The following is a 438,737-nucleotide window of genomic DNA, read 5'->3' as shown; positions in this document are numbered from 1 at the left end:
ATAAACAATAACGAGGTTAAAATGGTAATTATCTCTGAATTATACACCCGAAGTCACAAAGCTGTGTCTGTGTGGTCAAACAGGTAGATAGTCACGACTCATGATGTATACAGAAGGACTCTCCATCCTTGCATGTCAGAACCACACACATACTCGCCAGTTCACCGCATTCAAGCATCTATCTAGTTTTAATGGAATCTCCAAATTTAATAGGTATCAACACAAGAATGACAGTTCGATAAATCGACACACCAGGAAACAAGCGCTTTTGCAAATTCAATTACATCTTGTATAACGTATAAAAAATAAAATAATTTTCCAGTTGCAAATTTGCGCAATTAAATTCAACCCAAAATCGTACTGCAATTCCCGGCAGGGATTACTGACAAGATCTCGGTCTTGTTTTAACACTAATAAATTAGACCCCCGCAGACAAGGGACGAGCAGTTTCCAGAAATTGAATTTTGTAACACAAGAAGTATTATTAAGGTCACCGTTGATTTTAAACAGTCTCTAAAGATTTATTTTAATATTTTCTTATTGATGAATACACATTTATATCGTCAATTTATTAAAAAAACAGTGTTAAATAAAATTTCGTTTATCCCCAGGAAATTAAGGCAATGTCTTTTGCACGATATCGATCCACCTAAATGAAATAAAATTTTACCCTTCTTTAAATTCAGTACGCATTTCAAGGTCTTTAATTAAATTACCGTCTTGACACGAATGCGAACCCATTTAAATGCAACATCCCAATTCGATCCTATTTAGGTTCACATAGGTTTTACTATAGAAACTTCATTTCAAACCGTACAACCACGATTTACATTGTGATCGAAATAAAAAGATTTTATTTTCTTTTTTATTCTTATTTACTCAATTAATTTATTTGTTGTGGTTAATAATTACATCAACATCAATAATGAAGTCCCGAATGATATAAAATAGACCAAAAAAGTTCTTGTAGGTAGTCTGCCAGTACAGCGATGGCTTGCTGGCTTTCAAAGAATGGTAAGAAAACCGTCAAGGATATTAAAAAAATTATTAAATTTGTCTGCACATCAACCATTTTTATAATATTGGACTTCATATTTAGATTGATATCCTTATAATCTAATAGTACCTTTTAATATTGTCTGTTGCTTTATGATCAATCAAGAAAGTACTAGTACTAGTACTAGAAAGTAGTAGTAGTAGAAAGTATAACTGAGTGAAGCATCCAAATGGCATTCAAAATATATTTGATGTGATGCACAAGATGTCTTCTAGGCTACCAGAAAAACTGAATTTGGACTCTACTCTGCATAAAGAACTTATATTTACGCTGATGACACACAACTATTTATATATGTTACATTTATTAGTGTTTGAACCAGGAATTAATGTAATCCTTCGCTGAGAATTTCTTTATATTGTAAAGTTATATAACTTTACAACTTCTTACTATATTAGGATTTTAGCAGGACTTGTGTAGCTCAGAAGAAAACAAGGAATTATGGTGTTATTTTAGACGATGTTAAATTAATGTCACAAAAATTACAGAGTTCATCAAAAACTATACATTATCATAAATATGTTTTTGAATAGAATGAAAAGAATGTACTTTGCCAATATCTAGTTTCTAACTGTAACTTTTGTCTGATTATTGTGGAACTTTTTTCAATCATGCTTATGAAAGAAATGTTGGTATCATACTCTCTTTCCCGGTCCTTCTTTTCTTTCCGATCGCTTTGTTCCTATTCCAGAAGCTCATACAGCTGCTCGCTCAAATAATTAACCACTAAATGATTATCTTGATCGGCGGGATTTTCCTTCATATTATATTGTAATTAATTCTAAACTATTATATAAAGACCAGAACACAACGAACATTTTTTATTAGCAAACTTTTCTGTAAGTTCATTTGTAAACCGGGATGAATTAAATTTATTTGTATTTTATGTGGTGGGCAGAAGATTATGAAACTTTTGTATAAGATTAGTACATTTTTTAATGCTTAATACGAGTGTTATCTCCTACTACATCGAATGCAGCGAAGTTACACCAGGCTATTATAACGTACGAGTATATTGCATGCATTGTCGTGTCACGAAAACACGATTAGCTGTAGCTTTAGTTTATAACACGGGTAAACGATCTTTTAATAGGATTAACTTAGTATATAACAATTGTATAAAAGTACAAAATAAGAAATAGTTTTCATCGAAAATAAAACAATTAAAATTCTTTTGTGTTCTCAACTTTTGAAAATAAATATCGCCTGTGTTGTATAAATTTACGACTACCTAAACCTTAACAGGATCCCGGGAAAGTCCTATGGATTTCGACCAACTACCGGCTTTTAAAGTCACAGTAGGAAAGGCAACTCGCCTCTAAGCACTTCCATTCGCCGTTAAATCCACATTACGATGCCGCCGCAATTGCTGAAAACAAACTAAAGCAGCGCTCTTGAATTAGTTCCAGCCGAGAAGTTTAATGAAAATGGTTTGGGAATAAAAAAAACAATCCTATAGGTATTTAATTCTCCAGACCAAAATCTTTTTATTCCACCACAACAAAGTTACATACTTTTACCTTCTACAAACCATGAGAACGTAAGAATGCTAAAATTTCATCTGTGCCCGTGTTTACTAATATATTTTCGACGACTTCATCGCCAACAGAAATCATAGCAGAAATTACTCCAGTTAATTGGTTATTATAAGTACATGGACCACCAGAATCTCCCTATAAATCAAAACCATTATTTTTTTTCAAATTTAATTATTTAACATACCGGTCGAACACTGGTTTGTTCAGCATTAGTAATCAATTTATTCCCTTCATAACGTTTAGTTAAAAAGTAAGATCGTTGCAATACGTCAGCTCCTTGTCCTGTTTCAGTACCCCCGTAACCAAAACATGTCACGTAATCATTTAAAGGTGCTGGACTTAATGCATAAGATATCGGTTCAACCGTTTCCGTTACTCTTACATCTCCATCCAAATAAATAACCGCAATATCATAGTTAAGTCCGCTTGTTTCAGTTTCACTGGGATGCATATGAACTGCTGTCGCACGGTACTGGTCTGCCGAGCCATTATCTATTTCAGCTCTAGAATTCATACCAACGGAAATAACAAGATTTTCAGCTCTGCACTCACGCACACAATGCGCAGCTGTTATTAAACGATTTGTTGTTACCAGTGTTGCCCCACAAAGAATTCCACCACAATTGAAAAATGCATAAAATTTCGCCCCTCGTATATCCGTTGCGTGACCATTACTGATTCTTTCATTATATCCACGTAATGATGCTAAATTAATTAAATTAATTTCTATATAAATTCTTGCTGGTCATCTTACCTCCAAAAGCAACAGTACTAAGACCAAGAAGGATTAATAATTTGATCATAATGAATTGTTTATGAACTAAACCACAATAAGCGTTTGGTTTTATATTGTTGATTTCGAAATTTATTTCGTTAGATTAGATATGATTCTAAAGGGGATACTACTTAAGATACTTAAGTTATAATTAAAAAATATTTATTTCGATAGGATAAATATCAAGTAAAGTAGATCTTAAACCAGATATATAAAAAATACAAGTATCTTTATATCAAACGTTGAGATATAAAAGCGGATCAATAAAACACTTTCAAAGCTAAATTTAAACTAATTTCATTGTTAATAAATCCTAATTACTAAGTTGAAACATTCATAAAATCCAAGAAGCTGGATTCGAGGATCTTATAAATGCATGGCCAAAATCTGCTGTCATCACCACTTCCTTCAGCACAGGGGTTCGTTTTCAAGGCAGGTATTTCTCACCGGAAAATCTATTGTTCTCCGTTTTAATTGAATTTACGTCACCCAGGTGGGGTTAAAAAAATTAAATCCCTTGAGTAACGATTTTATTTAGTTAAAAGCGGACACAACGTTTTTTTAAGTTTAATTGTAGAATATTCTAGTATAAATAAGAACAAGTAAATAATTTATAACTTAATGCTCCAAGTCTTGATTTAGATTTCAGGTAATGATATAGCTATTCCACCTACACTGTAAGTTTTAAGTACACATTTGTGATTTAATACTTGGGTGAGTATAAATTTTACCAAGAAATGTTTTAACGATCTTTTCAATCATAATAATTTATTAGATGTAATTGTTGATTTCCTAGAAATTCTTGCATTCGACAATGATTTTAATCAAAATTATGTATAATTGTACAATTTATAAACATGCAATTTATATACAAACAAAATATTAACGCAATTTAGAACTCCACGATGGTTATAATTGAATGTTTGAAGTGCAAATTCGCGTTTCATGTTTTGTTAACATTGGCTTTCTGTAGTTGCATTATAAGTTCTACAATATTTATTGAGGTAAATGTTTCGGCGACTATAATATAACTTCGAGGTAAAATTGCTTTCGCGAAATGACACGTCGCGTTTGTGAAATAACCGACCTAGCAATACATACGTAAAATATGTTTCACACGAGTTTGATTTTGGAATTTTCTGGAGTCTACGAAATTTAAACCATCTCGCGGAGATTTATAAAGAACGTGACATCTTTCGCGACGCGTGCTATTTTTATGTCAGTGGTAAGTGGATGCGCTAAAACGAGTAAGCTTCTTTTACTGCATCTGTTGCTTTTAAAACTACCAGGTTGCATGCAACGAAGATTAATCGAAATATTTTGCTTTATAATAACATTTTATTATAATATAATTAGAGAATTTTAATCAAGCACAAACTATGTAGAAAATGCTAAACGTCGCCTATAAGTTATCATAACGTTGTTATAAAGCTTGATAAAGCTGCAATTTCCCGGTGGACATCTGCAAAACTCGTTTATAGAGCTGACACGTCTTTAACAACGTTAATATTAGCGTAATCTGCACCCACGTCATGTATGTATAATCTCATATTTGCGACATTATGCTGTTGGGCACAATTTATATTCGTAATAAACGACCACCAACATTTAACAGCTTCGTTCCTATACACTGACAGGCAAATATAGGTGTGGTAAGTGTACGCATTAAATTTATTGACACGTACCACTAATTTCCTACGGTTTATAACGCGTAAACTTTTCTTCGCCTACGTATAAAGTTCATAAAACCAATTTCCACTTTTTACACCCATTAATTAGAACTTTGAACTTCGTACACCAGCCATCTATCACCCACTAATAGTCGAATTGTGTGATTTATGACCATTACCTGTCTCAGGAGAAACATATCGTTATGCAAAACCCATTTTTCTTTTTTTTTAGTCCATAAAGTTTGTAAAATAATGTTATTGGGAAGATTATTAAATTTGATTAATATTCGAAAATCCCTTTATGATTATTTTAAATAGAAATCTAATGGAGCTTTAAAGCTCTTTAAGATTGTCTCCTTCGTTAGAAAACAATAGAAAATGAGGGTTTGATCTTAAGCTGCCAAACGGTAACTCACATCCTTTGTACTTTAAAGACAATAGAACTTCAGAAATCTCATTCGAAAGGATGAGTTGTTTTGTTAATACACCTTTAATAAAGTATGGGTCCATTAAATACTAATCTAAATTAAATAATCTATTCAACATATTGATTTATTCGATTATTATTTTTTATTGTTTTTATTACCAAGGATTATTTAAAGTAGCTATTTACGTAAAGCTGGCAAAAACAAACTATAACGACTTCAAATTTCATAACTTCATTTAATCTACAAATTTTGTCTCTTTATTTCACTGAGCAATTCATTCCTGTTCGTTAGAATCGTTCCAGTAATGTGGAATTCCAGTTTGGCTAATTCTTGAGACATAACTGTGTATGCCTAAAATATATAAAATAAACGCCTAGAATTTTGATTTTTTTTCCTCACCCCAATTTTGTTATATTAACTTTGCGCATAACCTCTTCTATTTATTTCTGCTATTTGTCTCATACATGAAAAACAGTTTAAACTAAAGAATTTTAAGTTCTCTCTGTGACGTTTTTAAATGCATTGTGCCATCAGGTGTTGTGGTCAAAATCTCAGATTAAGAAAGGTCTAGGTTCAAAACTTAGCTTTGTCGAGGAAATCGGATAGGAAATGGCCACATCGAAGGAATAAAAAGCGCCATTGTTACGCCACTTTTCGACAGTGGTAACTTTTCTGAAAACTCTTCAAGTCATAGCTTTTGCAACCCGTATGCGTGTTGAATATCGGAATTAAACCAGCTTTTACGGTTTTAATTTACAAGAACTTAAACTTGTAGAGCAAAGTTTACACAGTCCAACTGATACAAAAATTAAACCCAGCTGATTCTGGACAATGTAGTGCATTCGTTATCCGAGTATTAGAAATGCCCAAGCTAAAGCTGTGGTTTTTGGGGGTTTGAAAATCATAGAAAATAGTGCCAAAAAAGGTAGTGTCAGCTCGGTATTGCGGACTTCGCAACATTTCACACAAATAATCAATCGTGATATTGCACCCAAAATTTTCTGAAAATATGGTTTGGAAACTACAGTTGGTCACTAAAATCATAGGAGTTGAGAACGTTTTCTTTGCAATCTCTGGCAATCCTTGGAAGCCTACTCCTTTCCGTTTGTGAAACGTGCTAATTCCAGAGTCTACTGCGTACTTACATCTAGCTTACCACATTTTATGTTTTACATTATTCCTGAATTTCCTTGCTTCTTATTTGATTCCACAGTGTGTTTCCAGTGACTGTTTTCAAAATCACCATCTCGTTGGTACCCACCATCTTAGTTGCTTTACAATGTGGCCGTTCACTTCTAGTTTATATCTGCGCGGTTCTTATTTTACATCTGTCTGTATTCCAAAACCCTATCATACCCATTGTAGTGCATCCTCTGTGTCTGCAATCGATGTTGCGTCGACCGCGTGTCACATAATTACCATCTTGTATTTACCTTACTTTTGTTATATGATCCCGTCCATTAAGATGTTGAATAGAAAAGCTGTCACCCCGCTTCCTCTCCCTGCAACTCATTGGACATATTGCCAGGACCTGGTGACTTGCCGTTTTTGAGTTTCATCTGCGTCGTCACGACATTCGTTGTGAATTATTCTATTTCCTCAACTTAGGTTGTCATAAAAATTAAATTGATGATATGAGTAATTCCCTTGCTGAGGGTCGTAAGGGTATATTTTGAAATAAATATCACAAACAGAAATATTATAAACAATTATATTGCAGTACCTAAGGTTTGAGCCATCTATTAAGTGAAATAATAATACACATTTATCAACTACAAAGGTTTCTGCTAAACCCACCAAATTAGGAAAGAAAAAGCAAATGTTGTGAGTAAGCAAATCCGGATTAAAACTCCAACGCCGATGAGATGTCGAAATGATCAAATTCTGATTACAACTAAAATACAAAGACAAAGTTTAATAATGGCAAATAATAATACTTAATAATTTTTGGACTGTTAGTGCCTCAGATGTTATATTCATCAGTTAGCCTTAAAACTTATTGAAAACAAGTTTGAACTACACCTAAAGATATTACTGCAGAAAGATTGGTACTAAGCGTAGTCAAAGTAAGAATAGTAAATGGATTAAGTATAGACTAAGCTTTGTGAACATGAGGATATTCGAATCATCGAAAGTACAAATGGTTGAATTAAATCATTTAAAATTGTTTTCATAACTTTTATTTTTCCACAACATGTATTAATAAATAAAACAAAATAATATAGGCCTCTACAAATAATTTAACATAAGATAAAAAAATGAAATAACAAATCACATTACTAGACATAAACGTAACATATTAAAATACAAACAAAACCACTTAATTACTTAATGATATTATCTTATAAATTATAATAATACTATATTAGTTCATAAATTTGTAACTTACTGATATCAATAGATCCTTATTAACTAATGGAAAACGTCGTATGGATTACCAAAGATTGAGTCGTTCTTTTTCTATTTATCCTTTCAAATCTAAAAGTTCACAAAGCTTAGTCTATACTTAGACTAAGCTTTGTGAACATGAGGATATTCGAATCATCGAAAATACAAATGGGTGAATTAAATCATTTAAAATTGTTTTCATAACTTTTATTTTTCCACAACATGTATTAATAAATAAAACAAAATAATATAGGCCTCTACAAATAATTTAACATAAGATAAAAAAATGAAATAACAAATCACATTACTAGACATAAACGTAACATATTAAAAAACAAACAAAACCACTTAATTACTTAATGATATTATCTTATAAATTATAATAATACTATATTAGTTCATAAATTTGTAACTTACTGATATCAATAGATCCTTATTAACTAATGGAAAACGTCGTATGGATTACCAAAGATTGAGTCGTTCTTTTTCTATTTATCCTTTCAAATTTAAAAGTGTTGATTTTAAAATTTCAAATTTCTCAGTTGGCGTTAAAAAAGATAACTCTCAATCGTTGTTTAACGAGTACAATTCTGTTTCAAACATCGGTTTTTAATTATTACCACTACATCATTAAAACTAATACATCACGGTAAAGTAAAATTCTAAGATATGTATCAAGCTTACAAATTATATTGCACTACATCTACAAAAGGTACATAAGTAACGAATTGCAAAAACGTTGTAAGTTACAAAACTAGAAACACTCTTTTTAAAAAATGAACAATTTTCTTGTAATTCATTTTTAATGTTTTTTTTTATTTAAGCGAATTATCGCACATTTACCACTTTGATTTTGTTTTATTTTTCCATTAACATCTATGCGTATGGACGAATTTAATATCTGACGAATAGTTATTCATTTTCAAACGACGTTGTTCCCTCGAAAAAAAACTACCAATAATAATATGTGGTTATTTTTAAATAAATTTACTGCGGTTTTGATATCACTAACCTTTTGAATGGTTACATTTTTTATTATGGTAATGCAACGAATATTTTAAAATATTTAATTATAGCTTAAAGTAGTTTTTCTTTAAATACTGTTACCATACCTTTTAAAGTACCGTTATTACAAGGTGATTATGAATTACAAGTATAAACGCTGCAATTTTACTTGCGATGATAATGCATAAATTTAGGGATGTTTATGAATTTTCAAAAAAAAACTCCATATTCATAACTGCTTTAATTTCTTGAATTAGCTTTTGTACCTGTAATTTAGAATCACTCATTATTTTTTCGTAATTGCTTTATGTAATAATATGATTAAAAATAGAATGTTTTGAAATTTGGCAATTATCATACTAAAATTTGAGCAAAACCCAATTTTTAAAGTTGCTTAGAAATATACATTAAGAATACATTTTTAAAAGATATTTAAAGGCTACCAATAAATATCCGCACAACTAATAGCGTAAAAATAATGTTGTAAATATATCAGATTTAACATTGTTACAAAACTATATGCATTTTACTCTCACGTTCATTTTTTTACAAGCTCAGAAAAACTGACTCTACAAATTTAGTTTTATGTCAAATTTAGAAAGAAGGAAGGAATCGATTTACGTTCACGTTGCTCATTGGAAAATTCTAAAAATTACTTAAAAATGAGATACTAAAACGTTTCATTTACATTTTCTTTTATTAAAATTTTGGAGTCTACGTTTGAATACTTCTAAAACATGTTTTCGATATAATTGACTCTAGGCTCGCTTATTTTGTTTGTCTGTTTACAAATTCTACAGTTACATAGAAAATTACCAAACCTAGACTACCATCTACGATATATACGACGATGGTGTGACTATTTCTTTTGGGTCCTGTAAAAGTTACTTTGGCACAAGTTATCTAGACGGACTACTAATTAAATTACTTTTGACAAATTCATAGCATTTTCAGTTTCCATATAGATATGGGTCGCTGAAATACTGTTACCTGGCCATGTTCTTTTCCACCGAAAATGAACACGTAAAACGGTACGCTTATGTCATTATTTAAAGTGTTTTCTACTGGGGATTTTAAATCTTCACTTTTTACTTTTGTTCTTTCTGCTCTGCTTGCGCTACTCGCTCTGCACTTTCCACCTTTTAAACGTAAGCTTCTACTTTCGGCAGAAAACGATTTTTGCAAGCGATTTTTACTAACGCTTCTATAAATAACTTTCGTGCTTTTAGTTATTCCACCGTAGTATTCTTGAAGTTCCACGACGTCTTCTGTTTCTGAAAGATGTTGACTGCCATCATCTTCGGATAATTTTTTAATACTGTATTGGGATTTTTCCTTCTCACGGTTGTTTTTAATATCTGGACCTAAATAGTTAGGATTACTAAAACCAAAGGAATTTTCTGAATTTATAGTGCTTCTTTTTGATTTATCATCGAGTGTATTATTCGTCTTCATGCTGTAATTACTCGCTGAAGATAATCTATTAACGGTTTCTAAACTGTAATAATCCGATGTAGATGATACACTTTCATCAAACGTTTCAGGTACAGCATAATTTGCAAATTTAATTGAGTTTGAGTTAACCATGTGTTGGTAAAGAGGATTATCGGCGTAAGCTAAATGTGAGTTATAACTATCTCCTCTTTTAATTGTCGATTTTAATTCCTTCAATTCGTTTGGTTTTACTTGAGTTATATTATTATATGGAATAGCAAATTCATCATCGTAATGATAATGATCCTCGTTTTCCTCGTTATCCAAATAAACTAATTTGGTAGCTTCGACAGGCGTTAAAACAGGAGTTGGAAGGGTTAAAACATTAAAATTTGGCACAGATATCGGATCACGAGGAATTTTTATTGTTCTATTATCAAACTCCACTCTTTTCTTTGGAATATTTTCTTTCTCCGGGCACACATCGTTGCTAAATTTTTTCTTTATAACGTAAGCAGATTTAGATTTTATCATCGTCCCTCTCGTGGGTGTCGATAATTCATACTCTTCATAATCTACTTGAGGAGAAATCGTCTGCTTTAAAAGACTTTCAGTACTATCTGTATGTTTCCCTGTTAATACTGTATAGCTACATTTATTATTAATTTTTGTTAAGTTTATTTGAGATAATTTACTTATTTCTTGTAGAAAACTATTTTTAGAAGACGATCTAGCATTTTCATTCAACTCACTACCATCGATGTAATTACTATGAGATGGATTGAACACAAACGTTTGTTCTTGTGGTTTAACTTTGTTACTTGGAAAATAGGACGAGTGTCTATGACCTCTATCAACCGAACTACAAGTCCTCAATCGAGTTCGATTTGCTTTATTTTCTAGGGAAGCTACAGAATGGTCTTTTAATAATAACTCTGAGACTATAAATGCAACCGCTTCGGCCCTTGGTTGCGGTTTCATGCCATGTATATGAATTTTTTCCCATAATTCAGTTGCTAAAAATGAAGAAAACGATTAACAATATCCTAGATAAAGGGATGACAACAAAAAAATATTGACTTTAGATTACCGATAAGTTTGAATATAAAATGAGAAAACAAGAAGAAAATATTTTTTCACGAAAAGTAAAGCTGACATCTATCAAAAGCCTCCCCATCTTATCAATTTCAGAATAACACTCCACCTCGCTTTCATCACTTCGTGAAAAAGCTCCCCCCAATGGCAATTTTTACGATCCCCAAAGCGCATCCAGTCTACTTACTGAAGTTAAACTTCCAGACGTCGTTCGTAGCGTGACCCTCTCTTTCTCCCCCAAATATCACCATCCCCGTAGGCAGTTTGCAGGCTGCGTGGCTATGGAGAGGTCCTGGGTTGATTTTTGATCTATACGTGGACCACGCTCCGGTTGTAACGTCCCAACGCCACAAGTCACCCCTCTCTTGCAAATCCGTCATACCACCATATATCCACATGGCATCTTCATGTATTACGGCGGAATGTTTATGTCGAGGAGGCGGATATCCTTCACCTGTCGGTTTTGTCTTCGATCTACTTACTAAATGCCACGATTCAGTTGCTAAACAGAAATAGTAAAAATTCGTTATACAAGGAATCTAAAAAGCACCGTAAAGGTTAAAGTTAATAATGTGTAAATACATGCAAACTAAGATTGCAATTGAATTTCAAACACATTATCAAACAGGGACAATCTCTTGAAATTCTCGTCATTAAAATACATGCTTTTAAATGCATGCTTTTAGTCTAGGGAGGGTTGGTACATGATCAATAACTCGGTCTGCATTAATACACTTTTAAAAAACCTACGCATGTAATCGTCCACATACAACTACTCATTTTATATACACAGATATATATATTTATGTTATAACTTTAAGTTCTAAGATTATCATTATTCTATCAACGTTAAACCGGCATGACATGAATCATTAATATCTTTCGTGTTGGATATTTTTCATTGAAAATGAGGCCATTTATATCACGAAATGGAAGTAGAGATACTGCACGTAAAACACGTGAAATACTGCACTTATGAAAAGTACTTACCGAAGTAGTACGCCCAGAGCTCCCCACACGAACCTTTCAGGTCCTGATAGCCTCCATAAATTAGCATAGTCCCCCTATGGACCAAAGCGCTGTGACCTCTCCTTCCCTTTGGTGTATTTACCCCTAGACAGAACGAAAATAGGGTGACAAATGTGCGATTCCAAATACATAATTTATCTTGAAATAAATCTCAATAAATTAAAAATAAAACAATGTATTAAAATTAACTTAAATCATTAATCTTTTTGAATGTTCTTAATTATTCTTTAATTGGATTAAGTGTGGACAAAAAACTTGGTAATTTATGAGTTTTTGGAACACTTCCAAAATAAAAACGTTAACAGTCCGCTTAAAGAGGATAATGAATCGCGAGCGTCGAGAACACGTACCTTTTCTAGGTCGCAGTTTCTTCCAGCTATTGTTCTTTACATCGTAACACCATAGAGGCGTTTCAGTCCCGGCTGAAAAGCCCACTTCACCACCAAACACGTATATGTTGTCCTTGTACGCAACGGCGGAGTGCTCCTGGAGACATGGAAGCTTTTCTCCACTCGGATGAAGCTGTTGCCATTTTCCAGTTACTGAAAATTAAATTCAATCACTCGACATTTCCCCCTAATTGGTCCACCAGGGAAGCGTTAGATGAAGTTAGTGCACGACGTCTAATAGACTTAACAAGGATTCGACGTCATAATGAGAAAAGGCAGTCTTTCCCCTTGGTTTCTACAGGTCATACTTATTTTATAAAATAATTAAAACATTTCTAGTAGTACTAATTAGAAGCACTAAAAGATCATTTTGTAGTTAAAGATTTACGGTGTATCTAAATAATTAAAACAAACTTTAACCCATACATTATTCAAGAAGATTAATGTCACCTAATCCAAGGCATCCAAAGCCGAGGGACGATATTTGCTTATAAAGCAGTTCAACACCTGTTACCGTAACATTTTGTAAGCATGCGTGTGAAGAGAAAAGATACAGAGAGCGTGGTGACAACTCCCCCTTTTAAAACGATGTGCAAAGGGATGGCGTGCCGTTATTTGCATAAAATAGTGCAACTTCCTGTTGAGCACTTTAACACCGCAAGTACTTGCACTTGACGCCCTAAAACGTCGGAACCGTTAAGGAACACAGCGGGAGTTCTTAATTGTTTTGTGGAAAAGCCTCGATGACTTCCAAAGTCAAACTTGGGATATTACGTTTTACTTCATTTAAATAAAAATAGAACAACTTTATAAATCGATAGATCTAAAAGTGTAAAATCTTCTCGTGATGATGTTAATACTTAGTGTCATTAATTATTAATATATAATTTTACTGTAAAAGATATTTGATTGATATTTAATGCAACCACTAAATGTATCCAAATTGATTAGCCATCTCTTTAAATTGATTTTCACCTTGACTGCGTGTGCAGACAACTTTGGATGTCTATCTAGTGTTACTATCTTTGCAGATTGGTGATATTAATATGGCGGTTGATTAGATTGTGATCGTAGAAGGAACGTGGTATATTAATCACTGACTCTTTAATTAATATGTTGTTTAATTACAGTACTCAAAATAGTGAAGTGGAGAGCAATATTTAAGTTAGAGTTAATTTTGAGAGGATTTGGTTTTGCCGGTTATCAGAGTATGCTCCAACGATTTTGCTCCTCAATTAGCAGTTATAAAAAAGCATTAAACTGAACAAATAAGACGAATCAATTTTCTACTTATTCACATGAAAATTAATTTGCTCTAATTGTAAGGTTTAGTTCACGAAGCAATGCCGAGAAAAGGTAGTTAAACTGACTCGGCACAATAATTATAGTTTTACTACAAACGGCTAAGTCCGAAAGTAATAATGAAAGTATAAAAATTTCAAATTCAAGTACCTATATCTATAATGCAATCACGACCCCTACAGTTAGTTCAAATAAAAGGCTTAAATGGAAAATTGAGGGAAATGCTGATATGGTCTAAAACCGAGAATTAAGGGTCGTCGTGTTATGTCACTGCCAGCGTCACACTGATTTGGTCAGCAAATTCAACCCTTCATTTATAAATTGTCAAATCAATTGCTTTCACGCCAGAGCGTGATTGATATACGACCTCACGCTACATTTTATTGTATGAAAGCGTAAAATCACGTGAAATATTTCAACGTGGACATGAAAATTTATGAATGGATTTATTAATCGAGGGTATTTTATTAATCTATCCAGAAAATATTACCATAATAATTTAATTCGATGTTTTTATTAGAAACTATCAATGGTATTTATTAGTTTTGATGTTCTTGTAACACTCTTAAGTGAGTATTATTAACAACCCCTGTAACATGGCTAAAGAATAAATCCCTTAGTGATAGGCTTGTTACATGTCAACAACTGTTCGAAATGCAATCAGATTAAGTGGACCGTCAATAGATAAATCTCCCAAAAGAACCCACAGGAACATGTGCTTGCGCAAGTTCGTTTCCCTGTTCCTTCCCTTGTAAGGCGTTAATAACTAACTGTGGGGGCCCCAGGCTGATTGTATCCGTTACAGGAAAGTAGGGCTAGCCAGAGCTATTGTACGATTGGGAATTGAACCTTTTGTCACCTAAATCACCACGTTTCAGCACGAGACCCTCTCTCAATAGAGTGCGAACGTTATTTAATATTGATAGGTACCAGTACAGAGTTGTAAACCTAACTCCAATTTCGGTGGAGGCGCCGGTAAATGAAACTTTAAACTTTTATTTTCCTTTAAATAATTTTGATTTTTATCTATAAATAAGATTAAAACATTACTTACCTAAACTATACTTCCAAAAGTCTTTAAGTGGAAGGTTTCCATTTCTTCCTCCAAGCAAATAAACATGATCTCCAACTACAGTGGCGCTGTGTTTCGATCTTGCTGATGGAGCTGGACCCTCAACATCGCATGGAGCAACTGAGGTCCACATTATTCCCGGTGTTTATTCAAAAATAATCTGCAAATACAAAATATTGATTTTTACATGTTTTACTAGGAATTTAAAATTTAATCTTTTTATTTTTTATCTTGGTTAAATAAGAATATAAATTATCTGACCAAACAAATTCTTTCTCATTAGCATTTTAACCGGAAGGGTGTGCTAACTAAATATGCTGATAGTGCTAAAACCCTGTTGACTTTTAATTTCAGGCCGATGTAAAATCAACTTTTTATATCAAAAATGTATAACTTTAAGTGTAAAAAGTATTTGCTACTTTCTTCATTTTACCACATTCGTAGAAACATATTTGACCTACTCTGGAAGGGTTGACGACCTCAGAACATAATAGTCTCCCAAGTTCGTTTGCCTGTTTCTTTTCATTCCAAGGACCACTCAGCTTTCTCGTAACTACATCTCAAATACAATGGTTTTCACATAGTTCTAAAAAGATTTCGAACCAAAAAGATATTTTTAAATTAATATTGCTGTGTATATTTCTTTAATTAAGTGTTAATCAAATAATTTAATTAAAATAGGATTATAATTTTCCCGGTATGTAATATAATTTACGTTAACCGCAAATTCGGTATGCTCCTTGACCTATTGCAAATTACTACGAATTCATTGCTCCACATATCGAGCACTACCAACTACATCCGGTACTGTTCTATAAATAGAAAAATCATAACTTGCCAAATAAACGGATTCGAGGTCTATTGATAAAGCACTATTTGACTTTATGGAACGTGAAGCATCGTTTTCCAATATAACGAGCGGCGCGAAATTCTCGTCAAATAGGTCAAGTAGATTAGCTTCGCTGGATTCTTTACAAAAGACGCTATTAAATCGCGCAGAGAAAGAGGCTTAATTACCTCATTTAAGTCGTTTTCATCCAATTTTTAATTCAATTTTATTAACACAACACAAAATAGGTCATTTTAATCTTTTTTGCAAACAACGCGTATTGAATTTTAAAAAGGTTAAATGTGACAATATCGAATAAATAGGTCAAGAAGATTCAGCTCTAGATAAGCCATTTATATAAAAACTTTAATATTTACACTTCCTATTAAATTTGAAAGCAGGCATTTTTAAATTTCTAACTCTTTTTAAAAAACATATGTAATGAAATAATTAAAAAATAATTAAATCATTGTAGTTAAAGAAATAGGTTTTGATTACCAAAATATGCTACATGTGCTACCATGCGTCTTCGTCCCGATTAGTTCTTCTCCTCTCTCGTAATACGAACACCACTTCCAACACCGACACTTATACAGAGAGACTCGTGGGGAAGCAATACACCGAGAATGTGTTTTCCTGCGCGGTGTTGTTCTAGTGTGCCCACGCTTGCGTCCTGCAGGGGGCTCGTTCTACGAGAACGTTCCTCGAATCACCCTCCTATCGATTCGGGTTTACGACCCCTCGCTGGAAATTCAAAACTACCCCAGTACGCATCCTCCGTTTCCATGACGATCGGACTCCATCGTCGTAAGCCGCGCGGTCCCGCTTAAACATTTAACCTGGACAATTATCTAAACGGTGACCCTTGACCAATGAACCGATTAACAAGTCAATATTGATTTTAGCACATACAAAAACCGACTCATATGAAGAAGTGTTTTTTTTTTATAACTTTATATGCAACAACTCATTAATGAACATGATAATTTGTTATTATTCATTGTTATGTAAAGAAAATAAGTCTTGTGTCTCTATATTCAATGCATTTCTTCTTCAATAAATAAGACTTTTTTCATGTTCTAGCTTATATAAAGATAAAACTTTGATACAAATGTTGGGTTTAAAATTTCCAAAATAGAAATCTTATTTTCAATTTTAAATATCTGCTTGTATAAATGGTGAGTTAAATAGTAATGTACCAAATACCCTCCGTATATGCAACCCATCTTGTTAATACCTGTTGCTTTGCTTCAGATCTATAAAACATAAAATTATGTACACTGTGAAAAATAAGCGAGTTCATTGCTCTTCATATTGGGGTTAATAGTGACTTCATATTCTTGCAAAACAGACATAATAACACATCGTCTTAACTACCTTTTAGCAGTACAAGTTGACAATATTTGATACATTCTTAATGGTATTGTACATATTTATGGTATCCTCTTATTGTTGCATTATAAGTTATAATAAGTTGTTGGTAATAATTTATAACCAGCAATTACTTTGCCTTCTTCTTTTCATTTTCAGAAATTTCAACTTGATTGTGGATAACAAAGTCTTCTCATTTTTAGTATAGAAGATACATGGGTTTTACATGGGTTTATCTAGATAACGAAATTTTGTTGAAATCCATCTCGCAGAAATTCTAATATTTTTTCCAATTGTGCCAAGCACTATAAGATTTCTTTTTTCCAATTCTATAGTAAGACTTGCATACAAATTATCAGTTGTCACAACTCGCCGCCATACTGAAGGGAGATCTATCCTAAAGAGTAAGGATGCGCAAAACATGACTCTATACCGTAGGAACGTTCCTTCTTCACTCTCACCTCCTATTTGATCATCCCCGGTAAACTAAATAATGATGTTTTAGCGTTCTGAACGCACACTGAGTAGTTTCCTTATAAACAATAGAATAAAATGGTTCATAATAGATTTCAAGGCATACAACTCTAGATTATACACAGTGAATTTTGGGTATGAGTGACCAAAAAGCGATATGAAGAGAACCTTAATGTTAAAATGTAAAGATGGAAGTACAGGGTATTCCCCAGGTATTCCCAACTGGCCATACAGTCAAAATGATAGACCACTTCATTGTTGATACAAGACACCAATCTGATACAATAAATATTAAAAGTAGGCAAGGGACTAACAAGAATTGCGAATGTCAACAAGACAACAGGACAAATACAAGAGAAATGGCTCCTAAAGAACCTCAAAGATCACAGTAGAAATAGAGCGTACAAAGAGAACATAAGTTTGAAGCATAGAAACGGGCAAAAGAGCGAAAATGCTAACATCGAGTAGAACAAATGAGGTCGCAGTAAAAGCTGTAAGAATTGAAACAAAATCAGCGGGCAGTTCAATAGACTGGTTTGATGAAGATTGCACCGAGGTAACGGAAAGAATCAAGCTTATAGTAGAATACTATAACAGCGGAGAACAGCCAGACAAATGAAGAAAGAGTACAGAGCACAAACGTAGGAAGAAAGGAGGACTCATAGACGAAAAAAGAGAAAGGTCATAAATAGCGAACTGAGAAAATTAGATAAATAAAGACCACATTCAGAATATAAATAGGAATAGGAAAGGATTTAATTCTAGGACAACAATCCGCATGGATAAAGAGGAACGAATTCTGATGAGGCATGGTGAAATACTGGAAAGATGCTTCACTATGAAGAAAAGCTGGGAAAACACCAGAAGAACCGCTGATTGCGTTCGATCGTCAAAAGATTTTATATTCTTTTTAATGCTTCAAACTCTGGTGCTCTCTTCTTTGGTGCTTTGTTGTTATCCACATCGGTATAATGAACCTCCGTTTATATTACCCAATTTTAGCGGATTGTGTGTATCTATAAATGGTTGTCCCGATCACTCTTTCCAAGTGCAAAAACTTCCGTTGTGATGATGTGGTTGCCATGATAGCTATTGCAGCATACAGTTTTGGTGAATAATAAAACAAAACAGCAGTAGATATAATAAAATCATCTTATACTAGGAGCTAAAGTACATTTTATATACTAACTACTACTGTTAGACCTAGAACTAGACACTACCATGCGCCTTTTGAAAAAGTGTTTGACATTTTGGAATGCCTGTTGCAATCTTCTTCAGAACTTGTTTCTGAAGAAGGTTTTTAATAGAATTACGAATATTGCTAGTAATTCAATTTAAGCAACAATATTAATTATACATATTATTATTATAAATAACTTTGTTACTACACTTTCTAAGTTGTTGGAGTTTGGGCAAATATTTACACCTTAATTACTTACCACGAGAACATTGCACCAAAACTTTAAAATTTTTCTTTACCGGTTTCTTGATTTTAGGCAACATCCCTTGCATATTCCATTAAAGCAAAACATTGCAACAAAATTGCTTCTTTGCACAAAAAAATAGTTATATTCCAATTCTATGTACTTAGTTTTTTATAAATAATTTGAATAAAGGTCCTTCTTTTCTCATCTTATAAACAATGGATTGTATGAATGGGCAACATCCAAATTATTATAATAAGCATTAACGGCTTATAATAATTTGAATTAAAGAGTAATTAAGTTTATTTATATTTATAGCAACACTTGCAAATAAAGGTTGTAATTATATATAAATAAACCCAAAAATATTTAAAATTTCATTTAAATATCTATCATGTATGCAACCATTCATTCAATTGTTGTAAACGTTCTAATTTTAGTACTTTTACCCGCTAAAATCAACATTAACGAATTTATTTCAACATTAATTTTATATTTTTAATTTATAATTTTAACTTAATTTTAAAATCATTTCAAACATTCAATAAATATATAAAGAAAAACAGCATAAATTATAAATAAATAAATAATTGTTAAACAATATCTTTTGAACACCACCAAATATTAACTTGTTAAAATTGGTAAACAATAATGATAAAATATTTAAGTAAAATATTATCTATAAGATCTGTTGCCCTTTAGTCCTAACGTCTAACTATCTATTTTTAGTGCCTCTGTCACAATAAACTGTCCAACTCAATCAAACAACTCCAAAGTTGTAAAAATCCTTTCTGCAGTGACGACACCAAAGGCAATGATACGGTTAGTGATTACTTAAATATAATATTTTTTCTCATTAATTGTCATATCGTTATGTAATTTTTTAGAAAAGCTGGTTGAAGATCAACCATCAGACCCAACCCATTTTTTACATGAAGTCCAAGTGAAGTCCAGCAAAATAGGTAGCAGAAGCAGAAGATACAGTGCTAGAGGAATCATGACCAGACCCCCCAATGAAAATTTGCCCACTGTTAAATTGGTAGTTGTTGGTGATGGTGGTGTGGGCAAGAGTGCCATCACCATACAATTCTTTCAAAAACTTTTTGTTACTGATTATGATCCGACTATAGAAGACAGTTATATTCAGCATGTTGAAGTTGATGGTCAATGGTGTATTCTTGATGGTAAGATTTATAAAAATTTTAAATATTTTCTATTTATGTTCATTGTATGTATTTTTTTGTTTAGTTTTGGATACAGCTGGTCAAGAAGAATTTAGTGCCATGAGAGAACAGTATATGAGAAAAGGAGATGGTTTTTTATTAGTTTATTCTGTTACTGATCGAAATAGTTATGATAATATAATACATTTTCATACACAAATTTTAAGAGTAAAAGACAGGTATTGGCAATGTAAGATGTTGAACCTTTTATCTCATTATTGATAATTTTAGAGATGTTTATCCAATGTTATTGGTTGCAAATAAAGTGGATTTAGTTCATTTACGTAAAGTAAGTGAAGAACAAGGAAGGGAGCTTGCTCACAAACTTGGTATTCCATACATTGAAACAAGTGCTAAAGATCCACCATTAAATATTGATGCCACTTTTCATGAGGTATTACATGTTACTACTAATACATAAAAATATATGATTTTAATAAAACTATTAATATAGGTGGTACGTATTGTCCGCAATCAACCTCAGGGAGATGACAAACGAAAAAGGAAGAAGTTACAAAAGCTTGGCAAATGTGTTCTGCTTTAAATAATCGAAAGTTTTCACATTTTTTTCTTTTCCAATTAGGTTTAATTGGTAAACTTTATTGTCAGTTAGAAGTTAAATGATATGGTTATGGAAAGGGAAAGAAGCTTTGCATAAAAAATATATAAAATTTAATGAGGTATTAGCTTTTGATGTGTAAATGTGAAAGTAATTTTCTAGTGGTTGAAGTTTGTGTTTTTGTCTTTAGAATTGTAAATGGTTTTAATGTTGATTGGCTTATGACATTCTAAATTCTATAATGAGCATCAAAAACGTTGTTAATTACTTAAAGTAAGAACTTTAAATTAAAATATTGAAATGTTTAGCAAGTACGAGAAAATATTCTCAGCATAATAGAAAATTACTTTCTTAAAACACTGATGGTGTGTTTGCAGGAGCCAAAGAAATAGACATTTTGCACAACGGACCAAAGTTGCTCACTTAAAAAAGGCTTAGTCAAAAGAGTTGTTGTTTAAACAAACGTAAAGAATTTTTTACAAAGTTTTTTTTTACATAAAGCAATGTTGTTCATTTTTATACAACTTCTTTTATAGCAAAAGCGTTTTATTCTTTTATAATCATCAAATTCTTACTTGGGGTCTATTTTATCTGTGATTTGAAAATAACCAAAAATTTTGTTTTTGCAATTTATTCTCTGTTTTCATAATTTTATATTAAGTATATGTTATTGTTTATATGTTTACATCTTTATTAAACGTAATAAGCTTTAAAAAGAAATAACAATCAAGACAACAGAAAAGTGTGACAAAAATAATCTATATACTTTGTGCAATTTCGACTGTGCATGTCGTTTATTTACGACATTTTTATATACTTACTTTTTTGATACAAATTCTTAGTTTTTAAATTTCAATGTTATGTGCATGACGTGTAATTATTAAAAATACAATTAAATAGCAAATTAAATTATTATTTCTACTTCCACAAATTAAGTCTGTTTGAGTAAATCTGGGTTCTTGAATAATTTCATAAATTATACAGGAGCCCATTGAAAATGGACCCCATTGAACCCGCTTAGCGTCAAAAGTTGTCCCCCTGATAAACAAACTAGCCGTTTTTCAGGTTTTCTTGGGTTTTCTTCAATACAAATGATATACCAACTGCTGGATCTGGCCCCACAAACGCTTTAGAGCTGCCCTCTCAGCTGCCGCTTCATTGCTAGCAACTCCAGACTGACCTGGGGTCCAAATCAGAGAAACTCTGTTATCACAACTCAGTGTGTTTAAAGTACTTTTACAGTCATTAAGTCAGGCTGTGAGCTTGCTTAATCCGAAGTATTTGGCAGTATACTCCTGCCCCGACCCCTTCCTGCGTTTTTAAAGTATCTGTGAACATGCAAATATCTGCCTGAGCCAGAGAATTTTCGTTTTCGGTCCAGGACTGTCAGCTATGGCAACTATGAGTGTTCCATGAAGGTGTAATATCCTATCAGCGCCAGTCGTAGACGTCTTATGTCAACATAAAAACACACCTGTCATTTTTGATTTATTAACTACCTACTCTGAGACACTTTCAATTACTGAATAATGTTAATTTATTACGAGTACAACGTTCTTATCTCTATCTTCGCTACTCTTCCAGTTCAAGAAAATAACGACACTTATCGCCTAGTAACTTTTTATGATACTGAAACGGACATATTTCTATTTTTAAGGTTCCTCCTGTACCAAGTGTTTCTTAAAAATTTCTTCATGTTCGTTATTTATTACTAGATACATCTTCAGTTCTAATCCTGTCTATTTTCTAACATAAAAAGTTATAATTATTTGTTTTTTTTTTATAGATAGGAACTTTGAGGTATATTTCTCATTACTTTATCTTTTGCAACAGAAGAAAAATAATTTATTTTGAAACACAATTTACTTTTTGTACAAGTTACAATATTTTTCAAGTTATTTATAATATTAATTTTATATCTACAACGTATCAACGCAGAAACATTTACAAGTACATGCTGTTACAGGACATTCAGAATGTTCTCTAAAAGAAGAAAAAAAATTATAATAAATATTGTTATAAAATATGATGGTTTTGTGCATACTTAAACCACTGCAGCATATGAGAAGCATGACCGCCATGTCTACAAGTTTGACACCAAGTGAACCAATGAGAAAAATCAGCAACCTTCATTCCATCATTATCCATTTGAAGATGATCACCGGTTGTAGTTCCCATATGCATTAGACAAATCGCGCATCTGGGTAATGGTTTTCTACAAGCTGGACAAGCAGACATCTAAAACTTGGAATAAAATAACTATCTACCTAATTTAACATTAAGCTTTATTACTTTTATTTTATTAGAACTTCCCATTCTTGTATAATTTCCACGTCCTCTATTTAAACCTTGCATATAAGCAGAAATGCTTTTGCCACAAAAGTTACAAGAAATATACACTTGTTGTGGTGGTTTATCAGTTGGTCGCTCGCTACATAACATTATATCAAAATTTGCTCGCTCATGCCAATATTGCCAAGAATCTAACAAACTTCTGTAACTATTAACCCAATCTTTCCCCAATTCTTGTAAAGTTTCGCTATTAAATGCTCGAACTGATATTAAAGCGGTCGTTTGAATATCACTTGTTCTATCTAAATATTTCTGTAAAATTTTTATGCCCTCAAATGTATTCCCTAAAATTATTTTTGATTAAAACTTTTTTTTTAAGTATTTTTGAAATAAAAAAAAACCTGTGAGGAGTAACCCATCTAAATTCCCTTCCTCTGTTAATTTACTGGTTAATATTTTTAAATAATCATTTAATCTCGTATCTGATAAATAAAGACAAGCAAATCCAATTCTATCATTTACTGAGACTTCATTTTCATACTGTTAAAAAAAATCAATTTATGTTTAAAAAAATACATTTAAATATTTACATTACAAACCAATATATCATCATAATTTCCATTTTCAGCAGTTAAAAACGCAAACATAGCTCTGAGATAAGCATCATCAAGTTTTGTTCTTGGTGAAGAACAAAACTGTCTCCACATACTACCTTTATCTTCAGAATAACCGGCTAAAGCCATTGCAACTACATTTAAACTATTTCCCATAACACTATCTTCAGCACCTTTCGAAAGGATTTCAATAGCAGATTTAAGATTTTTATGAAAAACAGCAATTGCCGCCGCTCTAGTGTATAAGTGATTCTTTTCAAGTTCCTCCAAAAACTTTGTTAGTGAATCTTTTTCAACATGCCATCCACATAAATGAAGTGCTTTATCTCTATCTTGTCTAAATTTTTTGTTTTAATAATAATAAATAATTAAAAAAAATAACTTACTTAAACAATTTCATTGTACTTAATGAAGTAGCATTGCTGGTATCTGAAGATGATAAGGAAGAGGGTTCTGATTTTGAAACGTTATTTTCATATTTTAAAACTGATTTAATTCCAGGATGTTTAAAACCATTTCCTTGTATTACACCTTCATCCACCAACTTTTTACTTAAATGAAGCCAATTCCAAACGGTTGCTAATGAATCATCGTTAGCTAATTCGCCGTTTCTCCACAACTCATCGTTTAAACCATACCCTTTATTAGCTCTATCTTTAATTTTTTCCGATATATCATCCAAAATATTACAATTTCCACTCGAATTAGTGATATATTTTAATGTTTTTCGGCCGCACGTCCAAATTAAATTTGAATTAGAAGCCCAATTTAGTGTAATTCTATCATAAACAGTGTAATCAACCATTTGTCCTTTAAATAATTTTTAATGTAAAATCGATCAATAAAATTTAATGAATCAATTTTATTATACCGGATAATAAACTAGCTAAAAACCTATTTTCGTCAGAATGATTCCAAGAAAATGATGTTATGCTATGAGTTCCAGGAGTCACAACTCTTTCAATAACGGACGGTTCAACCTCTTCATTTTCAATTAAGGTTTGTTGGATATCATATAAATGCAAAGCGGAAGAATCACGTTGTAAAACACCAAGTAAGTTTTGTCTGATTTAAAAAAAAATTGATAAGATTTTGTGATTTATTGAATGGGGCCGTTACACTTTTTTTTTTATTGGCTTATTCGATAGTTTAGCAAAATTGGAGATTTCTATAATTTTTTATTTTTTAAACTGGGCTTTAGTTTTTCCAAAAACTTTGGAAAAATGAATGAGCGAGATGCCATGAGAATCTTGTGCGCTAGAAGAAGAGATCCGAACGATGCACGTTTGTGTCTTCTTGATCTTACGCGAAATCCTCGTAAACGTCACCAAACCTTTTATAGAAGGGATTTTGAATTTTAATATTAATTATTGCAAAAATTAAACAATTTTAGGATCTGAAAATGTCACCAAACTTCTATTTTTACATAGTTTATCGATTTTTTTAAAAGATTTATCGATTTTTTTGAAAAATGTTTTTTCTATTTGATAGAAGGTAACAGCCCCATTGCATGAATACATACTTTGTAGGACACCAACTTATTTTTGAAATTAACTTCCCATGGGGAAGTACCAAAACGGGTTTATCGAAATTTCGAGTATCCCAAACATTTAATTGATGATCAGAGAATGAAGCTAAATATTTATCATTATTAACATTTACATTCACACCCAGTACTGCTTTTGTTGTTGCAGAATTTGCAAGTTTAATTGAATCTGAAAATCAATTATATAAGTATGTATCAAAAGATGTTTTTGACATTATTAACCTCTAAAATCTAATATTTTAATAGATTTATTATTCATTCCAGCTGCTAAAACTTGTCTGTTAATCCAAGCTAAACTATGAGTTGTCTCTGAAAGTCCGTATTCTAAAACAGGTCTTATATGACTACTTTCACTAATCATTGCAGTTTTCGTAATGTCCCATAACAATATGGAACTATCTGATCTATTCTTATCTAAACCAGCTACGATTTTGTAAGAATCCACAGGATTCCAAGCAAGAGCATTACATGATCTTTGATGTCTTGGAACTAAAATGTAAAAAGTTAATATTTCATTATAAATTGAATTAAAAAAGGTAAAATTTTAACCTAATTCTTTTCCTGAAAAACTTTGATGCTCATAATCTAATTGACCAAAACTAGATAATGTTACTCTTCCGTTTGAATGTCCAACACCCAATAAAATATCTTTGTCAGATTTTGGGTAAATATCGATGCATTTAACGTAATGATAATTGCTGTTTGTTGCTAATAGTAATGCTCCTGATGTATTTGATAAACCTACCACTAAAAAAAGTAAACATAATTTATAGTTGATTATTGAGATCCTACTTACAGGGAGTTGATTGATCTTTTAAAGGTTGTATTTCGTACAAACATATTTCAGAGCCCCACGTTATAAATTTGTTTTTAATAGGTGACCAAAGAATTTCTAACCTACTTGCCATATTTTATAATTTAATTTTTCGATTTTAATACATGATTCGTTTAAATATTTATGATTTAAGGAGACATAAACACAGAAACGTACATATAATCGTCCTTAAAAAAAGATAAATAAACAGTTATACTTTATGGTAGGTTATGTATGTCAATGTATTCAGGAATTTATGATCTGTGAATGTAATTGGTTGGAAAAGGTGTTTAGAGAGGACATAAAGGAATTTTATTATAAATTAATGATTGGAGTGGTCTACACTCGACTTTTTCGTATTAAAACTAATGTTATTGAGAAACGTCAAATTGACAGGTGATGAAATTGACATTTAGAGCAATTCGAAACGTCATTTTGACAGTTATTTATATTCTAACATTTAATATTTTATGTTTTTTATTATTTACTTTTTTATTTATTTATTTAATTGTTATTAATGCACGAGAAAGTAAAAATATACTACTAAAACAATAATATTCATTTTGTGCACTCTTGCAAAACGTTTCCGAATGGAAGATTTCATTATTTATTTAAGCAATATTTAGAAAGCAAGTTCTGTTATAAATTTATAAATAACTTTAAAGTTTATCCCTAATGAAAGGTGATGAAAGTAAATTTGGTGAGAAGTTTCTAAAGTCTACTCATAGATGTCGCTACTTGCTAATAACTAAATTATTAAGATATTTTAATAATCAACCTATTTATTTCTTTATTGCACAAATATATAAACAATTAAAATTAATTAAGTATAATCTAGCTTAAAATATTCAAACAAAAATAAACATTATTTTAAAATGACATATTTATCATTTTGACATAATACTAAAGTAAGGTTAGAATAAAAAATTATATTGATTTTGATAATAAACAATAATTATAAACTGAAATTAATATATAAATGGAGCGTTAATTAAGATTTTATATGTTTTATAATAAACTTTTTATATGTTTCATTCCATGAAAGGGCAAAGATCTGTAATGCGACTTGTCTACGCCTAATTTCACGGCATAAACAAGAGACAAGTTCTTTAACGTTTATCTCTTGCGCGAACAGCAGGAGAATCCTGTTATTTCTCCTTTTCAGAAAAGCAAACGGGAAAACGGTTTATCCATTTTATCCTGTATGCAAAGACAAGCATCGGTCACGGAAATTCGTCACGACAAACGCCGATTGTGTTTAAATCAATGGTGGGGATCAATGAGTAACATACCAGTTTAGAGTGCGTATAGGTGTCTGTTAGTGAATACGGAAACGTACCATCAGTGTTTAATTTTTTTTGGGAAATTAGTGTGAAAATTTGTGTAAGTGAGTTTTATTTAAATCTTACATAATTACACGTATCTCTACAAAATACGTGCTTTTAATAGGTCAACTGATAAAGATCAATTTTGGATTTGTTTGTTCGCAGGAATTTTATTTTAAACGTTAGATAATTACAAAAATCAACAAAGAAAAATGTCTAAAAAACCAACAATTCAACCGGCTCTTCATAAAGTAATCATGGTCGGAAGTGGTGGTGTAGGAAAATCAGCCCTAACATTACAATTTATGTATGATGAGTTCGTCGAAGATTATGAACCAACCAAAGCTGATTCTTATAGAAAAAAAATCTTGTTAGATGGAGAAGATGTTCAGATAGATATTTTAGATACTGCTGGTCAGGAAGATTACGCTGCTATTAGGGATCATTATTTTCGTAGTGGTGAAGGGTTTTTGTGTATATTTTCAATAACAGAAGATGAAAGTTTTCAAGCTACTCAAGAATTCAGGTTGGACTAAAATAGGTTATAAAAAGTCATGTAAATTAATGAGTTTATTTATTGATTTATTGTATAGGGAACAAATTTTACGTGTGAAAAATGATGAAAACATTCCTTTCTTATTAGTCGGAAATAAGTGCGATTTGGAGGAAAAAAGAAAAGTATCTTTTCAAGAAGCAAGTGAGAGAGCTAATCAATGGGGTGTACCTTATGTTGAAACATCAGCAAAAACTAGAGAACATGTAGATAAGGTAAGATTTTAATCATTTTATTTAGTTTTAATATATTTTGAATAAATTAAAGTTTTTAAGGTAATATGTGTCATTTTTTGTTGGGTTTTAAAAAATCTAAATCTAAATAATATTGAGGAATCTAGATTTCCTCAGATATTGGTGCTTATTTTGACCAATTTGTTGAATTATACAAAATAAAAGCTTTTTAAGTATTGCTATCATTCAAAAACCTATTAAAAATTTCCTTAACCATTACTAATTTTTTTGTAATATTTTTATGGGATCTGTAACACAACATAAATTCCATATATCATAAAAAATGGATGTTATTAATTTTATAAGTCTTTAATAGAATGTTCATTGACATTATTTTAAATATTAACTGATATTTTATCAAATAATTATCATAATTCAACATATTCAATCTAAAAATATCTTATAAAACCTAAATCAACTGCTAATTAACGCTTAACCCGACGTTAGCCTAATGTTAACTCTGAGATAATAAATCCAACATGCATTACACCAAGGGTTAATCAAACGTTTATTGACGTTTGATAATGTTAATTTAATTAAAATAGTTTTATAAAGTTCTGTTAGCACCACATTAACTTCAAGCGAACGCTAATCTATCAAATTGCTGAATTAAGTGTTCTGAAAAAGCGTAGTTAACACAACTGTTAATTCTTTAACATGTTATGTAAGGTCATATTTAATCAAAAATTGTTAATCACTCAACTTATTCATTGGATCGCCTTCTGTTGTTAATAGTTCGTTTTGGCGTGCCAAAAACTGTTACTAAAAAATCTTAGTTTACAACGAGAAGAGTTCTGTATAGAGACGTAATCTGTATACTATGAATGCGCAATTAATATCGACTCAATTGTGCTGCCAAGGCAATGACCTCTCATAAGATGATCGATAATTTTTTGAATTCAACGATTTGAAAGGTGGTTCAAGCGCTGGTCGTGAATGGTCCTTATGAAGCTATAATTAAAATCCATAGTGTCCACGTTATATGCTTGGTTTGTATTTGTAAATGAATCCTAACCTCATCATTTGACACTATTTAATGTGAGAATAGTAAGAAAGATGATTTAACTAAACGTGAAGCGAATCATTAAATGAGAATTCTTGATCAACATTAGTGGTTATTATTACAAGGAATATTTCGTGTAATTAAACCATCTCAGTATCCAAGTTATTCATAGTGGGACATCTCATGCAATGTAAATTTTATTTTGGTAGTTCTATATTTATAAGTGATTACTTGTTTTTATCTTTATTAGATAATAACAGAAGGTTGTATTAATATTTCACTTTATTAAAAGTATTTTTTAATAAAAATGTTGGAAGTAAACAATCGATTTTTAAGTAACATTTTAATTGATTATTTATTGCTTATCTTGAGATATTGATTTTTTAAATTAAATTGTTGATTATTTTAGACAATATTTTATTACACTTTGTTTATTAGATTTTAAGCCTTGAAAAAGTTACAAATGATTCAATATTAACCGGAAATCGGTGATCCTTATCATTTATTATATGTGTATCAATTTTGATGAAAAATATTAGTTGGATTTACTCAATGTTTCTAAATTAGTCGTCTAATTAATTATCCAATTGCATCTAATTCGAATAAAATAGATAGTAGCTGATTATAATGACGTTATGAAAGTGATAAAGAAATAGTAGATAAATAAAATTTTGATGAAGTTTCATTACTTAATTCGACCGTAATTTAGTGATATTTCAATAATTTTTATGTGGTAACACATTTCCATATTTATTGCGCACGTTTCTGTCATAAAATTTTCAAAATTTCGTGGTTCTTTTATAACATCAATCGATGTAATTTCGCTATAATTGTCAACTGTAATTAAAATCGTTTTAATTAAAATCGGTTTCCTAAGATAATTGCCTTAAACGCATAGGTCAAGGCGTTAACACCTTCAATTTATTTACCGTGGGTGTTAACACTTTAAATAATAATTTAGAACCATTAAAAAGAATGTAGATATATTCTTCAAAGTTTCAAAAAAATTTAAATAATGTATATACCGTTTACAATAAAACGTTTATTTATAGAACGTTGCCGTTTTGGAATTATTAGAGAAACTCGTCAATAAATTGCGGTGAGTCATTCCCATGTGTAATAATCATTAGTTATCTTCATTACGTCGATTGCCAACCCACCGCAGTGTGATGACTTTTTTACGTTATAATTGCTGAACTAATTGTGACTAAAAACTAATTGACCATTATTAAGGCGTACAATTGTATTTTGTTGAGTTAGTTCGGAAAAAATTTGAGGTACGGCTATAATCTGGGTTAGTATCTTCCGTTTAACGGCACCTTGAGAAATAACGTTACATAATTTCCTTCCTGCATTGTGATGTACGGCAGAAAACAAAAGAAAGACGAAGATTGACATCAGAAAAGAACTGTTATCTCGTGAAAACTCTGTAACTAAAATGTAAGATTAATTTATAAAAATGTGTCGTACAAATTTTTGATACTTCAAGAAAAAATACGTGAATAAAGATTAATATTAAAAATTTCAGTAATCTGACGATCTCGGGTAGCATAAAGCTTTCCTTTGCCATAATCCAATAACGGCAAATGTGCCTTTACATATTTGAAGATAAACATTTTGGTTTCTTTTGTTTAAACAATTTGGAATGTTGCGTTTGATACAAAATTTTATGGCCATTGTAGTTTCAAATAGGAGTAGATTCCTAACCTAATCATTAGAAATCCCTGAATATATTTGAAATTTCCCAATAAGCTTATCTACAGGGTGTCTACATAAGTATTTCGAATGCGCTGATCCAGTCTTGAAAATGATGTATGTCGCTTCGCATAAATTCGCCTTGCTTCGTTAGTATTATCTTAAGCTGCTCCATAGGCATATCTGCTAATTTAATATTTGTAAAATGATGCATTTTCAATCAAACTTACTCTGATTAAATTTTTTTTATCCCGATACTGAATAATATCCGGACATCAGTTCATTAATAAAAAATATCATTTCCAATAATTAGGAGTAGATATTCTGTGACATTCTGTATAAGCAAAGTTCTTTGAGAAGCCCTGGAAAATTTTCTGGAAACTGACTAGAAATACTTGAAAATTCGCCCATATCCCTAAGTAACTAAAGTAACTAAAGTAACTAAAAAAAAAACTTCTATACCTAAGAAACTTAAAAATCCTTGAAAAATCTTTGAAATTTGTGGACATCATTAAGAAATTAAGAATTTTTATAGTGGCAATCCTTACAAATTCTTGAAAATACTTTTAGATCCTTGCTGATAGAACAACAAATTCCTGATTGCGTCCTATTATGAAATCTATTTGCTTCTTTTGATGTATTTCATGTAGACATGTTAAATGTGCTGGGCTTTCATATTTAAAAGAGGGTGATGACTAACCCGAAGTTCGACTACGGCTTTTGTAAAAATAGCGCCTTCGGTCAAACACTAATTATTAATTAGCAATCTCCTTATACATTTTATAGCAAAGCTAACGAGAAAACTTTAATTAATATTTTAATTATTTACGTATCGTAATAAGCACACACCGTAGATAATACACACATTATCGATATTGGTATTAGATTTAATTCGTTCACACATTGTGATTCAGAGAACCCAGCAAAGGCAAATATAGGTGTATATTTAGTCAATGTAGTTTAAACTTAAAGTAAAGCTTTATTGAAATTGTGGCCAGTATATTTTTTAAATCTCCTATGTCGAAATACCATTCATGCAGGTTGGAACTTGAAAAATACATTACAACCACGTGTTCAAAGTAAGAAAAATTTAGCACCATTAAGACACTTGTTTGACTAACTTAAAGATATTGTTAATTTATTTAGAATTAATTTCAAACGATTTGGGATTCATCTCTAAAACATTCATAAATAGTGGTGGAAAAATACAACATTTGTAATTCCTCTTGAGAATTGATTTACATCTTTGATTACTTTTATCAGATTGTGAATAACGTTTATGTCAGAAAAGTACATTAAAAACGATATAATCGTACCTGTGTGATTATGTTGTATGAATCAGTATTGTAAATATTGTCATACTTTTATACTAAATAGATTATGGAATTTTAATGAAACTATATTCGGCCGCCCATTTCATAGCATTTAAAATTCTTTAGATATCAACATTACTTGAATACATTTAAAGTTAAATAAAAAGTTATTTATGAAATATTTAAAAATATTTTTATTTTTATCGGTAACATAGACGTCGTAATAGCATCTTTGTTGGAATATCTTTGAAACCCACAGGAAATTGACGCAATCTATAATTAGATCGTTTGTTTCGTTATTCCCCATTTGTGCCTTTAGATTTATTGATCCAATCGCAGTCTGTTTCCCACGTGCTCCGAGTTTAAAGTACATACTGGTACTATTATAGTATTTTCATTTTAATTGTTTAACTTTGTTATTTTGGCCTCAATTCCGTTGTGTTTTCACTGAATCAGTCGCGCGAATCGCATAGTTAGAAAGAAAAAAAAACACGTTTGACTCATCAAGTATGATTTAACACTTTTATTGTATCTATTAATAGATATTTAATTATGTTTCAGGTATTTTTCGATTTGATGAGGGAAATTCGAGCGAGGAAAATATCAGACAACAAGATCAATAATGGCAAGGGAAAGGATAAAAGCAGTAAAAAGAAATTAAAGTGTGTAATACTGTAACTGTTATATTTTCTGTACTGGAGAGGTGTGCGTGTACTCGTCGTGTCCCATAAATGCTTATAAATTCGCTTTAAGTGTTCATTTTTTTTTGTACAAGTCTCTTTTATGTTGGCACTCATACAACAAACCGCATCACCAACCAACTGAACGATTATGGTGTTCAAATTGCCCGCAAAACGAATTGTGATGTTCTCAAAAGAATAAAGTATGACGTACGTTTGATATTTTTTACAAATCATCTTTATACGCCAGTGATATCTCTGGGATATTAGTTTTGTTATTTGCATAAAACTTTTATTAAACATAAAAATCAAAGAAAAAATAATTTGAAAAAAATTGGGCTCGATTTTGTTTTAAATTTATATTGTTATTGTTTTCTTTTGGATTGAATTTTGGCGAAGCTAAATTATCTTAATGGACCTATATACAACTTTCTAAAACTATATTGGTTTACATTTAAGTGTATATTTATAATACATTAGCATCTAAGTATATTATAGAAATTATTTTTATTTTATAAAAAGTTTCTGAGTAATATTGTTTACTTAAATAAAAAAGTATTATTCACAATTGTCTCCTCACTTTTCTTTTTGGTATGCAATTTAGTTACACCTGTGCAAATTTTCAATTAATTTATTCATTTTAGATGCTTGTCTGCTGCAAATAAGACATATTTACACACGTGGATTAAACAGATAATGTTAATTCCTCCTTTTTATGTGCAATTTTGTTTGTTTATGCCTTTGTTAAAGAAATTTTTTATAATATTAATCTATTATCTTATCATTCCAGATGCTTTTTTTGCTGTAAATAAGAAATTACTTTAAGCTATCTCTACCCATGTTGACTATATGGGTGGATCATATTCAGTACGTTTAAAAAAATCTAATTAATCTAATGGGTCACAATCATGTGAAACACTGTTATGGAATCTACGTTTAGATCATCATGGTATATTGATTCACTGTATGATGAAAATTATGATCTAAATAAAACCAAAGCAATGATAAACTTCGAGATGGTCTTCTTTTAATAAAATTAATTCCCTACAATTAATTTTTGCATGTACACACTTTATCACATATTTATGTATGAATTAAAAAAAAATAAATATCTATTGTCTGATAGTACTTTATAATCGTCATTTAAATAAATAATTTTTTGAATATCCTATAAGTGTTAAAGTATACTAAATCTACTATTAACACAGCACTAAATGCTTTTAGTTAAAGGGTCTTAAAGAATTTTTGATGATTTGTTTAGAAAATGCCGTATTCTGCGTTGTAAAATATCTCAAAACAGTTTGCCATAAAAATGAAATTATATAATAGGAGTTTTATTTATTAAGAGATGCACTTAATCAATAGTTAAAACGTTTCATTAATACCTAAACAGTATACATTTTAAGCTGTTAGTATTTAGGACAACTTGATTATTGAAGATGACTTAAGAAGAATTGTGAGTTATATTAATATTGTCTCATATATGTTGCTGTTGAGAATCGTAGTAATACATGTTTAGTATTCAACACCTTGACACTCAATTGGGGGATTATCATTGAAACGAGTAGTCTAAAATTTCGTAGTCTACAGTTTGGCAAATTTATCTTGGGCGGTCAGATGCGCAGAAGAAAGAGTGCAATAGTAATAAAAATGTAGTAACATTACTCTAACATTAATGTTTATTGTTATGCAAGATTGAATTCAAAAATTTATAAGTTAGACATTTGAAGATTTGAAACAAACACCTTTAAAATATTAAGTATTAAGCAAATTTGCTTTAAAATCCTTTTTATTTCATGATGATATCTCCATTCGTTCTTGACATACGATTCTATATTTCATATCATAATGGAAAAGTGATGGATAATTACGTAAGTTCGAACGAGTAATTTTTTTATTGTAGAGTTTTAAAACCAAAAAATTGTTTAAAGCCGCTTTGCCACATCTTCCTTACATTTTTTGTCTTTTCACCACCACTACTTCTTCTCCCCAGAACAAATTAAGGAGGGGATGTAGGAAAGTTGATTTTGTAATAACGCATTTTAGTTAATACGCGGGCATCTAGGGTGATAAAGTTGTTGCGAAAAATAAAATCACTTACGCGATTTAAGTGATAAAAATATGTTATATTTGTGCTAAGTATTAGGTGAATATCTGTGTTTTATGTGATCAATATGAAGATTAAATCAGTGATGTTGGGAGAATATGTAAGTACATTAAATCTTCATCAAATTTGCTTTAAAATGTTCTTTATTGCATGATGATATCTCAATTCGTTGTTGAGATACGATTCTTTTAATTTCTGTTTCATATTTATAACGATCAAATACGGCGGGTTAGATTTAAAAGCCATAACAACGCTGTTTATGGAAAATAAGTATTTATGGTGCATTAAATCTACATCAAATTTCCTTTAAAATGTTCTTTATTTCATGATGATATTCCCATTTGATTTAACAAAATTGAAATTTCATGATTGAAAAAATGATGCATGAGGCCAACTCCTTGGGAAGTTTCGTTTCCATGCTTTATTGTACACCTGATTCTTTTCCAGGAATTATTGAGATTGACTTGCTCAATGCTCTAGAATGTATTTACTTTTACATGAAGCTGTATTCTACATTAGGTTTAATTATAACATTAGTCTTGCACACATTTTTTATTTTTGAGTTATTGACCTTATTAAACATATATTTTTCGATAAGTCTGCACACGTATATTTGGTTGCCGAGCTGAGTTTCAATATTATTTCATGGCATGACTCAATATGATTAAAAATGGTTACTGAAGATCCTCACAAACTTTAACATATATATCTTATATTTTTTTACCATCAATCTTTTTTGAATGCGATAGTAGTCGTGAAGAATCGCGAAGGGTGGTGAAAGTATAATACAAGTTGGGTAAAAATGATACTCTTATAACATATAGAAATGGAAAGAATTGTAGTTTATTATATTCTCTTTGGTAGCGTTTTTGACAGAAGAATGTTTTTCTTCCTATAGAGAGAAAAACTTGTTTTACATTACATTACATTACAATTACATTACAATTACATTACAAAACTTGTTTTAGATGCAGAGTTTGTAATTACCATCAGAGTTAGTTTAATTACTTTTTCTCCTCTTGATATATGGACTATATAATATAAGCCCAGACATCACGCATTTCCGGCCACTGAACTGACACAAGTCCATAAACGAAAGAAATCGATATTACTCAGACGACAGTAAATTATTATTATTTATGTGTTGAGATAAAGTTGGTAACAAGATCTAAGTAAAGCGTGGAATAGAGCCAATTAGAATTTGAACGAAACTTTGCAGATTTAACGAAAAGAAAAAATTTATAAGAAAAATAAATCTAAAACGGCAAATTATTTTATTACTTCATATAATAACGAGCAGAATCCGGTTTACTTTTGTAGTGGAACTAGAAACCGTTAAACTTGCTGCAACAACAACCCTTTGGGAAATTAAATGTAACCGACCAAATACAAAATGTTTGTTTTGTATCTAGTTTTTATGACAACTGTTTTTAATTTAGTTTAGGTTAGTCCTTCATCGTTTCAATGTCCTTTTTATTATTATATTAGAAATGCACTTAATATTCAACCGCATTTATTTATTTATTTACAAACATTTTATAATACTGTATTCTATGTTATTATAACATTATTAGAAAATAATGTTAATAATCAGTGATAAAAATGTTATAATAAAATTAAAAATCCCATATATAGCATTTGAACCGAAAAACCAAAGTCCATTTAATTTCGAAAACATGATGAATAACAGTATTCTTGGTACTGCAAAAATTACTTTGAATATAATTCTTGGGATAAAAGTAACTTTTTTTAAAATAACTGCGATAATTGTTGATAGAGTTTGAATAGGAGATGGAGCTGCGCTATATAAAGCTAAAAATTAACGATTTTATATAGTGTAAAATAATTTTGAGTCAAAAATGAAAACTTACGTGTAGCCGACGAGATACATACCACACCAAAAAGGAAAAATAGAATTGCAAGGATTAACTTTGACTGCATTTTGGTGGATGTTTTAATTTTGTTTTAATTTTATCCCTTTTATAGTTATTCTGAGGCTTTATCTACTTAGAAATTATTTAATGTTTCCTAGATAAAAATTTAAACAAAAGTTCTCAGTAATTACCTCTCTCAAATATTTCCTAATACAAGGTGAGTCTCAATCTTTATTACATTTAGTCATTTTGTATTTATAAATATAAAAACAACTCTATTTTGTATTCTAATTTATCCAAGTCTTGAACATGAAAGCATCGATATTTCCATTCTTTCTTATTTTATTTCTAGCGATAACGTTGTGTAATTCAACATGTAAGTAAATTCTAATATCGATCGTATCATCATACGTATGATGTAATATTTAGCTTTGAGTGATTCCTTGGCTTTGATCAGAGATGGATTTGTCAGAGCCAGATCTATTCAACCATTGGTAAATTTGATCAAAGACTTCATAACAACGATTCTAAGGGCATTTGGTTTATTTAGGCAAATAGTTTCTTACGTAAGCGAATTTCAAAGGACCTACAATGTTGAATCAAGAAATTCTACAGTTAATTAACATAATTAACAAAATTATTTATATCATAATATATTGAATAAGTTGATTATTATACAAAATTATTTTTCTTTCTTCCTAATTCCTTAATTCTTCCAGTTCCCTACTTTAAACTTTATTTCTATTTGTTATGCGAGCTTTGGTTAATAAATAGTTTACAAGAATTTGAAGCATTTATTTCCCAGGAATGTTTCCCGATTTCAACGGGAACGAGATTTTCCGCTTTACTTTTAGCTTTAAAAGCATACTTATGACGAGTATATTTATTAGAATCATAAATAAAAGATTTAAGAATGACCCAAAAGGTGGAATCTCGAATAATCCATTTTTAATTTGATTCCGGATTTGTTAAATATAACGCGTTTATGAAATAACTGAAATTTATGTGTTTTATTTTAGATTTATTTCTTTATAAAAATGGCAGGCGGTAAAAGATTTCGAGATTTCCAACATTATTGGCTACTTTGAATAAATGTAGTCTATGATATATTCGTCATTGAAGTGTCGATATATTGCATCGACTAGAAAAGTTCGTCTCCCAAATGCAAATCTTGAAGACTTTGTCTTGAATTTGAAATTGAGCTTCAACTTATCGATGTATCTTGAATAATTTATGAACCTATATTGGCGATATTTATGTATTAAATTCGGCGAGCATATAATGTAGGATTTAAATTTTTATTCGTTACAAATTTAGAAAGCTTATTTTTTTACAAAGTTTCTTATTTTTGTTGTTCTCATTTATTGCAGATTATATAAATAAATAATTAGTAATCATTTTATATCAAAAAATTAAAGATAAAATAACGAATTTAAGTTTGCGAATAATAATTGATTACATGGAAGACTTAAACCAGTTTGGGATTGTTGTCAAGCTTTGGCGAAATTAAAATCAAAGGGCGTAAATTCACGCTTGTTGCGTGACCACGGTCGCTTCATCAATCACCATGGTTCCCGTAGCTTTGAGTTCTCGGTTTGTCCGGGTTCCTGAATACAGAATCTGTTTTCAACTAAACGCAGCTTGTATAAACACTCAAGTATTACGTATTTACATATTTACATTAAATAATATGTAGGAACAAAAATTAAACGAACTTATTTTATTTTCCAATATGATTAATAACATTTATTGTTATCTTGTATACATATATTGTTAGATGTTATCGAATCCATCTTGAACCATTTGGAAAATAGTTTTGAAAAAATTAACTTCACTGTTGATTATTTCTCGAACCATTTCAGTAGCGGAACCACCAGTTGCTTGGATGGTTTTAATCGTATAAATCAAAATTTCACTTAATGTGGAATAAATTCTTTGTATTATTTCTTGTATGGTTGATGCTATTTGATTTGTGACATCAAAAGATGTATCTATAACTTCTGAAATACCATTGACGTTATTACTTGACTCAGTACTGAAGATATTTTGAACTAAAAGAATTTTGTTTCGTTAAGTATGGAATATTTAATAAAAAATGAAAAATTTTGATTTGGAAATTAACTTACAATTGTTTGCTGTACATTCCAAGACTGCTACAACTAACAAGAATAATACTATTTTAGTAATTTTCATGGTTTTTAATATGTTTATAAAAAGTAATTTGTCGACCAAAATATAAGTGTCAATGATAGAAAATAGATTCTAATTTCTCATATATAGGAAAATGAGAAAATTGATAAGATCATCCTTGTACATTTTTATGATAATTTAAACAAATGATTCAAAGCTAAAACATTAATTTTTATGGTTTCTTCAAAAATCTATGTTTACAGAATATAGTGGATCAACAAAAACTTTTTAGGAAATTAATAATAAAATTCTTTATCAAACCGTTATTTTTTTATAGTTTTTACACGAAAAATATTTGATAAAAAAGCATTTATTTTTTAAGACTCCTTACAGCATTGTAGGAAAATTTTATTAATTAATTCTACTGATTATTCTAAATTAAAATGTGTCTATGGTGTTTCTGCTCAACAAGCTAAATTAAAATATAAACCTGGGTTCTGTATCTTTTGGTGGCAATGTATGCATTGTGAGATGCATTGTGTATCTATTTCATGCAAATGTTTATCGGTTCTATATTACTCTATATGTTGTGTGATATAAATTGTAGAACTTGAATTCTTGAATTCAATTTTCTAGTCTTGAATGTGTCTGTCTTGATGAATTGTCAGCCGTTATCGGAAAAGAAAACCCGACGATATCCAAGTCGTTTGTGTTCGTCGCAGAAGAATTATACTGCTTGGTTTTTGACCTTAACATTTTCTAGAATCGGATTCTACTTAGCTGATGTTTTGTGGTTCAAGTTCTTTAAATACATGTTCAACGCTGTATTTAAATTCTTGCGTCAACAGGAACGATCATTTAGTTGTGAAGTGTTTTTAACCATAGAAGAGTGCAGCTATCTTAGAATAAATTCTATTCTAGCTAGATATAGTCAAACCACGCCTAGTCAATCTCGTTCGTTGTTGTGATCAGTGCCGGATTAACGATAATTGGATAACTGTTAAGTACGATTACTTGTACCATAAGACACGACTAGAAAAAACATGAATCATTAAGCTCATTAAGGTTCATTAAGAGCCTTATCAAGTGTTTATACTTCTTCCTCATAAGGAGCTGCTAGTAACCTGATTTTTAGTCTAAAACGAGGAATAGCATAGCACTGCTCTAGTGCCTCAAAGACGATAAATACTTGATGATAAACTCCTTGAACATTCGTGGTTTCAATTAGATAGCTGTATGAAGAGAAATAGAAAGGGTGCACCTCTTTACCTGTATTCCATTGAGAAGATATTATTTATGGTTGTTTGATCTATGGCGTATCCTAGCGTCAAAATTTGGTCTCGGTGTGCTCAGGAATACTTTAGTAAGGTTGCTTAAAATTGTGAGATCGGTATTGGGATACACAAGCTTCGTTTGTAATACTTCTCACAGATATTGATCAATTACAGCCAGCAAATGCAATGTTATAGGATGCTCCTGTATCAGAACTACTCCTCGGACTGCTCCGAGGAGCAGTTGTTGGAGAGATGACGACCAAAAGACGATTTTAACCAAATTAAAAAAAATTTCAAACAGAGGACTTGATGCTGTTCAATGGCATTTTGAATGTTGGTGTATGGATTTCAAGTCATAGATGTTTAGACGTTCTTAGCAATAAATTGATGATATTTACAAGATATCTTTTCTGGTTAAACGCATGTTTGGAGGTTTGTATTGTTGTACTTAAATGTCCTTAGTTAAAAAACTTTTCATTTAATATCAGCAGTGTACCAAAAGTACTTTAACGTGGTGTTTACTATGTGTTAAGAATAGCGTTTACATAATAGCTAGTTTGATACCAAACGTAACATAGGAAAACCATGGATAATGGATCAATACTGAAAAAAAGCATTTTTCGAAGCTGTGGTAGTATTCGTAGAGAACAAAAATAAAATAGACCATATCTGCCATTAATTTATTTTATTTATTTAATTTAATCCAATTTTAAGTTTTGTTGATTATTTTTTCTTGTTGTTCGGGAAGGCGGGTGCATATAATTTAGATTAATAGATTACAAAAATGTAAAATTAAAATTTATACCTGAATGAATTATAATTATTACATATTAAATATAAATACAGTTATCCTGTAAATAATTATTTAATTACAATCTAAATATTCCAAAAATCATACCGATAAGGGTACGTACATAGTTAAAAATTCCAAAAACGAAATATCTAATGTATAAAGCAAAATTTTTAACAATTCGTCCTTTTGACATAATAGTGTAAATAATTATTCTGGGAATAAAAATTAAAATACGTAATATAACTCTAGGAATAAACAAAACCGCTCTTACAAAAACACTAAATACTGATGTTGCTGTTCCAAGCATTTTTCTCGAATTTAATTCTTGGTTGCTTCCATTGGACCCAAGATATAATAATTCCCGTCCGTCAGGTAACGCGGCATCAAGAGATTCTACAACAAAAACACAATACATTTTTGGACAAATAATTTAAATTTTTAATCTTACGACTTGTGGTGAAAACACAAGATGCGGCAATTAAGAAAATTGTGAATGTAAAAATTAATTTTACGTTCATTTTGAAGAAGTTACAATGTCTGTTTCATTTTTCCAATTTTATTGAAATCTTATATAGCAAATTTTTATCAAAAAAGTAAATACATTTTAAAATGTAGATAACAAAATGCCAATAAAATTTAAATGTTTGGTATTTATTTGAAATTTCTATGGATTTGTTATCTTTTTCTAGAAATAACTATACTCGTAAAAATAAAACTGGGAAAGATAATTAACTCAACAATAAATGTTTAATAGTTTTGTAATAAAACGCGAATTTTATTCTAAAAGTTTTCATTTCGTGCAAACTGGTAACTATTAAAAACTTCAAAATGACGCGTGGTGAGATGTCGAAAAAGTTCGAACGAAAATTTATTATCGCTTTGTGATTTACACCTTCAAGCACTTGGAGAAAAATTTTCATAAAACTTTTTCCTCTAGAAGAACTTTTAAGTTTAAGAGTGCCCTCGTTTGCGGTTCGGTAATCACAGTCGCGAGTACTAGAAAAATCCAAATTGTGCTAAAGAAGGAAACTTTTATGATCCATCAGGAAAAACCTTTTATTACAGTTTTCCTCTTTATTCAACTTAATTATGGTAATTTCCTTATTGCAGTTAATCATTGCAAATAAATTCCGGTATATTTACAATGATCCAATGTATTTTATGGCTCCAAACCCCTACGATATTTTTGGTGCCGACCCTAAACGCGATATTTATTGCTGGCTTAAGAGATTTAAAGGCAATTGAAACGGTTTATTGCTTGTAGATAAAGCAATTTTTATTTATACGGGAAGTAGCAAAAAATGTTCAAAAATATCCAGTCTGCATTGTAATGCAATATCGCTGCATAAAACCGTAATTCATCGTACAAAAAATTAGTTGCTAGCTGAGCAGTAGTTCCGGTTCTTCTTTGAACCACGATAAGTCAATTACGCCTACCCTGTGGCATTCTATACGCCCACACTTACAGCAGTACACATTATTGAATTAGTATCGTCCATAAGCAGTCAAATTTTCGTTTTTATGATCCAAGGTAAGGACTGTATTAATTGCCATATTGATTTTATTTTAGATTTCGCAATATTTCGTGCATGGACACCGCCGCAAAGTCATTTGCGTGGCCTACAGGGAATACTTTTTTGGGAATTTCTAAAGCTTCCTCATTCCAGAGCTTTGAGCCGGGGATGGATTTTTGCATGATACCGCATGCCATCTTTTTGGTTCTTGCACATAGGTCTTGAGGCAACTCATTTGCGAAACAACTGCTGATAATTCATAGTAGATAGTCGGAAATTAAAAATTTTTCTAAATTTTTCAACAGTCTATAGAGTAATAATTTATTTGTTGCGCTTTATTAAAACAAGCGGGACTCAGAAATTGACTACTGTATCTTCCATATGTATCAGAACGTGTTTTCTTTTGAACAGATGTTGTATAAGTTTAGAAAGGTATAGCAGTTATGGCAGACTTGAGTGCCATAAGACTTCTTCATAAACTGGTTTGAAGTGTCACTTCACTCATGCATTGCAAAATATTTTGGAGTCGTAGCTTAGACCAAAACTCCACAAGCACTTTGCCTCTTATCCGTAAGACTGCTTAGGTTTTTGTCTTCTTGGTCGCAGATTTCCATTTTAACTTTTTTACGTCATGCCCAGCTATAATGGACTTAAGTTGTCGCCTAATTAATTATTTGTGTACTAAAACCATCATTGTCTGTGGATACCAAAAGCATATCTTTGTTGCTAAGATCTAAGACAATAGAAGTATCGAAAAGTTCAAATTGGAGGTTGTATATTAGTTCAACCGTGGCTATAATCTCAAGTTCTGTAAAATCACAATTAACTTGATAATAATAATAATCCCCATTTTACCACCACCAAATTCCCTCAAACTTTATTTTTGCGCTTAGTTTATATGAAAATTCAAAGATGATGCGACATCACTATTGATTTTCTTTAAAATTCTATTCCATAAATAATTATGTAATTACGGTTACAAATTTAGTTGAGTGGATAATGTATAACCACCATGGAGGTTTTAATAGTTAACTAAGTGTGTACAAGAAATTGTGCATGTACCCTCATAACGGCATCTTTCCTAAGTTAATGGATTCTATAAATTATAATAAACGAAATAAATATACATTATTAGTAGTAAGTTATTATTTTATCTCCTCACCAATTACTTTTAGAAACGTTATATATGAATCACCAATTCCATTTTAATTTTTTTTTGTTATAATTTGTTTTTTATTTTAATTCTAACACAAACTAAAGCAGGAAATCGTGTTTTCCAATAAATCGGGAACAGTTATTTTAAATTAATGCCGGTCGTATTCGTTTTTCGTTTGGCAATAACCATTGTGTGGAAAATATATGGTTATTTTTATTCGATTGGTGTTGCTTGGGTTGAATATTTCACACAAAAACGTAATAAATTATTGGAATGGCCATTCCCCAGGAGGCTGTTCACCCTTAAAAATTGGGTCATGGGCGACGGGGTGATGACAAGATTTATGTTTGCTAGGCCATTGGCACATCGATTTTCATTTTACAGCACTTTAGTTTAACCCGAATTCGTTCGTCAACGTAATTGGCAAATTTCCTCCTTATTGACCAAACTCATCATGAATGCTGTTTTTTCTTTCAGTTAATTTTGTGGGAGTTATTTCGAATAAAATTACAATTTCTTTGTAAGATGAGTTTTCTTTTCAGAGTTAGAGTAATTTCTTGATTTCTTTTTGCCCTTTTTGCACTCAATGAAGGGCGCATGTCTTGTCTAGTTGTTGTAGGGGCGACTCGCGACGTGTTCTAACAGACGACGTTATCGGTCGTCGACTTTGGACCGCGAAAGCTGCGACAATTTTTTAGTTTCCGACGTAATATCGACAACAGCTTTATACACGTGTTGCTTCTATCAACATCCAATTTAATATTTTATCCATTTATGGTCCAACATTGTGTTTGCAGTGATCTTTTTAATTACAAACATTCTTATATTCTTAAAATAACGAATTTAAATTAGTTTCTATTTTGAAAACAACTAGATCTTCATTAAAAGGTAAGAATTTCTTATGTTAATGAGTAAGAAGTATGTTTAAGAACCAAAAATCGCGCTTACATACACATAAAATGTTAGTTTTCTTTGTATATACACCTTTTTTTCGTATCTACACATTCACTACGAAAAGCGCCTGGAAAACTTCACGTGGTGAATTGGAAATGAAATATTATTTCATGCATTCAATTTTCGTTGGTGGATGAATATTGCATTTCGCGGCGTTCTCGCGAAGGCGCTTCAATGCAAATAGCTTCCTGTTGGAATATTTATGGATCATTTATCTCCTTCAGAAGAATCGTTTCAGAGGTATGGTGGCAGTAACCGTATTACATTTCGTTTGAGAAATAAACAGTAGTAAATGTATTATTTTAAAATGACTACTAAAATAAATAATTTTTGTAAATATTAAAATCTCCGACCTACTTTTTGTTTATGACTTTTCCTCATTATATAGGTCATTGATATGCGAAAAATGTATGAATAACTTTGACAGATACCAGAATAAAAATTAATTGGATATGGGAGGTGTTACATAAAATTAAAAATTCATTAAAACTTTTAAACTTTTATGTACAATTTACATACCTAGTATTTTCAACAAAGTTTAGTTCGTATTTCCCATTTTAAACGAAATCCAATAAAAAGCTTTAGTTACTAATGTTGAAATGTAGAAGCTTTCAACATACGTAAAATTGCAACATATATCTCTTAAAAGTAAGATTTTATCTTCAAACATAAAGTTTATCATAAAAATACCCATTCGGAGATTTACCAGCCCATTTTCGTTATGTTTCATATTACGCCCTTTTCAATGACAGATAAAAAACGTGAAACCCTTTCAGCTGTTTAGCTGAAAATATATATAGGTTGTAACGTTACCATGTCCAAGTATATTTTCCACTTGAGGGTATTGTGCCTGTTTCTCTCTACGGGTCGCTCTAGAAGTTCTTTAATAAAAAAAATATCTGAGGTGTATAGGCGGGATTCAATGTTTTGTTTACAACACAATGACTTGGTTTTTTGAATAGGGTTCCATTTCTGTGCGCCTTCCATTGTCGACGGCTGACGCGAAAAACTTCAAGTCCCTTGGAAAAGGGCAAGCAACTTTTGTCCGCACCGAGATCCACGTCTGATACACATTGAGATGTCGACAAACTTTTCCCTTTTCGGTTTTACGGTTACTCGAGAGTGATTTTTATGGTGTCGATCTAGTTGCTGTCTAAGTTTCGTTGAGATCTTATTCTTGCTCGATTTATTTAGGTCAGAGATAACGCTAAGTCGTAAGTTTTAAATGGTTAAATTCTTAAGTTAATAATTCGCTGTAACTGTTTTAAATTTTCTAAAAGTTTCGAGTAAATTGCATTTTGTCTTTTATTCAACTCCACTGAAAGTAAGTTTTGAACTTAAGGTAGAATAATGACAATATTACGAGTGAACTCAGAAATGTTATAACTGTCCATGACACAATATTACTAAAGGAGCAAGTTGTAGCCGGAACACATTAATCATTTAGATAGAACTTGTTAATAGTTTCTATGAAGAGAACCTTTCTTAATAACACCTTTGAAATTGTAATTGCTAACTACTTAATCTTACTTAAGAACAAAAAGAATAGATTGATATTGTTAAATGATACATATATTTACTATGATATTTTATTTAGAATGTTTTGCGTCTTTTGATTAACCTTATTATAAATGTTAATACTTTTTGCATAAATAATGAAATCTTCAAAATCTTGATTGATCGTTTAAGATGTATTGAAACAAGTTTTGGCTTCACTTCAAAAAAAGTGTGTTAGGACAAAATTTACACTGTAGTTCTTAGATTTAGGTAACTTGCTATGTACGGTGTTTTCATGCACAGAGAGTTTAAGAAAATCTTGTGGTATATCTGTACAGAACATGTCCAAACTTCTGCAATCGATAGAATTTCTTCAAATATTTCCAAAACGGATTTAGAATTTAAACCTTTATTAATGTTTATAAAATTACTATAAAAATATAAAATATTTTTCAATTTTTAATTTGAAATGAAATGCTTTACATTACTATTACGTGTTCATTAATATGTCATCTAAAGACCGGATTCACCAACATTAATCAAAGCTGTGGTTGTACACCGTATAACTAATGAGAGACCGCAATTGTATTGTTTTCCGGCTTTCAGGCATATTACCACATTTGGCACATTTACTAACCATACTAATGGATCGTAACAGCGAATGCGCATACTTAACGTTGATGTTAAAAATCGTTACGACTTGATATCAAACCTGTGACTACGGGTTTGCTTTAATTTCATTTATATGGACGTTGTTGTTAGCATTAAACGAGAACAAAGCTCTCTGTAAGAAAACTTTTCCTAAGGAAATCTCGAAATGAAATGGCACGTAATTTAATTAAAAAGGAAGTTGCACCGAGGCTAGTCGTCCATTGTACTGATTACTGTAATAAAAACTACAACACAACCTACCTTCCGGCTAAAGTGGAATCCTGAAATCTTCCATTCTGCTACAGTTTCAAAACGTACTCTAATGGTACTATTTATATTTTAATTGGAGTTTGTTATGAAATCTTGCGATATATGTTTGTTAGTCATTTTTTATAAAGATTTTTATTACAAATTTTATTTACCAGCAAACATCTTAGTTGTTTGAACTGTTTTCGTAACGCTATTGCATCTTCCCCATTTACCTCGTTTAACTTAAAACGTTATTCTCTTGTGTACACGGCATAATTACGTTAAACGTTTAATTAAATGGGTCAAGTAATGCAGGGGCGACAACTAGTTGATTACTGGACTGGTGGTGAATGTAACTATTTTGATGCAGTAATTTCGTTATGGTTAAGGAAATCGTGTATATCTAGGGAATTTCTATACATGTTATTTTACTTGTTGCTATGTTATCGTGTTGATACGCAACAATGTGAATTGGTTACTGAGAAAGTAGCACAAGTTGAATAAATGTAGAGTGTAGTAGCTTTTAACTTAACACTTTGAGTTCATAAAGAAAAGATGTCTTGAGCCAATAAGGATTTAAACCTCTACACTTTACGAGCAAAAAGGTCCGGTTGACGACTATAATGCTCAGATCCGTATCGTAAAGTTGGGTGGCCTGCTTTAGTAATATACGAAAGTGCTTTTAATCTTTTATTTTGATATTACGTATCATGTTTGATTATTAATGAAAAAAAAAACGGATTTTTTTATCCGACATAGGTTTTTTTTTTGTTTCCGGAGAATTCGCGATTGGATGCAATATATGCGCTTCGCAATTTTTCGTTTGATTACTTTGTATGCGTTTTTCGTAGCCATTTTATGAAGTATCTCCTGGGATTTATTAAAGCTTCATATCGAAATTGAAATTATTGCCCGATTTAACTTCTTTGATTTTATCTTTTTGATAGCAAATATGGCGAGAATTGCAATTTACTACTAATTCCGGTGACAGTACACAACCAATCATCAACTACAATAATCTCTTGAGCATTGTTCCTGGGTTTGAATTGATGTAGGTGTGTATATGTGTTGTTTGATGACCCACCGAGACTATGTCACTAAATCGTAGATAATTACATTGAGTAAATATGTTCTAGTGGTTAAATTACTACATTTAATCAATATAATGTGTAGGAAACTTCTGTACATAATGAGATATTACGGGTAGAATTCCTGGAGGGCAAAATCAAATTGAAACAGTGATTGATAATATGTCAAAATGCTCAATAATACATCATAACTCTTATTCTTTCAGTCTTGTGCAATTGAATATCTGTCGTTAACGACAAGATTGATACTGCAGATTGCCTCTTTTTTAACAGCTATGCATAAAGAGTATGAATCATCGCGTTATGAACGCAGGACTTGACTTGAAGTGTCTACGGAGATATCCATTCAAAAAGAAGATTTATACTCTTTTGAATTATTATGATTTATCAGTAGTAATTTAAGAGTTACAAACTATTTACATAATTATAAACCTCCTGAATTCAAGACATTTCTAACCATGTGGTAGTTATTGCAACTAGATTAATAACTGAATTAAACTCAAACGGTGTTGCGGTGCCGTCTTATAAACTTTACTAATCACCATCTTGATGCTGAAATTCCTCATTTATAATTGCTTATAAGCAAAAGCGTTTGCATAAGGATTTAGTTTAGTAAATTACATCGCTATTGAGAGTATCCTATTATTATAATAATAAGTCACTAAAAATTGTATTAATTTATGCATTATATGTAGATGTTATAGGCTCAATTGATACAAATCCCCGCCTTTCCTGAAAGCACTAAAATGTAAATCCTGCCCCATTTCAGTTAAAGTTTCAACGCAAAACACTGTAACCGTTAAACGAGTCCTGCAACTTAGTTAAAACTTCTCAAGTTTTATTGAATATCGGATTGCCGAAGACGTACAAAGATACTTCTTATCTAACAATTTCCTTTTCCCACAATATGCGTTGAAATGATGAAAACAATTTTTACGATTCAAAAACTTAATAATAAATTGTTCAAATAAAGGGTGACATTTGCCGGCGGTGAAACAAACAAAACAGTATGAATGCTAATTTCAGCTGACTTTGTGAGTGCTCAATTAAATATTCATGAGTAAAGAAACAGTTTCGATTGCTGACATCAAAATTCAGTTCACAAATAAACACAATTTCTGGCTTCTTGGTAGACCAAGAATACGAACACTCCGAGATCCAGTGACTATGTGGAGGATTTGATGGATTGAATTCGTAGTGTTTGGGTTATATCAAGCGAAGAGTCGAATCATCGTGTTATGTACGCGAAAATAAGCATGGAAAATTCAATCACTCACGCCACAGATTTATGCCCCGTTGAATCTTAATATTATATTGACAGTAAAATAAATCTATTTTAGATAAAAATATCTCCAACCTCCTCCGAAAATACATTACTTCTCCGAATAAAAAATTAAATATTTATTTAACAAAGTATAAAACTGTTATTATGAAAGAATACAGAGTGAGGGAGAACTTAAAAAAAGGTGAATGTGAAATAAGGCTTTCTCTTTGAAGTACGTGTGAAGCTTAACGTTAAAGGTTGAATCAACTTTGGAATTGCCATTGGTCGTTTAAAGTTTAATTAAGAGTTTACGTTATAAAGAAACTTTTGGCTGTTTACCTTTCCAAACAATGATTTTTTTAAGTGAAATTTTCTAAAATAAAAATTTTAATTATATGAAATTTGTGTTTTCTCTTTAGTTGCTTATTTTATTAGAAAATTTACGTATGTCCAAATTTGAAGGAAAACCACGTTGATAGTACAAGATATTTGTCCATTTTATCAAGACTCAGGTGGCTTGTTAGTAGGAGCTTTACGTAATGCTCTCATTATTTTCAACGATACCTTGGAGCCCACACATGACATAACATTAAGAATACACGTCTCTAGGACGACGTAGGTATTGAAAACCATACACTAAAAGATCCACAATTAAATTTTCAATCCTTTCATTCGCGTTTTTACAAACTATTTTATATAACTTTTATGTTCTTCCAGCAGATTTGAATTTAACCAGTGGGCTGCAAATAGATTTTTAATAATTCGAATTTTTATTCCAAAACAACGAGTTCAATAAAATTGAAATAAAAGTTTGTTAAGCAAAGCAATATGTTTCCAACAATCTGAAGTGGATCATGTACAAATTGTTAATATTACAAAAAAAATTTACTGAAAAGTTGATATTGTGTTAGTTTGATTGTTTTGTACGGTTGATCATTTTTAATAATTTTTTATTTTGGTATTTTATAACGAAACAGGAGAAAAATATGCCACACTGGGGATAACCACTTGCTGGTTTTAAGCTTACTCTTCATAAAGCACATTGGACACAATTTTTTTTGTTACACATATTGCCGATTAAACATACTATAATGAATTACATATAACTTAATTTGTAATCTTGCTGTGTATTTATTAAAATGATTTTATATATTTAATTATAACAACAGTTCCATTATTAGATATCGAATATCAGTTTAGAATGTCAAAGAATCAGGTTTCGCGTTTTTTGTTCAAACGACAAATGAAAATGAATAATTCACTGGATGGCAGCTTTCAAATTAAAGCTTCTAATTTGAAATGTAAATTCATGCCACTTTTTACGGCTACGAGTGATTTTATGATGAGAGAATTTTACGCATTACAACGAGAAATATTGTTCTTGCTTAAAAAAAAGGATTAACAAAAATTTAACTGGTTGGTTGAAAAATAAATCATCAGGTTGTAAATGATTTCGACAGAATGTTTTAAGCCGCCAAGAATTGCTTGCTCACGTACAAATATCGACCACTAGGTGTTATAGGATAATCTCGAGAGTGAACCGCTTATATTCATTATTTTGAATGGGTCCAATCTCATTTCTGAAATTTTTGTGTGCCATATTTTTGAAGTTGTTGGTGCAATTTTCGTATTTACATTTATAAAAGCCATTTTGTTAATGAGAAACGAATGTTAATTCACGTTGTTCGGTTATATTAGATTATAAATTTTTGAAGTGTTTTTCTTTCAAACTATGAAAGCAACGTGTTCTGTATAAAACAGGTAACAGCTGCGTTGTACTACTTAATACTCATATTTTTTCTGATAGCAATTTTTAAAATACTATTTTGTGTTTGTTTACTAAACTTTACGAGAAGCTTGTGAAAAATACTCGCTACAAATAAATTTTTCCGGATATATAACCGAAATCACATTTCTTTGCGACACATTGTAAGGATATTCAACGATCGTCCCCTTTGCCATAGCAAAATATATGACTATCGATATAGACACATTCTGATAGAGTTTTCCTGTAAACGCAATTCAAGCGAATTGTAACTTGTTTCTATTTACATGATTTCATGATTTCATAAACGTGTTTTATGTACGGGGTGTATCAATACGTCGCTACAGTTCCTATTTCATTAAATGAAATACTGCCAATTTTCCAATTTTATTCCCAAGCTTATGACCCGACACTTTGTCAAATTGCCAATCCAATTTAACAGTAATCTGAGCGCTCACAAACCATGTAGGAGTTTGAATTAGGAATACATGAGTTAGCAATTCTTAATACATTATAGTTTACATAATTACTGTTTGTAACGATTATTAAAATTATCTGTATCTTAAATGGTCCTATTAAATAAATTAACCTAACTTAATTAACCGTTTATGTGACGATCCTTTGTTTCGCCGACTATCTCTGTGTGGTATTGTTGAAAACAAAACCCGCTGAATTCGTGGCAAACAAAGAGATTCATTAATGTTTTCAGTAGAGTGCAATTTCAACACTATTGATTTTTAATCATGCTGTCTGTTCATTTACAACTCTTTTTTGTAAATATTATATCATGCGAAGAGAAACTTTTTACTGCTAATTACTAAAATGTTAGTTTATATAGTTTTTGTTGTAAACATTCTAGAAAGTTATATCGTAAACGTAACAGTATCATAAAAGAAATCTTGTCTACGTCAAACCGCATTATTAGTAACAAGAGACCTTAAAAGCTTATCATAGTATTATAATAGTTTGACTTAATAATAACTGACGGGAATAATCTAACTAATTTCGAATTGTATTTGATTTGTTGTCGGAAGCAAATTGCGGGTTTAGAACATTAAAATTGAATGGCTGCCTGTGACGTGACGATATGCCACTGAAATTAATTGCTACAAGAAGAGAATTAATATAAAGCTAATTATTGTATTTCCATAATTCAAATATCAAAATTCAATACTGATATAAATTTAAATTAATTCCATTTAAAATTTACGATTTATGATCATTATTTATTCTACGAGGTAATTAACTTTTGAAATTAAAGTAATATATCTTAAGAATGTACTGGGGATTCTTCGGTAATTTGATATCTTACGTGGTCTGGATAGTAACCGTAAACATTAAGCAGTTTATGGGGTGGTTAATTTTAAAAGATATGGTCCTTGACTGAAAATTTGTTGGCCATTTAAGGAAAGAATAAAGAAATAAGGATTGACTTTTTAAATTAAACCAACAACTTTTTCTTTTAAAATGAAAAATTTATTCATTAAAACCTATTTGATATTAATAATAATTATTATCACTTCACTATGAAATAAAATTTTTATGCTCAATATTTTTCAATTTAAATTAAAAAATAAAATATGTGTGCATCAATTGGGCAGTTGTTTTTTTAGTGCCCATAAAGTTCTCGAAACTTGGAACTTCGTCTCGAAACTTCGATTTGTTTTCTTAGATATCAAACGACTTTTATGGTTCCAATCGCGTGTACTATAAATAATTTAAGGAGAGAGGTTGCAGTTGGACATTCAACCTTCTTTCTTAAGTTTTCATTACTTTCCTTAAACCGATTTAACACTTAAAACTTAAGTATCCATCGAAATAAGCAATAACGTGATTAGTTTCTAGGTCACCTCATCAAATTAACCACGGTTCAATTTCAGGATTTAATGACATAACTCGGAACAAGTATTGTTCTGGTCCCACTATTCAAACTCATCATAACTTGATGTAGTGGATATCTCATTCTAAATAACTTAAACCTTTGGTCATTGAACTTCATGAGATAAATTAATGTAAGAAATTTTTCGTTTGTACGATGAATTGCTTAAACGAAAGTTAATTTACATCTGTTTAATGAGGAGATTAATGAGCAAAATAAGAAAATAACTTTGGTTTAAACATTAGAAGACGGATTATGTGGTATTTGTAGGTGTAAGTAAATATACTGGGCCTTGCATAATAAGTCCACCATTGAGAACTTGGAAATGGTAACAGATACAGATTTGGTTGTGTTATTCTTATATTGAATTATTGTTAGTAAAAAATATTCGAATTTAATTTAGCGCTTATTTTTTTAAACCTCCGCTATATTTGACAATAAATGATGTTATAGCGAATATATTCGAATTTAACTCAACGCGCGAATCAACACAGGGCGATAGCGACAGCCCTGTAAGTTGAATTTGCGCAAGTGTGGGTCCAATTTTAAATATAAATACATAAATATTATGTTCGATTTGGGATCAGACACGAAAGAAAACAATAAAATAGCAAAAAGATGTTAAATAAAATGTTATGTAATATGAGTTTAAACAGTATCGTATACAAAATCGTTAAAACAAAATAAAGAAAAGGAAACGCTGTTAGATAAAGAGAAATAGAAAGTAAACACTATCAAAAGATGTTATTTAAAAAAATATATTTAAACAAAAATGTACCACACAAAAGTGTTGATATAAAGTTGTGCTTAAATACTGTCGGTACTAATATTTCGTTGCTTCATTAGGTTGGACGTTTCAAAACATTAGCTAGTTCGGAACATTCCAGAGTAACAATTTTTCACATTTGTGGCTATATGCTTCGAATCGCTGTTGTGCGGGAAATTCCAGTTTCTTTTGAAGCCAGCACGACGTACACCTGGTAGTAAACTATCGCGAAAAATGTCGATATATTTCCTGTGAACAAGCACCTTCAATAAACGTGATCTAATGTCGATATATTTTCTGTGATCAATTATACCTTCAATAAACGTGATATATTGTCGATATACTTACAACCTTCACATTTAATTATTGTTTGGCGGCTTTAAAACCTGAAAAGGTTTTCTCTGTACGTTTTTTAGGTATCTTCTTCCAGAACAGATCAGCTTAATCTACGTTGAATATTATTTGGCTGAAATACAATCCAACTCACCTTCTTCTATCATTGTCTTTAAATTCTCTGGATAATGCTTTGGATAGCTGATTCTGGTAGATTAAACCACTTTGCTAATTGACAAATTTTAGGTTTTGGAGCTTTTGTAATAAATAATATTAAATTCACACTTCAAGGCTAATAATTGTCTTTTCTTGTTTGATGCAAATGACATCAATGACAAGACATTGTTCCAAAATCCACCCAGCTCCAACACGTCCGAATCTCTCATTAGCCGAACACTGAGAGTAGACTGAGTGAATTACGAGTTGCGTCTACATAGACGAGAGTTTTAAATTTAGTATGAGACGATTGAAAGATTTTTATATTGCTTTCCGTTTCAGCTTATTTCTATTTCCTTCTTCATCTGCCAACAAACTACTAATGGTAATAAATTTATCTTCATTACTCATGTTAGCTACTAGTGCACGTCAAAATGAACATCAACCTATACAGCGATTAGAAATGAGGTGAATATGCGTATTGATCTTTCGAAAATCCATGTACTCCATAAGTAGTGGATGCTGCCTATTAAATAATTGCAATTCATTCGACACATTAAGTATTCATCATAACTGAGTAATTTACACCATTCTCTTTGTTCTCCTCGTTCTCTCTTTTAAACTCGACTTTTTAAGCATTAAAAGGTTTTGGAATGTTTAAAAATGTTTTTCTTTTTCCGTTTAGAAATCCCTCTCCATACTGAGGGGAAGATGTGAGACAATTCACCTTCTGTTACCTTGAAATGTGAGAACATAAAAACTTATTTCAGGTTAGAGAACAAAAGAAGATGTGGGCGAAATGGGGAGAAGTAATTTTGGGTTACCCTAGCGAGTTATAAATTAATTAATCACTTCTTCTGTAGGTCTATATTTGCCTGTACGTTCAGATAACTTAATCCTAAATCCTGAAAGCGTATAGTATTCTCCTGAAAGTCTGAAATTTCCAATCATGGTTCAATTAATTTTTTGTTTAACGAAAATAAATTAATTCTCGTCATTGGAGAACTGAAAATTGAAATTTGTGAAACGGTTTCAAGTTTAAAATTTCTCCTTAGTTAAATTTAATTTGAAATTAAAATTTTTATTCGCGTGGTTACATAATTATTCACCTACTAGAACTTTTAACCAGTTTCCAGTAACGAATATGTAAAAATTCTGACAGGATCCATCCGTTAAAAGTAAATCATGCATGATGAATATGTGAATATTAAAAAAGTCAATCTTTTTGTAGTGCTTTCTAATTTTTAACAACATTTTTTTATGAACAAAATAAATTTGATATCTTTAACTTATTTAATGTAATCGACAAAAAGGAATAAATCATAGCAAATGATAGTTGGTTTAACTTTCACGCTAATTCTACTGATAATGGCGTTTCGACAGCAATTAGTACACGCAACTTCAAAACTTTTGATTGTTGGAACTGTAATTACGACCACAAACTTTCCCAGTTACTATATGTTTCTTGAATGTTTCCTTTGGAATAATTAATGATCATTAATGTGCGGGGTAATACAAATAAATTTATTCAGCAACATTGTAGACGAGGTTATAGATAACCTAAATTTTGTGGGACTAATTCTTTAGTTAAACAATTAATTTGATAAAAACAACCTTGAACACGTTCATGAAAATATGATAGTCGTAAATATTCTAAACTGGGGAAGTCTTGAAAAAAATTCCATTTATCTTTGGTATATTGTTCATTTTCAGTGTTCTTTGTCCTTTATTTCGCTAAAAACACCGCGTGCATTTTGTAGTTTTATTGCCGAGTACACTCGGCGATACGCACAAACGATGATGTAGAATTGTGAATTCGGGGATACGTAAAAATGAACACGACCCCAAAAATAAAAATAAATTTACCAACTGGAAATGCTTTCTAGTGTTTCAGATATACTACAAAACCATTAGAACAGAAACTCATTATCGCAAACGATCGCAAACGTAATAGAAATGTTATTACCTAAGCCACATACTCATATTATCAGATTTAAACACAAACATTCCTTAGTTTAACGTTCATTAAAACTACATAAAATTGGTTTTTAATTTATTTAATTCAAATAATCTGATTCATTTTGAGTACACAAGTAATAATTACCCTTTGCAGAATAATTGGTTGCTATACCCATATATTGTACGTCATTATTTTCGCATTTTCTGTACTTAAAATCGGTGTAAGAATCACAACGATGGGCCGGATATCTTTGAGTATCATTAATACTTCTTGACATGTACCGAACAGCTTCATAATGACTACAAATTATACTCCCCAATCCGCTACAACTTGGTTGATTTTTACCGATACCACCATTGGGCCAAAAATCAACCGTACCAAGTGATTGTTTTGCACCAAAAATACCCTTACAAGTGTGAATGACGTCTACAAATTCGGCTACATTAGAATTAAGACCATCTGTGATTAACATGGTTAATGCAGGATCTAAACCTGTAACAAAATTAGTGTTCGCTAAAAATATTAATATTTTTACTAAAATAAGTTGAAACTAACCTGAAACTCTCCCAACCGTTCCGTTTTTAGCATGTGACGCAGCATATCCCATTACATGACCACCCAAACTATGTCCTAACAAATGAATTTTGGTTCCATTATATTTACTATCAAACAAAAAATTTAAGAACTTCGCCACATAACCCCCAACTTCATTGATTTTCGATTGAGGTAGTGAGAAGATATCATTAGCGATATTCTTGTAATCAATGATTATGACGTTTAAGTCGTAGTGTTTTAGAAACGCATCTCTTAAAGCAATGCAAGAGAATCCACTTCCATTGTTTAAAAAACCGTGGGTGATTATTTTTGTGTCTTTGTTGAAATCAAATCCAGACGAGGTAAGATTTTTTACATCGAAACCAAGGTTACGCCAATCATATTTATTGTTACTAAAATACATAAAAAATAGAAAGGTATCGATGTATATATTAAAAAAAACTTACACTGTAAATAAGCGAAACGTTACGTCTTCAGTTAGATTACTCGTTGTCGCTGTATTAATTTGTAGTAAAAAGGTTAGGTTTAATAACCAAATTAAACTTAATGTTAAACGTTTCATGATTACACATGAACTAAAAACAATATCACTTATATATGTTTATTATGTTGTAACTTTCCGTTAATTTACCCAATACATTAGAATAAAAGGAATTTCACGAAACAATGGCAAAAATGTGCAATGTTTTTTCATGGTTAATATTTATGTTATGTTTTGAAAATATCTAAAGTATTACTGTTGTGATAATCGTCTACTACGTTGCATGATTTTATTTACAAAATTAACTTTGACCTTCAACGAATGCCATAGGAAATAAGTGCTTTAAGTTTTTCTGTCTGTAATTAATAATTCTTGTCTGCAATCTATTATTTTGAAAATTAAAGTGATTAATAAAAAAAATTATGTTGAGGAATAGTGTAAGATTTTACGCGTTTTTAAAAAATTATTGAAGGCAAAAATATGAGAAACTTGTGTGAGAATTTTTTCATTCGAATTTTACAGAAATGAATTACTAGGGTTTATCACTTACTATGTATGGCTAATTTATTCTTGTGATCAAATGCAAATAATAATTGTCTTTATAATACTGCTAGGTATTACAAACAATTATGATTCCAAAACCGAGAGACCCAACTAATGTGACGTTATGTCGGTCCATTAGCTTTCAGCGTTTGTTTTCCAAGGTATTGGAGAGGGTTCTGTGGAGTAGACTGAGGATACTCTATGCAAGAAGAAGCTAATTCCAGATTACCAGTTCAGTTTTAGAGCTCAACAGGCAATGCGGAACTGTTCATAGGATCGTAGTAACTGCTACCTTTTTGGAAGTTTCTTAGGTCATTGATAAGGTCTGATCACAAATATGAAAATGTGGTTATCATACAATATGTCTATTGTTCCTACTCCCTACTCCCAATTAGATTTGAAGTCCGCAAGGAAGTGTATTTGGACCTACCCTGTACCTACTGTACAGCTCGCACCATCCTGTTATTAATTCTGGCTACCCACTGTGAACCTACATCGACTACCCAACATCTTCAGACCAACTGCACTTGCTTCAGGAGTGACTGACGACATAGAGGATAAATAGTTAATAGTAGTCAATAGTGTGTTCATTGATAAATGAACAAAAACTTATGAAAAGAAGCATAGAATCTACAATACCACACTGAGACCTATCTGAGAAGATGGTAATTATGGGGGACTGCTAAAACAATTCAAATGTTATCGCCAATAATTTAAGTTATAGATCCACCACCAACAAGTTGAAGAGATTGGATTCGCTCGACTTCCCATCAAAATCTTAGCACAAAGAGGAAGAAGAATAGAAAAGGAATAGAAAAATACAACTCACAAAATAAATAATGACGCACCACTGGGCGTGATCCTTCATTTTATTTTCATAACAAATCATAAAATACTGTTTATTATTATTTTAGCTAATAAATTAGAATTAATAGATTTCAAGAATCCAACGGTTAATTTATTTATACCAGTCCTATTCTATTTTAAATCTTTCTTCACAGTTACCGCTATTCATGTAAATTTATGACTCAAATAAAAACAATTACTAAAATGAAATGTAAATTCCTACAAAAATATTTTAGTGTGTTACTGTAGGAGTAAAAAACAACTAATTTACATAAACAATTAATTACTGCTTATCGCATCAAGAACATAATATATTATGTTTTAGAGCTATAAGTAATACTTATACAAAAAGATAAAATATTAAAAAGAATTATGATAAAAAATCAAAATACTTCAAAACATACACTTTATTTTAGAATTACATAAAAGTAAACAGATTGAGTCATCAGTTTATAAAGTCGCCTTCGTCTTCAGTAGTAATATAATAGTCTCCTGCAGCTGGAGCAGCAGCAGCAATTCCCATATAAGCAATTGCATTACTATCACATTTTCCATTTTCGAAATCTTTTTGAGATGAACAAGCTCGAGCGGCATAACGTTTCGGATCGTTTATAGTTCTAGACATAAATCGAACTGCTTCGTAATGACTGCAAGTGACTCCCCCTAAGATTCCACAGCTTGGTTGGACGGATTTACCCCCATTCGGCCAAAAATCGACAGTTCCGATTGATGTTGTAGTGCCATATGATCCACTACAAGTGTGGATGACATCGACGTATTCAGCTGCATTTGGAGTGAGAGGGTCGTCAATGCCTACCATAAGTGCGGGGTCTAAACCAGAAACTCTGCCTACTTTTCCATTGTGAGCATTTGCGGCAGCATATCCAACAACGTGACCACCTAAACTGTGACCCAAAAGATGAAGTTTCAAACGATCATATCCGTTTAATATTAAAACATCTAGAAATTTCGCTAAATGTTCTCCAACCATTTCAACTTTTTTTGCAGGCATTGAAAGTATATCCGTAGAGATTTTCTCGTAGTCAACAATAATGACGTTTACATCTTGTGTTTTAAGGAAAGCATCTCTCAAAGCGATACAAGACATCCCACTTCCATTATTTAAGAATCCGTGGGTTATTATTTTCGTGTCTTTACTGAAGTCAAATCCAGCGGCTGTTAGATTTTGAACTTCAAACCCAACATTTATGTAATCATATTTGTTTTTGCTGTAATAAAAAATAAAAAATGATTTTATGTTAGGAAAAAAGGAAAACTTACGTGGTAAAAAGTCGGAAGGTTACATCTTTTTCTACATCGGTTGCTGCTAAAGTTGCTATTAAGTTTCAACTTGATTAGTTAATAAATAATACATTTTACTTTCATTTACTTACCAGCGTAAAGAAAACCTAAAGCAATTAAATAGATGGAACGTTCCATGATAATAACGGATTTAAACAAACACATTCTTTATTTTTGTGTATATATAGCTTACCAAATGCTATCTTTTTGTTGTATGTACATCAAAAATTAATCAATTTCTTGGATGATAAACATCTAAAATATCGTATCTTATTTAAGTATATACTTAAGTAAGACTACAGAAATTGATGAGTTTTTTTATTTTAAAAGGACCAACGCGTAGATAATAATTGGAACAAAAAAATCTGTATCAATAAAATCGAATTTACATTTAAGAAAAACAAGGTAGATATTTTTATAAATTGATTTTGAGTAATCGTTTACGTCGAAGGAAATTTTACTTGGTATATATTTTCTTTCCGACAAAATTATTAAAATTTATCCCTAAACGTAATTAATCATCCTGGTCACCGAGAATCCTTCTTCAGCAAGGTTAATTACGCCAAAAATGCTCAATCCCTGTAAACTAGGGTGTGGAACCGAAAGGCCCTAATTGTTTTCGTCGTTAAAATTAAAAGTTATAATCAGTTTTCGACGGAGTTTTCGATAAAATTTAATTCCAGTAAAATTTTCTATAAAACTTTTAATTGTCACTATGCCAGGTTTAAGGTACATTCACATATGAATAAATGATTGATGAATAAATGATGAAATGATGTTTGTTATTATGTGTGAAAAGGCCTCTATCAAGCGTAAAGGTGAACGAACCAATAGACACTATCAAATCACAATGAGACAGGAAATTAACATCGGCGAGACGCATTCGTATGTAAATTTTACGACTTGGGGATGAGGTTTACTACTCTACGGTTCACTCAATACAGTTGTTAAGAGAATATTGTGGTAATATTATTCTAGAATTTGGAATACCAAATATGAAATTACATGTTATTCAGTTTTTTTTTTGTGGTAAGAACTAATTTCTGTATTAAATTCAATAAGAAGTTTTCTTATTATAAGATATTGACTTATTTGCAAAGGATTGCGAAGTCGAAAAAAAGCTTTTATAATCATTGAAGAGTAGCTACCGCGAAAATCAATTTAAGGTTCGTTCACGTACGTCTACATGAAGATTTATATTAGAAACGGTATTTCGAAGAGTGTAAATTTCACAGTGGGGTGCATTTGGAATTGGTAGAAGACGAATGGTTCTTCTTTTTTTTTTCTAAAATCAATAGGAAATTGTTCCATAAATTTTTGAGGTAAGTTTCTCAGAACTATTATGTCTATTAGGTTAATATGTTTTATCATGTACATTTATACGGGGTGATTCGTTATGATGTATAGTTGGCATTTCCAAATAATCATACAAATTTGTGCGACTAGCCATTGGATTAGGTAATTGCTTTGTTGAATAGTTGATATCCAAAAAGGGAAAGTCGATAAATTTAGTTGTGTTCTTAGACGCAAAAGTATCATTTTATTGCTTTAAGCGAAATTTGGCTCTTTCTGATGTGGTAAAGATTATGAATCAACCTGTTTATTGCGAGACGTGGGATACCACTAAGCTTGTCATGCCTAGACTTTGGTTCTGGTGAAAGGTGTCAGCGATGGTATGTGTAGGCTGTTGGATCTAGACTTAAATAACTTTAAATGCAGCATCGTGCATAACAACCATGCAATGCTGCGTGCACTTTTTTAATTCCTCGCTTCCCTTTCAAGATATCCCTCCAGAGATTAATGTTCTTTCTCTGTAGCCTTCTTTGTGCAGCTACGTTTTCTGTCCGTGAAGTACAGTTATGTTAACCCTTTTAGACACACTTTTTGTGGCTGATGAAGTAGATCAAGTTAGCACAAACTGAAAGAGTTAGACCTTCTACACATACATCTTCCAGCCATAGATGCATATAAAATGTAAATAAAAATGAAATTTTCTCACTGCAAAATCCACAAAACTACTTTGCTAATTACTTTTTATTATCAAATTTTGCTATCATAGCAATGGAATAACTATTCATAAAATAGTAAAAATTAGAAAATCAATACAAATTTGAATAAAGTGATATTTCTCGGAATAGTGTTGAGCAAGCTGATTTATTCTTTAATAATCTTGTGCGATGTATTTATAGAAATATTGATAATTTTCAATCAACTCAACAAATTTAATAGTTTTTAAGTCGTCCTTGTAACCGTGAATCGTACGCGAAGCGACTGACATCACTGTATGCTCCACAAATTGCAGTTAATATGCTTAGACGATACCGCAACGATGCATAGCTCTATGTAGGCTTTCATTTACATCTATTTGAGATGCACGAAGGCGTACATCTTGACACAGTCGTGTTTAGTCCGCTTCTATAAGGAGTATATAGCTCTGTATCCAAAAGATTTGCATCATTTTATTTCATCACATATCTCTTATAGATTTATATGTGCGAGCTATAATATACTGTTAGTTTTTGCATCCGGTCACTTTACAATGTTTAATTGAACGAGTTATTAAGTTGTCATGAAGACGACAACGTAATCTCGATACTATTATTGCTTCGTATCTGCTGAATAGAGATATTTTAACATAACAGCTGGATATTTAGCTTAATTAAGATGTAATAATATCATAAGGCCAAAGGCTGGACAGCAGCATGATTTCGTTTAGTGAAATCGTAGTCTTTCTGGGGCACAGAACCATTTTTGTTCGAATAATCCTGTCATTCATTTCATTTTGTACACAACCTTTCTTCTGTTCTATACAAATACTTCTTCCACAATCCTATATATGTTGTAGGCATTTTTATACCTTTTTGACATTTCTTATAGATGCTGTGTATAGTGAGAGGTAGCCTCATTTTGAGCAGTTCGCCCAAAACTTGGCAATTTTTCATTCACTTCTTTAGCAATCTTCCTTTCTTCTTTAGAATAATATATTTCTTCTTCTCAGTCACTCGTGATACACGAAATATACCAATAGTCACAGCGGAGTGATACCATACAAAATCTGCAGTTGTTGAATAACATTTTATACTTTCATAGTTATGGTATCCCAACCCAATCCAACTTTTTTCATGCTCTACCTCATCCTGGCTACCAATCCATAAGGTCCCACAATGTTTCAAACATGCTCGGTTGAGGAAAGAATAGGCGATTGAGGTGATTAAAGGATTCCGATAGCAAAAAAGGAAGCTTGGTTTGGGTTGGAATTCATTTTAGGATTAACTTTTGATGGGTAAACAACGACTACGCCATCAACATGTTCTCCGTAGAGGGTTTTTTGCAACATAAGAAAAACTTTGAGTTCAGTTGAGGCTAATTTATTTATTATTATATGCACAATTATCAATGTGTGTTGGGTTTGCAATTAATGAACAAACAATGGCAAGCTGGGTTTGTTGGGTTTGTTTCTAGTGAGCAGAGAATTAACAATATCTCTGTCTCGTCTACGCTATACTAAATCTCTTCAGCCAGAACTTTATCAATCAATGTGAGATCTTGTTCTTCCGAACACATTTCCTAAAAAAATCACAATATTATTAATTAATATATAATTATACTATAATGATTGATCCGCTTCACTTTAGTTGATTAATTTAATCCTTAATTAAAAAAAAATAAATTGTACACTTAAAGTACACTTAAACCTCAATTGAACTTCAAGGTTCTATTTATTGAAATCGGAAGAGCTTTTAAGTTTGTAAAGGCAGAACGTATTAATTTCAGTTAAGTGGTTTCAACTTTCTGAAACGGTGTAATTTTATGCTCTTGTTTTTCAGCTAACTCTCAGAAACATTCGAGATAAATCGATTCTTATAACTTTTTTTATAGAAAAAAAGATTTCTTAAATAAAAGTCGGTTTCATCTAAATCCTTAGAATACTTTTATTTTGATATAGAATATAAAAAACCGTCGAATGAATTCATATTAGATAAAATTGCAGCAAATGTAATAAAAGTTCTATATGTTAGTGACAATAGGAACCATTATAGAAGTGGCTTTAAAAGAAGCTCTTTAACCTCTTGTGCTGAATACACCATCAGTTTCAAGTAGAGTCAGACGTGAAGTCCTCTTTGAGGTCACATTCTAGGAATTGAAATAAAAAGTAGGTCGTTCATCAAAAAGTCTTTGTTAAAGTTGGGTTTTGTTGTTATCGCCATATAGGCTAAATTCTAAGAAGAGATTACTTCTATCAAAGCTTTTCAAATTTTCTATGAAAAGATTTTATAGAAACGAATATAAAATTACTTTTAAAATAATTATTCTTTTACTTTTTTTTGTATATGTGTACTTTCGTTTGGGGATTCTAAATTTGAAGTAAGTTTCCGCTCGTTTAATTCAACAACGGAAATAAATCCCTGGAAATAATCCTTCCCAATTACTGTCCAATTCAATTCAACTCGATCCCTTATACGGATGACCTCACTTTCAATTTCCCTTGTGGTTCGACCAGCAATTGGATTTGTTTACAATGTATAGCAATTTTCTCGGTAAATATTGTTGGTAACTTTGTTTTCCATAACCAGGTAAAAATTTTAATTACAACCTTAATATTTATTTCGTTTTTTGATAGTTTCCATAAGAAAAGATTATTACGCTCAAATGTTTCAAAATTAAAACTAAACAAAATTTGATGCGCCCGAAGTGAAACGAACTAAGTTCCACTTAACTAAGGTTTGCTCTAAAATTACCGTAATAGTTACCAAAGGTAAACCTTGCAGTATATTTCTTTCGGCTTAACACCTGTTAAACGTAAAGTACACCCAATATATTTTACCATCCAATTCTTTTTAGAAAAAAAAACTTCATTCTAAGGTAAACTTAATTTACCGTTTATTTGTCGATTTTAGCTTTTATCTACTGTGATCAATGGATTTGTGGGATTCGAAAGGGTATTACAGCGTAATCCTTTGGATTAGGCTAGAATTACTCGTAGACTCTTTTAGTCAATAGAAAGTGTTTTGTAATTAACCACGTAATTGCATTCAATTAAATCCTTATTCTGAAGTAACACGATAATTGATGGAAATTGGATTCCAACTTAATTTTTGGGTCAATAGTTTTTTTAAGTGGATGTAATTTCGTCGCTGACATCTAATACATGCCATCATAACATGATTTACGGAAGTAATACTACTTTACGACTTTTCGAGATGACGCCAATATCGGGAAAGCTCCCGAGAGGGTAAGGAGTCACAAGGACAATATCCAGATGGTGAAGTAATTGAATGCAGACGAGTCAATATTCGATGAGCAGAATTTCGTATCGGGAAGTGTTTGCATATTTTATGTTCTTCTATCAGTTTTCCTTTTAGCTTGTTGGGAGAAGTGGCAAGAAAATCTCACAGAAAATGAAAGATTTAGGAAACAATCTCAACAGTTAATTTTAGATCTTGAAATATGGAAACATTTTATTTTTGATTTTTGTTGTTTTAAAGATTTTATTCTTTTAAAGGTGCTAAAATAGATTAAAGTGTGTTGTAAATTTATACTTGACATTAATAGATATTTTAGAATTTCTCCGCTTTAAGACGTTGCAGAGTCGTGAATCATCGTATTATTAACGATAGAATGAACTTGCAAGGCTTTGAAGCGGTTAAAAGTGGTCCCGGTATCATTGACACTGTTGGGCGGTAGACGAAAATTTACGCCCTACTGATTCTTAACATCTAATACCTAAAAGACTTGATGATATAGGATTTCGAAATATTCCATTTAAATTTATAACCACGCATATCTTGTTATCCATTTTAAATTTACCATTATAAACGTAATATGATTTTAAGATTATTGTAATTAATTTAATTCAATAAGGTGTAATTAATTTAGACCTATTATTTGGTGCAACATTGATTTGGGGCATTCGCAGTATTGTTGGTATCGAATGAATTGGTGCGTTCAATCGGAGCTTTTAATTGCCATTATGTTGGGAGTGGTCTATTTCGGCATACAGGCGAATTTAAGCGAGTAGAATGGAAATTGAATTGAACACAATTTCCGGGAAATCGGAAAACCTCAGTGTCGTCACTTTAAAGTTACACCGCGCGCCATTGGCGTACCATACATTATGCACCCGTATCTACGGTTGTTAACTTAAGAATTCAATTTCCCCCAATGTTAATTTAACTGGATTAATTAAAGTCAATCATTTTGAAATCAAAGTTTTACTGCTTATTTTATTATAAATTTTCTTCGTTTAGTAAATTGGGTTATTGGGTCGCGCTGAACGAGTTTTATAATGTTTAAAGATAAATATAGATGCTATAATAAGGTATCAAATTTCGGTGCGGGATTGTGGTTAGGATACTTGAGCAGGAAGGTGTAAAGTTTATTATTATTATTATTAGAGAATGTAGTAAAGCGGACGAAGTACTACGACCAATTAGTTCTATTTAAAGGCACATCATGAGAACCCAGCCGGTAGAATTTAGTGAGGAAGTATAAAAGGGGAATGTTGAAGAATCGTAAACTAGCGGAAAAAATGGTCCTTTCTTTTACGGTAGACAAGCAGCGAAATCAATATATTGTAGGGTTTGTTGGTGAGGACGGTTAGTGATTTATAATGCGGAACAAGCTGATACCGCATTTCGTACAGCGTCTACATTGGATTGGGATTGTAGGGATCGGATGGAGATACCGTAAATGATGGTAATGAACTGTTAACACACAGAGGAATAACTTGAGGAAATACTAGATACTAGATTTTTCCACATGAAATCAATTTAATACTAGATATTAAATAGTTCCAATAAAATTAATAATTTTAATCGACACGAGAATGGAATACCAAATTATTATTGTTTATTAAAAATTATTTATTATTCAAAATTACGGTGATGAATTAAAATTGTCACCAACACAACCGGTTTGATTGATTTTTAATTAAAAAACATTCCAAACATAATAGATAATATTTATGTGCATGTGTTATTTTATTGTTAATGTAACAGTAATTATTGTGGGTATATAAACTATTTCACAATAACTCTTTATGCTTGCTGCAATGTACCTGTGTGATTTATGACTTTCCACATTTCATAATTTGCTATATTGTAACTGCAAATGTAAATTAACATGTCAGATGCATTTTATAGCGAAGCAAAATCGATTAAAATTTGAATTGTTGCATCTAAATTAGTCTATAGAAACTGTCTTTCATTGAGTGGGTGTGAAAAGAAGTAGAGGTGAGTTCATTGAACACTCACCTGCCTTTTAAGTTCATTGAATAAGTCCTTTGAGTAAATTGATTCAATTTCAGGGGAAAAAAGTGCGGGTTTCCTAAAAAATCCGTACCCAATCCGATTTTCTCTTTTATTGTTCCCTTTAGAATTTAATTTGGGTGATTAAACACACATTCACTCGTTATATAGATTTTGAAACTATATAAATAAATTAGTTTTGGGTTAGCTGATAATTTTAATTAAATAGTTTTATGGGCGTCATGCTTCATAGTTGAATTACATGAAAGAGAAACCGTTGTTTAATGAATCCTTAAAGTTTCGAAGCACCTCATAGCTAATGGAGTTTCTACTAAAAATCACAAGTCTTAAGGTAAATTGCTCTAGTAATTTAAATCTTTGATGAAATTCTTGCTAACAAATTTAATTTAAAATCTGATGGCAGCTACAGTTTTGTTTATAACAATTGTGCACATATACGAAGGCTTGTCGTAGCAAAAATATTTAAATCCCAGTGTCACCGTGTCGATTAAGTAAACACGACAAACACTGATTTCCATTCGATGATAAATCAGTGTATTTCGCTACCAGTCACGACGCACGCATAAAATCAATTATTTGCAGTATTAGCATATAGTCGACAAATGCAGAGTTATATGAAGACAAATACAATAGAAACTTAATTAAAAAAATAATATTTTAACCAACGTATCCTAGATTTAAATTCAAGACTGTCTATTTTATAGTAAAAATTATTTTTTGAGGAAAACTATAATTTAGGAGCGTTTGATGTCTATGGAGATGTACACTACAGACTAAATGGTTGTCCCATCTGGTGCATATTCCGTACGGTGTATATTCCAGGCAATTTAAATTCTAATAAGGACATGTTCGCGGTTACACTGTACTGTTTATCTTACCTACCGTATGGTATGTGCTATTTCCATGCTTATAGCTCTATTACAAGTGCACATGTCACACATGTTGTTATTTTGCGGCAACAATACTATTATTATTCAGTTCAATAAAAGGTTAATGTTTAAATGTTAACATAAAATAATTATGTTTATTTTATTCTATTAGGTATAATAATTCTATCTCTAATTTCTAATAATTATTAAGACTCACTACTTTGGCTATATCGAATTGTAGCGGTCCAAATCCAACTAAAAACCTCATACGATTTGGATATACCATAAAATAACATCAGCCCTTTCTAAAATTTATTTTCTTTACTTACAGCTTCATAAAATCTCGTAGTATTCATTACGCATACAAATCTCACAAATTATGGATTTTGTAAAATACAAGTATCAGACAAAATAGCCCAATTTAATGGATGACAACTTGGAAAAAGATAGGATATAAGTGAACAACTGTTAGTGTGAAGTGCGATAATTAGTGGGAGTCTATTAACACTGTTCAAAGATATCAGAGTACAGGATAGAGATTAAAGGCTTGCGTTGGCGTGTCCGCAACTCTATAGAGATAATTGCTCGTTTATTCATGGGGATATTTTACAAAAAGAAATCTAATCAAAATTATTTAATGGTGTAAACGTTGCTTACATTGTTTTAACCTCAATAAAAGTAACGTTTTCTCAAAATTTACAGACATTTATGGCAATTTTGTATTCGTAGACCTGCTTTACAGTAAAAGCAATATTCTCCTTCTTGCACAATCTGCAGATACCAATCTTTCATCTATGAATTGAATCCCTGGCTTGCATACATCCCTTAAGTTCAGTTTTATATGTATATCAAATGGCGGTATTTACTAAGTGTGCAGTTTTCGTTTTTCTTTACATAGGTTTTTTTAAAATACTGACGCCACTAGACTTGAAATTTTTGATTTGCTCATTTTGTAGTCGCTTCACTTGGAAACAAGTCACATAAATAAATCCACAGAAGTAGATATCCATTTCATCCTTCAAATACTGGGAATTATACCACCTGTTGCTAAAATAGTATCGTATTGTTTACATTATCCCATGTAATATACACTTAATGCGTGCATGCGGTTTCGTCAACTCATTCAGACCACCGACTCATCAGTGGAAGACGGATAACATTCAGGGAATATTAAAATTTCTCCGCACAACAATATTTTAAATGTTTCCGTGTGCTGTATCAACCTATGGAGTGTAATCACTTTTTATCTGGTATCATCCTACTTCTTTTGTGATTTTAGCGTTTCTAGCTTATTTATGGCTTCTATTTTTCTTTTATGTGATCTAGTGTATCTAGTGTATGCTTTCTTTCTGCATTTCTGCGTCATTTCATGTTGTTCACACTATCTTCTGATTTTTTTTCTTCAAGTATAGAATCTCGTTCTCTTCGGTCAGGCTTCCCTTTTTCTTTTATACGATATCTTTCTGGATTTTGTTATGTTACTATGTTTCTAGTTTGTTTATGCCAACTTTTTTTTCTGGTTTCTATATTTTAATTTAATTCTCTTACTAGTCATTATTCTGTATTTCTAGCCTATTTCTGAGTCTTTCTGTCTCCTTCAATATTACTGTCAATACTTTCTTAGTCTTTTGGATTTTCTATGATCGTCTAATACCTAGCTTATTTCTAGCTTTATTTCATCCAAATACTAGCCAACCCAAACCTGGAAACCATTGACGGCTTTCTCTATTATAGATTTTTGTTCTTTTTTCTTGTGGTTTTTTTATATACATAACAAATTTTCTTTTATTTCATATTTTTTTTCATTTTCTTTTTAAGTCCTTCCCACAGTATTGCATCTTAGATCCCAAGTGTTTCTACATTGCCCATCGTGAGTTTGGTAGTAAAACGCCACATGACAGCAAACTTCTCTTTACCGTGGAGCTGATGGAAACGTAAAAATTTAATAGAGACGAAATACCGTTGAATATACCATAAAATAGAGTGAATTGAAATTATGGAGGTAATTAGAAATTACAAGACTATTTGTTTTACTAGAGATTGTTGAAATAGTACCTCTTTATATTATATTAATATTTAACACAAGAATGATTATTTAGTGGGTTGACAAGCATCGCATTTTCAGAGAATGCAGTGAATTATGAGGTCCGAGCTGAAAGCGTTTCGGTAAATGGACGCTCTGAGCCACCGGATATATTCCTTCATGTAATATAAAACTTTCCTCCTCCACATGAACGTGAGTTTAGGTTAACGACCCTTAAGCACGACGAGATTTGAAGTTTGAAAGCACGCAACGTTCCACTCGCCTTACCAACGGTATTTCTAAGAGTTTTTCCTTGAAGTTGACATGAATGGAAACGCATTTAATATAAGACCTTACGAAATTTAAGCAAACTTTAGCTTTCATTGCCGAAAAGCTCGCTTTCAATATCTACTTGAAAAATTGAGTTATTAACTGAAAATTTTGATGTAAGAGTCTATTAAAAGAGCCTCTAAATTAAATAAGAAGAAAATTACTATCACAATTACTGTACTTTTACAGGCTCTCTTTAAGGTTATCGAAGTTTCTTAGATAGCATCTTCAACATAAGGTTTTTATTGGTCTTAAAGATAAAAGTGAGTTAAAATTTACGACGATCTAAATTTGTTTTCGTAATGGAAAGGTTACCGAAAGTTTTAAAAATGTACTATTAAACTGTGAATCTATTTAACATTAATTAAGAATTTTATTGTCACTTTATTACCTAAATGTATTTCGAATTTAAAGTTAGTAGTGTAACACAGGAACTAAGCTTCTCATTTCAATGCAGGAAGTGCTTCGATTCGATTACAAACTCGTATGGTGCGAAATCGGAAGCACGCTTTGCTTCGTTTTAAAGCGTCAAAGTACCAGTTGCACGCGCTACTTGTCTCATTCAGCCCAAATCACACATATAACCGATGGGTAATTGAACATTCAGGATGTTCGAAATGTTGCATTTTATCAATAAGTACTGTTTAATTAATAATTATTATACATTGTTATTAACTAAAACTTAAAAATCTTTGAAATGTATTTTTGAGGTGGTTGTTTTGTAGATAAAAGAGAAATCCATCAAAACCTACAATACTGTTATTGATACAGTGCGAGTTATAAATCAAATATTGTCAATCATCCGTAGTATTTCCGATGCATATTTCAAAGCTATTACATGTCACAATTGACGAGGTCTATTACACAAAAAAATGAGTTATTTCCGGATACATTTTTGGTTGTCACACTTACTTTTTCGTGTAATCAATGTACATTTGAAAAATGCATTTTTGTAAATTAAAAGAGCAAATAAAAAAATTCTTCGTTCACTCAAAACATCCATCGGAAAGTACTAGTAGTAGAATTTTTATTAGGTGCAACAGAACACAATGAGGAATTCGTTTAAAATGCTCCGATGAAATTCATTACTCTATCCCACAAGAAAATAAACTTTTTATGTTTACTAAAAATCGAAAAAGGAGAAAACAAAACAGACATCGAAAACTTGTTTGAAAGCTTCAACAGAGCGACAAATAAACAGACAGTTTCCTTTGAGGCACAAAGCTTTCCCCTAAGGGCGAGACAGAGATATATTTCGTTTGGGATCGTGTATATGTTAGCAAATACGACGAAAAAAAACGACAGTTAAAGGAACGTTGGTCTCTTCCAAAAGATCGCCGCAATTATTAACTGCCGAACAGAATTTGAGCATAGCAAATACGACGTTCACATAAATCTTCATTAGAACGACGCGACTGACCTAATTAATTCTCCTTGTAAACGAACACTGTTGTCGTTTGTCGCGTCGAAAATGTGTCTTTAGTTAGGAAATTAAATGGTTGGGTAATGTCAAATTACGATTTTCCAGGAAATTCGAGAAAATTTACTATTGAAATTTATAGAGGGGTTAATTAATTTATATTCCTGTGGGCTATTTGTTCGATTAGTATTACCGATTTGTTATAATTACTGATTTAGAGCATATTTTTCAAACTGTTAAATTATTTGGTAAAATTTGATGATTAACATCTAATTAAAATGATAATTATACTTAATTGCTACATATAATAAAAAAGATAAAAATAAAGATAATAACGATTTACTCTTATCATCCAATAATATTGAATTTTCTTTTCGTTAGTTTTGGTCTAAATCTTATAAGAACTTGTTTATAAGAAGGATATTAAGGGAAAGGTATTAAGAAGTTGGAGAGACTATTAAACCACAGTATTTAGTAGTTATTGGAAGTTTTAGTCACAAGAAAATTCTTAATTAATATCAAAGTTTGTAATAACACCGAAAGGAAAATTGTCCAGAACAGTTACTATACTAATCACCACACAAAAAAGTAATATAGAACTTTAACGAAGTTTAGTCAGAAAATGTTAATGTTAATCGTATAAATCAGTCTTGAAACTTTTGCGATTTCGCGGCTTCTAGACTGAAAAGTAACGTAACTACAGAACATTAAGTTTTTATTGCTATTCATGAGACTATTCTATTCAAAAACGGAGTTCGTTTTCATATTTTAAACAAATTATTTGAACTCCTTCCGAAACAGAACAAAGTCCTACTATTTGTTTTCTACTTTCTAAGTCAACGTCGAGAACCATTAAAACTTTAAAAAGATTAAGGGGAACGCAAACAACTTTCTTAGCCTAAAAGTGCTAAATCACTAAAATAGGGTACTTGACAAGCTCGTCTATCAAAAACTCTCCGCGGTCACGTATTAAACTGTTTTTAAAACATGTTTTTTAGTTCCTTTATTTAACTTTGTTATAAATATAATTTAAGTTTTAAAATTACCAAAGATCAGTAAAAATAACTATGTTGAAGGTTATTTGTTACATCTACAAATTCGGACTTAAAGATTATAATTGGTTATTAATACTGTTTAAAGTTGAATTCTGTAAAGAATCCTAGGGCGACTTGCAATTTTGATACAGGTTGCCGAAAAGACAATATCATATTCAAATCTATGGCAATAAAATATGTGCAGTTGTCTTTAAAAAATCATAAAAATAAAGCGTATGGAAAATATAAAATAATTTACACCACATTGATATATTATTAAATTTGCTTTAAAATGTTTTTAATTTCATCATGATATCACAATTCGTTCATGATACACGGTTTTGGTTGTTTTGGAATTAGATATTGATTTTCCACTACTTCGCCGTTTTGTTTGACTTTTATCCATATTTTTCGTTGAATATGTAATATGGAAGTGTAGACATAAAAGTTTTATTTTCTTAAAACGCTGAATACACATGGTCATAAGGGTTGAAAATTATGGTGATGTGTATTTTGAAAATACTAGTCCCATTTGTGATTTTTCTATTCTATTTAATGTTAGTTGAGGGTAGAAGAGAATTTTATCTCTCAGTAAGTTCATCATTTATATAGTGTTCCAATAATATTTCGTTCCTTATTAGGTTCAGACACTTGTTTGTGTATTCCTTATCGCTTGCGTTTACTGTTGTAGAGAGAGATTTTATTGCAACTCCGTTACCATTGACTAGTTTTCTTTTGGTCCTGGAGTGTAAAGCGTTAAGTGTTTTTTTGATTTCTTTATTTATTGTTACTACTGTTTTGCTACTAATTTAACAAGAATAATGAGATGTTGCTTGATATTATTTTTAGATAATTTTCAATCGTATTTATACTATCTCTATTTTTTTTATTGATTGTTATAGGTTGGGTCAGATTGATGTAGTAGCGAATATGTGGTAGGCTTCAATAATTCAGTAGTTTTCTTTTTCAATTTTACGTTGTGGTTTTGCTTGTTTTATAGACTGCTTTATAATTCATTGTATTTTGTCATTATTCATTGTTGTAATTTTGGAATTGGTGGATCTTAGGTATGGTTGATATTTTTCTTCGATTTTTAGTATTAATTACGTTACCAGATTCTCTTCTACATTTTGTCGTAAATCAAGGGTTTGTTCTAGTTATACTTGAAATGGCGTGAATTATACATATACTTGATTGTACGCTGTTGTATGCCAATAAAGAAGTAACTATATTTTGGTGTTATATTTCCTCTCGTCTAGTTCGAAGTGAATTTCGGATTGAGTCTGATGAACTGCATGAGAAGGTTTCTAGGAGGAGTTGACACAATTCCTTGTTATATCTGACCCTCCATGTATTGTTTTTTTAATCAGCACCAGTATTCTTCTTCGCAGTAAACTACGAACTTGTTCCGGAAGAAGCATCCGAAACGTCAAACATTTTTTCAAAAGACATTGCTATTGCTGAGGTAACGACTTTATCAGTATCGATTATGACGGGAATTCATTTTGAGCGTGATCTGTCGATGCGTAATGATTGTTTGATAATAGGCGTTAATTACGGTAATCGGGGTTAATTGGTTGTTTGTTCCGCCGAGAAGTCATTAAGGTTAATTTAGTATTTGGAAGAATTAGTTTGCTTATTCCAATGTCGGTAATTCATTTGCGTTAACACTTCTATTTCAGAGATTTTCTAACGCTGATTTTTAATGACAATGTTGTAAGGTTCGTTTAAAGATTTGGGTTGTTTTGTATGTATCGGTAATGTAAGTGGTGGATTTGATTAATTTTAATCTTTCCATAAAATCTATTATAGCGTTGCTCTATCCGTTATATCTCCGAAATGTTCCCTCAAAGCATATCTAATCAGTGGTTATGTAATTAAGTCTGGTCTACATACGACGAAATTCCCTAAGCTTAGAGCAGATCGCTTGGTATACATAGTCGTTAGACATATTGTTAATATTCAGACTATACATATTATAATATTTATCATATCTAAAGATAAATGAAACAATTATTCGCTTCGTAAGTCTAAGAATTCAAAATATTATCTATATTTGAATATAATATATTAGTAATTCAAGTAATTGGTTCTAATTGCATGACTTATATAAACCACCATGATTGATATTCTATATATACACTATCTGCTTTGCCCCACTTACAGAAACAATGAGCAGAAAACACACCGTCGATGTCACGTTCGTTGAACAGAGTAGGTACAATGAAAAATCATGATTCGCACGAATACCTATTGTTAACAGACATCGAACAAAAATAACATTGAAAACTGTAAAATTTGGCGCTATTCGAATCTGATACGCCGTTGTACATTTACAAATCTCGGTCGCACTTTATTGTCACAACGACAAAATCCAGTGTCAGCGGCTTTTAATTAAAATGGGGAATTTCAATTACTGTTGTCCGAAAACTTCTCAGCCACATCAATATTGCCGTAGTAAAATACAAAGAAAATCGTGTCAGTCAATAAATATGTACAAAGAAATGTTATTTTTTTAGCACAAGTTGTAATTAGCTTTTTTAGTTGTACATTAATAAACAGTATAGTCGTTAACTAACTTAATTCAATAGAAGTTACTGTCATCTATAGATACCTCCCCCAATTTCTTATTACAAAGAACTAAGTTTTGATAGTTAATGTGGAAGTAAGAGATCAAACTGAATACTTCGAAACTTGTTTAATTATCACTTCCACAATTGGATAATTTTGAAAACTCAAGACATAGATGAACCGAGTTGTATAACTAAACTATGGCACCCTATTTAAATTGTGTCTTTCCCCCTTTAATTTATTAGCCGCTCTAGGAAATTACTAACCTGACACTAACACATGAACAAAGGCACCGTTGTTACAAAGCTCGCATAATTAATACGGGTACCAACATGTTACATTATATCGGTAGCTAAAACATACTGACAAAATAACACCCAAAATATTTGCGCCATAACAACATTTGCAACTTGAATAATGTAAAAACATGACATATTTTAAGGTGTCTTCAGTACAAAATTGGTATATATGTATATAAATCTGTAAATCCTATCTCGTACATTCGGAAAATGTCAGTAATTCGTTATTTATTAGAAACTGGTTGTAACCGTAAATATTCGATGGTTCAGCTCGTTATTTATGAGGCCGGTATTTCAATCGGAGATAATCCAACTTTATCTTTAAAGGCAGTAATCGCACCTGGAATGTTTCAAACGTTGTCATTAAACTAAAAATTTCTAAAATTATGCAACTTTTCCCCACCGGAAACCGGAATCACTCAAAGACAACTTTACAGCTCAGAATTTCATATCTCCCTAAAAACGAATGCTGCTGTTTTTATCGCCGTTGCTGTAATTTTTCCCCAAAATAAATCGCTTTATGGTTACTTTTATGACTCCGGTAAAAGACGCATTAAGTTTTTATTATACGCCATACCGGCCCATCTCGTTGTACTTCAATTTCCTGAATCAGTTTCATTGCTTCAAAAACAGTTGTGTAGCATAAGTTTTAAGATACAACTGACACTTCCTCATAATTCTTTAACTTAACAAATTGTTTTGTTCTATAAAGCTTGATTACAAGAAGATTGAAGTGGTAAAGTCTCAAAAAAAGTTTTAAAACATATTTAAGTAAATACTATTAAGTTAAATGACTATTTGCTAATGGTAAAATAGGAGTTCTTAAATCAACAAAAAGGTTATTTTCCAGAAATTACTATTTGTCTGCGACATATATCACGTATATTTTATACGACTGCTATAAATTCATGCACAGTAATACAGTGAACTAGTAAGTTAATAAAGCTATATATCTGTTGATACCACAAGATAGTTTGTGTACCGGAGATTCGGTTTATAGACATAAATTCTCCTGGTACACAACCATTAGTGGACTAATTAGTTTTCCTGTGTAAACAATCTCTTGAAACTCTAATAGAAACTTGGGAAGGGTGGCCAAGGGAAATGAAAATAAAGTTTCTAGAATTCGGTGAATATGTAACTCTCGTAATGGGATCCAATAAAACTTTATCATATTTCTAACAATATTTGTAACAACTTTATTTCGAATTGGAAAGGGATAAAATCTTTTATGGCATTTTTCATTGGGGTTGAAAACAAGTCGTCAATTTTAAGTGATATGTTACTTCCGGAACCTTTTTAGAAATTATTCCCGCGCAGTGAAGTGTGATGTTGAATTTCTTACCGCGTTATTAGTAGCGTTCGAAATTATTAATTACGCTTTTTAAATCGCTACGTTTTGTATTATCACTAAAAAATTGAAGAAAAAAAAATAGAAAAGGTTAAAAAAGAAAAATACCAAATTACGCAAAAAAAGTGTAAAATAACAGACGTAACTTTAAAAAGATAACACACATAATAAAAAAAAGAAAACTTTAAAATATCCTACAACTTAAACGGCCTGCGTTACAGGCCGTAAAAGCTCGAAAGCAACTTTACCAAAAACATTTACAGAGAATTCGTGAATTGCAAGATATCAAACCCGCTTCACGATGAAAATAGTTAACAGTGTGCGCAATTTCAACATGCGAGAGTTCTGCAATAATAGATATAAAACAAATAACAGGATATAACAAAAAACAAACCGTTCAGTTCCGTTCAGTTTCGATATTGTTTCCAGTATATGCGAGGAATCGATATCATGAATCATGATAGTATGTATTTAAGGGACTGTTTATAGATTCTTTTCCAGCCAGCATAAAAGTTGTATTGATAAATAAAAGGAAAAGATTGTTTCAAATCTCTGTATTATTGAATAAAAAGTGTAAATGAAAGAATCTTAACATTAAAAACTGTTTACATAATAACAGACTATTCAAATAATATTTGAATTGTATCTGGTGGTTTTAAAGCGATTAATTTGCTACTGCAACAATGCAACAAGGTTTCACAAAATACAAGAAATTCATTTGTGAGTCTGACAGCAGAGAGAGAGAAAAGCAAGATATCGGGTCACAAAGATAACACGAAAATATTGGCGAAAAACGCTTATCGACGATGCTTTAGTGCCATGGATAAGATTTTGTTAGCTCGACTTCACATTAAATTAAGCACAGTAAAAAATGTTATAAAGACAAGCGATAAAAATGGTTTTCTGCTTTATAAAATTTATTTTCTATTGATAATGAATGAACTCAAGCAGTGGTGCTGCCTATCCGCAGCATTGTTCAAAATATATCTAATACTATGAATCTAAAACAATAAGGATCCTAAAGCATGAGTATTCCGGTAAATGACGGCATCATCTACACACCATGTTTTTCTAATCACCAAAGAGTAATTGCACAGAATCAGCAAGCTACGAAATACATAACGGAAGCTCATAGAGGAATAGAGTAAATTGGGTCTGGAAGGTAATATACAAAAAGCAGCGTATATATGTGTGGGAGGACAGCAGCAGGACTTTGCCTTAAAGGATAGGAAGTGTATAAAATATACCAGCAATATTTAGAACTACAAATAACCAGCGACGGAACATAGAATTACCAATGACAGAATCCGCGAGGCTATGGGAAAAACATACACGACATAAGAATAAACCTAATGCTAAGATATATACAATGAATGTCAGACTGGTAGCTACTAAAACATATGTAGTAATGGACGCACAAAGGAAGAAGAAAGAGTTGAGCTTCGTCTTCTTGCACCAGATTTAACCTCACTTGACGGCCAGCAAGCATCTATTTGTGAACGGTTTGAACTTGAACCAAAACGTTGTTGGCTCTGTCACCAAAATTCGACGTAACGAACGTCGATGATGCCGAATTGTATGCATCGTTGTCTCGTCTATATTTGTGGATATAAGTGTTTTATTAAATAATGCTAGCAATGATATAGGTCTATAACTAAATACCTCAAATTGATCAACGAATACTCCAGTATGGATCTTAGGTATGTGAATTATTTTTCAATTAAAATTTTCAACGCACATTATGGTAGAGAATCATGTCAGAATCACAGACGCAAATGGTAGATTAGAAAGGGTTTAGAAACTAAACTACCATAACCTGATTTTTTTTAGACTAAATCATTATAAAGGATTCAATATTTTAAACGATAAATGGTATCTAAGCTACCAGTGCTGAAGTCATTTCTCCAAGTCATCATCAACAGCTGAGAAAATTTTCAAACCATCAGCACGAACAGATAACAGTCCAAGAACTTGGTGATGTTGGTGGTAAATGCCAGAAGCAGAAACACTTTAAAGTTGTGCAATAAATTGATATTTCATCAGTAACAGCAGACAGACACTCAATTCAAAGTTACTTAACTTTTTTTTTGTAAGATGACATAATCCAATTGGTCAAACACCTTTCTGAAGTCCAAATATACTGCATTCAGGCTCTTACATCGATGCCACCCCAAACAAACTAGATTAGTTGCAATCCAAGAAAATCGTGTTTGTTGAGGTTTATATGTATACTTATTAATGTATAAATTAATATCTTATAAACAAGACATGTTTAAACAACGCATATTTAAAGTTTGTCAACATACACACAGCAAGACTGGACTAATGCATGTGCGTTTGCAAAGAAAAGGTTGAAAAAAATTGATTGATCCACACACAGCTTTAGCAAAAACCTTGCAATAACATCCATTCCTACAGTGATTGTGGTCTATGCATGGTTTACCACGCTCTCAGCCAGCTTTAGGGTAAAACGTATTTGAAGGCAGGGCAACGTTTCAGTGTAGAGCCGATGAAATAACACAGCATTTCAAGCATTTCGGCATAAAAAGTGTATAGTTTGTAAATGTTTTTCGAATAGAGCTAACAATCTTTGAACTTTCAATTCTCTCGGGAAAAGCGAGTTGTATTAATGTTTTTCTTATCTCGTTAATAAATTAAAGCTTGATAAAGCACAATACCAAATAGCAGTTTATTTGATAGTTCAATAAATGTGTGCGATCATCTGCAATCCTATTTTCGCATCTTAGTTTTTATATAAAATTTTTGTCATTAATTGATACATCAATCATCACGACTATCATACTCTCCGGTTTATCGACTGAAATTAATAAATTTCAAAGTTAATTATTTCCAGTGATTAAGTTGATATTTTTATTACTTCTAAATGATTTATGTCGTATGTTGACGTATTTTATAATTCCGTTTATCATTTTGCGGTAAAATCCTTTTTTGTAACGATTTATCCCCAAATAAATAGTCAAGGAATAGAGTTATGAAGATGTTCTAGTCATTTGTAATAACCCTTAAAGGGTTGTAAGTTGTAGTTTTATAACAAAAAATTAATATTACTTGAATAATAATTTTGCACAATATAAAATTAACTGCATAATATAAAACTAATGTTTTATATTCGGAATCATATTCCATTCAGATTTATGTTCGTGCTTATTACGCTTCTAACATCCTCGCCTTCTCGTAAAACATCACTTTGCTGGCAAGATACGCTTAAAGCTATTATGTTTTCGATTTTTACTACCTACATTCGTGATTGAAAGCCGTAATAGTCCATTTTTCGCGTCCAAGAAAACTGATAGCATTCATCTAAAAATTTCTAACTTTATACTTTTAGATAATTTTTTTGGACCCATATAAATCGTTATAAACTTTTCGCCTTCTATTTCTTTTCCTTGTTAACGCTCAGAATTTTCTTGGACGATAAGTAACCGTTGGAGTCCATAAATTTTTCCTCGGTTGTGGAAAATGTTTGGAAGAACTATAAGGCGCATGCTTTTCGACTCTCCCTTGGGCGTCACAACGCTGGCGTCTGTATAGATGAGCGCTAGTTGGTTTCTTGCTAGCGTGCCGAATTGACGTTATTTGAAGGGTTGGAATCCGCACGTGATTCACGGGCCATAAGTTTTCTTGAGTTGAAAACATTCATATATCGAGGTCATCTAAATTTCATGTAAGTTCTGACTAATAGCCGTCATAAACTATCTACCAATAAACATTTCATTTTTATAATTTATCATCATTAGTTTACTTCTTTTTTTTTAGGTTTTATTATTTGATTAAAATGTTTTCTTACCAAAATATTTTTTAAATAATAAGTTATGTCAAATGTAAAATATGAACTTGAAGAGGTCAAGTTGGAATATAACTCTCCATTGGGCGCACAAAACCTTTCTGCCAGTTACAGGATAATATGGTACATCGCCCGTTTCTAGTTCATTCTTCCGAGCATAATGCTTTGATTCACTGGTTTCAGCTGACTTTCAGTAGCTGGTCATGCCGCAAATATCGATCATGCCATTTACCATTCGTTTTGTTTAACAAGCATAAAATACAACCATATAATTCAATTTTCTTATTAATTTTTTTAATTCTCTCAACAATTTTACAATAAAAAACGCCTATAATGGAAAATATGATAATTAGATATTGTTTCATGATTGACAACTCTAATATAATAGCGACACGGTAACCATAGCCGTTGATAAATATTTGTGTGACAATATTAATTTTTTCCACATTGACCCTCTTTGCGGTCTGCAAATATTTGAACACCAAAATTATTTTCTATCTGGGTGTATTCGACTGACATGAAATAGTTGAGATTTTGTTTGAAAAAGTTAATATTTAGACGAATTGTATCAAAAACTCTAAAATCCAAAATTGATTTGGTTAAAAATTGAAATTTTATACTTATATAGCAGAATTGAAGCTAAAAGTAATAACAATTTTACTAAATTGCGCCATCAAATTGTTTTCCAATTCCCGGTTCATTAGATACCTTTCCTCGATCACGTTTCTTGGTTCCTAATCTTTCGTGGCTACGAGAAACGCCCCATCAGCTTCCTCTACCTTACAAATCACTAGTCGTTAGTGGCACTGGGCAAGACATTGATTTGCTGCTTCTAGAAAAGGGGTTCTCTTAGCCTTTATATTGCATATATAATTTAATTTTGACTGGTTTATTTAATTAAATTTGGGACAATTTCTGGAAATTTTACCTTACTTAATCAAAGTTGTATTTTAAGTTATGGTAATGAATTTTTGATTTCTTATTGTCGCAACATCAATTTATTCTGCAAAGGAAAACTATAATAGCCGATGAAATTGCACTGCTCCGGGAATTGCCTTATTTACATTTCAATTGGTTTCCTTAACTGCACAGTATGGTGTTGTAATTGAATTGATTTTGTTATTTAACTTAAACACACTATTGTGATAGTTTTCCTAAAATAAACATATCATTATTATCATTATTATTTCACAGTATGTGCTTTAATAAACCTATATTATGGATGAAGTTAGATGCAGTGCTGACCCCGATTCGTAATAACTGAGTAGAAATTGTCACATCCTTGGGCAATGAAACGGTAAATGCACCTGTAATTTAGGGTCAAACTCATTTTGAACGAGTGCCAAGTTTTCCTATACGACAAACTTCCTAGGGTTTTATTCTCGTTTTAGTTGAGAGAAAAATGTTCTTTCCAAAACCGAATTTTATGATTGTAATATCCAGTATTAATAGATTATTTCTGAGCGAAATAAAACCTCGGTTATTCTTTATTTAATCCCCATCTGTTGTGGTGCTTTAGCGTTTAATATATCCTTTTTACTTTTTAGCGAAAAGGTCAAAGTTGAACAATCCGGAACAATGTTCTAATCGCTACAATAAAAGTGGGCTTCATTAATTTTTCTTTTTTTGTTTTAAGCACCGTAGCAAACTTATTAAAATTTAATTTTGGTACGCTCCCTTTATTAAATGTACCGAAATCCGGAACAGATAATACTAATTGAGGACTGTACTGTTATCGGATAATCCGCTACATAAAATTGGTTATGCTAGATTAAGTGCCGTTAAATATTTCGAGCACATTCCAACTATATTGCACTATAGCCAATATTTCTAATTTATGTTTATTATTCAATTTTTTTAATTAGAAAATTTCAGTAAATTTTAATTACTGAAATTGGAGGTTTTCGGTGATTGCATGTTTATATGCCATGAAACATTACGTGTTATGTAAATTAAAAATATATGGTTGCAACTGACAACTACTTTTCATGATCATATTTCCCGTAAACAATATTACTCTTGGGAATGGTTTCCGTGCTATAGCAAGCTTGAAAATTGAAATATGTTGAAATAAAAAAAATGTTGAAATTTTCAACAGAGCTACAATGCAATGTTTAAAAGAAGCTGCTCCTAATCGAGTAAACCTTTACTTATGTACTATTCTTGTAACTGTAGATGCAGCCTGCCATTATATCCATGTCCCAACAGCCTTGATAGGATAAAAACCATATAAAAACTTCTAACTTGCGTTTATTTATATAAAGTCGTACTAGTTTCGGGTTACCCCATCATCAGCGACAAAGTCAATGAAGCTATAAAAGGTGCAGACTGGAAATCAGGAGAAAGTAAAGCATTTTGCTATCTGATGGATAAACAAAATGAAGATGAAGTTGAAAATACAAATGGCGATGGTGGGATAAATACAAATGGTGGGATGAGATGAGTCGCCTCATCTTTAAAACACCAAACATCTTCTCACCAACACATCTTTAAAACGATCTTAAAGATTTATTCGAATTTCTAATTTTTTAACATTCCACATTTTTAACGTCGCCATTTGTATTTTCAACTTCATCTTCATTTTGTTTATCCACCAGATAGCAAAATGCTTTACTTTCTCCTAATTTCCAGTCTGCACCTTTTATAGCTTCATTGACTTTGTCGCTGATGATGGGGTAACCCGAAACTAGTACGACTTTATATAAATAAACGCAAGTTAGAAGTTTTTATATGGTTTTTATTTGATTATTATTCTTGCAACATGGATAACTCTTTCAGCCTTGATAGGGTTTTGTTTCCAACTATTCAAAAAATAAGATTACATACTTACATTACAATAAAGTTTTCGTAAAAGCAAAGGGAACTTTATAGCTAGAAGCTTTATTGTGGTCGGGTTTTGAATAAATCCGAAATGAAAGACTTAGCAAACTCTCCTACATGGATAGATATTTGAGAATCGTTATATATACCCACTTTTCTTGCAAGTTATAGGAGAATAAGTATACATTATGTGCTGTGACCATTCGCTGTCAGATTGTAACCATCAGATTTAATTTTGTTAATCAGATTGATTAACACATACATATGGGCTCACGGATGCAAACAAAGTCGACGAATAAGGCAAAATCATACATTCTCATTTTTTAATTCCACAAAGGTTCGCTTGCGGCCAACGCTTTGTGATCAATACCATATCCACTTAAACCTGATTAACACATACTACAACTAGTCGAATGCAAGCGATCTCGTCTGAACTCAAAACGGAAAATGTATCATTTTGCCTGATTAAACCAAGTTCGCTTGCAATTGTAAGACGTTTCAATTAATACTATATCCACTCAAACTTGATTAGTACATACTATAACCTCTTGGGAGGAAGAGAACTATTCCCCAATCAGATAGAATCTTACATTTTCAGTTTTGAGTTTAGTCGAGGTTGCTTACGATCGATGCGTTGTAATTAATACCATATTATCCAATCCAAAAACTGCACCAAACCCTTTATTTCAAGGTTTTAGAGTTTTAACAGTTTAGTAATAAACATTCCCATTATATTTGTGGAAAGCTACAGAATAAAACGATCTATTACTACACTAAAGAATTAAGCATTTTTTATTGTAATAAAAGTTCTTGAAGACGGTGTCATCTGCATTGAACACTTGGTCTGGGAGGTAACCATCATCTTTAATGATCCCATTTGAGCGTTATGGGTATAGTTTCGCTCCTGCTTGGTCTGCAGATTCAGACAATTTCAGTCAACAAAGTTTATACATTAAAAATAAGTCACTGTAATTAACGATTTAAAAAATCAATTTCTCTTTTTCGAACTGACAATGAGTTGGCAAATTGTGTAACGAATAATAAATTGTAATTTATTTTATTAATATGAAATTATTGATAGTTACATGTGTAGTTACCTATATGTAATGCTGATTCACAATTTTCTTTAGATACGTCACAGAAACTTCCATTCGCGACAGATGGGACGTTCTCTAGTTTATATTAGATTTCCCTCGTTTTCAGATACATATTACGTTTTCTACCTCGAACATAACCGTATGTACGTGTGGGTGTCGATCGTCGTCAAGCAAAAATACACGACCCTCGAGAGTCTGACACTTTCTGATCGAGTTTTCCTGGAATCATAGATCTTAGATACTACGCGTAAACCTCCCGTGAATCTTGAAACATATCGTTCGTTACGTTTTATTTCAAACCAACGAGCAATTTCAATTTAAAAGATACTTTTTTTGTACTCATCATTTTTTTTTTGCAAACTATTTATAGCCAAGTTAAAATCAATACCAGTGATGTAGATAAGCACGCCGTAAAATCGAATAAAATCTAACGGTTTGTGATGAGTTCAGCTCAGTTGAAGTGAGTTTGGAGACTAAAAATTACTTTGCCCTACTTACCTGAGAATGTTATGAGCATTTTTATTGTTACGGTAATTTGAAATGAAATAGAAGTGATGAGTGGATGTAAAAACTGATTGAAATCACCTAAATTGTATGGAGAGTGACTTCAAATTTTAGTCATTAATGCAATCCCCCTGGTAAATACAGGGGTGCTGCTACAAATTTAATAACCCCAACCGACATTCCCTGCATAAATATTTGTATAAAAATATTATCTTTTTCTGTGTTTTACTTGGGTAACCAAGCGGAATTGCTTTATTGATATAAACCGTATTTCATAAAATAAAAAAATATATTTAAAGTAAGTTTTAGTTCAATGAAAAATATACAACAATCTAACGCTGAATAACAATTAAAACTAGACCTAACACTAGCACTAGAACTAACACTAAACCCACACCTAAAAACATTCGGGTTTATCCGTTTTAAAAGACGTACGGATAAACTCGCATGTTCCCAGTTGTAAAATATACAACAATGTAGTTCTAACAAGGTCCGTTATATTGAGGTTTTACTGTACTAAATTTATGTTACAACAACAAAACTAAAAATGATTGATGTTAAAATACTTTACGTGAAACGTGAATATTTATTCTAAATTTATAGTTAATATAAACAGGATAAACAATCATCACATATACAGGAACAACTTAAATTGAAATGATAAAGTGTTCAGTCTAAACATTAGGATTTTCCAGAAAATTAAAAATAAGCACAACCGACGGTCCAAATACGTCAGTGAGAAACTAAAATCTGAAAGGTTTTCTTTTCCTTTGATCTAAAACTAAATTTAAGATTCAGAATGCGAGATAACAATCTTAGTAATTCAATTTTAAATTCTTAAACGATTTTTGATACTAAATTCAATCATTAATTTAATTTCTATTCTCATTTTTGCGGGATATTAGCCATTCTCACATGAATCATTTAATATAAAGTGGTAACAACATATTGATGAGGCAGAAATTTAAATTGTCGGGATTTTAGAGTTTATATCTAGAATATCAAAGTTGCGTTAGTACGATTCAAGGAAACGCAGGACGAAAGCTTTAATGATTCACCCGAGAACAAAGATCTTTGAAATCATTCCTTACGTCTTTATGAACTGAAAATTATTGTCTGAACCGAAGTTTTCCCTGAATTTTTTCTAACTGGATATTTTTTATGGCAAAATTCAGAATTAAAAAGTTTTATAGAAATTAACTTTTATTATTATAAGTTTTAAAATGAATGCTTTAGTTATAATGCTAAAGTTATAGACAATTCGTTGACGAATTAAAACTGCGATATAATTTACTGAAAGTGAGTAATAATTGATAAGTGATCAAAGTTATAGGTTAAATGAGTTAATGACAAGGTAAGAGATATACTAAGTTTAGAGTACCGTTAATATGGAATCATTACATTTAATATTTTACGGAGGCGCTTCAAAATTTGTTCTTTATTACATTAAGTTGAACTTATTTAATTAGTACGGCGTACGCCAAATAAATTCGGTTAAAACGTAAAGCCTTTGAGCAAAGGATATTGAGATTTTACTTTAGCTACGTTGAAAATAAATCAACTTAAATTATTTACGTAAATAAAATTAACCATTAGTTCATTGTTGCGACATAATTTAATTTTCTTAACAATCGCAACCCTTCCTGATTTAGAATTTCATTGAAACACACTTTTGTTAAATTACTATTGTTTCGGTATATGCAGCGAATTTGTACATATATCTAAAGTCGCGTGATTGCATAAGGGTAAATTTATAATTTCATTCTGCGTGTTTCATATATTCACGTAGTCAGTGTTGTACTATTTTGTTCGGAAAGATTTATTATAGGAACCAGTTGTTTATGCGCCTCATGGGATCTATATCAGCTCATATCATAAAGTCAACGTTCCACTATGCGGAAAGATTTAAAATGTGTTACCGTAGGTGCAACGCCCTATCTCGTTGACCATAAATATAAATACATAGTTCGCGATATATTATAAATGTAACAAAGCGCAATATTAGCTACAAAGAAAGTTAAGACTTAATTTATGATATACGAAGACTTTTTGTAGTATAATATTTGTCATAATGTGCAGAGTTTAATTAAATTTACTACGATTTGTGATTTGTGATACCACAACATTTTAATCATAGAATTTATTATTACAGTATATAACAGAGAGAAATAGTAGATGTGATATTTCGCTTATCGATATCAGGTTCAATAATTACAAAGATTTTGTTGTTTCATTGTAAAATAAAAATAAATGTTTCTCTAAATCTTTATTTTGTTCTTTATTGCAGCATCACAAATGTAATATAGGAATAAGACTGTATTGTGCTGATTTATTCGTTATGATGATCCCAAAACTTATGTAATTCGTTGATGCTATTGATAGTAGATATTGATATATTTATTATATATTTACAATATAAAATTGCTCAATGAGCTTTGGTGACTTATAAATTACCAAATTTATTGAAACTTGTATAGTATAATTATTACTGAGATTTATATAAACTTTTTATACAAACTATTTATAAAAAATGTTATCCCCAACATTAATATTTAGTGTATTGACGAATATAAACGATTGCATTTGATTTGCAAACTTGATTGGATACCACATTCCGCCTGACAAAAGATGTTTTTTGTCAACATTTACGGTGTTTAGTTCAGTTTGATCATTTGATGCTGAATATTATTCTTGCATATACAAATTTAAGGTCAGATATCTTGACTTCGAAGTCTGTAAGATCTTAACTAAGAACATGTATCGTGTTTTCCTGCGTAAAAACGGAAATAACAGAAACTTGTTCGTGTATCTTCTTACACTTGTCGCAGTGGATCTTATAAATTTTCGATATTGTTTTAACCAAACGTTCGCTTAATCACAAAGCAAATAATTGTTACTCATCCTTGTCAAGTAACAAGATGATATTTCTAATGGATTTCATCTATTTTGACAAACACCAAAAAGTTTTTTCTATATTCTGGAATCTTTGAAACATTGTCAAAAGTCGTCAAATTTTCTGATCAACACATAATCGCCAAATATCTCCAAGTTGTTTGTAATTGAACCATTTTTACTAATACAAGAATGATTTCCAGCATTCCAAATCTTCTTCTTTTTTTGAAAACATCACATTTAATTCTTCTAAAATGTGTTTTCAATCGATTTGATCTATTTTGACACACCAATAAGCCTTTTATATTTATTGGCATCTTTAGAATATTACAATAAATTGTTAAAATCATTTTCTATCACTGCTAAATATATTCAAATTGTTTGTAATTGAGCAGAACCAATTTTAGTTTACCTGTTGCTACTCCATATTCCATTTTGGTTATGATTAAGGAGCTGTTGCCAATTGGCCCTTAAAGCCCTTAAATTAAAAAAATGAAGTGTTATTGTGTCCGTACAGTTCTGTAAGATTAAGGTATTCGAGTTTGAAGAGGTTGAGAGAACTTGGCAACCAATTTAAGATCGTTAACATAATAACTGCTTAAAATACAGTTAATTGCTCATGTATTTCCAAATGGAATATTTCTCAGAGGAATATTGTTTGAAGGCTGTAATTATCCTCCGATTTCGATACAATTTATTAGGCTTCCCCATGGAACCCATTATATTGTCCCATGGACGTATACCTAATTCGAATGGAAAAGCCGTTGCGATCATGATTGACTTACAAGATAAGATTCTCAAGGATTAAATTCAGAAAAATTTCAATCTATATAAAGATTTCAGATATTTTAATATTCAGGTTTCATATTCTGTTGCGCTACATATTTGTTGTATACATATTGCTCCTGATTGACACATCATCTATATTCCTATATTCTGTTATCATAATGATAAATTTATGCTTTCCGCCCTTTGTACTCGGTTCATTCCTATCAGATGACTCTTTGGCTTTCTATTTTTGTATAATATTAACCTACTTAATTATCATACTAATTCCTCTTGACATTTATAATAGATTGAATTTCAAAAAGGCAAAAGACGATGTTTTTGACTTGTTTGCTATCTGCTAGAAGTTTTAAATATGGTTCATATTAAATATCCATTTATGGCAAATCAAATCGACTACTTATCATGTTTGTGTATTGACGAGATCTTCCACGTTTCTCATTCCACATAACTGAAGGGATTATGTTTTTAGCGTTGAGTACCAAATTTTTTTTGATAATCTCTTGCTTTTAGATAAATAATTTTAATTCAGAATCGATCAGAACGCTTCAGAGTGGCAATAGTTTTCCAGAGATACTAAAAATCATTCAGATTAGCTAAAAGTTCAGTCAAAACTGCTTAGAGTACTTCAGGGTTCTAAAGCAGCTCAGAATCCATCAGAATAGTTGATATGAAAAATTATGAACGAACTAGTCAGTTTAAAATAGTTTAGAAACGTTCAGAGCAGCAAAGAGTTCCAGAAATGCTGAGAATTCTCTATAATAGTTTCAAAAATCTTATTTTAGAGTGTCAAAAACTGCTTCAAAGTAGTTTTGGGTCCATAGAAGTAGGCAAAAATAGAGTAACATAGAATTTTTGAGAATACCAAAAAACTTTCGGGAACCGTTCTGAATGGAATTAGCTATTCTAGGTCCATCAAAATAACTAATTGAATATTGTAAATGTTTAAGTTATTTCAGAATCCATGAAAATCGTATTCTTCAACATCAACCTTTACGGTAAGTAGATATTGACATTACTATTGACCACATACAAAAGCTATCATATTCACACTTCTCATAATATGATGACCTTCTATAACTTCGTATAAATAACTAAAATGTATGAATGTTTTTCTGGTAAAATAATGTTTATACTTTCGAAGAATATCTAATCAAAATTAAGCATTAAGTTCTGTATTTAATAATTAAATTAAAAACATTAATCCAATACCTATGTTGCCATATGATAATGACAACATATGTCAAACCAAATCTGTGGAACGTAATGCAATTGTACCCTTCATTGTTTGAGAAGATTCAACGTCCGCTATAATTAATGCTGCTGAAGCGGAATCACCGGGATAGACTAATTAATCAAAACATGTAATATCTGTTTGGTTATTGATTACATATAAAATGGTAGATTCGAGTTTACTACATAGTTATAGTTGATCGGGTGGTGTACACTACATTTTTACGACGTGATCCTTTTGTGTATTATGTGTTCACATTTTCCCCTCGTCTACTTTGACGATCAAATCGAATTGTTATATTTTTATCTTCACAAAATTTCAATCCCACACAGAGTAAAGATATTTTCTGGATAACAGGCGAAAATATGTCCTACATCAAAGTCCAGTGCCCCGTAACCGTCTTCCCTAAGCGTAACCCTCGTAACACGTCCTTTCCACTCGAACCTCTTTCACAACAGTTGAAAAGTACAAAGCAAATGTATAAACGAAATTATATGCTCGTTTTCACAAAGAAAGAGGGTACATTTTTAACGCGAAATTTAATCCTTAATTTTACGCAATGTCGGAAACATTTATACATGCAAGAGGAAACGTTTAATTGAAAATATTTTCTAAAGAGTAAAATTTTTATACGTGTGGGAGAAGTTTGTTATTGGAATAATTCCAAAAAATTAAAGATGAAAATCGCTTCACTTAATTAAAGTTGAGAATAGGAGAGGGGACATATATTTCCACATATTATCCATAAATCTGTCACGAAAAGTAATTATACGATCGACCTCAAAACCTAATATTCCTGTCATAACTTCCTAAAACAATGAATGCATGTGTAATAAACCGCATGATCTAATTAGATTAAGTAAATGCCATACCCATATTTGGAAGTGATATGTATAGCCACACAGTTGAAGTAAAAGAGAAATGTAATATCCTTAGACGTTATGTGAAATGAAAATAAGAACCGAGAAGATGACGTCCTCGTTGAAATACACGGCACATAATCCATAAAACTGAACGTAGATATAAATTATTCAGATTGGTTAGGAAAACGTTGGAAATGTCTGTTTCTAGTATTTGCATTTTAAAAAGTAACATTCGCACTTTTACAAAAATGTTTTGTTGTAATAACTTTTTTTTAATTAAATTGTAGTCCGAATAATTACAAGATCAAACGATCCTAGTAGAGGATATTGGAAAACCTAGAGAAAGATACGTCAAAGAATTTTTCGTTTGATGTGTGATTTCTAGTGCTTTACATGGCATGTAAGTGTTCACACAAGTAGAAAAGGGATTTCGTGCAATACAAAAGTTACAATACATCAAAGAAATTGAAACTTTATTTACATTTTATATATGCGACAAACTTTCCTCAAATTTTAGAATTAGATTAATTGACCCACTAATGCCAGCGTCTTGGAAAATTTATATTTACTCATAAATTACTCGTCCAGTTTAAATAACTGGATTAGTTCACGCTGAGATGATGATTGAAGTACTGAAAATAATATGCTAATTAGAGCATTTATATTCAATTATTTTCCGGAATAAATATCTATAATGGTAATTTAAATGATAACAATAACAAAGAATTCTTTTATTCTTAATAATCTCGAGAACAATTCACTTATTTTCAAGTGAGGAAACAAGGTTTCCTATTTCATCTTATCTTCTTCGTAATTCTACTTTCGTATTCTTTTAGCTCGAAGCGTCGCCGTGGGGAAAATAAAATTTTTGTTACTTCCGTAAATTTTCGTATAAAATTTGCTTCGTATTCCATATGGAAAATGTAAAATAAATTCCTTGTTTTTTTTAGTTATAGGATGTTTTAAAATACAAAAAAGTATTAATTTAATTTTCCTCGGTTTTATTTGCTTCGAAAAAAGTTCCCTCTTTTTTACTGACCTGGCATAAAAATACGGCACTAATAACTTGAAACGTAAAACCCGTGTTTAGTCCTTTTATTGAGTTGATATCCCCTTATTTTCTTGGAAAATTTGATATGTTCGTTGAAGTATGTAGCTAACTAAAATTTGTTTGTTATTAAATATTATCTGAGTGTTAAATTACCTCGTGGTTTAGCCGTCTTAAGAGACGTACGGCTAATACCGAATGTTTCTAGTTCTAGGTCTAGTGTTAGTTCTAGTTTTAGTTGTTATTCACCGTTGGATTGTTGTATATTTTTATTGAATTAAAAGTTGAACTAACTCAGGAAAACTTAACGGTGTGGATAGCTATTCGAATTTGTGTACGTTAAAATTACTTATTCAAACGGTTTAAGTGTAAATTAAAAATTTTTCATATAACGGACACTCCCTTCCCCGTATTAATCCGTTGTAGCGCGATTTTACTGTATTATTATAAATAGCAAAACCTTTTAGCGAACATCAAAGTTAGAAAGTTAAAATAATTCGGTTAGCAAGTTTTAGTCATCATATGTTTTGAATTATACTGTATACAATTAACATTATTAATTGTTTCCTAACATGGACCATTAGTACAGTAGTAATTGTGAAATATATCTCCGAATTACCACTATAATTGGAAATGGCCAAACTAATAACGACCTGTTCACCTATAGTTTCACAATATCCATAAATAGATTATTCGATAAACCTTGTAAACACTTGTTGATGACATTTCTACGGCTTACATTGGTATTATAATTCCAACTAAAGTTTACAAACGATTTATTTATATGTTACGTAGGTATTCTATAATTATACAAAATAAGTCCTTCAAAATTATTCTAACTAATAGTTAGAAAGTGATAATAGATATTTGAGTTGGTCCATTTTATACCGATTTTATTTTATCACATTTGCTCCGAACATTTTAAGTTATTTAGTGTTAATCGTTTCCTTGTTTTACGTCTCTTATGTGCTTAATTTGATACGACAGCTGAAGATTAATTATAAGTCCGAAACTAGTCCTGTCGATATTTAATAAATATTACCGGAAGTAAAGATTTTCTTTTTAATCAATACTTAATAATGGATAATTTTCAATTTAATGAAAATTCCTGGGAACTCTTACAACTTTATAAAGAACTATGTCATAGCTGTATCTAGCTTTATGAGAAATACCGGTACTATTTTCTGCATTCCTATTCGGTAGAAATTTCTAGATAGTAATGGAAATTTTGTTACATATTGTTAATAATAAAATAATAATTGGTAGCTATACGATGATGATTCAGCAAAATAAATAACTAATTATACAATATAACATATTGTAATTATTGATTAAAAATATTCGATGCTGTTCATAAAGTCAAGTTTAAATTTAAACAAACTCACACTATTAAATCGCGGGACGCCAAAACAGTAATAAAATTCGTACATTAAGCATGACATTTTCGGTGTATTATGGTATTTGATGTAAACTTTTTGAAACAAATTCTCAAAATTAATTTGATTAAAGAAAATGTTTATGCTGATTTGTTTATATAGTTCAAAGTTCAAGCATACAAAATTAAAATAGTTCGTCTTCCAAAGATTTATGTACGTCATTCAAAATTAGCAGTAATTCTTATGATAAATTCAAGGGTATGGAAATCTTTGTCGACCACCGAATTGATACAGTCATTAAGCGAATGTTTGTCAAATCTCGCATTGAATTTGTACTCATTGTGATAGTTTATCCTTCATATTGTAATCGAGATCGATTAGATTGAGTTACTTTGTGTAAGAAATTATAACACTTAATAAGTTTAGTTGTAACGATGTTATGTGGACTTTCATGAGGAAAGACAAGGGGATCACACTGAAGGGCAGAATAGTCTATAGAACGAGATATGACAACAGATCTGCAGCATGTATTGTACAGTTTAGAACATTTCAAGTATTAGAATATGTTATTAACATAATGATTTTTCCATCCTAATTTTATTTGATTCAAATTGATTCGATAATAGAGTGCACCGCCAAGTAAATACTATCCCATCAACTTTGAAATGATACCTTTCTAAGTAGATCGATAAGATAACGTGCAGTAGTAGTTGTGTCATCAAAACTTTCCCCATTGTAGTTTCCCCAAAGTAATGTTTACACAGTAAAACTCGTTCCGAGATTGCAGAGAATGCACCAAATTATTCTTATCTTACCAAAAATGAGACGAAACGTTGTGGATGTGATTTACGATTAGGTCATTGTCCAGGAGCAGACGGAAGGCAATTTAAACATTTGGTAACTCGCTCTCCATTGCAGGCAGACACACACCGAATAAAGGATTTGGAGTCATTAAAAACTATGAGTGTGACGAATTGAGTCCTCATCCTTGCAGACATACAGATATTACATTAAGTTTATGTAATACACAAACTTTTCCTACATTTAGTATTTAGTATTTATTGTATTAGTATTTAATATATTTATTACATTTAACACTGTGGTAAATAATAATAAAATTTTTAAATTTTGTTTGCTATCAAATTTTATTTTGAGTTTATTATTGTTATCATTCACAATTTGTTAACAAATTGTGAATGATAACAATAATCCAAACGCAACAATATAGGCTTTATTATATTATTTCAAACTGTAAATGCAATTAGTCGATGCTACCTTTTAGCCTTTTTAATTTCCTGGTTTGTGCAGTGAAAGGGCCATTGGGACTTTAATGGATTACGTGACAGGAAACTCTGCTTGGAAGCTAAAAAACAAAGTAACCAATTCGCTGTGCGCTGTCTTTCATAACACCACATGCTTCTAACCTTTTTAAACTGTAAAATTAAATCACGTCTGTTATACAAAAACGACTATAAAAAAGTGTGCTAGAAGAAATTGGCATCAAACTACCTAACTCGTGTGTTCATATCAAGAAATTTTCAATCTTTAGCTACTATAACTTGATGGATAATGTAAAAATATTATAGAAAATAAAGGCACGTTAGAAACGCGAGAAATTTAAAATTACATTGAGTACTATATATATCTAGATGTTTTCAGTGATATATTTTAGTTATAAATAAACATGTTTCGAAATGAACAAATATTTCGGCGCATCCACCATTTTTTTTATTTGCTTGACAGCGTGTTGAATGTAATTTTCAACAATTTATTTTGGTCATATATTTAATTCAGCATCTAAATTTAAATTTAAATTTAAAAAATGAGAAGTATATATAAAGTGTAAATTAGATAAATTATGTTTAAACTACGATCACATTTTGTATTTAATTTGAAATCATTAACAGGAATTTATTCACGAATTCATTGATTTCGTGCTTACCTTTAATGAGCGAATTTAATACAAATTTGTGTTGATATTTCGATAGCTAAATGAAATATTAAACATTTTAAAGTCACATCATGTAATTAATATATGTAGTGTTATTAATATTAATGGATTTGTGTTGATGTTAAAAATTTTAGAAAGGTCAACATGCTTGTACCACGAAATCCAATATTTATATTTATTTGCGTTGTTTGGGTAATCGTTATTCGTGTTGTTTACGTTTACAATAAAAGGGTTACGACAGCAAACTAGTACCATAATATGCACGAATTTATGTTCGCAGTGTTTATTTCAGGTTACGAGGAAAATTTTATGACTTAAATTTTAACGTCTCCAACATTTATATTGATAGTTGCAAATGCTAAGCGATGTTCAAACAATATTTCTGGATTTAAAATCTTTACTAAAATCTCCTTAGAAGCTTTTAGGGTATTTGTGGGAGATCGTATTCACTCATGCGGTAAGATGATACATTTAATTGGCCGCTTGCTACGTAAACTGTTTGGGTACAATAATTGCGATTAAGTCCTCGACGACACTGCAATCAAGTAAGTTGAACTAAATGTAGTTGGATTGAGTTACGCTGTTGATACGGTATTGATCAACGTAAAGAAAGGGTTTTTGAATAAACATTTCTACTTTTCGTGAAAAACTAAAACACACAGCTGTCTGCATGAAATAATTAAAAAAAGAACGACGAAGTTTATCATGACAGCATTGAATTAATTAATCTTCTCTTTCCCGCCGAGTGCTTCTGCAACAAGGTTAATTACCGTAGAAATTCACAATCCCGACGAACTAGGTCGTGAAAAATGAAGGATCTTAATTACTCCCGCCGTAAAATCTTAAGAGTTCCAGCTAAATCAGTGGAGAATGTCGAAGAAATTACATCTTTGTGGTAAAGCATTCAATCATGGTTTATCAAAGTAATTATTTTGTAAAAAAATGACTTTTTATTTTAAATTATCCTCTATTTGAATAAATTAAGAAATTATTTGATTAATACGTTGGTTATTAAACTTCAAAGTATATTTAGATTTAATACAATTAAGTGATTTTCTGCAGTAAGAAGTCGTTTAAAGTATATTTAATTTATTTTTATTACAGTCATTTATGGCACCCGGGACAATATCTAAATTACATTTAGAGCCGACCCTTTTTCCCTTTGTCTCTTCTTTTTTTCGTTTTAGTACCCGAAAAGGAACAAAGAATATTGAGGTCTGATTCTTTAGAGTCTATTGTTACTTTTTGAGAAAGTACATTTTTGTAGGATATTTGATTGATACAATTTTAATTCGGTTCGTGAATGCTTGGAGTAGTATCTCTTATATTTATTTTAAGAATATCTAAGCTCGATAAAATTCGTGTGAAGTTAATTGTAAGATTTTTCTAAGAAATCCTTTGGAGATAACGACAAAACTTGGAGAAATGATAATTAATAAAACTTTCATTTGGACCAACTCAATCTCTCCATTATTCTTTTGTAACGCCCTAAGTGTGATCTAAAACTTTAGACTTCTGCAATTTACCAAGCACTACTCCAATTTATATACTGGTGAATAATCTGAATAGATGTTCACATAAACTTTATAAACCATTCATCCCAGTTTTCTTCCCCGAATACTTACACAAACAAAACTATCATATTGTAATAACCACCGAGTTCTTTAATATCTACCACTGACGCTGTCATTTGGGACAACTTTTGCCATTTCTTTTCTTTCGCTTTAATACTTAAATTGGAACACGCTGCCACAAAAAAATCATTGTGATCTGATTATTTATAGTATATTGTTCTATTCTTTCTTGAAAAATTGCACCCAAGAGTATTTGTTGTATTTCAACAGATAAGAAATGTAGTAACACAAAGTTGGTATTATTGTGTTGCATCGATATTTCATTAATCTGTAAATTGTTACCTATTCCAAAATAAATTTCTATTCAACATATATGCAACAAAGAATTGGAATATGGAAAAACTAATTCATGTATCCGATTTTTACATAATGTTGTCGTATAAGAAAAAATATGTAATAAATATTCCATACCACCACCCAAATAACCTTTATTTGGAACGGGATAGAAGAATCGATATTTTTAAAGTTGTTAAATGTATATAACAAATAATAATAATTGATGATTGAGTGTGCTTAATTTTTCGATTAAACAAAATGTCTACACAAATTGGTTTGCTGTCAATACGGTTAACAAATCAAAACTTTCTCCGCAAAACTAAAAACATTGTTATTTAAAATAAACACTCAATTTAATTAAAAAGAACGAAACTAAATTGTTTATCTAGCACCTCGCATACTGGTGAAGGTTTGGTCGCTATCCATTAACAAAGTATACATAAACATTAATAACTCCGTAAAGTAAACGGGCAGGCATATACCTGAGTTAGTTTATGAAAACACACGTTCTGCCAATCTGTTGTTACTACGTCTATCCTAACATTGCACCTTATTAACACAATAGTTTCAAAAAGCGATTATAAACTAGCGCAAAGTTTGAATAATTTGATATCAATCAACGGCTGAAATGTAATTTGTTATTTACTGAACGGTAAAATAAGCTTTTGGTGATGTATCTTATTCTGGTGAATATAATACCACCATTATTTTAGAGGATCGGATTTTAAACGCATTAAACCTAAATCCTCAATAACGGCATTTCTGATCGAACTGTCTCGCCTAAAAGTTCATCGACTGGATAGTAAAGCTTTAAAAGCTTTTCGTGTCCCGTTCAAACTCGCAACATTTTCTTTAAATAATGTTGTTCATTTAAATTAATACAAATAGGAAGAACACCTTTGTGATAACTTTTAAAATCAATCAAATAGTGAAACAAAGCTTTTACGCAAGTATTGAATGCATTATTTACTTGTTTCGGTCGTGTTGAATGGCGTTTTGGAATAGAATGGAATAATCCTTTGAACACAGGTATCAAACAATACAATGTTTGTTGGAAGTTTACGTTTCGATTGAACAAAGGATAACTCGTACGAGTGAATTTTTTTTGTCCACGTGTAAAAATTTTTTGAAATTTTGAACTCATATAAGCCAATATAAAATTGAATACAATTTTTCAAAATTAAGCAATAAAATTTATCTTTCAAATGAAAGGTAAATAGCATATTTCTATTAAATATCATAAAAATTCTTAGGGCTAGTTGGTCATCACTAGCATCACATTTATGGTCGACATGTCAATAATTAGTTCGACGTTTATTTAATGGGCCCTGTTTTGCATCTGCAGGAGGGCTTTTGTAGTCTACGTTGGCACCACTCCAAATTATGTAGTGTTCACGTCTACACTGTAATTCGAATACCTTACTGCTACATGAAATAAGGATAATTAAATGTTTAATATAATCAAAGGAAAATTGCTAAAATAAACAACTTATTTAATTTTTTAATAAAGGAAGAGTAACAACGAAAATGTACAGATTAATTAAATGATAACGAATTCTGCCTCTAATATCTTCTTTAATGATACGAATTTTTTTGTTCATTTTATTGTTGTTATTAATAATATAAAAATTTCCATGTCGGCCCTTCGCCTACTAGCTTACAGCAACTACTCTTTCAACCTATTTAGCTAAAACGTAGCTATTTAGAAACGTAGCTAAAATTGCAGATGACTGAAGGTTGCTGGCAGAGGCTTTCTTGATTTTAGAAGACTAGAACTGCCTGTAACAGATTACTGCAAATAAAAACTGAATACTGATTACAGAAGACTATTTACTGCTGACAGAACTCTAGATACTCATGATATAAGTCTAGATACTGCTGACTGAAGACTAGATACTGCCAGCGGATATCTAAATACTGCAAAATGGAAGTCTTGTTCTTCTAATAGAAGACTAAACACAGCCGGTAGAAGAGTAGATCGAATAAATTTAGGTGTTGTATGCAAAAAACTAGATATTGGCGACAGAAGATTGCATACTGCTTGATAACATACCTTGGTTACTGCTAAACGTAATGCGTGTATGGTAACTGGTTGAAGATGTGATACTTGAGATCGTGGAAAACCCTTCTTTCTCTACTTCGGAAACTTCGGAAATTTTAACTACATGAATTTTCTCCCTTATGGATTATTTTCATATTTAAACAAAACATATTTATTTATGACATAAATATTACATAAAAAGATAGTAATATAACATCAAATTATTTTTGAATAGAAATTTTAACGAAATTCGATAAGTTAAGTTTAATCGATTTATTTTGATCCCATATATGTATACATGGTAGCTCCACGATCACAAAGTTTTGAGACTCCTGTAGTAATAATGTTCTCTCTCTAGAAAACTAAAATTGCACATAAACAAGTTGTAATCCACCAGATCATCAAATTCCAACCTTTATGGATAAAGAGTAATAAATGTGCTTGAGGAACTTTAACGAGATTTATTTTTGTTTGTATAACTATATAGCTTTTGAAAATGGTTTGTTTTACGACGACAATTTTAGTATCAAACTAATAATACCGATTTGTGGGTTTTATGAGAGTCGACGTACTAGACAAGAATTTAAATTTATCGCTTCTACGATAGACTATCGCAACGCCTTGAGTAAAAATCGTTTGAAAGCAGCAAAGAATTAAACACTGGAATTGAAGATCGCCCATCTAATTAGAATGCAATTATAAGACAATTTCATCTAAATGTGGTTCCTTATCAAGCTTCACGTTTCTTAGCTCTCTCGCAGAAATTGCCAATTTCTCCGCAATTCCAATTAAAATGAATGCTTAATTGAATAAAACATGATGACAAATTGATGTTAAAATATATCAGATCGTTCTACGTAAATGAGCCATCAGTAGAAATTAGATTGTAGACTTTGCGAGGACACGTAATTGCTGTTCTCGTGGTAACATGTGGTGTAAGATTGATTATGTCTACAGAATGTAGACAACATGTTCACTAGCTACGATGCAGTATTCCGTAAACGTGAATTGTATCATGAAAATAGTATCGCTAATCCGGTGGTGTATATGCTTACATGCAAGAGGTTAAACAAGTTTAACCCTCGCTCCACTAAAATTTGGGACCGAAACATGGATCTTTCCCAACGGACGTTTTACGCTCTAAAAGGTTCTAATTAACTGCTATTAACTTGGGGATATTAAAAGTAACTAGCTTGAAGTGGGACTTCTTCAACGTAATTGTGAGTTATTTGAAACGAAACAAAATTATAACTCGGAAATTAAATAATTCTGTTTTAAGAAGTAATTTTGTTACAAATTCAAATCGTATAAAATTTAGGTATAAATTAGGAAAGATTTTTATAGAAACCTCTCGTAGGAGTAAATATCAGTTTGATTATATTTTCTATCGTTATTCCATCTTCTTGTGCTGTTATGTCAAGAACGAAACTTGCAATTTTCTCTGATATTCGATAAGAAATTGATTTTGAACACAGTACATTGCAATTTAACGAGTAAATGTTTAACAAGGTTTCCTTCGACCAATCCTTCGTTTATTATTTATTTAAAGGTAATCATACAACTATTTTAAGTTTGCGTTCGTTGTAATTTAATAATTTTATAAATATCACAGGATACACAAAAATAAATCACAAAAAGATAAAGGAAGTATACAAAAATACCCTGGTTCGTTTGTGTATCAATAATAATCGTTTAAATCATCTTAATTGTTAGCAACGAATGTCAGTAGAACCGGTTATATGTTCAAACAGAAAGAAGATATATGTGTAAACAGCGAAACGAGGCAATGATTTGTGTTCAACCCAAACGGGAAAAATAAATTAATTTCTCGAGTTTTCTCCCGGAAATTGAACATCTGTTCTCATACGAACATTACATGCGTCGCGGCGTGATATATATGTTATTTAATCATATCATAACTCGATGTGCTCTCGACAAGAAAGTCTATAATAATTATATTTATGTAACATTTATTATGAATATTTAATATAATTATGATGAATTAATATGTTTTAATTAATCTGTTATTATTAATATGCTTACTCTAGTTTTGTATATCAGAACATACACCATAAACTAAATACGTACATCAATTTGAATTATAGCTGCAATTTATAATTTTTATTAGATATGTACATCTCATGATAATAGATGATTAACGATCGTTTCATTCTAAATGTGCTCTATTACCACATTCAAACAGGTGTTACTTAATCAACAGATTACGTTTCGTAATATATTGACTATTTTGCGCTTATAATAACGTCTATTAAATGTGTCACGTCAAGTCCGTTCAAACTATAATTCACGGTCAATACCCGCGCTATTCACTAACATCAATATTGACCTCGTTATTATATCAAAGGTTTAAGGGAATTTAAAGCTTTGTTTGTGATATATAGGAGACGTGGTTGCCATTACGGTGTGATCCGTTGCAAAATTTAATCCTAAAATGATATATCTCACTTTATAAAACTAATTTTGAATTTGTGTTAATTACGTTGCCTTCAATTATATTATTTAATTTATGAAATTTATTACTAACTAGGCGAAAACAAATTGATAAATGAGATTTATAACTACGTTTGTAGTTTGCAAATATCCATTTCATGTTCGTAGTTAATGTGTTTATGTGTATACAGAATGCAGTTAATTCCAAAATGGGATCAATTTCGTGCTCAGCTCTACTAACGAATGGAATTACGGATATTTTTTATATTTCTTTTAATACACTTTAGTTATTTGATGACAAAATTTATCTTTAGAAGTTTGGATCGCCCATCAGTTTGATTCTTGACGCATTGGTGATGGATGTGCTATATAATGTTATTGGAAAACTTGACTTCCGCCTTCCGTTTTGTAGGAAAGTTTACTGACACCACCGGTGTGCTAAGACAGGCGATACGATTCACCGTGTAATGGATATGTATCATTAAGCTGTCTGTTTCTTGAAGTGTCTAACTTTTTTATTAAGTATTTCTTCGGCTCAACTTATTAATTGAAACATATTAATGAGTTTACTTTGCTAATACTAATACTTTTAGAATAAATTATGTCTTTGAATATTTTTGATACATTTTATAGTATTTGAGTCATTGAATATAAACACTTCTTTAACGTTAATTTTTTATTAAAAAATGTATGTATTTTGCTGCGGGTAAAACCTACGATCTCGTACGGCTTGCATACCACAAAGCATTGAGGCAGAATTATGCAGACATCTCAACAATCCGCTCGTAGAAATACGATTCTCTTCCGAATGTTTCTTGACACATTTTTATCTTATATTAAATTACGGAGTACTTGTTTCTTGACACATTTTTATCTCTCTGGCTGTGGTAACAAACAGAATTTCAATACTTCAGATTGAAACAAAACGTACCCAGGAAGATCTACAGACCTCTGCATTGATTGTGTGATGGTTTAGTACGCAGTATTACAAAGGGAGAAAATATTGTTAGGAGAACCAATTATTAGGGCAACCTACCAATATGTCTAAAAAGAAAAGTGCTTTGATCATAATAATGCCAACAGGCAAAGAACAACACAGCGTAAAATGAAAAATCAATCTCGAAAAGACACCAGCAAAAGTCTTCTTCAGCCAGCTTCTCAAAGTTTGCGTGTTTACTTATGAAAGTGTTCTCCATATTCATCGCTGATCCCATGTTTTTCTGAAAAACAGATGGGACTGTACCATCCTGTCTATTAATATGTTCTGGCTGTACCAGTTGCGATAGCTAAAGTATTTGTTATAATGTTGATGGCTTCGAAAGCGACCTATCACTCTAACACACTTATACTTTATCCATAACAAATTAGATATTGATTCAGATAATAAGTAAACTTCAATCCTTTATAGACATATAGTGCGATGGCTGAAATAAGTACTGAAATCATACTGTGATTATTTATTTTTTTGGGTAAAAATTCTAGATTTGGCCGAATTCGGATAACGCGAATACTGTATATATTTAATTAGAGCACTGACGCTTTGATGACACTTTTCAAGACCAATAAATAGTTTTGTGTATATTTAATCCGCCAAATTACGGCTATAAATCTATCGTGCTGACCACATCCCACCGGGACGCGAAATCTAAGTCGAAAACCTCTTCTTTAAACCAACCTTAATAGCTTCCTAGACGTTTATTAAACTATAAATTACGGAGTACTTGTTTGTTTAACCCTCGGGAAATATAAATTCCATCACACCTTTAAACCAATTCAGTTAAGTATCTTTATTTCTTAAAGTTCGTTGGTAATTTTTGCGTAGAATCCAAAAAATGTTAGGTAGATAACTTATTTTTTGATACACATCCCTGACGCATGCTTAGTTCTTGTGAAGCGTCGCGACGCCGGGCATCGAAACCTAACTGACAACAGTTTTCTCAATATCAGCAAGCACCGCGGTTGGCTTCGCTTTCGATGACAACTCCACGTGTATTTTTACAAGTTTCTACAATATAATAAATTTTGAATTCGGTGTGGACCCGTATTTCCTGAAAAATAGAAGGTAAATTAATTTATTACTTATTAATAATTAAATTAATTATATGAAAAATATTGATGGGTATACAGAAATAACAAGATAAACTAAATATAAATGAAAATTGATGGCAGACAAAAAAAGTGTTGATGACTACGATATACAACTAATTTTCTCGTTTATCTTATAACTGAAAATTAATTACATTGACGAATATAATTTTTTATGTTTCGTATGATAGCGGTAAATAACCTTTCTCAAAGATACGTTTATAATAATAGAAAATGAAATGAATAAGGGAAAAATCGAACTAATTTACCGAGGAATATCTTAGTATTGAATAAAATTAAAATATAGATTTCTCATAATAAGCTAGAATAATTTTATCGTAAATATTAATGTTTTGTGCAATATTCAGAAGTTAACTAAGAAAGACAAACCCCTTTGGGTATTAATAGATTCACTCATTTACATTTCAATACTTTTATGACATGCCATGATTTTTTTCTCATTTTATAAATTTCTTCTGTTAATTTAAACATCATAAGTTTTTCTTTGTAAAAGCAAAAAATGCAAATTGTAAATATACGAACAAGAGCTTAATCAAACGTAACTGCAAGCGGATTAAAGACTTTCATTACTAAACTAAACTTTAATTACTGAACTAGTTTATATAGTGTTAAAATATTTTAGACTACTTTTTTCTTTTTTGAGTATTCTAAAAAAAGAAGGAATCGATAAAGATATTTAAAACGTGTTTACAAACTTGCAGTTCATCAAGTATTTCTTGGGCTCCACTAATTTGTTGATTCTCCGCGTTGTTTATCCAACAAATTCAATACGTCTTGTGATAACTATAATAAAGCAAACCTCCTACACAAAATAATTATAACTTTTAATAAAATGTTTTCAAAGCTTAAGCAGATCAAAACTTTAACATTTACACGACTAAATAGCGATGTTTGATTTATCTAGGATTTCATAGAAATTTACATAAATTCGAATTTCAGTTTCAAAGCACTACATATAGTCATCAAGAGTTGCATTTACAATTCATTTTAATGAACTAGCACACGAATTGATATTAAATGAAAGGTCTATTTGGAATATAAATTAATGTTTATAAAGTTTTGTGTATAACTGAAAAATGCGCTTCGTATGGAACGAAAGATAAAACTTCTATTATACCACTTTATAAAGTTCACCGTATAACCTTCAAATCCTCTTAAGGTACACCAACGGGGAGAGGGTGGAAATGTACATCGCTCAACACTAGAATGAATATTAGTACCGAAGCGGATCATATCCCCCACTGAATTCGCTTATTTCACAAAGCCAATGTCAACGTAATTCGTAATTCTACAATACTCAAATCGAATTTGGGTTTTTAATTTAGTATTCTGTTAAAGGAAAAATACCAAGTAATTTAAAACGTTTATTTATTCTATAACTGAATAGAAGAAAATTGTATTATTTATTAATAAGTATTGGAAATATTTTCTGAACCTTTTGCAAGCATCAATCTCAACACCATCATTTTGAGATACACTTAGGATCAATTTTTATATTCTCACTTAAAAGAAAATCGACATTTCCTTCTTTTCAACCAACCCCATTGTATCGAGTGACAACGTCGGCGAGTGTCTGAGCTCTTCTAACATTGTTGGCTTGTTGTTAACAATTGCTCAAGATTACACCTCTTCGATAAATCAGTTGTTTGAACAGTTGTGTGGAAGATACCATCTTGTAAAAACCACATAGCACTAACGTCAACATGTCACACCTCCAAAAATATGCTCCAATTATCCGGCAAGTATGAATAATACTAATGGAGTCTCTTGAAGTAGATGTGGGTTTGTTGTTGTCCAATAACACATATTTTGCTAAAAGTGTGTTTGTTGAAGTCATAAGATCTTTGGCAGTATATTAAAGAAATATGACATAGTTGAAAACGTTTGCTTCATTTATGAAACATATCCTCTCTATGTCAATGTTTAGGAAAGAGTTTGTCACTTGTATTTTTAACATTCAAGACAATGTGATACAAAGACATTTATAAAAAAGTTAAAAAAAAACACATCGGTGAGATCTTTTAAAGTCTTCCATCATTGAATTCGCAGTGAGGTTTTACTGTGCGCTTTAATTTCTGCACAAATACTTTCCCATAGTTGTGGAATTCGTTGATGTTTGTTCACGAATACTGTTTCTTTAGATGTTCCAAAAATAAAGTGCCGTCATAAAATCTTAAAGCTTACAAAGTGGCTTAAACTCTATGGTAGGCCACATCGTGTTACTAAACTCACATCCCACGTTTATTATCCACTGTAAATTTTGTGAATTCTCGATGGTTCCTAAAATTCTACAGATTTGTTAATTTACAAATCCATTTAAGTGGAAATAAACGTTATCAGACACAATGAGAAAGTCGATAAACTCGTTTTCTCTTATTGCTAATCCTTGAAATCGGACGGCATGGTTCCGCAAGCGCAGATAATGCCTGTGCATTATAAAGCGAACAGATTTAAACAATATAAAATTGCTGCAGCGAGATTTTTAAAGTTATCTATGGTAATTGTTTTGGAATTCATTCTCACATGACCCAGTTTCACCTTTATTCTTGTTGGTACAGTTGTTTTTTTGCTGGAAGCAATCCATTAACCGACGAATCTTTGATTTTTAAAGATCTTTTGACGATATTTTCCAAAAACAGGGTTTAACCTCGCTAAGATGGCTACAGTTAAGATTGGATTACTTTATTTAAATCATTTCATTTGCTACAGCGATTTTAATGAGAATTTTCTTCCGCCCTCAAGTTTTCGCTCCATACATTATCACACTCCTTGCCAATCTATCAAACATTATTTTGCGCCTGCTCAAATTTGTTCCAAATATTCGTTCTCTCCAGCTCCATATCCGTTGGTATGATTGCGCCGGTTATTTTAATATTGTAAATAAAATGTTACGTGTTGATCTTGCTGCCATACGACTGAACAAAATGTTGCCTTATATGTGGCAACATTTCATAAGCAATTTCGTATCGCAACCATAATTGTTATAAAACACAAAGCAAACTATAGGTAACAGACTGTTATCAATGACACACGTTCCATTTAGACTTAAATGTTAAAACACCGATAGGCAGCGATATATCAAAGAATATTAATTTATTTTGATTTTAATTTCAGTATAAATTTTGATATTTTAATCTAATTAGTAAATCAACAATCTTACCCATTAAAATTGTCGTCTTCGTTTGTGAAGAGTTGCACGATGTGTAACTTATCTAGGAATTTATTAAATCGATATGAGTAAAGATAACCGTGTCCTATTTAGTAATCTGTATTGATAGAAAAAAGGGTTGTGTAGATAAAGAAGCGATCGCTCAGTCAGGACACCCAAAAAGTATGGATTAAATTATCTATTGTTATATTTACATTATTATTTTTTTTGTACTTTTTATGTTATTACATTGGTTCGACATAGAGCGAGACTCTATCTTGTCGATAAAGCTTGAAGCTGTCTACAAATATGACATCGTCAGAATGCATATTTAGCCAGGACTTATAGACCTCTGCAATACCAGTACATCCTGTCGATCGAACGTGCAATTTCGTGGATTCAGGATATCAAATGATACCGTGTAAATGCACATATACATCACATACACGTTAATAAAGTTAAAAAAAATTTAAAAAAAATTGGTTTTGCTATTAATGAAAACGTGTCAAATGCAGAATAAATGAAAACAATTCTCTGAAGCTTAACTGGGAACTATAAATAGATTTCAACTGTGGGTTACGAACAATTAATTGTACTTCAAATGTGATAACGTGACGGCGAACTAATCGGGTTAATTATTGTAATTAAGTGGGAATTATTAAACAGGATTAAGGGTGAAATATGTAGAGGGATTTTATTTTTCTTAGTTAAAGCTAACAATCAGTATAAATTAACTCTAATATTGTGAGTGTGCATAACTAAGTGTAGCTGAATGAAAATTTTATCCAAATGATCTTATGATTAAGAATTATTCAATGACATAATGCTACACTATCGGTATTTATACACTATCACTAATACAAAAATCGGATTAGCAAAATTGTTTTACCGAACTCAAGTTTGTTTACTTCTGTCTTACCAGCACTTCCTTTGTGATTGGCACTACATCCACCCTTGTGATTGGCGTGCCAAGCACTACACTCAACATCTTGTTCTTGATCTTTGACATGCCTCACAAGCGTCACTCTTGTCTACATGCTATAGCTTTACATATAGTTTTAATTAGAGTTGGGTTGCTGTCGAGATATTTCCGAGATTCAAAAACTTGGAACAATATCTATTGATCAATCATACCCAAGCAGACTTTTTAACTCCGAAGTGGGTGATGGTAATCAGGACGTCTGTCACTGCTGACCTCAAATACATGGAGTTTAAATGCACGATTCCTAGAGAATGTTTAATAATCATTACTGATAACTTATTTCCATAATAATTATACCTCTCCAAATTAAACAAATAATTTTAAAAGCAATTTAAGTTCTGAATGTACGAGACAATATTACTGTTTTCATTATTTCGAAAGGAACACAACTCTAAAACAGAGAATTCCATAAGAAATTCAATTTAAACTTTTTAACGCGAATTTAAAAAACGTAAAATCCCCGAAGAAGAACAATTTTAATCGTACTGAGTACAAACTAAACTCGTTTGTCATTCTCTAAACGTAAATGTTTAGACGTATATGAATCTAAAGATAGAGTAAGTTTTTATTCTCGATAGACTACTTTGTAATTTATGTCGTTCCACCTTTGAGATTTGCTTACAAATTGTGAATACCGTTTTCATAATAAATTAAATATCTAAGTTGGTAGCTCATCCCACATTTTTTTCTGTTAAATACATTCTATTGTATAGGTGGATACTGTAAATATATTCAATATAAGTTGAAAATTTCGAGAAAGTTCTATGTTTAAAAGAAATGACAGGAAAAAGCAGTGAGTTTAGTGAAAACAGATTATGTATTACATCACTAAAGGGAAAACAAGGAAAGGATATATAAATATTTATGTTGGATCGTTAAAAACGTAAAGTTGTAACAAACAAGAGATTTATATATCGACACATCTAATAGCCTTTTGTTTTGACCAATTGATTAATAAGTTGATAAAAAATTAATAGAATTTCAATATGTCTGGAGAAAACACCTTAAACTGGACAAAGTAGATCCGCCCATTTTCAATGTAAATATTTTAAAACTTTGAAATCGTTCTAAAAATACCCATAAATTATTATTATTTGAAAATTTATTTTAAATAAAGTTGACAAAATTGAACAACATATCACCTATACAAAAACAAAATTAACTACATACTTTCACAAAGCGCAATCTGTCGACACCTAACTGAAAAACATATACTGAATTAAATAATCAGTCAATTTCAAAGTGAGTTCTATTTTAAACCGCAGTACTGTCGATATATTATCGTTTATTTAAGTTTCATGTGCGTAAGATTTATAAGTGACTCTTGTTTATAAGTTTCGCTTCGATAGTAACCATAATTACAATAAATAAAATATCCTTTCAATAACGACGATGCAGCTTTTAAGATTACTTTTATGAATAGAATCAAATTCATATTTAATACCACCTATAAAGTGCATTACAAAAATTATATCTATCTATCCTTTTTGACGTGACATGAAAGGGTATAAAAAACTCCTGTAAAAAAAAGCTAACAAAAAAATGATGCTACGTTCGAAACACGTAATTAATTTTTCAAAACTATCATGGGTACATTTGATTGATGCTTAAAAAAAGCAAACAGAATAGAGAGCATATGAAAATTGTTTATGACGTTATTTTCGTATTTACAATCACACGTTATAAAAAAGAAAAAGTAAATTTCAAAACAATAGTATACTAACATCATTATAACGTGATGTTATAAAAAAAAATAATTTTTAAAAAGAGATTAAATTTTGAAATTTCCGGATTTTCCGGTTGTAATTATTTCATCGCTGTGTTTACGATGGTGTAAGCCAAACGTTTATGACATTTATGCATATAGGCATTATTTTATCGTATTGTAGAGTAACGGCAAAAGCCATAACTATCTAAACGCCTTTATGGTATGGTGATCGGACATGATTTATTATATAACGAATGGAATGAATTTAATAGTTAAACTTCTTCATCGAAAAATGTATTTTTAAATAGTTATATTCAAAACAAATTATTTGTACTTAACACTTAATTAACATCATATACTTTACAAACGTAACTGACACCATACGATAGAACCACAGGTATGATGTTAGTTCAGGGTTAAAAGAAACAGTAAGAAAGATCATATCTCATCAAAGCTCAAATCTTAACCTATAACTGAAGCTTTTAATTGTACATTTTTAAATTTTAACTATGTGTTGGTTTTCTTCATTTCACCTGACGTATAATAATTTGTTATCTGTTCCAACATACAGGAAAAACTGACGTTGGCAAACAATAAAAAAGCAAAAAACAAGGGAAGCTACAGAGACACTGGAAATCTTAATATAGGAAGAACAAAATCATTAAAAAATATTTGAAAACTGCTTGTAGAAGAAAAGATAGTACTAATGAGGACTAGAAATTACATTCAGAAGAGTACATACTACTTCGAGTAGACTAGATACTGTTGATAGAGACAAGAAACTACTTGCAGAAAACTACATACTGTTAATAAAGACTAGAAATTATTTGCAGAAGACTGCATATTTCTTGTAGAAGACTAGCAACTATTTTCAGGAGACTACATACTAGTTAGAGTAGACTAGGTACGGCTAATAAAGACAAGAAACTACATGTAACAGTTGAATTTCAAAATATGGAATTTAAACTTAAAACGAAATAATAGAAAGCTCTTGGCCAAAATTCTATATCCAGGAGAAAACATGTATATTGACTATAGGTGACCATAATAATCATTTCCCACTTACTGGACTCTATTGATCGTTTCCTAATCAAGGGTTCCATGAACAGTATCACAGTAATAGAAATACCTGACTTAAATATTATATATTATTAAAAATTAATTTATTAAATTAATATATCTCAATAATAAATTACATGAAATAAATAAATCTCTAAAATAAAACCCTGCAATTCAGGAACACCTATTTAAAAGGCAAATACAGTAGTTTGAAACTGAGATACACAAAACGAAATTGAAGTTGAAAATTATAGTTCGACTTCGACTCTGTGAAGTCACCGGATTCTCATTTAATCCCTCCCTCTCTCTTTCTCTCTATGGGAACAATTTCAAGCCGTTGCGAAATAAGCATAAAGCTCATCCGTTGAAATATGGACTCAGAGATATACATTTGGCTTATTATAACTTTAATGAGTAATCATGAATAAAGATTTTAATTTTGCTACTGTATTCTGATAAGATTTATCATATGCAGAGAAAGGTTGTGACAGGTAACATCCAACTTATGCAACACTGTACAAGTTAGAATGAGCAAATTTCCGGTCGTTGCTTATTTCTCTATAAGAATAAATTAACTTTATCTTAATTAAAATTTAATCCGGAGATTTCTCTTGCGTCTCTGAGGATGAACATTTATCTTATTCGGAATTACACATGAACCAGATACTTTAAGAATGAAAAGAGATGTTTTCTACAAAAAGTTTAATTGGATTTTAACAAAGAAGTATTGTTGGTGTTTTTTTTTTGAATTTTTATTAAATAGAAATGAAATAATAAAATAAAAATCATCAATCATAAAATTCCAAGGCACTTTAGAGATTCGTAGAATCGCAGTGGAATACCACCGGGTTCTAATTTTTAAAGTGCTCCTCACAATAAAAATAAAAATACGTGTGGGGATTTCTAGCAAAACACAGACATTTAATAATAAATAATATCGCACTGTTTCACCACCATTAAGTTGTTTCAATATTTCAAGAGAGCTGAGTGCTGGTATTAAAATTTGAAAATATATCGCTAGATATTGAGTGGGTTTAATGAGAATGCACTTGCAAAAATGAATTCAGCAACACAATATGTATAATCTGTATAATAACTGTTAAAGTATTTTATTTTAAAATTACGATTTAAAAGTTTTGCACGTTTTAACCCTGACCTGCAGCGTCTTAATTTCCTCAATTCCTTTCGACCACGACTAACGAAATACTCAACTAGTGAGAATGAAAAGTAGAATGATGGCATTTTAAAGTCGCTTTTTTATGAAAATAACTAAATCTTTTTCATCATGAATATGTAATAATTAAAGTAAAACCGTAAATTTCATTTCAACTGAGTTCCTACATCTTACTCAAATTTCTCATCCGAGAAGTTTCAACTTCTTCTATCACCGAGATGGAGTTTGCTGAAAACGCAAGGTTTGTTATAATTGATTAAAATTATTAAAAGTTCTCTTACGTCAATTCATAAATTTAATTTGATAAATTTAAATGCTCTCAAATTCTTATTCAAAATAATCCGAGTCGTGATCTATAGTTATTTCGATATTGAACTACTCTCGGGGTCTTTCATGCAACCTCTCATTTCCGGATTCGTATTAGATTTCCTACCCTATACCATTTTCTAGGTTCGTGTCGTCAAATAAAAATAGATGAAATAGGCATGAGTTCTCACAGTACAAAGCACATAGAACGTTTCAGGGGATAAACTGGTATGGTGAATCGTACATTTGTTTTCCGTCGAACAAATCACTTCCGTTGTAATTCCGTTTCAAAAAAAATCACTCAACGATTCAATTAATTTTGAAGTGTTTATAAGTTAACTAAAATGTCGTAAACTACGTTAAAGTTTAACTCTAAACTTTAAAATAATGTGATTAAAGATAATAGTTGTAAAGAACATTGCACTTGGGAAACCAACACTTTGTTGGTATCACCAGTCATTACATAACTAAACATTATACTCTGCATACGCTTTGACAGGTTTAATCTCGTTCCACTTTAGTAAAGGACGGGAACTTCCTATGGGAGACACATTCAAAGCAAAGGATGGGGTTTCGGATATGTTCAAAAGTTTTAATCCGTATAAAGTGGCGGGTTGTAAAGTTTTCATCCCTAATTGCGTTACCACAAATGAAGGCAGCATCCGTTTACATACAAAAGCGCGTTTATTAACGACTTACCTATTTAGAAATGCCATTTTCGGTTAATCATTTTGTAGTGTTAATATTTGTAATTTAACGCTAGATTATTGATTTTTATTGAACGAAAACCAGAACTAATACTAGATCTAGAACTAGAAACATTCGGGTTTAGCCGTCTTAAGAGTTGTATGGCTACACCCGAATGTTTCTAGCTCTAGGTCTAGTGTTAGTTCTAATGCTAGTGTTAGTTCTAGTTTTAGTCGTTATTCAGCGTTAGATTGTTGTCTATTTTTATTCACTAATTTAGTTCCGCCGGTACTTTTTAATAAGTTTCTTGCTTAATTAAAATAATTGTATAATTGCGTATTCTGTTGAGAACTTGCCGGGATTAATTTATTCCATTTTGACCCTTCGCTATTAAAATTCATTGGTCATTATCTAGAAGATATGGGCAACTTCCACGAGTTTCAGAAATTTGTCGATAAAGATTCCAGAGCCGTATGTAAATTGCTGATTCAAAATCAAAGTTATAAAATATTTACTGATAAACGAATTAACCAGAGTGTAGCGAGAAAGACATAAACTAATATTACACATATAATAGTTGTAATATACCGCAAGAATATAAAATTTATATTCCCATTCAAATTTTACGTTCACACTTTTCTCCCTTACACATTCAGACGTTTTTAGTCTTTTATTATTAACGATCTTATATCATAAAAATATACCCACGATGTCGACTTTATATCCATGTTACAAGGATACACATCTCCTTACAAATGTATTATGTATAAGAATTTGCGGATTTTCACAAAACTATTCATAATAAATCATAATTTATTATTATCTGAGATACGATATTTAATAGGATAATCAATAAATGTAAAAAAAATAAATAAGTTAAGGAAACGGATATCCTCGAATAGTATTAGAAATAATTGCCAGAAAACGTAAACTTCGTATGAAAATAAAGTTACGTTCAAATGCAAAATTTGCACAGTATGTATCAACGCAAAACTATTTAGAGTTTCATTTGCTTTGAAATTCTAAAATTAACTATAACAAGCTACTTTCGGGATACTTTATGGTTTAAAAATAATTGTATTTCAAACACTATTTGTTTTTTATAAATTTCAACAATTTTAATTTTATAAACACAATTTAAACACAGCACCTTTACAACATAGCAGAATTGTGTTTAAGAAAAGTGAATGGCAGACTGCCAAAAATCGCCCTAAGTTCACGACCCCAAAATAGGTTATCGATCCAACCTCTGTAGGTTAGGGGAGTGTATCCTTGTCACCGTTGTTACTAGAAGCATCTTTGAACAAAAACAAAGATTTATGAAGCCTATGTCTACAGTTATACATTTTTTCAGGCAACAACAAAAACAGAGCGGAAAAAACAATTTTTTAAGTCTTAAAACAACCATAATTGATAATTTCGTGATGTAAAAAAGATTTCTTTGGAAATTGTAAAAAAAAAACGTTCAATATTCTTTGTTTGTCAGATGTCTGAAAACGACAAAACATCATCTCCCAGTGAATTAGCTCCGAGCGGGCAAAGCGCGATACGAAGTCGTTTGTTTGGATAACAAATTACCAAGTTTCCCTTAATACTTTCGGACCCATCCCTCGGGGCCGTTTAGGCCATATAATTTGTTTCACAGTATTATTCGTTTGTCGCAACAAAGGTTCGGACGAGATACGCCAAATAAATTAATGATAAGTTGGCGAATATTAACGAAAATGTTTTATGATACCAAAAACACAAAAACAAAGTTTTATTAATCCAACAGGTATTTAGATAATTTCGATAAATTTTTATAAAAGCCAATATGCTTCAACCTATCCCAGCATATTTATTACATCCAATACGACATTATTATACCCATATTATCCTTTAGGTGTATATAGGAGAATATTGTAATACCATTAATAGTTATTATATCATCAAAGCTTAAATAGTATTTAGCGCTAACAGCTATAACGGCGAATATATAGGCTATTAAATGGATGGTGTAATAATTAATGATAATCAGCCTCAACGCGTGTGTTTTATGGCTTTTGCAACATACAATTAAATAGTTTTACTAGGAATTATTCTAACCGTAAGTTAGAATTAATCATTTTGGACCTTATTTAGGTATAAGGATTTTAAGATTATTTAAGATTCTTCTATTACGGTTGTTCTATTACTATCCGATTTTAATCTATTTGGTATATACAGTGGTAAAAAGGTAATTTAGTATAAATACCATACATAATAAATACATACGTGTAATACCGAGTCCATATTGTACAATCGCATGGTGAAACTTTCCTGATTAAGGATTCACAACAGCAAATGTGACTAATGACTTATGTATGGGAATCGATGTGACATAGGCAGTAATTGTGCGTCTATTGAAGGGAGACAGTCGACGGACGCTACTTGAATTACGGATTTATACAACTTTGGATTTTGAAAAATAATATGCACCAGTCTTTATCTACCTAGTTTTTATCTACCTAGCATGATGATACCAGACCATTTCTTTCCCCATAACTAACCATCATCAAGAAAGCAGTAGATCAATTAGATTCGAGATTGTCGCTTGTGGCAGCAAAAGCGTAGAAATACTTTTGCCGAGATGGGTGACAGCTACGGATATGTTAGGTAAGGACTTTGTGATCTTTTGGGCAGTGTAGAAGACTGTGTAGATCGGCAACTGGGGATGGGACTAATTCTTTCTGTCATACTATGCTGACTTTATTACATGAAACTCTGATTTTATGCCAAAGATAATGAAAATTTTACCGCCTATCAGCAGAGTACAACACATCATATTAGGAATACTGGTAAACAGTACATGATCGTATACACACAAGGTGATCACATTACATATCGTTGGCAATGTTGTGAATATTGTAAAGATTACATATAGAGTCATTCTTTCTCCTTTTATTTGTATATCTCCGCATTATAAACCCAAAGATAAGATGATATTCCTACAAAACTATAGTTACTATGACATACGTACATTTCTTGAGCTCCTTCTCCTACAATAATAAACCAATTTTCTCAAATCATAACTTTATCAATTTCAAAATTTTATCAAAAATTTCATTCACTGCTATTCATAGATATCCCTCGGCCTTTGAGGATTAATGAACAGTTTAATGAATCAACAAAAAGGTCATCCGGACGCGATTATGACCCAACAAACATTTAACAACAATTGTAGATTTTATCTCAAAAGTTAAAAATTACGGATGCGAATGAAAGTGTTAGTTTAAATGAAAAAAAGTAGGAGGTGATCAAGCTTTACCGATCCGATGCTTTCTTTGCAATATATATATATTACAATATATGAAGTTTTTTTACTTCAGCTCAGTATATTTCAATCCCTAATATATAGCATACGTTGATAGAATTGAGAAAATTCAATCTGCAATAAAATACTTTTACGACTTTTCAAGTATTGTCTCTACACCAACAGGGTCAGCTTGGCGATGTATTGTTTTGTTACAAAAGTGAACACATTTACGTTTTTTAAACATTCTTAATCCCTGATTGTATTCATGTGACTCCTAGTATATTATGCTTTGATTCTGCACTTTCTATTTTGGCTTACCAATTTCATACATGTATCTTATGAATTGTAAGCTTATCACATTTTCATGTTTTCTTGCTTCTTTTCATGTTTTTTTTTTTATCTTTCATTCCTCGCCTCAATAAAGCTTCTTTTAGTACTTTATTAATCGTAGTTATGTGATTTTTTGAATTAAAAACTGCATAAGTCCCAACCAAATCAAAATACACATTTTTAATAAAAATCAGTTGAATACATAAAGTAGGGCGCATGCTTTATCTCATTTTTCTAAGGCACAATATAGCGTGGACTAGCGACGCCGGGCGTCGTGTTTGTAGATCGTTGGTAGTAGCGTCAGTGTAAGCATCTCCAAGTTATCTTACTTGTGGGAAAAAAGCGCACGTGTGTTTCAAACAAACAGGTTTCGTAAATCGAACAAACAGTTTCTTAAAACAATAAACGAGTGGAATGTTTCTTCACCAAATGTTCTATTCATTACAATAAGGTAATTAGTCCCTACAGTAAGTTTTAGATAATCTATTAGATATTCCTTTTTCTGCCAAAAAGCTCTACGATAACGATAAAAAATGATTTTTGTGAAATCATATATGAACATATACGTGATATATTTTGTAAATTTAAAATAGCTGAATTATGAACTTGTGGATACGCTTGTAACTACAATATCGTATTATGTTTACACAAACGAATTCTATTTGAAATATCTATGATTCAGTTTCTATAAATATAAAAGCTTTACATTCTTTTATTTAACAAATAAATAGCTGGTAGCAAAAATAATAGAAATAGTAATTAAAATGGTTGAATTATAGATAAAAAAATATTTTTTTAATATATTTTTTTTATATTCTTGCATAAATCAATATTTATTACCTGCTTTAGGGCCATGGTCTATATAGTAATTATTATCAATACCCGATAAATAAATATTTATAGCCCTATTAAAATTTGTGCCGGTGTAATTTCTTATTATCTTATAACTCCTTTAAAATTTGTTATAACAAACCGTTATTTAAACTGTTATTTGTCGAAATACAACATCAATACCAATGTCCAATTGTATTCGTGCAAACTGCATCAATGTGAAATTGAAAGTAAACACAAGCTATCAATGTTCACAAACGAATGGACATCGAAAATATAGGTACTCAGATATGTTTTTTTTTTTGGTGGATATTTTTATAACCAATAAATTACACGCGTTCAAAAATTAATTAGATAATTTTCGCATCATTTTCTTATCTGTTTACGTCCGGGGCGTAATCTGACATCAGCTACTGATTAAACATTTGCGCAAACACTTCTAGCATGAGCTCTGGTCAAACAAAACTGGTTGGCCAAGCTGCGCACATTAGCGAATCATAAAATATTGAAACCGTTTTCCAAACGATAAACCCTAGATAATATCGGTTACTTTACGGGTAAATTTGAATGAATCCAATGTCGATTGCAAGTTTTCGGTCAAATATAATCAAACTATCTGCATTATCCAAACAAAACTTGTTCGGTAGTCATCACTGGATTAGTTTTGTTTGGAAGCGAAGATCAAGTAGGAAAGTTTGATAAAGCTCGATTCTCAATCTAGAATCCAGTGCGCGATACTCGAAGTGTTTTCTATATTTTAATTGCTTTGGGAGTACACATTCTTTTATAAAATAAATTCTAAAATGAGTTACTTTAGTAAAGATCGTTATTAATCAATTATCGATGAATATAAGAATTGTTTATTTAACCAAAAATTTTGGCAACTTTAATCTTGATATTTGTTTGTTTTTCCAACGAAAGAATTTATAATTAATGTACAGTATGATGTAAAAGAAAACAATTCCTTTTAAAATTTTACCTCAAATTCTCATTTTTCTCGAACTAGGTTTTTTTAAGATGGAATAGACACACATCCACACATCATAAACTATAAGCTCTTCCTTTATGCAAACACGACCAAAGAGTTTACAATATCGATCAGCTTACAGTAAAAGAGAACTAACACAAACAACTATCACAGTAAATTTCATAACCACAAAGAGAACAAAGTTGTCCTTTCAAATTTACGCCTAAACTACTTTTTTGTATTCATTAAACGTGAACATATCGAAATTGTCCTCATAATTGTTTGTATGACCAAAATCTATGTGTAAATTACAAAATTATCCTTGTTTTATAAATACAGATGGCCGGAATTGCGAGCGGATAACACATATATGTTGAAATTGATGAATACTAATCCAAAATAAATACATTATGTGAATATAAGCTTATTGAAGTTACGTAAAATAGGATTAATATGTATTATTTAATACCTGTTGGAATAAACAAGATTACATATGTGACGAAAATGGAAAAGTTTTTGGAAATTATTTTTCTTAGTCATAAAAAATAACCAAAATTTACCATAAAAATTATATAACACAATAACAGTTTTTCTAGAAATTAAGCACTTACACATTTGGTGATCGCATAAATAATTAATCACACAAAAGTAGAGAAAGTAGGAGATTATGTTGGCTAGCAACCTAACATTTATGAAACACGCGAAAGCTAAAATTGCTGGTAGACTACGGATTGTAGAGATTAGTCATATTACAAAACTTTCTCCTAAGGTAGTATTGATTTCACCTTGAGTATTACTTTTCCTGAATATATCAGCAGATTATATTCATACCCCGTTACCACATCGAAATGTTCCCATATCTTAATTCTGCATTTGATAGATTTAGAAGAAAAATAATGTTTCACACATGCGTTTGAATTTGGTCATTGATTCTGTGGAATGTTATCATCGTTACATTCACTATTCCATAAACCTGAATTCTAGTTTAGCTATACTTATGATAGGTAGATTATATTTTGCATACTTTAGTACACATAACTGCACATCTCCAATCTACGTGGCATTACACAAAGTCCATAACCTTATTATTTAATTATTTAATTTTTATGTAATAATTCAAGCACCAATATTTATTTAAAATTTTTAAAAAAATGTTGTAGATGTTTAATTTTCTGGGTTTCTCTTTTAGAGTCGGCACACAACGTAGAAGCAATTGCTGTTGTTTTTCTTTGCAGATTATTCGTCTATGAAAGTTCTGTGTTAGGTTGACAGCCTTTTCATCTGTATCATTCCTTGCTTTTAGAGAAAGAACTGTATTTTTTTGGCTTTTAATAACAAAGTCTTGCTCTCCCACAAATGAGGACATTAATGCAGAAAAGTGTCGTTTATTTCCAAGCGAGAGAAAGGATTTTCCCCCTTAATCAATACGAAAATTCTTATCTCTCGTCTTGCATTGTAATTAAACCGTTCATTTGTACCAAGTCATGTCTTATATACACACTGATGTGAATTAGAATTTCGATAATGTGGAGCCATACGTGTGGATAACTTGATTATCTCAGGAGTGAGAGAAAGCCTTTCCGATATCATATTGGTTCTAGTATCGATTCTCCCAGTACACTTGCAAATTTTGTACCAATATCGCAGTATCCCCTAGAAACTACATTCGCTCTGCTTGAAATGAGGAGTCCCAGGTTGACATGATCTAATCCGTGTTCCAAAAACTGCAATAAAATCAATCATACCATTTTCTGTAGAATATTGTCTCATTTAATATTAGAGATTTCATTGTTTTCTAAATTACGTCATATCTACCAAATAAGAGTCACGAGGTCAAAATCGGCACCTTTGAATCTGTTTACAAACCCCATTACATTCAGCGTACTTCTCCCTGAAAGTGTAGCCGTTCTTCTAAAGTACATCTTTTAGATATCTTTCTTCTTTCTTTAAACTCTTTTCGTCGCATATCCTTTCCGCTCGCTGGGACGATGCTTGGATCACTGACCTCCTCTGTTATGGATGGTGGTGGGACGAAGCGTATGGGTCTTCGTGTGGGTCTTCTTCTCCCATTTCCATGCTCCCATCTGTTATCCTTGTGACCAAAATATCCAGGAAAGGTAACATATTTTGCAGCTTCTGTTTCCATGGTAAATTTGACCATGAGGTGTTGCGAGTTCAAGTGGTCAAGGAACTCTTAGAGATGCTCGTTTCTATGCTGCCAGATCACAAAGGTGTTATCGACATAACGAAGCCATAGCTTTTGGTTGTCACGAACTCTTCCTTAACGCTTCTTCTTCAAACATTTCCATGAAGAAATTGGCGATTACGTGTGATAAATATGGTTGCTTTTCTTTACTTGCTTTGGCGTAGCTCACCTTTTCATTCTAATTCGCTATCCCCCTCCTCTACTCTTTTACTTCTGTCTCACCTAAATAGATCCCGTCACCTATTCTCACCAAAGCGTCATATATTATGAGCAGTAAGCTCTCAATTATCCTGCAACATTTCGTATCTTGATTTTTAGAAAACACAAATGTTATTGCCCTTACTTTATATTCTGCATATGTTCCTCATCTTGGAACATTTTTTTTTAAAAAGCTGTGTATGAGGCAACAACGGGAAAGCTTTTTATAAATTTCCTACTTAAGTCTTCGAGACAATTAAATAGTTTAACGCAACTTGAAAGTTGCGAAATACCGAGCTGCATTTTATGACAGCAATTTCACTACGAAAGCTCAAGCACAATATCTAAGTGTTGCAATGAAAATGGTCATAGTAATTGAATTAAATTTTTATTAAGAAATAATATTACATTTGTTATAATTTGATATAAAGTATAAAATAATTTAAAAATTGAACACGTACCTTTGTCCAAAAATGACTTGAATATTACTTAAATTATATATTATTCTGGTTCAGGACACGTACTACCTACTTCATGATTTATTAACGCTGTACAGGAAGTTTTAAAACAAGGAAGCGGAAAGCAGATCATTATTTATTTTAAATCCAACCTGCACTTTTAAAATTTATATTAAATTTTCGGCAATAAATCATATTCGCTACTATGAATAACACTAGATATAATTATATCTTGATTTATTAATATAGGTGTGTCTTTTATCTCGCTCCAGTTATGTCTTATTTATCCGTTAAAATTTATATTAGACGATGTGTTTCAAAGAAATAAACACCTTTAATAGTATTCGTTGTTTGAATGGCAATAATTTTCATTCAGTTTACATTTACAAAGCGCTAAAAGTATAAATAGTTCGGTTCATATTTGACCGAGATTTAATTTTCAGAGTAAAATTATAAGCGAAACAGCATTATTGTGCTGCATTGCGGTAGTGTAAATATTTTGCTGTGTAAATAAAAATGAGAAATGTCTTCAAAGAAAATGGGAAAACGACGAGGAAGGAAAATTATTCGGGTACCACTTAATTAATAAATACCACAATTGATTAAATTCTGAGGGGAAAGATCAGCGAGAAGTCAACTAAATTAAAAGGATTTCTTTGAAAATGGCTAGTCCATTCCGACAACCATAAAGAACAATTTAATTAAAACGTACGTCCACCGGGCGAGACAGGTTTCCATGAATTTCCTGGGTAATTATAATTAATATTTATATTATTTCGAGATATAATTATTTTATACAAATAAATCTTTTTTAGAATTTTTAAAATATTTTTATTTTAAATTAAAAAAAATACGTAATCTTGATACAACTTAATTTAAATATTGTCGCAGAATGATAAATAAACTTAAAAAATTTGCCTTGGAAATTTTCTACAAACATTTTTTCTTCTCTTGTTACCCTTATCTTCGGACGCGTAAATGTAAATAGATTTTATTTTTAAATACGGTATCACTTTGCATCTATTAACTACTTTTTTCTTGTTCTCAGTTTTAGATTAGCATCAACAAAAAAGTGGCTTTAAATCGTGCCAATCTAATCTTTTATTGAAGTTTGAACTAAAACCGCGATCCTGATAAATTGCGGCATTTTCAAAGCGCGATTAAGTTTCTGACAACGCCTTTCATGAAAATACGCCAATATCCCATTGTCATCAACTCAATGAATTTCTAATAGATTTCCTCGGTTAACGATAAAACTTTTCGGTTTAATTAGAATCGTGATAGGGGACGTCGTTTATAACTACAACTAATGAAAGTTTTAACTGTCTAATCTTTCAAACAATTATAAAAGATTCTGTTTTTTATTTGTCGTTCAATTATGAAAGCTATTTAATAAAAATTATTTCCCAAATAGGGTTTAGAAACTGCCAATAATGCTGGTACTGGTGCTGACATCTCAATAAATTAATAGATTTCATCGTGCTCCGAGAAAAGTTCGGTTCTTAATCCCATCCACACCAACTTTTATTGCCGATTAGTTAACGGAAATATGTCGATTCATATAGCTTGGCAAATTTATTTTGGCCGGTCAGTTGCGCAGAAGAAGGAATGCGACAGTAAATCGTTAAGGTGAGATAAACGAACTCGTGACATCAACGACCGTAAGCTATGCTCGCTAAAAATTTAGTACCCTAATAACATTATCCTAACATTAATGTTTATGGTTATGCAAGGTTGAATTCAAAAATTTATAATCCTGAAATTTGATGATTTGAAAAAAACCATCTTCAAAATACTAAATATAAAGTAAATTTGCTTTTAATTAATTTTTATTTCATGATAATATCTCCATTCGTTCTTGAGATACGATCTTTTAAAGTTTATGTTTCAAATCGATAACAATCAAATATGCAAGGTATGATTAAAAAATCATAACAACGATGTTTATGGAAAATAACAAATTCTTTATGGCGCATTAAATTTTCAACAAATTTGCTTTAAAATGTTTTTTACTTCATTATAATATCTCGATTAGTTCTTAAGATACGATTCTTTAAAATTTATGGTCCATATCTATTTCACCGTGCAGTTAACGAACATTAATGCCGTGCTTAATGAAAAATCATGAAGATCCTTTGGCGAGAAAAACAGCGACCCAAAAATCGATAATCTGATACGATTAACAGCAGGATAGTGGCAAAAAACATGCTCAACTGTTTCAACAAGTTGAGGCGTGTCTTTAATCGCCAGTGCCCAGTAAAGACACCCATTAGAACTTTAATGCTGCTATGAGCAAGTAATAATATATTCCCGGGTTTGACAGTGGGTCTATAGTAGGCGAAGTCTCTCTTAAGCTAAATACAGTCCAATCCTATGTTTGGCCATCGCAAATGATATACCAACTGCTAGCAACCTAACCTAACCCACAAATGCTTTAGCGTGCCCTCTTGTGCTAGCTCATCTGCCGGTTTATTGCCAGCAACTCCAGAGTTACCTAGGACCCAGATCAAAGAAACTCTGTTATCACAACTCAATGTGGTTAAAGTTAATCAGAGCCGACACCGTTTTCACGACCTTGGAGAGCAGCTTGACTGTCTCAAAAAGATCGTGCTGTCATATTCTTCACCCTTCTCTCAAAAAGGATGTCAATAGCAAATATTTCCGGCTTGAATACAGTACAGTACGTACCCAGGCTGTAAGCTTGATTAATCCAAAGTGTCTGGCAGTATACTCCTGCCCCGACACCTTCCGGCTTTTTGATTCATCTATGCAGATATCTGCCTGAACCAGAGAATTTTCGTTTTGGATCCAGGATTGCCGTTCAAGCAGTACAATCTGGTTTCAAGCATTAATTACTGGTGCTGATCCCGTCAAATCCCGATCAGTGCTTATAGTGTCTTCCACAGCCCATTGGTAAGACATGTCAGAGCAGTTTTAAGCATATTACATTACATTACATTACATAGAATACATATCGGGTAGGCGGACCAACCAACCTTGCACCGCGACCCTAAGGATCTATTGTACCCCGATAGATATCGTTATCAAATTTCACCGTGCAGTCCAATGCTCTTAACGAACATTAATACCTTGCTCGGCGAAAGGTCATTCAGATCTTTTGAGGAGATAAACTGCGACCCAAAAATCGAGAATCTGATACGGTTAACGGCAGGGCAGTGGCATAAAACATGCTCAACCGTCTCTGCTTCCTCCGCACATAGTCGGCATTCAACATCGTCGGCTAAACCCAACAAGTTGAGGTGTGCTTTTAATCGGCAGTGCCCAGTAAAAACACCCATTAGAACTTTTATGCTACTACGGGCAAGTCCTAAAATATTCCCGGGTCTGACAGTGGCGATGTTAATAAACACCTTAGCATGTCTCATTCCAGGAGAACTGGTCCACAGTAGGCGAAGTCTCTCTTCAGCCCACAGTCCAATCCTATATTTGGCCATCGCAAATGATACACCAACTGCTGGTTCCGGTCCCACAAACGCTTCAGCGCTGCCATCTCGTGCTAGCTTATCTGCCGCTTCATTGCCAGCAACACCAGAGTGACCCGGGACCCAGATCAGAGAGACTCTGTTATCATAACTCAGTGTGTTTAATGTTCTCTTACAATCATTAACCAGAGCCGACACCGTTTTCACGGCTTGCAGCGCCTGGAGATCGGCTTGACTGTCTGAGAAAATTCGTACTGTCATGTTCTTCACCCCTCTTTCAAGAAGGATTTTAGCACCCATGTCAATAGCAAATACTTCCGCCTGAAATACAGTACAGTACGTACCCAGGCTGTAGGCTTGCTTAATTCGAGGTGTCTGGCAGTATACTCCTGCTCCTACCCCTTCAGGCGTTTTTGATCCATCTGTGTACCAGCAAATGTCTGCCCGAACCAGAGAATTTTCATTTTCTATCCAGGACTGCCGCTCAAGCAGTACAATCTGGTATCGAGCATTAATCACTGATAGTGATACCGCCAAATCTGACGGCATTGATAGCACAGTATCAGTGCTTATAATGTCTTCCGCAGCCCATTGGTAGGACATGTCGGAACAGTTTTGAGCATATTGCTTAAATCTGTAAATGGTAGTTCTGACCACTTTCTCTATATGTAAATGCAAAGGAGATAGACCAAGCAGAACATCCATTACTAGAGTTGGCGTTGTGCTTATCTTACCAGAGATTACAAACCCAGCAATACCACTGATAGCTGAAGTCTGTTGGGGTTTCCTATACCAGGCTGGCGTTCCGTATGTGGTCATAGGTCTAACCAAAGTCACATAGACTGGCTCTATGTGTCTTTCAGGGGTAAAACCCCAATTTTTTCCACAAAGACTACGACAAGTACACAAAGATAATCTAATTTTGTGTAAAACTTCCTGCATATGTCCATTCCAGGAGAGGCTTCTACTAATTGTACAAACTCAGAGGTGTGTTCTGTATTTCTCTCATAACCAAATATAACGTTTATGAAATTTGTATGCAACCAATCAAACAATTAAGTATTTTTGGTAATCTAAATGACAAATGGTATCAAATTGAAATAATATTTTATCCACATACAATTACTTTATACATACATAGGCGAATTTTTAGTATAACCCTTATCCATGTTAATTTTTAGCGCATTTATAAAACACATTTTATAATTTTCGTCTTCAATTAACATTAATGTTATATTAAATATCACGTTACTAGTACTAACAATTGCTCCTACACAATTTATCACTGAAATGTTGAAAGCATTTACGACAAAAATATTAAAATAATAATCAGGACACCAACAATTTATTTCATTTATTTAAATAAAATATGTAAATAAATAATTATTTATCGAAATACTTAATCGTTTAGTTAATCATTTATAAAACACATTTTATAATTTTCGTCTTCAATTAACATTAATGTTATATTAAATATCACGTTACTAGTACTAACAATTGCTCCTACACAATTTATCACTGAAATGTTGAAAGCATTTACGACAAAAATATTAAAATAATAATCAGGACACCAACAACATAAAAAACACGAAACAAGAATCCATAATAATACTTCGTTTCCTATCCGAACATTAGATTTATGTATAAAAGAGAGAGTTTTCATCGTTAACATCACTATCATAATCAAAAATACGATAACTCGCGATATTACATATAAATAAATTAAATTATCTTCCCTTATAAGTGGTATTGAGTATAAAATCATTGTTATTGTGGTTACAATCCATAAAATGTTAATACAATGTTTACACAGCGATTCGAATGCGAGAATATTATCTATGTTTAACATTATCATTAAAGAGTAAAGAGCCAATAAAAGATGATTATGAACATCGTATAAAACAAAGAACAAAATTGTCGAATTTAAATAAGAAATAGTAATAAATCCAATTTTTGTTATAAACAGAAAAATGAAATAGTAACTAACGTGGCTTATTACGTGATAACCTCTTCTTTTCTTTTCATTAGTTTCGGTGTAATCACCATATTTAATTAAATAAATGACAAAAACGTTTACTAAAATTGAAATTAAAGCTATTATTAACGTAGATATCTCTGTTATATTAAGCTGCCATAAGGATTCCTTTGTGGTGATTGTTTTATTTATTCTTGTATGCATAGTATTCAATCCAATAGTTGATATTATAAGTATTGGTAATCTAAGATACTGAAACAAACAAGACTAATTTAAATGAAAAAAAAACATTGTGTTGGTAACGCAACAAATTTATTTAAGGCGGGTTGAATTGGGTACAAACCGTTAAAATGCGTTGGATTACTATCACTCAAAACAAACATAAACTAAAAGTTGTCAGCGAATATATTAAAAAATTTGCTAAATGAAATTTTGAGCAAGAGGAAACACAATATTTTACAAAATTATAGACAAATAGCCAATTGAGTAGAATAGCGTGTACAAAAAAGTACGCACTATATATTAATGACGTGTATAGTAAGTATAAGTGTTGACTGTGGTGATTAAAATCAATCTGAGTAAGATGTTTTCATTTACTTGAAATGTATACAACCAACTAAACGATTAAGTATTTCGATAAATAATTATTTATTAACATATTTTATTTAAATAAATGAAATAAATCAATACGTAATGTTTTTACCAACTTTAAACGACACTAATAATATATTAACAAAATGCATATTTTATTAACATTTACATACTAAAATAAATTATGCACACACAAATATGCTTTTAGTATTAACCTCTACAAAATTAATATTAAAAACACGTCTAAAACTCATTTTAAAATTACTATCGACAATTAACATTAAAATTATATTAAATATAACGTTACTGGTACACGCAACCACTCCAATACAATATATCATCGACGTATCAAAAATATTAACGTGAGAAACGTTAAAAAGAAGATCTGGACACCAGCAACATAGAAAGCTTAGCACAAGAACGGATTGTAAGATGTCGGTTTCAACCCGAATACAACTTTTTTGCAAATAAATTGTAACTCTAATCATTAACATGGTTATAATGAGGAAAAATCCTATTACACGTAAAACTATAAATGAATAGATTAAAGTATCATCAACTATAATTAATGATATTGAATATAAAATCATCGTAATTGTTATAATCCATAAAATTTTACTGAAGTGTTTGGTCATACTTTCGTTTTCCAAAGTATAATTAACATTAAACATTATCATTAAAGAATAGAGAGCTAATAAAAAGTGATTATGCGTATCGTATAGGACGAGAAAAGCGATTTTCATGTTTAAATGTGTAATAATAATAAATCCAATATTTGTGGTTAATAAACAAATTAAAAAATAACCTACATGGCTTATTACGTGATAAGCACTTCTTTTCTTTTCATCTTTTTCGTTATTTTGACTAAATTTAAGAAGGTAAATAAAAACAATGTTTATTAAAATTGAAACAACAGCTAACAATAACGTTAATGTTTCTGTTATGTTCAGTGGCCAAAGTGATGTGTTTCTTTCGTCAGTTCCGTTTATAATTTTTTCTATTTCTTTGTTTAATTCCATAACTGTGAAAAGGCAGCTAAAACATAGAAAATATAGTTTTGATAAAAGATGAATTAAATATTCTACAAAATTATTTAAGATCATATTGGATTATAATAAGTAAGATATTTGAATAATCTTGGGTGGATTACGAAGTGAAATTGGAAGGACAAACTTAAGCCTTGTTTGTTGTTAAAGTATTTTCACAATGGTGTTCAAGCAAACTTCAACTTTTTTGAAAAATCCAACAGTTGGATCTTTATGAGTTGAACAGTTCTTTTTAATTTCTTTTATTACTGTCTCGTTAGAGAAAGATGTAACATGCAGGATGTAGTAAAATGAAAAAAGAAGAAAAGAGAAAAGGAGTGGAAGGAACATGTAGAAAGAATGAGAATAAGTAAGAATTTGTGTGTGTGGACAACCGGAAGAAAAAAATGGACATCCCCCAAGAGATGGACTCAGAAATAGTGCTCTTTATCTGCGGAATAAGTCCAAAATATGAGGCTTGACAAACACGGAATTACTTCTGGTGGAATGTAGTAGTTTGACGAGCCATAAACATACATAAATTCTGTCTTACAAAACCTTACATGTTTTCCATCCAGAGTCGCTAAATATTTTGCATTAAAGTATGTGCTATAATCTCGTCTTGTTTTTTTTTTTGCAAGAGAAACATTTCTTTCCATCGTTTTACACCCTTGGTCAATCCGCTTGAGTACTCTTCCCCTAAATTACAGTATTTTTATGCCTTCAACTCGATTTTGTAGCTGGTACCGGTGTAGCTTCATTACTTCTATATACTGTGACTAAAATATTATTTACTTCCAATTATTTCCTCAACCACAACACCTATTGGAAGCACTCCTCTCAATTTGGGGCTTAGCTGTAGATGTTAATGTTGTAGTGTTAATACAAGACCGAAATGTTTTGATACCATCAGAAGTAATAATAAAATCAAACTTGAATACCCCATTAGCTTCCTTCGAGTCCGTTTACATCTTTAGCACTTAATTTGTCTTGAATCATCACTCTAGATATGAATTAAGATGAATTTAATCGTCCCAGAAACGAAAATTACCGAAAGATAGCGAAAAATAAATTTTCTTACTACAACTTATGATACAAAATTATGTAATTAAATAAAATATAAGAAATTAGGTAGATTTTGAAATAATTTCAAAGACGTTTTCATTTTTACCGCGTACGAATTACCGTTTCGTAATTTATTAACGAAAATAAATCCTGTAACACTCCCGGTTTAATCCACGACACAAAATCGATTAAACCAAAAATAGTTATGGACAGATTGGTGAGATTAAAGTTTCGAAATTGATTTTAATACAGTTGTATTGAATTGAACACCTATAAATTGACATCACCGACATAATCAGAAAGAGATTATTTGGAAAATCCGAAAATTTTATCCAGAAATTATTAAAATCAAGGGTTAATAAACAAAATTAATAAGAAATAAATATCAGTGTAGCTTTATCAAACAAATTTAAAATTAGGATGGGAAATTTTCATACATTCTTTACTAAAACACTATTTAACACTAATTCTAAATTAAATGATTGATAGCACATTTTACTTACTCTGTATATCTAATGGATTTATTTTTCTTAACAATGAAATTTTATTCCATCACTTTCTTCTCTAAACTATTATTCTGTATTATTCTTGCATCTTTATTAATATATTGTTGATATATTTAATTGATATTCAATCCTCTTATTTTAATTTTTTCTCTAAAACCAACAACATTTGTAAGAAATACCACTTTAAATTCACTTTATACATTTCAAGAAATACGCACACGTTAAAATATTTCAATGTTATAACCAAGTCTTCATTTCACTGAATAAAATGGTATGCTCTACGTAAATCTGTTTATGTCAAAGGTTGCGGCACTTATTATTTTTAAGCGATAAAGATAAGGAAGTATACTTTTGATGTTAAATATCTAACTACAAAAATGTTAGTTGTGCGTTTCAGTTAAACTGGTTAATCTCAAGGAAAAATAAACTTAACCATTATAGTCCAAAGGTGCATATTTATAATGCTATCAAATTAAAGTGTCATTCCAATTAAATTGATTGATGAAAATTGCTTGCAATCAAACGTTAATTTCGCTTGAATTATAAAATAAAGAAATTTCAAAATTTATTTTCTGCTTAACATCATATTTAATTAAATTTCATTTCATTTTTAACGTTGCGTCGTTTCAAAACATTCACTACGAAAACGGTTGATAATTAAAATGTGACTTTTTATTTTATTTTGTATTAAATTTGTTTGTGTAATTTATTTTTACTTCCATCGACGTCGTAGAGTCTTCTTTTATAAAGCGGTTTACCCGCCGGTGGTCCTGTCAAGTTAAAAACTACGTTACCCAGTAAAGAATTCGTATCTCCCAAGGAATGCGGGTTTTAGAAGTAGTCCACAAATTCCACATGTTTAACGAAGACAATAACTAACTAAGCTCTCAATTTAGACCGTAATTGGGGAAATGAAGACGTGCGCGGCTTACAAACGATGATATAACCACAACAGTACTTAATCAGTACAATAATTAATCTAGTAGTGCTTTTGGTCCGCAAATTCCAGATAATTTGTTCTCGTCGCGTAGTCGTATGAGTTGTTAATTGAGGTGTGTTATTCTTTTTCAGTTATACACAACGCAAATTAAACTTCGATAAAAGACGTCAATAAGATCTTATTTATAACTTGATATGTAAATTATAGTTAATGATGTAACAATTTAAAACACCCACGATAATTGACCAATTAAGATCTTTTTTGAATTTATGGTTATTTTATGCAAAAAGAAACAAAAATTTTAATTAGATTAATTTATTTTTTTTTCGAATAAAATGTAATAATAATAATACTTATCCCTATTATATGTGTACAAAATAATGTAATAACACGTTAATATTAAACTTTTAATGTTGTATAATTGCTATAATTATTTTTTTATTGATTAAGTTGTGTACCACGATCGTTATCAGAGGGCAAAGCTAATTCTGCTCTACAATGCAACATTTTAAATAAATTCGTATAAAACTGTTTGTTTAATAAGGTCAATACGAAAACGTTAAAGATTGAATTAGTAAATCCGATTATATTAGCGTGCCAAGACAACAATCCATACAATTTATTCTCGGATCCATAAGCGATGTATAAGAAGAACCATTTGAAAATCCAAGAGAAAACATAAGTAAAAGCAACAGCTAATCTCAATCTATAATTGCTATCGTTTTGTTGCTCACTATTTAAATTATAAGAAATTAATTTTCCGATAAATACAACAAACAAAATTCCATAACCGACACTGGACATAATTTCGGGAAAATTAATATGAGGATCGCCAACGGTACAATTAATAATCGATGCGATACTTATAACAACAATAAGCATCCAAGAAGCGGTTAAGAATTTCCTGTAATTCGACGAAATGAAATAGTCGAACAAGAAAATTGTAATTAACAATATCGTTGCGAACTCCAAGTTGCCCTCAATGTCTTTGAACACGCAAATGACTTCATCCCCTTCGACTGTTGCTTCTAATAAAAAGTTTACCGGTACGAAGATTAGATAAAGTAGGTCGTATATCGCCCAGTTGGAAATGTAGGAATTTGTCGGTGTCCTCATCGACTTGTTCTTTAGAATCGTCCTGATGATGACATAATTCGTCCAGATACCCACAAAACATATTATCGTTGAGAATATCTCATACGACAGCTTAATCTTTTCCGAATCGGCAAACATCCCAATTGAGTAGTTGAACATCTTATAAACTACAATAAGAATTAAAATTGACAGAAATTCACGAAAAACTATTTATTTAAAAGCACACATTTAAATTCTTTTGTAATTGTAATTGTTCAAAAGAAAGAAAAGTTCTATTTATTTATGCTAAAACGCGAATCATAGTTATTTTTAATTTTATTGGCTTACCAGTTATATACAACAGTTACTTTCCTTTATTGATATTTATTTCATTCATTACGTTAATGTAATTCATTCTTAAAACTGATTGAAAGAAATTCTCAACGTTATGTTAACATATAAATATAAAATCAAGTGAAAGACACCGATAATATTTACGTTTCAAAACAAATAAAACGTATGTCAATCGTAAATAGCAATCGATATAAATACGGATAGAAATTGCTAATCAAAATAAGTAACTTTCTTCCCCGATTCCAATTTAAATCATCTAATGCATTAAATAAAATTAAATTAAAAAAAAGAAAACTTAAAAAAAATGCTTACATTTTAATGATGTTAACAGCCACTAAATTTTGCAACTGAAGACTTCAATATTACTCGTAATAATGTCGAAATAAGTGTGGCAATTCAACTGATTGTTTTAACAGTCAACGAGACGAATGAGAAGAAGTGGCTAGAAATGATGCGCCTGTTACGTCACTTTTTTACATATTTTACTTAAAACGAGGTTACTGCTGGACCCCTCTTAACGAAAGAATAATTGTTTTAATTGCTAATCCTCATACTTGGCTTTTTCGACGAATATTTTTAATGCCACGAGATAATCCCGGATGGTAAACATCTAAGCCTTTTCCGTTTCGATTAATTACTAATTATGCTAAGTATTGTACTGGTGCACTCGTGCTGATCGAGGAAAAAAACTGTGAGTGCGTTTCCTTTTGAAAATATTTCATATCGCAAACATCTTCGTCCATTCATGAACTGTTGTACTATAAGACGTTAATGATTTGGTTTAAACAATTTTTCTGCAATTTTGACTAAAAATAAAAATTTTAAAATGTAACAAATGGAAATCTATTAAGCCAGATTTAAAGAATTACAACGTAAAGCGTTTGAATTGAAAATATTACTCAAATATTACTTTAGAAAGCAATAATTGTGTTGAGATGGAGATACTAAAAATATGTCTGCCAAGAAAACGACATGAAATGTTATGAAGCTGTTACCGATTATATCATCACGAATCGATTTATCTAGCAGCACAGTTACAAAATTTCATATGCAAAGTATGCAGAAGAAACCCCACCATTGCAGAAAAATTTATGTAAATCAATTACGGTTTTTTGCAACGAAATGAAAAACTGGAGCTACTCTATAAACATGTTGCGAAACTATGAATCTGAGATATTGTAACATTAAACACTAAAAGTAATTAAAACAAGTTGAAAAGTGTCAAAATCTGTATCCAGAGAAATAAAACCTTTGTAGAGCCATCTAATAACTTTTTGTCGTATAATTTACGTATAATCGTATAATTTTTTCGTATATATTAAGAATTTGAATTTTTTTAGGGTCATCTTATTTATCAAATCATAACCTGGCGGGGAATTTTTACCTTTGAAGATATGTAGTTTATATTCTTCTTCGTTAATTTCGGGAATTAAGTTGTTGATTAATTAAGTGTTGAGAATTTGTCGTACCAGTTTTCTACGAATTTATGATGATCTTTGTCGAATAGCGGATTATCATCTGGTGTGAATGCGGCTACCCAAATCATTATCTTATACTTTCATGTTTCCACTAATTCTGACAGCTATATTTTCATGAGGCACGTATGCATCTTAAGCTGTGATTAAGCATGACTCGGTGATGATTTATCTAAATCTTTATTTTTTCTCCAAGATTGGGAAGAATATGACATAGGTAATCAGGATCATTAGTGATCCTAATGGTATCACATATAACGTAATCATTATTTAAAGATGTTATACATGTTAAATTAAGATTCTAGGTCCTCTATGTAGGTGTACATACAGGACTTCAATTAAGTGATACTTCTAACTTTAATTAGAAATAAATGACGCCACACACTAACGTATTCTTAAGTGTTCCTTAAAAGATCGATTATAAATTTTGGGGTCAATTTGTAACAATTTGGTGGTACAAGATATTTAGGTCATTCTAGCAACAAGTGTGTAAAGCTAAGAGCCGCAGGTAGCGATTCGTTCACTAGTACCGATTTTGTTCTATATCGAATGGAACACCTAAAATTTGTGAATTTATGAGACCTTTATAAGTATTACAAGGACGTCTAATTGGGCTCTACAAAAACAAGGTGGTGAACAATGGTATCATGTTTGCAGTAACTAATATTCTTTAAATGATGTAATCTTATATTTGAAATGCATAGTTACTACAATTAACCGGCGGAAAATATTTTGACGTACAAAAATTGGTTATAAATTGAAAACAGACGAAGATTTGAATACCTCTAATTGTCTGGAAAATAGTTAACGTAATTGGCACACTGCTTTACACGCGGTTTTGACGTTTTTGTTCATATTTGGATGAACGTGGAAATTATTCTAATGAATCTAAAAAAAACACGTTTGTCTTTACAGTTGTTAACAATTAAGTAAGAAAAATTTAAATCAAATTATCCAGTAAGACATTTTAACGTATAATTTTGGCGACTGATATCTATTTTCATCATTCTTGTGCATTTAATATGGCTAAATCGAGCTAATGATAACTTCCTTACTGTAATCATGTACATTCATCACGGTTTATTTCTGGACATCAACGCACTCACTTGGATCTATTCAAATGGAGATTTAAGACGTTGATTGTTTTAGAACATTTTATGATATATTAAGAATTTTTATGACAAGTTGTTTGTCAGAACATTTAATTCATTCTTCCAGAAAAATAGGTAGGATAATATGACCCATATATTCCCCTTTATGACCTATACTACGTAAATTACCTCCGAACAGTAGCGCTTAAGTTTCTTAACACTAAAATTTTATATTTTTCTCTATAAACTTTTACGAGTTCTTATAGTATAATATACAATATTTTAAAAAGTCAATTTCAACTTGATATAGAATGAATAATTCTTTTTGAAATTAATTTACTTTTAGTTCCGCCAACAAGTTTTAAATTATTATTAAAATTCTTATGTAGTTGTTATTAGAAGTAATTAAATACATTTTGTTTTTGTTTTTATCAGTACTTTTTATTTAGGTTTTTATTATTATTAAACATTAAGGAAAATCGTGGTAGTGATAAAGAAAATTATTCATCATAACTTTTTTAAAATCTTTTTTATTTTTTTCAGGGCAATTCTTCTGATCTACTTTCAACTCAATAAAAAGATAATCCGCAATTATTGACACAATTAGGTAAGATACTACATTTTTTGTGGTCCCTCACTAACCTTAATAAAATCGAATTTACATTAATAATTTAATTATCACAGATTTTTAAATTTAAACAACACTTATTAAATCACCTTATGTTTCTACAGTAAACAATAAATTAGTAGTATTATCTAAAACATTTTCTAATGATAATTCTTTACTGTGACGAAAATAAATCTTATACCTATATCCACACTGAGAAACAAAATACGTAATAATAATACAACAAATACAAGTTAAACTTATCGTTATTGTCGAATTCATGATTACGACATTAAAACGACCTAAATAACAAAGCGTAAAAAGTAAAATATTTTTAATTACCCACAACGAAATATACAAAGAAATTAAGCGTAGTCGAAAAACGGAAAATTCTTCCGAATTAATTTTATTTTTACAATTTTTATTTGCAACTTTAATAAGACACGTTACTAAAAGCATTAAATGAAGAACGCTTTGGCTGGCTTGAAAAACCATGGAAAAATCGTGAATATAAACGGATATAATACACCAAACGAAAAAGACGTAATAATAACAATTAGACATTTTTTTCTTCGCGTATTCATCAATGCACAACATGCTTATTATAACCGCCGAATTAAAATTGATAACGGGCTCTAACAATAGTATATGAGATAAAGAGGTGTAACAATTCAAAATTCTCGTTATGTATATAGCTTGTAATACAACTAAATAATTAATCGAAATTAAAGCGAATAACTTAACATATCTAAATATTTGTGAAGTAGCTAAGAAGGTTCTTGAGATGATAGCAATTGTGATGATGCAAGCTGAGATACCACCCACGGTTAATGCAGAAGTAATTATTCCTAATATAATAGTTAATGTTGAATTATCTGGCGAATACTGCCTTGATGTTATGTTTAAGAATTTTAATCTGTCATCTAAGGCAAATAAAGTATCCATCTTCTTTTCTTCTTAAAACTAAAAAATAATTAACATTTTTAGTTTACAAATAAACGGTTTTGTTCTAATTAATTATGAAAAGAAAGAGTAACTAGAAGTTGGTAAATAACTTTGTTTGTTTTGAAAGAATGAAGGTCACAAGATGGGTTCTGTTTGAATGCGACACAAACGCTCTCGACACAGGTTGAAATTTACGCGAAAACAATCTCGAAAGAGATATACAAAAAACACTTGCCTTTCGAGTTCTTTTGCTAAAGAACGGAGCAGCAATTTTCCCGTAGAAAACGGGCCGTAGTTGAAATATTTATAAACCAAACGAGAAAACACAAACGCCCGTGCAACAACCGAGCGCAACTTGTTGAGATCCCTACGATCACGTATTTAAATATAGAATGGAATTTCCCGAATGGCGCTGCACGCTCCAACGCAATACAAACTTCACGATCGCAAATAAAGAATATAAAAGTTTTTCCTTCGTCTAACGTCGCCGTCTCGGTGAAAGTTTTCCATGCCTGCTAGTCGATTGGTTGAAAATACTTACATGAAAATGTGTGAAAAATTCAAAAAATTGTATTAAAAAAATAATCTAGCGGAAACAAAACATTCACTGCAGTTGTAACGAACACAACGAATATCTTTTTGAACAAGATTAGATAGTAGTCTGTATTATTTTTATATCAACAATATTATACAATTACAATGCAATAAAAGTCTATAAAATGGTTATAATGATTTTTTTATTTTTGGTTGATATCAAAAAATCGATAACACAATTTAAATTTGTTCACACACAAGATAGTCAACTTATTACACTTAAGTGTATTTTATTTCAGACAATTAATACATGTTTGAAATGTAATTTTCAAACTACATGAAAACGAAAATTACTTTTTACGCAGAAAACATCTTTTTAAATATCCAAAGAAAGAGCTTCGAGTATAATCTTCAAGGTGAACAATAATAGGGACAAGAACTAGGGACAGATCACGTGCAATATGGAAGGATAGGGTGGCGGACGTTGCAAAAATTCGAAAAAATCGAAAAATTCCTAAACCATTCAATTATTTAACGATTCAATAAGTTATAATTTAAAAGTTGTCATTTCATACTGTGTATTTGTAGTTCAAAACGAATAAATTATTATTAGTATTGGTAATGGTGTTGTTAGCAGGTATGTAAATGCGAAACTGGAATTTGCCAATCCTAACTGTCAATGTAATTACCGTTAAAACGCGTTATTAGTCCCCTTTATTGACATCTGACAAAACTTTTCAACTCATAAGGGTAGTTGTTTAAGACAACAGATATCGAAATTTGTGCCTGGAAATTGCGATTTGCAGAAAGCATTAATTTTCTGTTACCATTTTGAAGAAAACTGCTGCAGAATCGCATTGAATGATTGTTGAAGCTTACAGTGAGTAAACTATTGGTAAATCACATTGCAATTTGCAACTACTAAGCTGTGGCGCCTCATATGGTCTTACACCTGCGTCATTAATCTCAAAAACTCCCTTAAAATCATTTCCAATTCACAGTTACACCAAACATCCGACACTTTTACAACGTCATCAAACCCCGTTCAATCAAATAGGTTCTCCAGAAACTCACCAGCAAATTTTACTAAAACACGACAACATATCCCAACCCAATAATTCAAAACAAAACCAAAAACCAACACAAAACACAAGTTTGCCCAACACATGCCCAACTAACTTTGGAAGTCTTGGTGGAATCTACACTTACATCGATCCCTTGCTCACTTAACCTAAACAGAAAACGATTGGCATGCTACAATCACATTCGAGAAAACTATTAATAGTAAATACTCGCTTTAATAAGAATTTAAGTAGATTTTATAGACCATCGTTCCGGAAAAGCTTTCCACACGCTATTTCGTTATATACAGCGTGTTCGCAAATTGGCGGATAATCTACACGTATCGACATTCTTCGTTCGATTCTAAAGCGAAAATTTTAATTGTAAAATGTTGTACCATGTTTCATACGTCTTCATGCGGTTCTCAAAGGTCGGATAATTTATCCATAAATAATCATTAATATTCAATATCTGTTGATAAATAAGCTGTAATTTAGAATAAAAAGAATTTTGAAAACTAGTTTTTTTTGTTAAAGTTATTTTCTTTAGCTTTAAAGATCGTTTTTAACATTTTTTCATTATTAGTCGTTCGTAGAATGTCGCTACGTATAGATTATCCGCCAATTGCTGAACATCCTGTATATACTTGAATATTATGTGTCAAGTATTGAACATTTCAGCTGTTTCTCTTCTATCCCCTCTACTAGAGCTCTCAGCTTAATTCTTCTCTAACATCCTTATGTTGAAATCTGCCCCTTCTGTTTTTTTCTACAATTTTTGCAGACCCCTCATCTTTGCTGTTCCTATTTTTTATTGGAGTCCACATTCACTATATTGCTCTATGAGCTATCTGGACAATATAAATATGGCTTAAGCAGAGTGTACAAACATGCAAATGTCACCTCATTAGAACAGATAAGTTTCAAACGTAATGACAAACCTGTGCAAGTATACGGTGCGCCTCAAGTCTAATATAGCTAAAACAAGACGATCGAACGATTACTATTGACCATTAAATATTGGTAACTTTATAAAAAAATTAACTTATATTCTTGAGGTTTTTGAAATACTTCTAGTATAAATTTGTACATAAAGACAAACTTTTGTATTTTTCTAAGTAAATCGGTTTATTTAATTTTTTGTTGGAGTTTCTCCTTTTGTTAAATTATTCAAAAAGCACCGATAGGGTAAAATTTTTGTATAAAGTCACCATGAAAATAATTTTCGTCATCTTTATCTTTTATTTGTATCGATGCAAGATGGAGAAATTGTAGAGATGGTAAGAAAGAGCTTTGAGCAAAGAATAGGGGCAATTATGGTATTCACCAGAAGTGAAAGAAACCCACACACGCTCGATTTCAACGACAATTTCAATTTATAGCGAAAGTCATTATACTCCAATGATATCGTCGACTATTGTAGTCATCTACGTGTATCATAAGCCCAACAATGCTGAGATATCAAAAAATAAACACTATCTATATAATTAAACAAAATTCAATTGATTCATCAACTCACAAAAGATGACCCTGACAGAAGAGTGAGACGAATGCCCAATATCTCCAAAAAATACACATTTTGGCTGGAATATTAGATAACGTGAGACCTCTATTTTTAAAAGCCTGACAAGGACATCATATTCGCGATTATTAGAAAATGAAATAATTCCACGAATAAAAAAATCGCAGAATAATTTCAATTCAGTGTTGTCTTGCAGCAAAATGGAGCGCCACCACATTATGCAGCTATGGTATGAACGTACCTTAATACCATCGTTAATGGATGGTGGAAAGACCGCCAGAGATCTAGCAAATGGCAGACTTGATCTCCAGACACCCTTGGATTCTCTTTATGGAGATATTTAAAATTTAAAGTGTAAGGTGGAGACCATTAAGAAATTGAAAGATAAAATTATTGAAGATAAAACATCGATTCGTGTGACTAAGGAAACTTTGTAAAGGTGGAATCACTGCCAAGAAGTGGAATTGGTTTTATTTATCAAATTATTGCATTAAATATTTACGAGTATTATTAATTTATTTCTTGAAACAAATTTAAAATAATTTTTTAACATTTATTATTGAAAATATAACGTACCTTGTTCTAAATTGATTATAAGCAAAACCTATAAATAGTTTCGAGATTGAGAAACCATCAAGTTAAATCTAGAAACTCAGTTGAAATTGAAAAGCAGTACTTTACATCGTACTGTGAGAATTTCATTATAGGAAATGGATTTTACCGCTAATATCCGCTCAAATCAAATATTTTAAACTGCAGTAATTATACAAACTTCTTATCAAAATACTAAACAAAATTGTTGTTGGAAAATAAAGTAATCTACGTCAGATATTGGGCAAAATAATGACTAAGAATTTAGGAGTCATACTATACATTATCAATTCTTTTAAATAAAAGTATTGTCTCGTTATGGAAATTAAAGCTTGGTTATTTCTCAATAATACGATGATAACCGTTGTGTATTAGATAACATTTGACATCTGTTCGGAATTTGCGTCTGCAGCCCGATAACCACGTCAGATTTAATAATTTATATAGTTTCTACGCAATAATTAAAAATATGATTTAAAATTGAAACAAGAAATTATCATTAAAACTTTTTATTTAAAATAAATTAACTTAAACTATTCGGGTAATCCATGCTCTTCTTGTAATGGTCTGAAAGTGTTACCGCCGAGTCTTCTTATCCTAAATATACGTTTAATATTATTATTAAATCCTTCCTCAAATTTCATAATAATCAAAAAGTTCGCTATCGGAACAAGCTGCAGTATTGCCAAAAAGTAATAATCGCCTAGTACAGGTGTAAATCTATACGTTAATTCTGCTAATAGAACAAACAAGATTGTTATCAATCTACTAGAAATAAATATTAAAACTATCAAAAGGGACACTTGATAATCGACACCGGAATATTCACTAATTTTTAATGTTGTCCTAATTTGATGAATATGTAAGTGAACCAATAAAACAGCAAGTATCACGAGATACGGCGGTATGAACAAAAACATGAACTTATAGCAAATGAGAAGTAAAACAAATATTATTATGGCCAACACCCAATAAACAGACAGAACGAATATAAAATACTTATCAACGCAAGCTAACTGTACTCTGAGTAATAATATAAACATTAACAATGCTATTAAATAGAGAGTTACAAAATATATACTACCAAAAATCGCATGAGTTTGAAAATCTTCAAAAATATCATCGTCTCTTGTAAACAACTTATACAATGTAGGGCAAAAGAATTGTCCAATTATATCGAAAATTGCAATGTGAATTATCACTATGTAGACTGGTCTAAATAGCTTCGTTTTTATCAAACCGTATAAAATTAAGCAATTTACAAATATATTTGTTAAGCCGGTTAATATTATAAAAATGTTTACAATACTAAACGAATGTTGTGAACCTTCTTCGTAGGTAGTAAACGTGTCGTTCATTCTTGATTTATATCTGAAAAATTAGAATAAATAAATAAATTTAGTAAAGAAAACATTAACTGTACTACATTTCATACAAGATTATGATTTGCTACAAACGAAATAAATTCCCCAAAAACCCTCCTTTATTCAGATATTTCTAGATACACATATTTCTTCATATGTAAATTTCTGATACTATAAATTCCACAAAGGATGCAAAGCGTCGGTGATTCAATACAAATATATTTTACCACTTCAACATATTTCTTTTTCCTCCTTACTATAAATTCGTTTATTATAACAATTTAAGTATTCTCATAAATATTCAAAAAGACATTTATTAACCAAATTAATCGCAAATTCGATATCGTTATCTTAACTATGTACTAGTATCATTTAAGATTATGAATACCATAAATTATAGATTATGAATAGTCACAAGTCAAAGGACTCAATAAAGAATAAAAATAAAATCATTACTTACATTTAAAATATTTGTAATCCCTCAAAACACAAATAAAAGAATAAAAATTCCGTGTTAACACCAAAAGCTTTAACCGCGAACACTTGTATCACAATTACAGCGATGATGCTCTACAGTCATGATAACTCAATTAAATAATTAGCCTTGGACTGCTTTTAAAATTTCTTATAACCGTAATTTTTGGAAACTAAAATACATAAAACGTTTAGTTTCGAATCGAGAGCAACACTCCAGGAATAAATCGTTGATGATAATGCAGCGCGCAATACATTGGGCCGTATTTAAGTAACTTACCCGCGATGAGAATAAATATTTACAATATAATCTTGTCTTAAGACTCCTCCTATCTATTCGTTATCATCGTAAGTACATATGACGTTGCACACAAAAAATGCAGCAAATGTGCGCGCGTTTGAAATCGAAATCGGAAACGCAAAACGTAATCCCCGTTTTTAAAGCATTTCAGATAGATAGAAAATAAAACAAAGTGAGTTAAAGCGTGCGTATTATCGCATGTTAGTATGAGTTAAAACTTAGAATGATTAAAAATTGGTTAACCGAGATATGATTAAAACATTTCTTTTCTAAGAATTCATTAAAGACATTCAAAATATATATTTTTGTTTAGTAAAGATAAGGAAATGAATCAACAATTATAAGAAGTGTTGTTTCTTGTAGTATATAATAATTCGAGGTAAATATTTTCGGTTTTCTTTAAAAAAAAATATTTATTTCAACTTTATAACAAATTATTTTATCGAAATTCACAAAAACGGAAACAAGGAAGTGTGATTTATAAATTTGTCATCGCAGATTACGTTGTGATTTATATAAACATTAGTTTGTCAAACAAACTAATAAAATTCGTTAAATCTTTTACACTATTATACAAAATGCTTTTCCATTGATCAAAACAAATAGGTCAAATTGAAACCTTTCATCAAAGTTGTACATTTTACACGGAATTTATTGTTTTATATTACAGCTCTGTAATTCTTAAGAAGTCAATCATACTCTCTAAATCGGTCAATTGAATTGATACTGTTGATAATGGGTCTAAGTTTTATGATTGTACTATTGTACTGCTTTATCTTTTTAGCATACACCAGATACACAAAGATATAGGTTGGTTTTGTAAATTATTATGCGTATAATTTGGCATAATCCATGTTATTTCTTTATTGGCATCTTGATGACTTCTTTGGCAGTTGATTTTGGATGATTTCATTCCTCAAAACATCAAAAATCCCTTTCATATTTACATTGTGCAGTTACATAGTTAGTGCCTAAATCCGGTGCTCACCTTCTTTGAGAGCAATAGTTAAGTTAGATTCATGCCAATTTAAAGAAATTAATGGAATTAGAAAGTTGTACTTTTACACCTAATTTTGATAATGGGAATCAAAATTTAGTAAAAGATATCAGCTATTTTTTGTGACCTCATAATTATACAAACTAGAAAGGAAAGTGCCGGTTATACGTAGACATAATGTATGACAGCTTTAGTGGTGCCATAATTGTGCCAGAATTGTTGTGTGATCTAGCTTACCAGCCAACACTCTAGCATTGGCAAATCACGTTTTTTTCTGGGTTTAAATTTGATTTATAAAATGGATCTTTTACATATCCAGGAAATTTTATAATGATACTATGATGAGAATTTAAGACAGCTTTATTTCTAAAATAACCTGGTAATAAGCGGATAAGAAACGTTTTATGATTACACCTTGGCTCTCAAAAATAATTTAGATCAACAAGAATTGTCGTCTCGTTTAGATAATAACTGCAGACATTCTACAAATACACCCACAGATATTATTTCAGTAGTTATAATACTCTCCAAAAAAAATGTAAGTACACACAGAAAGAAAGGTTAAACGACAATCGTTGTAAGATAGGGGGAAGCGAGACCTAAGGGTCTAGATAAGAAAAGACTCCCTCACTCTGAAACACGGGTTAGTGACGTTTCAATTTGTCGTAAAACAACAGCATTCTCGTATTCCGCCACAACAATCCCCGACTTCCATTTAACGTATATCCTCCGCAAAAATTGTCTTGTAACCGCAAAGTAACGATAAGAATAATGTTTTATTTTTGTTAATCTCACATTACATTACCGGTTACCCAAATAAATACATGAAAAATGTTTTTGAAACAATTTATAAATGTTGATAAGTGTTGGATTAATTATAAATTTTTGGTTGCAGATAACGCGTAGTTCTCCAATTCGACATATGAATTAGATGAAATGTGATTGCGTAATAGCGAGACGTCAATAACTGGGGTGATGTCAATTAACTGAAGGTAAGTTGGCTTCCCAAAGTTAACCAGCGCGTATAACAAAGTATTATTACGTTACACACCAAACTAGAAGAGAGTTGGCGTGTTGGAAATTACTTGTTTGGTGGAAACTTGCTGATACTTTATCACCTTCTAACTCTACCCACACATAATGTAACGATTTAATTAAAATATTCTTCTCTGTACTTATAACAACACAAAAAAAAATCACAACCATTTATGTAGTCACTTGAGAGTAAAGAAACAAAAACCTTCGTCTTCTAAGATAAATAGAAGTCATCAAAAAGCTTTTATCAACACGTCTGCAATAATTACGGTTTTAATAAAAAAACAAAATAGCCCAAAGATTTCGTGTTCCTTTTTATATTGAAAGCAGAAAATACTATGAAAATTTACGGGTATTCATTATAAGAAGTACCCATCAAACCTTTTTTTGCTTTAAAGGCTACACAAATATCCAGATCCCGCTATCTTTAACAAAAAAAAAGGTGTTCGTGTGCGACGCTATTAGCACATCGAAGAACCGTCGAAAAAAATTAACCCGTCTGAAGTTTTGAAGTAAAAACGTACTATTAATCATTTTAAAAAAGCCCGTTGTTCTCTTGAAATAAAAACGATTTTAAAGGTAAAAAAGGTATACTGGGTTAATGTTAAAAACAACTGATACAAAAAAATGTTAAAACGTGGATTTGATATCAAAAAAAGACAAAGTTACAATAGTAGATTATTTCTAAATGGTTACAGATTTTGTGTATTGATAAATATAGATAACTATTTAATGATTAAATTCCTGCGAATTTGATATAAATCTCTAAAATACACTTCAAACCAACGTTTCAATTATGGGTTTTCAGATATTTCCGTACGTATCAGTGCGCACTGGCGGTTATCGAAATGGTTCACATTTCACAGTTTCCAATAGATTATATCAGTTATTAGTACTGGCAAATATCCGGAGAATTATACGTTGAATAATTATTGCTGAATAATTATTACCAAATAATATTCGCAGTAATTTGAAAATAATATATTCCTCTGGCGTTACTATAATATTTTAAATTTTATGCAGTAAGCTGAAATTTTAATTAAACCATGCTACAAACAAAATTATTATAAATAATATTCCGTATTTTTGTAATTTTATTATTTGTAAAGCTTAAACTAATCTATTCTAAATTGATGTAAATAAAAGAAAAATAAAAGAAAATTCTCGCATCTACACAATCCATAATTCATGGTTTATTAATCTGTTTTGCCGATGTGGCATTATGAATATTAATGAAAATCGTTGCGAAGACAATTCTAATTTCACTTATTGTTGATTTTAGTAACAAACAAAAGATGTTCAGACATATTCCCAATTTGCAAGCAGAATTTATTACGATAAGACACATAATCGTTTCAAGCGCCAAATTAAGAACTATGCCAGCTTTTTTGTGATCACACTGAAAAATAACTGTATTGTTTGTGTATCATGTCCTCAAAGTCACATCAATTATACATGAAAAGGAAAATAAAGTAAAAAGTAAACAATACATGAAATGTTCTCAATTTTCTGAGAGAAATACCTTATGAGAATGACATGCAGATTTAAAACCAGCATGTTTAATTAACTATAAAACAGCTCAAAAATCAAACTCAAGAGAAATTTTGTTATAAATTCTTTTCCAATGTTATCCATATTTTGATGGGAAACCCACAGTCTTCTCATTGCAGATATCATAAACGTTGAATGAACTCAATTGTTCGAAGAGTTTTGGGATTTTTAAGAAGATTATTATTGTACACTATACTGTTGTGTTTACTTTACATGGAAATATATTTGAAAGTGCAGTGTAAAACTTTAAGTAAGCTGTATTCCACATTGTTCTTTTGCAGTGTCAGGGAGATATCTAAGAAGTCCTTTTATCATCTGTGGCACTACAGAAGAGTTTTTGAGCCTTGGCCTCCTCTATCAATTTCTAAAGGTTTCGAACAGCGTGTTCTTTTCCAACGTGTGGTCGTTGCGACACGGTCAACCCCTTCTAAGAGGACACATCAGAATACTACCACTAATGGCACCAGAAATTTGCGACTGGTGCCTGGAAGAAGTCCTTTATTGTTACTATAAGCCATTTTCGTAGAGTGAAACTTTCTGCTTTAATCAACATTATCAGCTGTTATTATAATACGTAAGCTTTTCTACGAAATCCGTTCCGGAAATTATGATGAACTTGTAGCCACTTCGTAAGACGAGTTGAAAAGCATATCACTGGCAACCTCATCTTGTAGTTTATAATAGAGTGATCTTTATTTTTATGGATGCCAGGGCACTTTTCCTTGATATTACCATCAAGTAATTGAGAGTGTTCCTACCCAAATCTTCTTACGAAGTGTATGAATGGTTTAAACTTTATAAATTAAACCAATGATGTAAAAGCTTACTAAATATATAAGAATATTTACTTCTATTACATCGCAACCTTCAATGTTAACACCGTCATTAAATATTCGAATGCAAAAATCAGAGAGTTATGGTGGATTTTACATAGTTTAGGCGACCTCAAATTTAAATTTTATGTAAAAAGTTTTATTCATGTTTTCACTCCGTTCTAACTTTTATGTTATCTACTTCTAAAAACTAAAATTTTTTTAATATGTAATTTTTAATATAATGGCTGTAAGGTTAAACTCTATATTGGTGCAACTGCACCGTATTATTTTAGAATCTAGATACTAGATCGCTTCCTATATGCTAATGCTTAATGGTATAGATACAGTAAGTTCATGTTCAGTCCGATATGAAAACGCACAAACTGTGTACCAAATACACATTTCGAAATTGCAATAGATATAATAGATAATATATTTTTATTATCATTTATGTGTGCTTTCATATACACAAAAAAGCTATAACGAAAAGTTTTAATACTGTTTGAACTTTGCAATCATCACATCGTAAAAAATGTATGTAACAGGAACGCTTCTGCAATTTAATCTTTAATGGTCCAAAAATGTGCAGGTATATGGATCCGGACTTTTTAATGTGCAATTTAATTTGCCGACCATATTTAACTACTTTTTTGGTCGTTATCTTTCTCTTTACACATTACTCCATTGTGAGGGTTCCTACATACTTTAAAATTCAAAGTTACCTTAAAATTTTTACCTCTGACATATTTATATTAACGTCTTTTTAAAAATATCTCCAAGAGGAAACTTTTATTTATAATTTATTCCATTAACCCAACTTAATCTGAACAGCCTTTTAGGAAAATGTTTTAACGAACAACCACCTAATTGGCTTGTTTATCGAGAGCTTTAGTCGGTAGAACAGATTTTTACAAAATCGCTCGCGGTCATTAGAAACTTGTTGAAGAAGTATCGTTTGAATAAAAATAAAAAGTTTGAAGATGTTTTTTAACCAATTAAATTTAAACGTAATTTTAAATCGAAAATATTTTCGATTTTAAATTGAAATGTTTGTTGCGTTTGTATTGAGTTTAGAATAAAACACACCCATTACATTCTTTTCGCATTGAATGGGTTCCAACTTTACTGTTCCTCCAGAAAGAAAAGTGCCCGATGCACTCGACCTCCTCGGGGGGGTCCACAAGTGCCTACATCTCATTTTGTATGCATTGTGCGCTTTCACTACTAACTGCTGACCTTTATATGAACAACAAGAATATTGTTCTTGAAATTGTATACTCTTAAATCTTACTTATACTTGGCCATTATATAAAGTTGTATGAAATTTAAAAGATATAAAAATTAGAAAAAATAATCAAATAATTAATTTGTATATGTAAATTCTTTTCATAACCCACTTTTATATCAAAACCATCTTGTAAGTAGTGGTGGGTAGTCTAAAAGTTGGTCGACTGCACCTTGCCCAAAAAAAAACCAGTATAACTCAACTGATGTAACCTATACCAGTAAAAAAGCGGGCGTACGACTCCTCGAGAGAATTGCTTACAAATTGTGCTTCACCGTCAGACAGTGTTATATCACCGCTCGAAATGATTTATTGCGGTGTCATTCTCTGCATTCATTCCATGTCAACATATCGATCTGCAATGTAAAAATGTACAGACGACAGCACAGACAGTAAATCGGTGTTGCTTATTGACATTGGTGCAAACATTAATATAACATCCTTTAAGAGGTAAAAATACGTTTAGGCAGTCTTTTAAACTTATTTAAATCTATAAGAATGTGTATTTCTATTATTAATGATTTAATTTTCTTTGTTTCAGGAAATCAAGACGTTTAATTCTTATCGAAAAGACAAATAAATAAAAGCAAATATGGACGGTAACGATTCGTATTCTTTTAACAACACTAATCATACGATGGATTCGATGCCAACTGGGATTCGTTCAATGTTAATCTTTCAAGAGTTGCTTTTTGCAACAGTTTGTATTATTGGTCTTTTGGGGAATACTTTGGTGGTATACGTAGTAATTAGATTTTCGAAGATGCAAACAGTTACAAATATGTATATCGTAAATTTAGCAATAGCTGATGAATGTTTTTTAATTGGAATCCCATTTTTAATAGTAACGATGGTAGAAAAATCCTGGATATTTGGCGATTTTATGTGTAAAACATATCTAACGCTAACAAGTATCAATCAGTTTACCAGCAGTACTTTTTTGCTGGTTATGAGTGCTGATAGATACATCGCTGTTTGTCATCCAATATCTTCTCCAAAATGGAGGACGCCCTTTATATCAAAGATAGTTTCGTTGGTGGCGTGGACGCTGAGTATAGCATTAATGATACCATTAATTATAAATTCAAAGGAAGTGTCACATCATGCAGGAAAATCTTGTGTGGTAGCTATTGGTAATCACACTATAAATCATCCAGCTATTACATTCACTTCTTATACCTTTGTATTTGGATTTGCAATTCCAATAGTATTCATATCCGTTTTCTATTTACTCGTTATAAGAAAACTTCAAACAGTTGGCCCACAAAATAAATCAAAAGACATGAAAAGATCCCACAGAAAAGTAACTCAACTTGTTCTAACAGTTATTAGCGTTTACATACTTTGCTGGCTTCCATACTGGGTATTGCAGTTAGCGGAAGTTTTTAGTACGGACGACACCCAATCCCCATTTATCCTGATGATGCACCTACTGGCTTCTTGTTTGAGCTACTCAAACTCGGCAATGAATCCAATCCTCTACGCGTTCCTCAGCGACAACTTCAAGAAAAGCTTTTTGAAAGCGTGCACCTGTGCTGCCGGCAAAGACATCAACGCGGCACTCCATTTGGAAAACAGCGTGTTCCCGAGGAAAAACAAGCAAGGTTCGATGAAATTGAAACCATCGAGGGCTACATCGATCTGTCCAAACAACGACGAAGAGTGTGACGTAGGACCATTGGTTAGTAAAGGGGATCCGTCAACGTCCCTCATTACCATGTCTTCGCGGTCAATTAATGCACTAGAGACCAGTAGCGACACAAGGGACACTGTGGTCACGAACGGGGTAGTTATTACATAAGTTTCTAAAAACAGTTCTAATTAATATTACTAAATTTTAAAGAAAACGCTTATTTGCATCATTAACATTTTATTCTCTGTGCTTATCATTCTTTTCACTTCACTCATTTTATGTATATTGAATTAAAAATAAATATAGAACTGTTTAAATCTGTTCAAAAATGTATATTACTATTTTATTAAATTAGGGTATTTCTATAACAATATAAAGTTTACTCTCAGTATCAGTTTGTATAGATAACCCTCATTACATTTCAAAAAACCTTGCATCTGGCATTTCTTATGCAACTTATGCCTATGTTAAGAGATAAGTAATATAAAGTAGACCTCTTGACCTCTAAACTTTTTTTAGTAATTAATTTTATTTACTTGGTACTAGTTTCGACATACTAAGATATCATCATCAGCCAAATAGTCATATAGTTAAAAAATCACGCTGAACAAACATATATACCAAGTAAATAAAATTAATTATTAAAAAACTTTAGAGGTCAAGAGGTCTACTTTATATTACTTATCCCTTAACATTAATTATACCTCTAATATTATGGATCTTTTAAAAAATTATGCCTATGTGTCTCTTAAACTATAAATCTCAGATGTAATCTCGTTCAGAAACTTGTCTACCTTTATTTTTATTGGTGGAAGCAATAGAATTTAGCTAATAGTAAGATTTTGAAAAAAAGTTAGATAAAAAGTAAAATAAGCTTCTTTGATAATCAATTTCTGCCACGCTTATTTTGCTCATTCTGAGAAAAATGAATACAAAACTTGATTTTACAAATATTACGGAATACGAACTTGAAAAGCACGCCCATAACCGATATCATAACTTTCCGAGCCAAGGCGGTAACTTCTTTTTCGCGCTCGCAAAAGGAATGAAAAAGAGAAATACAAGAAAATAAAAGTTGGAATTCTTATATTAAGAAGTCGAAACCTTTGACCTATATTTAACTACATTATTAAAATTTATATAGTGGTTACCGGTGCGAACTTTACGAAGCACATTGACCTAGTTAAGAAACAATATTGCGTTTTAAAGGACGAGGTCATGCGAGGTGGCTTCGCCGGTAGTTTATGTACGTGTTTACTCCTTTACCACGCATTTTCAAGATATCAAACAAAAAATTATAGTGTTCAATAAATCATTGTTTTATAAAAAAAAAATACATTTAATAAAGCATTTTTTCACTTGTATAAAATCATTAAATATATCCTTCAGCTTAAGCAGTTTTAATAATACACTAATATTTTTCGAAAAATCCCTTCATGCCGACGCGAAATAATCACAAACTAAAAATTTTCAGTATACATACTTATTTTTATTTATTTATTTACTTGTAATATCGGGAAGGCAAAGCAACTCTAAAAATATAAATTTATAGAGACTAAAACCAAACTTAACATAAAGAAAAAACAACACAAAATTGAAGGTAAATTTGGAAAAGAAGCAGAGAGATGTCGGTGAATCCTTGGCGATACAAGATTTGTCGGTAGATCGTAAGGCAAAGAATCACTATATTTTAGACGACAGAAGGTTAAAATCGAAGTACAGTGAAATTCCCCTACAAACACTTGCTACAATTAACGACTAGAGGAAACTTTACTGCATAAATTTTAAAATTAGCTCTTCAACAATTTTAAAAAACATAACTTTAACGACGCTATTCAAAACACCAATTAACAACACCGTACTGTGTATGAAACATTAAGCAAAAAACAGTTTTGTGGTCTAGTATAGGTGCACACATGTGCAAACTAGCACTGTTAATTTTATAATTGTGAGGTTCGGGTGGGGTACCGAAATGTGTATCTTGGTCTTAATGAGAAGTTAAAACTGGTTTTAATTGCTCTCATATTTTAACAGCAACGCTAATCAATTATTGTGGATATAATATGATAGTGGATTTTTAATTAAAATGAGGACATAAATATATATATGGTGCAAAAACACTGTTTTAATTGTCACTTGGATAAATTTTTGTGTCCACTTAAAAACACCTAACATTTTCCATGGAAAATTGTATAAAACGCTCCTATTAAAAAAGTAAAAAAGTCGACGTGGATTCATTTCAAATAAAATGCTGCACAATCGTGATTTTGACGCTCCGGCCTAACAGGTTCATAAGCTGCCGCGTTATTAAAACTAGGCGATTCTTCATCTCGTCAGCAAAATTTTCGTGCCGGCGTGAAGGGACGTTAAAATAACGAATATGCATGTAATACTTTAAAAAGTGCATTGGGTTATTCATAACTAAAAAAAACCATCATAACATTCCATCTTATATTTCATAATAAAATAGTAATAAAATTAATTCCCAAAAATGTATTGATGTTTTAGGATCAATCTCGTGGGCTGGTGTTATCAACGGTGTAGCCATCGAAGAAATCATCAACAACTACGTTACACACTCGAAAATCAATACATTTCAACATTTCATCGAACAAAAATTGTGAAAGTAGAGTTTAACTTTTATCATATATGTCATATCTTGTTGGCGATTTACTAAATACATTACAATTTATAAACCATGCTTTAGTACTAGGTACTATTAAGTAAAATAAAAGTAAGTGTATATGTCTCTATTTTATTAGGATATCGTAATTCTGCTAAATTATCGAACAATAAATTAAAAATTCTTGTAAAACAATGAAATTGATGTAATTAGGTAAGATTTTTTTAAATTACGTCGACTTATTAACCCCTGATACTTTGTTTCTGTTTGTAAGAACGACCCATCAAAGAAATTTGATTGAAAGGAAAGATGAAATTTAATTTTTAAATATAAAATTGCTCCAAGTACGAGCAGCAAGCAAAACTAAACTTTAAATAGGTAATTAATGATTATTAAAAACATTACCATTTTTACAAGCGTTATCCAAAAGGTTATTTATACTGAGCCCCTGTAACCCTTTTGAGATAACTCTTGATGAAATCGAATCAAGAAAAATGTCAGTTCATAATGAATGTTTTTTATTTTTGTAAGTCATTATAACAGAAGTAAATAGGTGAAAATTATCTGTGATATTAACCTTACACAGTAAGTAAGTAAGTTTGCAAGTACTTAAATAAGTACTGAGCGAGGTACTAAGTATTTCGGCTATTGTAAATAATCACTTTCTTATAAGTGTTGATGGAAAACGAATATTTTTCGGTCTATAATGAACCAACATTCTCGTCGGAACTTAATCTTAAATATAAGTTGTGTATGTATTTCACTAATGTACGAAATTTGGTGTTACGTTTATCGTCGACCTATATCCGACAGTTTTCCTTGTAGTGTCTTGAAATTAGTGTGAATGTGTAATGTAAAAAGTAAAATAAAATATTTAAAAGACAAGTTTCTGTTTTTCTTTATAAATAATTTTCAAAAACACTTCAACGGTACGTCAGTGTCCCTTTGCCATTTCTTACATTAAAAAACGATAACCCAGTAACGAGATGACATGGCAGCAATCAATTAGCGATCCTGGCTTTTCTTCCATGGCTTTAAACATTGTTGAGAACCCTTTTTAAGTAGGATCTTAATAAATAATGAGTACAATAATATGATAATGAGAACATCTCATCTAATTTGCTTTCATATTGATTCCTCACTTCATTCCATAATAAACAATTAAACTTCCTTTTTCTGTCCTACATTATGTGCATCTTTTCGAGCACTACAAGAAGTTGTCTGACACTTAGACCATGTTGTCTATCGACATCCCTCTATTCTCTAAATACCCGGAAAGGGATAAACAAGCAGCGGGAACTCAACTGAAACTGTATTCTTCGTTTGGGAGAACTACTTGTTGCAATTAAATCGTTTAAAAACAAGAAAGCAACATATATCAGTGAACGCTCTTAAATTCTTGGTAACCGTTGGGCATCCCACTTCCTTCTGGGCATGTATAATATTTGCCAAAAGGATACAATTTTCTCTCAAGTGTGCAAGAACACAACAAAATTTAGTAACCCATAAAAAAGCTTCCAAAGTACTGGTGGTCTCGCTGAATGGTAGCCCTTGTTACGCTTGAGATCCCTCGCTAATAGATGGCCATCGTATATAATACTAATGAAGGACAACGAAATAAGACGATGATATGGGGCTTCCGTATTTGGACCGGAGCTTTAGAACATATTCTATAATGAAGCATTAAGAATACTATGACTAACAACTAATGCCATATAGTAACTAGAAGAAAGGTGAAGTATCGCTGAATGTCAAGTATACAAATGGAGTGCGAGAAGGTCGTACGAGTTCGACGAGACTTTGTCGTGCTTAATAGAAAATATCTAGTAATGGAGAAAATATTGCATCGCAGTGATCAAACCTGGTCAGGTACAATTAGAAATAGCAAATTGAAGCGACTATCAGCCATATAACGTGAAGAAACTGCTGTCGTCTAGTAGTTTTTAATATGGCTGATGGGCCTGATAACTTTGGAAAGAGAACTGAAGTGTCCAGATAAAAATGGACCCATTCGGATTCTATAAGTAATATCTTATTACATCTAAACCGGTGAAGCAGAAAGTGGGAACAAAAACCCAATCTTGGGATCCTTCGCAGCGATAGTGGAAAACGGTACTGATGGGACAAAGACTTTCTTTCCGAGTCATGTAACTAAAGAATAATCATGACAGAATAAAAAATAATCGTGTGTGTTTTATTTATCCATACGCACCTGTATATGAAGGCACCTGATTGTTGCTGAAGGTGTGGAAAATGTCTTCAGTTGGAAATGACAAGTAAAATGACATAAGGAAAATAACTCCAAGGTAATGTCTGAATTAATGTTCTGAAATAGAGACGTAATGGTTGTAAGTTCTTGTACGTGATTGTCTACATACTCAGATATCAGGCATCACAAGCAAGAATATTACAACTTACAATGTGATCCTTTTCTAATTCTAAATAAATGTAAAGGATACGCTCCATTTATTACTTTGTGGAGCGTCTTTTACAATTAGTATGACTCTTATTAATTAAGATATAAAACAAAACCATTTGCAACAATATCGAATGTTTGTATTCATTTAAATATTGTCAATTGAAACAACTATAAAAAACAAGATGTATTAAACGTGTATTAAAAGGACAATAGCTAAATAGCTCGTAATTGGAATCAATTTAAAAGATGATAAAGAATATCACATAACCTCGATCCTCAAGTCGTAGATCACACACGAAAGTCACCAATTAAAAGACTATAAATATTAATTTTAATCAGATCTTTAAGTAATTAGAATGACTTACACTCATTTATTTCGCATTTGCAAATTTATTCCTTGAAAACTAAGAAAAAATTTGACATGTCAAACGTCAAACTTGTCGTTTTAATGTCACCTGTCAAGATTAAGTGTCAAATTTGTATTACTTTAAATTAAAATTGCCATTTCTAACTTTTGATTTTCAATATTCATGTTTAATTAAAATGGAATTAACATATACATGGAAATAAACATGGAATTAACATTTTAAAATGTTATTTCGATTAAATTTGACATTTCTGTATTGTGAAAGATAAATGTCAAATTTGACATTTATGTATACTTTGAAAGATAAATGTAAAATTTGACAATAAACGAAATCACTCTGTATATTAGATTTTGTTATATGACCAAACATGAGCAAAAGAATCATGAAAAAAATTATATACATACGTCAGTGAAACAGCATGGCGTTTTTAGTGAGCAAGCGCGGATTATTGCGAATAATTCCAAGAAAATTTCGTCCAAAGTTAAAAAATAAAATGTAATTCCACGTTGTGTGATAAATTAAAATTGAATAGTGAAAATACGTAATCTTGAAAAAGCTACAAGAAAATGAAAATAAATGCCCAAGATGCACAGAAATAATCGAAAGGATAAACATAACCTTACTTTTTCCTATTGACTTTTTAAATGAAGTATTTTTTTTCAACGCTCTGGTACTAATTGTGAACCGAACACAAGAGAACACACGTAACAGTATTAGTAGTAATAATGAGAATGATTACTATTAAAATAAATCGTTAAGATTGTGATTTTTTTCAATTTGTCTCCTACACAACAAGTAATAAACTATGGCTACATTCAGTGTTTCTCAAGAAGGCCCTGTTAATGCTTTAGCATTAAATCGAGACAATAATCAAGTAGCTATTGGAGGAAGAAACGGTAAATTAAAAGAAATAACTTTATTTTTTAAACAACTTATAATTTCGATATAGTTTTTAAGGTTTATTCAATTGAGGATGACTGCTTTAAGGAAATTTGTAATTTACGTGCTTCTAAACATTTAAATCTTAGTTTTTCATGTAATGATGTTGCCTGGAGTTTAATAGATGGTAAGATATCACAAAATGTGTTAATATAAAACAATAAAAAGGTGATCATTTTATTTGAAGGTCCATAATTATTGAAATATAGGGTGTGAATTGTTATGATTGAAATTTTTCTTATTATATTACGTAGTTTTTGCTATATATAAAGTGATTGCAATAAAATTAATATTAATAAATCAATTTTAGATCATTATTTGGCAACTGCAGCAACAAATGGTCATGTTTGTGTGTGGAATTTAACAAAATCTGGTAAAGCAATGCAAGAACAAGATTACCAGGAACACAAAAGAACTGTAAATAAAGTTAATTTTCATGCCTCTGAACCAAATAGATTGATATCAGGTTCACAAGATGGTACAATGCGGTATTTTGATATACGAACTAAAAGTGCAGTAGCTATTTTTTACAGGTAAAATATTTACTGGAGTATTATTTATAAATAAATACTACTATTAGATTTAATACTACAACTACCATTTCAGTCAAAATGACTGGTTTGACAATTTTATTTTAACGTTTTTTTTTCTTTGCAATGATATAATGACTTTTGTAAGGATAGCTAAAGGAACAATAAAATAAACATTAAATTTTGTATTATAGCAACTCTGTAGGATTACAACCCAGAGAGGATCTTTGCTGATTTTGTAATTTGAATCCATTTACTGAGGTTCAATATTAGTTCTTCTGGGCGATCGATATTTAGGGTCTACTGCAATCTTATCTCTCTACTGCATGACAAGCTGAACAAAGTGGCAGCAAAGACATTCTTTATTGGACCCCAACCCAACTAATTAACACATGGAAGGACTCAAAGGTAGCCAAGAAAGAACTTCCATGACATAGACAGGCGAAGAGTATGATAACTCCGTCGTAAAAGAAAATGCCTCAGCAAACATTACTAAAGGGCACTCTCAAGTTTCCTAACTAGCCACACGTCGCTAAACTACCACTCTCTTCAACATTGGGCAACCTAAAGATCAATCTTGTCGACTTTACAACGATCATATTCTGTGTGACTGCTCGTCAGAGGTCGCCTGAAAGATTTGCCTGACACCACATTTACTGACATAAAGGAACAAGACTTTGGAGCAGTACTAAAGTTCATCAAGGACCTAAACCTCAACTAGCCTAGTTGGAAATGTGTCCCGCAAGAGACCAGGAGCAGCGTTAGAATCGCTTCAAAACATGGAATGACAGATTATTCAACTCGACGAATTCTTCATAATTCATGATTTCCAAACGTGATTTGGTTTCACGCCAAATGGCATGCGAAAAACTCCGTGAAAATTTGCCTGCTGATACAGTTATGTGGTTCAGTGATGATGCTCATTTCATAATTCAGGTTGTGTTGACCAACAAAATATGCGATATTGGAGCGATTTAATCCAAAGGAATTCATTCGGATCGGGTCACAGTTTGGGCTACAATACCAAGAGTAGGGATCATTGGGCCACATTTTTTCAAAGAGGACTTGGAATTGTTCTTGGCATTTTTTTTTCTGCCAGCACTTGAAAATTTTGCTGTTGACGAAGTATCGTTTCACTTAGATGGGACGATTACCCAGCGAGAAAATTTCCAGGGTGACGTATCTCCAACAGAGGTGACATCTCGTGGCCCGAACGCTCACCAGATTTAGCTCCGTATGATTTTTTTATGGGGCCACCTCAAATCGAAAGTCTAGCAACTCCTCCTGCAAAAGTCCTGCAATTCTGAAAGCATTAAAAAATATTATTCATCATGAGAACAACTGGTGGACACTTGCCAAATATTAACTTGCTAATGGAAAAAAGTGTTAATAGTTGTTTTTATATAGATAGTTCCTTTTGTAAAATAAAAATAATTCAATAAATATAGAAATATTGTACTATTACATATTTTTTTAAAGTCTAGTCATTTTGAGTTGTTGTGGTAGAGATAGCTACATCTCAGCTGTTGGTAATTCGAGTGTTAATAAATATTTATATATTTTTAGTAATACTGAAAGTGTTAGAGATGTACAATTTAGTCCTCACGCACCAGCAACTTTCGCTGCAGTTTCCGAAAACGGAAACGTTCAAATTTGGGATGTTCGCCGTCACGATAAATATCAACAACAATTTACAGCACACAGCGGTCCAGTTTTCGCTTGTGATTGGCATCCGGATACGTCTTGGTTGGCCACAGCAAGCCGAGATAAAACAATTAAGGTTTGGGACTTGGGTAGCTCAAAAACCACGTTGGAATACACAATACATACAATAGCTTCAATTGGACATATAAAATGGAGGCCACAACGGAAATATCACATTGCTAGTTGTGCGTTGGTCATTGATTGTAGCGTAAATATTTGGGATGTAAGGCGGCCTTATATACCATTTGCTGCGTTTAATGAACATAAAGATATTCCTAGTGGAGTTGTGTGGAGAGGTGATCCACAAATATTTTTAAGCACAGGAAGGGTAATTTTTTTTAAATATTTCAAGAGCAATATTTTTTCACTTATTCTTTAATTAACATTTTTAATTCAAGGACTGTACACTATATCAACATGCATTTAGAGACGCTACTCGACCAGCAAATAAGGCTAATCCACAAGGAATTTCACTCAATAACCACGGAGAAATTATTTTCGCCTATAGAATACCAATAAATAATACGTTTTCTAAACAACCTGGTTTGATTAGGTGAGAAAAATGTAACCATTGCGTTATGTTTTCTTAGTTTCTAACATGTCTATACTGATTTTAATAATTAATATGTCTACAATACACTATCTATATCTAACTTTCTATAATAATAAGAAAACGTTGCACTCTTTCTGTAAGTTGTTCCTTCATAATTTTCTTTATAGACTAAAATCACTATCGTCAATAGGAGATCCGTTGATAGCGAATGTGTGAGTACAGAGAAAACTAATAATAATAACGCAGTTCTTTTCCACTTATTATATGCTTATTGAAAAATTGGGTTTAAAACAGCTTTGTAACAGTACACTTCCGCTTATATTATCAATTAATAACTGACTAAAATAATAACTTAATTATTTTCTTTAAGGAAGAGTTCCAATACTATTAGTAACGATCAATTTCATCAAGCCAGCAGCGCTATTCACCAATTCAACATAGTTACATGTCAAGATCAACATTCATTTTATGATTTGGCTAAGAATTACATTTTAACTGGACGATCATTCTCAGAAATTTGTGAACATAACTCTTCAATAGCAAAAGAATATGGAAAAAATAATGTAAGAATGTATTCTTTTATTTAAATTGTTATCAAATAAATATAAACAAATTAATTTTAGGTGTCAATTGTATGGAGAATAATTAAAATAATGTATGGAGATGAATTTTATCCATCGCCAGCTAATACTCCATTAACAAATAATAATGATAAATGTTTTTTGAAAATTGTTGGGTATCCTAATGATTATGTATCTGAAGATCAGAGATCAAAAGGTGAAATGACTTGATTGATAAAATTAACAAAATTACTTAAACAAGTTAAAACAATTAATTTATAGGTGGTGATGTCTCTGGATCGAAATATATTGGCGACGAAACAGAGGTAGATAGAGATCTCGTAGATTATGTTGGAGGATTTAATGGCTTTTCCGTTTACAACAATTTTCGTTTTGGTTTGCCAAAAGGCGACTTTTCGTTTGGAGAAAACGAACTTGATAATGAATTAGATGCTCTTAGTTTAGGTAAGGAGAAAAATAATCCAAGATGTTTCATTTTATTCTTTTATATTAAAAAAAATAGATTACCGAAATAGTCTGCAAAATTCTCAACAATTGGGTCAACAGCAACAAGATTGGACGTTACCAAACGAAGCTTTTAATCTCCGGCATGAAATATCAGATCGTTCGCCTCCACCTGAAAATTTACAAAATCATTATTCGCCGGATATTAACGATGAGTGTTTACAACCGGTTCAATACGACGACCAAGTACCCGGGTTATTAACCGTATCAAAAACGGTTGAAAAGTGTTTATGGGATCCAAGCAATACTGTTGTAGACGCTTTGAAATATCATGCTACAATGGGCGATATTCAAACAGCAGCTTGTGTTCTTATCGTTTTAGGGGATAGAAGAAAACATTTAAAGACACTTGATGATGTTACGCAAGAACAATGGCTATTAGGTTATTTGGATATGTTGCATAGGTATCAATTATGGAATGTAGCTACACAAGTAAGTTGATTCATTTTTTTAATGACTTTTTGCTCTAGAGAACTACTCGTGCTCTTATTCAGAATAATTTCACTTTTGATCACTGTTATTGTAAAAAAACTCAATCTTAAAATGTTGATGACAGAAATTTTTGATGATGCACAAACGTCATAGATTTTCAAACCAATAAAAGGGAGCTCATTTATATAGGCAATTAGGTCAATTAACTTGGCAGTCTGCTAAAATGAATTTTTTTGATTTCGTTTCTGTGACATTTTATTTTGTCGTGTATATGCGATAGAAATTGTGGAAGTAACTTTTTATTTGTATGTATCTGTTGCGGTGTTATTTGGGACGTTAATGATTACAATCTTGAATCACAGGATGTTTTAGTGGTGAGTTGAGTCTTTTCTTTGGTAGTCAAATAAGGTTGGTTTTGCTTGTCGAGATCCCAAATAAAAAAATGTTGAACAAAAATTGTATACACTTTTCAAGCGTATCATAACTACTATAGATGGTCGACCAATTGGTTTCAATTGCAGAAAACCAAGATATATATACAGGTTGGTCCATTTAACGTGAGACAAGCGATTATCTCGAAAACGGTTCATTTTACATAAAAATGAACCAAATGAAAGTTGTTCTGTGCGAAGGGGGAAACTATATGAGGATAACATTTTTTGACCTTGACCCTATTTTCAAGGTTATATGAAGGTCACGACCAATTTTTTAAATGGCACCCTATATATTTTGAAGTTTCGCGATAGTTTTTTCAATGCTCATCGTTAAGTAGTTAATTAAATAAGTAAAATTGTTTGGATGATTATTGTTTATTATTTAATATTTAAATTCGGTGCGACACTGTTTCGATTGCCGATCTTCGACGGGCACGACTAAATGTATAAACATATGTTATAGTTTTTTCCTTCTTTAATATTGTACTTCTCATCGTCTGCATTAAAACGGTTAATGTTTGGTGTGGCATAATTGGTAATAAATTGATCGGTCTATATTCGTAGTATGCTGAATGGGGAGAAGTACCGAAATTTTTTAGATGACGTCTTACCAACGTTACTTATAGATTTGAGCAAGGAAGAAAGACAAAATATGTGGCTGCAAAATGATGGGTGTCCAGCACATTTTTCACATATTGCACGTGAAGCTTTAGACTGGGATTATGCTGGGCGATGGATTGGAAGGGGAGGTCCAATTTCCTGGCCTGCCAGATCTCATTGTTTAAACGTAACGTTCACCCACATGATTCGTTACATTCCGTTCGTCCACCAATTTCAGTCGAAAATCTAACTTCTAATGTAATGTGCATTTCTTATTATTCAATTTTAACAACAAAGGATATAATCATTGTCATTGACGAGCAACCATAATGATTCAAAGCAATATGAAGTTAGGTTTAGCGTATTATATGGCCATAAGCGACCTGGGCTTAATTAATTAGAGGATCTACAAGTTAATTATAATATTCTAAATCGATGTGTTTTGTCTTATGACGATATCTCGAACCGTTTTCAAATTAGACAGGATAGAAGTAACTTTTGACGCGAACTGTATATATTACCATATTACCTACACAAAAAAGTAACACTGAGTCTATATATAACCTACCCCAGCATCATATTTTCCAATTCCACACGAAAAATGAAACAAATGTGATGTTTTTTAATGCCAAAGATACTCTAAAGATACTCTATATTAGAACAGAACTAAAGATGGATTGAAGTTCTCTAAAGCATTGAGTTAAAATCGCTATAACTTACTAACTTTAAAGTTTGATTTTAAAGGTAATTAAAATTTCTTGGCTACCTTCGGTTAACTGTTTAAATCAACAATCAACTAGGATAAACACAAATTGTAGTCAATGTGCGAAACCATTACAAAGAACAGGGTGGTTGTGCGATCGTTGCCATACATCTGAACATAGTTTGTGTAGTGTATGTCACCAGGTGGTAAAAGGACTTTACGCTTGGTGTCAAGGATGTTCGCATGGTGGGCATTTAAAGCATATGCAAGAATGGATAGCAGCGAAAAAAGTGTGTCCAACAGGATGTGGTCATCAATGTGAATATAGATAAACACCAATTTTTTTTTTGTAATTTAGGTAAATATATTTATTTACGAATTTTGTTAATTAAATTGTTTGATTAAAAATCAAAACCTTGACCTTGTTGAATATGGGAGAGAAGTAAAACATATTTTTTTAATAAATAAATACGTCTATTTATCAAACATTATCTAATGACAATAATATTTACATGTGATTTAACTATAGATAAAATTTATAAATCTAAAATGTAATTCTTTTTTTCTAACATAAGTTAATGGCACATGTATTCTAAAAAGTGTGAAAGAAATTGGATAGTTTCCTTTCTTTTTTTTTGAATTTTTTTTCTTTTATTTACATGGAGATAATGTTCACAGCCATTCAATCGACAAAATCACTGACCCTCCAACAAAAACCGTATGTTCAGCGCGGTTCTCTCTGCTAGCACTGATTGAATAAACTCTTCACATTGCTGCTAATCAGATACCAGCAGATGAAAATTGATTAAGATTGATACAATAATAAGACATTGACATTGCATATAGATTAAGATAGTTTTGTGCAATATAGTTTTTATTATTTTTTTTTGTTACTCGAATTGTTATATTCTTATAACTTGTACCATACATTTTCGAGACAATGATATGACTAACGTTGATATAATTTGACAAGAAACATAATGTGATTGTCTATTTATCAACACATGAAAATTATTTTTTTGAAAATACAGTTTATTCAAAATTTGAATCACTGTACGTATTCTAGACTTGAATGCACAAAACATCACACAAATTGCGATATAAATGCATACACTAGATTTTGATTTACACACAAAAGGTACATTATTAAAGACAAATATTCATGTAACACGTCAAACATTTAATTTTTAAAATTTAAAAAAAAGTACGATTGATTAAACAATGCTTTCCTTTTCTAATTGTATGCTGTTATAATCGTTTAAAACTGTGTTGCTGGCCTTTATTCCGTTTCCGTTAAAGAATCCAAAAATCCAACTTTTTATTGAGTGTCTAGGTGGATTCTTTTTGCTTGGCCTATCACTAGGTATCTGTTCGCCTATCGTGCGAAGAGATTCCAGTGATTTCCATCGTTTTGACGCCAATTCATCAGTAATCTCATCTATACCACTACCCACTCTTTTTCTTTGTACTATTGTTGGATTCAATCCTCTGGAATTTAATAATGGTTCTTCTACATCATCCAACGAACTGGTATTTTGCTCAGTCAAACCGAACATATTACCATTAGCAAAATTATTATTTACAAGCCTATTGGTTGGAATTGCAATAATTTGAATATCACCACATTTTTCACAACTCTCTTCCAAAGACTTTGTACTACGCTTCGAATCCGTTCTTCTACCAGAAAAAAGAAACGGTCTCTTAATTACTGGCAATATATCTAAAGATTTTGATTCGCGAACTTTTGGTATTATTTGGCTTTTGCATGGCTCATCACAACTTGATGCTATACTCGATAAAACTCTTCGCGTTCTTAAACCTCTTCTATTCGTTTCCAATTCATTGGCATCTATTACTTGGCTCCCAAACGTGGAATTTATTGTTTGTTTGGAGGTAGCATCCGGAACGTGCAAAACATGACGTGTCGATCTATTTCTTACTAGGAGCGGTGAAGGATTGTGCAGTGTTGAACAACTGTCAACTTCCACACTTGTCCCTCTAGGTACACTTGACTGTCTTCGACTATTTAATCCCACGCAACCACCACAGAAAGAAGCTTGCCTAGAATCATTATTTAATTTTGGACTACCCCGTTTTGGTTTGCAAAACAATGGTAGACATTCTTCAAGATCACGTTCTTCCCTTCTTTGTATGGCATTGTCCGTCGCACCAACTAACCAATAAGTTAAAACTGCTCCTTTACCCTTCATGTTGACCAAACCACGTTCTTCAACAATATAACCCCCCAGTTTATCTAAAGCCTCTTTACATTGAACGCTTATGTGTATCTTAAGAGGTTCCCCATTACTTTCCATTCTTGAAGCGGTATTAACAGTATCTCCAAATAAGCAATACCTAGGCATTGTTAATCCAACAACTCCAGCAACGACGGGACCTAAAACATTTTTAATTTAAAATTAAAGAAATTAAATTAATCAAAGAAAATAACCTGTGTGGATTCCAATGCGTAATTTAACGGTTTCGTTAGGTCGATGAGGTATTCTGTGATCTCTCACGTGTGATAAAAGATCGAGAGCCATGGATGCTATCTCTCCCGTATGATATGCATTATTTCTAACTGGAAGGCCTGAAACCTAAGATGTAATTTAAGTATGTAAGTCTTTAAAGAATAAAATTCATACTTACCACCATGTAAGCATCACCTATTGTTTCTACTTTATAAACATCATAGCCCCTGATAATTCTATCAAATACTGTATAGAGATCATTTAAAAAGTTTACGACCTAAAAAATAAATTGCTTAAAATACTTTAATTTACATCAAAATCGATTAATTTTACTTGTAATGGAGTGCTTTCAGCTGACATTGCAGTAAAACCAACTATATCACTGAAATAAATTGTAACCATATCGAACCATTCAGGTTCTATACCGCAACCAGCAGTTAATTTCTCCGCGACTGGCCTAATAAAAGAAATAGTTAATTAAAATAATTACAAACGATTTTTAATTTTTAAATAATTACTTTGGTAACATTCTATGAAGCAAATCGACAGTTTTCATTTTCTCCTCATTTAACAATCTAGTTCGTTCTTGTACTAAATCCTCTAAATGATTCGCGTATGTAACCATCATTTCCATCATTTGATCCATAATATTCTTCCTATACATTAAAAGAATTAAAAACTAAAAATTAACACTTTAAAATACTTACTTTCCTTCCTTCATTTTTTTCAATCTGATTCGAATTTGCGTAAAATCAGGCCTCAAATCTGGATCTTCCGCCCAACAATCTTTAATGCATTGCAGAATATATTCTTCGTCGCCAAATTCTTTTTCTTCTAAAAGTTTTAAATTTGGTCTAAACGGATACTCATCGCCCGGTATTCGTTTTATTGAATCTATAATTTCTGTAAAAATAAAAATTTAATTAAAATCATATGAATGTTTTCTTTAAATACCTTTTGGCTCCAAACCAGCGCCACGAAACGGCGGAGACCTTCTTCCAATTAATTCATAAAGGATAATTGCAAACGCGTAAATATCACCTTTTTGTGTACCATGTATATACGCATTGGGATGTCTTAATAATTCTGGTGCTTTCCAAAATAAAGCTAAAAAAAAACTTTTTTTAAAAATTTTTGTTATGCCAATTTAAAATAAAATCGTTTACCTCTATAATGTTGATGATCACCTATACTTCCAACATCACTTTCCGAAAGTTGTCTTAATTCTGCTAACCCGAAATCAGTAACTTGTAAAACCCAACGACTAGTTACGACACAATTCGAGGATTTTAAGTTACCGTGTACTTCTAACACAGAATTGTGTAGATACAACATGCCCTATATATGGAAATTAAAATAATTACAAATAAAAATATGGTAACAAGAATTTTACCTTAATGAGATCGTGGGCAAGCGAAGCAATAAACATCCTGTCCAGTTCAATGTCATCATTTTCTATAATATCCTGCAAAATAGTAGTAAATTGGGCGATAATTTTAAATGAATGAAAACCGGTGACTTACATATAAACTTCCTTTGGCGCAATAGTCAGTGACTAGTAAAATTGACGTAGTGTCGATACAGGCTCCTATAAACGAATTAACGTTATCGTGTCGAAGCTCCCTTAATAATCGCATTTTCTTCATATCATCCCTTGAAAACGTTATGTTCCTCGAAAAGGATAGTTTTTTAATCCGCACGGTTACCCCTTTTAATAAAACTGTCGTTGCAAATGGTTGAACACCAGCCCTACTTCCAAACGAAGTCATACTAATGCTTCCTATACTAGTCTAGAAATGTGAAAAATAAAGATTAATCGAGGCTAATTAATAATAAAACGTGTCTTACACGACTAGGAGACCCAACAGGATCGTAATATCCAGATAATTGGCGTGCATCTATCTTCCATAATAATCCTTCAATTTCCTGTTCGATCTTCCACTTTCGATAGATGCTCACTGTAATGACTATAGCGCAGAAAAGCATCGCACCTAACACAGCAGCCGACACAATGCTCGTTTTGAAGCTATCGCTTTTCTTCGCGCACAGTTCATTGTTAAAACCGCAACTTGGTTCATGCGGAGGCACTTTACCTTTCAACCAAAGAATAGGTTTCGTTTTTGTCAGCTGGTATTGCTATATCGAAAAAAAAACTTTGATAAGTACTCTTAACATGTCATTTTTAGGATGGATTTATGTATAATGTTTAAACAAGTGACAAAAACTCACTCACTGGTATTCCATTAGCATTTCCCTTGAATATTGCTACCGGGCGCATTTGCCATGAACAATTAAGAGTTCTGGACAAAGAGATATCATCGTCAAATAATTCGGTCAAAGCCAAAAGGGAAAAGTTTCCTTCCGAATCGCCATTGTTATCAATTCTCACAGTCACTCCTGAAATACCTAAAATTTTTAATAATATTAAACAAACTCTACAGTGACAAAATTAAAACCTACTGGGGTACGATTCGAAACTGATAACCTTTTTAATAATCTTCATACCGTCTTTTCCAATTTCATCAATTTTTTCATCATCCAAATTTGATTCATTTTGCAGCAATTCGTGCAATGCTCTCGCGTACAACATTACAGAATCATACAAATACGCCGCATAAATCGAAACAAACTGAAAGAAACGCCTTTTTTGAATCAATTTTGAATACGGGAATAAAAAATTATCGTACTCACCACAGCGGAGTTGAATATGTCTGGTATAACAAAGTTAAATGGTTCTTTCGAGTTGTATTTTCTAACGGCGGCTGTAAAATTTTCATAACCATCTGAGATTCCTGTAGGTACAATAACCAGTAACGATTGTGCTCGTTTTCTAAAATCTTTATCAAAATCTTCGCATGTACCTACATTTGTAAGAAAATCATGTCCTAGAAAAAAAAATAGAAATTAGTTAAATTAAAAAAATAGTTATATTTCTTCTTACTCCAAAGGTATTTATAAGTTTCTTTAGCAGAATAAGTGTTCACATCCACATATATCACCATATAATCACCGTTATCAAATAATTGTGCTTGCTGCATCATTGTCATCATTTGAAGTAAAGCTGTTGTACCTCCAAGATAAACGTATACTATAAATAAGTTACGTTTGAAAATTATAGGGTTTTATCGAATTTTCGTTTGATTAAGACTTACGGCGAGTTCTATGTCGAGTTTTCGTAATAAGTTCGTTGAAGAACGAAGTTTCACAACACTTAAGCATTTTTTCGCAACAATGATCATCAATCACTTCATAATCATTTATGGTCATATTATTGGCTAATGCTTCCTTTTTAAGTGACTTAGCGACCGTTTCCCAAGACTTTTGATAGATTATTGTAAATTTTTTCCAATTATAATAAAAAAGAAGAGATAGCACCGATTTTGTGACCTACAAAAAAAATTAATTACAGTAAAACTTCGATATAACGGACTTTGGATTAATGGCCAAATATTTTTAAATCACACTATTAATATTATTTAGTTAATACATTAATATATTTGAATATAAATGTTAGCGCTTAATGATATATTAGCTATTTTATGTTCATAGGTAAATTTGGGGTATTCCCCGAGTTATCTATAGCATGTATAAACCAAGGAAGGTAGTTCTAGTTTTAATTGTTATTCAACGTTAGATTGTTGTAAATTTTTATAGGACTAACACTAGAGTTCAGTAACCTTACGCACTAACGACTAAACCCAAATGTTTCTAGTTTTAGGTTTAGTGTTAGTTCTAGTACTAGTGTTAGTTGTTATTCAGCGTTAGATTGTTGTATATTTTTCATAGAAAACTAGAATTAACACTAGACGTAGAACTAGATATTCAGGTTTAGCCCTCTTTAGAGACGCACGACTTAGTTCTAGTTCTAATTGTTATTAAGCGTTGACGTCACGAACGGTCCTCCGAGCTGAGCAACCTATGTTCCCGGGATGTAGCAGTTCTCTTAGATTCTACCGTCCTTGTTATAGATATAATTCCCCGTATTAATTCGTTATATCGAGGTTTTAATATATTTTTAAATTGGAGGAAAGAAACAGCTTAATTAGAAGTTAAAATTGTGCAGAGTAAGGTGCACCTTCACACGGTCGGTCGTAGATCTAAAAATAGCCAGAGGTCGCTAAGATATATTTATAATTGCTTTTCAATCTTTACGACCGGCAGTATTTTTAGAACACAATCGCAACACGTGGTCGACAACCGGCTGCGTGAGTATGTAATTTTTTACGGTTCTGTGCACCGATCCGTTTGGCTAAAAACTTTACGATTTAGGTAACTCAACTTCGTCGTGATTCATACCTGAGTATCCGGTGGTTCAGTTCTTGCAAATGTTTCTACTTCGGATGCTTGCGCATCTGAACATTTCTAAAAGATGAACGCACAAAGTATAAAAATTTTTTGGTTTTAAAAATCTAACTTACATAACTGAACATAGGAATGTTTCTTGATCTAGATAGAATGGCTTCCACGTGGCAAGAGGCTTCTGGTCCAAAAAAGGCGGCAACTCCTTCACAAATCATTTTGGATATTGCACTGGCAGATTCAATTGTATCACCTCTTGTGTCATGGTATTTTAATTTCAACGTGACGTTAGGAAGAAAAGTTTCGTTGCGGTTTATCTAAAAACAAATTTCAACGATTAAACACCTACGTCGTCTATTTTCAACTATTTTATTGGTCAATTTAAAATTCGATTCAGGTCTAGAAACACGGAATTATAAAACCTAAAAATAACCATTACGAAAAGGAATTAATTTTTTATTTTTAATTTTTTTATATAAAGTAATAACTAATCTTTGTTACACCACTGTGTTAATTTCACTGTATTTTTAAATAATAACAGCTATAGAGATGTGATGGTGCTGTAAACAAGGCAGTTCTCAAAATAGTCATGCGCTTTAGCAATATAAATAAATACGGGCTTGTTTCATTAACACGTTTGCGTTAAAACGTATTATACGGTAATTTTTTTAGTGATATTCGACTATTTTATAAAATAGGATTATTTGATCTATTAATTTACCTTTAAAAGCTAACATAAATTAATTAAGAATAATGGGATTTTTGAAAGTTGGTAAATAAATAACCATATCGACGCAATAAGAAAACAGCTCTATCGCACAATATTTGATTGTAAACATAATGTTTTGATGAGGTGAAGATTAGATTAAATAATATCTCTCGTTGTACAATTATTGCTCAAAGTAAATAAACAAATTATAGACAAACAAACTTATAAAAGGCATTGCAAAAATCTCGAAATCAATCTTCCTGTAACAACAAACAGTTGAGCTACTAAGTTCGTTTGTAAGTTCCTTAAAACAACTTTGGTAGCTTTTCTATTAACAGCAAGATTTCCACTTTGGCAAATAACAAAAATTATTGGGGTCTTAGCAACAAAATTGTTTTCAAAACAAAATTAACTTATCCTCCGAGAGGTATCATGATACTGATTGCTGCGCTAATAACCACAATAATGACCAATCTGGCTGTTATGAATGTTGAATACATCGGCGATTGATTCTAATATCTAACGGACGAGTTCCGCATTCTGAGGATTCAAATATTGTTGTTGGGTGCTGTACTAATAGTGGTTACACTTAGAAATCAGATACAGCTTCCATAATGGTTACAACCAGAATCTAGTGTATGACTTCGTATCCAGTGGATGATTTTAATATCCAATATATGAGTGATAAATAGTATCCAACAAGTGTTCTTTGCAGAATCCGTTAGATGGTTCCAGTGTTAACTTAATGATTCTAGTGTCCAACTATTAGATGCAGTATGCAAAATAACTGGTTTCAGCATTCAACGGTTGATCCAGTATCTAGTAGATGATTCTAGTACCCAATACCCTGTATTCATAGTGACTGGTTTCAGTATCCAGAAGTTAGATACAGAATTGAAATTAGATTTAGTAACCAGTGATTGCCCAACAATCAGCAATAGCTTAACATCATAATCAAACAGTAATACTTAAATCAATAAAATCTTCACGAACCTTATCTTCGTCGTTATAAGAGAAAAAAAGCTTCCTTAATGCCGTTTGCGAAGACTTCTCGAAGAAAAGGAACAATTCAAAGTATAAGAAAGGAAGAAAGGCTGATTCTTACAGCTTTGATTTTAAAAATCAAATTAGAAAAAATTTAAAGAGTAACTACTACACTATAATGCTACCGATTAGCTACTAAAGATATTAAATATTGTTTGTGTATATCGTAAACACTCAAGGAGAGAAATACATTTGTCGAATATACAAGGATTACATTACATTAAGTTTTCAATTTAAACAAATAGCAACTAGAAGGAGTAACTATTTATTGTTAATTAAATAGTATTTCTTTAGAAGTGCCATCGTAATCGTTTGATTGCGAATTCGTTGAGCCGATGCTATAAATTAATGCTTATAGAAATTAAATTAAACTTTTTATACGTATTTTAAATGTATTTTTGATGTCTATTTAATGTATGTAATAACCATGGATGTTATTGTATATTTGATGGAATAATAAGAAAAAAGATAAAAAGAGTTAATTAATAATTAAAGCCTCCACAAGTTCTTAACTTTGTTTTCAATGCTGTAAAGAGAATTTACTGAATAAGAAAATATTTCTAAAAGTATCCCTATTTCAGAAGCTTATATCCAGAACGTAACAAGTATATGAGAAGTGTAGCAAATAACGGAAGTATTTTTATAACAATAGTGGATTGGGACAAAGCACTTATTTTCGATATGTACGGTAATACCCCTTGATATGACTTATATAGGTTTTATTGAACAAACTACTCCGTATTCTCTGGCGTTAGACAAAAAGTTGGATACACTCTCCACCCATCGATAATATTCATTAAAAGAAGCAAAAATGTCAGGAAGATGAAATTAAAAAAAATGATAAATCGGAAATAACGAAACTTAAATTCTAAAATAGCCGGATAAAATTCGGTGAGCAAATAATGACGGAATCCCGAATATTTTCATAAAGATAGAAGCTAAAAACAAGATAAAACCTACAAGATGCCAAGTAACCAGAAGTACGAAATAAAAAGAAAATAGAAGCCTAAACCAAGGAAGCTGAAGACGGCGAAAAAATTCGTTCCGTTTAAGGAGCGGGAAGAGAAGAAAAGCCTTTACAATTACTTGCAAAGTACTCTCCTGCAGTATTAGATTATTTTTCTCGTGTTTTTCTCCACTTTGAGTTTGGCCAAAATTCTCCAATAGATGTAAAGACCTAATCTAGTGGTTCACTACAATATTCATTAGAAAATTCCAGTGTTAGGTTGATGATACTAATACCCAGCTATCCAGAAGATAGATAGTATGTATAATAATAACATTTAGTATTCAATGATTGATTTCTAGATTTCCAGTATCCAGAATTTTACTGCCCAGTTATTGGGTGCAGTATCCAGAAATTAAAAGTAAAATTCAATGAAATTAGATGCAGTGACTGCTGACAGTATGTGGTGGTTAATGGTTACTTCATGTTTGTGATGGCACTTGCCATAATAATATAATTTTCTTAAACTTTCTGTATTTATACTTATTATTCTTACCTGATCTAAAGCATAAGTAATCGCCCCAGAAATAGCCAATCCCTGTCTTTCATTAAGGTTTCCTCGAACGGCAGGCAAATAGCCGATATGAAAGATTTTCTTTTTATTTCCGACGGGGTATTCTCCGAGGTAGGTGGCGCCTTCTTGCGTCGCATTCGTCGACGTCGCCCCGCCGTCTGTGGAAGTGCGCTCAGTGGAGCTACAGCACGGCGTCGGGACGGAAGCCGTCGCGACTGCCGACGTCGTCGCTGGCGCCTCGTGGTCATCGGGAGCGACGCGGCTGTTGATGATGTTGTTGGTCGTCGGGTCAGCCCAAGCTAGAAGTGGAAGCAGCGCGACCAGCAGGGCCGGGCCCAGGCGCATGACCGGCCCCCGCGCTTAAGAATTCTCCAGGATCACCTATAAGTCAAAAAAAATTATTACTAACAAAACAAAAAATGTAACATCACAAAGAAATTCTTAATTATGCCGTGTATTAATTCATACAGAGTTCCGCGAACTTCATAACTTAATGTTTACAATAATCATTCCTAGCAAACAAACTTTCCCCACGACCTCATCATGATGAATGCCTCAAAGCTTTTTGATCCAACGAAAACAGACCCATTCCTCGATTACACAAACGTGAATAACGTTCGACCATTTAGATGATTGGTGGATTACTGTTTACGCATTTCTCCCATTGTACAAAGCCTTTGGCACACTCTGAGAACCATTCTTAATTAGAACCCTCTATCAATTCAAGTTTCTCACATATTTGAACGCTTTCACAATAGTTCTTGTCTTGTTGAACATAGACTCGTTAATTTAAGCATTGTGAAATAACTCTTAGAGATAATTTAAAAGATTTGAGATTTTCTAATTTCAATCGTAAATGTCGTTGGTGTAATCTAACAGATAAATTAAGAGGGGGATATTTAACTTCAAGTGATAAGGCTTCAATTAGAGTCGACTTCATTGCTCCCACACAAATACGAAAAGCTTTATTTTGCGTAATTCGAAGACTTTTCAGCTAACACATTGGGAATCACAACAATGCCTTAAACATGATGTTTACTTTAACGTTTAAGATGAATTTTAATTTGACACCTATCTACGTATATAATGATTTGTATATAGTATATAATATTTATCATATTAACTACGCTGTTAGATCGAACAATGTAGTCATTATAGTCATGTATATTTGCATAAACTGTCGGCCATTTGCTATAGATATTGTTGTTTGAGTAACATCGTCGATAAAAATGTTTATTCGTGTCCGAAGTATGAATGTTAAACGCCAAAAATAGACGTCGATATCGTATTTGTAAATATACTCAGCGAGTCCCATCGATAATAAGTTTTAGTGAACTACTTATTTTTAATTTATAAATTCCGCACACATGACTCTTCAACAAGCTAGGAAAGATTTACTTTTTCATTGGTGTCATGTGGGATAATTACAAATTAAATAAATTAAAATTTAATTAGCGGAATAATAAGATTATGGAGATGTTGTTTAAAATGTAAAAAATTAAGTTATTTTGTTGCAAAATATCAATCTGTTTTTGATAAATAAAAAAGTAAAAACATTTATTTTTTATGTTAATTATAATTTTATAACTTATCAAAAATTTGATAACGATAAATAATTTGGTTTATGCTAACCATACGGATAAAAATAACCGCCAAAGGATATACGTGTATATCCGTTGGTTTATTTGGCTTCCTGTTTGCTATTCTATTTCGGAGAACGTTGGAATAAAACTAGGTTCGTATGGACGCCTTTCTAATGATCCTACACTTACGCATATGAAGAAGAAGCGAATGAAGATCATCTTATAGCCGCAGTACTAAAATAACTAGTACCGGTGCCTAAAAATATACCGTACCGCACAAAGCACCTTGCATTCGCGCTTAATATCCTGTATTACGGGGCGATTCCAATTTAGAAAATTGCTGTTTACGATTTATGTCGTCCTGCCGGGCAGATTGTGGATGCCTCAGGTGGGATTTTTGTCTAAAATTATATCGACTCCTGATTTATGAGCCGGGATCACCTAATCGGCATAAATCATTCTTGGCTTGAGGCCGATAGCTCCATGTTACGGATGACATGAATCATGTAAAATAAATAATTTGCAACATTTTAACTTCTCCAAGATTATATCTATTATCTTTATCAAGCTATTCAACGGAAACAGGATATTACAAGTTATTAACGTAATATGTATACCAGTAAAAAATAAAAAAAGGTTGACAGCTATTTCTAAAATAATTCCTATTAATCCAACAAGTTCGAAGTAAACCTCCATGTCAGCAATTTTTTTAATAAAAATAACAAGTTGATTCTCTACTCTTTATTTAGAATAATAAGATTTTATGTAGTCAAGAAAATCTGTTGCGCCTGTAATCTTAGAAAATAACGAGCAATACAATCGTCGTTAATGAGATCATTAAACCGAAACTAAACGTTCGACGATTCATCGCTTAATTATCGGTGTTTATATTGGCACTTTAGCCTAATTGTAAGTAGGTAAGTACTAATTACTTGTATTAACATGTACCGATAAATCTCTAGTCGTTGCCACGACCGCAACGTACGTAAGCGCAGGAGGCTCAGTAGCCATTCATTTTACAAACAACGGTATAAACTTTACAAATTACACATGTCCAACGATTACTTAATATTAATGACGGCGTGACAAATTTTGCTGAACTGCATATTTCTTATTAAACACGTTAAGCCAATCCGATATTCCCCGAGTTCATAAATAGGCTTTAGAACAATTAGCAAATTATAAAAGTTAATAACCAGTTAACCCGTAAAATTAAAATCAAGCGTGTTGTGAAGATCTCATCGCACCCGTTGAAGCATGTGCGTGATGTGAGATATAGAAGCTCTGCCATTCAATATTACAACGTTTAGTGGAAACTAGGAAACTGCTGGTGTCCGTAGAGAATTACTCGATCTATACAGAGCATTACTGACAAATGTGTCTCTCTGGTATAATTGATAAATACGGGTACCCTTTTAGAAAACGCAAACTTAACTATTTTAAAATTTGTTTAGAATAAAAATTGAATTTATTTGGTTAATTATAGACGTTAACACTTCATTTTATTTACTTATTATTTATTTATTTATTCAAAGTTATAAACGGATTTTATAATATTTAAATAATTAGTATGTTTACAGCTAGCATTCTCTGAGAGATTTCTCTGGAAAGACCATAGGTGTGTGTATTTATTATGTAAGAACGCTATTTTTAGGTTCACGACCGGTTGTATTTATTTTATTTTATGTTAATATTCCATAGTTCACTGGAGTAAATAAACGAAGTTTTTTGTATTTTGTATTAGCTTTTTAAATTTTCTAAAAGAGTTGATTGAACTTCATCGAAGAATTTATTACATATATAACTTAAAGCTTTTTCTGGAAGAGTGACTAATTTAAATTTACTTGACATTTTTTCCAAACTAATAATTGAGTTACAAAATTTAAAAAAAATGAGTAAGTATAATCAATAACAAAGTATAATTACACATGAAGTTTGGAAAGTTAATATATTGTGAACGGGCAGTAATATTAATAGGCAGAGTATCTAATTTAAAGTTTTTAATAATGCAAAAAGCTTTATATTTTGCAAAATTGATTTATAAATGACAATTTTATTCAGTTCACGGAAAAATTTAAACGATTTCATCGAAACTTTTAACGATCTTAGATACACTTTTTTTTTCAAGTGGAACTTAGTACTGATGAAAAACGCAAAGCTTATTTCATACATCCATTTCAACCCTTGTTAACCCACGTCAAGATCAAGGCATCTCGGTTCCTTAGCACTTGCCAGATTCTTGGAGTCACTTAGATTTTATTGTGCAATTGTTCACCACAACAGTTGTTCCACCAGTTGTGAAAGTTGTGGCGAAAAGAGGGAATTGGCAATATGTCAGATTGGTCAATCCAATCCTCCTGGCTATATCATTTCAAACAAAAACATAAAAAATTTCTTTTGCAAACAGCTCGCTTAAATGAGAATATATGAAATGGAATATATTGACATCGCCTGACGTCGTGACTGATTTACGCCAGAATGCTGAATACAAGTTCCAGAAATATGTGAGATATAACAAAAAATAGAAGAAATGAAATAAAACACCAACCTCAAATACATACAAGATTTCCTAATTGGTTTGCTTTCTCATTTATGGTGGTCCATAAAGGGCAAAAACCATGGTAGTATTCCAATTGAGATGGAATATTATGGTAATTTAACTAATAATAAAAACTTGATAAAATTAAAAATAAATTAGAAATCCTGAAATAGATAGCACTTGGATAAGTCACCTAACATGTAGTTTAATATAAAGTAAATAAATAACATAAAAACATAAATATCTACTACTCTTTAACCCGATCTTAGAGGAGATTTGTATTATACATTCGTCGATTTGTCTTCAGGCGAACTTGTATATATTGCAAAACTTATTGCTACTCCTGACTAGTAAGTACCTTTGCCGCAAGAATCGTTAGGTCATAACAGAAAATATTCGCGAAAACAAAGGAATCAATGAAATAGAAGCTAAATGCATCGATCATCTCTAATTTAACGTCGTTTTCGAAACTACGGAACCTCAGTAAACCTTCCCTACCATCCATTGCCAACTTCGAGCAATATTGGTACAAATATTTCCCCATGTACAATGAACAGCAACCCGAAAATAAACCAGCGACCATCACATAGGGCGGAAATGAATAACATTCGCAGATTTAGCTTTACTCATCGGTCGATCATTGCGCTGCAGGAAGCCCTCCTGGTTGGTTATCGAAGAGAGTCCTCGAGTTTACTCAATTTTGCGCTGATTATCATCAAATCAATAAACAAACCACAGGCGAGTGCCCCGTGTTGTCAAATATCCTCGAGGCAGTACGAGAACTCTGCAAAGCTAACAATTTCACCCCAAAATCGTATGGCCTTTAAAATACCCTACGGAATATTCCATTAATTCCGGATAATACCATTGACAATTAAATCACCTGATAAAATCTCATCGCTTATGGACATGTTTATGTATTGTGAATTTTTAAAATCAGGGTGGCTGTATTAAGGTGAAGGAGTAAAGTGGGAAGAAAATTACATGTCTTAATAACAATTATAAATCAAACGTCAGTGTCTTTACAAACCGTGTGTGAGTAATACCGATCAATTTCATGTTCAATAGCATCATGGCATTGAAAGATTTAAACTTTGGAATTAGTAAGTATAATAAGTTTATAAATTGATTACTTAAATACACTTTTTTGTTTACACCATCTTTAGATGTAAAGGTATTCTAACATGACATCAAACAGAATTTCCTTAAAGATCTTTAAATTATTAACTAGCTATGGTATATAATGAGATTCCTAATGCGATTAAAGCTTTTGCACTCTCCCGTTCTCAGAGATCATTACCTCACTCTAAGTTCGCGACAGAACTAACAATGAACCCTATTTTCCGCTGAAAAGCATTTATTCATCTTTGCTAAATTTTAATGAAATAATTTAATGTATATTCGTCGCTATGAAAGATGTCGCTCTGATTAAATACTCGTAAGGGAGATAAATAGGATAAGTTAGGTTTCGAAAGTTCTGAACTACAACTTTCTCGTTTTTATTGTATATTTTTTCATTTTGTAACTTGGGGAATAAACTGATCATGATAAATATTAATATTATTTGGGATTGTTTGGTTAATATAGATTGCTCAATTTTGTTATCTGCATTCTTCGAAAAGTAGTAATATTTACTTATTGAGTTTGTTCATCGAGTTATAACACAATAAGTTGTAGAAGGCCATCACCATTTAGTACGTCACTAAAATTTTTGGTTTAATTTAACCGTATGTTTAGGAGTACACATTATGGTAAAAACGTACACGCAGTTACTTACGGTTTCGTTGCTTTTCTAATTATCATCAGTATCCGATGACGAGACTGACGTAGTAGCACACAAACAACACCGCTCACTATTTTTAGTCCAGTTTCTAATTACGAATGAATCTTTCACAGCATTTTAAATCTCGAAACAACAGTTTGAAACGATATTTTTAATAACGATATGTTTCTTAGTGTAATAATTAGGGACGCATTATAAACGAAAGACACGATGTACTGTGAAACGGACAGCGTGCGCGATCCCAGCGACAGTGTGCTTCGTTAAGTGTGTACACACATATGACCCCCGCTGTATCGGGCAACCAGCACGAACTATAATAAATGTAAAACTGATCTAAAAATAGTTTGCCTCTGAGACGTTTTAAACACGAAGGACAAGCGCGCGCCGCTCGGCGACTGATTCTGATATCAACCAGTTTTTTTTTCTTTCGTATTATATTATTATTTACTTCGTTTCTCTTTTGCTTGGGCCCCCACCATCTTTTCGGTGACGAATTACTGTTCTTTGTTTCAAATTTTAACATTGGTTAATGTGTCACCAAATTTGTTTGGATTTTATTTTAATATATCAAACAGAAATATTTAGAACTAGAAACATTCGCGTTTAGCCGTGAGCCGGCTAAACACGAAATTTTTTAGTGGTATAACAATGGAGAGAAGTGAAATAAGAAGGAAAGTGAAGGAAAAATGTCTACTATCTCTACTAACAATTTGACGATTTGATTCATTTTCAATCTCACCCAAATGGTAATTATAAATTCACCTTGGTTTATCAAGACCACCTTACGAAATTTGTTGTGTTAAAACCTTTGGAAACTAAACGCGCTGAGGAAGTTGCAAGTCGTATTCTTGAAATATTTTTGCTTCTTGGAGCTTCTAGCATTCTCCAATCAGACAATGGTCACGACTTTTGCAATAACATGATAGAAGTTTACGGGATATGTGGCCGGAGCTAAAAATTGTGCATGGAAAGCCGAGGCACAGCCAAAGCTAAGGTAGTGTGAAAACAAGGAATCAAGATGTGGAAACATGCTCACCACTTGGATGCAACAAGATAGCACAAACAAGTGGAGTAAAAGCTTACAGTTTGTCTAAATTATGAAAAATTGCGCCTATCATTCTGACATCAAAAGGACCCCTTATAAGGTGATGTTTTGGTATAGATCCAAAAGTTGGTTTAATGTCTTCTTTGCCGAAAGAAAACATTGAAAATAAAAGTACAGAGTTGAACATCGAAGAGAAAGATAAAGAAAATGTCGAACAAGAAGTTAATAATAATAGAGAAGGAACTGAATGTATAATTTGTTTAGAAACCTGGTCAAAGAATTATTCCTTGTGCACGAATTGTTTAAAACCGATTCATTACAGCTGTGCAATACTTAATGAAGACGCCGATGGAGTGGACCAAAATCGACGATGTGTATTGTGCCATAGAAGAACGTTAATAATAAAGGAACGTAGTGACGCTAAAGAAGGTTTATGTCATTAAGCAAAAAAGATGAAGATTATTTCAGATAAAAACAACCCCTCAGCTGCTATTGTTTCAACCGTTCGGGTAAAAGTTCCTGAGGTAAATCATGGAAGAGAAGATCCTAGATCTATACTTGCTATTGTACTAGATGTTATTGATGATAATTACTATAAACTGGGAACAAGGCATGGAATAATTACACAACTATATGCAAGATCCCAGTTTAGTGTTCGTGATGGAAATCTTATATCTCCTACTTACACATGATCCATGTACAAATAAATAATTGTTAAATAACTAGTTATTTCATATAATACGGTAACATATACATCGTATAGATAACTCGGGGAATACCCCGAGTTAATGTATTAACATGGAATAGAGCAACTTGAGGAATAACCAGAGTTGGATTCTATCTATGAGCTCTAACATTCAGATTTAAATATACCTACTGATGTATTAAATAAATAATATTAATAGTATGACTTAAAAATATTTTTAAAACAATTTTTCGACCTATATAAAAGCACATTAAAGTGTCCAATAAAGTGTTTTATTAAATGACCATGACATCTCTATGTCGAGTTTTACGTTAAGAACGTCGTTAAAATATGTAGTAGATGGGACGTCTTCGCAATATTACATTCTTAACGTAAAAGAATGTAACTAGGTATGAAAATTAAATAATTTCCATACCTCAACCCCTTTAATTTATATTCCCTTTAGATTTTTATGTAATTTTCCTTAAAGAATGCAAATTGGGAAGTTTGCTTTCCTTTCCATGCATGGTGCGGAGCGATAGCTTGTAACCGTTAGCATACAATAACGTTACTTGCCCTGTGGTGCCACTCCTAACATAACTAACACACAACGCAGAATAATTGGATCTAAATCCTTTGGAAAATAACAGGTGAGGGTGAATATGCTTAGGTGAAGTTTCATATAGGGGAGATTATCGATCGCGAAATTTATCTTGGGAATCCCTTTCTATTTAGTTCGTTCCGTTTTGGATTACAGGACCATCGTTGGGATAACTCGAAGTCAGTATTTGTACCGGTAAACAAGAGATTTAACGTAAGGCGCAATGATGTATGCCAAATAGGTTGTTGGCAGCTTTCTTCTCAAATCCTAAAATAATTTTCTTATTATATAAAGACCGTATGTTATGTATGACCAAAACTGCGCCACATGTTGAATTTACGTCTTCCTTATAGATATCTTAATTAACGTCTCGTGTGAATCTAAGGCATCCATAAACATTTCATTTTAACGCAACTTCTAGAATTGTTAACATAAGTGGATAATGCTAGTTTATATCCTGATAATTATGAATTTAAATAAGCCAATGCGCCTCGATTATAAAACGGACTTGATCGTACTTAATAATCTTTATGGACTGGTTCAATTGCTATAACAGGTAGTATCGCCCTTGCCACAAGAATTACTGAGGCCGTGTTCACATGAAATAATGAAAACGACGGTGTACGTGATGTTGCTGTCAACGAAAATGGGCCACGCACGGGCCTTTGTATCGCAATATCTCTTTGCAGCCGACTGTATTTAACTCCTGTTTACTTCCAGTCACCGGTAGCAATAGCTGGCACGCGAGAAGTTACAACAAACCTGACCAATTTAAATGGTTTACGTAAATACACATAGGTGCAAGTTACGTTTTCATGCAAATTTGATTTGCAAACTTTCTAAAAACGGGCTATGTAATGGCAGTAAATTTTACAAAGAAATCAAAATGATTATAAAATTTCGTGTAATTCCAGTTCTGTATAATGTCAAAAGTTCTTCAGCATTAGCACGCAAAATCCGTGCGCAGAATCGTCGAAGAAGAAAAACAACCACGATGTGAACCGCGGCCAGATTTATATATAGCACACAACAGGTACATATTTGTCGTTCAGGGTCAGGGTGGTCTATTTTTAGTCCGCACAAGCTAAACCAGGCTCCGATGGCTGGCTTCATGGTCACCTAGAATTGAGATGAACACCTAATCTGTCATCGTATGCAAAGGAAGGATCTCATTGTTAAGGTGATGGGTGTTTTATGCTTTACCAAACTGCATTTTAATACTAAACGTTTTAATATATCGTCACTCTTCTTTCATTTCTCGATATAATTTTAATATAAATTAAATTGTATTTCTATTTTACTCTATCTGGGTTTATCTTGCACTTTATGGGAAGTATTGTATGAACTATTTCAATCAACTTCTCTTTTACTGGTTTCAAATTCTTTGATAAATGTATGTACGAGAGGTCTCAAAGTCTTACATTTTGGCTAAGTTGAGGAATAACATTATTCATTTAGGCATAACCTTAATAGAATTTAGCCCTGGGTTGAATAATCATTTGGTACTTGTGGAGGAAATCAAAAATTTGTTAATTCACCTGGTTAGTAGCCTAAGGAACTTTAAAGATATCCCTAGGCTGTAGTCATTTGTAAAAGTTAATAAAAGTACTCTACGTCTAATTACAAGAGATCAGTTTGAGTCTTGAAGGCATATTGTGAAGGTAAACACGCACCTTCAGAGAATGCGGGTTATTAATACCTCTCTCTGTAGTAATTATGAACAAAACGATAAATAAGAAGGACATAAGATTGATCTGTAAGACTGAACTGAGATATGCTTATCCCACCTACAACCTTATATACACCTCTGTATCCTAAATACATTCCTAAGGAGATGTCTTTATAACTTTACAGTATTTAATGATTAATAGAATCCAGTCCTTATATCCATATAGCAATTTTTGAAGTTCTATTGACATGAAATATTTTGCCTATTATAGTAATAAATGAGATGATTGAATAACGAGAAAAATAAAGTTGTTCAAATTGGCAAAGATAATATGGATAACGATAGGATAAAGTATGTGGTATATTTATCAAATATTTCATAAACTACCTCTTGGCAACATTTGCAAGTACTAATCGTGAGCATTGCCTCTACCTCATTTTACTTTCAATTCGCCGGTACACATTTATAGTAATCGGCCGTCTATAAATAGCTCGCGGTACCGTAAAGGTCATTACGGTAATGACGGTGAGGTATCACCAGTGCGATGTCGAGGCGCGTTTACAGTTTGCGCGAACCGAACCGTCACGCGCTTTCGTCTGTGCACAGACTTCAATTGGTTACTCTTGCGTAATTTGTTTCGAACAAATTCACGGTGAGTGGGTTCAACGTATATGGATCAAATGGAATTGGATGACCAGGAAAGCAAAATCATTACGATGAGACCCAAAGGATATAGACAACGCAAAATTATTTTCTATTCAACCCACGCAGTTTCTAACTATGTTAAATTGAATCTAGGTTGTTATTTCTGTTTTCGCAAAAGTTAACTTGTGCCTCTAGCGGAAAATCCTACTTACGACAGAGACATTAATCCCCCTTTACTGTAACGTTATTTGGAAATTTGCATTGCAAATAGGTTCCTAATCCCCCACGCATATTTGGTAATTGTGTACCGTTAGTTGATTAAACTGTCTGGCTTGTAACGTTACTTCATAATCGAACCGCAAGATTACACGATGACAGTGTCGGTGATAACAGAAGATTGATTATCAGATTCGAAACGGTAGTAAACACATCGCCCGGCGCTCTTCACGGCTTTTATAGTGAACGCTTCTGAAATTAACGAGGTCGACCAAAAGTGCCATGGCGCACAACCACGCTATATAAAACAATCCATATTCGTTCTAAGTTAAGATACTAAAATTAAAATATGGGGCATAACGTAATCTTAATCTTGTAATGTTTCCTCCTATAGTATATATGTTTGCATAGTATATATTTCATCCTACATCTTTATCATTATCGATTATCATTTTCAAAGTAGTACATTAAAATTGATTTCTTTTTTGTTGACAAACGTATTACTTGATTGATAATATATTTAATAGTTTTTTTAAACTGATTTTAGTAATGGTTGTATTTAATACATTTCATTAAATAGCACTTAATTAGAGATGGTCCCGTGAACAAATTTTATTTAATATTGAATGTAATAATGAAATAAACAAATGAACCGCATGTTTGTGTAATAACTGCAAGGATATCGCACAAATTAAATTCGGTTATGTCAAGTGTTTATTTCATATCGTTATTAATTTTGTGGCTATAACGTGATACCTTGGCGTTGTAAAAGATTACGACGGCTGGCAAACTTATTGCCGTGAAATGATTTATGTTATTGAAATATATTGACGGTTCCCTCGTAAATAAAAGTAATCGTTTTAATAAAAACGCTTAAAACACGCGAATTTAGTATGAATAATCCATAATGTACGTATAATTAATTAATTATTTACTCAAAAATTATCTATGATTATAAAATGAAATAAAAAGAATCGTTATCTCGGATAGCACAAATGATGTGCGTTAACTGTGCAAAGAGCATTGCAAAACCAAGGCATGTTTCACAATCCACAGAGTAAATTTAGAATTATCTTATCGCCTAAATAACAGTTCTATATTTAAACTGACGAACGTACAAATTATATTTCAGAAATAACTAACCGAAACAACATGGAAAGGAGATGATTTTGCCATGTTGTTTTATTACACATGTTAAAACGTATATATTTTATAGCATTTATCAATCATAAAAGTTTAATAGTAGATAATATTTTTGGCAAATGTTTGTAGATGTCAATAAAACATGAAATATCTGATAATTAGACAAGTATAAATTGGATAGATTAAAAGATATAATGTTAAAATTTTAGATATTAGGGTTGTTTTGAGTTATCAATTTAAATCCGGCATGTTAAATGCCAGACTGGTCTGATTCACAATAATCATTTATTATCTTTTTCGATCCGGTTCAGTACAAGATTTCAACACAAGAAATTTAGTATTAACTTTGTTATCTTATAAAATAAATTTCTTCACCAGCAATGGAATAAAATACTGTTGTGATTCTTATTTGTTAGCTAGCACCTAACAAATGTAACAATAAGAAGGTACCTGTTATCTATTAACCAAATGTTATTAACAAAGATATACGTGTGGTAATTAACTAAATGCGAACCCTCTGAATGGATGATGCTCACAAACATCACAACGCCATCAAATAACAAACTCAAAATTAAATTAACCAGAGTGGTCCACACTCTACTTTCTCTTGAGTTTCTATAGTCAATATTAAAAAAATATTATATAGAACGAATTAAGATATAATGATCAAATAAAGAACATTTTAAATAAAATCTAATGCAGATTTCTTCTTCATTTTTTTTAGGTGTCTATCTGATTCGAATGTTGGCAATAATGTTGAAAATTATGATATTTTTGACAGTATCTCGAAACAATTCTACTGAGGTTTTCCTAAACCAAGTTCTTAATTTCCGCAGCCACGAGACTCTTTTTCCGTTGACTTTCTTGCAGTATAAATCGGAGCAGGGAATATCAGGGTTGCTTTCTAATGACATGTCCCAGATATTCGAGTTTTCTGTGTGTAATGATTTCCGATTCCTTTTCCTCTTTTGTTATGTTAATCCTTCATGTTGTTCTTTTAGCATTGTTGGCATTCATTTACTTTTATACCTTTATTCATCTGAAATTTGTCTAAATGATCAATGTCTTTGCATAAGGGGTGTAACAATCCAGATTGCCTACCTATACCAGCTTTTGGCAACACACAAAAAATCATTCACAGCAACTGCATTCTTATCTCAATTGTGGTGGATGGTATAATAATATCTGCCAATGGTTGATAATACTTACTGCCTAAATCAAGAATGTAGCAAAATCGCTTACCCGTTAGTATTATTAGTTAGTCATTTATCAACAGTAATGGAATTATTCTATACAGTCAAGTTATTAAAACATCTCTGGTTTCCTTTTTTATTAAAGATAACGAGCTAGCAAAGATGACTTTCTATCGTTGATGCCTCTCGTTGTCTTGAACTTTTGAATTAAGTCTTTCAGTTGTCACATATTTTTGACAATGCAAAACTTAATATGGTTGATAATACATATATCAATAATACAATATCTATTCAAATTTGTGCATATCATCGTAGTTAAGTTCACTATTTATAGCACGTACATCCACGTCTTTTACGTTAACCTCCCTGACTAATTCAGTTTTTGCTCCTCAATGCATTTTTGTGTTATCTTTAGCAGCTTTCTTCCTTCTGGAATGATACGATCTTTATTGGAAATAGTCAACAGATTTGCCTTTGTGTGTCATGATCAGGTAAGTAGGGAAAACTTCCAGAAACAAATTCCACTTACTCTATCTTCAGTTCATTACGGCTTATGATTTGTATGTTAGTTTTGAGCACGCATATCCAATATTATAAAATTTAGCATAGCGTTACAATTTAACAGGAAAAACACTTTATTTTAATAAAGCGTTGTTGTAGAGATAGAATATAAATTAAAAAATGGGTTCATTATTTACTGTGATTCTTTATACTAACTTGTTTAAAACATTCATAAATTTTATTATCCCGTGGTCATTCTGTTTCCGTAAAAGCCATTTCACAATTGTCCAACAGAATGTTCAATGTTCCAGATGATAGGCTGCATTGGGTAATGGGCTGATGTTGAATTAAACGCGTAAACATGAAATCAACGTCACCATCAAATTACAGTGTATTGTGTAAAATTGACGGGAGGTCACTGTAATTTGCAAAATTTCTTGGTATACAGGATGTAACAAAAAAAAGGCACTTCTTAAAAGTGGCAAAAGAATTCGATAATATTCAAAATGAAAATTTTTGTTTATTTAATCGATTCGCACATGAATTCGGTCCTGCATTGTATTATTCACTGAAAAAAGAATCATACGGTACAACAACAATTAGAGAGTCAAGCGAGTAGCACTGAATCGGGTACTTTACTGAAGTACGTAACATAGGTTTGCTGTCACTAAATCCGATTGTGCTTACCGACTTTTATTGAACGCGAATTGCTATCAATTTAGGATTAATTTGATCTGGGACGGACTCTGCCCAGAGCGATTATTAGCAAATCTTAGTCATTAATTATCTGAAGAACTCGTTCTCTCTTAATATGCCCTTAATTTAATGTACCCAAAAATTGTACTAAGAAAAACGTAAACAATTTTTTTAGGATTTATAAAAAGTACACGGTATTCCTGTAGGAACACTGTCACTACGTATATTCCCATGTGCCTGTCTCTCACTCAAAATAGTTGCAGTATAATGACTCGTTTGTATAATCACCTACCAACTTTAATTCAACAGCTTGATTTTAATGGTTTCAAGTTTAAATTAAAAACTTTCCTTTCCTTTTAATGGCTTTATTCGGTAGAAAAGTTCCCCCATTATTACTGAGAGTTTGATATTATAGCCATGTTAAAAGCCTTTTGAGTATTTATGTTAAGTTTCTTAGCAAAATAATTTCTAACTATCATATCATATACATAGTGTAAATTGTTATATGCATATTTAACAAAAATATGCGTAATACTATCAGTTGCTTTGTTAGAAAAGCATGGAATGATATCAGCTGAAATACGCGTTCAAAATATAATTGGTTGTTACATTGACAATGTCACATTCCAACGTTAGCTGTAAAATATATGTATAATTTTAATATAAAGTAACAAAAATCTCTTGAGGATTATATTACCGTTTAATATTAGCGTATTATTATTAGATAAATCTCAAGTCGCTAAGTTCATAGGTAAACCAAACGGTTGCCCATTTATTTTTAAACGAATTGTCACATTTATAAATACAATATATTTCAAAACACGTTATCTAATTATGTACCAAAACACGGTCTTATTAAAAACCAACTACACAAATTTTATATCCGACGACTTTTTATGTTCTGAAATTGATAAAAACGAAATTAATGTGTCAACCTTTAACGAAACCATAAAAAATAGATTAATAATTTCTAAAAACGTATTCAAAATATATTTTTAATGTATACATAAAGATTTATTTAAAAAGGATTTTGACGTCAAGCTTTTATTATGTATAATAACGCGCTTATAGAATAGAATTTCTCAAAGACTATTTCAAAATCAATTTGCTACAGTTACGTGGCCTAGAATGTAAGAAGTAACTTATGAACGTAAATATTGGATTTTCCTGTCGGATTTCAGCTCTTCACATTTCTTATCATGTTTCCAATTTACATAAATTTCATTTTTTAATATACACGTTTATGGAATGTTTGAAGTTTGGTTTACAACGTTCAATCTCCCGCAGAAGGTGAGTACTTTACTTTTACAATTTTCCAGTCTTGTTTCCAATACAAGTTTCTCAATGCAAAATCAAATGGAAATGTGCGTAACTCCATACGGTGTTGACATTTGTAACATTTAAACAAATCGAGATATGAAAGAAAAAAATTAAACGTCGTTTAATTTTATTTTCTTATCTCTATATTAATTTACATGTATTTACATAGATACCATAAGCACGCTTACAGTAATGGGTGTTAATATAATATTACAAATTAATTCAATTTGCTTTACACACGAACGCGTATAATGTAATATGGTTACATGCAAATTTATTTGAATTGGTTACACGATAATTCTTTTTAAACCGTTCAGTAAGAATAATTTTATTGTTTCTATTTCATATCGTTTTACGACCCAATTTAAATTGTATAATTCAATAGTGCTTCATTCTCTATTCTGCACTTGTTTCGCAATTCAAACAGAAATTGGAATGACACGAAATGGATGGTTGCAGCGAATGTTTTATCTCCGCCTCTTAAACTGATAAAGTGGTCATAAAACACCGACAATAATGGTTCAATAGATATTGATCCGGTTTGTGAGAGCGTTAAACCGTTTCAAGTTTAGTTTGTAGGATGAAATTGTAAAATTGAAAAATACTTTTCCGGTGTGAATAGTTCTGGGAGAAATGTTGTAATTAAAATTTTTAAAGTCTTATTGCGCCCATGTCAACCCTGAAAACGCAACAAGAACACAGAAAGAAAATGGAGCAGCAGTTCTAAAGTTAGAATTCAAAGTAAACAAAACAGCACCAGCAATCTCTCTCGTAGTTCGCAGTCGTCTGCATCATGAAACAACTAACTACTTTAAAATTAATTTAAATAACTGCGCATGTTATAATAATAAGAGATTTATGAAATTTTGTTAACAAAATTGTAACTTTTAATGATATAAAATATATATTGTTTTAATTTCATAAAATTTAAAAGCTCATTTATATTCAAATCTAGAAAATCTATCGCAGATAAAAAAATTATTCTTCCTAAAAACATTACCCTCTTTAATTTGCATATTCTTGCAAAAGACTTTGAGATTTGTAAACATTCTGGTTTTGCTCAATATCCTATCCAGACATTATGTATCAACCACGACCTTATCTAACAATTGTACTTAAGATTACTGATTACTGGCTATCCATCATGTTAGTAAGTAATATAGGAATAATTTATAGTTAAAACTTGACTTTCATAACAAGTTTTGAAACTTGCAACTTTATGAGCTTGAGAAAAACAATGTTGGATTCAACTAAATGCTGAATGATGAATGAAGAATGTTTAGTTTATGTTAATTGAATAATTCATGTAAGCTGTTGTGATGTTTCAAATAGCTAATTTGTTACTAGCGACGCAAATAAACGGTATCTAAATCTTTTATGTGAGTATTACCACGTTAGTTGAGAATACTTTACAGTATCGCCTTATATCAATATTTCAGGTGCATTTGATAGCTTATAGTAGTCTAAATTGTTTATAATGTAAATATTTTCATAGTGGCGTGCGATCTAATTCCTTAACAGCTATTGTTTAGTAGGAGACGCATTAAGATATCTGTTAGTGAGTTAATAAAACCAAAATTGTTCGAAAATTACAAGATTCACCAGCTTGACCACATACTATGATAACCAATAATGCCGCATAAAAGAAACAGGATCTAAATAGTGAAGAATTAATAGAGAACGTAAGACCCTTTCTTCCTTACAAGACTAGATAACACTGTGAATAAAGCAACTCACAGATATAAAGAATGAACTTTTTATTAGCACAAGAATGGCCTGAATAAGTTCGGATTAGTTGATACTAAAACGTTTTGTATTACCTACCTTGCAGTTTATGCAGTTGCGTTAACTTACTGATATACTTCATATAGATCATAAGCTTAGTTTTCTAGGTACTATTTGAAAAATTAAACAAAAATAGCACTACATTTTTAGAAGGAAACTACATGCTAGTAATGAAAGCTTCTCTCTTCAAGTGTTTTCTAAATTATTGCTTGGATTGCTACATCGACTGGTGTTAAAGCTTCTGACGAAAACATGTAGTCAGAGATCTTCTGGAGATCCAGAGTAGATAAGCTGCTTACAATATTTGACAACAGGGACGAAGTGAATACATCTGTTAGTATTAATTCATGCAGATTGTTGTGTTAAGAATAAGATAAACGTGTCCAAGAAAGGTTTTTTGAAACAAACCATATGTTCTTCTCGTTTACAGAATCATCGATTGATAATGAAAATCGCAAGTAAAACGCAACAACTTCTTTTTTGCCAACATAATAATGTTCAAATTATGACCAGGAAAAATATTCAACAGAGAATTTCCGAATTAACATACAACTGATAATGTTTGATTCATTATCGAATAATGCTTGTAGATTCAGAAGAACATTTTTGTCTCCATGCAGGTTCATTAACTATATTGATCTTTAGTGTTGAGTATCTAAATGACATTATCTGTTGGTTAACGTTTAATGCCGAAAAATGCCATTATGGAAAGGCGACTTAAACGACTTGGTTGCTTAAACTAGATTGAAGGTAATTCGGCATCGACGCTGCATCCCAATATTCTCCAAGATATCAGAATAAACTTTTTAAAAATAAACAAGGATAGAGGTGACAAATTTGTTCTGGAATTTCCAGTTTTCTCTATATCAAACTTTGACTCAATCAAATGACTAATCGAAACCGACAAAATTACTCAGTCACTGAAAAAGGATTCCCAGCAATAATGTATGTTTTAGGAAAAAAATATGTTATTATAGATCATCAGTTGCTCTGATAGTGACACTCTTAAATATATAAAGGTAAAATGACAAGTTATATCAATTTTGAAATTCCGAAAAAGGATATTAAACGAAGTTGTCGATATCTCATCTTTTTACCGAAATCAAGACGATTTTCGTCAATGTATTTAAAATGTATTTTAGAAGAAATCGAACTATTAATGCAAGGAGGTTAGAAGAAACAATTTCCTCCAGAAATATCCGAATTAGATGCCCACAATGAGAATGGAAAACCTGATTAAATTACAAAATGTGGCGTTCATATAAAGAAAGTTATTACTATCATACACTATAATTTTATTCTTTAAAATTTATTTTATATCTAGAATATTGACTTTTATAGGTTTATAAAAGAATTGAGCAACCTAAAACATAATTGTGTAACAATAATGGACATGTTTAACATCAATAGAAAGTGGTTAGATTCCATAGCGAGCTGAACTGGATATTATAATGGCTTAATTATATTCCGCTATTAGTTGAGGTCAGCTTACAATTGCGCACACTTTACGGTATTAGAGATCAGTTTAAAGCGATAAAATTCTTATTCGACGGTTAATAGTCTTGCGACCAACGCTATTTATCACGATTGAAAAAATTGATTAAATAAAAAACTATTTTCCCATACAATTTAAATTCTCGAAAGTATTAAATCTGAATATTGATCCGTTGGAACGGGATGTCACCAATAGAAAGAAGCGTCACATTGTCTCTTGCTTTCAGTTTACTTCCTTCCTTTTTCTTCTTTACTTCAATCTCGAAGGTCAAAATCGTAAAGATAAGCTTCCCTCGCAGATGAAAACAGAGTTTGATGTGAAGTTTTACGTTATTGTTATTGTAGTGATTATTTCGATTTTTTTTTAATTACAAAGTGAGGTCACATTCAAAACTGCAAATACAGAGATAAAGTATTTTCGGATAATGATTTCAGTGAACATAAAGTATATTTAGGTCAACATCGTAAAAATACGTTTTAATAGTCGAATCTTTTTTTTGTTTCTTTTTGCGAAACTGAAATTTCTGTCGTATCGTTTGCAAAAATACATAATAGCGAATACATAACTATTGGTCTATTCCTTCGAAGACTGCACGTTTGATGTCGACCATGCTAAAAGTTCTTTGAAGTGTTTGAAAACTTTGGTTTCGAGCTAGTCGACGGATAAAAATAGCATCCGGTTTATTTATACGTGTTTATCTGGTTTCAGTCGATGGTTAAATTGTGTACACACGATATTAATCTGGAGCATCGCCAAGTGCCTTGAGCACATACATCTGCTCGCAATAGAAACATATTAGAATTGGTATGTTACTGATCGTTATAATTATTTACTTACTGGTTTTTGGATTGCGTAATTTTTTATTCTTACCTGAAACAAAAAAAAACATGATATATAGATTCTTTCTAAGATTTTAATAACTTTATACACTAATTAAGTTTTCTTAATTCATCAACGCGATACTTAAAAATCGATACTCTTAAATTAATTAACAAGGTACTTTACGGAGATTTTGCGAAGAGACCAAAATATGATGAGATTTAAAGATGAGTAAAGCTAAATAGAAGAGGAAGTCGTAAATTAAATAGGAGATTTCTCTCTTTGCTTGGGGAAATAACTGGAAGGCATTAAAACGGGGTTGCACTGTTCCTGAAAACAATTCTACAAAATCTTAAGCCCTACTTTGCTCATTAAAAAGCATTTAAATTTGTCCGTAAAACATTTTAGTAGTTGTTAGTAATCCTTTATTGCCGATCAACACGGCGATAACAAGAAAAGTTTTAGTCTGCATTTAGCTATAGCAGGTGTCATTTTGAAAGTTCCCAGATGCACGTGTTTATTGAAGGTCTTGATACCGGTTTGTAGTTGAAGACGTCCGACATTATTCGTCGGAAGACCTTCATTGAGAAAGTGGACCTGCCTAAGCACGCCCATAAATCGTCTCTATAAATAGAAATTCCGCTGCCTGGTTATTTATAGAAATTAAAAATAGTTATAAAAGTCGGAAACCGGTACGTCGGGGTGTGCGTGTGAATTGGACGACAGAACACGAGTGCGACAGGGTCTGCGTACTATAAATAGTCATGTTAAGAGAACAACGGGTTACTTATAAATATCAAGATCCACTGACCACAACATTGTATTAATAAAAAAAATTAAAGCTATCTTCACGATTCAGGTAGCTAAAAATTGGTTATGTACTTATACAGATTTTATGTATTACTATTTAGCTTGTAATAAAAGATTTATTAAGTCTTACTGCATTAAATTATAAAATAATTGTTATCCGGCGCCTCCACCAAAACTTAAATCAAATTCATTACTTAATTTCTGCTCCATAAATTCGTTTTTTGACTAGGATGTATCAATTAACGCAGCTAAAATTAATACTGTTGTGTCCGCTATATCCTCCTAAAAAGAGATTACGGTAAATTATGTTGCAACATTAATCCTTTTCCAAAAAGTAGTTGACAGTTTGTGTGTTCAAAGGGATTCGAAGAACAAAGGAAACAGAGCCGGTGCTGTAAAATGGTTGGCGGTTTAACTGACATTTACCTTCGTTTCAATTCCTACTCAATTTAATAAGCACACTGCTAACTACTCTTTTGTTACCGCTTGGATATCAGACTTTTAAGTTTATCCAACACTAAGTAGCAAACTAATTTATTCACAATCAGAAATTGCAAATAAGCAAAAGCTGATTTTTCCCAGTGTTCAAATTCTAAGAATGACATTGTGAAAAAACATTGAGTTGACAGTGTAATTTTACTTTCGAAATATCAAGGTATATTTTATATTTTATACATGATTTCCAGTAGATTACACGTCACGTTAGATTTTATTTGATATATTCCATTTTATAGAAATTGGTTGGAATCGCAGAAATGAACGAAAATACATTAGAATATGTAAATTTTAAATTTTGTATACAAACTGGGCAGATATTTCATGAATGTAAATTTAGCATCGGGTTTAATTTGTTATAATAAAATATTGAAAAAAAAATATCGGGAAAGTTGGACTGTGTATAGCGAACTTTGTTGTGGTGTAATGAAAAATGAAATATACCATCGATTTTCGTTTAACGGCGCGGAAGCAAATATTTTTACCGACGACAAAGAACATTCTTTCGTAAATTTATCTATAGCACTTTGGTTAAATGTGTTGGGTATTTTGTAACTATTTCTAACTATTACAATTAACAGTTTCAACCAGGAATATTTTGTTATGCAAGATGGATAACAGGCTGTAATTCTTCGACATTGACCGAGATCAATAATGAAAATTCAAACATATTAAATATTCGGAGGAAATATTTTTTGTAGAAAGATATCATTTCTCTAAATTATACAAATTTGATAATAAGTTCCTGAAAAACATACATGTCTATGTATATGCCCATACTAAATATTTTGCTTTCCAGAATCAAAAGATCACAAAAAATTGGCATTATATTTTGCTTGTTATAGTTTTATAGTATATTTAAACTTGCTTAGAAATGTGTTTGAGAATTATCTCTATAATTCGAAATTCAGCTCATGAACGCAGAATATTAACGCAGAAATTTAGGCAGGAATTGGCCAAAGTGATAATTTATAAAGACGACAAAGCTGAGAAAACTGCAAGATAAAGCAGAAGCAGCAGGACTTAATGGCAATGTTCAAAAAACGAAGGGGACGATCGATTCTGTAGTCGAACCTAAGTTAACAGTGAATAGACGACTTGGAACAAATTGAAACATTCGTGTACCTTGGTATCATTGTAAGAAAAGATGGAGGGGCAGTGTGAAGCATTGAATACAGAGCGCAAACAGCAAAACTTCATTTATTCAGCAGCTACGTAAAGTCAGTCCTTCTGTATAGGTGTGAAACATGAGACATCTTGTGGTCACCCTGGCCTTCTTATTTGCCATCTTGTGAACAGCTAGTTTACTGTTACCGTAAAATGGGGTGAAATTGTGCCTCCTATTTACTACGAAAGTAATGTTACTTCGGACATTACGGAACATTAAAAAAACGTGTGGCATATTCTCACCATAGGAGGCACAATTTCACCCCATTTCACGGTATCTAAATCTTACAATGAACCTGGGTTTAGAACAATTTTCGTAGATTCAACTACGCATGCTCTACTCGGCAGTCGTCTACCACTTTCATTTATATTTCATTTTTGGAGTGGTAGATTGAAAGATGAATGTAATACTGTTTGCTTGATGGCACTTTTTTTCTGTGTCATATCTTCCGACCGATACATTTTTTTCTTCCATCTAAAACATACCGACTTCCTAATTGCATCCATAAATCAACAAATCATCTATGATGATTTGAAAGCCACTATTTAAGTTTTTTTTTTCAAATATTAAAAAGATTGTTTCTTATGTGTTCCTTATTGTTGTACAAAAAATACCATTTCAGGATTATATTATCAAATCTTTTATCTTATTTTAAATAAATCATCAAATTTAGAACACTTGAATTCATCTAAACAATAATCTCATTATTGTGAAATGAAATAATGAGCGATTATTACATTATTTTGAACTAAATTAATTATTTCTATGATTTTGAAATGTGAAATGTGCAGTGATAACCGCAATTTAATTGATGGAATAGAGTTTCGGACTATACATCATCGATTTGTCCTTTTCCAAGTTAGTTATCGACGTGATGCAGAAGCGTTGCCGGCTGTCGTGATGCAACGCAGAATTCAATTCAAACGTTCCTGTAAAAGCCTTCGAAATTCATTTCGAAGGGATTAAATGTGAAGGTAGAGTCGATTTTAAGAATACCAGCTTTTCATCGATTCAAAAAGAATTCTTTTACTTTCTGCATAACGTTATTAAACTCGAAATGATCGAAAAATCGATTTAATACATTTTTTTAAGTTTCCAAAAAAAAAATAATAACCGTGACACGTGTTGAGTCTTAAAATGTAATATGCTTGAGAACGTGCCGATTTACACAAAGAAGTGTCATGAACTTGAACGATGTAGCGGCCTCGGCTTGATAATCATCTTGAGCAATTTACGAGCAGATGTACTTGACGGCATCTAGTATTAAAATTATGATTCACGGACTTGTGTGGGGACAGCACACCAACTGCGGCAACAAAAATGTGTATCAACAACGCCCACCATAGTCGGTTACCGCATGCAATAAGCTTTACAGAAACACCCACGTGTAATCACGAAAGAGTTTAGGTCTGTTTTGCAAATTCATGACCTCCATTCTCAAATATAGCAAAACTTGATGGTACTTTTAGAATTTACAAACAAGTATTTAGCGTAACAACCTTTCTCATTAAAGGTTTTAGTTTTAAAATAGTTGTTATTCTAAGAATAAGACCCTTAAAAATTTTATCACGTCATTAGAAAAAGTAATTACGAAACTTCTTCGGTCGTGTGAATGCATTCATAATTATGCAAGCGAACTTCCAAACATTAATTAATGAGCGAACAAATCTTGGAACTTGAAAAGCTTCTAGAAAGCCCTTCAAGTAAACACGGAAGTATATTTAAAATAATGTCTACTTTAACGTGTCCTTAACTGCAAATTTAACTTTGGAAAATGCTACATTTACAAGAAGTACTTGTCTGAAAAATATTAATCCGGAGATGAAATTGCGAAACTTAATTTTAAGTTATAACCGTTTCGCTAACGGAATCTTCCACAGACAATTCCAGAAATGAACAGTTGTTATAAAAAGATTGAGTTAGACGTTTTCTGAAACAACTTTTATTTAAGATTTATGTTTCAATAAAATGACTTCATTAATTTATTATCTAGGTGTAGTGACGCGTATAAAAAGACCACTAATAACAATGATAAACCAATATACTTTTTCTAACTTCTAATAACCTTTAAAAGTTCATTTCTAGAACAAACGAATCCATTAATTCCGCCTGACATTTACGTTTAATTACAAAATGAAATTACAATCGCAGAGCCTTCAATCGCACGGATTCTCCATCTAGAATAATAAACTCATCCACCTTCACAATAAATAACTGACACCGACAAGTTCCTTCTTCCGTAAATTATTTTTTCTTCGCAATGTTGCAATGTGATTCATACAGAAACTATAAATGCGAAACTAAATTATAAAGGTGGAAAATTTGTCAGATATAATTATCTCATTTCCTTCTGTTTTCTTCCATGACGACAAGTAATTGGAGCAAAAAGGCATAATTTTACTAAGGAATTGTGGGCGTTCGTTTATGATCAGCGTTGTACCTTGCCTTCATGTCAATCATGAAGAGCAAACAGCTCGATACGACCAACCCTGCCACAACGCTGTGCTCGTATTTTACGACTTAATTGGACGTTTATGCTGACAATTACAAGCGACTTATAGCTTCTACCAGTGTATATACGATTGCAGTTATTCCTTTAAGAATCTTGACCAAACAAAAGTAGGGTTTTCCATTTAAGTATACCTCCATGAATGACACTAATCAATATGGTTTCAGTTTTCAAAGGATTCGACCCCACGTAGATGATCATGAGTAGTTATTACTCCGGGTTTACAAACGCGTAATTTCGCATTTTTCGTCATTAAAGCCAAATGGACGTCTGCGCGTATTCCGTGCAATTTTTATCTCCTTTTTGAACCAATCCAATCAAATTACCTCATTTGAAAATTTTACACCAAACTATTTAGCTTGAGAATTATTTAACTTCGTAATATTAACGAGACTTCAAGAAGCAATTAAGACAGTTGACAGATCGAAAACTATACGTTATACCGAGCGTACAGTTGTTAACACACAGTCGGGGTAACCTCTGATCTGCCGGAGGTTGAGGTCAGCCCCTTAATCAAATATGATTATACCATATCAATATCGAGCAATCTCATTATACGTCCACAACGCGGTTACTTGTGATGAATCTATTCCAATACAACTCGAGGAAAGCAAATCGAATTCAAGTTATACTCTAATTTGATTTAAGATTCGAGTTGATCTCGTTTAACGTCGTCATTTGACCATCAATTCCGCTTCTGGTGACCTTACTAGAAGTAGTTTGCTTAATTTAATTTCGACTACAACGGCAGAGACGCACACAACGCAAGCACTCCTACGCTTCAACAATGACGAAAGGAACGATTTATTTATAACCTTAAATTTATTTTTAAAATCTGAATTAAAAGTGTCAATACATTTTATTAAGATAATCTTCAAGTGAACGTTTAATTCACCAAGGTGAACTTACGTGATCCTTTTTCATTCGTGCAAAATCAAATAAAACGTACAACTCTATCTTTTGACAAGGGTCCGCACTTCAGGGTTCCTAATTCAACCAGAATTTACGTTAGTCCCAGCACGTTGCAACATTTACGAAACTCTCGACTTCGAACGAAAAAAGGATAAAGAAGGTTAGGTTGTCTCTCATGGAAATGGGGCGTTTCCACAAAAATTGGTCGAACGTAAATTCGAAATAGTCGTTTCGAGCACCCCACACTTCACCGAAAACCACAACGAATAACGAAGCGTAAACGTGAACTGCATAAATGGTAAAAGGTTTACCGCTCAATATTAAATGGGGATATCAAAAAAAAAATTTTAAAACATGTTAAGAATAAAAACTTTTTTTATACACTAAGGGCCAAAAATGGTTCTAAACCGTCCGCTGACTGGTCAAACCCTCTTGAATAGCATCATTAGCTCGGAGGAGCGATTAGATGAGATTAATTAAAGCGAGGTTCAACCGTCAGTTAAATGGAGTGCGCGGAACACTCCAAGTAAACTTCTTAATTTGTATCAATTTACCGGGTTATTTTTAGTTTAACGTACTACTTGTATGCCCACTAACGCTTTTTCAGGCTGATGACAGGCATTTGTCATGAAAGTAAAAAATGAATTTTTCATTTCTTTCTTCTACAAACACTTAACCGCCATTAATTGAGTTATGTTTATTGCACCTTAAAAAACGACGACTAAAGTTATAAAATGTTTCTGAAGATATAATGAAGTAGCCAGTGACTGTGACCGTGAAGAACTACTAAGCGCGATCGAAAATAAACAAGGCAATTATTAGATAAATATAAATTTGACATTTAAAAGCGAACATCCGGGATTATCCGTTACGTATAAATAATACAGCTTTTAATAAGTGAATATCCGCGTAAACTCAATGTTCAATTAACATGGAATGTACGTGTAACTTCAAATTAATGCCAACGGAAATTATCGACTTGACAAATGCCATATTACCGCCCACCGGGAAAGGAGTTAATCTAGAATCTGCGATCGTCCGATTGTATGCTGTCGTAATGAAGACGAAGTGTTCCTACCAGGCAAACGATTTGTCTCTGGTAGATTGGTAATAATGTTCTATTACTATGCATCGATTTAATTGAATTTTGATCGGAAATAATTTGAATTGTTGAAATTTCAACAGATTTTAACTCATTATTAGTAATTATAATTAGATATTACTATGTAACGGGTTGGGCCAAACTTCTTTCATTCATCGATTTCAAATCTGCGTTTTGGCACAATTCCATGGAAATAAATTATATTAATTTACCAAGATATCATTTGGGTTACACAATTTTCCTACAACTTGACAGAGATTTATGAACGAAATTATACAGACACAGTTTTAGTAAGTTACAATATCTTATAGTTTCAAAGGAGGTTTTTTGTCATTTTATATCGATTCAGAATGTATTGATGGGTGCATCAGGTGTAGCACTTTTTTGATGTAGGAGCAATACTGTTACAACTTTCTGAGAATGGAACAAATGTAATGATGAACTACGAAATTGATTGCCCAAATCAGTTTTAATCGGGACAGAGAAACATGGCTATTCTAAGACTTGACTGCATCTTCATCACTTCTGTATATGATAATAATTATTGAAATGAACTCCTAAAGATGTAGATATCAAAGGGAATAAATTTTATGAACCTAAGAATCCAAGTACGAAGACTTTATCTTAACAATTTGGAAAGTATACCCTTCCTAAATGTCCTTTGATAAACATATGTAGAGTGGCTTGACAGGAAATAATTTTGTTGAAAAAAAACATGAACCCTATAGTATACAGTACATAACCTTGATTGAAACTTGACGGGGAAGATTTGCAACGAGATGACCAAGAAGAACAAGAACAGATGTCGATCGAATAAGTCGAGGAAGACATAACCGAGGTTTTAACCGAATATTTGTCTATATATGTGCAATCTTTGTTACCAATGCCGATCCATTTCGCGGGGTGCATTTATTTAAAGCTATACATATTATGCAATCTGAATAGCATACAAAATTTTTGTCAATTTGCTGTATTTATAAATCGCCATCTATGCTATTTTCTCGCTAAACCATACCAAAGGAAATTATGCAAAATTTCTAATTCTATAAGACCTGGAAAGGCCTTCTATGATTGGCACCAGTTATTGCACCAAATATTTCCAAACCAACTATTTGATGAGTTCGTTTGTTAGCAGTTTAAATTGGAAGTTGCTGTACTAAAGCTTTTCAAAAGTTAGCATCCAATTCTTCCCTACAAAAACTATTATAGATACACAAGCATACTTTGAAGTAGACTTACTTGCTGGAGTATCAACTATAGCTATAAGATTTCTGGTATATCATCAAAGGAGCAAAAATCTCCTGACATAAAGCTTATAACTTATCAAGTGCAGCTTCTGCAAATTATTGTGGTACAATGTTATTAAAAGTTGTACGTTACCTTAAATGTATAAAAAAGCACCAAGCAAGATTTTATTTTTTTATGATACTATTTTTAACTTACAGTAATTATAAACCATTAAAAGATTTATGGTACAATTCTAAAATGATGTTAAAACACTTTTTAAAATGGCACCATGGCAATTACATCTGGTCAACGTATCATTATTGTTTATCCTTTAGATGTTGAGATGAAGCCACCCATGGAGTTAATATATAGGGGTATCCGTTTTCGATGCATTACAACAATACTAAATATTGTCAATTTTGAGTGTTGGAAGTTCTGGCAGAAAGAAAGAAAAGCATTTTGTATAGTCATGTCATTGTCGATGTCAAAAATGTGTTAATAACCCAAGACAGTTCAGAAATATACATGGTACATAAGCAATCGTAGCTACAAGCTGCCTTCAACAACAAAAGAGGACAACATACCAGGGTTTTTTATCAGTGAAATATTTAAGTTAAATCAGAACAACTTACGAGATTAAGAGTACTTTTTGACGTGTGTAACTTGCATATCCAGAGGATACTAAATTAGCTATAACACATTTCGCATACAGATTTCGTTCATCACTGCATTAAAAAAAGAAGCCTTTATTGACGAAAAAATGTATATCTTTTTTACTGGAACTAGTTGCTAAATATATTAAATATAATCATATCTGCGTAGTAATTATCAGATATGATTATATCAGATTTAAGCCAACTTTATACATTTTTAAATCAAAAACACATTCATGCATTTTCACATTAAATCTTCTTCTATTAAATCTAAATAACGTATTTACATTATTACAAAAAGGAATTATGTGATTCACCAAGTTCAAGATCTTATAAAACTATTTGACTATATAACAATATTTATATAGTGATTATATTGAGCACAATAGTAAGTAGGTTACTCATAGACAACAAAGGAATGGCATTCTTCGGAGAATATCGGCCGTAAGGCGCGTCGATTGTTCTTCAATCAAGACATTAATTAGTGGCACATTGGGCGCATTAACATGAGCACGATGCTATCTATGCGCGAGGTGACATAAACATTTGTCGGTCCCTGTGAAGTAATCACGAATTGGATAAATTAATAGCTGTACCAGGAAAAGTCGATTTCAAGTGCATCTATGCGGGAATAAAAATCCGTTCATTTATAGTACGATGAAGTTCTAATGCCAGATGGACTGATGTCTACCGCGAAACGTTGCGCCGCACTCAATTACCGCCCTTATTGCGGCATCGTGGACGCCGTTTTTTAATTTTCCAATTAGAAGATATCATGAAAGTGACAGCGGTTCCGTGTCATATTTTCCAATCAACAATTGCGGCTTATTAAACTCGAGATGATATCATTTCGACGTTGACAATAACGATTTTTTAAAATAGTAATTGAGATTTGCGCGATTAGCAATTCTCGTTAAAATCAATTGCTTTATTAAAAATGATTTTTTTTTCTTTTTTCCTTCATTATGGGCTGCATAAAACTTAATTCCACAGCAAACATAAATGTAAAGTCAACAAATAATTATCTTTTAAGTGCTTTTTTTATAAACGTTAAACTATATTTAGAATCTAAAGCCGCTATATGACGTAATATGTGGCTCATTTTAAGTAAGAACAAGATAGGCTTTTATTCGTAAAAATAACCGCAAAACACGTGATCGCCGAATGATTTCGTAAAGCGGTAATATATTTTGACGGAAATCCACAACCGCTAACGAGACTCACTCAACCAATGATTCTGACATGGTATTTCGAATGTAGGTTCGCGTTACCACAAATACGTAGAACGTCAACTACGAATAATTTAGTAGTAGGATCCTTGTCATATTAGCGTATGTGATGCATTTGGCTCTTTGTGTCCCCTGTCTTTGTTGTTCACCGTTTTGTGTACCGTGGGCTTTGAATGTGTTTCGACACGTTGAGGTTTGATATTGAATGTACGGTAGTTTTCGTATAAATAGAACCAGAATTTATCGAAAAAAAAATATTTATTTTGAGTAATCAGTATGTTCTTTGCGTAAATTATACCATCAAATCGATTTACTTGTCAATAACAGGTAATCAGCCAATTAGGTTTGACAACTGCTGAAAGCACTTATGTTAGCACTCCAACACTTAGATTTTTTTAATAACGCACTTGAGCGACAAGTACACGATCGTCTGATAACGACCGCAATTACGTAATGAATTGAGAGTTTTATCAACGGTTCCTTAAAGCGAGAAAACACAACGAAGTAATAATAATACTTTGAGATGGCTTATGAAAAATGAATCCTTATCTCCGTTATAATTGGAAACACATAAGTGATTTTTAACCATCGCATCGATCCGTTAATTAAAGCAATGAATAGCAATGTATTCAACTATTAATTGAATCCGTCTGCTGAAACTTATCGCAAATAAATCACCGAGTCTTCTACAGCTGTCACGTCTATTGATCAGCGTCTTTCAAGTCATTTTTGCATCATTAAAGACGAGTTATGATGATGGTCAGTGGTGGTCCTTTGCTTCAGAAATACAATACTTTAAAAGTATTTGTATGAATGTTACAGTATACTTAAAGCAACCACCGAGATTAAAGATGTTTATCTTTAAATTGCTAAGGTGAAAATATTTGGGATAACGTAAACACAATAAAATTTCAAACCTCCATCATAAAAATTTTGTTTACAATATTTAGCATAAAATTGTGGTATTTATTATATTTTCCATAAGAAGCCATATTAAAAAAGAATTACATCGTAAACGTCGTGTCAATGGTCTTATAAGCTTAGACCTTCTTATCGTTCGAATTCCACCGTATGAAAAGGTTGCCTCTGCGATTTCAGGGATCTCCTCCTCACAGCTTTGTTTTCTGCCGCCGGCAGCGGACCGGATTCGCACCACTTACGGTACTAAATCACTTCTTTGTCCGAGCTCGTGCGACGTAATCCCGTGCGGCGACATCCGAAAAATTTTCGTTATGCAATTTCGCGCGGCACGCGAGAATGTCCCATAAAAGGGCAAAAACGATGGCATGAAAACGGCAGCGTCAGCACAAAGCAAGGGCGCGGTATTCCTGTTTTTATACCGGCATAGTCATCGCCAGGGGGCAATACAGGCTATTTCAGTCGGCCCGTTGTGCAACCGAATAACTAAACCGAATGGCACTTAATACACGCGACCGAAAATTGTTTCCAATTTATTATTAAAAGAATGCCAAATTGTCTGAAAACTATTTACTGAAATTACATTTACAATTTGGATGTCAATAAATAATATTAAAAGTTTTATTCAGTATTAGTTATTCAGTACGAACAACAACTAAAACAAGAACTAGCATTAAAACTAACACTAGACCTAGAACTAGAAACATTCGGGTTTAACCATGCATCTCTTAAGACGGCTAAACCCGAATGTTTCTAGTTTTAGTGTTAGTTGGTCCGTTATAACGAGGTTTTACTGTATTTTAAACTTTTTATTCTCAAACTTTTGTTGATTGCAGAAAATCGTTTTATTAAGTCTTATCTTTTACGTTTACGATGAAAATTACCGATATGAAAAGTTAATATATCATTATCACTACCCTGATATGCAGAGTTGACCTTTTAGAAAATTCCCGTTGATCTAATATGTAAAATAGATTTTGTGCAATACAAATATTTTTGCGATCTTATATTCTTCATGCAACGTCACCTAAACATTCATCATACTTATTATCCTGTAACTTATATGGTCAGATTTGAGCAGATTTGAAACATAGCAAAATAGAAATGGTAATACATCGCTATCGGTATTAGCTTATGATCAAACGACAATTCAGGGGATTATTCTATACACCTGAATGCAATGTCGACTATCACGATCCTATTACCATAATCTTCAGTATTCGATGGACGTCACTGAGACGAGATTAATTCAGAATAGCACCCAAGAGTAAAACGTCGCGCGAGCGATGTAGATAAAACTAAGGATTTACCGCCTTTGTGTGCCAACGAGTATCAACAGAGACGGGCGATTGGTAGGCGAGATTGTAGCACTTTCGTTTCATTAGCTCTAGGCTTGACGGGATACATCAAGTGTTCAAATTGAGTTGGACACTAACGTTTTAAATGTGAAGATATGGAATATCTTAATAAAAAAGATTTATCATTCTAAGGATGTAAATGATTTGATAGTGTTGTTTATTATGCAGGAGTATCCTCAAAAATATCTTCCTAAATTTATTGGTTGATTGTTAGTTTTACGACTAAACGTGTATGTATATGTTTTGCATTATACAGGATCTATAGTATTCAACAAGCTTGGTTTTAACTCGCAGCAATAAACCAGGGCTAATTATAGCCGAGGCTGTCTTGATAACGCTCGCCCATGCAACGATGCCACGATCGAGTGGGAGAGCGTTCTTGAATAAACAATCGATTTATTATTTTCTTTTGTCTCATGCCAGCGGTCTCGTTTTCCGTTCTGACATTCCAAGCCGGATACTTTGGTACTAACGATTTTAATTAACGCAAGTCTATTTAATCGATCCAAATATTTCTATAAAATCAACCTTATCGTTTCAATTTCAATAGATAGAAATCTAATCAATACCGAAAGTTTTGTTTACCTACTTTTTTGGATATTGTCAAACCAAGATTCAGCGAATCGTATTTGAGTGGGGCAACTTAGCATGCAAGTGAAGGTTTCAGTCCTGTCACAACAGATATTTTTAGATTGGATACGGATACTTAAAGTTCAATGAATTCGATGCAATGTCCTATGCGAACGAGAGCCCCTTAGTCGCGGTTTCGCGCTTGATTGAGTTCATAAGTCCTCACAGTGTAATACCTAATCGTAACTATCGCCGTTGAAAAAGAACACCTGGTTGCTAATAGTTTCTCCAGATCAAACCGTCCAATGCCAGGAGGTCACAACTCGATACTGAAATTGCCGACACGTCCGATGTTATCTCGTCGGAAGATTCGCTCGCGTTAATTCACCGCAAACAGAAGCTACGTCCGATGTTTCCCGTCTCCTCTCCACACCGTCACGCGGTGGTTATTAGTATTTATGCAAATGTACACTCAGCAGACAACTTTTATTATTGCCTTCCCACGGAATATCCTTTTTTCATCAAGATGTTCTTTAATATTAACGTTCCACTGAATGAAGTCGATTTAAAATAAATTAAACGAATTTGTTGTTTTTCTTGTCATAAAATTCCTGCTTGCAACATTGTGGTAACAGTTAGGTTATTATTAGGTAACGAACATTGTATGATAACTGTTTGATCTGATCAGATAATCAGTTTAGTCGTGATGGATTGAAAATGTTAGTGCAATATTGTAAACCATCAATCAATATAAAACTATGTTTATATAAAATGTGTTTAATTTGGCTTAACAAAACACATCCCATATTATAGATATGAAACGTTATCTGAAATTACATATTCTAACAAATGCTCTTTAGAGAAGAAAACAACTTGTGTGGTTCGCAGAACGCAGCCAGGTGTTCGAGAGTATCTCGACGTTAATTTGCCGCAAAATAGTTCCAGTTTCGTTCGCGAACGCGGGCCCATTATGCGGGACGGGCAAACAAGAATTTCAAATTATTATTGAAGCTCCTGTGCTGCTGAAGCCAGCCGATGCGTATCCTTGATAGAGTCTCGACCGGATAAGAAGAATTCGCTCGGTCCACCATTCGCTCAATTAATTATGATTTATTCGCGGTCACATTAAGAGACGCCGCAGGATTCCGCGAAGACTCGCACCTGGAACGTTTCTTTACAGTGTTTTGGCCTCCCACGGGGCGACAATTCCACCGGTCGATGGTCCTGAATTATGTAGTGACGTTTCAAAGGATTTACGAACATTTTAAAGTGTTAGACATCGCGTTCGTTGCCTTTGCGGCCAATTTGGGAGGTGAAAGAGTGTGTTTTCAGAAACGATCTGAGAGACTCCGTAAAATTGGACCTGAATATATGCTAAGGGAACCTTTTTGTTGAATTATTCAAGTTTACGCAAATTTCAGTCTAAGCTAAACACGACAGGATGGTTTAGTTTAGTCAGAAAAAATTACGACACTCTAAATCCACTCCTTTTGTTACAATTTTAATTTTTTTAATAATGCAAGTGATACATTAAACACCTAAAGCATCAAAGGAAGTGAATTAAGTTGTAATATTGTGGAAATTTCTGCAAATATCAGTGCATTTATATTCAACAAGGGAGTGAGAAGTATATTGAAAATCATGCAAATATTGGAAATTGAAATAGGGAGAAACGCACGTCGTTGAACTCAATCTGCAGATTCACGATGCATTGGGCTAGCCGAGATCACTGCGACAAGGGCGTCAAACGAAGGAAGAATGAGGTTGACACAGCAAAAAAAATAAGGATTTAAATTAAGGTTGACACAATAATTGATAGTACTTATTAAGCCGTAAGTACGAAAAATCGCCTTCAAAACGGTTAAATTGATCGATTATCCCCTAATCCTTAAAGAATTTTCTGGTTAACTTCCCCATCATTAAGTTAATCGTAAGAGAAGCTATCCAGATCAAATCTGTTTTCAGTTAAATAGAACCTATTTAGTCCATAACTAATGTTTCAGTAAATGTGTAAATAAAAGATTTATTGCAAACAATCATTAAAAACGATAACTCTAATTCGCGGATAAGTTACAGATTCTTACATTTTGTAAGCTTTAATTTTTAATTAAACATTTGTAGGACACCTGCTCGTGCCGGACGACGACGGGTCGACGAATGACTTTAATGTGACACAAAACATCAAAGACTTATCTCACAAACAGACGAGGAAGTAATTACTTTAACGACTTGAGAAAGTGGATAAACATCACGAATAAGCATGTAGTATCATTTCCTTTAAATTCGTCGACAAATCAGAGGCAGAACTGAAATGCAATATAAGCTTACAACACGATAACACAACAATTTACTTAGAATGAACATTTATCATGGTACTTTTCCTCTTACCGCGAACGTGTTGAATTTTCTAATTAAAATATTTGGGGAAAATGAAGTCAAGATTTGCTCATACTCTATCAAAATTCCTTAAGTTAAGACAAGGCTTGTATTATCTCATCACCCCTAATGATTTTAAATCATATCTGTTTGGCATATATTTTTATATTAATACAGCTTACATGAATTTTTATGCAGCTAGACATACATATCAAGAGCTGCCACGAATCAAATACGAACGTAAATCTATCTGTAATAGAACGGTGTGTACAAAGTAACATGACCCAACCCTCTGTTAATATTTACAAAAGGACTTAATTATCGATACTGCCCGAACAGAATGGGTGCAGTTATCGCCATCAATTACGTAGGAAATCGGGGTAAGTAGAAGAGATGGTTACCAAGTTCACCCTTCAATCGACTTCTAACGAACTTCGACCTACTCTTTCTGTGTAAATCTCCAAAGACTCGGAGACACTCCGTAGAGACACTTAAGAATTAGATTACCTACAACCCCTGAGAACATTGGTGCCCTCTTTGTACCCTCTATTTCTCCTTATTAAATAAACCGCTATAAAAGGAGATGAATACGAAATTTTACTTTATTCCCTTTTTTACATTTTTAACAGATAAGTTTTTAAAGTGATGTATATAAAAAGCTTATTTCAAACAGCCTATTTAATCTGATAATTGGATTATATACAATTTATCTCTTTATTTATGGGATATTATAAATGTTGTACGATAAACCGTTTCAGTTAACGTTCTAAATCTAGATCTAAAAGAGAGTAAATAATTTAACGTAATTTCCTCCGATTTGTGTTGAAAATTTTATAGCTACCACAGCCTACAAAGTACTAAAACAGCATTTAAAATTAGACCGTTACACCATACACTCACTAATTAGTAATCGCTAATGGTAGTAATATTTACGAGAGTGAACAAGAACTAATGCGTTTTGGAATACCAAAGGACCGTAAATTCGATTAATTAAACAAAGCCAATTAAATAAGCTTTGTCATTAGCGAATATCGGTAATTGATGTGAAAAACATGTAACTCCTATCAAGTAAATTCTATTTGGAATGTAGAATCCTGCGCATGAGTCATTTAGTCCCATTAGCAACTGCTACAGCTTTCATTCGCACTAAATAATCCTCTCTAATCCGCGCAGAAACCAAGAAAATTTTCTTATCTAGCCTCATCTTGTAAGTAATCCACGTTCGGCTAAAAATAGACTTTGAATTTATTGCAAACAGTTTACATATTCAATTCCTAGACGCACTTGCAGAACTGTGGGCCTATGCAAATTCTGCAACGGTGGACGTTGCTGCCATCGACCGATGACAAATTGAAATTGTCACTGGCAACGGTTTTTACTTACCAGCTTTACACATACACAGTCTAAGTATAGAATTAGACGAAACTAATCAATAGTAGTCATTTGCAATGGAAATCCAAGCGATAAGTAAAAGGGATGTAAAGATTTATTCAACGCAACGGTAGTTGAAGGAGTTGTCACTTATAAAAAAGAAACTAACTCGTTAACACATCATTAGAATTTTACAGTTATCGCATACAGTATGATGTATTGATCTCTAAGTTAAAAAACGTAAACAATATTTTGATTCTGATGGAGTGCTGATTCCAGTGAGAAATCAAGACCAATATGATTTAAAAAATAGGTTTCCAATCTGGTTATTGAACCGCATCCACCTTCTCTGTCCAAAATTACAAATTTTCAGCACTAGTTCTTTAACAATATACATTAATATTTGTTCGATTCAAAGCAAACAGATGAAATCAAACAAGCATATGCAATCCTACCTGAAATACGTGGGTAGAAACAAGAAAACACCAAATTTACGTATAAATGCAGTTGGACTATGAACTGCGCTCGACGTTCACAGTCAACATTTACCTCTCGTGAATTGCATACAAATCCTTTATCTTTCCTTACAATACATTATCTCGCAGTGTCCTGTCGTAAGTAATGTGAAAATGAATACTAAATACCTAGTTTATACGATTCTTTATAATCGCCTTTATCTTAAAACGGAATTTACAAAATCTTTTACTGTGACATGATACAGCATTAATGATGGTAGTGAAAGGTACAAAAAATTTAGTTACAAATGCAATCGTAAACAATTGATCCATTCTAGTTTGTTTAGCATTTTTCTTCCCACGTTTACGAAACAAAGCCATCACATATCTGCATATCAATTAAAAGCAATTGTTGCTGACGTTTGTGAAGTACAGTGAAACGGTTCATTTACATGCTATGTGTGGGAATATTGATTATTAGATGTTTGTCGACGCGAAACGAAAGGATACAAGACAGATGAAAAAAAACATTATTCCTCCATAAATGAAAGTGTGAACTGGAACGTTGTAATTTACTGCAATGAATATGATGATCGTAACTGTAATAAATATGCCGTTATGGGGATGTTACAATGTGTACAAGGCGGAAACTATAATCTTATAAATCTAGAATAAATTTTATTGGAAGTTTTACAAGTTTATGTTTTATTATTTGAAACACATACTTTGTAAGGATTGCATGATTATTTATATGCCAACGAATGATTATAGCCTACGGGTGCATCTCGGTTAGATTGCATAAGTCACAATTTACAAACCACTTCAAGAAATTGTAATTAATTTTCTGGTTTCACATTTATGCCAAGTTTCAAAACTTTACATAATAAATAAAGAACTTCTTTAATTTAAGTTAATCCTGTAATTTATTACGAACAATTAATAGTGACTTGAGTCTAACAAATTTATGGGGTGATTCGATATTCTGTGAATTTTATTGTTAAATAGCTGTATAATCGGTTCGGTGCATTAATGTGCCATTGAATACGCATTTTAGAGTGATTGGACTACTAATCACTCTAAATTGTGTTACATTATTATTGATTATTTAGCTATGTATAATAGAATTTTGCTTATAGGCGCATAAATCAGTGAATACAATATTCAAAAAAATATTGAGTTAAACAATCGACATCATATTAAAAAAATAGTTGCCTCATCTTCACGAAGTGATAAACATGGCCTTTTTATTTAACATAACGTTATTTACATAACACAAAAAAGCAGCAATACTTCATATAACCTAATTGCAGTCTTAAAATTGGAGCCACTATTTTCAAACTGCACATATTTGCCATTTAAACGCTACTTATTTGATTTTTCAGAGTAAGTCTTGAAATATTACATGACGGGGAAATTGACTCTTATTTACAGTTAGAAGTAAATTTATCACAAACATAACAAAATAAGCTGGAAAATTCACACAAACGCGCGGAATTTCTCGGAATTAACCTGAAACACCTGTTGCGCTCGCGCGAAGTAATTCAGATAGCTAAATACACAGGTTGGTGCCATCTAACATATTTTAAAGTTAATTAAACCGTTTAAATTTATATTTTCTGTAAAGCCCTTTGTCACACTTCCTGGAGATAACTTGTTATAAGATGGGATCTAAATCATTATTCGCGATATCGGTTAATTTTTTAGTATTGCGTTGTGTAATCTATTTAAATTCATGCACTAAATACTGCAGGTGTCCACTCGCAAGCCAACAGAAAAATGTTTCTTGTTCTTCCAATTAATGATCGTTTTTCTGGTAGAAGATACTAGTTCTGGTCTGAAACTATTTAACATTGGAATTCAACTTAATTTGCTTAATGTAACATCTACTCTAATTAGTAGTTCTCCTATGATTTAAATTAAAAAACGAAACAGTTTTAAATTTTATAGAAACAAAATTCTTGACGAAGCTATTAACGAATCAGAAATCCAATATGGACGAACAGTTATATTCTGTGTTGGGTAATAAGACTGTACCTATGCAAAGATGTACAAATAGAGCAGGTTGGAAACATATTGCATGGAAACGTAATGCAAAACCACACCACATATGAATACAAGTGCGAAACATACAACTTAAAGAAGCATGAAGAAAAAATGTGAAAGCGTTGGTATAAAAATATCTAAAATTGGATCTCTAGTAAAATTGCTACACAAAAACTAAGATCTCCAGTTAGACAAAAAGCTTTAGTTTTGTCTGAAAAAAAAATAAAAGGATAAGGAATTTAAACCAAGTGGGTGGCTAAAAAAAATCAGGTAAGCTATGATATAAAGAGACAGCTATCGCTGCATTCGAATAGTTCTGGAAAAAGTCTATGACCTTAATTTAACTCCCAATTAAGTCTGAAATGCTGATGAAAGTAGATTGTTCTGGCAACTTCTACCAAACAAGACATACATTTCCAGAGAAGAGCAAGATACACCGGACAGAAAAGTGTCCAAAGATAGAGTTGCCATTATTCCTTGTGCCAATGTTAATGGTACACGCAAACACAAGCTTCCACTCACATACAAAAACCACAATAAAGCATGGCTAACCAAAAAAGCTTCTTATTTTAGATAATGCACCTACAAATTGGTCGAATGACGATTTAACTTCAACCTATAGATCAGAATGTATAGAAAAAAATCATCCTGATGATTTCAAATACTTGAACTTAATGAATGCCGTATGTACCGTGAACATCTATAAACCATACGATCATCATGAAAAAAATTGTGGTCATCATTAAATAACAATGAAGCAGAAGCTGAATGGGACTAGAAGTCGAGTTCTTAATTGCAAAGTTGAAGAGGATGCTACAAAAAGATGCTACGGGAAGCAAACCTCACAGAGCAAGATATTGAAAAGTGGTTTGGGGAAGAACTGGATAGTGATCCAACGATTACTGAGTATATACTAACAAATGAAAACTTGACTGAATCAGACAATGGTAATGTAGAAGAGGTGGCTAATCTTCGAAAGAACTCTGTGTAATCCGAAGGCAACAAACAATACTACAAACAAACTTAGAAAAAAATATACTTAATAAAATATCGGTATCATTAACAGTTTTATAATTGTAAAATGTTTAAAAAAATGTGGAATGGAATCGAAACGGATGAAAGGATTAATTTTAATAAACTAATATAATTTTATTTCCTTACACATGTACTTTAACCTTAAAGATTAATCCTTAAAAGAACACAACGTAATATATTTAGAGCATGTTTATAATACTATAATGTTTATAATTTGTCTATAATCTTGTGTTTAACAAACGTATGTTGCAGCAGTTTACAGAGGAAAATGTTTAGAATTGTTGGATAAATCGATGTAGGTTATTTGTTGTTTTGTATAGACGCTACAATAAGTATTGTTAAGCAAATGAAAAAGTATTCTCCAAAATGTCGTAATTAACGAAACAGCTACATTTTATCACGACCCATCTCAAGGTTATGTTCCAGCTGACAACTATGATAACGGTAAACAGTATTGGAATGTTTGCGCATTGAAATTTACATTTAACATAGTTTTGTGGGTAATAAAAATTTTATAAATATTAAATGCAGGAATATTTTTTAAGTAAAGCACAAACATGTAATAGGAGATTATGAACTCTCCCACATATCGGATACAAACTTAGTGGAAAAATTAGCCACGCATCAAGTAAATCTCGTTTACAAACGATTGTGCATGCACGCCATTTACTTTGTGTATCAAGTGAATGTCCTTTGTGCCGTTTTAGCTTGGCAGCGCCGATACATGAATTAGTCATTCGTCAACACAAAGGGAGAATTATTAATTAAAGCATGAATACAATTTAAATCGAAAAATCCTAATCGATCATATAAAAGAAGGTGAAAATGTTCAAAATAATTTAAGAAATAACTTTGAAAATTATTATTATTTTCTTAAATATTTTCTTGGCACAATTATCTATGTGACAAGAATAAAAGTGGACCATGTTGGAATGCAGTCCTCAAACGTAGACGAATTAGATTATAAATTTAAGGGTATCCAAGAGTCCGATTATTTTAATTAAAATTAACGATGGCTGATAAACGACATCATCTCACTTTATTCTTTTCTAACCCGTTCATAAGTATTCCAATCCTTTATCCCATCTTAATAGAAAGCTTGAAAATACCAGAGTCGAAATGTCGTTTAATCGACGCCACATTTTGTCTCCAAAATGTCCAGTTTCAAATTACAAAATTAAAATTATTTTTAATTTTTTTTTCAGTAACAAGATTAATTCATTATCTCTTTACGTAAATTTCGTAGTTTAAGTAAAACATTAAATATTGTGGAGAATTTGTTTGCTGATACTCGCGTTTTACTCTTTACACTTGTAATAATAATATGTAGTGAGTTTGAAAGAATGGAAATCCTTCAACATACAGTATTATTTTAATGAATCAACACGTTATTTTACTCCTATATAAATAATAACCATTCAACTTATTATTTAACTTATTTATTAACCAATAATAATTGGGAGCCGCTGGAGGCTAAGTTCATAAAGGTAGTGTATTTAACTAGGATATTGTATATCGATAATCTACACCAAACATAAAATTCTAATTGGGAATTAGACGCGGTAAACTTAGCATAGGCCACTATATCCACCACAATTGGTCAATACCAGTTTGGTATTGACTATATTTACAGTACAAACAAATAATATGCATTATATGATCGATATAAACCTCTAGGAGGTCACATTAATAACTTGGTTTCTTCCGGCGATACGGATAGGTTAGCTGAATCCATTCTAAGTTAATCTAATATTTAGTGGAGACAATATTCAAAGTTTGTAACTGAAGATTATCAATAAAGTGCTCCTTTATCATGCATGGTATATACATCATTACCAGCTCAAAGCAATTCTGTTTCAAACTAATATCCCTCAAACTGAAATAAACATGATTTCGTATTAGTCTCAACATTCAACATCTCTCATCGTAAAAAAAATTCCTAGACATAATTGCTTTTCAGAACAATGGTTAATGCGAATTTCGAACAAAAACTTTACGATACCTGCGTAGAATTCTATCGAAACCATATGATAAGAGCCGCCAATTCTTTTTCTTTTCTCTTTTCATGTGCGCCAGACATCCGTATGTGGAGAGAAGGAGAAATTTTATAATCGTCGGATAATAGGTAACTCGTCGAGTAATTAACGCTTTGATTCGCCGTGCAATATCAAGGCGGCAATAGAACGCTGTTAAGGTTGCTTTGCACTTGCACGTAACGTTCAAACACGCGATTAAAATTTTAAATCCCTTTTCCTACACGTCATTCGTGCTTTATTGCGATGAAAGCAATTAAAAAGGAATTAAAAGAACGCCTTTAAAATGCGACATTAATTTCACATAAAATTGTCATGCATAAAAAATCATTTAAGGATTGAATTTAGAATTTTTAAATATTTAGTTGCGTGAAGACCACAAATTTTAGTAGCACTTTTAAATCATATCCTAGACAAAGATCATCAGAATTAATGTTGGAATTTCATACATAAAAACATCTCTATCTAACGGTAACAGTTACTGTTAGAATACTGTTGATTCACCAAGAAAAAAATATAATTCATTTAAAATCGTATAAGACAAATCACTGCTTATAAATAGAATTATTTAAGTTTATTTTCCATCGTTTGAATAATGATCGATCTGTTTTAAACGTTGTCTAACATCGAGCGAAATTCTGCATCCATATACTTTTAGGAAATGACCATTCCCTAGTTATTACGAAGAAATTAATCTTTCGTTAACTGTAATGAACTATAAACTACTACAACATAAAATAGTATCCAAATACGAAAATTAACATTTTAAATCTCCTAAAACATTAAACTCTGAAATAAGTTTCATTGTTAAGTTCCTTGTTACAAATTGAATGTCTTAACGATTAAGAGATTTACTCGCTTAGCAGCACGAACGGGATCAAAATGTCTTTCTTCCTTAATGTCACGTTAAATTGGATTTCACGTCACGATTTCCAAAGTTGGGTTTCGTTAGGTTCCAATTTTTTTTTTGCAGATGTTGATGAGAAACAACAGTTCCGCACTCTCACCTTTGTTGTGGGCGACCTGTGGGCCACGTATACACATAAAGATAATATCTAAATCATTAGGCGGTGAGGATTCGTAACCGCGCGGCCAGCACATTTATACCTTTTTAAGAGAGCCCTCACCGCTCGTAAATTGTCTTTTATGAAGGTAAAAGTAAAATTTTACGGTACGGGAAACCAGGCGGTGATAGCATCCCATAAATCAAGTAAAAGGCAGTTCCCGCGATCACGACCCGATCGGGTGTACCTTCCATTTCGAATGGGTCGTCAGTTCACACTCTACCAGCCACAAATGTATAATTACCTCGTAATTCACTTTGATTCATCGATACCTAACCTTCCTACCAAGTCCGGGAACAAACTGTAGTCTTAGTTGACGTTATGGTACTCTTTACGTATATTAAATCAGGATGTCATTTAATTCTAAACTTTGGATGTTAGGACAGAAATCTTATTAAAATAAAGATCTTGATCGAGTTTAGCCATGCGTCTCTTAAGACGAGTAATCCCACATGTGTCTAGGGCTAGTGTTAGTTCCACTTTAAGTTCAATATAAGCATACAACATCCTAGCGCTGAATAACAACTAAAACAAGAACTAACACTTGACCTAGAACTAGAAACATTCGGGTTTAGTCTCTAGTTCTAGGTTTAGTGTTAGTTTTATTTTCGTCTTTGATTTATATAGCGTATAGAAAACTCGGGGAATACCCCGAATTTATCTATGAACATGAAATAGAGCAACTTCTCCGTTCTAACGAGGTCCGCTATATTGAAATTTTACTGTAATTTTATTTTTTTCAAAATCCCTTTAAATAAACCGGATTAAAAATATTTCAGAAGCGCCGTGTCGTTTTCTTCAAAGCAAATTAAGTCTGTGCCTGATGTTAATATACATTATTTTGCTTGACACTCTCCGTGATATTTTTGGCATGTTGGCCGAAGCGCTAAGCCGGGAATTCATGCGGTCGTGGTATAATTCAATTTAATGAATTGAAGTTATATATATAACAAGCATTTTACGCCGACCAACTTTTCTTAAACATACCATCGCCATCGGTTGAACAAATATTTGTAGGCGTTCTATCATTTAGAATACTTCATTGGTAAATTACAAACGGTATGTTTTCATTTGGAGTGGCGTAGTTTTCATGTTATACTATGTATATAGTATGGAAATGTAAGGAATTTATCAATCAGGCAATCTCATTTAATTTTACACGCGGATCCGTCAATGTACGGAAGTTATTGACCGGTGACGCCTTAATACTTAAATGCATTTTATTCGATAATACTACGGATACCCTAATGAAACTTTCGTGGCGAAAGTCAAGATCTCTCCACGTTGATTAATTTCACGATAATTAATATGTACATGACGATATATTCTGAGGAACGCATTACGCGTATTTCAATATCGAGGAAGAGAAAAGATCGTAAGAAATGGGCGGTGATTTAATATCCATATCATTTTATTAAGGTTGTATTTATTAGAAAATATTATTTTGAATTCAAACGCACTATTACAAAGACAATTTTTAAACGATACATGAGTTGGAATATATGACCGGAATAAGATCATGCATACAACCCCCGTAGTTGGAAAAACATGGGGAAAAACAACGGCGAAGTCTATCGTAGTCCAACCAAGCTCTACGGGAAATACTATGACCAGAGAGGGAGAACTATGAAGATCACCCCACTCATCAGCGAACTATAAAACAGCAAAACCTAAGTTATTTCCACATATACGTTTCATCAACATAGTGTGCATTCCATACCAAAGGATTGGATAGCTATAATCCAGTTCTATAGGTCAGGAGTGTGTGGTCTATAAGCAGATCAATCTCTGCATACAAAACGCATGCTCGGCACCTCAGACCAAAGATTCATTCCTAACCCTATTTGTTAGAGTTAATATGAAGCTTTTTGTTAAACGAGCTGAACAACTAGAAAGAAGAATTCCTCTAATATGATACATCTTACTTCCGTGTACACTGAGAAAAATCAAATTGCGTAAATCAATAATACTAACAGATTGGGAAAAAAGTAATGATAAACTTTACACAACACTCAAATAAGTTAGCCAAAGAATTCGAAATTACATAAAATTTCCCTCTTGTAGACTTCCACTATGCTAAAGTTAAAACTAAGAAAAATACTTGAGATTTAAAATTAACTGGAATGCAAGTCTTGCTATTCTAGGTCAATATGGGACAAATTTAACCACAAAATCTGATGGCATCGGTAATATTGAAATGATTTATGGCTATAGATCAAAATGTTTCAAAAAGAATCATCTGTTACCTTAAAATATTTCAAAAACTCTTTATGCAAGTAATATTGCTTCTTTAGCTTTTGACCTCATGAGAAGGTTGCCAAGAGGGTATCCATATCATTTTATTAAAATTATATTTATTACAAAATATTTATTTTTAACCATTTTATTATTTTGAATTTAAACGTACTATTACAAACACAATTTTTAAACGAAACATGAGTTGCGTAAAACCGCCACGGTGATTAATTTCACGACAACGAATAATTTACATACATTAATAGACGGACTCTCCCATAATCTTCACATTCATGAGTCTATATTTAACCTCTAAAAACTTAGTCACCTCAAGTCCACGCTGTTCACTCATAGTCTAACCTCCAATTTTTGTCTTGTCCTGGAGTTATTTTTAGAGCCAGGCAGTAATGAGAGCCGTATTTGGTTACACGTCAGTAGACAGTCGGCGTATTAATTACGGATGGTTTTTACTGTTCTTTTCCGTAAGTCGCCAAACGACAACTTTTTTAGTTGTTCGGTTCAAGGTCACTACACCAATTCTATTTTTAAGCGGAACATTAATCATTTTTATTATGAATAATGTATTAGGCAAAGTAAAGTTCGCGTTCGCTAAACATCTTTAAATCAGGTAGTTGGAAATTTTCAACACTTGATCCGTTTGGTTTTTTTTTAATTTTAACCGCTGCGCGCGGCTAAATCTGGTTTGGCAATCGTTTAGTGGTTCACGTTCTCGAGTTGTCAAGGTCTGGTATGGAGAGAAATTTAAAAGTGGACCAGGAGGAAGTGATTGCCTTGAAGTTCGTAGTACACAAAACGATATGTCTTTGTCGGAAATGTTGCTTAAGAATATTATTATAAACAAGAAAGATACAGTGAATATATCAGGATTTTTGTGATAAATGTCACATTTAATTACTATGTGTCATAATAATTATTCATGAATTTTACATTCTAGTTGAACACAATCAATTAGTGACTATAAATTTAGTAAGAAAAGAAATAGATAGAGATGAATAAATAATTGAAGTGTAAATACTGGTTTCTTTTTTCGGATACATTGCAGAGACACAACAGAAACACATTTTAGTTCATGCAAAGTTTTGGAATGCCAACCTAGCAATGGATTTAAAGAGATTAACATCAGAAAAAAGAAATTTATGCCACTTTATGTTACACAGCACCTCTTTAATTATTTCTGAGATCATTGTAATACCATCAACTTAAGGATTGCTTAACCATCTCTTACTTTCATGCCTGAACTTCCACGATTTCTTCCTTTAATGTGTTGGACTCTGGAAAATGTTTCGGCAACATAGCCAACAGGCAACGCCTCCCTGCAGGTATCACCACGAACACTTCTCACGTTCTTCTGATGACAGAGTGCTTTGATCATCCGGAATAAGATCATGCATCAAAACCCCCTAGTTGGTAAGATATGGCATCTCAAGCGATGAATTCATTTGGCAAAGTGTATTGTCGTCAGTTGGGGACATTTAGACACACTTAGAATCAGTTGGGCACATTTAGACACACGTGGAAGCAGTTGGGGACATTTAGATACACTTAGAATCAGATGGGTAACTTTGGACGAACTTGGAATCAATTGTGTACGTTCAGACATATTTGTGTTTTTCACTCCTCCAATCATATGCCCGAATGATAGAGCAGGACTGTTCTGTTCTGTTTGTTGTCTCTATCTACACCACTAAAAATGTTGGATAATAAGAATAACTTATTATAAACCATATTCACATTTTAATTTGTTTTATGTAGCATAGTGCTGTACAGATCAGGAAACATCATTAAGTTGATGATGAATTAATATATTACGTTCAAAACTACAATTATTCAGATGCAACATATACAATCAAAAACTTTAATAATTCAATAATAAATCATTCTATATAACTTTTTAATCGTTATTAAATCAATTTCGCTCCTACGAGAAAAAAGAAACCAAACACAATCTAAAATTATCCGTTAATATCAGCAAATAAGTTCAAACTGGGTATTAGTTACATCCGTATGTTAGGTCGACTAATTGTGAGAGCTAGCGTCAAGGGAACAGGTGGTCAGCAGTGGTGCCCAAGTGTCTGTTACGATTAGCCTCAGGCAATCGCAGCTCAGTTTGCGGTGTATGAAAGTAAATGACTACGTACCTATCCGTGGTTATTTACTCGACCAGCCGGGCAACCGACGACGTCGCGGTTTCGCCTGACACGGAAGCGAATCACGTGTTTGCACAACGCAACACAAAAAATATATGAAATGTGTATCGATTTCACTTGTCACTTCAACAAGATTATTAAATGACAACGTTTTCCAAGTACTATATTTAGATAGTTTCCTTCAACTGTTATATTTCTTATTGTATTTCAAAACTTTTATTTTCCCTGAGCATCACATGCTTTACAAACTTTCTTAAAATGAATATACTTGGAAGAATTTGGCAATCTTATTATTTTTGACACGGTAATATCATATATGATATTAATACGTTATTTGATCTGCACTCATCATATTCACGTTTACTGTATCTGTATATCTGTATTACTGTCATATCGCTTGTTGGTTTGTATAACGCATGAACAATTCCATGTGAGTACATAACAAGCATTGATAGAATTTATGTCTCGTCGCTTTATCTTTTACTTTGTTGAGGTGTATATTTTATACCCAAAGTTACCAAGAGGTATTATTGAGAAAGGATTTATTGGAAATTCACCCAAAGTTGTCTTGAATGTGAATACAGCAAGAAATGTTCGTTGGAACTCATAAAACTTGAATCAAATTGTATTACCAAATGTGGCTGTTTATTCGGAAGTTTTAGCCGTATTTTGATCAATCATAATTTATCAATGGACGTGATGCAAATATTAAGAGGCAACACAAAGAGCATTAATTAATTACGCGATATCTACCACACATTCTGTAAATAATCAACATGCATTTCAACAGCAACTTCCGCATAGTGGGCCGAAATATAAACCAATTATCCACAGTTATATTTCATTTTAAAAAACAGGTTCATCCAGTTGTTTATGTTTGTTGTATAAAATAATTTGATATCTGAAAAACAAAATAATTTTATCCGGTATTTACTGGACTTCGATAACATGGAATCTTTGTATGCACACATTTCAATGAAAAATACATATAAAAAATATTAAAAAATATAGCTGTGTAACCTCATCCTCATTTCTAGAATTTTTCAGTTCATTTTTCTATAAGATTCTCAATGCAACCTTATAATTAGCGCGCAAAGTTTCCAAAACAATTTGCGGATTGGCCATAAACATTCTAAGAATATCTGAACAAGATCAAATTATTTTGCATATAGAACGTCTTAATTCGATCCCATTCTGCATTCATGAGAATCTTAATCACGCCTAGAACTGCTCACATACAATCTAAGACTGTTTTAATTCACATAAAAACCAAGAATGTCTCAAGCTGATTTCACTGTTGTTGAGGTTGCGTAGACCCCATCTCATAAGCGGATACATCAAATCGATTCAATTTGTTTTCAAAATGTAACCTTGATTTGAAATGAATCATATAAAAAAAATAAATATTTGAAACCAACCGCAACCTCAATTCCAAGAATGCATTAAATCAATCACTTTAAGCAAAGACCGCCAATTTAGTTTAAATACCACAGGATTATTATTTTAAACAGCAACATTCCAAAATCATCTGGATGCCTAACTTAACCTCATTAATCATAGAATTTCGTAAGCCAGAATTCTCAATTCAAACTTAATCAAAAAATATCTTAATCGAACACCAAAAACAATCCACAAATGTTCCAGCCAGTTCTTTGACGTGGTGAAAATGACATTTTCTTAGCCCTGGTTGTATTTATATTTCAGATATCTTGTACCTAAGGTATTCGATCCACTTCATGACAACATGATGAAATAATATTCATACTCCTCCAGATTAAGACTCAGACATGCGTCTTGCAATACATCAAAAGATACTCATAGATACTCATTCTTTGAAATAATTGATCCATCAGGTGTGATAAAAGAAGTTTCTGCATTCTCTATGAAAATCTTTTTGTCTTGTTTTTGGATTGATTTTCGTCTTCTTTATTTTCTAAGTTCTTGTTAATATTGTTTCGTATTTATAGCCTTATCATTTCTTTACATTTGGCTTCTTTCTGCATACAATATATAATCCTTTCATATTTTAATTGCAATTTTTTAAATTTAATATTCCATCATATTCTCATCATTCCATATTGAAATGAGAGAGAGTTGAGTGCGGAGCACTCTAATTAATTTAATTTTGTAATAGAAAAAGAAATTATATATAAACTGTTTTTTTAAATATATCTTAATATTACTTTTTTAAACAATTTATGAAGTATTTTAGAGAAGCGATACAAGGTTAAAAGAAAGTTTTTAGAAATCGTATATCAAAAATTAAATCACCTCATTAATTTTTATTACACTTTAAACAAATATTAATCAAAGTAAAACGTTTTAAAACTCATCTAATAAGTATACTCAATTTTGTAAACATAATTATGAAAAAATATTAATATTAGCTACGTTCTTTTTCTTGGTATAAAGATATTGGATGCTTATATTAATTTTCTCGAACCGATTAATATTTATAGTTTATTTGTTTGTCCAATCTCGTTAACCTTGTTTATTTTAAAACAGTTTTAGTCGTGTTCGAAATACAACGAATCAATTTACAAAATTCATTATTGATATTCGCAACACAATTGTTTCAACAGAAGCGTTTTAAAATAAAGACTTTATGCCGCTAGTAAAATAACAGAAACTCGATTTTTCCAAATACACTTTTTAGATTTATTGTAAAACTGCAATGAATCAACATAAATATCCCACAAAATTTACCGACTCAATTCGAATTGAAGGAGAAGCTCGGTTGCCTGTCACATTATTTTTTGAAATTACCCTTTTTATTTCTATTTCTTTATTCGCAAATCGATTCTACGCTTCCACAATCGCAACACTCCGCACGGCGAATATAGAAAATGATGAATTTCGTTTTATTCTTGAATAATTTCAATGGAAAATTTTTAACGGTAAATGCATTTTTAAATTGTTTTCTTTGCATTGCAAATTGAAATAATAAACATTTTATTCAGTGTAAAGAATGCTCGCAGCGATTAAAGTGTTGCAAAAGTTGCTACAAAAGAAAAAAAAGTTACCGCCCCTTGACATTAGCCATACATTGTACAAGAGTAATTTAATTAATTAAAATATCAGCGCGGAAATAATGCTACGCACGAAATGCTATTGTATTTCGTACCTTGCCAAAGCCTTTAACAGTCAGAGCGAAATTAGTTACGTTTGATGAAGCCGACGGCGTTTTCCTGCTGCGGTTATGATAACGTAAAAGATCAAAAGTAACAGAGCTGGTTGGAAGATATATTGAATAGCGAATAAATCGTGATTACATCATTTTAACTCAAACCTCATAGTGTCAAAAGCATGATGAGATCTAAACGATTTGATATCACGAATGCATTCGATTCAGGTACATGTTTAGTTAATCGATACTAATGATGTCTTTGCGATTTGATTGATTGGTTTGTATTTTATTACGCTTAAATATTTTTAAATATAATCATGAATTAGTTAGTTTAAGATATACAATGTATTATCTTGTTTTATCTTCGCTGTAATTAGGAGTGAACTACAATTAAAAAGATAACGTTTAATTATGTTTGTAAGTTCATATTCCATTGTTTCATTTCAGTATTAATTCCCCCAAAAAAAAGATGGGAGTAAATAATAAAAACTAATGAGAATTAATATAATTAAAAAAAGATTTAAATTTATTAATCAATTTGTATGGAATAAATTTATAAGAAATGGAACCAAATGTTTGCTAACGCGAAAATACGTTTATTTTAAATTGAATTTCGATGTTTATTTTGCAATGTTTTGATAAAATTAAAACAAAATTGACGTGACAGAATTTTTGATATCAAATAATGATTTAGATGAATTCTGCTGACGCTGAATAAGAAAAATTTAGTATATAAATTGTACCTTTTAAGATAACTCATATTAAAAAAAAAACATTCTTCAACGTTTTAACAGTAAACACAAAAATTCTGCATACATTAACATCTCAATCGGACGCCAAGTCGTAAAAAAATAGCGCGTGGAGTAACAAAATAAAATAAATCATGGAATGTACATTACATATTTCCGGGCTATTTATAAACAAGCTGTTGTGCAGTTTATCGCGTACCTAGCGCATTTTATTCGCGATAATACACTCGTAATACGTAATTTGTAGCGAAAAGCAAGCTATTTTTAAACTCGTGTATGTATGTTTAATTGTTTACGGCGTATTGTTACAATACCAGTATCTAGTTTTCAAAAGCAACAAATTAATGTTGAACTTAAAATTTAAAACATCCGCAAGGTCGAACAACTTGGTATTTTAATGCAGTAAGAAATCAAATTTTTTTTTCGTTCACATCCATAAGGAGATATTTTTTGTACCGAACAATACGAATAGTGATAGTGAAATAAGATTATGTCAGCATGATTGACGCAACAACAAACAGTGGGTTAAAAAAATAATGCCAACAGTTTGTGAATCTACATAGGAAGAACGCCTTGGCCTAAATACACACTCAACGTCGTTTATATAATCTCTTTATGTCACCACCTGATAGATGCTGATGTACGCCTTAATACTTCCCTTTTCCTTGTATATTTTAATAATTTAATTAAGAAAATCTTATAACAGTAAAAACTTCGATACTTGATTTATACATCGTATAGACAACTCGGGGAATAACCCAAGATTATCTATAACCATGGAATAATACAACTTTGAGAATAAGCCAAGTTGGATTCTATCTATAAGCGCTAACATTTATATTTAAATATATAGATAGTAATAGATAGTATGATTTAAAAATATTTTGTCCGTTATATCCGAAGATCGTTCCAAGGAGCTCTCTTATATCGAGGTCTTATTACAACCATAAAGATTAAAATATCTATTTCTGTGCAGGGTTAAAACTTCAGAATAAAATCTTGTAAAACTTTTTAAATTTTAATTTTACGACTTTGGTCCTTAGCAACTTTCGTTCAAACTCTTGTGCAGAGCTCCCATTGAACTCCTGGTAAATACGACTAATTTTCCCAAAAAAAAAATTATCACGAATAACTAAAATCGTAATCGAAAAATTTGGGAATTTTTGTATAACTTCTGAATCTATTATTTAAAACGAAAAAAGCCTAAAAGCTTTCGTAATAATTTTTTTATATCTTCGACCATTTAAGCTATTTGAGCTATTGAAATCAATTCGATTGCGTATTTCTCCGGAATTAATTATAAACACAATGAGGTAATAAAAGTTTTTCTTATTAAGAGAATAATCAAAAAAAATAAACATTTAAATAATAAATCCACAAAATAATCAAATTTAATGAATATAGCTATAAATCATAACGCAAGATTGAAACACCAACTTGTTAAAATTAATTGATTTTCAACCCACAATTCAACCGACACGATCGTCCTTTACAATTAGTAATGGTCGGATATCTACTATCTATAGCATACGAGCACTAAATATTAGACCAGTTGCTAATTAATTGTGCTATGTCCATTTGATTCAGCGATCACTCTCAATGAAATAAACGTGAATATAATTTGTAACATTATTATTCTATATCATTAATAGGAATATATTATAAGATAAAATGAGCAACAAAAAATTCCAAATTTTAAAAATGATTTAATAAGGTTATCAATATTATAGAAAGTTTAATTAAAATTTTGAGTAAATATGGAATGCTTTGAAGCTCAATTGTGAGAAGTTTGAATAGAGTTTCAAGTAAAGTTTTAATTAATTTGCGAACAATTCCTATTTACCTATTTATTTATTAATAATAGCTCTGAAGATTATAAAACAACAAGTTAAAAAAACATTTATGAAGCTTATTAGGCATAAAAATTGTTATTATCGATTCGTTAACAATGTGCTTAATCTCATTATTTCTTTGGTTACACGTGGGAATCAAATTTCATTATTTCTACATCTCAATTTTTACTTGATACTTGATAGTTGACGCATCTTTAAATAAATTTTATCGCTTTTGATTTATATCGGCAACAATACAGTTTATTTTACTTTAATAGTTGCGTATTAATTCATTTAATAATATTCCATACTTATTTTTACGAAGAAATATCTTTTTATTGCCACTGCATGTAAATTGAATTTCACATAAACTAAAGTTCACTGAGTTTGAGGGTTCGGTTTACTTGGGTTACCTTTAACAAGTTAATTGAATGATGAAAGTTAAGCGATCTATGTTTTAGCCATTAACGTCTGTTGCTTTCTACATAAGACAACGTATAGAGTATCTGAAGGTTACATTCAGTTGGGGTAAGTCACTTTAACGCGTTTTAGTACAATGACGCAAAGATAAACGATCGATATATTTCAGCAATCAACATCATTATATCAATTCCTTTTAACATGAATCAAATGTTACAAATATAAGCCATCGATGTACTGCAACAATTTACCATGGATAATAACTATATACAAAATTTTTGACACCGCTAACTAGCTACTCATTTTTGTAATACTAATTTTCACTGTACTCTTTCAAATTTTCTAACTCAATTATAATTATCTTTGGAAAGCTCCAACGTTGGTGTGCTGATGAAGGCTCTATTCTTTGAGAAGGTTGTCGACAGTTTCCACTTTTAGATCCTTGCGCAATTTGTCTTTTCGAATGTACCATTAATAATTCCTCTGAGTACTTTATTCTACAAACTTTGCACAATATTTCGATTGCTTTGAGTGGTACAACCCCAGAGTTGAATGTCATAAGTCCACACTGGTGATGATTTTTCTTGACATGTCTAAAATATAGGCAAGATCGAATGTGTAGAGTAAATACCAGAAACTTTAACAGCTACATTCGGATGACACAGCGATCTTGGCTGTTGCAGAAAATGAATTAGTTGCAGCAAATAAGTTACAATTGGCCTTAAATACAAACTGGACCAAACGAAATAACTTTATATAATAGTTGACATATAGCACTTAGAAAAAAACTAACTTTTCTTAAAAAATGAAAAGACTGGCGGTTGAAATTTGAATAAAGAGTATACACAACCATTAAATCAGATGGTTATAATTATTTTTTTAGTGTTAATAAAAGTTGCTAAGTTTATTCAATTTTTATTACTCATTAATTTAAAAATCAGTGGCAGCTGTAGATTTTATTGATATATCAAATAAGTGGGATTTTTGTGGACTTCGGAACCTCTAACTTTCTGCGATGTAGTAAACGATTTAAATATTCATCATTTTTACAATTTTACACATTATTTTTCTATTTCATTCCGGAATATTTGGCAAATATTATTTTTTGGTATATTTTTCTCTTCAGAAATCGTACAAACCATCAATGCATCGTGAATCCATGCATTCCAAATAGTTAACTTATTAATATGCGACAGTTGACAAGAGAAGCTACTTAGCGTATCTAACAGATAGAATCACTTATCTCAACGACTATCTCTTGATAATGTTAATTACTTGATGTATGGCATAATAATACTACCGGTTCGTTTCAAACAACACTATTTGCCAAAGAGTTTTTCTAAATAATAAGTTTTTTCCAAACGGGAATTTAACTTTATTGTTTTTATCCATGATATTATTTTGTACATGCTAATTTACTTTTGCACATGATAATTTGTTTTTGTTAATATTTGGCTTATGCGCATTAAATTTTTGCCATTGTTCTTGGCGTGCATTTTTCAGGATATATGATGGACCAGAAATTTTGAACACTTTGGAAAAGTTTATTACAAAATAAATTTTTGTGCCAAAAAACGTTTCTATGATAAATCACGTTACTATAAAAATACTATATGTTTTTATAGTAATATCTTTAGTGCATAAAGTATTTTAAAACTCTTCTTGGTTGGATTACATTGCAAGCTGATATTCGCAGTAAGAAAAGTTGTAATCAGTATTCAATCAATTATGTTATATACATTAATATTCGCCGACAAACAATAAAAGAAAATGTGCGTTGCAAAATAAACAAGTCATAATTACGCGAAACGAGTGACACGTCACGGTGGTTATCGTTGTAAGTTCAATAAACAAGACGCGAAAGTACATTCTCTAAATTAGCTTCAGAACCGTAATAGCAGCGGCTTTAGGAGGGATTTTTGTAATTTTTGAAGAGGAGAAAAACCCAGCGTCTAAATCGAGTACATTGTTAGTTGCTTTGTGGGAAATAAAAAAAGCGGTCGAGAGTTCGAGATAGCGACTGTATAAATAAATATCCGTTTATTCGAAATGCAAAGGAAGTGGTCTCGCTCGCTCCGCATAACAAGTGGTTCAAGTGATATAACTTACAGGTCTGTATTGTAAAAATCTTGCTAAAATTGTTTTAGCAAAAAAAGTTTGGTGTAGAAAAAAAAATTTTTCTTACCATGTGTAGTAAAATCTGACGTAGCGCAAGAATGATGTGAGAACTGGCGCGTTCTTCTGGACTTGTTACTTTCAGTTGATTTTTTGGCGATAAATCAAAAAGTAAGCACTGACATCACACGGTGGGAGGTTTGTTTTTTAAGGAAATCCCTAAGTGGTATATACCCAACAAGTATTTGTTTACATCACAAGCAAAAATACGGATTGGCACGCAAACATTAAAACACGCATCCGCACTTTCGTAGAAAGTCCACTAAATTATTTTTTGTTTTTTTTTGATCCTGTTTTGTTCCGTCCAAAACAAAAAAGTGTACTCAATTTCACTTTCGATTTTCGCGAACGATAATCAACGGCGGCACTTTTTAAAGGGAAGTTAAACCGTCTTGGGTTTCTCTTTTTTTAAATTTCATCTTTCAATTACTTTTTTTTTTGTTATTTTTCGATTGTGTTAATTTTAAAAATTTTTTTCGTTGTTTTCGAATTCCGGCGGGCCGCTTTCGAGTATTCTTAAGAAGTTGGGATTGTGTGAGAAGACGGACTTTAACACGCTGTTTACTTTGCTTATGGGGCAATTTAAATAACAAACACAGATTACGGCCAATTGAACGTTTCGACGGCGACCGCGCGTATATCGGCGAAGAACACACGCGCACTTGTCGTCGTACACGATATGCTATCGCACTCGCCTCGACTGAACGCGAAAGATCTCTGTTTCGTCAGCCTGTTGAATGTTTTGAACGCGTGCAACACGTATCTAACTGTAATAGCGTGGCTACATCTATCGTATGACAAAACATTCCACGTGCGAGCACGTACAGCTAGCGACACACTTTGAAAAATAGCGACACTACGCATAGACGTCTACTTTTACCATTCTAGTCATCTAACACAGATGGCGACAGTATTTAGACAAACAATTTAAAAATGAAAAATAATAAATATGTTGAGAAAAGAAACAACATCAAACATTTCTGATGAATCGATAACAATGTGTTGTATTTTAATCAAAAATATGAATAAAAATGTTATTATGGCAGTATTTTTGGTGAAAGATGCTGTTAAAGTAAAATTGTTGCACTACCACTGTACTTGTGCAAGATTTTGCACAAAGCTCGTAATTACAAAATAAGGAATGGCGAGGTTCAACAAAAGCTGTAACTTATCACCACATTACAACCATGAAAATGTAAATCCAAAGATTTTGTCCAAGGAAGTTTCCTTGCTGGACGAGTATGTTGACGATTTTGTGTATGTTGATCTTCTTAATTCTAAGATACTAACTCCCAAAGTGATGTTTTTTTTCCTGACGTTGAGTATCAAAACACTTCACCGAAATACAAGCAATTGTCTCAAATCAAATTAGTTTTTATTGCTTCGGCTCCCTTTCTTTTTACAGCCAATTGTTTCGTAATTACTGAATCCTCTGCAACTTATAGCATTTTGATGCATGACTAGCTATAATTTGCTGTCTATACTTATGACTCATAGTGACTGATCGGCTGCAAAGCTTTACGGTATGCAGTATGAATAAGTTATAGTGTTCGTTCTTCAGTCTGTAACTATGATTTCGTGCGGTCTTTAGTCTACAGCTATGGTTTGTAATCTGCAGTTGTGACTTGCATGAATAAAATTGTTATTATTGTAGTTTTTTTAATGAAAAGTTCTTGTTAAAGTAAAATTGTTACACTGCTACTGTATTTGTGCAAGTTTTTGCACAAAGCTCGTCTAATAATTACAAGATAGGGAATGGAGTCGTTAAACAATAGCTGTAACTTATAATATGTTAATTAGTACTTTGTTATCTACCATCACTACATTACAACCATGAGAAGGTAAATCCAACGATGTTGTTCAATGGACTTTCCTTGTTAGACGAATATGTTGACGATTGTGTATAGATAATCAGCTTTACCATAATTAATAATATCTTGATCTTCTTGATTCTAAGATACCAACTCCCAAAGTGATGTTTTATTCTCTGACATTATTCTCAACTTGTGGCAGTCATAACTATTGAGTGCAATTTGTATACCTATGCATTTTACAGCTATGACTCATAGTTTAAAGTTATAATTTGCTGTCTATACTTGACTATATACTGTCTATATTTGCCTGACTGATCGGCTGCTAAGCTTTACAGTATGCAGTATGAACTTATAGTTTTCGTTCTTCAGTCTATAACTACGATTCCGTGCGGTCTTTAGTCTGCAGTTATGGTCTGTAATCTGTAGTTATGACTAGCAATATGGAGTATGATATTTTCAATCTGCAATTTGTTGTTCTCGTTTATAGTCTACAGATATAATTGACAGTATGTTGTTTCTAGCTGTAATCTACAGTTTGTAATCATGGTATACAGTCAGCAGCTCGTATTTAATATAAATAATATGCTGTATAATGCTATAATCTACAGTTTTACATAGTTCTTAATCTATAGCCCGTAGTTTAAAACATAGTTGCAGACTACGGGTATAGATTGCAGTATACAGTTACACAGCTATGGCTTGTTATATGCACATTGCAACAACACAGTAGTTTGCAGTCTGTAGCTATTGTTTGTCACACCTAATAAATATCAGCTTACACATAGAGTTTGCAGTATGTCTTTGGTCTGTAATCATGGTATACAGTCTTAAATTAGAATACAGTCTGCTGCTGATCGGGAGTTATGGTACTCAATCTCCAGCTACGATAGAATATGCAACTATAGTTTCAAGTCTTCACCCTGCAGCTATTGTTTGCTGACTACAGTTATAGTTTACTATACAGTGTCCCGTATCTTCCGCATCAGAGAAAGATCTTCCGCTCTGATGCGGAAGATACGGGACACGCTGTATACAGTCATAGCTATGACTCGAATTCTTCAGTCTACAAATATGGGTATAGTGTACTCATACTCTACAGCTATGGTTTGCAATCTGCAGGTATAGTAAAAGTAATATGCTTGTTTGTTATAGCTACTATCTGTAGTATTTAGTACGTAGCTAAGGTAAAATATATTGCTAAGGTACGCAGCAAATGTGAGGCGTCATCTGAAGTGTCAATAAATTTGGGCGTTTCTGAAAACAAGCAGCTAATAACACAATGCCTTCTATTAGGTTTATTTAGGTACATTTTCAGCTATTTGTGTTTATTAAAATTTGGATTCTTTTTTATCCATTTCGTCTTTTTTTATTGCCTTCATTTTTGTTGACTTCAACGTCATCGTCGGCTAACCTTAATTAGCTGAGATTCAAAAATAAGAACTGTACCATTCCATTTAAAACAGAAATGAACAAAAAAGTTAGAAAATTATATTTATAGTTTCTCAAAAATAATAAACATAATTTACTTATCATTCCATATATTATATATTTCATTAAATATCGATAAAATTATATACAACAAGTCATATAATGTGTATAATTTAAGTGTATATATTATCAACATCGATTGTATACGGTCAGCACACGCCACGGTTTTATGTTACACGAGCCTTAGTTTTATACTTGGTAAACATTTGACTAGAAAATTATTCGAATATAGCAGCCATCTACTCTTCTTTTATTATTAAACAGTTGAATTGATTATCGGTTGGGGAAGTTGTAGCAACGGGGCAGATTCGCCGTAAACAGTCAGTTCGGTGAATTCCCTTTCTGTTTTCTTATGTATTTCTTCGAGCATATCGTCTTTGGTTGGACTATCAGGAGCGGAGACTGCATTTGGTAGCTCTAACACGTTCAATGTACTGTAGAGGGTGGGGACGCTGGAATAAGATGATTTTGAGCTTTTCCTGGTTGCTCTCTCCTCGTGGCATAACATAGAAAGCTGAGATTGGGCTAATGTTGCCGCGGAGTTTGCTAAGTTTTCTATACATGGACAGGATGTACTACAAGTCTTTAAGTCTCCGCAACAATTCATTGAGTTTCCTCTTAGAGATGATGTGGACTTTTTGTGATCAGCTTTAAGTACTTCAAGGTTTTTTGACAAATAATTTTGTTTGTTTTCTAAATATTCAAAGCTGGCGAATCGTAATTTTTTTGGGGATTCAAAGCTAGAACACCGTGCAAGTGGGCTTTTTGGTGAATGATTTTTATTCTTCAAAGAACTTCTTGGGATTATACAATGACCGTTGCTATCAATTTGTCCGTTTTTCTGCGGTTTCAACCCGCTAGCTAAAGTTCTTCGATTTTCACGATCTTTTCTTCTTAACGATCTCATATTTGCATTTTCACCAATCAACCAGTAGGTTCGTAGTTCCCCTTTACCTTTCATCGAAATTATTCCTCTTTCAACCATATGATATCCTCCTAAGGTTGTCAAAAGATCTCTGCATTGTTTACTACAGTGAATTTTCAATGCTGTAAATACAACAGATCGTTTACTATTGAAATGGAAATAAAAATTAATTATAAGAGATATTTACGACTTCCTGTTGATTCCATTCGACTAGCTGTATTTACAGTATCGCCAAATAAACAATATCGAGGCATTTTTAAACCAACAACACCTGCACAAACCGGACCTAAAAATAATCAATAAGTGATGATTTATAAAATCCAGAATAACATCTACCTGAATGAATTCCAATACGTAGCATTAATTTTTCATTTGGTCTGTGCCTTATTGTGAAAGCTTTTACAGCAGATAGGAGATGAAGGGAGAGTGTAGCTACTTCACCTGCATGTTGATTGTCATTACGAAGAGGTAAGCCACTTACCTAAAAAATAAAATAATTTAGGGGCCAAATTTTAAAGTCCAATTTTATAAATAGTACCACCATGTAAGCATCCCCAATAGTTTCTACTTTATAAACGTCGTAATTTTCTATGATGGAGTCGAAGCACGTGTATAAGTCATTTAAAAAGTCTACCACTTCGAGTGGTGTGGATTCGGCAGACATTGACGTAAAACCGACGATGTCGCTGAAGTAGATGGTAACACAATCAAAGCTTTCCGCTTCCACTTTATTCCCCTTTTTCAACTGCTCCGCCACCGGCCGGGGAAGCATTTCGTATAAAAGAGCCTCTAGGAGTACTTTGTCGGTAATTATGTTCAAATAATAACATTATTGGAGATAATTACTGACCTGTCTTTTTCTTCTCCTCCTGTAGCTGATCAGTTCTTTCGTTGACTAAAACTTCCAAATTATTAGCGTATTTTTCCATCATTGCCATCATGTTATCAAAAATATTAGGTTTCCTAAACAAAATAAAAATTAGTTTGAGCACTGATGTATGTACTAGATAATTATACGATAATTTGGTTATTATGGGAAATCACAAAGTGTCATCAAGTCTCCTGTTTCTTTCAGCTATTATTAGACGTCTTACAGTTTGAATGATTTGTACTAAAGAAAAGGTGGACAGAAATGAAAAATGTTAATGGAAATAATTAATGTGGTACTTCCAAAAAACTGGTGAAAATTTGTCTTTGATATATAAAAAGGGACCACATTCTTCAAGGTATTAAAAACAAAATGTTGGAAGAAATACTTGAATACTACAAAAGAATAAAAAGTGGGACTAAATGATATCTGTGGTAGAAAAGATGTAATCCAAAAAGGTAAAATTGATAATGAAGGAGTTCCATACGATAAGGAATAACAAAGTAAGTATTGAAACAATATTCAGAACGGGAAAGAAAAATGAGATAATGTGATTTATATTGTAGAGGTGACAGCAAAAGTCTTCTTAGGTGCCAGCAATTTGTACATATTCAACCAATTTCACTGAGTTAATCGAAGAGGTGGGAGAAAAAAACTCACAGAAGAGTGATAATAAGAAGAAAATATTTGATGATAGAATGCAGAATAAGGAAGAGGAGAGTCGCTAGATTGCGCATAGAGTATTCAATATCAGCAGGGAGAAGAGCGACTAAGGAGGCATACGTATACTTTATCCACTCAAATCTCTACCAGACCAATTACATCAAATTTTGACATTTAGCCCTATTGCTTCTTTCAGAATATCATCTCTTCCTCTCCATCTTCTTCATGATAACTTCTGTCGCCTTAATTACCTTTGGTTTGACTTTTTATGGATCTTTTCCCATACCTGAATCTACCATAGGATTCCACCAGCCGCTATTACAACTTTTAGGTTTTCTTTGTTAATTTGTAATGGTATCATTATGTCTTCCACTTTGCCTTCTAATTTCTTCTACTTTCTACTGTATTATTCAAGTACAAAACATTGACTGTTGATTCATTGAATGTTGACCGTCGATTTCGATTTTTTGATCCAGGAGAATAAATTCCACAAATATTTTATTACCAAATGAAGCTTTTTTTAATGTCAATTAATAATTTGAATATTTGGTTTATAAAGGATTTCATAATAATAATATTCGATCGCCATGATATTATTTCATAGAGGGTGACTCAGAGAGAATGAGAAATAACTGAATTGGACACCAACGTAACAATATCGACGCTTTAGGAGATGCAGCCTGTTAAAAATTCTACAGATTTAAATTTTTTTTAATATTATATGATATTATCCCTGAGTCACCTGTATACAGGGTGATTCATAAGTAATGGGCCAAATTGTAAATGTACGTTCAGGAGGCCAAAATAATAATATTTTCATTAACAATAATTGGTCTTAGTCTGCTCCTTACTGAGATACAGGATGTTAAAGCGAAAAAAATAAAATAGATTTTTGTTAATATATCAGCTACTTTTCTACATAATGACTCATAGTTGACTTATAGTTTTTGTAAGGGTAAACAATAATGTGTGAGAGGATTTGAGTTAACTCGTAGATGTTGCCACATGCGCCATATGAATTAGATGAAATCAGCTACAAATTTTTTATCGCTCATTATTTTACAACATACTTGTTTAATTTGGATAGCCCCATCATTTCTGTAGAAAAAAGCTATACTTCTTTGATCTTGAAAATATTAACGATTTTCGAGATATTTGAATTTTACTAATTCACTACACTACATTTCACGGTGGTCGACGTAGCATTAATCTGTTAAGACACAAGCATGACATGGAATGTTGACATTTACCTAACCGTAATTGATAATTGATAACAATATTAAACTGAAACCATAAAAAAATTACGTAATAAAACAATTTATTGTACGCCAGTTAATAAAACGAAATACAACATTAGAACAGACTTGAACTAAGACCACTTACGACAACTGTTATCAAAACCTACATGTTAATGTTGTGCGAAGTTAAATTAAATTTAAGCTTAATTATGAGCTACTGCAAAAGGTTTTCAACATGACCACCACCAGCATTTATACACGCATTTAACCGTTTGGTTAAGGATTGTCTGACTTTAAAAAATGTAGCAGGATTATTTCGTATTGAATTGGCTGCATCTTGAATTCTATTCCATAACTCGTCTCGTGTATTTATAGTAGGTTCAGCATAGACCATTGATTTCATGTAACCCCACACATAAAAATCAAGTGGATTAAAATCGGGACTGCGAGGTGGCCACTGAAATTCACTACCACGTCCAATCCAACGGTGAGGGAATGTTTCATTCAGATGTTCGCGCACAGCACGTGAAAAATGTGGAGGAGCACCGTCTTGCATGAACCACATATTTCTTCTTAGTTGGAATGGAAGATCTCCCAAGAGGTCGACTAAGTCATTATTTCAAAAAATTAAATATGACTCTCCATTTAAATTAGGAGGTAATTCAACTGGGCCCAGTAATGTATTGCCTATTACACCGCACCACACATTTATTTTAAACTCGTGCTGGAAATGTCTATCTTTTTTTAAACGACGATTTCGCCAATTAAAAACTCCGCGTCTGGTAAAGGTTGCTTCATCCGTGAAAAGAATGTTATTTAGGAATGTTGGATTATTATTCAATTTTCCTTTTAGCCACTGACAAAATTGAACTCTGATTCGATAATCTGTTGGAAGTAAATTTTGCACAGGTATAAAATGATAGGGATATAAATTTTCCTTGTGTAAAATTCTAGTCACGGATGGTTGGCTTATTCCAGTTGCTGCAGACAATCGACGAGTGCTTATTTCAGAATTTTGCGCAATTCTTACCAAAATTTCATCTTCTTGCTGCGGAGTGATAATCTTAGGACGTCCTGTATGATATTTTGGATGAAATGAACCTGTTTCACCCAATCGATTATAAATATTTTGAAATATCTTCCGGTTTGGCTGCCTTCTGTAAGGGTACATTTCACGATATTTTCTGGATGCTGCTTGCCCAGAAAAACGTTCTTGTGCGTAAACGCATAACATGTCTCTCATTTCTTCGTTTGAAAAGTGATTATGTCTCGGCATTTTGATTTATGTTAGGACAAGAATGAATCAGTTTACTTAACAATAAAATGTTTTAAACTATTCATTAAACGTAAAAGCTCATTGACGTTTCATAATTCATATGGCGCATGTGGCGACATCTACGAGTTAACTCAAACCCTCTCACACATTATTGTTTACCCTTACAAAAACTATAAGTCAACTATGAGTCATTATGTAGAAAAGTAGCTGATCTATTAACAAAAATCTATTTTATTTTTTTCGCTTTAACATCCTGTATCTCAGTAAGGAGCAGACTAAGACCCATTATTGTTAATGAAAATATTATTATTTTGGCCTCCTGAACGTACATTTACAATTTGGCCCATTACTTATGAATCACCCTGTATAATAAATATAGTAATAATTAATCAGCACAATAAAACGTTTACTATGATTACGAATAATGGTTTAATATCGTAACCGCATTAGTCTTAAGCTTCAATAAAGCCAGCTTCGTAATTAAAATACTGTTACTTCGAATATAGCGTAGAAATAATTTTTATGAGATATTACATTTTACTTTGCCGGAGTGACCGTTCCACGCTGAACGAGGGTGAAAAGAAAAACGGAGGGGTAACATAAAAGGACTCGCCAAAACGGACTTTCTAACAGCTTAACTCGTAGGGTTCATATACTCACATGCCCTTCCTAAGCGGTCTTAATTTCGTTCTGATGCTTTTGAAATCTGGTCTTTCTTCTGGATCTTCTTTCCAACATTCTTTGAGACATTCCCGCACAAAGTCGAAGCTATTTTCTAAAGCTTCCAACGGAGGCCTGCGTAAATACATAAACCGCAATATGATCGTAAAAAATTGATAAGAAATAATTGCTTCCGAGTATATTTCTAAATAAAATCCTTCGTTTCAGTTACGATTTTGAAACGGGAGAAATAAGATGGTATTGATTATCTACTTTGGAGTGCTTCCTTTATAGGAAATATAGTTAATTATAATTAGGTGTTACCTGAACTCCGCCTAAATTCAGGCTTTAATGTATTTTATTTTACTTAGGCATGTACTTATCATTTTCTTTACCTTTGTATATGTATAATTTTTTTTTTAAGTTTCTTTGTACTTGATGAAGCCTGAATAAAGTTATTATTATTATTATTATATTGATATTTCTAGTTATCTCGTTAAAATAAACTTAAAGTTGAATTTAGGGTTTAAAATGATATTTGAATTAAATTGTAGTTAACTATGTTATTAATCAAAAGTTAGTAATTAGGAGTTGATTAAAACAGATTCCAGAACTTACCTGAAAGGTACGGATACGCAGTGGATGATTCTGTTTAGAATTTCCGCCGAGGATAGACTGCTATTACCGAATGGGCCTTGCCTGCCGTATAATTCGTAGAGGATAATACCGAAAGAGTAGACGTCTCCCTTCTGAGAACCAACAGGATGTGACGAGTGCATATAATGTCCGGAAGTTCTCAACAATTCCGGAGCTCGATATAGTAACACTGTATAGTATAAAACGGGGAAAATGCTAGAAATTGTGGTAGAAAAGTAAAGTGAAATGGAGCTTACTTTTGTATTTTTCGAGAATTTTTGAATGGTCCTTCAAACTAGGATCGTCTGCGTCTCTTTTAAACTCGTGCAAACCAAAGTCGGCCAACTTCACCACCCATCTAGAATCCACCAGGCAATTCCCCGTATGGAGTGAACCGTGAAAGCGAATTGGGGAGTCGTGGAGGTAGATCATCCCCTATACAATATTTTAAAAAAATCGGAAATCGATATTATAAGAAAAAAAAAATTGCTTGTTAGTTTGCGTATGCATAGAAAATAGTTTAAAGAGGTCATAACTTCTTGACATGGGCACTTACCCTGAGAATATCACCAATTAGGGACGCGATGAACATATTATCCAGCTTGACGTCCTCATTTTCCAGAATGTCCTGCGATAGATGGGGTAAGAGGATCGATTTGGTAAATATTAAAGTTTGGTGTTGGCGGTTTAAAGGAAAGTTCGATATTGGGAAAAGTTGGATTTACCTTTAAACTGCCCCTGGTACAGTATTCGGTTACTATGCAGATGTTGGGAGGATCTGTGCAGGCTCCAATAAACCCGTTGAGATTGTTGTGCCGCAAATCCCTTATCTAGAAAACACCAGGATAAACGGTGCAAAATAAACAATTGTCATCAACAAAGATTAAAATAAAAGACTGTAACAATTTACCATTTTTAACTCTTTTTTCATTTCTCTCGTTATATCTATTGATTTCTTGTGAATCTTCTTAATAGCGAAAACACGTCCTCTATAAATTCCAATTTGTGTATAAATTGAGGAATAACGAAAATCAGCGTCTGGATTAGAACTAAGAGACACCTGACTAGTTCTCATCATAGGATGTAACGCCTGAAAATAAATAAAAATATTAAAGCGTAGGTACGAGGAAAATGCGATTTTACAAACGAAGTTTTCATAAATTTAACGACCTAAACGACATCCTCTTCAGAACTTTGAACCGTTCAATAAATTCAAAACTTCTTTTCGTAAGAAGAAAATAGACAAACTAGATATCGTAAGGGTGTTACAAGAATCGAAATTCAATATCGTGAATTACAATTGCAGATTACCCACTTTAAATCCACTCACCCTTGTTAGCTTTGTTCCAATCTGCTTCATTTCGTCGCACATTTGAATGTCTTTGAAATCCACTTTCCACAATAAACTGTCCAATGCTTTCTCATATGTCCAATTCCGATATAAACCGAAGAGAAGTACGAGGACGACTGAAAATATTCCTCCAAGAATATAACTTAAAATTTCCGCAGTTTTTGCTGCAGTATAAAAAAAATTTTAATATAGAAAATTTTAAAAAGATCTGCTTTTTAAACCTACATTCGCACTTTTCGCCGCGAAAACCACATTTTGGTATAGCAATAGGAGGTTTTTTTGCTACCCAATCTATTTCGGAAAATAATCTTAAAATCTGGAATTAAAAAAAAGATATTTTATTAAAAATTAGTTTATATTAATTAAAAAAACTTCTAAAATAAACATTTTTACTTGAAAATACGTTTCAGAAGTTTCCCAAAGTTTGTAATTACAAACAAGGTTAATAAACCTTGCGTTGCAACTCCTTCTGTTTATGAAACTTTAAGTAAACTAATTTTGAGGTAGCAAGTGAAATTTTGTATATTATAAAATTACCTGTTATCAGCAAATTTTGATTTTATTCATAATAACTTAAAATTAAATTAAACATCATTTTTAATTAATAAATTTATTACAATTCATTACAATAAGAATTTTGGTTCAAAATGTCATCAATTTTTTCACGATACAATATCATAATATCATCAATACATTTAATTGCATCTCGACGGATTTGTGTAGATTTGTAGTATTCCGATGCATGATTATCCGATGCCTTTAAAAGGATATGTTTCAGAGGTAAAACATCTTTATCAATTACGGCTTTATAACAAGCAATTAATTTAAAGGGTTTACTTTCTGTACATAGCGAAAGTTTTGCGAAAAAATCTTTAACGTTCTCTATAGTAAAGTCGCTAGAGTTACTTATTGAGATTGAATTTGTTTCTATCTTCTCCTTTGTCGTGAATACACATTCTTTCAAGCGCAATTTACCTTCCTTCACGTTTTCTTGGATCAAAAATTTTACACTATTTACACATTCAGAAGTTCCTTTACATGATACATCTTAAAAAAATTAGAAATTAGTTAAGTATTAAAATTATTTTTAACAATATATTCTTACTAGATAAGGCTAATTCTTCTAAAATCGTTAAATATTTTACACCAAATTCAGCAACTTTTTCGATATCTTGAATAACAGATTTTTCTGTTTCGTGGACTTCTTCATTCACTAAATCTTGGATTCTTTCAAAAACTTCTTGTACATTATTCAGCAGGTTAATTTGTTCCGTTTTAGTCGGAATTAGAGAAATGGTTTCGCCATGAGCCGTAGTCTGATAAAGGATTTTCCAGCTCAGTCATTGACTCAAGATCATTGAATAAGGATAAAGTGGGTCACTTACATGTAATACACTAGCTGCCAGCAAGACCAGCTGCAGAACAAAGTCGTTCATCGTCTCGGTATACACAGACTTCTACAAGGAATTGTAAACTCAATTATACTTACAGAGTCTTTTGCCTCTTTAAACTTTAATAATGCGAATGTTTCGAAATTGTACACGATGCTTTCAACTTCAGCATTTTTTATTTTTTTTGCATAGTTTGTGTTATATGACCATAACATCAAATTCGCTATGGAAAACATCGCGAATAAACTGGTAGCAAAATGCCGGCTAATTCGATTTGATTTAAATGAGTTTACGTTAAATGGTTTCGAAGTTACAAACACGCTTTTTCAAAATAGCTCAAAGGCTATTCTGTAATTAAACGCAATTTTATGCGATGTTCCCCCGTGTAAAAGCGCAGCGAAACTCCACTGATAATAAAAAGGTTTTTTACTAACTCGGCTCCGGTTTAGATTAAAGAGTATGTACCTGTGTTTCAATGGTGTGCACTGAAACGAAATGGCTCGTGAACTGAAAATTGTACGACTTCTTATGTACGCTGAGAGTTTTGGTTATTCAATATCTATTTTCTTATTGGATAAGAATCGTGTTGAGAATAGAAGGAAATAGAAAAAGATGCCAACACAAATTCAATTTTGTGGACAAATCGTCTACTCTTGCTACGAATGCAATATGTTTACTTGGAAACGTTCGACGGAAACCATTCTTTTCGAACGCAGTTCAACCTCGAGTTACATATTGGTTGACGTGCCAATCACTTATCTAGACAAGTATTTGTAGTATCGGTTCTGGAGGAAATTTTAACCCCATGATAAATTAGTATAATTAATTAAAAAATATAATAAATTAATGCAATTAAATTTTAATAGTGACTCAATATTCTTATAATATTTATTAGAAATCTAGAAATTTCAGTTTTCTTCATCCGCATTTTCCAGTAGTAATCAATTATTTTCATAACTACTTATTTAGATAAATCTATGATGATGCTTCTTCGAAAAAATAAGGTTTATTCAAGCCAAGCCAGATTACTAATTAAATGGTGAACATAATAATATTCTCTATTAAAGAGTGCAGCAAACGCAACGATTTGTTGAGCGATGACATGAAGATATTTTTATTCTTTTTTTTATTTTGTACTCGGCAACTCATTACGAGAAGCTAACATTTACTTGAATTATATTAAATTGACATTAAAACATTAGTAATGAACATTAAACTAAATCATATTCATACTAACACAAACACTTATAATCATTTTCATCTAATGTTGCCTTATCAAATCATTGATTACTGATTTTGTTGAAGGTAAGAAAATTGTGTATACGTATGTATATAGTTGAGTTCCTAGAAAAGATGTGAAATTGTTTGTCCTGATTCGAGGTAATTTCCAACGATAGTAACATTTAACTAGAAGTGCTTTCAATCATCTAATCTGTTTTTAATTTTAATAGCCTTATATAATGGTATAATTAAAAAATGTAGGTATCATATAAAAGACTAGTAAAAATAGTGCTTGTTTTATTTTCTTTCAAGCTGCCTCGACAAAAATTTAATTAAACGAGTCACGTGCCAGAAATGCCGTTCAGTTTGGAGTACGTTTAACAGTTGCAAGACAGCAGCTTGCGTTTACGATTTGATAAAAGTTTTATTTCTAACAAATCGTGAAGACTATCTGCTCATTTAAAACTTATTTTACTGGTAATAAAGTCAAACATCGTTAAATAGAATTAACTAAAAAATTAAAATTTAATTTCAAAATATAGAACCTATTTTTACGGCTAAGAAAGCAAATTAGGTTAAAGTTTTGTTAAATATTTAGATAAACTGTATAAATCAAACAATTCTCGTTCTTATACATACAAACAATTAGAAATATCCATCCCAAATTGGTTCTCATTGCAACGTAGAAATAATCGTCTTACAAATGAAAATAATGCTTCCAAATTTTGCTACTTACTGGTAGTTTATCGTTGCCATTGGGAAGAGCAAAAATTCCAACCGGAAATAACCCATACATTCCGGAGTTTTCAAATCGCTTCCTGGCAATAACCGTATAGTTGCCCTCTGCATCGGCATTTTCATCCATATTGACCATATAACTACAATAATGAAATGTAGTATGTTAAACACAACCATCGCAAAGCATTTTAATAGATAGTCCTACTAAATTCCGCATACCTAATTGAGTTTGTTACTGAATTGAATAGTAATAGATGTATGCGAGTAACTGCTGAGTAATAAATCGATTATGTCATTATTAACTATCCTTCAAACTACTCAAACTAGATAATGCAGTCTTAATTGTCTGTTTTAACAAAGAATCAAATTAAATTTTACTAAGTTACAAAGTTTTGCATGGAAAATAAAATAAGATATCTTGTATTGAATTACGGATGTAATAAACCCACTTAGAAAATTTAGTTCGTTGATAAAACTTTATTTTAATCAAGTGAATTCACATTCTTCACGATAAAGCCGGGAAAAAGGGAAATATGACTATAAATTGAGTGAAAAGGTGTTCAATTTAGTGTTTCACAATCTTTTTAAAACTTTGCGCACAAACTTTTCTATCGTTCCTGCTGAATTAACGAATACTTTTGAAACTTACCCCATAGCGCTTTTATATCGCGTTTTCTTAATGCTGTTGATGATTGCCGTTCCATTTAAGACATCTCCACCGGAATCCATTACCGCTGTTAAAGCTTTCGCATAAATATGAACCGCGTCATATAAATATGCAGCATCTGATCCTATCTAATATTAAAAATTAGTACGAATAAAATAACGAAATATTTATCTACCTCTTTTTGTCCTCCAACTTCGGCAGCTGGATTTGGATATCGAAATGGTTCTTTTTCCATATACCTATTGACTAATCTAGTAAAGTTTTTAAACCCTATAGGACTCGTAGGAACGATTCCAATGTAACTTTGAAAAGCTTTCTCGGCTTGTGGTATAACTTCGTCTTTCAACATGTCCATAAAGTATCTTGCGGGAGCTTTTGGTGCATATTGTTCGATATGAACACCAACAACAAAGTATTCCCCTAAAACCGTCATGAAGTTGTAAGATCTTGTTAATTTATCAAGAGTCCAATCAATTTAAATCTCACATTAAATCCGAAAATCAAGACTAAGGATTCGACATTATTAACAGGTAATAGCTGGAAATACGAGAATCGACAGAACTAGGTTAAACGAGGTTTAAAGCTAAATTCCATTGAAAATAGCTACCGGAAATCGAACCGACGAAAGTGTTATGTTTAAGACTAAAATTATAGTATTTCGAATCTAAATTAGATTTCTAATTAAATCAAACTTCAATTAATATGTAAGAAAAATAGTTTGATTAGATTGGAACGCAAACATTCATGATAGAATGCACTTGGCTTGTTGAACACCAACGCAATATAGGAATTTGTACTAAAACTGGAATTCAATGCAAACTACACTAATACCAACGTTCTATGCGTGGTAATTGGGGAATTGATACACACCTACAGTTTATTTGTAATCGCTACATTTATTTAACTCACCATTATCGAATAACTTCTTATCGTCCATTGCCATCATTAATCCCACATACTCGTAATAAAACCCAAGAATAACATAAACTGAAGCAAAACAAAACCGTTAATGTAACCTACATAATTACAGATAAAAATCAAATAAGGCTAGATTGATTCAGTGAAAAAGTTTTAGTTCGAATTTTATTTTGTTATCCATTAAAGAGTATTAAAGAGGAGGAAATCTAGTAGTTATTATATCGGTAATAAATCGTTTCGAAATGAGCCCTAAATGTTCTGGCAGATAGATTCCAAACATTAGTAGTTACAGCTATTTACGTAAAGAAATTGTAATTCAAAATCAACTTCGGCCATTTACATTTTACTGCCGTTTTCGTTCGCTACTAGTCTACGTCGGTAATTGAATTGCACGCTCGTAAAATCTCGGTCGGAGGTCCGTTCTGAGGTTGCAACCTGTGTGCATTTCTCTATATCGTAAAACCAAATCTAGCTTAAAGGCTTATGACACAACTTTCCGATTCAATAATAAAACTCGAAACTTTTAGAAGAAAACTTTTTCAAACATCACCTGACATAAACAAAATTTTAGTATTTCTTTAACTTACTTCTTGTATCCTGATACGTATCTTCGACTAACTTGTGAAAAGGGTTATCAACGTAGCGCATCAAAAATGGATTCTCCCAGAAATGAGGTACAACAGTTATACCTATGGAATGTAAGGAATGTAATATCGTTGATGCTATATGTGCAAATTCCGTATCTGAGCTTTTCAGATACAAAAGGACTACCTGAAAATAACAAAATTCCAAAAATTGAAAAACTTATTTATTTTTATATTTATTTTAATTAAGGTTTATTTTAAGGTTTTAAAAGAACAAGGATGTAATAACGACCGCTTTCAAAAGTATTCAATATCTTTTATTAGGTTTCGCGAACTTCTCGTTAGACCTCCTCCTTCTAAGGAAACTTTTTAATAATAATTAACCAGCATTTTTCCTATTTAAAATCTATAAATAGCTGAATTTTAAAAATTAATAATTAGTCCAAAGTGATAATTACAAATAACTCACCAACCTCATTTTGTATACAAAACTGAATTGTTCTAATGGAGTTCTATTATTTCTTTATATTCATTGCATGAATAAAGAATTTTCCTCTTTATGTAAAATTTACAGAATAAAACGAAAAACTTTTGCCTTGTAGATTTTAGCTGTGTTTTTTTTTAAATTGACAGCCGGTTTAATATTCTTAACGAATCAACACTCAGATATCAGAGTATTTCATATTATCATACCTGAATATTATGGAAAACAAGTGTTAAATCTTACATTTAAAGAATACAGTCTGCAAACATGTCATTTAATAATGAAGGATTAGAACATGTCATACGAATTTTAAATTTGAATCAAACGTACGCAGAATTTGCAGCTTCTATCTTTCTTGATACGAACTAAAAATAAATACTTTTAAAAATTGTGCAGCTCATTTGCCAACTCATTTAACTCTTAGATAAGAGAATATAATTTCTTATTTGTTTGTGAGTGTTAAACCGTTAAATTGTTCAACTATATATGTGTAGAAATGTTGGTCGTTATTAATTTAATTTTGTATGTTTAGTTATATGCCAATTTTGGTGGAGGATCCGGAATTTTATTATCGAATTAATTATAAAATTTTTTGCATCGTTTCATAAAGGTTTATTATATTATTATTAATAACTTTAATTTCAATTTTACCCTTATCTTGTTTTATTTAAAAGCGATTTTAAATTAATCAGTGAGTAAACATTTACTAATCTTTTATTGTAGACGACAGATTTTATATAAACTTAAGACATATAAGAACTTTGATCGAACCGACGGAATTTTAATTAAAACCCAAACTTAATTAACATATCTGATTAAACCGTTTACTTCCCCTTTTTAATAAATACTTCAAAGGCGCGATCTAAGCGGTTTAAAGATTATTTAAAAATTCTTTGGATACTAACATCATTTATATTATATATATTAAACGATGTAAAGAGAGTACATACGTGTGTCCAGTTAAATGTCTTCAATACGGACGCTACAGACTTGGAAATTGATCCAGCAGGTGGTCGAGTTCTCGCAAAGGTAGGATACTTTGTCTTATCGGATGTCGCGTTAAAAGTGCAATACTGAAATCAAATACATCAAATATTTTTATTGTGTAAACAGTACTTTGAAACGTTATCTGAATATTAATAATTGAAATTGAATACAAAAGTTATCACGTATGCATATCCGCTTCTACCGAAGAAAGTTTTATCGATAGATGCACATTCTACATGGTTTAAAGCGTACATGCAAATGGGATATATTAAAAAATATTTCCTGGTGACGTCTATGTATATTAAGAATGATTACAGCAATGAATAAATGATTCGGTCCAAAGTTTTCAAAATATCTTTACACGTTCTCATGAAATTTATCTCTATACCGTTACGTGTCAAGAAAACGAAGTACGCGTGCTCACGACAGTTCGTATATCCGCAGTTATTCTTTTCCCCTATTTTTACTCGTCCACGTTATTTATCTCGACCAACTGTTTTCACTTTAATAATATTTCTATTGATAGAATTCGAAAATATGTATGAATATCATATTATATTCAATCTTTGAAGTTGTATTCTTTAATATACTTACATAGGAAATCATGGGTAGATTGAAAGCTGCAGCCATAAAAGCTTCATGTTCGCAAGTTTCTTGAGGACCAATATAAACAGAAACATTTTTCATGCGCAAATTTGCGGTTTCGTTTACGCTTATTCTCTCCTTGCCATATGTTTCCGCGACGATCACGTCTAATTTATGTCCCCTCTCGCCGAGTATTCCATTATTTACTTCATCTCGAGCTAATGTTAAAGCTCCAGAAATAGTAAGTCCAGGTCTGCTATACTGGTTATCTCCTGGTAATCGACGAGATCCTGTTAAGTATCCCATAATGTAGGTGTCTCCGTTGCTTGTAGGTACAGTTAAGAATATTAATAGAAAACTGCACCACATCCTATTTTCTGAAAAACAATAAAGAAGAGTGTGATGTAATAAAGCTTTTAATCAAATAATAAAAAATCGTTCACATTTTCAGTTTAAATGGAAGTTTACTTTAATTAAAAAATATTGGCACATTGAACAAACTTTGAATGAAATCTGAACAAAAACTAAAAATGAATGCAAAATAAATAAAAACGAATGAAAAGAGTAATTAACAGTTTCTAACACTTTTCAAAAACATCTATGAATAGGACGTTTTATGTATACATATCGCAAATACCGAATCATGCAAGTTAATTTTTGAAATACTAGAAAAAAATATATATCTTCACAATATAGTTCTGATAACACGGTTGTCAAGTTACAAAGCTTTACATTTTCTAGATAACAAATAATGTTACACTAAGAATTACAAATGACTAGAAAATAGAACCAAAAAAAGGAACATTTTCACGAACTCCGTTGAACTCTAGTATTGTCACTTAGGCAGTCAATCTGAACCGATAAGAGCTCCCGGAAAAACAGAAAAGGCAATCAAATCCCGCAGGGCAAATAATCGAAGCCTCTTGTATCCGATATAGTGTCGACGAAAAATGTCGTTCTCCACTACAAAATGTGGTGAAAAATAAAACCCTTGTTTTAGTAGGTTCAAACATCGATAAACTTTATGTATACACTTAAGTGATATACGGTGATTATAAGTTATTATATAAAGTAAATTTAACCAGTTTTTAAAACTCTGAAATGTGGATGACCGATTAATGGAGATTAATAAGACCATTTCTTCGTTCACAATTTTGGCATCGTTAATCACGAACATAGCCACCGACCTCGTTATGCGAAACGGTTCGCGTTGTAATAGCGTTCATATTCCGGGGCTCCGAAATATTCAAGGGATTTATGGGCTTCAATTAAATCGCTCCACAACCGCGTTGGTGCGACGATATGTTTTCGTTGCAACATCAACTAATTATATTTTGTTGTGCTCGAAGAGTTTCCTTTACCGTTTAATTTATGGAATATTATTTAACACTTCACCGAAGATAACAACATCGTCAATTAGGGTAATTTAAGGTTCAATTAATTGGTTCGTTATATAACCTTTCGATACTTAATTTGTATTTATTGATCAGTGGAGTTACAATGTCTTGGTTATTATGTATGCCAGATTCACAGAAGAATTAAAACATAATAGTAGTATAAGGTTTACAATTACACAATATACACATTATTATAAACAGTTCAGGAGATGAAATAATTAACTGTTATTATTTTGCCAGAATACAGGAAAAATATAAATTTGAAATGAATCAATTAAAAGGGCGAAACAGAAAAATAAAACAAAAATGTTGTTAATTCAATTGTTAACTCAAAAACAATTAATATTAGCCAAACAAGTATATGATATCGTGATATGCGCGATGAACCCAATAACGGAGCGCTCGCAATAGAGAAGAAACCTTATTGCACTGCATCCTCACAAATAACCGAGACTGAACGCAGCACAAGTCAATTTAACCCACGACGGTGGTTTTTAGACTATTGGTTTAATATGTCTAGTTTCACGAAATTTAGTTTCAATACACTTCGTACTATTTACTTTTCCACTACTACTTGTTCAGCGGGTAGAGGTAAGTTTAAAAAACAATTTATGGCAAGAGGTGGTTTGTTCAACATTGGAATTTACAATATTAACTTGGTACGTTTAGGAAAATATTAATAAGCATTGCAGTGGAGGTGGAGATATACAATTAATAATTAATCCAATTATAAATAATGATTACAATTATAATTACTGATATTGATATTGTAATGCAGGGAACAAATCGAACTGAACACATGGCTACAGAAGATAAAATGGGAGTTGAGGACTCCATATTAACGAGAATAAGACACAATGTATCCTCATGTCTAGAGGAAGGAATGCGGCAACCGTTCACTGTCGGCAAATACTCTCTTAACAGAGAACAATTAAAATGGGCTGGAGATTTAGGAAAGAATTAAGGCTACAAACAAAGCATACTTTAATCTCCAGCACCTGCACAGGAAGCTCCAGAAACCGAGGCTCTACAGGGGTTGTAGCGTCAATGGGTAATGTAAAGATTCAGCTATCACTAGTAATACAGGTGAATAGCAGAAGTCAAATGAAGAGTGTGTAGCCATCTTGCACTATTTCTCATTTATACAAACGTTATTTTGTCTTAGATGCCAAAAAACGTTCATCGTCATATTACACTTATGCACTATAAGTGGAATATCAACGAAATTCGGGATTTATTATCAGAATAAATAGAACTTTTTCCAACCTTATATACATAAAATCCCTTTATGATTTTTATTAATAGCTTACTACATATCATAAAGATTATATATATTATAGAATTTAATGATAGATAATGTATATTAGAAATAATAATAACGCTATTTTATTTTGATTTACAGAAACAAAAATAAACGGTATTTGGTATTTAGATTGACATTGAATTTCATAAAAATTCATATTTTACATACATATTCAACAACCAATTTTAAAATGCAATCCGCTTAATGTAAAGGTCACAACACTAAAAGGTTTTTTTTATAAATGCAAAAACACATTTTTTATTTAAAAGAGTAAAAGCACTTAAAAATTATTCGGCTAATCCTCATATTTACACTCACGCAATAAAAAGTTTAAAAAACATTAATAAAAGCTGCACTTTTTTGTTATCTTCTCATCTGCATTTTCCTGGATCAGCAAAATATACAGATAAAATTATGTTTATATTACGTTAGGGTCATAATAAAACAAATTTACCCTACATCAAATATCATACCTGTAATGTAGAAACTGATAATGTATCAATCAATGAAGTTTTAATGTTAATATGGGTATAAATGTAAAAAGAACAAACTCACATAATTTTAACACTTCAATATTGCATCGTAATTATTACGTTAGGTAACTACACTTTGCTCTTGTATGGAAATGAAGATTATTTGCATCTATATTGGAGTCAGAATCATGTATGCCTCAACTCGAAATACTATTCTGTTATTCCTTATTTTTTTTTTGAATAAAAGTAAAAATCACATTCAATTTTTACCCGTTTATTGATATTTATATAAATAAAAACTATCAGCCATAGTAGAGTGTAAAAAAATTTCCATATACTTATCAGAATTTCCGTTTTTAAAAATATCACACTATCATAGTAACTAACCTGAAATCGTTGGTTGTTATCAGCAATTTAAATGTGACCGCTATCAACAAAACCTCGGTATCAGGCGTTTTCAGCGAAGTTGGAATTAAAACCCGCTTGTTATTGTTGCGTTGTAGTCCGGTCACGAATCGCCACCAATCAGCCAAATAATAAAGTCGAAATCTAGTGCAATGGCCCTATTTAACGCAGGTGACTGATTAAAGAAACATGAGGGCACTATAAATAGAAAATCGTGTTCCGAATCTAGAAATCTATAGCACTTAATTACTTTAGCATTTTTTCTTAAAAGAGAAAAAATGGGGTGAAATAAAAGTACTAACACTCGTCATCCCTCTTCCCTTATTGCAGTCATCGGAAATATGATTCGTTTATGAAAGCCGCATACTAAACGGGTTTAATTTAAAAATACGTTTGCATCAATTTTTTCGGTTTGATCGACAGTTCGTTTAACTCTATTACCGCTTGATTACGTAAATTCCCCAAAGTTTTAATAAGCCCAGAGTTTTCGTTCTTTTTGTACTTGTTTATTACTCTCTAACGAGCTTTTTTCTAGCAAAAAGGAGCCGAAAATTTACGTTTAACTAAAAATAGAAGCGTTAAAATTATTATAGCGGCTTTGAATCTGTTATCGTTTCCCAAAACTAAGAATAACTGAATTAAAAATATTTATTGTTTAATCAGACATTTTCATCAAACTAAAGATGAAATATTATTTTGTATATCACTTATAAATAGATGGACTGTAGCCGAATATATTGAAGCGACCTCTTTCCATCGCGTTGAAATAATCAAAATTAGAACGAAAACAAGTTAACATGCAATTTGCACGAACGAATGATTGCAAACGTTACGAGTCACATGTGGAGAAATCGAGAAATCAAAAATAACCGTATGTCAGAAACATGCGACTGTTGCACATAATGTTGTCTTCCAATCATTGTAAGTCATATCCACTTTCTGACGCCTTTGCGTTTATGACAATTTGAAAGTATAATTGATTATTTTGGTGAAATGTAAGAGAGCCGCCCACGTTGTATTGTAAATACAATTTAGAGAATGAATGGGTACGAAATCTTGCCAAACCAGACGTTTATCTTTTTATTTTAGTTCTCCAGACTGGTTTATTTCTCAATTGAAAGGTTTGGCTAAAGATATCATACAAGCAAGCAAAATACTTAATGAATGGAGAAATCAAATATCACTTTTAAATTAAATATGAATTTAATTTTAATACATTTTGTTATTAAAGTTACTAACAATTTTATAAACTTTTATGCAGGTAATGGATTCAAAAACTTTTTGTTCGGTATTTCCAGGAAATTTTATACATCGTTTTCGACTACGTGCAGCTCTACTCAATTTTCAGTCTTTCCGAGAAAATAATAATTCATGATTGACTATATCGTTACAATGCGCTTTTTGCTAACTCTAAAATTCTAACTAATAAAAACGCTTTTATAACTGTTTGTTGTATCCACTTCAACAACAATCAGAAAATTAACTGGAGTAGCCTCTACTGATAAAGTCTACCATTTACATAAATAAATTAGTAAATTTCTAAATTGTTACTCTTGGATAAAAAAATAATAAAAATATAACTAAAAGGGTTTAGAAGAAATGTTGTGAATGAAAATTGTTTGTCATGAAATCAACATAACATTCAATGATTACCAAGTTAGAAGATTCAAAATCCGAAACATTTCAATCTTAACACAATTACCAGTAAGTTTATGTCAAAAATTAAAAACTGTAGATGAGAATGATTTTAATAAAAATTGTTCATGATATATCACAAATAAATAATCCATAAACGTAAAAAAATAATTAATTTATCTCTAATTATATCGCATTTTTATCTACAAGTCATAATATTCCTAAATCTCCAAATCAAAGTTCTAAGCTAAAAAATTGTATGATAACTCAAAAACGAGAAGTGTTAGGATAAAATGTTGTAAATGAAAATTTTGTGTAATAAACCAATACAACATTATCAGCAAGGTTTTATAACCTAACAATGATCATCACCAGTCCAGCGAGTTGAAACTTCGAAACATATCAAATTTAACAACTTGGTATTTATGCTAAAAATTAAAAACTGTAGATGAGAATAATTCTAATAAAAATTGTTCATGATACATCACAAAGACATAATCCATAAAAGATATTTCTCTAATTGCTCACATATCTTCATATAGAAACATTATGATGTTTTATAGAATATAAGATGATAAAAGAAAAAAATGGTTAGAAATCCTTACAAAAAAGTGAACCACAAATTTGTTCCATAACCACATAACAAACATTCATCAAATAATACTAAAACCCAACCAGACAGCAATTTCTGCTGCAATTTGAAAAATGATTGCCGAAATTTTTAATATTAGTCCAAACCAACCTTACAAATTAAATTTCTGCTCTATGATTTTGTTCACTGACGAATCAAAGTACAACATCTTTAGAAATGATGGTTGGTATTATGATTTGAGCAGCTATAGCAGCATCCGACAAAAGCATATTTGAACGTTTAAAGCCATCACTGGTTGAGTTAGGATTTGTAGATCGCTACATTTTCCAGCAAGTTAACGATCCTAAATACAGCGCAAACATTATCAAGTTATATTAGCTACATTAAGCGGACATTTAATTCAATATACCACCTCAGAGTCCAAATTTATGTACAAAACTTAAATTTATGTTTAATTAACAGTGTACAATTCGGTACTAATTAATCTTAAACATTAAAATTTGCATTAATCAATTTAGTTACATTAATGTCACGATGCTTTCGTGAAGTTATGAAATCTCAAGGAGGACCAAGTAAATACAAAATGTTTTAAAAACTTTAGGAAAATTTCTTTATACGCCGTATAATATATGGCATATTTCGAGAAAGTAGAAAATTAGTCTTTTTGCTTATCCAAACTTTGTACATAAATTAATAAATACTCACGCTGAACTTGAAGTTAACTTTTGGTGATAAAAAAGGAAGATATAGTAACATATTTTTAAAATTTCTTTTGAAATATACTGTTATTATAATTGGCAAAAGATACCCGCTTAATAAATAATGACAACTACTTGGCATCTTAAACCATATTAAATCCAATCTATTCCTGTGCGTAGTTTTAGGTCTGATATTAATTTGCACCTTATAAATATATTCATCTCGTGCCAAAACCGTTAATTATCTCTTTATTCTACAATACACGTGGATATCGAATTAAAAATATATATAACATTATAAATAATGTATTGTTTACTCAAATATTTTCACAAAACATTAACTTTACACCATATCCTTTAAACTTTAATATTAAATTTTATCCATGCACAAATTTCGTTTCTGAACACATAAACCGCCCCTCGTATCGCTTCAAGCACTTGCACAATTTAAGCGTCGGTGCGTTAAAATGAAAAGTGGTCCCGTAATAAAATGTTATTTATGGGCTGTTTTTCCTGATCTCGCGCTGCTACCTCGTCACCATACGCCACACTCTATGCGAAGTTTTGAACATTCCATGGATGAATTTCCCCGGATTTATACGATCGGTTTAGGATTAAATCGGCACTAAACGGGATGGGACCAACGAGTTGGGTAGTATTTCGAATCTCTAGTCTAACGCAAACAGTAAATACGAGCCAAGCGTATAGGTGGGATTCCTATGGTGCGTCTGACGCAAGCGGCGATCGCAATGCGTTAAACTGTTTGCGATTGACGCATAGTTGTTAATTTCTATGATGCGTTCAGTCGCGCGCGATCAACGGAAACGAAGCACACGTTGTTTGCAATGTCTGAACAAAATTTGTTGTTACATTTAATGTTAGAAGAAAATGAAGACGAAGAAATTCTTCTGCAACATTTAGCAGACTCTAAAAATACGGGCACACATCCCATTTTTAAAAGAAGACACGAGGAAGGATTCTTTACAACACTTGTAAATCGACATCTGTTAGTAGATGATCAGAAATTCCGGGCGTTTTTTAGACTAAACATTCTTCAAGTTAATTATGTTTTGGACTTAATTAAATGTTCGATCGGATTACCGATTGAAGAATCATCTCCAGCATTACATGTACCTGTTTCTAAGCATTTGTCTCCAGTGCTGGCGTTATCGTCTTCAATAACTGTGTTATCACATTGAAGGTTTGATATGCTTCTACGAAATAGATTTAAATTTTCAACTAGTGGATACTTTATCATAGAATAACTTACTCTCGTTTGTGATCCACTTTATTTAGAAATGACAACATGTCTGCTAAGGGCCACTTCTTTCCTTTGGACGTTGCAGACGATCCAGTTCCTTTTCCCTTTTTAAGTCTTTTTTGATATGTGTCTTTGATGTTTCGCCATCTGTATTTACAATCCTTTACTGCAATAGAAGTTAGTGAGTAAAAAGCTCATTATGATTTAGTAGATTGTATTCTATGACACTACCATTGAAAGATATATTTCTTCACCCTACATCAACGTGCCAAATATGAATTCTATTGCATCTATAGTTTTTCCAAAAAACCTTATGTCCCTCTTCAGTGAGACACCTATATTTATCACCTATATTACACCTATATTTTCTAATAAAGCTAATATAACAAATGATAATGAATTGTAACAATGTTTCTCTTACCTGATCTCCCTACAAATTGCGATATTTCCTTCCAGGCATTATCTATTGTTATTTGATCTTTATGAGCCGGATTTAAAAGATCATAAATACACGGAAACTTTGCAACCACTTCCACCAACTTTTCATCTTCGCAACCTGTAAATGTTTCCACGGACATTTTTAGTTTTAAATAAAATTTTTCGTTTTGACATCACCACAGCAATTTTCAATTTGCACAGGTTTTTTTTTTTAGAATTGACTAACGGCTGCGTCCATACTGCTCTTCGAGGGGTATAGCCGCACGGCTTTGCGTTCAACAAAATCGCCGCAAGCCGCTGACGCTACATAGGAAATTAGTACATAAAATAATATTAAAGCAGTACACTGCGTCAGACGCACTGCGATCGCCGCTTGCGTCAGACGCATCATAAGAATCCCACCTTTTATCATTTTCAAGCGTGAAACGTCTGATGGATTAAGACAACGAAGTTCCAGTGTCGGGAAGTTTTGGATTTATGTTTAATAATTAATCATAATATTTGCAAAAACAACGAAACTGAAGCGACTTAATTGATTTTATTGTTTTCATAACAAGTCTTATTCCTAAAGAATGTATAATTAGAAATAATTAATTATTATTTATATAGTAAACAAGAATATTAAAATGAAAGAATTTAATAACTCTCCTGTCTATGATGCAATATTTAGAACAACCGTTAAAATGGTTTTAAATTAAACTGGAACTTTCATAAACATATACATATGATATTATTAAGGTCGCCTTCGTTCTGATGTAATTAATTTTTATTTTTTTAGAATATAATTTAATTGAATTAGTGTTATTTATCATTTCCAGCACATACTCATATGACGCTTCATTAATTCTACTCACTTTAGATCGTTTATAACAATGTTTGATAAATAATTTATAAGAACCTGCATCGTGGATACGTTGTTAGACTCTTACGTACAAGCTTTGAGCTTTAACAAGCACAAAACCATATAAATCCCACCTGTTGGCAATTTCATAACTAGGCCAAATGCTAAGAATTAACGCGTCATGTCAAACAAGTGCTCGCAATATAATTCTTGTTTGGTCAGATTTACGTAACATAAACCATAACAAAAAATAGGAAAATTTTGTTACGCATATTTTAAAAATAGTGTTTACACCAAACACGAATTATTTTATATTTAATTAGCATATGTAATGACTTTTAAATACGAAGTTGATTAGAAAAAAATTTCTGTTGACTAAACAATGTAAATATTATTTTTTCTCACTATCAACATACGGTCAATCAAACCCATTCACAATCATCGTTTATCGCCAAAGTAATCCCCATATACCGTTCAATGCATCTTTCATGCAAGTGGCGCAACAGCGGCAAACTTATACATTTGCTAACGTGTCCTACTTTGTATGCAGGTAGGATACGTACCACGACGATATATCTAGAAGCGTGAATATCTTGTTGTTATTTATGCTCCTCTTCTTCGAGTTTCGGTTAAACTCTCCAAGTTTGACTGCATATTACCGTGTTTTGGTTTAAGGTATAGATATGGTAAAGAAAAGTTTTCACAGTTTAAGATTTAAGGCATGAGCAATTAAAAACAAGGTTTAGCAAAACATACTTCAACACAAACTTTAGATACTCTAGATAACCCAGAAGCAGTGTAACCCAACAAAATCAACTTACAATTAAACCGTAAATTACTTGCTAAATGAATGAAAACAACACATAATTTAGTAAAGTAAGTTTTTCTTATGAACTGCAGAGGATACAAGCGGCTGTAGCAGTTGTAGAAAAAATCAATGAGGCAAACATCCAACAAAATTAAAAAAGGAAGGGGTTATAATGTTATTTCGCACACCAATATGTTTCCAAGATGTGGAAACCGTTCTACCCCATTATAATGCCTCTCGATATCTGTTATCAGATAATTAACCATCAACAAAATCTATGCTTTACCATGCATGGTACTCAAAATTGGACAGACTAATTGAATTTAATGCGATTTATCACAACCAGATGAGATACAAACAGCCGCAGTAAATATCAAAAACATACCTTGAGGTCTATCACAAAATTGTAGCTAATATAACAAAAGTTAAACTATCTCTCCACATTTTTGTTTAGTACTAATAAAAGGTACTACTTAAGGCAATTTTGATTTAACATAATTTAATTATTTCTTCATTCATCAAGTATGATATTTGAAACATTTTACATGTATGTTTGCTGTAAAGCAATTGCTTCGAGAGGCTCTCAATACATTGGGCATTTAAATGCAGTAACTCCTGGTTTGCTTCTGAGTGGTAGGTAAGTTTTGGAACACACCATGTTAAATTCAATGAATTTTGTAGGCGAAATCTCAACTTTGGAATTCTCTATCGATATTAATCTTTCTAGGAGAAAGCATATAAGCGTACCAGTATAACCTGTGAGGTTGCATAACTATCAAATTTCTGTGAGTTTTGGAGTATTCCGTATTAGTACAGGCAATATATTATGGATGGTTCTTGAAGTCATTTTTTGTACTAGGTTGGAAGTTGCTATTAATTTAATGGCGAAAGAATCGAAATTTGGGCTATATTAGAAAGGAAAAAACTGTTGAGGCTTTGTATTCACATCAAGTTTTGAGTTCAGAACAAATTCAATTATCGGATAACAAAGACTGGTTTCAAAAGTATAAAATCTGGAATGGGACACACTCATTTGAATAAACATTTAAATAATATCAATGATAATATCAATCCTATGAAATAACATTTTTCATAGCATTTAACATCCTTTATCGGCCGCTTTAATAAAGTATAACACTAGTGTAAAAAAAACTTATACTGACTTTATGTTTATATCTACGACAGATAATTTATGTAGGTAGAAGTAGCACTGAAACACTTTAAGGTACTGTAAATTGTTCTGGACAACATAACATAGTTTATCCGAATGTAAATCCATAACTGTTACTTTGGGAATTATATTGTTTAGTTGCACAAAATATAAAATATACAATTTAACGTTATTAATTCACGTTAATAACGTTAATTAATTATTTAAGGCTTATTTTACGAACACGAACATTATAATTTAAACTTAAAATTCAATAATTTAGTTGCGATTCATATGCAAATAGTAAACACATTGAGATATTTTAGTTTTGTTTACGTGTGTATATGCTCGCACAAGTTTAAATTTCATTTAATTTTTGTCTCAACATTGTTATTATAAAACTTGTTTCATACTTCGCATTATTTTAAAGAAGAAAAATTCTTTTTAATTTAACTTCAAAATTCGTTGCTTTGCCCCCATAAATAACCTCGTAGTGATTTTTTTAAGTTTGTTTATCAATTTGACGTTTTTAGGGCATATCCGTTAAGGTTTCTTTTCAGTTTTTAATCTGAACATATTTATTATGGAAGTTAGCCCTTGCAGATCCAAAGAGACATGTTTTGTCTTCAGTCTCCAATATTCTTTAAAAAAATTTATAATAATTTTAAAATAAAATTATAGACAATTTTTGTATTGGTTTAAATTTGATAACATTAGCACACTGAAATTATTAGTTTTTTCACATTCAAAAACCACTAGTTGTTTTCTAAATTACAAATAATGACTAAAACAATTTCCCAAGGAGGTAATTATTCGTTGGTGTACAATGTAACAGGTGGTTGAGCGTCTATAATACTCTAAAAATACATACTTACAATACGTTTTTTATTACAACCTTGACAATAAGCAAATCGCGCAATTAAAGATAATCGAAATAACGCATAATGATTAGTAATAATATCGAAAAGAAAAAAATGTCTTGAGAGCATTTATGCGAGGTGATCACGTAACTTTTTACCGATTACGCAAACTCTTTCTCAACATTCATGTTTCGATCTCGCGTGAATAGAATGAGATCACTTTCGGTTCATACCGCGCTTGGTGGTCAATAAATTTAATAATGGTCATTTAACAAGTAAGTTTACATCTACAAACATTGTGTGTTTATGTGGAAGGAAATTTTTCATGACGCTTTACTCACCTTAGTTATGTTGCAAAAATGTAAACACTGCACATAATTTTACGCGGGCCGCTGGATGAGATAATAAACTTGGTGAGGCATCGCGTTTTTAGTTTTAAATAACGGTCGATCACCCGACAACAAAAATCGGAGAACGTGTTTGAGACGCGACGAATTGGCGTGAAAATCTGGCGGAAACCGTCCGATGCTACCGGCGTACTGTACGCAACTGAACAGTGCCTTCATGCCTGGTTATGTGTTTAGAGAACGTTGGTTTTTCTTTCAAAGCGCGCATTTTTAACAATGTAAACAATTTTTTTATCAATTAGAATTAACTGATATGTAAAAAAAGTATTTGGACAGGTAAAGGATTTATGGTGACGCCAAAGAAAATCAAATTTGCCGTTTCAAATCTTTATAACATATATTTAATAAAGAATTTTTGAACAAAATACGAAAAAACATTTGACAATATATGTAGGTATTTCAAAAAATTATAAACTATAATGATCGATTTAAAAATTAGTTATTTGTAAATTAAGGTCGAGAAATTTATGTTCAACCTGTCGAGAGAAAGAACTTGTAATCTATGTCGCTTGCAGCCAAAGCATTACAATCTTTTACTACTAGCACTATCAAAAGTAGATACCAACTCCGTTATTTCGAAGAAATATCTAAAATCTTATTTAATAATTTGTTTTCTTTTTCTTTATGACAAATTTTGATTATTTATGGCTCTTGGGAATATGTTCTTGAATTTCTAACGTGATATTCAAACTCCATACTTAGTTATTTTAATGTATTACTTACTCTTAACGATGTGATAAGATCGTTGTATAAAGGAACATTCAAGACATGTTCTGTTACCAGACTGTGTTTATCTTGAGCGACATCTTGTAATACAAATTAATGGCACATGTTAATCAAAGTTTCCCAAGAAGAAAACGAAAAACTTAATCAGAGCAGTAACAAGCAATCCTGAAAGAACAACAAAGCTTACCATGTAAGAGGGAACTCATAGGAAGAAATTGGTGAGGTGGTGGGTAGAAATGATAATACTGCGTGCTTGAAAAGGAAAGTGTAACAATCAAGTCAACCACTACTAGTACCAGAAAAAACAGTCCAAGTCGATGAAAAGAAACATCGACTTCTAGGTTGAAGTCGATGTTTGATCATCTTTTTATCTTCCCAATATTTCAAAATTTTGCAAAATGAAAACTGACGGATTATTTTCTCATTGATAGCCAATATACACGAAGATAACTCTTCCTTGGCGCTCGAACGCCAGCATTAGATGGCTTCAGATTTTGTATTTGGTCATCATTTCTCCTTCTCATATTGAAATAAACATTTATTAATATCTCTTGAAATCCGAGAGCATGTTCCATATTAAGATCAGGATTATCTTCCCTAACTACACTAAGCCATAATTTCTTCTAACGCGCATTCAAGGTTGATTGTTTAATTTCCTTATACGATAATTCGACATGTTTAACACAATCTTAAAATTGTGACTTTTTTGTTGCATCTATAATAGAAAGTGATTCATCATCATTTGATCCTTAAGTATTAAAATTTTCCCGTGATATAAAGGCTACCATAAAGAAGTCGTATTCTATTAATCTTTTTACTTAATTTTTTTAACGGTGATTTTTGGTATTTATTTCTTTAAATAGGGCCAACATAGCCATGGGGTTTTTAATTTATTAACAACCAATTCATTATTTGGTCACCAAGCGTTTCTGCAGCAAGCGCAGTTATACCACTTTTCGTTGCTTTATAGCCACTAGCCGATCTATGAGTTTTTTTATATCATTAATCGTATCATTAATGCCTTTTGAACCTGTTTTTAAGGATATGAAAAACTGTTTACGAGAAATGGTTTTATTTAAAGAAGCTTTACAATCGAATAAGAACTGCCATCAAAACATGTAAAAATATTAGGTTCATGACGCATTTTTATGGAGATCACATCAGCACTGCATGCAAAGTAAATGACTGCAACAGCTATAACTTGCCCATTTGGGTAAGGACATATTGCTTCAATTAGTACAGTTACCATTATCATGCCTTAAATATTTAAAACAGAAATTTATTGTGGGATTTTTATAGAACGCTGTCGTTCGGAAAAAATCTTCTTGTATTAGGAATATTTGCTAATCGTACTGCCCATGAGCATACAATGTAATCAATTCTGGAACGTTCAATGTGCTTCACATAAAAGACAATTCAATTTTTTTTTGCATATCGGTAGTTGTTTTTCATCATATATGGATGTAAGATATATCATCAAAATTTGATTGCATAATTATCAACTGGGAAAGAAACACTTTAATTCCAGGCATGATATGTTCGTTGATAATATTGTGATAAAATGCATATCCCATTATTACACTATTATGAAATATACAGTATGTAAAAGCAATAGAACGAAGTGATTCATCATAAATATCTTTTGAATTTTATTTCATCATCAAGAAGATATCTTTAAAAGTAGAGATCGCAGCTGCTGCGACTAAGTAAACGAAGTAGACTTTACCTAACCTACCGGGTATTAAGCAACATCTATACCCTTATCCAACATTTTGCAGATCATTTACCGTCCACCTTGGTAAACATATTTGATCTGACACAATATTTCTTAGCTCTAGCACGCATTGCCAATTGTACTATAACTTTTTTAAACTATACATATACAGTGCTGTTTACGATAATGCGCATGAATCATCAAAACAATAAGATCAAAACTGCTCAAAAAAGTGCTTGTCTAAGGACCTTATAACATGATAAGATTTAATTAAGATTAATGATTTTTGTTTTAAATTCATTACAAAATTAAAAATAAAATATAATACATTATTTTTTAATTATACGTAAACAAAGATGACGTAGCAATAGACGTTATCTACACATAATCTGCATAACATTGTCTACATAGTCCACCACTATGTTCACTGATATGAATAATGTATGATGGAAAAAACCAGAATTTTAATTGGAATGATTTTTTTTTTCATAAATAAACATTTTTGAACTAAAAATAATAACTAGGTAAGGCATTTAACTTAAATAACCAAATAACTTAGAAACCATTTATTTTATTGAACAAATTTTCAGTATAAAATTTTAGTCGTAAGACGAAAAAAATATAAAGTAAGATCAGAGATTACATTTCGAAGCATCTTTAATGTACTTCAAGTACCAAAATAACTTATCGTTAGTTTAAATGGCCTACCATTTATTAATAAGTGTTTTTAAAAAACAAATAACTTTTATCTGTCATTTTTTTTATTTAGCAACTATTTATGGACAAATATCATAATTAACATAAAGAGAAAAAAATAAGGAAGATTGGTTTTCAAAAAAGTTTGCGTTGTAAAGCAAGGAAGATTGTTGCGGATCAAAATTGAATTGAAAAAAGTGTCAGATTTTGACTGGTACCTAAATGAAAAAAAGATACCAAATTACAATTTTTTTTGAACACACTTACTTTAAGTTGTCAAGACTAATAAATTAAATGAGAACTTGTTGTTGTCAATTCCAACAGAACACACATAAAAAGTTATTGAGTTTTCATTTTCACTGCCAATTGTTTAGCGCAAACTAGAAACATATGTTTACTTTATACAATTACCTTGCCCAAAAGCGTCAAATCATACTACATTAATATTTCCTGGAACGTGCAATCATAAAGTGAGAGTTACAATGCACAGCGTCATTAAAAATCAGCATTTTTTTGGGTCCCTATTTATCGTAGTAATGCTACGATAAAATTCCGAGCATTTTTTTCAAAGACAACATTGATGAATATGTAGAGTTTTGGTAAAACACCCAGTTTTCTATGTAGTGTAGACATAATATAAAGGATATTTAAGTGTGGAAATCACTAACTAAGAAATAAAACAAATAATTTATTTTCTGAAGAGCAAATAATACTTATTATTAAACAATTAAAAAGAAATTAGCTACATTCTAAAGAAATAAATAGATTCTTTTTAACCTAGAATCTACCAACGAGATCGTTGTCCTCTATAAGTTCCTTGTTCTTCCTTGCGTTTCTTCCACTGAGTAAACCTCGCGCACATATCAGATAATTCTTCAGGAACGTACTGACCAGCTTCTTCAAGAATCTTAATCAACTCCTCCGCTTGAGCCCAATCGCCCCTTGTAAAGAAACTTATAGAATCACCTGTACGACCTGCCCTTCCAGTGCGACCAACTCTATGAACGTACTCTTCAATATTATGCGGGAAATCATAATTTAAAACATGACTAAAAAAAAATATTTTAACTTTAAATCAAACTTAATAAGTATTTTAACATACGTAATATCGTCTATGTCAATACCACGTGAAGCTACATCAGTAGCTATAAGTATATTAACAGTTCCATCTGAAATATCTAATATGGCTTGTTCGCGATCTGACTGTTCAATTCCTCCATGAATTACTTGATAGTCAATACCAGCCATGGCAAGTTCAGATGATACTTGATCAGCGGTAAGTTTTTTACCGCAAAATACGATTGCTTTTTGATTTGGTTGGAGATTTTGGCAAAACTCTAAAAACTAACCCAAAAAATAAAATACAAAAAATTAAGACCGATTTCTTACCCTCTGAAACTTTTCATTCGGATCATCAGGTATCATAACAATTGTTTGTGTAACGCTATGAACGGCAGCTAATTCTAATGAACCAACATAAACTTGAATTGGATTTACCATATACGATTGAGCTAAACGTCGAACGCCAGCGGGCCAAGTTGCGCTTAAAAAAACTTTAATGTTTAGATTTTTTTCTTTATTAAATAATTAAAATTACCTAGTCATACATGTTTGTCGATCTTTTCGAACTTGATACATAACCTTACGAATTTGTGGTTCAAAACCCATATCCAGCATTCGATCCGCTTCATCTAATACAGCATAACTAACTTCTTCCACATTCAAAATCTTAGCTTCAACTAAGTCATTTAATCGCCCAGGTGTTGCAATGACAATATCAACACCCTCCTTTATTATTTTAATTTGTTCGCGGCGATCCCCACCACCATAAACGCAAACACTAAAAATTTGCGTTAATTTTTTCAACAAGAACTTCAATTACAATTCAAAACTTCTGACACGTACTCGTAAATTGAACATGTGACGATTATTTAACAATCCACATCGACGATTTCCTAAAGCAGTCAGAATTTTTGAATTAAACATTATCTTTTTACATACGATTTAAATCCCTTGTAATAATATTTCTTAACTTCGCGCTCAATTTGCAAGGCCAATTCTCGAGTTGGAGCTAGAATCAAAACCGTGGGCCCATTGCGTTCTTCTATCGGTGTGATTTGACCGTTTATGTGAATTAAACCAGGCAATAAAAAGGCTAACGTTTTTCCAGTACCGGTTTGAGCGATTCCTATCATATCTTCACCGCTCAACATAATCGGCCAGGCTTGCGATTGAATAGGAGAAGGAGTGGTAAAACCAGCTTTTTCAATTTCATGTAAAATTTCTGGATAGTTATGGAATGCTTGGTGGAATGTTTTTACTGGATTTGGAATCGGTTTTGATTTTCCAGACGGATCCTCAAAAGTACGAGCAACGCAAATGTTGTTTCTATTTATGCGAAATTCTTTTACTTCGTTTTCAGACATGTCTCTTACTTCGGGTAATTCCTCGTAGAAACATTTTTTTATTGGAGTCATTTGTGCTAATTTTTCTTTTTGATAACGGTCCTATACATAATTTTTTTATTTATTTTTTTAAATAACACATATTAAAATACATACAGCTTCCTCTCTTAATTCATCCCAATTTACTGGTTCAGGAGCAGTTGTAACAGAAGGGGTTACAACAGTCGATCTAACATAAGATGTCCTCATCATTGGCACCTCATTAGGAACATTTTGGGGAGGTGGGGGGGAAAATTTTCTAACGGGACTGTATTCTCTCGTTTCTCTAAAATTCCTTTGCGGCCGCTGATCAGTAGAATTAACAATCTCATAAATTAAAGATTTAGCCTTTTCAATAGCAGAATCATCCCCGATTAAAGACACACTTCTTTCCCCATCAATATCATCTCTACTTATTATAATCTTTGCATTACTGTTACGTTGTAATTCTGAGATTTTTGATCCTCCACGACCTATTTTAATAATTAAACAAATTTACTTCCTACTTACTTCTTTAAATAAATTTTGACTTACACAAATTTTTAACACAACAGGGAAGAAATATAACATCGAAATATCCGCAAACAAAAAGAAAATATTTGACCACATGTAAGGAATCCCATAAATACAAGATAGAAATCGATGGTCAATTAACAGAGCAACAAATGAAATTTCAGTATCTGGGTATAAATATAATAGGTTATAGTAGAAAAGGAATCTCGACAAAAAGGGCACAAAAGCAAACAAAATGGTGGGATGCCTCAACCAACTGATTTGGAATAACAAACATATCAATCGAACCTCAAAAACAAGAATATACAAATCAACGATTATTATACAGCGGAAACAAGACGACTTCTTGAGACATGAGATCAAAATTCGACAAATTACCTGAAAAAGTATTGGACGCAAAACAAAATGATGGATTGACAGCATATAGATGAGAGTAAAACTGATGAAGAAGCATATTTTCTCAAGAACCTGAAAACGTATCCTGGAACTATGATGAGTACTGGATGCAGCATACTAGAGGGATTCCAATTATCTACTAGTAGTGTAGTCCCAGAGTGCTGCAGTTGTTTATTCTTGAGGAACTTTAAAAATTAGCCTTGTCTCCAAAGCTTCTTGCTTTCTGTTTTGGCCATCTATATTAGTATTATATTATGGTATTATTATTATTATTATGTACAAAATTTAGGCCAAAGTCTACATCTACGGAAGAAGGCAGAAGTAAAAAGAATTTACAACTCAATGGAAACACATGGTATTTCAATCATAAGCTGGACTCTTCTTTATATTGACTTTTTCACGATAACAAAAAAGTAGAACCTATGAAAAAAAGTTTTAATCGATGTATTTTCAACTTAAACTCAATATTTTTATCAGAAGTGCACAGATTTGCACTTGTGAAGTCAAACACAGTCAGGAAGTTGCAAGCCGCAGCCAACAAATAGATATCAAAGTACAAACTACAGGAATGAAAATAAACGCAAAGAAAAGTAAAATAATGAAGATTAGCAAAAAAAGCGGCAACGAGGAAGAAGGCTCCTGGCGGTAGTGATGAGCAATGACGGGAATAGGTCATAAAATCAGAAACAGAACGTCTAAAACAACACAAGTGTATTACCAGAATAGCACAACGTTGATAAATAAAAAAGAACTGAGTAAAGAAGCAAAGATGCACCTGTACAAAGCAGTATATACTGCTAAACACAAAAGCAAAGTAACAGCTGCAGAAATGAGGTACATAAGGCGGATAATAGGTAGGACCAGAAGGCATAGAGTTAAAAATACACATCACAACAGATGAACCAGGGATAAATCCTTTGGTGACAACTATACAGAACAGACAGTTAGAGTGGTGCAGGCATGTGATGTGTATGGATGATTAAACTTCCAAAGAGTATGATGGATGTAAAAGGAGAAGGGAAGAGGGGAAAGGAGAGACCAAGAACGAAGTAGTTGGACAGCATCAGTACAATTCAACACAGGGGAAGCAACATTAAGGAAGTAAAGAAGCGCTAAACAGAAAAGAGTACCATAAAACGGGGTGACTTGATAACTTTTTGCAGATATTTTTTAGTATACCTTTAAAGATAAATTTTTTATTATGATTCTGTGATGAATTTACCAAAAATGGATCGAAGACATGATGCTGTAAAGTATAAGCAAAAAGGCAAAGAAGAGAAAGAGTATACTAAAATTTATAAAAAAAATTCTTTTACACGCACATAAGATCAAGGTCATAAAATATTGGCTGTGTTATCATCAATAATAGTATTATCAAGATTTTGACTATGTTAGACTAAAGTAAGAAGAAAGACACTAAAAATTGTACATTCTAGAACATTGTTCAAACTTAATTGAATTGAACGTCTACCTCCCTAAGTTTCAAGTGGTACAAACGCAAAATAAAGTTTTTATTGATCTTCAATAACTCCACCCATTCTTCAGAAAATCAGTTGCAAGACTCTGCAATGCAGTGGCTTGGTTTTGAAAACGATAAATGTGTTGTGATTTTCTCATATTTCTTACTCTATTTTTTATGAACCAAAAACAAACACAAAATACAGTAACTTAATTGACTAACTACAAATTGTACGCCCCAGACTCCCCAAACACATTCAATTCAATGATGTTGTTATACTTTTACTGAAAATATAATACAATGCAGTAAATAATGCGGACAATGTAATGGTTTTTATATACCAATTCATCTTCAATATAACAAATAAGCATTTTTATAATGTTTTACCAACTAAAATTATTTGAAACAAGATAATTTCAGATTTTGTGTGACTACCCAAGCATTCAGTAGATTAATAATTACAGAAAAGATATGATTTATTTCTTAATTTTTTCTTTATAACATTAAAAGAAAAAATAATAAAGTTTATTTGCAGCTATAATCAAAAACTTCCTAGTAACACCACAACAAATAACAACTGTTTCATTTAAAACATATATCATTGCTAGAAATGGTCACTTTTTACTTAGCTACACCAACAAGATTTTTAAATCTGCCTCCAAAAGTTAAAGCAACATAACTGAAAACAAACTTCAATCGCTACAATATTAATTTAAAGTTTGCGGAAATGCCTGTTTTAATAGATCAAGTAAATGTCGTTTATGACATTTTGACTTAGCAGTGCGGATATTTATCTTACCAATAAGCCTTCCAGTACATCTTGAAGGAACCATAATCGTTACATTATCATTATTTTTTGGATACTCCCTTCCTGAATTATAATTGTTGCCAAAGTTGTTTCTTCCACGACTTGAACGAAAATTAGTTCGGTTATATGTGCGAGATTCTTCCATTTTCACTAATAATTGTTATAAATAAACATTTTATTACAATTAAACGCAAGAATAATGTGGTTACCTTACAGTAGCTGAAAACTATGGGGTTGAATACACGTCGCTATTTTCTTTAATCGCTTAAATAACCGGAAGTAATAAGAATCTAACTGGAAGCAATTCACTTCACTCGTGTTATAGATTAGTTGATTCACAAAATGAATTGTTTTATACGAAACACGTTGTGAATAGGAAGCACTTCCTTACGGTTCTTGTGGAAGAAGACGATGGATTTGATCGGAATATTTTTCGCCAATGGGAATATAAACGTCAGTTTAAATGGTACCTATTGGTGGATGAAGTATGCAACCCAAAATGTTTGTTGAAATTTAAAAAGTAATAAAAAGTTAAGTTGAAATTAATAACAATTACAATTAAGTATTATTGTTGTTAATAAGATAATAACGAAAAAAATGAATTTATTATTGCCAAAATGTGTTTGTCCAAAAATTTTAATGTTTTTACCAATATTAAGACAACATGTATATTTGGTTGCTGAATATTTATAGGAAACTCAAAGTTATACAAGTATATCTATAAACAAGGGTATTATGTTATTAAAACATAATAAAACATCTAAATTGTTTTGGTTCAAGAGTTCTACAATTTCTTCAAGAGTTATTGCATACTAAATGTATGCGCAGAAAGGTTCAAAACTGCAGAATTCTTGAACCAAACCAAGTTATTATTTAGATGTTTTAATATGTTTTGTCCACGACTACCTTATAATATATACCTTATGAATGATTTTTTTAAAATAAAAGGGTAGTCATTTTTCACGGAGTGAATAATAGCGGTGAATAACAATCATTATTCACGAGTAACCAACTTGATAGACTAATAATTATTTTAAACGTCAAAATTTCAAAAAACATCAATTTAATTGAATTTTTTAGGAGTTTCTAAATGTATGACATTAAAAAAACCTAAACAAATTTCTTTTTTCGTATGATTTAAGCATAAATTAATTAATTTTCGTAAAGAAAACGACGTTTTATAAAATTTTGACAAATTGTTGTGAAGTTGGTTACAGTTAGTAACATTGAATTTGTGTCACATTGACGTTTAAACTTTATTTAAAAATTTATTTAAAAAATAAATTTATGGAATCAATTTCAATAGTCGTGGACAAAGTATAGTATTCTACTCGCATATAATAATATACTATTAATAACTTTATCCCTTGTTTATAGATATATGTAATTTCTGCGCACACATATTGCATATTAAATATATGCGCAGAATGATTAAAAACTGTTCGAAACTGCAGAACTCTTGAACCAAAACAGATCTATTATTTAGATGTTTGATTGTTTTAATAACCTAATACCCTTGTTTATAGATATACTTTCTGCTCATACATTTAATATGCAATATATTAAATGTATGAGCAGAAAGGTTCAAAATTGTTCGAAACTGCAGAACTCGTGAACCAAAACAGGCCTAATGTTTAAAAACAAGATATTTGATATTTTAAACACTTCATTGCCTTTTATTGTTGATATTATTACTTTTGCAAGGAGTTGTGTGATTCAAAAACGTAAGTTTATTTGATTAAATTTGTATGTTATATAACATTAAACACGTGTTTTTTTTTATAAATAATTATTTATTGACGTTGTTTGTTGTTTGTATTGATATTCGTTTGAGAGTTGGATGAAAAATGCGCATGCTCGAGATGCGTAGAACACGTTTTAGTTCGGTTAGGATCCAATTTCAGCCATTATGGGAACACAGCTGGAGATTTGCCTAAGAATTCGAAATAATGCTAAGGTTTGTGCAAGCAAAAGGAGCATGTTTTTCAATATATTTTGTAATAGTTTTATTAAGTTTTGCATTTACTTATTAAATTAGTATAAATTAGAAGTAGTCGTAATGATATTAAAGTTAGTGTTTTTGATTTTAACCGGCTTTTTTTGTTGAAAATACGTTGAGGTAATTATTTGTCATCGGTTAAAAATGTTTTCGTTTAGTTTATTCACCCAGTAAAAATAGTCACACGTATTCTTTATCAGTTGTGACTGAAATATTTGTGTTGTATATTCTTATCTTGTGTATTTTGAAAATATCTTAATTTGATATTAAATATTAATTTCAAATTTTATTATTTAATTTAGAAAATAAATTAATTGAAGCCAAATATGGAGCTTGCTCTTCAAATGGCCAATCAACAACAAAATCTTCACATGAGAAGGAACTTCAAAAAAACTACAATTCACGCAATTATGTCTGGTCAGATGACACTGGGAGACGCAGCTAAATTGGTAAACAAATCAACATTTTTTATTTACTAGCACTTTTCAATCTACATTCCATAGGAAATGGCCTCGTTACCCACAAAGACTCCAGTCTCAGTTTTACAAGAGGTGTTAAGCCGTCGAGGCATCACTCCCAAATACGAATTGGTGCAAATCGAAGGAGCCATTCATGAGCCTATATTCCGATATAGAGTATTCCTCAACAATGACTACATTGCAACCGGTACTGGAAGATCAAAAAAAGAAGCTAAACATGCAGCTGCTAAAAATCTTTTGGATCTAATTGTTGGTGATACCACACCAGAGCAAGCTAATCCAACTACCAATGCTCCTACAAATGACATGTAAGATTATTTTATTAATATAACAGATTTTAAATATTTTTAAGTATCTATCAACAAATTCTATTAAGCAATTTCATTTTCTAAGTAATCATAACCTATAAAAAGAAATTATATAAATTGGGGCAACTTTACCAACTGCTATATCAGCTACATCTTGTTATACTACAATTACTATTAGACCTGTTTTGGTTTAACAGTAGTTCTAAACATACATATGTGTATGCTTTGAAAGGTTTAGAACTGTTCTGAATTACAGAACTGTTGCACCAAAATAGGATTATTAGGTTTTGTTGTAGTTTTTAACAGACAATTTGGGGAAATATTATGGTGTGATTTCGTTTTAACATTGCAGATATAATGAATAGAAGTGAAACTCAAATCAGACAAATATTTTCATACCAACTATCAGATCTGTTCTAATCAATTAATATGGTTTTCCATATTTGCTTCATCTTTAAGAGGCTATACCAGTGTGATTGCTAAAGAATTTAAGTGATGTTTGAGATTTTTTTTGTATTGAAAACCCAATTCATTCATATATCATATTCACATATGAAAAGCCAATAAAAAATGGAACTAAAGGGACAATAAACTGATCTTTTTAAATTAAGATAGATAGAACATCCTTTTGGTAGTCTAGAACTGATTCATGCTAGGACAAAATAAAACTAAAATTATCCTAAAAATGGTTCAAAAGGACCTAATGTGCCTAAATGTGATTTTATGTGGTCTTGACAAAAACATATGCTCATTTATTAAATCAAAAACTATGAACATAACAAATCAACTTAAAAAAATGTACAAAGTAATGGAATCTTACCCACTACTGAAGAAATTAACTGAATTCTTATGACAAAATTAGGAGCAGAACAAACACTTATAATTCCTAAACTCTACTTCCTTGTAACTGCTGTATGTAATGCTTCAGCAGGCTGTATAGCATATGTTTCCACTGTCACTAGATTTCAGGTCCCTTCAATGTCGCATTTAAATCTTCCATGGTAATCGAACCAATGGCTCTCAATGTTGTGTTTTCTAATCGATTCTGAATGCATTTTGCAAAATGTACAGCCAATCTCTCAGCTCTAGCGGAAAAAGATCACATCGTTTAAAGCTATTTCTAAATCTTTCTGGCAAAATAGACGAAGTGGTTCAATTCTCTGAATCATTTTCGTATTGTTTCCTCTGTAATTATTGCGCGTGATTTTGACAGATCTTCATATTCTCTCCATTTTGACGGGGGATCCTTCATAATTCGCATTACAATCGTCATGCTCTTCGAGCCATTGTTCATATTTTTCAGGATGTGTAAGTTTTTAGTAACGTTTTCGAAGCATCCAGCGAAGGTATTGCTATTGAATTTTCTAAGAAGATCTATCAAGCCACAAATATATTGAGTCCATTCAAACCAACCCCTACAAATCGCATCACAAACACTATTCGTCACCCCGTGGACTTACTTCATTAAATTTTATGTCTTTTTTACAATTTTTACATATGACTAAATTGCTAATAGCTGTGAAAACAGTCACAAACTGAATAATACGATACCCATGACTGTTATCAAGTATAATTTCGTCATTGTCGGTACACAATAATTTTTCTGCTGCTGTGCTGCAATCAGCGGTGGGTTTCTCTTGTGTGTATCGGTTTCTTGAGAATCTTTTCTTCCTTCTTGTTGATCTACGGATCATCGTGAGTCCCTTTTTGATTTAGATACAAATTTCTCTAGAAAGAACTAACCAGGTAATTCGGGTTTGACTTTTTACGATTACACAGTTTGGTATTTCCCAGAAAAGCACTTATTATCTAATAATAGCAAATGTAAACTAAACTGGAAATGCGGAGTTTGTCTATTTTTTAGTTTTTCAGGTATAAATCCTTAAAAAATAGTGTACTTCTGAGAAAGGCACTTCCTATCTAATAGTAACAAATAATATTAAAACTATTTGTAATCCGACTTTGAAATTTTAATATTATGTTCTTGAAAGTATAAAGTATAAGGAAAAGGCAAAAAAAAAGTGTTTTACAAATGTTGTTAATTGATTAGTGTCATATAGAAATTTGAGTAAGTTTTATATATAAAAAATAATTACCCAGACTTTAGTCAGGTAGCATCTTCCAGACGCTGGTAGCCACAATTATATTGTTTGATCCAGTACAGATTTTGCCTTTTGCTCCTCTTCAGCCCATAATGTCTCTAATTTATTATCATGTATCAAAATTATTGTATCAAATACTTTGATGATTATTCTTTATTATGTCATACATATAATTTATTTTTTACAATTGTTTAGTACAAGTCAAGTTGTATCACCATTTGATGATAAAATAATGGGAAATCCAATCGGATGGTTACAAGAAATGTGCATGTCCCGACGTTGGCCACCTCCATCTTATGATATGGAACACGAAGAAGGTCTACCTCATGAACGTCAATTTACAATTGCATGTAAAGTGTTAAAGTTTCGTGAGATCGGAACGGGAAAATCGAAAAAGCTCGCTAAGCGAATGGCCGCGCATAAAATGTGGCAGCAACTTCAAGATTTATCCGCGGATAACGCAAACGTTAATCAAATGCTCCAAGAGGAGGAAGAGGTAAGACTTTTAATTTAGCTTTGTAAGAACTATCTCTTGCAATGTAGATTTGGCCTTTGGAAATTTTTACTATCTTTCAAATCGAGTGCGTGATTCGTGATTACTAATTAATTTCTTTGTGGTTTCTTTTTATCAAATCAAAATTGTTTGGTGAATAGTAATAGTGAAAACGTGCGTTTTAATTAAAGTTGAAAGAAGTAAAAATTACCTTGGGTTGCTTTATTGCGGTTTGTTAATATTATCGAGTTTATATTGATTTTCTTTATAGTCGGGGACGCGAATTGGTTCCGTGACCGGTCGATTTGGAAGTTTGAAAGATAGTAAAATTGCTACTATGTCTAACAATTCAGGACATTCACATAAAGTGTCTCAGTTTCATAAATATTTGAAACATGCCAATGGCCCAAAAGTAAATGAGTTACAGGTAAATATATCAAACATATTCTTCTGTATTGAAATACTAAACTAGTATGATTAAAATCATCGTTTATCTTTCTACATTTTTGATACAGTAGTTATATAGATTCGCTTAATCTTTAAAAATTGTAATGCAGCTTTTAAATTCTTACATATTCAAGAGTTAATCTATGTATTGATTGACATATTTTTGTATTAACTTATTCTAATACGTTTTTGTTTCTGTTTTTAGACCGTTTCCTTCGTTTCAAAAGAATTCAACAGCACATTATTTTTACAAGAATTAGCTGGTGAATTACAATTTGAAACGACCTATGTTGACATTGATGAAAAATCCGTCAACGGACATTGTCAGTGTCTCTTACAACTGTCCACGGTTCCATTGGCTGTTTGTTTTGGTAATGGAAAAACACCGAAAGATGCTCAAGCATCGGCTGCTTTAAGCGCTCTGGAGTATCTGCGTGTAATGACGAGAAAATGAAAAGTTTACGAAGTAATTTTTACGGTAATAACGTATATCGTGAAACGACTTTCGATCACAAAAAAAAAGGAAAATAACTTTTTATTAATTAACCTTTTTAAAATTTAACGGTCGAAAGCGTTTTCTGTATTTGGTAACGTTTCGATTTTATCCAATGACGGTAATAGTTGTTGGATAAAAAAATATTCGCGTGTACTCCAAACATCAGTCACATCACAGGTCTCGGATAATCTGATTAAAATCGTTTATTGTTTTTCTTCCGTTTTATTTAAATCTAATAAGGACCACATTTATGAGGGTAGGGCCAATTTGATTATTAAAAAATTTACAAATTTTTATTAAAAATATAATCAATCAATTAAAAATAAAAAAAATTGATCAAAATACGACGGTTTTATAATATAATTTATTCTTTTATTAATGGATTGAATGTTTAATGTTTTATGTAAACAAGTTTTATAATTTATAATAAAATTTTTTAATAATAAAATTGGCCCTAGACGAAATAAAAGTAAAATGCAGTGATGATGGATCGCACGGTATCTAATTATACAAGCTATACTTTGCATAGAATTAGTGGTTTTTTCGAGAATGTATTTGATACTTATCATATATGTATGTGTATAAATATATTGTATGTTAATATACAACAGTATTATGGCTGGAAAAAGCCGTGAGATAAACTCGTGTAACAAAATAAGCGCAAAATGTTTAGCTTTTATTACTATTTTTTGTATTAATTTTTTTTATACAGTGTTGATTCAAAAACATCGAATTAAAAGTCCGTGTTAAAGAATTAATTAAGATTACAAAACTTTCACATTGCCAATGTGAGAAATTTTAATCTTAAAAAGTTTTACGCGTGAATATTTAAATCATCCTGTTTAATTAGAGGTTAGGTTATTCTTAATTTACAGCCTTGTTATTTTTTTTTGTTCAAAAATAGTAATTATTAATTTTATATTATTTAAGAATTATTTTTTTTGATTAACTTTTGGTATTAATATTTTATAAGAAGCTTGGTTTTGGGTTTAATTATTTTGTTATGGGAGTTACTCTCTTTTTCTCTTCAATATTTTTCATCTGAAAATAATTGATGTTTGAAGTAGTGTAGTGAAAATGTAGGCACTAGTGTTTTTACGCCTCTACCTTTCTGCATATAAGAAATGGTAAAGTGTTTTAATTAAAACGTTAATTAATTAAGTACTTTAAATAAAAAAGCGGTGCCCTGACGATCTGTTCAGGAAAAGGGCATTTATTTAATGCAAAGTATAGAGGTTGTACCCTTTGTTTAGTAATTAACATATATGTCAATAGTAATAAGTAACAACATACAGTTATTGCAGTTGTTGAAAAAAGAATTCTTTACACACATTCATTTATGTTATTTCCCAAGAAAAATACCAGATATTTTTGTAAGGTAATAGCATTTTGTTTTTCACAATCTTTTTTGAAATGGTAGTGTCTACATGTAGTGTATTTATTTAATGTTGATATGTATGCTAATTAATCAATAAATATCATGGCTTAAATTTTAACTTAATTTTTTCAACTAACATGTCCATAGACACTAACATTTATGAGTTTGAGTGTGTTATTTGAATGTATCTCTGCATTCAAATAATTATTTGCCATGTTGGCACTATGTGGGATGGACGATGTGGATAAGATAAATTATTAAGTGGCTAAGATAAACTAATATCAAAGCTGTGACAGCATTTTGCTGAAAGATACCATTACAGAAAAGTTCTAAAATAATCCTGATAGTTTGTAAGCAAGCTTGCGAAATTCCAAATATCATTTCATATGGTTCTATGTTTTCTTGATATTTCTATGTTTTATGATTTTCTTCAAACTTTTACTTCTCACATCATGCTCTGCTGTGCTCTATGAATCCCGGGCGTGACATTGGTCCAGCAATATTCAACAATATTGTGACTTGAATTTATCCACCACAACATACATAGTCCGTTTTGGGGAGGACAATTGTTACTTCCGCAAATTGGAGGAAGTGCTCTTAAAGTTGCTCGTTCGTGACCATCACCACGAAAAAATTTTAAGCTATCGCTAATGTTTTAACGTTGGCAAATTATGAAAAACATTCAAGGATGCATAATTAAAATCCAAAAATTTTTGGTCTAAACCTATAAATGCCTAGGATATAGACCTTTAAAGGTAAGTAATTTTTAAACATTTTCTTAAATATTTTCAATATTGTTTGACTTAGAAAGATGGCTGTTCACAAAGGTTATTTCATTAAAACTTTTTTATTATGCCCTAAACCCTTAAATTTTTCAACTGATTCTAAAAGCCCATTTCATTTTAAATTACAAGTTTATATTAGAAATTTTTGATTAGACTCATCATTTTAGAGTTATTCACAAAAAGATACAAGCTCGTTTTTGAGATACTGTCATTAATAGTAGGCGTCCATGAAAACAAATTGTTAGTGAAGCAATCTGTCAAATTATTATCCAACGTGGCGTAAAATCTGGATTTTCTTCAGTCCAATTATGAATGTTTTTCAAATTAATGGTCATCAGTAAAAAATTTTTTTCTAAAAACGCAGCATCAATAGTACATTTTTCCATCATAGTACAGTTTTGCCATACTATACTCGGAACGGATGATCAGTAATTTTTCATTCACGTACTGTCAAGTACAAGGCAAGTGGTGTCAAGCCGTATTATATCAAGAGTACTAGTAGTACTACGATCTGCCATAAAATCCAAAATTTTTTCTTCCAAATGATTTTTGTTCTGGTATACCTACTGACCTCAGATTCCCGTTATTTACATAATTTTAGAAATGTTTTTTTGTCAGGTTGTTTGCGCTTGGGAATTTTTTTGCAATATCATTTCGCCGCTGCGTTAACACTGCCTAAACACTCCTAACGTTAAGCATGTCAGTTTGCTCACTAAAAGTAATTTGCCATTTTAAACAACTATTAGCGACTAATAAATGTTGGGTAATAATTTGACAGGTGCCTTACTGCTTTACTTACAATTTGTTTTCATAGGCACCATTACGATTAATGAAAACATTTCAAAATCGAGGTTGTATCTTTTTTCGAATAACTCGAAAACAGTGCGCGTTTTGTAAGGTTATGTCTTATACAGAATTAATCTCCGACCGAAATTTCGGTTTCGGCCTAAAATAGGAATTATGGCGAAGTTTCGGTTTCGGCTGTATTTTTGAAACTAATCTATGTTTTGAACCAAGACTTTACCGGAATGCCGATATATACCTACTCATATTGGGATACCAGTATGAGTACCCCCTATTTTTAGCATACAACATAAGGTTGTTTAATTATGAAGTGTTTCGGCTCAAAATTGAGTTTCGTTCGGACACTATACAGAATGGTCCAGTAGTAATGGGGCACAGAACTCCAAGGTAATAACCTTTAGGTGGTTGCATATCTTCAAAAGTTGCCAAATTTTTTCTTTTTACGGCAAACCATATTAAAAATATTTAAGAAAATATGTAAACAATTATTACATTAACTTTGAAGGCCCATATCTTAGCCATTTATGGGTTCACACCAAAAAATTTTACACGAATGGTCATCATTTTGACTCTAATATTAGTGATTAAAATTATGCCATAACTACAGAAACATCCTCCTGTATACATATTACTTACCATGCATAAAATGGATATTGGTATACTCTTCGCATGAATATTCAACCATTTTGAGAGTTTTAATAGCAATTTGAATTCAAAAATAGGTTGGAATAGGCAGAATTGATTGATGCAATTAAAATGGCAGAAAAAATAACGGTAAAAACCCTACCTGTTATGTTGGACCCCATAAATTTTTTTTTTCTTTTTATTATCATATCACCAAATTTCGGCATTCTAAACCTTGCCGTTTTTGAGATAACAATAAAAACTTTTTGAGTGTCATCTTTAAAGGGCTCTAGCGCCCTTAGGAAGCATTTTCGGACCGGACTTTATATAAACTTTTCTTCATGATTTTTAATGTAGAATCACCAATATATAGACGCAATTTCCGAACATGCTGTATAATAAAAAATATTTGCTAACATATAAAATGTGTGTATAGGCAACACAAATCACATAAACAGCAATTTTATTTCTTATTTAATTACAGTAAAATTCCATTAATAAAGAAGTTAGCAATACAATACATGTATAATGTACCAATACAACTTCTATAATGTAATATATCTTATATATTTATATAATTATCAATCGGGGAAATTTTAATGATACCATATCGTGCTGAAATAAAATTGATGCGATTCAGATCTTCACTAAACATCGATATCAAATATAACAGAGATGGAAGTAAGTTTTACCTTTACACGTATGAATTACATTAAGTTATCTCATGTACTAAATAACTACGTTCAATTGATTAAAGAAACCAGAAACGTTATATTACAACGTAATTAAGATTGCTATCACCATTCATAAAAAATATTGAGAATTTGATTTTCTTTTAGGTTAATAATATTGATTAGTTATTGAGTTATAATTATTACTTTAAATATTAGGCGGCAGCACGCGTTCTTTTGAGGCTAACTTCGCGTTTTATTGTGATCGTAATCAAATGTTTTTAGTGCATCAACGTTCTTGTGTCTAGTTTAGGTTAAGTTAGCACGTTTCGTAAAAACAACCAACAATTGATTGAAGCCGTTTTTTTACTATTTGACTCGATTATATTAAGTATAATGGCAGATACTACTTCAAAAAAAGTAAGTAATAACATTCATAAAATGATCGTCTTCCGCGCGAGCGATTTTTATTTCCTTCCGGTAATAAAATGACAAAGTTATGTTATTTGTTGGTGTGACATACGGCCGATTTTCTGTCACATTCTGCTTGGGCTCGGTTGTTCTACACGGTACAAAAAAATTAAATCAAAATGACCACCACAGACTGCAAATCATCCGTTTCGATGCCTCTGTTTAAAACTAACCTAAACGAATTATCTGCAATAAGATCTGATATTTTAGCAAAGGTTGTGGTATTTTTTATAAATTGTAGCTGATTCATTAATGTGGTTATTTTAATTATTGAATGTTTCTTTTAGGTTCAAGAATACAAAGATTCACTTAAAAGTAAAGCTGAAGAATTAGTGTTTAAGGGCTTTCCGGAAACAATTGTTGCATTGAATGACATATTGGAAACACCCAATTTCAAAAACAGGTGAGTTTCTGATTAAAAGGGATTTTAAATCTTATCTGGTAAAGGTTTATTTTATTATATGATGAGTATTAAAGTTTCTAATTAAAAAAAAATTATTATTTTAGGGCCTTTGTTGATGTGTACCAAGAGTTAAATATTCCAGTTCCTGATCCTATTGTACTTAATAACCATGATGATCCACCTGCCAAACGAATTAAGCTTGACAACAATGTACAGGAAGGAACAAAGGTGATGGCTTTACCCAACGGATCTGTAACTACAAATAAGCACATTCAAGATTTAGTCAATCTTGTGAAGCCCCATATAAGGAAATTAGTTGAAGATTCAAATTTGGTAAAATTTTTTTATTAAATACTTAATAACAATATTTTGCAGTATTATTTTAAATTTTAGTTAAAAATGTGGATTTCGTTTATGATTCCAAAGATAGAGGACGGTAATAATTTTGGCGTTTCCATACAAGAAGACACATTAGCGGAGGTGCAGTCTGTGGAATCGGAAGCAGCAGCGTTTTTTGACCAAATCAGCCGGTATTTTATATCTAGAGGTAAACTAATCTCAAAAGTGGCCAAATATCCACATATAGATGACTACCGACATGCAGTCAAAGAATTGGACGAAAAAGAATACTTGAGTTTGTGGTTAGTTATGGCAGAAATACGCAACAGATACTGTTCGCTTCATGATATTGTCATCAAGAACTTGGACAAAATCAAAAAACCACGATCGTCGAATGCTGCTGAATCTTTGTACTAAACAAAAAAATAATAAAAGAAAGTATTATTCTATGAAATCTAATCTATTCTTTTTCTTTTTTGTTTGTATGTGATTTTTTTCTTATATTATGTAATTTTTTTTTCCTAATGTTTGTAATAAGCCATGGAAAAATACAAATATTTATGTATAATTGGTTATTTCAATGAAAATTTGATCAGTTTTTCAAAGAAATGCAAAAAATAGCTCTTCATCACTTTTAATTTATTGTTAGTCATTTAATATTAACTTTATAAAAATGATTATTTATTATCTCCTAGATAATTTATCAGAAGGGTTATAAAAGCGAGCCTAATATTCTATTTTAAACATTCATCACTTTTTTTTTTAATTTTATTTATTTTTTTCTAATCATATTCAGAACTATCAACAAAAAAATTAATTTCTTAATATTTTTTTGTTTATGCAGGTGTGACCAAATGATTCAGACAACTTTGGATACCAATAGAAATTAATATAAATATGATAAAGGAATAAACCTTTTAGTATTAAACATGGTTTGCATTCTTTGTTGTATTTGATATAAATATTTTAAAACCCAGAAAAAGTTAAAAAGAAAGAAACGAATGAAAAAGCAGCTGTGTGATATAAATATTTTTAAAAAATCCTAAAAGAAAATAGAAATTCTTTTGAGTTTTATGTACTTTCCTTTATATCTTTCTGGCTGAAGTATTTGAATAAGCTAAAATGTTGAAAACCAAAATGGTAAGCAAAAGAAATATTTAATATCTTAAAACCTAGGCTTAAGTATTTATAATTTCGGAAATAAGATAAGTCATAAAAATGTATGGCGTTCTATCTGCATTAAAATTTTAAAGAAAACAAAAAGAAGGTACGAAATGTAGTATGGAAAGAAATGGAAAGTAAAAAAAAAAAACATCACAAAGAAGCACACAAGCTAACATAATGGTGTAACATAGCATATGTTTTTGGAGATTTATATTATTACTAGTTTCCTATTTTAGAGATGCTAGAAGGAAGTCAAGGATATACCCAAAAGGTGTCTAGCACCTTGATGTCCTTTTCTTATCTTTCTGGTTATTTTCTGACTTCATTCTGAAATTATTTTGCTTAAATACATATTTACAATATTGTTTGATATGTACTTTTGTCTTAGCACACTCAAAATATACCAAGTTTACTACAACACCACGTTCCCTCACACTTATCCATTGATTTAGGCATACAGGTAGTAATAGGACAGTAGTGGAACATTACTTTTATTAACATAATTAGGACAACCTAAAATTATTTAGAACAAGTCTAACAAATGACAATATAAATAGTGGTCATTATGTTTCTTGTGTCATTCTATGCATGTTATTGACGTTAACAGTAGGTTTAGCAGTAGGTTCAACACTTTCCATTTTATTGCAATGGTTTTTTTTTGTATAGACCAGAAATTTAGATATAGGAGGAACACTCTTCCGCAACTAAATATTTTAGAGCAAATTGAATGATCGGGTGAAACTCCTCATCTATTAACTTTCCAATGGTATATTGGACATATTTTTAGGTCCAGCGGTTTTTGCAAAAACCCTTTCCACGCTCAATAAGAAATCAGAACTTTGCAGAAAATTTGAATCTCAGGAGAAAATGTTTCTACTTAGATTAATCTGTTTAGAGGGAATAGTTTTTTAACTGTTGTAATAGAGATTTTTGTTATAGTATAATAGGATGAGCCTAAATATACAGGTTCTGCGATATTGGCAAATACACTTACCACACCAAAATGCAGTGTGTGGCAAAATTATGGAATAAATTCAATAATATTATTTTACTTTAATTATTTTTCAATAATTTTATTTTAAATATTATTTTGTAAAAACGGCGAAACAAGTCTATTTTGGTTTTGCAAAACTCACATTTTGAGCCCATATTCACTTCCCGATAGTCATTTGTTTTTAAGTTATGACGTCATTCAATTTTCTTAATAGTAAAATTCATTTTTGAAGAAATTATGTGCAAATGACTATCGGGAAGTGAATACGGGCTCAAAATGTGTATGGGTTTGACCTTTCTGTCCAAATTTGTCTAAAGATATGCTACGTGAATACTGACACAGCTAATCAAGTGTTGCTTGCTCCTACTACTAAAAATTGCAGTAAACATTGCGATTATAAAAGTAACCACCAAATTTATTGTAAACTATTTCAGCCAGAGATATGCTTGTTAATGATCGCTATATTAGACCAAAATTGTATGGAGTACTTTAGCAGCGTTCAGTATTTTTACATTTATAAGGTAACATTTAATGTATTATTATTAGTATCTCCCTGGCACAAGCTATGAAGCTCTCTTTCATCCATGTTCTTTTCATTTAGGAATATGAACTTGAACATAACAAAACTGTTCTGAAAACAACAATTGAAAATGCTGAGCCACAAATGGCATTTAAATGCAAGATATATAATTTAGCGCAATTAATGCAACTCATGGTATATTGATGAAATTTGAGTATTTGTGGTAAATTTCTAGGATTCTCTTTGGCTGAAAAATCGTAAAATAATAATGAATAAATAAGTACTTATACACATCCTTTGTATATGAGAGTTAGATATATTAATAAATTTTAATTACTTTATTACAATTTTTTATCGATAGTTTTTCAATCATAAAGACTCTGAGGTTTACACACAGGCGGGCAAAATCCTTTATTTTTTGGATCACAAATGTCACAATCTTTTGAATCTTTAATTCCCAAATACTGCTCACCTTTTTTGGTATCTCTCAGTATTTCACTAAGAGCAGTGTCTAGGAGACAATTCTCATAGTCAGTAATATCAGTTGGAATGCCTAAATTTTTTTGTATTCCTCCTTAAAGAGATGTAATTTTGTATCATCTATACTTAGCATAAAACAATTTTTACCTGGTCCTAATTGAAGTGGCGTTGACAAGTATTTTACTCGTGGATGAATGATAGATCTAACATATGCACATTCAACAACGTCCGATTTACCCAATAAACCTTTAATCAAAGATATTACAAATCTTGAAATACTGAAAGCAGCCGCTAGCGTGGAATCTTCACATCTTTTTACGTTGATGATGTCGTTTCTTGCCATTTGAATATTATTAGTTAATAATTGAATTTCGGCCTAAAAATGATTATTAATAATATGTTGTAAAATAATTAATTTTAGTTGATGTTCTTTACTAAAGTGAAGTCACTACATGGTTTTGCTTGAGATAAAAGTGGAACAACATTTCTTTCATATCCGCCACCGATTACTGGAACAGTAACGCATTCCGGTTCAATACCCAAAATATTACCTACAAACGTATTGCTTCGAACAGTATGTAATGTTGTGATTCCAAAGATTTTATGTGGGTTGTAGGTACCACATTTCTTCAAAACTTCACTAACAATCGGCACCATGGTGGTTATTGGATGAGTAGCAATCGCAATTATAGCCTAAATTGAAGTGATTATTATATTTGAAGTTGATTAAATTGATTAGTTTTTACTCCAGGACAAAATTTAGAACATGCCGTTGCATAATCCTTGACCAATACCCTGTTTACTTTGAACATTTCATCGAACGGTAAGTGACTAGTGTTTTGACATGCTGCTAACAAAACAACTAATTTTGCTCCCTAAAAACATCATGTTATATAATAATTTTTATGGATTATAATAAACTCGCATCTAATGCACGGTCAATCCCATCAGCTGCTGCATAAGCATTAACTTTACATTTGGTGTCAATATGAGATAATTCAATACTAAGTCCACAAGTACCACCAACATCTAACAATGCCAATTCATCCACAAAAGAAGATTGTTTCAACATAAGCGATAATGGTTGACCAACTTTTCCTGTATATAAAAAGATATATTTTTTGTAATACTTTGTTAATCTGTTTTACCCGCTGCTCCAATAAGTGTAACCTTCATTTGTGGTAACCCCGACTGTTGTGGTTTATAATTTCGTACGTTCCTCTTTTGAGAATATAATGCGCTCATAGCCAATCTCACCGGGAGATTGCCGATATTTTCTAAAATAGCAAACATTACGATGGAATAACGAAAATTTTTGTATAAAACTTTTTCGTCTTTTAATAAAGAATGATTGACGTTGAAATTGACTTATTTAATTAGCGATTGATATCGAAAGAGAAAAATAAAATTAATTGTTTTTGTAGTTTATTAAAAATCAAAACGAATACGGGAAAACATTTTTGCTTTTTCTTTAACTAATTTACGGTATTTAGTCCAGTTCCTCAGTATCTAAAGGAAAAGTTGTTAGGGCAGTACAGGTAACCTCATAATCAATAAAATAATATATTGCCAACATAATTAAAACCAAAAACATAGTGGTAATTAAAATTTTTCCTCGATTTCTTATACCAAATGATGCTCCGATTTTTAAATGATTAAATAGGATGTCCTGTAATTTTAATTATTATTTTTGATGCTCAAATTTTTCATTTATCTTTATCTTACCAGTACAAGTTTTATTTTGTAAGGTTCTGTGGTTTCTGTATCATTTTGAAGTCCCAATTCATCGATTCTTCTACACATTTTGTGGGCGGCCATTCGTTTTGCCAATTTCTTTGACTTACCACTTCCGTATTCCTTTCGAGATAAAGCTAGGCAAGATATTGTAAATTGGCGTTCATGTGCAGGACCTTCTTCGTGCTCTAACTCGTAAAGTGGTAGTGTCCATCCTTTGGAAAGGCACAGTTCTTGCAAAACTCCGACAGGATTTCCAACAATGTTTTCATCATCTGCACGAGTAATTTGAGTATTTCTAAAATAAAAGTAACTAAGCCGGTGAGGTTTGTTTTATTTTTAATCTCATTACGGAAGTTCCTGCATTATTTATTAATTAATAGTATATATTTTACTCATTAATTTGGATATTGACTGTTGAACCAAATGTGCCTATAAAATAGAGTGTGATAGTAAATTTTGACGAATAATGTCATACTTGACATATTGTGTAATATATAAGCCAACTGAAAACGAATTGTTTCGTACACAATAATTTCGAGTGTTTTTTATTTGGAAATTTTCCGAAAACGTTATGAATCGTCAGTAAAACATATAAAGTTTGGTCATTCTGGTTATTCATCGCCGGAGGTAAGGCATCAGCAATGTGAATATGCCATTCTTTTCATTGTTTTGTTTTTTTCAGTTTGTGTGTCATGTATGTCATTTCGGAAATCGCTTCATTCGGTTAATCTTCTTTAAGTACATGCACATTTTTTCTTTGTCTGTGATTGGAGTTGGCCTACGACACATTTCGGATAGGTTTAAGTATATTTAAGTCGGGAAACTTTGTGAGTACACCTCTTCTTTAACTACCTATTAGATTGACTGATTAACGGCTACTAGAAATTCGTTTAAGTATTTTTTTCTTGCTATTTTATCTTATGTGTGTTGTAGGTTATCCAAATATCTTCTTCTGCTAATAAATGCAAGCGACTGAACCGACACAATCCGGTGATAATCTAGCTAATGTAGAAAACGTAAAAAAGGAGGGTAGTGGTAGCACTTTATTAAATGGTCGTTGCAAGACTACGGGATCTTCGGAGTCAATAAGGGTCATTCGTCAGTACGTGAATCCTGCGGTATATGTGGAATCATCAATTTGTCAAATGGCCCCACTTAGACGGAGCCCGTTGTATGTAAATTATGCAAGCGACGACGAGGCAATTCAAAATAAAGTGGTTAAGGTGAAGAAATGTGTTTGTTTCTCAAATCCCAAAAACTGTCCATGTCACCCTAGCTCTGCCGAGAGCTCGTTCCGTGAGAGTGCTAGAAGCCAGAGTGCCTGTATCACAATAAATAACAGTAAAAGTTGTGAAAATTACGGTACTGATCATAGGAACGGAGACATCGATAAGATAGATTTAAATAATTTGCAAGACGATAGCTGCGCAGTACTTAATCAATCACTCTCTACCCAAGCGATGGATGAAATAAACACTTCTGTTAATTTATGCGATTCTCGTAGCCAAATTTCAATAAATAATTTCCAAGACGAGCTTAAGCTGTCATTAGAGTCTACTTCTATACTAAGTGGACGTTGTATGATTGATAAAGATAGAGAAGAGACGTTTAAGAATTGGTGTGCCAGAAAAAATCACCAAAAAAAGTTACAAGAAGAAAAAGAAGCCCTAATTAGAGAGATTAAAGAAAGGGAGAAGGAATTACAATTGCAACAAGAAAGGGAAAACTTTAAAAGGTGGCTGTTCAAAAAGAAAATGGAAGAAGCTAAGAAACAAAAAGAAATCCAAGATCAAATAAAGAAGGAAAAAATGCTAGAGGAAGAGAAATCTAAAAGGATGTCTGAAAACGAAATGAATTTTCGATTATGGCTAAAGAAAAAAGAACAAAGATCATTAGGTAAAAGAATTGTTATATCAAATCTAAATAGTGTTAGTGTTAATTATTATGTTTAGAAAAAAAAATTAATGAACAAAGAAAAGTAATGAAATCAGACCAAGAAAGACAACAACGTTTAGAAGAAAGCGAAAGGGCATACCAACAATGGTTAGCTTCGTCAAAGAATAAACCTAAACCAATAGCACCTAATCAGGGTATAAAATGTAAGATTTTCAACCAAACCAATGTCGAAGGTTCTATAAAGTTATTTTTACAGCTCTACAATCGTCTGCCTCTGTAACTTATATAAATCCAACTCCGTGGGTACCAAACATCGACGCAAATCTTAAACCATCGTCACAGTGACACCGACATATCATTTTGTATTACGATTACATTATGTACCTACATGAGTATCTTTAACTTAGGAAAAACGTATACACTTGTATGTATTTTTTATTGTATTTTTTTAATGAATATTTTACATACAACGATACAACAATTAATAAAACTATTTGTCATTTTTTTGTAAATCTAATCTGCTTAAGTAAGTGCACTTTCTCTTCAATCGATTTCAGTCTTACACCCATTTCTCACGGAATGTGTGCTTTATAAAACATTTCGCATTGATAAATGTAGCGGTAGAATTTCACAAATTTAGTCTTCCACTTGCTATATGTCACTTTTGATTTATTACTATTATTATATTATAATATACTAGAAAAATACTATCATAAATTTCTATATAAACATGCTTACATTTACACTCAATAAATATATAAATAAATAATATATATATTGACTCTTCTTATGTCTAATCTAACAATATATTATGTGATTAATCTAAAAGGTGTCCATTTCGAATGATTTAATAGCGATTGGCTGATCATTTTATAATTAAATGATTTGTTTTGTGTAGATAAATACATAATTCTGAGTTTAAAAATAATAATTTTAGATTTTTTTATATTTTTACCAACTTTAATATAGAATTTTTTGTTTTACCTAAGATTACAACTCATTGCCAAGTGTTTATATTTTCAAATCCCATCTTTAGGGGCCGTATTGTGTTGAACTGACCTGCGGAATTTCAAAATAAAATTTCTGGGAATTCACTTTTTTAAATGGGCGTGTCAACTTATCACTTCTTTCTTCTTGAGTTCATAGCCATAACATACTCTGTTATGCATTTTAAAGTAAATTATCAGTCTTCTAAGTAGAGCTGGTTAAAATAAACTGGTAGGGCTAAACCACCGTCGAAGTTACTTTTCCGCTTGACTTGGGCTACGTAATTGAATAGTATGTAGGAAAAGTCAGTGGTTTTAGATTGCTCGCGAAATGAATGACTCTAATCAGTTTATGGCATTGTTATTGGTCTTTGGTTGTGGGCTGTGCGCGTATTATTTCCATGATGTGGATTGTAAGCGGAAGTCGATTATGGTAGAACCGAATATCCTAGTAAAACATCATATGACTCAGCTTTAATTCAAACGGTATAACGTGAAGCAATAAAAAATGTCCAGTACTTGGACCGTAGATCCAAGACGGAGAAAATCTCAAACATAAATTTCTACATCACTATAGTAAACACTAGTTTTAGGAAAAAATTTAAAATTTGTTAACTCTTTCCCAACAAAGGAACAAAGCGTTAAAGTTTTGATGTTTTGTTATAAGTTATGTTTTTTTGAAAATTATATTTTGTAAAGACAGTCATCAGACTTGATTATTTTGGTAAATATATGTTTAGTTGGTAAGAAGATAAAAGACCCGAAAGAAATTATTCTTTTTAGACTTTAATCTCATAAAAGTCTACAAAAAAAACATTATTTTATTATAAAATGATCGAGCAAAAATTTTTTTTGATTATTTTATATGGACGGACCGAAAAACTTATTCATGTAATATATACGTACTACAGCTTACAAAATTTAAAACATTTCTTCTTCTTCCTGAAGCCTTAATATATCAGATTTATTCATAAAATAATAAGTGGGTTGCCGCCCCTTTAAATCTTTAACAACTCTCTGAGCTCCTGCCTTAATCAACACCCTACTAATCGATTCGATTTTTTCAACACCCATTGCGTAGTGCAGAGCCGTTCTTTCCAGCTGAACAATAAAAAAGAATGTTTTAAAATTTAATTTAATTAAATTATTTGATAATAGTGTCCTTACATTATCACCAATCCTTAATGTATCGGGGAATGTGTTAGCAATAAAATCAACAATTTCTTCTTGTTGGCATAATACTGCTATATGAAGAGTGCATCTTCCATAACTATTCCTGCCGATAGCAAGGAGTTTACCACTGCCTGTTTCGTTTTCATCTGCGAGGAGCTTCTTAATGTCGTTGAGGGAGCCTTCCCGGATGCAATGATGAACACGTTCGCGTCGTTCCTGTTATTGTTAAAAATTCTTATATTAATGTTGTATTTTAATTTAATAACATACTTCAAAAGCCAGAATTGATTGTAAAAATGCAACGGTTTCTGGTTGACCCGCTTGTGTAACAGCATCTAAAATAGGTTGGCCTTCTTCGTCTATGATGTTTATTATATGATCATAACCATCTAGAAGTAACTCCACTAATTTGTCGGTGTCACCTAAAATAAAGAAAGATTTAGATATTTAATTGCATTTAGAACACAAATAATTTACACTACCTTTGGATGCAATATGAACCACGTATTTATCAACTTGGACTGTATTTTCCGGTATGTTGGCTTGAATACTAATGTCTCTAGCAGTCCTGTATAGTTCATCTCTGTATCCAATGTTAATTTCTGTTTCTGATAGCAATTGGAATAATGCATTTCTACCATGTGTTCGTGCAGCAGCAAAATGAAGCATGCTTTGTCCATGTTCATCCTACATAAAATATGGCATAATAAAATTGATTCTCTAAAATATATATACGCACCCTATTTGTTGCATTGAATGCAGAATCTTCTTGATTGTTGTGTTCTGGTTCTAGTGTTACCACTTCTATTGTTGCTGGGACTGCGTTATTATTTTCAGCATTAGGGGAACCGGTGATAATATGTTGTTGGGTTTCCTAAAACTTTCAATGAATCTACTATTATAGGATTTTGTATTGTATTAACCTGAGTGCCACCCCTGGTTCTTCCTCTATTATTATTATTAGCAAAATTGTATAAGTAAGTTGCAAGATAGGCAATTGGGTCGTCTGGACGTTTATTGGCAACCTCTGTTAAACCTTTAATGAGTGGATCTCCTAACGCTGGAAACATTTTAATAACTACTTTGGCTCGTCTATGAAATAGATAAATATGTTTTAAGATATTTGTTGGTGTGTGGTATGATCTGACTAAGTGTAATTGTAATAACTAGGGATAACTTACAAGATGCCAAATAACGACCTTCTTCCGTGCAAAAGAAAGGCATCTCTACCTGAGCATCTTTTGGTGGACTACCTGTAACCAAAAAATATCGATTGTTGTTATTACTGTTTAAATAGGGTGGTATTTTGATTTGTGTTCTCATTTATGAATAACCTGGTTAGGTGACCACATATGACACACAAGAAGAAGCCAACACGACAATAGAAACAATGTCGATAGAGCAGTGCTGAGTGCCTGGATATACAAAAAACGTCACATGTTTTTAGAATGAACGTCTCACGACAAATAATAAACGGGTGCCGTTAAAGCGGTAAATATTTACTGACCTATCAGGTTGTCCGTCCACAATGCATTTGTGAATAAATAAAACAATGAAATCAAAAATTTGGCACTATGTACATCCTTACGATCTAATTATAACTTAAAATTTAATGCGCTAATTGCTATTCTGCAAGACTAGCTTTCTTTCTTCTAAATATATTAACGAACATGGCAGCTATATGCATCGAATTCGACATGGCTAAGTCCTTCTCAAGTTGAAGAATATTAGCCACGGCTGTTGTAAAATCCTCGAATGTTTGAAGTTCTGTTATGCCTAACGTTTGTTCGTTGCCTATTCGAACAACATCATTTGTTAAACTACCTCTATGAAAATGTAGTCCTCTCACTGAACAAAGATGTTTTAGGTTGTCTGGTTCCTTTATCAAATTTGGAAATGCAACTGTTAAATTAAAGTGTAAAGTGTTACCAAGAGCTGAAGGTCTAGCTGATAAATAACCCAGTTTAACATCTCGTTTAAAAATCAAATATTTATTCAAAGATGTCATAACTCTATTTATTCTTGAATAAATTCTTCCGATATTTCCCGGTGTTTGCGATGGGGAACATGTGACTATTCTTAAATGGTCTAACACGTTGATCCAGGCGGCAAAATTGGCCGAATTACTTATAAATACTCCTCTCCCATATGGCCAATGTTTACCATGTAATCTATCAGATTGAGCAACGTTCCACAAAGGTATCATTAACCCGTTTGAAGACAATATTACTCGAGCTTCTGATGGCTCTTCCAAAACTTCATTCATAGTATAATAAGTCCCACCACCTTTTTCAACAATATCTTGTTTAGTAGCATTAGGATACAATGAGCTTGCCACTTCATGACTTAATAGTGCAGTTGTTAAAATTTTCTCCACCTCTTCTAATTGCCCCACGTTCAACATTTTAGGAAACTCAAACTCTTCTAAGTTTCGCGTACATTCTAATGTAGCGGTGAGTATATTTTTAACGTTAGAATCTAAGTCTAAGTCTATATCTTCTGGTTTATTAACATTTATAAATTGAGATTTTGGTTGTTCTTTTAAATCTGTATGTAAATCGATATTATTAATATCTTTAATTATAGGTTCCAAAAATTCTCTAAAAACTGTATACGCATAAACATCGGGTGCCACAATTCCTGCAGGAAAATCTTGTTCTAAAGCTACCCGAAACGATAGATCTTGCGGTAACTTCTTGACGCTAGGCCAGATAATATCATATAAGTTGTGATCAAGTTTTGTGATTCTTAGTTTGACTTTATCAAAAGTAAACCGTCTCATATGTCTACCAATTAAGCACTGACCACTTGATGTCGAAGCAGTTGTAGTAGTTGTTAAAGTCGAAGAAACTGACGTGTTCGAATTTCGTCTTCCATGCAATACCGCGTAGCATTTGTCAAGTACTGCAATCATGTCTTCATCATCCAAATCTTTTCTCGCCGTGCAGTCGTCATTAGGAACTGTAGTAGTAATTATATTTACCATTCAATAAAAATGTAAAAAATTTTATTTAAAATTTCAATTCATGATGATAATATGTTAATAACCAATCTATACAAGCGCTATGAATAAATGACGGAAAAACTAGTGACTGTACAAGTTCTGTTTGAAACGGCAACACTAATAAGCGCCTAAATTAATGCACCATGATAAAATAAAAACACTTACCTTTATCGTTTATCATTTCTTCTAAGACGTTTTCATCAGCACCAAATCTCACAAGTAGATTTCGATGTGATAGGTCTTCTTGGTTAGTTTTGTAGTATTCAGGTGAATGTCCAAACTGAACAAATAAAAACAGAAAAATAGAATTATGATATTAATTAATGTGAAGTATCCTACGTTATCATCTGTTCTCATATTTGCTCCTAAATGTACCAACAAATTATAGTAGTGTCCATTATCAGCTACAGTAGCTGCATAATGGAGAGGTGTTCTTCCATTATTATCCACTACTGATACTGTTTCAGGAAAGCGTCCAGCTAAGTATCGAACAATGCTGGTATTTCCAAAAATTGTTGCTACGTGTAGAGGGGAGGCTCCATCCGGAGATATAGGATCCTTGGATACGGCAAATTTACGTCTATCCAAAGCAGCTTGCAACTCCTTTAACGTCCCATTTCTTGCAGCGACGTGAATTTTATTGATTTTCGCCTAAAAGATTAATTTAGAACGAATGGCGGAACTTAGGTATTAAGACTTTGAAAGCATGTCATGTTACAGCATGGACCTTCAACTGCTGATTAGTTAGCAAATGTGTGATTTTAACCAGTTTTAGGTGCTTATGATCGATGCTGTGACGTGACCTCTTAATAAGTTTAAATATTACCATGTATGTGGGAACGTTGTTTAAAAAAGCCTGCAACTCTGGATTTTGGGAAGTATGACCGACTAATCGATTTCCTTTACCATTCAAAACCAATCCAGCGAGTTGTTCCATATTTCCAGCTTCAATTAAAGCGGTTATATCATCGTCTGTGGGTGGATCGTCATCTTGTACACCTTGACCTTCTTCATTTACAGATTCTACTTCGTTTTCCCCATTTACAACTCCTTCTATAACATCTTCACTATCCACTATTGGAGCTTCTGGTTCTTCTTCCGTTACTTCTATGGTTTTTGCTGGAGAGTTTTCTATTGAAGTTGCTGAGGATTTATTTTCTACTTCTTCTTCTTTGGCTTCTTCTTGATTTTCTTCGTGGATAGGTTGATCTTCAACTTCCTTGGAATTCTCCTCTTCCTCCTTCTCCGTCTTTTCTAATGATGGTTGTCTTGCTTGTTCTACATGTTTTTGTTCTTCGTCTTCTTGTTGTTCATGTTCTTGCTCATCGTGTTCTGATTCTTCGTGTTCTCGTTCTTCATGATCTTCTTCTCCTTGTGTTTCATGATCTGTTTCATTGTGTTCGGAATTAGACGTTTCTTCATGTACTTCTGGTTCGGTTATGATTTCTGGTTCATTTTCTGGGATAGTTTCTGATTCCTGTTCTTCAGCTTCATCCTGTTCCTTTTCTTCCTCATTTTCCATCACTACTGCACTATCGTTGTTATGGAGTTCATGTGCATTTTCTTCGTTTCCCTTGGATTCGTCATTATGATCACCATTAGTTTCTTCTTCATTTTTCTCGTTACTCTTTAACTCCTCTTCTTTAGCCTTCTCTAAATCCATTGTACTTCCAAAAACACCTTCGGCCATGTTATTGCCGTTTTTGATCACTTCTTCGACGGGTGTAGCAGCGGATCCTAAAATCGCCCAGTCCCAATTATTGGGGAACGAGTCTTTTGCCATGCGAGGGCATTCTGGTATAACGTGGCAAAGCTTTGGATCTAATTCGTTATTTCTGGCTTTGTAAAACGCAGCTGTTTTTTGTTTCTAAATTATAAATTGATAAAATTATTTTATTATTTACGCCTGTCGAAAATAAACTTACATTATCTAAAGCAGATTCATCAGCTCCTGAAGCCATAAGCAGATCGAACATTTTTCCATCATCCTTTGGTAATGCGGCGTAATGAAGAGGTGTTCGTCCTTCATTGTCTCTTAAAGACAAACTTTTTGGGTACTTCCCAATAATATATTCAGCTACTTCGTGATGCCCAAGACCAGCTGCCTATTAATATACTTACTTCTCATCAAATATTAAATAATTTCTATAAATATACCTTATGTAATGGCGTCAAGCCATTAGCGTCTTTCGCCGACAATACCACCGGAGGGATTGGATCCGTTGAGTGCGCTTTCAAGGCGTCACAATCGTTGTTGATAACGTCAGTGTGAAGATCCTTAATTAAGCTCTATTCCAAAATTGAAGCAACGAAAACCAAAAGTTAATATTTGTACCTGAAGAATTTTTGTTATGTTTCCTGACAAAGTTCATCGTGATACTGAATTGCATCGCAATTGATTCGTTCTATTTACTTCGTTTACAACAATTGTATCACGCAGGATCCAAAGTTACGTGAACGTGGGTTGGGACATTTTATAATTGAAAATATAGAAATATGATTCATAGTTTATGATATAATTAGATAATATTTTGTTCTGAGAATTTGGTATAGACGATAATTTTAACATTTCTAACCAAAAAATAAAATGTTAACGACCTCTAAAAGGTTTGCATGTTCTTCTAGTGTATCTGTTAAATCTAACTAAACATGCGAAAAGCTTTCGAATAATTATATTTTAAAAGAGTATTTGATGGTATCGGTGTTACATTAAAAAGAGGAGTCACGAAACTCCATATTAACCATTAGGTACTATTTTTATTTTGTTATCCGCAAAAAATAAGAATTTTATTTTAACTTGAGAAATGTTTTGACTTACCATAATAGGTGGCACAGCTTCCAAGAATTTCTTCACTTTAGGATTCGTGCTGTGTTCGACCAAAAGCTTTGATCCCTGGCCCTCCCACACTACTTGCTGTAAATTGGTGAGGTTCCTTTGATGTATCCATATTCTGATGTTAGATTTCTTGATGACTAAACCTGAGGTCATTTTGAAAGAAGAACTTTAGCACGGGATGGTCGAGTGACGATGGGCCAGTATTAAATGGATTTCTATGAGTGAGTGTATGTCGGCAACCCCATGGGAACGTAAACGTAGCCGCCGACAAGAGTCATGTGACTATATAGTTTAATAATTTAAAGCTATGGTATCGATCTGGATTTTCCCACACCCGTTTATCGTGTGCTCATTCTCACACTGTCCGTGCCCTTTGAAAACAGTTTTATTTCCAAGTTGTTTGGAGAAAGTATGTTAAATGATTAACGATTAAGTTTATTAATACCTTATTAACTCTTTTGTTACTAAAAATTAGGTGTAGGTTTTTGATGAACTATATTGGGTTACATGAAAAGTGCCTATTTAATTATGTAACGTAAAAAGAAGCCTATTATTTTGTATCATAATCGTAAATCAATAAACCACCGATGTTACCACTAAAGATACTTATGACGTGGCCTTTTTATATTCTACAGAAATAAAAGTTTTAATAGATTAATAACTTTATACACGTGGTGTTTACTTTGAGCTTCTTCGCTTAACCTTCGAGTGAACAATTACTTAACGTATATCAGATGGAAAAGTTCAATTACATAGTAGGGAGGGAAACTCACATTGATTTTGTAGACTTTTTACTCGAATACAAAATTGAAAGAAATCTATTGATTTATTCGGAAGTAAAAGTTTTCAACTAAATAATTTACATAGACGCCGTAGAGATGTAATTTTCCGATTAACGCATTTTCTTTATTTTTCTAAAAGTTTACTAAATTAATACTTTTTTTGTTAGATCCGCGATATATTTAGGTTTGCCTCATATTCAATTCGTGGCTACTTCACAAAAACAGTAATTTGTAGCTTTGATTACGGCTAATTTAGGAATAAGCACGACAAGGGTAGTGTAACAGAAAGGAAGCCTTGCTATAGTTAACGACTTGCTTTACATCTTTCAAAAGAATTGAATGAAATATGATTGAATTAAGGTGGATTTTACACGACACCGACGCGACATTTCAAGTGGTGTTGATTGCTTTAGAAGTGGTAACTTTTTATTATTGATTGCGATAAATTTCGTTGATAATATTCATATTGTTAGATCGTTAACTATTTAACCTTCATAAAATATATTTATTAGTTTTGAATTAATTTCGTGCGATAAATATTTTTGTTGATTATTGGTTGTCACAATTTTAATAATTTGCTTTGAAAAAAAACTTTTTTATTTATACTTTGTTCATATAGTAATCCTTAAAATGTGTACATTTTTGAAATAGATTCCGTTTTTCAAGGTCCTTTGATTTACTCGTAATCGAAGTCTGGTGATACATATGTATTTTGTAACTGCGAAAGAGCATTCTCAATGGCAGAAAATGAACATTAATACCAGCCTTTTATGAAGAATACAAAAATAGTACTAAAACTTTACTTTCTACAAAATAATGTATATACTTATTCTATCCAAACCTATATAACCTATTCAATCCAAGTTTTAGATGAACAAAGATCAAATTTTCTAGTGGTGTATTTAATGTTCCATTGTCTTCAAAGTCAACAAAGTTATTGGCAAGAAAAGTAGGTGGAAAAATAAGGAAAAAACGATTTTAAAGCATATGGAGAGGTTTGTTGTTGTTGTCCCACGGGTTAATAGAATTACTCATCACAAAAAATATATATGGTATGCTAATCTTTGTTAACTAATTGAATATATCGAATGAAAAATCTCTACATGATCATTAATTGGTTAACCCATTAAATAAAGTTGTAAAAATATACTGTACAATATTACTTGCGTCAATCGAATGAGAAAATTTTAGTTGTGAATACTTTTTATTTCAATAACGATAATTGATAAAGATATGTAAAAATTAATACATCAACGCTAAACTGATTATAATCTCGAAAGAATATTGTCATTTTAAATTGACGATTTTATCGTAACAACTATTAAAGTAGTTGATATTATCAATCTATTTAATTCAAATTAATAAATAATCATATTTACTCACTGTCTTTCCCAGCTGTTCCACGCCTAGATTGATTAGTTGATTTTATAGGACTGGGTAATTCAAGTTCTGATGGGTGCTCCATGTAGTATTTAGGAGTATGCTGTTTAACATCCACCACATTCGGGTCAGCACCGGCAAACTTTAACAGTTTTTGTATATAACCTTTATCTTTGCACATTGGTGTGTAATGATAAGCAGTTCTACTTTCCTATAAAAATGCGAAATAATAAATATTTTCCATCATATTCTTTTATTGATTTTGTTATACCGCATCTTTTTGATGAACAGTTGCTGGATAATTATCAATCAAATATTTCGCGATATCTTTGAGATCGTAATAAACGGCTTTGTGTATTAATCCAACCCCAGCGTCATCCTTAGCCAAAACCAATTTTCTCTTTTTATCCGGCTCTTCATCAAGAAGTGATTGAAGTTCTTCCAGTCGTCCACTATTAACTGCATCGTGAAGTAAACTTACTTTTGACTAAAATAATGAGGAGGTGTAAATAATTTCTTTTATATTTCATATTTTTAGTTTATATCTAATTACTTATCTGATAGTTAAAATAATTTTATTGAAAATGGTAATATATTGTGAAGAATGATGACTTGGGTGTTGGCAGTGTTATATGGATATACCGGACGATCACGCGATGTGACAATGTAAAAATAAATAATGTCCAATGGTAATCATAAACAAAGGATTAATATTTAAGGAAGCATTATGTTGACTACCCTCGGGGGATACGAATGGTAATTGTGTCGGGGTGAATAACACCTTTGTGTTTATTTACTGGTAAAATAATAATGAAAATGTGGTCGTAGAAATATGATTCAATTTTCCACGAGACATTAGCGCGTCTAAGAATTTGGGTCAAATTTTTATTATTTCAAAATTTGTCTTATCGATTCCGTAAAGTTAATAAGTTTTTTTTTTGTGAAGAAATCGTTCCGAAGGGTTTTCATCGATTTTATCGTTCCCATTATCAATAAATAATAGCTGACAATTAACCTGACCCACTTGAGCGTGGATAGATAGTTACTGTCAAAAGAAAATTGGTCAGCAATCACCTTTTGTTCGATGTTTTGTGTCGAAGAATTGATACAAGAGGCTTTTACTACTTTTGCGATAAGAAAAGCGCAAATTGAGTGAAAACCGCGTATAATCGACCTTCAATAACCGACCACTTCCAATTTTAGAAATTAATGTAACCTTGTTTAAATAAAATTGGCTTTTGTAACTACTTTTCCACATGCGAAGTTTACAATAACTGAATTTCGCTTTCGCCGGATCATTTCAATTTTTATTATTATTACATATTGAAGGAGAATCTTACCATTAATGCTGGTAATCCTTTCAAAAATGTTTTTACTCTGTAGTCCAAACTGGATTCACTGAGTAATTTTTTACCCTGGCCTTCTAAAACGATGTTTTCTAATTTTTCGATGTCTCCGTTTCTGATTAATTGTTTAATATGAGCAGAATTAATCTGTAAAACTTTAACAAAAACAATTACAGTTTGAATCCAATTTCGAAAAAGTAACAATTTCAATTTTGCTAACTTAATTCTTTATGTTCAATTTAGGTTGCTCAAAATATTATATTACTCTTAATTTTTTAAAATCTTAAATATCAAAATAATTATAAGATGGAGTGCGAAGTGTGCCGAAAAAGTCGCGGATCACAACTAAACCTGACGTGCGACTGAAACGCCAACCAAAGAGGGTTGGCGCGAAACTTGTGTACAAGTCGTTATCGTGAGAACAGCGGTTATTCCACATGACGATTACCCGTAAATAAAAAGCTCAATAGTAAAGTTTCAGCCACAATGTTTGATCAATTTTTGACGAAAGATTTTTGCGTTTGACCAGAAATAGTCAATTTTACACTTTTATTAGTTTCCGAACGGAACGTGTAAAGTTAGAATTAGTTTGGTACGATAAAAATAAAGTTTCATTGTTTACCAATTACCATTTTATCGGTTTGAATAAATTAATTCTTAAAGGTGTTATTAAAAAGGCATTAAAATAGACCATAATGAACACATTTCAATTTTCATTTTCATGGGTGCTGCTTTCGTGCAAGTTATGTGTACACAACTGAAAGAGACTGTTTTCAAAACTAAAATTATGAATTCTTTTGTTTGAACATGAAGTGCTTACCACTTTAGACTGACGTTTAAATACATTGTTAATGTCGGTAGCGTGACTAAGGGTAACGTACTCGAATAATAATCCCTTTGTATTACATTAAAAAGTGTTAACATAAAAAAATTACTCTGCAAAAATGTTTTAGTAAAAGAACAACGCTTTACTGCAAAATAAATATTCCAAAAAGGAGTACTTAATATAAATATTCCTTGGTACCGTTTCAAGATACAAGAAAAGAACGACTTTAACTATACCATTAAATCCTTTTACAATACGGTCTCAACCCCAAAGAAATTTACATAAACCACTAAAGGATTCATTCAAGGCGGAAAGGCTATCGCGATTTTCTACAATCGTGTGTACTCGCACCACTAAACCTTTCTTTAACTATTTCAAACTATTACAAAGTGCCTAATTTGCATAACTTACCCCTTGGCGGACTGGAATGGACGTACAGGCCGTTTGGTTGAATACGTTTATCGTGATTTGCGATGACACGTCTTCTTAACACTGGCATGTTTGGTCTTTTTATCAACCAACCACATAATAAAAGTTGGTGTGAAGAAGGTACAGAATTCGAATAGGTTCTAACATCAAACACAAAATCAAGATGGAGTAATTGCAATTTTTTTATTTCAAAAATTCTTTTATTTAAGATCGTCCCAGAAAAAAAATAACGTGTAGTTTTTAACACGAGTGCTTCTCGCGAATGCGTGGTGGAAATGCGATGTCCACGGCCATGTTCTATTGTCCAATATCCCCCTATTCCCCCCCTTGAGTACGTCCAACTTCGTATTGTGTACATTACAATACTAGGGGGCGGTCTATTGGGCTACTACGACGTATTGACACCGACGTAGAGTGAAATTAGAAATAAACGAAATGTATTGACGTTTAATTGGAAACGATTCGAATGTTAACCCACTCGAAAATGGTTTCATTAATACTTTATTTCCAAAATCTATATTACTTAGAATAAAATAAGGCGTATAGTATCATCGTTTGAAGAAATACGTTTATTTCATCGTTTATCACTCTTATTACAGGGTGTCACAAAAGTTTTCTTTACGATGTTGTATCTTTGTTCGTTTTAGTTCCATGAATGTGAAATTTTGATCGCATCTTATTGTTACTAAAGGCTCCCCAAAAGCAGCAAACACCATCGATGATTGTCTCAGAAGTGGACCGCCGCCGTGATTCCACCATAGTTAAGAGTGTCCGGGACAAGGTTCGCCAGAATTCCAAGTGAAGACTCAGAAAAATGGCTAATTAGCTGAATATCAGCCATGAATATATGCATAGGATCGTCAAATATCGTTTGGGACTTTGTAGCATCAAAATGCAAAAAACTCACACTGTGACGGAACATATGAAGGCCTCCTCTTCTTTTTTTGGGGCCACACTCACTTCACCGGATACACTCTCACAGGATTCAGCGTCCGCGCAGAAGGCTAAGGTTGTTCAGGACTGGTGTCGAACCAATTTTCCAGCCATGATCACTTCCACGGAGTAACCCCCTAGTCGCCTGATTTGAACCCCCTCGATCTCCGAATTATATGTGATAGCATATAATTGGAAAAAGGTTTGAACTGGAAGTACATTCCATAAAAATTTTTTTGATCGGCCAAATGTAATTATCGAGCATACTCTATCCTGTATTTTCAAATGCTGTTTGTAGAATAAGATTAGCTATGTTATCAGGTATGAGGAAATATATATTTTAATGATTAGGTTTGAACACACAAATGAGTTCGTTAACATGTTCAATTTGTTATCATTGCATTATGTGCGATGATTAAAAAAATACTAACGAGTTTTCATTTTGAGTTTGTTGAGAAATTAATGAGTCAAAATATTAAAATAATAGTATATTTATTTTACAGAGGTAATACAATAAAAATCACTTATTTTTAATAAAAACCATTAATTAATATCATCGCCTTCATCTTCAGTATTGATGTAATAATCTCCAAATGCTGGGCGCCCAGCAGCAATACCCATGTAAGCGATTTCATTACCATCACAGATTCCATCATTAAAATCATCCTCAGATTTGCAAAAACGAGCAGGGTATCTTTCAGGATCATTTATGCTTCTAGTCATGAAACGAACAGCTTCGTAATGGCTGCAAGTAACACCTCCTAAAACGTCGCATGTTGGTTGTGTGGCACGGCCACCGTTGGGCCAGAAATCAACTGTTCCAATTGATTTGGTGGTACCATAGACTCCTTGGCATGTGTGAATGACATCGACGTATTCAGCTGCATCGGGATTAAGAACGGCGTCGTCGTCCATATTGACCATAAGGGCAGGATCCAAACCTTTACAAGAAAAAATTGGTTACATAAAATATAAAATTGAGTAAGTAAAGAATCTAACCAGAAACTCTAGCAACTTTTCCATTATGTGCATGTGTAGCAGCATATCCAACGACATGACCACCTAAACTGTGACCTAATAAGTGAATTTTACTTGTATCAAGTCCATGGAGAATCAGAAAATCAACCATTTTGGCCACATGTTCTCCAGTCATTTTTACTTTATCTTCGGGCATCAAAAGTAAATCAGCGGCAATTTTGTCATAATCAACAATAATTACATTCAAATCTTGGTGTTCGAGGAAAGCATCTCTTAAAGCGATGCAAGACATTCCACTTCCGTTATTTAAAAATCCATGGGTGATGATCTTAGTGTCTTTGTCGAAATCGAAACCAGACGAGGTAATATTTTCAACGTCAAAACCAAGGTTTTTCCATTCATATTTATTATTTCTATAATGCAAAATAAAAAAATCAGAATAAAGTCTACGATAAATAAATAAAATACTGACTTGGTAAAAAGACGGAACGTTACATCTTCTTCTACATTGATTTCCGCAAAAGTTGCTGTAAAAATGATTAAATTTTAATCAAAGTTATATTTGTTTCAACTATAATCCTACTTACCAGCAGAGAATAAAGCTAAAACTACTAAGAATGCTAAGCGTTCCATGGTGCCAATCGATTTCAATTGACTTCATGTTTTTTAGTGTATTTATAGGGATTCGTACCATATCAGTTTGAGTAGTTTTAAAAAAAAATCAATAATTTTTGACAACTTTGCTTACATCATTAGATATCTATAAATCGATATCTTATAAACACTTCAAAAATTTTGATTAAGATCCTAATTGCATTTAAATCTAAAAGACCAACGCGTTGAATTGTACAAAAAAAAACACTACTAATTAAATAATTGTATCTATTTTATCAAGTTATTTACATTGGAAAGATAATATCTATTCGGTTTCTATGCTTAAAACTGTACACATTTAGTTTTCTTGTAAAAAAGAAATATGATTGATGAAATTAAAAAATTAATCAAGATATAACAACAAAGGTTTAATTTAATTTTGCATTTAAGTAATAAATACCACGTGATCGTGATGATAAATACTCTCCCATGTATAGCATGTTATTGCCACTACATCGATTAATTAAATAATCTTCGTAAGAATCGCATTGCACAGCAATATAACGGCGTGGATTTTGTATCGTTTTTGCGTAATACTGCCAACTTCGCGCGTGACTACAGAAAAGGATATTAATAAATGTTTCTTCTTCACAACCCGGTTGTGGGGATACTCCGCCATTTGGATAAAAATCTATATGACCTTGTGGACCAGTTTTTCCTAAAGATCCAGCAGCTGTGTGGACTACATCAACAAATTCAGCGTCAGATTTTACTAAACCATTCCAAATTAAGGGACTTGCTGGATCCAAACCTAAAAGAAATGTTTCAAACACTTTCTAATACGTTTAGTTAGATAATACCTGTTATTCGAGGTAAAATAAATCCTTTCCGTTTAAGAGATCTTCCAGCAAATCCTGCAATGTGAGCTCCCAAACTATGCCCCAAAATATGCACATTTAGTTTTTCGGTATTTGGAAACAACTCTTCTATTATATTTGATAAACATTCACCGATGTATCCGGTTCCATTCGCAGGTAATGGGTATAAAAGTAAATTTGATAGACCACTCCAATCAACAACGATTACGTTAACATCTTTAGAAGGTAAATAGCTATCCTTTAAAGTTTGTGGCATTCTTGAATTTCCATCATTACTCCAACCGTGTATTAAAAATTTTGTTTCTTTTGAAGAATCTATGTTTATTGATGATACCGTGCTTGTTATAAAATTTATTCCTGCTTCATTTGATCTTCTAAACAACATTTAAATAATCGTTATATCAGGCGCGTTAATTTTATTATTTAATGGATACTTACGAATATAATGTAAATGAGACTACATCCTGTACTAACTCTAATATAGCGGAATTAATATCTTTTTCGCCCAAAATTAATCTTGAAATGGGAGAATCCCCGATTGAAAACTCTTCATCACAAAGCCATGGTAAGATTACGCGTAAATTACAGATGGCGTCCAATTGAACTATTCAAGCGTTAAGTTATTCAATGAAAGGTGTTTTTTGAAATGTAAAAAGTAAATTTTTACCTGTAGCGGTGAGTACACTAAAAAGAACTACAATTTTAGTTCCTTGTCCTAACACCATCTTATCGAAAGTGATTCAATAAGTTCTTAATGGTAATGGGCATTCACCGTGAAGAATTATTGACATTGGGTACTAACACTACCTAAGCATTGCTCGTTTTGGTTTCGCAAACATTAGGTGTTTCGTAAGTACGAATCGAATTCTTTAGAAATAATCTTGCTCTAGTTACAGTTTAAACTGGAATGATTATGTAGGTACTTTCAGATGGAAGTGGAATTTCAAAATGTTTTATAAATTTAGGTTAATAATTAAAACAATTAAAAGTTATTTTCATTTACTTCCTTTTATTTAAAACACCTTGAATTATTTTCTTTTATTAACAGTGAAACTTGATTACCTTTACTTTAACAATATTCATTTACCTACATAAGAAAAACACTTAATGGTGTTTAATATGATGTTTGTGGTGAGGACCAAACATTCTTTTTAATTCAGTTGTTAAGTTTGATGATCTTAGATAAACACTCAGATAATACGAACCAGTAGCATTTCGTGCAACGCTCTCTCCCATATATGTCGTTGCATTCCGGGTACAAAGACTATCTTTATAATTTTCATAGTTAGTGCATTTCGTTGCTAAATACAACGTACCATTTTTAATGCTATTTCCAAAGAAAATAACGGACATATAATGTGAACAGGCTATCATTGGCTAAAAATAAAATTTTATTTAGAAAATATTACACACAAATATTACGGCTGAGTAATCGAAAAGGTCAATTTATAGGACTAAACGATATGTTTCAATAGATGCTATCAATTATTTTATAATAATAATATTTTCATAATCAGTAATTGACACTTTAAATGAGAGTAATCAAGTATTGGCAAGCGGGGGGTAGTAAAAAATATTGTAAGTACATTTATTTATTACTTCAGTAGAACAATTCAGAAGTCGATAGAGTCACCAGGTTATAAGTGCTGTAACACGAGAAGAACTAGATATCCAGCAAGTTTTAGATTTACAAGATCAACACGAAGATACTGGAGAGATGAAATTCAGGACGTAGATGGGCGAAGTAAGCAAAGAAAGAAACACCAACATCCAAGAGACATCCTTGCTATGTCTTAATCAAAAAGAAGAAAAAATTCTTTTAAGGCTTTTATCTGTTTAAAGAAGATAATGTTCAGTAGTTAGGTCAATAAAGTAGTAGTTAAATATGTTGTTAGAAGAATCTAGGGAGCGGAAAGCACAAAATGGGAAACACTAATATGGTGAATTTACAATAAACTGCGAAAGATTAATTAAGAGTCTCAAATTGTTGTTTGAAAGAGATCAACGAACTACTGCAGTTAATTTAATATTGCAGTTTACTTTACTTTATGATAGGGGATTATGAAAATCTGTCAAACAGGTTTCTGATCCATGTTATCAAAAAGGAGGAGAATTAGAGCTGAAACAAAGTTTTGCGACCTGTGCCCAATGTTGATAACAGTATAATTGAATATTATGGTTAGGTTGTGTTGGGTTGGGTAGGCTTCTTGAGTCTCTAGATTTTTTCTTAAATATTAGTTATATATTGTCAATTGTCTAGAATATTATCTTTCAATCAATTTTATGAGAACAATTACTGTCTTCCCTACTAGTTAGATTTCAAACTTATTCATGGTTATTTAGCCAACATACAACTAAATAAATATTAAACTTACTACATATTCAAAACCACAACCTGCTTGAGGTACAAGCGCATTATTTGGAAAAAAGTCAACGATACCCAAAGCTTTATAAGTACCATAAACATCAGTAGTATGAATTACATCGACAAATTGGGCATCAGTTGATGTTAAATTTCTAATTGTTTGAATAGTAGGATCCAAAGCTAAAAATAGATCAATTAAAAAAATTAGATTAATCTCACCAATTTACAATCCAATTTACGTCGTTTCACTCACCCGTTAATCTGTTAACTTTTACGTTTTTGGTAGCAAATAATCGCTGGGCAGCGTAACCAGCAACATGCGCACCTAAACCATGGCCAATTAAATGAAAGTTGTTCGCGTTCGAACCGCTGGCAATCAAATTCGTTAACAAATCCAGATAAACATTGCCAACTGCGTTAAAATTTTGGAGCCCAACCGTTCCATTCATATCACCCGATATAGCGGACCAATTAATGTTTATAACATTTAAATCGGTTTTTTTAAGATAAGCTTTTGTTATATTAGGAAATGTTGGATCCCAGTTATAAACCCAGCCGTTAATGGTAAATTTAGTGACTTTTGTGTTACTATAGGCGGAATTAGAGTATTTATTACTTTGAGTAAGTTGTACTCCATTAGGAATTGATCTAAAGAAAAAAACTGTTTTTTAGTTCAATAAAAATATACAACAATTTAGTACTGAACAACAACTAACAACTAAAACTAGAACTAACACTAGACCTAGAACTAGAAACATTTGGCTTTAGCCGTACGTCTCTTAAGAAGGTTAATTTCAAATATTTCTATTGTTAGTTCTAGATTTAGTTATTTTTAATATATATATATTATTCTTATTTTAATTTTAATACATTTCTTACCTTGTATATAATGTTATAATAACTTGAGATTCCACATAGTGTAAAACTAGAATTAAATTTAATTATTTTAATTTAATTTATTTGTTTAACTTACCAAAAAGGCAATAAAAACTTATTAAGGTTGATCTTAAAGACATCATTTTGGTAAAGTAATAGTTTCTATTGTGAGCTGCTAAGCATGGTTACCGCGTCCTTTAAAATGTCATAAATAAATATTTTAAATTATACTTGGAAAAGTAATTATTTTCAAAATGTTTTACAGGCAAGATATGACAAAAATGCACGCTATTTAAAATAAAAACAAAACTACTTTTTTATTAAAACGTAATTTTGTCGTGATTTTTGGTTCAAATTCAAAACCAGCATGGTTTAATTTTTTTTATTTTAAAATAAATAAAGGGTATAACAAAATTATAACGTACAATCAAATAAGAAATTAAAAGTATGTTGCAATAACGATCTAAGTAATGAGGTTCCATACATACAAGAATTTCGTTTGTATTTACCGACAAAGCGCTCGGGTTTTTAAAAAATGTAAAAACATACACATTTTTCTTAGAAACTATTCACATACGTATGTTGAAATTTTAGGATTGTATCGTAATGGATAAATACTTTCTTTCGTACGATTTGAATCAACATAATAGACTCCTGTTGTTCCGAAGTTAACATTAATTCCCATTGTTGCAGAACCTCCTTTGCAACAATACACACTAACAACTTTGAACGTACAACGATATCCACGATATTTATTTGGATGCTTTATCGAATCAGAAAAATATACGTACGCTTGCATGGCATTGCATTCTTTATGTTTAGGATGTTTAATACACATCGGCTGAGTTTCTTCGGGATTTACATAAAAATCTGCATCTCCTCTGTTACCGTTTTCTAAATCTTTTTCCGGTATTTTTACTTTTGATGTGTTTATAAGATCAACAAATATTGCATCTTTTTTTCGTAAACCATTTTTAATGTATGGATTTACTGCGTCTAGACCTAAATAGAAAAACGAATTAAATAAGATTGAAAATTGTGTCTTTTATTTATTACCTGTAATTCTATTTAAAGTAAAATTGTGTATTTGAGAGATACGTCCCACATATCCAGCTATATGAGCCCCTAATCCATGACCAATCAAATGTATATCATAAGAATTCATTTCATCGCTAAAAAATTTGAATAACATTTCAAACACACAGTTTGCTATATACATCGGTCCTGTTCGTTGTAATTTATTTAATAGTGTATGATTAACATTCGTCCAATCTACGTTTATTACAATAGCATTTTTGAGCATCACTAAATTACCAATAAATTCTTCTATTATTGTCTCATTCACGATCATACCATGTATAAGCACTTTAATTGGGGAGTGTAAAATTGTTGGTAGCAGACTATAATCATCAAAATCTTTGTGGGTGAATATTGTTCCGTATGTATGTGTCCTATTTTGCGGATAATTTATTATTAATATTATACTAAATTATAATTTATGCTTACATCGCATAAAGAACGTATTCCATATCTTTCCTTATCAATTGATAGATGGTTTCATTGAATCGTTTTTCGCTTGCCTTAAATGTGTACTTTAATACATCGTTGTAATGGTCACATTTGATGTTTTCTTTAAAATGTTTATCAAAAAATTAATTATTTTATAAGCTTTTATCAAAAATAGGGTGAAACTTCGATATAACGGACCTCGTTAGAACGAGTTTCGGATATAACGATTGTTGTATATTTTTGTTGAACTAAAATTAGAACTAACACTAGACCTAGAACTAGAAACATTTGCGTTTAGCCGTCTTAAGAGACGTACGGCTAAACCCAAATGTTTTTAGTTCTAGATCTAGTGTTAGTTCCAGTGCTAGTGTTAGTTCTAGTTTTAGTTGTTATTCATTGGTAGATTGTTGTATATTTTTATTGAACTAAAAGTAGAACTAAGTAATAAAGAGCGCAACGGTGTGGAGCAAATTAAAAATGTTTCATATAACGGACACTCTTCCCCGTATTAATCCGTTATATCGAGTTTTTCTGTACTTACCAAAAGCTAATAAAATCACTATAAAGAAACGAAGTAACATTTTAGCTGTGTTAACACCAAATGGACAATAACAAATGGACGAATTAAAGTTTTATACATTATTAAAATAGGATTAAAATAGACTTTTGATAAAAAAAATAATAGAATTAGTTACCATTATCAAGCAATATTTAAAAATATGAATTTTTTATATCGAGTTTTAATCAATTCTTTTTTTTTAATCGGTATTAAAAAGAATCGTGCAAAATCAAATTATAAATCGTATCGAAACTTAAAATGTAATTTATTTTCTAGATAACGTCAAAATTAATAATTAGAATTCGTTTTCAAATAGTAATTTCCTTTGGCATCGTTTCTAACGTGTTCGCCCATCGAAATCATATCTCCGTCACATTTATTCATTTTAAACGCTCCGTAACTTTCACATTTTTTTGCCATGTATTTACTAGCACTTTCTATACTATCTCTAAATAATTGCCAACTTCGTGCGTGACTACATCCCTCTATAATCTAGAATAAAAACTCTTATCAAGATTCTTTTTACATTTATTATTTTAATTATTACTTCAGGTAATCCAGAGCAACCAGGTTGAGGTGGGATTCCACCATTTGGAAAAAAGTCAACTGTTCCAATCGATTCTCCATATCCAACAACCCAACCGGAAGTATGTATTACATCCACAAATTTAGCCGAATTTTCTGATAAACGATCAGTTCTGCTCGTTGAAAAAAATGGCCCAGCAGGATCTAATCCTAATATATCATAGCATAATAAAACATAATACATTCCAAAAATAAATTTATAAATACCTGTAATTCGCCCAATTTTTTCTTTGCCAAATTTAGAACCAGCAACACCTGTAACATGTGCACCTAAACTATGCCCCACCAAATGAATTTTCATCCTATCGCAACCATTAGCTATCAATAAACCAACAAATTTAGCTAATTCTGTTCCAACCGAATCCACTCTTGAAGCAACAATGGGATAAGCGAAATTATTAGCAATAGGTTCCCAATCATACACAAAAACATTATAATCTCCAAGTTGAAGATAAGCATTTTTAATATCCATACAAGTATTGCTTTTCCCATTGGACATCCACCCATGAGTTACAATCTTAGTTTCCTTATTCGGATCAAAAGTGGTATTTTTTAAATTTAAATTTTGCAAAAAAATAACTTGCCCATTTTCGTTATATCTCGTGAATAAAGTAAAACTAACTAAATCTTCAGCCCTTCCTATTCGTGATGTTATCCAATTGGGTAATTCCAAAAGTGCCACTCTCGGTTTTCCATCACCGTCGGGTAGAAACACCCACGACTCACCATAACCGGGATATCTATCAATTAAACCAGTGGAGTTGTATGAGGTATCACTTTCACATCTAACCGCTAAAATTCATTTGGTTAGTTGAACACCTCGACCACATTCTAATGAAAAACAAACTTACAAATAAGAAATATGGGAAGGAGGGAGGCAACACTTTTTAAATAACTATACATTTTTCCTTTTCAATTTGTTGTATTTGGTGGTTATTTTCACTGACGAACACGAACTGCAATTTTTATTTCGTGTAATTCCTCTTATACGTTTGTAAAAGAGCTTATCTTATGCAAAATAAGTGTCGTATAGATTAGGTTGACCGACTATTGGTTTGATGTAGAAGTTCGTGAATTAATTTAGGGAAAATTATGGAGAGTAATGAAAATTATGCAACGATAACGCCTTTTTGTTATTATTTATTCAAAAGTGAACTGATTATAGCATTTCATTAATTGAATTGCTATCGCCTTTAACTTTATTCAAACTGATAAAAAAAATTTTATCAACAAAAAAATATTTTTCTTTAAAATTAAAAAAAAAGAATTAAAAAAATGCTCTCATTATGTTAGTGAAAGTTTTAGAGTATTTGATTTGGAATTAATTGAAATCAGGAAGTGAAACGTTTAAGTTTAAAATATTGCGATGTGGTTCAAGTTTTAGAAATAACTTGTGCAAACAGCATTCTGATATTTATACCGCTCGGTGCGTTCAAGATTGGTTTCATGACACCGATTTAATTAATTGGCTTTCGTGTTTTTTTCAACTCGATAGAGTAAATTTGGGGTTACATCCCTTCTTGATAGATCCAAAATTGAGATCATCTAGAATGTTGCATGACGCAATGGGTTTGAATAAATATTTGTTCTAATAAAAACGCGCAACATAACCTGAGTTAGTGATCCTCGTCATCAATAAAATTTAGTTCTTACGACAGAAACAATAAATAATGATAAGTGTTTTTTCTGATAGCCTAATTTCCTTTATAGCGCTTGATTAATCATAAAAGTCTGCTTCTTTTTGTAATTAGGTTGTTGAACAGAGTTGGCCATAAACAACTCCGCACTTTTGGCTTTACAGATTTGCAAGGTTCAACAAAAGCAAAAAAGGAGTTTAGCGATGTCTGATCTAATAATCTGACAGAATAATTCCGCGTTCTTCAGGTGTGTATCTCTTTCTGTCTACAATATAAATGATAAAGCTGACATTTGATGCTACCGCACCTCCTTACACGATTTTTAGCTTGAAGGGATCACCACCTCATTGCTTTGGTTACTTCATTAGTTAACATAATAAGATAAAACTATTTCAGGATAGATACAGGATACTATCCTGGAATAGTTTTATCTTATTGTTGTCAACGGGATTAAGCAAATTCTCCTCTCATTAGTTAATATACGAATTAGTTTCTTTCAGCTCCTTTTCTTCTTGGTAGAAATCATTTTTGGGATATACGCAAAATATTCGAAAACTAAAAATACTTAAAGAAAGTATTATGGATACAAATTGTTTATAACGAATCAATAAAAATATTATCTGTTAACGGTTACACTTAACTATGTTATTACCAACATAGCTTATTAAAATCTCAAAGCTTTCTAATTTGATGCATTTATGAACAAAGTGGTTTTTAACTTAAAAATTCAAAACTGTGGATGAAAATGGTGTTGACAAAATCGTTCATACTAAATCACGAAAACATAATCCATGAACAATTTCTTTCCAACTTTTTCGCATTTTTAGTTATGCCATAAAACGCCCAAATCTTTAAGTTGACGTTGTTCGATAAAAATGTTTGTAAACTGATTAACTGGAGTGCTCTACACTTAAGTTACTCAAAAGTTTTACATAGCATTGATAGACATTTTATTAATTTGATGGATTTAACTGAAAAAGTAATCAAAGTAAAGAATAAAGTAATCAAAATTTTTTATTGTTATTATGGAAAAATATCGTAAAGCAAATTATCTCCAGAGTCGACAACATTATTATCACATTCTCCTGTGTTATAATTGTTAGTACAACCAATTATCATCATTTGTTTATACCGTTCATAATCACTTATTCTGGTTGTTTCAATATTTTGTTTAAAAATATCAATAGTTGGTCCAGTAAATTTTCCAACAGCAAATGGTGAAACCGAATCTGTGATAACTAAATGCATTCCAGTTGCACTTTTTTTTGTTAAATCTCCCATTATAATTTGTGGTTCGCGTGGTGGGCATCGTCCAGCTAGGTAAGAAAAATAATTCGTACAAGGCCAAGCCCAAAAGCCGTTTTCTGAATTGATTGATTCCGCATAATAAAACGGCGCCCTGTGGTGATTACAAGCTAAAAATCCTAAAAGAAATTAATTCATAATAATCCGATTTTAATAAAGTGTTGATATTTAACTATTATCGGCCCAACATCCTGGTTGAACTACACCACCATTCACAAAAAAATCTACGTGACCAGATTCTTGAATTTGTCCTTGAAAAAAAGCATTTGTGTGAATTACGTCAACAAATTCTGCATCGGAAGCATCTAATTTTTGATTGTTTGGAACTGTTGCAAATCCCGGCATTGCGGGATCTAACCCAGTTATTCTGGCAAGTTTATAAGGAAATAAAGCGTTTGCTATAAATCCCGATACGTGGGCTCCTAAAAAATTAATATTTTAGTGCTTTTTTTTTATTAAAAGAGGTGTCACACCTAAACTAAATCCGATAACGTGAATATTCTCTACATGTAATTCTTTAAGCCTTTCAATTAGTAAAGCAGAACATTTTCCAGCAATTCTAGAATTATAAACGGCGGCAGGATAGCAAGGTCCTTGCGCAATAGATCCCCAATCTATCGCGAAGATATTCATATCGTTCCTCATCAGGTATTCTAAAAATTAACATAAAGTAGTCGATAAAATTTTGAAATAATATGCGTTTTACTTCAATATAAATTATTTAAATTATTATCTAAGTTTTAGAACCGTGTTCTTCCGGCACAAAAACTAGGTTAACTTTTAATACGGTTTCGAAATGAATTTATAATTTTTATGTCAAGTTAATATTTTATCATTTTTACTTTTTCTACACTTACGATTCTTTACTTCGATTAAAGCGTTAAGGAACATATCTGAATTATAACCATGAATAACAATTTTTGTCGGTCGGTTTTTTCTGAAGGATGTTTGTAGAATGTTTGATGTTTCTAAACTATGACCTACAGTTATTTCTTCGGCATTTTGTGGGTGACGTCTTGTGTATAAAAAATATTTCACTTCTTCGTTTGGACAATCTCTACATAAATAAAGGATTTAGAATGTGGATTATTTTGTATTATTTTTAAAGTACCTGTTCAATAAAATTTTGCATATTCCTAAATTTAAAATATTTTGCCTTGCAGTTCTCGATGTGTTTTTAAATTCTATGACATTAAAATTAGTCGTGTTACCTAAAAGAAAATAAATGTAGTTATGTGTACTTTATTATACGAAAGTGGCTGCAGAAAAAAGCATGCACCAAATTTAACCTTTTGAGGGTCACGTAAAGGGTTAGTCACGATATTTCTAATTTTTTTTTAAATCATGTTGAAAAATTAAAAAATTAACTTACCAAAATTTAAATTCAAAAACAAATAAATCCAAAAAATAAACATCACAGTCATTTTGCAACCGATAAACTACTAGTATTAAAATAAATAAAACATCGATCACACATATTCGAGTCATTAAGTGTCCGAAAAGTATAAACGAGACCTACATAGTTCTTTACTTCATTGGAAATGCACATATTGTCCGATTGACCTAACAGTATTTTTTTCTATAAATGGTCAGTGGTTTAAGGTTACAACTATACGTTACTCGATACAAGTTTTAATGGCAGATTTTTGCATTATCACGTCGTGTCCAAGTTGTCTAATGTTATTGTTATGATTAATAGTGTTGTTTAACAACTTCCTGAATTACAACAGATACAAGACGTGTTTCAAGTAACTATGCGAAATTAGTTACCACAAAATTTACTACAACTTTTGGTCTATCAACAAAACGAAGCAAAATCACGACTTCATGTAATTTTCACCTATTTGAATTTTTCTCGATATTTCTTCATCTGAGAGCAAAAGTGTAAAAGAGTGAGATTTTGTGGTTTCAATAGAAGAAACTATGACGAATCGAATGACGTATAGATGTTGATAATCGAGTACATCGTTTTCGAGTTATGACCACTTAAAAAAGATCATTTTTATGTTATTTTCGTGTACTTTCGTAATATTTTAGCGCAATTCAAGACACTTATTACGTATTGGCTAAGGATTAAGCTTTCCAAAGAGATATTGTTCGTCAAAACCGGATAATATTGAAGGTTAACTTCGCAAAGATATTTCAAGTAATTACAAAATTATGTAAATATCATTTAAAAATTTTATTTCAATATTTGTACAAAATAATTTTGCAAATATTTCATCCTAACCCAAATGGTGGAAAGTTGTTTGTACTTAGAAAGTAAATACCTCGAGTACTAAAAAAATGTAATCATAGTTTTAAACAAACCCAATAAACAAAAAATATTTACTTCGAATCACAATGTTCACCCATAATTGCCAATCTTTTCCTAGCTCCGCTACAACTACCTAAAAGATAATCAAACACACTAGGACATTCAGTTGCGACGAATTTTTTTGAAACTATTGATTCCGAATAGTATAAATTCACCATCATATGACTACAATATGGAGTGTCTAAAAGAAAAAAAAATTAATTAATTATAATCTCCTTCGAAAAATACAAACATATATTATTTTCACAAGCCGGTTGAGTAGAACCACCATTCACATAAAAATCAGCATGTCCAATCGGTTCTATTTTACCAAAGGATCCAGCATTTGTATGAATTACATCAACAAAATCGGCATCAGAAGGATCTAATTTCCAGTCATTTATGTGAGACGCAAAAAATGGCAATGCTGGATCTAATCCTAAAATTAAATTCAAATTTACATTTATAAAAAAATATGTTTATAAAGTTTCGAACCTGTTATCCTTCCCAAACTAAACCCAATTACTTTTTTTAAATGATTACTTGCAAAACTAGCGATGTGAGCTCCTAAACTAAACCCTAAAGCGTGGAATTGATTTGGCATAATTCCATAACTTGATAAACTAGCCGCTAAAATTGCTACACATTGTCCCACGTGCCAAGTATTCAAAAAAGCTGCGGGATAACAAGGAGCTTTTGCCAAAGAACTCCAATCAACTAATTAAAATCGATTATTTTTTTAAAATTTTTCTATAAATTATTAAAAATTACCCATAATAGCTTGATATCCCGCACTCGCATAAGTTTTCGGTATCGAACTAACTGCTGGGTTATTTTCGTTTCCGGCATATCCATGAATTATTATTTTAATAGGAGCAGAAAAATTAAATCCATCCGGTAATAACGGCTCGAACGGATTCAACATAACTTTATAGTTACTTGAGGTAGTTGAGGGCATGTACAAAACAAATCTTATTAAATTTACTTGGCAAGGTTCTTCATAGTATACTACACATTGTCCTAACGTTAATTTATAAGAAATCGAAAAATCCATAATTATAATTACTAAAAGAAATAATTTAAGCTTCCTAATAAAGTAAATTTTATTCAATTTCCTTTAAATAACTTACATGTAAAAATAAAAAGATCTAATCCAATCATCTTGAATCACTAAACCACACGCGACTCTTAAATGATAAAACTCTATCATCCTTCAGAGCTTGTGAGGTTTATGAGACGCGTTAATCTGTTACAAACCGTTAAGCGAATGAATCTCCATTACATTAAAACTGTAAAGCAGCGAATTTCCCGGTGCCAGTATAAAAAAAGAAAGTAACTCATTACGTTTATTGATATTCTATTCGAGTATCATCAATTGCTTATTTTGGGTGAAAGATTTTCGACAATAAATCCTTGTGGACTACATTGTTTTAGTGAAATTTTCGTTACACAAAATAATAAAAACGCTCAAAATAACTTTTACTTTTATTCACTGTTTAAATTTAAAATAATAATAAATAATTACAAATAAATTTCAATTAAAATTAAATTTCAAGGTTTATTTGTTGTGGAAACAATAGGATACAAGCAACATCGTTTATCTCCGGGAGCACCTGGTTCTTTTGGACAATAAGGTGGATCTTGTCCATATAAGCAGTATGATCCAGTTGTCCTAAAAATAAAAAATTCAGCAATCGACTTCTTACAAAATTCTTATACAAGAATCGAGAATTGTGCATTGAATTTTCCAACAGGGAAGTTGGGTAATTACATAATCGTTATTTACATGAAGTCTGGAAAGTTATTTGTTGCAGTAGGAACATGATTGTGTTCCGTTACTCCAATTTTGAATGTTCTAAGTTTTGTGTAATTTGCAGACGTGAGTTCATGCATTTTCGAAATTACAATTATAGAAGTACAATATAAAAACTATTCTAGTTTATTACTTACGTCAGAGGTGTGTATTGCCCCATGTATACTGGAACTCCTATACGTAATCCTGGACGAGGACCTGTTGGACATCTTCTAGAACACGGTTCTGCTCTACGTGCTAAAATTGGATGCAGACTCTCTGCCATGTAACAAACTGCCCACACATGGCTACATAGTTGTTCATCAACTGCGGATAATTAAAAATTCAATAAAAATGTAATATTGGAATTATTTTTTATTTTATCACAAAAGAAAAGGTTCATATATAAATTGCTCATAAATTAAATCATCCTTTATGTGGGAACAAATAGCTTTTTATGTTTTTACTTAGTATAGAAGTTGGCATAGATTATCAAATAAATCCTGAATTTTTTGAGTTTTCAGATTAATAGTAACAACGCAAAATATAATCATTGCCCAAAGTTCAATATGAAGACTTTGAGAGCAACTAAGTTGATGCTCAATGAAAAACCAAAAATAAAGTGATGCCAATGCCTATACATGATCAAATCGAAAAAATAGGATGTTACATGACGATCAATACTATATCTCCAAAGTTAGTCATTCCATCTTGAATGCTACCTCTAGAATAAAGAAATGGTAGATAACATAAAAGCAAGGAGTTACAATCATCAAACGATATGTGTAATGATTCTCGTTAACATAGAAAATGCTTTTAACTAGGATTCTTGTGTAAACATCATAAATGAGGTAGGGATGCAGCATCAAAGAGTGATGGCATATAATACATCAGATAGGAGTTCTATGAGCACATATCTAGGCAGTTTCATAGATGAGCATATAAAAATTACCACTGGAATAAGAAACTAGTTATGGTATAAACAAGAAGAATATAAAATGAGGTATGAGGAAACTCTAAGACGATAAATGCTGGTGCAAATTGATACTCCTGATCACCCCATGTTTGTACGCAGCGAATAAATGCGGTTAATATAGATAATTTGGGAGAGATCCTGCTTGACTACTAATAGTCCTGGTGTATGGTGACGGAGATGTTTCCAAACATAATTCGAGAAACAATGGGAGAAAATTGAATAGGAGTAACAGTCGTGAATGCACGTCCACAAAAATTGCTTGAACTATCACTATTCTCATCACTTCTACACCCCGTTAGACACAAGATATGATCAAAATATTTTACCTATAGTTTATCGAAGTAGTGTTAAAACTTAGAATTATAGTTTAACAAACCTAATCCGGTATTAACAATAATAAAATATTTTAATTAGCTAAATAAAAATTTTAAATTCTGTGGTATATCCATATTTATATATAACAGATTCGTTGAAAATCTGTTACAAATATCCAATAACTACTGTTAAAATATTTACATCCAGCTTTTTCGCAATACGGTTGAATTTTTCCACCGTTAACGCAGAAATCGACATGTCCTGATCTTCCTGCTTCGCCATAATGGCCAGCATTGGTATGAATGACATGTACGGCGTGTGCGTCTCCGCTATTCAACCTGCTATTTGCAGGAATTAACGGTCTCGCCGGATCCAAAGCGACTATTCTATGCATACGGAATAAGACATACTTCGCAATCAATCCACATGTGTGGGCACCTTAAAAAAATATTTTACCAATTTATTGATTTAGAAAATAATCTTGCTCGCATACCTAAAGAATGTCCAATACACATCAATCTTTCTGTCCGCAATCCTTGTTTTCTGAGTTCAGTGAAAAGATCTGCTGTACATTTCCCGACTGCTTTGATGTTATGAACTGCTGCTGGATAACATGGTGGTTGACTCATTGGGCCCCAATCGACCATCCAAACATTATAACTCCCATTATTAATGTATGCTAAAAGAATTAATTGTATTTTTAATTATTTAGATTTATTTCAAGTATGAACCATCTCTTAAAACAGCTATTGGAAGTGTATCATCTCCTCCAGCGTAACCGTGAATGATGATAACATCCTCTTTTTCAGGATCCCATGCGCTTTGTCTTAACCAATCTGAAACTGTTAAGTCAACCTCATGTTTTTTTCCGCCAGCATATAAAATATGTTTCAAATCTGGATCAGGGCAGATTGTTCTTTCATTTACTGGTCTCCAAACGCATTCTCTCATGGTTTTGTTTGAGATGCTTTGGTTGTGAAGAAAGAGTTCATCTTTAATTTCTTGACGAAGTGGTGGAATGATACCCCCTTGGGCATTTATTGTAACTAAAAAATCTTAGATATTATTTCGAATTCTATGATTTAAAACACTCACCAGAAAATAAACATTGAAGAAAAAATACACAAACTAAATGATTCAAAAAATCCATTATTTTTCACTACAAATTTAAACCTTTTGATGGTCTTTACCAGAAGAACGTGTATATATACTTAAGGAACTGGGGAAGAAAGTTTTAATTTCGATTCTCAATTGGATGCGTAAACAAGATACTTCGTTAAATCTTCAATTTAAATTTCAGTTTTATTACCCAGTGGCGTTCTTTGGGTATATTAAGAAAAAGTGGTCGCCGATACGAACTGACCCAAATTGTATTCAAAACTGAGCCCCGAAGCCGAGTATCTGGAGTAAATCGCCAGTTAACGGCATTTGCTATTACGTGTGTCTGAAAATTCAGGCTCATACATACATAACGAGATGTGGGCTTAAAAAGTAGGAAGCGTGACACTTTTTAACGAGCTCTTTTTTATGTTTATTGTATTAACGGGAAAGTAATAGGTTTGTTTAACATCATTTATATGTTAATTAAAAACGTGTTATGGCAAAGATTCATAGAATACATTAACAAATTATAAAAAAATGATTTTTAAGTTTTAATTTTATTGTTAAACATTACAACAGTTTCATATAGGCAACCAATATTGCATTAGAATTATATCCCAAATTTAATAAAATTAAACGACTTTAACTTTGTCTACATATTGTATATAGACGTTTAAAGTAAAATATAATTGCGTTTATTAATTAAAATCAAAATTAATTGCGTTAATTTTGAATTTTATCGTTTATCTAACTTCATTCATATCGGTGTACATAACCTAACATAACCACAATTTCATAAGTGAGGTTTTCACGTGTATTATTTGAATATATACATTGAATAGATAACAGGGATATAATGGCAGGGCCCTCCAAGAGACGTGCAATTAAAAATAAAGAATCGGAATCTGGTAGCGATATGGATGAGGACGGATATCATGGACAAGAGGTAACATTTTATAATTTCCGTTGTATACTTTTTCAAAATGTTCCTATTTTAGGAAATACAAGCAGACTTTGAAGGAAGAAATCCTGAAGCACATCATTTCCATGCTATAAAACAACTTCTTCAACAATTATTCTTAAAAGCCCATATCGATTTATCTCAATTAGCTGATTTGGTGATTGCCCAAACAGGAATTGGAAGTGTGTTAGTGCAGAGTTTGTATGATGATGAAGATGATAGTGATGATGATATGTCCTCTGATGCTTTTGGAATAACAAGTGTGATAAATATATCGTCACATAAGGTAATATTATGAAATTCTCAAAGCTAAAATTAATTAATTTAATGTTATATCATGTAGGAAACACCATGCATAAAACAATTAATTGCTTTAATCAAACAATTATCAAAAGAACATGCAGATGAATCAAAACAGAAAGAAATTGAAGATATTCTATCCAATAAAAAAGTAGGTCTGTTATTAAATGAAAGATATGTTAATATACCAGCCAAAATTGCGGATCCTTTACTTACCTCCTTAATGGGCGAAATAGACAGGTTTAAAAAGAAAGATTCTTCATATGATTTTGATTATTATGTGATGATTTGTAAAATGCATAAATCAAAACAAAATAAAAGTAATTTTAAGTTATAAGAATACAACTTTGTGTGTAACTGTCGTTTTTTAGGTGAAATATTATTTGCAAATGCAGAAGAAGAAATTTTTGCAAAAGAAGCAAAAGCATGTTTTGATTTTGATGTGACTCAAGAATCAGATACATCAGTTACTGGAAAATGGTCTGAGGATGATGTTGAAATGACTCCATTCCGATTAGTTTTATTTTTTGAAGGAAATAAATTTTCTAATATTGTACAACAAGTTAAAGCTTTTGTTAATTAGGTATAAGAAATAAACCGATTTATACAATGATATATTTTGTAGTTTTGCTTACTCTGTTATTTTAGTTATTAAGATTTAAATTATGACTAAATTGTACTATATAAGTATAATAGTATATATTTTCTATTCTCAAGACATACAAATATTTCAATAACAAAATAAGGAGTAGGAATCTGCCAACAGACTTACCTAGACAATCTCTTTGGATTTTGAAGACTTAAAATGTGACTGATGGAGATGCATCACAGATGAGTTAATTAATTACACAATTAATAGGGGTTTTACTTACACTTTATCACATTTCAGAAGTTAAGTCAAACTCATAATGAATACTTAAATCTTGATTTTGGAATGGCAGCAAATTTTACTGACTATGGTTTATTGATCTTTATTTGCTCATTAAACCATTCTAGTACTGTTATGGTTGTACGGACCTGTACCAGCGAAGAGGTAACACTTGTTTCAGAGAGGAACTGATGATGGAAGATGGAGAAGATGCGTACAGGATCACGACGAATGAAGACAAATTGTCCGGGGGGTTAAGGATCTTACAGGACCATAGTGTCAATGGGATGATGATGAAAGTTGAATTAGAAACAATGTAGTGCAAACCTTCTTATATTTTAGCGCTATATTTTGCAAAAAATGCAACTGATCCCAATCCGTTAATAATAAAATAGCAATATTTTGAATCTTTTCAAACTGATTTATTTGAATTAATTTCGGTAAATGAGATAGAAATAACATAAGATTTATACAATTAAGGATATATTCAAATAATCCAATTTTCGATTAAAATCCAATATGGAGCAGAAAATATTAGTAATTGTCATCTTTTAAAAACATTTATTTTATAGTTAATTTTAACAAAAATATATACTTTAAACTGTACCCAATAAGAATAAAATAAAATAATTAATACTTTTTTAACAATAAAAAATATTTTAATAGAAGAGGTTGAAATTGTGGTTCTCTTTTTAAGAATCTTGTTTTAGATTGCCCAAGTCGTCCAGAATTTCTTCTTGCATTCCTTCTGGGATATGACCAGCGTCTATTTCTTTAGCCCAGCTCTGGTACTAAACAAAAAAATTTAAAACAGATTAGTATATATCTAAAGAACAAGGAAATGTACTTACTTTGTCTAATTCTTTTCTTAAAGCAAGCACAGCCTTTTCTCTGTCAGCTACCAATTCTTCTAAATATTGATACCTTAACTTTTTCCTAGCTCTACATTCTCGAGCACTTTGTCTACTGCGCTCTAAAAATAAATAAACGAAAACAAATATTAAAACCATTAGAATATTAAATATTTTAAAATAAATGTACCCAGTTTAGCCTTCATATCAACCTTCTCACTGGATTTTCTCCCTGGTTTTCGTCCCCTTTTCCCAGACTCCTTTCTATGAGGACCCTCCTATAAATTAAAATCATGTAAAATATATTAATTTTTTATGCGCATTGATAAATTCTGATTTCAACATGTGTAAGGACACTGACCTTAATTCTGTTCGCGTTATTGATTATTTTAGAAACCATAAATAATATAACGTCTGTTTGGATGAGGCAAATATGTAGGCTTGAATTGTTATATTTATAAATAACATGGAATACGCAATTACTTTTAACTATTAAAAAACAGTTTGTTGTATCAACATTTATATTTAAGTATAATTTAGGTAATATAAAAATAATAGATAAACAAATGTAACCTTGGGTGCCACTACCTAGCTAATTATCGCCAAAATGTGAGTATATGATTGACCAATGTTTTTAAATTTTACAATGTTGACCAAAAATAGGTTTTTTTCTGATAAGATAATAACATTACTATGCGATTTTCTATTTTTTTACAGGCACCTAACAAATATTATCCGGAAATCATTTTCAATTTCTATCTTCTTTCTTATCAAAATCCAGCCAGTGTGTATAGTAACTGTTATCTATAAAATGGTATTTTCGTCAACACGATCTGTTATTCCGGCTATATAAATTCAAAACGCGCATATTCATAATTAAAATTTACAATAAAACGAACGCTGTATGGAGTTCTTGGAAGCAACGGTACATAAGATAGATGTTCTGCGCATTTAAAGAACCTTGAAAACGATGGCTCAGCCTACCTCAATAATTACATCTAAGCAGGAAATCGCAGACAGGTATGCAAAAGTCTGCTACTCTTACTAGACAGGTTTAAATATAACCAACTCCGAGTTTCTGGAAACAATAACGGGCGGTAGACTTGTTTTGACGCCGACTACGTTTGTATTTTTTTTTAATTATTCCACGATCATCGTAATAATGAGACGTCCTTGGCCTTAATGAGTGATCTACGTATTGTAAAAGTGTGCAAATTCAAGGTATCGATCAACTTCTACGCCATTCGCTACAAAGTTATATAGCACAATCTTCATTGTGTTATGCAGGTATTACTTTCTCTTAGCGATTGAACAATATTATAATGGAACTTTATACGTAGAATTTACATATAGATAGTAAAATCGTCTGGCTACAGATGTGTATAAAATTAAATATGGCATAAATATGAATTTATTACGGCTGAAAGTGCTGCTTCTTTGTTTGTATACTAAAAAAAGAAGTGTGATAAAAAAATATGATGAGATGAAAATTCATTTTCGATTTCCGATTAAGTTTCGGATTCTCATAATAACACTTTAAATAACACTGCACAGCTGGGAACTAAATCCAGAAATGCTAACTATAGCACTATAATACAGAAAAAGGAATGCTATGCAGATGACGTAATTAATAAACAAAGATTCGAGATAGTGATACTTCTGTACAAGTGACACGCACAAGAGGCCAAACAAAGACTGAAAACAAAGAGAAAAAAAAAACAAATAGAACAACTACTGTAAGGAAATGAACTGAAAAGAAGACTGGTAATACAAGAAAAAGTTTAAATAGAAATTTTAAAGAGAAGAAAGCCGAATTGTACCCGCAAGAACAATACTAGAGAGAAGAAGAAGACGATTGGATAAAGACAAGTATAAGCAAAAAAGACTGAATATAAATTAGAAGGAAACTGTAAAGCAAGAAGAGGAGTAAGAGAAAAAGAAATCTGTATTACTACAAACTGGAAACTGACTGAAATAGAGGAGAAAACCAAAAATTAGTTGGACAGAGAGGAGAGTATTGGAAAGAGATTATAAAGGTCAGAAAAGAACTGTAGAGAGAAGTGGAGCACTTGAAAAACTTTGGTAATAAAAGAGAGGAGTTGCTCAAAGGTTGGAAAGAAGAGAAAGATATTAAACAGAGAAGAAGGCGGCTGGAATAATAAAAACAAGAGAATGAACAGGGGCTGAAAAAAGAAAAAAACACTGAGCAGAGAGAAGGGAAACAGGAGAGAGACTGTAAAGGGATGATAGTTCGTAGACTGCTAAAAGAAAGATTAGAAAAATACTGATTATAGAAGAAAGAAGTTGAACAAAAACTGGAAGGAGAAGAATGAAACCGAACTGAGATGGCAGAGATTAGAAAGGCAATAAAGGGATTTGACTGAGAAAAGATACCCTTGAAAAAGTTTGGTAATAGAAGAAATAGATTGCATAAAGATTGACAGATGCAATAAAATATCGGACAGAGGTGGCGGACAAAAAAAGAAGTGTAAAGGTAAGTAATATTTAGACATAACACAGAAGTGGAAGGTTGAATAGAGAGAGTAACGACTGGAAAGAGAAAGGACTACAAAGAGACTGTAAAAACAAAAAATAGACTTAACATAGATATGGAAAGATACTTGTAATGGAAGAAATAAGCTGAACAAAATTGGAAAGAGAAAAATGAGACTGGACTGAGGAAGAATAGATTGGAAAGGTAGCAAAGTAAAGAGGTAACAGACAAAAAAGGAAGTCTAAAGGCAAGCAATAGAATTGACACAGAAGGGGGCGGCTGGAAAGAGATTGGTAATAGAAGAAAGATATTGAGCAAAGACTGAATGGTTAAAGGAGCTGTGTAAGAGAAAGCTGGAAAGAGATTTTGAAGCCAAAAAAAAATGGACATAATAGCAAGTGGATGGCTGAATAGAAACTGGTAATAGAAGATTGGGATTAAACACAATGGAAAGACAAGAAGGGTATTGGACAAGAAGGAGAAAGACTGCAAAAAGGCTGTAAAAGCATGAAGAGGATATCTAGCTTGAAATCTACTTGATTGCCATAATGTTAGTTATTAATTATACATCATTTATAGCTTTCAATTTCTAAACATAGTAAGGACCTCAGATTCTTTTTCAATTATATCTAATTAGACGTTTTTCTTTTCATTCATAAACCTTTCAGATCTTTTTAGTTTTGCTAATGTTACTAAATATTTTTAATCTCTCTCTTTTCTGCCCTTGATTTGGCAGAAACTGTTAATGCATCTCTATTTAATTTTAAATGGAACTTTCATTTAAAATTTATTCATTTTCAATTTTAGTGCTAAAATACGATACTTTTTCTACATAAAAATATTGACTTTACACCATCTACCTTCAAATTAGCTGAGAAGAAACGTAGAGTAAGAAACGTAGAGTATCCTAATGCGTAATATGTTTGTTGAATTAAAAAAGTTATTTTGCGCAACCTGGCCATGGACGTAGTTCAAGTGACTTTATTGTGTCCTTTATTTTAAACATAGTACGCACTTAATCATCCGAACAGTGCAATCTATGAGCTTGTACTCAATCGCAATGTTCTAAAAAAGAAGAAAAACCTATTAAACAACAAAAGCCAGAAACTGAAGAGATAATATTCATATAACTTTTTCTAGTAGTCAACAAACTTTCTTTTAGTTAACTTGCAGATTTTGTTATATCAGATATAACAAATTATCATATAACTTTCTGACAAACGGGTAAAATGCGGACTACACAGGGTGTATCTAAATTGATGCGAAAGATTTTAAGGGGTGATTTTTCAAAGAAAATTGAGGGGGTCTTTCACATAATTTTTTGGTCAAAACCACTTCTCCTTCAAGTTATAGCCTTCTAGATTTAGGGGAAAAAATTGTTTTTCTTTAATAAATCCACTATGGAGGAATTTGGAAGGATGAAATTTGGCAGATAACTATTACTAATAAGGTGACATTTTTTTGACGATTTTTATAACCCTAATTTACAAGAGGCTGAAAAAATCAACCCCATAATACTTTGCATTCAATACGCAACTTTTTTGTCTCTCGACATTTTCTCCTAAAATCAGGCTCAGGTAAATTAATTCAGAGATTGGTTATTGTTAGTCAAAGAAATGAAGTAATAATTTGTTAGTTGTAAAATGTCAAGAGATAAGAAAGTTGCAGATTTTTACCCTTAACTTTAGAGGGCTATAACTTGGAGGAGAAGGGGTTTTGACCAAAAAGTTATATTGAAGACCTCCTTAATTTTTGCTGAAAAATCACCCCATAAAATCTTTCGCATCAATTTAGATACACCCTGTATTTATAAGTGCACAGATGGAATAATAATGTATAGATAAAAATATGGGAAAGATTTTTCCGCCCTCCATTATCCTTGATGCTCGTTTGAAATAATTATCCGGTTGTTACCTAACGATTCGATTCCGCATTCGCGACCGGCCGTTATTTGCGCTTTCAACTGAGCTATTTACGTCAGTCTGTTGATGGTAGTTTAAACGGGAAATTGCGACCGAAACGAAAGATTTGTTATAGGTATATAGAAAACCCGACCTATTCCACGAATTTATTCTGCCGAAGTTTTACTCGGCCCACAACGGGTACAATGCCAAGGTCGAACGATAGATTTTTAAAACGCACGTCGTATCGTCGTCATCGTCGTCGTTTTCAATTGCGTTTTAACACCTTACAGGTTTTTAATATTAAACATAAAAAATTCTGAAAATGTTAGAATTTAAGTAAAAATTAATGTTTTGTTAAACAAATTAATCAATTCAATCAATTAATATACAATTAAATTATTAATAAAAAATTGTATTAAAGTTAAAAAAAAATGTAATGATATCTAGGTGGATTCGTTTGAATGGAATAGCTTATTAAAGGTTTCACACAACGCATTATAAAGTGAAGAGTAAAGTGTTGAATGAAACTAGGCGTACGCTTCTAAAATAATTAAAAATAAGAGGTGCTAAAGGTCTCACCCGTCGTCTCGCACTCACACAAGTGGCACTCTCTGCTGAAGGCGCAATAGACAAAGTGTGTATGCTGATCACAAACGTTTTCTATACGATGCGACACAGCTATATAGAGTGAACGAAATGTATGTGTTTATGCGACGTGGTTGCCCGACCAGGAAGGGTATTGCGCAGTTCACGGCTCGACCCGGCCTCTCTACAGGATTGGCGAGCAGCAGGAGCAAGCCGGAGAGTCGATAACCACCTCATACAAAACGCTTTGTTGCCGGGTGCATCCCGACTATAAATGCGAATGTTAAAGAACGGACAATCATCGAAAATTATTATAATTATTTTCAAACTTTATTTACATCTTAAAACTAATAAATTGATAACGTGTTTATTTATACGAAGTAGCGAAAATCGTCAGTCACGCACTTATTATAAACATAAATAGTGCGTAATATATGTAGTGGAAAGTCGCAAATATAACCATATCTTATCTATAGTAGGTTAATGCTGCTTTTTTTATTATAAATCAACAGTCAATAACAAGCAACGTTTCATACGATTTTTAACTCCTTACAGAGTAGGCAACATTATTTACATAATACATATTTTCATATTTTTGATATAAATTAAGTTTTTGTAGTATGTTTACACTATTTTTATTAAAGTTTAAATAAGTGCAATAAAACCTCGATATAAAGAATTTCTGATGTAACGGACAAAATATTTTTAAGTCGTACTATTAATATTACAATTGTATCTATTTTATACATCAGTATATTTAAATATAGATGTTAGCGCTCATAGATAGAATCCAACTCGAGTTATTCCCCGAGTTGTTTATACGATATATAAATCAAGGACGGTAGTTCTAGTTTTAATTTTTATTCATCTTATTCATGTAGCACTGAATAACAGGTAAAAGTAAAACTAACACTAGACCTAGGACTAGAAACATTCGGCTATAACCGTGCGTCTGAAGACGCACTCCTAAACCCGAAACTTTCTAGGTCTAGTGTTAGTTCTACTTTTAGTTCAATGAACAATATACCATAATCTAGTTCTATTATAAGTGTTAGCCAAGTTATTCAGCGCTAGATTATTTCAATTGCAAATTAAAAATTTTTCATATTCGACTATAACAAAGATTCCCTTTCCCGTATTAATCTGTTATATCGAGGTTTCACTAAAACAAAAACTAAAACAAACGAATTATCGAGTTAGCGCCATCTACTACCTAGTAGTGGAGATATAATGAATACGGGATTCTACAATATATTGATTAAAAAAATCTAAAACCTATCTAAAAAATATCAACACATTTCAAGGCTAATTCTAAAAAATTAACACAGAATAAAATTATCAAACAATAACATCAAGCGTAGCAAAATAACTTTACGCAATAATTAGTTACATAAATATTTTAAAAGGCGCATGCGCGGCAATCTAGAAAATACCCAAAAGTGCCTCATTGTAGAAACAAAAACATCATATTGAAACAAAAACATTTTGAATAAATTAATATTACATTTTACAACTTCTTTATATTGTTTTAAGAAATTTGATGTAAATGTTACAATTTCTAGCGAGCGTGTGGATTAGGATTTTTATTGACTTACGTTTACGGGATTTTCGGGGATGACAGTCATCTCCTGAAACTCCATCATATCCATGGGATGATGTGTGAGCGTTTCGTTATAAATTCGTCAATTTTACCTGCGTTTTCACGTGTATTTTGATCTGCACAATGTGTAACACTCCCAACGTGTACTCTGTTTACAAACATTTGCAAGGTCATCTGGTTACGTCAAGAGTGGTGTGGCGTGTGCACGAACTTATAGACATCTATAAACTGAAAGCTTAAGTTGGTCAATTTAGCTTTTAATTCCTGCAATTATTGTTAACATATTCGTAATTTCATTCATAGATGTGGCTATTTTCAATTATTATCATGAATGTACTTTGTATAGTGGTCATCGAGAAAAAAAATATAATAATATATATAATTCTTAAACTTTTGTTGCAAAGGCTGAAAAAGATTTGGAAAACTTGAAAATAATGTGACCTTATTTATTATTTCTTAATACGGGTTCAAAATCATTTCTTGCGGTTTCGATGTAAAACAACGGTCATTTTCAAGATTTAATAAAGTCAATACATACATAAATAAAAATTAGGCTTTCCGTGTTTAAGATTACACATAACGTTTTCAGTTTGTCAACGTTCTTGCAGCTTACCTCCTACCTCGTTTGCTATATTCGTGGAGATTTCCACCTCACCTCTTTGTTCACCTTTAAAATATACAATGCTTTTGCACTTTTTTGCATGTATGAAGAATATAAACATTAAGCATTGCAATCACGCAAAAATTCCACCAATAGCTTTTGATAGGGCTCCTGAAACTATTTTGACGATTTTAATCATTATTATGTATTAGATATATACTTAGGGTTGCAACATTGAGGTAACGATTAGTCAGGGAAAAATTTCTCTTTGTTTTATAATCATGCTTCGTAGCATTATGAAACACGCGGCAGTTATAATTAGCTCATGTTTGCAAATTAATTTTTGAAATACAAATTTATATTTCCCGAAGTTTACTGCTTTATTATCTGCTGAGTACACAATAACATTATAAGTTGGAGCGTAAATCCAAACATTTAATCTGTATTTTCGTTGTTTAATATCTGCATAGGGAAGACTTTTGTGTTAAAAAGTCTCGTATAGTATCGTATTTCTTACAAGATATTTAATTTCATATTATCCTTGGGTAGGGGTATCGAAAAAATCATCTCATTTTTATTATTCATTTTAAGTGTTCTAAATGCAACAGGTGTATCTCTTCGAGATCTCTGGGTCTACTGTGTTCGAGAGGATGCGATCTGGCTCATTATGGATTATGGCTCAGTGTGAATTACTTAATTGCTGTTGACGGCCAGCCTACTCCTTCGTCATCCTCATCCACACCTACAGCTATAGAATTGGAACAGATTTGAAATCGATACAAAGAGATATTAAGGATATGAATAGGAAATCCATACAAAAAGATATTAAGGATACGAATAAGGAATGTTGTGATGGGATGAAGCGGATCGAGTTGATTGTTTGCAGAAAATGGCATATTAAAGAGCGTCGGCTGTGAGATGAAGATCTGAAGTCTGTAAACTTGTGTTTCGCAATCCTTTCGGGACAGGATTGTGTTAATAATGAAAACACAAGAGTTATGATCAAGTTTCTATCTTGAAATTCAACGCGATACTAATTAGGAATAGGAAAAAAATTGTTTCAAGAAAGACAATAAATACTACCGGCTATTTCATAGCGAGGACATATAAGCAAATTTTAGATCAGTCGTCATTACTTACAGTTTCAAATTATATTAATTCATTCTAAAATTTGTTATATGAACTTGAGAACTAAATTCCACAGATTTGATTATTTGCATACAGGATTTCCTAGTTGATTTTGTTCTCATTTGTGGTCGTTTGTAAAAGGCAAAATGGATAGTAAGATTACAACTGAGATGAAATATGATGCAATTTAACTAAAAAAGCATCTACTAAATTCTGAACAATTTCTCAAATACTCCCAGATGTAGGCGGGAAAATTAATCGATATTTTTCTAGCGTATTTTCCTTTTCAGGGTTTAGCATCTCTTAGTCATGTTAACCCCTTTTGACGTTCTGTTAAAATTAATTTACCATATATAACACAATAACTTTCAACCTCAATTTATTTATTAAGGGGTTCTACGTTGAAAATTGGTTAAAACAAATTTGGTTTCGCTTGTAAATTGTGTTCAATAACCCATTCGCAAAGTGTTCAGATTGATACTATTTACATTGATTTTAGCAAAGTATAGAATAAGATATTTCACTGCTTATAATGTAAGCTCAAACGTTGAAATAGTATGCCGAAGTTGCTGAAACTCAAACACAGGCTTAATTTCACATTTTTTCATTCCCTCGTCTTATTGATTAATAATGTCGAGCATCAAGAACATCTTTCCATTTTAGCATTACAATAGCACAAGTACTTTCTTGGGCTATCATTTCATGTTTTTTCAGTTTTTTATTCAAACAAGAAAAAAAGTTCCTACAAGATGTGTACGCCTATCTGGCTAAATAAACGCTAGTGTAAGAGTTATCGGTATAGACTGTCCTTCTGGAATCTAGAAGGTTTTTTAGTAATGATAAAACAACATTTGAAGAAGCATTGCCATCTCCTTGGTTATCTTTTTCACAGTACACTTGGAAATCATATGTGTGTCCAACTGTGATGCATAACTTGTACACTTTTATGCCAAATTTATGTTTCTTATTTTTTATGTACTGTTTGAACCTTAGACGCCCACGGAATGGCACTAACGTTTCATCAATGTATATACAGGAGTCGGGCGTAAGAACCTCTTGAAATCTTTCTGCTATTTTTTTCATCAAAGGTGTCAATTTTCGGAGTCTATCATTACAAAAACTTACATCTTCATTATTGTTGAAATGCCACATCTGCAATAGCTGTTCAAATCGATTTCTTGGCATCACTTTATTGGAATATAGAATATTGATACTCCAATAAGCCTTTAGACGTGGCAATTGCATTAATCCCATCCACACGATAATACCTAAACAAAATTTCCATTTCACAAAGTTTGCTCAGTATACAGATTCGTCTGCTCATTAGAATTTTTTTCCAAATAAAATACTATCAAAATAGTTTGCCGTTCTTAGTGAAAGAAAAATTTACTCTACACCCATGCTTAACGTGTTAAGTTTCTAAACTAGGTCTTTTCTTTTACAGAACTGGTTAGTTAATTTATTGTCTAATCCTCTTAATTTGTCCGGGCTTGGGACTGACAATGATGGACCCATACACTTACAGTCACAATCAAAAATAACTTCACAAACAGAATATTTAGGAAACTGAAGAAGGTATTTTGAATGAATTTTTCAACATGAACCACAAAGAGATGGTTTATTAAAAATCTACTTCTTACAAATATTAAAGATTCTACAAATTTTATAAAATAGGCGGTACTTTCATGATTCCACAGTACAATTAACAGTTAATTTATTGATATCCTTTAATAAATAAATAGTCTACGTCGTAAACTCAAAAGTTTATCCATGTTCGTTCCGGAAGTTGTGGAGTCCAAGCGATGCAAGGAGATTATTCTATAACTCGTTTTTTAAAATTTGATTATAAAGCAAATTAAAAAAAATTTCAAAAATTATTTTTCAATGTGTTTTATGAGCTTTTTTTCATGAGTGGTAATAAATTTCAACTGGTGCTGCTTTTGCGGCACCATATTTCATGAAATTGACCTTTTTTGTATTTATTTAATTTTCTATGCCAGGAAGTTGTGAATGACAGACGTAAAAATGAACGTTTAATATATATTAAATAAACAGTTTCCGCTCTCTGTGTATGTATTTAATTAATATCAAGAGTTATATCGACTCATTTCTAGATTATTGGTCTAAGAAAGTTTACTGTATTGATTTTAGTTTAGATACATTGATGGGGACTAAAAATATCTTATAATATCAATGATATATGTCACTTCAGGTTATATCGAAATGGAATCTGATTTATTACTCGCTACTTCCAAAATCTTAAGTAAGCTTCACAACCAATTGAGGTATTATTGAATAAATACAGAAAATAACTATTGAACCGAGAATTTATCGAGCCTCAAACGAGTAACACAAAGTGACAATATAATATTCTTTCTGTGTGTTATTCCGACTGAAAAATACGAAAAAGAACGTTGCCGTCGCCGTATTGAAGGCGGTCTTTATTTATTACACTTTCGCGGAACTCGTGTATTGTCACGTGTCATATCATTCACCGTATCCGTCCAAATTTATTGAAGTGGTAGTGTGGTGGCGTGTGTATATGATCCGCATTTTATATCTACGCGCGTGTATACTTCATAAGCTAACCGATGCAAATTTGTTGCTGGCTTTGAAGTGGTCTCATGACCCGTACATAATTTATAATGAATTGAAACACATCGGGCGGAAGGATAGATGGAACATAAAACGTGCGCTCTTGTAACGTCATGACCAAGAAGACCGGTTGGTGGGACGACGTCGACGTGTACTTCGATCCAATGTCAAAGAAGCTTTGTGTTTCCTCCGTCTTACTTCGCCCGAAAATATAAAATTTTAAATGCGTCTTTATGGAAGTGGCGTATTATTACGTTCTAGGGTATATTCGTTATCGAGATAACCGATAGTGTAAGAAGAATAGGGAGTTCTCATTAAATATTGATGAAGTTACTTTACTTATCATTTGATAGTATATTAATGACGGTTTCTTTAACTAGAACATGCGCTTACTTGAATTTCAAATATATTTGTGGTATTATGTTTGAAATTTTATATAATATGCTTAGAAATGAATATAATATTTTATGCTATTTTATTGTAAACGAAAAAATATTAAAAAATTCCTTTAGATAACTTTGAATCAATATCAAAATGCCGGGTTCTCCCATTAAATAATTGAAAAATATGAAATAGAGAAAAGCTCTTTGCATGCCGATGTTATTACATCCCAACCAAAAAAAGAACAACAAAAATAAGTAAAAATATGTTCCGGCTGGTTACTATCCTCTTCTGCTGGACCTTTCACGATTTCTACAGCAAAGATGGGTTCGGATACAAAGCTTCCCCCTTTGCGGAGCAGAACATTCTGCAGGCGTCTGTGACGTTGTTGGAAAAGCGTATATACGTTATATGCTCAGCATATTCTTCCGCCCGACATGTTTCAATTCATAATAAATTAGGCATGGTTGAAGAGGCCACTTCAAAGCACGGGGTTGGGAAAGAGCGCGAAGAAATTTGCATCTGTCAACTTATCCAATATGCGAATTTCAAATGCAGGTCAACCTGGAACGTCGAGTTTTGTTCGTTCGTAATAAAGTGTCGACAGAACATGCGGAACATTCAACAATAGAACGTTTTTAATAAAGTTGCGGCCGTTGGACAAAGCGGTTTTCGTCAAGGGGATTCTGCTTATTGCCCTGATACCGAGTACTTCGTATACTGCAGGATTACGTACTGTAATTACTAAATTCTGATAGTAGGCTATATTGTATACCCTTGGTAGGTAATTTTATTGAAAGGATTTTGTAAAGTTTGTTGGTAAACTTATATAATCACATTTCATTAACAAATCTAACGTTACAACAATTAACTTTTTTAAATAATTATAATTTTAAGATCAAATTAAAATTAAAAACAACGGTCAATAAAAGAAGGTAACCAATTAATTTAAGAAATTAAACATTTACCTGTTGTGTTGAGTACAAAAGTGTTAAAAAAATGACTGTTCGAAAGCAGAGGTTCCAAGTTTCATACTTAGTCGTTTAATTGATTGATTCTTAACAGTTTGAAGTGTTAAATTACATTACGTTAGTCATTTAAGATAGTGAATAGAAAGTAATCGTCTTGGTTATCGTTTGGAACATAGTGGGGTCACTTTTCAGCTCGAATGTCTTGTTGTCAAATTGGTAAAGGTATAAAATAATGGTAGTGTCGTGAATATTCGACAACATGGAGCACTCGTCTGTATTTTAGCTTTCTTGGTCTTTGCAGAAGAGCATTGGTATGGGTAAACCATTGTCAATGGTTTTGCTCCATCGAGAGTGGAGTCTTGCATCAGCTTCTCGAAATTCCTTAGGATTCCTTATATATTGATTGAAACTCTGACACAGTAACCTACGGTTCAACAGCTTTGTCGGTTTGCGTTCCTTCATCCTATCCTATTTAGATTATTGTATTTAGGTGTGATATTATTGGCATTACGCTGTCTACTAATGTGAGATCTGATTGAAAACCAGCCTAGATTGTTTTTAATTTGTTTATTGCAGCTTATTATTAATCGGTTCTATGGGAGCGATAAAAAATTGTAACTGGAAATGGTAATTTCAATATAAAAGGTCAAATAAAAAGGATTTCAATAATACAACTAAATATTAATATTGGGCTTTATTCTAAACTTTTATATAAAAAAAATTATATTAAAATACTTTATTGGTAGTGTATTGATTATATTATTTCCAAACGACTGATATCACTACTTTATCGTACATTGATAGTTAAACCGCAAACGCATTTTAACCGTTATATGTCCGAAATCCGGTGGTTAAAAATGTCACAAATAAATTTATTATTGTTTATAACGAATACATATCGTATGGTTTTGGTAAACAATCCTGACTGTTTCGGTTAGAATAAATCAAAATGATAAGGTTACCAAGTGTGGTATACTGTAAGAAACCCAAACAAATGTAAACAGTAAAAGGTATATTTTTATCGCCTTGAAAGATAGCCACTGCAGCCACGATCATAATAAAACAACCTCGCGTTGTTACATAAAGAAGATTCATCAAGTTATCGCAGTTTTTGACTTTTTTGATGTCAATCATTATGGTTACAATTTGGTTTATTAAAGTTATGAAAAATAGAACAATAAAAGCGTGAATATAAATTTGTATACAAGTATCATAGTAAAGGTTAATATTTCCACTTATAAAATTAAAGAAACCTAATCCGAATAGAAACGGCCACATCCCACAAATTAGAAATACAAAAATTTTTTCGATAAATTTGTAACGGGTCTTTAAAATAATTAATACAAATGATATTATAGCGCCAAATTTAGAACAATAAAAAACGTTGACGAAGATATTTTGGGTAGTAAATTCTTCTAATATATCCTCAGATGTTTTCCCTACACCTAAGAGTATTCTATATATAACGGGACAACTTGCTTGTTGAATAATATCCAAGATTGTTATATTTATAATTGCTATGTTTTCGGATATTTTTCTAGAGTATCCTTTGAATACACAGCATAGAAGAAATACATTTAATAATCCATTTATTAATACAGAGCCCATTACCCAAATTTCCTCTCCAGGAATATCTTTAAGTGATTTCAAATCAAAGGTCTTATTCATCTTGTAAAAGTAAAATTCTAAACAAAAAAATAAAATCACAAAAAAATTACTAAAATTATGGCACTTACTCTTTGTTCTTGCACTGAACTATTTCACAAAATTTTCCAGACTAGTTTAAAATAAGCGGTTGCTTCGGAAAAGTTAATGCGTGACTTGCGCAGTAATATTAATTATAAATTCCGTTAAAAAAGGAAAGAAAAAAGAAAAACAATACAAAATATTTTAATTTATATAAACAAACATAAATTATTTTTAGTTTAAATAATTTTTTTCATAAAAATTGACAATTTTATAACATTCGCCGGAAACAAAGCAATTACATTTTAAAGTGGTTAATTTGAAATTTAAACATCTCCTAAATTGTTCCCACTGTTTGTGTATTATTACCGATTATACAATGTCTGCGCAGTTCGTAACCGAGTTTCATAATCTCGAGTTCAAAGAAATAGGTTATATTATCAAAAATTTTTAATATTTTGAACTGTTTTAAATAAAATGTAAGCGATAACAACATAACAGTCGCATGTTAAACGGTTAACATCTTTGTGATTTCTAGATTAAAAAATTAAAATTTTAAAATGATTTTAAATTCATCTTCTCAATTCGTTGTTGGATTATTGGCGGAAGAATTTTGGATAGCAATTTCCGTATTTATAAATTTTTTAATTAACTTAATAGCTTTGTACTGTTTAATTAAGATTCAATTGAGAACATCGATATTTTATATCGATTTGTTTAGTTTAATATTCACGGATATTTTTCAACAAATCTTTTGTAGAGTATTGTTTAAAGTAGTCTCTGGGCTTCACGATGCATTTAAAGATATTGATGTGGAAGATGTGGTCTCAACACTTTATTATTACGCTATGTATGGACATATTTTATGTTTAATATTAATGTTACAAAAAAATAATTTTAAGATAATTAACAAATATTTTCCTTACATTGTTATAAGTATATTATTTATTTTTAGTTTAGTATTTACGATAACTTATACTCTGTCAGCACATAACTATTATACAATTTTATATCACTATGTGCATATTATTCTTCTTGTGATGTTAATTTTTCAATTATTGATAGACCAAATAATTACTACGATAAATCTTGATAACGAGAAATCCAATTATCATAAAATGTGTATTATTTTAATTATACTTTACATTGCGATTAGAGTAATACTAATTTTGGCTGTATATATTTCTGATTTATTATTTAGATTATTGGATTTAGCTGGTAACATAGGAATAGGACTTATGCAGTACAATTCGTTGTTAAATCTCTTAATGTTTTGTTATGGAAACAAGACATTTAAATTTACGTTATGTGAATTATTTAAAATTAATTTATATCCCGCGGAAGGAACTGTGAAATTTATAAATATGCCGGAAGAAAATTAAAATATATAGTTGTAAAATATTTCCTTTTATTAATACTAATTGTGGGAATTTATTAATTCTAAAAATAACGAAAAACGGGTAATATGGAAAATCAAAAAAGCTGAAAAATAAAATTGTGGCAGATAAATTCCTCTTAATAACCCTGTCTTCTTTTTTTTGGTATGCAACGTTTACCTAATCTCGACTAAATATGATACTTAAAGTGACATAATAATAGGCAAGAAAATATAAAAATCATCCTGAAATGTTTAGTGTTGATGACTTCTCTTTTGCATTTTAGGTTTATACCTCGATAGTTATTAGCTAGGTGATTACAGATTTAGCCTACCATGAAATATATTGCGACATCTCGTTGCAATATGTGCAAGTTATTTTCAGGTATTCATCTTTCGAATTGTAAGATTTAGTGTAGGTTTCATTGAATAATGATAATCTTGAACTTTCGTATAAAATTTTCTATATTTTCTTAAGATTGCAATCGGGATCACATATAACCCCACCGTACCACTATAATAATCGGCTACATTTTCATTATTTTATTGATTATTCTACTTTAAGTAAATTAAAACACCTGTACATCATATTTCTTATCGTAAGTGCCAATACTTTTGGCTTAAAAGCTTATTACAATGAAATAATACAATAAGTGTCATTGTAAAATTATTTATTTATTCATCTGCTAATATATTTACAGTTTCTTCAGGTAAATTAACAAAATTTACATTATTATTATGTGCAATGCGCTTAATTCTTAAAATGTCATATAAAGCATATCTGAATTTCCTATCCATATAAGCCATTAATACTATATTTCCTGAAGCATTAAAGTTAATTAAACTTATAACAATTTGTGGGTGTATGTAACGCTTAAAGAAATGTCCAAGAAAACTAAGAATTATAATAAAACATATTCGAAGACTAATAAAAAACAAAGTAAGTACTATTGATATTTTGTGGTCTAATATTATGTCACTGCCCCAATTTAGAGTAGTAATTATTTGTTCTATGGTTATTATTACAAATAATACAATGGACAGTAAGATATAAATTTCTAGGAATCCGGGTGTATCATAATACCTCTTGTATCTAATGTATCCCACGACACACTTAATAACTATAATTACCCATACTCCTGGTATAAAAAATTTAAACTTTTTCTCAAGGTATGGTATATGCCTTTTTAGTATCATTAGTCCATAACACATTAATATTCCAACCATTGCACTGTAATATATATTTGCGAAAATACTATACGATTCAAATACTTCTAAAACATCGTGCGTTTTGGAGAAAACTTTATACATAGCAGGGCAGCTTAAAAGTTGTATTATATCCAATAATGATAAATTAAACAAACCAACATTAGTTGACGATTTCAATCCTACTTTGAATAAACAACACACCATTAACATGTTAACCACAACGTTTAATACAGCAGAAGCCGCAATCAATATTTCTTCTGTTAATAAAACAAAATCCATATAAAAGTGATTATCGTGATCCCAATCTGTCTCGTTCATTTTTAATCTAAAATTGTTATAGTTAAAATACAAGGTTAACGAAATATTATAAACGTTGCTTACTATTACGATTTGATAAGTAAATAAATTGAGAATACAGAAATGCTGCTTCGACAAAACACAGAGTTACACTGACAATCGAGATAGTGTTTAATGCGCAAACAACAATAATCAAATGTTAAGCATTTATTTCGTGAGTCTTCGAATTAATGTGACGAAACTGATAAGTGTTTATATCAGAGTAAACAAGTCATTATTTTAAGAAAGAAATCATAATAAAATAAATTAATTCATTAATTTTATAATAAATTGTTAAAATGAAATTATGAAATTTATACGGTGTCATAAAATATGAACGGTTAGTTGACGTCAAAGTTTGGGTTTCTCTAGGAGTTCATACACTGTGGGAAATGACACTAATTGTGTTACGTTCAACTGACTTAAATTACTTATGAAGATACACGTAGAAGCTCTTTCGAGAAGTTCGGGAACTCCAAAAGCAGTCTGAAAGTTCTCCCTCTGCGGAGAAAATGTTATCCATACTTCCTACAAATATTGGTGGTCGTAATTTAAAATTATAATAGATTTTGAAAGTTGAGTTTTTTAAATACTTTTTAAATCATCAAAAACAAATCTCTAATGGTAGAACAATTTCTTGAAACAGAGCGTGTGCATGCTAAAGGGTACTATAAAATGTGTTTGCATACGATCTTTGCTCGAATCGCATGCTGAACCATCCCTAATTCAAGAGGCATGCTTAAATTATTACTGTTACCCTCGGGGTTCAGTCGTGCCCACGTAACGAAATCCGTTCTGGTTTGCTCCGGTGATATATAGTTTCATTAACCTGAAGGCGGAAAAGTCGACAGAAGAATGTGCGTATTGCGTGGGCGTAAAGTTTACTCGTCACTCACACACCGAGCTGCGCTCTCGGGATCGTGATGGTCTTCAACCCTCCAACACCTTCGATTTACCCGACTATGTCAATTAATAATTACCTGACAGGAGTCATTATTGCGTCCGTTTTTCTTTTAAAGATGTTCAACGTTGGGGTGCAAACGCCGTTATTGGAGTCTTTTGTTAGCTTGAAGAAAACATCTACTGAATGGAGCCATTCAGCTTCAACGAAAACAGTTATCCATCAAACGTTGCGAACGTGTTTACTGTGAAAATTGTAAGAAATTGTATTTTCTTTAGATGAAGCGATGTAATCAGAAAACAAAATACAATAAAACCAAAAATCCGGTATATGAAATATTTTTAATTTGCATATTAACCTGTTTGAACGAATAATTAGTTAGTTACAACAATCTAGGGCTAAAACAACTAAAAAACAACTAAAACTAGAACTAACACTAGCACTAGAATTAACACTAGATCTAGAACTGTATGTAGAACTGAATGTTTGTAGTTCTAGGTCTAGTGTTAGTTCTACTTTTAGTTCAATAAAAATATATAATAATCTAGCACTGAATAACAGCAAAAAGTAGAACTAACACTAGACCTAGAACCAGAAACATTCGGTCGTAGCCGTGCGTCTGAAGATTTATTCTTATTTACGTTGTAATTATGATTTTACAAAATCTATGAAGAAAATGTTATCCAAGATAAGATTCTTAAGTATAACGTCTTAAGGTTGACGTGCATAATGGGAAAACAGGTGTTGCCCCGAGTAAACGTGTTTTACGAGCAATATTTTAAACATTTGAGGGATGAGATTGAAGCAGGCACCAGAACGTTTCGCACAGTTCGCTGTTACCCCTTTGTGTCTACCTCGCGCCGGCTTTCCGCCAGCGGACGGAGAACGGAAATTTGATTCCCCTCGTACCGTAATATAACGCTTGCTTTTATTGCGTTCCGTTAAGTCTCCCATAAATAACGCACTTCCAACAGGGACTTAACCCGTTTTAGGGATTTGTTCTTCGTCGACCCAGTTGTTAATTATTAACGGGGCGCGAGTACCAACCTATTAAATATTTACTAAAAGGTTGAGTTGAGTAGGTGTTTGTGGCGCTTTACTGGTGTCCGCTTTTCGGTAATTTGTTAATAGCCCTTTACAGCGAAAGCAATATAAAACGCTTTTCTGATTGATCAACGTATTCACACAAGTAATTAAATTTTCCTTTATAACCTTTAAAGGAATTCCGTTCATTTTCTCTTATTTTTCAAATGAATATGCTTTTTCAACGTACCTTAAAGCCTTTAACCAGTTTAAAATCATTGAGCTGAAAGTTCTCAAAGGATTCGTTGGCCATTTTGGATCGATATGTCATCTCCGGATTTCGTTGACCATAACATAACGCCCACGGGGATCTAAAACATCTAATTAAGGGTAGGTCGTCGGCCCATTACGGAGGGAATTGGAAGTGGCAAAATGATTTTATTGAACACGAACGGCTGGTAACTCGTTTCGTTTCCGGTAGCTCATACAGAATCTCCGCTATTAAGGTCGCTTACTATCCAGCTCCTTCCTTTTCTATAGGGCGAGTTGCCTTCGTACGGGGCGACATCGGAGGGATATAAATTGGTTTTCTGGAACGTTCGCAGTGAAAATTACATGTTCTAGAGTTGTTTATGTACGTTATGTGGCAAATAATCATTTATTTACCTAGACTTATAGCGGATTTATGAAAACTTTGAAAAAGACATTGTATCGTATTTCAACTGGACGTATTTGTATGTTTTGTGCATTTAAGATTGACACATCACATTACAAAATTTTATAAATTATGATATTACATCAAACATAGTAAAATAAACACATTAGCATAAAATGGAATTAAATGTACAATTATACATCACACTATTAGTGGTAATGATGTTTTAAGTGTAATGCACGTTCGCCACATTTATGAATACTTATATAAACATCACGGGACGATTATATGTGTATATATGCTTTACAACTTATAAACCAACGTATAAATGTCGCGTTTAGAGTAACGAGCAATATGGAGAAATATTGTCGATAGTGGGAATGCTAAAAGCACATATATCATATAGCTTTAGGCATTATGGCCCATAATAACGTTATGGGCCCCGAATAGTGGCGCCCTCAAAGAGCAATGTACACAATTTTTGAGCGAAACGATGACGGCGATCGAACGACGGCATTAATCAAAACCGTTACATCGTCACGGGTAAATAAACTCGTAAACTTGTTTGCTCTCATTGTGGGCATGTCATTAATTTTCGTCTACATCAAGCTTCAATTAGTTTTATCGGTGCATCAACTTCGAATAAAAATCTTGACGATATAATAAAATTATGATGTTGACGACCCAGACTTACAATTAGAATATAATAAAGAACAGAACGAACAATACAAGGTCTTAAATTACTAAAAAGGTTTTCAATCAAAAATGTGTTAGGATTAATTGAAGTTAAAGCCGTATCGTTCTAATGATGGGTTGGGTTTGGTTGTCAGAAAAAACCTAAATATATAGATATTCAAACTAGGTAGCATATATTTATGGATATTTTTAACAATTCATGATTTATGCAGGACAATACAGCCATATTATTCTTATCCTCCTGTACGGAAGTATTGATATTGAAATAAACCATGAATATTGACACAATTGAGCTGAAAATTCTAGATCTGTCTATCAATTATATCTAAGACATATAAAGAAGTAAGACTCCTCGGGGCGCAATTTGTGCAGGGTGAAGGAAAAAACCACTTCATTACCAAAATGCCAAACACTATCTTAGCACAAATTTGTCTGTTCAATGTGAAAATCGTTAGCGAAAACACAAAAATCTTAGCAATTTCACAGCCTGAGTATGTAGTGTAAAGTATTTCTGGTAAAAGTATTTGCTATTGGCATTAATTTCACGGTTTTAATACAAAATTATTCTAGATAGAGGGCTGGCTCTCGTTGATAGCTGTATGAAAAGATTAAACTACTCGGGCATGCACAACTAAGTCATTTTTAAACATTATTGACATTGCATTTATTGATATTTCCTCTATAGACTGCTATCTGCTGTCTTCTATTTGCTTATTAGCACCAACACCAGCATTATCGTTTTATTGTTTCTGACTCCTCGTATTTAGAATTTAAGAAGCATCAGAATCCTAAATTCTAGATTATTTCTGCATATTTTCCATTTTCTCTTTATTGTGTCTTTTGCTTTATTTCTGGCTTTTTCCACATTATGACTTAGTTTTGTGTATATAACTTGAAGATCAAAGAGCATAACGTTTTACTTTCTTTTTAATTTGTGGTCTTTTTGGTTCCTTGAATGTTACGGTTTCATCTCTGACACCAGCTTTCTAGTTTCTGCCCCATTTCTGGATTCCGATTTTCTACGCTTTACTTTATTATTTCTAATCTTTTTACTTATTGTGACGTCTCTGAAATTCTGCGTTAGTTATAGATGCTTTATTTTTCGTTGCGTTCTGCCTTCAAGCTGTAATATCTTATTTTTGGATAGTTTTTAATTAGTTGTCCATACGGAATTATTATGTCACGTTTGTTACTCCAAATTTAGCAGTGAAATTTATCTGTAACTTTTCTAAAGAAGTGGCACCGCTGAGTTAAACTTTTTACATCAACCTGTTGATTCCAATTTGTTAACTAATCAGTAATGATGTTGATTAATTGAGTTGTCCCGTTTTCATTATTACTTGGTAAAAATATAAGAAAACGATATCTTATAAAAATTGTTAAAATGCAAAATGTAAATCCCTTTTTACTGGAATTCATATTAATCTAGTATTTCTATTTCATTATATCTCAACATTAACAGATTACATCTCTTCAGGTTGAGAATCACGAACAACTTCGTACATGATTGTGACGATGTAAAGATACAATTTAAAAATTCTTTTCAGATTTGAGCCTTACACAATTTAACTTACTTTCACAAACGTGAGTATTAAAATTTTACAAGAAACTGTATAATAAAATTCTATATAACGAATGAAGCAGTTATTTTCGCAATTTAAAACTTTCGACGTTGTATACTTTTTGCCGGACGGTTTGGCTTTTGACCAGATTTTCAAGGATATAACCCGCCATACATTACACGCTTCGTCAGGCAAGAAGAATTGCCAACTTTAAAATTCAAAACAGAGTAGAGCGTTGGTGGCGCGCACGCCGAGGTGCGTACAGCATGCATGTGAAATTACATTTGGGGCTGCAGGGGGAATTATTTCATTTGTATGCTAATACGCGGTAAATTGGAGGGTGCTCGCCGCAATTATCATAGTAACAAACAAAATTTCATTATGCGGTAAGGAGCGCGTCCCCGCAAGCAGGATCGGGCTCAGAGGCAAACTTTACGGGACGGCGCGCACCCTTTCGCTTAGATCAAGTTATAACGTTTTATTGCACGATTTTATTGTCGAACGACGTCGGTTTTATGTCGACCTGATATGGTACTAAAACTAACCGATGTGTCGCTTGAGTGCATCTAAAATTAATGGCTGAATGAGAATAAATAAATGTATGTTTTTTTAAGAAAAAAGTTCTATTACACTTCATTAACTTTACTATTAAATATTTTTTATAATAACTTACACAAGGCTTCTTTTATATTATAACAAATTGTGAGTAATACGTTTATTAGAGTTACCATAAAATTAAATTTTGTCTGGCACTAGAGGGTTATAGTAACCTTTGAACTTCCTCTACTGTGGCAAAGTTCACTGTATAATTTTCGGATGATTATGTCGGCGGCATTCCGGGACGCCGCCGACTCTGGCATCGCCAGGTTCGCAATCAGCGCTGGGATTTGCATCGCAAACTCGACCCGGTTTTGTTTTCGGGAGGGCGGAAATGTTGACGTTTCAGAATTAAAAACGGTCAGGCCGAGGAAGGCAGAATATGCAATTGTGTTTTATTGTCACCCTGAAAAATCTGAATGCATGAGTGTGGCAAATATGGATGACTTTACATTATTTAGATTTAAATTAAAAATAAATTGACTTTTTAGATATTAGTTACTGGTGAGTTCACAATATCGATTATAAGATTAATTTATGAGCTTAAAAGTTGAAAATTAGATCAAAATGTATTAAAGTTCTTATTCTATAGATATCCTTCTTTTTAATTAAAGACGAGTAAATTATAAAGCTCGTTATTCTTTTTTTCACAATTTCTTTAATCAATTTAATCTTTCGGAACGTTAAAAAGCAATCAATGTGCGGGTACCTTTTGGGAGATAATTAATTTTAATCAAAGGGCTTCTACTTTTTACTAATTTGAGGAGCGGCTTTTTTGCAAGATGTCTGAAGGTGGTACAAATTACTGAAAGACGGGCGCAGAGTAGAGAAACTTCCCCGAGGGGATTTCGAAATTTGCGCGGATTCCGGAGGCCGGAGCCATTTTTGCCTTGGGTGCAATTAATTAAGGACATTATCTGAGCAGTTTACGGAATTAATTTCCAACATTTTCCGGGTACCCGGACGGGATTAATGGCCTTAATTAATAATTTGTCGTGTTTTTGGCCGGTCGATGGACACTGCGAGTTGTTGTCGCGGTCCGAAACTTTTCAATTTGGGCACTGGTTATAACACCCCCTGTCGCACTCTCTCGCACGGGAACGTTTTCTGGTCGCTGCCGCCTGCAATTATTAATCGAAGTAATTTCCCAAAGCACACATGCCTGATGAATTAATACCGGTACGTGATATTTAGTTTTGAACGGGACCATAATTTTAATTTACTTCTGACAGTTGGACCGTACTGTGTTTATCTCATCGTCCATTTCTACGTTCCTTTCCTAACATGAAAGCGTTTGCTGAAATTTAACGAGATGAAAGAAGAGAGAACCCTCATGTAGTTAGTTGCTGTAGAGTAGAGATACGACACGAAGGACTAGTCCTGTTCAGAATTATCGTGGGATGTTACTTTTGTTGACATTTTTCACTCTGCCAGTTCCTGTTCATTATACGATTTTATGCGATTAATGTATAACAATTATAAGACATATGATTATTAAAATTTCTAAATATATAGAAAGAGAATTAAATATGTTGAAAATCTTTTAAAAATCAATTTAATGAAATAGAGAAAGATTATACGTAAAAATAATAAGTAAATATAGAAGTAGAGTAAAAAATAGACAGCAAAACTAAAAGCCCACGATTGAAATAATAGAATAACATTATTTTCGATAATACCGGCTTTTGTTTTCTAAATCGTCGTTGCAGTTTAATTATTGTTGAAACATTGTTGAATTTTAAACAATTGCACTATTTTTGTAAGTTATTGTTTTCCGAAACGTGAAAATTCATTTCATTTCTGCGTTTGTATTTTCGGTATAATTTTTATTTACGGCTTTTGTAACTGTGGCGCAGTGTACTGTGAATATGATCGACGTTTTCCGTATCGAGAATTTTTTTCAAGAACATTTCACGTCTTCGGAAATTTAGTATAAAGTCGTCTGAAAGAGTCGGCAGACTTCCTAACAATGCTCAAGACGGTGTCCTATAACCTTATTATTATTGATCTTTCAACATTCAGCATAAGCGACTTTTGCTTTGTTTTATTTCTCACAACTTAGAGTATGGAAGTTCTCCGTAATGAAGTGCTTTATCTACTATTCTAATTACCTAATTAATTTAACTTGCACCACGATCTCCCCACCATCAGTTTTGTGATTCATATTTCATTTTATTCACAATACGCTAATTCCTTAAATGTTTTTGGAATAAAGGAAAAATTTTTTCGGTCGTTAAATGTTCAATCTTTTTAATGTAATGGTGTTCTTTCTTTATTTTCTCTTTTAATTCAAGTATTTTGAACACACTTCCCTTCGTAGTGTACCATTGCTTATCATTCAGGGCCAGATTTTGAATCAGTTTTTCACACATTCTTTATTGAAGGTAATATCTTCGAGTTCACTCCCTTCAGTAATTGAATTCTGTGTAGTGGGTTACATTCCCAAAGATGGTAATTTTTTTTACAGAATATTTATGTGTTATAAATATCATACTTATATCTATATCAAAATCTTCATGATGCTGATTTCCAAAATCGTTCATGCAAAAACATTTAGTACGTGAACAAATAGAAGAATCCCGATTTCAACCATGTGTAACACTTAAGATTTTAATCAAATTTTGCTCCATTGTCAATTTTACAGATTTTAGAATGCGTCTATTACATTCGCTGCAACTCTGTAAGACGTCCAGATTTAGTTTTATAAACTGGACTTTCAAGTGTCCCAATAAAAGTAGTGTCGGATTGAGATCCGCTGAACAAGGATTCAATACTACTTTGACTACCAACCCATTGTCCTCGAAATCATCTAATCTTGTTGAACTATATCTAATCCCAGCTGGGTTCAAACAGCTTACATTGAGAACGCATACAGTGTCATCTTTTAGCAGCATTTCATACCTATTAGCTGTTATATTTCCTTCGATAAAGAAATATCAAATAGTCCAGTACAACAAAATGTCGCTTGATCTGCTTCGTCGGTAAAAAAAAAACATATCTTGTTAATGAAATTTCTATCAGTTGAAATTTTTCGCATCCTTGTATCATGTAGATGTGATTGAAACAATACAACTATAATATTTAAATTAAATAACCTTTAAGGGTGTTTGAATTATAAAGCTCATGTGCGTTATTTTCGTAGTCACTATTTTACCATTTATTTCAGTGTAATTGTGACACGTGTTATGTTATGAACTTCCCCACTATTAAGTTTTAATTTTATCGCCGCTTTTACAATTAAAATAAAAGAATTTTTCAACAATGTAAACTAGACCGCGGTTTTAAATGATACGCGCTAACACACAGTTTTAAATCATTTATTTTAATGTTCCTATGCAAATTTATTCTATTTTGTGTTCCATTTCATTCCGTTGGAAACTTTTACTGTAGCCGCACATTAGAACAACGTGCATATTGCTTGTCCTGCTTTCATCATTTATTACACGCTTTCGTTGTAGTACACAGGCATTCCGGCGCATAATCCTAATAACCGTTATGAATTTATAACCCCGATAAATCAGGTCGGCGCGAATGGTAATAGTGAGGGAAACGGGCAGTAAATAACTTCGCGAAGGTTAATTAAACCGCTAAGGATTCCGTTTTTACGGTCACGGTAGGGACGCACGGAGCAGTTATACGGATTTTCGCGTAACTTCGAAATTTGTAATTGAGATGTATGCGGACGTTTTCCCTTTTCATTTCCTCGGGGTTCATTTATTTATTAAATTTTGGCTGTCCCTTCCCGTTTCCAGTTTCCAGTTTCCACTAAACTTTTACCGTAGTCTTTACGGAAATACTACCACGAAGTTTTTATTACTTCACAAACATTTAATGCAATAAATAGTTTAAATACTCTATGACACATATAAAACGTAATTATTCATCACCACATTGAATTTATTACGTAACGCGTATTGATCTTACATGAAAAGGGCACAATTCATTAATATTGATGGAATTTAAAAGTGCAAAATTTATTTTGGTGGAGGTGCCGGAAAATGTCAATGTTTTTTGCCATTTTAAACTAAGACAAAAAAATAATTAAACTTCTTATTTGGATTAAACTATTGAAAGAAAGAAAACTTTCACTAACATCGTAGAAAAAAGAAGTCCCAAAGTAACTTTTAGTCACTTCAAGATCGGCTTTCACGTCGTGGTCTCTTTCCAGTTGTTCACGTAAGTTCCGGGTCAATAAGTACTTAGAAAAAAGGGACAAAAAGCGAGGAAACGTTATGAAAAAAAGAAGAATGACTAGTCCGAGGCCGAATGTCGACGTTATGGATGTGCGAGATGCGACGCGGTCCATTAAAAGTCCTGGTAAAACGTCTAATATCCTGCCGGTGGGGTGCGTGACGGGGAAAACGAGGCGGTTTTCGTTCGTGACCGTACGTTTGAGGGACCTAAATCGTTTCCAGAACGGCCTCCCCGACGGCGATATTGTACCGGATCTCGATTTTCCGTTGAAATGTAAAAAAGGCAGTGGCGTAAATGTCTCTGGACAATTCGATTAGCATACGAACAGAGGGGCGGTAATGGTGCCCTATTCTTGTACTTACGGCGAGGGAATCAATTCGAACTGGGGGGAAGGGTCTTCTTGTCGCCTCTCTCGTCGATGTCGCATTAATCCGAATCGAGTGCGAAAGCTATTTTGATCCGGGGTCGTCTTTTATCTGACTGATAGTATTAAATAAATCAAAACGACAATTGATTCTGAATATTTTTTAGCTTTACAATAGAAAAGTAGAAAATTTTAAATTAAATTATATATTTGTAAAACAAAACACAAAGAAAACGGAAAAGTTAATATTCCGGCCTTCCTGGTCGATTTTGAACTGTTTACGTCGTTGAGTTGCCGACAGAAAATTTCTCTTTGAAGTCCAAAGTGCGGAGAAACGCACTAATTAGCATCGGCTAATCCAAGTGGCTGTTCCTTTGACTTGGCGCACCTTTTTCGAAAGGGCCGATGCTCGACGCCCTCGAGCGTATCAGCACTCATTAGCGCCGTTCCCGTTTCGTCCCCCTCAGCATCAAGAAGTTCCTTTTCAGTTCTCGTTTCCCTATTCTCTCTTCCGCTGGTACAGGATGGTGGTTGAAGAGTGGCGAAACGTCGTCACGTGAAGAGCTGAAATTATTACCTTCAGGTACTCCGATATCGAATTTCCCAGTTGACGGTATAAACGTTTCTGGAATTAAGACGCAATTATTTCTCGGAAAGTATATTATAAATTATAAAGGTTAGTATTGATAATGATGAATAATTATTTCTGTCTGAAAGAAAACGTGGGGAGTGTAAATCAGTACCTGATGATACAAACAATTACTTCGCATTTTCCACAAGAACCTAAAACTACACGCCTAAAAAATCTAATTGCCGCAGGAATTCAAGCTCTGGGATAACCATCAACTTGATTTCGTTACTCTGTCAATTAAGTGTTGTTCAAGCTCTACAACATTTTGTTTGTTATTGTTTGCAATTACTAAGTGTCGTTGTTGGAGTGTAAGAAATCCAAAAAGTAAGCATCTTTATTCATCTAAAGCTACTTTTTTGAAAACGAATTCAGATCGTTATGTAGAAACGACTGCTTGGTGCCTTTCGAACTTTCCTGATAATAACCGAAGAATATGATTTCAGTCGGAAATTAGAAGCATAAACAATTTTCTTTTGCAAATAGTCCTGGTTTAATCCCTATGGATTTTTTCTTATGGGGTTATCTCAAATCTAATGTTTGAGTCTACTTGTTTGATTAATAAACTTTCTATTGAAACACTGTATATTTTGATTTAGTCTTTTAAATGTCACTCAGCATCATCATTTAATCGCTATAAGTCTCTATTTTGGCTGGATATCCTTATGCTGTCTCTATATCAATCGGTTGTCCAAGTTTTATGTCCATTTCATAATCTCTCGTTCATCAGACTTAATTCGGAAAAAAGTTTTGGAATGTTATGTGTTATTTTAATTTGGCGAGCATGTTCATTATCTTCTACAAGATTTTTGTCAATCTATTTATCTTCGATAGTAAACTGTATAGTGTAGCTGAAATATTTGTATTAATGTTTTAAAAGGTTATTAAAGGTTCTGCCACCAAAGTTGTGCCTTAAGGTTGATTATTTGAGTGTGATTTTAATTTTTTTTAATTAATTCTTTAAAACGTTACCATGTCTCCAGCAGAAGTAGGTATTAACTTTTGATCTATCAGGTTGATGTCCATTGTACTACTTTCATATTGACCTTATAGTCTTGCATACTTTGAACAATCAATTTGGGTTTTGTTGAGGTCACTGAAAATAAACTTTACAGTAAACTTATCACTTTACTTTAAGGGATTAAAATCTGATTTCAAAGTGCTTTTTACTGTCTAATTTTCGATCTTCATAATAAGTTAGCTTTACAATTGATTTTAATGTAATAAATTAATAACTGGTCTTTTTAAACTGTTTAAATGCACCACATATCTGTTTTTGTCAGTTCTTGTTAAGTTCACAAATGGTTTAGAAAACAATTTCCGCTATTATTCATAGAATAGCGTTTTACGATTGAAATGGAAGATCTATTCAGTCGTATTCTTAGAAATAAATAATAATTGCTTTTAGTGAACTATCATATTTTTATTTTAAACGAATATTTTGCAATTCTAATACACGATAGATTTGATATAACACAAACTATTTTTGTGATAGTCGTAAGAGTCGTTCAAGCATAAATCTACGTGATTGAGGAAAAGGGGGTGGTAACAATCCATTTTCGATTCCAATTTGAAATACTCAAGTGGCGCTAACATCTCACGATCAACCCTCAGAAGTGCAATTTCTACCGCATCCCATTCCACGGTGAGCAGCCTCAACGGGCAACTAGTGAAATATTTCACGTGAATATTCAGATCAAGATTGTTGAACCCCACCTGTATACAGTTTATATTTACATTGTTAAATCTAGCATGCATTTGTTTGCAAAATAAACGGTTATTAAAGGCTAGTGACGAAGTTGTGTATTGTAATGAGATTAGTTTTTGTTTGTTGGAATATACAGGAGTTTTAGTAATTCCATTATTCGGTTTTACTTTGTTGATTAATAAATAAAACGTACCTTTTACCTACTGGTTTCAATGGAGTGCGCGTGTTTCCAGGAATTATACTCATCATAATGAAAATTTCAGACGTGGTTTATTTATATGCTGTACCTTCACTCGGTGAAAGCTTTGTTGTTCTTAACGCTCACCGGATTACAAAGCGCAAATAAAGTAATCCCACCCATGCGCTTGCCCCGCGTAATAATTTCGTATTTATTGCATGGCCCATCGCGCGCACGCCACTGACATTAAACGTAACTGACATGAGCACGCCGGGGGCGGTTTCTTTTTCTGAAGTCCCCGTAGTAATCATCCAGGTCGCCGTAATTAAGGTTTTTCCTTCTACTACATTATTTTTTTAATCAAACGCACACCTTCAAATTACTAAACCGTGTTCTTTTATCTCCTTATATTTTTCGACTTAATTTTTCTCTTAGAATTCTCAGTAATTAACCCCCTTTTCAGTTGCAAGTTTGTATATTGAAAAGAATAGACTTAAAATGTCTCAGTGAATCAATTGTTAGACTCCTTCCTTTTGTTTCGGTAATTTTTTCTTTTTTCGTTCTTTATTAAGTCGCCGGTAACAATCTGGCGAAGATACCCTGTCGTCGAATAAAGAACCAAAGGGTAACGTCAGTTGTTGGCCTTAATTAAAGCAGTGTTCCAACGTACCTTGTAGTACTTCCACGTACCCGCTCTCCTTCCATTAAAGATCCCGATCGCTTCTTAAACCGGAAACATAATGAGAAAACTTATCAAGCTTCAAACCAACCCTTTCAGACCAGATATTAGTTCTCGGCTTTGCTATATACAAAAAGGGATTCTGCGGAGGTACGAGAAATGGTCGACCTGGAAAACGCCTTCGTCATCTGAAAAGTTGTGGCGTTTGTTTTCAGAAGTGCGATGGTAACGTGTATGGCGGTGCACTTAGACTTTCCGAGAAAATTGTTGAAAAGTACTTTTCGTACTATCTAGCACTTCGAATTCATTAATTTTTTATTCAGAATGTGCAATGTTTTGAAAATAATTACGAAAGAAATAAATGGTTGCTCAAAACTTTAGAAGAAATTAACGTTATGGAAAAGAAAAATTTCTCTTTTTATATTTCTTGAACGTTTATATATATTTTAGTGTTTCAATGAAAATCAATTAATTATAATACACACAAGCCACTCATATTTTATTGCCAATATCTGTTTGAAATTTGCTTTAGTAAATGATTTAATATCTAATATTGTTACGATTTTATTGCAAATTAATTTCCAAGCTTTGAAAACAAAATTTCTCGCGCAATAAACAAGCACATAGAAGACCGTATATGAAATTATATTAATTATAATCTCATTGTGCGAAACGAGGCTTGGTCCTCCAATATTTAATATAACGTAATTACATTGAACGCAAAATCAAATTCGAAAAATATTAATTAAATTCAGTTTTAATTTTAACTTGCTGTACAAAACAAAATTATATTTTCTTTAATCCGTTGGATTGGTAAAAATTAAATAGAATTTAAAACAACATTTGAGTTTTCGTTATTGGTAATAACAATTAATTCGAAATTACTGTTTAACGTTCGTTTTGTAAATTGTTGATTTATAATAATTCATGCTCCCGGCGCGGTACAAAGAGGAAATATAAACGGCGGTTAATGATAAATGGTCAAAAATGTTACCACTGACGGCTGAAAATATTAATGCCAGTTCGTGCTTTTTATGTAAATATTTACAATTCATCTAGTTTGCATACTGTTGGCTTGTCTGTAGGGTGTAATCAACAAGACTGCAGTGTAGATTTTGCGCGAAGTGAGATAATTTGAACCAACTCCACATTTTAAATTCTTCAAAAGAAACGCTTCTAAATTGTAAAGATTAAACATTTTAAAATTAATGTAGTGTCGGTAGTTTGAGACTTAGTAAGGTTCGTAATATAAACCCGAAGTAGTTCTAGTGTTAGTTCTAGTATTAGTGTTAGTCCTAGTTTTGTTATTCAACTCTAGATTATTGTATATTTTTATTGAACTAAAACTAGAACTAACACTAGACCTACTTCATCTCAATTGGTTCTTGAGTTCCGATATTTTAAATTTTGATTAACCTCAATACCGAATTCAACGAATATCAACATTCACGCCTATACTTTAAAAACTCATAGCGGTGAAGTTTGAAGATTTGAAAATCCTTTACACGCTAAACATTAATTAAGTTTGCTTTAAATTGCTCCTTATTTGATGTTGAAATCTCAGTCAGTTTTTGTGATATAAAACTTCTTAAAGATCGATGTCCTTAAAACTAACGTTTATGATCATGGAATTCAAAAAATTACAACCGCTACATTACAATGCTTTAAATTGTTTTTCATCTTGTTAAAATATCGCAATTGGTTCTTGATATATGATATTTTAAACTTTGATTAACCTCAATACGCGATTGTTTCTGTAGCTATAATGTTAGTTGTTAGCTTTAGTTTAATGAAAAATATACTACAATCTAACGGTGAATAACAACTAAAACTAGAGCTAACACTAACACTAGAATAATTAACGAAAATGTTAACGCCAGTTCGTGCTTTTTACGTAAATATTTATAATTCATCTAGTTTGCATGCTGTTGACTTGTCTGAAGGATATAATCAACAAGACTGCAGTGTAGATTTTGCGTGAAGCGAGATAATTTGATCCAACTCCACATATTTAAAAAAAGAAACGTTTCTAAATTGTGAAGATTAAACATTTTAATTTAATGTTGATTTTTAAGCAAACAAAAAAATTAACCGTAACTGAATGCATTAATCGATTGCGTCTGAATTGGGTAAACTGAAAAAAGAAATCCGTCGGCTTAAAATTCAAATGTATTCCGGCTTTAATGGAATACGTTCGTATTCGAAAACCGCGGAATGAATTCCCTCACTCGCAGATTCTGGGTCCCCTTAATATAAAATTCGAAAGCAATAATCCTCAGTTTGGACCCGCACGTCCCCAATTACGCATTCCCTTATGGCCAGCAAGGCTAATTCGAGCCGACCTTTTTTCCCCACACTGACCCCATGCAACCAAAAGGGAATAAACAAATAGGGGGAGGGAGAGGATTAAAAGGTCTGGACTGCCGGCGAGTCTTTATGAGTGAACAGGGCTTCAAAATCACGCTTCTGTCGCATTTTGGACCAGTGCTTGCGGAACTTTTTGTCAACCAAAATTTATATTGCGCGCCTTCACTTTCCTCATGGCCACTTTGAACAAATTTCAGTAAGTTTTAATTGGATTTATGACTTTAATTGCTTTAGGGGCAAAATATGTTATTTAATAATAAAAATAAACCATTTAGCTAGTCGTTGGCTAGCGTTTTTCTGAGTTTATCTGAAAAAGTATCTTAACGTTTAAAAATTGTAATTAACGATTGTAATATCTGATGATATGAAAGGCCGCAGTTTAGGAACTGCTGAGCTCCTTGTATTTTAGTGCGTCCACTAGCCGGCAATAAAGATGAAATAAGCTCCTGTGGGAAAACCTGAGGGGGAGGTTTTTCACATTTCCGCGTCCTGTGTGTTATGAACTCTCGACAAATATTATTTTTATGTTCAAATATCCCCAAGAACCGCCGCCGAGCCGCTCGTTGAGGGAACGTGGGGTATTGTGCTGGGACCGTTCTCTCACCTAACCGAGAGGACGCAGCCGTGAAAATTGTTTATTCTCGTGATTACCGGGCACGTTATGGTTTCCCGAAGGTACGCAGGATCTGCAGGTACAAAGAAACTAGGATTACCCGCGGTTGTCTTATGTCATGGTGCTCGGAACGTATGCATTATACATTTATGATAATGGACCAGAAACTATTCTATATTTTCCCTAGAGGGTTAAGGGAAGACATCCGACGTCGGTGAAAGAAAACCCAAAACACTTTGATCCGTAAGTGGGGATCGAATGAAAACATTGTCTACTCGAAATTTCTAAAATCCACTTTTATATTTCATGTTTTAGTTTTATACAGTACGATCTATACTTTGACTCTTATGTGGGGTCATTCAGTACAAGAATCCACTAATAACTTGTAACAGTATTCTCAATTTTTGTATAGTTCCTTGTAAAACAAAGAATAACATAACCACAAAGCAATCCTATTTCCGAAATGAAAAATTACCTATTTTCTTTGTTTTCCTTTATATAATTATATTATTCGGGATGATATCCGAAACAAATAAGAAATAACTAGTTCCTGGTTTACTATGAATACGCTCTAAGGAGTGGACGGTTAAAATTGAATTACCTGGAATTATTTCCGCCCTATCTTTATACTTTCCTCGGAAGTGCTCCGTGCAGGCGATTGCCCGTTTTGCTGTTCCGCTCGGGGCGGAGTGTTTCCAAGGAAAGTCTTATCGTTTGACGGAAAGGGCACTAACATAACTTGAACCGTTTCGCAATCAGATGATAGTAATTTTACCATATCATGTTGGGAAAGTCATAAAATGGAAAGTTATAATTTACCCAAGGCAAAAAGACTCAATGAAGTCTTTAATTAAAGCAATTTAAGTGCCTTCTCTTAATTCCAGAACAAATTTATATCTTTAGTTTTTAAAGTTTTAATTCGATATGCACCATATTACGATTTGACTAAAACATTTTCTACGGAGCATTGGAGTAGATGCATAATCCAAGCAGACTATATACGAATGGGGTAAAACTTTATTACCGCTAGCGGATTATCAGTGGGTCCATTCTTGCCTGTCGTCCCGATATTTCAGTTCCTCCGTGTCCAGTCAGCGTCCAGTTTACAATTTCAGCGAATCCCTTAAGCCCACCAATTCGGCTGGATAGTGTCCGGTGTTTTAAGGGCAAACCGGGGAGAAACGCGATCCGACAGCGAATTCGCTGCCAGTCCGTTTCACTGGCACAGGCCACATCCCGAACGATATTGTTATTGCCTCATTGGAAAGTCAATTTGTCCGGTTTAATTTCAAACGTGGCGTGCGTTCGCGTTTCGACCGAGCTCTGTAAACATGTCAACAAAACCTAATCAGACAGTAATGCCGAAAGAGGAAGCTTCCCGGACGTGAAAGGGCGGTCATCTCACGGGAAAATGGTACACTTTTATCTCTGTTGCAATTATTGAAGTTTATGGTTAATTACATTCTCTACATTCTTACTTCCCTCTTACTTTAATCTCCTGGAGCGTACATCCGGTTTTTGCAACTCTCTTATTCATCCTAAATGTTTCCAATTTTACAGAAACGTTTTTTTTCTTTATTATCTCAATTATTTTGTAACGAACTAAAACAAAATAGATTTTAAAAATCAGTAAACTCCTTTAGAAAAGCTTTTAACGGTAGTCATTATAATGAAAATCAGCTTAGAAGGTAAAAGAACCCATTTTATCTGAAAATATAGAAGCTCTTTTGCAAAACGTCACAGGATAACAATAGTAATCCTCTTAAACCGCAGGACATGTATATTTGAAAATAAGTACGCGTTCGGCCACTGGAAATAATGGGGATTTGTTCAATTAGGACAGGAAAAGGAAAAACTCGTGGCCTCTCGGACCATAAGCGGGAGAACGGTCATTCCAAGAATTGAAAGATTAGGGGGAAGCCTCTTCGTCCTACATAGAGGCCAATATGTTCTTTTGCCCTCCCCGTTGCTTCCTGCTCACCCAACGCCCAGTTTACAATTTTGGTATATCCCTTAAACCTTCCAATTTGAACGGATCGCTACGATGTTTTAAGCAGGTATCAGACGAAGGACTCCATCGATATCCTCTAAAATAACGTTATCATCAACGATGCTTTTTACTAAGACTTTATACAAGTCACAAATTAATTTTCATAATAATTGGACGAACTACGTTTACTAAATCATTTAATATCAACACTTTCGTTAAATTCAATGAGATGAGACTTGACATGATGAGACGAAGCGAATCAAGTGGAACGATGTCATTGCCATATTTCTTCCAATCGGGTTTTACTTCTGAACAGTATTATGTATAACCGCAGTTCTGACATCAATCTTGATACACAATATGCACTTTATTATAATACACTTTAAGTGTTTAAATATGTCAAAATATTGCTGAAAAGAAATAGTAACCTTATAATTCTTTTTGAATATTTTTTGACGGAGCAATACTTTTATTCACAAAACCAATAAGAAAACCGAAGAAGAAAACACAAGTTGGAAAATTCATCATTCAACATCTTAAAATATACCCAAAAGAAGTCACAATATAAACTTTAGAAGATGAGTGGAAGACTTTTTAGATGACGTAGATGTAAACCTTGGTTGTTTAGAAGTAACTACTCATTTTTGAATTGCTTCACAAAATTAGGTTCGAGAAAATGTAGTTGAAGCAGTGTTACAATGATTATTTAAGAAGTGTATTGTTATTAAGATGATACTGTTATGTTGAGGTTTAATTTTAGGAGTAAAATACATACAGTAAAATATTCTTACAAATGTTGGTGTACAATTTAGAATATAAATTAAGATTCAAAAGACAATATTTTAATCTTTAATAAAATTACATTGCAATTGACTTATGACTGTAGGTTTCCCATCATACTTTCTCGCAAAGATTTTAGTACCGTCTTATAAAAAAAAGTTTTATCTGTACAAATATGTTCATGACTAGCGCCGAATAATGATGGATAACTCTGTTGTAATCATCACCATAAACATTTAAATAATATATCCCAATTTAGTTGAGATTACTGCAGGAAGGCTTGAAACAAGTAATTAATAATTAATTATTATTATTGTTTTTTCTATTTACTCTAACAATTGCTCCAGCATTATATATTTCAAATTAACCAATTATTATAATTAAAGGGATTTTTTGTTACCCCAATACAAATAATACCTATTAAAAAGTCATTGGATGCTCTTTACCATAGAACACGGCTTGACATCCACAATGCGGTTCGTTCGTTTATATTTATTTTATGGCAACGCAAATTTTGATTCATTAGTTCGAGTACTTGAATTCGTGTTACAACAATAGCCAACAACCGAACATTATTATTTTTCTAGTTACTCGCATGGCATTAAGCTGCTTACCCATTCGATGATAATAATACCCTCTATTGAATGATCATATCGTACCTATGGAGGTTTCAGTCGGATTTAGACGGGAAAATATTCTGTGTGAGTGAAAACGGGGTGGTATTGTTATTTCACGTTGCTTGAATTTTTCACGATGTTAATCGAAATGTTTCATTTATAATGGAAAAAAAATATTTTGAACTAAAACTTTTAGATTTAAAAAAAATACTGTTGAATGTATGCGCTAAACACATTTATCACTTTACTGTGTTAACGTAGATTTATAATTCAATAAAATCAATTTTTTAAGAGCTCTTTATGGATTTTCACTAAGTATCAAACATTCCATCATTTTATCAGTAGCGTTTTCTGATTCCATTTATCTAATAATTAATTGGAGGTTACATTGTAAAATAACGGGTCACATCAAGGACTAATGAGGCGACAAATTAATTTTGCGTTCGGGCTACCAACACTCAATATTCAGCAGCTAATTCGCTAGTAAATTAGTGGCCAATTTTAATGACGATGTTACCTATTAATTATATAATATAACCTACATGAGCGGAATCTGAATCACCATAATTTATTTTCAGATACCAAGTTTATATCATGTTTCATTACTTCGCCCTAAAAAATGATTTTTTTAAGTGCACGTATCAAGCGAACACAAGTTATATGTAATATCTTTATAACACGAAAAAATTAAGCTATTAATAAATATAAATATTTGTTTGTGTAATAAATGTCAACGAAAATATTACAAATTATAAAGTTTCTATCTAAGTTTCTTCTAAGTTTCTATTAAAATTGTTATGAAGGAAGTTCATACTCAGCTCATATTAATAACTGAAAAAAGAAAAATCTGGAAAATTAAATGAGATGAAAGAAACTCCCTTCGAAATGTAGCCAGATAATCAGTTTAGTTAATAAGGTAGGACTTGGAAACGTAACAACGGTCGCAGTGGTGAAGCATATTCACCAAAATTTGTAAATTCTAATTAAAACACTTATCACCGTTTCGGCGAGTCGGCGATGTCTTCGTAATTAGGGTGTGAGCTTCATTAACTTTTATGTGTCGCGGGTAGCTCGGCTCTAAGGGTGCCCGACACACTCTCTCTCCTTTAATTAAATCCACCTTATCACGAGCGGGGAGCCCGCATGTATTCCAGGAATTACCGTCGGTTGATTAGCGTCGTCCTGATAACATTTTCTGTCACCCGGAATCAAGATTAAAGCTTGCTTAGACTAAATACCTTCAGTGCTATTAAAAACAAAATGTCAGCAAATAACAGCTTGTAAATCTTTAAGTAATACGTCTGCTTCGTCTACTAATTAACACTAACATCTTTACGGACTTGGATTTTGTTTATTTATGCTGTTTGTTCAACGCTTTTCTTTTTACATCTAACTTCTTAAAGAAATAAAGTTGTAACATTCAGATGATAAACATTTTATTATTTTTTCTATCTTATCGTAGTATATATAAACATTATTTTTCTGTAGGGGTAGAAATTTATTGTTCGTTGTGACGTGACCCTGCAAAATATGTTTCCTGAAATAATCTTATTGGTAGCCGGGTTGGCAATAATACAACACTTTCGATCCCTTCGCCATCTCTATCGGCGAGATCGTTGTGTTGGTCCCAGAATTAATTTTGGGTCAAACGCCTTTGCCATAATCGCGCAACCCGCTTTCGACAGAACGAAACTGCTTTGATCGGCGATCCTGCTTCACGGAATTGATATTGTGCCCAGGGCCGTTTGCTGCCTCTCGTACGCCGTTACTACCCGGCCATACGATGACCCACGGTGCCCATACCTTACACCATTGAAAGATGTCGATTTCGTGTTAGGGTGAATATACGGCTCACAAAAGCTCCAACAGCTCCGCCCGATCTGATGCGTTCCCAAAGCAGATGGTGAGCTCAACCGCACCGCATGAATTAGACGGCTGAATTGTTCGGGGTATCTCAATTATCCCATAATTAATCGGATAATTAATTAATATAGTAATTGGTTGGCCGGAAGTAGCCTGCCGGCTTCGTTCGCAAATGAACAATATGTTAACAGCGTTCAAACGTAACTATTCATCATCATTGGAAATTTGCCTTGAGCAATTTAAACAATTTGCGTGTTGTAACGTTCGTGTATGGCAAATTGAACCCTTTAACCTTCAATTATAGCAGTCAATTATCCTAATTCTCAAAGCAAGATACATTTATGGAAATCTATATGTTAAGCCTAATGTTATTACGATTTGAGTTGTATATCTTGATTTCAAAAATAAGTTCCATTTCGATATTAACAGTAGATTTCGCCATGTAAGCTAATGATACAACATTTTTCTCGCATCCGTTTGTAATAACGGAACAATTTTATGGTCGTATGAATACGATGTCAACCGTAACTAATCTGCATGCATCCATTAGAGACCGTATGCACTCAAACCTCTACGTCGCAATTGCAGATAGTTGAATGTGCAAACGTATGTATACATGCACGAAACCCTGCCAAAGCCGAGAGAGGCCTTTAATGAATGCGTCTCAATATAATATACGTCCGGCGCAAATAATAATTTTGACTTAATCATACTATTTATTTCTATCAGTTAGCAATAACTACAATATTGAAATTTCATACAAAAAATCCCATTACGTTATTCTAATTATAATTAATAAATAATAACGAATTGGTATAGTTTAAATGTCAACTGTTTCTAAAACAGTAATTATTGTGTTATTTAATAAAGATATCCCGTGCTATAATATATGGCATTATCCGTCTATGTTTATCACAAAATTGTCTGTGTATGCAATAACATGCAAATTTACATCGATCGTGATGTGTGTAAAAGCGTGATACCATATAACATTGCTCGATAGAGATATTGTATATTGTCCGATCCGTTTGCAAAATGTAATAATTTCAAGCGTTAATTATTGGGTTGCGATGACTAACGATTTTAATTTTAATAGAGTCAAAAAGAATCAAAAAAAATATAGAGAATTACAGCATGTTTCTTTTAATATTGTATATTTCTTAGCTACAAAGTCAACCTGAAAATAGGATTCTTTTCTTGATACAGACATTTAGACTTAGAAATCTTAAAAAATTAGAATATGTGTTGATGAGACTTAGAATCTTCATCAACACATATTCTATAGATTCTATATAAAATTATATAGGATTCTATAACAATATTTTCGAAAGGACACAGATTTTCAGCATATCCCTTTTATATTAACATATTTTTACTCTCAAGCAATTTATCCATCATTTTTACGTCTATACCCCAATTAGATCAATTAGAATTTAGCAAATTTAAAAAACAGTTCTTGTTCGTCTTCTAATCATATTTACAATGACTATATTTTAATTAACTAATGTATGAGATATTAATTAAATTTTTACTAAATTTTATTGGGACAAGCTTTTTGATTTTGTCCGTTTAAAGCGTCTGATTCGATTTAGAACCAATACCAATTATTGATAATATAGTGTATCAATACTATGAATTGTCGATTTTCGTGGTCGTAATGTGAACATATTTCAAGGAAGTTGTGTCAAGTACTTTCATGGATATAGTATAATAGTACCGTTGCTGAAAATATTTGCGGTTAGTAGAAATCTACCCCGATTCCTTGGAGAAATCTCGATGGACTACAGAAAGAGTTTATGCGGAGGCACTGCAACCGAGTCTTACAACTTACTATAAATAACGTGTTGCTCGAAAAGTTATTTTACCTTACTTCAGTTCTGATTTATACTCTTGATAAATAACGGGGTTTGTATTGTTGCCAATGTTTATTTTGAACATTTAAAACCGTTCCTCTGGTTGATGCGTATATTTTTGCTACATATTTTTTCTTTTTACGCCACACTGTCGCATAAATAATATTTTCGTATCCGCGTTGTCTGCCAGTTACCGGTAACATAAATAACGCTACTATAAATAAAAAGTGCGAATGAATTCGTGGGCTTATCCAAACACGTTTCCGTTTATTTCACATCAAATTTAGTCCGAAGGAAACGTTTATTGTGTAGCATCAGCGTTTCTAGATTAATATTTTCGTTTTTTCTGACACACCTTTATTTTTTCTATTATCTTTCGGTGAAACTGACAGGAATGAATTGTGAACTTGGTTTTCATCAGATATCCCTAGGTATAATAAATTTAGTACTAATAACACAGATATGTTCAAAATGGGTACTAAAAAATTTCTTATCTTATTATTTTTTTTTATTCATGTTTATCGATTCCGTATACAACATAGTTACAGGACAAAAAAAGTACAAATACGATGTCATATATCTACGTAGAGATGACCTAAATCAATAATGGCTTTTTTTGTACGTTTTGTATCGTATAGTAGCAATTCTGTGCAGATTCTCCATATTGAAGAAACCGAAACCGAATCCGTCAGATTTATATCCGCACTGTATAAGCTCCAGCCCCAACGGAGATAGTTTTCATTTTTCGATCGGCAATTTTTCAACTGCTCGCAACGGAAGGCAATAAAGTACCGGTGGGTTAATATTTTATTCGTAGTAAATCATCACAAAAACACACTCTCTGGTTTATAAATCAACCAATAAAGGAGATCCGCATCTCCAACCAATCAACGGGAAGCTGAAATTTATTTTTGAATCTTCGCGTTTCATCTATATAGGTATATTGAGCTGATGGTGGGGTATTTCTTTGGGATTAGGAACGCTTGAACGGAATCAACCCCTACCTTAATGCAGGAGAGCTTGGGGCGGTTGGAACAGGGGTTGAAATGTCTTCTCTATCGGCTGAGAACAGCCGCCCTTCCGCCTTTGTCTCTGACACAATGACCTACTATATCTAGCAATACAGCACGCCCCTAAATGCGGAATCGATATATCAAATATTCCAAAGGCCACCGACGGCGTTGGCTTATTTATTCTTAAGGGGGTGAAAGTTGCTTAAAATTTCATGAAAGGTCATCATATAAAAAGGCGTCCGGAGGCGTGGAACAGCGCCCAGGGTGTTATAAATTTTTTTACGATCCTGTGCTTGATGTGCTACGTGCGCGTTTCGAGGTGTTACTTATATATAAGAGTCCAAGGGTACTCTCTAAGATTGGAGGAATTTTTCTCTCTCATTTGAAAACTTACTAGATTATCACTATACATCACTACCAATATACATTCTACATCATATTCTTTAATTACCATTAAATGATTATAGAATTGGCTCTATAAATCATTTATATTTACGACTGTTACGTGACGTCGTCGGATTAATAACAGAGGATAGGTAAAAAAGCGATCGTCGTCGTTATCGGCGGTAAATATCGGAAAGAAATTAATTATAATGTGTTTATAGCGCGCGATATAGACCATCAATCAAGGCGCAACGCGATGTCGACGGCGATGGTGGTGGTCGGTAGTCGCTGGTTGCACGTCCATATCACCCAACGAGTATTCTCAAAACTACGGCAATAAATCTTGCTCGGAATCAATAGGACCGTGACATGTCCAGCGAAACGGGTCATACGTCGCAGGCAGACAATATCCCTGATCCCATCTTTGGAAAGGTTCAAGGTGTTTATAAAGCATAGGTTGCGTTCGAAGCTTTAACTTCTTCTATGAGGTCGCTCGATTCATGATCGAATTGATGCCGTCCCACTCGGCACCTTGCATTATTGAATGTCCGGCAATCCACCGGTGAATTTCCGGCTTCGTCGCAAATTGGTTATTCGATGTAATACTTTTAGGGTCTTGCCAGTTTTAATCCATTAAGTTTTCCATTCGGTTCTACACCGACACGGCACTGAGCGACGAGAGTACGATCGCAAGCGCTTGATCAATCGCTTAAACTTTAATGTCCCTCACGTTCGTCGCACCAATCGGCCTGATAAATAACGAAGCGATAAGGTGAACCACGTTGGCACCGATTCAGTAGGCACATTGTTGAAATTGTATTTTCTCTGTGTACTGTAAATGTAGGTTTGATACGTATTAATCCAGCAGTTGGACGGAGTACAACAAGGTGTAGTTGTCGAAATGGATAGACTCTGTAATTTCATTGGAAAATTAGGGCAGAACGAATTGTTTACCCTTGACAATCGGATAGTGGCGGTATTAATGTTTCGAGTGGATGCATCCGTCAATAGACGGTGACAAGGTAATTTACACATACGATGACACCCATGAATCATGTTACTATTGTCCACATTAGTGATATGAAACGTAATCTGCTTTTGTATCCAAAAACAGAATACATGTTTTTGTTGTTAAAACGTTCTGTATTTATTTATTAATAAAGGTAAATCCGAAGAGTGGGATATAACAGTTTATTTCGACCGGTTGTTTTAAATAACATCTGTTTTTTGTAAGCGCTATAGGTATAGATCAGACTGTTCAAGAGGTTTTTTTTGTCTATTTTTTTGTTTATATTATTGTGTATGCCATTCTATTGTGTATCGCTTATGTAATTTTCAATAATTATTGTCTCATGTGTTTTAGTTACAATTTCCATGTCAAAGCATTTACTTATTTTTATTGCAATGTGTTTCGGATTTAATCCTGTGTTAGTGATATACTATAGCGATAATTAATATTGTCGTATAAAAAATATATTTTTGGCCACTAATAAATATTTGGATAGCTTTATTTTTTCTTCATCAAGGCTACATTAAACTACATTAACAACAATCAAATCAAAAATATCAGCTAGGGAGTGCCTTACTTTTCCATCGCTAAACCAACCTTTGAGTGAATGTTTGGCTGAATCTTTGGCTTGTGTACTGCATCTTAAGATCAAAATACGTAACTTCTAACCGCAGTAGACCGTTTTTTCTCTACACTATAGCTTTAATTTATCTAAAATCTCGAAAAAGGCGATCCGTATTGACCAGAACAGATTGAAATCAGACCTTAAAAATTATCACGGCACAATAAAACCAGAATAAAACTTTAATCCATTTTGGTAGCAACCCACAGCTTAGTCATAAACAAATGAGTCAATATGGAATTAGTAAAATCAGATATAAAAATTTAAAAAGGAATTCTAAAATTAGAAGGCTCATCAACTTCCCAGTATCATTCGGCTATTTTCACATATCCTCATAGTATCCTTATCAAAGGGTCTAAAAGTTGGGGCGTGATAGATTTCAGCAGATACAATTCAAAAAAGAGATGGAAAATGATTGTGGTACAAATGCAAAAATGGGCGTTATTTTACAAATCCAATAATAATGGCCGAAATAAAAGGCTAGACTACAACCATAATACCGCATAAAAATGAATTTGGAGATAATTTTTAATACATAATAATGAATAGACAGTAGAAACTGCAAAATTACGTATAATTTATGTGGTTGGCACCCGATGACACCCACAATGCACAAGTTCTTGTGCAAGAACAGCTGCAGCATACCCGGCTAGGTATAGGACAAATGTCGGAAGCAGCCTCTTTCGAAGAAGTAGGTACTTAATAACACGTTTGCAAGAATATTTTCAAGAGAGGCGTGTAACTTAAATATTTTATTTATTCTCTATGGGCCTTAGGAATCTGCTAACAGACCCAACCCAACTCTTCCATCGTTGGCAGGGTGTTGTCTGGATGGGATTGAATTTCGATCAACATCACCTTTCCCCAATCTACTATATTCTTTGTATGCGTTTTTACACGCCTCTAATCCCCGGCTTCTTTGGATGACCACACTTCTTCCATTTTCTGCCCTACTTTTATTAATATCCGAACCTTCATTTCCTTTCCAGCATCTCATCAAATTGGATATTCTATCTTCATCATTCACACATTCTATCATACCATGCAGCGTTTTCTCTTTTACTTCCAGCATGTTTGTTTCTAACGTAGCATGAAGTATTCGTTGCTGACCGCAGAATTGTGTTTATTAACGATTCCAATTTCTGGATGTTCAATAAGCTTTTCTTCTTTGTCATAAAATATAATATAAATAATTACCTTATTATTATATTATAAATATACATTTAAAATAAGTACCAAGTATCAATAATCCTGACTGAACGAGTAGAATAAAGGTAAATTCCTGAATCCTTTTAGTGCTTGCCTCAAAGATGAAAAGGTAGTTGTACTCTAAATTATCAACCGTATCTGCAGCAAAGGTTGATGGCTTTCTCTTTATTGTCGTCGGGGTAAACAAAGTTCTCTTTGCGTAGTACTCATAACCTTTTAGATGTATTTACTCGCTTGAAAGTTCTTTACTCGGGACAGTCGAACCATTTTCGTTGATGATCTCTCAAGTAACGCAATTAGTTATTAATTAATATACAGTTTTATCTAAAGAGAAGGTATTCTTATCCACAAAGGAATTAAATGCGGATATATTAAAAGGTTTGTGCTTCGAACAAAGAGCTTATTAATTTATATTACTATGAATAAAGAACGATTTTAATTAAAATGATGAAAAATTTTGTACTTCTTTACGTACGTTGATTAAACATGTATGTATTCTGAGATGAAATCTAGATGGAATCTACAGAAAGGATTAAAGAGGAATAGGTTTAATGGAAATGAGATTCTATATGTTTTCATAATATTCACATCACTGTGAATGTGTGAGATTAACGTTGTTCTATGTTTGGGAAACTGTACGCGCTCTCTAAATAGTAACGGGACTCTATTTATCTCGTGGCAGCATAAACAGCGTAACTTAATAGTTAATTGCAATTAAGTCCTAATGGCTTGACGCCGCATAATGTGACGCATTCGCTCTTGGTATTAGCCTTATGGAGCATTCGCTTGACTGCAAATCTAGACTGAATAACGCTATATCCTCTTACAGAGTCGAATATTCAAATGTTTTGAAGAAGTACTACAGCGAACGGAGATTGGCTTTATATTTAATGCTTATTATTTCTGTACCTCTATTATTTGAGACTTTTCTTTGACCTACTTAAAAAGAGAGGGTTTAACATTTGATCGAGGTACCCGTATTATTTTACATGTAGGTTTATGGATTCGTAAAATTTTATTGTGATACGGAGGGTGAAACATCTGGCGCGACCTCGGCGCGTATATTTACGTTATTGTGTCAAGATAGGCGGGCACAATGTATTGCCTGAAAGCCGCTGACGTAACTTATCCGTTTTTCGAAATTTTATTTCAGGCAAATTTGGTATATTGCATTTTCTTTCCATTACATTTTCGTCGGGAGTGAGATTTGATGATATTTTTAAAAATAACTATTACTAGTACATGCATATAGGATGGATATTATCTCGATGTGATTTATTAACTTAAAAGTAAAGTGCTCGAAGGTTCAAAGGTGCGCACCACATCTATCCGACCCCATTTGGCTTTTACTCTTCTTAACCATTACCACTCCCTTAGATAAAGCACAATCCGTTGATCAAACATACTGCATAATTTCCTACTTCGTTGCATATTGGTTATTACGTACGTTGAACAATGGGCATCTAGTGTCACAGAGGCCGCGCCACGTATATGCTAGGGTGAACGCAGATATAATGGAAAAGTGGTGTTCGACAAAAGCAGCTCGCCTTTGAAGTTATCTTTGGGGAAAGCCGACATTAGCCGCGCGCACTCCTACAAGTCGGCTCGAGTGGTAGTTATTTTTCGAGGGTGTAGCGTTTCTCTAACGCTTTCATGAATAGTTTAACGATAAGTCAGATAATCTTCAATTTCAACTTGTATTTTAGTTCAATATTGTTGTTCAATGTCAATATCTTCATATCATTTTTTATATAAAGGTAATAAATTAGTATTTAATGAACGATCCGTTAATTTTATTCCTACATTTCTTTTACACCAACATAATTTTGTTTAAACCAACTAATGAGAGTTGATCATACATTTTTGATATAATCGTATTAACCCTAAGCAAGTAAAATGCTTGTTTCTGAATTTATATGGAATATTAAATTTTTTAAAAGACGTATTTTAAATATATGAAGCCGCAATTCTTGAATCACGTGTAATGTGTAATGTAGCTTTCATTAGTATTTAGTCTTCTTGCATCAGATTTGTGAGCAAGTCAATACAGATTGACCTCGACGCAATATTGGTAATCATAAATCCTGTCAAGTTAACAGTCTGCTTTTTGCTCGGATTGGGTTGGGTTGGGTTGAAGATCTAATATGCTTTTAGAAGACTGACTGAATTTGTAAAAACCTACACGCAGCTAGTGATTGACAGTTTTAGAAACAATTATGAACATGGTTGTTTGTTTTGATGAGCATGTTCAAATTGATTAACCTATTTTTAACACTCTTTATTACTTTTCTTACTATAGTGTGCATATAGCATTGGCAACATCTTCTTATAATCAAAAGTCTTGTTTACTATTCAATTACGGTATACGCAAAAAGGAAGCAAATATTTTACATGTATTTAAGAGTGCGTCGTGTCCTTGAACCACCACAGTCATTCCTGCAGGCGGTGAAAGTACTCCTTTGTTGAAACCGCTGCGTAATTGTGGCGAAAAGGGTATGCGATGGAGTCGGACTTTGTGGATAACGATCTTGATAAGGGCGACGAGCAGCTTTTTCATTACCTCGAGGTTTGCCATACAGAAGGATGATGTTAGTGTATTCTGCAAACGTGTACTCAACCGTGTTACTCTAGCAATGAAAGATACGTGAATGAACAGCTCCGTGAGGTAGCAGGCGTCAATTGACATCACCTTATCTGTTGTAAGCGTCATGTAATTAAGCAAAACTGTTTTCAAACGGCTGTAGCACGAAAACGGTGTGTTTTCGTACATGGGTTTCAATTTAAAATATTATCTATTTAGTTTTCCTCTACAAGTCCTAGAAGTTTGTAAGGGGAATTTTAGAGCATCCTATATATATGGTAAAATTAGGTTCCGCGTGGATATCCATAATTTATTGTCCACCGATTAAAAGGGCTTGGTTCGTTTTTCATTCAAATAAAAGTTTTATCGGTACCTTCATTGATTTCCTTATAGAAATCGATTGATTGCACCCAAAACATTACTATGTTGAGATCATTTTTTATGCAAGCTTTTTCATAATGAATTCGCGTTTGTACATCTTTTCCTTTATTCCTTGTAAAACCCCTTCTCTTTTAGCATATTTTGTGGAGATAAGAGATTCCATCAGTCATTAATATAATGATGTTTTCAGGTATTCAGATTTCTTTTCTTTTCGGAATTGAAGTGAACATACCTTTCTCATAATGTCCGTACTGGTCATCGGTATTGATTCGACAAAATCTTTCATCGCTACGTCTTAGCCTACATCACAAAAGTAGAAGGATCATCTTTCAGCTTTTCATTATTGTATTATATATATTTAATTATTTGGCTGCCATGGTAATTGTTAATCGCTTGCGCTAGAATATGTGTGTTAATGGTCGTTACCAACGCAGCACTCAATTACGGATGAATCTCATTGTGATGTGAACGTGAGATTAGGGATTCCTTTGTTCTATTTGTACCCTCTCTAACTTTTGGCTTAAAGTTGTCGGTAATAATAAGTTTTCCCTTATTTTCGATATTTAATAAGATTCAAATTTCATTGGAATACGGCTGGACCGAAAGTCGTACATTCTACTTTGAAATCGACTATAAAAGTAGTTAATATCTTCCTTAAAAACAAATATGTTACTTAACACATTGATTATTAATTACATCACTTTAAAACATGGGTATAATAATGTGTTAAACTAAATCGTCTGTATATATTGGCTACAATGGACTTAAAATATGAGTTGTTATAAGAAAAAAAGATCCTCCCTGTATTGTTTAATCTAATTACATGATCTTTTCGAAACGTTATAGTTAAACTAAAATCTTTTTCTAAATAACATAACAATACTGTATTGAATCAGTTAGTTACGGCAACAGCAGTAGCGCATCACCTCCATGCAAAGTTTTATTCTACTACAATGTAACAATCCCTATTGATTTGAATTTTGGTCTTTTACGTTGCTAATTAATAATTATCTTATTAATCTATTATCTTTTTATGCATACAACATATTTTATTTATAGATTTTGTAAGATTTAGTATATAAGAGTGCTCATATGGAAAAAAATTATTTTGCGGTAAGCATAATTTTGTCATTGAATACAAAATATTCTTAACCGGACCCTACTTAGAAGTCGATATGCCCCATTCGTTCCAAAGAAAATATTTCCCCGATAAATACTGACGTATGTAGGTGTACGGCGTGAAAAAGGTCGTGATGGCCGATCGGGGTAGGTTAAATAGGAGACGTAGAATCGTCGGTGGGTTTTCCCTTTCAGAACAAGCAAGGAAATGGTGTAGATACTCGCTGCGCGAATAGGAATGAGCCAATTCGAATAATGTAGCCGAGTGTTGTCCATAAGCGGAAACCGGAAAGGGATTTATAACACTAGGAACCACTTTGCTTGTTTCCACTTGATGTATCTATGTGGATGTTCGGGATACATCCGATTCCTCTTCTCTCTCATATGTGCTCTATGCGGAAACGGAGCTGAAACTTGGGGTGGTACCGATCCTGGTTTCTGCGGCGCCAAAGAGACTTCGTCAAACAGATTGGAGCCAGTAATGCGATGGGCCGAATTAACAAGTTTTGGTGTCGGATGAGTGAATCAGTGGGTCCGTATGTTTAGAGAAGTGATTGCGTTACGAAATACCTCAGGCGTGAATTTTACCGATGCTGTATCAGATGCACCGGAAGGAATTTGCAATGGTGGTTTCCACGTATATCCCGTGCACTATCTGTTCCGTTTAATCTTATCGCGGTAAACGTTCAAGCCAAGACATTCCGCTTGGAAATCTTATCCTGTATAGACAAACCTAGTTAACTCGTTGCGGTGTTATGCTATATGAAGCTTATTTAGAATTTAATTTATATACTATATCCTCTGTTATGTAAAGTAATGAATTTTTTTGTTATTTAGATCCGAATACGGAAATTTAATTTATCTTTTAATTTTAGGCCCATTCCCTAAAAATACACCATCCGTAAAGACAATTTCCTCGAGGAAACTCGAAAATTACGCCCCAATCTGTTAGACGATTGCCCAAAAATCACTCTGTATAATTGAGTTTTGTAGCGGTAACGAAATCATTTCAGATGCCTTCACACAACCATTACATTACGAAGTGTTTAGTACGCCTGCAGAGGTAAGCCACTAGTAGACTCAATTTGCTGTCCATATCTCAATTAAACCAGCAGCGACAGCATGAAAAAGCGATGAATAGCTGATGGTATCGGAAAGGGAGAAGAGCCCTTCGATTGACGTTCAAGTAACCTTTCAATTTGCCCACCCTCTACTAAATAGCGAACGCTCTTCGCTCTAGTGTATCGCAGAGATTGGCCACGTTGCCATATTAGATGTAAATGGAATTGTTGATATCCCTTAATGCAGGACACCACAGACCAATTGAACAGCCGGAGGGGAGAAAGCGCTTGAAGGGTTTATAATGTCGCCCTCTGATAGAACTACTTCATTACCATATATTCGCGCTGCATCCTAATTAGAATACGTTTGATGTAATAAGTATGTCGGTTGTCAGCAAACTGAGTGTCGTCGTTTAGGTATCTCTGTAACCTTTGGAGGTGTGTGTGTGTGAGAAAGCTCTCTGCTTCCGAATTTCAATGTGTGAGTCTTTCGGAAGGGGTTAAAATCAACAGGGGTCCTTTATTTGCACTGGGGATGACGCTATTAGGCACGACAGACTTGCCTCTCTTCTCGTTGCTTCCCTACGCTTCGCGAATTACGAAGACCATTAGTTTCTTTACACTGAACGTCGAATGTTGTCTTTCAACGATAGACATCCTGTCGCCAAGTTGAGAAACCCGCAGTTTGTTGAATAAACACCGTCGGTTAATGTTGTTTACTCTGTTGCCGTTCTCCGAGGATGTTAAATTATTACGTCATTAATAGGATAAATTGTGCTTGAGGTATTTTAAACTCTGTTCAATTACGTTGCCTTTTCGCAGCTAATTTTGATTGCAATTTTGATTATTAAGTTTTAACTGATGGCTCCAAACGCGTCTAATTTGTCAAATTAAACTTAAATTTAAATAAATTAACCACGCTGCCGCGTTACATTAAAATGGACGTAGTGCATTATAAATGGGTTGGTGTGACTAAAGCATGAACCGAGATAAATTTTATTTTAAATGTGTACACAATCAACAACATATTCAAAATTTTATTATACCACTAAACAATATAGTACTACATATAATGAAAACGGGATCACAACATTCAAAAAGGTTTTATTATCCAAATATTCCATATTGATCTGTTGAATTTAAAGTTAAAGCTTGCATCGTTCGGAAAATGTTATAGTAAAAATGCGGAATCATCCAATGTTTTCCCATCGTAACATTACCAACTGCGGTAGCAAAAGGTAAATTTACCGCTACAACGGGTCACGGTTGAAAGCAGGCTTTCAGTTGGTGCTGAAAGCGTGCTTTTAACGATAGTCGTGGATTCAAATTAAAATACTTACTATGAGTTGATGTTGAAAAATTTTAAAATTAATTAATTTCATTAATTTATTTATTAAATTAAAGTACATTTTATTTGTTTTATCATATTAATTTTTTTATTCATCAGTGATGTATTCACGTCACAATTTCGTGGGACCGTACGTTTCCGTAATTGTATCATTGTCTGTTCGCCCGATGTGAGCATGTTAAATGATCGTGGATCCGCGGCTGCCATAGGTGAGCTTTGAAATATCGTAGCGAGCACTTCATCAGGAGCTGAATGGTTTGGAGCTTCCTTTCGGAGGCGACAGCGAGCTCCGGAACTTGGATTCAAAAAGCATCGCGTGGAACTAATGCAGATTAATGATGGGCTTTGTTCCTCTGTCGCCTTTATCTCTTGTTTATGAACTCCGATTCGCACGTCCACCTATGTAACTTGGTTAAAAGCATTAGCCGAGGACTTACCAGATGACGCCATCGTTCTGTTAACGAGTGAGGATACACTCGCTTACCCTCTACTTGAAGTATGTTATTATTAGCTGTTTGATGGTTTAGCGATACGCTGTCAGTTCGTTAGAAGGACTAATAATGAATTATAGTTTCTCTTTTTCTTCATTAAAAATTGAAACTGTGTTGGGGAATGAATTATGCAAGCTTTTCTTTTATTAGTTTCATCAATGTTACATTTATATAAATAACCAATAAAAAATTGTACGGTACATGAACATCAATTATATGTTTTCCGTCCAACAAACGAGATATAAATGTGTTTTAGATAACACCCATTACAGTAATCCAGAAAATGCGTTTCGAAATGTATCAGCTCGTTCCCATGATCTTATTATTGGAGCTGACCGCAGGGGTAATAGACTTTAAATCCTTATTAAATCAATTAATTAATACGAAAATTATAGAATACTTACATTGATTCATTCGAACCCTGTAATAAGGAGATGGTTACCAATATAAAAAACGTTCGCCTTTATAGATCTAAAGATGGGAAAGATGCTATGTATAATGCAGATTTACAGGTGAAACAAAAGATCGATATAAAACCGGTGAGGATTATATTTTTGTTTTAGTTTTATCTGCATTAATATTAATTTCAGGCAAGACTTACCATCGATATGCAAAAATGTACATCTATGAACACCAGCAGCTGTAATCCAATTCCTCCCATCAATTTACAAAATGCGTGTAGTTTAAAACATCTTCCTCAGTTACCATTAAAAAATATGTTTGAATGTATGAACCCTCGCCCAGATTGCATTTTTGAACAGGTATTACAATTTAATTATTTTTAAACTTTATAACCCGATTTTATCTTTGTATATCAGCGCACTTACAAACTTAGAAATTGCGTTTTGGACGCTAGCAAATTCAACATCCCTGGAGTTTCATTAAATGGTTATTACTGGTTCATAAATATGATAATTTTTGGAAGAAATAAAAAATATGTGTGTCTTAAAGTTATAGTACATCTTGATTAATGAGTTTTAATGAAATAATTTTTAGTTACTTTAGTAGATATTAGATATAAAATTCAAAATTGTGATGATTTTTGGTAAAACAAATAAATGCAGGCTGAAAAACATGGTCGAAAATGTAAATAATTTATTTAAAATGTTTTAAACATATAGATATGAATTTTTACACGTCTCATAGAAAATATTTTACAATACACTTATAACATTTACGTATTCGTCGTTCTTCAGTACGGTGGTAGTCGTCGGTGATGGTACCCTTCCTATAGGAATCGGGCTCCCTCTGTAACAGGAAGGGCATTATGAGCAATTTGGAAGCGATGAGGGAAAAGGGGTTCAAACTTACCAAATGAGAGGCGCATCACGTACGCTGCAAGCAGCATAAATTCCCACAGAAATAAAACGGTCGTCGATTTCAACTGGGCCGCGCCATTTTCTGGAACATCAAACCGTTTTACATTGAAACATTCCAACCACGGAGACGAGAAATTCGAAACGAAATCTAACACAGGGTTTTATCTTTTTAGATAAATAATTTTATCGAGATTTATTTTAAAAAAATTCGATGTTTGAAGTAAAGAAAAAAGCTTAAAGAAAATATATTATTTTGTTGAATACTTCCTTAGTATTTCCCGTTAATTAACATTATAAAATATGCACGTTTCCTCGATAATTAAAGTAGTAGCTGCTTACTATCTTCACTGAAGCAGCTCACCAGAATTGCTAAGAAATTCCTTGGCGTAACGAAATTCTCGAATGGTTTTTATTCGCGAGAAGCTGCATATTTTACGAAGTTCTCGCGGCGCGCAGGTCGTTTTCGTTGTTAACGTAGCTCAAACAGCGTCTATAAACAGTGGCAAACTAAGTTTCTGGTCCGAAGAGGGCAACTGCTGAACCATCAAATCCACCGGCTCTCGTAGAGAGCTTGAGTCACCCGAAGCCAACCCCCTACACCCCAAGAAGGAAGCCACGCAAAGTTCCTGTAGCGAGGAAAACGGTGTTCCGTTTTAGGCGATGTCGAAAATCAATAGTTCGCGCGAGTTTGACTCACAATAAGGCAAGTGCTGATTCGTAGAGGGTCGCCTCTTGGAACAATGCGGTTGTATCGAAAGTTTATTTTGCATTACCTACTTATTATGGTCGCCTTCGAACCAAGCTACATCCTTTCAAAGCAGTTTGTTTTACAGCTGTTATAATGTTGTTTTTGTAATTAACCTTATCATGCATTAAAATATTATTTTTTTAATAATTACGTAATTTGATAAACAAAAAAATAAATAAAAATGATTATATAAGTGAAATATTTTTTCATACATGTTTGAGAGTTAAACACAAATATTGGAATATAAGTAGAAGAATTAAAAGAAATTACTCAAAAAGAGACAAGACAGACAAAGGGGTAAAGTGGAAACAAGACACGTATTGGAAAAGAAGTTCCATCATATTATATTCTTGGGTCTATTAGTGAAAGACACCTGCTCATCGACATCTTCTATATGTTTCGAGGATATATTGCAAGATCTGAACTCCACTAATGAGATATTTTTGTATTGCGAACGAACCGTAAGGAGTTAAGAAGGGGAAAATTAAATGCTTACTGGTGAAGCAGCTTCAAAAAGTTTCAAGTCGAACTGCTGAAATAGTTGAACAACTATGCGATAATTACAAAATTAAACGCTCTGTATTTTGGACAATATTAGAGATAGTGCGTACGAAATTTTTTTTGGTAGTAGAGCTTCGACACAAAGCCATTATGATGAAGCCATTACGTAAATGATTTTACCGTGCCACACAATATCATATCTTCAAAAAATTAACGAAGTACTTTTAGATATTGGCGATATTGGAGTAGTTACAATATGATTATAAATATTTACAGCGAATCATGATGCTGTTGTGTCTCTTATTATTTGCCATATTCTATGTAATTCCACCGGGTGATTCCGCCTGTATCAACTTATAAGGAAAGTTTTTTTAAGTTTTTTAAAGAAATTGATGATACTATGAAGGTAAAGAAAATATCGCACGTCAGGTTGTGCAAACGTAAAAGTTATGACATTAATTTCTGATCATCTTCCGTAAAACAAACCAGGACATGTTTCATTTCTATACATTATTTTTCATTAAAGTTCAGTACATTTACTAATAGGTTCTAGAATACAATATTTAGTGGAAATCACTTTCGGTGGAGGCGCCGGGCGATGCTTTGTTTTAAGATTATTTTTAAGGATGACGTTTTGACTTATGCTCTTAAAAACAAATTTTCAAACAAATTTGTAACTTGTGAACACTTAGAAGCTAAAGCACAAGCTAAATAGTAAGCAATCAATCAGCAATAATTCTACGAAAAGAACATAATATAATCTTAATACAGCAAGATGAATCGCAAGTACGAGGAAATTAATCGAGGAACCGGCAAACCAAATGTAATCATAAACAGTAATCAAATTGCTATCGCTATCATTATTAAAATCACTTTAATTAACTTTAAGTTTGTTCAATATAGATGTTAGCAATAGGTAATAGCCATGAGAGGGTACCAATATACGAACCGTGCACAATATCTCTTGCACACACACGGCGGAAAGTTAAATATTTACGCAAACTTCGTTCCCAAACTGTCCAAAACATTAATTGCATTTTCGATACTGAAAATCTAGCGATTGCAATTAGATGTTAGGGTGGATGACGCGACTGCAAAATCGACTCTGTTCGTGGTAAAATGCGTTTTTTTGTGTACCTGTTTCTATATTTACACGACAAACTGACAGCTCTACCGGAAATCGTTAATTAAAACTTTCCATTGTTCTCTGTGTGCAACCTTTTGTGTTCTCGGTATATGAATACCCTGAGTGGGTATTTGACCAATAAACTTTTATATTGCACGATAAATAGTAATAAAATAATTCACCAGTGTAAATTTTTCCAATAAATTTAGTCACATATTAAAGGAAAATGGTATTTTCATTCTAGTTAAGCTTTAATCAATAAAAGTAAATTGTTCCGTTCCATAAAAAGTATCCTATGAATAAATAATTATTACTTTATCATCGCATAACCAAGAATACAATATTCAATATTATAGGTAATCTGTAATTACGACCGTTTTTTATACTCCTTATGTATTTTTCATAAATTACTGAAAGTACATAAATTATTTACTGATTGCATAATTTTGATCCAAGAACTAAAGAGATGGTTAGTTTTACACCAACCATAAAACGTTCGGAAATTATTATAATCTCGTTGCAAAGTCTGCGGTGTTATGACGATCCAACACGGAAACGACCGTTTGCTCGGTGTTTATTATTATACGCCGGCAATTACTTGGCTCCTATAAAAAGACCTCATATTACTGGAAAAAGGGTAGTTAATTAGGCCGATATGAACACCGCGGTCGACTAAAGCTACCCTCTGTATTACTAAAAAGAAAAAAGCTATGCACATTAGAATTTACAACATCAGGTTAGGGCGGCAAGACTTCCATAACATCGTAATGCAGATGAATATCTGTTGGTCGTTACACAAATATTAGGGCGCTGAAACACTTAAATGCGGGTGCAGGATAAAACACTCTCTTCATAAGAATTAATCTCAATGATGATTTACCTGGGTTATCTTTAGTGGAGGCTACGACCGCAAAGTTGCGGGTTTGCGACCGTCACATAAATTCCGTTATCGTAATTAAAAATTTGGCTGGGTGCCATGGATGCTTTAATTTCGGAAATTCGCCGTCGGAAAATATGCGATGAGGGAATCCGGACTACCAAAAGCGCGCTTCAAAAAAAGGACCGGTCGGTATGAAACTTCAATTTGGGTGCAATTGGAAATTGTGTGGGTCAAACGACGGTACATCGACGATTTATGTATGACAAAAGCGTTCTTTTTTGTTGTTTTTTCCACTAATTGAACGCACATATACTAAGTTCAAGAGCAATATATTGTTGAGCTATTTATGTAGATCAGTTTTGGTTAATAGCTTTCAGTTTACGGGTGAGTCGACAAAGTTCCGCTATGGTTCGTAAATTTTACAATTCACCCTGATATAAAGTTATGAGAGTGGGAGACGTTCTTATTGAGAAGGAAGGGCGGGATTCCTTAATAACGCCGTTGGTTGTAAAAAGGTCTCAACTCGATGCAACAGATATAAAGATGGAACGTGCTCGCGCATTTGCCCCGCAGGCACTGTGAGGCCGCGAGTTTATGCAGTCGGATCGACTTGAATAATTTAATAGTGGATGAGGGTGTACGTTTCACGGATTTACACTGATTACGGAGACATCGTCTTGACTTAGATGCTTTAAAATTGATATAATCCAAGGATTTTATTAACTTCGTTTTACGGCATCACGTCGTCGCTTGGTTTTCGATGTTATAACTTTTTTTTTATCATTTTTTTTATTGTAATTTTTAATTACGTGACACTTTTATTTTAGTGCTGAATTCTACATTATTTATGTTACGTCGCGTTTCCGTCTCTCTTCGCATTTTAGCGAACCACCATTTTTATCGACGAAAAGTAATAAATTTTTAAAGTTATACTCCCGGCTTACCTCTAAGCCAAAAGACGTCGCTTTGCAGTAGAGCTAACGCTATCTAGTTACTTTCCGACAAAATCTAGATATTTCGAATTTTATAGCGGCGAGAGCTGTGACTCGCAATATGCGCTTTTCTGACGCAATGGTGCCAATACGCTGAAATTTGCTTTCGAAAAATTGTTACCGTGTACAGTATCATATGGGGGAAGCACGAGTGCTCTCAAATGTAGAACATTTCGGCCATATACGAAGTGAACGTGTTATGATCCTCCTTGGTAAAAGGATAATCGACTTTTTCTCTCTCTCCTTTTAGTTCTTACTCGGTTGATGGAGAATGATATTCACCATTATTGATAATCAATTTTTTAAAGTTCTTTATTTTTATTATAAATGTGAATATGAAACAATTTGTAGGGGCACCACTTACGTGAAGTGATAAAATAAATAGTCGCCACCGGTTATTAGTATTAAGAAGTTTCGTTTCCCCCAGAAGGCCATAACTCTACATGGAAGTGGAATTGTAAAATTTACGACTCATCTCGGAACTTTGTCAGGCACACCGTAAGTATGCCAAAGCATTAGCAGAAACGATCTGCATACATGCATATGCATAATAGAAAACTTCTTGCACGGTCAGAAACGGCGTTTTTCTCTTTTTCTACGGCAATAACTGGCGTTACGGGCAACTGGGGAATGAGGCGCAAAGCTCTACGTTCTCGAAGACACTGTTTTACACTCTCCTAGGATGGTCGTTCCGAAAGCACAGACTGCTCCTGTGTATTTAATTTGCTGCACTGAGACTTAACCAGCTGAAAGTTATGGTCTGTGCTACTCGTGGACCGTCTTACGTTGCCCTATTTTACGGCGCCGTAAAACGCACTGCTACTGGGTACCTTGAAGGCATAAAACTACCTTGGTAAGAGCCCGTTAGGCGCAGGTTATACTGTTTACACTAAACAAATTCTACTAGGAGTAGCTTAAAAATCACCATTTATTTTTTTCTAAAAGCATGTAAATTATAATTATGTAAATTTATAATATGAAAAATCAAAAGAACGTAACGTTAGTGTCCTTCAAAAGTTTAAATATCCTCTTTCAGGAGGAACTAAAAACATACGATATTATTTTGAAAGAGCTTTATCTTTCAGGGGTGTCGTGTCAGTTTGAATATGTTGGGAGCTTTAAAGCAGACATGAAAGTTTCGGATACGGCCTCGTTACCGTTTTCTTTGCGCAGTAGGTAACGAAAGCTTCGCGTAAATTGAAAACCTAAACTATACGCTGACAAATTACTGGATGTCTGGCACCGCAAGCTCGGGGCCTATACTCCTACCGAAACAGCGCACGGAATAATAGATATACCCGGGAGAGAATTCGTTTCCACGGTCGCATTCCAACTGGGTACACTAAATTTGAATTTATGTACCGAGCTCCGCACGAAATACCGCGGTTTAATGCAAATTCGCTTAAAATGGGGACATTAAAGCGACTTTGACTGGCGGCAGCGCCTGCAGAGACTAGGTATCTCTAAATGGTTTAGTTTTGGTTTATACCCTCCAGAGGATGCCGAGACTTACTGAAACTCGCCTCCACGTTGCTTGTCACGGCCGTTTTCAGCGAGTTTTTGTTATCCAGCCGCAAGATAAAAGAACTTTTCTCGTAAAATTTAAACTTAACATTAAGTTAATTTTGACACAAAGCTGTAGTCTGTTTTAAAATAGAAGACACGTTATAACGCGATTCCTAAACCGTACGTTATAAAGTAAATAAAAAAATAATGGAATCACATTAAATAGGAAAGAATTGTTGGAAAGAACAAAGTTTTGACTCGACCTACTTAGATTTCTACGATCAGCGACATCAGGTGCACAAACTTCTTAAAGGAGTAATAAGAATCCCAACGCCATGACGCCTTTTGTGTTTCTGTTGCGATTAAAATTTCAAGTTGAGCTTTTATATTCTACGAACATGTAAGACGTATCCTAATGAATTCTCTTCGAGTCAAACTCGCACAGTAAATGGATTCGAATAGAGTTTCGTCGACAATGTGAAATCGCGCGAAAAGTTTGTTTGCTCCGTTTCCTGTCGGATTTCCCAACATGCATCGCTCGCGCACCCAACAACGCATAATAAACTGTTATGACAAATGGAATTCTGTCATATATTTCCGAAGGGTGCCACATATATGAATGGGTGTGCGGGAGATTGTACACTATACACGGTGTTTTTAAAAAAGTTTGTCGTTCGTTTTTGCAATATTCTCAAAATCTCTATTTTCGAAATGGAACTTTCCTTTTTTCTTTTTCTTAACTGAAACATTTATTTCTTTTAACCCAGAGAAACTTTTTGGTCATTTTTATTAGCAAACAAACGTAAAAGTATAATTGGTTTAATATCGCCACTTCATCATTGAAACAGCTGTTAATAAGCGTATGTTCCGTTTATAACGTCTTGTGGTAAATTTGAAATTCTTCACAAGTCCCGCTGTCGCTTGCAACCGGCCGAACTATCGATTTATCGGAATAAAACAAGTACGACATGTCAGATAGCTTCAGCTATGAACTGATCGTATTAAGAGGCCACCGAACGCTTCGGTTTAAGGGTTCTATTCGATTGTGAGAACGACGACAATATGCTCGTAAAATATACTGCAATAAATTACAGATAGTATCTCGCCATTCGGTTAGAAGAGGTAGACATAAAGCCGATTATTATTTATATAATCTACAATATCCTTAAAAGCTTCCACGAAGTTCTTCATGGTTGCGGTCATCGCGAGTACATTGTACCGCGACGTAACCGCTAAAGAAACGAGGACAACTCCATCCGGAACGAGTTCCATAACGCGGCCCCATTTGCTAAATGAAACTTAGCGCCCATCGTACCCTACTGCAACACGACGGTAATTCAGAGACCAGAATTCCGCCCCTTTAAGTAACGCCCCGTAATCGTCAAGTTTGTATCTGTCGAGAGGGACACATTTCCGTGATGATTTCGTTGCCGGGAGCTGCAGATGTTGCAAAAGATTTATGTGAATGACCTCGTTTACGAGTAGCGTCACTAACGTTCTCTCAAATGTATTCCCAGGTTACAGCCTAATAAACCTTTATTTTACATATTTAATGTAAAATATAAAATTAAAAAAATTTTTTTTTGTATAATTGAATATTATCCTATAGATACGTTTCCCATTCGTGTTTTAATTAAATTTTGATATTGCAACTTGCCAATCAAATTTTACTATATTGAATATGTCGAAATTGCAATATCTCTAACCAAACAAACTATTGTTTGTGATTCGTATGTACATTACTGTGTTAAAGTATAAATAATTTTGGCAATATACAACGTTATTTAATCCTAGTTGGTAAAATTGGAATTCGATGAAGAAATGTTAATTTTAGTCTGTATTGATTATCTCGATTATACCAGGATATAACATTGTTTTAGTCCGTGAATCCATTCATCCACTTTTATCAGGACTATAGAATGTAATTCGTATTGGTATTTACAGTACAATGTATGCCAACTTTATTTCCTCGCGTCCTACTTTCTCTTCGCTCTATCCGGTTTATTTATAATAATTTCTTGGTTTTCTCGACCACTTTCAATGTTTGAGATTGTTTATACTCTCCTTCTTATCATTTCAATTGACTCAATATGAGTCTGAGTATGTTTGTCGATTTATGACCACGAATATGATATGATAGTCGATCGACTTGCGATCGACTATCATATGGTATGTGTCATGCGACACGTTTATCAATGTATTATTACATTTGTTTTCAGTAATTCCTTAAAAGAAAGCAATCCTCATGGTTTCCATGATTTTACATCCAATGTCCAAAAGTTCAGACTTTTCAGACAAATCAGACAAGTTATAACCTTAATGCCAGTCATGATTCATTGGTCATTGACAATGTGTATTGACTTATATAATTTGCATTGAGAGATAATTTCCAATATGATTGATAGACTTCCGTTTTTGTCATGTAAAAAAATCGATCTTTCTTCAAATAGCTTTTCAAGCGATTCTTTGTGTATAGTTGCTTATTAGGTGTGTTCTTAGACATTTTGATGATCCAAAGTGAGCACTAAAATTTTGTTAATTTTGAAGTGTTTTAGGTATCGCTCTTTATTCCTTTCCGTTGTTGTTATGATGTAGGTTAGACAAACCGGGTTTATAGTTAAAGAAAAACTTTTCTCGTGGTACATTTAATTTTGCAGTAATTTTAAAGGTAAAAAAGATATTTACAATGAATTAGGTTACTTTTGTTTTCAAAATTACTTCAAAATAGTTTTATACAAATAATTTTGTGGCACTAAGCCATTTAAAAGAAATAGCCATACCTCATTAGTAATTTTCTCCAAGTACCGAACAACGTTCATAAATTAAATACTTTGTACGACTAAAAATTTTCTTATCGTCGCATCGTCTACCATCGTTCCACGGGTATAATACTTACGGGGATAATACACGGCTTCTATCCGGACACTGTAATTGGCCTGCGGGATGTGCAGCTCACAAGAGAATTCTTCGGGGGCGTCGAGGACTGAAACGTTGCCGCTCGCTTTGATGTTGTAGAGACCTCCACGTTCTTGAACCGTCACCACGGAGTCATTCACCAAACTGCTTTCCGGTCGAAAAGGACACGTCGGAAGTAGAGTGGCCGAGAAAGAGAAAGAGAGAGTGTAAGGGAAAATCATTACTAAACGGGAGGCAAGAATTAATTTGGGGGGCGGTCTGTGGCGGTGGTTCGCAACTCGACCGCGGCCGGCGGCGTCATAAACCGCAATCAAAGCCCGTATAATTCATTAATGGGCCGCTAACGACCGTTTACGCTGCCCTTAACGCCAACGCAAATAATTCCATTCTGTGTGGGTTCGCTTTGCTATAGGTTTTGGACTCGGAGATACCAAACGATTAGCGGTTGCATTCGATTACGGATTTATGTACCAATGTGAATTATTACAGCAAAAATGTTCAACATTAATGAATTAATGGATATCGATCACAAATGGATTAGTACTTAGTAATCGGAAATAATATTTAATGTATTTTAAAAACTGCAAAAAATGGATTTTAATAAAATTTTAGAAATGACTTCGTTTTTTTGGTTAAAACTGATTTTTTTAATAATAAATATATTCTAAATACCTGACTAATTACAAGTAAATATGTTACTGAATTGTTGTTCTATATATGTGGGACGATTACATTGGTAGGCGACACAGTTTGCACGCAGTGGGCAAATCAATTGGGCATCCGGTGCAGAACGCTGGCAATTAAATTATCTCAGCTGACAATTTCCAGTTCCTATCTACGTAAACGGCCGGCCGTGATTAATTTTCTGGATAAACTTCGAATTGTTAAATTGCCAGAATACGGTTTAATCGTGCCGACGAGTGTTTAGAGGTGTATTTGGTGGGTAAATTCAACAGCTTTTGAGGTTACCTATTTCCGGCGAGTAGAGTCATGTTCGGAGCTGGGTAAACTCCTTCTGCAATGCAAGACACCTGTACGGTTTCATCTATAAGTGTCTGCTTTAGTTCGATGTTCTTTTGCGGTGCTGAAACAAAATCGAGGTTAGCGGAAATTACATCTTCAACAAAATAAATAAATTGTACGGGTTCTGTTGCTGGCACGAAATAAAAAGTCTATGTGTGTTTTTTCACATCGTTTTTTCCATATAGAACCAATTTTCATTATTTTCCCTTAACGACGGCAATTATTTTATTTACGTAGAGTGTTCATTTGTATTTCACGCGTAAATTCATAAAAATAAATATGGAAAAAAAAACGGGGAATACCAAAACAGTGACGCGTAATACCAATTACCACCGACTCTACACCGTACTTCGAATGCAGATTCTATTCAACGGTTCCAATGCCGAGCAATTTATATCTGTTTTAAAGTACAGTCCAAAGTAATTTCCGGTGGTGCGTCCGAATAACCGCATCGCATTGCAAATTCGAAACCGAAGTCTAACCGAACTGTTCGCAAAGATCAATATCAATCTAGGAAACATACGACACGTGTACTTGATACGCCGTTGGACTTGAACTAAACCCATTGAACTTTCCTCAACTGTTATTTACTTCAACACAAACACGTTCACTGAGAACGGTATTGATATGGATTTGCGATGGACATTATTAGTTTTAGACATTCGAACATCCTGCTAAAACAATTTATTATATTAATGATACAAATGTACATACATTTTTTCCTGTATTCTTGTTTAATTTTTAAATGACGTCTATAACTGCATATTCTACCTGATTAATCATGTTAATGATAGTTGACATGAATTAAATACATTCATTTTAGAAGATAAACCATTAACTATGTAATGAAAAGTCTATAAATCTACATGTTTATATAATTATCATTTCTACTTATTGAATTCCTTACGTCACTACAATTTATTTCAAGTTTTATTAACCTAAATTAAACAGAAAATGTACATTGAAATACCATATGTTCGAATTGTCTTGTATGATTAACTACCGTATATTAATATTAATGGTCATTATTATACAACAGGTACGTGAAACAATTTATGTCGTCGTCGACGTAAATCAATTACGTGCTCACACCTGTCAAATTATCGGTGTACCACGAGAGGAGGCGCCGAGGAGGAAAAGTGCCGTTGACCTTCAAAACTTGATCCGTACGGCGAGCGTCGCGACGCCGACGTCCCCGACATCCCGGCGTTACGCACGAGCTCCGGCGACATTAATCTCGCCCCTCAAGGATGATATATTTCGACTCAAATGCGACGTTTATAGTTATTGATTCGGCTCGTGATTTACGCCGTGTGCTATTCGTAAATCTCGTATCGTTCTGAACCGCGAAAAGGGGAAGGCGTGCATTTTAAAAGAGACGCTGCGGAAATGACTCGCAAAATCATCTAGCGATAATGTATGATGTTCTGATAGATGATATCTTCGTCGGGGCGTTTTTATTGCACGCTTCGCTAATATTATGCCAAGACCGATATAGTGATACGATATATTATATTTTATATTTCAGTTGATGTTGCCACAAAACGGGGAACAATACATGTAAAATTTTGTCAGAAATATATGTATGTATTCGATCTACTCTCCTAGCTATGAGTCATAAATTTTCAGAGTGAGATAAAATTGCTGTCTTCGTTTCTACGTTTAACATAAAAATACAGCATTGAAGAGGAAAACTATACATTTTCAGTAAGTTATGTCTATAATTAAATTTGTGTGATTAAATTTTATCTTTAACTTTAATCCTAAAAGTGGTAGTTTTCCAAATTTATTCTGTTTGTACACGAGAAGTAGTGGTATTCCAACGGATGATTACAAGAAATTCAACGAAATGTACGCGGTCTTAGCACAATTCACTTACACGTCATTTACCCCATGCATTTCCCACTATTAATGAGTTCTCCCCAGTAATGGCGCAATTTATCTTCATCCAGCTCACCTTCGCCATCTCGTATTTAATTAACAGAATTAAGCGCTTCTTAAAAAAGGCGCACTTGGGAACAGGGACGATATTCTGTTATAAATATTTCACTTCAACAATCACAAGATTACGTACATTTCCTAAAATACATCCACGTTAATATCGTTTTATTACTACCACGTAAATCTGATAAAAATATAATGGTTCAACATCGGAGTGATAAAAAAGTTAGTTCTCTGATGCCCTAAAATAGGACGTAAAAGCAGTATATTCTCATTCTGGGGAAGCGAAGTTGTTTATCGCGAATGAGTTGGAACGTCTTCAGAATTGAATGATGTTCACAAACGTGACCCGAAGGTCAAGAGGTAGGCTACTCAAATGGAATGATTGCAGTTCACCTAAGAACTCGTCGTACCAACTGCGTTGTAATACCGTGGCGTTACTTGAAGTGATGAATGGTATGGCGAAAAGCAAACTTGTAAGTAATTGGTCAAATATCTACTGAACTCTGTTCGTGGGAAAAACGTTTTAGAGAATATTGGTTGTAGAAGGAAGTTTAAGTTCGTTTTGATGGCAATCTACTTAGTTTTGTTTGTATTTTCATACCATAAAATAATCGTGGAGGTTAAAAGTTCGCTAGGTTGAAGAAAATAATGTTCATTTCATCAACTTAGTATTTACCACATAAATTTACAAAGCAATGTATTATAATGAACACAAGGAAATCCTGAGAAGATTCCTACATTTCCTAGATTTTCTGGTAGGTATTGGGTTCACTGAACCATGGAAATTATTTCATGACTTAACCTTGTCAAGTTCTACCCTTAGTATCTGCATCACAAAACATAAGTAATATAGTTTGATCGATAATATCAACTGTTTTAAGTCTTTCAACAAACAAAACAGTTATAACAAATATTCTGTGATTGAGCTTAACTCTTGTAGAATAATCCAATTATTGTACAGAAACTTTCTCTCCCCGCAAACAAGCCAATCTCAATCTGGCTTATAAACAACAAGAGAAACAAGTAAGTTGAAGATCGATTTGCAGTAACTACAGATAAGTCTAAAATATTGGTTTAGACTTATCTGTAGTTACACCAATTCATTCACACTGAAGTGTTTTTGATTGTTTACTTTGTGTATCCAATGAGGCCTCTAAACCTGAGTGGTCTAAACCTGCCGAATGTGAAGAAAGCAATGATATAAATTCTGAAATCGTTTGAAATGGTGCACAATGAGTTTACAACAAATAATGATTTACAAGACAATGATCAAATTAATATCGTGGGCATTTAAAAAATATTATTGTGATAAAACACAAAGTCACAGTGTTGCTGTACAGCTTCCAGGGGTAATGTATTGCAGAGAGGTTTTTTATTCTTTATTCAGAAACTGTAATTTATCGGACTTCAGAATCCTAGATCAGTAGAAGGGCTACTTCCTTATGGTACCTGGCTTCACCATCTTTTCAGGCTGTTTTGTATAGCCCCCACCTTTCTCCATCTACCGCGCCCCACGGAAAGCTTGCGTTTCAATCAATTACATATACAATTTTCACTAAGCAGTCTACCTGTTATATACAGAATAGAACCAATAAAGTCTTAAAGTTTTTTCTGTCTTCTAACAGAAGCTGAAACTATTTATAACATCAGAGACTAAATGGGATCTCCTTGAAGCGACCATGTCTATTGATTAAGCTATTCATTGGATTACTATTGTTTCTGTTTAAATCATTTGAAGTCAATAATCTAGCCAGAATGTTGGTACTCCAATGGGACTATCTTCTTAGTCCTATTATGGCTAATATGGTGATGCACCTCTGAATCGTTTGGATGAATGTAAACTTAATTTTAATTTTAGTGCGGCTCCTTTTAATTGAGTTGCCGATGTTTTGAATGATTTTGATGTGCATTTGCTATTTTTTTGTAGAGACGTTCTTATTTTTGACTTTTTGATTCTAGTCATCAGAATTGATAATTAGGCAATTATCTTGGATTGGCACATTAAACCTACGATAGATAAATGCATTTTCATTCTAATCATCCTATTAATCAGAAGATTAATACTATTATTGTTATGCGTGCTAGTATTAAATTTATTTCCAACCCGTTTTCTTATCAAAATAAATCTTATGAACCATAACAGTTTTGAAAAAACATATGACAACAATACGCTTTCTTTAGAGGGGCGGATCTTGAAGAGAATCTAGTACAGGATGTTCGGTTATCGTATAATAATGACTTAACAATTAAAGTGATCATTAACTTGATGATTCTTTAATCTTGTTTGACGACTAATTTTATATATCAATTAGTATGGAAAACATAACCTAATATAAATGAGCCTTACTGGGGCTACTAATGGTGTGTAATCGAATGTCACCGTTAATAATAATGGTTTTATCCAACACCCCCCAGCATTTGAAATAGTTCTATATGACACCCTTTACAAGTTAATATGCGCGCCAAAAGATTTTTTTACGTAATTTACTGGAAATTAATCACGTCATTAATTTAGTGGAATTTCAACAGCAACGAAATCAATACGTCACAGAGCGACACAATAACAGAAACAGTTATTAAACTCAACACGTCAAACAGTACAAACGGGTATAAATTAAAACGGACAGTTCTTAAAGAACATTTAAAATGAAATTTTATGATATAATTTATAACAAGACTGCTAATCTACACATAATAGAAATTTTGTAAACTTTGTATCAATTTTTGACAAATTAAGTGACATAGTTCAATGCACACAGTATTGCGATAACGTTGAAACAAATTAATTAAATAAAACTCCTTGTTTTCCGCGATTGGGTTATTTCTACGGTATATTGTCGAACCAAACACTACCTCCGGTTTGCTTTCACCAGATTAATCCAATTTGCATAATAACGAAGATTGACGCGAATCGGAGTAAATTCTATCAGAGCGGCTTTTGTGTGTGGATACGTTTTTCTTCCCGATTGTATTGTACGGAAGCTAGCGCGCTCGCTACGGGATTCTCTTCTCCTTTAGTAAACACAATGGGGCAGTCATGGATATTTTATTGTGTATAGGGAAGTCACTCTGTGAAGTGCACTAAATTATATACCTACCGCGACAATAAAATATAAGCGAGTTTGGCCTATGTGGTATTATTGAACTAAAAAATTCTTTTCAATTGAAACTTAAATGCTCACCTCATATATAATACGATGAAAACTTAAAACGCTTATCTTATTTGTAATGCGAGGGGACATGGGAAAGTGGATGAAGTTTCGAAACCAGTCAATAAGTCGTTCAAGTGGACAACTTTTGGGACTCTTTCGTGAACGGCCTAAAGCGCTTACAACGTCACCAGCTTCAACTTACTTTTACGTCAAAGTAAGTTGAAACTTAATTTCACTTCCCCTTCATCTTGAACTAACATCAATCGCTTTGTTATAGAGCGTTAATTTTGATCTTGTTAAGTTAATAGGGTGAATCATCCCTAATATATTGACGTTAATATTCATGTTCATCGTTCACCATAACTTCGTTGATAAATCAAGTCTTTTTTTTTTAAATTTTTGAAATAAGGTGATTTCGACATAATTTTTCATTATAAGTATTATTCGTTTTACTTGTTCTGAATGCGGTTGGTATGCTATTACTCGTACTCGCGTGTGCATCAACTTCTTGGTATTCAGAGTAGCAAATTTTTCGCCACAATGGATGTAAATTTGTCACAGCCGAGGCGTCTGTACGCTGACGGGCGCACACGTTCTCTACGAGAATTTTAAACCGATCGCGTGACGAAGAAATGTTGCCACGCTCTACAAATTACTGAATTTATCACAAGTGGGTAATATATCATACCGCTAATCGCCCCACTTATCCAAAAACCGTGGAAACATTTTCGAGGTATTTTTGCTCTTATTGGGTGAAACTACCCCACAGTTCACAGTTTAACGAAGTTTGCCTATCACGTTTATCTGAGACGAGTTTTTAATTTAATCCTTTATTACGTAATTAAACGTTAATTCGTTAAGTTTATTCTGAACGCGTATCGAACGTTTGCTGTACGGATAATGCATGCCAATCAGTTTTTTGACCTCCCTTCTCTAGTACCGTCAGGCTTGTCAAAGGGGATGGAACTTAATTGCATGTACCGCTCTACCAAAGTCGAAATCAACAGTTATAGGATGTTAATTTTGAGTAGACGGTATAACCAGTATTAGCATGATATAATTTAGTTTCTGTATCGTACCAAAGTCCCAATCGGAGCGATATTGAATTCGACGGGAGCCGCGGGTGGTTCTATCTATATTGCGAGGTTGTGACTGTGATGGCGGCATTCGTAATGTGCCCTCAGTGAGATTTATCGAAGTGTGGCCGGTGATGCTCTTGTGGCAGCGCTGGTGCAGAATATCAAACCGATGTGCGGCAATCATCTCTGATGTGGTGGGCGCCAGTTGGAACGGCTGGCTGGAATTCAAATCCTTTCAATCCGACAATATTTGCCAATAATGTTTGTTATACCATTGCTTCATAAATGGTAACATAATCAGGATTACAAGTAGGAATTAAAATAATATATAAGATTTGGTGGAGGTGCCGGTGTAACAATGATAATTTTGTAACTAAATTTTTAAACGATTTAGCATTGAATTCAATAACAAATTCTACAATTGGGTAATAAATACTTAAACAAATATAAATGTTTATAATTAAATTGGTAGGATAAATGCAAACGGGAACTGACGTTGGGTTGTGTTCGTGTAACTGAACAAATAAACAAATTTGCGTTCATGGCAAGCGAATGCTGAACAAAATCAAGCTACGGGTTAAACACGCGATAATTACTGTTTAAACTGGCATTGGCAAAACGGCTACTGTTGCAAAAGTCAAAATCATTTCTAATCGATGTGCCGTCATATCACGCTAAACCAACACATAGCTGACAAGTGGAAAATGCATTTTTCGGGCGTGCACTTGTGTTTTATTTCGATATTTAAAATATTTTTTCAGCGCAATCGGTCGGAATTGGGCTTTTGTGTTGATTTTAATAAATGATCGTTGACGGGTGCGTACATATTTTTACTAAAAGGGGACATATTGTTTTTGTTTTGCGTTTTTCAATGGTGATGTTTTTCAATCCGGAAAAAAATGTTTGGTTAGAGGCGACTTATGTTTACCCAAAAACCAAAGTTATTTTTGTTTATATAATTCTGTTTTCACATCAAATGGATAAAAAATATTTGATATCAGTTTTAACAAGCTGTATAAAATATAAATAGGCGTGTATGTAGCTTTAGTGTGTTTAAATGGTGTATTAGCTTTTATATAGACTCTAAAAAGCATTACGAAAACATTACAAATATTTATTCCCGTTTGGATTTTAGAAAGCTGAAATTTCAGTTTCGTAGATTAATTTTGAAATTGTATATTACAGTCATTCAACTGGAAAGAAAATTTCCAACTCTCGAGAACCAAATTACCTTCCTAATAAATTATTTATGTTTCCTGTGGCGGCACAATTAAGATAAACATGCCAGGTTCTCTACCCCCGTAAATATTTTCACGCGAAGTACATTCCGCAAATTAAATAGGGCATCGGGTGTTAGGGTTTTTTTTGGTTTGGTATGATTTGTTGGAGTGGGCGTAACTTCCGCGAGGCGTGCCGTACTGAGAAAAAAAACCAAAAAAAAATTCAAGCGGATGAACCATCCCCGGAAAAATGAGCAAGTAGTGCGGCAACTGCGTATAATTTATACGTGGCGAGTGAATGATTTAAAAGTCTCACGAAAAAGTCATTTATCAACGCGGTGCTAGGTGCAACCTAGTGGCCGGGGATTCCCCGACGCGCGACTATGGGCCCTCCGTCCGCACCTACGCCACTGGGCGCCACCTACTTTATATGCGACCGTGCGCCCGTCATAGTTGGTGTTGGTTGCGCCGCTTCACCCGGATTAATATTATCCGCTCAAATTGCAAAAGCCAGATCCATATATTACCGCCGTAAATTGCATTTTAGATAAAAACCAATTATCTAGATAAAGTCACGCCGTGATGTGTAATAATGGGCGCGCCGGTGCCGGCCTCCCTGTTTTGCCCCACTAATTAATTGTATCCATTATAATGGCAATTCGTTACGCGGCGGGTTATTATGAAAAGAATCGTTTCATTTTGGACTGATCGTGTCCGGATTGTTTTGCTTGCAAATTAAAACAGATTTGTTTCACTCGAATATATTTACGCGAGCACTCTGTTAACATCGGTGTGAGTAATGCGCTCGCAAACTGCTATTTAGTTGCGTACGCCATTAAAATCACTGCTTTTGTACAGTTTATTTAGCCCATTGTTTGATAAATACATGACAGTTAAATTGTAATCCCCGCATTCAATAAATACAAAATACCTGCTGTATCCGACCGAATTATTGTTACTTTAATAATTTACAAAACCACAAACGTTATCGATATTTATTTCAAGGGGAGAAATATATTCCAAACTTTTTACCATACCAATTGTAACACTTTACAATTCATGTGTAAACATGAATTGTAATCATGTTTAAAATGGTATCAAGGGTAATTTATATAAATATTTTGATATTGTATTATATAAATACACTAATATAAATATAATAATATTGGTTTGACAGCATCGGAAATTTTCCCTTTATAATTAAATACAGATCATATGACTGGCGTTTTTATTATGATTTATCATCGTCCTAACTCGAAAAAACTTTCCTAAAACTTTCCTGAAGATTATTTGCTGTATTAAACTGTGGGATATTGATTGACCCGTTCGTGACGATGGAAGAAGTTTGTATCGCATCAACTATCTGAAATCCAAGAGTTGTCATCCACACAACGGCTTCAGATTGTGTCCTAAGAAAATCCATCTATAATACATACCTTCCGAGCTTTAAGCGTGATCCCAATCCATACGAAATTACCCTTGCATCGCAAATTCGGAAACTTGGACAATTCACTTAACCTTAATTTCCGGGACAGCAACATGTTGGAAACTCGTAGTTTGCAATTCTAATCTCCTAATGTTGCCATATGTTACTTTGTGATTTGTGATAGTTTTTCAGATGTTAGTTTTACTATTTTGGGTTTAGATCTTATACTTCAAAAGTTGGTTAAAAAAACAAAGTTAAAAGTTGGTCGAAAAGCAGATTAAGGTGGTCGAGGAGGGATACATTAATAGACAACATGTGTGTGTTGCATAAACTTCAAACAAAGTAGTATTCATGGTTGAAATATCCCTTGGTAAAAGACGTATAGGGCGCTAATAGAGATTTGCTCAACACCAGCTTAAACCAGTTACACATCACAGCGACTATTTTAATTGTTTTGATTGTAGCTATCCTTCATTTCCAATTGCTCCCAGCCGTTGGAATTTATAGGAAGTTCTTAAATAATCATATGATGGTCTGTCGTTACAAAAAACTTCAACGAACTACATATTTTCTAAAAAGACGTAAATACCATCAATAACGTGATAATATTTTAAATCTAAAGAAACATTTTCAAGTCAACCTTTTATTTTGACCTAGATTCCCGTGGATTACATCGACCTCATTAATATAATTGGTTACCGATATTTTCATTCTCTGATTTTAAAGAGAAAAATAGAACGTACCATTAAAGTATTGTTAAACCAAGTATAAACCCTTTATAAGGTTTTCCAATTTATATTTGCTTTCTCATTATTTGCATTATACAAGAAATACGGCGAATAAACAACCTTATATTCTAGTTCGAAATAAGATTTTTGTTATTGAACTAATAAAAGTAAGAGAGTCGACGAAATTGGATGTGGTCCTAAATTCGACATCGCCATTTCTAAAGTTATGAAGTAAACAGCATGCTAAATAATATGTTAACATTAACAGCAAAAATAGCAGAAATACATATTCGAAAGAAAAACAAAACAAAAACTAAAAATATGTATTTTGCGTTCGTTAAGGGATAACAAAATATTATTCAAATATAAATTTTCGAATTAATAAATAATATCCTTGTTACTAGATATATTTATTAAATAGTATATGCACCTCGACAGTAAAATATTCCCGTAGCTGCGAAGGGATGAGAGATATCAGTATATCTAGGCGTAGGTTTCAGAACATCATATGTGAACCACATCAAGAAACTCTGGAAGCACATTCATCATAATTTAAAAATTTATTTTATTTAATATCTAATGCGAAGAGACGGGATCGGAAACACAGCATTGTTATATATGTATAGCATTATTATATATGGAATTGTCATATGTAGTATTGTTACATATTACCTTCAGTTCTCGAAGTGTGAGTCAAATAACTTTCTTAAAATCCGAAGTTACGTAGTTTTTAAAAGAAATATTATCGATTACTCAATCGGAAGCTTCGGCGAAGTTCTGTGCTGACAATGTTCGTATAGATTTTTTCAATTTGTTAAACGATACCTTTTAAGAACAATATCAAATTATAAAATCATGTTGGCAAGCTACAAAATTTAAAAATTTCTATAAATCTAGATATGGAGCCGAAGATTTAGTCCATATTAGAAGCGTGGAAGTACTAATGGATAAAGAGGAAATTAGAAAAGCAATTGAATTAATGTGTAGGAAGCCGAAGAAACCAAGCAAACGGCTCAAGAAATGTTGTGATACTATGATGACATAGTACACAAAAATAGAACAAAATAGTAGAAGATGTGGCAGAAAAACAAGATAGTGATAATGTTGATATGAAGCAATGATGGGTTGAGCTAATTCTTCAAACCCGTTAGCACCAGGTATATAAGATCTAAGACCGGATATCTGCGCGCAGAATCTCGATACTCTCCATAAAAGTGTTAGGTTGGGTATTAAGGCTATATTTGAAGGTTGTTTGCGTGATTGTTGAAAAAATGTATAATATGAACACTCTGTAGGACAATTGGTTGAATTGGGTTGGATCACGTATTCCTCCTACACAGTGTTTCTACCCTTGAGAGGTTTTTTGGTGTTTCTGGGTACTTACTGTTTTTCATCATTTCTCCCGGTTTTGTGCCAATTGTATGGCTTTGGGCATCGAATGTCCCGTTAGTTCCCTCATCAGCTTGGGAGGTGCGTCATGTGCGTCTTGTGACGCATATGACTTAGGTTGCTTCCCAGAGGGATGCCACACGAGACAGATACTGTGTGATGGATCTATGTGGGGAGAAACTGCTGAACTTCACTAAAATCAATGTGATTTAATCCAATATTGCCAAATTATCAATTATGAATATTACCAATTATTATACTAAAGTCGCAGCACACATAACTTTGTCGCTTAGCATAACAAATTCAGTTAAAGTTGGTGTTGTATTTTCAATTCAATTTCAACAAATTTAACCTCCATATATTAGCTGTGATTATAGAAAATGTAGTACGGGATTTTCATCGAAATTAGTTAGTTTGAAAAGGTTAGTTAAAAATGTGAAGTATTAATATTGATCCACAGAGAAGAAAATTGAAAATAAACTTTTAGAAATTTACAACTGGTATATTTTAAAACATGGACGATTGGAAAAGCTACATTCAATGCTACATATATGTTGTTTCTCTTTGCATCCTAACGTGAATGAAAACATGCTTTGTTCTAGAATAAACATAAACTGGCGAGATCGATTTTCTACCTTTGCTGTTGGTAACATGAAAGGAGGAAAATGTCGAGCAGATTTGAATAGAATTGGAATTTTAACGTAATTTTTTAATGGAGTGTTAATATCTCTTGGCGATTTCTCTTATCATAACATATGAGGACACGTGTTGCTATAATTCAACACAAGTTGCGATTTTATACCTTTATCTACCTTTACATGTTATCATCAATATATGTATAATAGTAGAAATAAAAGTTGATAATAGAAATTTGGACGGTTAAAACAAGTTTATGTTAAAATAGAATAAAATATAATTTTGTGTATATTTTTTTAAATGTTTTGAGATTAAATGTTGATTAAAAGATTTTCAACAACAAATTTCAGCAATTAACCGCTAATAATTAGATAGAATTTCCTTAAAAAAGTTTTTATTTAATTGTAACATCTCAATTAGGTTTTGAAATATAATTTTTTTAAATTTCTTTTAATAACATCATATCAAGAGTTTTTATAGTGTACTTCATTAAAGAATTAATTTTAAAACTCTTATGATATTAAGGTATCGGTAGGTACTCGTTAATTAATTGCTAAATAATTGAACATAATAACTGATGTAGACATTTGTTGTTTTATTAAATGTCGCACTACTGAATGATACACGTTTGCTGTATACAAGTACGAATCCAATCCTTTTGATATCCCGGTTATGTCAATAGCAGCTTTGATGCTGTTCAATACAGAAGTCGTGTACACCGGCCAACGCCAATCCGAAATCGCAATACGTCTATTTTATTGTTCTTGTCACAAACATGATCGTTTGATATTGTGAAATAGTGCTGCGTAGTCAGAACATTAAATTGTAGAATGTTGTCGTATATATAACATATTGAAATTATTGGCGGGACGTAATGTAGAACGTTTAGTTATTATGCATCTATCATTTTATTTTTTTTTCTTCCGTCAACTTTCTCCTAATTATATCACTATCGGATATTAAAACTGTGTGCAAACTATAATAAAGTGCACGTCTACGGATTAAAAAATGAACCGTTCGTCGATTCATTAATCACGAAACGTAAATTCCGATCCAGCGAGTTATCCCGAGCGTTAAAATGCAAAAGAGCGTCACTCATAAATACGCGGAACGAATTGTTCCATTTGCATGGAGAGCGGCCATTAACATTTCAATAATTGAAATTTTGTATTATTCGAATGATGAGTTAGTATTGAAATGCAAATTTCGCGCTTTACACGGGCCGTAATTTTTCACGCGAACTGTGATGCCAGTTTGGTATACTGCACTAACTTTTTTTCCACCACCCCGATTGCCGTTTTAACGTTAATCAACATTTCTGTTTGCGCATCGATTGTGATTTATCACATCAAGGTTATTTTAAAAGCGTTTTTATAAAATCTACGAGCGAAACGATGGGATGGAGGTTGAAATTGATTTTTTTTTCGGCTGAATTGAGTATGGTTTTTTTAAAAGTGCATGTTTATTGGATTAGTTCTATTTTATATTTTAACCGAAATTTAATTGATTTTGTGGAATAATAAAAAGTTGATTGGAATAATTTGTTTAATCAGAAAAAAGAATTTCATGTGTTAATAACACGTCCAATTCATTAATTACGTTGGTTAATTTAACTGTGTTAAAATTATATCGCTTACAGTCAATTAATTTCATTATTTATGCATCGAGTATCAATTCGTTTATATTTATGCAACAAATTTATGCATCTACGTTGTTTCCGTCAGAAAAACAAAGTCATTTTATATTAAATAATTGGTTCTAAATGAAATTCCTCGCTATAACGGATAATTAACCGGGATTTGTAATGAGCGCGCGCTGTTATCAAACTCCACACGTCAATTTGTATTTTGATATTACATAAAACATGTAACAGATTCTCCTACAATAATAAACAACAGACGTAAACGTGCATACAATGCAAATAATTAGTTCGCGTTAGGTAATTAGTTAGGACTAGGTGGTGTGTAACTTTAGACGACAGCTTTGCAAATGCAACGTAAATCCGACACGTTCAGCGTTTCAGTAGAAAATGATTATTCCGTGTTGCAGAGTTATTGACTATAACGCCCGAACTTTGAAATACCTTAAATACATCAAATGTTAATTAATAACCGTAATTTTCAATTTTAAATATTACTTCTTGAAACTACTTTTTAAAGTAACGGATTTAACTTAGACTTACCGTACACTAACATCTTCTTCGATTTGACATCTTCACCATTAAACGTAGATACGGAACAAGTATATTCTCCAGAGAGATCTAGTCCGGGCTTCATGATATGAAGAGCCCTGTGCACGCTATTGATATCCTTGCTGGCGGAATATTCCAAATTTAATCTGCCTTTTAGTATACCTGCACTCAAAACAAAATGTTACAAAGCGGCAACTCAACCAAAACTTGGATACAGAGGGGTTTGAAACTAAGATTAGGGCTGGATTTTGGGTTATATTTGAAATTGATGCCAGTGGTTAAACGCTGACGCAAGTGGACTAACATGCGGATCGCGAGGGGAACCCGAAATTTGTTACCGTTCCACGATATTGTCGGCAATAGATATTATTCCTCCCCCTATTACGCCGAAATATTATCTAAATTACTGGGTTTGGGGTCGCAATAAAACTTAATGACACAAAAAGATGCGATAGGCACGAATTAGACGACTTAATGCTGGGTAATCAGAACTAGATTATTTAGTTAAGGGGGAGAGTATTGAAGCCTTTCATTATAATGAATAAGATCGTACATTTTCTTATAATACTCACTTTATCCAAAAATAACTTTACCGTTTAGAGTATGTCAATTACGCAGTATTCTTCAACAAATTATGTCTTATTTATTGTTACTTGTTGTGTGTTAGGTTTATTGATTTGGACCGTTTATTGATTCCGCATTTATAACAGATTTGTTTTAGCTTCAATTCGTACTCATTTTAGCTTCGTTAGATTCTTTTCAACACAAAATGTACGAATACGAGTGTGCTGAAGTACCTATCTTTGTTTTTATTTGAGTTTAAATTGATCCATGTGATATATGCTGCAATACCGCCGACGTAGTAAAGACGCATAAAAGGTGATTATTCATTGATCGGCGTATTTGTACAATAATTACCGGATAGAATACATAGAAGAAACCGAATACACATCTACTTAGTGCATGAGCCTGCGAAACCCGGCGTGGCCCTTAACGAGAATTTAATTATAATTGGTCAATTAGTTACCAATTAGATGACATTTTTCAATATTATTAAATATTAACAGTTCATGAGGAAGTTTAATGAGAATTAAGCCGTACTAAAATTATTCATTATGAGATTGTTTGATCGAAACCAGGGACTTGTTTCTTTCTCTTGTTTCTCATTGTCAGTCTTACTACGTTGCCTGTTTTCTTGAGATATTCAGCCTGGTCATCGACATAAAATTTAAAGATGTCTTTCGGTAGCAAAATATAAGTATTGCGTGAGACTACTTTTGAAAATGAAATATTACCAACTCAATCTCAGCAATGTAAGCTGCTCTCTTTATGTTAAAATTTTAAAAATAAGACTTAATAATTTTAGCCTCACTTGGTTTCTTTTAATTATAACTTTCATGAAACCTGAAATATAATTTTATAATCACTGTTATCATTTGTAAAAAATTAAAAGAAACTCTGAAAACTTTTCACGTCTTTTATTCAGATTATAAATTCTCCTTACAATATTTGCTCTTAATTACGACTTTTTGCTTTTTGTAAGAGTTTTGCTGTTTTTCAAAGTCGTACGATCACGACCGCGTTCATTATGCTTAATGCCGCAGAGAGAGGGTTAATTTCAACGTTTCCTTATTGTTCGTTCGCCCTGGCTTCTGTGAAATTAGAAAAGCAGTCGTTCTCTGTAATTTAATTAACACACTACGCGCACACCCGCTTATATAGCTAGTCACGTTTACTTTTTCCCTTATTTGTCAGTTGATAATGTTTCTTTTAAATATGTGTCTTTATATTTTTTACCTTTAGAAAATGTGGCAGTAATATCGTGCTTTTAATGAAAACCTAACTAAGCTTTTACATAGTTGATGCTTTTAGTTACTCTAAAAAGTTGGATATGCATTTCAAAATAACATTACTGTTATTGTGACCATGATTAATGTATGAAAAGTGACTGAAACATATACGATGTATCTAATGAAGCTCGATTTATACCTAATAGCTAAATTGAAATAGCATTTGTCAATAATTTCGCTCAAATTTGTCCAAAGTTAATTTGGCTATCGCCCGTATGCAATAATTAATCCAATTAGACAAATCGAAATTGGATTCGAATGCTAAGTGATATTCGATTCTCGATATTCGGAAACGCCTAGATAACTGGAAACATATGGCGATACCAAAATCTGATGCAGTTCAAACCGAGACCATTAAGGACCGGTTGAATAATTAATTAGCTGTATTGCAGTCGACGGTAGAACCGTTGTTTGAAATATAATCTATTATTGAGACTTCCGATAAGGCCCGTATGCACACTACCACATTCGGTAACGGCCAGTCTTGTCAACCTGTCTGGCAAAATACTATCGCTCATGGTATCATCGCAATGCGGGAACAGAAGTTTTGTCCGACGGAGAAATGGAGGTGATAGGTGTCATAATAGCGGCGAAATCGCGAAAATAAATCAATTATTCGTTCACAATCGGACCTACATTCACGTGTTTTCGACGATCAACCCCGCGATATTTACGGTTTTATATCGTATACGGTAATACGATTAGGGAGCTCGCGTTTTGTGCGAAAATTCATGATCGAGCCTGCGCTATCTGTATTCAAAAATGTTTTGCTGGTCAGCCGGGTGCAAGTTTATCGGTTCAGTTATATAATAACCTACAGTATATGGGGATTTAATTTTGCATGTTGTTGATCCTAAAAAAAAATAATAAAACCCCGTAGGTATTGAGAGCCTTTAAACAAATACTAGGCATTATACTGTTTTCATTGTAATCATTAAATTGATTGCTTTAGATAGGGGTAGTATATAAAAATGTCGTATGTGATGCTTGACAAATTGAGCCTAGTTGCTTTAGTACGTATTAAGCGATTTGTAATACCGTTTTAATAACCGTAATGGAGTTCCGATTGCACCATGCCGCAATGGTATTAATTTTACAATTGCTTCATCCACTAATAAGATTATGTACTAACGTGGTATCGGGCGATTTGGGGATCCACTTTCCGTAATTAAATTTTCTTCGCGCACACAAAGACCGATATGTGAAGGGGTTCTAGACTTCTGAATGTTAGACTTCGTATCATAAATATCCCTACCCAATTAGCGTACAATTGAGGCACTCGGCCGTGCTTAGTACCGGGCGATTTGGGACCGTTCTTGCAGAAACGCAGTCACTGGAGGGCACTTACCGAAATCTTGGGGCCGCCTCGTCGGGATCCACTGATATATCGGCACTTGCGTCTTGTTAAAATACCACTTCACCACGAGACCATCGGCGGCCTCCTCTTCTATTGTGTAGTCGCAGTCGAGAACCACCGGGAAACCTAAACGGATTGCCTCCGGGACTTGTAGGCTATTGATTTTCACTGCGCTGGCCGTATTATGCAAAACTGAAAAGACAGAGATAAGTTACAATGCTGTGTTGCATTTGGATTCATACAATTTTATGATCAAAATTGAATGCAATCTTGAATCGTAAAATGTCTCAACTTAATGATTATGTCTAATCAAGATTAAATCATAAATGTCCGCGTAGTGTAAAGTAAAAACAAAAATAACGTTCTCTATAAAGTTAATAACCTGAAAGGATCTCAACTTTTGAAACGGTTTGCCAAAAAATTACTCTGTTTTCCTCACGCTGTTACTTTTTCCTTTATTATTCTTGTAATAAAGAAAATGTTCCCACTACGGACGCGAAAGTTTTTAAATCCGGGGTGTATTTTGACCAAGTTTCGTAAATGATATAAGACGTCGGTCCGACAGAGCTCGGTGGAACAAAAATGGCGACATTAAATTCAGGGATTGCGTAACTTTTTCAAAGAAGTTGGCTAGCAAAAATACTCGGCAAAATTAGTAGCAGCTAAAAGTTCTAACTTACTTGTTCCAAAAGCAAATTAGGGATACTAATTTGTAGCTTTACGTGTAGTTTAATACCGTTCTAATATATGATAATTTCCTTTACTAAAGATCAAAGACTCCTCTAATTAAAGCGAACGTATCTCTATCAAGTTTGCTTATTAATCGACGACGGCGTCAAATATGTTATGAGATTAAATTTTGGCGGCACGGTGGAGTTTAGCCTATGCATTTAATTTTCCAGGTAACCTACCTTTGATAACTTCTATCTCCATAACCACCTGCTTTACATCGATATACCAAAATAACTCACTTAAACTTTCCAAATCAGTTATCCGTATGTAATCATCAACTTTTCATATGCTCCTCAAATAAACTTCGTTATAGTAAAATTTAATAAATCTCGAATATTCTTTTAATGAAATCAAGTAACTGATATTTTGTAAGTTTCTTATAAAAGATTTTCCAGACATATTCCTACAAAATAAGTCGAATACACTACCTTTAAGTTATAACTTGCAAACTTCTCTGTGCATTCAATTATGATTGCATCGCTCGCATAATATAGAAGCGTTCAATTTCGTGCCCGTTTCACCATGCCAAATAATTGAACTAGTTTTAAAGAAAACTAATTTTCTCGAAGAAGTTATTTTACGGAATACTTATTTATATGTGTTATATATTTAGCTTGTTATAATAAAACCAATAAAGATACAATAGTACAAGATTACTATAATAAAATGAACGTGATATTAAAAGAACTTGTTTTAGTTATTTTGTTAAATAATTGTTATAGAACAAATAAGATGAGAATAAATTTCCTTTTATTCATTTTTCATCAGTTTGTTTTGCATGGATAGAATCTTTCGTTAATACTTATCTTCAGATTTATATAGTAATTAATTATCCTTATTAATCATAAAATATTGTAAAAATATTTCAGGAAATGAATTTTTCACAAATTTTAAAAATAAGGGAAACAAGAACATTTCTTAATTTCCGTGAAGTACCATCTCATGGCCATAATTCACCAGAACAGGTTATTTGCACAAGACATCTTTGATAAGTTTTAGTTGCAAGTTCAACGGTTGTCGAAAGACATTCGATTTACTTCTCTGCTAACAACCAGTTCAGGTAAGTTATTACAATCGCCACATACTTGCAAACTTTTCCCACTTCTTCTCCCAAAGTATTGTAGCGTGAAAGAGGTCTCCACCGTTTATCAACAATTCGATCCAGCAAAGAATATTCCATACATATCAACACAGTACTGCGATATAAAGCATGAAGGAGTAGATGTTCTTTCTCTTTACGATGAGTCTTGATTAAATCGAACTACTGAACTCAGATACTACACGTGTGTCAATTTTCCAACAAGGTCCTTAAAACTCTCGATCTATTTCAACGATTCATGATACATGCAGTAAACCAACCGGTATCATAACGTAAAGTATCAATTTTGAGTACGAAGGGTTTGATTAAAATTGGGTTACGCTTCGTAATTTACACTCAATTCATACTTTTAATCCTTTTTGGGAAAGCGTACGAAGTGTTGTCAACGCTGTTTTATTTATTATAACCGAGTGGTGTTGAAAATTACGATATCGTTTCAAAACAAGAACGTTTTTACTCATCGATATGCTCGTTGTTTTGGAAACCTTATCCTGTTCTTCGATTGCCGAAGAAACATTACTCCCGACTTGAATGACTTAAGGACAAATCGGAATTCATCCCACAGCACGTTGGTATGATAATCTAGATTCTGGATTATTCTACATTAAATTTACGTCCACAAATGAAGCTACCGTAGTCTAAATTTCGAGACTTGCATTAAACGACGTTCTGCAATGGTAACTGGAAATGTAAATGACCGCGGTTCCGGACTTAATAATGGCTTCATACTTTGCCATCATTCCTCAATTTTTGAGATATGGTCGTACTATGATCATATCGTCGCTTTAATGATAGATGTTGCAAATAGTACAGATAGTGAGAGAGAAAGTTATAGAGAGAATCGAAAATCTGTTATAATTGGCTTCAAAATTTCCAAAGCAGTTTCGATATGGATTCTTTTACTCGACAAATTCTCCTTCTTAATTGATAGAATTCTTATAGAGATAAACATTGCAAGTAGCTATGTAATACTGCAAAGTGATACTGATTTATTAATTGGTTTGAAAATGATACAATATCTAAAAAAAAATAATTTCAGAAATAATAGCGAAACTGTATAAACGTGTAATAGCATTCAATGAAAATTTAAATAGTTATATGACGAGAAACTTTTGACATCAAGCTTCGATGGTATTGATATCATATCCGGAATATAAAGCTATAATTTAGTGCCATTACGACAGATTGATTTTCGCGGTACCGCCCGAAATAGACGATGGAATAAATTTAAAGTTCTATATAGCGTTCTCGTGTTTCAGTGGTCCGGGGTTATAGGGGAACGACGAAAGGAGGAAGCCGAACCCTGCAATATCTGGGATCATAACGATATATCACCAGTGGTGGCGCGTGGCGGTCTGATTCGAAAATGATAGCGAGAGAAGGATTTGACGCTTATTCGGCCTACTTCCGTCCTATAGGACGATCATAGAATTCCAGAGACAAAAGTATTGTTGGGAATTGTCACAAACACCAACAAAGTATTTATTTTAAAGAACTCGTCGACGTCCATACCGTGACAACGCGGGATTAACCAACTTTCAGATTACAATATAGGTGTGTCGGTTGTTGGACAAAGTTTTAATGCACAACTTTAACGAGGCAGTTATAATGTGGTGGTTCGTCGGTCGGTTATTTAAAGGAATTTTAATGTCTCTAATACGGAATACAAAGTTTGACAAAAACATTTCGCGCTAATTTGGTCAGAGAGGATTATTCTCTCTTTGTTTCAGTCGGTATGTACGATATTAATTCAATATACTGTTACGAACATTTTTGACCGAACTTTAATGTAGTTATTGTCAAACAAAGTTTCAGTATTACGTTGTAGGTACGAACGCATTCGTTAAGGTATAAATTGATCGATATATCTATGTAAATAATTTTCTTGTTATTATATTTGAAATATTGAAATTGAAAAATGTCCTTAGAAAGGTAAGGAAACCTTTTCTGTTTACAGAGTGTGAACAAAATTGAGATTGAAATCAATTTCTCAAGAATTCTTGTAAACGTAAATGTTATTTAACATTACTGTTGTTGAGAAAGTAATTTTATTGTAACTAAATTTTATTCATACTTTTATGTCGGTTAAGTACAGCTTGTTTATGGAAACGTTGTTTGGTTTGATTAATTGAAATCAAGTAATTGCAGTGAGATAAAGGTTGTTTATAATGACATAACAGTTTTTATCCTGATGAATATGCACGAACAAGAACGGAAACAAGACAGCTCTAAGGCAGTTATGAATGTATGAATACTGGGAAAAATATGTCATGTTTGCGAAGTTGATGGTTGTGCGTAATAAATAACAGTAATTATGTATGAATTTTCAAATAATTTAAAATAACTTTTTGATGGTAAAATATAATATTTCTCGTCCTCTTCAACTTTTATTTTCAAGTAAAATGTAGTACTTATACTTACAACTGGAGGTCGACTAGAGTGCGGGCTTAAGAAATTCGAGGGAGCGAATTGAAACGTCATTATGTCGCCCGAACAAATCTAAAGTTTTAATTTAAAATTAATTGCTCGGCAGAGCGTCTCAGGGAGTAAGGGCCGAGCCCGGCCTGCAAAATATTGTTAACTTTCAGTTTAAATTTAACTGCATCTAATCTAAACTTTCGGGCGACCCCGTCCTCCCCGCGCGCTGTATTAAGGCGGTGGAAGTTTTAATTTCGCGATATTAACCTCCGGACCCGCGGCGAGCGGTGCGGATATAAAGTTTTCACGGGATCTCTGATTACTTTATCATTTTTATTACTTTTGACTTTCTTAGTGGGCGGACGGACTGGACGTATAAATTTCTTAAATTACCTTCTGATATCGCGGTCGTGCGACCGTCGAGCCGATTCTCAACCAAAAATGCTCTTTGCGCACTCCGTTCGGATAAAGTTTTCTCGACGACCGTTCACCTCTAATTGAATCGCTAAATTTAGGAGTTCATTTTTCAATCCGTTTACGATCAAAATATACTGTTAATTACAAATAAGCCTTTTCAAATTACTTTGGTATTTAATATCTAGGTACCCAATTCTTGTACAATTTATTCTAACGCATTGTGCCGATGTTTATAACCTTCCAATATCGGTCCTGGGGTTTCTTTCGCTTTGAAGTTTTCAATATCGCTTTCCCATTTTCAACAGAAGCTTCGTTTGCTTCTGTCCTCCATAGGATATCCTTGCAATTTTATCTTCATTTAAGAATCTCGATTTCAAGTCATTGCTATTCAGCACAGATGTTATGTTTGAAATTACTTTTCAGTTCAATTTTGCTACCAATATTTCTTTCTTTATCTACGGTTGTTTAGTTCAATCTTTATTATCGCACTTATTTGATAGTATTTATGTCAAACGATGTAATTGATTACCACACTAATTGTATTATAATAAGAATGGCTCCTTTCATATTTTTTTCAACATTAACATAATTTTGGAAATCTGCTTGCAAGCGATGTCGATAAAAAATATCCGTTTAGTAACGATATGAGCGTAAATATATATAAACGCCTGATTGTTAATATTAAGTTAGAGGAAGTGTGTGGTTGTTGTCGGAAGATAAAACACTACAATACTCTAAATTCAATATCAACGGCTCATTCTACTTGTTTGTCAAATTCAATAGGGAGTTTGTCATGCCTCATCTCAGAATGGCATCAGATTTAGTGACCACAAAGGATCATATCGTTGTTGATCCTATTACAAAAGCTATATCAATATAGCTTTATTTTTTTATATGAAAATACGTCAAGATTTTGGAACCATAATTCAGAAAGTAATATTTAGTGGGGAAAACCTAATCAGCCCTACGGGATAGATTAGAGAAGATGATATTCTCTCCAAAGTGTGTGTTGCTCTCTCCAATAAGTGAAATCTTTTTTCGAAAGCTTCATCAGTAGATTTCCTATGAAGAATTATGGGAATCTTAATTGATGCGTAAAGACGTAAAGCTACAAATGATCAGTGATAGAAAATCACAACACTGAGTATTAAATTTGAGTATATCAGCCTACGTTATGGGGACAGGTAATCAAGTTTACGTAACTATAGAATACATGCAGCAATAAAAAGTATAAGTACGACGGAAGTTGTAGGACAAGGACAAAAAGGTATCATAATTAATAATTGATAAAAATAAATCCTACTCATTGCCGTTCTATTATTAGTGTCATAGTGCATGACTAAATTAGATTAAATTTATGAGAATGTATGGTATGTCTAGTTTGTGTATGGTTTGTTAACGTAATTCCGTGGTATTAAACACGTTGGATAGAGTCTTACCAATAACTTAAGTGTCACATAACAATTGTGATCAAATTCAAAAGACATTGTTTCCCAATATTGTTTAACGTGATTGCCACATTCGCTATTGCTGATATTCTTTAGTATGCTAACCATCGGAAAGCATTAGTAAGCAACTTGATAGGTTACATATTTGGTTTTTGAAATTAAACAAATGTCAAAAATCAATTAAATAAATGAAAATGACTCCTTCAAGTTTCAAGCCATTCGATAAATTACTTGGGGTATTAGTCTTCATTCCTATTATTCATTGAGCCGTTTGAAAATGCGACCCTTGAAATGTCGAATATGTATGGTGTAGATATAGGGAGTAATGGGTAGCCAGCGATGTAATCACAATGAGTGCTTACTAGAGATTGCTTCTATTAGCTAGCGTTCATCGTTCGAAGAGCGAGTGTATTGAGGAATTGTGAGATGATAAACATGACCACTCAATTTTCACTGCTACTATGAGGATTCGTCGATGCACAGATAATCGCTACATATAATGTAATGATCAATTCAATTCAAAGAACAAGCAAAAATACTCCAACGAAGCTAAGCTGAATTCCAAAGAACCGTCTGCCTAAGGTAGACTACAGGCAGTGTCTTCCACTGACTCATTTGATATTACGAAATTTCTTGCGATTAGCAATTTGCAGTAGGATTAAAAAGTTGCTTGGCCGAGGGCAAACCGATACCCGATAAAACCTTATATCTTTTTAGGTTTATGTCGGCTTTGTATAAATCAAAGAAATTCTTTTAATGTACATCGCTATCCTATTAGTGTACCCATGACATTCATCCTAACATTTCTGTAGATCGCAACGCGGTAAGTATATATGTATTTGTATAAGTGCATTAAGATGTAGACGTTTTCATCTCTTGTACACTGAGAGAAATAGATTGTACGAATCGTATTATAGAAAAAATATTATACATGCAGCAATTCATTGTATTATATTCATTATATTTATTGTACTGAATACAATCTCGTCTCGCTGTCACTATTCGTAGTAAACGTATTATACCTTATAGTATATTTTTAGTGCATAGTACAATCCATTTCTCTCAGTGTATCTGTCCCTAATCTTCGTGAAAGCAATAACGATGAAAACTGGATCGCATTATCCGATTTCTGAGTCCTTTATGTCTATTTATATTTCGATCGCGTTATTATTTCGAAAATTTAATTCCGCGTCTTCTTAATGTTGCCAAGAGAATCATAACGGTACGTGGTAGGAAGATCAATAAAAAAAGTTGTCTAGTGTACCTTATAGCAAAATTTTGTTTAATATTAGATAAAGTTCGACGACGTTTTGATGAGAGACAATGGAGAACGACAATTTTAAAGCAATTACGTAAACGTGTCATTTAGAAAACGACACAGTATAATAAACAAAAACGCAAAATGAAGATAAAATGAAGTCTTGGAAACCCGTTTATTATTTGAAGCACAGTAATTGATTTCACATAAAATTTTTAACTCTTCCGCCATCCCAAAATAGAAAACGTAATGCTTCGTGGTAAATTGATTTTATAAACGCGAGCCAACCGAACGAAATTATATGTCAAGCGGATAACTACGTGTACTTTGCCGAGCTAACCGCCGCCTGCGAAGTACAATTTATCTGCTCTGACTACCAGTTTCTCTGCCATTGGTTCTAAATTTATACATTTCCTTCGACCGTGGTGAATATCTCATTCTTTGGGTATCAGATTAAACTAACACCAATTTATCACTGGTTGAAGAATCAAGGCGGAACTAAACCTATTTTTAATTAGTAAATTAAGGAATAAAACTTTGAAATGAGAAGTAAAAAGAATGGATTTAACTAAAACTTGGATTTAATATAATTTTCGGAAGACCCATTCGCATGTAGCTCCTAATGACCGGAAGACGGGTAGTGAATAATTGCGCGTCCGTCCGGTCATATTAATCAGAAAATCCCTTGGGCTACTTGAAAGGTAAAATAAATGAACTTAGTTCGTTCTTTCAGCGTACTTTTCAATTATCCGCTCTATGCGGGGCAGCAGAGGAACGGTCCCAAGCAATATGGTTCTTTATTAATAACGCGATCGAAATGTAAATAGACATAATGAACCATTCTGTGTTCGGAAAGCGGATGATGCGATCCAGTTTCTTCGTCGTTGCCTTCGCGTACAATAAATTATGTGAACGTAATGGTTCCTTTAAGTAAAGCTAACGCTGTCATTAGCTGTCATAAAAAGTATTTCGAAATTATTGTATATTAATTTATTGCTATAAATATTTAGTCATATAAAACATTTTATCAATGAAGTTGGTTTATGGCGGATACTGAGCGTACTTCCACCCATTGATCTTCAGCATCGACATTAAAAGTTTATCCGCGTTTTGTCCTATTTCTCCATGCTTCGACCATTAATAACGAGGAAGCGCGTCGCACGTAGACTATATGGCGTTAGATTACGTTTGATTGATGTAATTGCGCTGCCGTTCTTTCAAATAAAGTTGGAACGGGTCGAACGAGCGGGCTGGTGGCGTCCATCGCTGATTACTTCGTAAAAATTGAGCTCCTGTCATTTGTCAGGATATTACAGCTGCCGAAGTCGTACTGAAGGATATTAATCACGGAATATAAGTGCGCATTAGCGGGATTACGAAACTTGCCGTGTTCGATTTATTGATTGACACCGTTACGAATTTCTTTCTTATCCTATTGCGGTATTGCACCGACCATGATTTCCTCTTGCGAATTGATTCGAAACATTTTGTTACAGATTGGACAGTTTTAGAACTGATCCAAGAGAGCGATCAAACTTAATTTGACATTTTATGACCGATAATTCCAGTAAAACTTGCCCGAGATTGGGAAATATGACGTCCACTTTAGATGTCTTTTTTTGATATATCTCTAGATAATTATAAAATAAAATGTTAAAGTTATGTATGCTGATTATCTAGATGTCACCGCGTCAGTTAATCGCATCTTAAAACTTACGAAGCAGTTGTAATTAGTTTCTGAATATGTTACAAGTCACGATGGCCTGTACTATGAGAGTGGTTAACGATTTCTATCCGGAAGCATGTTTCAAGGAGCAGGGGGTAGTTAATTAACTTTTCCGCATTAAAACTTGTAAAATATTCAAGTGGCAAGCGTGTACGGGAAACGTGACACTCGTTTTAAGACTAATTGCTGGTAATCCACGTGAAGATACCGTGAATTATTAATGTACGACCATGGTAGTTTTGGATACGAAAACTTATCTTGCGCACGATTATGAGGTACTCGTGAAAAAATTCATAATCATATATTTCTTATTATATATATCTTGTTTGTTCGTCTCGGCAGCGGACTAGAGAGAATTTTCGTATTATATTCTTTTCCTATTGTTACGTTTTTGCAATTAAAAATACCAGGTCAACAGTTTCGCTTATAATTAGAATGCGTGAGTTTCGTGACATCTCATTTCATGCGAATGCGATATTTCATATTTACATAACTTGGCGTTAACAAGTCCCCCTAAATTATACCAGATATTTCAGTGTGCATGAGAGAAAATAATTAGAGGTCGATATCTATGAAATGAAACACTCATGAATATTCGCGTTAATTAATTATACAGTGTATTCATTTGAAAACTTTCAAAACTTTTAACAAGTGACAACTTTGAAAAATTGACTCACCCCCTATCCCTATCCCCAGAAGCTATTCCCTTAAAAATCTTAAACAGAAAAGGATATCGAGTAATATCTTATTTTTTGAACTACTACATTTTTAATCAACGCCATTTCATTTTTTGTTCTCTCGGTTTTTACTTCATGTTTATTTTCTTCTGTTTTGGTGCAAATTGTATGTCTCACCTTCGACATTTTTTCTGCGATATCCAAACTACTTTCATCTTTCTTGAACAAGACCTAGATAAATTTGAGATGAAATTGTACCTGATCGAATACAGCAATACACAGCAATCGATAAACCAGGATATTTGTTGAAGACTATATTTTGTAAGCTCATAAAAGTTACGATTTTCTTCTCGAGGTAGATTTTAAATACAAACATTAACAATTGATTTATTGATAGTATTTTTCAGTGGAGCATTTGATCTTTTATCTCGCATTCCTGTCGAATTTTCTTGCTTGTTTTCTAAACCTATTGTCTATTTTAAGTGATTGCTCTCAAAAACGCCAACTCGTTGGTAAGCATTATCTAATGCAAGCTTTGTATTTCTTCACTTTGCTTTCGGTAGATAAAATAGTTTCTTCAGATAGTCGTTCTTACTCACCACATTGTGGCTGACTTATTTAACTGTTTTCTCTCATTTTCTTGAGTTCTCCATAAGACGATATGGCCACGCCCAAATAAGAATAGTCTGGTAGTAGCTGTATAAAGTGGCCAGTCACTTCTAGTACTCTTTACATCTACGTGGTTTTGCCATAGTTTTGCTCTGGTAACATTTATTTCCATGTTGACTTTTTTCCTGTCAATGATTGTCTGCAATCAATGTAGCGTAACATATAATTTTTAAATCATCTTTTACCCTCTCGTATCCATGTTTGACCATACGTCCTTGCTGTATAATACCGTCCATTAAGGAGTTGAAGAGATACCAAAGTATTTCTTGTATCGCATCTGTTAATCTGATGAACGCCTTTATCAAATCTATAAAGCACAAGTATCCTACTATTCTATTTAATTTTCCTCTTCTTGGTTAACTCCGAAGACCACGTTGACGGTTAACCTATTTTTCCGAAATTCCTGTTGTGCCAGCGTTATTTAAAAATTCAGGTAAATCAAACGCGCATTCATCACCGAAGCAAATATTTTTTACAAATGTGTTATTATCATTGATATAGTCCCTCTATGAAGTGCGATTTTATCCGGATGTACTTCATTAAATACTGTGGCAGTTCGTTAAGCATATTGATTTTTAGTTCCATAAATTTAATTCCAATTCTACCAATTCTTGTAAACTGTATCCAGAATTATCTGTTGTTGTATTGATTTAGGTTTTGATAATATATTTAATTTTAAAGTTATTGAGACTATAGTCTAATTCTTTCGTAAACAAGTTGTATTGAACCTTTAAACACATCAAGACGAAAACTATTTGTGTTGGTGGGTAAATACACCTGTTATTTTCGAATGTAATGGTAAATTGTGATTATTTATGGTTTGTCATTAAATATATATACAACAGTTGTACCGATGGCTCTAATGATTGATGGTAACGTGATTATCGTATCTGAATGAGTTAGACGTTTAGTAATACCACTGCCAATAAAAATAGTATTTGATGTAAACTGCCCCTAATTTAACAATACTAAACCCAACTTGCAACAAAACTAATCAATACAACGAGTGATCACCAACTCAAAACCGTAGGTGCTTCCATTAAAGCTCAGTCGGGGAACGCGAAACTAAAAATTTACACTTAAACTATATTTAACCCTCTAAGAATGATATCTTATTGTTTTATACAATTTTCGATTAGCAAAAGAGTGCAGTCTCTCCACCGACATTCGTAAGACGTTTCAGACACAATCTAAATTACGAAACGCATATTTTGCAATGATTTTCCTGACTACCAAAAAAAAATGTGGAACAGGCACTTTTGGACACGGAACCTCGGCGTTAAGTAATTACGACAATTAGATGTTTGTTGTTTCAACATTGAACAAAATAGATAACAAATGTTGAAAAATTGGCTTATCAGAAAACTTAATTGTTCAACAGGACAACGGTCCAAAACATACGGCCAATAGAGAGGCTGCTAGATCGATACCCAAAACTTCGAATCATCTAACACAGTCCCCAAAGCACTTGACAGAATGATCCGACACAGGATCATTTCAAGTAAAGAGGACTTAATGCTTTAAAAGAAGGATAGACAAAGATCGAATTTTTGGTAATGTTAGTCACCTTAGTCGATATTTGTCCACCGTGGGTGGAAAGTAAAATATTCTTTTCGTCATACTCAAGCGTCTAATGATGGTAACCAATATCACGGAAGTTTAGATACCAATTTACTTGGGAACGTTGCGTGCGAACCGCATAAAACATGTGTAATGCATTCCTTATCAAATTTTATAAAAATCCTGTTTAAAATATAAAGTTTCTAGTAACACATACAAATACTATCGGTAATGGTATTGAACTAAATTTAAGTCCCCATAAAAGGCGAGTCATGCTCGGTATTTATGAAATATATATGAGATCGATATTACACGATGGTCGATATTCCCCAACAATCCACATTTTCTCGTAAAATTGAAGATACATAATTTTACCAAAATTATTAAGCATTTAACCTCTCTACTGGGTATCGTAAACATTGGACATGATGTTTGGTTCTCCCTATTACACAGTTAATTATATGTCAAGACTGAAAAACTATAATTTTTGACTATGATATACATAAAATTTTTTAGAAACTGGAAAATTATAATCAGCACATTTTCCTTCAAGTTGTTTTTGTCAAAACGAAATTACTAGACAATGGAGCGAGAACATCATTTCGACCATTAACAGCTTGCGAATTATTTGGAATCAAATTACTTTGGTGAGCCTAAAGATTTTTCAGGCTCATATGGATTCTAAATATAATCAGTTCGTACAGAAAATGGTAGAAATTCAGCAAGTACAGAATTTACAAAATGTTCAAGTTACCCGGCGCAACAGATTTTTTGCAAGTCGGTTTGGATGAATTTGCAGCCTTCGCCGGTACTTGGAGCTTCGCTGGGCAATTACTTCTTTTACGGTAAGCATATTGAGGTCTTGATGTAAGATGTAATTAGGTACGAACCAAGCTGCGTTACATATTTGTCGAAGCATTTTAGACTGAAATCGCTGCAGCAGTAAAATGTTTAATTCGGTAGCGGTGCTGTAGACTAGTTGTGAGCTTCTATTCATAAACCAGTGCATTTTCCTGTATAACAATCCTAGTTGAAGTCGTTTGGCCCAAATATATTTTTTCCAGGTTTTTTTTTGAATTTGAATTCATTTTTAATAGGTAATGGCGAGTTATTTAATGTAACAGTGGACTTATTCGGATTTATTTTTACTCGCCACTGTTCAAACCATTCCAGCATCAATAAGTGGGGTAGGTTTTGAGATGCTATTTGCACAGTGTTGTTTGTCGTAGACATATAGGCTGTGTATAGAAGGTATAGGGTAGGCCCAAAATAGTACCTTGAGGAACTCAATCATGTATCGGTAGCAGCGGCGTCATTTTGTTTAACGAAAAAGTATCTCTCTGTCAGATATGATTCCAATAGTGTACATACTGGATAAGGTAGATAGGTTTGAAGTTCGGCTATAAGACCATCATGCCATACTCTGTCAAAAGCCTATGACACGTCAGAAAAGCTGCTATACAATAGTTTTTGGCCTCTAGCGCATCTCTAACTGATTTCACTACACTGTCCACTTGTTCTATAGTACCATGCTGTTTTCTAAACCCAAATTGATAATTAGGAATTAACTTTTTGTTTACTATGATGCTCTGAAGTCTCTTCAATAAGAGATTTACGAACACTTTTGAAGTAAACTTATTGGGCGGTAAGAAGTCACGTCCCTTTTTCTCTAGATTGATATGAAAGTTCAAACTAACAATTATGATGTTGCCTTTTTTCATCCCGCTCTACCAAACCTTTGTAACCTGTTTGAAATTTTATTCCATTTTTTGCGATCTATGCCGCTTTGTCCTACAAATTGATTGTTGTTACTTTTTTGAGTATACTAATTGAGTACAAATTGGAGAGAAAACAGTTACATATTACATTCAATAGATTTTTTGAACGGTAAATAACTCGTTTTATATATACATGTAGGCTCTTTCTTTATGTTGTCTAGGGATTTTCTTTTAATGTAACACGTTTTAGAATAAAACCGTATATTAAATTAAACTGTTTGATAATAACAAAATGAACAATGAATTCGTCTTTGCACGTCTTGACAAGTGTTTCATGCGGTGTCTTCGGCGGAACTCTCTCGACTCGTCTTGATGTTCTTTAAAAAATAAAATGTGTGTGTGCGCGAATGGTGGGGAGACCGAAAAGTGACGCCCTCTCTTGGGTAAACTCCTACATCTCGGCCATCCTAGCCGTCATTCGCCTCGAATGGCATCCATGGCTTCATCTTTTCTGCGCTGCTAGTCGTCTTGTTTGGGCCATTATGATTTCCGACCTTTTCCAGATTATAACGATCCGGTCCATAAGTGCTCACAACCTGATAGGGTCCATAAAACTTTGGTAGCAGCTTTGAATCATTTTGGAATTGTGTTCGTTTGATTGCCACTAGATCGTTCACCTGGTCTATGTTCTAGCGTGTAATTATATTCTTCGAGCAATAGAGCCCATCTTGCTATCCTTGTACACAGATCCTTTTTATTCATCGTGACTGCAAATGAAGCACAATCAGTCAGTATTTTGAATTGTATTCCCAAAAGATACACTCTAAATTTTTTAAGAGCTTCTACAACGGCAAGAACTTCGAGTTCATAACTGTGATATTTCTTTTGTGCGTCGTTTGTTTTGCGGCTCCAATAGTAAACTGGATGAAGTTGGCCATCGTCCATATTTTTTTGTAGTAGCACAGCTCCAAATCCATCGCTACTTGCATCCACATGCAGTTCGGTTTCACTTTCATGGTCAAAAATTTTCAATACTGGCTCTGTACACAAAAGTTCTTTCAATTTTTTAAATGACGCGCTTTCGATTTCTTCGAATTTAAATTTTTTCTCATCTTTCAACATGTCTGATAATGGTTTTGCTATTAACGCGTAGTCCTTTATGTACTTTCTAAAATATCCCGTCAATCCAAGGAAGCTCTGCACCTTCTTTATCGTTGTCGGTATAGGAAAGTTCATAACCGCCTTTATTTTTCTGAGAGAAGGTTTAACGGTACCATCCTCAACTTCATGTCCAAGGTATTCTACCTTTGTGTCCATAAAATAGCATTTAGACCATTTAAATTCAAGGCCGTAGTTTTCTGCTGTTTTCAATACTTCTTCTAGGTTGCTGTAAGCCTCTTCTACTGTCGTTGATGGAATTATCAGGTCATCCATGTAAGTTAATACGATTCCTTTGTGGATCAATTTTTTGAATACTTCGTTCACGTATCTCTGGAAAACAGCTGGTGAGTTGCACAAGCCAAATGGTGTTTTCAAAAATTCATATTGTCCGCTTGGGGTAACAAATGAAGTATACTTTACACTATACTCGTCAACAGGTACATGGAAAAATCCGTTTTTTAAATCCAATGTAGTAAAAATTTTTGCTTTAGCTAAACGATTTATCTGGTCTTCTATTACCGGTAAGGGATATCTGTCCTTTATTATTTTTCTGTTCAACTTCCTATAGTCGATGCATATCCTTGTCGACCCATCTCTTTTCTTTACCAAGACTATTGGACTTGCGTAATCAGAAATGCTAGGTCTCACTATTCCATCAGCTATCCATTCCTCAATCTGTCTTTCAACTTCTTTCTTTTCCATAAATGACAGTCTTCTAGGTGATTGATAAACTGGTATTTCATCACTCAATATTATTTTAGTTCGAATCGCTGTACTCTGTCGATGCTGTGGTTTGTACGCTTGTACAATATTCGATATCCGTTTGTAACATCCAAGTTTTCCTACGTTTAAGGTATTACTGTCCATTTGAATCATAAAGATATCACTTAATACTTCTCTTTCCTTTTCAATTTCTCGAGTCATGATTAAATCTTTATTTTCTCCATTCTCCGTCACTTTGATTCCTTTGTTATTTATTGTCAAGGTTGCAAACTCTAGTACAGGTTTTCCAATAATGAATTTCATGGGAATTGCTTCTTCGGGAACAATGTGGATATCTGTTGCAAAAATACAGTCATCCATTTTCATCTCTGTTTTAAACTTGCCCAATGTTGTAATGCAATTATCTCCGATTCCTTTGATTGTTATAGGCGTTTCGTCAAATTTTGGCCCACCTATTTGCAAAAATGCTGTTACTTTTATTAAATTTAAATCACTCCCAGTATCGATAAAACCGTTGATTTTTCTTCCATTCAGTATTACCGTCTTGTATCTAGACAATTCCATCTTGGTTTCTTGAGCAACATAGAGTTCTTTGGTTTCGTCACGATTGGAATTCTTTCTTTGTGGTTTTTCCCTTTCGCATTCTTTCGCTATGTGACCAAAGTTGTCACATTTAAAACATTTTAAACCTTTGTCCTTATCTCGACAATTTTTTGCCTGGTGTCCTCCTTTTCCACAGTTAAAACATCTCATGTTTCTTTCATCTCGTTCCTTTATGGTATCTTGTTTTCTTTGAGTCTGTTTTGTGTTGTTTTGTCGCATAAAATCTTCCTTCTTTGTGTCTCTATGTTCTCTGCCCTGCTTTTCCTTCAATCTCTCGTACATTTTCAATTTTTCTTTAAATTCTTTTAATGTTGTTGGTCCATAAAGTATTGTCTTGTTTATTTCGTCGTCAACAATTCCCTCCGTCACATACTCGATCAACACTTCTTCTTCAATGTCTCCCTCTGCAGCTATTTCTCTCATCTTCATTAAGTACTGCCACAATGTTTCGTCTTTTTTCTTCTTTCTTGTAGTTAACCTCTTGTGAATAACTGCGCTATTTGTTGTTCTACCAAATTCCTTTATTAACTTTGTTTTAAGGGCTGTCCATGACGTTATTCCCTTTTCAGCTCTAATAAACAGCAATGCTTCTCCTTTCATTAACCGTTTACCATAAATCAGCTTTTCCACCTCATTCCATCCCATCATTAGCGATGTTTCTTCGAATTCGACGATCCACTTATTTATTGAATGTGATTCAGCTCCATCAAAGGTGCATAGAGTTTCTTCAATGTCTTTAAATGTCAGCATGAATTTAGGATGAAAAGTCTTGGAATTGTTTTCGAAATTTTTTGTGAAACTTTGTTCTCCGTCGCTCATGTTATTACTTTTACTTATATCAGCCATTTCTAATTCACTTTCGTCATCAGATTTTCCTTTTTTTCTTTCAATATGCGTGGTGTCAACATCTTTTCCAGAACCATCGTCGTGTATATCGTCATCTAAATTTTTTAGCTCTAGATCAGATAATTTTCCACACAACATTTCAACTAATTCTTTTTTGTCATTCGCGTCGTTATCCACACATAGGATTTGACAAATTGAATTTAATTCTCCTAGCGTCAAATTATTCATGGCAAAATTTATCTTAGCTTGCAATCGTTCGTCGTTATCGTCTTTGAAATCAAAGCCTTCAAACCTTCGCAAATTACGTCTATTATTTCGACCATCATCATTTTCAAAAACAAATTTATGAAAGGCTTTAATGACTTTAAGACTCGCTTTTGTGATGTTTTGTTCGATTTTAAGAATGCGTCCCAACTCCATTTTTTCAAAAGGATCAAAAGGTTATTTTCTTACTCGTATTTTTCTAGGAATCCTTATCTTTGGTGGCGCCAAATGCACATTTGGTCGTCACCGGTTTCGTCGTTGATTCCCACGCCGTCGTTCTTCCGTCCTCGTTCCAACACCTTTCTTTTCACTCTTTCTTCGTCCTTGCTTATCCCAGGCGAGCGCCCAAAATGTAGGCTCTTTCTTTATGTTGTCTAGGGATTTTCTTTTAATGTAACACGTTTTAGAATAAAACCGTATATTAAATTAAACTGTTTGATAATAACAAAATGAACAATGAATTCGTCTTTGCACGTCTTGACAAGTGTTTCATGCGGTGTCTTCGGCGGAACTCTCTCGACTCGTCTTGATGTTCTTTAAAAAATAAAATGTGTGTGTGCGCGAATGGTGGGGAGACCGAAAAGTGACGCCCTCTCTTGGGTAAACTCCTACATACATATATATAAATATGTATTTCAAACTCATTATTCTGATAAAAAATTAATCTAAATTGTAAATGTAATTTACATTCATGATTTTAGTTGGTTTCCTAAAAACACAACGTCTGTTACATCTCCCACCCATAAGATATCGTTACTCCAGACGTGCTTTTCTTGCCATATCTACAAATCCTATAATCTCATTATGGAATAAGTGTGGATACACACAGTCTTTATTTTCAGAGCTCGGCTGTTTAAGCGGTTGCTGAAGTGGCAAACGAAAGCGTTATGGCGAGGGGTTGTTTTGTCTCATTACGTTGTTTACATATCACTTCTATAAAGCTTTTATTCCTGCGATTGCAAAAAAAAATTTTGTAACAGAAAAATAATTCTGTTTAATTAAAATGAACTACGTTTGCATGTTTACGATTCTTCGCTCACATCAATCTCCCAATGCGGACACGAAAAGCACGAAGAAATCCTTAGGGCATCGTTAAGCAGACAATGCATACGTATCCTGATAAACTCGCGCGAACTTAGTTGGTACGTTAGTTTATCCGATGCAGTGCGGCGCCGGGTGAGACGATAGGTGGCAGCGGTGTAGTTTTAAGATTGATGCGATGTTATCTTCGGCAATAAGACCGAGTCCAAGTTCCTCGGGGCCTAACTCTCGAGCTTCTCGTAAACTATCCTCTATCCGGAGTGATGCAAATTGCAATATTGCCTTGGTGTCCACGTCCTCTCCACGCTAGAAGCTGCGCGATTCCCCAATTCGGTAGAGACGTTACACTAATATTTGCTGCCTCAACGGGGGTCCATACATACTCACGGGCGCAAGTGTACGAACGCGGGAATGTTGAATGCAATTAGCGTTGAAAGTTAAATACCTTTAAACTAAGTAAACTTTGCCGTTAGAATACGTACGAGTTTATTATGCACAGTTTATTAACGGTACAGAGACGCGCTCGCAGCTTTGAATAGGGGCGAAATTGCGATATCCACGAGAAACTTGCCGTTTCGGTCTTCCCTTTTGGCAACAGTATCAAAAAATAAACCGAACAATGCGATTATTTACAATGGAGATGTGCTACGGTTACGCCGATAATGATGTTTACGACGAAACGCTAAGCCAAATTATAATTCCACGTTATATCTATACGTACTCTCTCCTTTATTCCAGTTCAAACTCGCAAATTGGTACAGTCTGATATAATATTATCTTTATAAGAAATAAGTTAATAATAATAATTAGCTAATGTTCATAGGGGTAAAATTAAATGGTCTAATAACGTGTAAACGAGTTATGGTAAGTATAAAACTTCGTCATTATGTATTCCTCAGAATGCCCGGTTACTTTGCAATTTGCATTTACGTAGCTATTTTTGCAACACCAATATTAGCCGCTTAAAGCCGGCTTTAACATAAATATGCGTACCTATATCGTTTGCCGAGACTACTTATGTTAAAAATGCAACATAAACATGAATTTTAGCCTACATTGTTAATTGAATCGATAGAATGTATGAAGTCAATTTTAATATGTAAAATAAATGTATAATAAAGAAGTTTTAAAGTTTAACGGCTACCATAAATAGAATGCACAAATCTCTAGTCAGACAGTGTATACGACGTTTTTATGGGTTTAAACAAGAATCGAATAGCCCCATACTTTACGGGCAATTAGATCTGTTAATTTAATTACAGGAGTTTGTAATCTACAATTACAATTGTAGGGTAATAAATCCTGTTTAATAGAAACTAACGAACGTAAACGCTTGAAATAAATTTATAGTCCTTCGCAACGTGCCCGAATGGAGTAATTAGTTAAAACAGTAATTAAATTTGCAAGTAGAAGTAGGCGACCGGCTAGTTTCTCAAACTTCCCTCAGTTTGAATTTTTTAATTTTAACTAATCTACAAACTCAATCCGAGTCGCACTTAGGCGGTTCGATTCGCGTTCTTATTTTTCCATTTTGCTCGATCGGGAAAGTCAATCTTGTTCGGAAAATTATAAGACACTCGTGCCCAAGAGCGCAAAGAGCAAAAAGATATTTAAATATCCGGCGCCGTGAGGGCCAGAGCTGGGCCAAATGATTAAAATTCATCCGCGAAAGAATTTCCATTCCGTCTTCGCAAAGCGAATTCATTTTCTGCTCAGGGGGTACGCGTCAGTTCTGAATGCCTTACGAATGTAGATATTATAATGGGACACGAATAGAAAACGGTGAAATTTTCAAGAGTGCCGTGTTCCTCCGGCGAGAAACTGGGTGAGGAAAATAATTAAGTCTTTTTCTTGAACGACCAGAGAAAAAAGGGGAAAGCAGCACGGATGTAAATTGGTCAAATCACTGGGGACGAGATGGTAGCTTTTGTTAAATATCAACTGAAATTCTGTAATTGGTTTTATTTAGTAATGGTGGAGGCACCGGTGAATAAATAATATCTCCATGGTTAATCTTAATTTATAAATTCTTTATTAAACTACATTTGAATTGTAGTAATACGCAACAGAACATCTCTCGACCTACTTCCCTCCGTTAATAAATAAGATGTAATCCTCACCTTTCGAGGATCCGTTCTAAACCTCATAATACCCCTAAATATATAACCAGCACCTGGCGCCAACCCCACCGGTGCGCGGGGAGTTCTTTGGATCCGTTATTGATGCTTTTTCATAGAATCGTAAATATAAAACGAGACTTTACAGATTTCATTCGAGCACAAGATTACTTTATATAAAACTGGCCGTAAATTGTAAGATCGCGGTTTGATTTAATCGTCTCCAGGTCATAAATACGGCCATATGGGCGACGTTAAATTCTTATATAGAACCCTAAAATGCCGTTAAACGTGGCATGTCTTCATAATTCGCAATAAGGTACGTCGTATTTTGATGAAACGTTTATTATGTCAGTTCTTTTAAGCCCATTATGTGTGCTGATAGACAGTATAAAAATGGACGGCAGTATCTTGCCTTTATGATACCTAACGTTGTCACGCAAAGGGTATCGACTGCTTTACAAGTCCTTCAATAATAGACTAGGAAATGGGGAACATTTTCTAGATAGATTAGAAATAAAATTATAGTGCATTAAACCAATGAATATTAATTAGAACTAAAACAATACATATTTTATAAAAAAATATTACAATAAATGTATATAATTACAATTATTATGGAAAGCAAAATCATTTTGATTCACGTTTTATTAATTTCATTAATGACTGGTTTTGAGGCCAATAACTGCAAGTTTTTTGAAAAAAATCTGAAATTATAAATCAAAGAGGTGCGGAAAAGTTCAAATAGCGTGAACAAATCTTTCGATTTACTTTGGAACTCTCTCAGAATTTCCTTTTGTGTACAGTAATCCGCAAGTTAACGAGCGGAAAATATCAAGTAACGCTTCGCAGGGTGCTTAAGAACATGAGATGTATATGATACGGCGACAAGATTTATTTTAACGATGTCGCTCGGTTTTCTTTTTCGTTACTAAACACAATGAAAAAATATGATTCGAGCCATTGTTTATCACGTTTATTTCTTTTTCTCCGTATTTCGATCTGAGTCTATAGTTAGGTGAGAATCAATGGAAGAATTCGGCGACAAAAAATTTGAATGAAACGGAATGAAATACGTGCGTTTCATTTCCCGAAAATAATTCAGTCGTCCTATGCAGCTTGTGCTAAACGTAATTGGATTTTGCTTTCAGGAGCAGTCCGTATAGCTGTGGAGTCGTTGGAAATAGAAATTCAGGTTTGTACCGGATAAAAAGTGACGTTTTGTTCCTATTGTGTTAGCTTATTATTAGCTTTCGGTGTACCACGGTAAAACTAAATTCGTTGTTGCCCTTTCAAATGCAAATTTGAATTCGGTCCTTTTAACATACCTACGGTCAATTAAAATATACTATTTTCACAAATTGCTATTATTATTGCCTGCTTCTTGGAACGAATTTTAAGAAATAATAAAATTTGTAATTGAAATTTTCGAATCGAGTTCTTTTTTATTTAACATTTTAATATTGAACAATGAAATCAAATGATTTTTGTATGATATACCGATTGCAATAGACATTAAAACGACGAGTGGTACTAGATCATTTCCAATAATGCGAAAATCTGGATCTGGCGGCGAGAGTACGTGCCGAGAAAATCCTCAATAAATTCGTGGAGTAGTCGTATATTTCACCAGATGGTCTTAATATTTTACAGACATTAAAATCGTAAGGCACAAATTCAACGTAAAAATCGCTACGAGGGCGTCCGAACGGTCGGTATATTTTAAGAGTAACTGCTATATCAAAAATTCATTCTAGCAGGAGAAACGCAATGAACTTCCGGCCCAAACGACCGACAGATAGGGGCCCAGTCGGCGTCGTGCCATATCCTGCGGCCGCTGACCGAATCTCCAAACACTGACCCACTTTTAACCCCGGTCATAGTATCTCCAATCTCTTAAGCGTAATAAGTATGCCGGCGTGTTTTGCCTTATAATTTCCGAGCGAGCGCGATATATATCTGCCGGGATTATGGGCCGGCAATTTTACCCGAGCGCCCCCACGAACTACCCGTTATGAGGACGATATATGCGCTATCTGTTATCGAAGTGCATGCACTTTACTGGAAATGCTCCTCTTATTACATTGGAATTGAAAAGTTTATTATATCCCCATGGTACACACATGGATTACCCCAATTTACGAATTAACTTCGAGGTCAATTTAGATTACAAAATACAGCAGAATAAGTATGTGTTAACAGTTGCCTCAAAATTTGTTCAAAACATTCAAACCAAACATAAAACCTACAGCTTAAAAGATTAAACTTAACCTAAAATCCTTTAAATAATAAACCCAACTCCTAGAGCCATAAAACAGAGAGTTATATGCAGACGTGTTGAATTTTATGGTTGCGAAAACTCATCCCCTAGCAGTAATTCCAAGTTTCTGTAACTGTGCGTCTTAGCAAAAGATTTGGTTCAAACTGTTTCAACTTTGCAATGTAGGTTACTTCAAATCCGTTTTTACTCTGACATTGTAATGAAATTAGACGTCAATATATTCAAAACATCTTTTCTTTTTGCATTATCAGTGATAATGTCTGCAATCAAATTGTTGTTCTTTGTGAGACTAGCATGACTGATATTAGAAAAATATCATATAATATAAAAATAAATTATATGCATCAACTTAAACTAGTTATTTTTGATACAAGATTTGCATTCGAGAACTAAAGCTTTTTTTTCGGACGATAGCGAACAACGAATTTGGACAACCTGTACTCTGCTAATAGCAGTGTAATACAAGTTTCTGATTTTTTACTGAAATTTCCGTGTTAATATTGGAATTTTATTTACTGCAGAAACTTCTCTGCCAGATTACTTGTTTTTCTGCAGAAATTTCTGTCATTATTTCTTTGTTTCTGGCAAAAATTGTAGTATTTCTGAAAATTTCTGAAAATCACCCTTAATTTTTAAAATACGTATATTTTTTAAATTAATTAAAATTGTTTGGATTGTTAAATTAGGAGCACATAAAAAGTAGGACAGCACACGATAAAAATCTGTATTCAATAGATTGCGCACAAAGAGTATCTCGCTTACTACGCGTCACAGATTTGATTTCAAATGGTTTTTTGAAAACGCAAAATTTTTCTGTTAGTGTCCCAAATCGAATCCGATATATTCTATTGTTTGTCTGAATCCGCAAGCTATAACCATATTAGCCAAATTTTTCATTTTTCTTCAAACTTTACCGTAATTTGTAACAATTATTTAACCTTCGCCGTCTCAAAATAATAAACTTCCTTGAAACCCCAAAACTGTCTTGAAAACTTTTCAACCTTGATCTTTCTCTCTTACATCCTCTACTTTTCCCAAATATTCCTCGAATTTGCAACAGCAAAATGTTTTTGCATCACAAATGGTCGAAATTTTTATTCCGTATTTGCTGGATGTCCTAGATTTGCCTTCTAAAGCTCCATAATTTTGAGAAAAAAAATTACACATTTCATGAAACGACGCTAATTTATCATTTTTCTATTTTTCATGCCTAGTACTAAGATCGAATGTGTCTCATTAATTGTTTCTGCTCATTATTGCTTGATAAGTAGGCAACAGCTCTCTTTATATCCCATTTTTTCTTGTTCAATACCAATGAAAAACTGCTTACTAGAACACGAGACAACACAACATTGTAGTACACAGCTTTGATTTACACTAATGCGTGTGGCGTATCAGACAAGTTCAGATCAGAAAAATTTAAAAAAGTACTGATAGTATTGTGTGTTTAAATTAATGGTGAGGATACAAAGATTATTTATGGCCTTATAAGAACAATCGATATTTTCCAACATACCGGTCCTAAATTTAGGAGTTTGGCAACTCCTGCTTCGTTCATCTTGTCGAACAGATTCCTCTGAGATTGTGGACTTATTAAAATGTTTACGTGCTTTAAATTTGTGGCAGTGTCATATAACACATATTTAACTTTTTTGTTGTTGTTTAATGTATTGAGAAATACTGTAATGCGTAGATGAGAACAACAACTTTGCTCGGTTTAGTTTAGAAAGATTCAACGTAAAAATTATTTAAATTTTTTTCTTCCAGTGTATCTTTAAGTAATGATTTAAAATACGTTGTAGAAGTCATTAATATTGTTATATAATTCCGACCTACTGCCGTGATTGCTAATAATGGTCTTAATCGTCGTCTATAATCGAGCTCACTCTCGTTTTAATTCATAATTTAACTTGAAGAATCTACCATTTTCACAACTAAAAGATCCTGAATGTAATAAAATAATATGAATGATATTGCAATAGATCTAGCTATACTAGTTACTGGTTAAAGTAAACTACTTAGGTTAAGTAAACTTAGTTAAAGAATATTTTATTTGATTTAGCCGTTTGTTACATGGCTTGATAAAGTCTCTTTTTCCTTATAAAAAAATTATGAAACGTTAATACACAAAATTGATTGTGTTGAAATCTGTTAAACCCCGTATTGTAGGAAATCCGAGTAAAGGAATGGTAATGAGCTAAATTAAAGCTGTCAAATAAAATTGGATTTATTTCAAAAATTAAAAATTCCTGTAATTTGTAAATTTATTAAATACGCCGCATGTAATAATTATTACATACACACGATCGCATTTTGATTTATTTTATCATATAGTTTAAAATTACCAAATTTGATTAACCAGTTAAATTCATAAAATGAAATTTAAACATACTTTATTAAAGCCCAAACATAAATACACGTGTATAATCGTATAAAGTAAATGCGATCGAATCAATCCATAAAATGAATTAATAATCTAAATGAAACTAAATAATAATCTATAGCCTGTTTACGTGCGAGACTAACACAGTGACAAACCAAGGATAATGGACAAAAGGACATTACAAAGGCCTGCCGAGTTCTATATTCCCGTGAACGTCATTTTGTGGTGGTTAATCAAACATGTTACAAACCATAGCCAGGTTAACCGCACACTGAGCAAATGTAAGGTCATCTCCCTAATGTGTCATCATGTTCCCGCTTACAGTTAGTGTCGATCTCTAACAACGAGAACAGTACGATTGCTACTTGTTAAGTAATAGTGGTTTGTACACGTGTTTATATTTAACCTATACAGGTTACAGAGGGATTTGCTTCACTTTGAACCTGTTACAAAGAGAAACAAACCAGCTACCAATACGGCTTAGTTTAATTATACAATCAACATTATTGTTTTAATATATATCACTACTACATAACACGTATAGTATTGTATTAATAATGTATAAGAGGCGTTTAAACTTCGTTTAGTTTATCGTGTCAAACAGTAATTCGATAAAATTGAAAAATTAACTTAATAGGATCTTTATAGTATGCATTTACTGCAGAAAATAATATTAAATGATAGACTGTTTCACGATTTATAGCCTGATAACAATAAATTTATACTCTAATTCTATTTAAATATTAATTGAAACAAAACTTTAAATAAAAGTAGATCAATTGAATATCGGTTGGAACTTTATTAGCAATCAGATTGATCGAGTGAAGCCGCCGGCCTTAATCTACACTTTAGTTGGGTATTTGCCGGACCTCTTTGTGCACAAACGTTCACGTTCACCAAAGACACACAATAAACCGTAATTAAAGATTAGTTCGTTAAAAAAATCCAAAATTGGATTACCTACTGCACGGGTTACCGTAAAATTTTATCTACGCCTCTTCCTCTTTTCGGTGGCGGAGTGAAAATTTATCGGGACCACGCAATACGCAATTATGAAGGGAATATAACATTAATGGGAGCCGCTGGGCCGCAAGCTTGACACCGTTGATAACCTCGCTTCTGCTCGCCGAAGTACAGTTTTTATAATTCACTTAAAATGTAAACTCAGATGGGGTTTTAAAGCGTCTGAACCGTGCCGCTGGCATCCATACACATAAAACACGTTGAAAAAAGGACGAGATTCTAGATAGAAAAACGGGGCGAGCTTCGATAAAAGCCTTTTAAAATACCGTCGTATGTTTTTGCTTAAAAAGCTCGAAAATTAAAAACCAATCTAAGTTTATTACGACGATGATGAAAAGGTAATAGGATAGTCTAAGAGCATTATGGTTATTTTATCCAGAATGAAAAAGTGGAAAAGTGACTTACCGGAATAGTGTTAATGCTTTGGCTTTTGTACAGTTTTTACTTCTTTATGACCTTTTTCCATTTAATCGAATGGTCTGGCACTGTTTTACGAATTATCATTATAAAACGAGAAAATTGATTCTTTAAGGGGTCGGTATTATTAATTATAAAAAGGACAATTTAAGTTCTAGTACTATATCTTCAATGATGGATTGTAATATCAAGAATACCCTTCATTTCAATTCTTAATTAATAGTAATGTTTAACGCATCAAGCAAAATCTCCAACACAAAAGGCTTCAATGATATCATACGACAGGCCCAAGGGGACATCATTCTTTCTTCATCTGAAGACGAAATATTTAAATTCAATAAAAATACGGAGACTCTAAAAAAAATTGCTATACTGCAGGCACTTATTGTTCAAACCTAAATTTTGCAACGAAGGCTAACGAGCAAAATTTCCAAAACCTGTTTGCTTTAATAAGCTGTTTTTTCCTTCTAATTTTCACAGTGACAATGGTTGCAGCCAAGTAAACAAAAAACTGCAGGATAGAACTATTACTTCGATGACCTGATCAAAGATTCTTATTGTCTAAAATATGCATGCGAATACCCTTAAAAAATCTATCAGAATAAGACTATCAAAGTTAACAGAATTGTATAGGAAATTATGTTGTGAGTCTTCTGAAATTATAATCTTGCTAGAAAAAATATACATATATGCAAAACCAAAAAGAAGATTACCTCAAGACAAGACATACCAAAAATAATACTAGAAGAGATAAGAAGTTTATCCTTGGGTAATATTAAAACATTTAAAAATCTCTTAGGCTTATCAGTCAAATTATATTTGTTAAAATGAAGGTTGGGTAGACAAAAAATAAATGTAAGTGCATAATTAAAATTAAGCTCTTTATGAATCAGTTGTAATGCTTCCAGTTAAATTAAAATAGTTTAATTAAATTTAGGGGGAACTATAAACTTTGTGTGGCCCTTAAATTATTTTAGAAATCCATGTAGAAAGTGCCCTGATAAAGTTAATAAAAATAGTGTAATGAAATTATGTTGCGGTTGGCAACGTGTTCTGAAAGCTTCGTAGGGCGTACATGCTCAGCATAGTTTTACCGCAATTACCTACGTCACTGACTTATTTTCTAACCTATCTTACATAAATCTGTTTTATTTTAGAGTATTATACGTATCGACGATAACCCTCAACTCAAGTAAGCCTCAATAATTCAAGAAATTTTTTTGAATATCACCAGCCATGAAGAGTGAGCGAAACCAATACTTCTAAGGGGTATAAAGTTCTAAGGAGTACTTCATTTAATATATGGTGCAAGTACAAGACTCTTGGAATCTTAAATGCCGAGGGATTAGAAATGCTTATTGCATTTATAACCGCAATCGTGGTCACGTTAATACCCCTTCCTCCGTCGGCATTACTACGTCGCTGACCTACTTCTTTAATTCCATTACTTGTTTGGGTTATTGCATTCCAATTTCGTCGATGTCATACAGCGTTTCGAGGAAGAAGTTTTTAAACCAAATCGTTTTGTTTGTTGAAAAATTTAAACGCATTTGGTGGATTTCTAAATTCGTAGTAATATCAAGTAGAAAATATTGAACCATCTCAACGTTTAACTTTTTTGAAACAGTTACGGAAGGAAATTCGAGTTATGCGCGGTACATATGTAGTAAGCATAGAATTTCTAATATTGGTGCCCAAGTGTTTCTCTCGACGCTGAAGTTTCCTCATTAACGTCCTAGCATTATTAATGCATATTCTGTACATCATAACACATCTACGCTGTATACTGTGAGGTATAATAAAATGAGTCAAAGTTATATCGTTCGTGTAAATACTTTTACTATGAATACTTATTTCGAAATTTATCTAACATTTGTTTTCTAATATTTTCCATGGATAAAGTGATACAACATACAATTCCTATACAATACGAAGTCTTAACTTGCTTCGTTTAATAATTGTACCTTGAATTTCTGTACTACACTGTACCATGCTCTATTTTATGTTTGTTTGTATTACTTACTACGCCAGAGTTGTAAGTGGCCTGGTCAGACGATATCATTCTAGAATATAAACCTAGAACTGAGCTTCGAATATAATGCAATGCCTAAGTAGGCCACAAGAGACTATTGATAATATGGATGATATTGGCTGATTATGTTCATCAACCCAAAACTTTTCATCATATATTATAGAGCCTCTGCCGGAAGCAACCTCGACGAAACTAATGGTTTCGGTTGATTAAGCCGAGGTCGCTTGCGGCCGAGGCATAGCAAGTAATACTACTTATATTACATAAACCCAGAACTGAGCATTGTATTGTAGTACCTCGGATGCAAGTGACCTCGGCTACCAACCTGTTTGATCATCATTGATAAATCAATAGAACTTGTAAAGGTTATATACCTAATCTAACACCTCAGCCTCAAGCGATCTATGTTTCAAACTTGTTTGATATTTATTAATAAACTAGAAAAAGAAGTAGATATTGCATGGCTCATCTAAAGTGACCTCGGTAACTTGAGGCCGCTTGCGGGCGAGGCACTGAGTTTGATAGTTTAACACGAAATCATCAACTTTAGAGGATTCTAGCTTTAAAATCTAGCGATAAACTAACGATTTTTTATGCAAGTGTAACCTAAGCTTGGCCACAAGATCAGAGTTGCTTTAAATTGAACGGTTTCGCATTTCAAGTTTAGAACTGTTATGAAAACTGAAAGAGTTGCCCAAAACTCTGCATGGTTCGTATCCCTAAATCCAAATTTTGACCTTAACCTGTCTATTCTATTTTTAACGTCCTTTCAAACTCAATCAATATAACTTAATTTAGTTCTACTCCATATATCTATTATGCTAGTTACCTTTACAAGAAAAAAATATTTAACATGTTACTTTTGTCGTCTTTTAATCTAAACATTGAAAATAGTTCTTGTCGGTTTAGTTAGATATTAAGGATAATGCGGTTCTAAATTAAGCGCCCTGTTCATACATATTTCTCTAAAATGAGAAATTGAATAATAAATTTGATGCAGACAAGCATCTAACGCGTTGTAATTGGTGTTGCCAACGGTACTACAATTAGAATACTATGTATTGCTCGACGTATTCCAGTTAGAGTTACAAACTATTCATGTTATGTTCACGCATCTTTAAATAATTTATATGTCGCATATACTCTGTTTAGCAAAATGATGTAACATTTTGTTAAAATGTTTTAAATGGTTTACTGAAACCCAATTTTATATAAATACCATCTCATTTCCGTCGCTGTTCGCACTACATAAATTACTTATAAAAGTTAATTCTTATTTCGAGTCAGTTTAAAGCGTTTCCTGAAAGTTTTGATTGAAAAGATTTTCTCCGCTTAAATTTTCTTCTTCTATTTCTGTTCGCGCCCGTACTTGATACTTTCCGGTCCGTTGTTTTGCGCGGTACTTTGTTTGCAGCGATCTACCACGAAATTAGAGATGCGGTTAATAGAGTTGTAAGAGGGTCGTAAAGACGACCGGCGACTCCACGATGAATACGATGAATACGATTAAAAAGTTTTTGTGACTTCGTAGTTATTAAGGATGGTCTATGTATAGACCTAGACGGAAAAATAAATGTTAATGAAGGTCTTGGTCAGGAATAGATGGGTAAAAAAGAGCCATTAGCTATTTTTGTGTCAGGGATAATGTTCGGGAATGTCTCATTCGTCCTCGAGTAGTCGTCGTTTATCGAAATAGAATAATCTACTTTTATTGTATAATTCAACAATTAATATGGAAATTCATATAGGTGAACTATTTAATTATCAATACCTAGTAACGGAACAAAAGAATAGATAAAAGTTTCAATGTAAGTTTATTTCAATGGAAATATATATGATTTGGTGTTGCATTTAAAATATTAAAAACTAACTACAATACTTTATATTATGTCCCAACGTTATTGACAAAATAAATGATTATTCATATAGAATAGTTCGTCTTTTTGTATTGATAAATGTAAATTAGTATATTATATGCAAAAGGCGGAAAAGCTCGGCTTTAGAATCCACCTTTGAGAATTTGGCATTTCGTATACGGCAATATTCAATTCTCGGCAAATATTCATGGGAAAACTCAGCGGCGCGACTGTTGACATTTCGCAGCCGGTGTGTGATTTACAATCGAAAACTGTTATACCCAGTAATAAGACACAACAAAAAATAGTATACTTTTTCCGCAGTCATATTTCCTTATTTCTAACTTTACATAAAAGAATACTTTGTAATATATTTTAAAATAGATTAATAAAGACTAGCATTTCAAGTATCAACAAGGTTCATAGTTCAAAGTTTTTTGTGCTGTTGAAGTTATGTAGATTGATATAACAATAATCTCCTTTATATTACTCAACGTTTAAGCTGTTACTTGATACATCGCCTTTAAAATTACACCAACGACCTTGTTGCTAGATTATAAATTGGTCAAGTCGCACAAAAGTATTAATATATTGTAACATTTAAATCTAATCATCGTATAATATATCAAACTCACCAAAAATTAAAGAAATATAAACTGTGGCGTAGAGCAAATTATTCCTCATTTTCTGTAAAGTTCGATACGCAGTTGGAATTCTGGCAGAAATTGGTGATGAACACGTTCTAATGACACATTTCGCACCAGTCACCAGATACGAGTCCGAAAATTTACAGACTAAAAAAATCCGCCTGACACATCTTTACCAGTTTGAACGTAAGCTGCAAGGCGCGCAACTTGAACTAGTTCTGCTGGATACGGAAGGTCCTGTGCCATCGGCATCGCCGCGTAACTGAAGCGCCCTGATAGCGCCCGTTTGAATTAATACGGTTTGGCGCGCATGTCACGGACCTGGAGACTTTGTACTCGCTACCACAACCCTTTTGAGACCGCTGATTATACTATTTAAACACATCAGTATGTTAATGCATTTTTTTTATTTTTAAGCGGCACGAAACTACTGTTGATCATATCATCGGTATTATTTAAATGAGTGATCGTTTACTAAGAAATCTGATTTTCAGTTTTTTTTTGTACATGAAATATGTTACATTTTGCAATGTTTAACATAGAATCGCAATGCTTATTACTGCAATCGACGAATTGTCAACGAGTTAGCAACCGTTTAAAGGGCTAATCGATTTATTGGGTTGAATTTTGACTGACCAAAGTACCAATTAAATTTCCCCATCAGCTAATATTCAGCGCTTGATTGAACTGAAAATAATCGTGTAGTTTAATCTGACTCTGAATAGAAGTTAGTGGAATAACACAAATAGGTAATTTCCGAGCGCATATTGCACATATAGGTCCTTGTTTACTGTATACGCGTCACTAATAAGATTATAGTAGTTCTATAAACAGTAGAAACTGGTATATAGTCGTAGTCTGGGATACCTTCTTCGATTTTTTAAAACACTAACAAAAAGATAGTTTAAAATGTTGCCATAGCAATAATTTAAAGATTTTATATTTCATTTAATGGATCAAGGACAAATAGATCAATAACGATTGCTGTTTCATAAAGATGAAAAAATGTCTCCTTATTCTATTAACAAAAATCTAATTCCATTATTAGTTATACTTCATCGCGCAGTAAACGATTTTCTGTCGTTGCAGTATTTGCACATTTTTCAAGCATGAGAACACGACGCCCAGAGTTGTAGGTTTGATAGTCCTAATAATTAAGACGCTGGTACTGATATTCTTCATTGTAGGTGTAGCCTTTTAGCTAGAATGATAAGAATTTTCCTTTAACAAGTTAGGTTTAAAGTAAATAGGTTTAAACCATGTTGATAGAATCATTCATCAAAAATAATGTTGCTTTCTATCCCCGAGATGTCCTTGATTGTCCGTCTCACAATGATGGCTGCTATATGTATTGATAGTATTTCGTGCAGGGTGGATGTATTAGTCTTTACTATAAGTATATCCATATTCAAGCAGAGACAGAAGTAACCTTTAAATACCTTAGAAATAATAAGTTACCTGTAAGCGACCAAATCTCGAAATTCTTTCATTACACAAAATATATAAGCAAATATCGATTACAGAAAAAATTCTCGAGAGGTGGAACCTGAGGATCATTTAAGGTATTTCGTTATTAAACAGAGCATATAAAGTATTCCCCAATGTACTATATAAAAGATTACTTCTTTGTGCAGATAAGCTTTTAAGAGAGTACCAATGTGGATCCCGGCCAGATCGATCAATGACGAATCAAATATTTGTTCTACGTCCGAAATTGGAAAAGGCTCTAGAGCACAACATCCGTCGCAAAAAGAATTGGTTACCTGGTAAAAATGACAATAAGAAACGTCAGATGCTGCATAAAACACAAAATAACATCTTAAAGAATGCAGGAGTAAATTACGGACTTCGTCAGAGGGTCGCGGTGGCTTACTTCATGTTCAACATACGCCTGGAAAAGACGGTGAGGGATGCTAACGGAAGTTCGAGAGTTCTGTTAACTAAGTTAACTGAGAATAGGAACATACACAGCACTGACAGGCTCAGCCAATAGTTATGGCCTATAAGTAAATGAATAAAAAGCTAAGGTCATTCATGACAATAGAGAGAATCTTGCAATCAGCACTGAGAATTTCGAAGTGATACGGGGCTTTATACATCTTAGTTTCAGCGAATGTGTTGCTCTCCAGCCGTAAAATGAGCAGAAAACCAAAGTTAATACTTTACAAAGTCATTGTGCTACCCGTGGTTATGTATGGTGCAAAGACTTTAACAATTAGCATTTTTTCGCTAACATCTCAACTATTAGGAAAACTCGAGAAACCAGATGTCATGATTAGAATTGAGGTCATGCGATTACAATGGGTGAGTCATCTGAAACAATCACCAGATGCATATGGATCGAGGAGGATCATGCACGCCAAACCACAAGGAAGGATGCAAGAAAGACTGACATTGAAGAAACACTGAAGGCTGGACATCATCTGCACGAAATAAAGGTGAATTGAGGAGGAATATTTGAGAAGCCAGGACTCTCACACGATTGTAGGGCCAGATGTAGATATTGATGGTAATAATTATGCCAAAATTTGATTTTTATGAAACAATTTTTTAATGATCAACTAGTCTAAAATACCTGCTGTCCTGGAATTGCTGGGAGATGGTCGGGAAAAATAAACCTGAAATGTTACTTGGCCATATCAGTGCATCTAAACTGCCAAAAACACCGAATAGCTCTCGGAACTTCCTGATTATATATATCTTTATATAGCTTAGAAAACAAGACTAGAAGATGACTTACCACTTGATTTATACATGTTGTTTAGATATCATACACGATATAATAATAATATTACAAACGCTAATTGGTTTAGGTTCGTGCCAATATTTAACTTGAAGATTGTAATGAGGCTATAAACTAATATCAATAGGAACCATAACAGCTAACAAGACACCATTTTCTGCTGAAAGCCTGGAAAGAAAAACTTGAAGGAGAACCACTGTATGTATTTGATCATATTAATACATTAGCTTTCTATAAATGATAGAGAAAAAGAATGTTATTGTGGTAACAATCTTGCAACATGATAAAAGCGTGCTGTCAAAACAATAATTTTGAAAAATTAACTGCTGTTAACGAACACACTTAAATGGTGTGATAAAAGATTCGGCATAGAATTTTATTTGTATAAAAATCCAGCTTTTACTGACGAAAGTTTAAACGATAACTTCCTAAAATAGCCAAATGATACAAAAAACTCTAAAGAGAACAGATATCAATCGATTTTCTAGAAATGTTGAATTTGTAAAAATCGTTTAAATATTGTGCTTTCATAGCTCTCTAATATTTCTCTTCCCCCATTTACCCAATTACTAGCTCAGCAGCTCATGTTGGGTTCATCGATTCGCCAGCGGCAGCAGGGTTTAACTGTTTGTCCGCCTGCGGTCTGTCATCGTCCAGTTGGTAACCGTGCCGAACGTTGGTCATTCCCGAATTGGAGAAATCAGGTTAACATTTATTGTTATTGGGTAAACGAACGTTACTGCGACGGAAGGCATTGACGGGTGCGCACGTCGATCGACGGCTATTGTCATTTCAGGTTCGCAAGTTTGAACTTACTCCCAATGCTCCTCTCGTACGTACGAAATGTGTTGTCCTATCCTAATTAGTATCACGCGGTCGTGGTTTATTGTTAAAATACACAAATTTTAATAATCCAAATATATTACTCTTATCTTGTACTTAATTTTCATATTAATTATAATTTATTGATCCGTGCATAATTTTTAAATAATTTCTAGTAAACTAAAGTCTTAACAGCAGTTAAGGCACTATATTAAACTTTATGACGGTTCTAAGCCGTTTTATCAGGCCATTAGGAATAATGCTGACGTTTTATGCTAACCGTTGTCACCGTGACTTTTTATGGATTATGTAAGATACAGTGTCGCATAACCATAACGCAAAATGCCCTTATATCTACGTATTCATCTGGAATGTACGAAGCACGTAATTATAATCTAACACGAAATTAATTAACTTCTATTATACAAAGAAATATAAAAATGTTTGCATAGCACGTAGGAATGCAATTATTCCGAAAGATTGAGTACATTGATAAGAAATCGATTTATAAATTTCAACCATTTATTTGTTTGTTCCAGTTATATCTTAGTTCGTAGAAGATTATCTTGGAAAATGCAATAAGCTCAAACCGCAACAGGATTTCATTTATACGCGAGCAATAAAAAAAGAAAGAATTTGAAAGCTTTCACGAAATCAGGTCCTTCTATTTCTGCAAAGGAAAATCCACTGAATATTCTAGGTTTGAAGGCGATTCAAGCGGAAAACTCGTCCCTCCAATTTTCAAACCGTTATTTCACATCGCGCTTCCCTGACAACAACAGAACCCCCAACTATTCCGCCCCCGTCAACCGGACGACTTTTAACCGGGTCTCGCGGAGCGCGCCCTTTAATAATGCAATCAAAGTTTCTTTCTGCGGCCAGCTTGAGGGAGATAAAGTCGAGACCCTCGGCGACAGCTCCGCCCCGTGTGTGTGTCTGTCTCTGTGTGCGTATCCGGGAACGTTCTCTCCTACAGGAAACTTGGGAGACTTTCATCTCGACCGGGTCGACGGTAATGTGCAGTCGTCATCCTTCTTTCAAAAATAAATTCCGGGAAAGAATTTGCGAAGAAATTTAGAAGGTCTTACCTCAGGACAGTGACCACTGCCCCACATCAAGGGACGAATGAGTAAAGGGAGGGAAACGTACTGGATGAATGGGATGGGATACATACAATATATATAAAAAGTGGATATTATGGTGGAATTGAAGTGGAGGGAGAGATCGTCTCTATATAACCTATAGAGTCCTTTCACATCGGTAACATACATTTATTATTTTTGGAATAAATAACATGCATTTCAGAAATGTAACTAATTTAGATGTTATTTGTTCAAATATCTTAAAGATTCGAATGATCTGTGAGGATAACTAGATACATAAATCTTTTATCGGATTATCTAATTGAATTAGTTGCTCTAATTGAATTTCTGCTTATGGTGCAAGTTCCTCGATCGGGATGGTTTACAGTGCGAGAGAATGCACACTGAATACACCGGAGGGACGGTGTTTAATTAACTTTCGGGCCCCGACATAGCCGTTGTCCATAAAAGGCGTTTACAGTCCGGGGTGTGTAAATGGGCGTTCGAAGTGGCCGGAGGTGGATAAGGGAACTCGCGACAATAAGAATTTTAATCGCCGCGCAATTTATCTGGAGTTTGGAGGACAGGAACCCTTTTATGGGTCAATCGAATTAAACTTGCTAATGGGACGACGTTTCCAAATTATTGCCGCTAAAAATCGCGCTAATGGCGCCCAATAAATGGGCTTTCGATTCGGAATACGGCGGCGGCCGGATTAAGTTTTTAATATAGACTTAATTAATTTCCACCCCATTGTCTCCTATCAAACGCTTCAGATGATTTATACTGCGACTGAGTTTATAATGAGAGAATATTTGAAGTGCTATCTTAATGACACTTCATCCCAGACCTGTTTATTGGTATCCTTAATTTCTTTTATTTATTGCAAATAAACCGATTCTAATTTCAATAATTTTGTTATAATTGATACTAACTTAGATGCTCTAAAACTCAAATATTACAAGATAAAATATTTCTTTTTTAAAAAGTCCTTCCCTACGGTATGATATATGTATGTACATCATTTATATTATTGAGGAGAATTTCTCTCCTGGAAAATATACCTTGAATTTACAACGACTTCCCAGGAACTGTGAACAACAAAAGATTAAATGTAAAACAGTAACAGTCCTATAGCTGAAGATTGTCATGTGCTCTTCACACCGGCTCGGCATTGCGGAATCGTCCGGCGGCGGCGTTTTATCCTGCTCAACACGCGCGGCATTCTCTACAGAATCACGTCTCGCTGATCCTCGCTGACACTTATCTAATATACCATATCACATATAAGCTGAAAGAATCCCAGGGCTCGGATTCAGCTGGTGCTGAAACCAAACCCCGATCCTCGGTTCGTTGTCGTTCTATGAATTTTTAAAGAATAGTATCTTTATGCCTTCGAGATACCACTATAAATTCGAATTTTTATAAAAGTTTATGTGTACGTATTGTATAAGAAATGATCGTTAATAACTTTTAATAAGTTTACCTTCGTAACAACCAGTTATTTTATTATTGAAATAATTCGTTAAAGTTTAAAAATAAAACCCTTAAGTTCAAAAAGTTGTAAAGCAAGGAGTAATGAGAGTGGTGTCAGTCAAACGTTGTATCGCATTAAGGTATAGAAAGTTAAAGCTAGATCACTAAATAATTTGAAACGAAGAAGCCTGACGGGAAGACTGCAAATTCAATAAGAGACGTATCCACCGAAGGAATCTTTTATCGTTTGAGATACCTGTAAGAGCGGCGCAAGAGACGATTGATTTCCGGATGGACCTTAAAAGATTAACGGGCGAACGTAAGAAGTAGGGCCCCAAGGCGCTGTTAGAGGATTTTTCGAGCCGTTACCTTTGAATAATACACAGTTATGTGACAATTACCACGGTGGAAGTCGCCAGTTTCCGGGTTATAAATATTTAGCGTCTTCCCCCGTCAGAGACACTCCGCGTATCTTGCGAACTCTTTTATCCTATGCGAGGCGACGACGCGACGTCCCTTGCTTATTCCTTCTTTTGCCGACGTAGCCGAGAAAATTTTATAAATTTAGTGCCGTCGGTAGTTGTAAATCTATTACTTTGCTATGGGCATGTCATGAATAATAAATAAAAATTCGATTTGTTTATATTTATTAAAATAGAAATAAAAATAGATGTTTCCGAATGTCAGACAAATTTTGACGATTTAACATTCCTTGGAAATAGTATTATGATCTTGTCAAAATCTATTTTGTGGTGCTCGTTTCCTAATCTGATCCATATTCATGTTTTACTCGGCATCTAATTTCTTGTTCATTAATAATGTAAGCTGTATATTTTTTTAAATATTATATACTCTCAAAATGTACTAGCTTTTAAACAAACAATATAGTGAAACTGACTATTGTATGCCTACTACCACAATATCATGTTTTTGTTAAATCGTTAAGCTGCATTTCGAATCAGGTTTCATCATCAACGTTTTCTATATAAATGTGGGATTGTTATAAAAATAACCTCAGCGTCTATTAGATATAGATTAAATCTAGTAAACAAGTCAAACGCCCGTATTTTTCCCAATTTTCTTTCGTAATCGCTTCTATTCGCGTCCAAACACGTAAAGTCACACAGATTGTCCGGTAAAATCTCGCTTTTAATTGAAAAATTCTCGGAAAAATATTCACCCGTTTAATTTTTGCACAGGTATTTCTATTTAAAGCGAACAAAAAGGCAGAAACAGGGAAATTAATCAGCTTGCGTGTTGCGTCAATCACATTTCGCAATTAATGAAATTTTATGATTTCTTGGAAAGTATTAAATTAAACGGTTTTTATAAATAAGAAAATTAACTCAAATAATTGAATTTAAGTAATGCCAGTGGATATAGTTATGGGGATAACAAAAAAATACATTAGGACTTGTTATATCATTTCAAAGATGAATAATCCCCACTTTTACCACCCCCCTGATAAACTATCTATTGCATAATTACCATGGTTACAGCGATTTATCTATCAGATAAATTAATCAAGAGGTGAG

General features: G+C 32.4%; 28 protein-coding genes and 9 long non-coding RNA genes across 57 annotated transcripts; 9 read left to right on the top strand and 28 right to left on the bottom strand.

Annotated features, from left to right (window-relative positions):
* Nucleotides 1-2,513: 2,513 nt before the first annotated feature.
* Nucleotides 2,514-3,431, bottom strand: LOC111427026 (snake venom serine protease HS112-like). The gene is made up of 3 exons (XM_023061972.2): nt 3,350-3,431; nt 2,780-3,300; nt 2,514-2,730 (listed from the first exon to the last, which is right to left on the bottom strand). The coding sequence occupies exons 1-3, from the start codon at nt 3,396-3,398 to the stop codon at nt 2,581-2,583; spliced, it is 720 nt and encodes a 239-aa protein (XP_022917740.1). The 5' UTR covers nt 3,399-3,431; the 3' UTR covers nt 2,514-2,580.
* Nucleotides 3,432-5,576: 2,145 nt separating this feature from the next.
* LOC139428932 (uncharacterized) lies at nt 5,577-5,982 on the bottom strand. Its single transcript, XR_011639610.1, has 2 exons — nt 5,868-5,982; nt 5,577-5,819 (listed from the first exon to the last, which is right to left on the bottom strand). It is a non-coding gene; the product is annotated as an uncharacterized lncRNA (long non-coding RNA).
* Nucleotides 5,983-9,718: 3,736 nt separating this feature from the next.
* Nucleotides 9,719-16,683, bottom strand: LOC111426975 (host cell factor 2-like). Its single transcript, XM_023061908.2, has 6 exons — nt 16,510-16,683; nt 15,165-15,342; nt 12,770-12,961; nt 12,381-12,503; nt 11,578-11,892; nt 9,719-11,311 (listed from the first exon to the last, which is right to left on the bottom strand). Exons 2-6 carry the CDS (start codon nt 15,313-15,315, stop codon nt 9,801-9,803), a joined length of 2,292 nt encoding a protein of 763 aa, XP_022917676.2. The 5' UTR covers nt 15,316-15,342; nt 16,510-16,683; the 3' UTR covers nt 9,719-9,800.
* Nucleotides 16,684-20,009: 3,326 nt separating this feature from the next.
* LOC111426973 (ras-related protein M-Ras-like) lies at nt 20,010-21,971 on the top strand. Its single transcript, XM_023061906.2, has 5 exons — nt 20,010-20,102; nt 20,168-20,464; nt 20,529-20,682; nt 20,735-20,897; nt 20,958-21,971. The coding sequence occupies exons 2-5, from the start codon at nt 20,278-20,280 to the stop codon at nt 21,045-21,047; spliced, it is 594 nt and encodes a 197-aa protein (XP_022917674.1). The 5' UTR covers nt 20,010-20,102; nt 20,168-20,277; the 3' UTR covers nt 21,048-21,971.
* A 935-nt stretch (nt 21,972-22,906) lies between these two features.
* Nucleotides 22,907-26,727, bottom strand: LOC111426972 (GATOR complex protein mio). 2 transcript variants are annotated; one of them, XM_023061904.2, is made up of 11 exons: nt 26,311-26,727; nt 26,064-26,261; nt 25,737-26,003; nt 25,491-25,683; nt 24,840-25,033; nt 24,355-24,778; nt 23,954-24,305; nt 23,756-23,894; nt 23,355-23,698; nt 23,107-23,300; nt 22,907-23,045 (listed from the first exon to the last, which is right to left on the bottom strand). In XM_023061904.2, exons 1-11 carry the CDS (start codon nt 26,420-26,422, stop codon nt 22,982-22,984), a joined length of 2,481 nt encoding a protein of 826 aa, XP_022917672.2. In that variant the 5' UTR covers nt 26,423-26,727; the 3' UTR covers nt 22,907-22,981. The 2 variants fall into 2 exon arrangements, with proteins under 2 accessions (XP_022917672.2, XP_022917673.2); XM_023061905.2 differs by lacking the exon at nt 22,907-23,045 and having other exon boundaries at nt 23,228-23,306.
* A 574-nt stretch (nt 26,728-27,301) lies between these two features.
* LOC111426954 (Ras-like protein A) lies at nt 27,302-34,258 on the top strand. 4 transcript variants are annotated; one of them, XM_071194345.1, is made up of 5 exons: nt 27,302-27,711; nt 27,819-28,179; nt 28,247-28,421; nt 33,012-33,112; nt 33,921-34,258. In XM_071194345.1, the coding sequence occupies exons 2-5, from the start codon at nt 27,866-27,868 to the stop codon at nt 33,940-33,942; spliced, it is 612 nt and encodes a 203-aa protein (XP_071050446.1). In that variant the 5' UTR covers nt 27,302-27,711; nt 27,819-27,865; the 3' UTR covers nt 33,943-34,258. The 4 variants fall into 4 exon arrangements, with proteins under 4 accessions (XP_071050446.1, XP_071050447.1, XP_071050448.1 ...); XM_071194346.1 differs by having other exon boundaries at nt 27,302-27,715; XM_071194347.1 differs by having other exon boundaries at nt 27,302-27,715; nt 27,792-28,179.
* Nucleotides 34,259-36,733: 2,475 nt separating this feature from the next.
* Nucleotides 36,734-37,193, bottom strand: LOC139429197 (uncharacterized). Its single transcript, XR_011639866.1, has 2 exons — nt 37,109-37,193; nt 36,734-37,049 (listed from the first exon to the last, which is right to left on the bottom strand). It is a non-coding gene; the product is annotated as an uncharacterized lncRNA (long non-coding RNA).
* A 217-nt stretch (nt 37,194-37,410) lies between these two features.
* On the top strand, nt 37,411-37,895 carry LOC139428977 (uncharacterized). The gene is made up of 2 exons (XR_011639678.1): nt 37,411-37,487; nt 37,541-37,895. It is a non-coding gene; the product is annotated as an uncharacterized lncRNA (long non-coding RNA).
* Nucleotides 37,896-38,816: 921 nt separating this feature from the next.
* On the bottom strand, nt 38,817-39,332 carry LOC111426918 (uncharacterized). Its single transcript, XR_002707885.2, has 2 exons — nt 39,238-39,332; nt 38,817-39,162 (listed from the first exon to the last, which is right to left on the bottom strand). It is a non-coding gene; the product is annotated as an uncharacterized lncRNA (long non-coding RNA).
* Nucleotides 39,333-56,621: 17,289 nt separating this feature from the next.
* On the bottom strand, nt 56,622-57,855 carry LOC111427028 (pancreatic triacylglycerol lipase-like). Its single transcript, XM_023061974.2, has 3 exons — nt 57,542-57,855; nt 57,096-57,487; nt 56,622-57,032 (listed from the first exon to the last, which is right to left on the bottom strand). Exons 1-3 carry the CDS (start codon nt 57,655-57,657, stop codon nt 56,638-56,640), a joined length of 903 nt encoding a protein of 300 aa, XP_022917742.2. The 5' UTR covers nt 57,658-57,855; the 3' UTR covers nt 56,622-56,637.
* A 1,501-nt stretch (nt 57,856-59,356) lies between these two features.
* On the bottom strand, nt 59,357-60,478 carry LOC111427027 (inactive pancreatic lipase-related protein 1-like). Its single transcript, XM_023061973.2, has 3 exons — nt 60,360-60,478; nt 60,247-60,301; nt 59,357-60,194 (listed from the first exon to the last, which is right to left on the bottom strand). The coding sequence occupies exons 1-3, from the start codon at nt 60,430-60,432 to the stop codon at nt 59,411-59,413; spliced, it is 912 nt and encodes a 303-aa protein (XP_022917741.2). The 5' UTR covers nt 60,433-60,478; the 3' UTR covers nt 59,357-59,410.
* Nucleotides 60,479-61,572: 1,094 nt separating this feature from the next.
* On the top strand, nt 61,573-153,406 carry LOC111426958 (somatostatin receptor type 2-like). Of its 7 annotated transcripts, none has more exons than XM_071194343.1 (5): nt 61,573-61,589; nt 135,727-135,790; nt 144,475-144,571; nt 148,807-150,051; nt 152,407-153,406. In XM_071194343.1, the coding sequence occupies exons 4-5, from the start codon at nt 148,858-148,860 to the stop codon at nt 152,440-152,442; spliced, it is 1,230 nt and encodes a 409-aa protein (XP_071050444.1). In that variant the 5' UTR covers nt 61,573-61,589; nt 135,727-135,790; nt 144,475-144,571; nt 148,807-148,857; the 3' UTR covers nt 152,443-153,406. The 7 variants fall into 7 exon arrangements, with proteins under 7 accessions (XP_071050444.1, XP_071050443.1, XP_022917647.1 ...); XM_071194342.1 differs by lacking the exon at nt 61,573-61,589 and adding an exon at nt 81,038-81,117; XM_023061879.2 differs by lacking the exon at nt 61,573-61,589 and adding an exon at nt 90,316-90,334.
* On the bottom strand, nt 81,561-82,324 carry LOC139428918 (uncharacterized). Its single transcript, XR_011639592.1, has 3 exons — nt 82,166-82,324; nt 81,891-82,069; nt 81,561-81,814 (listed from the first exon to the last, which is right to left on the bottom strand). It is a non-coding gene; the product is annotated as an uncharacterized lncRNA (long non-coding RNA).
* LOC111427025 (uncharacterized) lies at nt 126,178-131,412 on the bottom strand. 3 transcript variants are annotated; one of them, XR_011639734.1, is made up of 4 exons: nt 130,468-131,412; nt 130,247-130,399; nt 127,406-128,688; nt 126,178-127,329 (listed from the first exon to the last, which is right to left on the bottom strand). It is a non-coding gene; the product is annotated as an uncharacterized lncRNA (long non-coding RNA). The 3 variants fall into 3 exon arrangements; XR_011639733.1 differs by having other exon boundaries at nt 126,178-127,314; nt 130,468-131,411; XR_002707892.2 differs by lacking the exon at nt 126,178-127,329 and having other exon boundaries at nt 127,353-128,688; nt 130,468-131,387.
* On the bottom strand, nt 132,649-142,689 carry LOC111426959 (uncharacterized). The gene is made up of 3 exons (XM_071194672.1): nt 142,268-142,689; nt 140,982-141,814; nt 132,649-132,873 (listed from the first exon to the last, which is right to left on the bottom strand). Exons 2-3 carry the CDS (start codon nt 141,799-141,801, stop codon nt 132,758-132,760), a joined length of 936 nt encoding a protein of 311 aa, XP_071050773.1. The 5' UTR covers nt 141,802-141,814; nt 142,268-142,689; the 3' UTR covers nt 132,649-132,757.
* On the bottom strand, nt 135,694-140,979 carry LOC139429022 (uncharacterized). The gene is made up of 2 exons (XR_011639732.1): nt 136,971-140,979; nt 135,694-136,753 (listed from the first exon to the last, which is right to left on the bottom strand). It is a non-coding gene; the product is annotated as an uncharacterized lncRNA (long non-coding RNA).
* A 2,282-nt stretch (nt 153,407-155,688) lies between the features above and the next one.
* Nucleotides 155,689-162,691, top strand: LOC111426981 (WD repeat domain 24). 2 transcript variants are annotated; one of them, XM_023061915.2, is made up of 11 exons: nt 155,689-156,204; nt 156,258-156,374; nt 156,558-156,780; nt 158,344-158,809; nt 158,880-159,034; nt 159,202-159,246; nt 159,405-159,597; nt 159,658-159,811; nt 159,877-160,059; nt 160,118-160,551; nt 162,330-162,691. In XM_023061915.2, the coding sequence occupies exons 1-11, from the start codon at nt 156,114-156,116 to the stop codon at nt 162,618-162,620; spliced, it is 2,352 nt and encodes a 783-aa protein (XP_022917683.1). In that variant the 5' UTR covers nt 155,689-156,113; the 3' UTR covers nt 162,621-162,691. The 2 variants fall into 2 exon arrangements, with proteins under 2 accessions (XP_022917683.1, XP_022917684.1); XM_023061916.2 differs by lacking the exon at nt 159,202-159,246 and having other exon boundaries at nt 155,690-156,204.
* Nucleotides 162,692-163,447: 756 nt separating this feature from the next.
* On the bottom strand, nt 163,448-228,840 carry LOC111426980 (receptor-type guanylate cyclase Gyc76C-like). Its single transcript, XM_023061914.2, has 20 exons — nt 228,091-228,840; nt 172,311-172,709; nt 169,175-169,372; nt 169,053-169,118; nt 167,909-168,143; nt 167,698-167,844; nt 167,448-167,641; nt 167,217-167,385; nt 166,990-167,162; nt 166,605-166,892; nt 166,280-166,546; nt 166,150-166,221; nt 165,923-166,094; nt 165,711-165,863; nt 165,464-165,659; nt 165,275-165,412; nt 165,090-165,213; nt 164,935-165,033; nt 164,738-164,882; nt 163,448-164,683 (listed from the first exon to the last, which is right to left on the bottom strand). The coding sequence occupies exons 2-20, from the start codon at nt 172,671-172,673 to the stop codon at nt 163,503-163,505; spliced, it is 4,380 nt and encodes a 1,459-aa protein (XP_022917682.1). The 5' UTR covers nt 172,674-172,709; nt 228,091-228,840; the 3' UTR covers nt 163,448-163,502.
* A 2,575-nt stretch (nt 228,841-231,415) lies between these two features.
* LOC111426988 (guanylate cyclase 32E) lies at nt 231,416-258,988 on the bottom strand. The gene is made up of 21 exons (XM_023061920.2): nt 258,777-258,988; nt 246,584-246,951; nt 245,953-246,075; nt 244,522-244,705; nt 243,926-244,003; nt 243,192-243,436; nt 242,999-243,144; nt 242,348-242,489; nt 239,225-239,315; nt 238,979-239,163; nt 238,559-238,738; nt 238,374-238,478; nt 238,205-238,276; nt 237,906-238,083; nt 237,631-237,838; nt 237,013-237,147; nt 233,158-233,270; nt 232,846-233,096; nt 232,644-232,788; nt 232,495-232,593; nt 231,416-232,429 (listed from the first exon to the last, which is right to left on the bottom strand). Exons 2-21 carry the CDS (start codon nt 246,941-246,943, stop codon nt 231,639-231,641), a joined length of 3,831 nt encoding a protein of 1,276 aa, XP_022917688.1. The 5' UTR covers nt 246,944-246,951; nt 258,777-258,988; the 3' UTR covers nt 231,416-231,638.
* On the bottom strand, nt 254,230-254,948 carry LOC139429198 (uncharacterized). The gene is made up of 3 exons (XR_011639867.1): nt 254,760-254,948; nt 254,348-254,504; nt 254,230-254,291 (listed from the first exon to the last, which is right to left on the bottom strand). It is a non-coding gene; the product is annotated as an uncharacterized lncRNA (long non-coding RNA).
* A 3,677-nt stretch (nt 258,989-262,665) lies between the features above and the next one.
* LOC111426917 (probable ATP-dependent RNA helicase DDX43) lies at nt 262,666-268,080 on the bottom strand. The gene is made up of 8 exons (XM_023061807.2): nt 267,808-268,080; nt 267,590-267,748; nt 264,540-264,895; nt 263,980-264,485; nt 263,576-263,818; nt 263,368-263,521; nt 263,081-263,322; nt 262,666-263,027 (listed from the first exon to the last, which is right to left on the bottom strand). The coding sequence occupies exons 2-8, from the start codon at nt 267,741-267,743 to the stop codon at nt 262,763-262,765; spliced, it is 1,920 nt and encodes a 639-aa protein (XP_022917575.1). The 5' UTR covers nt 267,744-267,748; nt 267,808-268,080; the 3' UTR covers nt 262,666-262,762.
* Nucleotides 268,081-269,113: 1,033 nt separating this feature from the next.
* Nucleotides 269,114-275,418, top strand: LOC111426912 (double-stranded RNA-binding domain-containing protein loquacious). Of its 5 annotated transcripts, none has more exons than XM_071194338.1 (7): nt 269,114-269,322; nt 269,435-269,555; nt 269,900-270,046; nt 270,125-270,384; nt 272,682-272,982; nt 273,251-273,406; nt 273,632-275,418. In XM_071194338.1, the coding sequence occupies exons 3-7, from the start codon at nt 269,924-269,926 to the stop codon at nt 273,878-273,880; spliced, it is 1,089 nt and encodes a 362-aa protein (XP_071050439.1). In that variant the 5' UTR covers nt 269,114-269,322; nt 269,435-269,555; nt 269,900-269,923; the 3' UTR covers nt 273,881-275,418. The 5 variants fall into 5 exon arrangements, with proteins under 5 accessions (XP_071050439.1, XP_071050440.1, XP_071050437.1 ...); XM_071194336.1 differs by having other exon boundaries at nt 269,116-269,322; nt 270,101-270,384; XM_071194337.1 differs by having other exon boundaries at nt 269,116-269,322; nt 269,435-269,717; nt 270,101-270,384.
* Nucleotides 275,419-278,104: 2,686 nt separating this feature from the next.
* On the top strand, nt 278,105-279,856 carry LOC111426914 (proteasome regulator gamma). Of its 3 annotated transcripts, none has more exons than XM_023061803.1 (4): nt 278,105-278,194; nt 278,943-279,058; nt 279,163-279,391; nt 279,452-279,856. In XM_023061803.1, the coding sequence occupies exons 1-4, from the start codon at nt 278,189-278,191 to the stop codon at nt 279,812-279,814; spliced, it is 714 nt and encodes a 237-aa protein (XP_022917571.1). In that variant the 5' UTR covers nt 278,105-278,188; the 3' UTR covers nt 279,815-279,856. The 3 variants fall into 3 exon arrangements, with proteins under 3 accessions (XP_022917571.1, XP_022917569.2, XP_022917568.1); XM_023061801.2 differs by lacking the exon at nt 278,105-278,194 and adding an exon at nt 278,290-278,604; XM_023061800.2 differs by lacking the exon at nt 278,105-278,194 and adding an exon at nt 278,679-278,870.
* Nucleotides 279,857-282,377: 2,521 nt separating this feature from the next.
* On the bottom strand, nt 282,378-284,883 carry LOC111427006 (malate dehydrogenase, mitochondrial-like). Its single transcript, XM_071194670.1, has 9 exons — nt 284,642-284,883; nt 284,281-284,587; nt 284,050-284,224; nt 283,704-283,925; nt 283,472-283,653; nt 283,302-283,430; nt 282,991-283,248; nt 282,703-282,931; nt 282,378-282,649 (listed from the first exon to the last, which is right to left on the bottom strand). Exons 1-9 carry the CDS (start codon nt 284,653-284,655, stop codon nt 282,441-282,443), a joined length of 1,725 nt encoding a protein of 574 aa, XP_071050771.1. The 5' UTR covers nt 284,656-284,883; the 3' UTR covers nt 282,378-282,440.
* On the top strand, nt 284,737-286,613 carry LOC111427005 (DNA ligase 1-like). Its single transcript, XM_023061948.2, has 5 exons — nt 284,737-284,919; nt 284,975-285,119; nt 285,226-286,188; nt 286,245-286,391; nt 286,445-286,613. Exons 3-5 carry the CDS (start codon nt 285,255-285,257, stop codon nt 286,531-286,533), a joined length of 1,170 nt encoding a protein of 389 aa, XP_022917716.2. The 5' UTR covers nt 284,737-284,919; nt 284,975-285,119; nt 285,226-285,254; the 3' UTR covers nt 286,534-286,613.
* Nucleotides 286,614-286,616: 3 nt separating this feature from the next.
* LOC139429021 (uncharacterized) lies at nt 286,617-289,925 on the bottom strand. Its single transcript, XM_071194334.1, has 8 exons — nt 289,855-289,925; nt 289,529-289,600; nt 289,271-289,407; nt 289,087-289,221; nt 288,830-289,034; nt 288,618-288,769; nt 288,342-288,563; nt 286,617-288,275 (listed from the first exon to the last, which is right to left on the bottom strand). The coding sequence occupies exons 2-8, from the start codon at nt 289,569-289,571 to the stop codon at nt 288,096-288,098; spliced, it is 1,074 nt and encodes a 357-aa protein (XP_071050435.1). The 5' UTR covers nt 289,572-289,600; nt 289,855-289,925; the 3' UTR covers nt 286,617-288,095.
* LOC111427004 (uncharacterized) lies at nt 289,884-299,181 on the bottom strand. The gene is made up of 11 exons (XM_071194335.1): nt 298,933-299,181; nt 297,690-297,850; nt 296,621-296,836; nt 296,376-296,560; nt 294,170-294,353; nt 293,509-293,640; nt 293,277-293,456; nt 292,178-293,218; nt 291,691-292,002; nt 291,517-291,631; nt 289,884-291,308 (listed from the first exon to the last, which is right to left on the bottom strand). Exons 1-11 carry the CDS (start codon nt 299,018-299,020, stop codon nt 289,972-289,974), a joined length of 3,951 nt encoding a protein of 1,316 aa, XP_071050436.1. The 5' UTR covers nt 299,021-299,181; the 3' UTR covers nt 289,884-289,971.
* A 1,177-nt stretch (nt 299,182-300,358) lies between these two features.
* LOC111427016 (inactive pancreatic lipase-related protein 1-like) lies at nt 300,359-301,526 on the bottom strand. The gene is made up of 4 exons (XM_023061965.2): nt 301,449-301,526; nt 301,334-301,388; nt 300,883-301,274; nt 300,359-300,824 (listed from the first exon to the last, which is right to left on the bottom strand). The coding sequence occupies exons 1-4, from the start codon at nt 301,492-301,494 to the stop codon at nt 300,427-300,429; spliced, it is 891 nt and encodes a 296-aa protein (XP_022917733.1). The 5' UTR covers nt 301,495-301,526; the 3' UTR covers nt 300,359-300,426.
* Nucleotides 301,527-301,726: 200 nt separating this feature from the next.
* LOC111426999 (lipase member H-like) lies at nt 301,727-303,139 on the bottom strand. The gene is made up of 4 exons (XM_023061931.2): nt 303,001-303,139; nt 302,772-302,937; nt 302,316-302,707; nt 301,727-302,266 (listed from the first exon to the last, which is right to left on the bottom strand). The coding sequence occupies exons 1-4, from the start codon at nt 303,056-303,058 to the stop codon at nt 301,884-301,886; spliced, it is 999 nt and encodes a 332-aa protein (XP_022917699.1). The 5' UTR covers nt 303,059-303,139; the 3' UTR covers nt 301,727-301,883.
* Nucleotides 303,140-303,350: 211 nt separating this feature from the next.
* LOC111426984 (uncharacterized) lies at nt 303,351-309,174 on the bottom strand. The gene is made up of 9 exons (XM_023061918.2): nt 309,079-309,174; nt 308,435-309,019; nt 308,190-308,377; nt 307,940-308,134; nt 305,672-305,756; nt 305,578-305,623; nt 304,952-305,346; nt 304,709-304,878; nt 303,351-303,710 (listed from the first exon to the last, which is right to left on the bottom strand). Exons 1-9 carry the CDS (start codon nt 309,128-309,130, stop codon nt 303,438-303,440), a joined length of 1,989 nt encoding a protein of 662 aa, XP_022917686.2. The 5' UTR covers nt 309,131-309,174; the 3' UTR covers nt 303,351-303,437.
* A 1,713-nt stretch (nt 309,175-310,887) lies between these two features.
* Nucleotides 310,888-312,658, bottom strand: LOC111426993 (pancreatic triacylglycerol lipase-like). Its single transcript, XM_023061926.2, has 6 exons — nt 312,542-312,658; nt 312,281-312,380; nt 312,027-312,226; nt 311,643-311,822; nt 311,343-311,591; nt 310,888-311,288 (listed from the first exon to the last, which is right to left on the bottom strand). The coding sequence occupies exons 1-6, from the start codon at nt 312,591-312,593 to the stop codon at nt 310,888-310,890; spliced, it is 1,182 nt and encodes a 393-aa protein (XP_022917694.2). The 5' UTR covers nt 312,594-312,658.
* Nucleotides 312,659-313,342: 684 nt separating this feature from the next.
* On the bottom strand, nt 313,343-314,747 carry LOC111426994 (pancreatic lipase-related protein 2-like). The gene is made up of 6 exons (XM_023061927.2): nt 314,596-314,747; nt 314,237-314,530; nt 313,961-314,182; nt 313,719-313,904; nt 313,502-313,667; nt 313,343-313,447 (listed from the first exon to the last, which is right to left on the bottom strand). Exons 1-6 carry the CDS (start codon nt 314,624-314,626, stop codon nt 313,390-313,392), a joined length of 957 nt encoding a protein of 318 aa, XP_022917695.2. The 5' UTR covers nt 314,627-314,747; the 3' UTR covers nt 313,343-313,389.
* Nucleotides 314,748-314,950: 203 nt separating this feature from the next.
* LOC111426995 (phospholipase A1-like) lies at nt 314,951-317,913 on the bottom strand. The gene is made up of 6 exons (XM_023061928.2): nt 317,644-317,913; nt 317,280-317,594; nt 317,042-317,227; nt 316,750-316,986; nt 315,416-315,584; nt 314,951-315,137 (listed from the first exon to the last, which is right to left on the bottom strand). The coding sequence occupies exons 1-6, from the start codon at nt 317,696-317,698 to the stop codon at nt 315,017-315,019; spliced, it is 1,083 nt and encodes a 360-aa protein (XP_022917696.1). The 5' UTR covers nt 317,699-317,913; the 3' UTR covers nt 314,951-315,016.
* Nucleotides 317,914-318,407: 494 nt separating this feature from the next.
* On the top strand, nt 318,408-319,525 carry LOC111426928 (protein BCCIP homolog). The gene is made up of 4 exons (XM_023061825.2): nt 318,408-318,595; nt 318,648-318,896; nt 318,954-319,230; nt 319,282-319,525. Exons 1-4 carry the CDS (start codon nt 318,506-318,508, stop codon nt 319,491-319,493), a joined length of 828 nt encoding a protein of 275 aa, XP_022917593.1. The 5' UTR covers nt 318,408-318,505; the 3' UTR covers nt 319,494-319,525.
* An 800-nt stretch (nt 319,526-320,325) lies between these two features.
* REPTOR-B (REPTOR-binding partner) lies at nt 320,326-327,350 on the bottom strand. The gene is made up of 4 exons (XM_023061826.2): nt 327,208-327,350; nt 320,820-320,907; nt 320,630-320,751; nt 320,326-320,569 (listed from the first exon to the last, which is right to left on the bottom strand). The coding sequence occupies exons 1-4, from the start codon at nt 327,259-327,261 to the stop codon at nt 320,471-320,473; spliced, it is 363 nt and encodes a 120-aa protein (XP_022917594.1). The 5' UTR covers nt 327,262-327,350; the 3' UTR covers nt 320,326-320,470.
* A 6,217-nt stretch (nt 327,351-333,567) lies between these two features.
* Nucleotides 333,568-337,631, bottom strand: LOC111426998 (uncharacterized). The gene is made up of 3 exons (XR_002707889.2): nt 337,540-337,631; nt 334,625-337,483; nt 333,568-334,573 (listed from the first exon to the last, which is right to left on the bottom strand). It is a non-coding gene; the product is annotated as an uncharacterized lncRNA (long non-coding RNA).
* A 35,429-nt stretch (nt 337,632-373,060) lies between these two features.
* On the bottom strand, nt 373,061-431,338 carry LOC111426945 (uncharacterized). 2 transcript variants are annotated; one of them, XM_023061853.2, is made up of 7 exons: nt 431,068-431,338; nt 399,955-400,155; nt 396,748-396,918; nt 382,938-383,052; nt 381,949-382,115; nt 373,292-373,381; nt 373,061-373,228 (listed from the first exon to the last, which is right to left on the bottom strand). In XM_023061853.2, exons 1-7 carry the CDS (start codon nt 431,114-431,116, stop codon nt 373,209-373,211), a joined length of 813 nt encoding a protein of 270 aa, XP_022917621.1. In that variant the 5' UTR covers nt 431,117-431,338; the 3' UTR covers nt 373,061-373,208. The 2 variants fall into 2 exon arrangements, with proteins under 2 accessions (XP_022917621.1, XP_022917622.1); XM_023061854.2 differs by having other exon boundaries at nt 381,949-382,112.
* Nucleotides 431,339-438,737: the final 7,399 nt, after the last annotated feature.

Source organism: Onthophagus taurus, chromosome 2, assembly GCF_036711975.1.
Source record: "Onthophagus taurus isolate NC chromosome 2, IU_Otau_3.0, whole genome shotgun sequence".
Lineage (NCBI taxonomy): Eukaryota > Metazoa > Arthropoda > Insecta > Coleoptera > Scarabaeidae > Onthophagus > Onthophagus taurus.
Note: the sequence above shows the minus strand (reverse complement) of the source record. Positions and strands in the feature narration are given on the sequence as shown.

Bases quoted from the DNA above. Each gene is read 5' to 3' on its own strand.
- LOC111427028 (XM_023061974.2), bottom strand. From the start codon at position 57,657: ATGAAACGTTTAACATTAAGTTTAATTTGGTTATTAAACCTAACCTTT. The intron at 57,488-57,541 runs GTAAGTTTTTTT...TATGTATTTTAG, and splicing joins ACGTTTCGCTTATTTACAGT to TAACAATAAATATGATTGGC. The intron at 57,033-57,095 runs GTTAGTTTCAAC...ATTTTGTTACAG, and splicing joins AACGGTTGGGAGAGTTTCAG to GTTTAGATCCTGCATTAACC.
- REPTOR-B (XM_023061826.2), bottom strand. From the start codon at position 327,261: ATGGATATGATGGAGTTTCAGGAGATGACTGTCATCCCCGAAAATCCC. The intron at 320,752-320,819 runs GTACATTTATTT...ATTTATTTTTAG, and splicing joins TGATATGAAGGCTAAACTGG to AGCGCAGTAGACAAAGTGCT. The intron at 320,570-320,629 runs GTAAGTACATTT...TTTTTTGTTTAG, and splicing joins TAAGAAAAGAATTAGACAAA to TACCAGAGCTGGGCTAAAGA.
- LOC111426959 (XM_071194672.1), bottom strand. From the start codon at position 141,801: ATGAACGACACGTTTACTACCTACGAAGAAGGTTCACAACATTCGTTT. The intron at 132,874-140,981 runs AATAGTTTAAGT...TTAATGCATTAG, and splicing joins AGAAGAGCATGGATTACCCG to ATGATTTAAATTGGAATCGG.
- LOC111426928 (XM_023061825.2), top strand. From the start codon at position 318,506: ATGGCAGGGCCCTCCAAGAGACGTGCAATTAAAAATAAAGAATCGGAA. The intron at 318,897-318,953 runs GTAATATTATGA...TATATCATGTAG, and splicing joins TAAATATATCGTCACATAAG to GAAACACCATGCATAAAACA. The intron at 319,231-319,281 runs GTAATTTTAAGT...GTCGTTTTTTAG, and splicing joins TAAATCAAAACAAAATAAAA to GTGAAATATTATTTGCAAAT.
- LOC111427005 (XM_023061948.2), top strand. From the start codon at position 285,255: ATGCAAGCGACTGAACCGACACAATCCGGTGATAATCTAGCTAATGTA. The intron at 286,189-286,244 runs GTAAAAGAATTG...TATTATGTTTAG, and splicing joins AAAAGAACAAAGATCATTAG to AAAAAAAAATTAATGAACAA. The intron at 286,392-286,444 runs GTAAGATTTTCA...TTATTTTTACAG, and splicing joins ACCTAATCAGGGTATAAAAT to CTCTACAATCGTCTGCCTCT.
- LOC111427006 (XM_071194670.1), bottom strand. The intron at 283,431-283,471 runs TTATAATCCATA...TGATGTTTTTAG, and splicing joins GTGCATTAGATGCGAGTTTA to GGAGCAAAATTAGTTGTTTT. The intron at 283,249-283,301 runs GTAAAAACTAAT...ACTTCAATTTAG, and splicing joins GTTCTAAATTTTGTCCTGGA to GCTATAATTGCGATTGCTAC.
- LOC111426981 (XM_023061915.2), top strand. From the start codon at position 156,114: ATGGCTACATTCAGTGTTTCTCAAGAAGGCCCTGTTAATGCTTTAGCA. The intron at 158,810-158,879 runs GTAATTTTTTTT...TTTTAATTCAAG, and splicing joins TATTTTTAAGCACAGGAAGG to GACTGTACACTATATCAACA. The intron at 159,247-159,404 runs GTGAGTACAGAG...ATTTTCTTTAAG, and splicing joins GATCCGTTGATAGCGAATGT to GAAGAGTTCCAATACTATTA.
- LOC139429021 (XM_071194334.1), bottom strand. From the start codon at position 289,571: ATGCCTTTCTTTTGCACGGAAGAAGGTCGTTATTTGGCATCTT. The intron at 289,222-289,270 runs GTTAATACAATA...TGAAAGTTTTAG, and splicing joins GAACCAGGGGTGGCACTCAG to GAAACCCAACAACATATTAT. The intron at 288,770-288,829 runs GTAGTGTAAATT...TCTTTATTTTAG, and splicing joins GGTTCATATTGCATCCAAAG to GTGACACCGACAAATTAGTG.
- LOC111426995 (XM_023061928.2), bottom strand. From the start codon at position 317,698: ATGGATTTTTTGAATCATTTAGTTTGTGTATTTTTTCTTCAATGTTTA. The intron at 317,228-317,279 runs GTTCATACTTGA...TAATTCTTTTAG, and splicing joins AATAGCTGTTTTAAGAGATG to CATACATTAATAATGGGAGT. The intron at 315,585-316,749 runs GTAAATATTTTA...AATTATCCGCAG, and splicing joins GTATTGCGAAAAAGCTGGAT to TTGATGAACAACTATGTAGC.
- LOC111427016 (XM_023061965.2), bottom strand. From the start codon at position 301,494: ATGGAACGCTTAGCATTCTTAGTAGTTTTAGCTTTATTCTCTGCTG. The intron at 301,389-301,448 runs GTAAGTAGGATT...TCATTTTTACAG, and splicing joins TTTAGCTTTATTCTCTGCTG to CAACTTTTGCGGAAATCAAT. The intron at 300,825-300,882 runs GTTAGATTCTTT...TTTCTTGTAAAG, and splicing joins AAAAGTTGCTAGAGTTTCTG to GTTTGGATCCTGCCCTTATG.
- LOC111427026 (XM_023061972.2), bottom strand. From the start codon at position 3,398: ATGATCAAATTATTAATCCTTCTTGGTCTTAGTACTGTTGCTTTTGGA. The intron at 3,301-3,349 runs GTAAGATGACCA...TAATTAATTTAG, and splicing joins TAGTACTGTTGCTTTTGGAG to CATCATTACGTGGATATAAT. The intron at 2,731-2,779 runs GTATGTTAAATA...TTTGATTTATAG, and splicing joins AACAAACCAGTGTTCGACCG to GGAGATTCTGGTGGTCCATG.
- LOC111426917 (XM_023061807.2), bottom strand. From the start codon at position 267,743: ATGGAAGAATCTCGCACATATAACCGAACTAATTTTCGTTCAAGTCGT. The intron at 264,896-267,589 runs GTAAGATAAATA...TTATTAAAATAG, and splicing joins ATGTACTGGAAGGCTTATTG to GTCGTGGAGGATCAAAAATC. The intron at 264,486-264,539 runs GTATGTATTTTA...AATTATGTATAG, and splicing joins ATGAATTAAGAGAGGAAGCT to GACCGTTATCAAAAAGAAAA.
- LOC111426980 (XM_023061914.2), bottom strand. From the start codon at position 172,673: ATGCGCCTGGGCCCGGCCCTGCTGGTCGCGCTGCTTCCACTTCTAGCT. The intron at 167,845-167,908 runs GTAAGTCTTAAT...ACTTATTTATAG, and splicing joins AACTCGACATAGAACTCGCC to TATACGTTTATCTTGGAGGT. The intron at 167,642-167,697 runs GTAAGAAGAAAT...TTTTTTTTCTAG, and splicing joins AACTTATAAATACCTTTGGA to GACATGATTTTCTTACAAAT.
- LOC111426914 (XM_023061800.2), top strand. From the start codon at position 278,775: ATGACCACCACAGACTGCAAATCATCCGTTTCGATGCCTCTGTTTAAA. The intron at 278,871-278,942 runs GTTGTGGTATTT...TGTTTCTTTTAG, and splicing joins GATCTGATATTTTAGCAAAG to GTTCAAGAATACAAAGATTC. The intron at 279,392-279,451 runs GTAAAATTTTTT...TTTAAATTTTAG, and splicing joins TAGTTGAAGATTCAAATTTG to TTAAAAATGTGGATTTCGTT.
- LOC111426975 (XM_023061908.2), bottom strand. From the start codon at position 15,315: ATGTGGACCTCAGTTGCTCCATGCGATGTTGAGGGTCCAGCTCCATCA. The intron at 12,504-12,769 runs GTACGTGTTCTC...CGTTCTGTCTAG, and splicing joins GAAACTGCGACCTAGAAAAG to GGGTAAATACACCAAAGGGA. The intron at 11,312-11,577 runs GTAAGTAGACTG...CTTCATTTTTAG, and splicing joins CGTCTGGAAGTTTAACTTCA to CAACTGAATTATGGGAAAAA.
- LOC111426945 (XM_023061853.2), bottom strand. From the start codon at position 431,116: ATGAGGAATAATTTGCTCTACGCCACAGTTTATATTTCTTTAATTTTT. The intron at 382,116-382,937 runs GTAACCTCAAAA...TCGACCGGAAAG, and splicing joins ACTCTACTCGCCGGAAATAG to CAGTTTGGTGAATGACTCCG. The intron at 373,382-381,948 runs GTAAGTATTATA...TTGATGTTCCAG, and splicing joins AGAAGCCGTGTATTATCCCC to AAAATGGCGCGGCCCAGTTG.
- LOC111426958 (XM_071194343.1), top strand. From the start codon at position 148,858: ATGGACGGTAACGATTCGTATTCTTTTAACAACACTAATCATACGATG. The intron at 150,052-152,406 runs GTAGTTATTACA...TTGATGTTTTAG, and splicing joins ACACTGTGGTCACGAACGGG to GATCAATCTCGTGGGCTGGT.
- LOC111427027 (XM_023061973.2), bottom strand. From the start codon at position 60,432: ATGTGTTTGTTTAAATCCGTTATTATCATGGAACGTTCCATCTATTTA. The intron at 60,302-60,359 runs GTAAGTAAATGA...GAAACTTAATAG, and splicing joins TTTAGGTTTTCTTTACGCTG to CAACTTTAGCAGCAACCGAT. The intron at 60,195-60,246 runs GTAAGTTTTCCT...TTTTTATTACAG, and splicing joins ACCTTCCGACTTTTTACCAC to CAAAAACAAATATGATTACA.
- LOC111426912 (XM_023061797.2), top strand. From the start codon at position 269,924: ATGGAGCTTGCTCTTCAAATGGCCAATCAACAACAAAATCTTCACATG. The intron at 270,047-270,100 runs GTAAACAAATCA...TACATTCCATAG, and splicing joins TGGGAGACGCAGCTAAATTG to GAAATGGCCTCGTTACCCAC. The intron at 272,983-273,250 runs GTAAGACTTTTA...TTTTCTTTATAG, and splicing joins TGCTCCAAGAGGAGGAAGAG to TCGGGGACGCGAATTGGTTC.
- LOC111426994 (XM_023061927.2), bottom strand. From the start codon at position 314,626: ATGATTGGATTAGATCTTTTTATTTTTACAT. The intron at 314,183-314,236 runs GTAATTTTTAAT...GATTTTAATTAG, and splicing joins GGGATATCAAGCTATTATGG to TTGATTGGAGTTCTTTGGCA. The intron at 313,668-313,718 runs GTTTGTATTTTT...TTTTTCTTTTAG, and splicing joins GGCTTGTGAAAATAATATAT to ACACTCCATATTGTAGTCAT.
- LOC111426999 (XM_023061931.2), bottom strand. From the start codon at position 303,058: ATGGTGTTAGGACAAGGAACTAAAATTGTAGTTCTTTTTAGTGTACTC. The intron at 302,708-302,771 runs GTAAGTATCCAT...AATGTTGTTTAG, and splicing joins GTCTCATTTACATTATATTC to AAGATCAAATGAAGCAGGAA. The intron at 302,267-302,315 runs GTATTATCTAAC...CATTTCTTTTAG, and splicing joins TATTTTACCTCGAATAACAG to GTTTGGATCCAGCAAGTCCC.
- LOC111426954 (XM_071194345.1), top strand. From the start codon at position 27,866: ATGTCTAAAAAACCAACAATTCAACCGGCTCTTCATAAAGTAATCATG. The intron at 28,422-33,011 runs GTAAGATTTTAA...ATTATGTTTCAG, and splicing joins CTAGAGAACATGTAGATAAG to GTATTTTTCGATTTGATGAG. The intron at 33,113-33,920 runs GTGTGTAATACT...TTATCATTCCAG, and splicing joins AGCAGTAAAAAGAAATTAAA to ATGCTTTTTTTGCTGTAAAT.
- LOC111426973 (XM_023061906.2), top strand. From the start codon at position 20,278: ATGACCAGACCCCCCAATGAAAATTTGCCCACTGTTAAATTGGTAGTT. The intron at 20,465-20,528 runs GTAAGATTTATA...TTTTTTGTTTAG, and splicing joins TCAATGGTGTATTCTTGATG to TTTTGGATACAGCTGGTCAA. The intron at 20,683-20,734 runs GTATTGGCAATG...TGATAATTTTAG, and splicing joins ATTTTAAGAGTAAAAGACAG to AGATGTTTATCCAATGTTAT.
- LOC111426993 (XM_023061926.2), bottom strand. From the start codon at position 312,593: ATGACTGTGATGTTTATTTTTTGGATTTATTTGTTTTTGAATTTAAAT. The intron at 311,823-312,026 runs GTAAGTGTAGAA...GTTAATTTTTAG, and splicing joins TTTAATCGAAGTAAAGAATC to AATACCTGATGAGGAACGAT. The intron at 311,289-311,342 runs GTTAAATATCAA...AATTTCTTTTAG, and splicing joins AGGATGTTGGGCCGATAATA to GATTTTTAGCTTGTAATCAC.
- LOC111426984 (XM_023061918.2), bottom strand. From the start codon at position 309,130: ATGTATAGTTATTTAAAAAGTGTTGCCTCCCTCCTTCCCATATTTCTT. The intron at 308,378-308,434 runs GTATTTATAAAT...ATGATATATTAG, and splicing joins AAAAATTGGGCGAATTACAG to GATTAGATCCTGCTGGGCCA. The intron at 305,347-305,577 runs GTAAGAAATGTA...TTTTTTCTTTAG, and splicing joins ATTATAACATTATATACAAG to ATCAATTCCTAATGGAGTAC.
- LOC111427004 (XM_071194335.1), bottom strand. From the start codon at position 299,020: ATGCCAGTGTTAAGAAGACGTGTCATCGCAAATCACGATAAACGTATT. The intron at 293,641-294,169 runs GTAAGTCAAAAC...ATTTTGGAATAG, and splicing joins AAGCTGTGCCACCTATTATG to AGCTTAATTAAGGATCTTCA. The intron at 292,003-292,177 runs GTAATATTTAAA...TTAATCTTTTAG, and splicing joins ACAACGTTCCCACATACATG to GCGAAAATCAATAAAATTCA.
- LOC111426988 (XM_023061920.2), bottom strand. From the start codon at position 246,943: ATGTGGTGCAGTTTTCTATTAATATTCTTAACTGTACCTACAAGCAAC. The intron at 244,706-245,952 runs GTATGTACTCTC...TGTTATTTTCAG, and splicing joins AGACATTTAACTGGACACAC to GTAGTCCTTTTGTATCTGAA. The intron at 238,479-238,558 runs GTAAATTGTTAC...GGTGTTTTCTAG, and splicing joins TGAAAAAAGAGTTAAAAATG to ATAAGGGATTTGCGGCACAA.
- LOC111426972 (XM_023061904.2), bottom strand. From the start codon at position 26,422: ATGGCAAGTAGGTTAGAAATTCTTTGGTCACCTATTAAAAACAAATTT. The intron at 26,262-26,310 runs GTAAGTAGGATC...TACTTTTTTTAG, and splicing joins AAAAGATCAATCAACTCCCT to TGGTAGGTTTATCAAATACA. The intron at 26,004-26,063 runs GTTAAAATTTTA...TTTACATTTTAG, and splicing joins TTTTTCAGGAAAAGAATTAG to TTCCAAGACATCAAAGATCA.